This window comes from Podarcis filfolensis, assembly GCF_964270895.1.
Source record: "Podarcis filfolensis genome assembly, chromosome: 8".
Taxonomy (NCBI): domain Eukaryota; kingdom Metazoa; phylum Chordata; class Lepidosauria; order Squamata; family Lacertidae; genus Podarcis; species Podarcis filfolensis.
Genome location: NC_139611.1, coordinates 63993486 through 64502430, shown reverse-complemented (window position 1 = coordinate 64502430; position 508945 = coordinate 63993486). Strand labels below are relative to the sequence as shown.

The 508945-nt window shown below is 44.0% G+C and overlaps 8 protein-coding genes and 4 long non-coding RNA genes across 27 annotated transcripts in view; 5 read left to right on the top strand and 7 right to left on the bottom strand.

The window, feature by feature from the left end:
- The first annotated feature begins 2368 nt into the window (after window positions 1–2368).
- On the top strand, window positions 2369–4480 carry LOC310769146. The gene is made up of 3 exons (XR_014551444.1): window positions 2369–2537; window positions 2801–3624; window positions 4364–4480. It is a non-coding gene; the product is annotated as an uncharacterized lncRNA (long non-coding RNA).
- Window positions 4481–4687: 207 nt separating this feature from the next.
- On the bottom strand, window positions 4688–20882 carry PIGV (phosphatidylinositol glycan anchor biosynthesis class V; the record flags this gene model as incomplete). Of its 4 annotated transcripts, XM_083627441.1 has the most annotated exons (5): window positions 20713–20852; window positions 19317–19412; window positions 13137–13296; window positions 8310–9482; window positions 4688–4978 (listed from the first exon to the last, which is right to left on the bottom strand). In XM_083627441.1, exons 3-5 carry the CDS (start codon window positions 13239–13241, stop codon window positions 4688–4690), a joined length of 1569 nt encoding a protein of 522 aa, XP_083483567.1. In that variant the 5' UTR covers window positions 13242–13296; window positions 19317–19412; window positions 20713–20852. The 4 variants fall into 4 exon arrangements, with proteins under 4 accessions (XP_083483567.1, XP_083483568.1, XP_083483566.1 ...); XM_083627442.1 differs by lacking the exon at window positions 19317–19412 and having other exon boundaries at window positions 20762–20882; XM_083627440.1 differs by lacking the exon at window positions 19317–19412 and having other exon boundaries at window positions 20713–20849.
- An 8766-nt stretch (window positions 20883–29648) lies between these two features.
- On the bottom strand, window positions 29649–144144 carry ARID1A (AT-rich interaction domain 1A). Of its 2 annotated transcripts, XM_083626705.1 has the most exons (21): window positions 144071–144144; window positions 124902–124974; window positions 88322–88534; window positions 86003–86458; window positions 84003–84116; window positions 56753–56993; window positions 55814–55903; window positions 54744–54911; window positions 53535–53853; window positions 51781–51926; window positions 51578–51687; window positions 46012–46221; window positions 45358–45562; window positions 39315–39447; window positions 39020–39189; window positions 38729–38870; window positions 37850–37975; window positions 37648–37744; window positions 34731–35604; window positions 33938–34068; window positions 29649–32669 (listed from the first exon to the last, which is right to left on the bottom strand). In XM_083626705.1, exons 3-21 carry the CDS (start codon window positions 88520–88522, stop codon window positions 30957–30959), a joined length of 5646 nt encoding a protein of 1881 aa, XP_083482831.1. In that variant the 5' UTR covers window positions 88523–88534; window positions 124902–124974; window positions 144071–144144; the 3' UTR covers window positions 29649–30956. The 2 variants fall into 2 exon arrangements, with proteins under 2 accessions (XP_083482831.1, XP_083482830.1); XM_083626704.1 differs by lacking the exons at window positions 124902–124974; window positions 144071–144144 and adding an exon at window positions 118885–120607.
- Window positions 144145–153950: 9806 nt separating this feature from the next.
- LOC310769163 lies at window positions 153951–162830 on the top strand. Its single transcript, XR_014551466.1, has 3 exons — window positions 153951–154581; window positions 157941–157985; window positions 162581–162830. It is a non-coding gene; the product is annotated as an uncharacterized lncRNA (long non-coding RNA).
- A 3307-nt stretch (window positions 162831–166137) lies between these two features.
- RPS6KA1 (ribosomal protein S6 kinase A1) lies at window positions 166138–282487 on the bottom strand. 5 transcript variants are annotated; one of them, XM_083627088.1, is made up of 26 exons: window positions 282431–282487; window positions 258426–258842; window positions 255862–256012; window positions 252280–253081; window positions 233844–233888; window positions 198759–198812; window positions 193256–193372; window positions 190614–190695; window positions 190294–190374; window positions 189568–189647; window positions 185683–185789; window positions 184735–184772; window positions 184424–184566; window positions 182507–182577; window positions 181566–181654; window positions 180534–180598; window positions 179592–179694; window positions 178620–178747; window positions 177881–178006; window positions 177303–177392; window positions 176503–176661; window positions 176054–176215; window positions 174702–174778; window positions 170539–170656; window positions 168576–168713; window positions 166138–167234 (listed from the first exon to the last, which is right to left on the bottom strand). In XM_083627088.1, the coding sequence occupies exons 4-26, from the start codon at window positions 252349–252351 to the stop codon at window positions 167112–167114; spliced, it is 2268 nt and encodes a 755-aa protein (XP_083483214.1). In that variant the 5' UTR covers window positions 252352–253081; window positions 255862–256012; window positions 258426–258842; window positions 282431–282487; the 3' UTR covers window positions 166138–167111. The 5 variants fall into 5 exon arrangements, with proteins under 5 accessions (XP_083483214.1, XP_083483216.1, XP_083483218.1 ...); XM_083627090.1 differs by lacking the exons at window positions 255862–256012; window positions 258426–258842; window positions 282431–282487 and having other exon boundaries at window positions 197039–198812; window positions 252280–252609; XM_083627092.1 differs by lacking the exons at window positions 233844–233888; window positions 252280–253081; window positions 255862–256012; window positions 258426–258842; window positions 282431–282487 and adding an exon at window positions 220773–221091.
- A 6481-nt stretch (window positions 282488–288968) lies between these two features.
- Window positions 288969–293801, bottom strand: HMGN2 (high mobility group nucleosomal binding domain 2). 2 transcript variants are annotated; one of them, XM_083628226.1, is made up of 6 exons: window positions 293451–293801; window positions 291105–291149; window positions 290730–290759; window positions 290490–290540; window positions 290237–290332; window positions 288969–289879 (listed from the first exon to the last, which is right to left on the bottom strand). In XM_083628226.1, exons 1-6 carry the CDS (start codon window positions 293463–293465, stop codon window positions 289844–289846), a joined length of 273 nt encoding a protein of 90 aa, XP_083484352.1. In that variant the 5' UTR covers window positions 293466–293801; the 3' UTR covers window positions 288969–289843. The 2 variants fall into 2 exon arrangements, with proteins under 2 accessions (XP_083484352.1, XP_083484351.1); XM_083628225.1 differs by lacking the exon at window positions 293451–293801 and adding an exon at window positions 292606–292701.
- Window positions 293802–297502: 3701 nt separating this feature from the next.
- DHDDS (dehydrodolichyl diphosphate synthase subunit) lies at window positions 297503–320120 on the bottom strand. Its single transcript, XM_083627771.1, has 9 exons — window positions 320019–320120; window positions 315306–315417; window positions 313702–313818; window positions 312986–313128; window positions 308192–308308; window positions 306451–306552; window positions 303317–303431; window positions 300213–300320; window positions 297503–299130 (listed from the first exon to the last, which is right to left on the bottom strand). The coding sequence occupies exons 2-9, from the start codon at window positions 315366–315368 to the stop codon at window positions 298894–298896; spliced, it is 1002 nt and encodes a 333-aa protein (XP_083483897.1). The 5' UTR covers window positions 315369–315417; window positions 320019–320120; the 3' UTR covers window positions 297503–298893.
- Window positions 300777–302588, bottom strand: LOC310769249. Its single transcript, XR_014551572.1, has 2 exons — window positions 300940–302588; window positions 300777–300836 (listed from the first exon to the last, which is right to left on the bottom strand). It is a non-coding gene; the product is annotated as an uncharacterized lncRNA (long non-coding RNA).
- A 142-nt stretch (window positions 320121–320262) lies between the features above and the next one.
- Window positions 320263–352585, top strand: LOC310769168. 6 transcript variants are annotated; one of them, XR_014551472.1, is made up of 7 exons: window positions 320272–320763; window positions 321162–321429; window positions 322465–322561; window positions 331757–331826; window positions 343520–343595; window positions 351551–351621; window positions 352234–352585. It is a non-coding gene; the product is annotated as an uncharacterized lncRNA (long non-coding RNA). The 6 variants fall into 6 exon arrangements; XR_014551474.1 differs by lacking the exon at window positions 321162–321429 and having other exon boundaries at window positions 320263–320763; window positions 352234–352566; XR_014551473.1 differs by lacking the exons at window positions 322465–322561; window positions 331757–331826 and having other exon boundaries at window positions 320263–320763; window positions 352234–352568.
- Window positions 329304–353589, bottom strand: ZNF683 (zinc finger protein 683). Of its 2 annotated transcripts, XM_083627155.1 has the most exons (9): window positions 353311–353589; window positions 347072–347093; window positions 342127–342325; window positions 337619–337738; window positions 336152–336404; window positions 334393–335351; window positions 333035–333163; window positions 330517–331312; window positions 329304–330254 (listed from the first exon to the last, which is right to left on the bottom strand). In XM_083627155.1, exons 3-8 carry the CDS (start codon window positions 342283–342285, stop codon window positions 330800–330802), a joined length of 2133 nt encoding a protein of 710 aa, XP_083483281.1. In that variant the 5' UTR covers window positions 342286–342325; window positions 347072–347093; window positions 353311–353589; the 3' UTR covers window positions 329304–330254; window positions 330517–330799. The 2 variants fall into 2 exon arrangements, with proteins under 2 accessions (XP_083483281.1, XP_083483282.1); XM_083627156.1 differs by lacking the exon at window positions 353311–353589 and having other exon boundaries at window positions 347072–347641.
- A 40880-nt stretch (window positions 353590–394469) lies between these two features.
- On the top strand, window positions 394470–445612 carry LIN28A (lin-28 homolog A). The gene is made up of 4 exons (XM_083628095.1): window positions 394470–394748; window positions 396010–396200; window positions 440709–440893; window positions 443955–445612. Exons 1-4 carry the CDS (start codon window positions 394718–394720, stop codon window positions 444169–444171), a joined length of 624 nt encoding a protein of 207 aa, XP_083484221.1. The 5' UTR covers window positions 394470–394717; the 3' UTR covers window positions 444172–445612.
- Window positions 445613–451196: 5584 nt separating this feature from the next.
- The window catches only part of CRYBG2 (crystallin beta-gamma domain containing 2), a 58608-nt gene continuing 859 nt past the window's right edge, over window positions 451197–508945 (top strand). The window contains 22 exon segments of the mRNA XM_083625702.1: window positions 451197–451557; window positions 453443–453530; window positions 462842–463974; window positions 485465–489611; window positions 491655–491702; window positions 491831–491949; window positions 492898–493054; window positions 494010–494149; window positions 497190–497316; window positions 498039–498074; window positions 498984–499120; window positions 499945–500071; window positions 501680–501822; window positions 502754–502880; window positions 503938–503970; window positions 504367–504479; window positions 505028–505157; window positions 506152–506291; window positions 506959–507082; window positions 508069–508227; window positions 508769–508906; window positions 508908–508929. Of these exon segments, the coding sequence (XP_083481828.1) occupies window positions 451373–451557; window positions 453443–453530; window positions 462842–463974; window positions 485465–489611; window positions 491655–491702; window positions 491831–491949; window positions 492898–493054; window positions 494010–494149; window positions 497190–497316; window positions 498039–498074; window positions 498984–499120; window positions 499945–500071; window positions 501680–501822; window positions 502754–502880; window positions 503938–503970; window positions 504367–504479; window positions 505028–505157; window positions 506152–506291; window positions 506959–507082; window positions 508069–508227; window positions 508769–508906; window positions 508908–508929 (7573 nt within the window). The 5' untranslated portion in view covers window positions 451197–451372.

The window sequence follows — 508945 nt, the reverse complement described above, 5'->3', positions numbered from 1 at the left end:
GAGAAAAGGCCCATTTCAATGGGTCTTCTCTGAGTAAAACTTAGTTAAATGCTACCCTTTATTCCCACACAAGAGAAGCTATATATGTATGTCAGAAAGGTTTATTGTTTTATCATGCACTGTTTTAAACATTTTAAGCTTACAGAACTTCTTGCCTATTTACTTAGGTAAACATGTATTGTTTGTCAACAGAATTATGTACTATCCCTTCAAAGCAATACTATTATGTTCCCAAGAATGAAAATTATGTTGCATCCTGTACAGAAGTCACGATGTATATAAGACAAATATGGTTTGCTGCACTAGTGAAACAAAGATGTGGTTGGAAAAGGGAAAAAACATTTTTGTCTCCTGTGCAGTGACTCACCGTCTGCATCTGTGTTATATTCAGCTGGTAAGTTGCACTTTACATGATGAATGGGCTACAATATCAAATGGTAATCATACCTGGCTTCCCCCTGGCAAAACGCTCTTCATTGTGATGGGTGAGCAGAGGACAGGTTTGAACCCTGCATGCAGCCTTGTCTGAGAGGGACTGCAGCGTGTTTGCTCTGTGTGCAAACATACCACTATGGGATCCCTGTCGAGTCCAGGCACCCCAGTTTACAAACCCATTACAAGTGTTACCACAAAATATCCCACTTAAGTTTTTTCCAGAGGCATGAATGGCAACCATTCACTTACATCAGGTGTAGCCAACATGGTGTCCTCCAGATATGTTGGACTTCAGCTCCCATCATCCCTAACTACTGGCCATGCTGGCTAAGCTGGAAGGAGTCTAACATCTTTGCCACCTTTGACATAAACGGTGGAAAGCAATTACACTCCAGGGCACCATGGGGAGCTTAACCTGCTCCTGGTCCTACCCAATCCAAACCTTTGAAAATCAAGCATATTCCTATCTGCATGCCTTAGCTCCATCTCAGGTTCTGTTTCTTGGTCACACCAGAGTGTTGTTATCCAGTGTTTTTTATACATTAGACAAAGTGCATATTGTTAAAAAAAGTTTTGTGAAAGCTGTCATGTGCAGGCATAAATAGCAGTGATGACTTGTGCCCAATCTATCCCCAACTGCAGCTCATTTTCATGTATACTGAAATTATTTTTTATTAAAATATTTATACCTCATCTTTCTATGGAATAAATGCTACAGGTGGCTTACTACAAAATTTAAAATGTAATATAATAATAATTTTAAAAAATTATAAAGTCAAGGAAACAACAGAAAAGGTAACTTTAATATAATAATAATAATATAATAATTTATTATTTATACCCCGCCCATCTGGCTGGGTTTCCCCAGCCACTCTGGGCGGCTTCCAACTGAATATTAAAAACAATACAGCATCAGACATTAAAAACTTCCCTAAACAGGGCCGCCTTCAGTTGTCTTTTAAAAGTAAAATAGTTTATTGCTTTGACATCTGCTGGGAGGGCATTCCACAAGACAGGTGCTACTACTGAAAAGGCCCTCTGCCTGGTTCCTTGTAACCCCACTTCTCACAGCGAGGGAACCGCCAGAAGGCCCTCAGCGCTGGACCTCAGTGTCCAGGCTGGATGATGGGGATGGAGATGCTCCTTCAGGTATACAGGACCGATGCCATTTAGGCCTTTAAAGGTCAGCACCAACACTTTGAATTGTGCTCAGAAACGTACTGGGAGCCAATGAAGATCTTTCAGGACCGGTGTTATATGATTTCGGCAGCCACCCCCAGTCACCAGTCTAGCTGCCACATTCTGGATTAATTGCAGTTTCCGAGTCACCTTCAAAGGTAGTCCCACGTAGAGCGCATTGCAGTAGTCCAAGCAGGAGATAACTAGAGCATGCACCACTCTGGCAAGACAATCTGCGGGCAGGTAGGGTCTCAGCCTGTGTACCAGATGGAGCTGGTAAACAGCTGCCCTGGACACAGAATTAACCTGTGCCTCCATGGGGAACTGTGAGTCCAAAATGACTCCCAGGCTGTGCACCTGGTCCTTCAGGGGCACAGTTACCCCATTCATGATCAGGGAGTTCTCCACACCAGCCAGCCTCGTCCCTCAGGAACATCTGTCTTGTCAGGATTCAACCTCAATCCGTTAGCTGCCATCCATCCTCCAACCGCCTCCAGACACTCAGACAGGACCTTCACTGCCTTCACTTTAAAAATATAATTCCTCAGATAGTCGACAAACCAATTATAAGCTAAATAATAATAAATAAGCAAGCCAAGTGCTCTCTGGAAAACAAAAGTTTCCACGAGATGGTGGGAAACCAGCAAGAGGTGAGCCAGATCACCCTCAAAATGTCTAGGTACAGCTCTCCTCTGCATCCACACCAAACACACCTAAGATACAGACAGGATGCAAGGAGACATTCTCCAGCAGATTTTTTAAAAAAGTATTTTATTGATTTTGATATAAAATTACAAAAATATGTAACAATGGAGAGACAATTCATCATCTAATGTTGCATAATATAATCAGGTTCAAAGTAGCATAGTGAGTTCATTAGCTGATTTTTGTTTCTATTTTATCTGTCAGCCCAAAGTACTTAGGTGTAAAAACAAAAAAAAAATTTCCCTTCCAGTAGCACCTTAAAGACCAACTAAGTTAGTTCTTGGTATGAGCTTTCGTGTGCATGCACACTTCTTCAGATACACATCTGAAGAAGTGTGTATCTGAAGAAGTGTGCATGCACACGAAAGCTCATACCAAGAACTAACTTAGTTGGTCTTTAAGGTGCTACTGGAAGGAAAATTTTTGTTTTGTTTTGACTATGGCAGACCAACACGGCTACCTATCTGTAACTGGTACTTAGGTGTAGTTGACCATGTGTGGCTGGAGCTTTACAAACATTTTTGTCCTTGGTGGTCTGTGTAATGTACCATAAATCCTGAAATTTGTCCAACTCAGTTCCTTTTTGTAGCACTTTAAATCTGTGAGTTAGCTTTTCCATCAGTGCCAGATTCCAAACCTTGTGGTACCAACAAAAAAAGGTTAACGGCAGGGACTTCCAGTTCTTGGTGATCTCTCCAGTTGATCTTAATAAGTAGTTGAGCTCAAATGAGAGATGGCCCTTTGGAAACCCTGGTCCTAAGCTGCTTAGCACTCATAAATGGAGCAGTACTTTGAGTTGGGCCTAGAAAACAGACCAGCAGCTGGTGAAACCCGTGCAACATGGGACCAATGTGCTCTCAATAACTGGCTTAACTTTTGTGTTTCAGACTGACTGAAGTTTATAAGCACTTGAAAGGCAGCCCCATGTAGAACATACTGCAGTAATCCAAATCTTGATGCAACTAAGGCATGTGCTACTGTGACTACATCTCTTCTCTTGGGGAACCTCCGCAGGCACAGCAGCCTAAGGTGTCCTACCCACAGCTGCTGCCTGGAAACCTAAGAATGAATCTAGGAGAACTCCAAAGCTGTGAACCTGAGTTTTTAAGGGAAGTGAACAGCCCTCCAAGACAGACTGAACCCTTTTTCCCAGAGTGGTAGCTCTTCTAACTAAGAGCATCTCTATCTGGATTAAGCATCACTTTGTTTGCCCCACCCTATATACCAACAGAAAACTAATCCTGATTGTCATTTCTTATATAACCAAAATAGCACCATGTAAGCACAAGACGGAGATATCAGCAGGTGTGGAAGTACCCAAAGGTTTAAAGGTAAAGGTAAAGGGACCCCTGACCATTAGGTCCAGTCGTGACCGACTCTGGGGTTGCAGCGCTCATCTCACTCTATAGGCAGAGGGAACCGGCGTTTGTCCACAGGCAGCTTCCGGGTCATGTGGCCAGCATGACTAAGCTGCTTCTGGCGAACCGTTTACCTTCCCGCCGGAGTGGTACCTATTTATCTACTTGCACCTTGACGTGCTTTCGAACTGCTAGGTTGGCAGGAGCAGGGACTGAGCAACGGGAGCTCACCCCGTCACGGGGATTCGAACCGCTGACCTTCTGATCAGCAAGTCCTAGGCTCTGTGGTTTAGCACCATGTAAGCACAAGACGCAATGCGGGTGGCGCTGTGGGTTAAACCACAGAGCCTAGGACTTGCCGATCAGAAGGTCGGCGGTTCGAATCCCCGCAACGGGGTGAGCTCCCATTGCTCGGTCCCTGCTCCTGCCAACCTAGCAGTTTGAAAGCACGTCAGTGCAAGTAGATATATAGGTACCGCTCCGGCGGGAAGGTAAACGGCGTTTCCGTGCATTGCTCTGGTTCGCCAGAAGCGGCTTAGTCATGCTGGCCATATGACCCGGAAGCTGTACACCGGCTCCCTCGGCCAATAAAATGAGATGAGCGCCGCAACCCCAGAGTCGGTCACGACTGGACCTAATGGTCAGGGGTCCCCTTTACCCTAAGCACAAGACGGAGATATCAGCAGGTGTGGAAGAACCCAAAGGTTTACAGAATGACAACTCCACACACTAAAGGTGGGGAGGAATGACAAAAGCCAATTGCGGACTAAGTATGCTCAGTAACTACACAATGCTGAGTGTCTATTGGGAGGAAAAAACAAAACACTTCAATACTCTCTCTGGCTTGGCTGGAAGAGAAAGGAATTAGCACATTCTGTTGCCATCAGCACACAGGTGAGCTCCAACTCTCTCCTAGCAGTTTCATGTAGATGCTGATTAGCTTCAATACTACCAAGGTGAAAAATGCTCGGTTAATGCTCTAGTCAATCAGCTTACCCAGTTCTACATACTTATGTCCACGGGAAAAAATTGCAGTGAAGGACCAGCCCCAACATCCAATAGGAAAGTACATATCCCAGAATGCACTTAGTGAGAGTGGTAGTCTGCCTCCAGTTGTACAGAAGTGTGAGCACAGGGTTTTCATTTCTGTTCCAGCTAGGAAGGGAGGGCTTATCTGAGTGGGGTGTTCCATGCTGTGAAGATTGGCTCCCATTTTGTAGCAAAGGCTCATAGTCATGAAGCAGATGAGCACAGAACCAATAAAGTACTGGAGAAGAGGAGCCCAAAAATCTGGTAAGGACCTATTTTAAAAAATTGAAGAAGTTATTTCATTATGCACGTGCCCAAGACCTTTCAACATAATTCCAAGATACATAAATCCCCTTTTAAGAAAAAGCACAAGATACAGATGAAGTGGGCTGAACAATTTGCCAGGTTTAGGTCAGGGTCAGCCTCAACATTTAAGATCTTCTGTTCTATCTAGAAAAGAATTAAATACTGTCCTTTCTGTGTGTAACTGCATGCCACTTTAAAATTTCTGAATGTTTATCAGTTTATCAAGCCAGCAGTGTAGTATACTGCAGCGCTGGGGAACCTCTGGCTCATGGGCCCTAGTAGGCATGGCATGGGTGCTGAAAGCAAGTCCATTTGAAGGTGCACTGCTGACTGGAGCTGAGAGTGTACCTTAAAAGGAGCTTCCTCTCTGTGCAGATTAGCTGATGGGTGCTGAGAGTGAGACCCTTTGAAAACCAATTGCAAAATGGGTTTCTGGATCAAAGCTTAGTTTGGAAGATATTTATTATGAAATAAATATAAATTATCACTCAGATGGAAGTTTGGTTCTGGCATGTGCCTTCCAGCATGTGCCTTTTCTACCATGCCTCTGACTTCTGAAGCTGCTAACCACCAGGCTCAAAAGCGGAAGTGATTAAGCAAACACATGGCAACTCTTGCTGCCAAGAATCTAGGGGAATTCCCTACTTCCCCTTTCTTGTAACTTTCTCTCTCTTAAAGCACTTCCAGGGAACAGGTGATGACCACTGTCTATATGGCAACCCTTTGAACAGAGTTCTCACCAGGACAGAGCATTATATAAATTTAAAAATCATCATCCCAATAAAAATTATCACCTGGGATTAATGCTAGGAGCCAGTGAGCTGCTGCTCCCATAGCTATTAAGATGCTACAATAATTAATAATACTAATTGCATAGTATTTATATAGTGCTTTTCCTGAGCGTTCGAAAGCATTCCACATACATTATCTTAATAAACCTTACAACAAGTCCTGTAAGGCAGGCTGGTATGACCACCCACATATTGCAGACAAGTAGATAAGGATGAGTGAACAGAAGCTTGCCCGAGACTACCCAGTGACTGAAATTTAAAGCAGGAGCGTTATGGCACACAATACATAACACTAGTTCTCACTTGGGAGGTGAATACGAACCTTAGCCTGCCCAGCCACTTTTGCTGCACCTTGAGAATAGCAGTCTATCAGAGGAGCCATCTTTAGCCAGCTAGCCCATTAGGGAAGACAAGAACTTTGCCATAGGTGTAGTTAGTTTGCTGGGAGGAAACCTATTTATTTGGAGACTGCTGTCGGTGATTGGTCATTGCCAGTGAGCCAGCCCTATGGTGGCAGCCACTTTCAGTTGTTCCTTTGGGATGTGTTGAGAGTGATGGCACTCCCCAAGGGTGATTGGTAGTAGATTGCCTTGTTCCTAGGTGACAGGCTGGGTGTGTGAGAGAGCTGGCATGGCTTGGAAATGATAGATTGCTGGGAAGCTGCATCTGTTGCAAGAGCATGAATACAGCTCACAAACAGATATCCAGTGTGATTAGTGGGTATTTGGTGTTTTTGCTATTTTATATTATTAGATTTCTTTTACATCAATATGCCATGCATTACTTTGGGAGCCTCTGGGCCAAAAATCGTAACAGGGTAGCCTCACCTCCGCTGCATTCATCCCAAACTCTTAAAGCACCCCTTGACCAATGTTCCAATGCTGAACAGCACAGGGACTTTTTAACCTAGTGGCAAGGTAGTCCAACAGCAAACAGCAGGGCTTGCTTTGGTGTAGAAGGGGAGAAACGTATCACCTCTGGAAGCCGAGGCTTCAATACTTCATTCTGCTGCTGCTCCACAACAGAGCATAAGATGGGGCTCATATCACTAGATCCTATGCATGCTTAGTCAAAAAGAAATCCCACTGCCTAAGGCTCCAGCCCCATACACAGTAATCTGCAGATGCACACTAATCTCGGAGTAATCCCTTCTGAAATCTATGGCTTTGCTTCCAAATAAGCACGGACAGAATCAGGCTGCAAATCTAATGAGAGGCACTTCTCCATCTTTAAAGGGTGTATAAATTTCAACTGTGAGGTCAACTGAGGAAGTACCCACACCCTTTTTAGACACACAGACCACCTTCTGCCCCATATAAAGCTGAGAGCATAGCCTATTTTTCTGGCTTCCACCAAGAGGCAGATTTGCACATCAGTGATTATTGGCCTGTCTGAATATCAAGGACAAGGCCAGTTTCCCCTCACCCCAGATTCTAAGTGTTTAAAAAGTTTCAACAAGTGGATGTTTATACTTTGGTTGTGTACGTTTATTACTGCATTTTACTTTTGTGTTTCAATTTTGTAAATCACTTCTCGGTTTTTTGCTGCGGAAAGCAATTCATAAATTTAACAGCTAACTAAAAGTCCACACCCACTCCTTTTTCCATGTACATCTGCACAGCCTAAATAATCCAGCTGCTCCCTTAAAGCAGGGGAATTCACTGTTTCCTCAGGCAACCTAGTTCATCACTGAGGTCAGCTGCCTAGAAGTATGAAGTCTTCTCTTCTGCACAGTTCAAATTTCAGCTGCTGTTATTCAAATATTGTTGATTTCCCTGGGAGGAGAGTACCATCTTTCGTCTTTCACAGTATCCCTTTCCCCCCATATTTGAACTTAAGAATTACTGTTTTTCCAAGCTAACTGCTTCTAGTTCCCTTGTTTCACTTCTGCTTGGTACTTAACCCAAAGCTAGATTAACTGCTCAGTGGCAAAGTGCACAGGAATATAGCAAGCTGTTTTATATCAGGTCAGATTATCATCCATTTAGCCCAGTAGTCTGGCAGCTGTGGCTCTTCAAGGTTTCAGGTCATTTTCATCACCTGCCACTCTTTAATCTGGATATGTCAAGGACTGAAACCTGGACCTCCTCCATGCAGCGCACATGCTCTACCATAACCTAAGGTATCTCACCCTAATATATGCCAAGTCTATACTAGCACACTTGCTTAGCACATAAAGAGACTTAGGGTTCATCTCTAGTTTAAGGAATTTTAGATTAACAGAGCTAGGAAAGGCCAAAGTCTTGGGACTATGTGGCAGATTAATTCTCAGAATACACACAAAATGAGTAAGATGCACACCTTTAAAAAAATTCAAGTCTGAATGTCTTGGGTCAGAGATTGGCTACCACTTCCTGCTGAGCATTCGCTCCTGCATAGTGTGTATCCCTTCAAAGCAGAGTTCAAGGTTTTATGCCAGGCTGGACTGATAACACCATGATACACTTTTGTTCAGGTTGCCACCACCCTGCTATCTGACAGCCCTTCAAGAATCTGCAAAACTTACCTGCACATGCATGCAGAAGGTCCCAAACACCAACAGAACTGTTGCGTGGACCATGTAAACAAATGCACCAGGAGAGTAAAAACCAGTAGCTGGCTTGCTCAAGTCCTTTCCCTTCATTCCTTCAGTCTTTCTTCTCAGCAGGCCAAGTGTTAGGCAGTGCCAGGGGTTTGCAGCGATGTACCGCCAGGCTGCCCAGGAGCCCAGCACAATGGCGGGTGCAGCTAGCAGGAAGTTGGGGATCTGTCTGGGCTCAAAGTACCTGAGGAAGCCGACATTCCAGTAAGTATCTTGAATGTAAGTGTAGAGCACAGGAAAGTTCCAGGAGCACCATGGTGGTGCCACAGCATTTGAGGCTGCTACACGATACCCCTTACGTGCAGCCAGTTGCAACAGTGGGTCTGGCACAGCATACTCAGGGCTAAACGTGGTGTTGCAGAACCGAAGGTATGCCCAAAACTGAAACAAAGCAAATGGCAGGAAAACAGAGGCAGACATCACCACCAGGGAAGCTACCAGGTTTAGGAATTGACCCAAGATCTGTGGCGGCTTTACTCCAGTTCCTGTCCTCGCCTGCAACTGGGAGGCAAAGAGTTTTGTCTGGGAATAGAGGAGGAACCCAGCATTGATCAGTCCGTTGGAACGCACGCCAGCAGCTAGCGAAAAGAGGAGGCTGCTGGCCCAATGCTGCCCTTTCTCTAGCCACCACATGGCACTAAACACTAGGAGGACAAACATGCTTTCTGAATAAGCAGCTGCCATAAAGACGTTTGCAGGGGTGAGGCAGAAGAGGATGGCTGACAGGAACGCCTTCCTGCGGCACTGCAGGACTGCGCAGCTGAGCTTATACAGAGTCCATGCTGCCCAGGCAGAGAACAGACCATTGAGCAGAGCTGCAGAAAGGAGCAGGCGGCTGCGGAGAGATAAGAAGCCTTGGAAGGGCCACAGCACCGTTTCCGCTGCCACTCGCAGGCTCAAGGGAAACAAGGGGAAGAAGGCACAATTGTGCTCATACACATAGCCGTGCTCAGCTATAAACAAGAAGTGCTCCGCATCCCACCGTGACAGGCCTCCCAGGAGCCATTCCAAGATCCTGTCGCAAAACCCGTACTCGGACAAACGGGGTGGAGAGAAGGCATCAGCAGCATGGTCGGGGATCAGGAGGTTGAAAAGGGCCTGGGAAGAGTGGGAAGAAAGGATAGAAAATGACAGCCAAGTCAACGTCCTGTCCCCCTCCCTCCCCAAAGCAACATGTTCCCTCCAATTTGGGACCTGAACCTGACCAGGGAATTCAAAGCCTCACAGCAAGTCATCCCCTGCCCCAAACAAGGACTTGCAGGCATTACGTCTGGGTCTGGGGCGATTTCTCATGCAGGAGCTGTTTTAGAGGCATTTCTAGTGGGGAAATGGGAAAGCGGACAACTTGGGCAAATGCAGCAGTAGGAGAACTTTTTTCTTTAGCCACCAATGTTATTTTCTTACGGTAGTGTCCAACTAAGTGCTACTCAGAGTAGACCCACTGAAATTAATGAACCTAAGTTAATCATGTCCATTAACTTCCACTTTTCACTCAACAGTAGACCTACTGAAATTAATGGAATTAACTTAGTCACATCATTAATTTCAGTGTATTCTACTCTGAGTAAAACTTACCTGAAGACCACCCAAAGGGCCCACTTCAAATAGGACTAGCATTGGACACAACCCTTAATGTCTTCTAGACTTTCTCCAACAGACTGTAAACTGCATATAATGGATAAGACTAAGGAAGTGGGTTAAGTAAAATAATAATAATAGTAATAGTAATAGTAATAGTAATAATAATACCCCGCCCACCTGGCTGGGCTTTCCCAGCCACTCTGGGTGGCTTACAATGTATCTAAAAACATAATAAAAACATCAATCCTTTAAAAACTTCCCAAAACAGGGCTGCCTTCAGATGTCTTCTAAAAGTCAGTTAGGGCGTTCTGCAGGAAGGGCACCACTACCAAGAAGGCTCTCTTCTCGGTATCTTGCAATCCTTACAACAACCAAGTAAAGGGTGCCAGTATTACTATCACCATATTGCAGATGTGGGCCTGAAACTACGACTGTTTCATGAGTTCATGGCAGAGGTGGCATCTGAACCAGCAACTTAGCCACTATGCTAAGCCAACAGTCCTGTATGCCAAGATGAAGGTGCTCTGGGGGGAAAACAACTGATCAGTGAGCATGCTTTGTACCTCTTGCTAATCTGTGGGAGAAAATAGCAACATGCCAAAGACCGCAATTTCTGAATGTGCACCGAGATCATCTGCCAAATGAAAAGTCATTCCAACTTGCCGAGCCAGACGAAGCATACAGAAATGTCAAACTCAGGGGTTTCCTTTGTGCAATCAATCCAATTATGTGTTGGCACACAAGGAACAGAGAGAGCCACACATCTAACGAAATCAAACTCAATAAAGGCAGTCATGCCTTTCCATAAAAAACAACAACCCTGTGGCTGTTTGGCTGGCCAGACGACAATACCCAGCCCAAGCTATAAGGGACCAAAAAGGAATTCTCCTGCTAGCAGTCTGTCTGGCATCAACTGTGTGTGTATTTGGCACAGTTCCCAGTGTAAGAACTTACCCATGGCCCTACAAGGAACTTTAGTAGGATCCCATTGTAGCTGTCAAGATGAAACTGCATTCTACCCCAAGTTCTTCTAAGACTGGAATATGCAACACTCTTTGGCCAGCATACTGTGTTAATATGCCCCATGTACAACACAGGGACATGGGAGGTGGCCTTATAACAGTTTAGCCTATTTGTCCATCTAGCGCTGCACAGTCTACTCTGACTGGCAGTGGCTCTCCAGCAACTTCTAGTTGGCCACTACGTGAAGCAGGACGCTGGATTTAATGGGCTTTGTTCTGATCCAGCAGGGAACTTCCTCAGCCTCTGAGTCATGTAAGTACAAGCCATGGATTTCCATCTCCCAAGCTAGCCTCCTGCAACCTAATTTTAAACAAAATTAAACCCAAAGGTTGTAAACCAAAGAGAATAGAGAAGTTAACACCATGATTAAGAACCAGGAAAAAAGTGAAGTGTTTCACTGCCTGCACAAAAGCCATCAGGGACAGTATCAATCTGACTTCTTTTGGGTATAAATTCCATAGTTGGGGGGGCTGCCACAGAAATGCATTGTTTCTCTTCCATCTCTCCTCAATTCACTCTCACATAACTGAATTCTTAGTAATAGCTTACTCTGGCTCCAGTTTACCCTGGTTTTCTCATCCTACACAAGTATGAAGCCTCAGAACTTGTATGTGCTGTTTGCTTTAGTCTTGACTCAAGCCAGCTTCCCCAAGCTTGGTGCCCTCAGCTGCTGCTGCTGACTCCAACTCCTGTCAGCCCCAACCAGCATAGCTAATGGTCAGGTATAATGGGAGTTGTAGACCAGGTTGGGGAAGGCTACCTTAATCCTACAGGCTGCATTTAATTTTGGTTCTAGCCACCCCAAAACCCTAATGCCTTAATCCTAGTGAAGACTCATCTTACACTGCCAATGACATAGGTTAGCTGAATTTCTGGTTGCCATCACCACAGAGAAATTGGGAGCAACGTTCCTATCAGCCTGAAAGCAGTGCTTCTGGTTCACAAGTTGGTTGAGATTTTGTGAGAAAAAGTGGTATCTTTGGCAAAATGCACAGGATGCTCTCTTTTCAGGGCCTCCCTTGCTATTGCAGTAAAAATATGCCTAATTTAAATGTCAAATACCTATTTTGTAGACAAAGCTCCTGCAGCTGGCTTCATGTTCCTCTGAGCACAAGAATAGCGGGGGGGGGGGGGGAATCTTGCCTGCTCAGAGATTACAAAGGCACAGCTACTAATCTTCAGAAATTCTGCATAGGATTGGCTCTCCGGAACAGAATATGGATTATTGAGAATATTTTGTTTTCATTTTTTAAAGTGTGTAGTCCACATCATGTCTGTGGACTTACATTTGGTTCCCAAACTATTGCGTACGTGGTGGAGAGCACACTATTATGCCACAACACATGAATTCTGTGCATCCAAATAACTAATCTGCAGAAGAAGCTTCCTCTTGCATTTCTGTTGGATTCGCTGAGGGAATGCCATTCTTACTCATACACACTCCAAAAATTACACCTCTTTTGGGAGTTCTAAAATCATTTACATAACAGTCTCCGACGGGGAACTGTAGCGACAGGGCCCAGTCACTATATTTCCTGCACCATTGAAGGACGCTAGCAGACAGAGGAAGCTTCAGCTGCAATGGCTACAGATGGTCCCAAGGCTCTGCCAGACCAGCTGGACTAGCCATCTAAGTTGGTGGCCATTACTACATTGCATGGCAGCAAATGCCTTAGAATAACAAACTACGTGCTGATGAAAAAGTACTTTAAAAACGTCTCTCTGTTCATTTTCTCCACGCCATGCATAATTTTTATACATTTCTATCATTTCTATCATTTTATACATTTCTATCATTAGTATCACTGGCATACTTGGGTCAACACACAGCTCACCCCAAACCCTGTATCATTTATGAGCAAGTTAAAAAACAGCAGCCCCGTATTACAGATCCTTGGTGGATCCCACTTGTCCCAGACTCTCTACACTGATGTTTAGGGTTTTAACCTGCAAATTTCTGGAAGAAAGGCATGTGCTCCAACACTGAGCTAGGTATGACCCCTCTCTATCTAGAACAGATATACTACCTTTTGAACTTTAAACATATGAAAAAGAACCCAGTATTTATTTCTGATGTCATCTGTCCTGATATGAGAATGCCAGGCGGGTGACATTGTATATTTCAGTGCTTGGTATCGGGGGACTTGCCTGGAGGAAAAGAGTGAGCACTCTGCAAAGCACTGCAAACCGAACCACCTCTTGGCAACGAGGGTCTCCTTCCTTCCTCTGCAGCATTCTGACCTTGGAGGTCATCCAATGAGTCACCACTGCCTTCCATGCAGGAAAATCCACCGAGAGATTTTGAAACCTGAAATCAATAATAATAAATTCAACATCACGCAGGATAATACTTGCACCATGTTTGTCAATGGCAGGCAAATAATGGTTTCCACACTCGTTCTCTGGACTAAGAGAGCAGGTGTGATGTAGTGGCTAGACTCTAACCACTGGGTGATGAAAGAGATACAGGTTCAAATTGCACTCAGCTATGAGGTAGTGGTGGGCAACAACTTGGATGGCTTTGAAATAGGGTTAGACATGCAAGTTAATGTTATCAATGGCTACAAGCCATGGTGGCTATGCTCTACCTCCACTGCCAAAGGCACCATGTGTCTGAATATCAGTAGTTGGGAATTACAAGTGGGGAGCGTTGCTGTTGCTCTCAGGTCCTTCTTCTGGGCTTCCCAAAGGACGCATCTGGTTGGCCCCTGCGATGCTGTACTACACAGGGTGACCTTGGGGCAGTCCCCATCTCTAGGCTAATAGGCTTGTTAAGACAGATAAAATGGGAGAGCCACATGTGCTGCTTTGAACTCCTTGGAATAAAGATGGGATTTTAACTGTAGCTAAAGAAACAAAGCTAACTCTTGACTGCACTACCTAGCCATTTTCCTGGTGGTTATCATTGTGATGTGGTGGGGAATGACATAGTTTAACTGTACGCTTCCTCCATGCACACACACTATCCATCATAATGACAGACATAAACAGGAACCTGTTTACATAAATACCTGTGGGGAATGTCTGGCACTGCCTGGGAATTCTTAGAAACAACAAAAATAAATCATGATTTTTAAATGGATACAGCAATTTGTGTGTTTGGACCCATCACACTGAAAATTGGACAAAGTCATGCCAAAGTTACATTTGATTCAAAATGGCACTCAGTATCCAACACCAACAAAGACAGTTGCCTAACTTGGGAACTCTTGTGCCAAGTTTGGCAATGATATATTTTATTATTATTACTATTTATTATTTATTAAACTTATATACCGCTCCTCATCTGAGGATCACAGGATGATCTATTATTATTATTTATTAAATTTGTTTACAATAGAAATACACAAAAAAATATATTGATATGCAGCCAAACCTATAGAGAACTGACACGCAGGTGGATGGATGGACAAACCACTTTCCAAAATATATGAAATATTGTCACACTCTGAACTGACCAAGACACTAAACAAAACCTGGGGGTACTGAGTTGAAGGGGGTACAGCAATGCAACAGGGGCAGGCTTGACATTCAGCGGCTGGAGTCACCAAAGTCAGAAAGAAGGTTTATCCTCCATGCCAGAAGGGGCTACTCAGTGTACCTTTACTTGCCTCTGTATGAATGAACAATTTTCCCATAGAGGTGAACGACGAAATAATGAGTTACACTTAAGAGAAGCGGGGGGGGGGGGGGGGAGCGCCCGCTGGATCAGAGCAACAGTCCATCTAAATCCAGGATCCTGTTTTCCACAGTGACCAACCAGATGCTTCCGGGAAGCTCACCAGCAGAGCACAAAGACAACAGCCCTTCCTGTATGTGCCAGCATCTGGTACTCAGCAGCATTTGTTTAGCTATCATTAGTAAGAGCCACGGAGAGCCCTATCTACTACTGACTGGCATAACTAACTCTGAACAGCAAACTCTATTTAACAGAGTTTTGGTGCTGGGGGCAAAACCTGCCCTCCAGACCAATAACTGGTGATCTGGCCTTCATCTACAAGGATCCCAGAAGCGTGTGTGCAATGTGTCTTTATGTGCAGACACACACTGTACCTCCTTCCCGCGGTTGTTGTAATATACAAACCCTTCCTTCATACCCATCCTATCCCTCATAATGGAAAGAGAGCAGAAACTAGCTGCGCATGAAAGAGAAAGGCTTTGTGCAACATGATGAAACAGCTAGAGCTGTCCCCAAGGACAGAAAGACACACCCTCTTGAAAAAGGAAGTAAAACCTCTCACCACATCAGCAAAAGACTATCAAGCAGGCTTGCTTTTCCACTATGAGTACAGCCAAGCAGTCATCTGTGGCTGAAGCACTAAGTGAGAAAATCTTTGAGTGTGTTTTAAAAAATAAATAAATAAACTTATGCAAATTTAAGCCTGGCAACATTTCGTACTTCTAGTCAGGTCAATGGTTTCAATAACAAACTACTCCTGTCTTCTCTACCTCCATTTTTATTCCCTCCTGTCAAGAAGAGCATGCAAATCTAAAAAGCCAGACGGCAGGTTTTGTTTTTTAAAATCCTTTAAAATGGAACTATGAAATGGTTTTTAAGTTCTGCACTGTAGCCTAGTTGCCACCAGAGGGCACCAGGCACTCACTGTGTTGGTACCTTTCCACACCTTGCATTGCTGAGGCAATCAAATTATAGATATGTGATAATACAGGATTCCCTGATAAAATCCATGGCAATGCACGCATTGAACTCTTCTATAAAGCAATGATTTAGGCACCTCTCCATGTATTTACAGTTATCCTGAAGATTAAGATATTAAAAATAACTCAAGAATTCATTTCTCAATACTGTATACTTCTATTAATAAGTCTAAATAATTCTCTTCACCTGCTCATTTCTTCTGACTAAAGAAAAGATGTAGTTTGTTTCCCCTCCGTTTTGAGTCACTTTAATTTCCTTATTGCAATGCTGTCTCACCCACCACCTTTTTTTGGACACAGTCTCTGCGGAGGTTATTTCTTTAAAAGCAGTTTCCATTTCAACATATACCTATTTTAATGGAAATGAGTCTTGCTGTCTGAGGTTAAAGGTTTTTTTAAACATTCCCCACCCACCACCCACAAAAACCTACGGAAAGATTTGAGTTGTGTATGAATTGTGCACCTTTCTTGAAGGCTCTTGGGCTGGAATGAACTTCTGTGCTTTAATAACGATTGGTTTTGACCAGGGTTTTTGTATTGATTTTTAAAAAAATGTTTATGTTGTTTCCTAGGAGTGGAGAGAGGTTGCATGCACTGTAACTGCTCTGCACAGAAAGGCAAAGCATAATCATGAACATCTTCACCACAGGGCCAGCTCTGGGTGCTTCCATCTTTGGAGGGGAGGTGGGGGTGGCTACCAGGAAGAGTCAGCTCACATCATCTGTGGAACTCTCTCCCCCTGTCCATTCGTCTGGCATAAAATTTGATGATTTTAAGGCACCAAGGGGGAAGCCTTCTTTGTTTTCCAGTGTTTTAATGGCCTCACTGTATGCTCTTGATTTTATTGCTACTTTTAATAGCTATTAGTTATGTTTCATTGTATTGTTATTTTATTATATCTCACTTTAAATCATAAACAACTACCTGACTTTTAGAAGACATCTCCATTCTCTTGCATTGTTTTTCAAATTTTTATTTTATTGCACTTATTGAAACAAATATCCCTCTAGAAACGGAAAAATGGTTTCTCCCTATGTTGGAACTAGTGAAAAATAGCTGTCTCAGTTTCAGTACATGCTGTTAAGATCTTGGTGTAGTATATATTAATAAATTTGGAAGCAAAGAATCAGGGCCCTGCCAGCATCCATTCACACATATAGTACCACTGGTCCTGTGCTCCAAATTAAACATTAATTCCTGAGTGGGAGAGTTATCGGATTAACTGGTTCCAATTTAACAGAGTTCTTATGTTCTTATGAGTTTGTAATGTTGCTAAACTAAGGATGCACCACACTTGTGTCAGCCATGCTGCTTTATCTTTGGGGTATAATTTCAAGTATGTCTTTGACTGACATCATTTCAGTGTTACCTCCCAGACTGACCATAAGCAACTTATGCAATATTGATCACTTATTTTATATTTTCTTTTTAACTCTGCTTCTCAGTCATTCTTTGAAAGCCATGCTCTTTTATATCTCTATTGCATTTTTAATTTACAAAGTGCTTCATAGCCTCAGTGACCCTATTAGTCCTGTTTTACAGATAGGAAACGGAGGCTGAAAGTGGTTTTCCCAAAGCACAGACAGTGGCCATGATCCCAAAGAGCAGTAACACAGTGGCCTCCCAGAGCTAATTTTATGACCTATAACACAGAGCAACAGCACAATGTGTGCTGATGGTTAGCTAAATCTGAATACACTTGCTCCCAGCCAGCAGCAAGCAAAAAGGCTGCCACCTGACTACCACTCATCCAGGCAGCTGCTCACATTTCCTGGTGCTTGCTACACTGACACATAATGAAACATGGCCTGTGACCCTCCAGTGCCAGACTCATTATATTCTAATATGTTCTAATATGTGAATGCACACTAAGCTGATAATTCAGGTGGCTGGTGGCCAAATCTGAGCCAGAGCGGGGAGAGCGGGGAACTACTAACAAATTAAGAGATATTTTAGCATCATGACTTCTTTGCCAAAGGGAGCTCACCTTGATGTGTTGTTGAACACAAAGCTGTGAAAACAAACTGGCTAAAAAGCTGGTCAAAAAGCAGATTCATGCGAACAAATCACTTTACCTCCTACAATCAGAGGATCACTTCTTGCTTTCTCATATGATCATTTACACACCTTCCTCAAACATTCATTTTTTTCAAGGAGATACCCAGCACCACAAGAACAGTGGTCCATCTAACTTTCCATATATACCAAGAAACCCTCTAACAAGCAAAAATTGCTTCCCAAGTGTAATGCCCAAGATCTTTTAACAGGGCACCTAACACCTTATACATAAAAAACCTGCACTCCACCTCTGAACTCTGACTTATTCACTCATGCATGGAAACCTGAGAACACAGGAGACCATTATGTACTGAAGTCAGAAGATGAGGGCAATCAAGTCTTCAAAGACTAAATGGAAACAGAAGAGAAGAAATACCTAGGAGTTGACAGAGAAGAATTCAGAATCGTTCCCCACTCCCCAGACACGTCAAGTTGCTTCACTGGCTTCTTACTGCACTTTTCACCACCACCAGGCTTCTATTCCTCCCTATTAATGTGATCCCCCATTCTGATCATACATCTTCCCTTTACTCCAAATCTCTTACTCCTTACATCTACACAAGCTCACCATCTTCTCTTGCCTCCCACGCTTTCTCCCATGTTGCTTCTCCCATGTTGCTCTTCAACTTGGGTCAGCTTCTATTTGCTGTTGCTTCCCAATCTCACCTGCTCTAAAGTTCTTAATGAAAACAGAGTTCTTTAGGAAAGCCTTTCTTTAACAACCCTGGCTTCATTAAACCTGTCCCTCCACTACTGTGAGTAAAGACAGATTAAGATTTTAAGACTTGACAAAAAAGAAGCTGCTGAGGTACCACTGTATTTAACTCGCAGGCATCTGCCTCTAACAAAAATTGCAATCCTGGGTTTAGAGCAGACACAGTTCACCAGCTGAGGCAAAGCCACTATTATTAATAATAATTACATTTCTATACTAAAAACACAAAAATACATAGCATAACAACAACAATGCCCCCACCCCCCGTTTTAAAAGGCCAGAGACTGTTTAATTAGCCAAAGAAGAGGAATGTTTTTTCCTGACACCTGTAAAGAAGGTGACAGGCAAGCCCCCCTAGGCTAGTTTCTTGGCTAGTGGGATACTGTTGCTTACCAGATGAGGGGTGTAAGCAAGGAAGCAGGGAGGTTGGCATAATGCAAACACATTGGCAGGATCGCTGGACTATTTGAACCACACCCACCTCCCTGCCACCTTGTCCCTCTCCCTCCCAGCAAACAACAGCCACCCATCTGCCAGGAATCTATTATAGCAGCTCTGTCCTATCCCTCTTTTGGTATAACGACAAAGGAATGAACCACCAGGAGCTCCCTCAGAATATAACATCTCTGTCACTCTGATTTTCTTAAGGCGCTTCCCCTTTGCTCATTTTTGTATCATCCATCCCTGCATTTTATGTCAAAATGTAAACTGTAAGACACCCAGGTAGAGACTGTGTCATTTTCATAGTGTCTGGCTGGCATAACGTTGAAAGTAGTATCAAGACTGTTGAGAGGGAAGATGCGTGCAATGTAACATAGGCTAGGCTGAGACAGGGTAAACTGGCATAGCTTTGGAGCTGAGCAGGGATCTGAACCTGTTTGAACCTTGAAGCTCACCTTTTCCCCAGCTTAATCTACTCCACAGTGTGGCTGTTAGGATAAAAGGGGTAGCGCCACCCACAAAGGTCACCCTGAGCTCCTTGGAGGACATAACTGTGAAAAAAGGAAAAGAAAAATGCACCTCCCCTCTCACACAAGCCTTGCATTTAATAACATGTCTGGTAGCCATAGGCAACCAAGAATTCCAGGATGAATGCGCAAACTGGGAAGAGTACAGACACATCAATCTGTCTTCTCCATCAGCCCACTTAAGTTTCTATGCTAGCTACAAAGAAAATTCACTTCCTCCATGGTCAGCCCAGAAACACAGCAGGCTGTTAAGAAGCGAGCCAGTTCACTCTATCCCTTGCCCACCAGGGTAGAAGGCTTCTTCTTTTTTACCTAGCCAGGTAAAAAGCCAGCAGTTTATATTTCCATACTGGTCACAGAGGAGGGAGCATGGAAGAAGAAGAAGAGTTTGGATTTGATATCCCGCTTTATCACTACCCGAAGGAGTCTCAAAGCGGCTAACATTCTCCTTTCCCTTCCTCCCCCACAACAAACACTCTGTGAGGTGAGTGGGGCTGAGAGACTTCAAAGAAGTGTGACTAGCCCAAGGTCACCCAGCAGCTGCATGTGGAGGAGCGGAGACGCAAACCCGGTTCCCCAGATTACGAATCTACCGCTCTTAACCACTACACCACACTGGCTATCAGCAAATATTAACCCCTTGGCCTTATTTGCATGTACATCTGATTCAGTCACACATTTGTGAACCCAGGTCAGCAGTAAGAAGAAAAGAAAAGCCCTGCTGGATCAAGCCAATAGCAGATCTAGTCCAGCATCCTGCTCTCACTGTGGGCAACCAGATGCTTCTGGGAACCCTGCAACAGCAACACGCCCCACCTGCAACTGATATTCAGAGGTATACTGCCTCTAAGAGCGGGGGCAGAACATACCCATTGTGGCTAGTAGCTGCTGATCGCTTGACTTTGCATAATTCTCTTTTAAAGCCAACACTGCCTCCTGTGGGAATGAGTTCCAGAGTTTAACACAGTCCAACCACTACACCACACTGCCTCTCACAGGCGGCTTCATATGTTCATAGAAACCTGCTTAGGAGCCCAACAAAAAAAGGGGGCAAGCAGTGGTTACTCAGCGGCTATGGCGGGGGACAGCATGGGGATGAGAGCTCAGAGAGGCGGGAGGGGGGAGTCAGGAGTGGGGGCGTGCCCCATCTCTCCATCGGCAGGAAGAAGGGAGCTTATAGGGCAAGCGGCAGCCTATGGGATGAGCCCATGTAAAGAGGAGCTTATGGGGCGAGCCTCTCAGAGGAGGGTCTGGGAGCCAGTCCCCTCTCTCCCTCAGCTGGCGGCCCCCGGCGACAACCGCTGTTCCTCCTTCTCCCGCCAACCTGAGTGCTCAGCGCGGGGACTCAACGGCTCCATGTCCATCTCTCTCACACAGTCACAGCCGCTCTTCCTCCCACTTCCGGCCCGCGGCGAACCACTTCCGTTGGCAAGGAAGCCCTTGGCGCCTGCGCAGTAATCCAAGAGCAGCCGCCCTTCCGGCGTCAGAACGTAGGCGAAATCATAGAATCATAGAGTTGGAAGAGACCACAAGGGCCATCGAGTCCAACCCCCTGCCAAGCAGGAAACCTCATAGAGAGGGAGGGGGCCGTTAGACTCGCCATAGACTTACATCCGGGACTTCCGTTTAAACTTTTTTTTTTTTAAGGCCATTGCAAGTCTATGGTTCTACACTGGAAGCCGCCATTAGCCGCGATTCTCTCCTACATGAGCGCAGGAGTGGCGTCTAGCCCCTGGCATCTCTATGATGGAAGCCCTATATGCGTTTGTCTTTCACTGGGACCAAATAAAATAGTTTCGGTGTTCTACCGGAAGTGACAATAAGGAGCGTGTTGACACTGTTCTACTTTTTAAAAAAAAATTATGGTGGTTGCCGCCGCTGCCGCTGCCTTGTGAAACATAGGGAAAGGGCCGCATGCGGAGGACTCAGTCCGTGGGCGAGGGAGGAGGCGCCATCTTTGCTAAGGGCAACACGGTGGGCGCTGCGAAGGCCCCCTCAGCGCCAGGCGGTGCCGACTCCCTTCGCTGCGCAGGGTGGGGCTGCCGTGGGCGGAACATGGCTTCCCTCTTCCTGACACATTTATTAAACAAAGTTGCTGTTGTCTCGCAATAAAAACCTCCCTCTGCTCTCCTTTGTGCCCCGCGACCATTTTCTCCCTTATTATTATCTCCTCCAGAAAATCTAGTTTCTCCCCTTCCTTACTCACTGGTAGCATTTTGCCTCTCGAAGGTGCCTCAAAAGTGTGAGGTGTGCTGAGGCAGTTCCGGCAGACCCAGTACTTTGGAGTTTCTTTAGGTGTGTGCCCGTAGATGCATGCACGTGTATGTGTGTATAATTAATACACGTGTGTGAGTGGGAAAACGCTCACGAATAATTTCCTGGCAGCCAGTCGCTCCTTTGTTTAGCACCATGTTGCAGGCAATGGGACTAGTTCTACTCTGCCCCAATGGTGTGGGTTGTCAACATCTTTTGTTTTAAAAAATCAGGGTGCTGAGGGCATGCAACCTTTCCTTTGTGAAGGAAAACCAGCTTTTGTTAAATAGGGAATCCAAGGATTCTGCTTCAGTACCGAGCTGCTGGCGATTGACATCCACAAGGGAAACTGCAAAGAGATTGTGACATCAACCATCTCGGGGCAGGGAGGAGAGCCGGCACATAGCATAATCTGCATGCATAGAAAGTCAAATTGGACACGGAGGCCTACAGCAAAATATAATTCCACTCAGCTTCCTGCCTAGAAGTGCTTTGGTTTTTGTGTGTGGTAACACTGGAGTTATTTGTTCTAGCTTTGTTTTTCATTTATGACATTTATATAACCCACCTTTCCCCAAATGAGCTCAAGGCAACATACATAGTCTGCCTCCATTTTATTCTTGCAAGCCTGTGCAGTAGGTTAGAGTTAGACTGTGACTGGTTCAAGGTCATCCAGTGAGCTTCCTGGCAGATTGGAGATTTGAACCATGGTCTTCCCAATCCAGACTAACCACTTCCCAACACACTAACCACTACATCACACTGGCTCTCTTTACAATGTGCCTGCTCCAGTAATGAACATGGAGAATTCTAGTGGGCAATTGTTCTTTTTTAAAAGGAGGAATTGGCAGAGAATGAACCTGGGACCTTATACATCATGCAAAGTGTGTGTTAATGACCCATCTTAGTCCTGCATCCTGTTCTGATAGTGTCCAGCCAGATGCACTTGGGAAGGTAAAAGTTACGCTAATTGCTTCACCTCCGTTTGTCTCTGGCCCAATCTATCACTGGTTGTGCCTCCCTGAAGGTAATGCAGTCCTTGTAATGAAAAAGTATGCCACCCCGTTATAAACTGTCACAGGGCAACAGAAAGATGATCTCCCATGTGCCCTGTGACTGTTGGCTCAACACAAGGCTGGGGCCTTTATAAGCAATCAGTGGAGATATATGAACCCCTCTTCTTTCCTCCCTTCTTTCTCTGTGGAGCAACTACCTTTTGCTCATGGTATGCACCGCCTTTTAATTTTTCCATTTGAGTTGCCGCTCCCTGTTCCAACTTAGGATTCTTGCCTCACCTACCTTTGGGACTTTAGAATAAGGATGAACAGAATTCATGCTTGCTGGATCTACTTTTTTTTGCAAGAAACCCGAGATCCACCTACGGAAAGTATGTGCAAGAGGCATTCATACTAACATTAAAGAATTTTGAACCTAGGGATTTGTTTTGAGTACCGGAATGGAATGGAGCTCAGAATCCTTCCACATACAACTCCATTTCTTATTGCCCCCCAGCTCTTTTAATTTTATATTTTAGGGTCGTCTGGCAGAGGGCAGCGATGGGGAGGGATATTGTGGCTGACACTGTCAAACAATTGAGCATCAGAAATCCTTTCCGATGCAGAAATCTATCCATTTCCGATTTAAATTTTTGTCAGTCTTAAATAGTTTGTCCCATTTCTGCATAGTTCATGCATTTATTTTAACATGAAAATGTATTTTTTGCACACATGTTCATGCACATTTATCTTTATATAATTATGTTTGTATGCCATTTTGCCTAGCAGACACATTTCTGTGCAAGCAATTTTCTCTCATTCATTTTAAACATTTTTGTGGTTGTTTGAAAAGCATATCACAAAATTCAAAGAAGTGCAAATTTCAAAAAACAGCTGCATTGAAGTTCAGGTAGTGCAAATTTGGCACAATGATTTTCTCCGCCACCCTATCTGTAAATCACCCAAGTCATGTGCCAGCAAATCCAGATCAAATTTTTGTCTACCCCTGCTTTAGAACACACCATGGACAGACCCCAGCAATCCTGTTCAATAGGATTAGTTTGCCTGTCTTCAGATCTAGGATGGCGTACACACACCATACATTTAGCGAGCAACCCCTATGCGCAGCAAGTTGACATTCAGCCTGCCAGTGTAAGTCAAGCTAGTATATCAGATCCAAACTCTGTTCAGCAGCAAAGCTGCTGCTGCTGCTGCTCTGCTTAAGCCTGGCAGAGAGAAAACAAGCCTATGAAATAGTGGTATGCTGGGTTGCCTGGTCACACAAACGAGTTGACTGCTCTTAGGATCCAGCCTAAGTACCCCACCCCCTCTGGTCCAGCCCCTGCTACACCCCCATCATATTTCTTTTTGGGGACATACACAAGCCCCATTCTAGCTGGATGCTCATGCCAGTGCATCTTCAGCTGAGCTGAGGTTGAAGATATAATGTTGGCTGTGCTCAGCTGAGCTAGGAATAAGCCAGCTGAGATGGAGATCTGCTGCATCCTAAGGTGCTCATTCCAGCAGACCTTGCCATAGGATTGCCCCCTTAAAGAACAGTTAAAGAACATGACTTCCCCCAAAGATTCCCATGAACTATCATAGAGCTACAATCCCCAGCACCCTTAACAGAATTCAGTTACCAATATTATTTGGGAGTAAGTTATGTGCTTTAAATGTGTGGTGTACCGTACTGGCCCGAATATAAGCTGCACCTTTAAAATTGGAGGGGAGGAATAACTGAATATAAGACGCTCCATTCCTTGCTGCTCCTGCCTGCATACTTGGGGGGGGGTTACTCAGCGGTCTTTCCCCTTCCTCGCTCTCGCTCTTCCCGGCCTTGGGGGAGAGAACGGGGGACTACGCACAGGGTGGGTGCTGCTTTTCTGCACTCCTGGAGCTGTTTGCCGCAAGCTCCTGGCTGCATACCATAAGGTCACAAATATAAGCCGCACTTTAATTTTTAATGGTCAGAATTTGGGAGGAAAGTGAGGCTTATATTCAAACCAATACAGAATATACTTAGACAAGAAACATTCCAAGAACCAAAAGCTTCCAGGCTGAGAAAGCAGAGTGGAGCTGTCTTTCCTTCAAATTAGGGATACTTGCATTTTTTATATATCAAGTCACAAGCTTTGAGCTGGCTGAGAGTACACTGGGAAGCAGACAAGTAACATCCTGAGCTATTTCCTCAAAGCAAAATAGACCATGCCAATATGTGAAACTGCAAAGGTTTTACAAAAAAAACCACCACTTTCCTGTACAGGAAAATGTCATGGATAAAACTGCCCTGAAGAACACCTCATATGATGTACTTAGAGAACTAGATCTGAACGTTGCTACCACTGGCAAATGGCTGAGGCATTGTGGTCAGTAGATATATCAAGATATCCCACAAATCAGGATGAATTTGTGCAAAAACAGTTTCCTCCCAGTTTAGAATTCAATTTGGCTGCTGCTAGCACAGCAGGTTTGCAACACCCATCATCCCTAACCATTGGCAATGCTGGCTGGGGCTGATGGGAGTTGAAGTCCAATACCATCTGGAGGCCTAAAGGTTCCCCAATCCTGATTTAAGACATCTAAAGCTGTACATGGCATTTGAGATCAGCTATAAGAAAGCTATTTACTGTCCTGTCCATACATGGGCAAAAGAGTGCAAAGACAGGGTCTTCTCAGTGGTGGGACACGCTTGGAACTCCCCCCCCCCCACTGGAGAATCATCAGGAACCCTCTTGTCTTGCAAAAAAAGTATAAGATTTTTTAATTTAAGCTAGTTTTTCATCAGTGACCTGTACCTGCAGAAATTTTAGTACCACTTCCTTTTATTTTACCTGCTTTTCATTTTTAATGGATGTATTACTATTTTTAAATGGTTGCATTTTGCTAGATTTTATTTTACTTGGGTTGTTTTTAAATAGAAAAGTGGCTACAAGCATTAAACTAACTTTTTATTCTCCAAGGTTTTTAATGGCAACTAATGGCTGTTCTTATGTCATTACCTTCTTCTCTTCTTAACATGTTTTAAGGCCATTTTGCTACACCAAGCACCCCTTGGAAACTGCCTTGGATATTTTAACAAAAAAGTAGCATATAATATTTAATAAACGGAAGCTACTGTTACATAGGCACTTTCCACATAGCATTAGCAACCATCTTCTCCAAGGATTTAAGAGATGATTGCTGTCATTTACACAGAAGAGCAAGTGCCCTTTGCAACTAGTTCACAATTCGTATCCATCTCTGAGAACAAGATAATCAAGTGTGATCAGATCTAAACATTTTCTTCATAACACAAGTAGGGGACAGGGAGGAACCCAGAGAACAATCCACTGATAACATGATCCACAAGCAGCAATGACAAAAAAAGGACTATGTGGCTATATTCTCTCCTCTTTGCCTTATGATGGTTCTGCAGAACACCATAAGACATTATTTTATTCGTTATCCAGGAGTGGAGGCCTAATATTCTCTTGGCTTCAGGGTTGACTTTGGAAGCTAAGGACACCTTTGTTCTATCAATTCAACTTCCTTTAGTGCCATTTATAATCACATTAAAAATGTAATTGGCTTGAGTACAAAACAATTCAAATGTGGAGATTGGCTCTTCTGTGGCAAAACAGGTGGAAGAGACAAGAAAGTTGTAAAGGTTAAAGGTAAAGGACCCCTGGACAGTTAAGTCCAGTCGAATTCGACTATGGGGTATGGCACTCTGCTTGCAGGCTGAAGGAGCCAGCGTTTGTCCACAGACAGCTTTTCTGGGTCATGTGGCCAGCATGACAACCACTTCTGGCACATGGAGCACCATGACGAGTGCCAGACCGCATAGAAACGCCATTTACCTTCCTACTGCAGCAGTACCTACTTATCTACTCGTGCTAGTAAGCTTTCAAACTGCTAGGTTGGCAGGAGCTGGGGCAGAGCAACGGGAGCTCACCCCATCTGCAGATTCGAACTGCCAACCTAATGATTGGCAAGCCCAAGAGGCTTGGTGGTTTAGACCACAGTGCCACCCGTGTCCCCATACAAGGTTGGATCCAACATTAGTCATACTCAATTTAGACCCATTAATGGACACAACAGGTCTATTAATTTCAGTGGGCCTACTCTGAGTAGCTTAGTTGACTACAAAAAGTTGGTCCAGAGCTTACAGTAGAAAACCTAGGAAGTGGAGCACATAAAAGATACAAGAGTGGTGTAGTAGACAGTGTTGGATGAAAATGAGGGAAACCAGAGCTCAAATCCTCTGTTCAGTTATCCTCTGTAGACCCCTGAACTTCACTGCCACTAACATTTGATGGCTTTAAAGAGGAGCAAATTCATGGATGGTGTCTTAATCATGGACTACAGGTTTTGACTGTTTTAGGGAAACTCCAAGTCCAAAACATGATACCAGTAAATACCAGTTGCTGGGGAACAACAATAGAAGAGTGTTGCTGTTTTCATGCTCAGCTTGTGGGCTTTCCAACAGCATCTGGTTGGCCATTGTTGGATTATTTGATCCAGCAGAGACCTTCTTAACTTCTCTCAGCTGCATCAACTAAATAGGAAAGCTGGTATGCAACTCCCAGAACTCCTGAAAGGGAAGGATGCAAATATAATATATTTTTTTGTTTTAAGCTAGATTTATCAAGGTCTTAGATATTCAATGAGCTTGAACAATTATCCTCTTTTTTTGCCTGCAAGGTTTTGTTTTCATCCTCATGAAGTCTCTCTGCCTCTAAGGTAAGACTATATGGGTTGTAGCCAAGCCAACAAAGTTCTAATCAGAGTAGACCCATTGAAATCACTGGGCATAAGTTAGTCATGTCCATTCATTTCAATAAGCCTGTTTCTTAGTATGACTAACATTGGATACAACCCTATATTAATTTATTTAGTGACCTATCTTCTTCAGACCACTGTGTCTCAGAGGGGCTAACAATGTAAAATGCAAATAGCTTGGATCAACTAGACTAAGCTAGCTGCACTTACCCTCTGTTGAAATCTGTGGCACTTTAGCCACAACTTTTAAGTTTTCACATTGATTTCAATAAGGCCCAAATGTAACTAATTTGACAGTTTGGTACCTCTGTGCTATGGCTTTAGTTTAGAAATCAGAAATATGATGGCTTGCTCTGTATTGTATTTGTACTCAACCAAATATTTCTAACTATTTGAAATATTTCTAACAGTATTTGAAAATAATCCTTAATTTAATGTGTACACTGGATGTGGTGATTGACAGAATGCTACAACTGGATAACCCTCGTTTATGTTCCAGGTAATAATTTCACGACTGGACCTAACAGTCAGGGGTCCCTTTACCTTTACCTAATACAGTGGTACCTCAGGTTACATACGCTTCAGGTTACAGACTCAGCTAACCCAGAAATAGTACCTCAGGTTAAGAACTTTGCTTCAGGATGAGAACAGAAATTGTGCTCCGGTGGCGCGGCAGCAGCAGGAGGCCCCATTAGCTAAGTGGTCCTTCAGGTTAAGAACAGTTTCAGGTTAAGAACGGACCTTCAGAACGAATTAAATACTTAACCCGAGGTACCACTGTAATTTCTTATTCTAAAGCCTAAGAATTATCTATGCTTGACCACAGATGAAGACTCAAAGCTGAAACATGTCTGTCCAATTAAGCAAAGGAGTACCCATTTTTAATTGGCATGTGCAGAGTACAGGAGTGCTTTAGTAATATGTGTTTGCCGTGTTTATTTCAGGTTATGGAATATTAAATATCTATTATTATGCTTTTAGCTCCTTTTCAAGCACTTTATCCTTAACTCTCCTTTCCACCCCACATTGTACACTGTCTTTGCCTTGAGTACCATTTTCTGCCCTGGGTTCCTAAGGGAGAAAAAGGGAGGGATATAAATGGAGTATTTATTCTTAATAGTAATAGCGAGTAACTCAATGCGGCACAAAGCAGATTGCAGCATCAGCGCAAACATGTCTGCTTGCCTGAAGGAACAACCTGCCCTCTTCTCCCTTGTGTGCTGTTCTGGGGGTTCTCCTGACCTCCCAGAGCCATTTTGGGGAAACAAAAGGGGAGGAGAGGGAAAAGCTCCATTACTATTATGTAGTAGGACAGAACACAAATTTAGCTACCAATTCACAAAGCTCTGTTAATACTGGCTTCACAGAGTTATGTAAATTTATAGCAGCTTTTAACCTGGAAAAGTGCTTTACTGTATTTCTTCTAGTTCTTTATCATGGGTAGGCAAATTAAAGCTCGAGGGCTGCATCCGGCCCAATCGCTTTCTCAATCCGACCCGCGGACGGTCCTGGAATCAGCGTATTTTTACATGAATAGAATGTGTCATTTTATTTAAAATGCATCTCTGGATTATTTGTGGGGCCTGCCTGGTGTTTTTACATGAGTAGAATGTGTGCTTTTATTTAAAACGCATCTCTGGGTTATTTGTGGGCATAGGAATTCATTCGTTTTTTTCCTTCAAAATATAGTCTGGCCCCCCCACAAGGTCTGAGGGCAGTGGACCAGCCCTCTGCTGAAAAAGTTTGCTGATCCCTGTTCTTTATGAAAGTTGCTTATTACCATTTCCAACAGGGTCAAAGAAACTGACGTCGTTTCAGAAACACAGAACTAGGAGTGAGGGAGATAGATTTATCCACATATTCTGTATTTTTTACCTGCCATTACCCACTTTTTCAACACCTGTAGATGTCATGAACAGGATTGATTTATAAATTCTTAGCAACATGGCAGGCACACTTTGGGGCCCTCAGGCAGAAGGTGTTTAAAGTTAAGGTAAAAACTCTTCCAAAATCAAGAACTGCTTACTTTTCTAATCTTCAAAGCAACAACTGTTTCCTGATTTTAAAACAGAAATCCCTCGTATTTCCCTTTGGAAGTGGGCAGTCTCTTCCTTTAACCCAGGAGTCGTTTTTTTTTTCTTTTTAGAAATGCAATTTACATTTATGAAATCAATCCAAATTAGAAGTGTGGATGATCCCACTAGGTGGCCTTTTGGGCCATTCAAAAATGAAAACCCTCACAAACATCTTACCAAGATTTAATGTACATTTATTCTTAACACGTGGAACATATAGTATAAAGATTTCATACTGAATAAATGATATTCATTAAGCCAAAAAAGGAAAAAAGGGAGGAATTTACATCAAGTTTTTTTTTTAGCTACATCGTCTGAAATACAAATATGCAGAATTCATCACTGAAAAATCTCAATTGTGTTTCTTCATCAGGAACTTCAACTGAACCTAGAACTTTTTCACACCTCGATTAGAAAGAAAAACAAAAAACAAAAAAACCCCAGGAAAAATAAAACTATAAGTTGATTGGCTGCTGAGACAGCAATGACTTTATACACAGAGACCTGTACAGCATCCTCCAGAGAGAGAAAGAGAGAGAGAAATAGAGAAAGAGAAAGAAAGAGAGAGAGAGAGAGATGTCTGGCAAGAGATTAAATAATTGGTGTCTCGCTTTTGCAGGTCATCAACTCGTTTAACTCGTCATACTATAAAGGGGTGCAGGGAGAAGGGGAACAAAACTGCAAGGAGTCTGAGGGCATGTGCAATGTACAACGTCATATATATATACACACGTGGCAGCCATGAGGCTGCAGCTAAAGGTTAAAACCAGTTCTAAGAGGTGATCTCAGGGTTATTCATACAATCAAGGAGGAAGAGAGAAAGAGGTCAGGGTGTTGTAGGTTCACACATGATACTTTGGGGGAAAAGCCTTTTTTTCTCCTCAACATTAACTAAAAACATTTTTAAAAACTACAGCTTGCTGCTGATCCAGCTTTTTTTCTTCTTCAATGTGAGACATTATTACAGTATGTTTACAGTTTAAGGTGTACAGTACATGAAGTTCTACACTCTACTGCACAGGCCTCCATTGGACAAGGTCTGTTAACAACTGGTAGCTTCTTGGTTCCTGCAAGATTGTGAATGTACAACGATAAACCACACAAGAGTTCAGCAGTCACTTTTTTTGTCCTTCAGAGTTTACCATTAAAAACAGTTATGAAAGTAGCGCCTGTTGATGCGGTAACAGGACAAAGTTGTTTTCCCCAAACTCACTGTAAACAACAGCAACTTTGGTTAAAATAAAAAAAGTCTTTTTTTTTAAATGTAGGCAGAACTTTGTCTCCTTGAACAGGGGTTTAGGACAGATCTGAAGGGCAGAGGTGAGGGAAGGGGGAATATCTTTTTCCCCAAGGTAGAAGCAGGACAGCGCAGGGCAGACAGTGGATTCTGAGGTGGTTTTGCATAAATAAAGGGCAACAATCAGTTTCTAAGTCCTCCACTCACACACACGCACACAGGGGGTATAGGCATCCCACGGCTGTCATGACTGGCCAATTAAAAACAGTACATCACAAATAACTTGTGAAACCAACGAGTTCATCAGAGGTGACACGGAGATGTCCAACAGCCGTGACTCATATAACGTGAACTCAGAGTGGTTCTCGTCCACTTTGGCCAGGGCGAGCAGCGCTCGAGCTGCCCGACGCATCATGTCCACACTGGTCGGCTCAAAGGGAGGGTTCTGCATGTGCATCAAACTGGCTTGGCTCTGTTGAAACTGAGTGGCTGCCAGGCTGTCCTCCAAGAAGCCTAATAAGTTGCCAATGCTGCCCTTCTGCACAGCAATGGCTCTAGCTGCCAAGCTGTCGCCCTGCGCCAAGTTGGCCAGTAGTACCACAGCCATCTCCCGACACACCGGGTTCTTTCGGTCACTAAGGAAACGCACCATGGTGCTGTAGAGTTTCTCCAAGCGACTGAAGGGTGGCGTTGCAAGGATCAAATCCACATTGTTATCCTGGATGCTGAGTTTACTGAGGGTTTCCAAAACCAGTCTTTGAGGGGAGAGGACAGCATTAGGCCCCAGGGTTGGAAAAGGATCTTGGGCTTCTGCTGAAGGACACACTGCCCAATGGAGGAGTCCATCTAGGATAGGCAAACAGATGCTCTCAGGGTATGGTGAAAGGTCCAGCTGGCCAGAGATGTTGGCCAATGTGACCAAAGTGTTTTCACGCAGCATCTCCAAGCAGTCCCACCACCACTCCACTTTGTTGCAGCTCACTCCTTGGTCCTGCTCCTCTTCTTTCTCATATGTCAGTGGCGCCTGTTTGCGTTCTGGATGCTTATGGTGCAGGAGAATCAGTTTCCCTAAAATCAGCAGCAGACCAGGGTGTTTAGACATCTCAAAGTCATTGCCTGGCACAAATGATAAACTCCTGATGATGTTAGACACACAGATGCAACGTTTAGACAACGAATCCTGCCAGTCTAGAAGTGTGCAGAGGGGCGTCTCGTCTTTACTGTGAGGTTCGTCCTCCAGGATTTGTATGTTTCTGTGGCTCTGAGCTGGACTAATGCCAAATGGGAATTTACCGCTTTCCTTTGCCACCTCCACATTTCTTACTCCCTCCTCCTCTGCCAATGAGCTGGGTCGTGCTGAAAGCATGTCGTCCATGGTAGCCGTTATCCTTTTCTCCGGAGGACTGTCAGATGGAGGGGATACTCCCTCTCGGGTGACTGGGTTGCTCTCAGCTACAGAATGTTTTCGCAAAATAGAGTTGCAAGGAGCTCGCTTGTGAGTCAATGACAGCTCCATTTTGCTTTCAAAGTGGGTTTGAATGTGTTCAGTGGTGTCTCCCCCACCAATCCGCCAGTGCAGCAGCCCGCTCTCAAATTCCTGTACCCGGCCAAGTTTGTCAGAATAATCTACCACAAATGGGTCATTCTTCTGCACTATCTTGACTGGAAGCTTGTCAAATTTACTGACTAGCTTTTCCTCGTTGCTCTCAAGAGGTGCTGTGGCTTTATTTGCAAAGGCAGCCTCCTCCTCCCCTTCCTCCTCCTCCTCACAGTTAGGACTCTGTGGCTCCTCTTTATCCCCCTCTTCAGGAGGAGGACTCAAAGATTTGCTGACCCTCTCAGGATCCAATAGTGTTCTTTGCCCTGGATCTCCCACCTCATATTCCTTCAGGATTCCAAATATTTCTATCAGGCATCGTCGGAAATATTCCACTAGTAGCTCCAACAACCCTGGCAGCTGCAATGGAACAGAACATGAAATAAGAAAGTGCAACATTTTCTTGCCCCTGAAGACAACTTTGGCCCAATTCAGACATAATGTCAAATCATAGTTCTCTCTCCCGTTTGTGTCAAAACCACATATTGTCATTACATCCAAACTGGAAAACTGCTTGAAAACCATGCTCAAACCTTTGTTTACAATTCTGGTTTGCACTTGCCCTAGAAACCAGGGTTTTACCATAGTTTGAATGACAAGTGCAAACCACAATTTGCCAGTTCAGACATAATGGAAAAATATGGCTTGCTGCAAACAAATAAGGGAGGGGAACAATCGCAGGACCCAATGGAAAAAGTAAGTGCACAAGTTCTAGGTTCATTCATGTAGCACCAAACCATAGTTTTATGTTACATCTGAGCCTAGTTTCAAACCTGTAAGTTGAAATGCATATGCTAAAATACAATCAAAACTTTCAATGTTAGTCTGTTGCACTAAAACCAGAGTGTCTTGAACAACCTTTAAAGAGTCAGCAAATTTAATATAGCTTTTATTAATAAATGCCCTGTATATGAGGACCTCTGATAAAGTGGACTAAGGCTTTTGTGGACTAATGCCCCAAGTAAATTGTTTGGGTCTTTGTATTTATTAACTCACAAATCCTAACCCTAGTAGATCCTGGGCTGCGGTGTTGTTGTTGTTGTTGTTGTTGTTGTTGTTGTTGTTGTTGTTGTTGTTTTGTCTTATCCACTCTTCACTATGTTTGTGAACCACCCTGATTGTTTGTGAACCGCCCTGAGACCTCTGGGTATAGGGCGGTGTATAAATTGAAATAATGATAATAATAATAATAATAATAATAATAATAATAATAATAATAATAATAATAATGCCCCAGCACTTAAAATTTCACCGATAAGAAAAAATTGTGTGCACTTACATCCAACAGTTAACATTCTGCACAGATACAGATACCAGTTAAGTAATGCAAATTTGTCTAGATTTACATACTTTATATAACTTTGTTACTTCTAGTCATACAGAGGGACAAGAAGCAAAGACAGGAAACCATAAGGCCTGATTTCTGGAAGCCCTATCCACCCCCAAAGATATCAAGCGTAATATTTCAGCCCTAAGGACATTAAATGATTCTCAAGATGCTGAATTCCACACTATGCAGAATACACACAGCCCAAACTTTAGTCACATTTCTAGGTTAATCTTTTGCTTGTGTCTTTCAATTCCACTTTTAAATTTCAAAGCCCTGTCTCCTAGAGGTGTCAACTCACCTGGCTAAGGTTGAAGGTCATTATGCTGTTGTCATCATACAGCAGAATGTTTATGGTATCCAAAGCCCACGTACTTTCAGCCAGTAACCCAGATTTCAGAGACATCATTACTCTCCAAGCTTCAGGTGTTCCTGCAACATAGAAACACATTTGATGCAATTTGAACTCCCAGAATGAAATGAAACTAAACCTGTCCCTGAATCCTGCTTTCTACATTGTAAAAAAACCAAAAGCAAGTCACCCAGCCAGGTGGACTAGACTTGAATTCTCAATCCATAAGGAATCACCCTTGCACAAATCTAAGAAAGCTCTTGCATGGCTCCCAATGATTTCCATTAGGTTTGCAAAATTCCCTGTGGATTGCATCCAGCACATGAAGGGATACTAGACATAACCACAGCAACCAAGACCATCTATTTCCAATCTAAGAGTCCTTTCCCTCATAATAATGTAGCACTGAGGAACTCCAGGCCTCCAGGCTTGACAACCCTCATTGCCCTTCTCTGCCCATGACACACACCCTCACTGGCTCTGCTCTGTGTCCTCCTCTAGTGATCTTACCTGGTTGGAATGTGCCCTTGAATTGTAATAATACCTCTTGCTTGCCTGGATGGAGTGGTGTGTGTCCAACTCCCACCCCCCGGATGTGTGGTCCCTGGAAGATTGCCCACAAGTGAATGCAGCCCCTCAGGCTGAAAAAGGTTCCAAATCCCTGCAAGATACACCAAAGGGTGCCTTGTGGTCTGGCACACACCACTCTCCCATCAACTCAAGGGAATGAAAGCTCAATTACCAATATCTTTTGTGGTCAGACGTCGTCTTTGTTTCATCACAGGCTGTGTAGCTTCCACTGATCCAGGTGGGAATGTGATGTCCCGTCGTATCATAGGAGGTTGTACAGCTGCTGGTGTTATATGTGAGGCAGGGACAGGAGGCCCTGCCTTTTGCATCTTCATTCCTGAGTGCAGGAATGGAGATTTACTTGGAGAGGTGCGGTTTTCCACCGGTCTGGGAAGAGGTGCTGGACTAGATACCTGAGGAATGTGATTCTGCATGCTGGGTTGGGTCTGGTAGTTGGGCTGAGGCGGCCTTGTCATTGGGGGCACAGGGGCAGAGGGCCCATAAGGAGGCTGGCGGTTTCCATGAGAAGGCCACGGTCCTTCGTGATTAACCCTCTGATCCGGATGTAGCATTTCATCTGTTCGATTCACTCCGTGATATGCAGGACCCTGGGGTGCAGAACCAGTACTCTGCCGGTTGGGATAGCTGTAGCTCATCTCGTTACGCCCTTGCCACATGGTGCCCTGCTGTGGGCCCTCTGGAGTGGACTGTATGGGCCCACCCATCATTTGAGGAGCAATATTCTGCTGTGTGCTAGAGCCTGGGGGAGCAGAGACCCTCTCTCTGACAAACTGGAATGGGAACTGGTTCTGTGGCCCAGCAGCAGGTCGGCGATCTGTGGCAGGGTATGTGTTCGGATACTGGTTATAGATTTCCTGCTGTGAAGAAGGCTGAGCAGTTTGCTGCTGGCTTGGTTGTTGGGTTTGTGCCGGAGGCAGCTGCTGTTGAGCCTGTCCCTGGCCTGTGCTGTACGGTACATTGTACAGTTCCCCTTCGTGTCGTTTGGCTGGGGGGCCATAGTTGCCATCCATCGGTCGCTTATAATTCTGGAAAGAAAACAAAAGCTGGCAATTCATAAGTGGCTCTCATGCTAAGAGATTATGGGCAGGAACCTACAGCATTCACAGAACAGCATGAAGTCATCAGTTTCCTCTCATCCTACTCAGAACTGTTCTCTGGTGTACCAGGGTTTGGTACTAGAAGCTTCAAACCTGATTATCTCCTTGTCCAAAATGAACAGCTGTACTCTGTGTACAGAATATGTTGTATAACTGGTTCAGGCTGGAAGAGGTTTTCAATAAAGTACATTGAAAGCTAACCTTATTTTGCCTCCCTCTCTTGCCGTATACAGGACTATATCAAGGCACTTTGGAGATGGCCATGGTTTCCTTTATATACTAGGAGGGGAAAACACAACACTATCAAGTCTAAGACTGGGGACTGGATGCAATTTAACATGATGCTGGTTTTCATAAGCCTTGCTCACCAGGGCCCACTGTACTTGATCACATCAGTAACTGCAAATTTGACTACAGCCACATTGCTCCAGACAATAGAAATGATTTGTGGCAAGGGGTATGTGGCAAGATAAGAGTGTGCAGAGTTATGCCAAAAATAAAGAGAGTAAAAGGTGCCCACTGCAAACAGCTGGTTAAGCCTCTAGAACAGGGCTTTTATTATTAATATTTCAACCTTCAAGTATCCTGCTATGATAACATTATTAAGGCAAAGCTGTAAGAATAATCAAATCCTGGATTTTTTGGTTATAGACCAAGCTTTACAACTGTAAACACCTTCTCATCCAAGTGAGACATAATTATATTCCAGCTTTGACTTCAAAAAAGAAGATAGGAGTCATATATACTGCCAAGACTGAAAGAGAACCCTGTACAAAAAATTACACTGTGATTATGTATATTAAGAAATACAGAAACTGAATTCTATACAAAAGGGAGATCTTTGAGGGGTGGACACCTACCCTAAATTTCCTGAACTACGATTTGATTTAGCTCAGCTACATTTTAAGATAATATTTTTGCAGATAAGTTAGAAAGTTAGTTCTCAACTAACAGAAAAGATTCTTTGTTTAGCATGAATATGTTTAAGTTCCCTCTGCAAAATCCACAGCACAATAGAGGCAAAGCCCAATTAAGGCCTGGAGATCTAGAACAAATATGGGAACAGTTCTGGACAACTCAGGTGTGCTTTGGAAGACCACCCCCTTCCCCCTTTCAGCCAGGAAATCCCAGCATATGTTAAACTAAACCAGTGACTTTCAAAAATGTTTCTCTGGGCCACACTTTCAGGCTAATTTTTTATCATACCACACCAAATTTTTTATTGATAAGAAATACAATGGAAAAGAAGAAAAAACTAGCAGTGCTTGATTTAACACAGAACACAACTACTTTATATTATGATCATAGGAAATCAAGAAAGCATAAAACAACGCAGCTACATAAGAACATGATATAATTATAAACGAGCCTTTTACATATGTAGCTTAAGTATGTATACAAACTCAATGAGAAGTGTAAGCTTGCTTTTGCAGGATAATATCAGTTATATTATGTCTAATTTGAGAAAAACTTTCATGTCATCAATGCAAAGAAGTGTTTCTCTTTTCCAGGCTTCTTCAACCTCGGCCCTCCAGATGTTTTTGGCCTACAACTCCCATGATCCCTAGCTAGCAGGACCAGTGGTCAGGGATGGTGGGAATTGTAGTCCCAAAACATCTGGAGGGCCGGGGTTGAGGAAGCCTGCATCTTTTTGATCTTTCATATTTGTCAGAGCTGAAAATCTCTGTTCCCAACAATGTGTTGCAGAGCCAATAATCTTGAATAGAGGCATGGATACGGTTTCTGATTGTAAATCCCCCCCCCAAATATTTTGATACAATACTACACTGAAATATTCAAATGTTTATTTTATTGTTCTTGAATCTTCCCGCCGCACTTGCCATCCTCTCATGCCACTCCTTTTGAGAACCACTGAACTAAACCATTACTATGCTTCCCTTCTGTGACTGCTCATAGGTCGCAACCACCACAATCTTTATCAGTTGAATTGCAAAACCTCAGGGAGCTCACCTGCTGTTGTGGCTGATACAGGGTGGTTTGTTGGCTAGGAAAGGGGCTGCTGGAGGATGTACCTTGAGTGGGAAATTGATTGCCATAGGAATCATGTCTGCAGAAAAGATGAAAGTATTAGTTTTCTTCCCAGATGCACAGAACACCATGGAATTCTATTGTGACTGTATTGCTGACACAATCGAGGCATACTGGAACCTACCGCTGCTGTGGCTGCTGAGGATATCGGCTTGGGGAGTACATCCCTGAATCAGGAGTGGAAGGCATGATGTTGGGCTGGGGTGTTCCGGTTCCTAAATTGGTTTCAGGTCCCATTCCAGCTTCAGTCCTGAAGGAAAACACAGCACACCCTCACACTATAAGCAATTCTAGCCCTCATCTACAAAGAAAGAATCTAACACAGGGGTGGGGAGCCTGTAGCCCTCCAGATGTTGTTGGACTCCAAACTCCCGTTATCCCCAGTCAGCATGGCCAGGGATGGTGAGAGTTGTAGTCCAATATCTGGAGGGCTACTGTTTCCCCATACTTGACCTAACAGCACAATCACCACTGCAAATAAATATAATGCATGTTACAGAACCAGGGCTCTCTTTGCCTTCTGTAGTTCTGTACAATCTTGCACATTTTGTATAGAATTTTAAATTTCTCATTCCTTGTAGAATTTCTAGTCCTCATTGTCTGACAAGGTGGGGTGGTGCTCATGCAAGGCTCCATAGTTCAGGAAACAAGTCCAGCCATCACCTCATCTGTCACATCTTCTAATCCTGTTCCACTAACACCACAATCCTTCAAAGCCTGCCTTGCCCATATCCAGCCCTCCTGCCACTTACATACTCCTGAAAAACATATTCACCTGTAAACCCAAACCTGAGACACATAAATTCTGTGAAAACTGATATTTCTGGGAGAAAAATGCTGTGTTCATTTAGCAAATATTTGCATAACTGTGATTTGCTTGGTATAGCAGCATAGGGTCTGTATCTGTTTTCATTTCTGAGAACTGCCTTGTTCTAGGGGAAAGGTGGGATGGATGGATAAATCAATCCATAATAGAATCATTGCATCCAGGGTGAATACTCACCTCACTCTCTCATAAGGGCTATAAGGATAATGCTGCCTCTGCCCCATGGCCATATTAGTCATCCCTGGACCTGTAGCACGATTATAAGGATCACCCATACCACTGTTGGGGCCCTGCCCTGAGGACATAAAGGGATCACTTCCTGAAAGTGGAGAAAGGAAACCATCAATCTTCAGCAGGAAGACATGAAGCTATATTGGACATAAAATTAAAGCTATTTTGTTCCAAAGCTCCTTTCATGGGATTAGAGAGTTTAATGGCTCTGTGCTATAGTATGAAAGATAACATCACCTTTTCTCATACTGCCATATGGATCCTTTGTTTCATAGGACATGCGACCCATCATGTCAGAAGTATTCATGCTGGGCTGGTACCCTGGGTTTGGAGTCATGGAGTTCCTCTTCTGGAAAGTAGGGTCACTGCCATCGGGAAAGGTGTCCTGAAGGCCTACTGAGTTACTCCTGAGCCAACAAAAGGAGGAACTGTTTTAACATGGAAGTCAATCAATGCAATCTATTAGAAAACCACGGCCAGGCACAGCAGCCTTTAGGCATTTGTTAGTAGCAGGAAGTTGACTGCGGAATACCTGATGCCTTGCAAAGGGGGCATTTGACTGTGTGGCGTAGATGCAGGAGTTGGGGGCTTCAAGTCTCCTCCTTCCGCCATGGAGCTACTGGTGGACTGAGGTGTCTGAGGGCCCTGCATGGAGCCTGAACCAGCTGCAAGTAGAGAAGAGAGGCATCAGCTCCATGGTAAATAGAAGCTATTAAGAAAAACCTTGAAGGATTTTATAGCAATGCAAACTCTCAAAGGTAGTATTTCTTGAACGGGGAAGTGCAACTTCCTGAAACCCTAGGATACATTGAGAGTCAATGGTCGTCATTTTTATAACAGAACTTGCTCTTTCCTACACACCATAATGCCTGTGACTATTAACCCAAATTTGCTAGGCTTAACTGAAAAGTGCTGTGAACTAGACCACAAAACAAAGTCTCCTAGGAGAAACAATGTTCTGAACTGCATCTTTAGGCAGGGAGGCAATTCCGCATCAGTATGGTCCAGTTTTGCACATGACCAAGAAAGGCATGTTGATGGCAGATTAAACACCTAACTTCTAGTTCAAGCGCCTCAAGTAAAAGGTTCTAAAAGCACAGCACAGGGCATCTCCATTGGAGCCTTCCCAGGAAGTCCAAGACAAATTATTCTATAGAAGGCTAAGGAAAAGGGATCAAGCAGCTACTCTGGACCATTCGACACAAGACCACTGGAAACTGTCTGAAAATCCAGGTATACAATATCAAAAAGCCAGCTGTGCAGTTTATTGAGTTCTGCTGTTCCAGGCCAACCACAGCCTCTAATGGTGCCATCTCTCAGATTTATACACTCCTAGCAGCTAGCGAAAGCCAAACTCTTAATTAAGGTTTCCATTAGTTACCATTTTCGGCACTGATATCCCTTGCCTCAGCCTTGCAAGTTGATGAGTCATTTCAGCTATTCATTAAAATCCTCTAGAGGTCAGCTACAGGTCATGTTTGTTTACGCCCCACCTTCCTGGCACCCTCTCCCTCTGCTCCGCTGCTCCCTCCCAGTCTGGGGACATCTCCTGAGAAGGAAGGGCAGAGGCAAGCCCAGCAGGGAGCTTCATTCATAACCCCTCCCCTCACACCCTCTCCCCATTCATTAGCCTTTCAGCTCCATTCCGTTCCCCTGGGAATCCAACAAGCAAAGTCGCTGCTGCATTCTAATACACTGACATCAGCAGGAAGAGGTTTCGAGACATTCCCTGTGTCGCTGCCATTTGTTGTTCGTCCCCACCCCCTGCTGTCCCTCCCAACTCACAAATTTACAAACTGCTGGAGGGATGCCAATTCCATACACTGTGAATTCAAGCCTAACTGGCTGCACTTCCCAGGGCACATGTTGCCAGCCATTCATTCATAACCAGGAGCCAAAAAAAGCTGAAAGGGATTGGGGAAGGGAGGGGGAATCGTGGAGGGGAGAGAGAGAGCAAGCTTATGCTGTAGCAGTCCAGGAGGCAGCATCTAACACACAAAACACTACTTGTGCAGCACTGTAAGGAGTTTAGCACCACAAATGCTTTAAGGAGAGTGGCAAAGCAAATCAGGACCTAGCACCACAAACCCACACACAATAAATAGGGGAGTTTTGCTGGCTGAAGAACCCTGGCATCTTCCACAAGCGAGCTGTTTCCTGTAACTGCAAGTTTACCCCTTCAGATATACCCCTAAGTGCACAGATCAGCCCCATCCAACCACAGGAACATGGCTTTTTCTAGCCACAAACAAAAGCTTTTCAACAGAAGCCAACAGAAACCAAAGCAACACAGGACATTTAGTCAAAAGAGGCCTGCAGGTAAATCAGCCAAGAGCCAGTTTTTGCAGCTGTACACCTCTTAAAGGGGTAATAAGTTCTAGAGAGCTAGCTAAGGTAGCCTCTCACAGCAACTACAAGGAATACTGCGGCACTTTGGAGGTTAACAGCATTATTGCAACGTAAGTGTTCAATGGTTTCCTGTCCCACTACGGTTGTTGGTCAACACAGCAAAAATGAGCTGGTTGTGTTATCAACAATTACCATATTTTTCACTCTATAACACGCACCCGACCATAACACGCACGTAGTTTTTAGAGGAGGAAAACAAGAAAAAAAATATTCTAAACGAAACAGTGGATGTATGATTTTTGTGGTTCATGCTGTGGCCACAGACATGTGATCTGATAGTGAGTTTGGAGTAGCCCAATGCAAAAATCCTGAGGATCCATGTGGATCCATGCTTTGTAACCACGTTTTTGCACCACTGCGGCCCCAGGCAACAGTGGGTGCATGATTATTTTGGTGCAAGCTGTAGCCATGGACATGCTATATGATCTGATGGTGAATTTGGGGTGACCCAGTGCAAAAATCCTGAGGATCCATGTGGATCCGTGCTTTGTAACCACATTTTAAGTGGGGAGGGAAGGAAAAGCACTCAAGGGACAAGGAGCACGCGTGGGGTGTGTGAAGAAGGATGCTGCTAATAATGCAGAAGAGGGGTTTAAGGGGAGAAGAAACACGCGTGGGGTGGGTGGAGAAGGATGCTGCTAATAATGCAGAAGAGGGGTTTAAGGGGAGAAGAAGCACGTGTGGGGTGGGTGGAGAAGGATGCTGCTAATAATGCAGAAGAGGGGTTTAAGAGGAGAAGAAGCACGCGTGGGGTGGGTGGAGAAGGATGCTGCTAATAATGCAGAAGAGGGGTTTAAGGGGAGAAGAAGCACGCGTGGGGTGGGTGGAGAAGGATGCTGCTAATAATGAAGAAGAGGGGTATAAGAGGAGAAGGCTCCTCTCCTCTCCCACTTTGCTCCTTTAAACCAAGCAGGCTCTGCTTTTCTCCCTCCTCCCCGCTCATCTCCAGCTTAGCGAGCTGAAAAACTTTGCTGCTATGTAGCGAGCTGAGTGGGGAGGAGACAGGGACAGAGAGCCTGCTTGCTTTAAAGGAACCAACCAGACAGGAGCCACTTACACTCGTGTAAGCGGCTCCTCTCCTCTCCCGCTTTGCTCCTTTAAAGAAGCAGGCTCTCTGTCCCTCTCTCCTCCCCACTCAGCGGCTCTTCTCCCGCTTTGCCACGGAGGAGGGAAGGAAGGGGAACCATGGATCCTCTGCTCACGACTGCAGCAGATCCCCCCCGCCGCCACCTGTAGGCATTTCCTCCATAACACGCAACAGACATTTCCCCTTACTTTCTAGGAGGAAAAAAGTGAGTGTTATGGTGCAAAAAATACGGTAATGTACTTGTGAGTTTTTAAATTCATACACAACCTCACCCTTCAAACAAACTTTCCTGGAGAGGCTTTACAATAAAAATGTAATAAGAAGATGTATACAGTAAATGCAGCAAATGAAACCTGCAACAATTGTTTTTGAGGTGGTGGGTTAGGGATTATGGGTTTTATCCAACTGCATTCTAGAGCAGACTTATTGTAATGAATGGACCTTAGTTTGTAATGTGCATTAATTTCAATTGGTCCACCCTGAACAGGACTAGGACTGGATATAACCCTATGAAACCGTAATGTTGACAGACAAAATGACACCTGTATCCCTGATGCCTCCATCACATAATTTGCCACAGGGGCATCCCCTCACTCATGTGGTGAGGGATAGTGTGTCACTTGGATACTCCAAGCAACATGTCACCATATCTTCTCACAACAACAAAAATTACTGTCCAGGAGGTTCACGTTCAAATGATGCTGTTGCTATGCATCCCCTTCACTAAATTTACTCAGAATAAGCAGCCACAGTATTTGAATATGAAAAGGATTCACACTGCAGAGAGCAGAAGACTGGAAGCATATCCATTTGCTCAAGAGAAGCGGCACAAAGCAGCAGGAAAAGGGTAGGTACAGATCCTATGGTGTCTATCTCAAATTCCCACCATGTCCTCTTCCAGCAATGGATTTCAGACTGGGTCACCAGTAGGGAGCAAGAGCACATCACTACTCTCAGTGATATTTTTACTGAATCCCAGCTAGTGCATTCAGCAACCGAACAGTATTGGACTGCTCAAATATACAGAATGATTCCAAATGAGGGACTATTGTTTTGTGGAATAGTACGTCTTCATTGTACAGCAGGGGGGTGAGGAACATGATCTGGTCAGAGTTCTAGATCCTGAGTTCTGCCACCTCTGGCTGCACTACTTTGACAGGCATGCCATCACCATGATATTAGGTGATCCATTTTTCCTTTGCAAGGAGGCTTGGACTCAAGCTGCACAGCAAATGCAGATCCCAGTCAATCCAATTGGGGCTTGAAGTCAATGCCAACCAGCTGATTGTGACTTTAAGCCTCACTTTTAGAAGGGACCGGCTCTGCTTGGGAACTCCCATGTCGAAACAATCCCAGCAGAGCTTGTATTTGCCATCCAATTTAAAATACGATGAATACAAGCCCCATTTGCCAAGGAACAAGAAGGAGCTCATTCAAAGGCTCCTGGTTGTTCCTCTGTAGTATTTATCTACCTCACACATGACATATACGATGCCAGGTTTGGAGCGAGTGGATGTGGCTTGAGGGAAACAGTCTCACAGGTCAAATTAAGACGCTTGTAGGCACTAATTAGATTTGAGGACCAAAGGTCCCAGGATCAACCTGTGACATCTTTAGTCAAAGGGATCATGTAGCAGGTAATGGGAAAGTTCTCATCTGACATCCTGGAAAGCCACTGCCAGCCAGAGATGACAACACTGGATTTGATGGACAAATCACCTGATCTTATGTAACACAACTCCTAATACATTTTTGGTTGGCTGCTGGATGTCACTCCTATTTGATACGTCAGCCCCCAAAACCTCTGACATGTCAACTGTTCTCCATCATGCTGCTGTGAAGAAAGTTACTTCAGAATGTAGCTATAGGCATACAGTGCGGCCTTGTCACAATTCTTTAATATGCCCCCCCAATCGATTTCCACAACCATGATAGTAACACAGGCTGTGCTTGCAAGTCATGTTGAACCATGGTTTACTGAGCAGGAAGGAGCCATTGTAAGCCTTGGGCTCACATTCCCACCTTCTCTCCCCCACATATGGCCAGGAGTATAATAGATGGTCAAAGTTCTGAGAAATTTTCATGAAACAAGGATTGGTCAGCATAAGTAAAAAATGAAAGCAAAAGAACTTCAATCATAGCAGTGTTGCCTTAAGAAAAAGCAGTGCTTACCTTCACAGTGAAGGGGTGGGGAAGAAAGAAAAACTTTTTTTTTACAGTGCCCAATTTGTAGTGGATATTAGTCTTTTTTAAAAAAAATCAAGTATGTGGATTAGAGCTCTTCAAACATTAAGACAGCTATTATGTTGAAGAACATTAATACAGCAGTAGCAGTGTATTTAAGCCAATTGTTAGTCTTGGTTCCCATTTTTCTCGTACTAGTCCCACCCTTCACTGCAACAATCCCAGGCTGCTAGAAAAGTCATAGCTATGTGGTTTGCAGAGATACAATAAGTACCACAGGACTACTAACAGAAAAAAGACATTTAGCACACATCATATTTGGCCCATTCAGTTGAACAGCATGTTGTAATTGTACAGGCAGCTGTGTAAGGACACAACATTATACGTAAGAAGTGAATGATATGTTGAAACCAGGTTGAAACCATGAACCCATGAGAAATCTGCAATGTATCAGTACTAAATCTATCATTCCAGCCTTATAAAGCATACTTTTGGGTTCTAAAAAACAAGGTGTCAAATTTGAGATATACAGCAAGACGTTTTCAAGTCTTAAGCGAACAACAGAAAGAAAAGTCAACTGTCTCTACATCAGTGTATAATCCCAGCATGCCATCCTTTATCTGAAAGAGCTACCCTGCCTGGAGAAGGCAAAAGCCACCTCCAGTTCTTAACGATGCTCTAACACCTTTACAAATGCAGAAAGGCTGCCTAGATAAATCATATTTGTAAATATGCCTTTAAAAAATATATAACTGCCACAGTTCCACATTCTGGTAGAATAAGGACCCTGTTGAGCAACTGTGATATATTTATACAGGGTGTGGCCTACTAGACCCTGATCTAGACATTACAAGACAGGATGAATTCAACACTTCAGAAGTCAAAGTTGACTCACCTGGGGATGGAGGCTGTATTTTGGGTTGCGACTTCTTTGAATCAGTTGCAAAGATGTCTGGGGGAGGATCTTCTCCTCGCTCAATCTTACACTCAAAGGCATAGAGACACTGGATGTACTGCTTCTTCAGAGAGCTAGCTGCACTGCTGGAGGTACCCACATTCAAATTGGTTGCTAACTCACGCCATTTCTTGTTTTTGTTAACCTGCACAAAGCCAGAAGAGCCAACTTTTAAATCCAAGTCACATCTCCTTTCTAAAGCATGCCACAGGCAAAGCGATACTCTTCTCAAGTAGTGTTTAGGAAAGTAAGGAAACTCAAATACAAATCACCAGTTTCCTTCCTCATAACAAAGGATTAAAAAAAAGCAATAAGCTATTTATTGTCCATCTTAGGGAAGCAAATATAAAAACACAAGTTCAAGAGGGGAGGGAGCACTAACAGTATTATTACTACCCCAAACTGATTACTACATCAGTGAATAAAAAAACTGAAGCAACCTATCAAGAATTTTGCTTATCAGGGCAGGGAATTTATGAATTAGATGTGGCCTTGTGCATTCCTCCAGGGTTAATAAGATATATAAACGTATGTTGTGTGTAAGACAGACCTGAGAAAGGGAATCTTAACAGATACAAGATTAAGTTAACTCACTTGAGTCAGCCCTCCAATCTCCTTCACAGAGACATAGAGCCGATACAGGTCTAGGGGTTTCCGGCCCACAGCTGGAAGATTGGTCATGCCCATTGCTTTCTCTTCAGTGAAAGCCAAATAGCGATCTACCCACATCTTTCTTTCTGGCTCACCACCCAGCTCATATAGTTTAGTAATCTTTTCATTTGTAGTAGTAGAGGAGCTGGATTTCTAGAGAAAAAAGAGAGGAAGAAGCAGAGTAAAGAATCACACATTAATTTAAAAGCAATCTGAGAAAAGGTAGGTCTTCAGATATCATCACATAACGCAGGGAGAAAAGCAATGACACCATTCTGATGTAGGCGCACCCACCCTACTTCAGTCTAAGTGCATTGTGGAAATCTAGGTTAACATCAGCTGTACAATAATTACAAACTGGTCCTTTACTGCAAAGATGACACTGACATTGCAGTTTAGTAACATCCAGGTTTCATTACTGCAGTGCATTATATGTACAGCTGTCTCTCTGAAAACTTCACAACTATTTCAGAATATGATAGCCAGGTCATTAACTAGTCATGAATCTAGCCAGTGTGGTGTAGTGGTTAAGAGTGGTAGTCTCATAATCTGGTGAACCTGGTTCGCATCCCCGCTCCTCCACATGAAGTTCCTGGGTGACCTTGGGCTAGTCACACTTCTCTGAAGTCTCTCAGCCTCACTCACCTCACAGAGTGTTTGTTTTGGGGGAGAAGGGGAAAGGAGAGATTGTTAGCTGTTTTGAGACTCCTTAGGGTAGTGATAAAGCGGGATATCAAATCCAAACTCTTCTTCTTCTTCTTTTATCTTTTGGAATCAACACATCACATCCATATTCATATACCTTTGTGGTCTTCAAGTTTGTTTCTGAGTACAATTCAAAGGGCGGGTCTTAATTTATAAAGCCCTACATCATCTGGCACCATGGTACCCTAAGGGCTGCCTGCTCTTATATGAACCTGCTCAGCAGCTGAGCCATCAATGAACTTTCTTGGATGTTCTCATCTCCAGAGGTTATGCAGGTTGCTACTAGACAGTGGACCATGCCCAAATGATGCAACTCCACCTGAGGAATATATGTCTAGCCTCTTTTTAAGTCTTTTAGACTTGAAATGAAATCTGTCCTGCTCATCTATGCATTTGTTGATTAATGACTCTGAATTCATATTAATTAGCTTTCTGTTTCCATTATTGTTGTTTTATTGTAGTCTCATTGTTTAATTTGAATTAATCTCGATTTTCTGCTTTATTTGATGGCTACTAAAAGTGCCTTGAATTTTCTTTTTATAATGCTATTTATTGATGTGCTGATACTGTCTTTGCTGCTTTGTTTACCAATACAGGATTTTGGTTAATTTGTTCGTTTGGTTATTTTTGTCAGCCACTTTGCATGGGGAGGGGGCAGGTTGCAGAAAGGCAGTACAGGAAAAATTAAATAAATAAAATTGCATGTATGCTAAATACAAACTAAAACACTGTAAAAACAAGTCTTGGAAACAAATGTAAAAGAAGACTAGAAACTATGTTCAAGCAGTACAACTTACGAAATAAAGCTGATTACAGAAGTATGGTGCATCTAAAGATGGCTGAGATCCTATGAAAGTTTAATTTCAGTACAAATGTGCCAGAAAAATGAAGCATAATCATCTAGATTCAAGTCTTGCTGGTTACAGTGATTATGCAACAAGTGAATAGCCAATAAAATAAAAAGCCAATATAATGGGCACAGGCAGAATTTCAGACATTATCTTTATGGGTGTTGAAAGAGAAAGATAATATTTACAAACAAAACGTCACAGGAGTTTTGGGAAAGCTGCAGCCTCATTGAATCCTTACAGAGAAGAAGCCTGGACTCACCAGTGACTTTTCCTTTCATAAACCACAGAGAGGGGTATGCCAAATAGTAAAACTTTCTCAGAATTGTAAGGCATGGCCCTATTTAAGTTGTCCCTCACCCAGCTCCCAGAAGAATCAAGATGCTATGAAGAGCACTCTTCAGTAAACACATATTGTATGTTTCTGAAATGCAGGCTGCTGAATTGTAAGTTTACATACAACAAGGAGAAGGGCCAGCACCTATGGACTGGTGCAGACAAGCACATTCACTGGTATGTCCAACTTCTCTCACAAACATCAGATCTTCTGGCAGTAAAGGAACTAGTTAACATTTCTGGTCTCTCACTGCAAAAAGGCTTGGTAATGAAGAACACCAACCTGGTGTTAAAAGACCAGTTAAAGCAAGTTCAGCAACACTGTGTGAGAATCTCAAAATATTCTGTGTTTGAGCAAAGAAGCAATAATGGAAACAAGTCAATGAAGAGAAACTAGCACCACAACCATTCAGTAAAGAGACAACCAAGGAACTAAGAGATCTGTAGTAGAAGCAGGAGGTTATAGAGATGGTAGAACTTTGTTAAAAAGCATGAAATGTGGATGCAGGTCAGCCCAGTATTATCTGAATGTAGTTGTACACAGGCCAGGAGGAAAACCTCTTGACAATGACAAACTGGCCTGGGGAAGAAGTAAGGATTTAGGCAGAAAGAAAAGCTCCACTGTTGTTAAGAGTCAGTAAGAGATGTAGGAAACATCAGGGGTGAAAAACGAAACACCCACATCCAGATGTCTCCTAATTCTGTTAGCCAACTTCTCTTTGGAGGAGCAAACTACATGCACTATGTCACAGCAATAGTGTGAGACACAGTGCTTGCACAGCTTTGAGTTTTAAAATAGAAAGAAGGGGGTGTTAGTATAACTTTCAAGCAACTGATCAATGATAGTATGCAGATTTTTCCAAGTCTGGAAGCACATGACCTGTTGCCATGCACTTTGAGATGTAAGGATGAATAACTCTTTGCACTCCCACCATCTATCAGGCTAGTGGCCACCATCCAAGCAGCTGTTTTGCTGGTGGCCCTCAAGCTCTGGAATCTGTTACCAATGAACTGTTAAAATCTCTCTCTTCAGGCAAGCCTTTTATTATTAAGATGTTACTTTAATACTAGCTGTCCATTTTTTAATCTGTCACTGTTACAACACTGTATCATTATTACTGTCATTTTATCAATAACATTTATTTTTCTGGAAGGGTAACCTGCTTTCACAACTATTGTTGAAAATGAATATACAAATCAGATAAATAATCGCAAGTCTTGGATCAGTATTAGTTAAAGTGAAAGGCATTTCACCAAACAAAGGCAATGAAAGAAGACTTTACGACAAACTAAAGTTAGACAACTAGTGGTCAAAGTTGCTTCCTTTGTCAGGGTCAGAATCCTCAAGATAACTTTGCTGTCTATGCAAGTTCCCAGCCAAAGAAGTTGGTAATCAGTTTTGATAATGTTCCTTTTGGGCTCCTAAGATGTCTCAAGTCGAAACCAAATGGCATTCTAGCCACTACCTAGACAGATTGTTCTTCTCTTACTTTTCTCTCACTGCAGGAAGATTGTACTGCAGAAGAAAAGGCAACAGCTGCCTCAGGAAAAACACTCCCAGGGAATTATTTCATTTAAGAGACAGGGAAGGTTCATTTGATCCAACATATGAGAGGATCACTCTCCCCAGTGAATTTTAGACTAGTTGAATAAACATTGGGGGGGGGTTTAATGGGACTAGGCAATGGCCCAATTGTCTGAGCATTAAGAAAATGTAAGCAAAATTTCTTTGTGAAATGTACACTGAATTTTTGCATTAGTCCCTTTCCTTATGGCTCCAACCTCAAGCACTTGGAACTGCAGTCTTTAAAGCAGAAAGCTGTGGGAGGTACCAGGTAATCAAAGTCTAAGAGCAGTTTGAGTTTAAAGGAACCAGACTTATTTGCCACAGAGTTGAAAACAGACCCTATCTAGCTAAGTAAAGATCAATGAAGCTAACTTGCTTAGCTATGTCAGTATTTTGCTACGAGGAAGTCTGAAGGGCACAAGGAAGACTCTCTGAAGCAGTAACTATGAGGCTCCTTGTTTAATACTACAACAGCACCACAGTAGTTGTTAGATCTGGACTGAGAAAAAGAACAAAGCTTTATTAAACTGCTCTACTATTCCTTTACTATTCCTCTACTTTGTTGCAATTAAAAATAACAAAGGTATGGGGAGAATCCTGCAAGGCTTTTTGGCACCAGGATGACAACCTCCTGGCCACTGCCCTATTTGATACAATTGACAAATTGAGTTAAGATCCCATATTCAGAGTTATTAACCTTACAAGTAGGTTGCTACTGTAGAACATTGAAGAAGCTAATTCTCTAAGAACCAAATGTCTGGCAGAAGAAAAATATAAAATCACTGCATTTCCCTTATCATCAAAACTAACATTTGAGGGTTAGAATAATCCTTGAGGGAAATATATCTCTATTCCAGATTGGTGAAAGTTGAGGTGCCAATGTAACATGTAATATGAATGAGACATCCTGCATAGAATGTCCAAGGCCACATCTACTTGGGCTGGCGCAGATGTAAAATCAGAATATGAGCAGGCCACAGATACAATGTGCTTCCTATCCCCTTATCTACTCTGGAGCCAACTCTCTCTTTCTTCCTTAACCACAGTTAAAGTGTTCTGGTGACACAAACAGTAACTACAGTTTCCACTTAATAAGGATTTCAAACCCTGTTTGCAACAGCTCTTTTTGAATCCCACCCTCTATGATACATCATCAGAAGAAGAACTATACACTAATTCAGGTTGGCACTGAGGGACATATTGGAAATTTTGCCATTTTTAAAAAAAACAAAAATAAATAAAAGTTAGAAATCAGGTCCTAAAGACACAAAAGATGCATGAAGCTTGGGGGTCCGAGCATCCACAAATACTTTAAAAAAAAAATTCTCGCACAGCATTTTGTCATTTAGATCTGAAATATGATTAGTTGCTTCTGCTATTATAATAAACACTGCTACAAAGCTCTCATGGGAGAAGACTGTTGACTCCCATAACCAGAAATACATTTCTGTGCATCTTTGAAAGCTGATCCCACATAACCTGGCATGTGGTTGGCCATTCCACACACTGGAAATATAGACTAAATGCATAAGATGCTCTACTCTTAATTCCACAGAGAATGTCCGCTAGCGCAACAGAATGCAAGCAAAGGATAGAATAAAGTGCTTTGGAGTGAAAAGCTTTGTATAGCTCTAGAGCTCTTCATGCCTTAGGGCCATGATTTATTGGAGGTAAACCCCAGGCAAGAGGTACAATACACATTACTTAATAAAGGAGAATATTACGCAGGCATGGTCTAAGTGTGTTCCAGGCACAATCCAACAAGCTTCAAAGAACCCCATAAATGCTTACGTGTTCTCTGAATTTGCACAAACAAGTGCCTCATTTGGCAATCATATGAAGTTGGTAGTGCAGCTCTCTACAAGGAAATGATGTTGTTCAGCAACAATATGGGTGGTAAAACAAGAAAAGTCTCATACTTTCAACATAACCAAATCACGTAAGATAGAGTCAAATGCACACTAATAAAATCCAGGCTCACATTTCTTTAAAAACCAGTGCTGACAAACTACCTCCCAATCTCTGCAGCAGCTACAGAAAACTTTTTTTTTACCTTCGACTTGGATTCAGTTTTGGGGGTTCCATCTGCCTTATTGTTCATTTTGGGAGCTGGTGTTAGTTTAACATCCCCGAGTCCCATCATCTCAGGACTTGCAGCCATCCCTAGAGAGTCAAACACCAACATGAAAATGTTTTTCAGCTTGCCATTCAAAAACACAAAGAACTTGGGCAGAAAGACTGGGTACAGCATCTTACCTGCAGAATTGTTGGCCATATTCCCACCCATTGGATATGGTGGGCCCTGGGGATTGAGCATGCCAGCCATGCTATTTATTCCTTGGCCATAGGGAGGCCCAGTTCCCATCATTCCTCCTTGGTTAATATGGGGGTAACCAGATGGCCTAAAAACAACACAACTATATTAGAAATAGTCAACTGTGTACATTACCAATGAGCACTTGGCTAATAATATTTTTCCTGATTAAATTCCCTACACAAACAGGTAGACTAAAGAGATTATCTTTCTCCTTAGTGTATCTCTGACTTGCTGTGTGGGTGAAAAAGTGAGACTCAGATCTGGGCTATTGAGGCAAGTTCGGCTCTTCTAAGGTTTTGAGGTTTGAGTTCCTTTAGCATCAAGATACAGGTGGCAACCATTTTGTGTTGGGGTTCCATTCCTGGCCCCCATGTGCATTAGTGGAATGCATTAAAGTGCACCCCACCCCATTCCATCCTCATTTTGCCTTCTTCCAGGTTGAAAAGTACCCACCCATTGGCGACCACGTGTCAACTGGACACGCCTAAAATTGGCACAGCCCTCTTCCCCAAGCTTCTCAATACTGTGTAAATTGCTCACTGAGTATACATGTTCCAGACGCAACTGAAGCAGAGGCCTTCCCAATACAAGACGAAAGAAACCCACCCCACTTATTTTATTGTCTCTTCCAGGTAACGTTGGACAGTAGAAAAATGAATTCCATTATAATCCAACAGAAGACACTACCCACCCCATCTGCCTTCCCTAACCGCCACTGGTTGTCAGTTTGTTTCCAGACCCAAATTAAGGTCTGATGTTGGTACCACATTGGCCCGAATATAAGCCACACTTTCCCAAAAAAAATTATGACCGTGAAAAGTTGAAGTGTGGCTTATATTCGCAACCTTACAAAAATGATCCAGTGTGCAGCTAGAAGCACAGCAAAGTGGTGCCCACTCCGCACGCAGTCCCAAGGCTAGGAAGGGAGAGAGCAGGGAAGGGGAAAGGCCGCCGGCAACACAGCGTGGCTCCCCCACCCCCGCCCAGAATGCAGCCAGGAGCACGAGGCAAACAGTGCCAGGAGCATGGCAAAGCAGTGCCCGCCCCACGCATAGTCCCCCGTCCTCTCCCCCAAGGCCGGGAAGGGAGAAAGCAAGGAAGGAAGTGGCTTTAGGAGGGTACTGTCTTTTTTTCTCCCCCCCCCCCTTGACTTGTGGCTTATATTTGGGCCAATATGGTATTTAACCATGACTTAGGCCCCAAATGCATCCCTCCCACAAACCCTCTCTGGTGTTAAGATCAGCAGGAGGGGGGCCCTTGGTAGTTCTGTGCCCTCAGAAGCCTGGAGGAAGGTATCCCGTGAGGGAGGCTCATCTGTGGCAGCCCCTAAATTGTGGAATTTCCTCCCCACAAAGATGTATCTGGCATCTTCATTATGCAGTTTCTGCTGTAAGATGAAGATATACCTCTTTACTCTGGCCTGCGACACTTGATATTATATATACAGATACAGATGTTTAGTTCCACCCTATTCTTGTGACTGTACTTTGTTTTGGAGTGTTTTGGTAATAATTCAGTGCCAGTATCTGAGACTGCCTTTGCCTTTTCTGTATTGTAAATAGGGTGACTAACAGTATTTTACTCTGTCTGGATTTAGGGAAGTCTATTCTGACTTACTTAAAGAGGTATTGTTTTAAAGAGCTGAAATTCTAGGAAATTCTGTTTCAGAGGTAAGGGGTCCCCCATGGCTTACCTATTCTGGATTGAGTTGACGGCAGCAGCATGCATAGCAGCAGCAGCAGCAGCTTCTTGTGCTTTCCTGCCACCTGGTGGAGGACACATCCCAGTCCCTACTTGGGGAGGCATGTTTGCCATGTTGGGTCCATAGGGCCTATTCCCCATGGCAGCATGGCTCAATCCTCTCCCTGGAGGAAGCCCAGGATAGGGTGGTACACCGGTTTGACCATGGATCTGACTCCCTGCTCCCATTGGGTTCATGGTTCCTCCCATTCCTGGGCTTGGGTAATTTGCATTGGGCATAGCATTGTAGTTTGGCTGCCTGGGATATCCACCTACAGAGAAAAGGGGAGCATGATCAGTAAGACTAAAGAATATCCTGGCAATTCTTGCATTTGCATCTTGAGCCTGCATATTACAAAGCAAGCTAAAAGATGGGAGAATGTTGGCTTCACAAAATAGTGTCCTAATGTTAATCTATTCCACATCAGTTCTTTCTTTCTTTCTTTCTTTCTTTCTTTCTTTCTTTCTTTCTTTCTTTCTCTCTCTCTCTCTCTCTCTCTCTCTCTCTCACACACACACACACACACACTCTCTCTCTCTCTCTCACACACACACACACACACACACACTCATCACAGCTACATTGCAATATCAACCACAAAGCAGTACACACATTATGTGGAATCTTTCCATGCATCATCCCACCAGAGATCTCATGACTAAGTTAATCAGCTAATCATTGTCAAAGGCTGGACTAATCAATAATGATCCAAATATTAAGATGACTAGTTAAGTTACCAAAACTAACTGTATTGGCCAAGTAAAGTATGGGACACTGATGAAAAAATTAAGGGCTATGAAGTGGAGACAAAGTCACACTTAACCCCCCTCCATTTCCCAAAATTTCTAAATGAATACTGTAGCACACATTATTAAAATCTTCTGTTAAGTGTTTTGTGTTGATACTTAGTTTATGCCTAGACACTCCCAAGTTCAGATTCAGCAATGGTGGCAGAACACACTCACCCTTTACTTTAATCCAATAAACAACATCCATGATAAAAACTGTAAGCACACACTTCGTAGGTCAAGAGACAAGACTGCTCAAGCTTTCTGCCCATGTATCTCATTGTCTTAAGCAGGTGTTCTTTATCCAACCACAGAAACAACACATGTTCACTGCTTATGCATTTTATTTGAAACACAAGTGTAATACTCTCACCTTGAGGCCCGTATTGACCCCCCTGAGGTCCATAACTGCCCATGGAATTTTGTTGGTAAGGTCCCATCCCAGCATGCATCTGTCCTCCAGAAGACTGACGTGGAGATAAGGCTGACCCAGGCTGAGGGGAATTATACTGGGGTATCTGTGGAGTCCTCTGTATGTAACCTAATTAATAATGATTTCAAGGGATATTGTTATAAAAGCAGGCTATGCAGATGGAAACACATTTTTAAAAATAATTAGTTCTGGAAATCCTAAATTCTTCATAAATGACATGCCTGGTAAAGTTTTCACATTAATAGCTTGAAAACCTCAATGACAAATTCTCACATGGTAATTCCCTAGTCTTATGATAACTGTGGCACAGCACACTCTTATTTTGTAGCTGTCACTTTGAGGAGTTATTTATGATGACTGCTAAGTTATCTGAACCCACTGAGAATAGTGAGAATGGGGTGGCAAAAATAAAAGAAACATGGTACCCTATTTCAATGAATAAATAGAACAAGCAACAGCCAGCTGTACCACATGCTAATGACAAATTTGCATTGTTCCCACTGATCGCTATAGCTAAGAGGTTACATTTGAGTTTACTGTTGGGCACCTTTGCACCTATTTTGGACTCCCAACTCCCATCAACCCCTGACTGTATGACCAATGATTATGATGATGGGAGTTTGGAAATCGCCAACATCTGGAAGGCATCCGGTTGGGAAAGGCTGTTGTAAGCAATAACCTGAGGTGGAATGGCAAAAGGAAAACAAGTATGGGTGTGTGTGTCTGTGTGTGTCTGTATCTAGCATAATTTGGAGAATGATGCAAACTGCACCATGGCAAAACTAATTTTGTCACAAAAGCATTGTGTATGTTTCTAGTTCACATTCCACATTAAGGACTGTCCCAATTCCCTACTCTAATTCGTAAATCACCAGTTACACCTTTCATGGAAGATTATCCTGTAAAAGCTAGGCATGCGCATCAGGACTGATCCGTGAACCACTGAGATGTTTGCTATATACAAGAAGCCAGGCAAAACAGCACAACTGTCATTGCACACATGCACACACCTCTATCGGGAGTTATGGTTGACTGATTCATGGAGGGATGCAAGATGCTGTCTGATTGGCCACTAGGTGGTCGAGGTGGCATCTGGTTACCTGCACAACAAAGAAAAAATTGATGGTGAAGAACCGCATTTCACCTTACTCCCCACTAAAGCAGCTCAAAAAAGACAAACCTGAAAGTGGTACAAAAAGTGGCAGGGCCACAGGAGAAAGTAGGTGGAGCTACAGATGTGGCTCTTACCTCTGTAGAGTTACCCCCAAAGTACAGATTTCTATACCCACCACATACTTCATCTAGTTAAGCAAGCAGTATTATCATAGGTGAAGAACTCATTTCAGCCAGGCAAAAGCATTCAAGGAAGCCCCAAAGAAGGCCCAGTGCAGAATGTGGCCTTGGGAGAGTCCCATGTACCAGACAGAGGCTCCTAGAGGCTTGCATTCAGCCAGGCCTGAGGTTCCCCACCCCACTTATAAAGAAAGAGATTTCTGGCTCATAGCTTGCTTTATCCCTTAAAGATGAAAGCATGTAATAAAATGTATTTTATTTATCCATAAAGAATTTTTATTCTCATTCAGAAACAGTGAACCAAACAGGAGAGATAATGAAGTAGACCAAAGTCACCCAGGACATGGGTTCTGAACTCATGTCTCTACCCCATATTTATTTGTAATGTATTGCTAACATTGATATTCCACCTTTCCTCTACATTGTTCTATACCACCACCACCCTGACTTCTGTTCTTCCTCACAATAACCCTGTGAGGTAGGTTAGGCTGCAAAATAATGAGCTCACTGACCCAAGGTCACCCAGTGAGCTACATGGCTGAATATGGATTTGAACCTGGAGTTCCTCACTCCCAGTCAGACACTCTAACCACCTTCCTAAAATAAGCAGTTTGTTAAAACTAAGAAGGTTGTGCCTGTAAAAAAGAAAGTTTTACCTGGTACTGCAGCAGGAGACAGTGGGCCAGAGCGTGACTGAGCAACACTAGCAGGAGATCCAACTGGTGAAGGGGAAGGTCCTCTGATGCCTGGCAAGTGAGGAGAGGTATGCGGAGAGAAAGGAGACTGAGCAGGGTTACTCTGCTCTCCTTGACTGCTAGAAATCCCTGATGTGCTTACGCCAGGACTCAGTGCTCCTTCTGTACCCATGGGCAGATCGTCTATTGAACCAGAGAGATCCTATAGAGACACACAAAGGAAAGCATGTCACAAGTAGAAGAGAGAGAATGCTACTATACATATATCTACTACAGAATTTATGGGATTTTTCCTTTAGACGAAGACTTAGGTTGCTATCAATAAGGAAGGCTGCAACATAGTTCCAGGTAGAAATAAATCCTTTAGATGAGCAATTCCTACAGTTGCAACAGTGACTTATGTGCTACCAAGTAGAACTGGAAATTGTCTCACTGTAACCAGGAGTGATATAATTTTGAAAATCTTGGACTACCCTCAAAGGGTGCAAGAGGAGATGCTGCAGTCCATCATGCCCAACATCTCAATGAAACAAACCTAGTGGCATCCTAAAAATAAAGGCAGTATTTCCCGATTCCCAGTTTTGACTAGCCTTTTGTCAATCTAGTGTTCTCCAGATTTTTTGGACTACAACTCCCAACAGCCCCAGCAAGCACAGATGCAGTCCAAGACATCTGGAGTTGTAGTAAAAAAATACCCCAAGTCCAAAAGATCTGGAGGCCACCAACTTGACACTGAAAGATCTCGTCTCTCATAAATCTGTCAACTTACAGCCATTATACTGCTTTTTACAGAATTACTTACCAACAAGTATGTCTTATGAGCAATAGTACGTCCTGTTAATGTTCAATTTTTACAACTTATTTCTATCAAATCTTCCAACAGAAGCCCCCTAGATTGTTGTCCTAAGTTCCCTACTTGTACTTTGCTTCATCACACCATACTATGTGCAAGGTAATGATAATGTCTCCAGTCTCTTCATCCTGCACAAATGATTCCATAAAGCAAGGCATGCCAATTCAGTTTTGTTTTCAGTTCTATATGAATGTCTCTTCTGTGATGGGTTGACCAGAATGACACAAAACATTTGCGTGATCCACTGGTAGACAGAACCATCTTATTTTCATTATATTATCTTGCTTCTCAGGATTCGTGCATTTTGGCAGCAAGGACTTCATGATGCACTTGAACCACCCATTTTTAATCAATGCACCACAATGAGAATACATAAGCAGGAGACGGAATGATATGTCTGGCTGCCTTGTTGAAGCACTCTGGTTGAAGGAAAGAGTTATACAGAGCTTTTATTCATTATTTGTTAAAAAGAGCCAACTGAACTCATTATGTGAGAAATGGAGGTTAAGTTTGTAGACAACCTATGGAGCTTGTATGCTATGGAGTGCAGAGTACTCTCCTGATCACTGCTACCCCAAGGTAATGCTTTGTTTCTTGAGAAAGCTGAAGGACTAGTACAGAGAGCAGGAGGTGGGAGCAGGGCTTAGAAGGAAAAGGAGAACTGGGCTGTCCAAGTGTCCATGCTGAACTCTCAGAAGACATTTAAGCAGCCTAACTGATGGCTTCTTGCCTATCTCTACTACAGAAACACACACTCTGAAAGTATGAAAGAAAGCAATTCAGTGTTGTCTAATTCCAAAACACACAAGCAGCTTCCATCACAAATTACACAGAGTAAAATAATACTGAATTAGCTAACAAAATCCTATGCAATCTCCAGTATCTACACTTCAGATCTTTGCAAATACAGTACAACAAGGCTCTATTAGTTAAAAGGAGGAGAAATAAGTGGTGGCCCTACAAGATACCTAAATTTCACTTAATTGGGGGTCATGCTTGAAGACTGACTGATCAAACAACTAATGAGTCTAGCAGGCATGTGATGGGAGAAGCGCATCAGAACGAAGCAATACACTGCTCTTCATTGCAATCCATTAAGACAGTTTGGGTGCCACAACAGAATATTTGTTACAGCCATTTGCGTGCAGATCACTTCCTGCAAGACTATGAATGTTATGTTTCTCCAAGGAAAGTACTTGTAATGAAAGATGGGATTGTTCATAAAATTCCTATAAACAGACCTTTTATGAGATCCTATGATCTCTCTACTGATGAGCACATGTATGATGGAAAACAATGCTCTCAGTCTAAACTGAGAAAGATAAACTTGAAAGCAATATTCAGTCTAGCGTTAGACTCTTAAATGCTCAACAACAATGGTCTGAAATTATTAAACTGAAGTCAATTTTATAGTATTTCTTAATGGTAAAGGCCTTGTGGCAATTTCATAGTACACAAGGAATTCTACAGTATTTCTTTTGGCCTGCTAATTAAACAGTTAGTTGTTATTCCAATCCAAAGCCCCTGTGGTTGTGCTCCATTTAAAAAGGGCATCAAGGTCTGTCTGAACTGGTCATGAACTGGTGATCTGTTTCCAGGGCAGAATTCAGTCTTGTGTCACCACCCAGCTTTGGCTAAAGGAGAGGACAGCAGGGAGACAAATAACAATAATGATAAAAGAACTCCATCGCACTGCAAACTGTGGTAGAGTCAGAGTAAAACCACACAGCTCAGTGCATCTTTCATATGAAAGGCCCACTGAGCTGAATGGGAAGTTGCATACGTGAGATCCCAAGTATCACCTAGCTGAATCTGACTGTATCTGCCTTCTACAACCCGGTGCTTTTCTTATGTTTTGCACTACAACTCTAACTAGTCACAGTCAAGAAGGCCAATGGTCAGGGATAACGGAAGTTATAGTCCAGCTACAGTCTTATTTCCAGCTCTGGATGGTTTGTCAGCTACAGCCCCTTTTGGACAGATTGACTTTGGACACTCTACATTGGGCTGCCCTTGAATATAACTTCTTCATCCCTGTTCTAAAACAGTGACATTGGTCACCAGTTCATTTCTGTGCCCAATTCAATGTGCTCATGCTAATGAGTAAGGCCTTAAACAACCTAGACCCCAAATATGTGTGAGACTGCCTCCTTCCCTACAGATCTTATCAGGTCAGGAGAGTGGGCTCTGGGACCTTCTGGATTAGGACAGATAATAAATTTGATTATGATGATGATAACAATCATCATTTCACTCTCACACACGTTTGCAGGAATTGTTAAACAACAGTGCCACAAAACCAAGGCAGGGTTTCATACACAAACTTAACAGAATCAAACACATTAGCTATAAACTCAGAATATACACTTTTGACCTAGGAAGAATAAACAGAAACTCACCAATACAATTTAAAATCTTTGAGACCTGAACACACGCACACTGTATGTTACTTTAAAACTCCACTTGCAACATTTAATACTGATTTATTTTTTGAAGGAGGTTCTACTCATTTACATGGTCATATAGTGATGACCACTAAGGCCTAACTGTGTATGAAAGACCTGTTTGGAAAAATTGATTAATGGTTTTTTATTTTACACACTTACAAGACCATAGAAGTTATTAAATAGGTACTAGATATTTGGAGACATGAAATTTATGTCTGCCTGAAATTTTACTTTTGGGGGTTATGGGGAGATTTTTAAAAATAAAAATTCAGCTCATTCAAGTAGGAAAATTGTTTTACTGGATCATTTTGAGCAGTGTTTGAAATTAGCCAGGAACGTTTTATGACTGACGTGGATCCAACTGTGACCACCATGTGGAGATCTCAGGAGGCCAGGTTAGCGACTGGGGAAAGGAAAATGTCACTTAGAGAAGGATTTGAAGTATTTTCCTTGAAGCTTGAATTTATTTTGTTCTGGATAGTTTTAGTTGATGTTTTAATGTGTTGTAAACTGCTTTGATATTTGTTCTGCAAAATATAAAGCGGTATAGAAATGATGATGTTGATGATGATTTCAATTGCAAAACACACAAACAAAAAAGCCCCCGGCGCCTAGATATTCCATTGTGGCAACTGTAACCCAGGTTTAAGGTGCCATTTGGAGATTAGTTTATACAGTATATCAAAGCTTCTAACACTGATTTTGAGATATGGCACAGTACTGCTTCCCAAATGTTGCTGGACACCTATTACTCCCAGTCAACATGGCAAACAGTAAGTAATGATGATAACCGTAGTCCGCAACATCTGGAGGGCCCCATACTGCTATACAGTGAAAAATATCCCAAAGCTTAAGCTATGTGGTTCTTAGGGCCAAGTGCTCAAGGGCTGCTTCAGTCATGCTATCGTGAACTGAATTGCACAGATCAGAATATACAGGGTGAGTCTTTTAAAAGAGGCCCCATGGAACGTGTGTACTCTGTATCCACAGGGCCTCTTTTGAAGGACTCACCCTGTATAAGCAGTAATAATCCCTTCCAACCTTTTAAGATCTATGGATGGCTCTTTTTTGGTATTTGGTTACATCTGGAGTTGACACTCTGATTCCCAGAAATATTTTGAGATGCACTAGATAAAAAGTATAGCAAGTTCTGATACAATAAAATATTTGTTCTGGAACATTTAAGAAGAGGCCCTCCTCTCCCCACAAAACATCTGAAATATGATCTTCAAGGGAGATTTGCAAAGCTTCCTCCTCCTCAACCACCAATTCCTGGTTTGACAAGAACAATAAAAAGACAGGGGTGACAATACCAGGAAATCCCATTTGGATTGCATTCATTTAAGAAAGGTCTGAGTAGCAAAATAGAAAGGGAGCCAAGGACATTTTCATTCATCTTAAACAGAAAGCCTATTCACATATTGCCCTGCACTTCCAAACACATGAGTGATGAACTACTTGTGTACATCAGCACCTTAACATTCAGGTTGACTGAGACAACTTAAGGGAAACCATTCTGTTTCATAGGAGGGGACTTCTCTGGTGGAGTTACAGCCATAAGCTCAAACCATGTGAGCATCACTTCACACAAGCAGTTATCTGGGTAGATGTGGTGATCATGCCACATGGGTAACATGTGAAATCAGCCCTAAGGGAAATTAATCTATGGACAAAGATGAACTTTCATTGACACTTGGCATCACCAATGCCTCCTCCAGCCGGGCTTTCTATTGAAATCTTGGGAGAGCAGTGATGTTACAAACTATGGAAATAAGAATATATACAAATGTTGCTTCCTAAGGTTTTTCTTTTAAAATTGCGGGGAATGAACACCGTTTGTGTATGTGTCTGCTGATTAAATGGTTTCCATTTTATGAAGTTTGTGGTCACTTTTAGATTATTAACATCTAGAATGACTTTTCAGTTGGGGCCACAAGAGTGTCATAAAAACTTATGGAACCTGTAAATAGTAATTGCCATAAGAGTTCAGAAAGGAAAGGAAAGGAGGGGAGGGACAATGTATTGCAGGTCATCCGAAGTAGTAAAAGATTTAAATTCAAATTCAGTGGTACCTCAGGTTAAGTACTTAATTCATTCCAGAGGTCCGTACTTAACCTGAAACTGTTCTTAACCTGAAGCACCACTTTAGCTAATGGGGCCTCCTGCTGCTGCCGCGCCACCGGAACACGATTTCTGTTCTCATCCTGAAGCAAAGTTCTTAACCCGAGGTAATATTTCTGGGTTAGCAGAGTCTGTAACCTGAAGCATATGTAACCCGAGGTACCACTGTATATGTTTCCAGGGAAGTAAACCGGTGGAGCAGTTTAAAGGTCCTTTTACAGAGCAACTCTGAACAATGCTAAACAAAGCACTCTTCCCTCCTTTTCTCAATACAGCCAATAAAGCAAGGGAAAACAGGAGGTGCAAATCAACAGCAGTAACTCTGCCAGCATGAAGGAAATGTCTTGGTCTGGAGAATTTCCTCACGTGTTTCCAATGTGTTTTTTATGCATTTTATTGCTCATCTGCCATGCAGATCAAAAATGTTGGAGGGATTCCAAGTATTTCACACAGAATCTCACACTCCAGGCTGGCTGCAACCCCAAAGCCTCTGTTTCTTCACTTGAAATACTGCCCAGTGTTATTTTGGGATGTGACCTGATAGCGGAAGCCCACAGGGACTCCGAAACTATAACTGTTCCAGCTGCGATTGGTTGCCCAATTCAACCTTATGCCAGCAGGAGTTTGTTTGTGCTGCTGGTGAATAGGGAATCAGCCGCTAACACCACCTTTTCATACCAAAACAAAACTATGGCTGAAATCAAACAGCCCTCAAAAAGTAAGGCTGCCTCAAAGATGAAAATGGAATTCCCAGTACAGCCAAACACAAAAGAGCTAGATAGTTTTGACTCAGAATACACCTGCAGTACTTATTATTCTGAATTAAAAGGTGTCAGATTTTGTTAAGAATATTAGACTAATAATATTCTTAGTATCTGGGCTGATTTTTGGCCCCAAGCTGCTTTAACAGTAGAGTTTCTACTCTAACAGCACATATTCCAGTACTATTTTCCCATCTCTGGGCATTACAAAAAGACTCTCAAGGTTCCCAGCACTCTCAAGAAGGGATGAATGTGTGCATGCTGTGCCACAACTAATAGGGTCCATTGCAACAGTATCAAATTCATATTTTTTTTAAAGTCCAGTTTAAAATGTTAAATACAAAATACTGGGAAATATGTTCATTTTCCCAACTTCTTTATTTTGCACAAACAACATATTTGTTGATTGCCATTTGGGAGTGAGCATCTAAATATGCCTGCTTGCAGCTGCAACCTACTAGCATCTCAGGTCTGTAGACATTACCTATGGGAGAGAGTGGGGTTCAATTTAACTTTACAAATACAACAGGATTCCAAGGAGTAATAAGGTTGTACAGAATTTGGGTTTAATGACCACAAAACATTTCATCCTTGTAAGAATGGATTAGTGCTCACAATTCCTCCTATTATGGCATAGATGTCACTGTACTTTTAACTGCATGCTCCAAAAAGTCTTTCTTATGAGGTTTTGCAGCATGGTAGTAAAGCCTTTGGTAATGACTGGCTAATTTGTTCTATTGTCACACAGGTGGAAAAGGGACAAGGGTCCCAATCTACCATTGGCTAAGCTACTGATAATTATAAAAGAGGAACACAAAGACTTTCACAAAAGGAGGGGGGAACCACAGGCCTAGGAATATAAGAGAAAGGAGCCTGAAATGAAGGTTTGGATTTGGAAGAGGGAAAGAGAAGGCTGAAGAAATCTGATAGAAAGAAAACTGAGGTAAAATTATATAATGAAACCACCAAACAGGACCTACAAAGTATTCACGTCAGGAAAAAAATAGCTACAAGTGTTCCCAAACGGTATAGGATGGTATAGAATAGGTGCTCAGTGGTGCAGAATTAATGACATATGACCCTGACATTTGCACCTATTCAAAACTGTTCCCTCGCCTTTTAAGTTATATGGTTCATGCAAGGCAGGTGTTTTTAAGCAGGTTTCTACATTTTCCATCTCCACAGCAAGCTAGCCATCACCCTTTGGAGAGCACAATGAGTGATGAATGATGAGATTTCCTCCAAACCTTGATGCTGCAAAGGTGGACTGAGATCACCCAGGCAGCTGTGCAGTGATTTCCCCTCAGATCCAAACACAGGAGGACAGGCTGGGGGTTGGTTGGCAACTGTGTCAAATATCTTGGGCACACAGAGCCAATATGGCAAGCATATCTCTCTCATTCCTACTCTGAAGCATAAGAGAAGTGGCAGGGAGCCTCCTTGGCTGCTGTTTGGCAGAGGCACTCTGAAATTGTTCACTGAACAGCAGATAAGACAGCACACTCCATGGCTCTTTCCTGAAGGAAAAGGTAGTGGGAGGGTTCTCTTGACAGCTGCTTGGAAGTGAATGGAGCACCACTGCCAAGCATTTGCCAAGCTGGCAGGAAAGGGGGAGGGTGATCCCAATTTCTGGCTTGACTACCAAGGCCAGCCATAACATGCAAACCTTTGACTGTATGAAAATGTTTGGAAATGTTTTGTATCAAAACTTGGTCACACACTTTCTCTAATGATTCTAGCTCTATTGCATAAGCATAAACTTGCTATGAAGATGATCATGGGTGACCAACATATACTGTAGTGTCCTCCATACATTGCTGAACTATAATAATTCCAACCAGCTCCACTGGTTAGGAATGATGGGTAGTGTAGCTCTAAAACATATTGAAGTCACAACACTGGCTATCCCTAGAGTAGATCAAGTCAACTTTTCTCATCTACAAGAGGCTATCATACAGAAAAGCACTCCTATTCACAGCAACCAGAGGCTCATCCAATGTTTTAAAATTTTATGTGTTCTCCTAGAGTGCAGGTGTACAAGCATGAGAGGGCCACTCAGATAGATACCTTGTAAAACACTCTTCAAGTGGAGTTCAGATCAGAAATGTTATGGTTTAAAAATCAGAATCAGCATTTCTATTTGCAAATTAACTGCTGGGGAACTTATTTTTTTATTTTAGGTAGTGGTGGAACTTGGTACAACCTAAAACATTATTACGTATTACAAATGAAATGATGCTGGCTGATATGGGGATGCTTTTTTGCATATTAGATCGAAGGAGGAAATCCAAGATGTATTTTCAAACTGAAATTAATAAAAATAATAGCAAGTTTAAAAGCTAAACACTTTCCATAGCTTTAATAAAAAAGGCAAAACTTTGCACCTAGGAGTGGCGTTTGAAAATGAGTACTAGCAATGGTGCCCACCAGCAATTGATTGTACAATCTGTATTATGGTTTTGGCCGATTTCTAACTTCATTTGAAAGAGCTAGTGTTCATAATTATAAAGATACCTGCAACAGCAGAAACAGATGAGAAATGAGGCAGAACACAAAAATATAAACATATCCAAGTTATTTTAAGTCATGATTTTCAAGCTCTAGTTTCAAATGAATAATTTCCAAATTAGGATAAACCTATACTGAGTTTGGGACGCGGGTGGCGCTGTGGGTAAAACCTCAGCGCCTAGGACTTGCCGATCGCATGGTCGGCGGTTCGAATACCCGCGGCGGGGTGCGCTCCCATCGTTCGGTCCCAGCGCCTGCCAACCTAGCAGTTCGAAAGCTCCTCCGGGTGCAAGTAGATAAATAGGGACCGCTTACCAGTGGGAAGGTAAACTGCGTTCCGTGTGCTGCGCTGGCTCGCCAGATGCAGCTTGTCACGCTGGCCACGTGACCCGGAAGTGTCTGCGGACAGCGCTGGCTCCCGGCCTATAGAGATGAGCGCACAACCCTAGAGTCTGGCAAGACTGGCCCATACGGGCAGGGGTACCTTTACCTTTACCTTTATACTGAGAAGTTTAGTCTTGTATCCACCAAATTTGCTCATAGCAAGAATGATCAAACACAAGTAAAAACTGAGACAGCTTGGGTTGATTACTTGTACAAGTGGTACCTCGGTTTACGAACTTAATCCATTCTGGAAGTCCATTTTTAAACTGAAACTGTTCTTAAACTGAGGCACACTTTCCCTAATGAGGCCTCCCGCCGCTAGTGCCCTTCCACTGTTCGAATTCTGTTCTTAGACTGAGGTAAAGTTCGCAAACTACTTCCGGTTTTGCGGAGTTCGTAAACCGAATCATTCAGAAACAGGACTGTTATTAAACCAAGGTACCACTGTATTGCAAATGATATGGATGTGTGTGTGTGCGTGCGTGCGCGCCAATTCTCCTTGATCTCTCAGTGGCTTTTGATACCATCAACCATCTGGATCAGATCTGTGGACTGGGAGTTGGGGGCATCGTGTTCCTCTCCTATCTGCAAGACCATTTCCATAAAAGAGCATGCGGTGACTCATGCCTAACACTTTGGTAACTGAATTGTGAGGTCCCATAGGGTTCTAATCCACCCCCAAGAAGCCTATGGGGATGGTCATCTGGGGATCTGGTGCTTGGTGTCATCAATACGTGGATGACACCTAGGCTCTGCTTTTTTATTCCATCTGAACCAGATGAAGTTGTATCAGTGCTGAACTGTTTCCTAGATACAATGATGGGCTGGAGGGTTAATAAACTGAAGCTGAAACCTGACAAAATGGAGGTGCTCTTGCTAGGTCTTCCTTATATACAAGAACTGGGTGTATGGCCTATTTTCAACATAGATGGAACCAGCACCGACACTTGAGACACAAACTATGGTTAGTGTGCCAGCTGTGGTCATTCATGGATCAGGACAACTTTGCCACAAGTCCCTGTAGCCTCATGTTTGGATGTCTGCAACACTGTCCCTGAATGAAGTCTGGAGATCACAGCTAGTGCAGAAATGCTGCTGCCTGATGGGTGCTTCTGCATGCACTAGTTACCTGTATACTACCAGGTCAAATTCAACATTTTAATGTCAGTATTTAAAGACCTGGCCTTATCCCACACCATCAGTCTCCGACCCTGGGGTCGATTGTGGCAGGGGGCAGTGTTTTGCTCCAACAGTGGTCTTGGTCCACTATACAGTAATGTGCTAAGAGAGCTTGCTGGAGTGCCCATTGCTTAAAAGCATATCATGATGGTATATCTGACGAAAGGCAGTTACAAATAGGACAAAGGCTTGGGTAAAACAAATATTCATGAAAGCAATATACAAAATTATGTAGCTTTAAATTAGTGTTTGTCTTGTACTATTTATTTTCTTCGATAGTCAGCAATCTATCTACTTTAATCTATACCTGGTGGCCCCAACATTATGTGTCCTTTAAAAAAGAACAAGGGTTATCAGGGAGGTCCCTTTTTGTTGTTGGGGTGTTCTATGCTTCTTGGAGGATGTTACTTGCTTTTTTGTCTGTGTTCTATTTGTTTTGTGGTATGTATAGGAGCTTTGGCTGTTTTGGGATTGAGCATCCTCAGTCTTCCTTCTTTGTGTTGGGTATTTTGTGCTGCCCCCAATAATTTCTTAGATTTTCAACTGTGTTTGGGGACCCCTGTACATCATACAACTCCCATTTGCAAAGGCAATTACATCTTTTTCATCTCTTCACAAAAGCTTTTCATATTTTGTACACCAACACTTGTGAGTGTGTAGACACGTATATACAGACTATATCACATGTGCAATTTCCCAATGTATTCCAATAAGAGTTAAGCCACAAACCGTGTGCAAGCAAGTATGAAGTTGGTCACATTTTTGAGCTCCTCCTTAAAATATATACAGTTTCCTTTGGAAGTTTTAAAAAAGGATCCTTAGGTTCTGAATGCAAAGTAATAATGCACTGAGAACTCCTTGCCCATTGTGGCAGCATCTCTATCTACTTTATATATGCATTAAATTGCCTGCCTGCCTTCTTTCCTTCCTTCTTTCTTTTAAAAAAGGACACAAATGATAAGGGGCATTTGAATTCAGTTTTTCTTCTTTGATAGAGGGAACTTCATTTCTCCTCCCAATAGGAGTTTACTGCTGCTCTACAGCAGTATATATGATTCAGGATGGAAACCAGAACATAGACTGTTTTTAGGCTGAAAAATGAAGCAAAATCTCCTTCTACTCAAGGTTTAAGACAAAACTGTTAAGAGCTGCTTGCTGCATCTGCAGTGCAGGGAAGAAGGGCTTGGAAAGGAGGCTCTGTGGAGGAGGAGTCTGGTGTGTATATGTGTGTGTGTGTCGAGAAATTTCACTCCAATTACAAAAATTAACCCATCTAAGCAAGTTATTGTAGGGGGAAAAGAGAAAGAACAGGCTCTTCAGCTGTTTTGGTGAAACTAGGGACAGAAAAGGGAAGGGAGAAGAGCTGCTGGTTTTACCACACTCCTTCAACTGAAGACCTTGAAAAAGAAAGAGGGGGGAGAGGGAGAGACAGCACTGCTACTGCAGCAGCCATTGATTTTTCAGAGGTCGATACTCCACTCCCACAGATCTGCTCAGTAGGCGCGTTAATCACATCCACTGCTTCTGCTCAACACCATTCCACCTCTCCTCTCCCTTTCCTCCCTCCCCAGTTCTTTTTTTTAAAAAAGAAATACCTATTAAAATATATCCTCAAAGCACCAGCAGTAAGTAGAGGCTGATCAGTCTCATGTCCTTTCCCTTCCTTTTTAAAGGGGAACACTAAGCTTGTGGTTGAAGGCTCAAAGTAAAGAGGAAAAAAGCACCATGATTCATGCACTCAACAAGATGTCGCTGGAGGAAAAACCCACCATGCAGGAGAGCCAGTATTATTCTCCTCCTCCTCCTTCTCCTGGGGGAATGCTGGATATGGATCTCTTCCTCAAGCAGCCACCCCCCAAAAGCTTATTTCTGCTTACCCCTTCAAGGAGCCCTGCATTTAAAAAAGCTACTTGCAAAATACTGGGCAAGGCAACAAGCAGCAGTGTTGGAAATTCTCAGCTTCCTGGCTCTGTTTTGCCAGGGCTGGTTAAGAATGTGGGGCTGGCACCAGCACCAACTAAGCTGATTTCTTGTGACATTCTAAGAAAGCCTGCCAAGAGTGACCCTGGTTTTCCCCAACTCAAAGTCACTGTTTGCTACCTCCTGTGGTGGCAACTGCTCTTCCTTTCAAAAGGTTGGAGCTACTGCAACTCACCACAAAGGAAGTAGAGGGTAGCTCAGTCTGGACAGGCTGCTTGAACTACTGTTGTCTGACAACAAGCCTTATGGCACCCTGAAGACTAATGTGGTATAAACTTTCATGGATTACATACAGTCCACTACATCAGATGCACAAAATGTTGGCAAGTTTACATGTGGGGGGATGTTAGCACAATTAAGTCAAAAGGAAATTAAACGGACTGTTGAAAATTGTGTTAATGCTTAAAACTAAAAATAATGACCATTCATAAAACAGTGTTGATAATACAAAAAGCTTCACATTGATATTTGTGGAATAAAAACCCACTATCTGGATTTGAGGTCACAGGCAACAGAACTGAACTTCTTGATTATCCCACTTTTGGCTGGAAGATGACTAGGGATCCAGTTGCTTGCTCTTTCCTTCAGGCCTACAGCAAGCTCACTATCCCTAATCCATGCACAACTTCTGGGATCAGTCATAATAGCCAGCAGAGAAGGGATTTCTTTTGCGAGGTGATGGAGCGGGGGGAAGAGAGCAACCATGCTCATACTCACAGCAGTATGCACGTCAGGGTCTCACTCACTTCACAGACAGACTTTACCAGTGTTCCCTAACCTGGTGCCCTCCAGGTGTCCCATGGTCAGGGATGCCAGCCTGCCAAATGGGCAGGGATGATGGGAAATGCAGTCCAAAACATTTAAAGGGGAAAAGCATTGGTCTTGGATAAGGCACCTCTCAAACTGAAAGCCACATCCTACCATTCAACGTAGTTTAAATTGCAGAAAAAAACCAATGTCATTTTAGTATAGGAACAAACCACAAAACAAACCTCCTTTCTCAAGAGAATTTAGGAGGACAGAGGAGCCCAGACTATCCACAGACCAATGACATGGAGGACAACAATGAGGCTCCAACACAAAGCTGAAAAACCATTTTCAGGCCAATGCTATGGAAGGTAAAACCCAAGCCTCAGAAAAATTCCCACCAAACTCTTCTTAATGCAGTTTATAGCATACTTTATTGGTGGCCAGTTATGAGCCCGTCAAGGTGCTCACATGCTTAAAGCCCTAAATGAGCCCAAGTACCTGAAAGACTGCCTCCTCTGTGGCAGCTCCTAAGTTGTAAAACTCCCTCTCCACAGAGGTGGGTGTGGCCTTTATAAAAGGAGTTTCCAGCAAATGCTGGACACCCCTCTTTACTTTGGTTTTTTATACTTGAGGGGTATCTTTTTAGGACCCACTTGATTGCCTGCTGTTTCAAACTGTTAATAATATTGTGCTTTAATGTTGTAACCTTACGAGTGAACAACACATTAATAAGAGTAAGGATAAATCAAATATACTGTGAATAAATGTTGGAGAAGAGATGGGAAATGAAGTCCTTCCCAGTTCTGTGCTAATGTGACCCATCTTTGTAGCCTTTACTGGGCGTTGTCAGGGGAAAAGCAAAGGGTTGGATTAAATATTGCCAGTCGTACTACAAAGCATGATTTGAGACTTTAACTCCCACCTTCCCTCATCATGGACATTGACACTGGCTGGAGCAAATAAGAATATTGGTGCGAAACATCTGTATGGCACCAGGTTGTGGACAGCTGCTATAAAGTCATGATATTGCTGCATGACAATTGATGCTTGAGTGTGCTGGAGTTAGTGAAGCATTCCAGGAATGTGACATGACTGAGTTCTTTACCTTGTCAGGGTATGGATTTCAGAGGTGTGAGAAAATCCACACAGGTAGAAGATTCATCAACGTAGTCTGCTTTAGAGATTTAACTTTGGATTCCACAACGTTCAGCAAAGTTAACTAATTCTGTAGGCTCTCCCAATATGACCCTGTTGGTGCAAAGCTTCAGTTGCACTTGATACAACTGTTAATCAATTTCTTCTGGGTGAGGCCAGAACTCTAGGGCAGGAATAGGGAACCTGTGGCCCTCCATGTGTTGTTGGACTACAACTCCCATTATTCCAATTGCCAATGCTAGCTGGGGCTAATGCGAGTTGAGGTACAAACAGCATATGGAGGACTACAGGATCTTCATGTCTACTATAATAATTGAGGACACTGTTCTTTTGTGGTTGCACTTCTCTCTCGGGGAATGGCACTGAGAAACCAGTGCTCTATCACATGAAATTTATCCTATGGTGTATAACACTGTTCCATTCTGTCCCCAATGTTTTAACATCATATATGCAAAGCCACTTTGGAAGATTAACTGTTGTTTTGGAGTAAAGTCACAGTATTCTGATGACACCTAATACTACTTTTTATTTATGGAAAGATTTAGGTGAGCAAGTGCCTGGGCACCATTACAAGTTAGAAGGGGGCTAACGAACATACTGAAGGACAAACTGATGATGGTTACCCAAGAAGGAGAGTTTCAAGATATTGCCTGTTGCTAACTGGGTAACAGTCCCTTTGAGGAGATCATACACCTTCCTGCTTCATTGGTCAAATTCACAGCACCCACTGCCAAACTCACTGAAACCTCTTCTCTTTGATCAGGATCTAGTTTTCACTGGCATACAGTCCAATTAAGTTTTCGCATGAGGTTTTTTGGGGGGAGTGGGGGTTGGGAGTAGAATTTGTTCCACTTGCATAATGGCTTTGTTGCATACAACCCTGTGTTTGCAATACAGCAACAGTCTATGCTGGGCAGTGCTTGGAAATGGTTTGGAAACTTCATCTGGGACTGACCATATGACTTCTGATGCAGCATAGCAGCACTGCTTGCCTATTAATTTGGGGCTCTGTTCAAGATGATGACCCTAACCTTTAAAGCCCTTAATGGCTTTGGTCCTAATTACCTTAATGAGGAAATAAGACAAAGGAGAAAACCCACTCCAAGGTCAGCCACCAGGGGCTTCTTTCATATGCAAACAGACTTTTTAGAAGTGGTGGAACTTGTGGTTCTAGTTCAAAAAAACAAGACAGATCCTGAAAGTCTGAAGTCTAAACCACCCTGTTCTTCAAACTGTTTTTCATATGCAACCGACTGGTCTCCTCTTTGTGTAGTTTCCGCTGTCAGGTAAGCTTCTCCTTTTGCCAAAGGTATTTGTTGAAGTTCAGAGTTTGCTGATCTTTTGTTAAACACTGCCGTTTACCATTTTTTTGGATGGTTTTTTTGGGAGGGAGGGGGGCGGTTTTAATTACTAAAGTAAAGGATCCCTGGACAGTTAAGTCCAGCCAAAGGCGACTACAGGGTTGCGGCGCTCATCTCGCTTTCAGGCCGAGGGAGCCGGTGTTTGTCCGTAGACACGTTTCCGGGTCATGTGGCCAGCATGACTAAACCGCTTCTGGCGCAACGGAACACTGTGACAGAAACCAGAGCGCATGGAAACACCATTTACCTTCCTGCCACAGCAGTACCTATTTATCTACTTGCACTGGCGTGCTTTTGAACTGCTAGGTTGACAGGAGCTGGGACAGAGCAACGGGAGCTCACCCCGTCACGGGGATTCGAAACGCCGACCTTCCGATCAGCAAGCCCAAGAGGCTTAGTGGTTTAGACCACAGTACCACCCGTGTCCTAGAAAACAACAGAACTTTATAAATACAGAACTTACCTAGAAAACAACAGAACTTTATAAATACAAGTTATAATTATGGGAACAGCTGGTGTTGCACTTATTTTAAATACAACATCCCTTATTTGATTTTTACTATATATAAAACAACTTTTATTTTAAATGCAGGGACTTGTGAAAATAAGGAGGGGGAAAATTAGATTCAGAGGAAGTGCTCCCTCTCACAGTTCAAGACCGCAATACCTCATATAAATCAACCCAAACCCTGCAATCATTGTCTCAGGCCCTTGTGTGCCTCCTCTATGAGGGTGGCAACACAAGAAAGGCCCTTTTCTGCAATGGCTCCCCATTTGTGGACTCGCCAGTTGCTTTCATTATATATCTTTAGGTGCCAGGCAAAAACATTTCTCTTCAACCTGGCATCCAGCTGATTAACATTCTATTGCTTTTAAAATGTTTTCTAAATGTGGGTTATTGGTTTGTTTTTGTGGTGTGTGTGTGTGGATATATAGTTTTTGTGTTGGTGGTTTTTTTTTTTTGTATTTTGTATTTTTCAGGTGTGAACCGCCCTGTGCTCTTGGATGAAGGGTGGTATACAAATTTAATAAATAATAATAATGGCTTAAATGATTGGGTGTTAGTTGTGGTTGGTAAAGACTTGTATATGTTCTCCTAAGGAAAATTACTCATCCATCACCCACCCTACAAATCTTCACAAATATAGCAATATGAAACTACCAGCTGGCAGTCTGACCCATATTTGAAGTTCAGGAGAGGTTTGGGAGCAATCATTCCACCTTCCCCACACCTCAATATTTTTCTGTAAGAGTATGAGTCTCCACCCTCTCCCTTCCCCATTTGTGGCTGCACATGTATACCTGCTTAACAGTTTTGTTAATACAGGGAGTGTTCTTTATGGTGGCTGAACTACTGTGTACTAATGTTCTTTCCCTCTATACTATCCCATCTGAAAATATGCAAACCCTTCTACCGACTAGCCCTTATTATCAGAGGTCATTAACTAGAAGTGAATTGTATGCATATACAGTGGTACCTCGGGTTAAGTACTTAATTTGTTCCAGAGGTCCGTTCTTAATCTGAAACTGTTCTTAACCTGAAGCACCACTTTAGCTAATGGGGCCTCCTGCTGCTGCTGCGCTGCCGGAGCACGATTTCTGTTCTCATCCTGAAGCAACGTTATTAACCTGAGGTACTATTTCTGGGTTAGCGGAGTCTGTAACCTGAAGTGTATGTAACCTGAAGCATATGTAACCCGAGGTACCACTGTACCATAAACTGTAATTTTATTTCGAAACAACCATCAAGAAAACTGAGTAAGACCGTTTACTTGAAGGTAAGGGGCCAACAGGCCTGAATCAAGCACATTGGTAATGAATACAGCTCCTGCTGGAGTACAGGGTTGGACAGCATCATATCATCAACAATAATGAACCAATATGCCCCACAACCATACAAATCCTGTTTGGATACAAGCCCAGAGGTGGCCCTGGATGTTGTCAATGCAATTACACAGGGTGCTCTCTCAAGTGAACCCATGGTGCAGCCAAACATTCCAGGAATTAAGTAGTGGTAGTTGCTGAACAATCAGTGTTTCAAATCAGGTGGGATAAATATTATAGGTCTAAGCAAAATTACAGTGCTTAGGTATTTAGAGGACAAAGTGTGAAGTCATGTGGGTGGGCTCAGTGAATTATCCTGGTCAAAAACAGAATTGTGTTTCTTGAGACAAATAGATCTTAGTTCTGGTAGGCAGTTAACAGTTTCTAGGTCCTGAACTGTGTTTTTGGTGGGTGATATGGTGGTCATGCAATAGAAGATCACTGATTCAGTTTAAGTGCAGGGTTTGCTTAATTCAGATAAAACCTGGCTATTTTTTAATGAGAGCTTACGTCTGAGGTTTATTAAATATAACTCCAAATTAGAATATTCAGAGATGACTTTAAAACAATGTAATTCTTATCCATGCTATATTCTACACATCACTCTTCCTCTCACCTTCACTGTTTTTGGTTTCTCTCTCTCTCTACATAGTTAAAATACATTGATTTAGTTTATTCATTTGAAGCAATTGCAATTGCAATTGCAATTGTGGTTCTTCCAATTCAGTGGTTATACAAGATTAAGAAATCGCCACTCTTGGGAATCCAAGATCAGAACTGGGTATCCTCTAGCAATTTTCTGATTAAAAACCAGCCTGTCCTGCTTACAGAAGCTAGGCTCAAAGCAGAACAAGAAAGAAATGGCAGCACTGTTTAAAGCGCACGCGCCTGTTGTCTAAATCTGCTCCTTTCCAAGTCGCAGCTGGCTTCATATTTCAGTTAATTTTCTAACCGAAATTGTTCCTTAAAAAACAAAAAGCTTCCATCAGGGGAATCTGTAACGTATACAGGCAGGAAGCCGTGCTGAGCCACCAATGACTAGAATAGAAACAGGAAACGGGCCCTGGATCGAGCATAGAGCGATCTGCTGCAAACACAGCCTCCTGCACGAAGCACAGGGACAGCAAACTGCATCAGTGGCTCAGAGCAACATGATTTATAAGGCAGGCGCTGATTGGCTGCCTCTTCGAAGAGAATCAAGCACACAGCATTCCGTGCTGCACGGCCATGACTGACACAGCAGTGGGGGGTGGGGAATTTCCTTGCCAGCACCAGGTTAGACTGGCTTAGTTCAGAGGTGGGAGCGCCACATGGACAAATAGCAGATCAGTTCCAAGAAGCGAGTCATACTTATGTCACTGGAATGACACAAAAAATTCCCAGCAAGAGACTTGGTAATGGTGTTAGAACACATTGTTCAAATGTTTATAAAAGGCTCAAAGGGCTTGGGCTCTTTGAGTGGGGGGAAGATGTGGGTAATCACGTGCAGGGTTTGTTTTGCTATTAGTCTTTCCATGCAAATGAGCAGAGTCATTTAACAGCCAGGCTTTATAGGAACCTTTCTGCCAGAACAAATTTGGGAGGCACTGATCCTTCAAATGCCATATGGATCTCTGGCACTGTTGTACTCTGGGACCATTTACAGCAATGCCTAGACAAGTTATAATTAGCAAGCAAATATTATTTTCCCATGAATTTACAAATTGCTGGGCCTAGTTCCACACCACAAAAAGAGGGGAAGGAGTCACAAATGCCAAGACCAAGGGAACAAATTTCAGGCAGAAACTTCAAAATAGGTGATAGCATCTAGCTCAGCAAAATTTAAGCAAGTGCAGCCCCCCAAATCATCATCTTGCCCCACCACTACATGAAACCTGGTCAGTAGAGCCCATTTTATGGGCTACAACTGTAGTGAAAGGAATGCTTGCTCTTTTTGCTTTACTTTCAGCTTCTGAGGATCGTTATACATTTGGGGCACTGTGGGGTGGGGGTAGAGAGAAGCTGGCAGAACCACAAATGAAGAAATGTCTTCTGCACATCAGATAACCTGAGCAATCGATGCAATTCATAGCTCAATAACACACAAATACAGATGTATTCAACCACAACCTAATGTATTAGTACTCGTTACACTTAGCAGAATGCCTGGGTATCAACATACCTACATAAACACAACTTATGCTAATACCTCTGTGTTGCAGAATTGGCTGTCCCTCTTAGGAGCACTGGGTCTGAAGTAGTATGGGACCCATAAATTTTATTCAATAAATCTTCACACATAAAATACAATTTGTTTGTTACAGAACCATTAGTGTCAGTGCTTCTGTGGTAATTCTCTTCTATATAACAATAAGTTGTAATTGGTATTGTTGGCATTATGCTTGGTACCCAAAGGCCAATCTGGATAGATTTCTAATCTTTGGACTTGAAGTTGAGGCACATAAATTCCTGCTCATTATGCACTAGAATAACTGGTGATAAAAAATTGGAGCTATTTATGACTAGAAGTGGATATGTACTTTCAGAAGTAGGTTTATGTCCATGATAATGTTCAAGGTATGGCAATTGTAGATTATGGTGCTAGATGAAGAACAAACTTCTTGTTACATTCTCTTTTTTAAAAAGTTCAAGTATTGAGTCCTTATGACAGCAAAGACCAGATGGGAAGTGCTTGAGCAATGCTTGGTGAAATCTCAGAAGCTAAGAGGATGGGTGAAATGGTTTGTCAGCTTCCAGGAAGAAGCTGTCTTGACTTGCTCCCATCAGCCAGGACAATCCCTTCAGCTGTTTTGTTTCACTTTCCGTGTAACATGGATTGTTGTTATGTATAAACCGCAGATCATGATTCAAAACACTGGCCATTATAGATTACAGTTTGGTTTATTTAGAAATGGACCAGAGTTCATTTTAAACCACAATCTCTGATTTGCATAGAACAGCAAGCAAGTTGACATGGAAAGTGAAACTAAATTCTGTTGATGTCATCCTCATAGCCATGGGCAATGGATCCTTCCTGCTCATGCTTATAGTGCTTAAGTCATGGTTTAGTCAAATGCAAAACAGGTCTATGTGTAACATGCTCTGAGGATTCCTTTTTTAACTCAGAGTAACACACATGGCAGCTAAAGTCACAATGAAAAGCCCATGTTCGTTAAGAAGGTAACTAACAGGGTATTACTATTATTATTAGGCATATTTATTGCACCATAATCCTTTCTCTGAAGGAATTTCCATAAAAGAGAAAATATAGTTTGATTAGGGTTGGAATGGGATAAACAGACCTACTGACCTCTATCTGTAGTCATATCTTCCATCAAGCCAAGACTGCCTTTTGTAGGTAGCAGCCTACTTTATTTCTTCATGATGTCATCCAAATGCAAAGGCTGGAGTGAAGCTTTACACAAGAAACTGCCTTACACAAAGTCAAACCATTGATCCATCTAGTATTTTCCACGCTGATTGGCAGTGGCTTTCCAGAGTCTGAGGCAAATGTCTTCCACAACACTTTTAAAGTGGAGATTCTAGAGCAGGGGTGAGGAAACTACAATTGTCCAGAAACTTTTGGGAGGCAACTCAATGACCACTGCCCATGTTGGCTGTGACAGGTGTGACTTGGGAGTCCAATAACATCTGGAAGAGCACTGGTTCCTCATCTCTGTACTAGAAATTTAATCTGGAACTTTCCACATGTACAACAAGTGCTCTGGTATTGACATATAGCCCTGCCTTGCTCCTAGTCCTGTAGGAGTCAGGACCATAATCACCCTAATTTTAGGAACCTGCTCTACTATTGTTAACTGCATTTGTAAACTGGCTTTTTCTTCTTCTTTCTTCACAGATGCTGCAAAATTCCATGATATAATATTTGAAACACTTCAGGCAGGGGTAGCCAACATAGTGTCCTCTAGGTATTAATGGATTTAAACTCCTATCAGCTCCAGCCAGCAGAGCCATAGGCCAAAGGTAGTAGGAGTTGTAGTCCAACAACATCTGGAGGGTACCACATTGGCTTTTATCTTTAAAAACAAGGGCTAACCAAAGTTAAGTTTTCACATCCTAAATGTTACTCATATAGATTTATATTTCTATACTATTCAGTGATTCAGAATTTGATTTCAGTATTATTGATTAAAGTTCTCAATAAATGCTTTAAATATGCAAAATGCACACCAAAGGAAGGGCACATATTTACTTTCATTCTCATCTAGCTTTGTCCCCTCTTTCTTCCCCACGGTCTCTCTCTCTTCCTCCTCCTCCAATCCTTTAGGCCCCTTATTTCTGTCCTTGCTTCAAGATATGCACTGTTCTGCTTCCAGATAGGAACTGTGTTGGTCTTTGGATGACACATTTGACACCCTCTCAGCTTCCCAGTGGTACCTTTCCAGCAGCATGGACAAAATGATTCCTGAGCAGACCACAGCTATATGAATTCAGAGTTTATATAGCATTTGATTTATCAACTGACTGACCATTTTTGATCAAGCAAGACTTGCTTGGACTGTTATTCATTTTGAATCCTTTTTAAAACTGTCTATGCAACCAAGGGTGGTTATGTGCATATGCACAGTCACAATTTGCTTAACATGGTTAAGCAATTGGAAGAAGGCCACAGATCACTTAGCCACTCCCCACACTACCCACTCCTTTCTGGAATACAAATTCCTCCTGCCTTGTACTGCTGTTCAGCGTTGTATCAGCACAAATGATCATCATGGCTTGTATAGCACAGCGGCTAAGAGTCTGAGGGATGAATTCCAAAGCCTGTGGTTCAGATCTTGCCTCTGCTAGATGGCCTTAAGCAACTCACTTTCAGCCTAAGCTTCCCACCCAAATATGATGATAATACAGTTTTCAGAGGGTTGTTGCAAGGGATTACAACAAGATAACATGAAACACTTTAAACACCCTGAAGCACAGTAAGTGCTGTTATTATTTATTATTGTGAAGCTGCCTAAAATACACTAAAAACAGTGGATTAAAAAGGAGCACACACCTGATCTTTGAAGCTATAATCATGTTTACCGTTAGTTTCAAGTTCTGATTAAGTGGAAGGCTGATTAAGTGGTTAGCACACAGTCAGAAGCATCCCATCATACAGTCTAAGCAACCCACAGTTCATTTGGCATAGCCAAACAGTATATATCAGGCTGTCAAAATGCCATGCTGCTCAGTATCACGGAAGTGGAGTGAGTTTAGCCAGCTAAAGAAACGTGAAAACAAGGTCAACTTATTGCTGTAATGAACACCTTGAGGAGTAGTCCTCTGCAAAAGTTAGATTGTGGCAATAAAATAACACTACCAACTTAGTGTCTGATTATTTGTGTTAGAGGTGAGGGGAGTGTTAACCTGCCAATTAAAAGAGTATTTCTTGGAAGCAAAGTGAAACATTTTTATCAAATTCTGAGCTGTGGCAAAGTTAATCGAGCCTAAGTAACACTGTAACCCTATGAATTTAGGGAGTTGCTAATACTGAATCAGACCATTGGCCCATCTTGCTCTATACTGTCTACACTGACTGGCAGCAGCTCACCACGGTTTCAGCCAATCAGCCTCTCCCAACCCGACCTGAACATGCTATGGCTTGAACCAGGAACAGTCAAGATGCAAAGCATGTGTTCTACCTGAGCTACAGCCCTGTTTCCATTCCTCCCACTATTTTACTGTGCACATACTGCTAACAAATGATATAGCCACTTAAGAGTGAACACAGCTTAGTAAAGAAAAATAATGGTTGTATTCTACAAACCTTTACTCAGAGTAGACCCTAAGTTGGTCAAGTCCATTAATTTCAATGGGTCTACCTTGAGTAAGAGTTAGCTGGATATACCCTTAAGCTATTCCTTTAAGTTAGGGCACCTAGGCAGCCTTCTATTAAATGCAGTCCTGTGTGCCAAGTTGCAGGGGAAGAAGTGTTGTAAAAGTACCATTCATGGCAACAAAACTTGCTGGCAGGTCACTTTATATAGGTTGGATTGCTGACCCACTCCTTCAAAAGTCACACTTTGAAAAACCAGTGATTTAAACACAAGTAACTTAATACAGAATTCCTTAGAGATATAAAAAGAGAAATTCCAAAGTTGTCAAGATGAAGTAAATGGTGTATAAAGCAAAAGCAAAAAAAAAAGGGGGGGGAGTTCCAGTCACAACTATGAAACTGCATCCCAATCCTCACCTATAGTTTCTTGAATTGCTGGGATACAGCCTCCCGCAAGTATACACCAACAACAGCTCTGCCTACATTTTTAAGCCAGGGATGAGGAACCTGTGCTCCTCCAGATATTGTGGGACTCAAAACTCCAACTGTCCCTCACCACTGACCATGCTGGCTGGGAAAGATGGAAGTTTAGCTCTTTAAATGCATACAGTCTTCCCATTCCAAATAAAGAAAAGGGTGAGGGGAGGGGAAGAGTCAAAAATGAACATTTCTTTCAACCAGGATTCACTGAAATCCCCCAACTTCATCCAGCCCTGTTCTCTACTGAACTATTCGCCATCACTACTGCCATCTTAAGGAGGAGGCCATCTTAACTATGTGCATTTTATTACTAGCATTCAGAGCTGTACATACAGCTGCTTCTGAATCCAAAATGTTGTAGAAGCAATACTAAAGTGATCTATTTCCCATTTTAGACTGTGTACAATACGTTAGACAAATTCAATGGATGGAGTTCAATGTAGCACTAAGTGGGATATGTGGACAGGAAACCAGGTCCTCTCAACCCAACACGTGTCTCCCCCACTTTCTCTGCACCCACCCTCGCCCTCTGGTGTTCCCCGAACCCTTCAGAGCAGACTCAGGTGGCACAGGGGAGTGCACAGGAAAAGGAGAGGGGGAAAGTCTCAATGCACATGTGGAACTTGTTCCATGCACACAACAACTTTGGTTTTTTATATATATATAGACATCTGTCTAGATTGCAGAAGGGATGGGGTGCATTCATGCTCCTGAACAGCGAATTCCCAAGATTCCCCCTGGTACTGCTAAAAGTACAAACAACATTTCTATCTGCACACTGAGGGCTCAGAAAACCAATCTATTTATATAAAAATGTGGTGGTGTGGGAGAAATGTTCCTTTGTGCATAATGTATATGAAACAGGCAGATGTGAACTTGGCCATGACAAAGGATTTCTGGATTGTGTGGTGGCCTTCAGGTACTCAATTTAGAAAAGTAGCCTTAAGTTAGAGGGCCATGCCCCAACCTCAGGTATGTCACAACAGCAGCAGCATTTTTTGTTGTTGTTGTTGTTCCTTTCTAGGTTAAAATGTTAAGAAAATGGTGGAAAGAGAAAGAGGCAGAGAGAAAGCCCAGTTTTCCAGCTGCAATCTGGAAAGGAAGCTGGCCACTTCAGCAGTAGTCTGCAGAGGCACCCAAAGGTAGAACTCTGCTACCTACATGAATCCCAACCTTTTCCTAGACAGCAAGAGGTAAAGGCTGGGACTCTTTTGGAAGGCAAGCAGAAGAAGTTCAAGGGCCTTGGCTTCCCAGAATCAAAACAAGCACTTGTGCTCCTTTGTCCAGCAGCAAATTTGGAAGGCTAGGGCTGGCAGGGTTCTCACAGTTGTACTAGACTTTCAAGAGCCTCCAATGCCCAACACAATTATGGGATCCTGCCAATCCCCTTTCCAGCACCAAAATTAGAGGAGTGGGGGACATGGGCAGGGGGCTGTCCCAGACCTCTCAGAGGTGCAGTATTAGGACAGACACCAACAGCCCAATATTATGCATTTCTACACAGAGGTGAGTCCCACTGAATTCAGTGTCATTTACATCAGGCAAGCATGCACAGAACTGCAGTGATCTGAAAGTATGTCCCACTCAACACAATGAGACTGAGTGGACATGCATATGACTGCTCTGGAGGAACAGAGACCTGGTACCCAGATATTTTGGTTTGGACACACTTTCGTGTGCCAATTAGTTGTCACAAATGTAAGGAGACTGCAGATTACCAAGCTAGAGAACGCAAGAGGCTGCTAAGCTTAGTCACAACAAGCAGCTGTCTATCAACCCAGAAACCACTAAGCCAGCAGAACTAACCTAAATTCCCAGAGAGACGGAGCTCATCTAGAAAGAAAAGCACACCCATCAATCCCTAGTGAATACTAATTCTTCAAGCATCTAGGGACTTTAGCTGGTCCTGATGTTGGTTAAAGAGATGGAGACTTTCTCATAAGCACATCCTAAAACATTAGCGGACTATATGCCTAGCCACCCTTTAAGTCACAAAAATGTGAAATACCCCTACTTTGTTCTGAAAAGAAATCACCCCAATAAAGATAGTAACTAATTTCAACAAGTGACAAACCATCAACTGGAAGAATTTGCGGAAACAGCACCACTACACTACTAAATGAAACTTCTATCTTGCATTCCAATTCAACATCAGAACTTATTCTGTCACTTAAGAATTAACAGCTAACATCAAAACCTAGAGGAAGTCCACATTGCCTAGTCCAGCCTTTCCCAACCCCATGCCCGCCACCAAACTTTTTGGACTACAACTCTTATTTGCCACAGCCATGACTAACATGGCTGGTGGTCAGAGCTGATGGATGCTGTAGCTCAAAGTATCTAGAGGGCTTCAGATTGAACAAGGCTGATCTAGAGTCAAATAAGATATAGTTTTGGAAGAACTATGGATGAGAAGGGAAACCACTCATTACAAGAAGCAATATTTCCTAAAAGAAGTGGTGGTAACACTGAACATGTTATCATATCAGAAAACATGAATATACTCTGCAACTTTCATTAGTTCAGAAGGAGGGGAGAAACACACACTGCATTCTGTTACATATATTAAATATAACTTTTTATTGTACTGTTGTGCATCAACTTCCCTCTTCAGAAAGTAATCTAATAAATCCTAGAAATATTTAAAACATGCAGTTTCTGCCATCCATTTAACCTCTTCTGCATTTTGCTTATGCAACTGCATATTTGAGAGCATTCAGAGCTCTGAAAGCCAAATAGCACTCCAGCACAAGCAGAAGTAACAAATTCTAGGTCAGCAGCTCAAACTCTCCTTTGAGCCTGCTGGGGGCAGTCTCTTGAGGAGAGACCTGGCACTTGGCCAATGCACTAAACAGCTTTCCCAAACACTATGAAAAGGCTGTCCTTTCAGGAACAGGGAAGAGCTATACATATGAAGTCATTAGCCTACTAATTATTCTCAATGAGACACAGAAGATACAGCAACAGCCATAAATAGTTAGCAGTATGTATGATCCTTTACATCTCCAGCTACAGCACTGCTTGGCACCAACAGTGAATTGGACCACCACTAAAACTTGAATCCCACAGCCTTATCACACTCAGACTAAAACTAAAAGAATATTGATGAATGACTGATAAATGGCTAGAAGACACAGAGTATAGAAGCAATAGATGACCAAGATTTGATGGTAGAATATGGTTTCTCTCTTCTGCAGAGTATCAGGGCAGCTTTGTTGACTTCATCTTCTACTGGTTGGTTTCACAGCAGCAATAAATCTAAACTGACACCAAAATGCCCATACCTATAACATAGTAACTAACACAGTAACAAGTTCCACTAGAGTATAGCAGGTGTTGATGTGTAATGAAGTAAGAGATTTTACCACATATAACCTGTAAATTTCAGGCATGATTCTATAGCCCAAGTAGAAATTTGATTTATATGCTGGTATGGTAGAGGGTGTTATTTCAGAATTCCCCATTATTATTTTTAATCCATTTCCAACAAGTCCCCCCTGCTGCAACTGGGTGCCCAAATGTTGTTGGCTTTAATAAATACATGGTCCTATTTTTTATTTCCAACGAGAACATGTGCTATGCATATTAAGTACCTTGCAGTGCTTCCAATAAATTAAACCGAAGCCATTTATAAGATGGGACCTTTGACTCACCGGCAAGCTAGAGGGTCTGGACTGAAGATTCAAATTCACATCATCTTGCCCTTTACTGGAAGCCATTGAGGCAGCCGATGATGCCTGGGACCCAAACGAGTCTTGTGATAACTCCTGAAATGCAAGAGATCAATCCAATTAACAAAAGAGAAGAGATCTTGGAAATGGAAAAAGAATCCCTATTTTATCCTCACCCTGGCTCACAGCATTAGCCCTGTTCTATCAACACACACTGTTCCAATCAACTGCCCCATATGATGTCTCTAGTTTCAATGGTGTGGAGTCTGAATCATGAAAGGGCGGGGGTCGCAGAGCCAGGATCCCAGACCCCTTTGAATGCGGTGCAGCTGCTCCTTGTTTTCGTCAGGAGCAGGCTTCTCTCCCTCCTCTCTCTTCCTGCGAGACTAAAAAAACCCTACTCATAATGGGAGGGGGAGGCAGAACAGGGAAGAAGTCTAGGCCAGGATGATTGTGCCTGTCAGCTCCTGAAGGGCCCATTAACAGGCATGAGAAAGTCACATCCATTAATCTGCCACCTTTTGTCTCTAGCCCCACCCATCATTGGCATGCAGTTCCCTATGAGAGAATGTGGGCCTTGGGAGGGGAAAAAAGGTTACCCACCCTGATGTAGTCCCAAAGGATGGAGATGGAAATGAACACCCACCCACCCAAGCCCCTGGCTGGATATCCCAGATGTGTAGGGGCTCTTGGGTAACTGTTCCCCTCTCTGTGTCCCTGGCAAAGAGATGGGGGTAATGCATAGGCTGGCAGCCCCCACAAGCACTCTGCCATTTCTTGTGCTTAGAAACAAAATAGGTGCTCAGACAGTTAGCTCCCCATTAGCCCTTCTCCCTCTCCCTGCTAATGAGGCAAATTTCAGGCAGCACTGCTGCCCACATCTTTCTAAGCCTATGGCCTTAAGCTGAAAACATAGAAAGCCTTAAAGAAGACCACTGCCTCAGTAATACATCACAAGAAAAAATGCTATGCTGAGGCATTATCCATGCCCAGTTCTGTCTATGTCTTCCAAGGTCAGCAGGCATGGTGCTACAGGAACTGCCACGACTTAAGCAAGCTGCACACAGGGAAGGGGCTCAAAACTCCTTAGGCTGCTATTTCATTTCCCTTCAATATAGTTTTACAGAGGCCAAAGAAAATACCCTCATTGCTGGTCTCAATCCCATCATTAATTACCTCTCCCCACTGTCCTTCATACTTCTTCCTGGCCTAAAGGTTGAGAAGGGAATTCTCTCTCCACTTTTAAGGTGCTTGGCACATGGATTCTAGCTTTGATCTATTCTCTCTCCAGTTGCTTGAATATACATTTTGTATTACCCTGTCCTATATTTGATAGCCACACTGTGATATATTAGTTAGTGTGTCAGACTAGCACTGGGGAGGTGATGGTTCAAATCTCCAAACCCCACCCTACCCCAACTTTGAAGATCATTGTGGCCTTGGGCCAGTCACTATCTCTCAGTCTAACCTGTTATCATGGGGTGGGGAAGAAAGAAGAGACACACACCTCCTTGACCTCTTTGGAGGAAAGGAAGGATATAAAATGTAACAGAAGTATCTAATTCAGGTCACTTATGTGCTGTGGCTTCCCACCTACTTGGCAACTCCCTGTTTTGCGGTCACAGACAGGCAAAAGAAGGTTCTTTTTATTGAACTTCCTGGTGGGCAGCTGTAGATGGCTAATGAGAACATTCAGCTTGCCGGGTCACAAGTTGTGCATGCCTGACCCAATTTGTATTTACGAGCCAACAACACTTTATGATTTTCCACACCTGAGTGGTCACTTGCTTCCTAACAGAGCTGCTATTATCCTTATTTCTTCCTTTAAAAGCATAAAGAACCTTACCCAAGGTGTAAAAGGCTACAGCACAACCAAATCAGTTAGTGTCACTGTGTAATTTTTCCAAGAGACACAACACTGCTTTGTGCTGGCACTTGCCATCCAAGAACAGGTCTGCAGCAGCACCTGGAAGAAGTCTTACCTGTGGAGGTGGGAAGCGCTGCTGAGAATATGCCGACTGCTGCTGCGACTGAGATTGAGGGTAAGATGCAGACTGTTGAGAAAGCGCCGAGGTAGCAGACTGCTGAGCTTGCTGCTGCTGGTAGGGTGACTGTGACTGCTGCTGGGAGTAGGGAGGCTGACTCTGTGGATGCTGCTGGGCAGCCGCTGACTGCTGAGGATACGGAGATGGAGACTGCTGATGTGGTGGCTGCGACTGCTGCTGGGAGTATGGGGGCTGGGATGACTGGAGCTGCGGAGGCTGGGACTGAGTTTGCTGTTGCTGATAAGAAGGCTGGGCGTGAGGGGTCTGAGATGGCGGCTGTTGGGCATAAGAAGGCTGCTGCTGCTGCTGGGGATGAGGACTCTGCTGGTTGTAATAGGGAGTCTGGCTCTGCTGCCCATATCCACTAGGTCCCTGCTGTCCATAAGGAGGGATCTATGCAAGGAAGAAAGAGAAAATGTAAGTGGAGACAGGGGCGTAGGAAGGGGGGTGCCCTGGGTGCCATCATGGAGGGGGGTGACAAATTATCAAGGAACAATTACTGCCCTACTAGGGTGGTTCATAAAAAACTTGTTTTGAAAATGCCTGCTCCAAAGGTCTTATCTTACTACGCTAGGGATTATATAGTTATATATGAAATTTCAGGCATATCAGTTAACATCTTGACCCTCCTCCACGAAAATAGCTGTTTACTTGGCCATTTTCCTATGTCGTGAAGGCTGAAATTTCAATTTAGTGGAGCAGGGTCAAGATATTAACTGATATACATGAAATTTCAGATACAGCTGTATAATCCCTAGTTTAGTAAGATAAGACCGCTGGGCTTCCCAGGTCCTGGAAAGTCAGCCTATCGAATAACAGTGGTAACAATACATTGAAGACAAGTAAATATTTTGGGGGGGCGGGGGTCCCAGAGCCCTAGCGCAACCATCTCAAAGAGGATAAAATGGGCGGACTTTGGTACTCTTTTGTCCTGTCCTCCCCCAATGTCTTTCTCTCTATCTGAGCTGGCTCCCTGCCTGTTGAGTTACATGCGGGGAAACCTGTGTGGGGTTCCTCTCTGTGTAAAGTCTTCAAGCTGTTCTTGCGCGTGCCTGACAAATCTGCCCCATTGTCAAAATTTATCTTTTCCCCCACCTCCAGTCTCTGTCACTGTGTGTCCTGGCTAAGGGGAAAAACAGAAGATGGATGGCCATCAGGGATGGTCTAGTTGAGATTCCTGCATTGCCCCAGAGGTTTGGCTAGATGACCCTCAGGGGTCCCTTCCAACTCTACAATTCTCTGGTGCAGGCTTGTGCAGAGTTTTAGGTACAAGTTGGATGCAAGGGGTGCATAGAATTGCAGCCCATCTTATGCACCATCAGCTCGGGAATAAGTCCCACTAATCATGATGAGACTAGATTGCTGCTGTGCAGTCCTGTTTTTTAAATAAATGTTTTCCTTTTCAGATAATACAGAGCATGGTGAAATCACAATAAATAAAACCTCCCCTTCAGTAGTTTCAAGCACTACTACAGGTTCCACATAATATCTGGACTGCATTATTTACTGTGACAGCACCTGCACTTTGGAACTCCCCGCCTATTGCAATAAAGCACGTGCCTTTGCTAGAGTCTTTTTGGGCACCTGCTAAAAGCATTCTTCTTTAGGCAAGCATACCTAGATGCTTAGGAAGTTGAAGTAATTTTAATCTTAATATTTTAGCTTTTGTATGTTCTAAAGTAGGATTGTTAATTTTTCTTGATTTTACTGCTGTGTTTTTTGTTTTGTTTTTGGGTAAACCACTTTGCAGGTTTTTTTAAAATAAATGTTATTAAATAAATAAACAATAAATATAAATAAAATAACACAAGCCTAAACACAATCCATCCTATAGATTTAAGTATTTGTCCACAGTTATCAGAGGCCCAGAATCCACATTCCTTTGCAAGAAAATATAAAATAATGTAAAACCATTTTTGGAGGCAAAAAATAAAAATTGGGGGGGGGGGTTGACAAGAAATTTTCCGCACCGGGTACTACCTGACCTTCCTACGCCTCTGGGTGGAGATCCAAACAAAGTCTAATGCTACCCAGAAGGTTTAGGATTCTGTAAAGAACCTCTTTGCTGCTGCAGCTGGTTAAAGTATACTCAACAATAAATAACACACACTTTTTTGCTTATCTTGTGGCAACACTTCATCACACAAGAACTTCAGGCATTCTTGCCCATTACACCGGCATTTGGCCACTACACACAAACAGTAATTCTATGCATTTCAGATTTTTAACATCAATCCGCAATTCACTTCTCTTTACCTGCTGTGCATAAGAGACAGTGCCCATTGCAGTTTGTGTCCTGCTTAGAGTTCCCATTGGGTATCTCTGGGGAGTCTGAGGCCCATACGGCTGTCCTGGATATCCGTGGCCCTGCTGTTGCCCTGACTGAGGTCCCTGCTGTTGTGAGTATGGGTTGTTTCCTCCATAAGGCTGAGGTCTCATCTTCCCCATCTGATCCATTGGGCTGGATGGCTAGGAAAGAAAATTGTAAGATTTGTTTTAAATAGCAATTTGATATTTTGTAACTATATAAATGTTACAGTCTTACTCATGAAAGGCAGACTCATCAGTAAAAAACAACAACATATAGACAAGGCAAAAGTCAAATACATTTCACTTGAAGTTGCCAACATATAAAATTATCCATGAAGAAAATGAAAATCCTCAGTCAACTAAGGCATAGGCATCATATTGTAGGTCACTACACACTCCAAGGAAACTTCACCCCTCTAGAGTAAGTTACCTATTCCAAAATTTTATAGATGTTATTAGCATTAAAGACCAGTAGACAAGTGCCTGCAAGTTAAACAAACAGCTTTTAGGAGAACAGATTAACACTCATTACTTTCCTCACATTTGAGTTCAAATATAGTTAATATGATGCCAAGTAGTTTGACAAAAAAACAAAGCTTCAATTTCCAAAGCACCCAAAATTCCATATTTATGTAAGTGTCATTGATATTCTTTTCTTGAGGCAGACATGCGTCTACTTTCTGAGTGTTAACCATGTTTATCTTGACTAAAAAAAAAGTGGGACCACCTCTGCCAACACTCTCGTTTTTGTTCTGCCTGAAAATGCAGTATGTAATATTGAAATCCATATACACCAGCAAGTTCTGGTTTGAAAGGGCCACGGGTCTGAAAGACCCCCAAATAGTAAAAGGTTTGGGTTTGTAATCGCAGTAATAAAACATGGTGCCCCCTCCACAAATCTTTCATTACAGCCCACCATTTTGTACCAGTTACCCTATTCTCAAAAATTCCACTTAAACTTTGAATTGGGTATTTATCAGTGAATGTTGATGTGAGGAACAGCTGCCAGAGTTGAATACAGGGAATGATATTATACAAGAGACAGAAGCTGTTACTGGCAGGAAAAAAAGTGATACTGGCTCATTTGCAAGAATACATCAGGATAAATAAGGAAATACCAAACCCTGACTGAAAAGCGCTGGAGATTCTCTTCTGGACTGACACAGGGGAAATCCTTTCAAAAGGAAACCACAGGAATAGATTATCATGATTGCACTTCAAAAGCTGAAGGTCCTTCCACAGACATACATAACAGAGAAAGCGCTACTCCTTGATCATTGAAACCCCAACCCCCTGCTTGCAACTCACCTACATTCAAAGAAATGAGAAGCAATCTCAAAATTGCCAATTCCATAGCACTTTTCCCAAAACCCACATCTGTACAAAGTGAGAAGCCTGATCACCACACAGATATTTACAGTTACTCTCCTTGCACTTTTATTTTGAATAGACAATTAGCAATACAACAGACTTCAATAGCTACTGGCCTAATTGGTCCCAATTCAGAATTCTCACCTCCAAACAGCCGGAGTATCAAATACAATAGCTTTCCTACAAGGGTATTACTAAAGCAGTACTGTGGAGAATGTAATTAGCCTATGAAATGCCACTTTGCTCTCAGGTACAAGAGGGTCTAAATAGTTTAGAGGCAGAATTAACACCTTTCCCCAATAATGCACTTGTAAAACATGTAAATGGAGCATGAGCAGTGTACTGTAAGTTGTTTCTGTGTGAAGAGCAACTCTTCCCCAAAATTTCTTAGTCCAACTTTGACAATTAAACATACGAGGTAACTGGAAATCTGATTTAAAATCACATAGCATATTCATTCCCCATCTGCGGTGACCTGCTCATACACAAATACCACTATGCATAGGACTGAAATCTTTTGAAACATGTGTTAGCAGTGACAGGCAAAGAGCTTAAAGATTCTGTTCTTTGGCCCTCTTTGAGCAAGACCCACACCTTCCCAATTCCCACCTCTCTCACCTTCTACCTAGACCAGGGGTCCTCAAACTTTTTAAACAGGGGGCCAGTTCACTGTCCCTCAGACACTGTTGGGGGCTAGACTAAAGAGGTGCCAGAAACATGCTCTTTTTCATGTATTTTTTTTAAAAAAAACCAACAACCTTGTTTCAAAATAATAGCCAGGATAGACACACAACAGGCGCTATCGGTAATAATATGTTACCTATACCTCACCTTTATACTTCATTTCTTCTGGGTTATTTTTGACCACTATTTACATGGAGATTCCCTTGTACAATAAACTGTTGTGATTGAGACTTCTCTTCTTGCTAATTCTATCTGCATTTGTTGCCTGTGTTTTTGGTGCTTCCCTAACTTTTAAGGCCGCCGCATGAGACCCGTGTGCGCAACATGCCAGGGAGCATGGAGCCGGCCTGAGGGGAAGGGAGGAGGGGAAGGGCTGGCATGGAAAGGGTTCCTTCGCAACCGTCCCACCCTCCAGTGGCTTAAAGGGACAGCGTGCCATTATCAAGCAGCCAAAGCCGGTGGTAGCAACCATGTTACCAGGGCTTTGTTACACACACACACTTTTACCTCAGGGCTCTTCCCGCCTGGCCACTTCTGAGCCTCAGGCCTTGCAGTCGGGCCAGGTTCAGGACCCTGGTGGGCCGGATCTGGCCTCAGACCGTAGTTTGAGGGCCCCTGGCCTAGACCCAAGGATAGTCAGTTGCTTCCTGGCTAAATGAAATATGTTTCAGCCACAGAACTAACAATGCTGTCAACTTTTCAGGGATCAGAAAACAATTGTTTCCTGGATAAAGAAAGCTTGCTATGACAGTGCCATAAATTTGGTTTCTGATAGCAAAAGAAAGCAAGGAGGCCTTTTGTTAAAGGTTATTATAAAATTTCATGTCCTCACTGTTTACGATTTCCCCCATCATGTATCTATATACCTGAAATTCAGGGTAATTTACTTTTGTGCATTTGATGAATCGAAGAATTTTAGAGTTGAAAGGGATCCCAAGGGCCATGTAGTCCAACCCACTGTAATGCAGGAATTACAGCTAAAGAATCATTGACGGATGTTTTCCAACCTCATTTAAAAACCTCTGATAGAGAGTCCACACCTTCCAGGATAGTCCATTTCATGGTCAAACAGCTCTTACTGTGAGAAAGTTCTTCCTAATGTTTAGTCAGAATCTCCTTTGTTGCATTTGAATCAACTGCTTCGGGTTCTACTTTCGGAAGTCCACAAAATCTTATGCCATAATAAATTTGTTAAGTATTTTAAGGTGTTCAAGACCCTTCTTTGTTCTTGCTACAAGAGCGTAACACAGCTATCCCTCTGGAAATTGTTACAAGGTTATCATAGTTAATTGTAGAAATGAAGGCAAAAGGCAAAGGACTTTTAAAAAAGACTGTATATGTGCTGAGCAGAAGTAGAAATCAGATTCCTTGGATTATGGAGAACATGAAAACCCCACCTTAGGTCTGGAATTCATTCCTGACCAGATTTGTCATCTGATTTATTATAATAATAATAAAAAAGTCTTGCTGGCTCTTTAACGGAGAGAAGCCCTAATTGATTCCCACAGTAATTAACCTGCATTTTACCTCAGAGTGTGCTAGTTAAGGAAGTCAGCACAGCTATTTATAACTCATCTCAAATTGAGGGCAGACTGCCTAAAATCTAACACATCCCAGCTGTACTCCTGTTTGAACTGGGGCCAAGGGAATTTTTTAAAGCAATCTTGGCACTGAATGAATGACACCAACACTATGAGAGCACGAGTGGTTGTGTTGTGGTGACGTAGCAGCGGAGGTGGAATGGGAAGGGGGGCAGTGTACTGTAATCCCTCTCCAGAGTGCTCTTAGTTCATAGGCCCCAACCCTCCGTCCCTGTACAGTAAAGCCAGGAACCACCCACTGAGAGCTAAACACAGGAAATGTGTTTTCCTCAAATGTCTTGAAGTGAGAAGCACATGGCTAATCTGCATAAAAGCAAAGCCACACCACCCCCGCCAGGAAGGTTAGCGCTGGCTCGTAATCTCTGACCAGGAGGCTGGCTGCTGGAGAGAACTTGGACCTGTGCCTGATAACCCAGAAAGAGTGGAGAGAACAGATGGGTAAGGACCCCAGCAGCAACAGCAACGGGTCACGTGACTCTCCACATGGCCTTGAAAGCACAAACTATTGTTTGGCCAACGGGGCTGCTGTACAAAAGACAGCAAAAATGCTTCCTATGCAGTTCAAGGAGAAGCAGCAGCTGCTCCAGTGGCGGCTTCTATTGGACCCTGCCACACTCAAGCTAGCTAGCAGAGAGGACAGAGACCACTGAACCCCTGGGACTTGGAAGCCACCAAACAGACGAAAGCTCTCACCAACAAAACACATATTTAATGCAGCTGGGCAAATGCACAGATGCAGCCTCCATCAGCTCCCCACAGCTGAGCGCAGATGGGATCACGGGCCAAGGAAAAGAAATTAGTTTTCTGTTCCATGTTGGGGCAGGGTGTGTTGTCTTCCCTGTGCTGTAAACACCACACTATTTCAAGTCAACAAAGGCACTCTCCTGAGATGCGGAGAACTGACCAGGCAACGTTTTAGGTACACATTACTGAGTTTAAATATGAAAATAGCTTTAATCAGGGGAGTTATTGTTTCAGCAAAGGGCTACTAGCTCTTTGTTTTTAGAAGCAATTTCATAGTTTCAGCAATAGCTGAAATGTTGGTGGCATTCAGACGTACAGTGGTACCTCGGTTTTCGAACGTAATCAGTTCCGGAAGACCATTTCGCTTCCGAAACATTAAAAAATTGAGGCGCAAGGGCCATCTGCAATTTCCACTGAGGAAATTGGAAAACATGCAGCGGAAGCCATTCGACTTCCGAGGTGCATTCGAAAATGGAAGCACTTACCCCCGGGTTTTCGGCACTTAAAACCAAAACATTTGGCTTCTGGGACGCTCAAAAACCGAGGTACCACTGTAACACTTTTAGAATATGCTACAGCAAGCCTTAGGCCTGCATTCTCCCCCTTCCCTGCTTTTTTCTTCAGCATGGCCATGAGATCAGAAGCTTCTACAGTGGTACCTTGGGTTAAGAACTTAATTCGTTCTGATTTGGGGTTAATATGACTGCTAAGAATTTAAATTTATTTAAAGATAACTATGAGAAATGTTGGATAGAAGTGAAAAAAGATTTGGAAATATGGTCAAATTTGAAGCTTTCCTTGTTGGGTCGAATAGCAGCTATAAAGATGAATGTATTGCCAAAAATGTTATTTTTGTTTCAGTCATTGCAAATTTTGGACAAGATGGACTGTTTCAAGAAGTGGCAGAGAGATATTTCTAGATTTGTCTGGCAGGGCAAGAAGCCCAGAATAAAATTTAAAATACTAACTGACGCAAAGGAAAGAGGTGGATTTGCCCTGCCAGACCTTAAACTTTACTATGAATCAGCAGCATTCTGCTGGTTGAAAGATTGGCTGCTTCTTGAGAACACGGACATTTTGGACCTAGAAGGTTTTAATAATGTTTTTGGGTGGCATGCATATTTGTGGTACGACAAGGTTAAAGCACATAAAGCATTTAAAAACCATATTGTCAGGAAAGCATTGTTTAATGTCTGGATAAGATACAAAGACTTACTTGAAAATAAAACCCCAAGGTGGTTGTCACCAATGGAAGCAAAGGTTCAGAAAAAGCTCAATATGGAGGCCAACTGGCCGAAATATTGGGAAATATTGGAACAAGATGGAGACAAATTGAAATTGCAGAGTTTCAAGAAATTAAAAGATAAAGTGTGAGACTGGCTACATTATTATCAAATAAGAGAGGCCTACAATTTGGATAAAAAAATAGGCTTCCAGGTGGAAAAATCAAAATTGGAAACAGAACTGTTAGATCCCAAAACTAAGATACTTTCAAGAATGTATAACTTGCTGTTAAAATGGAATACGCAGGATGAAACGGTTAAATCTGCTATGATCAAATGGGCACAAGATATTGGTCACAACATTATGTTTGCTGACTGGGAACAGTTGTGGACCACCGGTATGAAATTCACGGCATGTAATGCCTTAAGAGAGAATATTATGAAAATGATATACAGGTGGTACATGACACCAGTCAAGCTTGCAAAAATATATCATTTGCCCGATAATAAATGTTGGAAATGCAAAGAAAATGAAGGTACATTCTTTCACCTTTGGTGGACGTGCCCAAAGATTAAGGCTTTCTGGGAGATGATCTATAATGAAATGAAAAAGGTATTTAAATATACCTTCCTGAAGAAACCAGAGGCCTTTCTCCTGGGCATAGTCGGCCAATTGGTGCCAAAGAAGGATAGAACTTTCTTCATGTATGCAACAACAGCAGCAAGAATACTTATTGCAAAGTATTGGAAGACACAAGAGTTACCCACCCTGGAAGAGTGGCAGATGAAGGTGATGGACTATATGGAATTGGCGGAAATGACTGGCAGAATCCGAGACCTGGGAGAAGAGTTGGTGGAAGAAGACTGGAAGAAATTTAAAGACTATCTGCAGAAACACTGTAAAATTAATGAATGTTAAAATGATGTTGGATTGAAAATAAGTGGCATTAGCAACAAAGTTAATAAGAATATGCAAAAATGAATTGATAATGGATGAAAATATAGAGTTATAATATGTTAAGATACAGAGTTAAGATAAACGAAAGAGGGTAAGGATTTGCTGATTTGATTATTTAAATGGGAATACAAAAAGGGGAGGTGTGAGGAGGCCAAGGAAACAAGCTAATGAGTTTAAAGTTACAAAAAACGGATTTGTTTTTAATTCTTTTTTATCTATTTGTTTTTTGTATTTTGTATTTTTATTCTTCTTTTTTCTTTTTTATGTACTTTTGTATGTTTTTTTATTATCTTTTTCTTTCTATATGACTTTTTCTATTTTGTAAACTTATGTTTTTGTAAAATCTCAATAAATATCTTATTAAAAAAAAGGGGGGGAAAAGAACTTAATTCGTTTTGGAGGTCTGTTCTTAACCTGAGGTACCACTTTACCTAATGGGGCCTCCCGCTGCCACACGATTTCTGTTCTCATCCTGAAGCAAAGTTCTTAACCCGAGGCACTATTTCTAGGTTAGCTGAGTCTGTAACCTGAAGCGTCTGTAACCCGAGGTACCAGTGTACTTTCCTTTCAGATTAACCATTGTTTAGTGTTACAACCCTAATCACGAGTTTATGAAGCTTCTTTGTTTCAACAAGACGTAGTTAAGATTAACCACAGTTTGTCCAAATTTGACCATCTTGACAAATTAAGATTAATCTAAAAACAAAAGTGAAAGCTTCCAAACTTCTCTTCTGGTCACACTGAAGGCGGGGGGGGGGGGTGCAGGAGAAAGCACAAACCTAAGTCTCATGCTGACTCACCCATCTAAACACTAGTCTATGGTATATCACTATATCCGAGTGAGTTCATGAAGAGTCATGCTTCTAGGAAAGCACATGTATTTTTGCTTAGCTCTAAAACTTGTCGTTCTCTCACTTACCTGCAAAAAATATAGTACTGAGTAGCAAGGGGCTATATCAGCTTAGGTAAAGGTAAAGGCACCCCTGACCATTAGGTCCAGTCGTGGCCGACTCTGGGGTTGTGGCGCTCATCTCACTTTATTGGCCGAGGGAGCCGGTGTACAGATTCTGGGTCATGTGGCCAGCATGACTAAGCCGCTTCTGGCAAACCAGAGCAGCGCACGGAAACACCGTTTACGTTCCCGCCAGAGCAGTACCTATTTATCTATTTGCATTTTGACGTGCTTTCGAACTGCTAGGTTCCATATACATGCAGGAAGAACCAATGTTAGAAACTGGGATAGAAAAGCTGGGAGCCAAAATAGAATGTTTAGTTGCCCGGGGGGGGGGGTAGGCAACACTTTTTATTTGTTATTTTTATAAGCATGAATTAATATACAGTTCACCTAAGTGACACATTTTATTTTGGTGTTTACAATAAAATATTGGTACCATACTTTAGTTTTCAAAACACTTTCTTTATTGTTAACTCCTTAACACATAGTCTATCCTTAAGATATATGTTGATGCTTCCCATCACATACATTTCAGTAATCCTTGAGTGTCAGCCAGGCACAAAAAATGGCACCCAGACTTTTTGAGGTGCTCGCAAATGGTGAGTCTTTAGGCACAAAATGAGCCTGTGGCTATGCTAATTTCGAACCCTGGGAAGAACACATCAAATTCCAGTGAAGAGACAATACATCCTTTAAAAAATGTTTTCCCATAGCAGAATCCTCAAGCGGAAGATCCCTCCAGAGTCTGGCAGACACAAGTCAGATGTTGGGTCAAGGTAACCTCTTAAGATTCATGGCTGAGGTTTCAAATCAAGTCTAACACACTCCTCCTTCAATCTACTTCTAGCCACTCTGAAGACTGGAGAAGGGACCCACATAAGAATATTGGGGGGGGGGCATGGCTTTGTTTTTTGCAGTCTTCAGATGAGGACTAGACCATATGGAAAATGAACAAGATTTCACCTGGATTTATACTCAGGGTGTGATGACAGTACGGGGGGAAGGGGGCCACTGGAGGAATCTACAGTACATCCAATTTATCCAAGAAAGTAACTTAATTAAAATGTTATAGAAGATGTCATTAGTGCCTTGTGCAGCCTACACTGCAGCTTTTTAAAATTGTTGTTAGTAGAGAATCAGGAAATTGTAGTTATTCCAGATTAATATGCCCAAAATACAAAGCTATGGGTTTGGGGTACTCCTTTTATTTGATGCTCTTTTTGAATGATTAATTGCCTCCATTTTCAAAAGGCCAAAAAAGACACTTGAAATAACCCACGGGAATTAAAGCAGCAGCAAAAAAAGTGGGAAAACACCACATTATGCTTTTTGAATTTTATTGTGCTGACAATATACACAATTCATTTTCAGATTTCTGAACTTGTAAAAAAAAGGGTGCCTAGACATTCCCTTGCGGGACCAGTAACTAGCTTCTAGGTTTATGGAGCCATTTGGCGAATAGCTTGTATTTATGGGTTTCTAACGCTGCTTTCCACATGGCTGCTTAGCATGTATGTCTTTATATGTATGAACCTGTAGCCAATTGGTTCCTGTGGTAATTGGAAGCCCTAGCACTTTAGACCCACCCAAATCCCATCTTCGGGTTAATCTCACAACTATAAGTATTTTCAAGTTTTCGTGTTTGTCACAAAGCCTTAAGTTGTGTCCACCCAGCACCGCCTATATGGGAAAGATTGACCACAGCTCGCAAGTATTAATTGGCAACATTGCTAGTATTGCACTGCAGTGGCAGACTTTGGGCTTTCAAATTTCAGCAGCGCCCTGTGCAACGCCAAATTCTGGCACCCCCACACCTCTTACCTTCTGTTCTAAGGCATTGTTGTGGGGGGGCCCTGTAGCAGCCTTTTGGCTCAGTGCAGATGAACCAGTCATGCTCCCCTAAATCTGCCTATGTGCACTGCACCTATGAGAACATAGGAAGGATCTGTTGGGTCAAGCCAGCGGCCCATCAAGTCCAGTATTCTGTTCTCAGAGGGGCCAATCAGTTAAATATGGGAAGCTCACAAGCAGGACTTGAGCACAACAGCACTCTCCCTTCCTGTGGCTTCCAGCAACTGGTATTCATCAAAGCATACAACCTCCAAAAGTGGAAGTAGCTACAAGCAACTCTTGCCAAGGTGGGCACTTGTAAAATTGTATAACTTCCAAGCCATGCTACCAGTACTACTTGTCTAGAGCAGTGCTTGTAGGACAAATAGGCAAGACTAGGTAGAATGAACTGAGTGTAAGCTTATTGGGGGAGACCTCTCTTTTGTTACTGTGAAAAGCACCACACACATTGTTGTTGTTTAGTCGTTTAGTCGTGTCCGACTCTTCGTGACCCCATGGACCAGAGCACGCCAGGCACTTCTGTCTTCCACTGCCTCCCACAGTTTGGTCAAAACCACACACATTAACTAGGCATATAATACTTGGCCATGCTCAGTAGGCATTCCCTTCAAACAAACTGAGCCAAGCCATGCCAGGCACAGTTCTATTTATTGTATGCGGGGATACAGCTTCACACAACTATGAAATGCGGGTGGGATTACTCCACATAGTAGCACTGGAAAGTAGACAATGATTCTGCAGTATTTCTCAATCAGGGATGGATCTGCCTATTTCCATCCCATGTCACTTTCACAGTTGATCACCACTAATTCCACTTTGTCCTGCTTCTATATTATTTTTTTAAATAATAATAATAACCAACATTTATATGTGTTTTGATTGTATCTGTACTTCAAAATATGCATTGGGCAGAGAATGGTGTCACAATATTTGAAGTTGTGTAAAATTCAGTGGGCAGCTAGGTAAATCTACACATTGATCCAGCATCTCTACTGTCAGAAGCAGCACGAGTTCTTTAAAGGATTAATAAAAGTGACAGTATAATATCTAAATATTGGGTGAAAGGAAGAAAAGAACAAGAACCAAATATACTTCAGATACAGTATAGGTTAGAAATATGAAGAGGTCATAAATACTAGGGCTATTTTCACACCAAACCCCAATTTTAAAGGTCTTAATTGAGTCTTATTTGAAAATGCATTTCTCCTCCCTCATACACAAGAGAATGCCTCTTCTAAGATTGTGCATATCGCCTGTGGTTAAGTACCTGCATTAGAAAACTCAGTTTAAAAGAAATTCACTAATTAAACAGAGGTAGCCTTTAAAAAAATGAATTTTTTTCATCTAACCAGTTAACTGATTAAAATAAACTGAAATGAATTAAGTAATAATGATTTAACATCAGCTAGATCACTCTGGTATCAGACACATTTTTCCTTTACTAATGTACGTTTCAAGAGGACTAAAGACACAGAATTATGATTGCCACTAGTGATAAAAGGAGATACTGGATGTGAATAGTCTCTCTTACAAGAACTAGTATCAGAAGCATCACACCAGTGTGTCTTGATTGTGCTAATGGCTCCCCTCCCCACCCCCCCACTTGTAGTATGAGGCTTTCCCATGAACTGCAGTAGCTGTAATTGCTGCTGTCATGCCTGAATAACACAAACTACCAACATTGTTGTTAATGTGTGTACACACACACATTGTAAGGAATGAAAGTTAACAGAAAACCATTTCTGAACTATAGCCTATCCAACCAGAAGTTTGTTGATAATATACGTAGAGTCCTTTTGCAAGTCCTTCCTGTCTAATGAATAAGTCTGGGATAGCTGTCTAGACACACAATAAAAGATGATTAACAGAAAAGGCATTTCACATGGCTATAACTGAACTTCAACCAGATTTCAAGACCATAATGAAATACAGAAGTATGGTAGTTCAACCAGTCTACTTTGCAGCCCAAGCAACATAACAATTCACTTAAGTTATATGAAGCCCCTCCTGTTCCAAGTTGATCCACCTCAACATCTAGTTGTGTTATGTTTCCTATCAGGCAATATCCAACAATAGACATACACAGAGCAGATCCAATAAAATCAATGGCTCTACACATGAGTATGACTGGGTTAGATATATACAGCTAATCCCAAAAAAGCCATCACATTTTTAAAAAGAGGAGAAAAATCACAGTGAAGCAGTGGAGACCCAAAAGTGCTAAGAGCTAAGATGAGTAATGTGGCTGTGGATCCACTGGAGGCACTCAGCAACCTGGGAGTAGAACATCAAAGATAGGACTGTACACTATTAGCATGATTACTGGAGTAAATAGGCCGTCAGTACAGTGGGGTAGAGGACAAGGACTATAAGGCCTTTAGTGGAGTCTAAAAAAATCAGTTGGCAGAAGTGACAGTTCACACATGGCTTTTAAGAAATCTGAAGTTCCCAAAAGGAACAACAAGTGCCCTACTGGGTCAGGTCAGTAGCCATATAGTCAGGCATCCTGTTCTCACAGTGGTCAACCAGAAGCCTATGGGAAGCCTGAAAGCAGGACATGAGTGCTAAAGCACTGTCCCCTCTTGAGATTCCCAGCAACCTGTATTCAGAAACATACTGCCATAGGCAGTGGAGGTCAAGCAGAACTATCATGGCTGGTAGGAAAGAAAAAGGTGGAGGGTCAACTGTGACAGTCACAGCAACAGTCAGGAAAAAATCCAAACCAGAAAGGTCACACAAGCAATACTTAAGAGAGGATGAGATTAAGAGTGGCAATAGGTGAGGAAGTCATTCCAAAGGATGGAAATCAAGTTGGAGGGGAGGTAGCAATAGGCTGCTCAGTCACAGACAATCACAATGCAAATGCTGAAGCCACCAAGGAGCTCGTGAAAACATTTAAGAGAAAGGCAGCATACCAAGCATCAAGGCCTGAAATAAAGAAAGAGAAGGGGAGTCATGAGGCCAATACAACCAATGCAGAGATGCAAAAGGGAAGTGGAGATCTATAAAAAGCAGCTTAATGGTTGAGAAACAATTGAAGGGTAGACACCTGGGAGCACTTAGCCAATGCTCTCACCATGTTTGGGGGGCAGTATACTTAAGAGAAAACTAAAAACATAGAATGACAGCAACTTTTGCAGGGTGAGGAGAAAGGGGGGGATCTAGATAAGAGCAAAGTCTTGAAGAAATCATGGGTTGGGGGAGATAACTGCTTTTTGGGCAACTCAATTCCAGCAGCAGCAGCAAAGTATCCAGATGGCAGCTAGGGAAGCAGAGTGGTTGACTGCTGAGGTGCTAAGAGACAAATTAGCAGAATACCAAAGGTAAGAATTGGGACACATATAGTGCAGGACTTTGAGAATGGAGAGGAATGCAACGCAGTGTCAGGGAAATGGGAGCCCTAAGGAATTAAATCCTCCTTCTGTAGCATGCAAGCTACCTCAAAAGCTGCAAAATTGGGTGAGGGGCCAGCCTGCCTGGGAAGGCCACAAGGGACAAGAGCTAGAGTCTCATTCCCACCTTCCAGCAAAAGCAATTTCCCAATCTTTATATCAATGTTTTAGGAACAGTCATCTGAACTGAAGTTCCCCCTTGAACTTAGTTGATGCTGAGCCAACCCAGCTCCCTCAGCCTTGTCTTGCAGGGCATGTATTCCATACTATCAAAGTCCTTTAGTTTTCATGCTACTGGTCCCCAGTGGAAACTCAAAATTGTCCCTGACACCCAGACTGCCATCAAGGACAGACATCAGTCACATTAAGGCAGAATGGAAACAGAGTACTACACCAAGGCCAAAACTGTGTCAACTAGTGCTAACACCCTACACGCTCAAAGCACCATCTCCTTGTAGATATAAAATAGTTTACTATTAAGGCCCTACTCAAGGGTTCCCAAAGTCTTAATCCTGCCCTCCTTCCTTCACTCTTTTCATTCACATCCAAACAAAAGCCAGGTCCAGGGAAAAAACAAATCAAAAAGCAACTAACTGCTATCATTAATGGACTGTGTATTTGAAAAACACTATTAAACAGCCTCACAGTCTTTACTAACTTTTTCATTAAAAGTTACTACCCACTGAGCTCCTTACTATTTACAGTTCAAGCTCAAATCAGCTTTGTTCCATTCTGAGTAGACCCAGGTTGGTCATGCCTATTAATGTCAATGGGTCTACTCTGAGTAGGGATAGCACTGAATACAACCCAGTGGTTTTGTATCAGATAATCCAACTTGGGGTCAAATATATATCCAACACACCTGCAAGTGTAACAACTAGTGCCAACTCAGCTGATTTAACTCCAATATCCTATGGGCTTGGCATATGCTGCTTTTGTAAAATTTCACATGGAATAAATTTTCAGTGACATGAGGGGAGCCAGAATATTGCAGTGGTTACACTGTCAGACTAGCTCTTACAAGACCAGGGTTCAAATCCCAATTTCGTCATGAATCTCACTGAATTGTCTTCGGCAGGTCACAGTCTCTTGGCCCAACAGGGTTATTGAATGGGTAAAAAGGAGAAAGGAGGAGAACCCTGTATGCTGTACTGAGCTCCTAGCAGGAAAGACAGGATGCAAGCAATGTAAACTACAGTATAAACAAAACCAAAAGCCTTCTCCGTTTGTTTTAAAATGCCGTATTATAGCAAAAGCTTCTATTTGTGGCAAGAAGCGCACACCAACCATCTACATATCAGTTCAGATGGATTAATTGGACTGCTTATAAAAGCAAAGTTAGCAACACCAGGAGTTGTTCAGCAAGGAGAGGGATCCCTGGCTACAGATGAATAGATACTGAAATTCATATTACGCTAATGCCAGGGGGAAAGGAGGAACAGCCGATGCTGCAAACCTTCCAGTAGGATAAGAACAAGTATAGCAGGAAACCATAATACTAGGAGGCAGAGCCAATTTCAATTCTTATGATGATAGCAAATTCTGAAGCAGAGCTCTCTGGATGATTTTCAAACACCATGGGTCACATCTAGTAACAGTTTCACTAGATAGAAGAAAAGGACAACTTTGGGTTAAGGTCGTCACACCAGACACTCATCAAGGAATAACTTTGAGGGCAACGTTCAGTACTTCTATCAAGTTTGTATACATGCAGCATTTCATTGTTTCTTACAACAACCATGCAAGTTAGGCCATTATTCCAATACTCAGACAGCGGGAGTTGCTTGCCTAAGACTGCCCAGCAGGATCAGGGCCACATGAAGTACAGTAGTGGTCTCCAGTTTTCAATTCAAACTCTTGTAGCCAATATAGTAAAGAATTTGGAATGTAAAGAAATGTAATTGTTTACAATTCTGTTCTTTGCAGTTACTTTCTTTTGAGGCAGCAAGCAGAGCAAAAATATTTTGTTTTCATTTGCCAATCACATGCTTCAAAAAAGCCTCAGGGCAGCTGTGTGTGTGTAGCATTTTACATTGCACAATCTTTCATTGTAAGAGTGTTTTGCATATTATTTTGGTATTGTGTTAAGGGATGTCATTGTTAGATACTTTTGAATAAAAAGTGGGGTACAAAATGTTAAACTGAAATGGAATTAAACTTATTACATCAATCAGTATTTTGAAATCAGGTTTTCACTCCTGTAGCCAGTGGCTACAAAGAAGAACAATCACAGCAAACCACCACAAACAACTAAAACCCCACCTTCTCCACTTTGTTAAGATAATGTATGTTCCACATGATCAGTTAAGATGAAACTTTAAAGTGAAGTTTTTTTAAAAAAAGTGAATACAGTGGTACCTCTGGTTACGAACGGAATTCGTTCCAGAGGTCTGATCGTAACCAGAAACCGCTCATAACCTGAGGCACTACTAGTGAAAGTATGCCTCCAGCTGCACACCTGCCTCCTGCTGGGCATGTGCCTCTGGAGCGCAATTTCCGCTCACATCCCAGGGCAAAGTTTGCAACCCGGAGCGGCTACTTCCGGGTTACCGGAGCTCATAACCCGCAGCGTGTGCAACCAGAGGCATTCGCAACCAGAGGTACCACTGTAGATGAAGTGCCCTTTTATGTGAGAGAGCAAATCAAACAAAATTTGAGGCCTATAGAAATAAATTAGCACTTCCTAGAACAATACAGTGGTACCTCTAGTTACGAACTTGATTCATTCCGGAGGTCCGTTCTTAACCTGAAACTGTTCTTAACTAGGTGTGCTTTCGCTAATGGGGCCTCTTGCTGCCGCTGCGCCGGCGGCACACGATTTCCGTTCTCATCCTGGAGCAAAGTTCTCAACTTGAGGTAACTCTTCCAGGTTAGTGGAGTTTGTAACCTGAAGCGTTTGTAACCTGAGGCGTTTATAACTCGAGGCACCACTGTACTTTGTTCTAGGGCATGGACAGCCAACATGGTACCCCTCCAGATGTTGGACTAAAAGTCCTAGCAACACTGCCAATTGTCAGGGATGGGATTTGTAATACAACAACATCTGGATGGCACCAAGTTGGTTATCCCTGTTCTACAGGATGCGATGTCATTCCCATACTGTATCACTGCAAGATACGGCACAACCATGCACAGATATTAACTATGCTAGGGTATGGGGAAAGAATTTCTCACTACACAAGCAGGAGTCATTTCCCAAGCTTTTCCTGTAGTAGCAAACAAGAGCTAAGAACCACTACTGTTGAGCCAGTATGTTCCAGTCAAAGAGCCGAAGACTTGGATTCTACTGCTGTTAAGAACTCACCTAAGTGTTCTGGGACAAATCTCACTCTGATAAAATGAAAAAAGTGGACTACTATGAAGACAGAAGAGATAGAAACACTAAAGTACTCTGCACAGACAGATCCTTAACAAGGCACTGCAAGACCTGCAGACTACGTGACAAATCAGACATCACCCAATACTACAATGCTCGTAGAAATATTTCCCATATTGACTAATTCAGAGGCAAACACCTTTTAATAGTTAAGATTTCTTTTCTAGGGAAAGACAGGTCTTCTAGAGATTCCACAGTGAGGCCACTGTTAAGCTTGGTATTCCTGTTTAATTATTTACATCAAGTTAATAAATGCCAGTTATTTCTCTTATACCATCAAGTTAATAAATACCAGTTATTTAGTCCTACAGCCATCTGGCCTAAATTCACCAACCTTCATTCAGGAAGCATGACTTGCAACATGAAGTATGAACGAAGCCCATTGCATACAGTTGGACTTTCTCCATTATACAACTCAGATGCTGTTAGACCATCTTCAGCAACAACTTTGGGTGTATTTAGGCCCCAGACACCCCATGACAACCAACCAAATTCTTACTTGTCGGGGGACATCTCATGATGTGTACTCCTAGCACCTCCTCTGTCCACCCAATGAAGCAGGCTCTTGTATACAAAGGCTCATGCTACAGTAAGTTAGCCTTTAACTGTGCCACTGTACTCAGTTTTACAAGTCAAAAAGAGTAGCTGAAATTAGGACTGAGATACTCTCAGCTAGAAGCAAAGTGTTCTGTATTAAGCTTTCTGCAGACAACTGCAAGATGTATTCACCAAGCAATGCCTTCCACCCCCACCATGTCAGTGGAAAAGAAAATATTTGCCTTGTTTGGTTAAATGTTATAAATATGGCACAGTTCATCCCAAAATCATCCCCTCTATTTCCAGTGTTTGGTGGGGAGTGCCTATGAAGTCACAAACACCTCCCTCTTGTGGGGGAGGGGTTGCTATCAGCAGGCTAGTGCAAACCTTGAGGCCTGAAAAAGTGCCAAAAGAAAAAATATTTAGGAAAACCCCACATAGAGGGAGAACTCCCAAAACAACCCAATGTGGACCAACCATGATCAGTCAGAATGTCAAATGTTCAAGAAATGGGGATAGAAAGATAGAAAATTGAATGGGAATGAAGTACTATGGAGAAGGGCATGGCTGGCAACCTGAAGAGGAGTACTCTACCCTGCAACTTTTTGTTATAGGCCACACTTGTATTGAATACTAGCAGGGAGTGCTGGGGCTCCTGGGGAATTTTTAGAAACCAAAAACTATTTTGAGTTTGTTTGTTTTTTTAAAGTGTAATTTGTGAGTTTGGGCATGCCATTCCAAAAAGTGGGTAAAGTCACACCAATTCCACATTTCAGTCTGCCATATTGAATCAAAATGGCACCTGGCATCCAAACATTGACAAAAATCATCACTCACACCCTGAATTCTCAAGCCAGGTTTGGTGACAATATCTTAGGAGGTGGTCAAACCTATGCCCCAAAATGAGCAGTCACACAAAGTCATGTTTCAGTCCGCCATCTTGATCCAAAATGGTGATGGCACCTAAACATCAACATAGGCCCCCACCCCCACCTCAGAAACCCTTGTGCCAAGTTTGGCGGTGGTATCTCGAGAGGTGGCCGAACCTATGCCAACAACCGGGCGAAGTCACACTGAATGTACATTTCAAACTGCCATCTTGATTCAAAATGGCAACCAAAGTCCAAATGCTGACGAAGACCAGTGTCCCTGCCTTCAGAACCCTCAAGCACGATTTGGCAACTATATTTAGGAAGCATCCAAAACTACAGAGAACAAATGGACAAATTACTTTCCAAAATATACAGTAGATAAAGATGTGGATGGAGCTACAACCTGGCATAGCATCACAGGCACAGGAATCCAACCCCCATCTCCAAGGAAGGCAGAGCCTGTAATGTTCAAATTTTATTTTCATGAACTTTTATCTGAGATAATTGCAAAGTTTAACCAATTTTGAATATTTTCAAAGTTCCACCTGACAACCACAAGCGTACTTCTCTTTTCATGGGGAAACACTGCCCTGCCAAATGAATTTTGCTTCTGGAAAGTTTGGAACATCCTATGAATAGTTGCCAGGAAATGGTCCTAACGAATTCAAAGGTACCTGCCTCCTAGTAACTGCAATCTTGGTCTTCAAATAAATGGCCATGGTCCGTGTGGCCAATCTGTTTTGCAACATGTACTAATGAACCTTGAAACAAATGGTGAATGAAAATTAAGTACATTTATCATATAATATTAATATTGAATCTAACAGTGTTATAACTAAGAAATTCAACCTAGTAAAAGTGAACTTGAGAGGACAATATACTTTCACCGTGTGGAAAGTATGAAGCATTTTATGTTTTTCCAAGCCAGTGTTCACTCCTTAGCAGTCATACAGACCATTTCTTTCATCTCTGTTAATTCCTTCCACTCCATGAACCTCCTAGGAAAGAATCAATATGAACTTATGGAGGTAATCTGTACAAAGAAAAGACTGTCAGACCCTACCCCTACCCCAATTCAGCAGGCAGTACCATGGCTGAACACCTCTGCTCACTCAAGAGAGAGCAAATAATTTGACAGTGACTGCTATTATGCTTGGTGAACATATTAATATCGAAGTTGTTGGACGACAGGACTTGTCACATATTTGGCAAGAAGCTCCTACAGCACTAACATATAACACACTTCGCTAGATCACTGGCAACTTCCTAAACTACTATCTAGGCTCTTCAAAGCACCAACTAACACCTTCATATCTGAATTTCAGACAACCAAGTATAACCTGCCAACAAATCCATAAATAAAAAGGTCCAACTGCTAAAACACCATCACTGGACTTGGATTAAATTCCAAACATATGTCTGTGTGCATCTTAAGTTCCCCAACAGGGAAATTTGTATACTGAATCACATGGTTATTGGAAAGGAATATATTGAAATCACACAGCTTGAATATGTTCTCAAATATCTTCCATAGAAACTAGACGTTTTCTTAAGATTACTGCACAATTTCACTCAGGAGCACTTGATTCCTCTAGAAGCAATGTTACAATTGTTACCAAAGTTGCCTCACTAAACTGCTGAGCAATGCCAAGACCTGCAAGTCCAGGTGCATAGAGAAATATGAATCCCTCCCCAACACATACCTAATTATATCACATGGGCAGATCACTATACCTTTTTGTAACAAGCAATACATTAATCCCAAGAGAAGCAGTTCTTCCTGTTCTAGCCTTGTTGGTGCTTATTCCACCCTCTGTGTGCCTCATAAGGCAAGTTTGGGCATTATTACTTTAAACACAGAGCATAAAGAAAGAAATGCACTAAGGAGGAATGACCTTGTAGTTCAGGCACAGGACTAGAAATCAAAGGCCTAGCTTCTGTCCCTAGTTGTTGGAACAGACACACCACCATTTTGGGAAAGCTAAAGCTTCTTTGTATATAGAAGTAGCATGCAAGAAGAACATTGAAAACAGAAACAAATAATGTCTAATACAGAATAAGCTTTCACTGGCAAAAAAAGCCACTAACCAAATGTTTCTATGTGAATTAAGTTTCACAACTGAATTAATAGATTTGTAACTTTGGAAGAGCTGCACTATTCAGCACTATGAAAAGTACTGGAAAGAGAATGCTGAATCTAGGTCTGCTGGGGGAAAACATTCTCTTCATTGCTGTCCAGCCCATCATGAGCACAACACAACAATTAAACAGTCACTTGATAATCCAAAATGAAGGGGGTAGTAAGAAAGATACAAAAACCCATACATTCATGTTTAAACAAATGAAAAGTCATAATATATACCTGGAAGGCTTAGTTTTTCCACAAAACTGTCCAATGTGTTTTCAGGTTATACAAGTGGACCTGCAATAAAATGTTGCAGTGCGAAGTACTCCTGTTCAGTATACCAGCCAGCAAGCCTTGTCTTTTTCTGGGATACTTCATTCTATTCCCACACTTTTCCATTGACCCTCCTCCACGCCTTAACAGTTAATCAGCATTTCTTGCCCATTCAGCATACAGTACTCAGTCCTCAATGGCCTATTCGTTACTGGGGCTTCACATCCCCCTTTTAGAGCCCCGATTCTATTGAGGTTTAATTGAACCTGCAGATAGCACACTCCCTCCTTGTGCAAGAATGTGTTGTTTTCACTGCACAGGTATCCACTCACCTCTAAATTTGGGAGATTAGGGGAATAGCACACACATACAATGCTTGTAACTGTTCTCAAGCTGTTCAAAATATGGATTTTATGATAGCAAAGCACCTAGATGTCTATGCCACCTCCCATTTTATTTTACCTAATATTTATGTATAGCAACAGTTTCTATGACAAGGTGGTTAATAATTTTTCTCTCCTAATATTTAAAATCTTTTATTGCCGTTGTCGTTTTAGTTAAAATTTGTACCTATATGTTTATGGGGGGGGGGGAAGAATTTCAAAGAACATTTATCAACTACCTTTTTTTTCTTTTGGGGGGGGGCCTTAAGAGCAATATACAGGTAAACTAGGAATATAGTGTTACATCCTGTTCTGGATGGGTTGCATTTCTCCTTAAGGAACAGACTCACAACTTTAGTGTACTTACTGGTCTGATTCATATTTTAGATGTTCACACAGTATCAATGGCATAAAGTACCTTTCACAAGCTTTGATTAAAATGCCAATTTTGATCCCTCTTGTACAGGATCACATGCTTCCGGTCACAACTGCATATGGGTCTGCCTTTGAAGGCAAATTTTAAACATCAGCAGATGCAAGATATAGCGTTGATTCCAATGCTAGTCCTACTCAAAGCAGACCCCTTGAAATTACCTGACACAACCAGCTTAGGTTCATTAATTTTGATAGGTCTACTCTTGAGAAGACCTTAGTTGGCTACACCCCATAGCAGCTAATTATTACTTGGAACTTGCCACAGGGAACATCGTGCTATTGTTAAAAAACAGCTCCACTGGCATCCACTGTGTGTCTGGGCACTATGCAAAGCATGGGTCCTAAGCTTTAAAGCCCTAAATGGCTTGGGCTCAGGGTACTCCTTGTTCCCACATAAATGTACCTGTGTGTTGGGCTCATCAGTGAAAGCATACAGGTGCTTCTGTTTTCCGGAGGAGAGGGCCTTCTCTATTTATAGAACACTCACACCTCAGAGGGGTTTGCCTACCATTAGAACAGCTCTTCTCTCTACAACTTTTCAATTAAGAGCAAGGATGTTGTACTGCCTCTCCATAAATTTTTGAAGCTACTTAAGTCTATTCCTACTTTTTCTATTTTATTGTGATCGTATGGGTTCTTGATTGTTCATGATGTTCTTTGAAAGCCACCTGGTGAATAGGGCTGGGTGATGTTGCATTTTTAACAACGTGATGTATCACTAGCTAGGTTTACCGCAATGTTAAAAGAAGCTACATTGGCCCCTGGCCCCAGCTGAGCAAGCTCCAATGTCCTGCCACTCACACGCAAGCGGCAGGGACCTGGGGCTCCTTTTTGAGGTTCCCTCTGTCTTCACCAGCGTGGGAGGTGGGTGAGCTACCTCGCACACACCCCACTCCACGAAGACAGACCAAGTGGGAGTAGCCAATTGCACAGAGCCTGTCAGGCTCCATGTGTTTGACTGCCTTCAGTTTCGCCCATGCAGGCGCACTGCCTCTTTCCTCGCTCCCCAGCTGAGCAGCTATGGAAGAAGGAGTGGGGTTAGGGCTCTCTGAGCTGGGGAGCAGGGGCTTCGCGCTCCCCAGCTGAGCAGCCACAATCCCACTCCTACTTGCGTACAATATTGATATATCACCCAGGCCTACTTCTGAATGTAATGTATCAATAGTAAGCCTGGACACGGATACTTCAAATAAAAATAAACCTGCTAACAAATACACTGCCCAAATCATTTTACAGGATTAAAAATAAACTGCCTTCTCTCCCTCCTCCCATTCTTAGCAGATTTCATTAAAGTACAACCAGTACACATGAGTTCACAACACAGATTGACCAAATATGAAATCTACGACCATATTTTGCCATTACAAATGCAGGAAAATGGAACCACATTGGTGAGTAGGTTGTATCAAATTACAAGAAAAAGTTCAAACACCTGCCATCATATAGAAAATTGATTTTTAGTCTATGGCTTGGGTCATATTTCAAGGGTTATTCACTCAAACTGATCAGCATCGTAAGATGGAGCTAGTTAACAATGAACACACATCTGTGAAATGCTTCTCTAAAGCCAGCATAAGCAATTTTAATGAAAGTGAAGCACCAAGAGAATAAGCTTGTCAGCAAAGATAGCCCAAACCAGCAGATGCTGAGGGTCTATAGTAGAGATCCTTGAGGTACTGCATCTATCGAAAATGGAAAGATGGGAACATAGATCTGACCAAGAATGGCAATTAGGTATGCTTTTGCATGCTCCACCCTATTGACCTCAAATGCAACCCCCAAAGAGTTATATATTTCATTCCTTCGAAGTGAAATGAATTCCTAACTGCATGATGTCTCTCTGGCTGTAATACAATTGGGCTGGGGGATGAAGAAATTAGAAAGGTACTTTTCCAGCCTTTCAAACAAGTCAAAAAAGTTGCCAGCCTACATAAGTCATTTGTTGCCTTAAAAAAATATCCAATCACCTTCAAGGTTCATAACATGGTCACCCAGAAGTCCATTCTTATTTGGCATAGCAGGTGAGCAGCTATTTAGAAACCTGGTTGTTGTTGTTGTTTCACAAATATAAATAAATCTTAAAAGACTGAAGTTCACCTATTTAAAATGAAAGTGCACAATGCTATTGATCAAGTGCAGATGTAGTGTTGTTTCCTAACCATGGCTCAGAATTAAAGCATACCACAGACTCTTCTCCCTGCACCCTATTGCCATTAATTTATTCCTCCCATTGGTTACAATTTCTATCACTACAGGTTTAATGTATGTACCATGGTTAGGTCCAAAACAGGAAAGAGGGAAAGAATGGCTTCACATTTGAAATTTTGTAGCACACTACTCATTTGCCAGCCATTTCCTTAGCCAGTAAAGCGAGAAGAGCGCCACAACCCCAGAGTCGTCCGCGACTGGACCTAATGGTCAGGGGTCCCTTTACCTTTACCTTTAAAAGAACACAGGAACATTGCAATCTTAACATTTTTACCAGAACACTGACTGTCAACTCAAAAGTTCTTAAAGCTGGAGCCTCCTCTCTAGTTAGAATATGCCCAATTTCTAATTTGAATCCAAGAAGCTTTAAAAATTCAGGCAGTTTCCTCTTCATATTCACATTTTAAAAGCTCCTGGTGCCAGAAAGATCCCTCCCTACAGGGCACAATTTGTGAATGAACTATTACAATATTACTACTCAACATTAAGCCAAAAAAAAAAAAAAAAGACAGTTGAAATGACAGTGGAAAGAGACCAATTAGTTTAGAACATTGGCAGGAGATTCTGACCAGAAATGGTTCATAAAGCAACAGTCCCATTGGCTCCACAGTACATAACTCGATTAAGAACCTTGGCATAATATTATTACTATACAAGTTATTGTACAAATTAGCAAAGGGGGGTTTAGCCATCCCCAGCAGTAGACTCAGCATTTGAAGAGCAATACAACTGGACTTCACTGCATTTTACCCTCAAGATGCACAAGCTTTAATTCAGGGGTGGGCAACAATTCAATCTACAGACTTAGAAACCACCTTTCCAAAACAAGAGTGCCTGCCCTCATGCACAAGAACAAGATGATATGATTCAAGAACCAGAAACAAAAGCCAGATTAAAAGCTGTTCAGTTTAAAAACAAAAAAGCCCAAACTCTGGTGCATTAAGAGAAGACAATTCTCTGTGAAGAGATTTAGAATGTAGACACTGTGGCACTATGCCAAATCACAGTGTTACCAACCATACATAAAAAGCTTATACACCATCGTTTAGGCTTTCTGATGCACAGCAAGCAAACCATGACTTAGATCTCCTACTCTACATTCGTTTTCCATCTGCTCAGCACTCTGCTTCTTAAGTTCCTAAATTGTCTCTCTTCCCCATGCTGGAGCATTTGAAGTAGAGCAACAGGCCTAAACGTGGCTTGTGAATTCAGACGTAACAAACCACAATTAATATGGACGCTAGTTTGTAACTGCGGATTCAAACTGCGGATTATGATCCTCGCTTACAAACTATACCTTGCAAGGTGGTGCATGTTCAGAGGTAATGCCACCAGCAAAGTACACATAGAACAACTTACTGTGAAAAATAAAAACCAAATATGTGAAAGAATAAACCCAACAGCGTGAGCATATCATTAATACAGAAACAACTAAAAAAAGCCTCCTTAAACACTGCCTTATGCACTAGCTTAAAAGGAAGCAGTAAGGGGGCGTAACACACCACTCTCAGGCAGCCGTTTCTGCAATCTTTACAAAGTGTGGTTTAATGTTAAGTTTGAATGCAGACTGTGGGATCTAAACATACAATGGATTGACATTTTACACATCCATGAAAACTGTATACAGAATCATAGAATTGCAGTGTTGGAAGGGACCCTGAGGATCATCTAGTCCAATCCCCTGTAATGCAGGAATATGCAGCTGACCCATACAGGGATCGAACTTGCAACCTTGGCATCATCAGCACCATGCTCTAACCAACTGAGTTTTCTAGTCTCTGCTAATCTCCATGGTATGGTGATCAAGTTTATATTTGATACAACTTTCCAGGACTATAGTATTTTCATTTGCATCATTAGAAGACAAGACAGGCTGCCTACACCTATATAGGAGCCAATTTCCCCCAGGAGGACACATGACCAAGTTATGGATGTGCAGTGCATTTTTCTTATTTCGAACTATGACCTTGCACTGAAGAGTTCTGAAGGTTCAACTAACTGGGATAATTTTCAAAGCAGTGTTGTTTTGTCAGCATCTTCCTTAGTAACTATCTTTTCTCAAGCCAGGAATGTCTACAGAGTTACAACACCCAACAATTTAATTCTGGCACCTGGGAACATCAAATGATTTTCCTGACCTGGTTGCTTACCTCCTCTAGCTTTTGTGAAAAAACATATGCAGAACCAAATATACAGAGGCAACTAGGCCACATTTTCCCAACATTTTGTTACTGTGTGGAATGGCTCACTGGTCCCATGTTACTTTATACAAAGCCTCATATAATCTAAGATATACAGTACTCAGTAGACAGCACAGCAGTTAGGACACAGCTTCTGATTCCAAGGTATCACAGCAACACTTAGCACCAATTTAATTGAAAGCACTCTAGCCTGAACACCTACACTTGAATAGCAATAGTACAGACCAAAGATAGATGCCAGAATGTATCTTTTTGTAAGTATGCCATTATTTTAAAAATGGAGTTCAGGAAAAACTGCTTGGTGAGAACACAGCTTCACTGAAGTTTGCAAAGAGGTGATCACTTAAAGTTCCAAATTTCACTTTTGCTGCTATATAAAGGTCAAACATCAGTTTTGGAAGATCAATTTGCATTCCTTCATTTAGAAAACATTTAAGGGGTAGTAGGTATTGCAGTATGATGAACATTAACCAGTCAACTGGTCCCAAAATTCCTCACTTTCTCTAGATACACTACAGAGTCTATGCCAGTCACTCAGAATTCATCAGGAACTCTCTAGATTTCCACTCTATTATACTTCAAGCAGAAAATCTGTTCCCTTTACTCACTTTGATTTCCCATTCAGAAACATCATAACAGGCAGTATGTATCTATATCAACCTCAGCAGCAGGCACAAATACCACATATTTATTTCCATGAAAAAGGTATTCCTCAAGTACACATTTTGTGGAGGTTCTCTCATCTTGCTGTTTTCAGAGTCTATTTAATTTTAAATATATAATAACCTTCCACGTAATGCTGAACAGATAAACTGTGATACTGCTACAACAGTTGCACCCAAAGGACTAACAGCAGATGCTTAGGTTCCCTTGCGTCCAAATGAATCTTACTCCCTATCAAGTGTTTTTAGGATTGCAGCCCAAGTCGGATGTAGCAATTATCAAATCAAATCATGCAACAGTGTTAAGCAGAAAACAAAAATCAGGCTGTATATACATCATACACTTAAAAGTACACAACTTCCACCAAGGAATCCTGGGAACTGTGGTTCTACTCTACTCGTAGAGCTACAATTCCCAGCACCCCTAACAAATAACTTCCCAGGCTCATTTGGGAGAAGCTGTGTGCTTTAAATGTACGGTGTGTATACAGCCTTAATGTATTTCATTTCTGATCTTATTTTGCATTCTTCCCTCTATACCCCAGACTTGGAACAAAGATTCATGCAAGGTCCAAAAAACAACATTGATGCAAAACCTTACAAAACTTGCACACCTTCAAGAAATTTTTCAAGCTCACTTGTATGCTTCAAACTAACCTAGCCACCAAGATAGGGAAGAGAAGGAACTCATCCCTAACTCTATAGATTGTTTTTCTACCACCCATCCAATATCTGTCTAAGGCACTAGTCTTAAACTGGGAGGTCGCAGCCTAATCCAAAGTAGGTTGTAACAGTATTACCACTATAAAAATATAGTGTAAAGGATTAAGAAATGGATCCCCAAATGCATGTTTGGGTTTAAAGTGGGCCCAGGGTCTGAAAATGTTTAAGATGCCTGGTTCAGTATGTACACCATTTCTTCCCTCTCTAATCCCCACTCAAAAGATGCCAACATGCATACTGATAGGAAGTTGGTTTAAAAAGAGAATCATTTTGACTTATAAATTTCAGCTTCTACTATCTACCCACTAATTCCAGATACTGTATTGACACATTAATAGCTTCACACCTAAATGCCTATCATTAAACCAGTGGTTTTCAACCAGCGTGCCATGGCACCCTGGGGTGCCTTGAATGATGGTCAAGGGGGCCGCTGGCAACACTGGCCTGTCCCTTTTTCCTTCCCTCCCTCCTCTAATGCCCTCTTGCGCCTCTGCCTGCCAAAGGCTTGCACAGCTGTTTGTTGCAGCAGCCCTGGCTACAAGCTTCCCAGGTGAATGGTGCCTCTGGGGCTGGCAAAGGGGTGTTTCTCAGGCCTCTGTGGGGCAGGGTGAGGAGGCACTTCTCTTTGGGGCAGGTGGGGCAGCTCAGAGACCAGGGGCGGCTGCCCAGAGGACTCCCAAAGAGAGGGGAAAGGATGCTGAAGGAACACTCAAGGGAGCGTGTTTGAAAAAGGGTGAGAGCTCTGCCAGTTCTGCAAGCATGGGGTGACATAACTGGGCTCCTGATCCCCACAGGAGTGCTGCAGAAGGATGTAGTTCATCAAGGCAGCCATGGACGCAAAAAGGTTGAAAACCACTGCCTTAAACAATCAAGACTGGTTTTAACCATGAATGAGAAACAGGACTGCTACAGAGTAACCAGACCTTCTCTAATAAAATGTGGTCTGCAATGTAATGTATGAACAAGCCTTGTCTATATAATATAGAGGGCCTCTTCACATATTTCAATGTTTAGGATATATCCAAATGTGAATCCTTAAAAGTGCAAACTGTAACTGAAATTAATAGGCCTCACTCAAGAACTTCAGGCTGCCAAAACTGACTGCAGACTCTCTACCAAGTGTACCAGGCTTTGCTGGCCTGTAGCATGTGAATTAGCCCTACAAAACATCCTCAGAGGCTCAACCCAGCACACAAATAATCACTGTATCCTGTGTTGTGCAAAATGCCCAGAAACTTTTAAAAATACTACTTGAGTTGAATTAGTTCAATAGCCAGAATCTCTCTCATGGTCAGTATCTTTCATTTTTCTTTCCCTCCAGAGTCATGTTCTAGTACAGTGGATGCTGTGGACACTCGGGTTGCAAATGTGATCCATGCAGGAGGCACTTTCACAACCCACAGCATTCGCAACCCGCAGCGCCACATCTGCGCGTGTGCGGGTTGCGATTCAGCGCTTCTACACATGCGCCAAAACCTGGAAGTAACCTGTTCCGGTACTTCCGGGTTCGGCGTGGTGTGCAACCCGAAAACGTGCAACCTGAAGAGTCTGTAACCCAAGGTATGACTGTATTGCAAGCTCCTTGGGATGGAGACTATTCTTCTACCTGCTCCTCTAGAAGTGCCAGTACTATAAAGATCTTAACAATTTTAAAAAATGAGCTGAAGAAAGCACACAAGTAAGAAACTTAACAAAAAAATTTTTTAAAAAATGCTTAAAGGTAAAGGGATTTGAGCATAATTAAGAATTCTCCTTACCACAGTAATTAAAGAACACAATTAAACCAAACTTTTTTCTAGGGGTTAGTTTACAGAAAAATTGGGAAACTTTAAGCTATAATCTGAACAAGTCCTGACCTAGAACCTTGAAGATGACTAGGGAGGACCAAGAAAGAATACTGGTCTCTCATCAGTTCAATATATCAGATTTATATTATGGACTTCTAAAACCAGAGACATCATCCATCACATAACTTGTGAAATGACTTCATTTTTAAAATTCCAAATTTGCTTATGATACTAAATACTTATTTACTGAACTATGTTATATCCAGGAAAATATCAAGAGTTTCTATGTTCTTCTGTTCATTACCCAATATTGTTGCAGCCAATACAGCCTGGATAGCTCAGTTGGTTAGAGTGCAGTGCTGATAGTGGCAAGGTTGCAGGTTTGATCCCTGTATGGGACAGCTGCATATTCCTGAAGGGAAGTTGGACTAGATGACCCTCAGGGTCCCTTCCAACTCTGCAATTCTACGATTCTGATGCAAACATCAGCTAGCAGATGGAGGAATAACTGGACATTGCACTGGATTATTATGAAGAACTTTTACAGGCACAACTAACAGATGGATAGTTTGAAATCACTCTTACTTATTTTCCCATCTTTCTCTTTATTCTGTTATTTCATCTCTCCGTCTGCTTGCTTTTCTGCTCATTCTCTTTCTTTCTTATTTCTTGTTTTGTTTCTGGGGGTTTTTTTGTATGTTGAAAAGTCTTTAAATTATATTAAATGCAAACTTTCAACTCTTTCCCCCCTAAGAAAATTGTGCTATTTTATTGCCTTTCAGAATAAAATGACAATTCTGAAAATATTAAATTACAACATTTGCAGCATTTCTGGTTCTGTAGCTGGTATTTTACTATAATGGTCAATTTCTACTAGAAACAGATGAACACTTAAAACTACAGAAATCACTTATATCCAGGAAAGTCACAAAACCAAAAACATATTGGTTTGACAGAAAAGCATCCACACACACACGCCCCATTGTTGCTTCAGCCCTATAGAATCTACTCCAGGCTGCATAAGGCTTAACAAGCAAAATAAATCCAAGGTACAACAAAATGCCATTGCTCCCTCTTTTGTTTCAGGCACAATGCATCGAGGGCAGCGTCTGTGGATCTGCTCCTGCTGAACCTCCTCAAGGTCACAGCCAATTTCAGCTGTGGAATTAAAAAAAAAAAAAGGCAGAAAGTGGCAGTGGGTTATGGCTGGTAGAAAAAGCAGAGTGTAAAAGTTTATGAGCTCATCAGGATTGTTGTACCATTACATCAGAGGCAATTATAAATGGCCAAGAGCAGGAGATGGGGAGCCAATCAGATCACAGATAGGATGTCAACCTAAGACCAACTGTCTCCTGGCTTTGACAGAAGGATTTTACCTCCATAATTCAAATCCCAAACCAAAGCAATCTGCACTTACTACTCCAATCACTGAACTGTTTACCAGCACTTCCAAGCAGGAGCTCAAGGCACTAGGCTATCTAAAAAGGCTGCTCAGAAAATGGCTTCAGCTAGCCTGGACAAGATGAGGGTGTCAGAGCAGGTCACTTGCCCTCTTCTTACCCCCTGGAAGCACAGGAACAGCTCAATTCAACCCACACCAAGAGAGGGAAAAGGAGCCGCAAAGGAGTGGAGCACAGTAGAGCTGAACAGCAGCAATCTGCTCAGCACACCCTCTTTTTTCCAACCCAGCAACATGGAGCTATTTTTGCCACCCCAACCCCTCCCTCCCCAGAGGTGGTGGTGGCAAGCCTTACCCCCACCCCACCCCACCCCAGGACCCCCCTAAAGGCTCCCAGCCGGGACAGGAAAGGGGTAAAGGAGAAGGGCTCTCTCCAAGAGAGCTTACACAAAGGCTGGGAAAGGGAGGAAGGGAAGGCAGAGAGGCAGCCATTTTAGAGACAGAGGAAAGAGACAGACAATGGCAGCTCCCTAGTAATGTGGGCCCGAAGACGACCACAGAAAGCTTGTCACGTTAAAGGACACCCCAACCTCGACCTCGGGTGCGCTCCCCTCCTGCCCTTGCCCTCCCACGGCCAGAGGCGTCCTCAAGCCCCTTCCCTCACCTGCGCCCAGCTGACCACCCAACCCCCAGCCCATGTGCGCCCGCTGCCCCGGTCCTCTTTCCCCGCCCTCCCGGTGCCTTTTTACCTGCTGAGTCCGGGTGAGCGGCTGTCCCCCTCCAGCGCTGCTGCTCCCGGGGCTCATGGGCGCGTGGTGACTCCTTTGTTGGCCTCCCGTGGCTGCTGCCGCCCAGCCTTGGCTGGTGCCCCCAGTGTACTGGGAGGCAATGTCCGCTGCTGCCGGGGCCTTGGCCGTCGCTCCCCCATCCTGGGGCCCGCTCCCGTAGTCGGCCCCGGGATACCCTTGATAGCCCCGAGCCGAGCTTGGGGAGGTGAGCAGCTGGTTGAGGGTGGGGGTGGAAGTGGGCTGCGGGGTGGCGCCCCCGCCGCTGCCTCCTCCTGCGCTTCCTCCTGCGCCGACGGCGGCGGCCGAGGGCCCCATGGCCCCGAAACGCTGCTGCTGGAATGCCGAAGCTGGAGGTTTGGCCCCTGCTTGCGCGGGGCTCTGAGCGTTTCCCCGAGGGGAGCTCAGGGCGTAGGCCTGAGAGGGAGGCGGGTAGGCGCCAGCGCTGCGCCCGGCTGTAGGGTAGTAGTTGTTGTACTGGTGGTTGGGGAAGCCGTGCTCCGAACTGCCGCCGCCGTGGGAGTTCTGGGGAGGGGGCGGCCCCGGGGGGCCCCCGGTGGGCCCCGAATACGGCTGCTCCAGGCCCCCGCTCTGCAGCGCTGCCATGCCAGGGCTTTGTTGTCCGCCATGTTGGTGGAAGGCAGCGGCCGCGGCGACGGCCGCAGCAGCCTGGGCGCCTCGACCGTAGGGCTGCCCGAAACCGTAGGCTGGCGGGGGCAAGGCGGCCGGATGAGTAGGGGGAGGCTGCTGCTGCTGTTGCTGCTGCGGCGGTTGTTGCTGCGGCGTCCCCACCCCGTCGCTGCTGTTGCTGCCGCCACTAACACCGCCGCCACCACCGCCGGGCGGCTCCGGGAGGTTATTGTTCAGTGTGGCGACGGGCCTAGGGCCCGGGTTCCCGTTGGAGCTCTTCAGGTCGGGCTCGGCCCCTGCGCCCCCGCCATTGCTTTCGGCCCCGTCCTGCAGCTCCTTTCCCGGGGGACCTTCACTTTCCGACTGCTTCTCTCCGCCGCGCTCTGCCGCCGCCGCCGCCTCGCCCCCCGCCTCCTCCGACGAACAATCCCGCTGCTGCACCTCCGCTTTCTTCAGCTCGGATGGAGCCGGGGCACCCAAGCTGCTCGCGGCGGCGGGGGCCACCTGAGCGGCCATGATCCCCCCTCCCCACCCAGCCAGCCCCCCTCCCCCGCCTCCTCCTCCCCCGACCTACTCCCTGCTTGGCCGGCCGGCCGGCACAAGGCCTCACCGCTCCTCTCCTCCTCCTCCGCGCTCAGGCGGCGGTGGGATCCTCGGGACAACGGGGTCTCATTCCTCCCCCGGCGCGGCGAGCGAGGCGCGGCGAGCTCCGGCGGGCTGGACGCGGGTGCGAGGGGCCTGGCCCCACTGTGCCTCCTCGCTCAGTTGCAGCCGGCGGAGAAAGGGGGAGGAGGAGGAAAGGGGGAGGGGGGCAGGACGGGGCTCCCGGTGTGGGAGAGGAGGAAGGGAAGGGGGACACGGCGGGCGAGGGAGGATCGGACGGACCCCCGTTCTCGGAGCCGGGCGCTGCGGCCGGAGAGGCTAGACTAGGCGAGCCGAGTGGCGGCAGCTTCCGACTCTCGTCCGCCGAGTCCTGCTCACTCCGACACGAGGCTCAGCACTGCCATTTTACCCAGCGCCGCGGCAGCCTGCCAAACCCGGACTGGAATACGGCCCGGACTGGAGCTTTCTTCCCCTCCCCCCTCACAAAGGAGGAGCTGCCAGGCCCTGGACGCTTTCAACTCAGCAAGGCTGAAGCTTGAAGCTAACAGCAGCCTGCCGCTCGCAAAATCCGCCACGGATCGGCGGCAAAGGGAGCCGAGCTCAGCCTCTGAGCCACAAAAGGAAGCTTCTCTGCTGACAAAACACAAGGCGGGTTGGAGGAAGCTAGGTGAACAGAACTGCTCGCAAAGCCCCATTCCCGCCAGATCTCAGAAGCCTCGCAAGCGAATGCTCCGGTGCTTCCTCTCATTTGCTCAGGGCACAAAGACTCCCGCAACCAAGAAAGGCCAGGACTCGTGCCTTTAAGGGCAGAAGGGATTAACGAGGCACCGCATAGAGGGACTGGTAGAAGGGCAACTAGAATAGATCAAAACTTCAAGGAGGATATCCCAAGAGCAATCGTGGAAAATTCACACCACTCCAGCTGTTATTACCAATAATGTAGGCTGTTCAGTTTAATACTTTTTAACCAGGACAATTTTATGCATTTTCACACTTCATGCAGTCCAGACATCAAACACGCAGTTCCAAGGATACTTAATTGGGCTAAATCCCACTTAACTCTGGGGGACTTACTTCTGCATAAACATTCTTAAGAGTTGTGTTGCAATAAATCCATTGCAGCAAAATCCATTATCCCACTAGCCATTCTATGACAATGGTTAGTTACTTTGTTCAAGCAAAACTAGTGAACTAAATTCTCTATGAATTATTGTTTAGGGTTGCAGGGAATTCAGGAGCATCCTCTATCCATAAGCTTTCATCAGTAACAACATGTGAGACCAGAAGTGTGCACCCAAACCCCTGCCATGTTGCAATGGATTGCAGGGTGCAGAGCTATGATGCCATGCTGCATTAGCAGTGCCAGATGTAGTGTGCAAGGTTCAAAGCTAGTCTCTTGTTGAGTACAAGGTGTGTACCCTACCGCTCAAAACGAGATCTGGTAAATCTAAACATCTACTAGGTGCCTTCATCATCCAGATTATATTAGGCCAACAGCAGAAGTATGCAAGGTACACCTCACCAGAGCAATATGTGTAGTAAAAACAAATTCAGATAGCTCAGGTAAGCATACAAGGGCCATAAAAGGAAAGACCAAAGTGTACCACATGACAACAGGCTAACCAGCCAAGCTGACAGGTGAAATTCCTTACTACAGAAACCACAATAAAACTTGACAGGAAAGCAGAAATCCATACACCAAGTCTTCTCAGCACTCTACAAATCCACTCACCCAATAACCTCTTCAAGTTAACCCACATTAATTGGAGTTAGATATCTCCAGTTATGACTTCATATGAAGAACAGTAAACAATCTTGAAACACTAAAGTATTACACAGCACCCTTCATGCAGTTAACCAGTTCAAGTTAAAGCTTAGGTTTTTTATCCCATGGTTGATTCAGGAAGATAGTACAATTATTTACTAGAAGACTACTACTTAGTTTTTGCTGTACCTTTTTGGAGAGTTGTAGCCTACTTCAGTATTTACTGTCTTTATTCATAGTTGGGTTTATCAGCCACACATTGGGTATAATAATTCCAACTATATGTTTATTCTTGAACCTAGGACCTTTCATCCAAACTCACTCTTCCTTTTTAAGCTAATAAGCCAATAACCACACTGGGTGAATTCTTCACTTCAGTTTTAGTAGACCAGAATTGGACACAGCTCAAAGAAGTCCTTAAGACTTCCCTATATGTGCACAACACTATCATGAATTTTCATTTGCCTTGTGGTCACATCACATTATTGGCCCCATCATTTTAGGTTCAACCAAGGCTGCTACTTCCACCCCTTCCATGCAGGAACAGGAGTTCATAACCTCCAAGAACAACAACAACAAAGAAACAAAAAGTTCACAAACGAATGAGGCATTGGCTTAGGGGAGGAGGACACGGAAGAATACTTGCTAGTGTTTTGCGTGGTTTTTGTTTTTAACACTTACCATGAAAACACTCATGCCTGAGTGGGACAGCAGGTGAGTGCTCATCCACTAAACAAAACAGATGCATGAAAAAATAAATGCTACAAAATGCCACAGGCATGGGGCTGGAGGCAGGACTTATAGTGTTCTTTTTCAGCTTGTAATGATAGCCATCAATGTGATGGCTTGAAAAAAACACTAGACAAATTCATGGAGGATAAGGCTATCAATGCCTACTAGCCATGATGGGTATGGTCTACCTCTAGTTGATGGGAATCAAAAGTGGGGGGAGTGCTGTTACTTGCATGCTTTCCATAGGTATTGGGTTAGCCATTGTGGCTGGCTACAGGTTCCACTCTCATGTTCTACACACTCATGTACCCGGTAGTTCTGGTAAGCCATAGCTTGGCTTACTGTGATATGCAAACGAGACCATAGCGTAGTTTGATTCATAAAATATATGTCTATCAAGCATTCATAATGCAAGGCAATATTTTGTAGCAGGGGCACTGACTTGCCCCCCACATTGGGGGGGGCATCATTTGATGCATCCCACCCAGCGCGTGAGCGATTACGCACCAGGCTGCACAGGTGTCCTGCCTCCGCGATGTGGCATCAGGTGGAGAGGAGGATTGCAGCGCTGGGCTCCCTGCAGGGGCAAGACACGCGGAGGGTGATCTTCGCCTTTGCTCATCCTAGCCCCCTCCCAGCTCCAGGGTGGGGGCTGGGGTGTGCGGAGGGCACCTGGCGGCAGCAGGGGATGTCGACTCCCTCAATATTGGGGGTCTGGGCCCCCTGATTCAAAATATTGAGGGAGATGGAACTCCTAGCGCCCCCTATACCCAGCACCAGTACAGTCGTACCTCGGCTTGCATATCCCTCTGGTTACATAAACTTCAGGATACGTAGGTGGCAAACCCAGAAAGTATATTTCCAGGTTTTTGTTGCATGCGCATGTGCAGAAGCGCTCTACCGCCATGTACGCATGTGCAGAAGCGTTCCCTCCGGTTGTGGAAACCTCAGGATCCGACCAGAGCTCCAGAACAGATCCCGTCCACAACTGGAAGTACCCCTGTATTTTGTAGTTACCTTTCTTCTTTTTGAGTTTCAGCAACTACAATTTTTTTTTACAATTTCCCTGTTACCCTAACATTAGAGTAACTGAAAAACTGCTCTTCACTTAAGCTTCTAGTATGTAAAAATATGAAGTGGTATTCCAACCGTCCTCTCAAAATACATCTAACTACAGCTCTTTCTCATTTTCAGATCTTTTGGACAGAATAGATAGCACCTCCCTTCCCTTCCCCTCCCCACCCCAAGATCTTCCAGTTGACAAATGCTTCCCTGATAGACATGCTTCTTCAGTAATGAATTTCCAATACATGCTTTCCAACATGGACATGCACAGGATAGATGTTCCACAAAAACCTAGGTGTTTCCTAGATGTATAGCCAATGGCTTTTTTCTAATTACTGAGCCATAGGTCAACGCTGAAGCACGTGTTTTACATTGAAAAGTTCCTGGGTTCAATCCCTGGCATTTCCTGGTGTAGGGCTGGGAACACTCCAGTTTGAAACCCTGGAACAGACACAGGCAAACTTGGCCCTCCAGATGTTTTGGAACTACAACTCCCATCATCCCTGACCACTGGTCCTGTTAGCTAGGGATGATGGGAGTTGTAGTCCCAAAACATCTGGATGGCTGAGTTTGCCTGTGCCTGCCCTGGAATGATATTGCTAATCAGTTAAGACAATACTGAATGAGATGGACCAATGGTTTTACATGGTATAAGACAGCTTCCTATGTTCCATTTGGTCAACCCACTGCTCATTTTTAATTAGGACTGCAACCTTTACTCAGATACATTAAGTAATTACCTACTTTGGCTAGAAAGGCACCCACCATTAATCACTCTCACACAGGAATGGAACACACCTTCCATATGCATTCATGAGCATAACATATTTTTCTTCAAAACCATTGTTTTATTCATATACAAATTTAGGTAGATTTAAAAACTAGATTACCACTCTTATCATTACTCAACAGCACAATCCTAACCATGGTCTACTCAGAGGCTGCAATCCTAACCACACTTACCTGGGAGCAAGCCCCATTAAATTCAATAGGACTTGCTTCTAAGTGGGCATGGATAGGATTGTGCTGTAAGATTTATCTAATTCAGTGACAATACTAACACCACCAGATCAAGCTACTGTTCTAAAGTAGCTTTGCTCTTTTAAGGGCATCATCTATCTAATAATTACACTGTAGCAGTGATCTAGAGAGTCTGCAAGATATACACATACTCATGCATACTTACTATCTCCCATGGTATCTTCGTGATGGATGATCATTGTTGTGAGCTGCTTTCAGAGCCAATCTTGGCTGAAAAGCTGGTTATAAATATAAGAAATAAAATAATGTGTAAATATGCTGTTTTCGTACATTTATGGCATGTTCAAGGTTCCACAGGGGGAGTAACATAAAATTCGGAACAAAACATTTAAACCATATGTGCTACATCTGGTATATCTGCATAATAGAATAGATCCCATAGGGAGTTCCATCCATAGCAGAAAACTGGGATGTAAGTCATCAAAGGTCAATATGTAGTGATTCTGACTCCACATTGCAAGCTGTAAGACAGCACAGACCTTTTGCTATAAAGGCAGATTCTACAAAATAAGTAAAATAAATAAATAAAATTATAGAAATGGGGTTTTAAAAATGAAACAGTTATGACTATGTTCAAACATTTGTGCTCACAAAGATGCCAGTCAGCATCAGCCACTCAGTATGTTGAGTTCCATACAAATCTAGGAAAATGCAACCCTTGATTTGAAAAGTAAAAATACTGAAGCATTCTATTTATTCCAAACACTGGGATTTGAAAAATGGTTCTCTGTGGCACAATGGGTCAGTGCATTTGGCTGTTAACCAGAAGATTGGGGGTTCAAGCCCCCCCCCCCCGTTGGCAGGATTCCTGCATTGCAGGGGGTTGAACTAGATGACCCTCAGGATCCCTTCCAACTCACCAGTTCTATGATTCTGTGACCATTTATTTCATTCAACCAATCCTCTTCCCCAAACCTAATAATCTTCTTACAGAATGAGTACTATTATGTCTGCTGTTACTACTGAATATGTATTTTGTTTCAGCAGAAAGCTAGATTCTGGTACAAGAACACATAGTAGCACGGCATCTGCTTAGAAGGCTTAAAACATTTACTTGACAATAAACTTAGCAGATTCAGTTGTATTTGCTTCCAAGAGTGGACTTAGAATCACAGTGTTGGCAACATGGATCAAGGTGAAGATTTGATCAAACGCAATAGGACAGAAGCAAGCTGATAAAAGACAGAAATACAAACTGGGAGCTTTTTCAAATCTTGGAAACCCCTTTAAATATACAGTAGTTGATTTCAAGGAGATAGTGTGAGGGAAGGAGTTTTGTTTTGTTCTTAGGGGAAGGTATGCCAAAAGCCAGAAAAGTGGAATGAGAGAGGGCTGTCATCAACTGAATTTGCATAGAGCAAAGAGAAGGGTATGGATGGTAGGCTAAGTCTAGAAGTCAAATTGCGTGAACTCATGACTGCAGATCATAATTTAGCATGGCATCACTTCCCACTTTAATGAGGTCTATAATACTGCATGTGAAGATTTAATTCATGACAAGTTCGGTGCAATCAGATCTAAAAGATAGTGACTGGCTCAAGGTCACCCAGTCAGTTTCATAGCTGAGTGGAGAACCTCAATCTCTTTGTCTATGTCCTAGCCCGACATTCTAACCACTATACCACATTGTCCTTTTTTGAGGGGAAAGGAAGATAGGAAGGTTTCTTATACTATGCTAGATCATTGGGCCATTGAGTGCAACACTGTCTACACCAGTGGCCTTCTACCTCTTTGGATGTAGAATGTATTTTGGTACCCATTTCTTATATCTCAACAACAACATTGTGCTTCTGTTGTGACATACCTTAAATCAGGCTGTGACCCAGTAATAGGGCCTGATCCTCCAGTCGGAGACCAATGACATTGACTGGCAGCAGCTCTTCAGGTCTCAGAAAGGGATTGAAGGCGCTAGGGATTGACTCTGGGGCCTTAGGCATGGAAAGGTTTTTTTTTTACCCCTCAGCGATGCCCTATTTTGTGTTGTATTTTAACTTTGTGCTTATTATTTTATATTGCTGCAAACAGTGCTGATGAATGACAGCTTATGCCTATTTTAATAAAAAAAATTAAAAAAATAACATAACTAGAAGCTTAAGGAGGAAGGCAGAAGGCAGAGACCACAGGGAGCCAGCTCCTCCTTTCTTAGCAGGACAGTTGGTCACAAACATGGTGCACTTTCCCCCCCTTGTCTTCTTGTTATTTACTGAGCACATGGCCTCCACAGCAGTGCCAGTTCCTACTTGCTTTGCTATCATGGTTCAGCTAACTTAAGTCTCCCAGATGGCAGTACAGACCACCACCACTAGGTTGGCTGCTATTAAGTGGAGTTTCATGAAAGTAGTCCTGCCATTTAACATAGTACCAAGGCAGTTTAGGAAACCTGGTATAGATTAGGATGCTAAAAAAGAGGGGAATAGGGTTTCTCTCATAAAAAAAAAAACCTGTTCTGCCAACTGTGTGATGGCAAATGTGGACTGAATCGTTGACATGGAAACAGGATTGGGACACGCTGTCTCCCTCATGCAGTGCACATACACACAAACCCCTTATCATTATCCCTGGCCCCTAAGTAGTCTGCAAACATGGCATGGAGTGATCTTCAGGAACAGGATAACATTTCAACAATAAATGCTTCCAAGGTTGAAAGCAACAACAGAGGAGGAAAGGAGAGAAAATATAAGACAAATACTGACTAAAATGCACAGCATTCTGATATACCACAGGACCAAGAACAGGAGATCCATCTATTATTTATAATTAATAGAGTGAGTTACAAGCTGTGGAATGGAGTCAAAAGAGGGTTGGGTTACTTTGCAGAATAAGCCAAGTGGATACTAAGTAGTTTTGAAGCTACATTATAAATATGCAATGCCTTAGATGTATGCTGTTACCTACTTTTTGTGCATCATCTCCTATAAAATATCCTAATACAGTTCTTAGAGTACTAGGAGAGATCAAAATAATTTCCAAATAAAATAGATTATGTTGAATTCCTGATTGTATAACAAAAGCTGCAATAATTGTGCTGAAATTGTTATTCGGTACCACCAAAATCTATCAACCTTCCTACTCTCCCCCACTCCCAGTACTGACAGAATGGTACTCGGGAACATGAAGAGAAAATGTTATAGCAAAAACTGATGTGGAGTTTGAGCATTTGCTGAACACAAGCTGCAAAGCTCAAAGAGTGGCATGGATTTTAAATGTGAACATACTCTTCATTAAAGTTAACAACATGGTTCTCAGAAATGTAACATGTTAAGGACTCAGCAGGTTGCTAAACCTTGGCGCTAATGTCTGATTATAATTTTACAGTGAGTTCCAAAACTTTGAGCTGCATATTAAAAGACAAGAAAGTGGACTGAATCTGAGTCAAGGAAATCTATTATTTTACCAGTCCTAGCCGGTGAAATGCAAAATATGAACTGGATCTAAGTAGAGTCAGATGGAGCGGAGCATGCGGCACATTCAGTTCCTGTAATATAATTCTCAACCTGCAGGGGCTCAAAAGGGGAATGCAAACTGAAGAAGCTTGAAAAGTATGAGTACAGACACTGCCAAGTGTATGATTCGGGTTTTAAGCTTCAGTGTGCTTGTTTTGTGACCTCTGCACATTCATAATAATGTAGAATAATATACCGGTAAATGCAAAAGTGAGTAATCCAACATCTAGTTCTAGTGATGCTGAACTTAGAATGAACAAGAACAGGGAGAAGAGGCAACTCTTGTCATTTTATAGTATGGTAAACACAGAACAGTTCATCATGGAACCAAGATCAGACCAGTGAGATATTCTGAATTTTAAAAACCCATCTAGCTTTAATGGCCAATTAAAAATAAATCTTGTTTTATTACCAGTACACACACAGGCAAACACAACAGTCCCTAGATATAAACCTCTCTATTATAACTGATGGTGAGTATATATCAACAATTCATGTGTGATAACACTGGTTACAGGTTTATGAAAACCCTGTCCCACATCAGGAATTTAACAATGTGATTTCTAAAAGTCTTGTTTGAGTCTAGAAGTCATCCTAGATTACTTCATACTTGAGGAGGTATACTTCAACATCCATTCATTCATACCTATTTGTCTCCATCTATAGAATATTATTTATAGCCTAACCCTTAACATTTATCAGGACCCAGTATTTCCTTTGCAAAGTACAATTCTCACTGTATTTAAGTTCTTAGAAATCAGAACTAGCATTCAGGGCCAGCATTAGCACACAGCAACCTCAGTCAGCTGCTGGGCCCTAGCACCCAGTCAACCTTCCTCCCAGCACTGACAACTGTCCCCACCACCCCAACACCACCCCCGCCACACATCAGGAGGCAATAAGCCATTATTAACATATTTCCCACAATGCCCAACATAGCATCACTCCAGGGCACTGCTGGCATTACCATGAAATCCTCAATTTATAACACAATCAATGTACAGTGGTACCTTGGTTGTCAAACGGCTTGGCTCCCAAACAAATTGGATCCCAAACGCCATAAACCTGGAAGTGAGTGTTCTGATTTGTGAACATTTTTCGGAAGCTGAATGTCCAACGTGGCTTCCATGGTTTCCAATTGAGTGCAGGAAGCTCCCGCAGATAATCAGAAAACCTTGGTTTTCGAACCATTCCAGGAGTCGAATGGACTCCTGGAACAGATTAAGTTTGACACCCAAGGTACCACTGTATATGCTGCTTTACAGATCACAAGAGGTCAGATCCTTGTCCCAAAGAGTTTACAATATAAAATTCAACTCAAAAGTAACAGCAGATTGAAGATGGCAGTAAGCAGGGCAAGAATAAGCAATTGCTTCAGTTGCAAGTGCTTAGGCTCAGCTACAGGTTTATCCAGAAATATGTGCTCATAACTACATTAAGCATGGGTAAGCCTTTTTGGTTCAAATACCACATTCAAATCCCAGGTCAGGTTCAAATCTGAAGCTCACTGGATGACTTAGGTTCAGCCACGAGTTCTCAACCTAACCTACCTCACCTCACACAGTTGTGATGCTCAAATAGGGAGGAAAACCATGCATGTTACCCTTTGCTCACTGACAGGAAAAGTGGGATATGAATGTCATAAAATAAATATTGTTAAGCAGAGTCGAGACTAATGGGAAAAGCCAACACAGAGACTGTGTTTTTAAGGTTCTATTTGCCACATCTAAATCTATTTGCTGAGAGGAGGATTTTAAAAGTCCCCCCTCCATGTTACAAGAAGCAACTAAGGAAGGCCTGTTCTTCTGCACTGGAGGTGGTGATTCGTGGAGCACCTAACAAATGAGAACAAGTTATGACATCACATCATACCACCCCCTTCTTCTCTAATACTTATTGTCAACTGAATATCAGATCTGGATAACAGCAGGTTGGTTCATTTGGTTTCCTTCTTCAGTAGCGCTTTCGAAGCACTGTGTATAAACAGATTCATTTGAACAGAAGACAATAAGGAAAAAGCCCAACCTACACCACATACTGTGTTCTCATAAACAACACTGATTGTATTTTACCACACACACATATCTAATACACCATGACACATATGAAATACATGCACAAATAGAACTGCAGTCATCCAAAAGACAATAGTTGCTTAAGGAACTATCTAATAAACATAGAGAATGCTGCCTACTTTGCAGAAAGAGAACTGTGTCTGAAACTTGCTTGAAAAGCCAGACCATTTCTTTTAGAAGCTCTTCATCCTTTCCCATCTAAAATGTATACAGCAGAGGTGGGAAACCTGTGGTCTTTCAAAGGCAGGAGCCTGAGAGTGGAACAACTGGAGAAAGAATGGGTAGTGAGAAGTGCACATGAATTTTAAGACTGCAGGTTCTATTTGATGGGAAAGGTGTGACAGAAAGAACGGGGTGGGGGTGGGGAGGACTATGAGGGAGAAATTTGATCCAGTTCTCATTTAAAGGTAACTCTACCTAAATTGCACTTCCTGAAACAGTATGTGAATCAAAATACAGACATACATACTTAGAAATTAATACTACTCCGAATTTTGTAATGCAGTTCTCCAACCAAATAATGGGCACAAAAAGCATATACTAGGGGGAAGTGTGCATAAATGCATATATTAGTGAAAATAACAATAAAAATACATTATAGTAGGGGAAATTGCTTGTGTGGTATAATTCATATTTGTTTGTCTATTCAGTATATATTTGGGCACCTCTTAAGCATCACCAAATTTGGCACGGTGGTTCCTGTGGTCAAGGAGCAAGTTTTCATCTAAAGGACTTATCCACATCTCTGTTTGTCCCATTGCTTCCCTCCAAGAAAACCTGCGGTTTAGCACTGAATAGGAACAAATGGCAACTAGGTTTTCTGCAGATTGCCATTTATTCCGATTTAGATCTAAAGAGCAGGTTTTCAAGGGGAAAGCAGTGGGACAAAGGCCATGATTGGACCCATAAAGCACGGAACAAGTGGAGAAACTGCTCACACCTAAGTTTAATGCAATTTTGAATGGCCGACTGATCTTTTCAATGCACACTGATATTCTCTGTACAGTGGTATCTCAGGTTAAAAACTTAATTCATTCCGGAGATCCGTTCTTAACCTGAGGTACCACTTTAGCTAATGGGGCCTCCCGCTGCTGCAGCACAATTTCTGTTCTCATCCTGAAACAAAGTTCTTAACCCAAGGTACTATTTCTGGGTTAGCAGAGTCTGTAACCTGAAGCATCTGTAACCTGAAGCATCTGTAACCCGAGTTACCACTGTACTGATTTTTTGCTTCTCAGAATTCCTGAGCAATGCTGAATATGAAGCGCACTCTCTCTCTCTCTCTCTCTCTCTCTCTCTGTGTGTGTGTGTGTGTGTGTGTGTGTGTGTGTTTTAACACACACACACACACATGGCAAAATCACATGCAAAAATGTGTACATAAGGAGAAATGCACACAGAAATGCTGGTGAATTTCATGAAGACACAGACACACACACACACACACACACACACATGTATGTATGAGAAAAACTGATGAGGAAATGTGGAGAACCAAACTAAAGATTGGAAAAACAATAAGGTAAACAAGAAACAGAGAAAACCTGAAATTGACATTTTCACCCATTCCTAAAACTCCACCAAAAACTCCACTGCCTTCAAATTTGCTGTTCCCATGTGTAAATGGCTCTTCATAGAAATAAAAGTTACTGACCCCTGACCCAGGCAGATACTGGAACACATGTGGCAGCTGAACACAAGCCCAAAGGCTCACAATTTAAGCTGCAACATCTCCCCAGCTCCTTTTACCACCTTTGTTTTGTAAGCCTTAGTGGCCTATACCAGTGAATGGTGACTTGGCTACCATTATACACTCCTTGTTAACCTCTAAATTAAACTAATCTAACACACTGTATGTATAACTGTCTTTGAAAGCTGTCCAAAAGCATCAGTTGGTTAATAAGTCAGTCAGTCAAAGGAAGTCGATAACATTTGTGGTGAAAGAACTCCACTGGATTCTGGGGTCAACTCACACTACTAGTTTTCATTTTGAGGCCCTAAAATGGATTGGGTTCAGAATATATGAGAAAATGCCCCCCAAATGTTAATGTCACTTTATAGGACTCAGATTCCCCCTCTTTAACTGTAATGGGTATAATGAGTCAGTTCTTCCGGGTGACGGCACCCTGATTATGGAACTCCCTCTCCCAGGAGGCCAAACAATTTTGCTCCCTGTACTACTTTAAAAAGATTACTGAATATGGTATAGCTTAAAGGCACTGTACTGGACTTATACCACCTGAAGGGCTTTAGGATTTTGTGGAAGCCCCTCTACACTAGCCAGATACACCACCACCATGACAAATGCATCAGCAGAACCAATGGCAGACCTTGGGGTCTCAAATCTCAGTGATGCCCTATGTGATGCCAAAATTCGGCACCAACCCCACCTCTCACCTTCCATTATACATCGCAGCTGTGGCACCCCCAGCAGCACCCCCGAGGCTCTGTGAATTTCAAAATTAACACTTCCCTAAATTCTGCAATACAGTTTTGGAGCCAAGTACTGGTAACTGAACTTAAGATCTGGAAACTGAGAAACTGAAAGAAACAAAGCTAACAGATTCACCCATCTCTAGTCAGAACAGAGCACCCCACATAGATAAACAAGGGAAAGCGGAACACACACTGTAATATACAACTGCTGCAACTGTCTCCTATCTCTCTTTCTCTCTCTCCCACATACCCACCCATCAGTGGCGTAGCGTGGGGGGTGCAGGGGGGCCCGGCCGCACCGGGCGCAACATCTGGGGGTTAGGGGGCGCAAATCCACGGGTTAGGGGGCGCAAATTACTTGCCTTGCCCCGGGTGCTGACAACTCACGCTACGCCACTGCCACCCATCCACCCTTTTTTTCTCATATGTGACTACTGGGTTTTGTTTGAACTCCCCCCCCCCCGAGTAGAAAGTAGTGTCCCACACAGGAGATGCAGTCATCCACACATGCAGTTAAGGTCTTTGCAGCAAAGACCAGGTGCTCCACTTCAACCACTGTCACTGCTGGCACTTTTTGCCTTAGAATCAGAGAATTGTAGAGTTGGAAGGCACCCCAAGGGCCATCTAGTCCAACTCCCTGCAATGCAGGAATCCCAGCTAAAGCATCCATGATAGATGGCCATTCAATCTCTGCTTAAAAACCTACAAGGAAGGAAAGTCCTATGATCCTTGTTGGATCATAGACCAGCATGTAGCAGAACAAATAGTCACTGGACACACAGTGTTTCATTTTCAAACCCACAAAAGGGAGAGGGAAAACTCATAGTTACTGCAATGGGGAGGTTGAGGCGTGAGCACTTGCAGAGTACCCAAGTATCACCATTCAGTTTAAGCTCACTCTCTCAGAATCACCTACTGTGTGTCCAGGTTCAGGACAGCTGCTGATTGCTACTCATTGTTGTCTCTCCCTCTCCCCACAGGTCCTGCTCACTGCTATTTTTCTAGAAAAAGATGTGCGGGAACTCACCATGAACTCACTTGTTCTCTTAGAATGGCAATGGCGCCCACCTAAGAGGTGCCAGAACCGAGTTTCATTGAGTTACAGCTGAAAAAATGCCATGGTCCCACTCCCATAGGTAGACAATCCTCCCCAAACCCTGTTCTGTGCAGATATTGAATAAGGATGCTCCTGACTGTTCCTGTGGGGCTAACCTACTTGGTCCAGGAAAAGTGCTGTGCTGCTGCAAGCTCCAGGATAGTTATGATACATGCAAATTCTAAATGAGCTGGTGCCATAAGGGACACAGCACCAGCTGCCCTGCTGTCTATAAAGTCACTGTCCAAAGCACAAGAGCCATGCTGGGGTGATACTGTTGCAACCCCATTTCAGGATCTACTGCATTTTGGGTGCTGATCAGTAAACACTTTGATTTGTTTTTTGGGGAGTAGTAGATAGGGATCACTTTCCCATATCCTAGTGTGATATTACTTCAGATGAACTCAGGATGGGACTGAGAGGAAGGGCATGTAGGGTGCTTGATGGGTTCAGGACAGGAATAGTGCCCTCTCCTCTCTCTGCTCACTAAAATTTCTTGGAATATAATAGGTCAGGCCTCTCAAAATACACAAGTAGGGTGGGTACTCCTGCCAGAGCATATTAGGTAGTCAGTTGAGGATGATGGGGAGGGAGAAAGATGAGGAAGGAGAGGCAAGAGAAGCCCCACATGCAGCATAGTGCAGTAATCCTATCATGAAGTAACCAATACATGAACTACTGTGGCCAAGCTTTCCCCGACTGGGAATTGTTGCAGCTGTTGTACCAGTCACAACTGGTACCAGTCACTGAGGCTGCCTGGGTCTCCAGTGACAAAGCTGAACACAAAAGCACCCCCCAGCCTGTGAACCTGCTCCTTCAAGGGCAGTGCAACCCTATCCAGGTTAGGCAATTGACCTATTTATCAGACACAATAACCACTCTCCCACATTGCCTCCATCTTGCCAGAATTCAAACTCAGCTTATTTTTCCCTCATCCATCTCACCACTGTATCCAAGCACTAGTCAAGGGACTTTACCCAATTCAGATGCTATAGAGCAGGCACATCCAACTTTCAAGAGACTGCGATCTACTCCCACTGTAAAAAAACTGGCAGGGATCTACCCATCAAGTTGTTGAGCTTTTTTGGAGGGGAGGATGAGCCGAAGCTGAAGTTGTTGAGCTTTTCTGGGAGAGCATCAGCCGAAGTTGCTGAGCTTTTATTGGGGGAGGGGGTCAACCAGTAGATCGCAAGCGACCTGTTGGACACCCCTGCTATAGAGAAATAAAGCTGAGGGTTATTGGTTAATGACAGCACCTTAACCAATCCCAGTGGCTTCATAGATAGTACTGGAGATAAGATAGCATAGCTGCCAAGGGACAAAAAAGCACTCATATAATGCTTTTGTCTGGACATGATCCTGAAGGTACAGCTGGAACCAATTTAACACAGTGCCTTCAGTTCCCATTCCCCAGAGCTGATCCAGGTGAATACCATCGCCAATGGTATCAAAAGTCAGTGAAAGATCAAGAATCTTCAACGGTCATCAATCAGGGTGACCACGGCTGACTCAGTCTCCCTTTGTTGCCACTCCTGACTCCTCCCTTTGGCTTTTTCTCTAAAGCAGAGGTTTTCAACCTTTTTAAGTCCACGGCTCCCTTAACCAACTACATTCTTTCTGTGGCACTTCTGTGGGGCTCAGGAGTCCAGCTATGCCACCCCTTGCTTGCACAGCTGGCAGCCTCTCACCCTTTTTTGAACACCCTCCCTTGTGGAGTGTTGCCTCAGCCTCCTTTCTTCTCCTCTCTCCTTGGGAGACCTCCATACAGCTGCTTCTGCCATCCCTGGTCTCTGAGCTGCCCCAGCTTGGGGAGCTTGTAGCCTGGGCTGCTGCAACAAACAGCCATGCAAGCCTTTGGGAGGCAGAGACACGAGAGAGCATCAGAGGAGGGAGGGAAAGAAAGAGGGACAGAGGCCAGTGTTGCACATGGCACCCCTGACCATTATTCAAGGCACGGTGGCAGGGCACACTGGTTGAAAACCAGTGCTCTAAAGAGTCTCCCTCCCCACTTTCTAGATGCACTTTAAACCCTCATTCCAAGAAGACATTGTGTGCTCTGTGCAAGTGTCCTGCCCAATGAGCTAGGTGAGAGCTGTGCTGTGTAGGCTCCCTTTCCTCCCCAATGTATGTGCTGTGTTCCAAAATAAGGACTGTGTACAACATAAAGGAATTTGAACCTTTACTGAAGGAATGCCTAGGAACCAGCAGAATAGTTGTTGCTGACTGAGCCACTGGAGCTGATGGAGTGCAAACACTGTGAGTGGTATCCAATGCAGCAAAGTTTGCATGTTGTGTGTGTGGTGGTGCAGGGGCATGTACTGGGAACATCTTCCCTTTGCCATGAGTTCACTAGATACGGGTGTTGTTATGACCACAATCCCTGATTGAGGGACTCTGGCAGTGGTTCCAAAGATGCTGAGGCATGTCTGTTGTTTTGCTACCACTTTTGTATTTTCTACTTGTGCGTCATCCCATCCCAGGCTGAGCATGTATTGGATATGGCAGCTGATCTGCTAGCATAACAGTAGTATCCCTCCAGTCCAAGCTTAATATGAATATAGGATTGCTATGTCCAGAGTTTATCCAGGTTATCAGCTAGAAAGTCAATATTTATTATAGATAGATGTCCGCCTAGTTATTTTGAAGAGTTTTATATTGAGCCTTTCTGACAACCATTCAGATTGGCTTGGATGCAGCTTTGCTGACAGATGGGAGGATGTAAGTTGGACACAATCTAGAGGCCCATTGCTAAACCTTGCCTTCAATTAAGTGAATTTAGTGCCTATACTAGTTCCTTAATCTCAAACTGAGCATACCACTTTTAGGATCCCAACATGAGAAATTGTCTCTGTTGGTACATGCATTATAGTGCCCATAACACTTGCATAACCACTTTCTAGGCAACACTTCAAATCACAATAACTGGACTAGATAGAAAAATGACTGCATCTTCACAGTAACACAACAAAATTACTTCCTTGAGAACAATGCCTCGATATTGTGCCATATTTGTGCTTATAAAGCCAATAGTCTGGAAGTAATAAGAATAAAAATAATTTATAAAGTACTTTAAAGTGTTCAAAGTCCTTCAACATTCACTACCTTGTTGTAAGCCTCAAACAACCTTTAAGGCAGGCCTGTACAGTCATCATACAGATTGTGGGGCTTACTGAGGCTTACTGATTTATTTTATTTATATTCCACCTTTCTTCCAAAAAGCTCAAGGCACTGTGCATGGCCCTCTCCTATATTTTATCATCACACAAAACTCTGTGATGCACTAGGTTAGGCTGAGATTTTGTGACTGGCCCACAGTCATATGGTTGAGATTTGAACTTGGGTTCTCCAGTTCTACTCCAACATTCAAACCACTGCATCACAGAGTGGGCTTGTGAAAGTGTACACAATGAAAGTGGGTAAAATTTGAAAACCAAGGACTTCCTGGTTCTTAGGGTAGTCACAGTGTTGTGCCAGGAAAGACCTTAGGTCTATTAGGCTATTGTCAACATCTTATTCTGTGTTATTTACTGAAACTATGGGTCTTTGCACATTTGATAGGAAAAGCTTGTGAAGGCTGAAGTAAAACTATAACAGAGGAGTGAAATTTGTTATCAGTACCTTAAATGTGAAAATTCTCAATTAAGTGCCCCTGAATGATCAATGTTTTCTTTTTCTTTTCTTTTTTTAAACCCTCTATTCTTCTTTATCGTTTTCTCTTGTATTTGATCAGTTGAATATTATATATTTACTGTCAAGAATAAAACCCACTGACTAATGGAGCTTATTCCTAAATATGCGGGAGTAGCACTGGAATATGAGGTTGCTTTTGCCTACAAGGCTTAATCTGATTTATAACACAAATGCAAACCATAGATTGGCTATGATGTACATTTCAAATTTAAACATGTGTCCTCCTCATACAGTTTCTGTTCTGAATTAATAAGATTAAAACACAGCACAAACAGCAAAAAAGAACAAAGTTATTTACAGTGCAGTTTTCTGCATGTCTACTTGGCCCACTATGTTCAATACAGTATTTACTCCCAGCAAAGTGTGCATGGGATTGCAATGGGTATCATGTTTGAGAATGCCAATCTTGATAACATCTGATGTACAAGATAATTCATATTCATCAGTATACCACAGTTACATTTCATTTACATTAAAATAATAAAAAAATAAAATCTGGATATAGCCTTTGTTTCAAGACAAAAGAAAATATCACATATTTTGTTCTGGATCTTAAAACGTTCGTTCTATACTTAAAGCATGCAAATGTATACAGAAGCCTCTGTTCGAAGCTGCTTTTTTTTTTTTAAACAGAGCCCAGATGCTGGTCAGGATTAAGGTTACACCAAACACATTCTACCCTGCCATTTTCCAAACAAAATGAAACAGACAGAAAATATGGACAAGGAGCTAATAGGAATGGAGTATTACTAAGAAGAGAAATCCTGCTTTCTTTCACCAATGATACAATCCTAAGAATACTTCCTATGATATGAAAGCCAGTAAATTTGGTAGGACTTACTTCTAAGTAAACATGTTTAGAGTGTGCAGTAGGAGAGAGCACTTGGATTCAGGAGAAACAATAATAAATGTAATGAACATTTATCAGCTTTGAGGAATTATGACTGTATTCCCTACCCTTCTTGATATTTCAAGATATGGCAGTGTATGTTAGCTAAACATCTGCCACTGTTTCAATTTTAAAGCCCATTATTAGGAAGTACAGGTATAAAAATGTTATAAAACTCACTACATATGCACAAACTGAAGGCCAAAATGTTTCAAATTACACATACACAATACACAGAACAATATGGGGAAGGGTTGATAAAAGATTCTAAGCACAAAATAGGTTGCCAGATCTACACCCTGAAAGAGTTCTTGTAGGAAGGTGGAACTACACGCCACCTTGCCAAACGTGTGTTCCCAAAACCACATTTGCTAGGGTGACAAAACCACATTTGCATAGGCAAGGTTTTTGTTAGGAGGTGCAGGTGTTTTGTTAGGGGGGCAGAACCTCAGTTAGCTATGTATTTTTATTTATTTTTATTTATTTAGGGGGGAACCTGCGCCTCTCTGCTATGCCCATGGATGTGGGGTTTGGTTGGTGAATCAACAGATGGGAGGAGGAGGTGTTTTTACTCATGTACTTCAATCCTGCTGCCAGATAGCCTGAGAGACTGCTTTTACCCTAGTGGGGCTTTATTCTGGTTTATAACAAGAGAACAACAGGCTAAACATTGCTTGTAGGGGGTTTTGCAAGGTAAAATCAGCAAGCAAGAGAAAAAGGTTAAGCACTCCTTCCTGCCCATCAATCCTTCCTTTCAAAAATCTCTGCAGCTCTTGCATCATTAGCATTATGGAGCAAGACGAGGTCTCTCCTCAACAGCTGTGATATTAGGAGAAATTGTAAAATGCTCCCTTCTATTTATTTTGATTTTAAAATTGCTATATTCAAGGCAGCTTACAATTGAATATAAACAATGTAACTCTGAAAGGAAGTGTGAGCATTCTTAGTGACTTGACATCAGGGCCAGCTCTACCATATGGTATTAAGGCAACTACCACTCAATTGTGGATACAGTTAAATAATTACATACTATGTTTATAACTCTCATCAACCCCAGCCAGCATGGCTTAGGGTCAGGGATGAAAGGCATCGTAGTCTAGCAACATCTGGAGTGCTACAGGTTAGCTACCTCTCATTTATAAACAAAGTGATGTAAGACTGTATTATTTTGGTATTATAAGCTATCTTTTTGTATTTAAGGTATTAAAATTGATGTGTAAACAAATTTCACTTTGTCACACCAACATTTGGGGTTGTGTGCACCTTCAGTATTAGTTGAGAAACCAGCATAGTACAGAATGCCACATTCTGTATTTTTCACCCAAGAACCGAACGCCATAGTGTATATGGCAGCCCAATGGAAAATTATGAATAATTAAGGTTTATGTTTTGGCTAATTGTATAGCTACTGAAACCAGTAAGGTTCTGCCCTTGATATGTTGCTTATTCCCTGGAGTTCACTAGATTTTTCATAGTTACATTGCCAACAGACAGGTAAATAGAACAAACTTTTCATAGCCTTTGATGGTGGTAAACACTAGCTTTTGCTAAATATATGGTAATAATATTTTGCTTTTTAGAGATAGCTTATTTGAGCATTTGTAGTTTTGCGGTAGCAGAAGCATGTAGCTGTGTCAGAATTTTCCTTAGAGAGAAAGTATTTATAAAACTGGGGAAAATATTGGGAGTGTTCAATAATGTGCAAGAAAAAATCTTATGTTCTGTATACATTATTAGCTCCTAGCCATATGGGAAAACATTAATCTGAAGTTTACTATTTCTGTGGTGCATTAATGCTCTGATATTGTTCTTATACTCCAGGATTGTCCACTCTAAGTCAACAGCTGACATGTAGTATCCATACTGTAAGCTCCATTAGATAATATCTTTGCATAGTGCAAGTGGCTCCAGTTTAAAGTAGGGGAAAGCTTCCTAGAAATCTAGCAAATACAACAATATGCTGCATTGGAAATACTGCTGGCCTCACACTTGCTCAGCCCCCATAGCAGAGAAATTACAGTATTTTACATTTTGGCCAGGAGTGCTTGTGGCTCTTGAGGGTAGTGTAGGATATTAGATGAGAATTGGTAGCCATGTTTGGCAGAGTCTCTAAGTATGAGGGAGTAGACATAACAATTTACCCATGATTTTACTTAAACCGCTTTGTAAGGTTCACTTGAAAAGTGGCATAAAATGTCAACATAAATGAATAAACTAACAAATATGTCAGCAGGACCTGGGTGGGTAACATTCATCTAACTAAATGTATAGAACTAGTGTGCAGGTCAGAGCAGAAATACTTTATAATCATGATGACAAGTACACATAAGTGTATTTGACATGTATCAAAATTAATACATACGGGCCAAACTGATTGCCTTTGAGTCTTTTCCAATTTGTTCCTTCTGTTACATGATGTGGAAGATGACAGTGCATCAATTGGTCTATTTCCACCTGATTTGCTCTTTTAATGCTGTTTTGTTCCTTGTGCAGTTATAAATTTGTGCAACAGTGCTGCTTTAGGACGGTGACGATACCCAAATTGAGCATTTATCCTAAGGCTAAAATATAATATGCCAACCTTCAAGCTTTAGGATTCCTTTAACTTTACTTATTATGTGTGATATCCAACTAAGTCAAACTTAACTAATTGTTAAGTCCACTGATTTAACTGAGCCCACTCTATGACTAAATTCTAGGGTCATTTAAAAGCTAAAATCAAATCAAAATATAACAATTAACACAAACACAGATAAAAACAGAAAAATCTAAAATCATCAGAAAAAAAATCAGCTGAGATAAAACAAACTGAATTTAAAAGTTTAAGAAAATTAAGAAAATCTTCACCTGGTGCCAGAACAAAAGCAAGGTAGGCATCAAATGATACCACCATTGAAAAGCCTTTCTCCCCAGTAGTCATTACTGTATCTCAGGTGGTAGCAACAAATGGAATAGGGCCTCTATTGAAGATCTTATGTTACTTCCAGACAACCTGTTTACTAAGCACTCATCCTAATTTGTTTGCAGGGTGATACACAACTTCAGCTATTTATTGAGCATTTATTTTGATCTGTTTGTGGGGATGTTAGAGGACTCTGCATTAAAGCAAGTATTATCATACACTTCCCAGTGCATTTTTCTGTCATTTTCTTATATCAAAAAGTTTGATCTTTTAGAGGAGCAGATTTGTTGTGCAAGAGCTCTGAATAAATTTTTCATTGAGCAACCTGAATTTGCCAATATGTAATTGAATCCCACCCAAAATAGTCACAGTCTGGAAGTGCCCTTAGTGTAAGGGTAGGCTCATATGGAAACAGGTAGTCTATCAGGTACCCTGACTCCAAGCCTTGAAGAGCCATATTTATAAAAATGTCACTTTGAATTGGGCCTGGATGTTGACTGGAAACCCATGCAATTGACAGCGCACCTGCATGATATGGTCAACAGGCCTTGTCCCTTTAACAGTAGATGAGGGAAGTTTGGCACACACAAGTTTTTCAAATTCCTGTAGTACTGAGACATGACAAACTACACCTACTGGAATACCTACATAGTTGTTAAAGATACAGAAGCCCTGGTGCTGAAAGGCTGGCCATCCCTGATTTCTGAGAATACTAGACAAGAACTATCCTGGCAAAAACCACCTTCTGATACAGGATAATCCAAGGTTGGTCTGTGTTTATACAGGATAATCTGTTTAAACACTGGTATAATTTCTCATTCAGTAATTATTAAAGAAGTTAATGGTCAGAAACAATGCGGTACAAGCCCTATGAATCAATGGAGTGCACGCTGGAGCTTCGGTAAGCTTCAGTGTGAACAAACAATTTCTCTGCCATGTTCCTTATTTGTATACATCATCTATAGTAGGTATGGGCATATCTATCAATTTTGGTCTCTCTCAGGTTCCCATTTTTTCAACCTTAAGTTAAGTACTCCACATTTTGACACCAGTTTGTGAATAAAAAGTCCTCATGAAAATTCATCAGTGAATTTCTACTAATATACACATTTTTACAAAGCAAGTTTCCATACTATAATGCATTTTTGCATCACTAATATATGCATTTAATGCACACTACCCCAGCATATGGATTTTTGTACACATTACTTGGCTGGAGAACTGCATTGCAAAATTCAGAGAAGTGTGAATTTTGAAGGATGGCTGTGTTTTGGTTTGCATATTATTTTGGAAAGTGTGAATTAGATAGGTTTGCCTTTAAATGCAAACTGAATCAAATTTCTATCCCATCCCTGTTCTACAGACATTCCAAGCTGACAGAAATAAAACTGCATATTTATAGTGGAATATATTTCAGTTATTAAATGGTTGAGAAAGACCAAGATTCAGAAGAATGTATAGAATCAGTTTGGCTATTTTCTGGCTGAAGTTAAACACAACCAAGAAACATAGGGTTAAAATGCAGCTGGAAAGGTTTGAACTGGATATTGGGAAGAAGAACAATGGAACACTGGTATAGCATCATTATTTTTAGATTAAATCAAATTTTAAAATTTAAATGATATTACTTTTACTTTTAACAAATAAATTTGGTTTAAAAGTACATGCGGTGATTGACAGTCTTCCATTTCAGACATTATGGAAAACAGTGATTTAACAAGTCAGGAAAGAAGCTGCAAAGCCTGGAAAGGGAAGAAATGAAAAGAAAGCCTAGGACCAGGGTATTTGAAGGACTGCCTACTCCCATATGAACTTGCTTGGTTGCTTAGATTAAAATCAGCAGCCACTCACTAGGTACTACCTATACATGTCTACAAAGAAGTAACTTTCACTGAATGCAGTGGTACTTGCTATAAGATGAGCAGGTATAGCAGGGGTGGGGAACATCAAGCTTTGTGGTCAGATATGGCCTTCCAAGCCTCTCTATTCAGTCCTCAAAACTCTTCCAAGGCCTCATCCCTCATCAACACTGCTCTGCACTCTCCTTCATGCTTTTTCCCAGATGGAATGTATCCTTGTGCTATGATACTACTTCTTGTTTGCATACACAGAGGATGAAGATATGCGAGTTGTGTAGCTTGGCTGGAATATACCCATTGTACTAAAGTTAACATTCACATCTGTTGCTCTGCCCAGCTCTGCTTATGGCCTAACCCACCTCTGGCATGTGGCCCCTAGAAGGCAGCCCAAGAGGGAATAGGTCCTTCTGTCTGAAAAAAAGGTTTCCCAACCTCAAGTATTTCAGTCATAATTATTTTAAATTATGTTGTAAGCTGCCTTGGAAATGTTATTGTGAACAGCAGGGAAGACGTGTTTTTTCAAAACAGAAACATAACAAACCCTGTTTCAGATGTTTCATTAATAATATTTGATTTTATATCCATCATGGAATTTCAATTATTTGTTCATTAATATCAGTACTAATTTCTGTATATTTAAAGTAAATATATAATTTGCCTTTATTTAGCAGTTACTAAAATGTTCAGTTAATAAGGATATGAAACTATTTAATTGTGAAACAAATTAATATAGTTAAGGTCTATTGTTTTAAGTTGCAACATCATTCCAAATGCAATGCAGAGGGTCTATTTCTTCATAAATCAACATATTTCAATAGTTATATCTTCCAGAAAGAATGCCTTCCTTCAGAAAGTAAAGAACGTATAAATGGTGAGTCTCATTTAAATCAATTATTTAATTTAGTTTGATTTAAATTAATCTACCTTGTAACAAACCAACAATATGAAGTAACATAGCAAAAACGAAGGGACCCTGCAAAGGAAAACCAAAATATAAATGATTCTCTCCCTTCCAAAAGCCAATCAGGTCACAAGAGTGCAAAGAAGCATAAAATACACAGTGAGTAGAAGCTAAGCTGACCTATCCCTAGAATACAAGCATGCTCAGCAAATTCTCTGTGTCAGACTGTACTTGGAGAACTACAGTGATCCTTCCTCTAGACAGGTCTGAGGCTGGACAGCTTAAGAAACCTAAGACTTCCTCAGGCTCAGGCAAATGATGCCCAAATTCAGTGTAATGTTATACCGTATTCACTGTTATTTTTTTATTTTCCTTCATACAAAATCAGCTTGCCTGAATAGCCATATACTGTTCTTCCTATAACATGGAAAAAACGGGCTCATGCTTATTATGTATATTCATTTGGGTATTCGTTATGATTGAATGAGAGATTTATTTTCTTTCTTTCATGCAATATCAGGCGTTCTCAAGGCTTCAGCCGCCAGATCTGTGCAACAGGGATCACTGGAATACTGCAGGGAAAGGGCTCAAGAATTAAGAGAATTACGGTATGAAGTCAGCTACCCCATCCAGTTCACACGCAATGTTAAACTGTTAGTTTGGTAGTTTGGTGTAATGCACACTGGCATTTTGCTCTCCCCTACCACTTCTGACTGTGCCATATGGGGGAAGAAACAAGCCAATCTGGTTTATCGTGACGTGAACCCAGGTTCATTGTTTATTTCTCTTCAAACAAACCATGAGTATAAGCCAAGTTTTGTTTTAAACTTACTGCTTGTGGTTTGATTGGAGGAAACAAATCATGAGCCTGTGTTTGCATGTCATGACATGCCAGGCTCTTTCTGACTTGTTTTCTTCCCCACACAGTACAGTCAAGAGCAGGAGAAGAGCAAGCAGCTTGTGCATGTTAAACCATACTTTATTTTAAACTATGGTTTAATGCTTGTCAACAAGGCCCCTGGCAGGCAATCCATACTTTAGCAGATACTTCAGATGATCAGGTATCCTCTAAACATGAGGTTGCATGCTCTTTAAGGTTGCACACCCATACCTACTTATTTAGGAGTAAGACCCATTGAACTCAATATAACTTACTTCTGAGTAGACTTGTATATTAAAAATTGCCATACCTTTGCTTAATTACATCATTTTTGGCTATTAGTCTTAAAAACAGAAATACAAAAATGACTATAATTATAAGCAGAGTTCAAAACACCAACAAAGTATGATAAACACAACTCGAGCAAGAAATAAGGTGTTAAATGTGATTATGTGACAGTACAGGAGCTGTAGTTTCTGTGAGAGAGGCAAGTGATTGTCAACAGATAAATTTTAGTATTGTACTCTCCCCAAATGGCACTCCCAAAATTCTTTGAGGAGGGGGAGCCAACAAACACAGACAAGCAGCTCTACACCATGGTTTGTTTCCCGTAGTCTGGAAACTCAAACCATGGTTTGGCAAACTATCCAACCTGAACCAATATGCTCATTTATGTTGAACATAATTGCTATTAATAAGCCATGCATAACATGGTCCTCATATATGTATACAAGTAATTTATAAAATGTAATGTAGTGTTACTTACATTTATTACAGTGGTACCTCAGGTTACATACACTTCAGGTTACATACGCTTCAGGTTACAGACTCCGCTAACCCAGAAATAGTGCTTCAGGTTAAGAACTTTGCTTCAGGATGAGAACAGAAATCGTTCTCCGGCTGTGCGGCAGCAGCAGGAGGCCCCATTAGCTAAAGTGGTACTTCAGGTTAAGAACAGTTTCAGGTTATGAACAGACCTCCGGAACTTAATTCGTTCCGGAGGTCTGTTCATAACCTGAAACTGTTCTCCAAGACTTAAACTAAATCATAAGGTGATAAATTTACAGTAACTGATGGAAATTTAGCATAGTAATTGTGCCCCAAGGCATTATTTCTTCTATTGTTTAATTGCATAGCAATTTTCAATTTCACTTCAGACTAAAAAGGCCAAAGTCAGACACTATATCTGTGGTCTCCATAATGGCATCCTGATACCTTCAGGCACCCCCATGTCCATCTACCCCTCCCATGTATTTATTTATTTATTTGATTTTGGGGGGACTTTTTGTTGTTTGGTTGAGGCGGGTTGACTGGGTTTGGGAATGCTGACAGTTGTTTTTTTAAGTGTTTTATTTGGGTTTTTGGCAGCTATTTTGCCCATTGTTTTGGCCACAATAGTTTTGTAGATTTTCAGATGTGCTCCTAGCTCCAAAGATTCTGGACACTGCATTAGATTCTAACAAGCATCACAAACATCACCTCCACCATCAAATGATAATATATAGATGCAAACTAGTAGCCCAGGTCCAAATGACCAAGCAACACTGGTCATGCCCTGACTTATACTCACTGTTTACACCTGCTTCACCCCTTCCCTTACACAAACAGACAAAACTAACCAGGAAGAGCTTGTTTATCATACTCTCCAAACCCAGGATCCTGATTTGTTGTTTCCAAAGGAGCCAGAGTTTCTTGCTTGTTTGGAAGCAACAACTGGGTTCCCTGTTCGGCATATCACAGTAAGCTAGCCCTTCCTTGTTAATTTCCATGCTTGCAGGAAGAGAGGTGTAAATGGGCTGCATACACCAGCATGCTGCTAGTTGATAGTAAGAGGCAACAGAAAGATTAAGCTTGTTTAATCATTTGAAAAAGACATATCAACAATTGGAAAATATTGATTCTATTATGAATTACCTGAATATGGATGCATTGTAATTGCAACAGTAGTTCAATAAAGATCTATAAAAGTCTATGTTTCCCATGTTATTGTTTCTGCTTTCCTGTTAAGAGAAGGGAAACTCATGTTTATCACTGCCCTATTTAAAAATTGTTTTTCCTAATAAATTTACATCCCTGATAAAGACTGTCTATTACCATATTCAACTTTCAGTCTTACATCGCATGCATGCACACATACATACCTGTCACTAACACACTCACATTCTCCTTCCTGTTTAACTGTTTCCCCAATGCTGTTATAAGGTCACTCTTCCTCCTAACTTCTTCCTACCACCTCAACATGCAGCTGATATGTTTCTCCTTTACGTCTCGTCTGCAAATTGGGGAGGGTGTCTCCTAATCTGGAGCCCTACACAGTCTTCTTAACCTACTATAACTGGGAGAGAAGATAGGGCACAAGCAAATTTCTATTAAGCCACCTGTTCATATGTGCATGTCTTTGCACTTCTTTAAATTGCCCTTAAAGGAGCACTTCATCTGCGTGTGAGCTGCATATAACTCTCTGTTAAAGGTTTTGTCTCTCCTGTCCTAAAAAAACAAAAAAAAAATATTCTGAAATGTTTATTATAGCACACTACTTGTTTTTACAACACATTTCACCTTGACATCTAAGCACAATAGTAAAAATGTATCAGAATACATTAAAAGTGTGAGTGCTCTGCAATAAGCTGAAGGATATTTTGTTTTGCTTGCTCACTTCTCTCTCTCTCTCTCTCTCTCTCTCTCTCTCTTTGCAAAGGAACACATTTTTCAAAATACAAGCCTTTAGCCTCCATCCAGCATTACTCCTGACTGGATCTCTTCCAGCAAGAAATGCCATGAATAAGATGCTGTCATGATGGGACACTATAATATAAGCATCTTGGAGTTTGCAAACAATGTATTAATATAAATTAGTTAAAAAATAAAATTGGTATTTTAAAAATCAATTTAAAAACTCTGTACTGCATCATACTTTTATCTGAGGATAAAGACCCTATATATCTTCTCTGATATGCACATTTACTCAGAAGGAAGACACACTGTGTTCAATAAGCTTCCTCCATCAGTGTGTTTAGGCCTTGCCTTGGATTTCTAGACTGCATTTAATGACTGTCTATATTACAGCGATCTTCTACAGTGCCTATTCCCTCAGGCATTTGATAAATACTGCACATGATTATTAACCCAAAGTGCTTCACAAACATTAACTAGTACTCACAAAAGGGTTTTTTGTGGAAAAACTGTAAGTTAAACAAACTCTAAAAATGCTTATTCATATATTGAGAACCTTCCTTTTCGGAATTGTAACACTCACGTATAATACTGGTATATAAAAATTATTTGTAAGGAGTGATTATAAATCAGGCATCATAACACTTTGTTGGGAGTGAGCCTACATATATATGACTAGAGGGTGTGTTATTATCTATTTATTACAGGTGGCATCAACTACTCTAGAGATATAGGACCTTACTTGCATCTGATTAAGTAGGATCTGGTCCACAAAAGCTTATTAAATAATACATTTGTTAGTCATTTTTGCTGCAACAAACACAGCTGCAGCTCTGGAATAAATTAGTATTATTGGTAATCTTTAGCCTGATCTATGAGACTGGCAAATTCATCTCTCTGTCCATTACATGAAGAAGTGTCAGAGACTGATTAGATGCAAAGGAGTAGTGGGAACCCCCAAGGGAAGAAGACTCAGAGCCCAGGGAGTGTTCAAAGGACAAGACTGAGTGGTCAGAGAGAGAAGACTGGGGGCAGGTGTTGGAAGCTAAAGAGGTAACAGGGCTCAGTGAATAGGGAGAGTCTGCGGCAGAGAACAGTCCAGACTCAGAGGGAGAAACTCAAACAGGAGAAGAGGGAGGCCAAGAGGCAGAGAAGAATCAGGCTGGTGAAGAAGCACAGGTATCTCTCTATCCTGTTGAGGTAAGCTCCTCTCACTCCTGGTCTCCCAGAACCAGGAGAGGCATAAAGTGGGAGAAGCAAAGTCAGGCATGAAGGCACAGTCTCAGATTGTTTGGAGATAACCCTGGAGAGGGGGGAACTTAGGCAGCTATGGGAGGGGGCAGGGATATTAAGTCTCCACAACTGCTTCATAGGGACAAGGACCTAGCAAAGAGTTGCTGTGCTCATTAGGGCTGGGCACTCCTGCACAGATTCCTTTTTTCCTAATAAAGAGTTATTTCCACCTCCTTGGTGTGCTTTACTGCTGGCTCGCTCCTGACAATGAGTTTTGGGATGGTTGGAGAGAATATGCATCAGATTCTCCAGTCATTTTTTTAATGTAACAAATACAGGGACTTTGCCACAGGCCATTGCTGTAATTATTTCTTGTCTTTCCTCAAGCCCCATCATTTTTTCAAAAGCAGCTGAAGAATCCAATGTAAGGGCATCTCCACCCCAGCTACATCTCCTCTTGTCACACCCTTTTTGGACATTTATGCTGACATAGATAGCTGAACCACAAATTTGCTCATACAGATGTGAGCATCTCAGAGAATGTGTTATCAGAAGCATTTTACAGAGGAGTCCTATACATGTTTCTTTATAAGGAAGTCCCATTACAGTGGACGCTTGGGTTGCGAACGTGATCCTTGCAGGATGCACATTCGCAACCCACAGCATTCACAACCCGCAGCGGCGTGTCTGCACATGGGTGGGTTGCAATTAAACGCTTCTGCGCATGCGCGACTGCCGAAACCCGGAAGTAACCTGTTCCAGTACTTCTGGGTTTCAGCGGTCCGTAACACGAAAAAACGGAACCTGAAGCGTCTGTAACCCAAGGTATGACTGTATGTCAGTGCAATGTATCCCCAAAGTCCCAGGTCAGTATTCTGCAACCTTATTCCCAAGTTAAGTGGGTAGCCTCAATGATCAACAAGGGGTATAGGGAAAACACACTGGTAACTCTCTCTCTCTCTCTCTCTCTCTGTGTGTGTGTGTGTGTGTGAATAAAAATAAGAAGTGTGCAATTAAAATGCTTGGCGTGTGCAATTCCTGCCTGGGAGCTGAATGCCTGGCACTGCTGTTGCCGCTGCTGCCTCCCAAGTTGAGTTAGGTTCACCTTTGGCCAGTCTCTGTCAGACCACGAAGGCTGGGGGTAGCTTCTTCCCAGGCCCTTGTTTGGTGGTATAAGGAGGCACTTCTCTTTAGGATGGGGGCCACTCAGAGACCAGGGGTGGTGGCAGCTGCTGCCCAAAGGACTCCCAACGAGAGAGGAGAGGAGGCACAAAGAATGCAGTTGGTTACGGGAGCCTTGGACACAAAAAGGTTGAAAACCTCCAGGTTAAAGAGACACTTTGCAATCCAGAAAAAATGACAAAGATTTAACTTTTTTAAAAGGGCGCTAATCAAGCATCTGAAGAACTATGCAGTAACTGAATATTTGAGGATGATAATAATAAGAAAAATAAAGAACTATCAGTGCCCATTAAATGTACAGAGATACCACAGGTTAAGTATTTAATTCGTTCCGGAGGTCCGTTCTTAACCTGAAACTGTTCTTAACCTGAAGCACCACTTTAGCTAATGGGGCCTCCTGCTGCCACTGCGCCGCTGGAGCACGATTTCTGTTCTCATCCTGAAGCAAAGTTCTTAACCCGAGGTACTATTTCTGGGTTAGCAGAGTCGTAACCTGAAGCATATGGAACCTGAAGCGTATGGAACCCGAGGTACCACTCTAAATAGAAGTGAAATGCAGGCAGTTCTGTTTTTGTTTTCTGTTGAGCTGAGTAGTTGGGCTGTGTGTGTCAGTCAGATGTGACAACAAAGCTGGCTGTGGGTTTTGTAATTAGATAGGGCTGTGTATATAGGTTTTGACTGGTAGGGAGAATATATATAAAAAGCTGGGGGGGGGGCAGCAGAGCCTCTTGTATTCCCCTCTCTTCAGTGTTAACAGGAGAGATGCAAGTTATGGGAGCCTTGAGGGGGGATGGGGTAATGGAGGGGGCGGGGAAACCAGAGCAAGGCCTGAGAATTCTCATCAGTCCTCTGCTCTATTCAGCAGCTCTAACAGGAGGATGTGAAGCCTTTGTAGCTACAAATGGGATAAGAAAAACAGCAAGAATAAGCTTGAGAATACTTAGGATTTTGCCCTCTTTCTCAGGGTTAATAGGTACACTGGGTAACTGAGATGTAGAAATTGAATCAGTAGAAAACAAGTCTTCAGAATGATCACTGTTTTTGCCCCTGTCTCCCAGCTAGCTTAATTGGAGGATGCGAAGCTCTGGTAGAAATCCAGAGTGAGGATTTGCAGAGTGTACTGCAAAGTAAAATGTGCAAGAAGCCTGGCCAGATTCTGAATTTTCTTTATCTGGGAAAGAGACTCAGGATTATCATTCCATGTGGGTGGGAATAACATACCCAGTGGAAAGGGGTAATGAGAAAACTATTTCCTTTGGAAAGACAGATCATTTAAAACCCCATTTTAAAAAAATAAGCTGGTTTAAACTAAAGGCCGAAAAAGTGTGCTATATGCTGTAGTTCTGCCAGAATGTGATTTCCACAAAGGAAGGAACCTATGTAACTGTATACTTACTGTTTGACAAAGCAAGACTTCTCTGGATTTGATTTTGGTGGACAAAATGCCATAGAAGTAGAGCTCAGAACTTCTCTTTTGCAGAATCAATGGGAATGAAGGTGTAATAGGAACGATTCTCAGCTGCCCCATTAACCGCTCTGCGGCTCTGTTTAAAAACAATACTTTTAAAAATTGTAAACCACGTGTTAATTGACATATATTTTAGGAGGGGAAAGCCTGGGTGGCACAGTCATCCCCTAAAAGTTTTTCATCTGGTCTCCTGCATATCCTCTGATCCCAAGGACACTCACTGCTACTTACTCCCAAGTTGAGTCACAAGCAAAAGGCTTTCTAACCTACTCTCTGTCAGCATATACAGCAAAGAAGGCTTTGGCATGGCCCTCTCCTTATTATGCACCTTGGTGACTCTCTCCTGCGAGCAAGCCAAGATATTGGGAAATGGTAGTGAGCCTCCGAGATGCCTAAGGAAAGGGCTCTGCCAAAGCTGCTGTTGTAGTTTGTACTGTGGAGACATTTTTAAAAGAGCCCTTTGCCTCCATCTAAGCCAGGCCTGTCCAAAGTCCGTTTTGGGGGCTTAATCCGGCCCGCCGGTCGGTTTAATATGGCCCCTGTGGCAGTTTATATCTTGGGTTCAAATCCTACAAAAAAACTCAACATCTTCAATCCTAAAAGAAGCTCAACAACTCCAACCCTTAGAAAAGCTCAACAACTTTGGTCGGCCCCCACGGCCCTTCACTTCATCAAATCTGGCACTCTTTGAAAAAAGTTTGGACACCACTGATAAGCCCTTGGGCATGAGTCTATGAGCAGAGCCAATGTCACTGGCTCTCTGTTGAAAGCTGGCCCAAGTTTTACAAATCTTGTTGCCTGCCCAAGTTCTAGTTAGCACTTCCTCCTGAAATATCCACCAACTTTTCAAATCCCCCTTTCCCTTCAGCATTTCCTCTTAAATCCTTCACTCTTGTCAGAACGAGAGCTCAGAACCAGATGCAACACAGCGAGAAATGAATGTCTGAATTGGAAGCAGCACCACTAGCTTCTTCCTATGATTCCTGTGTCCTTCCTGTCCATATTTTCTGCAAATTAATCACCAAAGGCTGCTGATTCCTTTGTTCTTAACCCACCCACCCCTATCTCATCTACAAGGAGGGTCTTTCCCGCTTTCCAACTTTGCTCCCCATCTCCCTGCTTCACTCCAGTCCTGCTTTCAATTCTGCGACGTCATCACTATTTCAGAGGACAAATTTGCTGCTCTAGTTATATCTGTACACTTGAGGGAAAGATCCACAGAAATGAAGGAATATTTCCCCTAATCCTGAGGGTGTCTACAACGAAACGTTTTCTCTCTCTAAAAAATGTTGTGACCGCAGGCACACTTCAGGGCTGTTGTCAGGGCAGGGCTTTGGAGCCAAAGTTTAGGGCAATGTGCAGGAGATGCCCCCCACAAATGGAGCAGGACTGGCTTATCACAGTTTTGAAGGTCTTATAGTCCAGTGTCTGCTGTTATTTATTTAATTTCTTTATCACCCTTCATCTGAGGACCACAGGGTAGTTTACAGTATAAAAACCCAAGTGCACAGCTTCCAGGGAGCTCTGTACTTAATAGGATGGTTGTTTCATAGGTCAGAGAATGCTTTATAAAACATAAAGGGTCAATTCTTAACTCAGTTGGGCTCTTGATATTGCTGAGGTGTTTTATGAAGTGAATTCCAGGATTCACTGTGGGGTATGGGGGGGGAGTTGTTGCCTTATTTTCAAAAGCCACACTTTAAAGCTCTTGTGGTGCGGCAATAATTGGGGAAGGGGTGAAAACGTGTGTGTTTTTCCCCAGGTATTTATTTCGCCGCAAACGTCCGTGTTAGGTTGGGCAACAGAAATCTGAGGCGGATGCCCCGTGACTGAAAACTGGGGCGCCCTCAGTGTGTGCGTCGGGTAGAGTGGGGGGTTGTCTGGCTGAAACTGGCACATACACATGGCTTACTAGGAGGACTAAATGAAAGGCAGGGAGCAGGCGCCCCCTTTACTCTGTGTAAAGAGGACAGGCTCGAAGCTCCCAGGCTCGGCAGAGCTTGGCGCCTCTGAAACTCAGTGAGAAGCGCCCCCGGCTAGGGAGTGGGGGTGGGGGAGGGAAAGGCTGTTCCCAGCTCCGAACCGCGTTTTCCCGCTCACTCCCCTCCCCTCTCGCTAAACGAGATATTCGGCTCTCTCACTCCGTCGTTTGTCGACTGTATGCCGCCGCCGCGGCCGGGACTCGTTCCCCCCGCCTCACACACAGCATATTTACACGCACAACTTCGTTTTTCACGCCGGCCGAAGCGTCCTTCAAATCCCAGAACGCGCCGGGCTTGTTTTTCGCTCGTCCTAACCCTCGCAAGGGGATGAGAAAGCGAAGGCTCGCGGCAGTGAGACCGGGGGGACTACTTGACGTGGTTGCCACAGTCTCGGCGGAGGGGTTTTAGCGAGAGAGAGCGGCTGAGCGATACTGCGGCTCTGCTCAGCGCTTCCTGGAAACTCCCGCTTAGGAGCGGGTGGGGCGGCCAGGAGGGGGGCGGGGAGCACGTCCTACACTGTGAGGGGAATGGGCGGTTAGTCAGTCAGTCAGGTAAAAAGCGAGCCTGAGCCCAGAGGGCAGCGCAAGAGTACAGAACTGAAAAGTAATCGTCACAGGGGCACCACATACAGCGCTCACTGTCTGAACAACAGCAAAAAAGACCACAAAACCCGCACATTTTAAAGGGAGTACAGATGTACACTTGACCTAAAAAGAGAGCAGAGGAGTTTGGTATCTGTCGTCCAAACAGGAACACAAAAGACACCCCCTTCATAAGGGGACAAAAAATCCGTTTACAGAACACAGCAGGGGGGAAGGGCAGAATGACCCCAATAACACTTTTTTAAAAAAAGTCAAGGGGCGCAGAAGCACTGCTCCCAAGCGGAACCCCAAACCCCGAAATTGGGGTGGGGCGAAACGAGGAACCTTTGTTGTCCACGGAAGAAAGCCCACTCCTTCCAATCACAATTTAAAAACAACAACCCCATGGGCGCGTGTAATTCTCACAACTCAAAAACATGACGGGGGCGAGTGAGGGAGGGGTGAACCCCGAATCGTGAGATAGTGGAGCGCCTTCTCTGAAGGCGAGGGGGCGCCCAGACCACTAAAATCTAAGGCAGGTCGGCTTTTGCTTACTTCCAAACAAGGAAAATCTAACTTTTCCATGGGTGTGTGTGTATGTGTGTGTGTTTCAGAGTCTGCTGTAGCTTGCGCCACTATCCCAAATGGAGAGTTAATTAAACACCCCCCCCCCCAAAGCTGGAAAGCGCACAGCAGCAGTCATCCCCACCTCTCCATACTCCTACAGATTTAGAAAGGGCTAGAATAAGGGGCAAACCCGGTTCGGTGTCCCCCCCCCTCCCCGCTTTATCTCCCTTTATTTTTTTTGCTACTAGAGTGCCTCCCCCCAACCCCCACACACTCCTCTTTCTCAGTCTCCTTTCTGAGACCTTCAATTTATCCCATCACCAAGCTGCATGTCAGCTGGGAGGTGGGGAACAGGCTCCATAGCAAGCTGCTGCTACAGCAGCATCGCAGAGGGTTAATGGCAGAGCAGAGCTGGAGGATGGGGGAGGGGAGGCAGGGTTTGTAAATGGAAACATTGGTACATAAGCATTTAGCACAATCAGGAGGAAAAACGGCCCAACTGCAGGGAAGAGAACAAAAACTCTCCCTGTGCTGCCCCCTGGCGCCGGTTCTTGCACATTTCCCTTAGCAAAAGGGAGAAAATATGTATATGCGTGTGCATTACTCCAATTAAACTGCCTTCTTTCTTTTTGTTTGTTTGGCTACTTTTATTTGCATGTGAAACAGGCCAAGCACACAGACGAACTCCTAGATTGCAGGCAGGGTTATCTCAAGTTCAGATTCATGTTAATACTATTATGTGCACATTCCGTAGTCACAACAGGGGCTTATCTGGTCATAGGATCAAGGGTGTAAGTAGGGAAGGAGGAAGCAAGGGTGTGCGAACTTTGGGAAGAGAGGATTTTTGGGGTGGGAGAGGGTGGTGCTGTTGTGAAAGCAAGAGAGATAAGAGTAGGAACCACTGGTTAATTTATCAATAAAAGACTATGTGTGGCTGGGGTGGGGAAAGCTTGTCTGCACCTTCTCTGGGCACTCCTTTATTCATATGTAGCAAAGCACAATTATGGTATTTAAAATAGAAATAAAAAGAAATTGTTGTAGATGGACCATCCATCAGTTCCCATACCACCTAGACCACTGTTTGCCTAAGCAAAGAGAATATTCCACAGGAAATGCTTGCAGAGCAAATAGCTCTGCTACACTTAGCAAACGATGCCAGCCATATCCTACACTTAGTGGCAAACAATCAAATCAAGAGCTTCCTTAGTCAGAGTGGACCTCTCCTAGTACTAAAAACAAACACCAATGAGGAGGACTCTTGTGCCACATTAGACTAACAGATTTATTGAGTAATAACAATGGTTTTTCACATTACATGTGTTAATCGACACCAACATGGTTGGCTCTACCATTCAGCAGACAGAGGCACCTGGTTTTGTGTGTTATGAAAGGGCAGCAAATTGTTAGGTTTTTTAAATTTATGATTGTTCTGTTTTTACTGCCTGGGAAGGGAAAGAGGCACCTGTGATTCTCTGCCTCGGGTGCCAAAATATATGCCTTGACTAGGGGAAGCAGTATTTGCTTTCTGCCTCAAGCAGCAAAATGCCTTGGGCAGCTCTGCTTACCAATGACAAGATGTCTGTGTTATCAGCAGCTATTTTTTTTTTGTGAATGGCCCCTGTTGATTACATAATTATCACCACCTCTGTACTTTTTGCATTCAATTTCCCTCTGACTTCACTGTTTATAATCCCCTCCCCCAAACTTCAGTCTATGTATGTGTGTGTAATATGTGTGCGTGTGTAAAACTCAAGATTTGTGCATCTGATAAAGTGGGCTGTAATCTATTAAAGTTTAAACCATAATAAATTTGTTAGCCTTTAAGATGTCACAATAGGCTCATACTTTTGCTGGAAAAGATTTTCGCAGCTATTGCTATGCAAACCTCTTCAAATGTACGACAGACAATTCAGATAACAGTATAAGCTCAACCCAGACCTAGGGCCACACACCCAACCTCAACCCTAAAAGAAAGGAAGCAGGGTTATACTTTTAATCCTGGACTTCCCTGGCAACTGTCCATGGCTTCCACATTGAGAAAGACTGATTAAAAGCAATTTCAAGGGCTTCTTACTTCTGTTACTGAAGGACAAACATGGTACAAGACACTCCCCCCCACACACATTGTTTTGTTTTGTTTTTACTTAAAATAGGATCATTATCAACCCTCTTCCATTTCTGCCAATGCTGACAAAGGGAGGCATTAAGCTAACACCAGTGCCAGCAGGGTTCCATGCATTTGCTTCAGCAGATTCCTATTTAATAGAGCCTAGCACACTTTTGGTGCTAAGTAAATGTTAAAATTGTAGAAGTCATTCGTAGGTATAGTGTTTTCAGAGGTTGTCAATTGCTTGCATGTTCTGAATCTTACTAGAGTATATCTACAAGTGGTACCAATTTGTCTGGACATAATATTGCCTCACAAGAATAAGGATCTGCCTTGTATCATGTCAGTCCAACAGTCCATCTGGCTCCTTATTGTTTACGCTGACTAGAGGCAGCCCTCCAGGGTCTTAAGGGAGGGATCTCTCTCAGCCTCCAGAGTTGAGAAAATGTAACTGAAGATGCTGGAGGTTAAAACAGAGCACATGCTCTGGTACTAAGTTATCACCTCTCCCCTCTCTACTTAAAACCAGACAACTTTAGTAGTACAAATTTTTCCCTGTGGTCAGTGTTCCTTGCTTCTGCCAGGCTTCTCCATGCCATTCTCCCTGGTTTTCTCCTACCCCCGAAAGTCAGTTAGCATTCTGTGCCCACTGAGCATATTCAGACCACGCTGTTCTAGTTGGGGTTTTTTATTTTTTGTTTTGGTCTCTCTCTTTTTCTTTTTGTATTTTTCCAAACCTTGAAGTTCTCCCAAGCCTGCGAATATCTCCCTTTTATACACGGATGGTGCTGTTTTGGCTACATAAGGATCCAGGGAGAATGAATTTGCTATTAGCATGGTATAATGGATGCAATGTTTAAATTCTGTACCCTTTTCTCATTTTCAAGCAGTCCCTCTCCATACTCTTAAAATGGTTATGGCAATTCTGAAAGCAAAATAAAATGAATCTTGTACATCTCTAGTCCAGCTACTAGACCTTTTTACCCTGGACTCTCAAAACATGGACATGACAGTGACTTAGTACAGCTGCTGAGAGCAAGTAAAGGCATAAATAGGATGGAAATATGGAGTTTCTCTTTCAGATACTTGAAGCGCCCTTAAATCTGGGGAAAGGGGTTCAGGGTAGGGGGAAGGCATGTGTCTGAAAACAGAACAAATCATATTTAAGTCACTTCTCTCTTCACATGTTAACAATTTCCTCTTCTTCCTTTTTTAACTAGACAAAATGAATCCAGAAATGATCAGCTGATAAGATCTCATAAGATGTAAGAAAGATTCTCTACTTTCTTTGTACTCACCCTTGCATTGTTGGATTTCCTTTGAATGTGGAGGGCACCACATAGACAATGATAATCCATGCTATAAGGAAAATTACTCATGCATTCTGTACCATTATTTAATAATTCACTATTACTTAATGTATATTAGAAGTTAATGCCTCATAAATGTAGCTACTTTTTTTTTTTTTTTTTTAATCACTCTCCAAGTGATCTTTCCAAGATCTTGAGTATGCATGTAGAGGACAAACATTTTAAGGTTTCGACAAGTTTGGAGACTGATGAAAGGGCGGGTGGGGGGGGAGATGTGTCCTTGTTGTAATTGCAAGGTAAGTGTCTCTTCCTCTCTGCTTTCCTCTTCATGCTTTAATCATTTTGACACCAGGCTGTACAGAAGTAATTTAAAATTAATGTGATTGACACTCTGTGGATAGCAAGGCCCAATGCAGAGCTCCACCTCCTATACAGGATGGCTCCAGTGCAGCTTTCAATTGGCTGCCAAGCTTAAGGCAGCTGACACAACACCTAGCAAAAATACAGCAAACAATTAATTTGCTAATTTCGTTTTCTCTTTAATTTGAAACCAGAAAATTGTCAGCCATCAGGTCAGAAGCGTAGTAGCTGTCTAGTCTCGGGATTCTGTGTTGAGAGAGCACTTGCCGTGTTAGTTGAAGCAGGAGAATGGAAGCCAGAAAAGTAGACAGCTCAGATATCCAGACAGATGAAGGGCAAGCTATAAACAGTTTTAATAGAAATAAATAACATTTAAGAAGTCTAAACCAGTTATGTACCCAAGTATTGAAAGCAAGGGAAGGGAGACAATTGAGAAGCTTGAAACTGGAGGGTTAGAGGTGGAAAGATGGGAGAGACAGAGAGAATTTTATACCAAAATCCAGGACAGACAAAAGGAAGGACTTCTTCACACAGCACACAGTTAATTTATGGAATGCTGGTTGGCTACTGTGAGAACAGGATGCTGGACTAGATGGGCCACTGGTCTGATCCAGCAGGGCTGTTATTATTGTCCTGTGTTCAAAGGGGCTGGCCTGATGTGGCATTGAGGCAGCCTTTCACCGAACAGGAAGCAAACTGATGGCTGTGTGTTTTATCGCAGGGACAAAAACCTTTTATCCTTTTACTTCACATTCCCTTCTGACTGGGAATAGGAGATACTCTGGCAGGTCTACCCTCTTCCATGCTAAACTTGGAGGATCTCAAAATAAGAAGTGTGAACACACTAAAACAATGTAGATCGCCCCAACACTACTAATTAAAAAGATACATTGGTAATTTTAGAAGTGGTGTATGGCATGGCTTGTTTATATACTGCCTTTTAGTCCAAAGCCCCATGAATACTGCTTTCTCAGTGAGCCATGAATGCTGGCTATGTTCTGTCTCTAACGCAGAGGCAGCGTGTCTCTGAATGCCATTTGCTGGGAATCACAGATGGAGAGAGTTCTGTTGCACTCACATCCTGCTTTGGGCTTCCCAGAGAAGGTACCTGGTGAGCCACTGTGAGAATAGGATGCTGGACTCTACTGCTAGTTGCTCCTGCTCCCCCCCCCCCCACAATACAGAATCCTCTGTGAGGTTGCACAGCCAGCCCCTTCATCACCAATGTAAACATTAAAGTCCACACTTAAACCTTCCCCATTTTCCCCCCCAAATTCTGTCCGCACATTATATGCATTCTGCAATTTGTCATTTACTTTGTCGGTAGACTTTATGACAATCAATGGCTGTGTCGTAGCCTAGCAGTGAGGCTCAATAGTTAGAATACCAGTGAATATGTTGCGTTGGTTGATGAGGTAGGGTGGGATGGGAAGGCATCAGGCTCACAGGTGAATAGCTAAAAAAAATTAATACACACGATAATACTCACTGAAAACATTGTCTTGTTGTCCATCTAAGCACCAATTTGGAAAAAGACTGGGCAGGAAGCAAGCAGCATTACTACAACAGATGAATTAACAGTTGCATTAGATACTAGTGTGTCTGGGTCTTGAAAACCTCAGTGAAACTTCAAATATATTGGGAGCGGGGGAAACCAGTTCGTTATGTTTCAGCAACACTGTTTTCCACTGGGTCCATGCAAACTAATTTTCTAATCAGCAAACAATAAAAAAGCAGCCTGAGTGATTCCCATCCGCAGTTTGGATTCCAATTCTATCAAGGGAGGAAAAGCCAGCTCAATTCAGTAAGGCAGCACTGAACCTCTAATTGACATAATTGAGACAGACCAGCCACTGGATTGATAGGGCAGAGAAAGGGAGCAGGTGTCCTGATCTGAGAAAGAAATGGAAATCCAGGACTGCAGCATCCCTCTTATTCCATACTCTTATAACAACTGAAAACCCTAAGATGAGTTGATTCACAATGTAATGAAGTCAAAGGCAAACTGGCAAGAGTCACCTAGGCAAGGGTACTCATGTTGTCCCCAAAGCCTATTTCAACATTTGTGGGTGTTGTTGGAATAAATCCATATGCTGTGTGTGGATAATGCAGAGAACTTCCCCTGGCACATCTAAAGCACCAGGCGAATTTCTCACCATGTTTTATTTGCAACTAAGATAGTTTTTATTCCGTATTAGCTTATATTGCCCTTGGCTTGAAATACTTTTCTAATTTGTCTCCCTAACTACCCTATTATGTAAGTCCAGCAAGTGAATAGCCTTTAATTTTCCTACCCCAAGACCCCATCTTTTGTCTCTTGCCTTATTTATAAAAATATTTGTACACCACTTTTAATTAAAAGATCAAAGCAGTTTTCAACAATCACATGTATGTACAATAAATACCACGTAAAATTGGAGATCATATAACTATTACAGAAAAATATTTTCTGAATTTCTTAATAAGCTTGGTGGCACAGAAAAGCTTTCAGCATACGTCTGAAGGTTAAAACAGAAGGTGCCTGCTGAATTTCTATTGGCAGAGTGTTCAACAGGATTGGGCTGATTGTACTAATGGCTCAGTTTCTTGTTGCTGTCATGTGAGCCTCGCCAACTGGGGAAACTACTAACAACACTCCTGCAGATTATCTCAGTGAATGAGCTGGGATATAAAGGTTTAGGTGGTCCATAATGCACCCTGGACCGAAATTGCGTAAAGTTGTAGATTCATATAAGGACCTTGAACTTGGCTTAGTAATAAATGTGCAGCAAGATGTTTTAACAATGGCTTCACTCCCTTCCAACTCTACAATTCTATGATTCTATGTTGAAAGCCGTGTGTCCTTTCAGTAGTCTAGCCACAATATTCTGCACCAGCCATGCTCATAAGTCCATCAAGATAGGAAAAAAACATACTGTCCAGCTAGTGTCGCACTTATATCACATTAAAGGAATTAGAGAGATGGTAGCGGTGCATTTTTTTTTGTAAAACATCCCTGGTTAGTCAGTTGAAGGTGATTTCTTTTCACCAATGACAATCAGATTGGCAAATTCCAAGTTAAAAAAAAAATCAAGTCAAATTTTGATCGGTTATGAATCAATTAATTACACCATGCAGCTCCTTCATTCATCTAATTGTCCTGGGCTTTGGGTAGAAGGAAGACTAATCTAAATATTTGCATAACATGGAGTGCTATTTACATAAGAGTTTTGGTATAATTTGCAACAAAAAGCTAGCCATTTTACTCAGGAGTAATCCCCAGTGAGATGAATTATGTTTTGTCAGACCAAAAGATCATCATTTCTCCCTTGTATAAAGATTGAGAAGCAATCACAGTACAGAGATTGCTAGCTTTTGAGAGTTTTATCCAATGTGGCATTAAAATTTAAAACTCAAGGCTATTTTAAACAATTTAAAGTAAGCAAATGATTTAATACACAGCAAACTGAAGACAGCAGGTAGCTGGGAAAACAGTTCACTTAAAGGTCTACTAAAACCAGCAATGCTTTGTCCACTAAAATAAAACTGTTTCCAGTATATGCTTATATGTGGCAATGAGGGCACCAGACTCCATTTTCTTTAGGTTTTTAAAAAATGTTTGTTTGGAATGCTCAAAGGATAAGAAGTGTGCAGGGAGGTGAAACCTACAAGCTGCAGCCCAATGTTAGCCAAGCCCTGCTCCTTGCATTGCTTTCTAAAAACAGTTACTTAGGGGAACACCCTGAAAGGTGGTCAAGCCACTTCTAGCCCTCCTCTAATTCAAGCACTGAACATGGGTTGATCTAAAGAGACAGCTTGAATAAACAAACAGTACTGATGCATACTGCTAAAGAAACACATGATAGAAAGATCCAGGTAGAGGGGGCATGGAGGTCCTTCACATAGAAAAAGGGGTCAAATCATGCCGCCTTCCAGCCTTCTAAAACTGCAGCAAAGGGAGCCATCCCGAAACGTAGAGAATGATTCCCTCGCCTGCACTTCAAGCACTTGGGAGATGGAATATTCTCATATCTATCTATCTATCTATCTATCTATCTATCTATCTATCTATCCACACACTGCAGAAGTCCACACAGAAGGACATGGTAAAATAATGGGGGAAATTCCTATTCTGGGTTAGCTTTGTTTCCAATGACCTGCACAGAGTCAGGGCACAATCTGGAACTTTGTTCTCATGCATACCTTCGCAGGAATGCAGACAGCCAGATCAGACCTAGAAGATGTCAAAATGTACCTGACAACTAGAGATTAGAACTGCAGACCAAATACTTTCCTGGCTGGAAGTTTGGCGTTTGCTCAGGCCAATCACAAGAGCTTCACCCAGAGAACAGAGCCACAGGTTTGCAGTTCCTTTTGAGGAACTATTAAAATAGCTTCTCCCACTTCCACCGAAAGCCCAAGGTATAATAAACAAATGCGCCAGAATCATGGCTACCAGCAGAGTTTCCTCTGGTGCTCTGTTTACTCAAATGTTGTGGATAAGACAAATACCTGGATTTATGCGGATTATGCTATGTTCGAAATAGCACTGTAATCCAAGTAACATAGCCTCTTCTACTTTTTCTTCTACTATTCCAACTTGGGGTGCTTGGCCTGGTGCATCTTCCATCCATGTCTGAAAGCCCCACATTCATCAGCACAACTCCTCTTGCTGTAGAACAGTGGTGTGGAAGCCTTTGTAGCCTGAGGGCCACATTCCCTTCTGGACTACCTACTAGGGGCCACATTCTAGCAGGGCCAGAAGCAACAGCTGATAGAGCAATGAAGTTAAACTTTGCCTTTGTCCAGTAGGCTAGTTTCTACACACACTTGCACATTCCTCTTAAAGCTCCATCCAGACAAGCAGGAGGCATTAGAATTCAAGAATACATTTCAACCAAGCAAAAGCAAGGGTGTGATGTGGAGCAAGTGAAGGAAGAGTTCTGAGGACCAGGCAGAGAGGCCGTAGGCTCTCTACCCTTGCTGTGGAGCCTACTACTGTGAGGCATCTTCAACTGGCAAGAGTTAAATGTGGCTTGGCACCCCTAGCCCTCAAAAAGAGCAAGACAAACTAATTTTGGCTATCTATGATATATACAGAGGGTAAATGTGTGTGTACCAGTAAGACAGGAGGATTAACTAGCCCCTAAATGGTGACATGCATTCTAATGAATTGGTGTTATCTGATATTTTAGAAACTCTGATGTGCCAATTATGTTAGTTCTTTGATACTGCTGTGGGAAAATAAATCACACACAAAAATAAGATTTTTGCCATTTTCTCCTCCTTACCCTGACCTCCATTTAGTCAAATCTAGGCCGGAACCATTCTGAACATGGGGATAATTTCGCTGGACTGGCAACTGCTATTACTTCAGAGCCACTGTACACAAAAAGTAGTCTGACTGCTAGCACTGGCCTAGATAACAATAGGAGGAATTAGGGCTTGGGGCTGGGTATAAAACAAGGCACAGTATTCTGACACTGCACTTTGTACGAGTGGAACTGGTGGTAAAAGGTTGCAGTGTATCCTTCTCCAAACAAGAGCTCTGCTGTTCAAGATTCCAACCAGCCATTCCCTCGGAGGGGAACTTAATTATACTCTTCCACACACCCCTGCTTATTTTCTACTTTGTTTTTAAAATTAATTATACAAAATTCTAGCACTAGAGATATAATACAGAAATACATGTAATTCATATATCAAATATTTATCTATCATAATGTTTACATCTCTAGATCATATACTAATAACTGAACCTCTATTTGACTTCTTTTCTAAGGAAGGCTGTGTACACACCATACAAAGAATCCTGGGAACTGTAGTTTACCCCTCAGAGAGCTACAGTTCCCAGGATTATTTGGGGCAAGTCATGTGCATAGTGTGTACACTGCCTAATACTCAGCATCTATATTGAAGCAGTGTTAGCAGCCACAGTGGCATATAACGGCATACATACAGTACGTTTTTATTATATGACCTCAGTTAGGACCTCAGGGTTAACTGTAAGTAGAGGTTTCTTTTAGTTACAGGGTGTTCAGAACTAAAAATAATAATAAAACCTCTCTACCCCTACCAAAAATCTTCAGACATCTTTTAAAGTCTTCCGACTAATTAAAGAATCCTCACCCATTTCCTAATACCAGCCCTGCTTGAGTTTGATGTCACTGAAGTCTGCTTCTCCATCCACAGTTGTTCCAGGGTAGACTGGTAATGTGGTTAAAGGATCTATACAATTATCAAATGCAGGTTGAGATACTGAACTCATGGACTGACATGAAAGGTCCTCCCATCTGCTCCTCAGTTGTTGCTGGCAGGGGCTCCTACGCTTTTAAATGACTGACACAGGCAAAATTCGAGCAGGTGTTGTTTCCTTGCTGCATCCCAGTTAAAGCTCCATCTGTTGAATTTCTGCTCTGACAGCTGGTAAAAATACAGGAAACTTGGGGTAGGGTCAGGGGGAAGGATGTTAACACTCTCCAGTACATGAAGCTGATTTAGTAGGGTGATCTCAGATCAAGTTCTGCACAGGCCATCTTCAAAGCACAAACTCGAGTCTGGAAGCTCCTAGACACTGCATTGTTTTATTATTTAGATGAGCTCACCAGTCTGTTCTATGGGGAGTTAATCAGGGACAAGAGTGGGGTCCTCCTAATACTGTTATTTACAAGGAAGAGCTGCCAAGAAAAGATGCAAGGCGCAGCAGCAGTATGTTATATATTAGTCCCAGAGGTGAAGAGAAAGCAACAAATGGAAGCATTCAATTCTTATTTGACCAAAAAGCTCTCCTGGCCACCAGTTTGTTCAAGGTGCTGGTTCTTCCCTTGAAAGCTTCAAGTCAAGATAAGGAACCTTTTCCAGCCCAGGGACCACATGACAGTTGTCAGTGTGGCCAGAGGCAATGGTGGCTGGGGAAAGTAGATGAGATTCTTACTGGTGTATAGGCGGCTATATTCCAGCTATGCAGAAGTCAAAGGTTTCTACACACACACACACACACACACACACACACACACACACACTCCATCTCTGTCCAGGCAGAATTCAAGGACACATTCCAGCCAGGCAAAAGCAACTGAGGAGGGTGAGGAGCAGGCCCAGTGAGGGGCTACAGCTTGGGGAAGAGTTTAGAGATCTGGAAAGGGAGGACAGTGTTTGGCCTCTGGGACTGAGGTTCCCCATTCCTCCTCTAAAAGGTCTGCATTCAGGATAATAAGGACTATCTCCTCCCACATGAACCCTCTTCCTCTTAAAGATGTGGGGATAGGGGTTCCACATTTCTATCGGTTTTGGAGGCATGAGTATTTGGAACATGGGAGAGGGTCTTCACCTATATTGTGGAACTGATGTGAGAAGTGAACCAGGCAGGAAAAAGCACAACCAAGCACAGGGAGGCAAGGTATGGGACGGTTCAAGCTCTCCTGTTCTGTGCAGCCCTTTTAATCAAAGTGAATGGAATAGCCACCCATGGCAACCTGCTCTATGTTTAGTTTAGACTAAACTGCAAGAGGTCTTTGAAACATTCTCCAAGAAATTCTAGGTAGGAACAGCAACACGAACACACTACCCTCTCAGGCGTTCTCTAACACATTATGATTACTGGAGATTAAGAGTATGCAAACCATGCACAGGAACAATAAACTGGGATTACAATAATATTACCAATAAGGAATAAACTAGTTCGTCTTCACACTAGGTGCAATGTAGAAGAAACCCTACAGCACAACAAGGATGGACAGGCGAGTATGAAGTCAACCAGTAAAAAAACTTCAACTGCATGGTATGCTTTATTTGAAAATTCGGACAGAAACCCTGAGTTACCAGCCACAGAATCAGTTAAATAATAAAAAAGAAGCTGATTTTTTGCACTTTGCATCATGAGGCTCTGGATTGTGCTATTTGATAGAGAATTTTTAAAAACCAAAGACAACCCCCCCCACCTAAAAAATGATATTTTCACAGTGGGAAAAGTTTTCTTACAAGCCCATTGCACGTTCAAAAGCTAGATATAATCCGGCAGAGGTCTAGGAGTCAACTGGATTCAAGGATATAGAAAAAGGAGTAATCCCAGAACCTTGCAAGTGGGAGAGTGTCCATGACATTGTGATATCCAAATGGGGAAGGGGGGGGACAGAAGAAGAGAGGAAAGTTTGAAATCTTCTTGGATAGCAGCCACGTGGCCTGGAGGATAGGAAGCATGAAGTTCAAGAAGCTCATGCACACAATAACTCATAGATTACGTAAAAGAGAGAGTCTGCACAAACAGAGCGGATCCTAAGAACAAACAAGCCACCCCATTAGAGTGACCTTGGCGAGAGGGGAGGAGCGAATGCTGTTCCAGCTGTACCAGGTTTGCGTTGCAGGGGCATCAACTTGGCCAAGGCGCCTTTTTTTGCAAGTGGAGGGGATTGCCTGTGTCACTAGCATCACGCCACGGACTGCTGCAAGTTCAAATTCTGTCATTCACCTATATAGATCCCTTTACAAATAGTCTCTCTGTACACTTAAAACAACAACAACAAAAAAGAAATCCACAGGGATAGCAAGAGCTAGTCTTCCTGAAGGCACTTGGCCCTGATGTGCATTTGAGGAAGTGCTTCAAAGTGGACTTCTAGCTGGGGTGATATTTTCCGGCTCCTTTCCAGAGCAGCTTGTGCAGAGTAAGGAAGCAGCACTGGCTATGCGTGTGTGTGTGTGTGTGTGAGAGAGAGAGAGAGAGAGAGAGAGCCCAACATTCCCATGTCACAGTGTGGTAGACGGGAGCTTCTTGACTCGCCTCTGAGCCAAGAAGGAAAACTCGATGGGTTTCAGCTGGGGTCCTGGCTTTGAGTTATTCAGTGCGGAGTACGTGGCAGCCATAGCGCCCTAGGAGAGAAGAGCCACAGGTGTTTGCTTAAGTGACACACACAGAGAAACCCTCCCCAATACCTCACCAGGAGCCTGAAACAAAGCCAAGCCAGTGCTACTTCGGTAAAGTATGAATGCGCCCAATAAGCTTGCAGACACATGCATTGTACCAGGTAGGCTTCCTCGGCAACTGGAATTGGCTGCAGTCTCCATGTTGAACATACATTTGAAGCAAGCCCATGTAATGTGTGAAACAGCCTCCCGCAAAGGGGTTGCTGTTGTTGCTTCTGAGAGTAGTCCACAGTGCCTGTTCTTGTGAACAAGCTCCTTGGAGTGGTGCAACCTACCACCCATATGCACGACTCCTTGCTCTGCTTGACTGGCTACTTCTGCCAGGAGAGACTGGCTATGCCATTTACAATGCATTCCCCTTGTACTGTACACCAGTGTGTTTCCACACCCAGTTCTAGGTGCTGGGATTTGACATAAAGCAGGGACAGTGGACCTGTGGCTCTCCCAATGTCATTGGGACCTACAACTTTCATCAGTTTTGGCCACTGGCTATGTTGCCTGGGGCTGATGGGCTTTGTGGTCCAACATCATGTGAAGGGCATCACATTGGCTAACCTTCACTTAAATGGTCTGGGTCCAGTATGCCTCAGGGAACATCACCTCCCATGTGATTTTGCATTCCTTCTTCCCCAAATTTTGAAATCTGCCAGGGAGTCCCATCCCTTAGCGTATCTACTAGGAGCAGGACCTGCTCACAGTTACCATAACAATGTGGACTGACTTCCTCTTTGTCTTATTTCCTGGAGGATTTGGAGAGAATTGAGAGCTGCTTAATAGAAATAATAGTGACTGTTTATGATGCTGCTTTTAATGTAGCATATTTTCGATGCTTTTTCATGTCTAGCAGCTTTTTGGCTCTATTGGTTCCCTCTACTCCTCAGCTGACATCTAGCAGCTGCCATTCCAACAGCCTGCAGCAGACAAAGATGGAAGCTGAAAGAGCAGCTCCATTTGGCTCATCCTCTTCCTGTTTCCATTCCAGCTGGTCATTAAGAACTAATATGTACCTACTGGAATTGGTGCCTGAGTTTGCGTGGTTTCCTTTTCCCTCCTCACCTTCGTTCCTTTTGTGACATGTCTTTTAGATTGTAGGGACTGCTTTGTTTTTATTGTTATTATATAAGCAGCTGTGGGAACATTTTCAGCTAAAGAGCAGATAAACACCCTTCCAATATTTTAAATGAATAAATAAATATCAATATGACCAATGTGTTATATGTAAGGTGACAATGCAGGAAGCACACAAATCCCTCTCCCTCTGCCACCACCTCCCACTCAGATTTGTACCTTTACAAGCTGTACATCCTGGTGATTTAACTGGCTCTGGGGCAACTTGTCCTTCTGGGTTATCCACAAGTGCTGGAGGACTTGCTTGGCTGTCAGGCGCTGATGAGGATCAACGTGGAGCATCTTCGATACCAGGTCCTGCAACAAGCATTCAGAGAATATAGCTGCTGTATGCCTTTTTCACCTGGGTGACCTATAAATTCACAGATTTTTGACTGGCTGATTAGGCCCGCACTGCTATTTCTCAAGTTCCTGGCTATATTTATTTGATGCCTGTTCCCAGAATCTGACTTTGGTTGTCTTATAGAAGAAAGCGTACCCTTGATTGCCAGGTGTAGACCTCTGTCTTCTACAGAGAGTAAACTTTGTTTCTTGTGCATCTGGCGACTTTTAAAAGTACTTAGGGACGCCCCCCCATCTCCCTCTTTCCTCCTATCCTTCTTATTGTAATAGCTCTTCTATTTAATCTACACTCCTATACCATTCCAAGTACCCAGTGGTGGCAAGAGGACTGCATAGATTACTATCAATCCATAGGGGAAATTTCTGCATTCCAAAAAAGACTGATAACAAGATCCCAGTCCATTGTAGGAATAGGTAAGACAGAACTTCCTGAAGTGTGTGTGCTGCTTTGATTCAAGACCCCAGCGGGCAACAACCCAGCCACATTTTTGAGGGTGGACACAGATGACCTTCGCTAGGACCTCTTAACTTCCTGCCCCCTTTGATATTTCCTTTGCTGTATTAATTTTAGTGCCTGCAACAAAAAAGCCCCTTCTCTGTTTAGGCAAGCCTATCTTGACATGTAATCTTATTTTATTATATGTATTTTAAAATAACGGCTGATTTTACGTATATTTTCATAAATTTCAAGTGAACTTGCTTTTAACTTTTGATTTTGTGAGTTTTTCTTCATAAACATTAAGCAGTTATGGGTGATTAAGTGGTTTATAAATCCTGTTGATTAAACAAATAATTTTAAAAGCCAAATAATGTCACCCTTTTTCATACCTTTAGAATCTAGTGCTGACTAGATTCCAGCCACCATCTCACTTCACCCTTCAGTGCCCTGGATGTTCAATTATTCTGGGGCATCGTGAAGGAAAAAATGTCTGCCGCCCCCACAGTGAAACATGGCAGTCACCAGGCCCAATATTTGGGGAAATACCAGAAGTCTAAATTTCTCTTATATGACACACTGAACATGTAGAAAATTATTGCCATTACCATGGATGTTGGTGGGGTTATTCATGCTCCAAGCCAAATTATAATAATTGAGGGATAGTCAACTAAGTTCTACTCAAGACTCATTGAAATGAATGAACATAAGTTAGCCATGTCTATCAACTTCAGTGGGTCTGCTCCAAGTAAGACTAGCATTGAATACCACACCCTAAGGTCTGGGCAATGAGGTCAAGAAACTCTGCAACCAGGATTGAACATCCAGTGCTATTTTGGCAGACCTGCCCATTTTATGTAAAAGCAGTCAGTATCAACATCTCACACACATCTCTGCCCATTTAAGATCCGCATGTTTTATTCTGAAAGGCAGGGAGGAAAAGATGGAGCAGAAGATGTAGGAACAAGGTCAGGATGTGTTACAGAATGGGAGCAAGAGAAGCAGAAGTCACGGACAGCATTCAGGGAACAGGCACCACAGCCTTGCAAACATTGCCTGAAAACCTTTCTAACCACAGAGTTTGAAACTAGAAAACAAAAGTGAGCAAGGAGATGTTCTCAGGAATGCAAGTGTTGCTCCACACAAAAATTCTGCAGAGACCTGAAAGGGACCAATAGCTCTCCAGATACCATGTTAATGACAAGAGCAAGGTGCAGGGGTCACTTCTCTGCAGGACAGGAATTCCTTCCTTTGGAGTCCAGGGATATAGCAAGCCCCTGCCCCAAGCCAGAAGAAGGATGGCAACACCCAAACTCCACTTTGAACATTGGCACTCAGACTTACCTTGGCTGCGTCTGAAACTGTGTCCCAATTCCCCCCTTTGAGGGAGAACTTCCCCCCACCTATTCGCATGAGGATCTCCTCAGGGGTGTCGCCAGGCCCATTTGCAAATGGGGTGTACCTGCAAGAGAGGAAAAATAGTATTTTTATTTTTTTATTTTTAAAACTGCAACACTATGGTAGCAGATGGAAAGGAGGGGTGGTAAGCCTGGAACAGTGGAAGGAAGGAGGTAAGGTTGGAGATGGGGGTGGGGTGGGGGGTGGAACTAGCAAGGGACAAAGAAGTGGTGCTAAACTCCTAGAAGACTTCAGCAGATATAAAGCTTTTCTGCACAAGTTGCTTTTTTGCAAAGAAAGGGGGTAAAAAAATACCTCCATGAAAGCTGGGATTCTCAGGAGAGACAGATAGACAGACACAGTCTCCACACTATAAGATGTCATAAATCATTGTAATTATGACCGTGCAATAAGTCAAGAGTGCCTTATTATAAGCTGAATTATATGCTCTAGTCTGTCAATGATTGGCTGGGTGTAGAAGATTTTGCCGCAGGGCAAAGGGTTGGCCAGACCAACCTTCAGGTTCATTATTGCTCTACAATGGTTAATAATATGCTCACATCAGTTTTTAAATGTACAATTTGTAGTAGTAGTAACAACAACAACAACAACAACACTATACCCACAGCAGTTTTTCTAAAGCTTAGAAGTATTGAAAAAGAATGGGTGGCACCATATAAAACTGTTTTAAGAGGTACCCACCAGCTGGAAACAGAGAACAATCTTTTAATGGGAGTGTCTCAAAAACAGTTCCAGGTAGGCCCAGTTCTGCGCCAGGTGATGGGAGCAGCGAAGCCAAGGCTGAGTGGAAGTGTACATGCTTGGAATGCAGAAGGTCCCAGTTCAGTTCCTGACTCTTTGCCAGAAACCCGGAAGACCTACACGGCCAGTCAATACTGAGCTAGTTTGGCCAATACTCCCACCTGCTATAAGGCACTTTCCTATGATCCTATGCAGTTCAACCTATTTATTATGTTACTAAGCAACCCCTTCCTGCACTGGTAGTGGTGGTGGGGCACTCATGGAAGCTCATGAGATCTCACTGGAACCCAGAAGCTGCTGCTGATGGTGTTTCTCTGCTGCTGGAGGCAGGTGATCTGTTGTGGGGTGGGGGTCAGATCTGCCACCCCCATGCACCTTGCTATAGAAACAGATTGCTTCATATTGCCTCATTAAAAGGATGGCACACTGGGGATCTCCACTGAGCACTGCCTAATCTCCATAGCTGCATCCAATTGCAGCCACTGAGCCATTATCTCATTCCTCCAGTGAACCCTGGGTAAAAGGGTCTTCACAATTTGGGATTCCTCACCCCCACCCCATTTAGTGTATTGCTCCCCCCAGCCCCATGCTCTTTGCCTCTTCCCAAAATCATTGGGATTCCCATCAGGCCCTACATTCTTCCTTCAACCACTGGGACTCCTGAGAAACACCAGAAGAGAAGGACACTTTGTGCATTCAAGGAAAACGCTGACACCTAGTGGTTAAGACCAGTTCTGGGACACCCAAGCTAAGGGTGTGGCGCACCTTCCATTATTTTTACAGACAGAAGAGAATATTATTCCACAGAAATCTTGGGGACCGCTTGGCTATCATCAGAAGGCACCTGATGAAGCAGCCTCACTAGGGCTAAACAGATCAGAGTGGTAAGTGCCTTGAGCCCTATCTACGTCACCAAGTCCCTCTGAAGGGAGGCAGGATACAGTCGTTGACATGCATCTAGTTGTAAGGTTAGGGCCAGCCAATGACATTTCACTGCCTCAGGTGGAGCAGCAAATGACATTCTCTTCCCCCACCCCAGTCAAGGTAGTCATACCCAACACTAATCAAGTTGTTTGGCACCTGAAGCAGAAAATCTCACATGCTCCTAGGTGGTAAAACTAGGCTCAGTGGCTGCAATTGGATGCAGCTATGGAGATTAGGCAGTGCTCAGTGGAGATCCCCAGTGTGCCAACTTTCCCTCCTAGGTGGTAAAACTGCAACAATAAATTAAATAACTAAACAGTTTGCTGCCATTTCATGACACCTGATGGGGGGAGGGGACACCTCACTCTGCAAAAAGGCAGTTTGTTGCTGGAAGTGAAAAAAAGATGGAGTCCCCACACCCCAGTTCCATGCCCAAAAGCTGACCAGACTGGTAACTGATTCTAACTGCAACACAGGTGACAAAGATAGCAATCCAAATACCCACATTTGAAAGCAGCAGGCTGCCAGGTGGACCAGGCTGAATGGTTGGTGTGTGCCACTACCGTCCACACTCCACACCCCATATCCAGCCTCTGTTCCACAAGGCAGCTGCCTCTCTTCACCTAATGTCTTACTCTGTAGGCTGGTCCTACTCTGTCCTGCTATTTGCTGGAGATCCAGGACAGTTAATAGGCATCCATCTAGAACCAATAAGAAACTTGGGGCTGCAATGTTTAATGGATCGATTTGATTAGAAACTCTTTAATCATCTGAAAATGTGCATCTGATTAAAACTAAGTAGCATCTTTTTAAAAAATCATTCATACAAATGCTCATAAAAACTGCAGATGGCAAGCACCACCCTAAAATAGGCATTTTATCTTCTTATAGAGGACAGAACAACTCTTATTAAGATGATGTCAGCTACACACGTGTGTATTCATGTAAAAATGACGAGCATATGCTTCTTGCTTTGGAAATACTGTTTTTACCTAAATCTTTAATGCTTAGCCTCTGACTCCCCTGCCACTTTCCCCAGGGTAACCCTTTCAACCTTCCTCCTTCCACCCAATGCAACTGCAAATCCCCCTTTTCACTTACCCAGCACTATTATGAAGGTGTTCCTCTCTCTTATTTTACCTCCATTTTTCACCTTCAGCCCCATTCCCATGCCTCCTCCTGTTGTTTCCCCCAGCCCTTCCAAGGAACCCGGTGTAATCCTTGCTCCCCACCACCACTTTCACCAGCCATCTCTGTTATCACATTGATCTCTCTCCCCACTTTCCCTCACATACAAACACAGACTAATATTTGCCTCTCCCAGTCTCCTTCAAGAACCCCCCCTTTAACCCCCCCTGCCCTCTTCCAGCAGCCCTATATCGGCTATCAACCCTCCTCCTGGACCTACCTTCTTCCCTCCTTGCCACATTCCCCCAAATGCTCCCATAGCTTGAAACGCCCCCTTCAACCCCAGGCACTGCCACCTGCCCTCTCCCCAATTCCTCCTCCTCCTCAGCTTTCTTCCCCCCATCATTAGAGCCCTACAATTCTCTCTCACATACACCTTCACTCCTCCCCCCATATTCCCCCTCAGTCCTCCAAATACCACACTGAGCCCCATGCCAGTTCCACCTGTCTCAGCCTCTGCCCAGGCCTTACTTTGCCACCACCCCACAGTCATTCACCACCACAGACATGGCTCCCTCCTTTTTCCTTCTCCTTCCTGTGCCTCCTCTTCTCCTCCTTCCTGACCTCCACCACCATGGGTGATGCTGTCCTTGCTCTGCCAGGGAACTTCTCTAAACAGATGGGATCCCAGCATGGCTGCTTACTCAGGCTGTCTACTCTTCTCAGTCCTCCACCTTCTGTCGTGGTGCCTGCCTATCTCCCGCCTGCTTCTCCCTGCCCTGATATTAACCTGCCCCCACTTGCTTCTTGCTTCTCTTCCCCTGTCAACATGCCGTTTTCGCAGGGCAACCTCACCCTGCCCTGCCCCTAGAACCTTGGTAAACAGCCAATGAAAACATTGTGATGATGGACTAGTGCAAATATTATATAGAAATATGTGTGCATGTGCGCACATGTGCATGTGTGTGGTGTAAAAAATAATAATCATACAATTAAGCAATTAAATTTTTGCAGGGAGCTAGCATGGTGTAATGCTTAAGAGTGATGGATTAGAAATAGGAAGGACTCAAATCTCTTGCTCAGCCATTAGGTACACTGGGTGATCATGGTCCACTCATTCGCTTCTAGCTCAGCCTACCTCACAGGGGTGTTGTGAAGGTAAACGGCAGAGAGAGGACAACCATGTATGTCCCCACCCCCTTCAGCTCCTTGGTGGAAGGGTGGGATAAAACTGTAATAAATAAATAGGGCTGAAAACCTACTGTTAACCAAGCACAATGGATGCTGGCACCTACCCTGCCAACATTGTGTAGAGGAGGATCCCTAAGCTCCAGATATCACAGGCTTCATCATAACCTTGTCGCTTCAATACCTAAATGAGATAAGGACCAAGAAAAATGAGAGAGAACATCAGGTCACATCCATACCACACATTTAAAGCACTATTATACTACTTAGAATGCTGGTAGCTGTTGCTTGTTAAGGATGCTGAGAGTTCTTAGGAGACCCCTTACAAAGCCACATTTCCAGCGTCATTAACAAGCTACAGTTCCCAGGATTCTTGGGAGAAAGCCAAGTGGCACAGGAGTGCTTTATCTCCCCAATAAGAATGAGAATGAATGCAATAAGAAGTGGGGACAACTTGAGCTGGTAGCCTCTTCCCTGTTCCTTTGGCTCTAAAAAGAAAGTAGTGAAGAGAAGAACACAAGTGGATTTTATCTGTTTTTAGGCCTGTAGCATAATGAACTAAAAAGACATTGCGTCAAACACACAAAAGCCAAAACTCAGATGTTTAGGGACATGTGTGTATGGTGTCTCACAGCTGAGTCTCGGAACACATTTTTGCCATACAGCATAGGTGGATCTAAGAAACCCAATTTTGCCTGCCAAAAGTTTAAAAGAAGCTATGGCAAAGCCAACAATTGGCCACCATAACTACTGTATAAAGAACAAGAAGATTTTTTTTCTGGAATAGTAGAGAGATAATCGATTATTTGCTGATGGGTGGAGATTAATACTCTGCATATTAGCTTTCTGTGTTTGCTTTAGCAGCCCAATGGATTAGACAAAATTTCACTGAACAACATGGGGTCCAGTGTGCTGGAGACGACTGGTGCTAAATTGTACCTCAGTACTGTTTGCATTTTTGTGATGGCCAATGTTTTTTAGCAGATAAATTTGACTGCCTGCCTGATGCATCTGCCAAGCAGAGCATACAACCACCAGGGGTCTATTAATCTACAGAATATAATTCTGTCATATTATAATCTGCAGCGCAGACATCTTGATATCATCTAGTTTGTTCTAGGCCTAAGATGATTTGGTGAAACTGGCTGTTTATTGGAAAGGCAATTCTGGTCTGTGTTGAGCAATCAAACTGTGTGTGAACCTGTTTAGCAACAGTTAGGCCAAGCGGGGAAGGGACAGCTAGCAGGTCAAAATGGAAGTGTCCACGTCAATCAATGTAAATGTCATATTTGTACAATAGCTAGCAAGAGGCACCATCAGTACAAGGACACATTCCTGCTAGGCACAGTGGAAATCTGCTTGTTTGCACCTATATGCTGAAATGCTTGAGAACAGTAGAATGAGTGTATTTTGCAGACTATGGCAGCAATAGATGCAGTGAGGCTCATGAGCTACTCACCTCTGGAGCCACAAAATTGGCAGTATAGCAAGGGGTCATGAGGAGCCCATTGTCTGCCCTCAGCTGCTTGGCGAAGCCGAAGTCACAAATGCGAATAGACTCTGGGTTGCCAGATTCATCTACATAGAGGATGTTGCTAGGTTTCAAGTCTCTGTGGACCACCTGTGAAGGCAACAGTGGAAACCACAGGTTATTCCCTAAGGTCATGGCTGCCTTCCAATTTACAAACAATAGCTATGTATTCGCTTATACCTTGGTTTTTCTGTTCAAACACACTCTAAGTTTCATCCTTCTGACACCAGACAAATACCTTAATATCTACCAGGCGATTTAAGGCCCTAATTGGTTATGTTGCTTCTCCCCTGTTGACACACTTGCTTCTTTGCAACTGGATGAGAGAAGGAGAGATCTCTGCAGCATTGGCAGGCTTCTCCATATCTCCAACTTACGCCTTGCGAGTGAAGATATTCCACAGTCTTGCAGATCGTGTGCAGGACAGAGCTGGCCTCCCTTTCAGAGAAGCACTTCTGCTTGAGGATCCGATCCAGCAGCTCCCCTCCTCTCATTAAGTCCGTCACCAGGTAAACATGCTTGCCATCGTCATACACCTATCAGATGGACATGTTTTAAAGAAGTTACTATTTAACTACACTCCTGAATCCTTTTATAAGCATACAGAGTGGAATTTACGACCAAGTTACCCAGCTTCGCATAGAGTCCATTAAAGGGTAGGAAACTGCACAGGGCAAAGTGTGTCCTGCACACATTTGCTCCACGATGCACACAAAATTTGGTAACGGGGATAAAATTTGGCTTTGGCGTTGTGATGCCCAGTCCATGAAACTAGAGAAACTGCTGCATCTGATCCAGCAAAGCACAGCTGGAAAAAATACAACCTGCATGAGGGCACAGTGACTAGTCTCTCAGAGAAAGTGTCCGTTTCATACTTGTTCCCAGGCATCCAGAAACATTGCCATTGCAAGGGCTGCAACAAAGGATATTCAAAGCTATATTGGAGTGAAACATCAGAATTCACTTGCACACGGCTATGTAGACACCATGAAACTTGCAAGGCTATTACTTTGCAAAAGGTTGGCTGCGTATCCAAACTGGATGGCACAGAGGGAGAGAAGGGACACAAATTTACATGTTTTTATGGAAGAACTACAATTTTAGTTCCTGAGACACATGCAACCCACCAGCAAGCAAGGCCCTGAGTTTCCAATCAACCCTATTCTATTACACTCACATCCTTCAGGGTGATGATATTTGGGTGCTGTCCATACCGTAGGAGTATCTCAATCTCCTCTGAGGGATCCTGCTTACTCTTGTCAATCACCTGCAAGAAGGTACCTCACTTATTGCAAAGCCACATCAATTTAGCATTTATATCACACGAGTGTTCAAAAACACTTTGCACACATTGGCTCAGTAATTGTTCCAACAGTCCTCTAGCATTATTCCCATACTGCAGACTGAGGCTGAAGACATAAGACAGAGACAGAGAGGGCAGCAGCAGCACAAATGCCCAAAGCCACCTGGCAAATCCATGGCGGTACTGAGATTTGAAATCTGAGTTCCCTTAACTACTAGGCTGCACCAACTCAGGTCCAAGGTCTTGCTGTGCAAAGAGAAGGCTGGGACTCTGGAGTCTGATGCCACAAGGCTTAGGATTTAAGAGCTGGTTGCCAGCCTTGGCTCCTCCTCTCCGCTAAAAAAAAGCATCGGCAAATAAAAATTCCCTTCAACGATGTCACGATGTCATGAGATTTTTTTTTTTTAAAAGGTACAGCTATTCATGAGCAGGTTGACGAGAGAGGCTCTGACCTTGACAGCGTACTCTGTTCCCGTTGCCTTGTGAATGCAGCGCTTGCACACCGAGTAGGAACCTACGCCAATGGCCTCCTTCACCACGTAGCCGTCACTAAACTGGTGGTTCTTACCATGCAGTTGCTGGAAGTCAGATTGAGTACAAAGAGAAGAGGAGGGGGAGAATTTAGGCTGCTTCAGTGGGCCAAGCTTCCTATGCTGACTGAGGCACACAAAGGGCTTCGGTCTCTTTAATTTTTTTACTTCAAAAAGAGGCTGTAGGCTGTGGGTGTGTGGAGGACCCAGACCGGGACTCCAGGTGAGGTTTTTTTGGGGGGAGGTTTAACCTTTGCTCTCCAGAATGATTTCCCCCATGAACATCCTTCCCCAAAACTGCTACTTTCCTCTGAAAGTCCCTGGTTCAATAGGGCTGGGAAAAGAGCCTGCCTGAATTTCTGGAGCGCCCCTGCCAGTCAGTGTGGACAGTACTAAGCTAGATGGATGGTGACTCCGTGTAAGGCAGTTCTGAAGAGACCATTTGCATCTGACGAAAACTGCCTCTAGGCTGTGTAATGTCTAGCTTATCTTTTGAAATGCATGCCATTTTGTAATGTTATTTGCTTTGGAAATGGGGGGTGGGAGAGACCCAAGGCTATAATTTTGGGAAGGCAGCTTCAATTAAGTCCAGCTCTACTTCAACACACTGCAGGCCCACCCCACCAGCTCTCACGATGCTTGTCTGCGACCCCCCCCTTACCTGTACCATAGAATGCAAAGGCACTGGTGGGGATTTGGCCTTCTCATCCTCATTCAACCCAGTGGCCACAAAGCTGAACCCTCGGAAGAGCTGATGGGCCCCTGCACTAGGCGGAATCCCAGGGGAGTCTGCAAAAGGGGAGGGAGGGAGGGAGGAAAGAAGAAAACTAACTGTATTGAAACAGCAGCTTGTTGGCAGGTGGCTGTTTTATGCCCCCTCCGAACAATCAAGGCGGCCCCAAGGTAAGGACCATCAAGCGAGAGCAATCCAGGGACAATAAAGTTTTCCTTGATTCCACCCACCATGTTGGAACAGAAACAAATGAGAAGGGCATTTCACATGGTTCCACTTTTGCTAGGCTGTAGCATTTGGGGAGAGGCAGAGGAGAGAGCTAGATGACAGAATACTCCCTTTTAGATAAGGTCTCTCTGTACATCCCAGGATGCTAATTTTATTAGACTTTCATTAGCACACAAGGAAGATTTTCATACTGGAAAAGCAAATGGGAAACTTCTGATCCTGCAGATGGGCATGAAACATCAAGCAAAACCCATCCACCAAGCTCCCAAGGGAGAAAATATGCAAAGTTCACTGCAAACAACATCCCAAACTGAACTTGGGCATTAATGGATTATCTTAAAATCAAATTCAGTGCTTCTTTTGTGTCCTATTAACAAGCAGTTGTATCAAATGGTAATTTTGATGGGTCTACACTGAGTAGAATTTAGTTGGGTATAACCCAACATGTCCAGACATCAGGGTTTAAAAGGCCAGGGATGGGAAATGTGTGGCCCTCCAGATGTTGCTGGACTACAACTCCCAACAGCCCCAGCCAGCTTGGCCAGTGCACAGAGAAGATGGGAGTTGTAGTTCAGCAACATTTGGAGGGCACTGTATTTCCCATTCCCAGTTTAGGCTTAATGCAGCATCATGAGACACCTCTCTTACTGTGCCAAAGTCCAAAATACGAACCTTTTGGCGTTCGTGAGGTAAACTCTTTGTCAAAATAAAAGGTATCATCTGGTTGGCCAACGGCAGGTTTGAAAGGTGGCTTGATTTCTCGGCGAAAGAGTTTCTGCAGAGTGAAAAGGTATACACAAGGGGCAGCTGAATCCATTTCACCAAATAAGTCATTCCAAAAACTGAGACACAGATGCACCAAGAAAGCCAAAAGGAGGAGGAGCAAAGCAAAATTCGGATTAGAGGCCTTCTTCTCCCCCAGGTGCTAACCTGAATCTGGAGCACATCAGTTTGGAAAGGTGGGATCACATGATGAAATGCTCCTTCATGCAAAAACATAATCTTTATGTGAAGCAGGGGTGGGGAACCTTTTTGGCTTTGTGGGCCTAATCTTTATCCCACCCCACTGCTGGGTCAACTGTGACAGGCAGGTCATCCTGCCCATTTGTCAATTACCTGACATCATGATGATAGCAAATCATCTGTTGAAGTTGACCTGTGGGGATGGGTCTTTGCCAGTGTGTTCCCTGCAGGGTATGTGCTGGCAAAGCAGCACCCAGCAGGACTGAACACTGCCCATCAGCTGATGTCACATGGGCATGGTTTGGGGGAAATGGCATCACGGGACAACATGGACTGAAGTTGGCTGCCATTTTGTATACAGAGAACTGCATAGACCAGAGTTAGGATAGCAATTGGTTGGCTTTTTAAACTGAAAGGAGACCACCACCCGCAGCTGCTCTCCAGCTATCTGCATAATTTTGGGGAGCCACAGAAGTTGCTTTCAGGATCCAGAATTCTGGTTCCCTTCTCCGGAACAGCCAACATGTCCAAACTAGCACCTATCACAGCAAATCAAAAGCCATAGCTGTACTGTTTACCAGTTACAGATGTGAATTTTAAAGAACTTGCAAGACTGAAGAGAAAAACTGAGAGGAAAAGACTGGTACTCACATTCCAGTCAATAGTGGAATAGAAAGGGTGGCGCTTTATTTCCTCAACACCATCTGAACCAGAACCTGAAACAGAAAGACACTATTTTGTTTATTATGCTGCAAACTCCTGTGACTTTCTGGCAAAGGGTCGTCTATAAATTTCTAAATAAAAAAAAAGTAAACAGAGTATCTTGGTGGCTTGACTACATGGGCATTTGATCTGATTCAATAGGGGCCTCCTGACTGTATTGCTAACATTATCACAGCAGGAAGGGATAATCTGTGGCTGTCCAGATGTTGTTGAAGCCCAGCTCCTGCCAGAATAGTCAATGACAATGGAGTTGGTAGTCCAGCACTATCTGGAGGGTCACAGGTGAGCCACCCCTGCACTGTAGCTCTCAGTTTTGAGCTAAAGCATGAAATAGGAATGGGGGAAGCATCCTTTGAGGATTTCACACACCCCCCATTGATTTCCATCATACTGCTGATGCTAGGGTAGCTAAGGTGCTATTTCCCCCCGTATATCCCTGCCTGGCAACTGTGCTCCACAGATGGAGCACTGCTGGGAGTGCTGCATGCCCCAGAGGTGCACTTTGTACTAGAAACCAGGCTTTTAGTGTTGTGGTTGCAGCCCTGTGGAATTGGCCTAGCGTCTTGCTGTTTAGGTAGATACTGAATACATTTTTGTTTAAGAAGGCATTCCCTGGTGTGTGACCCACTCATTTTATGGAACTTTAACTGTACGACTGAAGAAACGGTTTCATTGTTTTTAGAGTCTGTATCATTTGTGTTTCATTTCATTATTGTACACTGCTTCAATAGCTTCTTGCTGCCAAGCAGCTTATAAATCTGCAAAACAAACAAACAAACCCCTCTGAACCCTAATAAAGTTTTAATTTCACAGGAGGATTTAAACTTTTTGTGCCAGTGAGTTCTAGCAGCATTGTGCCATGTCGCTGAAAAAACTCAATGTGCATCTGACTACCGATCTGTGGCAGACTTTTTTGTGTCAGGGATGTGGTTGGATATAAAGCAAGTCGGGACATCTTACCTAACCTATTGGCTGGGTTCCTCTTGAAAAGGGCTCGCAGGAGACTCTGCGCTTCAGAGCTCAGAAACTGGGGCATGCCCAGCTTTGCTCTAAACAAAAGGCAAAGAATTGTGCAACCAACCATGAGTCACAGAGAGAAAGAGAAGGCAGCAAACAGACTGTAGCATCTCCATCTCCCCAACACACCACTGCCCTCTGCTGTCTTTCCTCTCACAGCACAGAGCCAAAGGATACAGTGTGCTCTGTCATTTCCACATCACAAACCTGGGCTCTTGAAATGGCAGAGGGGACACAGAACTATGCTTCCAATGCCAGGGTGGGGAGCCTCCAGTCCGTGGACTAAATGCGGCCCCCCAAATCTCTATATTTGGCTCTCAAGTCTCTTCAGAAGCCACACACCCCATTATGGCCCTGCCCCAAATCCTCCTCCAGGGTTTTCCCCTTGCCTGGAATGTGCCCTTCAACTGTGACATTACCTCTTTCTTGCCTGAATGGAGAGAGGTCTATAAAGAGCTGTAGAAACTGCAGACTTTTCATGGCTGGAATTTAGCCTGTTGTACGAAAGCTAAAAGCCATACCTGAGATTCTGCCTGCTTATGCCTCTGACCCTGTCTACCACTGGCATGCAGATCCTGAAAGGTTGGCCATGAAGGAATGCAGCCCTCAGGCTACAGAAAGGTTCTCCATCCTTGTTCCAATGGCATGGCTTCCAAGCGCATGCAGCAGAGATCGGCAACCGGCAGACCCTGGGCCCAAACCAGCCCCTGCACTCCCTTTGGCCCACCTCATGATCCACTCCAGGGAAGACCAAGGAACAGCCTCTGTGACACTATGCAGTAAATCATTTGGTGGTACTGGGCAAAGGAAGGCCTTCCTTGTAAACGAGTTGCTGGCTGGGTCTTTTAGCGCAAAGCAAACCCTCTGCAGCTGTGTGGTCTTACTTGAGAATGAGAGTCATTGTCTCCTTCCGGTCCTTCCCCTGGAATGGCAGGGCCCCCGTCAGCATCTCAAACTGCAAAGGAGAGCAAGCAAAAGTATCATACTCATGAACCAGGGGGCCCTGGAGACAACCTTCAGTGGTGCTTAATGTTACATATCCCATCATCCTTTTTCATGGGCCATGCTGGCTGGAGCTGGTGGAAGTTGTAGTCCAGCAACAGCTGAAAGGTCCTATGTTGGCTACCCCTGGACTGGAGAGACCGAGTAGGACAAGTGTTGGGGTAGGTTTAAATCTTTGCTCAGTCATGGGCCTCCCTGGGCAACCTTGGGCATGTTGCCATCTCTCAGCACAACCAACCTCACAGTGTTGTTGCAAGCAGTATGCTCAGTTCCAAAAATAATTCCTCCTTGAGGAGAGGGATTCAGTGTTCAATAAAGGGGCTGATTCTGTTGGTGCTGGCTGGCCAGGAAAAAGGTGTAAGTGGTGGCAGCCACCTCTCACATTCCCGGGCAATGGCAGCAGCACCACCCACGGCTGCTCTTTACTCTGCCAACTGAAGATGAACAAAGGATGCATTTGATAAAGTGACCTCCTATCCTCCATGACAGCTTAGACCAGCCTTTCTCAACCTGTGGGTCCCCAGATGTTGTTGAACTACAACTCCCATCACCTGTAGCTAGCAAGGCCAGAGCTCAGGGATGATGGGAGTTGTAGTCCAACAACATCTGGGGACCCACAGGTTGAGAACCGCTGGCTTAGACAAAAGAAACCTGTTCCACAAGGCCCCCTGTGCTGTTTTCACCCCTTTTAAAAAAAAACAACAAACAAAAACCTTAGCAAAGGCCAGTTTTTACATTTAATTGCCACAAGATGGCAGCACTTCTTCAGCTAACTCCCACCCTCACTAGCAGCTTCCACACAGCCAAACCGTGATTTTCAAAATGCTTCCCTACACCCTCCATTCCTGAGCTGATGGAAGAGGTCTTGGGTGTGGTATTGAGGGTCCTTAGGGCGACTGTCCTACTGGACAACAAGGTCGATGCTACGGCTATCTTCTTGGGGGCATCCACAACGCCTTTTCAAGGGCCCAATACACCTGGCTAGTGGATCTGAGGTTCTCATCAAGAAGGCTGGCAATCTGGATGTGGAACATTCCTCTCCTGACTATTTATTTATATATGTGTTTATAAGGCTGCTTTAAAGAGCAAAGCTCTTTCGAGGTAGCTAATATAAAATATAAAATAATATTATCAAAAAACAACCCCCGAACAGTGGCAAAACTGCAGCATAAAATTAATACACAGGCCAGGGTCATTCTATACAGCAACCTTCCTCAAGTGGGGGCCCTCCATATGTTTCAGACCAAAGCTATGTGCTGGCTGAGACCGATAGGGGTCATAGTCCTAAACATCTGTAGGTTGCTGAAGGTTTCAATAAAGACTAGGGAGGGACTGGTCTATTTAACTTCACATGCCTGTAACATTCCTGCTGTACCAGTCCCAATGGGCATTTACTGCGATAGCAGTAAATCAGCAACACTTTCCTGTCACAACTGCATCCTTGCAATGCCTGTCATGAGAATTCTTTCCAAGTGGGATGTGGCCTTCTTCAACTTAGGAAGCAAGCAGATGTCAAAAGAACCTTCAGAGGCCCGCTATGCCTTGTTCACTAAGCACTTAAGAGCCGTCTTTCCTAGCTTGCGTCCCTTCCAACTCCCATCCTTCCAACTTCCGACTACAACTCCCATCATCCTTGGCCATTGGCTGTACTGGCTGGGTCTCAATGGGAGTTGCAGTCCAATACATCAGGTTGGGGAAGGCAATGTTAGCTGCCATGACAGCTTCTGGGCGGAAGAAAGAAAGAAAGAAAGAAAGAAAGAAAGAAAGAAAGAAAGAAAGAAAGAAAGAAAACACTGTACCATTAAAATCCCGTACGACCACCAGTCAGCGCTCTGGGTGTGGCCTTGGCGATTCACCACTTCTGGCGCCATGTACTCCACTGTCCCACAGAAAGAGTAGGCTTTCTTCTCATGGTCAATGGCTTCCTTGCTCAGACCAAAGTCTGCAAAAGGGGTAAGAATTTGGGGACGGTAGGGGGGTTTGGGGATAGAGAGATAGAGCGATAGAGAGAGGAAAAAGTAAAATAAATGAGCTGCTTGCTTGACAAAACAGAGAGAAGCAGTTTATCATCACATTCAGGAATCAATCAACTTTTTAGGGCAGGCTGTACCTGTGAGTTTGATATGGCCTTCGTCATCCAGGAGGATACTGCGATGAAAAGAGGGAAATAACAAAAGGTGAAGAAACAAATAGAATAAAATCAGCAGAACACAAAACACTACATTAGATACATGCCTACGTAACCATCCTGTCAGTGCAAGGATTTCTGCTTGTGTGGTGGGACTCCCCCCACCCCTCCTGGGCTCTCCCCAAACCTGCTCTGGAGTGTTGGGGGGTGAATCCAGAGCAGATTTAGGGGGGATGCAGGGGGAAGGAGGGGTAATACTTGCACTGGCAGGATGGTTACTTAGTGCAACACTGGGTACAAGCCTTATTGCAAAACAGTTTGCAAAACAGAATTCAACTGCATTCCATCTCCCACATGACCCATTAGCTAGGTACTGGCTGGTTAATGCTCTTAAGTTCTTCTACAACTCAGCACCATTTTATGTTCACAAGCCAAGCTAGAAACAAGCTTGGCCCTCTCGCCCTGGAATTAGTCCCAGCTGCCTTCTTGGCTCTACAGAAGACAGAGCACTGGGGCAAGTTGTGACAGAGGGGAAGGCCAAAAATGATGCAGTACATGACATTTCATCCTGTCCTCCCCACCCCCACCCTCAAAGTGCCCTTGACAGAATGATGGTCTGCTTAGGAACAGTTGGCAGCCCCTGACGCCTGGTGTGGTGGGCTTCATCTCTGCTCAAACCAAGAATTTGGGGTCTCATTTGAAGAGGAAAAGCAGGATTCCAGGTGTCTCCACACCAGTCGTTGGGTTTCTGAATAGCTCTCAGATTCCACCTGTCACCCCCTGGACCAGAGTTGGTGGCAAGTCAGGTCAGAGTTGCAAGGTTTCTGGTGAAGTGCCTGACAAGCTGTACATTCAGGAAAAGGGGAAGTGCATGTAAACACCAGCCTGGATCAGGGCCTGCCTGAGAGCCAGGAAGGGGTAGGGACATACTTCTCTGGTTTAAGGTCCCGGTATACGATTCCCAAGCGGTGCAAGTGGCCGAGGCCAAGTGCCAGCTCTGCAAGGTAGAATTTCACGTCTTCCTCTGTGAACATTACCTGGGAGGAACAGAGAAGTCAGCTGAGGTCAGGAAATGCAGAACTAACACATCATGTGTCTGTTAAGACTGTTAGGCAAGCAAGTACTATTGATATTCCATGTCAAATTCTGTAACTTATAAAGCCTTACAAGGCTCAGGACCCCAATACCTCAAGGGCCACCACTCTCCACATGAAGCAACCTAGACTCCGCAGTCTTCATCTGAGGCCCTTTGCCTTGTGCCCCCTGAGGGAGGGGTGACATGAGAGCGGGCCTTCTTAGTGGTGGCTCCCCATGTATGGAACGCTTTCCCCAGAGAGGCATGTCTGGCGCCATCACTAACTGTAGATGCCAGGTAAAAATAGTGGGGTTGTGTTAGATCAGTTTCTTACATATATTACTTGTGTGTTTTAGGTTGTTTATCCTTGTTCTTAATGTTCAATGCAGCTTTGAGTTTCCTTTTTCTGAAAAAAGTGACTAATAAATATCAATAATAATATTCTTTTTCTTTTTAAAAAAGAAAAAGAATTGCAAGTTTCTAGACCTCACTACTCATGTAGAGAAATGGCTAAAAAAATGCACAGATGTCGGTAAATCTCAAGAGAGGGCAGGCCAGGTTTCAAAGAAGTAATTGTGCTAAACTATCCCAACTTATTTTTTTGGAGGGATGAGGCTATTAAGCTCTTTGAAGCAGCATCTCTGAATCTGGATAGACAGATATAATTTATTCTTGCAGCAGAATCTGGGTTCCATTCCTGCACAGCTTTTTCTTAAGCCCCAGGAGTCACTCTTAGTGTGAATGTGATGAGCACATACAGCTCTGTCAAAGATCCTATCCCATTCCTTTCCCACCGTATTAAAAATATACTTCATTGCTTCAATTCTACAAGCAATTTTAGTAAATGCATCAATTTTAAAAGCACATTTAGAAGTTGCTAAGCAGCAGTGGGTGGGGAGGGGGGGAACAGATTTGGAATCTTTGTTTGAAGATCATCTAGTTGTTGTCTTCCTGGTGTCACATGCTTCCTTGTTCTCAGAGCAGTTTCCTGTTACCCCATCGGGGCCTCTTCTTCCCCACACTTCCTGCCAGCCTTTCCCCCTCCTACTCCAAGGTAACCAATCGCTTTGCTCAAGCAGCTATGGTGTAACAGGAGATAATGTGTTACTGTTTTGCAATCCTTTCTTGCTCTGCTTGACAAAGAAGAAAAAAGGGGTGGGGGGCGAGGCTTCTTGTCTTCTTCCAAAAGCCTGCTTCTTCAAATGCCAAAACTTACAGCATCCTTCCTCTCCCAGAAACTGGCTTTTGGAATTCCAAGCCCCTCCCCCCTTTAGTGCAGAGGAAGTGGCAAATGGACCCACTGTCGTAGAAGCTCTGAAGACAGTTGGAAACCAGGGAACAAATTAAGCTGGAACAATATTGTCAAATCCACTGCTCTCTCCTTCCCCCTACTGCATTGCCTCTCAATGCTGACACACAGTCTCGCAATCTTCCTCCTACAGGTCTTAAAAACGTGACAGTCTGCATATTTTGAGGCAGCCTAAGTCGTTTGGAAACAGAATTGCTGTACCTTCTCCTTACTCTTCCCTCTATAGTCTCTCCACTTTGTGAGTTTGGAATCTAAATTGATCACTGCTGATCAGCAGCCATGAAATCACTGCCTATCAGCTGATGAGTAATGATTTCAGGCCTGCTTTCTGCAGGGATCTCCTATGTGATCAAGTCTCCCACATGGATCATGCGGCCAGTCCACTGCATCTCTGCCTGCCCACCCCCTACATTTAAAGCACCTCTATGCCACTTTAAACTGTCATACTTCCTTCCTCCAAAGAATCTTGGGAACTGTAGTTTGCTAAGGGTGCGGAGAGTTGTTATGAGACCCCTCACAGCACCAATAACAAGCTACAGTTCCCAGAATTCATAGGAGGCAGTAATGATTGTCAGAGTGGTATAAGACTGCTTTAAACGTAAGGCATTGACGTGGCTTAGGTGAACAACACCTAAGCCCCACACCTGACCCTCTAACATTGTAGAGTCTGCAACATCCCCTACAAGGCCTTGGGGAGATTTCACCAGCACTGCCCACATGTTTTCATAGGACTGGCAGGACTGGCTAGGCATGGCAAGCATTTGCTTATGGCAAAACTATTTTTAGAGATAGAAATAAAGTAGCAGGCTATCTGAAAAGTTCAACTCAATGCAGTCTGCAAGCAATTCTGGATCTCTGATTGCTGCTTTGAGGCAGCAAAATGTATTTTTCATCTTTTGCCATCCTGAGGGTTAGAAACTTGCAGGTTGTTTTTCCTTCAAAGATGAAAGGCAAAATGAGGGTTGATGCATAAGAGAGTCTGCGTGCTTGTGTGATGAGGTTCTCAAGCTGTGGGATATACAGTGGTACCTCGGGTTACATACGCTTCAGGTTACAGATGCTTCAGGTTACAGACTCTGCTAACCCAGAAATAGTACCTTGGGTTAAGAACTTTGCTTCAGGATGAGAACAGAAATCGTGCTCCGGCGGTGCGGCAGCAGCAGGAGGCCCCATTAGCTAAAGTGGTGCTTCAGGTTAAGAACAGTTTCAGGTTAAGAACGGACCTCCAGAACGAATTAAGTACTTAACCTGAGGTACCACTGTACATGGGCTCAATTATATTTCTTCAGCATTTTACAGTTCCAAGAGAAGATCTGGCAGACTTACTGGGATCAGCATTATCCCCACTGCATAGATGGGCAACATACATCAATGACAGCAGTAGAGACTCTCATAACCACTTGCACACTACCCTATTGAAAGCCCTATTCTGGCATTAATGCTCCTGTACATGGGGGCAGGGACAGGGCCGCATGCTGAGACACCCCACCGCTGCCATTGCCCCCTCCCTTGTAGTCCACAGGTACAGTGTGAGCATCTGCGGAGATGGGTATTGTCAGGGAACTGACATCGGAGCCAGAAGTGGAGGCAGGTCTCCCAAGCGATGCCGGAGAAGGGCCAAGCAGGGAGAGAGGGGACTCATCAGCTGGGGAAGGAAATCAGCGTAACACCAGGGATAAAGGGGGGCGGGGGGGGAATCGGAGAGAGGGCTCCAGGACTCTTCGCTGGAGACCAGCGGGGAGAGCACAGGTCCTCCGCTACCCATACCCACCCTGCGCAGAAGACTTCCACGCAGGGAAAGCAGGCGTAGACTTGGCGTCAAAGAACTTCTTTGCTGGAAGAAGTTCAAGAAACGCCCACTGACGGATTCTGCTAGCGACTGAACAGCCACGAAGTGAAGGGCTGTCCAGCCAGGAAAGGTTTAACCAGGCTACCTAGGCAGGAGTGGCGGCAACTTATGCACGAGCAACCCCATATAACCACTACAGGTATTTTTGCACATGTACGGCCTCCCCTCCTGCAGATGCCAGTGTACTTCCCTGCAACATGTGGCAGAATGTATGTGCCGTTCTAAAGAGGGCTGATGTTTGCTCATTACTTCAGAAAACAGCCCATCTCCATTATATATGCATGCATTACTCCAAGGAGCTCAAAGTCGCTTTCATGGTTGCCCCTAGTTTAGCCTCACAACTGCTCTCTGAGGTAGGTTAGGCTGAGAGACAGTTACTGGCCACCCACTGCGCTTCATGGCTCAGCAGGACTTAGAGCTAGGATCTCCCCAGTCCCAGTCCAACACTCTAACCTAGAAGGTAAGCCACACATCCCCACACCGCTGCACAATACCTGCACTGCACAATTTTTTTAATTCCCCAGCATCTAATCAGATACAGCCAAACTGCCCATGAGCCACATGGTGCATGCATGTACTCACCTCTTTGGAAAGGCGCATGAAGAGGTCTCCTCCTCTGAGGAAGTCGAGGATGAGGTACAGCTTCCCTTCCGTTTGGAAAGCTGAGATGTGAGATACAGAACAATCAGGATCCCCAGAGCTTGCCAGCGGCTGGAGGAGAACCTAGCCAGCCAAGCCTGAGCATAGCTGTCAACTTTCAGATTTGAAAATAAGGGATCAGCAGCCTCGAAAATAAGGGATCAGCAGCCTCACATATCCCGGGGACAGTCTATGGGATATCTAACAATCTGGGATAGCAGCGGGAAGCAGCGGGAAACGGCGCTGGAATAAGGGAATTTCCCGCAAAAAAGGGAAGGTTGACAGCTATGAGCCTGAGCAATGTCTCAAGTGGTTAAAGGAGCCTTAGGCACACACAAGGACAGTTCCATGTTGACTGGGGCTGATGGGAGTTGTAGTCTAAAACATCTAGAGGGCACTAGGTTGGGGAAGGCAGCTGTTTCTTTGGCCCTCCCCCAGAAACAAAGTGCCCCACATGAACCATTTAACCAGGTTTCAAACAGGATTGAAGTGGGCTTCTGGTCCCAAGTTAAGGGGAATTAGATAGAATCAGCGCTGACTAACAAACTGTTTAATAGGTGGGGATAACAGAGATTTGGTCCAGAAAGTGGAAGAATTTCAAGGGGTGGGGAGGGAGGGAGATGGAAAGAGACAGAGAATGCCAGAAGAAAGGTGAAGTTTTGCACTCACCATAATGGAGTTTCACAATGAATGGGTGGTTGACTTCTACTAAAATGTCTCTTTCCATTTTTGTTCTTACACGATCACGCACTGTCAACACAGAAAGCTCAATTCAGACATATCACAACTGGAAAAAAAGCACCCAGCATCAGCTCTGAAGACTGAGTCTCAACCCAAAGCTAGTCTAGGTCCACATCAATCTGACATTTAGCAGGGGCAAGTGAGCACGAGGATAATGATGGCCAAGGATGACGTGCGCCTGAAATGTATACCCTGCACCACAACTTCCTGGTTCATTCAGGTTCCTATAACAAAGTGGGGCTCGTTACCTTTCAGGGTGGCTTTCTTTAGGACCTTCATGGCGTAAAGGTGGCCATTGTCCGGTGGGGTGATTTTTCTTACGAGGAAAACCTGCACAGAGAAAGGCCAGGACAGAAAGAAATAGAGAGAGAAAGAGTCACACTCAGTAAAAATTCAGTGAAAGGAGCACCTTGAAGTTTGGAGGTGGGGAGAAGGCAAATTGTAACTGTTCCCTAGTGTTTTCAAGCCAATAAATTAAGTTGACTGCAACTGCCAATTCCAACACTGGATGGGGCTGCTCTCATCTTAAAAACAAAAAAACAGAACCCAACAGGTCTATCCTCTGCATTTTGCCATGCTGCACCCTTTCCGCAAAACCCCAAATTGTCTCTACCTGTCTACGCATAGAGATAGGATAAGTTGAGTGTGACAAGCCTTTCCTCAGATTCGAAGGCCTTTACCAGGAGTGGAGAACTGGGCTGGGTCCTTACCTCCTCCATCGCCTATGGGACACATTTGACAGGTGGGGCAGAGCCCCCAACCTGTCAGTCACTTGACATCACAGTGATGTCAGATGACCTGTTTTTACCCACACTGAACAACAGCTGATTGTTGGCGCTCTCAAACACTGCACAACAGAGCAATGCAGGTGATAGGGCTTTGGCACTTGCGCAGGGAGCTATGCACAAGCCCTGACAATCAGCTGATCAACAGAGTCTGGGTGCTTTGTAGAAGCCGCAGCCAGTGCAGAATGTGTCAGCTTGCCACTGAATTTGGCAATGCCATCTCTGTGTTTGCTCCACACCTTTGGACTGTGTTATATGAATGCTGCAATGGAAAGTTAAGTACTCCATTTATAAGAACAAAATGGCCTCAGGCCTGACTGGGAACCCAGCTGCCTGCCCTGAAAGGAAGCACTGCTTCTAAGTGTGTGTGTGTAGCAGCTGAGTGGCAAGGTGCTGTGTACGTGATCAGAGGTATTACTACAGTGGTACCTTGCAAGACGAATGCCTCGGAAGACGAAAAACTCGCAAGACGAAAGAGTTTTTCGTTTTTTGAGTTGCCTCGCAAGACGATTTTCCCTATGGGCTTGCTTCGCAAGACGAAAACGTCTTGCGAGTTTGTTTCCTTTTTTCTTAAAACCGCTTGAAGAGGTGCAGTTGCGACTGGCCGTGCTTCGCAAGACGAAAAACCGCGCAAGACGAAAAGACTCGTGGAACGAATTAATTTCGTCTTGCGAGGCACCACTGTACTTTACTTTAAAAGAAGGCATGAAATGTTGAGTGTTTCTGCCACCACTGGCAGCCACCATTGAAATAAATGAAACTACATGGGCCAAGGGCTATAATCCTATACAACAACCATTCTCAACCTGGTGCTCTTTAGGTGTGTTGGACTACAACTCCAATCAGCTCCAGCTAGCATGGCCAATGACAAGGGATAATGGGAGCTGGAGTTCTACCTCTGGAAGGCATTGGCTCAGAGAAGGTTACTATCATCATCATCAAACCTTTTATAGGTATCACATACAAACATCCAAAACAAATCAATACAGAATTACCACTTCGCCAGTGGCACAAAACATTTGCTAAAAGAAAGGAGGCAGAGCAGTCTATCGTCACACCTCTAGGTCTCCAGGGAGATCAGACGTCTGCAGTGTATTTCGATGACAAAAAACCAAATAGAGATATTTAGCCAATAACTTGGTAAGCTCCTGATCATTCCCCAGTAATAGAAAATGTATGAGCTCCAACTCTGGTTTCCATTTGGGGATACAGAGTTGATCTAGAAATTGCTGACGGAGATCAGCATAGTTTACAATTAAGAACCATATGTGTAAGGGTTTCCACCAGGTGGTCGTCACATGGGCAAGTTCTTTCTCCTTCCACCCTGCCTGAGAACCTTCCCCAAAGGAGGTTTGATGGATTTGAATTAAACCTGGCCAGCAAAAATGCCAGGAGGTTACTAGATATATTACCTGGGAATAAGTCCACTGAACCGAATGCAGCCTACTTCCGGAAACACACATACTGCTGAAGACTTTGTAGAGCAGCCTTTCCCAACCAGATGCCCTCTTACAACGCTAACCACCCTTGACAATTGGTCACACTGTATGGGCCTGGTGGGAGTTGGAGTCCAACAGCATCTGGGGTGTACCAGGTTAGAGAAGGCCATAATAAAGCATTAAATGATGGGCTCACCACAACAGTCATTTTTGTGTTGGCAAATGTAACATGCAGGTCTAATCTGGGGCCCTGTTACTCCCAGGCTGATTTGTTCCACTACTAGACTCTGCACTTACAGGATCTTGTCTCAGATGAAGCCAGAAATCCTAAGTTTCTAGTCCACATAGAGGCAAAAGATCTACAGATGAGTAGGCAGTGCCTACTGACCAATTGGAAAGTAGAAGCCTTGGCCAGAGCTTCCAACAAATAAAAAAGCTAGGATGTGTGCATAAATGTGCCCTTGTGTCTGCCTCCACTCTAGATTCCCTGCAAAAAGGACAAAGGCTGCATCCAGACTACTTCATCCAGAGTATCAAAAAAAGTTTGCACAATACTGTAGAGCACACATCCTTTTCATGAACTGGGTTGTAGTTCTCCTGAGAGTACGAGACACACATTTTACTCTTCATCAGCTCAGCTAATAGACGCCAAAAAGGTGAACTCACTTTGCCAAACGAACCCTGTCCCAGGACTTTAAGAAGCTCAAACTGTGATGGATCGGCCTTCTCAGACCCCTCTTTCACAAGGTATGTGATGGTATATTCTTGGACAGAGCCTTCATTCTAAAATTAAAGAGGAAAAAGAAAAAAGAAAAAAAAAGGTTAGCTGGTCCCACAGACCAGAAGACCTCTTGCTTTAAAAAGAACAATAAGACAATCAGAGACTATACAATACTTTTGGGCTTGCAGAAAGCAGCCTAATTCTCTCACCAATGTCAGAATCTCTTTACGTTTTGCTGCCACTGAATAGCATGAGAATCAAGGGTCAGAATCCTTGCCCCTGTGGCCAGTCTGTCTGTTAACTGCTTGCTTGATTCCAAGCAGAGGTACTGTCAAGGCAGGACTTTGGGTCAAGAAACCTGCCGGATTTAGCAGAATGCACAGCAGGGGTGGTTGAAGTTAAATCAAGTAATACACATTAACCATCTTTAAAAGCACCTGCTCTCTCTTCCCAGTAAAACCATTAAGTTCAGAGTCTAAAATTACTTAACTGCCCCATTGATTCCAAGCACAAAAATATGCTTGAGCCCATCATGCAAGCTCAAGCCAACGAGATGTTGGTGGTTGTGCACAAAATCCATCTTTGTGCATTTGTACTGAATTGCCAGCACTCAGCAAGCAGTGCAAGTGTATGAAGTGCTATGAACTCTTACAGTGTTTGCATAGGGATTTTCCTATTATAATCAAGGGACATGCCAAGGTCACATTATATTTATAATATGTAGAAGACATTCAGGTGGGCAAGGTGCTGGCAGCTGCAACATGCATTCCTTTGGTGAACAGCAACACAATGGAGAGTGGCGGTCTTTGAAAGGAGCTCCTATTTAGCTGCCTCCAAGTGCGGTTGGACTCCAACTCCCATCAGCCCCTGTCAGCATGGCCAATTGTCAGGGCTGATGGGAGTTGGAGTCCAACAACATCTGGAGGGCTGCGGTGCTTAGCATTTATCTCACTTCCTGCAGTTGAGGAGACCAGCTGCACATCCTTTACGCAAATGCAGGTAGCTGCAAAGTGAGATTCGACAGCACACGAGTCTGAGTCACTCACAGCCTTGAGAAATCCAGCGTTCCATAAACAATGTCAAGACACTGCGGGATCTGTCAACTCATACATTACATGGACACTGCCCCACCCCAAGCATGGCCACAGTTTACAGTGAACAGGAGCAAAGGGCCTTGGCTCCAGGAAGCAGATCTGGGCACAAGTTCAGGAGGGGCAATGTTTGGACAGCTTTACTACTGGGGCCAAGTAAAGCTGTCCAAACATTTGGCATCAGTTAAGCAGATCACTGAGGATGGTGTGGGTGGAGAGAGAAGGGTCAGCAGCAGTTGCATGCACAGCTATCTTGTGAGATACCTAGGGATGTATCCAGGTTGGAAGGGACCTTGCCAGGGCACTGGAACCTAGCAGCTGCCAAAAGACAGCAGCTTTGGAGAAACTGCTGGGAGAAGTCAGATTGAAGGGAAGGGGAAGAGGGAACAGGGATGTATGTGTACAGGTGTGAAAACCTCCATTCAGGCAAGGAAGAGGCATTGTCCGAGTCCAAGGATGCAATCCAGCTAGGCAAAAACAATCAAGGAGGATGCACAACATGGCCTGTCAGGGGCATGGCTATGTAGGGGTTGTGGTCTGGGGAGAGACCAGAGGCCCAGATAGAGGCTTGAAAGGCCATATTTGGTCCCTGGGGCTCGAAGTTCCCCTTTCTCTGATCTAAAGTGTCATGCCTCAGTGTCATGCTTCTGTCTGCAGGAAAGCTTTCAAGTCAGCAGCTTGGTGGCTTGCAAACACTTGCTGTTTTCCCACAATTAGCATATGCACTCCCCCCCCGCTTCCCCTCCCACGATATTAAGCACTGCAGTACATTTTGCCATCTACTCCCGTCGCTTTTTGGCGGGTGGCAACGAGTGCGAATGTTTGCGCCACCAGAATTACCCACCACCCTACAGCAAACACGCTTGTTTGTTGCAAAACAGAGTCAGTGTGGCTGGCACATGGAGGAAGCAGACCCCCACCCCCAAAGCCATCTGCTTAGCTACATGAGCAGTTCTGGGGAAGAAAAAAAAGCCCAAGGAGTCTGTCTGCCTCTTGGCAGCCTTGCCCGCCCCCCTCAACTTTCCTCTTCACTTCAGGGGGAGACTGAGGAAATGCCAATGCTTGAAACTGGCACCGTCTTGAGACGGAAATATCAAACAAGAGACAGACTTTGTATCAGAAACAAGAAGACTGAGGAAGCAAACTCAGATGTCACATTTACAGAGGGCTGCAACCATGGCATGGTAACTGATTTGCTTGGCCCATGGCTCAGTGGTAGAGCACATGCATTGCATTTAAAAGACCCCAGGTTAAATCCTCAGCTTCTCAAGGCACAGCTGGGAAACACTCCCATCTGAAACTCTGGGGAGATTCTGGCAGTGTAGTCTATACTGAGCTAGATGGATCAATGGTCTAACTCAGAGGAGGGCTATGTTTCTACTTAATGCAGTTCTTTATGCAGAAGTATGAGGACTAGAATCTTAACTTTATTTTAAGGGGAAGGACCATAAGCTCATGGGAAGAGAGCACACGTTCCGCACGCAGAAGGTCTTAGGTTCAATCTCTGGCTACTCCAGGTAGAGCTGGGAATGTCCCCTGTCCTGAAACCCTGAAAAGCCACTGCCAGTCAGTGTGGGAAATATTGAGCTAGATGGAACATAGATCTGAGTCACTTTAAGCAGCTTCCTGTGTTTTGTTTACAAAAAGGAAAAATTGTGGGTGGTACTCAGTATAAAAAACGTAAAGGTACTCAGTATAGTCCTACCCAGAATAGACTCCCCCAGCCCCAGCCAGCATAGCCGCAGATGATGGGAACTGTAGTCCAGGGACATCAGGAGGGCCACAAGCTCTCCACCTCGGCTTGTTCATTTTTTATATTTGCGCAGCTCAGGGTAGATGGGGAGACATTTGACTCAGTTTGTATTCAAAGGCGAATCTATCGAATCTGCACTTTCCAAAACAATACGAGAACTGAAATGCAGCTATCCTTCGAAATCCACATCTTTCCAAATTTTGCGATGCAGCTCTCCAAATGACCAAAGTCTTTAAAAAATGCTGTATATCTGGGGAAATTGCTTGCAAAAATTTGTACATTAGTCAAAACTTCATATAATATGTGTTTGTTAGGAGAAAGTTGCACAGACATGATGGTGAATCTTTAAAGATGAACAAACTTTTAAAAACAACAACAACTACTAACAAATTGCTGCAGAAATGTAAAGGGCTGAATTTACGACAGGAAAAAGTAAGAAACCGAGAGAACCGAAATGGAGAACCGAAATTTCCCTTTGTAGCGGTAGATAGCATCTGCTTTGCAATGAGAAAAATCCCAGGTTCAATCCACGGCATCTCTGGATAAGGTTTGGAAGGATCCCTGTCTGAAATGCCGTATAGTCACTGCCAGTCAGTGTGGACAATACTGAGCTAGAGGGACCAGTGGTCTGACTCAGAAGGCAGCTTCCTGCATCCCTCCTTTCTTCAACAGGACTCATATGTACAGTTCCCATTCCTGGCACCAACCACACCCAGATCTGCTTTTTTCCAACAAGCTGGCATTTGGACCAGCCAGATGATGAGAGTACACCCAAAGGAGAAGAAAAAGCCATCATCCATGAAGCTGCCGTGCTGCTACGGCTTACAAAAGCAAATAAGCACAGCTAGAACAGACTGTCCGCCAGGCCAAGCCAAAGTACTGACCGGGTTGCTGAGGTTGCTTGCGGGAGGCAGCGGGAGGCTGCAAGGCTCGGGGCGGCGCTTCCCGTTGATCCACAGCGTTAGGAAGGCAAGGATGCGAGGGAGCCTGGGTTCCTTAGCCACACTCATCGTCCCACTCTGGCGAGAGCGGCACATCTCTCATGACAAGGTCCCCAAGGTCCCCTAAGGGAGCATGGCTGGTGGCTGCAGGCAGACCATCAGCTGGGGCGCACTCTGGGTCTCGCAGGGGACCAGCCGCTGATACATGTACCCAAAGCCAAGCCAAGGGGAAGCAGGGAGGTAGGACCGCCTTAAGAAGCAAAGCAGGTTAAAAACAGCACTTCCGGCCCTCCCTCAAACCAAAACACTTGTGGTTAGTTCACTTTAAACACCTTCAAGCTTCTTTCATGTTCCAGTTCCACTTTTTCCTGTTCAAATGGAAGCCTCTCCCCTTAATTCTTGTAGCAGGGGGCGTGGGGAGCCTTTTTTTCAGTACGAGGACCACATTTCTTTCATGAACAGACTTCTGGAGGGCCACATGGTGATGGCAGGTGGGCCCAGAGGCAGAAGTAGGTGGGAAAATTGATAGGAATCTGACCTTTATCAGTAGGCTACATTCTAGGCAGGCAAAGGTCAGGTTGTTTTTCTCATTCTGTGTACATGTGTATCTATATTTGTGTTTGTTTATCCATATTTATTCATTTCACAAAAATTATATGCCACTTGATTCTTAAAAAAACACTCAAGGTAGTTTACAAAAGAGTAAAACAATGAAAATTGTCAATAAAAAGAGTAAAAAACCAACTTTTAAAAACATTATAATAATAGTCAAAATCAGCAATCAGCTAAAACCAGTTTTTACACACCTCAACGTTCAACTTGCCTGGATAGGCTTTCCTAAATGAAAAATATTTTTAGCAGGCACCTGCCTGATGTCAGTAGGCAGGAAATTCCAGAGCGTAGGTGCTCCCACACTAAAATATCAATTTCTTACAATGCGGAACAACTTTTATGTGGCGCCTGTAACATATTACATATACACACCTTATCAAGTCATTAGCCTGTAATACTGTAGTGGATATAATTTAGAGATCCACTTTCTCTCTTTTGTTTTTTTCTAAGTGCATGAAAGTGATTGTACAAATAATAAAACCCAAAATAAATTGTTCACTAAAATCTCAGTTTTGGTCCACATCAAAAAATTTCGAGGGCTAAAACTTTATTTGTAATACTGTAATTTCAAGATGCAGGACCGTAAAACGGCCCCCAATTGTTGGTTTTCGCTATCTACTTCATTCATGAAAACGGAAATATGAATTGTTCGTAACAGGCAGCTGATGTTCGCTGTGACCCCTCAGTCTGGGTGTTAGCTGTAGCCCTTCAGTCTGCAAGAGACTGAAAAGTCCACCATGTTTGATTTTGGGGATTGGATCATATTGGTGAATTCGTTGTTATGTGACTAACAATGCCGTCCTATCTTCCCTGCTTAGATAACCTATTTCCACCCTTTCAAACTTCCAAACTTCGGTTCGCGCAGAGTTAAAAGCACAAAGACAGTATGACCTCAAAAGGAAAGAATGAGAAAGACAGCTTACATTAACTCAACTCAAATCTTGTACAGAAATAATCAGCCCATCTCCCAGTATCTGCTTGTGAAGTAAGGTGAGAACACAAATTAAGACATCTCTCCCAAACAGGTGTTCCGCAAGCATGCAGTTTTTACCTTATCTGCTGTGTTCACATTGTCTCTCTCTATCCAAGTGGTGTTCCGTTTTGCCTGCAAAACAAAATGAGAAAATAGTGTCTGAGCAGGAGGTCTATGGAACCTGAAACAACAGCAACACTTTCTAAATATGTTCATCTGAAGCATGGATATCAAATTGTGGACATAGCCAAATTGACGCTGTTCCTCTAAAGTGTCAAAAGTATAGCACAAACAAAAGGTTGTGACTTCCATGCTCATCAACACATAGTACAATTATCTACTGAACCTTAGGTTTCAATTTTTCCTGGTAAAATTCCCAGTTCATATTGATATAGTAGTAGTAGCAACAGCAGCAGCAGAAAAAGAATGGAAGAAAGAAAGCGAATCTTTCTTTCTTTCTTTGTGACAAAATCAGTTTGAATCATAGAAGCACCAGGCAGTGAGCAATGCTAATATGCCACAAAAAAGTTTTACATACATATTTGTGTTCGATGGCAGAATTTGGATACTTTTTGGTACAGTGGTACCTCTGGTTAAGAACTTCATTCGTTCCGGAGGTCCATTCTTAACCTGAAACTGTTCTTAACCTGAGGTACCACTTTAGCTAGTTCTTAACCTGAGGTACTACTTCCGGGTTAGCGGAGTCTGTAACCTGAAGTGTATGTAACCTAAAGTGTTTGTAACCCAAGGTACCACTGTTCTGGGTAAGGGCCAACAGGTTTGTATACTCTTTACAGAACAGTGGCAGACAAGTCATGGAGTAATTCCATAGTGACCAATGTAAGATCCTTTACATAATGTTTTGTGCTTTAGTTAATATTATTTGAACTCCATTTAACAATAAATTATTCGTCTGTTAGCTGGCATGATTAACTCTACAAAAATAATCAACAAGAATACCACAGGTAGCTTAAATGTCTTCTTTTCATTGTGTTTTTAAAAGATGCGACCAATGTAACAGTTTTGCAACCTCAAGAATTCATTTGGAACTTGGATGAGTAACTTTTTCTGACCAACACAACACGCTCAACCAGCATAAGTTCCATTGTCCTAATCTCATCCAATTTTGTTCCTAACGTACAATTTCTTGTCAGTTCACCAAATGAGAAAGCAAATTATCAATACAATACAGTGGTACCTCGGGTTAAGTACTTAATTCGTTCTGGAGGTCCGTTCTTAACCTGAAACTGTTGAAGCACCACTTTAGCTAATGGGGCCTCCTGTTGCTGCTGCCGCGCTGCCGGAGCACGATTTCTGTTTTCATCCTGAAGCAAAGTTCTTAACCCAAAGTAATATTTCTAGGTTAGCAGAGTCTGTAACCTGAAGCGTATATAACCTGAAGCGTATGTAACCCGAGGTACATTCTCTGTTTTCTTTGAGAGGTCTTTAACTGAACTTTATAAAAACTTTGGAAAAAAATTATCAACCAAGTAAAACAGCTAAAATCATGAAACAAGTGTAAAAACAAATCCAAAACAGTTTCATATATGAAACAATCAAAAACAATTCCAGGTATAAAAACAGTAGCAATATTTCAGCACAATTTCACTTTTAAAAAACAGTTAAAATAGTTCCAATGCAAATTCAGACTGGGATAATGACCTCCACTTAAAAGGCTAGTTGGAAGAGGAAGGTCTTCAATAGATGCTGAAAAGATGAGAGGAAGATAGTGCCTGCCTCATTTTCAAGGTAAGGGAATGAAAGTCCTGATTCCTTAGTCTTTATGTCCAACTGTCTGTGTGTAAGAGTTAGGAATTGCTCCTGAGATCTTGTACTAGCACAGGCTGAAACTCAAGTAGGAATCCTCTCTCAAAACTTCCCATTTTCATTCCTGCAGCATGCATCCACAACAGAAGTTAATTGTAAGCACTCTTGATGTGCTCTGTAATAAAGCACCTGTTTTGCATGATGAAGGTCCTGGGTGCAATCCCGTAAGCTTTTTGGTTTAGAGAAAAGGCAAGAAAGAGGTGATTTTATAGAAGATCATAAAATTATGCATGGCATGGAGAAAGTGGACATTGAAAAGTTATGAAGGAGGGAGAACAACATGAGGACCCGTGGGCATCCAATGAAGCTGAATGTTGGAAGATTTAGAACAAATAACCTGACCTTTAAGGCTGGTGGGACAGAAGGCAGCCAGCCTGACAGTAGCTGGAGGAGCCAGAACAATCTCATTAATAATAATAATTTTTATTTATACCCCGCCCTCCCGAGCCAAGACCCAGCTCAGGACGGCTAACACCCGGTTAGCCAATTGATTAAAATACAACTTAAAAACAAGATTAAAATACACCATTAAATACAACAAGATTAAAATACAACATTAAAATGCAGCCTCATTTCCGTAGAAACTCAAATCAAAAACTTTTTGGGGATGAAAACGTCAAATCTTCACCAAGGCCAACTATCCAGACTGGTCCTATGTGGGCCAGAAAAAAAGCCAAGGAAGTCCCCAAACAGGAGTTCCATCACAAAAGGAGAAAGGAAAAAGGATTGAAGGGAAGGGGATCAAGTTGATTCCAAGCCAAAGGCCATGTGGAACAACTCTGCCTTACATTCCTTCATTCTAGTTTTGCCCCTACATATTGAGTTCTACAAGGGGAAACACTGAGACTAAGGACGAGGAAGCTGAGCACCCCCCAAACTGGATGCATGTAAGAAGGCAGGTGAGGACTGACATGGGCAGACTTAGGTTGGCGGGGCACTGCTGCCAATGGAGTAAGGATGTGACTCTTTCATCTTCCTGACTCATGTTAACAAATGGCAGGGCCAGCCCAGACAGCAGCAGATCCAGTGCCAGTCAACAAGGTTCATGGCTGAAAAGGGACTTGAACTCCTCGCCCCCCTAGTCTCAACCCAACCACTCCACCAGACTGGCCCTGTGTAACTCCAAAGTACCATGTGCATTGATGGCATAATAAATTAAAAAAATAATGATGATGAGTGGAGTAATTATTATAATGTTACATATAGGTAAAAGGCCTCTCTGCCTGTTGGCATTTAAAGGACACTTGTCTTTCAGCTGCATCGTGCAAGGAAGGGGACGACGACGTGCAACCAATTTCATTTTTATTTTGTAAATTACTTCATCTCCTAGATGCTCTGCCTCCACAACTGCTGAAGTGCAAAAAGGAACACATCTGAAGGGCATGTCTCTTGAAAAAGTTTGGATGTAACGACCCCACCCCACCCCCAAGCTGATTTAAATGTGCAGAGATGAGGATAAGCTCTTTAACACACTTTAAAAACAAACACAAAAACACAGCAGAGGAAATGAACCAAATAAATGCTCAAACCGCAAGCCTCCTGCAAGCAGGACTCTCTAAGTGAACTGTAAAGAGTCCCTTGCAAAAGCTGTTCTTACTTCCACTTATCTCAATCTGCAGCAAAGTCTCTACAGCTGGCAGGAAGAAGAGGGAACCATTTCCGGAACAATTGGGTTTCTCTGAGCCCAGGCCAAAAAGAGAAGCCGCAAACTTGTAACCGGGAAGTATCTGACCATTTAAAAGCTGAAGAAGAAAGAGCAAACACTAATCCAGTGCTGATACTGCCATCCTTATGCAGCGTGGAGCCCATCCAAGAAGGGTGTCAGTGGTGAGGTGCACAAACTGCCTCTTGCAGGTTCAAGGGGGTTCCTTGCTGAAAATCCATTGCTCAACAGCTCCCCGTGCTCCAATTCCTAAGACTAGCATAATAATGTGGCGCTGACTGAGGAGATCAAGGTCCCAATTCCCACTCGGTCATGAAGGCTCTTTGGTCATCACACCAGGAGCCACTTGCTATCTTCTTCACAGGGTTGTGATGTGCGAGCCCAAATAACGAGTTCTTCTGTTGTAACCATAATAGCCCTTGATCTAAAGCTTTGCCTCTGTTAGGAAAACCTGGGTGTAGTTTGAATCCAAAGGGATTCTAGTGAAAAAAAAGGGATAAACAACAGCAATCACAAGGCCAAAGACAGGCCTTAGCCAAGTAGTTGCTGAATGGTACCAACCAAGGCTAGATGCAATGATAATCCACACATGCCTTGTCCGCCAAATAATGCAAACTGTGCAGCACTACAAATCCTGCTAACTTCCCCCTCCCCACAGGCAGAATTCTCCCTCTATACAACCACCAGGCAAATATTTTGACAAGCACCAAGGCTGAAGCAGAAGGAGCCAGCAACAACCTCACACACCCAGGGAACAATCTGTTGCAGTCTTTGGCAACCAGGTGCCCCTCGGATGATAAGTCCCATAAGACCCAGCTCGTGTGGCCACTCTAGCTAGGGGTGATGGGAGTTGCATATGGAGGGCACCAGGCTGGGCAATGCTGGTTAACTGATTTGCTGTGCTTCCTCTGGTAGGCAAAGCCCTGCTCTCAAGAAGCTTTCAGGAGATATGTATCCTGCACATCCCCCTTCCTTTAAGATATGAAAAGGTGTGGGTGTGTGCGCATACGGTCTTTTCTTGCCATTTCACCCGCTTCCGTATCTTGCAGGTGGTTTTGGAAACAGGATGTTCATTTGTATTCCAAGATAAAGAGGAACTTGCTTCTTCAAAGCTTATTTAGATGGTTTAGGTTTGGGGTTTATTTTTTTTTAAGGTGGAAGGAACAGTATGGGCAAAATTCCCTGGCAACTCATTTATGAAATACTTGCTAGGCTTATCGGAAACGGGGGTCAAATTGACAGACAGAGGTAAATGCAGTTCACTGGTGCAGCACAGGCTTTGTGTGGGAAAAAAAGTCAATCCCTGGATAGTCGCTGCCAATCAGTACAGACAGTACTGAGCTAGAGGCGACAATGACAGCTTCTGATTGATGTTCCTCCTTCCATTGACCCCTCTAAAAGAAAAAAGTGTACCCTGCATAAATCAAGAAAGATATGCTTTATTGTTTCTTGTACAGTATTTTGTGCATCCATACCACTAAACACCTACATTTTAGTGCAATTCACTTTCAGGAAGGAACAGGAATTGGCCTCAGTTTAGTGTACTCCAATCAGCAGACCCTTCCCCTCCTCCCTTGGGCTGTGACAAGTGCATGGGGCACCTACCTATCAGTCCCCTGGTGTCAATAGCTGATCTGTGGTGTGGAGATGGGGAGGTAAAAGATCTGGTCTGCCAGGCCAAAATTTTTCCCTACCCTTAACTTATCCCCTCCATCTTCATGGTGGCACCTAATACATGGCACTTTACCCTGCAGAACGGCAGCTCTAAGCAGGCAAAGCCAGGTGCCATTTTAAAGTGCCAAGCCAAATCGTCCATCAGCTGAAACACATTACCACCTCCTGACCCTTTAACTCTTCTTTTAAATATGTGCAAATAGTCAAAACTTTGGGGTTTTGTGAGCTTGTTTGTTTGTTTGTTTGTTCAGAAAAAAAAGAAGACGCTTTAAACAAATCTGGATCTTAGCCTTTATAGCATATGCAAAAGAAGTGCACACACACACAAACATAAATATAGTGCAGGAACCATAAACCAAAAATGGATAAATACACCAAGGGGTCTCTAGCTATTGCTGCCTTGAAGATAACCTCCCGAACTTGTGCTCTCTAGATACTTAGGACTACAAATCCCATCAGCCCCAGCAAGCACAGCTAACGGTCAGGCATGAGAGGAATTTCTACTAGACAATATTTGGAGAGCACCAGGTTGGGAAAGGCTAACCTAGAGTTAAATACAAATAAATCAAACTCAGAGTAGATCCACTGGAATAAATGGTCCAGAGCCTATTGATTTCAATAGATCTATTCTTGAGTATGATTTAGCTCAATATCACCCAGTGTAATTACCAGTAGGCCAAATACAGCCTACTTAAAATCCTTTTAAGATGATTTTGTTCTGCCATTCAGAACAGTGTCTCAATCAAGGCAACTAACGAACATTTCATTAGATTAAAACAATGTTTAAGATAGCACTATTAAAGCAGCAGCAGATACATAAGGCAGGTAGCAAGACTGATCTAAAAGCCATGAAAGCCCACAGCCCCAGCAAAAAAGAAATGCTTTTATTCAGTGTTGAGGAGAAATTAAATTTGGTGCCAGGCAAATGGGAAGGGAAGTTTCCAAAAGTCAATGTGCCACCACAAGAAGCAGCCCAGGCAGCTGACCCTTGAGTCTGGCTACTAGTCCACCTGACGCCTATAAATGCCCACTTCTTCTCTCTCATTCACTCACAGAAAGGTATTCCTAATAATAACAATGATAATAATAAATGGAATAAACCTGGCTGAGTGGCAGAGCACTGCATTCAGATGGGACACGTTCAATCCTGGCTGCAAAAAATATCTCATCATTTTTAAAATTAAAATTGTCCCTGAAAGCAGCTTGCAACCACTAAAATACCCACTATAAACAAACTTCAGTATTACAAAAAACTAAAACAGTTTCACAACTCCAACAACAATATTGCAAACCTCATCCGTTGGCTGGGACAGCAGCAGCAGCAAAAAGTACTTAGCGATGGCCAGTGAATTTGTTTGAAAAGCCTGAAGTGCAGGCAAAGGTGGAAGACTTCTCCCTGCCAGAGACCCTGGACACACACTGCCACTAAGCGGAGACAACATGTAGCTAGATGGACAAAACAATGTCAGCTGGTATAAGGCAACGTCCCCCATCCCTTTAGTTTAGAGGGCCTCCCTAAAATTCTGGACTTTCCAAAACTTAGCAACAAATTCTACAACAATCTAGCAACAATCTACACTTAAAAGTTGCCCACAGGCCCTCAGTTCTCATCACACATCCCTGGTAATCTCTCAGGCCTTCTGCCCCCTGCTCCAAGCAGACAAACCAGCAGGGGGCCAGCTGTGTTGCAAACAGACCAGCCCAGTCCAGCCCAAACAACCACAAGGGATCATAACACTTGCCTTGGTGTGGAAGAGAAGCCTCATCATCTCTGTAGCTCTAGGAAGTTGTTTTCCCATCGCCTGCTAGCCACCTTCTCCTGAGCATGGACGCCAGCAGGGTTGCTCTGGGCAGCAGCGCTATGTCATCTGGGCATATTTTGGAACTTTCCGCCTAGAGGAAACTGTGTAATTTCCCCACAGATAAACCACAGAGTGCTTCCAGCATGCAGCCCAGCTGATGAATCAGAAAGGTACTGAAAGGGCAAATGACCTCGGGTGTGATCCCTAATGTGCTTCGCAGATAGGGAAAAGGCAGAAATGTGAATCTACCTAATTTGCACATTTCCAAACAATATATGTGAACCAAAACACAGCTTTAAAATATTGGCCTATAAAATTAACACTTCTCTGCATTCAAAAAGTGCATATGCTAGGGTAAATTGTGCATACAGAATTCATATATTATTGAGAGTTGCACAGAAGGATGCACGATATAGGGGAAATTGCAATGCAAAAAATGTGTATATTTGGCAAACTTGCACACAAAGATGTATCCATTAAGAGATGTTTGAACTGACTTGCTGATGAATCTTCATGAGGACTTTTTTTAAAAATCACAAATTGATGTGGAAACGTGGAGAGCCGACCACTCCCACACAGTTCCCCTATATCGACCACCAAATCGTAAGGTGTGTGTATGAAAGAATGAATGTATCATTTGCAGAAAGTTACTGCCATTCTGAAGCAGCCTTCTTCGCAATAACATTATGATCAGAGACAGGTACAGATGACATGCTTCACAGCAGAGGAAGCCAACATGGTGCGGTTGTTGCTGCACAACAACTCCTACTTTCTCTGACCTTCGCCCAGGCTGGCTGGAGCTGATGGGAGTCAAAGTTTAACAATGTCTGGAGTATCACAGGTTCCCCATCCCTGCCTTACATAGAGATGGGATGGTTACATATACATATAGAGATGGGAGCAAACAAGGGGTGCAGAGAACTTTCTAGAGAAAGTTAAGATTTGATCATCATCTGGAGAATCACCCTGAAGCTGGACTTCAAACTATGCAGGGAATCTCAAATGTGTTCCAAGGAACTCTTCTGTTCAGCAAAAGCTTAGCAAGGGCTCCTTAAACGAGAAGTTAACAGCAGATACACTTCTGCGAAAAAGACACCTCGCCCACCATAGCTGAACTTCCTCCACAATATAAAGGCACTGAAGCACTGGGTGTATTCTAGAGAACACCGAGTTCATTCATAGTGATTGCAAGGTATCTCATCCATGCATCTGCTTCGTATAAAATCTCAGGTTCAATACCTAATACCTTCTGTTAGAAGGATCAGTAAGCAGGTGGTGGGAAATGCTTTTCTTTGCCCGAGAACTTGGAAAGCCACTGTCAGTCAGGGTTGAACCATAGTGGGCTAGATGAATAAGTAAGTCTGATCTGGTGCAAGGCAGTTATTAGCACCCCTTGAAAAGGCCTGTATGGGGTCACATGGGACTTAATATGCACTCTAAGCCAAAGAATCCATCATAAGCATGAATAGAAGTTTGTCAAGGTGAAGAGGATTCCTTCAAGGTACAGACTTTGAAACCACTACAGTTCACTAGTGGATAGGGCCTTGGAATCTCCTCCTCACATTCAGCTGTGATGCTCACCCTTGGCGCAACCACGGGTCGCTCACTTTCTTCCAGCCTAAGCTACCTCACAAGCTTGTTGTGAAGGGTACACTCAGGACAAATTCTTACCTGACCGAGCTTCTAGGAGGAAGGGTGGGATCCAAGTGCAGTATGCCCATCATGAATTTGAAAGCAGTTGGAGTGAACCCGTGGCCCTCCAGATGTTGCTTAACTAAAGCTCCCATCATCTCTGACCACTGGCCATGCTGGCTGCGACATGGAGCCCAGCAAATCCCTGCCCTAATGGGGAATATCATATCCTCCAACATTTCTCCAATGAATATAGGGGCATCCTATTCCATAATAATAATGTTACTATTTATACCCCAACCATCTGACTGGGTTGCCCCAGCCACTCTGGGCGGCTTCCAATATATATAAAAACATAATAAAACATTAAACATTAAGAAAACTTCCCTATTTAGGGCTACCTTCAGATGGCTCAGGGGTTGGATAATTCCATACCCTCCAACATTTCTCTGATAAAAATAGGGACGTCCTAAGGAAAAGGGGGACATTTCAGGATCAAATCAGAAACCAGGACAGCTTCTGTAAAAGTGGGACTGTCCCTGGGGACACTTGGAGGGTCTATAATCTGTTGAGGGCAGGGGCTGTGTGTTGGTGCTGGGCAGAGCCAGAAAGGATGATGGGTGGAACTAGAGGCAGGAAAAGTGTTGTGGATTAACAAATTGGGAAGAAAGGTCACCCTGACTTTAATTTTTGCTGTGGCTACAACAGAGCAGAATTCCCAAATCTAGGCAGACCTGCACAGCAGTAGGAATGGAAGATATATATTTTTCAGTTTGCTTTAAATGGCAAAACTTACCTAATTTGAACTTGTCAAAACAATATGCAAACCAAAACACAGCCATCCTTTGAAATTTTTCATTTTTTCTTATGTTCTAGACTCCCACTTGAGTGCTTTTTTGTATGTGAATTTTATTTATATGTTTTCTTTTCCAAAAGAAAAGAATTGTTGTATAAGAATGGAAATTGATATGAGTGTATAACAGAAAATCCCACTTGAGTGCGTTGACTGCAGTTGCTTTGCTGCTGCTTACTGATAAACTCTCTGCAGTAATACAATACCAGCATGGAAAAAGAATTTTGGCTTGAGCCCTAGACAGACCAGATGCCTGACTGCTTCTCTGCAAGTTACAAACTCTGTCCAAATTCACTCTCCTCTCCCACCCCCTACACCTTTGCAGGTTGTGTGAAATAGCTCTTGCGCTACCTTAGCAGCTGCTAGGCTAACACACACAAGCACCAGTTGATTGGGAGATGTTCTGATCTCCCAGCAGAGTTGTGGATCTGCAGATAGAGAAAAGACAGAGAGAGGCAAGCCAGCCATTCTCCTGTACAGAAATCAAATGCATCCTGTAGAAGGTGGCTAAATCAGTATTGGTTACAACCAGAGCACGGATCAGAATTTCATAAACAGGAAGCTGTCGGTGTGATAAAAGCTGTTCCAAAACAGCAGCTGTCTCTTGCACTATGCACTAGAAGTGGGCTTCTGGCCTCACTCTGAAGGCTATATATAAAAAGCCTGCACGTGCAGATCACAACACACACAAATAATAGAATCAAATAAATGTTGGTCTCATTGTGGTGTTAACCCAAATGGAGTGCCTTCTTCCATACCAACATGCTCACATTTGCCAAGGACTCTTAGGGCTTCCTTGACATCTAGAAATCACAGAATGACACCACAGGATCCTGGTTATGGAATGCCCTCCCCAAGGAGATTCCCCTGGCACCCGTATTCAGGCTAGAGTACAATACTGTATTCTCCAGGGTGTTTTAAACAAATGAAGCTGCCTTATGTCAGACTCAGATCATAACTTCATGTACCTAAAAACTTTAGCATGCAAGGCATGTGTTTTGTCATTGAGCTACGGTCCTTCCCCACAAAATGCCTGCAAAATGTCTGCACAGGACATACAAGGTCAGACCTTTGGGTCCACGTAGGTCAGTACTGTCTGCACTAACTGGCAGCAGCAATCAAGCATTTCAGAAGGAAGACTTTGCAGCCCTACCCACAGATGCCAGGGACTGAACCAGGAACCTTCTGCCTGCCCCCTTCACTCACTCTCCAACAACTCCTCCTTTTTTTGCATCCTGTCCAGTGGGCTGCTGGGGGAAAAACAGGTGGCTCTGGCCAGGGGCCCAGGCTCCTCCCACCCACATGAAAATTAGACCAAGGGCCACAGGCAGCCTTTGAGCCAGAGCCCCAGCTCCCACTGCTGTTTTGTAACATGGATGGCAAAATATGGCATTCCCAGTATGGAGAATGCGAGCCTTGCTGTGGATAGTCAGAGATGCACTTCCACCTTCTTATGTGTGCACTGAGGCTACTTCCTGGGAAGAGGTTGGCCACTACAGCCTCAATACGTGGCTATGACAAACACTGATGTATAGAGATATACATGTGTGTGCATGCATGAACATGTAAGGAAGCCACAAGAGCCAAACATGCACAGTTACTCCAGGCACACCCTACTGTTCCCTACGCAGGCATTTTTATGGCTCACAGCCCTGGAAAATGAATAGCATGAAGCTGTACCCAGAGCTGCATTCAAAGTTATAGCCATTAAAACGTGGGGAGCGAGCAAAAATGTGACATCTCATTTGTAAACAATTTGGACAATTATCATTTCATATTTAGGGGATGGGTGGGCAAGGCAAGTCTCCAGACAATATGAAACTGCTCAGCGAGACAGAATTACTGCTGTATTGTGAAAGGTCAATAAAAGATTGAAGGAGAACTTAAGAGCTTGTGAGAAAATGCTTACACGGAGCGGACACACACATCTGGCTCCCTTGCATGCTTTGATACACTTTTACTGTGTGCATAAGCAAGTGCTGCACGCACAGACTTGTGCTGACACCATTTTCTTCTGGAAAATGATAAGAGCTGTGTTTAGGCGCAACCAGCACACTTGGCACAGTTCACAGCGGTAGCTTTCAAACTTTCAACCTTCAGGGAACACTGTCAGTTATTGCAACACACTGGGGTTCCTCAGAAGAGGGCTCAGAGGAGTACACTGGAGCAAAACAGTTCTTTGGCCAAAATTTCATTGTCCCCTCAGTGTACCGAGCACATCCCTCAAAACAGGTCTCTGGCATCAGAGCACTGCAGAGGAAGATCAGCAGAGATAAACAAGTTCTCTTTCAGGGAATGTTGCCTGCTGTTATTTAAACATTTTGACCGAAGAGGAAACGGTTGATAAGGTATCAAGAAATCTCAAAGTTCCCCGGAACAGAGTTTCTAAATCAGTAGCCTGAAAGAATAATAGAAGAAGAAAAACCACCCAAGGAAATAACCCAGAGAAGTTGGGGTGGTGGCAAAAGCCAGGATAGATAACCAGTTTGGGAGACGCCTTAGAAAGCTGTGTTGAAGAATCTGAATTTAAAAATTAGCCTCTGATTCTCACACCCTCTGCACATTTTAAAGCCTTTTATTTCTATTTTTGCAGAAGTGTGTGTTAGTAGAACCTAGATCTATCTTTCTTTCTTTCTTTCTTTCTTTCTTTCTTTCTTTCTTTCTTTCTCTTTCTTTCTTTCTTTCTTTTTTTAAACTACAAAAGAAACCAGAGATTGAAGTACCCTACTTACGCCTAATTTATTTTGTATTGCATGTACGAGTAAATATTTAAACACCTGCCATGATCACTTACCTAATCGCTTATTAATAAGGGAAGGTGTAGAAAATTATTGCAGCTGGGCGGCTTTTTGGCCCGGTGGGCGACATCGTTCTCTCTTCACCACTGTGGCAGGTCAACTTTGACAGGTGGGAGGGACCATCTACTAGGGAAGGGCGATAACAGCTTTTCAACATCGCGGTGTATCGCAAGCCAAACACTGTGGTTTGGTGACATACAACAATGTTGAAAAAACAAGATGCATTGGCCCCTGCCTGCGAGACACTGGGGGAAACTGCCCCAGCTCACATGAGAGCTGAGGCAGCTTCCCCCAGGTGTTTGCAGGCTGGGACAAGGCAGCTTGTTTGCGCAGCTCAGCTGGGGATCGGGAAAGCTCCCTCTCTCCATCTGAGACAGCCCCCAGTGCTCTCCCTGCTTGCCCATGAGCAAGCAGAGCATCGTGGGCTCCTTTAACTGCTCACTGCGGGGAGCATCAGATATGGGGCAGGTGACATGTTTCATTAAAGAGGTCTGTGGGCCAGACCTCTTCCCCACCTCTTCTTACACTAACACTGGTTGGACAAGAAGAGATACAAAATGGGCAAGACAATCTCTTAATCTCAAGCTCTTTCAGCAGGGATGAGGAGTGGAGTCTCTTTAGATGCAGCTGATGGGAGTTGGGAGTCTAACAACATCTGGAGGGCCGCAGCTTCCCCATCTCTGCCTTAGATGAAGCCAAAACTCTGGCCATGAACAGGTTGGGTGGGTGTGGAGAAGGTCTGAATTGTTCTGCCCAACAGTAAAGCCATCCTACAGACAACCACACAACACAGGTTCACAAATGAACAAAAGGTGGTTATTTATGTCTCAATCTCTCATTACAAGGAAGATAAAGTTGTCACAGGAAGGAAACCCTCTTCCGGAAGGTGTGAAGTCCAGGAGGCTGCAAATAGACACTGCCAGTTGCTAAAGAGGAATTTGGCAGTGTGTGGATGCCTCATAAAAATGAGAAAATCAATTTAGGGGTGGAAGTTGCCGACCCGAGCTAAGGGAAAACAGGGGTACGTTCCATGGAAGTGCACTGGGTCTTTCGCTGTGAACCCCAAGTTAATTGACAAAGGCAGGATTTTTAAAAAGACACATTTAATTTGTCCCTCCCTCCTCCTAAATTTGGCTGTTAACCTCCATGATCCATAGTAACACACAAGCAGAAGCTAGACCATTAGGGCAAATGGGGCACTGTTCTATCAACTGCATGCCTACTTACAACCAGTCCGCGGGTGGCTCTGCCTGTCATTGCCTCTGGCTCCAGAGAGTGCTTGTCTCCCTGCAAGCTAATGTGCTCATGTCCTATGAGAAACCTGCAAGCAGGACATAAGCACATTAGCACACTTCCTGCTGGTGCTCCCCAGCAATTTCTGTTCAGAGGTAGGCTGCCTCCGACGCTGGAGGTAGGGCATAGCCATAAGGACTAGCCACCATGATAGTCTTATCTTTCATGAAATTATCTAAACCCTGTTTAAAGCCAACCAAGCTGATGGCCATCACTACCTCTCATGTGAGCAAATCCCGAAGCTTAATTTTCTGCTACACGGCATAGGAACAGGGTTTGTGAGTCCTCCCTGCCCCCCCCCCCACCGCAGGAGACTAATCCAGTAAGTTAAGGGATGGTAAAGCCACAAGACTGAGTTTCAGGTTAGCAAATAACTGCAGCAGGAAATAAGAACGCCCTCTGCCTCAACCACACTCTTGCTCTTCTGTTTCATTTTAAACATTTAGATTCCAGACTCCTTTACATTCCACACCTCTGGTGTATTTCTAGGGTGTGCAAAAAGAAAGAAAGAAAAGAAAGGTCAGAAACCTCAGCCAGCTTCATTATATATGCAACAGAATAAGGTGGCAGAATAGACTGTACCACTTCACACTGTAGTGGGGTGGTCATATTTGCACATGCTCCCCTTTAAGTGGAAATTCATCCCAGCTCTTTTTCCTCCCTATTGTGCTGCTTTTCTATTTTCAGGAAAGTTTTGTCTGTTTGTTTGTTTTGTTTTTAAAGAAAGAGCATTCACGGGAACCCCCCTTAGAAGCTACAAGCTGAAGTGGTGCAGCCCATTCTATCACCTCAGTCCCACCTCATTCTGCTGTATGTACAGCTCAGGCCAGTGTCTGTACTTGCTGGTAGGATTAAGCAAAGTGCTTTTGTGGTTTAATGCGGAATGAGTTCTCAGAGTTGTAAAATTCCTTGTGCCTCTTGCAACAAGAGACACATAATTTGCATTTGCATCTCCCATTTGCTGGGACTGACTCTGGCACTTTTGGGCGCTCAGGTACCTCCTGCAAGGAGAGCCGACAGGAAGCAGCAGCATCTTGCCCGTGGGGCTGCCCTACTGAATCATGGGGGCCACATATCAGAGGCAAAACACCTGCTGTTCATATCCCCAACCTGAAGTTCAATCCCCAACACAGAAAGATCAGGTAAGCAGGTTCTAGGAAAGACCCTTTGCCTGAGACCCTGAGGAGTCACTGCCGATCAATGTAGACAATATGGACAAATGGTCTGAAGTGGTATATGACGGATTCCTATATTTCCAAGCAATGCTCAAAAACTGTCAAGGACAGATTCTTTCCTATGCCTAGAAACATGAGTTTACATTCAGATCAGGGCGGGGGGGGGGACCTTTTGTCCTCCAGATGTTGTTGGACTACAGCTCCCATCATGCCCAATGACTGGCCATACCAGCTGGGGTTGATGGGAGCTGGAGCCTAATGAGATCTGAAGGGCCGCAAGTTCCCCAGTTGTGAGCAATGGCTTCTCTGTAGGTTAGGATCCCAGCAAACAACAAACAAATTCCCCATGTGCTTTCCATGCAAGTTGTACTAACTGCACAAGCCTCAAGGGGGCATGATAACTCTGTGGAACAAAGGCAGGTTGTGGGGGGGGCAGGGGAAATAGGGTCAACTATTTCCAATGCAAGTCCTAACAGTCCTCCATTATTCCCTGTTTAAACAGCCATGGATGCTTGACGTTGAAAGAACAGAAGCCAGAGACAGCAGCAGCAGTGAGAAAAAGAGTAATCTGACACTCACAGGAAGCACAAAAGAGATAGGTTGACTAAGTCAGCTTCGTGCAAAGAGTGTGGATTTTAGGAGCGGTTAACACGCTGGTCTACTGCACTCCCCCAAAAAGATGGTCTTTCATTTTGGTTACACAATATGCTTGAATTAGTGCCCATTACAGTCCTGCAGAGGCCACCCCAACACCAGAGGGAAAAGTGGGTGCCCCAACAATATCCGTCCCAAAGAAAAGAGTTTGAACATTTACTTGTCTATTTTCTTTTATTTTCTTTTCTTTTGCACACTTGCACTTCAGTGCAAGAATTAAAAGTTGACAAAAGGTAAGAGGTAGCTGTTGAAAAAAGAAGTGCTGGGGGGGAAAGGGACTGCACCACAGAACATATGATAGGAGAGGTGCCAGAGACCAATGCAGGTAAACACTCTGTTCATGGAGTGGAAATGGAAGTGGGCTGAACTGAACCTCCCGCTTCCTTTAAGCAGTTGTGGTCAACCTCAGGACGGGGGCCAAATGCAGCCTCCAGCTCTCTCTGTCCCGCCTTTGGTAGTCTCCCCAGGCAACACCCCTTACTGGTCCACTCCTGAGTGCTTTTGCTTGGCTGGAATGTGCCCTTGAACTGTGATAATGCTTCTTGTTTGCCTGGCTGGAGGAAAGAGAGTGTGTATGTCCATGTGCAAGGGAGAGGGAGAGGGAGAGGGAGAGGGAGAGGGGGAGAGAGAGGAGAGAGAGAGAGAGAGAGAGAGAGAGAGAGAGAGAGAGAGAGAGAAAGAGAAAGAGAAAGAGAAAGAGAGAAGGACCAGAAACAATTCACTTTTGCATGGCTGGGGTGTAGCCGATTCTACAGTGGTAGGAGACACACCTATTGCTCCCCACAGTTCTGCGTCTGGTCTACCTATCATAGGTATGTGACCTCCAGAAGGTTTTCCCATGAGGAAATGGAGCCCTCAGGCTGAAAAAAATGTTCCCTACCTCTGCTTTTTAACTTTTAACAAAAGTCCTATGAATTCTGGACAGGTAAAAAGCAGTGCTGCCACCAGAAAATGCTGGAGTGAATTAGGCTTTGCCAGTCCAGTCAGTTGTGCAAAAGGCTGGCATTAATTGCCCTTAAATATACCACAAAGCAGGTGGTTTTTTTTAATGATTGCCCTTCCACCCATGTATTTAGCCATTCTTGTTTTATCTGTAAGTTGTCTTGAACCCTATCAGGGGAAAAGGTGGGGTATAAATCAATTAATATATACTAAGAATAATCTTAAGAGATGGAAGGACAAAACACAGGAAATACCAGAATGCAACAACTGGACAGCAATGACACCTGGATTTTCCATTTTTCCTTTTTTCTGCTAGTTAGCAGGTCGTGTACTGTATGTTAGAAAATAGCAGCTCTCAAATAGAAGCACTCAAAGATCTTCAAAGGTGTTTTGATGCTGGAGGGAGGAAGCCCAAGTGGTTAAAACATTTAATAAGCTAAATAATTGACAATTTGCAGCCCTAATGATAACTCCCAAAACTGCTGCCTGAGGAAAGTTATGTATGCCAACCCCAATGAAACAAAAGCTGTAAGGGAAAAATAAAAAGGAGTACCGCTGCCACAGTCTCTTCCAGTGAGATCACTGAAACAGCCAAGGTACAGTACCTGCTTTAAAACAAAGCCCTGCCTGTTTCTCCATCCAAGACCAGAAGTATTCTCCAAGCCCAACCTAGAGACACAGCAGCATCCTATTTCAGATAGAGGCCTGTCATGCATGTACCATGCAAGACTGAAACATTTTTTTCTCTCCCTAAGGAACTGAAATATACCATTAGGAATATCCCACTGACTATATAACAATTAAAGTGATGGGCAGCCCTCTTGAATCCTGGAGTAATTCACCTGCATAAGTCAGGTTGCTGTAGCTGCTGCTGCTGCTGCTACTGCTACTACTATTAGGTTGTATTCAACATTACTTATATTCAGATTAAACCCACTGAAATGAATGGGTGTGACTAGTGTACATCAATTAATTTCAGTCAGTCTACTCTGGGTAGAACTTAGTTGGAAACAACCTATTATTATTAATTAGTAGATTTCTACAAGCATTTTAAAATACAATATTAAATCATTAAAGCAAGTGACACTTAAGAGAACAGGGTGGGTCCAAAATACAGTGGTACCTCAGGTTAAGAATTTAATTTGTTCTGGAGGTCCGTTCTTAACTTGAAACTGTTCTTAACCTGAGGTACCACTTTAGCTAATTGGGGGGGGGGGCCTCCCGCTGCCACCGCGCCACCAGAGCACGATTTCTGTTCTCATCCTGAAGCAAAGTTCTTAACCTGAGGTACTATTTCTGGGTTAGCAGAGTCTGTAACCTGAAGCGTCTGTAACCTGAAACGTATGTAACCCGAGGTACCACTGTATGTATCTCAAAGGTCAGGGTAAAAGGCGCATTTTCAGAATAAAAAGGTAAAGGGACCCCTGACCATTAGGTCCAGTCGTGGCCGACTCTGGGGTTGCGGCGCTCATCTCGCTTTATTGGCCAAGGGAGCCGATGTACAGCTTCCAGGTCATGTGGCCAGCATGACTAAGCTGCTTCTGGCGAACCAGAGCAGCACATGGAAACGCCGTTTACCTTCCTGCCCGAGCGGTACCTATTTATCTACTTGCACTTTGACGTGCTTTCGAACTGAATACATAGCTGAAGGGGTTTCCACAGAGAAAATTCCCTCTCCACAGTTAAGAAGCAGGACGGATAAATATTTTACTAAAAAGTGTTATCCAATAGTTTTTGTTTGCAGAGGACAACAGGAGGGATAAGCTATCTTTAGGCTTATGGATGCCACTTTTCTTTTTAGAACTAGAATTCCCAGTGGTCCACTGATGTGTTTTTAAACGGATATGCAGGATCTCTTAGCAATAAAGCCATATGTCGTCTTGTGCTCTGTGTTCCCAAGCAGGGTTTTAAAAGCAGAATTTCCAACTGCAAAGATCCCCCATCAGATGCACAGCTGAATGAACACAAAGCATACTTTGCTCCTTGTTTACACCCTGGCATCAGTGGTGGTTTCTCCATAGGAGTCAGTAGTTCTTATCGTAGAATCATAGAGTTGGAAGCAACTCCCAAGGGTCATCTGCTCCAACCCTCTGCAATATCTACTATACAGCAGCGATTCATTGATGAATCTGCCATAACCCAGTAACTAACAGGCACACAGAAAAGGAGTCCTTTAAGGATATATGCAAGGATGTGATAAAGCATTAACTGCCCAAAGGTGCAGCAAGCAGAGATTTTCACCAAAAAGAATAAAATGTTTTAATATGGTTGGACAGTTAACTGAGTGCATTCTACCCTTACATACTTTGCGTACATGCTATTCCTGACATGTTAAGTGCTTCATAAGCATATATGTCTAACATGTGAAATCTACCCCATACACAATGCCCATTTTACAAATTGCACACTATCAGCTTTCCAGCCGCACACAATTTTTTCCAACTCCTTATTTTGTGTCCAACGGCACACGAAAAAAACAACTCCAAACCCTTTATCCCTTTGCTTAAGGGCAAGTCGTGCTTTGCTGGATTATACCAGCATAGTTTGCGCTTGTCCAGAACTCTTTGCAAGAAGCCCTGAAGCCAGCAGATGCCGGGCCACCTCTCAGCCTTCCTTCGACCCACACCTGAGCTACAGCAAGTATCCTCAAACTGGTATGCAGCTGTGGCCGCAGAAGGGATTACGGAATCATGTGCATGTATGCAGATATGGAATGTGACAGCAGAGTCATATTCCAGCCCATAAAAGAAATCTGGTGCCTTGATGGCTGCAACAATAGTGGCTGGCCACCACATATTGAGAAACCATGCACTAAAAGGTTTCTGGTAGTACTGTTTAATTGTGCTCATCACTGAACAGACAAGCTTGAAAACCTGACGGCAGCATGTCTAAGAATTAGAGACCAGGGGGCAAACACAGTCATCATGCAATTTAGATGCTAAAAGCTTAGGAAGTTGCCTTCCATCAGAGCAGACTATTTGTCTCCTCTGACTGGCAGAGGGTCTCGGGCAGAAGTTTTTTTCTGCTCCTTGAAGAAAGAAATAAAAGACTGGAGATGCTGGGGGCTGAACTGGGACCTTGTCCATATAATGCAGGTGTATGTTCTCGCTCTCTCTAAGCTATAAAATAAAATAAATTCCTTCCAGTAGCACCTTAGAGACAAACTAAGTCTGTTATTGGTACAGTGGTACCTCAGGTTACATACGCTTCAGGTTACATATGCTTCAGGTTACAGACTCCGCTAACCCAGAAATAGTGCTTCAGGTTAAGAACTTTGCTTCAGGATGAGAACAAAAATTGTGCTCCGGCGGCACGGCAGCAGCAGGAGGCCCCATTAGCTAAAGTGGTGCTTCAGGTTAAGAACAGTTTCAGGTTAAGTATGGACCTCCGGAACAAATTAAGTACTTAACCCGAGGTACCACTGTATGAGCTTTCGTGTGCATGCTCACTTCTTGCACATACCAATAACAAACTTAGTTGGTCTCTAAGGTGCTACTGGAAGGAATTTTTTTATTCTGTTTCGACTACGGCAGACCAACACAGCTACCTACCTACCACAGGCTAACTCTCTAAGCTATGGTATCTCCCCATAAGCCCCATAAGCTCATCTCACTGATACTCAATATTTAAAATGGGCAGTGGCGGAACAGCAGAGATGTGGCAGGTGCAAAAGGTAAATGAAGATGGTACTGTTTTTTTTTCTTTTTGGCAGAGGAGAAGCAGGATGGGTTTGGAGAGTGGCCCAACCATTGGCACATTTTGTTTTTCAGGGCCAAATAACCCTACAGCTTAACCTTAGACATCCAGAAACTTAAGGCAGCTTTAAGTGCAGAGGCAAACATATAGGGAGGCCTTGCCGGTGTTAAGCATGAGAGACAAGCCATGCATGACCAACAGCAGCTTCTGCACAAGGACAGGTCACATCCTATGTTGCACATATCCCCCCCAAGCATGGACATTTACAGATGCTAGAATGGAGGCAGCTAGATACTGGGGGGGACCTCTGATTTGGTTTGTAGCACTGAAAAGTTAACTCATGCACCTAAAATCTGTTTCTTTCTTTGAAATGTAGTTCTCTTACATCTTCTCCATAAACAGAGGGGTGTCAGGGATTCATTCTCCACCACCTTTCCATGACCCTTTTGTAAAGATACATCACACTTTTGAAAGTATTTCTATTATAATTTAACTTTATAAGCAGGGACATCGGATATAATTCCCCCACCCAAAAAAATAGACCCACATCCCACTCTGTGCTTGCTTTGTCCAAGGAAAAATGGCCATTACATAAATTAGTGACAACTACAAACAAATATTAGGCAGGCTTATCAAAATCAATGTTTTAGCTTCATTTACTAAATACAAGTAAAATAGACATGCTAAAATGATATCATGCCCTAGGACAGAAAATTTCCCCGTGCAAACTGAAAATTTTCTGATGCAGGTTGCCACATCACCACTTATTATTCTTTGGGGCTATGGCTTTAATTGTTTTTGTTCTGTCCTCTTTTATCCACATTTGCTTTTTAAACTCATTTCGTTTATGAATTTCACATGTAAGGAAATGTAACAGTGAAGGCACTTATGATGTCAGGTTGATTATTTAAAGCACACACAGGCCCCATCTACAATATACATTTAAAGCATTATCACACCACTTAAAAAAATTGTCATGGCTTCCCCAAAGAACCCAGGTCCTGGGACCTGTAGTTTGCTAAGGGTGCTGAGAGCTGTTAGGACATCCTATTCCTTGCACAGAGCTATAATTCCAAGAGTTCCATGGGAAGAAGAATTGTTTGTTGAACTGCTCTGGAAATTGTAGCTCTGTGAGGGCAATAGGGATCTTCTCTCAGCACCTTTGAAAGAACTACAATTCCCAGGATTCTTTGGGGGAAGCCTTGACTGTTTAAAGTGATATGCTGGTGTTTTAAATAGGGTCAAAGTGTAGGAGTCCCAGGCTTCCAGTTCAATATTCATGAACTTCATTTTAGTAATCCATACAACAATCTTGGAAGGTAGGCCAGTATTATTCCCATGTCAGAGACTGGAGGAGCACTGAGGTTAAGACACAAAAGTTTGCCTAAAGCCACCTAATGAGTTTTGGTTAGGGCAATAATCTAAAGGAGAGTCTTCCTGACTTCTAGCACTAATGTTATTTCAGCTCTACAATGCCAAACTAGGAAAGCTTCATTGCCCACCACAACCCAGCAAGTGAGGGATATTAGAAGAGAGGCACAACGCAAGGGGAAAAGGAGACACTCAACACTGAACGGTGAAGGAAGGAGTCACCTTTCCAAGAAGGAAGGGACACCATTCCAAGCAAGAATATCCTTCCTTGCAGATGTAAAGAACCTTCAACACATAATCCATGCTGCAGCTGCACTTAAAAAAAAAAAAAGCAGTGCAAGAAAGCAAACAGATGCAAAGGTCGATATTTTTGTTCAGCCACCGCCCTGTATACACAGCACCAACTAAGGCAGATTTTCGAAGACAGAAGACTTCTCAGAGCAACCACATTTGCTTCTGTCAAAATCTATCATCACTATCACCTTCTACTGGTGACTGAACCCAGGAGACAGAATTAGCAGTTTATTGTTGTCTATTTCATAAAAATAATCATCACAGCACAAACCTATACATGTCTAATTGGAAGCAAGTCTTAGGGTGTTCAGTGGGGCTTACCCCCTAGCAAACATATCTAGGATTGCTGCCTCACTGAGGATGGAGCCAGAAAGATGGTAGTGAGGGTTCGCCAAAAGCAGCCAATTCTTATACTAACCTGCATTATGTTCAACACACAATAAGCGGGCCGCAATCCACTGCTACGTTCATCATATTTTAGACTTCACCGACGCTTGCAAGCTTAAGCATGTCCAACTATGCCAAGCCATGGCCATAATTTTTCACATAGCACAGATACCATCTGTGGAACTCCCGGTTACGAGGTGTAAGCATGCTTAACCTTCCTAAAGCTTTTAAAACAACAGTCACTCTATAACTAAAAACAGGATTACTGAAAACAAAAATCATTAAGGCCAGGTACATTTCCCTCTCATGCTTGAGGCTGTTGCTGAACTTGAAACGGCTCAAGAAAACACAACAGGAAACAGCATGTTCTAATATTACCCTGTAATTCTGCAAGAATATATTACATCTCATCCCTTGGTTAACACACAAGCATGATGTAATAACTGTCAAAAACATTTGGGAAGGAACAAGCCAACCTCAGGCAGGAGATACAGCTTGCCTCCAAAGCAACTATGCTCAGGGAAAGTTTAAGTAGTAGCAACAGCCAAAAAGAGCCCAGAGTTAGAAACTGTGGGAGAACAGGTTCTTCATTAGATGCACCATCAGCCAAAACCAGAACAGGTTTTGCAGTATTAGTTGCTTTTATTTAAAAAGAGTATATAGGAGGACAGAGCTATAGGACTTACTTGCAAAGCAGTAGCCACTATAAAGAATGTAAGAAGAGCCCGCTGGATCAGGCCAATGGCCCATCTAGTCCAGCATCCTGTTCTCACAGTGGCCAACCAGATGACTGTGGGAAGCCTATGAGCAGGGCCTGGTGGATGAGCACTCACCCCTCCTACAGTTTCCACAGCTGGTATTCAGAAGCATTACTGCCTCCAACTGTGGAGGCAGTAGTGGAGCAAAGCCATAATGGCTAGCAATAGCCCTCTCCTCCATGGTACCTTCCAACTCTGAAGATAATGTAAAAAACCCCAAAAAACTTGTGCATCAGGGTCCTTGAGCCCCAAACAGCAAGACTTAAGTGATGTGTAAGTTGAATTAAAATCAACAGGACACACATGAAATTGTGATTATCAGTTTGTCCTGTTAGGCCAGACAACATGCAACGGGTGTATGTGTGTGGGTGTGTTTGTGTGTGCGCGCGCAGGGGGGGGCTGGGGGCTGGCAAAAGAAGCAGAATTGCCATGCTAAGTTGCACCCCTGACCTACACATGTTCATTTGAAGGTTTGCATACAACTGAACACGCCTGTGATTCTCTTTGCACAACCGGGAATCCTGAGCTGTACACGTTTATAAATCCATGTGTGTAAGTAGGAGGTGGAGACTACAGCTGCAATCCTGCTCCCTCCTCTCAACATGTGTGCATTCATTCCATGCTGCACATCATCTGCAAAATGGTTACTGATTTCACTGGGGCTTAAAGCAGGAGCAATTTCTGCTGGGTTGGGGCCAAAGTGTTTTCACACATAACCTCTCTCAAGTCCAAACTAGACCATAGTATTGAAAATGCTGTCTTGTAACACTGAGATCTTAACTGCAAGAACTCAAACCGACGTGATTTCTTATTGCCTGTCTTAAGCTTGATCTTTTCATATAAAGAAGTCTGAAATCTCTGCAATATTTATATGTGCACATTGCAAATTCTCCACAATTTAAATGCATCACTGACTGAAACCCAAGTCATTTATTTCTGCCATAGGAGATATGGACAGACTCACTAACCTCATATTCTTAATTGGTAACTAATTACAAGATAGTTGTGGGGGTTTTATTTTCTTTTGGAATAGACCTTTGATCCAACAGCAGGAATTGGAGGTTGAAGTGCTCTTTTAATCCACCAATAGGAGGCTTTCCCCTCTGATTAATCCAATTATTCTGGTATATAATACATAATACAATTTATGAAATACGTAATCAATTAAGAATTGAAAGTGGTATGAGACATTATTACAGTGGTACCTCGGGTTAAGCACTTAATTCGTTCTGGAGGTCTGTTCTTAACCTGAAACTGTTCTTAACCTGAGGTACCACTTTAGCTAATGGGGCCTCCTGCTGCCACCACGCCGCTGGAGCACAATTTCTGTTCTCATCCTGAAGCAAAGTTCTTAACCCAAGGTACTATTTCTGGGTTAGCGGTGTCTGTAACCTGAAGCATATGTAACCTGAAGCGTATGTAACCCGAGGTACCACTGTACAGTTAGATTCTACCTTTCCTCTAACGAGCACCAGCTGGCAAACAGTGTTGGTGTCCCACCTTTTATCCTCACAACAGCCCTGTGAGGCAGGTTAGTCTGTGAGATCGTGACTGGCCCGACATCACCCTGTGGGCTTCATGTCCAACCTAGGCCCCCATCTGCACAATACATTTAAAGCAGCATTAAACCACTTCAGGCAGCCATGGCTTCCCCCTAAGAATTCTGGAACTTATTTAAGGGCAGTTGAGAGTTGCTAGGGCACCCCTATTCCCCACAGAAAGCTACAATTCCAAGTTTCTTGGAAGGAAGGATTGTTACACCATTATGGGAATTGTAGCTATGCAAGGGGAATAGGTGATGGCGGATGGTGCTATGCTTTGAAGACCCAGCTGTCAAGACTGTACAAAGTGCAGCATGGGACTGTTTGAAAGCCCTTTTGCAAACAGCCCCACCGTGCTCTTTGAACTTCTGGTTCAGAGTGTCAAACTAGGACCCAGGAGGCCCAAATTCAAATGCACACCCAACCATGTAGTTCACTGAGTGACCTTGGAGCAATCATTCTCTCAGCCTCACACCTACCTTACAAGGTTGTTTTAAGGATACCAACAGGCAGGTGGGGGGGAGACTATGTATGCTGCTTTAAGGTCCCTGGAGGAAAGACAGGATATATAATAATAATAATAATAATAATAATAATAATAATAATAATAATAATTTATTATTTATACCCCGCCCATCTGGCTGGGTTTCCCCAGCCACTCTGGGCGGCTTCCATAGAAAACCAAAAATACATTAAAATATCACAGATTAAAAACTTCCCTGAACAGGGCTGCCTTAAGATGTCTTCTGAATGTCAGGTAGTTATTTATCGCTTTGACATCCGATGGGAGGGCGTTCCACAGGGCAGGCGCCACTACCGAGAAGGCCCTCTGCCTGGTTCCCTGTAGCTTTGCTTCTCACAATGAGGGAACCGCCAGAAGGCCCTCGGCGCTGGACCTCAGCATCCGGGCAGAACGATGGGGGTGGAGACGCTCCTTCAGGTATACTGGGCCGAGGCCATTTAGGGCTTTAAAGGTCAACACCAGCACTTTGAATTGTGCTCGGAAACGTACTGGGAGCCAATGTAGGTCTTTCAAGACCGGTGTTATGTGGTCTCGGCGGCCGCCCCCAGTCACCAGTCTAGCTGCCGCATTCTGGATTAGTTGTAGTTTCCGAGTCACCTTCAAAGGTAGCCCCACGTAGAGCGCATTGCAGTAGTCCAAGCGGGAGATAACCAGAGCATGCACCACTCTGGCGAGACAGTCCGCGGGCAGGTAGGGTCTCAGCCTGCGTACCAGGTGGAGTTGGTAGACAGCTGCCCTGGACACAGAATTGACCTGCGCCTCCATGGACAGCTGTGAGTCCAAAATGACTCCCAGGCTGCGCACCTGGTCCTTCAGGGGCACAGTTACCCTATTCAGGACCAGGGAGTCCTCCACACCAGCCCGCCCCCTGTCCCCCAAAAACAGTACTTCTGTCTTGTCAGGATTCAACCTCAATCCATTAGCCGCCATCCATCCTCCAACTGCCTCCAGGCACTCACAGAGGACCTTCACCGCCTTCACTGGTTCTGATTTGAAAGAGAGGTAGAGCTGGGTATCATCTGCATATTGATGGACACCCAGTCCAAACCCCCTGATGATCTCTCCCAGTGGCTTCATATAGATGTTAAAAAGCATGGGGGAGAGGACGGAACCCTGAGGCACCCCACAAGTGAGGGCCCAGGGGTCTGAGCACTCATCCCCCACCACCACTTTCTGAACACGGCCCAGGAGGAAGGAGCGAAACCACTGCATAACAGTGCCCCCAGCTCCCAGCCCCTCTAGACGGTCCAGAAGGATGTTATGGTCGATTGTATCAAAGGCCGCTGAGAGATCCAGCAGAACTAGGAAACAACTCTCACCTTTGTCCCTAGCTCGCCGGAGATCATCAACCAGCGCGACCAAGGCAGTTTCAGTCCCATGATGAGGCCTGAATCCTGATTGGAAGGGATCCAAATGGTCCGCATCCTCCAGGCGTGCCTGGAGTTGTTCAGCAACCACGCGCTCAATCACCTTGCCCAAGAATGGAAGATTTGAGACTGGGCGATAGTTGGCCATACTGGCCGGGTCTAAAGATGGTTTTTTAAGAAGCGGTTTAATGACCGCCTCTTTCAGCGGATCTGGGAATGTTCCCTCACAGAGGGAAGCATTCACCACCCCGCAGAGCCCATCGCCCAGCCCTTCCCGGCTTGCTTTTATTAGCCAGGATGGGCAAGGATCAAGGAGACAGGTGGTTGGTTTCACGCGTCCAAGCAGCCTGTCCACATCCTCGGGGGTAACGGATTGAAATTGATTCCATGCAACTTGACCAGACAGAGCTCTAGCACTCTCCCGCCCCAGCCCTGCTCCCACGGTGGTGTCTAGCTCCTTCCGAATATGAGTGATTTTATCTGCAAAAAACTTTGCAAAATCGTTGCAGGAGATCTTGGGGTCTTTACAAGGCCCCGGTGGTAAAGGTGGTTCCGTTAAATTGCGAACCACCTGAAAGAGTCTCCTGCTACTATTTTCTGCAGATGCAATAGAGGCGGTGAAGAAAGTCTTCTTCGCCGTCGCTATCGCCACTTGGTAGGCTCGAAGTTGAGCTCTAACCTGTGTCCGGTCAGATTCGGAGTGAGTTTTTTGCCACCGACGCTCTAGCCGTCTCAGCGATTGTTTCATCGCCCTCAGCTCCGAAGAAAACCACGGGGCTGTCCGGGCTCCATGCAATTGGAGAGGGCGCTTCGGAGCCAGACAGTCGATAGCCCTGGTTAACTCCGCATTCCAGCGGGCCACCAGGGCATCAGCTGAAAGGCCATCAACATGGGATAAAGCATCCCCTACCACTCTCTGGAAACCATTTGGATCCATTAAGTGGCGGGGGCGGACCATCCGAATTGGTCCCACCTCCATGCAGAGGGGAAGGGTCGCGGAGAAGTCCAGTTGCACCAGGAAGTGATCTGACCATGGCACTTCTTTTGTTTCACTTTTACTTAGTGTCAGATCACCCACGTCACTAGAGGTGAACACCAGGTCTAAGGCATGTCCATGACTATGAGTTGGGCCAAACTTATTCAGGGACAGCCCCATGGAGGCCATGCTTTCCACGAAGTCCCGAGCGGCCCCTTGTAAGGTCGTGTCGGCATGGATGTTAAAATCCCCTAGGACAACCAAACTAGGTGTCTCCAGGAGAAAATCCGCCACGACCTGAAGCAGCTCAGACAGGGAATCCTTGGTGCAGCGGGGAGGCCGGTACACCAAAAGGAATCCTGTACTGCCCCTATTGCCCAACTTCCAGAACATGCACTCAGAAAACTGGATCTTCCCAGTAGGACGCCTGGTGCAAGCTAGTGACTTCCTAAAAATCACTGCAACCCCCCCTCCCCGCCCACATGACCTGGGTTGCTGTGCGTAAGAGAAACCTGGTGGGCAAGCAGCGGCAAGGACAGGCCCATCTGCTTCCTCCAACCAGGTCTCTGTCACACATGCCAGGTCAAATCCTCCATCCACAATCAGGTCGTGGATGGCAGTGGTTTTATTCATCATTGACCTGGCATTACACAGCAACACCTTCAGGTCATGTAGGTTTCCCCTGTTGATTCCAGTATCCATCCGGTCAAGGCCAGACCCGGAGGCAGGGATAGTCTTCAAACAACGACTAAACCTGCCTCCTCGGTAATGACATGGTCTGGTCTTAGCGTAACTCCGCCTCCTGCCCATGATCACCGAGATCGGATGTCCCAGTAAATTTGAGAAATCGAGTAGACAAATAAATAAGTAGATTGACTGACATTCTTTGCAAAAAGGTCATCATTTGCTTATAAACTGAAAATATTTCTTCCTTCCTTGTATCACCCACTTTTTAAAAAATAAAATAAAAACTTCTCTCTCCAAAAGATCATTAGACAACAAATTATCAATTGAAGCAATACACTACTAGACTGCTCCTGAATTTTTAGGAGACTGTTATGGGATTTTCAGGACACCAAGAACCTGTGGCAGCTCAATGCATTGTTACAAACAGCAAGAGAAGAAGTTTGGAGTGCTTTCAAGACATCCATCCCCCAGCCCACCCCTAGCTGTGCAACTAAGCTATTTCCACAGTGCCAGAAAAAGCTAGCTGGTTATGAGGAATGCAGGGCTCTGAAAGCTGATCCTTATTCAATTATTAATTGAAGCCTACGGCTCTGAGAGAGAGAGAGAGAGAGAGAGAGAGAGAGAGAGAGAGAGAAGGATTGATATATTTGTTTAATGGCACCAAAGAGTTTGCCATTAGCTGGGGCCCATTCTTGGCACGGGACAGTCAAGAGTTCTGGGAGGAACTGATGCATGTGTCTGAGAGCATAGCAACATAAAGAAACAGTGGCTGTGCAACACACACACACACACACACACACACACACAGAGAGAGAGAGAGAGAGAGAGAGCGCAAATCTGCATTCTTTGCAGTTTCATTATCCTCCTGCCATACTCGCCCTGTAATATGGCGCGGAGGTAGGTGACAGTGACCCAAAAGGATCACCCATGTGCCCTTCTCAACCACAATGTTTCCAAGGGTGTGTACTGAAGCTATCATGGGTGTGCCGTATTTAGCCTGTTGGGTAGATTGTGTGACCCTGGGGGCTGAGGACAGCTCAGTCGGAAGACATGAGTTCTACATGCAGAAAGATCCAAGGTCCAACCCCTGGTACCTCTGGTTAACAAAAGGCTCAGATGAACAGCTTGGAAAGCCCTCTACCTTGGGGAAGTGGCTTCCTATCTAAGCAGGACAGCAAACTTCCAAACTGCACTGATAAGCCAAGAACCCATGTTTTAGGAGTCACTCACACAGAACCCTAACAACAACCATTTTATTTATATGTAGACTGTGTGCTCTCCCAAAAATCTTGTGGAAGATGCAGGCGTTCCATGGCAAGATCTTCAGCAGACAAGTCCATGAAGAAATGGTTCCCTGAAGACTGGGCATTTGAAAACACAGTATTGCATATATGTTTTATCCTACACTTCCTTCAAGGAGCCCAGGACAGCATATATGGCTCGCCCCTATTTTATACTCACAACAACCCTGCAAGGTAGATTAGGCTGAAAGATGTTGAGTGGCCCAGATCCCCCTGCTTTGCTAGTTGGGGCTTGCAGACAGGACCATGCTGTCTAGGCCAGGAATGAGGAATGTGTGGCCTGCTAATTGTTCCTTGATTTCAACTCCCCTCAACCCCACCTTGCCTTGCTAATTTAGGTTGGGGATGATGGGATCCAGCAATATCAAGGAGGGCACACAGATTTTCCATCCCTGATCTAGGCAACACTGATGTCTAGCAATCTAGGCAGTACATCACAATAGCTGTGGAGAGCTAAAAACGCTTATCAAAGAACTCCAGCACTGTTCAAACACCAGTGCTCAGTGGCTTCCTCATCCATACGGGACTGAAACAATTGCAACTGCAAATGGAGGCCCTTCAACCTGGGACAAGGAGTCCCAACAGGGCTGCGTGCTACTGACTTTTCCTTAGTTCTGTGGGGCAATGAAACGCAGCCTGGCACTCCCTTTGTTCTAGGAATGTTTCCCCAAGGGCAGTTTGAAGCAGCAATGCAAGACTTAACTGGGGAACAGGCTTGCCTGAGATCAGATCTTTAGGCTGGTATTTTAGAGAAGTTTGTTACTTACCCTGAGCCTAAGGAATAAGGTGGGCTAGACCTTTTTTCAAAAAACAAAAACGGGAAAGAGGAAAAGCTGGAGCAACAAAAAGCAACAGAGGTCTCAGTAGCAAGCCCTTAATATTTTGCTAATCGACTGCACAGACTCTAGAGGAGTCATGGGATGCAGGCAAGCTAGCAGATTTGCCAGTTCATAAGCACTAGCTAGGAAACCAATTTAGCTAGATTACAAGCCTATAGCTCTAGCCATCCTGCTCCCCCGCATCACGGATAACATTGCACTGGCAAGATCTAGCCAGCTGTTTTCAAGGAAAGCCTTCTGACCAATTCAGCTGCTTAAAAACAAAAAAGGTTTTTTAAGATTAGAGCATCTGATACCAGCAAGTGATTGGATTGCTGGGAACTTCTTGCCCTCTGTCACCAGAATTTATGCTATGTCTGCAATTAAAGAGAGACAGGCACCCTTTCCCACTGGAAGGTAGGTCTGGCATGTAAATGGGACTCCCTGACCTGACCACCCAACACTGGAAGCTGCCAGTTGTACCAGGTCAGAGCATCTGGCCCAGTAGTGTGTACTCTGACTGCCAGCAGCTCTCCAGGGCTGAAAGCAAAGGTCTTTCCCATGTTATGCTGCTTTTAATGGAAGATGTTGGGGATTGATCCCGTGACCTCCTGGATGCAAAAACTTTGCTCCACCATTTTAATATGGTTCCTGGACCCTACAACAACCTTTTTTTTAATATTAAAGAATTTTTATTGCAAAGTAAATACATCAATAACAAGCCATACATAAAGAATAATATAAAGAAAAAGAAAAAAGAAAGAAAATTCAAAGAAAAGTAGACAATAAAATAATAAAGTATAATATTTCAATACAATAAACACTATTTTACAAAATAATAATAGTAATAGACTTCCATCACTCTCACAACACTTCCTTTCACATTTAATATTTTATCTGTATTTCAGTATTATTTTCATCTTAATATATAGATGTGTGTGTGTGTGTGTGTGTGTGTGTGTGTATATATACACACACATATGTTTCCTCTTTTCCATTCACGAGGTCATTCTAGACACAGCCAAATTTTTACATTAGAACCTTGTCTTTCTAAATAATCATTCAAGCACTTTCATTCCTTCTTGACTGTATTCATTGGCTTTAATCTTATTACATCCGTCAATTTGGCCAGTTCCAAATATTCACATAATTTACATAACTATTCCTCTTTGGTCGGTACTTGATTACCCTTTCAGTACTTAGCCACCAGGATTCTCACCGCAGATGTTGCATACAGAAAGAATTTAGTATTTTCTCTAGAAATATCACTATTCAATATTCCCAAAAGGTATGCTTCTGGTCTTTTGCTATGCACCTTCAGGGGCACTTTAGGTGCTATGTTGATGTTGTGTCTGCTACCAGTGCTGACTGGTTACTCATCAGGAGTTAAGGTTGTGTCAAACCTTGGAGGTTACAACTGTGTGAGTGAGTGGATGGAAGTAGTTTTACATTCTCCAGATTGAGAGCCTGCTCTGGTATAAAACTGGGCGTCTCCCAGATGAGAGATGGAGGAATGTTAGCTGGTCTAGTGGGTGTGAAGAATGAGCTCATCTATGCTTCAGAAACGGGGTGAGCATCTTACAAGACCTTCCTTTGCAGCGTTCCTACATATGTTGCAAACTGTTTCAAGGCCTTCAGACAGTCTCTAAATGGAAATCATAAAATTAATAAACCAGTAAGCTAAGCATCTTTAGAGGCAGTCTTGCAACATGGCAGGGAAATATGGCTACCTTTGGTGGTAGATCCTGGAGGTCATTAAGGGCAACAAACTTTGAAAGCAAACAGATCTGACCCACTGAACTCAATGCAAAATGAGAAGTTTTGCAGCATATGAAGTGAATTGGAGCTTGAGCTACAGGAAGACTTTGTTCTGACTCATTTCACTGGACCTTGTGCAGGAAGACAACATGCCAATATATTGGTCTCCTTGTTAAAATTAGCAGGAAAGGGGGTGTTATTTGGGTTTCAATTAAATAAAAAATAATTTTATTAGGCAGTTGTTTTCCCCACTAAGAAGTCTCCAAAATATGATGAAGACATATTCAATTTTAAGGTTCAAGTCAGCTATCTCAGAGATTAAAAGACTACAACTTTTTTTTAACTCTGCAAGTTCAGAAACGTACAGAGGATTTGAAGCCCAAGCACAGTGGACACACAGAACCTCAGAAAAGCTCAGAGAAAGAACAGTCTATAGCTAGTTTCACAGTTAACGTCACCAAAATGCTAAGAGGGAAGAGGTGCATGAAGACTGTTTTGAGGATTGTCCACCATCTTCCTTGTTTTTTATGAAAAAAATAAATCAAAGTCAGAAGCTCCTATTTCTAAAAAAGAAAGAAAAGGTGCCAAGCTAAAGAATGCTGCCTGGAAAAACTACTAACCAGATAGAGACATTTGTGCACAATTTAAAATAAAAAGTTAATTTCAGGCCAGGAAGCAGGCAAACATCCTACCAGAACTTTGAAAGTTCATTTTTCAAAAGAACTAGTTTTAGTTTGACATGTTCCAAAACAAACTGGTTCCCATTCCCATTCGTCTCTTTACAAAACAAACTAGTTTGGGTTCATGTTCAGTTCACAGATCAATTCAAGTTCATCCAAATGAACCTCAGCAAAAAAATAATAATGTTCAGCATTCAGAACATTACAAGCTGCTGTGCTGAAAGGATAAAATATACAGAAGATTAAGAAAACGTCAAAACACAAACACAGTGGAATGTGAATTGTTTAATTTACATTCCCCAACAATAATGACCTTTAAGGTTAAAGACCCAAAGAGGGGGGAAAAACAAAAAAACAAAACACATGCAAGAGATTGAACTAGAATTTGTTCAAAGTTCTATCCCAAAATGAACTTAATTCACATTCATTTCACCAGGCTGTTATAGGAATTACTTTCAGGTATAGTTCAAAGATTTTTGAAGTAGGCAGTGCCCTTGTGGGCAACCCACCTACGGCACTGCCTCTGCCGCTCGTGGAGAAGCAGTGCTGGCATCAGCGCTGGTTTCAGGCAAGATTACACTGATTTCTTGCGAGAGCTCACTGAAAATCACCATGATCTCTCCCAAACCTGGTGCCAATGCTGGCGCCATGTCTCACCAGAAGTGCTGATGGTAGCAGAGCAAGACTGCACTTCCCATTTTGCCTCAAGTGGCAAAAAAAGATACACCACCTCTGTCCTAGTCTTAGGGGAAAGAAATTAAAAGACCCTTCTCTCAGATATAGCAAAAGGGGCTGCCTATGCTTCCTCTATTTTCAAGTCACTTAAAACTTTGGAAAAGAGGTCAGTTCAGTCAATGATCTTCAGCTGTTGAGTCTGGACCCACTACTAGGTCATGGCTTGATCCAAGGTGGGTCACAACCGGAGCATTACCACCATGCAAATATGTGGTAATAGACTGAGAAATGGGTCCCCAAATGCATGTTTGGGTTAAAAGTGGGTGCTGGGTTTGAAAAGGTTGAAGATACCTAGGTTGAGTGATGGTGAAATTTGTAAATTAGCACCTTTTCCAAGTGGGGGAGGCAAGCCTACAACCTTCAGTGTTGTTGGAGTAGAACTTCCCCCATCTCTAATCATTGGTCATGCTGGCTGGAGCTGTTGGGCGTTCTGGAGGGTATCACATTGGCTATCGTGCTATACAAATCTTCTCTGAGGCTGGCGCTGTAGGACAAAGTGCCCTCTATACAAGTCAGGCGGAATCTTGTGACACCCACTAATCTACGATTTCAGGAATAAAGTTAGAAAATGGAGTTTCAGTGACTCAAAAGAGATAGGAACCTCACCCTTAAAGAAAACAATCCCTAGTCAACCAAACAATATTTTAAACGAGTGGGGGATACTTTTACACAAAAGTCAGGCAGCTGTTATTAATGCGCACAGACAGTGTAGGGACCCACATTCTCAGCAAATCCAAAATGCTAGCCGCCATTTCCTCCAGTCTCATCTCCCCTTCTGAAACCCCCTTCTGATTCAAGAAATCATAGAATTGGAAGGGCCCCAAGGATCATCTAGTCCAAACCCCTGCAATGCAGAAATATGCAGCTGTCCCAAACAGGGATCAAACTTGCAACCTTGCCATTATCAGCATCACGCTCTAACCAACTGAGCTATCCAGGCTGCAAGTAATCTGAACATCTAAATCATGGAAGCCGAATAAGCCAAGGATACAACAAAATGTGTTTGCATTCATTTTATTCAGACTATCAAGCACACACAAAAACTGACACTAAGCAGCTACAGAACCACTGGCTTCCGAAGGAGAATCAGAACTGTGGCAGCCAATAATATAAAGGACTAGTACTCAGAGAATGAGTTTATTATTGATATGTAGCATATGGGGATGTTTATGTGTTTTAATCTCTTTTTCATTTACTGCTGATTCCAATTGTTTTTAAACATGTTTTAGTTATTTGCTTTTAACGGTTTTGATTGATTTTAATCTCCCTCGTAAACAGCTTGAAGATTTTGTTACAATCAAGTGGTATAGAAATTTTGTTAAATAAATGAAGGATTCCTCCCCCCCCCCCCAACACAGCCCCCTGAATACTGAATAAATTTGTGAGTGGATTTTTGAACCTTGCTGTGAATCTTGACCACCCGCCCACATCAAAACTGAAAAATATTTTCTGATTTCTCATCATCACTCATAACTGCAGTTGTTACTAGCTTTCTAACCAATCCTGAACCTTTCCCCAAAGTTGTGCTTCCGTTGCAGGCAGAGTGCATTTTCCAGGCGTTGCATATCTTAGCAAGCCCACCATCCTCCATGAGTGAAGTCACACACAAGTAGTTCAAAACTTCTCCTTGACAAAGGCAAGGCAATTCAGTGGGAATGGTGGAGATCCTCAGTTGGTTAAAAAAGAAAGAGTGTATCAGGTAGTAAAAAATATTTGTGATTTGAAAAGGCAAATACCATCTCTGTCAACACACCTTCTGGGGAGGCAGGGGGAGAAGCAGTAGATTAATTAAAGCCACAGACTAATCTATCACTAATTTCACTCTCAGTTGTGCTGGAAAAAAACACACCAGACACCAAAGTCACATAGAGGAAGAGTCTGGAAGTGACGCCATAGTGAAACATCCAAACCAGCATTGTGTAATAAAAGCACAAAAAGATTCATGTGTACGGTTTTACCTTCGGCAGAGCTCCCTTTTTTCCTTCTGGAGCAGCTTGTCCATTCTGTAAAGCAAAAAAGCCAAACTTCCCATTAGTAATATGTCCAGCAGCACCATCCCTTGCTATACAAAAACAGCAATGATCTAAACACCACTTGATGATCTTAACAGGCTCCAAGCCTACTACAAGCCTTAGCATCTTTCTTCAAAGCAGTTTACAAAATGAATAAAGCAGTAACATTATAAGCAAATGAATAGTTAAAAACAATTATTTAAAATGTTCAAAAAATAACTAGGTTTTACAATAAGCTAAAACTGGATTAAAACACATGCCGACATTCTACATGCCTGGATAGGCAAGCCTAAGCAAAAACGTTTTCAGCAGGCGCCAAAAGGAGTACAGGAAAGGTGTCTTGCCTGATGTCAATAAGCAAGGAGTTTCAAAGTGTGTGTGCTGCCACGCTAAAATATTGATTTCTTACAAATGTGGAATGAGTATCATGCGGTACTTTTAACAATGCAGCTATTTCCAAGAGACCAGGACCATGTAACAAAATACACAAATGTGAAGAACAAGTTTTAACCCAAAGTGATCTTGTACAACAGTGGTGTGTTATGGAAAGGTAAAGGTAAAGGATCTCTGGACGGTTAAGTCCAGTCAAAAGTGACTATGGGGTGCGGCACTCATCTTGCTTTCGGGCCGAGGGAGCCAGTGTTTGTCCACAGACAGCTTCCGGGTCATGTGGCCAGCATGACTAAACCGCTTCTGGCATAGCGGAACCATGACGAGTGCACGGAAACACCGTTTACCTTCCTGCCACAGCAGTACCTATTTCTCTACTCATACTGGTATGCTTTCCAACTGCTAGGTTGGCAGAAGCTGGGACAGAGCAACGGGAGCTCACCCTGTCACGCAGATTCGAACCGCCAACCTTCTGATCGGCAAGCCCAAGAGGCGGAGTGGTTTAGACCACAGCGCCACCCACTCCCATGGGTGTGTTATGATACTCTTTTCAGTGCACTAAGCAAATCCTTTCCTTGCTGCTGAGAAGAAAGAGTTAAACGTAGTTCAACATCTTAAGGATGACTCAGCAGAAAGTAATCTGGGTAGGTGTGCCATAGGTAGCCAAGGCAGCTGCCGGAAGCCCCTTTTATCAACACTTCCTCCCCAGGCGCCAGGCAAGAACAAAGTCAACCAAGGAGAACTGATACTGCCAAAGTGGGCAGTGGCTTCTCACATCCTGGGTTTTAACCAGAGACTTTATTGCAAAGCTCTTACCCCATTTTATTTCAACACTTATAAAGCCTTGATTCCAACAGCAACTCATTAAGGAAACAAATATATTTATCAGTTGCATCATTTTCTACTCCAAAAATCCCAAACAACATACACCTGCACTTCTAATTTACATGAAAAACATTTTAACCAAATCTGGAAGTGGAAAGGCAACTCGGGTATAAATTCTTGAAGTTACAATTCAAATATATACCGTATTTTTCTGTGTATTAGACGAGATTTTTTGACTCAAAAATCATGTAAAAAACCTGGGGTAGTCCTATACATGGATAGTGGCGTGGAAGGGAAGCTGCGCCTGCCAGCCAGATGGTTGGCGGGTGTGCAACTTCCGCTGTGGGAGGCGAGCGCTCTAAGGAGTGTTTCCCGCAGTGGCATGGAGGGGAAGCGGCCCACGCTATAGGGAGCTTCCCGCCCTCAGTGGCGGGGGGGGGGGTTGTGGCGCCCCACTTTGCCAAACCCCAGCAACGACCCTGCTGGGGTGATGGTGCGCATGCAATTCCCCCTAAAAAAAAGTTCAACAACTTTGGGCCATCTCCCCTCATTTTCTTTAAATTTAGACCCCCAAAATAGGTCTAATAGGGGGCACCTTATACATGGAAAAATATGGTAGTTCTATCTACGTTGCTTCTTGCTGCGTAGAAGAATTCTCACTGATTTTCAGTGGTGACTCTGGCTGTCTTGTCCTCCCTAGAAGCACGCCCCCCCCCCAATCCAATCCAGGAGAAGAACTGGTAACAATGGCCACGCTCACACCATACAGTTAGAGCAATATTATACCATTTTAACAGTCATGGGCTGTGGTGTGTTAAGGGTACTGACCTCACTAGACCTACGATTCCCAGCACCCTTAACAAACTACAGTTCCCAGGATTCTCCAACTTCGTTAAAGTGATATGTATTCAAATGTATGGTTTGGGTGTGACCCAAACTCAAAATATGAGGTGAGGTTCAAACTGCAGACTTGCCAAGTCTACAGCTTAGTCTCTTAACCATTGACTATGCTTTATTTCACCTGCAATGTAAGAAAGCAGTTTTGCCAAGAAAGATTCACCCCACAAACTGTCCCCCCCCAAAAAAAAGGCATCTCTCCAACCAATAAAACAAACTCAGTTACCCAACCAAGCCCAGGTGGGTTACATAACTTCCCACTTGAGGCTGCTGAATTTGGAGAAGATGTTTATCTGGGGAGAACTGCTGGTTAAAGCTCTTTAATTCCGCATAATCCTCCATGCAGACAGAAAGCAATCTGCTGAACTGGACCATGGAAGCCAAAGAAAGTTCTAAAGCCAAGCAAAGGGGATCCTAGGGATTCAACACAGGAAATATGAAACCAGACTGCTGCTGCTGTTGCCATTAAGAATAGCCATGGCATCAGCCATGGAGCACTGGTCAAGCCCCAGACCACTGGGAAAGAGGAGAAATGGGAGTGTGATAGCTAGAGGAGACCCCAACCACGGGATGATCTGCAGGAGGCTAAGCAATAACCCTTTCTCCCAACTTCTTCCAGGAAGTTGATTAAATCACAGACTTGCAGGGGGGTCTTTTAGGTCATCTAGTCCAACCTGTGCCCCAATGGAGTAAATCCAGAGATAGAACATCACCAACAGATGGCTTGGCTGGCCTATGCTTGAACACATCCAGTGATGGAAAGAGCCCATCCACCCAATTCAGCAACAAAACAAAACAAAAACTAATTTACTAGGCCCATTACAGCTACGTACACACTATACATTTAAAACACTTTCTCCTCCAACAAAGAACCTTGGGAACTGAAGTTTATCCCTCAAAGCTATAATGCCTAGCACCCTTAACAAACTACAGGTCCCAGGATTCTGCCAGGCGGGAACTGCTTTAAATGCATGATGATGAAGGATAGTCCATTGTAGGACAGAGCACAAGGCCCTACCAACAGCATGATTTAAAGCACATGGCTTCCCCTAAAGAATCCCAGGAACTGCAATTTGTGTTGAGATATATATATGGTAGCTCTGTGAGAGGTAAAGTACAGTTCCCAGGAATTTTTAGGGGGGAAAGCTATGTGCTTTAAAATATATATGGTGTTCATGTGGCCCAAGTCTTTGGCCTTTTCTATGTGAGTCTCACTGTGCACAAGAGATCCTGAACATTCAATTTATGTGGTAGGTGTGTTAGTCTGCTATAGCAAACATGCACATATACACACACAAATTTTGTGACACCTAAGAAGAAATGCAACACAAATGGGAACTCCAAAACAGAATTGGTATTAGGAACAAAAATCAATGGTGTACTGTAGACGCATCCAATGAAAAGAGGCAGCAGATCTTAATGTTTGATTCTCAGAAGTTCCCAGAAGAATTAATTCCTTTTCTTCAAGAAGGACTAGCAGGGTCCAAAAAGCATTGCATCAATAGGTAAAGGTAAAGGACCCCTGGACAGTTAAGTCCAGTCAAAGGCAACTAGGGAGTGCGGCGCTCCTCTCGCTTTCAGACCGAGGGAGCTGGCGTTTGTCCACAGACAGTTTTCCGGGTCATGTGGCCAGCATGGCTAAACCACTTCTGGCGCAACCAACGGAACACTGACGGAAACCAGAGTGCACAGAAATGCTGTTTACCTTCCTGACACAGCGGTACCTATTTATCTACTCATGCTGGTGTGCTTTCGAACTGCTAGGTGGGCAGAAGCTAGGACAGAGCAACGGTAGCTCATTCCATTGCGCGGATTTGAACTGCCGACCTTCTGATCAACAAGCCCAAGAGGCTGAGTGGTTTAGACCACAGCACCACCCATGTCCCTAAATTTCTGTCAACCCCATTGGTTTCTGTTCCTACTCCCAATACCTTAAAGAGCAGATTTATTGTAGTCACAAAATTATCTCTCCTTTTCTACCAGTTGCAATTAAAAGAGGGCCGCAGCTCAGTGGTATAGCATCTGCCTGGCATGCAGAAGGTCCCTGGTTCGATCCTCGGCATCTCCAGATAGGGCTGGAAATGTCCCTGGGCCTGAGTTCCTGGAGAGCTGCTAACAGTATAAAGACAGTACTGAGCTAGGTGGTCCAACGGTCTGCCTCTGTATAAGGTGGCTTCCTATGCTAGAGGCAAAGGTGGCTACTCAGTGGAGTTATGCTGCAATAAACCTGTTTGGTCTTTGAAAATTACCAGAAAACTCGTTTTCTGTTCATTTAAAATGAAGCACACAAATAAGAACTTCCAGTGGGTTGTGTCCTCTGCTGATTAGAGCGTGTTAATGCAGAAGTGGGGAATTTGGATTTCCCACTTTGGGCGCCAAAATGTTCGGGGCTGGGCCCTATTTACAGGTGTACAGCAGGGTGGGTTGTTGCTGTTTTAAACCCACATGTGTTTCTTGGAAGGGGGGGGGGAGAGAAAACAGGCTCCCAATTAACACAGAGAGCTTTGCCTTAAAACCCCCTGAAAGTGGGTCAAAATGCAACACTGCCTATGGGGGCATGAGGGAATCCACTTAGTAGTAATAATGTGTCGAAATAAGCCACTTAATATTGGAGAATTGAGAAGTTTTAATTAATTTTTATTTATTTTTTTCAAGTGTGAGGGTTGTGTATTTCATTAAAAGCAAATTCATTCCAGCTTGAAATCACCTGGGGTTGGTTGTGTAATTTTACATCAGCTACACTGCTGTTATATTAGCATAATAAAGCGTCAGCATGGTCTGAAGGCTGTTTAGCAGTTTTGAGGGCAAACTCATTTGATTCCTTTCCCCCCTATTGCTTCCCAGTCATTGTTATCAATAGGTTTAAAAAAACACAAAAAAACACACGAGCCTTGGGAAGGTTGAAGCATTCAAATTAACCATACAATGAGACACTAGGAAATAAATAAGGTTCAATAAATCCCTCAACTATGTACTGTTTCCTTACAGAAAATTAGCCCTCCAAAGGTACACCCCTTTGAATGGCTTAGAAAAGAACAGCTGTACCAAAGCTCACCTGGTTTGCCACACTACAGTTTGCCACTGCTGCTGTCATCAATAGCAAGACCCAAACTTCAGTGCAACTTGTAGCATTAATCATAATTTACTAGTGCTAGCACAGTCCTTTGAAGAACCCCAGGGGAAGAACTCCCTTCCACTAGTGGAGACAATTCTTTTATGTCTCCCAAAACACAGAAGAGCTGCCTTGTCAGGTCAGAAGATGAAGATTTTTCCAGTCCATATGTGGGGAACATTTTACAGCCCAAAAACCACATTCTTTTCTGGGCACCTTTCAGAAGACCGCATGCCGGTGGTGAGTGGGCCAAGAAGTAACGGAGGGTGGAGCAACAACTATGAATTTTACCTTTGTAAAGTAGGGTAGCTTTTATACACAGCTCCCTCCATCCTACATCCAGACAAGCAAGAAGCTTTGTCAGAGTTCAAGGACAACATCCAATCCAGGCAAAAACACTCAAAGTGGAAAAGAAACAAGGTCAGTGAGGGGTGTGGCCTGGGGAGAGTTCCAGGGGCCAAACAGACAGATCTGGAGGGCCACATATGGCCCTTGGGCCTGAGGTTCCGTGTCATTGATCCAGTACTTTACTGACTGCATTTGTGCCAAACTCAGATGAAACTCATGAGCATTGCTACAACTTGTGGTAATGAATCCACAGATTGATTATGCATGGTCTGAAATATTAAGCATCTGGACAGCAGGCCAAAACTGATGACCAGAAGAATCACATAGTGCAGCTCAACTTTGAACCTGGCTCAATAGTTAGATGGGCAGCCACTGCAGCCAGCTAGATGCCCCCATTAGCAATCTGGCCACCACATTCTCTACTAGCTGGAGCTTCCAAACAAGACCCAAGGGCAGTGTTACAGTAATCCAGCCTCAAGGTGCCTAACACATGGGCCACAGTAGTCAGGCTACCAAATGCTAAAGCCACCTTCACTAAGTTGGCACCCTCCAGATGCTTTGGACTACAACTCCCAACAGCCCCACCCTGCAAGTTGAATCAAGAGCTCTAACCCCTGAGATGGACACAAAACACATGCACAAACACGTAACTAGTCTCTAAAACTGAATCATTAATACCTGAATAGCCTGGGAATTGCAAATACTGTATAACACTTCCCCCCCCCAGCGCAACTGTGATAACACCCCTGCCTTGTGACTCACTGACACCCAAAGGTTTAAGAAAACCTTGTTAAGACCTTCATGGCAAGGATCCCAGAGCAATTTACATAACTGACATTCTGGTCCAGGGTTGCTACCTTTGGTGGGGTGGGCAGAGCTCCCCTGCCTCTCTCAGCAGCATATTTAGCAGAAATTCAGCAGGTAATGCCTCATCCAGCATGGATCAGGAATGCTGCACCCATTGGATTTCTCCCTGCCATGCAGAAGTTATAAGTGCAGGAACAAAGATTTGTTTAATTAATTAGGGATGGATGGCAAGGGCATCTTCTGTCACTCTGGGGTCAGGCTGTGATCTGCAGTTTCCTGTGCCCCAGCTATGGGAAAACATTTTTCAGCCCAAGGGCCACATTCCTCTCTTGACAACCTTCCAGGGGTGGTGGCTTTCCAGTTTAATAAATCTGCAGTGGAGAAAGGCATATGCACGAGAGCAGTCCACTATTTTATCACCCTCAGAAACTGGGTAAGTTCACCAATTCAGCAGGAAACATCTGCTCTCTTTTTTCTGGCATCTCTGCAGCCACCGTTCCTCTTGCACCCCCTTTTTCCACAAAAGGCACCCCAGGGGTGGAGAAATCAATTTGAAGTAGTTCAAATTGCCTGCCTGCCTTTCTCCTTTTGCACCTTCTTCTACAGCAGGCAACCCAGGGGGTAGAAAAATCAATCAGCAGCCTCTCGTCTCCTGCCAACATGCCTTCCCCCACACCTTCAGCTACAGACTGCATCTCTTCTCAGTTTAAGCCCTTCCCCTGCCCACCTATGCTCTGGATCTCTCTAGCTACCCCTTCCTTTTGAGTGCCTTGCAGCTGAGCTCCTGGGTCACTTCTGACACCTTGTAGCATCTCACCAAGCAGGGCTCCTGCCTCCCAGGGAGTCACACTTTCCTCTCAACAGAGACTTCTCACATACTCTGCTTGAAGTTGTTTCATTTCACTGAACCACTGGTTCCACTGCTTTATCTGTTGCTCGATTTGCTGCTGGATTTGGCCCAGCTGCTCAAGGGGTGTCACTACTCCTCCCTCCATTTTGGCTCAGGCACACCTAGTTCTCAGCTTCCCCTGCAGGAAACACAGATCCCACTTCTAACACCAGTCTTACATGCCATCCCAATTTCCACAAGCAGTCCAAGAGCCCAGGGGTTGCAGGTGCACTTACCAGGATCCATGTTCCCTTCGGGGACAATGAAACACAAGAGAGACTTGTAGTGTCTTTATGATATGTGCTTTTATTTGCACATACAGAGGTACCTTGGTTTGAATGCGTTTTGGATTTCAAACATGTCAAACCCGGAAGTGCATGTCCCGGTTTGCAACCTTTTTTGGGATTACAAGCCTTTTTATTATTATTATGAACAAAAAAATTTTGGAGGCCCCATTGGTGAAAGCGCGCCTTGGGTTACATACAACCTGTTTTGGTTTACAAACGGACCTCCGGAACAGATTATGGTTGTAAGCCAAAGCACCACTGTATATACAACCTACACCTAGATGGAGGGATTGCAAAGCACTCACATCCTATGAGGGGCTTAAGGACAGCATTGGATTCAAAGGACAGCAAAAAAGCATCCTCTGGGTTTCTTAGTTCCAGCCTATCATCCCCAAATCACATGGAGTTCTACCCCTCCTTCTCCCTAAACGACCCCAAGGAGCTCCCCCACCCCCAGCTGAAACCCTAACCTGGCCTTTGTCTGCTACCATTGGCCTGTGCCTCTGCTACTCAAAGGGGTGGGGGGAGGGCTCCACCTCTCTGCTGGGCAGCAGTATTTGCATCCCCAGACTGTTCTTAATGGTCCAGTACTCTGCTCTCTTTGTTTCTTGCTAATGGCCCATCTTCTTTCAGGTCACTTTCTGAGCACAGAAAACTGGTTTGGCCTGTCTTTTTGACACTGCTAGATTCAGCACCTGCCAGCTTCCCTTAATACTCCTGGCATTGATTTATTCATTGTTATAACACATTTAGGGAAATCTGGTCCCCAACCCCAAAAAACCATCTTAACATCATAAATAGTAACATTTCTGGCCTTACAGGCATGGCTGCTTCATGCACACCTATTTGCTAGAATACAACTACCTATGCTGAAAAATAGCATTCCTGTCCAAGCTCTGCTTTTTGGCAGTTTCACATTATGGATTGTGCCCCCCCCCCGGGGGGGAGGAGGTTTAGACCAATTCCTACATATCTTCTTGCATCAACGCAAAGAGTTTGTAGGAAAAAATCACTGCAAGTCCCAGGGCAAGTGAACAGCTCCCCGCCTGGGCCAATCCTAGGATTTTATGGCTGTAAGGGATCAGAAGGTCACTAACACCCACTCTTAAAGCAGATTATCCATCTATCAGCCCTGCCCACACAAACCAAGTTAACTCCGGTAATCCTGATCACACAGCATACCGCATACAGAGAGCCAGAGGGAACAACTTATATTCAAATTCCCTCTGTGACTTGGCGATATGGCTCAGTATTTCTGGCACGCACAGGGCATGATCCCTTTTTTCCTTAAATGGTTTGCAGGGGATTTTTTTTTAAAGAGAGTTCAGACAGAAGGTACGGTATATCTGGAGCTGGTGGGGGGAACCATCACCACAACTTTCTTTCTTGTATACTGCCTCAAAACTGTTGTGTTATGGGGCAACATGCAAATATCTTTCATAAATATTATTTAATAGTTATTTAAAATTTAAATATTATTTCAATATTGCTTCTGGAGGTGGGTGTGGGGGATGGTTGAGTGTTGATTGTTGCTTCTTGTATAAAAAAAAATTAAAATAAATAAATAAAAACCTAGCAAAAACCATTTGTGAAATGTCACTCCAAATCATGAAATGCACAGTGGGTGGGTGGGGAATGAAATTCATTCCGTCTCCCCACGGAATTGTAATTCTTAAAAAAAAAAAGTTGGAGCTACTATGGACCTCTGATGAAAGATTTTTAATATCCACAAACAATGCCCAGAATTCTTCAGGGTGGGGTGCAGTGGGGGAAGCCAAGATTATTAAAACAGTATGAAACAAGACAGAGAATGTAAAATACATATGTACCAAGATCCACAATGCTTCTTAGCGTGCGTGAAAATGGAATTAAGGAAGTGGTGGTGACACAAGGCAAGGGATGATGAAAGCCAAAGTGCTTTGTTTTCTTGAAATACTAAGCGTTTGGCAAAGGGATGTGCATTCAGCTACACAGCAGTTGTGAAGAAATTTCACTTATTATATTTTCTTGAAGGTAGCAATAAAGATGGAGCCAGGGAGGAGAAGTACTCCCATCATTATCCCCCCCCCCGCTATTTTTTACCAAGCCTCTCAACTTTTGTTTGCTGTCAACTTATCAAGAGAAAAGAGAAAACCTATTATCTCCTGCTTGCTTTTGGCACTGATAGAAATTCTGGATCCCTATGACTAAAAAGCAGGAGGATTCAAACAACTTAAATTCCAAGTTGTTTGTAACAAATGAACAAAAAACCCCCAACTATCACTCTGCATTAAATTCAAGCCCCATTAAACAGCCCTACTCAGAAGGCAGCCAAGCTGCGGCGCTTGCAGAACTGAGACCTCAGTCAGGAAAAAATGCACGGCTGCCTGTCCAGCAGGATTAATGAATAAATCCCAAGCATGACAAAAGCCTTGCATGTCACAGAGGCTGTCACTAACCTTTCTCCTGGTTACTGGAGTGAGATTCCTGATAACTAAAGTTAAAACAAACCCTTTGCACTGGAAGAAGAAAGCAACCACCCCACCCAACTCAATAGATTGCTACTCTCTGTATCAGGTCAGGCTGTTGGAATTATATAGCACAGATGGGGCCTAAGTAGACCCACTATCCTGCCACTTTGAACCATTATGGCTTCCCCCAAAGCATCCTGGGAACTGTAGCTTGTTATGGATGCTGAGGGTTGATAGGGGACCCCTATTCCCTTCACAGAGCTACTATTCCCAGAGTGCTCTAACAGTCAGTCCCTCTTTCCCAGGGAACTCTGGGAATTGTAGCTCTCTGGGGGGGACTGAGCTATCCAGAAGACCATCCCAAGGAAGCCCCAGAGCAGTTTCCATGCTTCCTGACAGCACTCTGCCCGATTTGACAGAAACAATAAGAGGATTCTTTCTGTGACCATTCCCCCTCCCCGTCCCCCTGCCACAACTTGTTACTTGATGCTCTGGCCTTTTCCAGATAGCATGGATAGCACGCAGGGAACGAGGGACAAGCTAAACACAAAGCCTGACATAGCACTAGGGGAGGCAATTAAACAACTGCGGAGTGATGTTCTGAAACAGAGACAAGAATGAAGAGTTGAAAGGGTCACCAAGCTGGAAAAGCAAATAGCTTCCCAAGAGTCTAGATAGGCAAAGACCTACATTTTCCAGCCTTGCGTGGCAAAGGTGGTTCCCCCCTTGGGCGTTGTTAGCTGTGGGCCTGGGAAATAATAATAATAATAATAATAATAATAATAATAATAATAATAATAATAATAATTATTTATTATTTGTACCCACCCATCTGGCTGGGTTTCCCTAGCCACTCTGGGCGGCTTCCATAGAAACCAAAAATACACTAAAATATCACAGATTAAAAACTTCCCTGAACAGGGCTGCCTTAAGATGTGTGCCCCGAATCTTTATCTGAGCACTCCAAGCATTATCAAGCAGGTAGTACACTTTAGGGGGAAACTGAACCAGTGTTGATCTTGATTACTGGGTAGGATACTAATTTGGGGAAATAAATCAACTTAGGGTGTTATCCAGAGATTGGAGGAAAATGAATAGGAGTAACTGAAGGAGGGTTGAACTGATTTGGAGCAGGATCTGCTGGGAAATTGGGAGAAAATGAACTGAAGATGAACTGATACAAGGTGGGGCAAAAATTAAAAGCATACCTGGGGTGATCTGGACATGAAATTACTTGGCTTGCTTTCTGTGACATTTAAAGGCTCAGCCTGCATCCATGCATATAAATTAGCACTTGCATGTTTTATGCATCCCCCCCCCATGCGTTCATGCCCTTTTTTTAAAAAAAAATGACCTAATAATGTTCCTGCTCCCCACACCAAGGTGCCACCAAGACGCAGTCCTCCTCCCGCTGCACAGAGATGTCTACATTTTTTGTAAGCTAGTAAATCTGCCACCATGCCCACATGTCAAAAGGAAGAGCTCACTGCTATTATGGACTGCCCTAGAACATTTCCCATAACGCTTCACAGCATGAGATACACTGAACTGTAATTCGTGAAGCTGGAATTGGGGGAATTCTTGGTGGAACCCAATCATCGGAGTTGCTGCTCTCAGCTATACTCTGAACAATGCTTGCACAAAGAGGAACAGATAATGTGAGAGCTGGAGCTGTTCTATCGCCAGTTTATAGGGTCAGCAAAATCAAAGTGAGTTTATACCACCTGGAGCTGAAGGTAGTGGGGCTTCCATGTTTGAATGTTGTGTACACAACAGATTTCTCTTTTCACATAGGAAAATACCACATTTTGGATGTTTATGTGAAAAGTAGACTTCACTCATTTGCCTATCACGCTACCACCCTATTTGCAGGAAAGTTTTGGGTTTTTTTAATGCATTGGAATTTAAGAGGAATGGCTGTAGCTCAGCGGTAGAGGATTTGCTATTCATGCAGAGGCCTTGGGTTCAATTCCTGGTATCTCTGAATAGGGCTGGCAATGCCCCCTGCCTGAAAACCTGGACAGCCCCTGACAGTCAGTGTGGACAGTACTCAGCTGGATGGACCAATAATCTGACTCTACAAGGCAACTCCCTATGATCCTCCCTAAACATGCAACCCTGTCCTTACTGCTTAAAGTAGCGCTCTCTAGGAAAAATACCAGCACTGAATTCTGTGGATTGTATAAAGCGTTCCCTAGATATGCAGAATGATGTGGGAGGGTGTGTTCACAATGTTTGGGGCTGTGCCACTTGATGCTATGGTGGTAGTGATGGAAGCTTACGAATGCTTTGCACTTTTTTAAAAAAACCCTCTGTACATAAAACTAGCACATCAGAGAGAAAAGGTTTTGCATGCAGCTCCTCACCTGCAGTCTAAAGTAGCACAGTCCAGAATGCCCCCATACCTTTCCCTTGAATGGCTCTCACAGGCAGGCACCCTTTTACTGTCATGCTAATCCCCACACCTGTCATCTGCCACACTTACACAGAGCACAATCATTTCCCCTCCTGATACTCATCTCACGCCAGGCAGGCAGCCAGAGTTTCCAGCTTCTCCCAAACTGAGAATATAGGTAACATTCCCCTGTTATGTGGTGAGTAAACAAACAAACAAACAAACAAACTCTCTTTCAGCAGTAAGGACATTAAAGAGGACCCCAAGTCCAGAGTGGCGAAGTCCCAATCTGTATGGAGTGGTGCCCTTTGGACTGTGTAAAGGATCCTACTCCAAAAGCTTAGTTAACCTAAGGGTCAACTCAGCCCTTAGGGCTACTGTTGTTTGTGACAGAAAAGACTGCCAGCCTTTACTTTAAATGTCACAGTATTTGAAGGGACTGAATTATTTATTTAATGAGGCAACATTATTCTTTTGAAGCAAAGAAAAGAATTGGAGGAAGCCCACCTACCCCCACAGGGCAGTCTGAGACAAACACAGCAGGGTGCATTTCTTCCTTTTCCCTTTCCCTAATGTAAAGCTTAACCACTCCTTTGGTTATTGCATTGAGCCAACTGGTTAAGAATAAATAGTAATAGACAGGGAAAGTAGTGATGCCTTTAAACAGGCGCGTGCTGGCAAAGGTTGGCAAAGCCAGGTTTGAACAGATCAATGGCTGTTCCAGTTGTGTGTGCGTCAAGCCAGTCCGCCTGAAAATGAACTGTGTATTTTGCAGAAAAGTCTTGCAATAAAACTGCAGTTCTCATAAGACTAGCTGTATCTCAAACAACCAAAAATGTATTAGCATAAACCAGGTAATCAATAGGGTAAACCAGACAGTCAACAAAGGGGATAAAATGTGCCATTCACCCTCCTTTGTATCCTTTCCTTATACAATACAAGGAATCAGACAAAACTGAAATCTACAAATAATGCCGCCCCACATTAGTGCTTCTAAGCTGGGTGGATAGGGAAATGGTGTGCAACATAATTATGGATATTACACACCCTTGTACATTTTGCATGCAACTGAAAAAAAATCCAATGTTCTTTAACTTAGTAAGATGTCCTTCCTTCCTTACCTCTCACGAGCCATTTCCTCTTTCTCATTCAAGAAGCACCCTGGGTGCCTTAATTAACATAAATCGAAGCATTGTTTAGGACAGGGATGGGGCTCTCCAAGCCTGGGGGCCAAATGCAGCCCTTTAAACTACTCTATCTGGCCCTTCTCAAGGCCACACCTTCTCCTAAGCCACACCCCTCACCAACCATACTTCCTACCTCGTGTTATTGCTTGGCTGAAATGTCATTTGTTGCTTGCTTCACCCATGTTTTCCTTTGGTCCCACCCACCACTGGTATGTGGCCTCAGGAAGATCTCCCAGATGGGAATGTGGCACCTGAGCTGAAAAGGTTGCCCCCCTCTCAGTGTAGGCTTCTAATTCTTCTTTGCTGAACATTCAAATTCTTAAAATTTATAAAAGAGGCAGAATGCTCATGCTATGTCAGGTTCCTGCTAACAGAGATGGCTGGCAGTAGCCAGCATGGGCCGCATAATCAACCCTGCTAGCTTCTTCTAGTCTTCACAGTAAGGAGACACTCCCACTTTCCAGGCAATAGTCTCAAAGTCCCGAGTGTGTTTAACACTCCTGAACCAACAGCCTAGGAACTCCTAGACACACAGCCTAGGGCACTGGCCTGCAACTGGTGGGTCAGGACCCACTATTGAGTCACAGCCTGATCTAAGGTGGGCTGTAGCAACAGCACTACCAAAACAAAAATATGTGGTTAAAATAAAAGGATCCCCAAATGCGTGGTGGGTCCAGGTCTGAAAAAGTTAGAGAAGCCTTGTAAATAAGCTCACAAACCTTACTAACCAGGAAAGAACAAAAGTCTTGCTACAACACACCTATTTGGGCTAACCCTCTGGAAATTGTTAACCTGTGAAAAACTTTATTAGCAGGCCAGCTTTATCATTAGGCAGAAAAAGGCAGCTGCCTCAGGCTAGAGTTTTAAATATAACCTCTTCAAAATAACACTACCGCCATGACTTTCAGTGCTCCACCCTAAGGTTCACCTTAACAGAACAACACACACACCCAACACACCACCCACATAAAGCACTAATCAAGATTTGCCTTATCTCTGTCCTAAATGAGACTGAGACTAGGAGCTTACAGCATAGCCTCCAGATTCTGCATGGCAGCAAGCACACTGCAAAGCATCAAAGGAGAACTGTCAGGGTTCCTTGCAACCAGAGCACCAGTATGCCATTTGCCAGACAGTCAGCCATTAATCAGCCCAATCCTATGCACATTTGATTCAGAAGGAAGTTAGGGCAAGCAGAAGGTCCCATATTCAATCCTAGACATCTTCATTTAAAAGGTTCAGAGAGCAGGATAAGAGGAAAGCCTCCCTCTGCCCGAGACCCTGGAGAACCACTGGTAGCCAGTGTGGAAAATGCTAAACTTGAAGGATGGATAGTCTGAATTCTTCATATGCTCATGTTCCCCCTTTGGACCATGATACTGCACTAGCTCATTCTTGTGAATTACAAAAGGACTGCAGAGCCACCTTGGTATCCTAGCATGGGTATAAGATTGATACACCCGCGACACAATCTTCACCATACATTTAAAGCACTCATACCAATAATGTTGGAACATTGTAGCTTGTTAAGGGTGCTGAGAGTTGTTCCCTCACAGAGCTGCCATTCTTACAATGCCCTGCCTGGCAAAACTCTCAACACCCTTAAGAAACTACAGCTCCTAGAATGTTTGTCGAAAGCCATGACTGTTAATGTGGTATAAGAGCAATATAATATACAGATGTGGCCCTGGTCTGCAGGTACAGCAGAATGAGAATCCTGAACTGGCAGAGAGGACTGTGCCACTTAAAGCACTACCTACCTTCATATAGGAACAGCACAAAAACTCCCAGCAGGTCAAAGGGGAGCAAGGTTCTGCAGAGCATTACCATTTTATAATGTTCTACTTGCGAAATGTTTTCCCCCGCCACATTGCAGGGTGGGAGAATTCAGAAGTGCATTCTGCCTGCAGTTGAAAGTGGTGTAAGTCCAGGACCAGCAGCCCAATACATTTTCCTGCCTGAGGTAAAGGGCAAGATAGCACCCTCTCATTCTTCATAAGAAGCCAACTAGATTTGCTGTCGAATTTTTCTTCAACACTGACAATGCCATCCAGTGAACCAGCAGGCAATGATTATTCTTATAATAATTATTATTAGTCACCCTTCACTCTAAGATTCCAGGGCAAAACAAAAACACAATATCAAAAACAGTTTATAACAACTTAAGGTAAAGGTAAAGGTACCCCTGCCCGTACAGGCCAGTCTTGACAGACTCTAGGGTTGTGAGTTCATCTCACTTAAGAGGCCGGGAGCCAGCGCTGTCCGCAGACACTTCCGGGTCACGTGGCCAGCATGACGAAGCTGCTCTGGCGAACCGGCACCAGAGCAGCACACGGAAACGCCGTTTACCTTCCCGCTATAAAGCGGTACCTATTTATCTACTTGCACTTAATTGTGCTTTCGAACTGCTAGGTGGGCAGGAGCTGGGACCGAACGACGGGAGCTCACCCCGCCGCGGGGATTCGAACCGCTGACCATGCGATCAGCAAGTCCTAGGCGCTGAGGTTTTACCCACAGCGCCACCTGCGTCATAACAACTTACAATCACACTTATAACAACTTACAAACTTATAACAACTTACAATCACAGAAATAAGGTGGGTCCTAAAAAATATACCACTCAAGTGTCAAAAGGCAGCATAAAGAGATGTTTCGCTGAAAGCTATATAATGAAGATACCAGAAGTACCTCTATGCTGAGGGAGTTCCACAACTTAGAGGCTGCCACAGATAATTCCTTATGCTGGGTCACTGCTACCCCCAAACTTCTGAAGGCAGTGGAGAAACCAAGATAGAGCAAGCAAGTGGAGCAAGCCAATCTTAACACCCAAGATGGTTTTGTAGGGGAGGAGTTATACTTCCCTTGGTCACTCTCTAACATAGCCCATCTTTCCATCTCAGGCCTCTACCACTGCATACGCCCTAGGGAGGTCACTTGGGTGCTGCTAATGCAGCTGTTTGACTTCACCCTCAGAAGTGCACTCCATTGTCTCTAGAGACAGACAGATGCCAACAACTACTACTTGCATGTGCAGACCAGATGCCTGATGGAGATGCCTGATCATTTGACCAAGGACATATTTAGAACCATTCCACAGGCTTTCAGAACAGCACCTTTCTATAACAAAGTAAAAAATGCAGGGGCTAGAACCCTACCAATCCTGGTTTGCGGGACTGTCACCCAGACCATTCCTAGGTGACAAGCCAAGCCACACCATGACAGACAAGAACACAAGTTCACAGTCTCAAGAGCAAATGTGGGTTACTAAGTTTAGAATGTTTGGCTAAGGTCCGAAACGGAGGTACAAATCCCCATTCAGCCATGAAATTCACTGGGTCATCTTGGGTAATCTTGGGCAATTCTCACCATCACACAAATTAACCCACCTAACATGGTTGTTGTGAGGCTAAAATGGGCTATCCTGATCCCTTTAGTTGAAGAGCGGGATAAAAGTGTCGCACATATATACCCAGGACACAATTTCATTAATTTGGATGAATCACTGAGCCCTACTCAGCCTGGCTCACCCTCCTCACAAAGCTGTAAAAGCTTGCATTTGCATTCCTATGATAGAAAATGAATTCTAAATATATGGATTGAGAGTTATGTGGGTTCCTTGCCTTAGATGTTAAAACATTACCACTTTGGGGTGGGTGGGGAACCCTCCAGTGTGTTTAGACTGCTAACCTGCTGCTTCAGAGATTTGCAATCCAATCCCCCTCCCCACTTTCCACCTGCCTTTCTATTTACATCAGATCTTACCACACAGCTGTTTCAGACAAGCATTAAATAAACTCTATCCGAGTCAGGCCTGGAAGCCTCAATTATTCATACCTTTGGAGCAAAGCTGGAAGCTGTCCTTAAAAATAGTTTGAGCCAGAAGTTTTGAGATTTCTTCTTTTTAAACACCTTTCTAAGGCCCAGATGCAAATCCACAAGGATGCTATTCCTCAAGGGGGCAAAGTTACAACAACCTTGGTGTGGCAAGCTAAGATCAATGCAGTGCAGTACTGCCTCAACCTCAGGGCAGAATGAATAAAATCCCCTCCAGGATTCTTAATGTTCAGACTCTTCCTGCTCTGCTTAAAGAGAATAACTCAATCGTGTCACGACAACTGGAAGTCTGCTTGTGGGCATGTTCAACCGAGGATCGGGAAAAGCAATCCTCTCTCTTCCTTCCCGCCCCCCCCCCCCGCCCTCCTTCAACTCTTTTCCAACCGGGGAAGGAAAGAAGGAAGGAAGTACCTAACCATTAGCTGCAGGTCTCCGACGTAACATATAAAGCTACACATTGATCGGCCCAATGATGCGGGTTGGGTTACTTTTTAATTGCAGGAAAGAGCTTTTTCTGCAATAGTTTCCAGGAGAGGCAAGCAACCGCTTTCATTGGGCCAAAGGACAAAGATAACGAAACTTACACATACAATCAAAGAGAATCCGACCCGCTTCTTCACAGATTGTGTGCCAACCTATGTAGTGACTTTTGCATGAAAGGGGCGGGGGGGGCGCTCGACACACTGCCACCCGCTCCCCAACTCACAGCAGCCCCACGACCCAATCCCAGCCTGCAAATAAGAGAGCTGGAACACGCGCGCTCTCGGTCCTTTGCGCGGAGGCGCAACCAGGAGACAGGCGCAGACGCCACTCCTTTGCAGGCAATCCTGGAAAAAAGTCACCAGGAGACCTTCGCCCTCCGAGGGAAGGCAGGCAGGCAATGCCCCACCGCTGCCTCCTTCGACTCACCTAGCGCCCCCCTCCCTCCCTCCTCCGGAGCCCCACCGCCGCCACCTCTCACCTCCGCGTCCAGCTCCATGTCCACCAGCTCCATGTCGGGCCAAGGTTCCGCTCCCAGCTGGGCAAGCGGCATTGCGGCTGCTTCCTCGGAGCCCCGAGAAATGCTGCAAGTCCGGCTAATAGGGGATCTCGATCTCTCCTTCCTCCGCCTCCAGCCGCGCTTCAGGCTTCTTTACGCGCGCTGCGGCGGAGCTGCGAGTAGGGCGGCCGGGCAGTCAGGCGCTGCGCTCGACCACTGCCGCCCTTCGCCTCTCGGCGCTGCGGGCTACTCGGGCGCCCGAAGACTTTCTGCGCCGCCGCTTGTTTCCCCCGCTCCACCAGCACACTCAGCGTCGGGCTCCGCTCTCCCCGGGAAGGAGGAGCTGAATGCCGGCCCCTGGCGCCTTATTGGCTGCTCGGCCTAGCGGGGAAGGAGAGGGTGGCTCCTCCTCGACTCCGGCTGATTCTCCGGCCCAGCCCGGGGCCCGCACGCTCCGGGGAAGGGCGGAGAGGAGCAAGAAAGCCCACCTCCTCGCAGCTGCTCCAGGTAGTAGTACCTCGCTTCCCCGCAGTTCCTCCTCCAAATGCTCCCGCCGTCGTAAATTCCCGATTAAGTCATCCATCCGCAATCGCGGCCGCCGCTCTGGCGTCTTCATCCTGCTGCGTGCGATCCTAAGCATGCTTGGTAGAAAGTCCGTTGCCTGCCTCCTGCCCGCCCATCCACATTAGATATCATGGGACTTACTTCCGTGTAAAAGGGCCAAGGAGTGCGCTGTTAGTGGCAGTTCGATCCTAGCTAAACCGTGTTTGCAGGAAATCAAGTCCTGTTGAATTCTGGGTGTTACTCTCAAGTAAGGAATCTTAAGTTTGATAACCGCGTAGAGCCAATTACCAGCATTCATTCCTTGTTAACTACCACGTTTTTTAATGACTAACATGCATTAGCCTGCATTCCTGTACAGATTTACCTGGGAAGTCATTCACATGGGACTTTTAAATAGACATGAATAGGAAAAAAGTCACATAGAAAGAAAAAGATACAAAAAAGAAGAAAAAAGAAGAATAAAAATACAAAAAACAAATAGATAAAAAAGAATTAAAAGAATTTTCTATTTTGTAAACTTATGTTTTTGTAAAATCTCAATAAATATCTTTTTTTTAAAAAAATAGACATGAATAGGATTGCACTATTCCTGTAGGGCAGCCTTTCTAGCACACTACTGCAGCTGGAGTTTATGAGGGCTGTAGTCCAAAGCACCTGGAGGGCACCAGGTTGGGGAAGACTGATGTAGAGCTAGGAGAGTGGGGAGGAACTTCTTGCAGCTTGAAGGCCACATGACAATGGGGGTGTGTGGCCAGTGGCAAAAGTGGACAAAATGAATGCAAATTTTGCCTTTGTGCAGTAGGCTAGTTTCTACAAACACTCCTCTCTCTCCTCTATCCAGGCAAGAAATAGGCATTATCAGAAATCAAAGACACATTCTGGCCAGGTGAAAACACTCAATGAGAATGCAAAGCAGGGCTGGTGATGGGTGTGGCTTCAGAGAGGGTGCAGCCTGTGAAGAGTCGCAAGAGGCCTGGCAGACCACATTGGGGTCCTGGGACCTGAGGTTCCCCATTCTTGGGCTAGGATCAAGTAAAACAGGATCTGAATCCCTGCTCAGTCATGAAGCTCACTGAGTGATCATGGGCCAATCAGTGTATCTCATCTTAACCTGCCTCAGAGGGTTATTGTAAAAATGAAATGAAAAGGAAAACAGCCATGAATCCTACCATTTCCCTGGCTGAACGTTCTTGAACCCTGATAATGCTTCATTGCTTGCTATCCAGCCTCAGGACTGTCCCCAGAATGCCATATTTGCCCTGCTGCATACCCTCCTTGTGGTTTTGCCTGGCTGAATGTGTTTTTGAATTGTGCAGATGCTTCATTGCTTACCCCCCTCTCTCTCTCTCTCTCTCTCTCTCTCTCTCTCTCTCTCTCTCTGCGTGTGTACAAATCATTTTGCATGGCTGCAGTGTAGCCTACTGTACAAAGGTAGGAGTCACATCCTTGCTCTGGCCACCACTGGCATGTGGATCTTGAAAGGTGTCATACAAGGATATGTGGGTCTCAGGCTGAAAAAGGTTCCCTAACCCTAAGTACCCCCCCTGGTTTTCCTCTGAAATCCTAACACGGGGGTGGGGTGTGTATGTTAATCCTCTTTGACTTGATGGCCACACTCACCCTTGGCCAACTATCTGGAGCATGCACACCAGTAGCAAATGAGACCATCCCACATTCTCACACACATACAACCTCCGTAGCAGATGCATGAAGATCAGTTCAAGAGGGCAGTTTTTGCCCCCCCCCCATTCATCACTTTATCAGTCTGATGACCATAGGTGAAATTTGCATTCCCATCAGGGTGCTGGGTTGGGCAGAGGTGCTTAAACCTCTTTGTCCATCAAAGCAGTGCATCTAATTTATTTGTGTCACCAAACCTGGTGCCACCAAACCTGGTGCCACCAAACCTGGTGGGAACTTTGGAGGCTATTAAGAATATGCTTGGGAGGTGGCAGAAGTTAGCCACCCATGCACTAAGGACTAGAAGCATGATAGGTCTTGTGGAAGGGGTTACCCTGTATCTAGCCATATTATTGCAGTCTCATGCTTGCTTTCCCAAGTCATCATAAAACTGAATGACCACCACTGCCTTTGAGCACCAAGCAGACTTTATATGAAAAGTATTTCCCACAAGTTAGGGCCCTTCAGATTCTTGGAATGTGAAATGCCGACTTATTTTTAAAGAGGCATGCCATGCCAAAGCTTTGCAATGCCTGGACCTTCATCAATATTTCTAGCCAACAGAAGTGGCCAAAATGTCTTTGGTTTGGTTATTTAATTGCTAGGAAATCTCTGACCCAGAGGTCAGGACTGCCCACTGTAAATGTGGGAAATGTGTTAAAAATAAAACAGCTTCCTTTTTATTTATTCAAAAGTCACCAGATAGGTAGGTGCACAGTAACCAGAAGGAATTGCACCACTGCGATGTCAAGGTCAGTGGGAGGTTAATGGCCAACATCCACAGGGATCATGTGTGCAGCATGGCAAAGCATGCCCAATACAATTTAAAAACTGGAGGAAAATCTCTGCTGTTCCTTCTTCGCCCCCTCATTAATAGACTTGCCGCAAGTATTTCATCCCAAGGAAATTGGCATATTGACAGCATACCTGACAACGGTAATGGGAAATTAAAATATCAGTAGTTTTAAATATCTTAATTTAAATTGCAAGTGAAGTATGACACCCTTATTCTGGCACATCAGAACAGCATTGATGCCATCAGAGCAGGACTTAGGGGCAGAAGATTAGGGCCCCACTTAGCAGAATGAGCTGGAGGCCCCCCCAAAATGTTGCAGGGCTGGCATATCACAGTTCTGAAGCAATACAGACATTGCCCTCTGAAAATCCTCCCCACCACAACCAAGAATAGTATTAAATCTGTAAGTCTAATATTATGTAACTGCATCACTTCTGAACAGTGCCAGAAGGACCAAGCAAAAGGGCAATGCATTTACACTATAGTATTATACAAAAATGGAAATAATCCAATTGTCAAGTTACCTGTAGTGACTACTCAGGATCAGTTCCAGGGAATCAGGTAGGAAACCTTGGCAGATCAGAATAGAATTTGTGCCTTTCCTCTTGCAAGCAGTGAGTAGCAAATAGCCACTGCACTTACATACATGTAAGTTTTACGTAGAGGAGTTGAGGTCTACAAAAGAAGTGGGGGGAGAGAAGCAACATTGTGGAGTGTTCCTGTTCAAGATTCCAGCTAGCCATGCCCTTTCCCACAGTACTCCATGCCATTCCCCTAAGGGCTTCCATCTCTCCCCCTCAACAGATGCTTGCTGTTGTCTGCCCACTGAGCATTCAGGCCTCCTTAGGCTGTCTCTGGAACTCTCCCACTGCTTCTTTTTCTCAAGTGTTTTTGTACTTCTGCAAACCTTGAGGTTCTCCTAAGCCTGCCAATCCCTCTCTCTTGTGCATGGATGGTGTTGTGTTGGTTACATAAGGATTAGCTCTTCAGAGAGTGAGTTGTCACAGATTGTGCTGTGTTTCATTTCATTGCCATTTGGCCCCACTTTCTTCTTCATATCAATGTGTATCTGTGTATCTGTCTGCTAACTAAGGATAACACTTCATGCACCTGGCAAAGTTGGCGCTAGTCCACCAAAGCTTCTGTTCATCTTTAAAGGTGTCGCAAAATGCTTTGATGTGTTTGCTGTAACAGACTATCCCCTCTCTAAGCAACCTGTTACTGTGAGCTTTGCAGGTTACAAATGTTTTTCTCGTGTTTCCATTGTTGCTTCTGAATGTGTAAAGTACTGATATGAGCAGAACGATGCCAGTTTGGATAGCTACATCATGACATGCAGAGAAAAGAGGAATAATGCTGCCGGGGGGTGCCTTTTCAATAGCACCTTCCCTGTAATGAAATGATGATATGCAATGAACCTCTTGTAGAGCTTATGTTTGCTTTTCATGGAGACGAAAATGAACCAGCTACAGCAATAACTAACAAAAAAAAAGAAGAGGGAACACAACAGGAACATTGCTGCCATTCACAGGCACGTCTGCTCCTTTGATGTGAACAGAAAGGAAAGAACGGCACTTGGAGACATCAATGAATGCAATTTAAAAAAAAATGAAAATAACAAGTGACACCAGCTGCTGCCTCTGGAGCAAAGTAAATGAAATTCCAGGATGGTATGACTTTAAACAAAAATGCAAAGAGTGAAGGGTCATATAAATCAGTATGCTTGGCAATGCCTTGTAAATTGTTGATGTGAAAATGACAGTTGATAAACTCATGGTGGAGAGTTAACAACAATCATTTCATCTCCTGCTTTTGAGTTCTCTTCCAATTTCCCACTCCTCTAACATATACAGCCGTACCTCTACTTACATATCCCTCTGGATACGGAATCTTTGGATTAGAGCCACGGCAAACCTGGAAGTGTGTAGAAGCGCTCAATCACGTCATGCGCAGAAGCGCACCTCTATTTACATAATTTTCGGGGTGTGAATTAAGTTCGTATCCAGAGGGTCCACTGTAAAGCATATTGAAAAAGAGGACAGGGGTTTGTGCACCTTTATTAGCTGTGTAGAAGAGTAGATTTCAGTGGTGTATCACCCCTGTAAGGCCTCACTAAGGATGGATGAGAAATCACCCTCTTATGTAGTCTCCTATTTTTATTTTAAGACATCTTGCATGATGTAGTGATGATGTGTGTGATTATAAAGGAAGGAAGAAGCAACCTATCTACTTGTGCATATTTCACCATTCAGAAAATCCTGAATGAGACACGTTAGGACTGTACAAAGAGCCCTGCTGGATCATACCAAAAGTCCATTTAAGTACAGCATCATACCACTCGCAGTGGCTAACCAGATTGCTTCCAGGAATACCACCGCCTGGACAGGAAGGCAGTAGTCGTCTCCAAATGTTGACTGCCTCAGCAACTGGTATTCAGTGCAGAGGTTCTCTGTTTAGCCATGGTGAATGTGATGGCCTAGTGCAAAAAAGGATAGGACTCATGCACCTTTAATTATAGTGTAGAAAAGGGAATTTCAATAGGTGGTGTTTGTCTGACAAGTAACACCTGCATTATCCTCTCTTCTACATACCGGTAATTATTAAAGGTGCAGGAGCCCTGTCTTCTTTTGCACCTGGAGAGCCTAAAACTGGTGACTAATAGCCATCAAAAGACGTAGGAACATAAGAACAGCTTGCTGAATCAGGCCAATAGCCTATCTAGTCCAGCATCCAGTGACCAAACAGATGCCTAACATATCTCCCATGATTCCCCCTTTAGTACTCAATACATCACATTCTAAAGCAGGCTTCTTCAAACTCAGCCCTCCAGATGTTTTTTGGCCTACAACTCCCATGATCCCTAGCTAGCAGGACCAGTAGTCAGGGATGATGGGAACTGTAGTCTCAAAAAACATATGGAGGGCCAAGTTTGTTCTAAAGCAAAGGCAGAGAACCCTTTTCAGTCCAAGGGCCACATTCCCTCATGAGCAACTTTCCAGGTACCACATGCCAGTAGTGGGTGAGGCCAAAGCCAAGAATAGGTAGGAACAAAAGCAAAAGTGGGCAGAACAAAAGATATGACTATTACCTTTGTAGAGCAAGCTTTGTTGTTGGCATCCATCTGTTTCAGGAGACAATGGAGGAGTATGCCTTTGGAGGTGAAGTCAATCCATCGGAGTTGCATTGCCTGCTGTAGCTGTAGAGACTGATATGGGAGAGACATGTTTTGTTGCAGCTGGGGCAAATGAAGGCATCCAGTTGTGCTGATGCAGGTGTACCATGGCAATTCTTCTTTCTATGCTTCTCCCAGCAGTCATTCCTCCCCTAGTCACTGCTGTGGACACACGATCTGACTGATTGTCTCCAGGCACAGGAGCAGGCTACATTCCATTTACAAACATCTCTCAATCCAGGCAAGCCAGAGGTATTATCAGAGTTCAAGGACACATTCCAGCCAGGGAAACGGATTCAAGAAAGGAGTGGAGCAGAGCCTGGAGAGAAGGGCCTGACAGAGAGGATGGGAGGGCAGCATTATATATGTGGATCAGATATTTCTGTGCACTAAGAATTCCCAACTCTTATTCCTAAAGAAATGGGAAGATTGATTGGCTCTTACAAAAGGGAGGCAGAGTTGGTGAGGCTGGCTTTGAAATGGCAAAACCTGACCAAGTTATACTTCCCAAACCACAAGTTTCTAAAGCAAGTGAAGTGCCACATTCACAGTCTCGGTATCAAAGGAGAGAGTCTAAGAAATTAAAGTGGCAATGCTGAAGAAATAGCCTCTCTTCCTGGGGAGGGCAGAGTCAGTTTCCCAACTCATTTTCCAGCCCGGATAATAATTACTGAAATCCTCTGAAACATTCAAAAATGCATTCCCACTGCATGTGATTGATGCTATCAGCAAGCAATATTTAATGCCGGAGGTCATCCAACAATGGGGTTCTTGTTTACAGGCCCTTGGCATTTCACCACTGAAAATAGGTACGCCACTTTGATGAGCAAATAAGGTGCTTCCAAAAGTGGAATAGCGCTCCTTTAATGTGTTTCATGTAATATATCACCTTTAAAATATCAGTTTCTCAGCAGAACCAGAGCAAAAGATGCCAGGAAAAGCACATGTTTACATTTGAATGATCAGGTCTGTAGGTCTTCTGAGGGAAGGAGCAAATACACAAAATTACTATTGCTTAGGATGTAGAATCTGCTCAGTCTACAAAAACTGTTTTGTTGGGATAATTATAAGCCCCAACTGTTTGAATTTCCAGTACCATCTGAATAACCATCAGAAACATTCAGTTTTTCTTCATGCTGTATAAATTGCAGGAGTTGCAACCCCTGGATCCCACGGTATGGTCTGAAGGTACAGTGGTACCTTGGGTTACAGATGCTTCAGGTTACAGACGCTTCAGGTTACAGACTCTGCTAACCCAGAAATAGTACCTCGGGTTAAGAACTTTGCTTCAGGATGAGAACAGAAATCGCACGACAGTGGGAGGCCCCATTAGCTAAAGTGGTATCTCAGGTAAAGAACAGTTTCAGGTTAAGAACGGACCTCCAGAATGAATTAAGTTCTTAACCCAAGGTACCACTGTATGTGGGGTCATCACCTGGCTGAAGCTAAGCAGATCTAGGCCCAGTAAGTGTCTGGATGGGAGAACTTCCAGAAACTACATATATGCCGTCTTGGTCTCCAGGATGGAAGAAAAGTGATATCTAAACATTAAGAAAAACAATAAATATAATAATAGAATTCAGCTATCAAGGGCAGCATCTGGGGACAGAAATTTTATCCTTTGAATTTCCATTTGGAGGGGAAGAAAAGTTGTCCTCCTGATTGCTGACCAAAACCTGGGGGGGGGGGGTAATCAGTCCAAGAACTGGGAAAATAAACCCCTAAATTGAACACACGAAAGTGCCTTTTCCTGAGTCGTACCAGGGATTTTCTCTATGCAGACTACATGTTCTTCCACATCCAGTCTATTCATGGTTACTCAGAAGTCAGCCGTAGGTTCAAATGGTACGGGCTCCCAGGAAATTCTATAAAAGACTTTAGTGAGTCTCTTATAAGTTGAAGCTTTACTTCCCAGGCCCTTTCCACCAACATCTACTCCTGCACTGACATATGGTTCTGCCCAAATATTCTGAATTGTGGGAAAACTCAAGAGTTGCTTAATGAGAAAAATTACAAATCTGTGTAATTATTCCTGGTTTTGTGCACATTCCTTGTTGTCTTTCCACAACTTCATTTGTCAAGATGCAGAGTGAATAGTTCTCAGACTCTTAATATACATACTCTCCTGCTAACAAATAACTGGTTCTTTTTTTCATTTTCCAATTCTGTGGCACAGGCATGGCTGTACATGCGTACCAAAAACATTGCCATGGATCACATAATTCGTCAGATGTACAAATCCTGTGCAAAGAATAAATTGTACAAAGCCAGCTGCAAAAACCCTTGTGGGAAAATGTTGTGCCTCATTTAAAAAAGAAAGGAAGTACAGTATGACATCCCCAGTGATGTCTCCAGCTTAAGGCAATCTTTTCAGCAGCCTGAGGCTGCAGATTTAAACAGCACCAATTTATTTCTTGACCTGTCATAGATTCTGTGGTGCAGCTTCTTGCAGAAATTATTACACCAGAATCTACCACAACATGGTTATTTCAGAGAGGTTTGTTCCCGTTTCATAAGTTTTAATCCATTATTGAATCTCTTGCTTAAAATCATAGTCAGAGACAGAATCCTTGAAGTATGTGGTGGTTTCTTCTGTGCTAGAAAATGTTTTCAGCTGTGTTTGATCCATGATTGCGTATCATTGGTAGCTTGTCCAAACAGCAGACCTGAAGGAGCGTCTCTACCCCCATTGCTCAGCCCGAACACTGAGGTCTTCCTTTGAGGGTCTCCTAGCTGTAACCTCATTTTGAGAAGTGAGGCAGAAGGCCTTCTCAGCAGTGGCGCCCTCCCTGTGGAACCCCCTCCCATCAGATGTCAAGGAGATAAAGAACTACACAACTTTAGAAGACATCTGAAGGCAGCCCTGTAACAAAGTTTTTAATGTCTGATGTTTTACTATGTTTTTATATGCACTGTAAGCTGCCCAGATGGGTGGGGTATAAATAATAATAATAATAATAATAATAATAATAATTATTATTATTATTATTATTATTATTATTATTATTATTATACCACCACCCTCTGGACCACTCATGGATCACCCCAAAATGTAATGCCAAACAAACAAATGCATGGATTGTTTTGATTCCCAAAGCATTTTGATATGTTAAATATTTATCAAAGTGGCAATCTTACTCATTCTTAAAACATGATAAGGCATGGCTCAGAAAACTCTTATAGCAGCTATCAACTCAAGAAGGTTATCTGAATCATGAGAATGAAAATGTGAATTTTCTAAATAAATAGTTATTCTTTTCTGCCAATTAGTGCTAACATTTTTGTAACCCAGAAAGAACTTGTCTTGCACAGCAAATGATTTGCAAGTGGAAGGCGAGGGATGGGAAACCAATGGCACTCCAAGTGTTGTTGGACTCCAACTCCTAGCCAGCATTGTCAAGGTTCAGAGATTATGGTAGTTGTACTCCCAACAGCTTTGACCAAACTGTGGGAGGCAGTGGAAGACAGGAGTGCCTGGCGTGCTCTGGTCCATAGGGTCACGAAGAATCGGAAACGACTAAACAACAACTCCCAACAGCATCTGGAGGGCACCGCCACATTGGTGACCTGGGATTAATCATTTACATGAGTCAGCCTCCCCCAACCTCCAGATGTTGTTGGACTGCAACTCCCATCATTCCTGATCATTGGTGACACTTGCTGAGGTTGATGGGAGTTGTAATCCAAAAGATCTGGAGGGCACCAGGTTTTGGAATGTTGGCATAAAACAGCTTCCATAAAAGATGGCTACGGGTGGTTACAAAATTAAAAGTGGATCCCAAAGCTGGTCCTGGGTTTGAAAAGGTTGACCTGTACTACCTTGAGCAGTACAGAGGTATCAGGGCTAAGGTGTTCATGTTTGGCCCTGGATACTTTCTACTGCAGATAATACATCTCACCACTTGGGCAGGATCACATGAAAAATGCACAAGAGGGAGGAGCCAGAGGCACATCAGCTCTTCATCCCTTAGTTCAGGTTGGCTAGGAGCGAGCATGAAAACCTCACTTTATTTACCATTCCAGGAGCTTCCTGATGATCCCATCCAATCCTTTGCACAACTGAAGGGCACATACATGTTCTGATTGTTTGATATATATATATTTTGTAAACTAACCCAGGAATATGAATGAAGGGCAAATGTTTAGCCTAAATAAATTAATAATACGACTCCACTCTTGCTCTCTTGCCTCTCCCTCCAATCTGACCCAGCTCCTGGTCAGTGGTATAGTAGAGGGAGAATGCAGTTCCAGGTCTTTTTTCAGAACAGGAGCAAAAACGTCATCTGCTGGAGCACCAGGGTAATTAACAGACCCCAAGGAGACTTTCAGGTTGCTGCTGCTGTTTTAATCATTGTAGTGGGTTACAAAAGAGGCCATCAGAAGATGAGACCAGTTTACTATTCTGTGACTGTCAGCTGCTTAATAAAGTTGGGTATTCGGATATTTGCTGATTCTGCTCTTTAATGTGTGCATATAATGGATCAGTGCAGCTGCTTGCATCTTTGGACCATTCTTGGGGGGTTGGTTAAGGGGCTGTTATGATGACCTCCTGGATGTCAGAGTTTTCTGTGACACCTCTGCTCTTGAGTAAGAGTTAGCCTGGTACTCTTTAAACTGTTTACAGAGGCATTAATGATACATACAACCTAACATCAAGTTCTTTCATTAGCAGACTTTAGACTGGTTTGGAGAATCACCTTCCGGGTGACTAGTAACAAGGCACATTAAGTTTTAGGCTTGCATATCTCCCCCTCCTATAAGGTGCTGGTGGAGGCTGCCGAGAGCAGGTTGTTCAAACTGCCAGAGGGGAGTTTATCTAATTTTACTACAAGTTGTTCATTCCCCCTGCACCTAGCCCTGCAAGTGTTTCCCTTGTTCATTTGCACTTCTGCTCTCTTTGTGGCTAACTTTTGGAACATATCCTCTTTCTCTAGCCACATTTTTCTCTCCCCCTGCCCAGTTCAATGACTTGGCCTCCCCACCCCACCAACAAAACCCCAATTTTGCAAATGTCCAGGACTCCAGTGCCTTCACTTGAGAGGTCCTAGCAGCCACAACATGTAGTAAGGGACCCCTCCAAGCTGTGCTCTGACCCATTCCTATCAGGTAACCAAGGTGGCTGCAACACTACATAAAGCTCTCAGTAAACTTGTTTCAACAAAGGCTAGAGCTGAAGTAAATCTCAATGAGTCCTTTCCTCCACTCCATCTTTCCCAAGCTCCACCCCTCTGGCCTGAAAACTGGATCTTAAAGGGCTAATCCCCTGGCCTGAGTACTTATTTGCTTTGATGTGGCCTTCTATCCGGAGCATTTGCTGTGATGCTCTGCAGGTGTGGCAGTGTGGGGCGCACTCAATTCCTCAGGTGAGTCAGGCCCAGGGGATACTTCTGTGGGTGTCCTGTATCGGACACTAGACCATCAGCTCTTTGGAATTACAACTGTAGGACCCCTTCACCAAATGGTTTATTATGTTGGCTGCCAATCAAGAGAGGTTGGTGGAGGTGTTGCTTAGCAACCAGTCAGAATGGCATGATCCTTGCTGAGGTAACTAATGTGCTAATTGGCTGTACAGTTCTTAGGGAGTTTCCCCTCTGTATGTTTAGCTGAAAATCATGCTACTACCAGCAAGGCCTGAATTAAGAAAGACAAAACCTCTCTATTTCTCCGCATATCATGTACTGTTTTCTTAAGTTTACCCAGTAAAGCATTATCATGTTCTTTTCTCTCTGGATTCTACCTGCATTGTTTTAAGTGACTCTGCTAACATAGCCTAGGTTCTATGGGCTCAGGACCACCAGCTTCAGACTCTGTGGGCTCTGAATCAGTTAGCACCAGGAACCTGGTTCCCAGACAGTGGTATAGCATTCCCAGACGTGACTGGCTCTGAGATCAAGGCCAGCACCACGGCAGGCTGTGGCACCTGACTACATATTTAAAGCAAAGTTATGAGCGAATAGATTGGATCCAAGAGCATTAAAAGAGAAGATAGAAAAAAATCACCCTTAAACCAGATCTGTCTTGCTCAAGCAATGCATTTGGCAGGCAAGCCTGCAGTCCTAAGGGGCCACGGTGAGGTACCCAGAGTGTTTGGAGTTCCGTGCAGCTGGAATTTCAAATATGCTGGCTATCATCCACCATGCTCAGTTAGTGCAAGGAAGAGACAGGCAGCCTCTTTTCCTGTCTGAAATGTCAAGCACTCCGCAATGTTTGGAAATAAGTCGAGACCCTCATTGCTCATTTCTTTCCATCCAGGAAACGGGAAATTTGTGGTTTAGGGAGGTGAGGGAAGGATGATGGTGAGATTGTAGCCATGGCAACCAGCAGAGATGACCTCTACTGCCTGGGCTCCTCTCATTTGATTGGCTAAGCTCTCAAGTGAGATGGGTCTTTCTGCTTTGTGGGTATATATTACCTCTGGCTCAGTTGCCATATTTTTGCAAGTTTCTATGACAAGTGAAAGCTCCTTCGAGCAGATTTATGGAGCTGAAGTAGAGAATTCTCAACGTAGGAAGATCAGACAGGATGTGGTTGGAAGGAACATTGTTTCTTGAGCCTGGTTAACCCTTTTAAAAGCTGCTTCGTGATTGTACCACTTGATTGGGCTTTGAACATGTGGGCATTCCAAGGGACATCTGTTTCTAGTCTTTTCCTACTCCCTGCACTAGTAGAATGTGCAAGCAGACACAAGGAATAAATCAAGTTAGGAATGCACAGCACCTAATTTGATGTTTGATAGGAATTATGATATATGATTGTGATGTTCCTGGGACCCTTTGAAAGGCTCTGTCATCAAGTTGTCCCTAAGATTAGTCTCTTCCATCAATCCAATTAAGTCCAAACATTCCTTGGATACCAGCTGCCACCACCTACTGATTTGGAGAGAACAGTAGGAATCTCCCTTGGAAATCTGGCTTGGACCCAGTCCCACTTAAGAACAAAAGAAGAGCCCTGCTGGATCAGACCAATGACACGTTTAGTCTAGTGTCCTGTTCTCACAGTGGTCATCCAGATGCCTATAGGAAGCCCACTAGCAGAACATGACTGAAATAGCCCTCTCTTCACTTGCAATTCTCAGCAACTCTTACTCAGAAGCATACTGCCTCTTGCATTGGAAGGCAAGTATAGGCACTGAGGCTAGTCACTTCATACATGGGATGAGATATATCTGCTTTTGAAAACCCCCAGACCACAACACAGATCATTACATGTCAAATTCTATTTTGCTAATATAACACTTGCCAGAGTTTAAATGTTTTATCCTAAAAAGACTACCTCTATCCCTAGCTGCTATCCTTACTCTGTTTACATATTTACTGACATCTCTCTCTAATCCCATTCCCCACTGCCTGTCTCCAGCTGTCAGTTTGCCATTTTCCTAAATGACAATCTCTACCAGTCACTTCCTCTAGCTCTGTCCAACATTCTGCTCAGCCCTGTCAATCATTTGCAACACAATGTTTAAATTATCAAGTGGGGTGGATTACGTTTGGTTGGTTGGGGATACATTGGGCTGGAGGCTGGAGGAATAATGTTGTTAGATGATGTATGAAATATATCTATAAACTAATTATAAATACTATCATCATGGGTGTATGACACAAGCACAGAATTTGATCTCTACTCCTTATTGACAGAGCAAAGTGAAGCCTATTGGGTGAGACCAGGATTGGTGCATGTGTGTGGATGAAATCCCTTCTTTCGCAGTTTTCCTCTTTAAAATTACTTTCCATCCTCCAAGGCTGCTACTTACCCTTGTAATGTTTTGCAAATAGCTCCTTAGGGGAGATTTCAGTTTGGGAAAAGGTACATTGCACCCTCCAGTGATGTGGTCACTATCCAGACTGGGTCTCCATAACTGCAATGTTCTAGTTGGGGCTGATGGGAGTTGTAATTCAAGACATCTGAAGGGTACCAATTTGGGGGAAGGCTGTTCTACACACTAAATAATATGTGTTTAAATGAATAGACCTGTGTGCTAGCTCTTTGTGCCAAAGCCACAAATGTCTTTGTATAGAAGAAGCTGACTTGTGTGGATGACATTGTTTTGCTTTTGATAACAAGGTATATAGCAACCATAACAGAAGCTTATAAAATACAATGCTATGCTTTTCCTGTGACTTAAACCTTGATTATAAATAAATAAAACTAGGCCTTTTAAACCTTACTTAGATGCTTCACCCTCCCCCAATCTGAAATTATCTTCCCCCCTCCTAGGTTTGTTTCAAATGATTCCTGGCCAAGGCAGAGCAGCAAATGACCTTTAGTCAAGGTGAAAAGTACCCAAAGCTAGTCAAGTTCTTTACGTATTTCATTCAGAAAATCACCCAAGAACCATTTGCTGCTTTTTTGTGACATCCCAAATCTGCTGCCTGAGGCAGCCGCTTCACTCCATCTCATGGTAGGGCCACCTATTACTGAATACATTTTCCCTTATGTAACTGCATTTAACCGAATGGCCTCCTGATCATTAAAGAGAAGTGCAAGACTCATCAGATGCTTGCGGCCACCTCTTTCAGGGTAAGTGGAGATCCACATTCTCCCTGCCTTGCCATCCCCCAGGCATTAATTTTGTAGGCTGTCTGCTGCTGTGAAGCATTTTCCACACTCGTGTTGCTGCCCAGACTTGCCTCAGAAGGCTGTGGCATTTTGGGCAGCTGTGATCACATGTAGCAGCAAATAAAGTGCATTTTTTTTTAAGTTGGAAAGAAACCCATCACAAAAGGAAAAATCTATTAAATGTGATGTTCAAGGGCGCTGGCCAAAATATCTTACATCTGGAGCTTCTGTTCTCTCTCAAAGTGTGATATTCACACCCAGCAAAGGAAAAATAAAATAGTAATGGAGACGTATGCATAGCTCAGACAAAGTGATACATCATCTCATCCGCATACAAAAACACAGAAAAGAAAAACAAGAGGGGAGCAGGACAAAACAATGGTATATGAATTACGGTAGTTATCAGATTATATTTACAGTTCAAGCCAATTTATTTATTACTTTTATATTCAACCTTTCTCCCAATGATTTCAAGGCAGCAGATATGATTCTACCTCCCCCCACCCCAAATATTCTCTCAACAACACTGTGATGTTGGCTAGGCTGAGAGAGAATGTGACTGGTCCAAGGTTGCTGAGGGAGTTTGGTGGCATGGGTTGAGGAGATTTGAATCTGGGTGTCTCCAGTCATAGGCAGTCTAACCACTGCACCACACTGCCTCTGTGACAGCTGTTTGTTTCCCCAGGGAAGTCAGTGAGAATTATACTTCTACAAAAGAGGGGTTGTTGTTTTTTTTAAGGGAAGAGGGGAATATCTGATGGCGAATTCTCAGAACCCTTGCCAAAATAAAACTTCCCTGTAATTCACTGTGAGAACCTATGGCTACAAAGAATCAATAAAGCTGCCTAGGGCATGTTCTATTGAAGAACAGGATTTAAATTTAATAAATAAAATAAAATGTAGGTTTTTTTGTGAAGGTACTCCCTGAGAGTGAAGTATTATACCCTCCAGTGTTGGTCCATGCCAAGGCAGAGACATTGACCCTGACGCTAGCCTCCGAGTAGCTTTTACTTCAGGGCAAACTTCCAGCACAGCAAATTCACTCACAGCCCCATCCAGCTACAGGGAATAATCTGCCTCTAACCCCAAATCTCTTCCAGTTGAATTTCCAAATGCTTCAGCTGATTTTTGTTTAAAACCAAAACGCTTGTGTCACCTTATTCCAGTAAGAACTTTACAGAGCCTCATACCACAACACAGCCACTGGCTCCCTTCCTCTTATACTTGCCAGCAAAGTACAGTTATCACACCAGGAAGAAGAGCTTAATTCTGAAGGCTCAGCTACCCACCCTCACCTCAGCCTCTCCTGGCCTTTGCCTCACACTTCCATCTTCAGCCAACATTTCCAGCTGCCATCATTTCTCTCAGCAGGCAGTTAGCTGCCCTTTCTTCACTGACTGGACCCTCCAGCCAATCAGTTTATTAGTCCTCTGACCAATCAAAATGAATTTACCTGACCCAGATCCCTTCTTTAAATATTAAAAAGTGATTCTCATTCTCCTTCCCTCCCTATCTTCTTGTGTACACACTATACCCAGTGCTATTTCCCCCCCCCCCGAAAAAGTGGTGCTGGAACTCACCATGAACTCTGTTAATGGCCATGGCACCCACCTGAGAGGTGCCAGAACTGAGTTCTGGCTAGTTCTGGCTGGAAAAAAGCCCCGATGATTATACCTTTAAAACATATTGGAAGTACATTCTGTCCTTCAAGGAATTCTGGGTACTGTAGTTGGTTAAGGGATTATGGGAATTGTAACTCTGTGAGGGGCAAACTACAGGACCCAGAATTTTTTTGAGGGAAACAATGTGCTTTAAAGGTATACAGCATAACGCTGCTTCTGCTACTTCTAAACAGGCCTGCAACATAGGAACAGCACAAGGCCTTGAACACTGACAGCCATCCTCAGAAATCAACAGAGGTCACAGACATACAAAGCGCAAAACATAAACAAATGCTCAAATACACAGCATTTCACCACCAGGAGAAGTTAATGCTAACTAGCTGGTGCGGGCTAGCTAGATCATTGGTAAAAAGTCCATTTCATCTATGAGCCGTTTTCAAGTCATTGGTAGCTTCTGATTTTTTTAGGGAAATGTTCTTTGTCAAATTCCAGCATTAATCGTTAAATCTGAAGCTACCAATAACTCAAGAAAGATTTGTCGTTGAGATGGACACATTGCCCGTGATCCATAATTGTTGTGGTTTTATAATATTGTTCAGTGGTACCTCGGTTTACAAACTTAATCCGTTCTGAAAGTCCGTTCTTAAACCGAAACAATTCTTGAACCGAGGTGCGCTTTCCCTAATGAGGCCTGCCACCGGCGGTGCCCTTCCACCGTTCGGATTCCGTTCTTAGACCGAAGTAAAGTAATCAAATTGGGACACTATTTCTGGTTTTGCAGAGTCCGTAAACCGAATAGTTCGTAAACAGGGCTGTTCTTAAACCGAGGTACCACTGTATTCATTGTTATTTGGATTTGTATAGGTTTGCAAATTTGTATTAATATCACAGAATCATAGTGTTGGAAGGGACCAATATATTAGATATAGAAACGATAGAGATATATTTAGAACACTTTCTTTCTAAATTTTTCTTGTGAAACTCTTTTAACTTATGTCTTTCATGCATCACAATAAAGCAAAATGAGAACACTGTCTACTTGCTTAAAAAAAAAACAGCCTCATTTTTAATTTCTCTTTGTTTTTATTAAGCCTTCCATTTCTTCTCTCTTCCTCCCCTTTACAAATAGGTAGTTGTGGAAGTGGTAGGAAAAAGTTCAAAGCTGATAAAATGCTGCTCTTTCTAACCTCAGGGGTCAAGTCAGGAAGCAATATCTAGGCTGGAATTTATTTTTCATGGGATAAAAATGTGCCTTCAGGCATCTCTCTTAAAAATTCATGCAGTGAAGGCAGTTTCAGGAAAGGGATAAATTAATGCTGAACCAATTGAGCCAAGATTTCTCAGAAGACATTTTTCCGACAAAATTTCTGAGATTTCTTTTTTTTGGGGGGAGGCCACTTTGCAGAACCCACCCCCTATATTCTTCACCATTTTTTGTGGCAGTCACCATTCCCCAACATACAGTGTCCTGAACCAACACTATGGTTGCACACACCTATTACATTTAAAGCACTCCCCCAATAATTTGGGGAACTGTAGTTTGTTAAGGGTGCTGGGAATTATAGCTGAGGGTGTAAACTAGAATCACTTCCCATTATTCTTGGGGAAATGTATGGTGTGTATGTAGCCTGGATATGGTGCATTACCTGAAGAGTGGAAAATGTTGTCCAGGATGCCAACACGGTGGCTGCTGCCACCTGCAGCCTTAAAAGAATAAGGTCTGTGCCACTGCCAATGGTGAGCCCTGCCCTTGAGAAGCTGTTGGAGAATTCCCCCCTCCTTGGAAGAAATTCAGTGAAATCATCCCCGTCCCCTAATTTTTCAGCCCACAGTTATGGTGGAGAATTTGGAGAGACTAACCACACACAGCTCAATACTTCGCAGGCAGAGCAGAAGGTACCAGCCCCTGGCTTCTCCAGTTAAGAAGGTACATCGATAAAATGATGACCTGCTTCAGTGTAATGTGGCTTCACACATTCTTATGAATTAGGTCAACCCTCTGTTACTATGGTGACAAAATGACACTGAGGATAGCGCTGTTGCACTTTTAATCAGGGCTCAGCCAAGTCATTTTGGCCACCTAAGGCCCAGATGGCTAAACACCGCCCCCCCTCCAATCCACATTCAGAAGCCAACTGAACTGGCTTCCACCCTGGCAACAGGAAAGCGTACTTCAGCTCAAGTTTAGGATGTGTGGCATGGACTGTTTAGCACACAACAGCTCTATCCTAAAATGGTGGCCGTGGTGGGGAGATTGTGGGGGAATGGTAGAAAAAGGCAGGGGACTGCCACAGCCTCACCCAGCAACTGCTGCGTGTGGCAGTCACCACACTCTGCCTAATGGGAGGACCAGTCCTGATGCAGAAAGTGGCAAAGAAGGATGGAACTTTGGCTGACGCAGCTTGCCATTGCAAGGTGCAGGGGTGAGAAAAGATGAATGTGCTAAAAATCCCTGGCTTCTACATAACTGTTAAATGGGTGTCTCCACTATCAACTGCTACACAAAGAGAAGGCACACCACATCCCATCAGGGGTGGACTTTGACAGTATGATGCCGTCTATGCGGCTAAAATTTGATGCCCCCTGCCTAAGCAGACTTTGGGAAGGAGATATGAGGCTCTGGCAGGGTCCTACAGTCCTCCTGCCTCCTTCCCAAGGCCTAGTTGCTTGCTCAGCTTTGGGAAGGGCTATGGAGAGCTCTAGCAAAGGCGGTTGAACCGGGCACAGAATGTATGGGGCGCTGCAGCAGGCACCGCAACTATGATATCCAATGGAAGGCGAGAGGCAGGGGGTGCCTGATTTTGGCATCACACAGGGAACCACTAAAATTTGAGACACCAAGGCCCGCCACTGGCTCTAGGACCCTGCCAGAGCCCTCATGCCTCCTTCCCGAAGCAAGAGCATACTATGCTTTGGGAAGGTGGCAGGAAGATGTCCCTTAGACTCTGTGCCCTGCCCTATATCTGCATCTGATGTCATGACCTACCACCTATTATTGACACCAGAGGCATAGTGGTGGTGGAGTGTGCAGTATACATGTGTCTGCATATATACAGTCACAGTATATAGTATAACACCCAGTTTATTAGGATCAGCATGACTGCAATTCTATGCATTTTTTTACTGATCCATTTAACTCATTGAGGTGTGCTTACTTCAATGGGAGGCTGGCCTATTAGGTTGAATAGGATACTGGCCCAGCAACAGTGCTGGATTAAACCCTGTGGAGGCCCCAGGCAGTAAAAAAAAATGGGGGGGGGGGCTTGCAAATTATCTCAAAGCTTCTACTTGGATACTCATGAATATTCTACCAGAATCTAACTCACAGAAATCTTTGTATCTGGAGTTTTCTTCTACACATGCTCTAAATGGGATAACATTGAACTAAGAAAGCTTGCTTGCAATTTTCTTTCACGATCAAATCAATATTATTTTGATCCATTGTCATGGGGCCTACTCTGCCTATTTGTAATCCAGCTTTGCCCAGCAACCTCAGCCAGCCCCACCTTCTGGCCTTCTTACTTACATCCAGTTCAGAGTGCAAGGTCTGTCAGCTTAGGCTCAGTGTTGCCCTTGTAGAACTCAGCAGGGAGAATGATGGTGACAAAACTAGAATTACCATATTTTTTGCTCTATAAGACTCACTTTTTCCCTCCTAAAAAGTAAGGGGAAATGTGTGTGCGTCTTATGGAGCGAATGCAGGCTGCGCAGCTATCCCAGAAGCCAGAACAGCAAGAGGGATTGCTGCTTTCACTGTGCAGCAATCCCTCTTGCTGTTCTGGCTTATGAGATTCAGAATATTTTTTTTCTTGTTTTCCTCCTCCAAAAACTAGGTGTGTCTTGTGGCCTGGTGCGTCTTATAGAACGAAAAATACGGTAATTGGCTTTGTCTCTCATTAGCTGTGGCTCCACCTACTGCTGGCCATCCTGTCTTCCACCTCACCAGTCCCAATAGGCACCAGTCACCACTTCTTACTTCGGACTGCATAGGATCAACTTGTAAAACATTTACAGATAGGTAGCCGTGTTGGTCTGCCATAGTCAAAACAAAAAATTTTTTTTCCTTCCAGTAGCACCTTAAAGACCAACTAAGAAGTGTGCATGCACATGAAAGCTCATACCAAGAACTAACTTAGTTGGTCTTTAAGGTGCTACTGGAAGGAAAACTTTTTTTTTGTTTTGTAAAACATTGTGAGCTTTACCCAAAGTATGTTCAACTAGCTCAACTGCAGCCTTTAACTTTCAGTTAAAATACAAACAATCTTGCAAATAAATGTTCCTACTTAAAGTGTGAACCCCATCAAAGAAAAGGAATGAAAGATCAGGTTTGAGTATGCAGTGTCTGCTTCTTATCCTCATTCTCTGACTTCCTCTAAACCTCATTTGCTTGGCAAAAGAAGTTGGGTCCCTACGTTATTGGATGCTCCAGCTCCAGAAAAATAATTAAGATAAAATCCAGAGGTGCACTTCACTGCATTCCCTCTTCACTAAACTTCAGATTGACACTGACTCTGCCACCAGGTCCTAGACCCCACTTGCTCTATACACTTAAAGTAATATCACACCACTGCAAGTAGTCATAGCTTCCCCAGAATAAAGCTGCAAGCTATAGTTTGTTAAGGGTGCTGAGAGTTGTTAGAAGGCCACATATTCCTCTCATAGAGCTATCATTTCAACCTAGAGTGGTTTAAAAGTCAATCTCTCTTCCCAAGGAACTCTGGAAATTGTAGCTCTATGAGGGGAATAGAGTTTGCCTAACAACTCTCAGCACCCTTAACACTGCTACACCACATTTCACACAATTCATTGAACTTGACATTGACTTTCCTGTGTGAGTGTTTGTTTGGCTACACTTTTAATCACATTGCATTTAGTTGATTGGGGAGCCACATGAATGCTGCTATTGCGTAAAGGATGTAGATTTGAAGGTGGAGTGGGGATAAAATAAACTGCTCAAAACGTGACGTCTGCAATTCCTTTAAAAAGAGTTACAGCTTCCAGATCACTTATCACACCTCCAAGTGTCTGTGCATTCCTTCCTACCTATTTCGAAAAGCTGCAAACATAAATAAAGCCCCACTTTTGGCAGTTCAGATGCAAAATGACAGCAGAAATGAGGTCAGTACACTGGAAAGAGATGTTTAAATGATGCTGTAAGAGAGGATTAGACTGCATTCTTCCATGAGATGGTTTGGATAGGCTGGGGAGATGCAACTCCACCCATAAGGTGTTAAACACCAAATGTTTAACAACAATCCACATTAGGCTATGACTGGCTTTGAGTATATCACCTATATAGGGGCAGGAAAAGGAATGTGCCATTTGTCTGCAATATATCTGGTGGTGATGGGTGATTAAGCCTACAGACGAGGAGTGTTGGATCTCATGCATGCAGCATGAAATTGCTCTTTACCTTCTTTCTGCCCTTCTTTCCCATTATATCCATGTGCATGACCACGGTCAGCTGATCTAAAAGCCTGATGCTTTCATTTAAGTCTCTGACTAGCCCCTTATGACTGGCACTACGTCTTAGAAGCTCTCTGTGGAGCTGGGGATGGGGGAAGAAATCAGTCAGTTCACATTGAAAGGCAATTCTACCTACTTAGCACTTTCTAATACAAGGCATGAACTGAGGGCTTATCCACACCCCTGCTTTCCCAGCTGCTTTCCCTTGGGGAAACATGATCTTTAGCACAGAATTGGAACAAATGGCAATTGGGTTTTCTGCAGATTGCTGTCTGTTCTGATTTAATGCTAAAGAGCAGCCTTTCCAGGGGGAAAACAGGGGGCAAAGGCAAAACTGCTAGGACCCATGCATAGAAAGCATGGGTCAAGTGGAAAGCCACGTTGTAGGCACAGGACAAGCAGAAGTGTGGACAAGCCCTGAAAGGCAGCCAACCTTCAAAATTCACACTTCTCCGAATTTTGCAGTGCAGTTCTCCAGCCAAGTGATGAGTACAAAAATGCATGTACTGTGATGGTGTGTGCATAAAAATGCATATATAAGAGAAAACAACATACAAAAATAATTATATCAGGGGAAATGCTTTGCAAAAACGTGTATATTAGGAGGAATTCACACTGAAAAGATTTTCATTAAGACTTATTTTTTTAAAACTGCAAACTGATGTGGACATTTGGAGAAGTTAAGATGGGAAAAATTGAAACTGGAATTGACCGACTTACCCTTTTTGGAGCCACTTTTCTCTCTTGCTTCAACCCCCAGTTAAAAATCCCCGCATGAAACTTACACCCTGCACATTCAAAAGCCATTTGCTTGCTTGTCTCTGTTGTCAGTCTTGCTTCCCCCATGTCTCTTTCCCTTCCCTTGACCTTCTCTCCCACACAGCCATCATTTATTGAAACAAGTACTGAAACTTTTTTGGGAACTGTGCCGGTAAGTGCTGCAATTTAGTATTTATTGTATTTTGATACTATGGATCCCGGAGATTTTGGCTTGGGATCCTATGACTGTATTCTTTCTTGCAAATCAAAGAGATTTTTTAAATGGTGAGCAGTACATAAATTATATGCATGCATGTATAAATAAATATAAAGTTTAGTTTGCATCCTCTTTGAGGGAGACCTCTGTGCAACTTTTTTTTTCTAGTGGCATGTAAATTAAGGACACTGTGCAGATAACTGCAGCCTTTGTCCTCCCAGCTGCTGAGAAGCACTTTTATGAAAAAAATAAAATAAAACACTGCTAAGTATCCAGAAACTGTTGGACCTGGGAGGGCATACTCAGACCTTCACATTTATTTCCTCTTCCCTGGACTCCTCTGGAGCCATTGCCTGGTTGGTGCTTGGAAGTGTGGTGGTGTGGATTGGGGCTTGCTTAAAGGGCCAGGTGGGGGCAACAAACCAGTGAGCACTTGTGGCCCATCACAAACATGAAGAAGGCAACTTAGGCACCCCAGGCCCAACACATCTTATACAGAGGCGTATTTTCTAACTGTCAATGCTTGATATTAGTCTCTGCTCCAATTTGTTAATGTCACCTTAAATTTTGAGACCAGTTCTCTAGAATGTTTGCAACCCCCTTGAGTTTTGTTTCCTCTGTAAAGAAGATCAGAGCCAGCTTTGTCACTAACTATAAAAGAATGCTGTAGCCACAGCTATTGCAACTCACTATAACGCATGTAGAGTGCTAATTAATAATTGAACTGATTATGTATGTTCCTTACTGTTACTTTTTGTAACCGACAATCCAATAATATGTATTCCATATGCTGTTTTAATTTTTATGTTGTATTTCTGGTGTTACTGTTGAAAACCAATATAATGCATATTAAAAATAAAAATAAAGGAATGCTGTAGGATGCCTGCCTAGTGTCAGTCCATTGACAGTAACACCAATTGAATGTTGTTTTTACTTACTTTATTATCAAATTTGCCCGTCACTTTATCTTGCCCAGGGCAACCCAAAACAACTTAAAATCAAAGAGTAGCTCCTTGTAGGACACATTTTAAAAGAAAGTCCTGTGGGACTAGATCAGTTCAGCTTTCCCAATGCTAACAAGCCTAGAGCCATATTAGCTGATCTTCTACTTACCTCTACACACTAACCTCAGCTACCATAACTAAATAAACCATGTCTTCTTCCTCCTCTTCCTCCCCTCATCATCATTTCTAAGAAAACTATGCTTTCTGCCCATCTAGGCAGCTCTGAGCAGGAAAGATAGAACTAAGGCCTCATTTGCTCAGTTAACAACATTTCATTGCCTTGAATTGTCCCACCACCGCAGCAATTTAATTAGGGTGAGGCAACAGCAACACCTTCCTCCAGGCAGAAAGCAGAACTGGTTCTCTAAGTTTGGGCAACACATTCAGAGGCGGCAGGCCTCTCTATGCCTTCTTTATGTATTGCTGAGAAGTGCCTTGGGATCAATGATGAAAGGTGGTATGCAAATCTGGACAAATGAGCGAAGTAAATAGACCATTGAGTTTAGGTAACACTGAAATTCAGAGACAGATAACCAGCGGTGTAGTGGTAAAATCTGAAGAGCAGGAATTCATCTTGATGGCCCCTATAGTCATCACACCCACCCCAGGCAAGTAAAAAAATGAACATAGCTTATTACATTCGCATGCACACGCCCAAAGGACAACAGTACCATTCACACACATGAGGAAGGCGTCAGCAGCAGGCTTGGGGTAACCCCAAGGTTTGTAGATGTATAAGTACATTTTTAGGTGGAGGGTGGTACCAAAGCTGGGGATGGGATCAGGAGACCAAAAGCAGCTCAGTGAGGACTGAGCATGCTCAGTGGGCACAGGATACTGAGTGTCTGGGGTATGGAATGGAAAGGAAATATAGAATATTGTTGCATTTTAAGCCTCTGTCTTTTAATTCCAGTGCTAGAGCCCACAGATTCCTTCCAGATTGGTTTCAGCCACTGGTTTAATAGTTTGCTGGCGCCACCACGTGGTAGAATAGGCATATGACCACAGAGAAAAAGAAGGCTAGCAAAATATTAGACTAGGAGCCTTTTCACACAACCTTCAGGCACACACCTTAGAATTGTTGGAAGAGAACCCAAGGGTCATCTAGTCCAATCTGGTCATCCCACCATATATAAGAGCTGGAAAAGGGGCAGCAACCAAAATGAAGGTTGGAACACTGTGCTTATAGGAATCGCTGGAAGAGTTTTGGGCTCTCAGGTGTTTAGGAAAAATATATTACTAAGGGGGGGTGGGGTAGGGACATGATCAAGTCTGATAAAATTATGCATGGTGTGGAGAAAATGGATAAAAAGGACTTCATATTGTGCCCCCATAATCCTATAACTTGGGGCCAGCCTATGCAGTTGACTGGGAGTATATTTAGGGTAGGCAGAAAGTACGTCTGCACAGAGAATACAATTGGCTATTGGCAGTGAATTCCATAAGCTCATCAGCTTAGGTGACTTCAAAAGGAATTTGACAAACCCAGGAGGGATAAACAGCTGCTAGATATGAGAAGGGAGGGCTGCAATAAAATGTTGCAGTGAGAATCCCCAGCCCTGGACAGCAGTATTCTTGTTCAGAACTCCAGGCCACTTGGAAGAAGAGCTTGGAGCACTCTGCTGGAGCTCAAAGTAGGGCAGGATTCAGAAGATGGAAAAGGGACACCATTTCCTCCTTTCCCATCTGGCTGAAACCTCCTCTGTGGTGCTATCAAGAATTACAGCTTGGGAACTGGTTGCCAACTCCAAAACTGAGAGGCTTATTGCTGTTCGCATATACCACATGCGTAGGGAGTTTCCAGAAGCAGGAAAGAGATAAGGGATCACTTTTTCTTTCCAGTCTGAAAGAGCCCTGTTATCTGCAAGGAGGGAAATTGCTTTTTAAACTCATAACACACGTTGGGCTCGTCACTCACTCTCAACTCAACCTACCTTTAAGGGATGCTGTGAGGATAACATGGAGCAGAGAACTATGTATGCTACTTTGAGCTTCTTAGAGGAAAGGCGGAATATAATAAAAAATAAAATAAACATCACCTACAAGCCTAATCCCCACCTGCAAGATATTTACCGTCCTAACATGATAATAAGGCAATTAATTGTGTAAAATTCCCCCACAGTGGACAGTGAGATGAACAACATATTTTTTGTCAGACACTGAACTGCAGAACAAAATGGTTCTTATCTAAATGCGTTAGCGAAATGACCTTGTGGACCAAAGCCAGGCAGTACTGTGTTTACAGTAGACATTAAATGTGGAGATTTCTCTGATGGTTTGTATCTTGCCTTCAACTTTGAGTCAAGATACCACTCCAGTGGAATACATTACATCACTGCAGATGTTTAACCTAGGCTATTTCAAGCAGTCTCTATCAATTCATTGTGGAAACAAACTGTTTTCTGTTAAAATAGAGTTCCAAGCGTTCAAACTAGGTACATGACAAGAAGCCATCCCTTTTAAAGTTGCAATGTGATTTCACTGCAATAAAATAACAATGGCTTGTTTAATAGTTGAGCTTTCTCGATAAGCAAAAGCCATTTTAATATATTCTCTTTGTCAGTGGCCTGTCCAGCGCAGCAGCTGGAGCAACTGTGTGTTTGGAGATGTGTGTCTTTCTTGCACAATGTGTCCTCACAGCAGGAAATACTGGTGCAACACTAGCACAACACTGCTGTAGCTATGCCAAACATGTTTGTTGCATAAAGTGTAAACCAGCTCTTCTGAATCTTGCGCGGTTGCTGTGGAAAGAGTGTTATTTTACAGGGCAATCTTATAGCTATCTGCTCAGGAGCAAGTTCCACTGAGTTTAATAAGGTTTACTCCCAGTTAAGCACACAGAATTCTGGTCTTAATAAAGTAAAGGTTGAAAATAGGGTTGTGGGAGAACATCATTTCAGTTTGCATTTAAAGGTGGATCTACCTAATTCACACTTTCCAAGATCATCAGCAAATCAAAGCACAGCCAGCCTTCAAAATTTACAGTGTTGTTCTCCAATGAAGCAATGAGTATAAAAATGCAAATACAGGGTGCACAAAAGGCATACATTAGTGAAAATAACACACACAAATGCTTTAAAGTAGGGAACCCTGCTTTACAAAAAGTATATATTAAGATAATGGCATACAAAAATTTGTATGAGAAGTTCACGCTAAAATGCTGATGAATTTTCAGGAGGACATTTTTCTGAATTACAAACTGGTATGGGAATGTGGAGAACTGAACTTAAGATTTGGAAAACGAGAAATTAAGGCTGTGTACACACTCCTGTTTACTATGCATCTAGTGAGCTCTCACTGCTGCTTTGGGAAGCAGTATACACAGCCACAATCCTTATCTATCCTGTCATTCCTTGCAAAAGACTGCATTTTGATGCATTCCCCGCTAAACCAGCTTAGATTCAAATTGGGGGGGAAAGCAACCCAGCTCTGCTTTAAGATAGTAATGTAAACCCAGCCTGAGAGAAACCAAAATGTACAGATTTGCCTAACTCTGATTGAAGAGCGGCATATTTTAAAACTGAATAAAATGGACACAACAGATCATAATCAGTTATTTTAGTTTATGGAATTGTCATTAATGGAGCTTTTATGTTTTCGACATTCTTTTTTCCTACATGCCTTTTTAAGGGTTTACCTGAGGGACCTTCCTGCTATTCGAGGTAGCATATTGCAAGTAATTGCAATTAAGATAGAAACATACAAAGCAATTATTCCCCTAAGAGCTGCAATTTGAGCCCAGACTCACCGAATTCAAAAACAGTCCCTTAGTTTGTCATAGGATGAAATAATTCAACACTTGGGACTTCATTTGAGTTGTTGTTGTTTTAGGAATAAAATACACTGTGCCCCATTTCACTGGACCAAGAATGCATAAAATGTGTCAGTTCCAATTCATTTTGAGAGAAGGCTCCAATAACCCACTGCCAAATTCCTCCATATGTAACATCCCACTTTTATTAATAGGCAAGTTAATAGACAGGTTACGCTAACTTCAATTGCTCTACTTTAAGAGAGAGAGAAAAGGGGAATACTTCCTGCCTGTTGGGCAATTAAATAGTTTTGCAAGATTATATCAATATACAGGAAATTTAAAGTTTTCTCTTTTAAAAAAAAAAACCACACAACACTTTTGTTCCTAGTGTGCACAATTCTGCAACTGACCAGCATAGGAGAGAATTTCCAAAGGGAAAATTCAATTTACTTGACATCTTCAAAAGCTCTTAAACTGGGCTTTCTGTGATGCTTTTAAAATGCAAAGTTCTGGAACATAACCAAATATTGCATGTGTGAAGGGAAATTACTCACTGCAATGATAAACAAATTGACAGACTCAAACACTTGAGCTGAAAAAGGATCACTCTGTATGTTTTGCATCTACTGTAGGAATCAAGGATTTCCCTTCTCACAAGACTGGAGATTAGGAAACTCCGAGGCATATCAAATGTCTTTGTGGGGTTTGCCATCAAGGAAGAAAAAAACTGGGCAACCCACTTCCACATTCCACATTCTACACTTCATGAAGTGGATCGCTTATATATAGGCAACTGCAATGCACATCTACCATATAATCTTGTTTGTAACAAAGCTTGAACCTTTTTAAAAATGCCTGTTGTGTGAGGAAAGCAGATATAGCTTCATACTGGAATTTCTGAACTGAACTATTTAAATACATAAACAAATATGATTTCTTTTTGGTCATCAAACATACCAAGACTTTGCCAATAATAATAATTATTGTCATTACAAAGAATAATTCAATTTTTATCATGATAAAGCTACTGGATTGTAGCCAATGAAGTTCTAATCAGAGTAGACCCATTGAAATTAAATAGACCCAAGTTAGCAGTGTTGATTAATTCCATTGGGCCCACTCTGAGCATGGCTGAACACTGAATAAAACCCACTGTAACACCCCTCAAAACATTTATACCAACAGGTTTTGAGAATCGTCTTCTTTTGGGAGCAATCAAAAGCATTTTCTCGCCTAAAAGGCATCTCAGAGTGTATTAGGACAGTATATGAAACAGAAATGGACAACTGGAGGCCTGAGGTTATTTGGCTCCAAAGTAACTGCCTGGGCCCACAAGCATTTTAATCAAATGTGATAAAAAGTGTGCAAAGTTTGACTTTTAATGAAAACAATTGGAAAGAAATACAAGTTATCAGAAAATTTGTATCAGGTTAGCTAACCTGTGGCTCTCTAGCTGTTGTTGTATATCTAGCTCGCTATTGTCTATGATCCAGCAGTAGCTTTCCAGGATCTTAGACAGAATTTTTTCCATAACCTGTCAGCAGCTCATTTTTTAATCCAATACCAGGGATTGAACCTAAGTACTTTTGCATGCAAATCGGACACTATAGTACTTGAGCTACGGCCCCTTTCACTACACTGTTGCAATTAGTCTTGTTATATTTGGATTAAAACAGGAGTCCTCTCTCCTCAGCCTCTATGCACAATTATAGTTTTAATTTTGAAAACTGCCTAAATTAGTCAAATGTACAAATACACATTCTAAAGTATGCTTAGAAGGACTAAAAATATAGTAAAGGTAAGTTATGCAATGTACAGCCACTTTAAAAGATTTATATTTCTCATTAATCAAGCTTTTTTTTGGCAGTCATGCACAAATATCATGAGACTGAAAACCACAGTTTCCTGTGCTACAATTTGAAGAGAAGGCACAAATCATCCATTACTTGAACATGAAAAACTCATGTTTGCATGAACATGCAAGGTCTATAGTAGACACTTTGGCACCATTATTGAAAATGAAATCTACACAGTCTTCTTTGCAGTGTGAACATTCATATCTATGGGAATCTGAAGTACAAAAGTTGCTTTCAGTCAGATCCTATATTTGCAAATTTCATTGTGTTCAATGGAAACAATACCAATGTACTCACGATGGTGGTGTTAGGCTACAAATTCTAGACAAGTCTACTCAAAAGCTGTGAGTTCAATGGAACTTACTTCCAAATAAATATGCATTGAAGTGCCAATGTATTGTCTCAATTCTGATTGCTTCTTTCTCTAAATTCCATAGTTGGGTTCTAGTAGATACAAATTTATTTCTTTCTCCAAAGGGTGGCATAAACACCTGGGAGGTATGGGCAAGCAAGGGATTGTATAGTATGAAGAAAGTGACTGACGTTCTGAAGACTTGCAACCAGGCACACTGTCATGCAGAAATCAGAAACTCTCAGCGATAGTTTTTACAGGCACATTTGTGGAGAGCGGTATACATTAAAAGGATAAGTAAAATAAAAATACAAATCACCAAAGGCAAAACTTACCACAATCCTTTTCAACTGAGTAAACTCTTACAATCTTTGAGTTCTGCTGAATATTAACTAAGAAAGGAGAAAGATAATTTTAATATTTCTTGTAAACCACTTAGAGGTTACACTAGAATCAAATGATATACTGTATAAAAAAAGGTAAAGGTAAAGGACCCCTGACAAGTAAGTCCAGTCGCGAATGACTCTGGGGTTGCGTTGCTCATCTCACTTACTGACCGAGGGAGCCAGCGTACAACTTCCGGGTCATGTAGCCAGCATGACTAAGCTGCTTCTGGCGAACCAGAGCAGCGCACGGAAACGCCGTTTACCTTCCCGCCAGAGCGGTACCTATTTATCTACTTGCACTTTGACGTGATTTCAAACTGCTAGGTTGGCAGGAGCTGGGGCCAAACAACAGGAGCTCACCCCGTCGCGGGGATTCGAACCCCAGACCTTCCGACTGGCAAGCCCAAGGCTCAGTGGTTTACACCACAGCACCACCCGCATCCCAAGGTATACTGTACGCATATTGTTAAATAAATAAAACTAATGTGGGCCTCCAGATGTTGCCAGAGTACAACCTCCGCCATCTCTGACCTGGCTGGGGTTGACAAGAGTTGGGAATTCACCAAACTAAAAGCACAACAAATCAAACCATGTGACAAGTAAAATCTATCAAGACTGGCCAGTTCAAATTAGTAAATGAGATGCTAAATAGAGTAACCACCGCTTTATTGATGGAATCAAATAGGGAAGAAATAAATCTCAGGTGGCTTCAAGCACATAATATAAAATCTGGCTTGTACTGCTTATCCTAAGGTTACAAAATCCATTCTATCTGGGCAGCACCCATAGGTTTTGGAAACAGCATTACATTTTGATCTTAACTTCTGGAAAAGTTGTTTTAAGCATTAAAAAAAAAATTAATAATTTTTTCAATACAAACATCACCCGCAAAAGACACATACAACAAAAGCCATGGTAACAATAACACAAATTGACAATTCAGATTTGAATACAGTGATATACCTATGACTAACACCTTTTTAAACAATATTTTCCCACCTCTCTCTCCTCCCCACCATTATCTGCCTTATCGCTTAAATATTTATTCCAGATTTCTTCATATTTATCCATTCTTATTTTGCGTCAACATGCAATTTGTTCATATGTAGCTAATCTGTCCATATTATCAATCAATGTGCTCAATGGAATCTTTTTGCAGCTCTTCCAATTCATCAAAACAAGTTTTTTTGTTTCTAATATAGCACGGTACATCCATTTTTTTGACCCCTTAAAATCTCCGTTTCCGGAATATAATTTAGAATTAAATTCAGTTCCCCTAAATAACAATTTCTTTTTATTACTCTTGCTATAAATATCCTCACCTCGCACCAAAATGATCTTATCATCGGGCAGTTAATCAACATATGTACTAAGTTCGCATTTTTACTCCCACATCTCCAGCAGTTGTCTGCATTTGTTATTTTCTTCTGGTAGAGTTTTGCTGGAGTCCAGTGGACTCTGAATATTATTTTCTGTTGAATAAATCTTAGTCTTAGATCCATAGAGGCTATTTTTGTTGATTTTATACTTGACTCCCATATATCATTTGTTATCTGTACCCCTAACTCTTCACTCCATTTTTGTCTATCATATTCTAAATCATATTTCTTCCTGTTGAGTAGGGTTTTATATAGTGCAAGTGTAGAGTTTTTTTGTTTTTGTTGCAGAGATTAAATCTTGTAGCAGCATGGGTGTTTCCGATGCTACTATAGCGTCAGGGCCAAACTGCCTTTCCAACTTATGTTTCAATTGGATGCATTGCCATTGTGTTTCACTGGTTAATCCGTACTTTACTTGCAAAGTCTTATATTCCACAAATTTATAATTTTCATCAATTAATTGATTCAATGTCAAAATACCTTTTTTCATCCAATTTTGCCAAATTATTACTTGATTTTCAATTTTGGGTTGGCCCATATTGTTTATTTCTCATGCTGACAGGGGTCATCCTTATTATTTTTATTTATATTCATCCAAATTTTTATAGGTGCTTTAGTAGTCTCCAGGATAATAGGATATTTCGTAAAATTGGAGCCGAGTTTTGTCCACCCTACAAGAGGTTCACAGAAACTATATTCGAGAGTAGCCCAATTGGGATTCCTGCTAGCTCTCCAATAATTAGTCTTACTCAGCAGGTAAGCCTGCTGATATGATTCCAGATTTGGGAGCCCAAAGCCGCCTTCCTGAGTTGGAAGTTGCATTTTATGCAGTGATATTTTTGGTGACAGACAAGATTTATTTTTTGGAAGTATAATTTGGGAATATATATTGGTAATCCTCTAAGAATGTGTAAAAGCTTTGGAACAACATTCATTTTGAGGACATTAACCTTTTCCCAAAGGGAGAGGTTTAGAGGTCCCCACCTTTCAATATCAAAAGAAATCTCATTTATAATTTGATTCAAATTTAATTTTACAATTTGGGCATAGCAACTTATTTTATTCCTCAAAGCTGAATAATTAAATACCAAACTACAATTAACTACATATTTACCTTCCATTATTCATGTAAAAAATCAATTATCAGGGACATATAAACTTGATGAGTAGAACATCAAAGACCACAATGTAGAAAAATGTTTTACCAGAACCCCCAATGTGTGTGTGGGGAATCATCTGATTACTGCATTGAGCGTGTGCATAAATTGAGCCTATGCTTCGGACTGTATATTCATGTTAATTACCTTGACCAGCCAGATACAGAAAGGGGCACACTTTACAAATGTGGCCAGCAAATCTATTTATTGATATAGATTTTTATCCCACCTTTCAGAGATTCTATCTTCACAAGATGACTTACATCATCAGTGACAAAAAATATATATACTAAAATTTACAAATTGTTAAAACAGCAATAGAACTCACATAAAAAGCAGATGATTTACAACTAGCAACAGTATATCCATCCTGGCACCAAACTTTAGCGCATATCCCAGAAAAAAGCCAGATCTTTAAATGGAGGCCAAAACTCCGCAGGGAGCTTGAGAGCTGGGGTGTCATCACCAAGAAAGCTCTCTCATTTTTACTTCATAGTTTGCTCCAGCTTGAGATGCTACGGCTAGAAGGGCCTTCCTGGTAAATCTTACTAAGTGAGAAGGTCTGTATAGGAGCAGCTGTCCTCTCAGGTCTCCAGGCTCCAAGTTGTATAGGGCTTTCAATACAAATATATCCTGAGTTGGGCCTTGTAGTATATTGGCAGCCACTGCACTAACTTCAGAAGACGCATTATGCGCTTATGGTCATATTCAACAAGAGACTGTTGCAATTTGTATCTATAGCTGCTAGACCAGTCTGAAAACCAGCCCCATTACACCAATACTTTCTAGAGGCTACCAGCCCATAGGCCATCAGGCTAGGATTTTGCTGCTCAGGAAGGCTGTAACATAGGTGTGGCAGATGTATTTTTATGCATGCATACTTGTGTTGACAAGTTTACCATTTCTGTTTTGGATTGAATATATTGCTAAGGCTAGTTAACCTGGGAAAACAGGGACTAAGTTAAATGTAAATAGTTAAAGTGTGAGAGAGTTATGGGCAGTCTTGGCAACTGTTACTAAGGGATTTGGGATGTTGGGAAAGTGAAAGTTGAAGCAGTTAAGAAGGGCAGGGAGAGAAACAGAGGGAGAATGAGATGGAAGTGCGATTTGGAGTACATCTGGTTAAGGGAGACTGTAATCAGGTGCTGCATGTGGATATGGAAGAAAACAGGGATGGAATGTGGGAGGTGCAGGGGGAACCAGATGTCTACACCAAGGACTCATGAAAACATCGCTCCACAGAAACACCCAGGCAACGCCATGGTATCGTACAGGAATCAACTGGGGAAAAGGATTGCAGTGCTGAATCATTGTACAAGGACATAGCCTTGAAATGGTATTATGTACTAGAGAAATTATTCTTTGCATAATTTAGAACAAAAGTTGTTTTAACACATGTAGGCTTGCAAACTCCCTTTCCAGAATGCGAACTGGGACGGTAGTCTTCCAGTTGTCACACTGACCTACCAGCCAAAGGTCATAAAGGACTACATTCCTTCAGAGGGAGTGCAACCCCATCTAGAACAAGCAATTTGCCTGATTTCTGGATCTGGAAACTATCTACTCACAGGACCTCAATGTTTTTGGGATTCACTGGCACACCACTAAATTCAGGCATGAGTCCAGAACCTGCATAGCTTCACCTGGCTTGTATAGAGAGCATACTGATGCCACTCCAACCCCCCAATGACACCACCAAATGTTTCAACACCACTGGTGACAGAACCCTGTAAACTACCAGATCAAAACGCAAAGGGCCGATAATGGTTGCAACACTGTGCTTCCAACACCTATCTCAGAGCTGCTCAGGATACCCTGGTGGATGGTACCAAAAGCTGCAGAGATCCACAATTAACAAGGTTGCCTTCCCCATCCATCAGCATGACCAAAGCTGGTACAGATGCCAAACCAGGCCTGAATCTAGACAGGAAAGGGTCTAAACCTTTCCTACAAGAACAGATAAGAGCTTAGCCAGCAACACCCTCTCAAGCACCTTCCCTACAATGGGATATTGGCAACATTATAGTTGTTTCAAATAACCCACATTAGACCTGGAGATTTGTATCATTTCCTGAAGGAAATTTAGTACCGCCCTAGCAGTGATGTGCAAGTTTTGGTTTCCTTGTGTGCTAAACTTATGCATCTGAGAAGAGGCCCACAGTAGCAGCATTATAGTATGGAAAGAATAGATGGGAGTGGTGTGCTTATGAGGAAAGAGCAATCTTATGAAAGGAGCAGCAAGCATCTACAAAACTCTTTAATTTTCCAATATTTTTTTTTTGCTGTCACAAAATCCAATTATGCAAATTAACACCTATCTGCTTTTGGAAGGTCATGCTAAGTTACTAATTTTGAAAACGTTATGAGGACTTATAGAAAGTGCTGTAAAAAGAGCTGATGCACTGGAAGGTTTAGTCTCACCCAACCTGAGTCTCAGCACTCTGCTCAACCTGCTGGATTCTACTTGATTCCATATTACAAAAAAGAAAGTCCCACTGCATTCTAGAGCCTTTGAATCTTCTGTATTTTTATGGTGCTACTTTCTTTTGGGTTATTTTAAGATTAATTTAACAACATGATCAGATCTAAACCAAATCACTGCTTACTCCTTGTGTAATAATACTCTTGGCCTTCAATTCAACCTTGTGTTAAGCATTCAAATGGAGTTGTCCACTGTATACCTCCATGAATTCCTACTCCATTCCATACTGCTGTAGGCACCAAGAGTCATGTGTAATTAATTACTATTATTTTTGAACAATAAAGGCAAGATGACTAAATCCTGTAATTTACCTAAGCAGATTTGGTCTACGGAATGAGTGGAGCCTCAGGTTCAGAGCTGCATAGGGCCCTCCAAGAGGGTTCTAAGGCACAACCTTCACCAACTGTCGTTGAGCAGTTTTGCCTGGCTGGAATGTATTGTTGAACTGTAATAATTCTTCTTGCTTACTTGGATGGAGAGCTATGCATGTATGCTGAAACCTCCAACTTGTGTGTGGCTGGAATGTAGCCTCCTGTCTAAAGGTAGGGTTGCCATATTTCAAACAGTGAAAATCTGGACAGAAAAGCTGTTGAGCTTTCTTGGCAAAATCACAGAAACTTGCCGTTTCTGAGCTCCTTTTCTGGAAAATCGGCAAAAATGGTCCTGCCTTCATGGGCTGCCATGCGTCCGGATTTCCCCGGACATATTTGTTGATTTCCGCCTGGAAACTGCTGCCAACTGCATTCCGGATATGTCTGGGAGATTCCGGACGTATGGCAACCCTAGTCTAAAGGTAAAGAGTCAAAACTGTTTTATCCCTCTTTTGCCTAACTACCACTGGCATATGGTCCCTGGAAGTTTATTTACAAGGAAATGAGGCCATTGGGCTGAAAAAGGTTCCTCACCAGTGTCTAGAGCCTTAAACATTAAGATAAAAGGCACACAGTACAACTCAGTATTGCAAAAGAAGCCCACAAACGTTACTAGCCTTGAAAAATGTTTACTAAGCCTACTGGGGCTTGGAGAAGGGGCAAAACACCCTCTTTTACAGCAGCTGTGAGCTTCCATCCTGTCTGCTCACATGCAATTCCTTATCACCTATGGGTATCAGGGCTAGTTCTTAAATACAAGGCTGGTAGAACTCTTCTGAGATTATACCACTATAGAACACAGATGGGGAAAAGCATGACAAAATATTCAAAATAGCACCAGGGGTGAGGGGAGAATAATTTTCCTTGACATGCTACTTTTGCGTTTTGTCATGCAATTCCTTCACCTACATTTATAACTGGAAAATTCCCAAGAGAATTGAACCATGTGGTTTTTCTGATCATGTAGATCAATGCTTAGTGTGTTTCTATGACAGTGATGCCATTTTGAAACGTATATACTTACATTTAAGCTCACCAATGTAACCCTGAAAGAAAAGCACTAGAAATCAAAGAGAACAGAGTAAAAAAAAAGAACAGTCCAAGCCAAACAATATCCAGCTTTATTAAAGGTACTTTTCATAAAACAATCAATCAATGGTATTCAGGCAGGACATGGTCTACAATCTGCAATGTTTTACAACAAATTCCAACTCCCCTTTCTTCTTGGACTACCAAAATGTAAAGTTACTATATAAAACCCAATGAAATCTTCAATTCTTACTTGGAACAGGGAAAGTTTAGAGTGAGGGTGGACACTTTCACATTTAGTATGTTGTTTAACAACTTTTCACAAGCCTACCCTGACTTTTAGAGGAAAACAAAACCGTAGAATTCTTAATTTGAAGATTCACAATATAAGAAATGTGGCTCATCTGAGAGCCATCCTTCCCCCACCCCATAGTATTTGACACCAGAAGTCTGGATTGCCTGACACTGTGAGTACGAATCTGATTTATGAGAGCAAGTATCAAAAGACCCTATGCCACACTCAAAGGAGTGGTAAATGCAATGCAAATGACAATGTGAAAGAACAGACAGAGGAAGTCTAAGTACTGTTTTAAATGTACCTTCTCCTCAGACACAAGCATTTTGGGAACTTCAGTGTTCACTCAAGTATTTCAGAAACCAAAGATGAACAATATCAGGGAATCCCCCTTTCTTGTGTCCATGTAGACCCCCTCTTGTAAAATTGAAGGGGGGCTTTTAAAAGCCCAGGTTCTAAGTAACAGAGTCAATGGCATTTGTCCCCTCTCCTTCCCCCAAAACACAACAACGAAGCGTTCTGTGTGCTAACAACATAGCTTTAAAAAAAAAGTAAAACAAAATTCTGCATTGTTATAAAACTTGATAAAAAATAGTATTTCAAACTGTACAGTCACCAGAAGTACACAGTTATCAAAAATTCACACAATTCACTTGGCATCCCCAGCACCTTCAGCTTTCTGTGCCTGAAAGACAAAGGCAGTCCCGTCAGTTTTCTTTATGCTAATGCAAGCTTACTACCCACATAGGCCAATGTCTGCATGAATCTATGTAAATTATATGAAACAGACACACACCCATTAACACAATGCAAGCTATTATGAGAAAGTATTGATGTTAGACTTGAGCAGAAGAACGAAGACAAATATTTCTTACATAATTTTTAAAACTGCAATCTCATATACAATCGGGAGAATACTATTCCATTCATACACAATCCTTTCACAACAAATTAACAAAGGAGTTTGGAGGAAACATGCTGGTCCATATCACTAAATATATAGTTTAGCAAAGTAAAGAAATCTACTATATTGCTATTATACCTGGTCTGTTTTGGCATCTCCATTTTCTGCAGGATTGTTTCCATCCTTGCCTGCATCAGCTTTCCCCTTCTTCCCCTTAGGTACCTTCTCAGCCTTCTGCCAATCAATGGAAATAATTAATAGTTCACAAACCATAAACATCTGCTGATATAAAGGACTTCACACAATTTAAAACAATTGTTTGAACATAAGTATCTCAGACAAGAGAACAAAGATGTATTCGAGTTCAAATTGCATACAATTTGAATTTTACCTTTGGAGCTGTTTTTTTAGGTTTAGGTTCTGGCTTTGGAGGAGCAGGTTTCTAGAAAAGACAGAACAATTCAAAAGTAGTTTTGAAACAATAAGGTATTTGTTCACTTTAGTATATGATGTCATGCTTAACAGCCAACTTAATCCCTTTCAGGGTGCCAATGAGTTGACTATCAGTAGTTCTTTAGAAGTTACTACTGCTAACAACCCTAAAGGACATTCCATCACACAACATACTTACAGCAGATAACCTTGCTGATCTCCGCTGTGGCTGTTTTAAAAAAGAAAAGTTAACCATTAGAATGAGTTGTTGTTTTTAGAATAGAGACCTAAAATCCAGCATTCAAATATACACATTACATTCTACTGATACAATTTTCAAGATCAGAAAGCTAACATACTTCTAGTAGCATATCTCCATCTGACAGGTAAGGTTAAAATGAGAACAATGTGGTAAGAAAGCTAGATACATACAAATCTTTGCAAATTACACCACAAGCTTAACCATCTCTACTCAGAAGTAAGCTCAACTGAATTCAATGGGGTTTAGTGGCAAGTGAATACATTTGGGATTTCAGGTTTAGTCTATAACATAAAAATATAGTAATGCTCTTACCTCATCCTTTGCTTTGGCCTTGTCACCCTTGGTATCTCCTTCAGCCTACAAGGAATTAAAAAGTGAAACAGCTGAAGAAACCCTACACCATCAATCTAATTTATTCGGAGGTTTTAAAAACTTGGATAAGCTGATGTTACTTAAATATATAAAGAAAAATATTTAATGCATTGCAAAGCTGACAATCTCATCTTTGTCCGATTCCTTTTTCCTCAAATTTTAAAATAGCACACACTCTCACAACTACTTAATATTATTTTTCCTCCCTGTATGCAGTACAGAAAGCTGCCATATACAGAATCAAACCATTAGTCAATCTAGCTCAGTATTGTCTACATTGACTGGCAGCACTTCCCAGGGTTTCAGACAAGTCTTTCCCAGCCTTATCTGGAGCATGGATTGAACCTGGAATCTTATGTGTGCAAGGCAGATGCTTTACTACTAAGCTATGGCCTTTATATTTTAAATCAAGACGTTGGCATTTTAAATCCTATGCTCAGAAAACCAAGAAATTGCTTGTGAAAAATCAAATAATTTTTCTGGTTGCATAAAGAAAATATGCGGCATAGAAGATGTTCCCTGGGGCCATATAGTGTTGTCAGAAGCATCAACTATTGCAATATTCCAATTTATGTTCCTACAGAACCAAGTTTTACTCAATGCAAGTTCCCATAGTTTTTGACAATTATCATTTCAATAAATTTGATATAATTATTACTAGTATCTTCTAATTTTAAAAAATGGCTATATTGTATGCATTTCTGCATCCTTAGTGACCATATGTTCTCCCAATGAGAGATGTGTTTGTGGGAGGGTTGTGTGGATAACAGCATTGCCAGATGCCCCTAATTTTGATGCATTATTCTTTATTCCCCAACACTGCAGCTCTAGGCAACATAATGGCTCCTTTTATTTCAGAACACTATGACCTCTATTGAGTCCGTGTAACAAACCCAAGATCTCACTTATTTCTGGAATTTTGATCTCGCAATTCGAACCTTGCTTGCCTGCCTACCCCTAGTGCCTCTTCAGACCTATGAAACCACTCACTGTGCGACATTTAAGGCTGTACCGACTCTCTTGTTGCTTTAAGCCTTAAGGGATCATCCCTAGATTCAGAGCTCAGGCAACTCCCCTGGGCCCAACATACCCCCTCCTTCCCAAGACACAATTGGGGAAACAATCCCGAATGCCTCTTTGAAGTGAAACGTGGATTTGGCAACCTAAAGGGCTCCAGAGAAGCAAGCCACGACGTGTACGTGTGTGGGCAACTCTAACCCTCCTTCGCCTCCCAACACTTAAGATGGTCACTTTCCCCCTTAGAGAGAAGGCAGGGGGCGGGAAAGATTCGCTAAGGAGCGCATGTAGGGCGGGAGGCGGGGCCTCTCCAACATCTTCACTGACAGGGGAAACCTCCATCCCCCGCGCAAACAACTGACAAGTCTCTCGCCAGGACTCCATAGGGCTGCTCTTTCCCCTCCCCCAGGGCTTTCAAAACTACCGCTTTTTTTTGGCCTTCCCGCCTTTTCGGGAGCGCGGGGGATGGCGGGGGAGAAAAGCCTGCGGCCCCCCCCGCCCCCATTACTGTATTTATTTGTGAAGGAAGCGGGGGGGGGGGAGGCGGATGACAGAACGCGAGTGGGAGTGCGCGCACGCGCCCATTTTTCCAACGTACCCCGCTTTATGTTTGCACGGGCGCGCACGCGCGCGCCCAAACACCTACAACCAGCCACGCACGTGCCTCTCTCCAGCCAACCACCCTCCCGCCAAAAAAAACAGCCAGCTCGCTCCAGCTAAGCTTAGTCTCTTATCTTCCATATCTTGCTCTTCTGCCCACCCGCTGGCGGGCGCGTGCCCCTTCCCTATTGGTGGGGACTTAAGTGAGCGCGCGGGCGAGAAACTGCCAATGATTAATATTCTCGCGCCCATTCGAGTGCGCGCGCGCGCGCGCCGTCTCTCTCGCTCTCTCTTCTTCCTTATAGTTCCCCCCTCCCTACCCCCGGCGATCAAGAATGCGCGACGGTTAACGGTCGTTCTCGCTCCGCCCCGCCCACTCCTCCTCCTCACTTTTAAGTCCTCAGAAGCACCGTCGAGCCGCCTCGCGCGCGCGCGCTCTTCCCCCGCCTCACAACCGTTAACCGCTCGTGGAGGAGGAAGGAAAGGAGAACCGGGGAGGGTGGGGGGGAGAGGGAGAAAGAGGAGGAGAAAGGAAAGAAAATGGCGGCTGATCTAAATCTCATCCCCGCATAAGCACCGCTCCTTCTGCAAACTACCATGTCTCTTCCCCACTTCCTCCTTCCCCGTCTCCCGTCCGAGCCATTAGGTTCTCTCGCCGCAGCCACGTACCTTTCTCTTGGGCATGTCGGCGGCGCGTGACAAAGGGGGAGAGAAAGAGAAAAAGGAGGCTGGGTTGGAAATATAAAAGCGCGGTCTCTGTAGGAGGGAAGGGAGAAACTCAACCGCCTGTAAAATAAAAAAAGGAGGGGGGTGCAGAGAAGCCGCGCAGTAAGGTAGAGCAGAAGAGGAAAAGAGAGAAAGGGGGGCTCCGTTTGTTGGGTTCGCTCGTGTCGCTCACGACCCCACTAATTTGAATCGGGTGTTTATAAAGTTTTATATAGAGCCGGACGCGGCCCAACCGGTTCCAGCCGGATCCCCACCGCCCCGGCTGCCTATTGGACAGAGCGCGTCACGTGGCAAGGGCCAGCCAGGGCGGGCGCTGCGAGGGGAGGCGAGGAGCGAAGGGGGCGCGCGCGCAACTAGTAAATCCTCCCTGCAAGAGCTGTTGCTCGGTGTTTCGACCACGGCGCGAATTTGTTTTAATGACAACAATAAATGGCAATACTAAGACCGACCCTCGGCGCCGTATAGAATTTTATTTTTTTTATTTTTTAAAAATAATAACCCGGACCTCTTTTTCGTTACGTATGTACGCAAGAAAGAAAAATGCATTTCGTAGATTCTCATACCACTCTTGCTGCCTCCCCCCTCCATTAAAAAACAAAAATTTCTCTTGGGTTTTAAAAAAACGCACTGCAAAATTAAATAAATAAATAAATCCTCTTGGCTGAGAAGGAGCTCTCTGCGTAATCTTCACAACTCCTCTGGCGCGGTGACTGGACTTGCGCCCAGGTAAGCGTATATAAAGCTTGCGGTCGAAAGTTACCGCTGAGAAGCCAGTGCAGTGTCTCTCTCTCGCTGCAGGAGGGCGAAAGACCGACCTGCCTGGCGCACCTGCACAAGCCATGGCGCGCTTCTCCTGCGAAGGCGCAGGCAGGAAGAAAATGTTTCCGAGAAAGGGCCTTTCCCCTGTTCTTCCTGGCCCTCCAAGCCAATAACAACAACAACAAGAAATCTGGGTGGAAGCTTGGGTAGAAGAAGATGGTGGCCTCTTCTAGCGCTCTAAGGGAAAGGAAGGTGCGGTCATTGCCTAGCTGAGGAGGGCAGAACGCAACCCACAGCGCCCTCTTCCTTTTCAACCTTGACTACGAACTGGCAGGGTCTCTCTCAAGAGCGAGCAGCAAAGGGCCTCAGGTGCAGCAGCCACCTCGCCTTCCCCCTCTCCAAAGGGAGAAAGAGGGGGAACGGAAGCATTCTTGTGGCGCGGGGACACTTTTACCGAAGACGCTTCCTTGGCAGGGGCCAGGTGAGGAGCTGTCCTTTTCAGCACCATTCTGTCCTGCTGCTGGTAGAATACCCACCCCAAACCCCAGCAGTTAGAAAGAGGCAGGGGCAGATATGGAATACCTGCAGAAAAAGGCATGTAGCCCACATTGGATCTGTCATCGTATGTAGTGTCTCCCTTAACATAACTTGCCTTGCGATGGACACACCATGCAACATCATTACAGCTTGCACTATTAAGTGGTAAAGGTTACATTCAGGGTGAAGTTAAATGAGAGAGTTGCAGTGATGTCTTCACTCGTATGAATAATTTCATGTGGCTTATATAGCATTAGAACACATTCGTCAATTGCACATGCACAGCTAATAATGGAGGATCTTATCGTCTTTGTTCAGAGGCAGCGTGCCACCAACTAGGCAATTGCTGAAGGGGCTACTTTTGGAAGCAGAATGCTGAACTAGACATAACTATGTTCACAGGATGTAGTGATGGCTACCAACTTGGGTGACTTAAAAAGAGGATTAGACAAATGTATGGGGGTTGAGGCTATTAGTGGTTACTAACCATGATGGCTATGCTCTGCCTCCACGGCAGAACACCAAATGGATTTCCAGCAGATATCTGGTCGTGCACTGTGAGTACAGGATGATGGATTACATGGACCATTGGCCTGATTCAGCAGGGCTTGTCTTCTTATGACATCCTTCTTCACCGCATTTCACTTGGGAGGTGCTCCTGTCAAGGCACCCAGAGGAGCCTGCATGCTTCACCTGACTGCTGTCCAGAGCAGCAGAGCAACAGTCTGGGGAGCATGTAGATGGGCAGGTGGGCTCCTAGCCACTCCAAGCCAGAGTGGAAAGGCGTGATTTTTGTGCCCTGCTGGGCCTGCACCATTGGCAGGGCCAACTTCACAAACTCCTAGATACACTCCTGAGTTCAGGGATGGGGAACCTTTTTCAGTCTTGGGGCAAAATTCCTTTGTTGGCAACCATCCAAGGCTGCATGGGTGGCCAGAGGGTGGGTAGAGCAAAGAGAGAGATTTACTTTTGTACATTAAGCTTCCTTCCAGCGATGCAAAGGTTTATAAAATGTATGTACTTCCCTCCAACCAGGCAAGCAAGAGGCATTATCACAATTCAAGGTCACATTCTAACCAGAAAAAGTACTCTAGCATGGGCATGAGACTGAAGGAGCCCAGAAGGCCAGACAAAACAGTCATGGAGGGCCACTTTTGGTACCCAGGCTCAAGGTTTCCCATCCTTGCTGGAAGCAATATTGGTAACTACACTAAGCACTTTTAAGATTTAACATTTCATATGCCAGTTGCCAAATCTAACAATCTTTTTAATTCCATCAGGATTCTAGAAATCCACAGTTACTACACAGTAGAGCTAAACAACTTCACAGTCTTAAAAATAACTCAAGTTGGCCTCTTACTCTCATTCTCCAGGAATAGAAATACCCCTTAACAGTAGGTGCAATGAACCACATAACTACAACACAGCCGCCATTCATTCCAATTCTTCTCAGTGTGATCTACAAGCCATTTAAACAGGCAAGCATGTACTATAAGCCTGTTTAGTCAGATTAAAGTCATTGACATTAAGCACACAGAAGCAAGTTCCACTGAAAACCTACTGGACACCCTGAAAATCTGCTAGAGGGTGGTTGAATGCCTTTTTCATTCATAATTTGAGCCACCCAAGGCAGCTTTAAAAAGGCAAAGAATTAAAACCACAAAGCACAAATGTATGCGGGGGGTGAGGCTGGGGTGCAGAACAAGCAAGCAGCAGTTAGTACAAAACCAGAATCCAGCAAAATGACCCACCATCCAGTCCAAAAGCCTGCCTGCCAGAACTGAGTACGCTCCACCAAGGAGTTCCCAAACACCCAAACATTTTGGTCACTGGAAAGGATCATATGAGAGCAGACTGTATTTTAGGTATACTGGTCCCACACAGTTGAGAACTATGAAGGCAAGTGTCCAGCACTTTCAATTGCTCCTGAAATTAGACCAGGAGCCAGTGCAAATGATGTAAATCAAGAGCAAAAAGCTCCAAAAACACTATGCAATATAGTCTGGCTGCTGCATCTTGTGCTATCAGGTCTCAGAAGATTCAGAGACACAACATCCCATCACCAGCACATTAACAGTAATCTAGTTTTGATGTGTGACCATGACAGATGCAACCGGCAGCTAGCATGCTTGCCAGCATAGGATGACACAGTGGCTACACTGATGCAAACTGTTCTGTATACACCCAGTGAGCCAGGTCATTATCTCCCCCACCCCACTGGCCAACTTTTGGCAGGTGAGTGGGAATCACCCATCCATCTGTCATCATGATGGAAGTGATATGTTGGTAGGCAGTCCCACTCCCTTATCAAAGATAGACCCATGAGATGGGGTGGGGTGGTGAAGCACCAAGTAGGATTGAACTCTCTGCTCACCTACTCAGGGTTCAGTCAGGCTCCCTGCAGGAGTCTGCTATGGAAGCATGTTCCCCATAAGGAATGCAGTGGTGAAGTAACACTCAGCAGGATTTTTAAAAGCCCATCAGCTGATAGACACGTGGTTGTGATTTTGGGGGGAAGTGGCACCACAAACCAAATTGGATTCCCTGAAGCACCAAAACTGACCCATGCACTGGAGGTTGCCCACCTCTGAGGGGGTTTGGACTGGTGTGCCAACATCTACTTCTAAACCATGTAGACAAAGAAACACCTTCATTAAGGATGTTGGACCTCTTGTTTCCCACAGAACCAACCATTCACGTTTTTCAACTTATTGATTGTAAGTTTTTAATGCAGAAGAAACATTTACTAATAAATATTCTTTCCCACCTCTGAAAAGATAACACATGGCTGGGAGGTTATGTGCATGTCCTGTTCAAGAAACAGGAGAGACATTCCCTTTAGAATTTGAGGTCTTTCTTAAAACAGCTGTTTCAGACATCATAAAAGCTATAAAGATTCAGCTTCTAACAGTAGGTAAAGCCACTGTATGAGAACAAAGTTCCCATAATTTATTGGTCACCGTGTATTTCTGTATATATCCTTAACTACTGGCATCGAAAAAGGACACAATTCTTAAATGGTTTGATGATTTACAGTATCGGTTCTCTGACAATTGGCTCATCCTCACCATTTTTTAAAAAGATAATTAAACTGCACATTTCTTCTTTGGATTCACATAGCTTTTAATAATATTCAGCTTATTTTTAAAATTTGTTGTCTCCCCCCAAAAATTGCTTTATTCATGGCTTGATGCCTTAATTAGCCTCTTCACAGCTGTATCCAGCATGCTGAATCTGCAAGTTTTTTATTTTTAAAAAATGACATTTTCTGGTGCCATCTGAATGTAAAACACTTAAAAAAACCACACACAGAGAGACAGCAGAGTATGCTGTATTAGATACACCTCCAGCAAACTGGAGTGCCCAAAGCTCTGTAGCACATACAGAGCCAAGCAGAAAGAACATTCTCCCAATCTAGTTTTTATTAATTTATGTACCACTTAATGCCAAAATAGTTCTGGGGCAGGCAATGTATGTTTCCTTATAGAGCCTCAAGTACGCGGGTTCACCAAATTAGGGCAATTCTATTGTTTCTGGCCACACACAGAAAATTGAGACGAGAATTTTTATTTTTATTTAATGGGACAGCCAGTCCTCTAATTAGGCATCAAAAAGCCCATCTAGAACTAGACACCCATTTGTCTGTGTGCATGCAAACAGGGTCCTTGTCCACTTTCCCCAACTGCACCCCTCCCTGCACGGCAAGCAACTTTTCAGAATTCGAAGACGTTTAAGGAGACTTGTTTAGCTGAGGCACCGAAACACTGCAGTTTGGGAAGAGGGAGTGAAACAAGGACAGACCTTCCCAAGAACATCTACTCAAGTTTGTCTTCTTTGTTTGGTTACCTTTATAAACCCACATAATCATAAACTTATTTCAGACACCGTCATCCCCAACCAAAGCTTGAATAACAACCAGAAACACAGAGGTGGTAAAGTCTTGTATATGTCTACTGAGAACACAAAGGGAAACAAAACTTTACATTCCCATTAACAAGTGAAGACCACTGGCAGCCGCTGGACTGTTTGTAACTTGATTCATGTCCTTCCGCTCCTGCACCTGACTCCTGGCCCTACAAGTTCCTCTTTGTCATGCTGATGCCATACTCAGTTTTTCTAGGAAGTCCATGTGCTTATTCTCCAGGGCTTGCAAAAAACTCTGGATTCTCTCTTCCCGTTTAGCTCTGCATTCCTGGAGGAGAGTCCGCCGTCTCTGCGCATCTGTACAGGATGCAGAACCTTCCTCTTTCAGCTTCTCCAGCACACAGATCTTGTCATTTTCCATCTGCTGCCACTTCCTTTCTTCCATGTACAAATCCCTGGCTTTCTGAAAAGAAATGGCATATGAGTTGGTGAAAATGAAGCAAGCCTAAAAGTCAATAGGGGGAGAGTCAATGTGATGCCGTCCAGATGTTTTTGGGACTACAACTCCCATCAGCCCCAGCCAGCATGGCCACTTGGTCAAGGTTGATGAGAGTGGTGTGCCTTAACATCCTGAAAGCACCTCACTGGCTTCCCTGGAATAGAGAAGCAAAAACTGCTGGAGAAATTTGCTTCTGTTTGGTTCCCAAATGCCTCTCCATCCACCATGCAACAGCTCCCAACAAACAAACAAAGAACACCCAATCCCTGATGCTTCTCAAAGTTAGAGTTTGCTCCCTCTTCCTAAAATTATTTTTCTTCCATACACACTCTCACCAAGCAATTGCATTCCGTTCTACGGCAATGCATTTGTCTTGCTACATGCAAAAATTCAGTGTATTTGGTCACTATCAAATATTTCTGCACTTCTGCTTTTTTACTAGTATTTAACTGAAACAGAAGACGACATCTGACCCACTTTAAAATCTACCCACAATGGAAAAGCTATCAGAGCCATTTCAATAGGTCTGTTCTGCATATGATGAACACTGAACATCACCCAATGTCTACATCTGTTTATAGATCACCTAATACCATTTTCACTAGGGGCACATTTGGGCTTAGTTACCTTTTATGATGATGTCATATATTTAACGAATTTGGTATTAGGAAACTTATTTTTACCAGCTTTGAACTAATTTTATGGTCTACCCATAAAACAAACTAGGAGGACCTCACTAAATCCTACTCAAAATTTGATCTCCAGAAACTGGGATCTATTATTATATTATTCTTATTTATTAAATCTTGTGTTCAGCCTGTGAATATATAAATGACATTATATGCAATGAATTTTTGCTCAAGTGTTACAGTTGAGATGGGGAATGCTTGCTTTTAAAGCAATAAGGTTTTTCCCCCTCTTTTTTAAAAACTGGCACAATTCCCAGTCTTTTAAGTCTTGAGAAAGTCAGTTAATATTCATACTATGTTGGTGGGGAGTTCTGGGTTTGCCAGATTTGCCTCAGATTTGTGCCCTCCGGGTGTTACCTGCAAAGCACTGTAGTTCATCTGGAACTGAAGGACAGCCTCCCATAAGTTCCAGAAGGAGTAATCTGGCCACAACACAGACTGGAAAACCAAGCATGTATGAGATGTCTGCAGAAAGAAAGACAAGGAGTTTAACAGGCAGTCCGCAGAGGGAAGAACACCACAGAATCAAGCAACGTTGGCCAGTGAAATTATTCTAGCACAAACCCACAAAAGGCCTTTCATCCATATGGTACATACATTCCTATTCATTGATTGCATAGGTTATGTGCAGATACTTTGGACCATGCTGGAATCCTGTAACCTCAAAATTCCACTATAAGAATGTGAAAACAGGGCAGAGAGGTGTTTAGCTTTGCACTAGGACCTTTGCAGTCATGAAAAGTGACTTCCCCATTGCCCCACTGCTGCTGATAGAAAGGACTGAGGCTGTGAGGACTCATTCTAGAGTGTGCACATCCAATACCAATTGCCATTCCACCTCAATATCCTTTTGGCAGTGAAGGGAGCATGATCAGTCCAACACTACAGCTCTAAAAAGTTTTCTGGGTTTTTTTGGGTGGGGGTTGGGGGTAGGAGAAGGAAGGGAATTGAGCTCTAAGGATGTATGCCTGAGGTGACAACCTGTGGTCTACTCTAACACTCTCTCTCTCTCTCTCTGACACACACACACACACACACACACACACACACACACACACACTCCAGTGGCTCCCTGCTGTGATACCAAAAGCTATTTGTGGCTCCCCCCAAATTTCTCCATAAAAAAAGAAATTAAAAAATCCTCTCCTCTCCCCATCCCAACAGCTCATGTAGGTCCCTCACTGTACTATTGTGATGCCAAATGGCTTGTATCCCTCCAAGCCACCCCACTCCAAGTCATTTAAAAACAATGACTTTAACACTTACTTATAACAATGGTTTTGAATAGTCTCAACTTTATCTAGAAATATCTAAAACAATTAAATCACCCGTACAGGCTTCCCCACAATTGTATTTACAGAACAGGATGACTGTTAACGTGAAGGCTTGTTGCTCTAAACAACCTTTGGCATGGATGGTAACTGCAGCCAGGATGGTTTAAGAACATATGGACTTCAGCTATTACAGGGAGGGGTGGTGGTGGGGATATCACTGTTTATCCAGAGGGATGGATGAGCCAGACTGCTGGTGGGATTTTATTTCTGGTGGGATTTTATTTTGCATGCTTTGGACTTAGATGCCCAACATTCACCATCCAAGCCAGCTCAGGAAATATGGATGCCTCAATTAGACTGGTGTGTTGCCATTTCTTCCTCTTATCCTTTTTTTGTTTGCTTGCTTGTTTTCTGTATAGTATGATGTGATACCCTACTACTGAGCTTTTGTTTGCTAGTAACATTTTTTATGTTACAATAAAAATAACAAAACAACATTATGGGGGAAATGTTTTGGAAGGCAGCCTTGAGAACTACAGTTCTTGTTGTGCACATTTTCCCACTTTGGCCATACCTCTGGACAACCATGGAGTCCACGTGGCCCTCTGCCTGGAAAAGGTTAGCCAACTCTAATGCAGGCCAAAGAGCACAGATTCTTGCAGGCCTGCTTCTTGCAGTCCTTTTTGTAGCAAAGCACACCCCTCCTTTTCTGCTGGGAAAAGGATCATGTTGCAGGAAACCAGCAGGTAGAATGACCCCGGCATTTGCAAAGCAGGGTGAGAGCTGCACTTGCTTCACATTCAACCTACACAATTCACTAGCCTCCTGAACATCAAAATGATAGGTGCCTGTTTAATCTCAGCTGATAACCGATTCCAGAAGGCTGTAGCTGCAAGACTCAAAGCCCAGGTTCTAGGTACAGGCTAAGTGCACCTCTGGGACATGTGGTACTCCCAGAATTCTCCAGCTGAGGGGGGCAGTTGCCAGCTAGGGATATATGGGGTGAAGAGGTCCCTTAGCAAATGGGACATGGAAATCAAAGGGGGAATCCTGAAAGGAAATTTCCCCATTTATAGTTCATGCTTTAGCATAAAACGAAAAGCTGTAATTCAGGGGCAGCTAACCTGCGGCCTTCCAGACACTGCTGGGGTATAGTGCCATTGTCCTTGACCACTCAAGGTGGGGCTGTTGGGAGCTGGTCTTCAGTGGCATCTGAAGGGCCATAGGCTGGCGACTCCTGCTGTAATGTTAGCAGTATGGGAAGTAGAGCTCTGTTGGATCAGACCAAAAGCCCATCTAGTTTAGCATCTTGTTCTCAGAGTGGCCAACCAGGAAGTCCACAAACCTCCCAGCAACAGATATTCAGAGGCATATCCATGGCTTAGGACTGGCACCTGCATGCAGCTTAACCCAGAAGCTGCAGCTAGTGCAGAATGAAGCAGCTAGGTTGGTTGTTGAGGTATTCTATTGACACCATTTGTTGAGGTATTCTATTGACACCATAAAACACCTCTGCTGAGGGAGCTGCACTAGCTAGTGGTACAGTTCAAGGTTTTGCTTTTAGCATTCTAAGGCCTAAAAAACTTGATCTGGAAGGGTGACCCTTGCCCAATATAGCCCTACCAAGCTACTGCTCTGCTCAGATGCAATAGTGTTGAGAGTACCATATGCCTTAACTTGCACTAGAAACCAGACTTTTGGTTCTGCAGTTCCATTTCTCTGGAATCAGTTCCCAGCCGAAATCAGTCATCAGCAACAAGCTGCCTAGGTGCCTACTAAGTACATTTTTGTTTCAGAAGACTTTCTTTGAGGCATGACCCAGTCATTTATGCAACATCAGTTTTATATCTGAACAAGATTTTTGGAGCCCGTAGGAGTGGCTTTATTGTTTTTAAAGCTTGACATTGACTCTCAACATTTAGCACTGATCTGACAGCTCCTTTGTTCACACTGGAATTCCAGTACGTGATGCAGGACTGTATATCTTCGAATGTATTTTTATTCTAATGGTTTAATGAAGAGAGATTCAGATTCCACCCCCAAAGCTGAAACGCAAAATCTTTCCTGAAACCGTACAACAAAATCCCCAGAGCCAAAGTGCTAAATTATTTCTAAACAAGACCAAGCAGAGCAGGAGAGGTGGATCTCACTCTTCCAACCTCATGGGTAATTTCAGTTCACTGTTACCTGCCAGAGCATGAAATCGCTAAGTCTGACTTCTCCGGAAGTCCTTATTAGGATGTCTGGATGAGGAGATTTACAGGTATACAGGCACTTGTCGATCAGCGACTCTGATACATCACTAAGAGACACAAAACTTAAATTAGGGAGGCAATGTTTATCTACAAAGTGGAATGCACATTAGGTGGACCATGAAGACCTTCTGGATTAGGCAAAGAAGAAGAAGAAGAAGAAGAAGAAGAAGAAGAAGAAGAAGAAGAAGAAGAAGAAGAGGCCCACTTATTCCAGCATCCTCCTCCACACACTGCAGCCATGCAGATGCCTATGGCAAAACTCCATAAGTGGTACACGTGGGTATCAACCCTCACCTGCTGTCGCTCCTCCAACTGGTATCCAGAGGTTTACTGTCTCTGAATTCAGGGGTAGCCTACACTCATCATCATGGCTAGGAGGCAGTGGTGAGACTCCTAGCCATGAAGACTAGAAAGACGGCACCATGTGCTTATTTCTGCACCTCTGGATCTTAACTTTAAATGATTCCATCCGAGTGCCAATCTCCTTAAAGAAGAAAAGGAGGGCACAGAGAGCAGCATGGCCCACCCACTTAGGAAACTGCCTTCCCCAAGAAGCAAATTCCAAGCATTTTTCTGAAAGCACTGAGGACTTTGTTTGAACTTGCTTTGGGTGGTAAGGAGTAAACTGGCACAAGATACATTTGATAAACATGTTTCATATACGATCAGACTCATTTTATTATTGTTTCTAAAGTGTGGAGCAGATTCTAAAGGGCACAAGGGAGGTGTGCCCTTTATTTGGAGTTTCTAAACTCCAAATAAAAAAACAAACAACTCTTGAATCTATACTAGCACTATGCCTAATTGCCCATTCTTTGTTTATGGCACTTATTTTTCTTTCTCATTTCAATACTACTTTTCCGCCAGAGAAGAATGCACCAAGTAGGTGAAGAAGAAATGCAACACAGTTACAACCACAAACACAAAAAGGCAATACAAAGTGTGCCAGCATTTAAGACCATGACATCTGTAAGATCATAAACCTAAAATAAATCCACTTGTGTTTTGTCCTCACGCCCTCCAGAGACTTGAAAGAACAGGGAAGTTCTAAAGAACCAGCTCAGTGCATGGAAAAACCTTGTGAATAAGAGTAACTAGCATGCAGAATGTGTCACCAGCCTCCTGGGGGCTGGCAGAGAGAGATGGAGAATTCTGCTCATCCTCCTTCAGCCTGATTTGGTTTCTTGGGTTTCTGTGCCAGGTGTGGAGCTGCTCCTCCTCCTTCCCCAGTCCACATTTGCCTAAATGGAACTCCATGTGCTTGCCGACATGCAAATCCTTATCACCTATGGCTACCAGACTCGTGCTTAAATACAAGGCTAGCACAGGAGGATGGCATGTGGTGAGCCTCTTGAGGAGCAAAATCCACAAGAACGGCACCACTGCTAAGGTGGTCCCACTCCATGCATCCACCGATGTAAAAATTCCTAAGGGTCTCAATGACCAGAATACTTTTGTATGTGGAGAAGGCCCCACTGCATCCCAATGGTCCTCCCACTCCCAAAATGGTACTTTGCCACTGTGCCCAGGTGGTGGGTGTAGAATGCAAGACATTCCCGGGTGACACTGATCAGTCAGCAGCTTTCAATACAGTCCACAATGCTATCCTCCTGAAGGGGCTCTGTGAGATGGAAGTCAAGAGGTGCAGTATTGTGGTAGTTCCAGTCCCATCTGCAGGACCACTTCCAGAATGTAGCACTGAGGGACTTTCACTTGGCCCTGAAGCAACTGTGCTGCCGAGTTCCATTCTGTCCCCCATGAGCTATAGGAAGCTGCTAGGAGGGGGTCTAATGAGGATTTGAGGCTTGAATAGCTGAAGATCAGTTTTCATTTAGAGAAAGGATGGGGAACCTCAGCCCTGAGGCCAAATGCAGCCCCCTCAAGGCCTCTTAGTGGCTCTCAAGACTTGTATGGCTCAGAAGGGGGTGAAGCCTGGGACATGTCCCCAGCACTGCTTAGCAACCTCCTATTGAGTGCCCAGCGGTCTGCTTCATGTTGTTTGTCGTAGCATTTTCTTGCTATGTGTTTCTTTTGTTTTTCAAATAGTTTTGCTTGGTTTCAAAAAAGCTATATGGGCAGGTATTTGGGACGGAAAGGTGGCACACTGATTTTTAGTACATGTGACTTCTCTCAAGAGGTTTGGTCGCACTGGCGCGGGCCTCAGGCCCCTGCAACTATGATTTAGAATGGAGTGTGAGAGGTGGAGGGGTGCCGGAATTTGGCATCACCCAGGGCACTGCTGAAATTTGAGACCCCAAGATCCACCACTGCTTCTCTAAGAACATTGAAGGGGTTTCAGAATGGCATTGGACTTCTGTGGGAAGGCCCAGACAGTTGCAGTGGAGAATGTAGATGAGGAAGAGGTGTAGGACACTGGGAGTAAGTCAGCGTGATGCTGGTGGACTACAATCCCATTATCTCTGACCGCTGGCCATGCTGGCAGGGACTGATGGGAGTTGAAGTACAGAAACACCTGGAGGGCACCATGTAGCCTAGCCTTGCGAAAGTATTATTATGGCTGTGTACAAACAGACTGGAAAACTGTAATTGGCATGAGCTTTCCTCCTGCAGCCTGAGCTTTGCTTTCCCCAACCTTTCCCTAAGCAGCACAGGTAGAGCCTGCGACTCAAGTCCTGACTGCCAGCTTGCCCTTCCGCTGAGGCTTCGGATTTCATGACTGCTTTGTTTGCATTTCCAAGAGCCTTGCGTATTTATGCCCTCCAATGTTTGCTTAGTGCTTTAAGGTTGCTGGTGTTTTTTGTTTTTTTTTTTTTTTTTAAAAAAGGTTTTCATGCTTTGAAAACTGCTCTTCATGATTGACACAATGGCCAGCCAATCAGTGTGCAGGAATGTGCTCCAAGGAGTGGCGGTGGCAGCAGCATGGGGATACGGGATGGGAAAATCTGGCTTCATGTGGGCACAAGGGCCCGATAGTCAGCACTATGATGATCCAGCTCCTTCTGCCAAGCCTAAGGAACAGAGTTCAACTTGGGACTGAAGATGGTATGCCACAGAGTGGATGCTTCCACAGCAGCCCCATTGCGGAAATCAAACATGCAAGGTTACCTGGGCTGAAGCAGTCCTTCTTCGACTCCCCAAGCCAGCTCTTTCACCGCATTGCTAATCTCTTGTCTTGATGTGTATGCAATACCAATATTCAAAAAACACCTTTTAAAAAATAAAGAGAGAAGAAAAATGATGCACCGTGTTAAGGAAGTTTTCCTCCCTCTCTTATCATACCTGAACTTGAGTTCATCCAATTAAACTGATAGTCTATTCTGAATCCCCTCCTAAAAGGAAGCTGAAAGGAAGTTTTTAATGTATGATGCTTTATTGTATTTTATATATTCTGTAAGCCGCTCAGAGTGGCTGAGGAAACTCAGCCAGATGGGTGGGGTATAAATAATAAATAATAATAATAATAATAATAATAATAATAATATCTTTATTGTCATTGCCCCCTCTCAGGGACAACGAAATTACTTGACTGCTCCATAAAAACACTAATTAAAACAATACAGTATAGTACAGCAAGGAAGATTAGATGACTTTCAAAGTCCAGGCTTCCCATTCAGGGCCGAGATCGCTCTGGAGAAGAAGCTGTTCTTAAGACGGCTCGTTCTTGTCTTCATCGTCCTGTATCTCCGTCCCGACGACAGGAGCTCGAAGAGACAGTGACCAGGATGCGATGGATCTTTTACTATGTCCAGTGCCTTCCTATGGCACCTTGTGGCATAAAACTGCTCTAAGGTGGAGAGTGGGCAGCCAACAATGCTCTCTGCTGCCTTAACAACTCTGCACAACCCCATCCTGTCCTGGGTAGTACAGCTTCCGTACCACACACATAAGCCATAAGTGAGCACGCTCTCAATGGCACAGTGATAGAAGGCAAGCAGCAGTTTCTGCAGAAGATGGTTTTTCCTTAGAATTCTCAAAAAGTACAGTCTCTGCTGCGCCTTCTTCACAAGCCCCCTTGTGTTGACACTCCAGGACAGATCCTCTTGTAGTTCAATGCCCAAAAATCTGAACGTTGTAACCCTCTCCATACAGACCCCATCAATCAAAAGTGGCTGGATATTGCTCTTCTGTCTCCTGAAGTCCACCACAAGCTCCTTTGTCTTCCTTGTATTTATGAGCAAGTTGTTAGCTCTGCACCACTCTGTCAGCCGCTCCACCTCATCTCTATAATCCGTTTCACCCTCCCTTTCAGGGATGAGCCCAATCACGGTTGTGTCATCTGCAAATTTGACAACCCTATTACTAGGGTCAGCAGCGACACAATCGTACGTGTAGAGAATATAAAGGAGCGGACTGAGTACGCATCCCTGTGGTGTTCCTATGTTAGTCTTAAGCATATTAGAGGTATAAGGGCCCAACCGAACCCTCTGGGGGCGGTCTGACAAAAAGTCCAGTATCCACCCACAAAGTGATAACGGAAGCCCCGTTATAATAATAAACTTTATAATAATAAACTTATTATTATTATTATTATTACTATTACTACTACACAATTAAAGGAAGAACAAACGGTTCATAATCCACACAAAGCCAAGATATGGATGGGCCCCGGGTTTCTGATACAACTGCAGAGAGATTATGTACAGGGAGTGGCCTGACTTAATACCTCCCTGCCCCATTTTGACATTAAATACAGACATGCACAATGAGAGTAATGAATGATCACTTGCTTTTTGTTCAAACATCTGACAAACATGCTCCTACTGATGTTCTGTTTGCTTTTATGGTCTTGTGACGACTCCAATAAAAACCATGTTTTTAAATGGCAAGACTTTGCAACAGGACTCACGTGTTGTAGTGCCTCGTTGCCAGCACAACTTTGGCAATTAGTTCCTGGATATCTTTCGGCAGGAGGGGCAGGTCCCCGAGGATACGAACACACACACCGTGTCTCTCCAAGTTCTCCCTAAAAGGGAGAAGAGGAAGAGGAGGGAGGAATTTGACTAACACAACAGACAAGACAAACCCCAGCAATGCCAGCACATACAGTATACAGTCATTATTAACCGACACTCAGTTATTCAGAGATTCTGCTTACATCTTGCAACAGGACACATGGAGGAGTGGGGGAGAGAAGAATACAAGTCACAAGGGTTTTCCACGCAAGCAAGAGTTGGATCTGGGGCCACGTGAACAATGACAAGACAGCAACACATTTGAAACTGTCCTGCCAAAAGCTCCAAAGATGTTTACTATATCATCCAGCAGCCATGATTTCAGCTTACAGTGGTACCTTGGTTCTCAAACGCCTCGGTACTCAAACAAATTGGTACCCAAACACTGCAAACCTGGAAGTAAGTGTTTCAGTTTGCGAACATTTTTCGGAAGCTGAACATGCTCCATTTTGAGTGTTACGCTGACGATTTGAGTGTTATGCTGACGATTTGAGTGCCACACTTCTTTTTTGAGTGTTACGATTCTGATTTGAGTGCCACACTTCCGTTTTGAGTGTTACACTGAGGTCTGTCTGTTTTTGCTATTTATTTTGCGTTTTTGTGGCTCTTTTTTGTTTTGTTTTTGTGACTGTGTGGAACCCAGTTCAGCTATTGATTGATTGATTGATTGTGTGACTGCAGTACATTGTTTATTGCTTTCATTTTATGGATCAATGCTCTCGTTAGATAGTAAAATTCATGTTAAATTGCTGTTTCAGGGGTTGTTTTTAAAAGTCAGGAACGGATTAATCCATTCTGCATTACTTTCTACAGGAAAGCGCGCCTTGGTTTTGGAATGTTTTGGTTTTGGAATGGACTTCCAGAATGGATTAAGTTTAAGAACCAAGGTTCCACTATACTTTAATGAGCTGTGAATGAACAGCAATGAAGTGTATTGTGTGGGTGTTGGTTTTTCAAACCCATTGCATGGGGAAACATTAATTAATTAAGTCTACTGACTTTTACAAGAGGGGACCAGGGTATCTACACAGTTGCACTTTGCTTCAGCCTAGGGTGGAAGGCAAAGGTGCTCAATCCTGCCATCGCCAGGCTCCACTGGCTAAGAGCCCCAATAAAAATTATTGCCTTCAGGGTCCCAACTGAATGCCCACTCTTCTTAGACGTAACCTGAGAAAAGAATCATATAATCAGGTTTACGCTACAGTAGGAAGAAGGCTGTTCATACCCACCCTAGACTAGAATTATATTTACTTTCATCTTGGTCTAAATTGGAGCAGCTCCCCCAAGATTCCAGACAATTTAATATACAAATTAAGCACCTTAATTGTTTCACTTCAGAGAAAGGACACACACTGAAGCTCCAAGAGTGCTGTTTGGGTCTCTGTTTACTTCCTTTACTGGCTGTCCCTCTTATCAGTGTTATGGTATCATTTGAAATGAGTTTTGGTTGTGAGCAGATCTTAGCTCTAGGAGAGCAGTGGAGGGAAAGATATAACTGCTCCAATTAATAAAGTTTGCTTTATACCAACAGATAATTTGAAAATATAAAAATTCCCTATAAATAATAATAACAATAATTTATTATTTATACCCCGCCCATCTGGGTGGGTTTCCCCAGCCACTTTGCCCAATGTAAATTATATACCAGCTAGCAGGTTACAGCCAGTTGGGTTAATAATTCCAGTCCAAACAACCTTTCTTCCCATAGTTAACCAGTCAGCAATTGGCAAACCCTGAAGTTTCACTTCAAGTACAGGACAGGACAGTATGAAACATACTTTATAACTAATGTAATAGCTATCATATGACACTTTTCTTTTCTTACATTCCACATACAATTATTCCGTAATCCTTATGCACAATCTTGTGGAGTAGGTTACAGCGATTATCCCTATATAAACAGCAGTGGGAATGGGGTTTGGAGCTTGCCCCCAAACCACCCACTGAATTCATGACAGCTGACTAATCTGGGGATATCCTTGTTCACAGCTCATTCTCTTAACCATCATGCTACCCTCATCTCAATGATAAATAACTTTGGTTTAATTATTTACTTGTGTTTTATTTTGTATTTTATTATGTGAACCGCCCTGAGATCTTTTGATGAAGGACAGTATATAAATTTTATTATTAAATGATGGTGATGATAATAACAATAACAATAATAATAATAGGTAGGAAAGCCTGTGCCCCTCCAGATTTATTTAAACCGCAACTTTCTTTTCTCATGGCATACATGAGGTTCTCAGGTGGTTATCCATCCAGGCACAGATCAGAGCCTTGCTCAGAATCTGCAAGATGGCGATCCTCATGTATTTTCAGACCATACCCAGAGGCCCTGTGGGCACCAATGGTTGGGGCTGAGGGAACTTACGAGTCCAGCATCATCTCTAGAGAGACCTTCTATCAAGTATTTCTTCAGGTCAACTGTGTGTTTCAGAAAGCAGGCATTGTTGCGACCTGTGGAAATTTGATTCCTAATGGCCATTTTCATCCCGATAATAGCACAAGGATGTGGAATAATCCTCCTAACTCTCCACAGTCCAGCACAGAACTGAAAAGAACCCAGTAAGTACCCACTACTCTAGTTTCTTTCTGCTGCTCTGTCAATATACACTAATGGTCCATTTGACCCAGTAAAATTCAAAACACAACCGCATTTCTCTTTTTATCCTGGTACCACTAACAGCTGTAATACAGTCAAGCAGCAGCTACTCACAGGAAGACGTCTAAAAGCTCAGGCTAGTTTTATTTTATTTCGTAGTGCAAAAATATGCAGAAACATGAATCATATACCTATAAATAATATACCTCCAGCTTTCTTAGCTTAATTTGTTGCAGGAAGTTAACAATGGGATAACGAAAATAGATTTTATGCGATTTAATGGTAGCCAAGAGACTGATATGGATACATTATCTCCTTTTGATAATATGATAACACTTGCAACTGATGAACAGACATGTTTACAGACGTAGACTCTGCTTGGATAAATGATAATATTTGGAATGCATTTATATAAAATGTGGTAGGCTATTAATATTTACATTAGTGTTAGAATAGTATCAAATTTATAAAAGAATGTATGGGTTAGGGTATTGTTGTATATATTCATATATTTCCCCTCCCTTTACAGAGTTTGGTGCCTTTTTTTGTTTGTATCACTTTATTGCTTTATAATTTAAAACGGTTCAATAAAATATCATTTTTTAAAAAAAGATTTGCTGGTAAACATCCCCTTGGTTTGTTGCAAGAGAATGGTATGTAAATAATTTTATAATTATGAATTAATAAATGTTAGAAATGATCACAAAAATTGTAATAATTTGATGCAGGTCTCTTTCTTGCTCTCATATTATCATCACAGGGGTTAATTAGCCTACTAATGTTTATGTGATCAACACTGCTTTGTAACTGGCCCATGCATCTACATTTAAGCTTTTAATTGTCACAGTCTCTATTTTTTCCATTTCAATTCCCTCCAACGTCACTGTTGACCAGATTTTCTTTACCTCCATCGACCATCACCCCACACATGTACCTACTATGGCACTTCACAAAGTAGACACTAATCTGCTAAAGCTTATGCCCTTGAAATTATATACTGAAAATAAAATAAATGGATGAAACTTTGGGAAGGTATTGTTCCAAAAATAAGTTAAAGCACAGCAATATTCCATATCCTCAGTTACTAATCTGTCAGTTCACAGAAACCTCAGCCATTTCCCTGTAGAATTATACAAAAATTTTAGTCACTAAGGAGACTGACAACTAGTGTGACATTTGTTTCCGTATGTACCTACCAAGACTCTAAAGATCTTCACCTGAGGTCTTTCTCCAAATTACTAGGTGAAATGTGGCAGGCAAGCAATGAAGACGGGGCATTTTCAGTGGTGGCACCTCAATTATGGAATAATTTCCCAAGATGTTTACCTGGCAACCACCTTGATGTCTTTTTTTGGCAGCAGAAAGACCTCTATTTCCCCAGGCCTGTTAATTTGTTTAAACTGCTAAACTGTTTTTCTCTCTCCACCAAATGATTTTATGCTGCTTATATAGGTTATTATTGCTTTTATTCAGTGGTATCTTATTTTAATTTTAATAAAAGGAATATTTTTCTTAGGTAAACTGGCTTGGGAACATTTGTGGGAATGGCAAGTTATAAATATGTAAAACAAATAACCATACCCTGCTTCCAACAGTTTGCCTTTGAAACAATACAGAAAAGCTACTTTAGAATCAAGTATATTTACTGCAATTTCCCCCATCAGGGCAAAAATCATGTTCTAATGCAGGATTAATTCATGGGTTCTTTCCAACTGACTTTTACTCAGAATGGACCCACTGAAATGAACGGCTTTGACTCACTTAGGTCCATTAATTTAAATTGGTTTGTTCTGAGTAAAAGTCAGTTGAATACAATTCAATGTTTCCTGCTGGTGACAGAAGTGATAACTCAAGTCAGGCCTAACTTTTCAATGCATGCAGAAATACATCATGTTCCTTAACAGCAAATGAGGGCAACCTGGGGCCCTCCAGATCTTGCTAGACTACAACTCCTATCATCCCTGACCATTAGCCATGCTAGCTGGGGCTGATGGAAGTTGGAGTCCAATGACAACTGGAAGGTCTCAGGTTCCCGGCCCTGGACTTGCAGGTTGCGGCAGAAGGTTAGAAAGAAGGAGCTTACTGTTCTTCTAGAAGACGGGTAAATTTTTGCCTTGCCATCTCCATCAGGCCTTCCACTTCTTCCTGGGATCGCTTGAAGTTCTCAATACTAAAGGCGTAGACTGTGACTTCCCGGATACCCAGACTCAAGCACCACTGCAGTGTCTGTAGAAAAGGAGATATTTATTCAAAGCCAAAGTGACAACAAACTAATCACTAAAACTAAATTTTTGTTTTTGGGTCGCCCTTCATCAAATAGCTCTAGGGTGGGTTACAGAAACACACGCAAACCTCTCTCCCCATTTGATTTACGGATATCTGCTAAATAGGTAGTTTTTGCTCCCTTTGTGCTCATCAAATGATCTCTCCAATGGCCACTGGGGTGCCACCACTGGAAAGGCCCTCTCCCTGGAGGTTACCCATCTCAGTTCATCCAGAGAACCCAAAACAAAGCCCCTGAAGCTTTTAAGGTTCAGGTAAGTACAGAGGGGAGAAAATTGTATATAAAGTAACTTGGTCCCAAGCCATTTAAGGCTGTAAAGGTTAAAGCCGGCAATTTTAATCTGGACCTCAAAAGGAAGAAATTGAGCCCAGGTAGACAGAAAAAAAGAACAGGGAACAGGGTGATTAGACACACACATTTTGACCTAGCCAAGGCAAATGTGAACCAAGTCTTGAAGCCACCATCTCGGCCTTTGCATCCTAAACAGCCACTTGTCTAGAAAAGGTCCTCCTCACCTGTGCTAGTTTTGCAAATCCCTGTGAATGTCCTTCTATTTTTTTCACTTTGTGTTTTTGAGCATAACGGCGGTTGCCATCCATGATGAAGGCGATGTGCTTGGGCATTGGGCCTGCCTAAATGCAAAGGGTGGGGGGGAGAAAGCAGAGAAATGATAAGCTGTCAGAAAAATGATAATAATCAAACTCAATTTCAGCCTCAGCATGTATCATGAGCCAGGGCAGAGATCAAAGGTCAGCAGAATCAGGCACCTGCTGACAGCCCACATTCAAATAAGAGCCACCTGGACCCGATCCTCCTATTCTTGCTTGTTCACCTGTGCCTCATTCTGGCCCAGAAGGGATGAGCAAATACAAGACCTGCTGCCCACTGCTTGTCTGCCCACTGGTTCTGTCTGGCAAGCAAGCGGGTGGTAGCAATAATAAGTCACAGCAATAGAAGAGAGTGGGTAGACTGTATTGCTAATGGCCTCCCAAACCAGGACAAGGCATGAACTCAGGCTTGCCCTCCCTAAAGGTGAGCACAAAGTGGGAGGGGGGGGCGGCCCGAAAATAGCAGTTGTGTGCAGAGTGCAGGAGCAAAAGCAACACAGATTAAGTCAGCAGTACACCTCTACCCCCCCCCAAATTACAGGTTTTTTAAAATAATAACTGCTGAGTTTTAGAACAAAAACACAGAAACTGAAAGGTGGTCCAGAGCCTAATCCTGGCAGATCTAAGAGCACCATAGGACAGCCTTGTTCATATGCTCATAAAGGTTGGCAACCTGCAAATACACACACACACACACACACACACACACACACACACACACACACCAACCTGCTGAGGAATAGTGGAGGAGGAACAGGGAGTTCTGTCCTCCTTGCAGGAGCCCACATTGTTTCTGTGCTGGGTGCAGAGGACAGGCAGAGCCAACCAACCCTTCTCCACCATCCCACTCACTTATCTGCAGGAAGGAAATTCCTTCCTGCCTATGGCCAAAAGAGCTATCCTCTACGGCAGGGCTGTGGAACCTGCAGCTCTTGGTCAGGCAATACATGGCCCTTAGCCTAATATCATGTCAGGTGGGAAGCCTGAAGGGAGGAAACATACGGAGTTCTGAAAGTGACCACTACAGAACTTAGAGAATAGTAATTTGTCTGTCCCCTCAGCAGTACACTATTGGGTGGGGGGAGACAGAGGTGGGTGCCCCTGCCTATATTTAGCTCTGGCCCATGAGAGATCACTGGCAAGAGAAGGAATGCCACTGCAGAAAAAAGGTTCTCCAGGAGAGACTCTAGGACCAGAATTTCCAGAGGTGTTCCCCTATAGCAGAGGTGGGAATCTATGGCTTACGGGCTTAATGAGACCTGCCAGGCCTCCTCATTTGGCCCATAAGGCTGTTCTGGCCAAGCATGCCCACCTAAATGTCATATATGACATCGCAATGTGCGGTGCTTTGCAAGATCTCATGGCCTACAAGATAGGGGATATGGGTTGCCGGCAGGATTCAGCTCTTCACCCTTCAAGCCCTATAGCATTATATAAGCAGCAATACTTCTAACACTCACATGCAAGCATCCAAGTCAAATAACTTGTGATAGCATCAGCGTAACACTTACCTTTATCACACTGGCACAGAATCTCTCCAAGATGGACAAATCTCCTTCTTTTATCCAAGACATGGTCCTCCCTTTTCAAGCAAACTTTTTTAAGTTGAAGAGAAAGGAGAGCCTGAAAGTTATGGGAAGAAAAAAAAAGTTTTATTCATCCTTATTATTAATTAAATTTCTATCCTGCCCTTCATCCCAAAGAAGCCCAGGATTTGGGGTGGGGGGGGGTGGGAAACAAAGCAGTGAAACAAAATAGTAAAACAAAAACATCTAAAAACAGTCACATATCCTTCAAGTTAATACTGAAGGTCTACCAGGCTTGCATGTTGAGCACACTGCTTTATGGAAATGAGTTGTGGACAACTTACAACTGCCAGGAGTGATGCTTCAACACCTTCTACATGAGCTGCATCAGGAAGGTTTTGGGTATCACTTGACAGAACAGAGACTCAAACAAAGGTGTGCTCTCCCAAGCCCACATTCCCAACATGTCAACACTCTGGTCTCGTCTACAGAATGGAAGATGGCAGAATCCCTGAGGGCCTGCTCTATGGGGAGTTGGCTTTAGGCACCAGGTCAGTTGGCAGACCATCTCTGTGTTACAAAGATGGCTGCAAAGATGACATGGAGGCTGGCAACATTAATCCCGCCATATGGGAATCCCTTGCAGACAATTGCACTATTAGGAGACAGTCAGGTCGTGTATCCATAGCAATGACCAGAGGAAGAATTGCTGCTGGGAGGAGTAGAGAGAAGAAATGTTGTGGTGCACCTGCAGCAGCACAACTGGACAATTTCATCTGTCTCTACTCAACAAAACATGTCTCTCCCATATTGGTCTGTACAGCCACAGCAAGTGCTGTAAGTCTCTAATGGTTTGACTTTACCCACAAAGGTGTACTCTTCCATTGTCTCCCAAGACTGGCGGATGCCAACTAGAACAACTAATTGCTGGGAACAGTTATCTTTCAGCCATCAAATGCCTTTGTGAACAGGAATGTTTTAAAATACAATCTGAAGACACCGGAATTTTGGGACACAGGGTCGTCTTTGGATGAACATGCATCTTACTGATCCATAACAGAAGGAATGAAGGTTCTCTGGTTCTCCAGCTGTTGCTAGACTACAACTCTCATCATGGCCAACTGCTCACTATACCGGCTGGTGCTAATGGGGAGTCCAGCATCTGGAGACCCCCAGGGTCACCATACCTTGTTTCACAGCAGTTATGGAGGAACCTTTGCAGTTTTATGGATTGTAATATGATAGAATATTGGCCCAGTGTATAACCACAGAGCCTAGGAGAACCGATCAGAAGGTCGGCGGTTCGAATCCCCGCAACGGGGTGAGCTCCCATTGCTCGGTCCCTGCTCCTGCCAATCTAGCAGTTTGAAAGCATGTCAAAGTGCAAGTAGATAAATAGGTACCACTCCGGCGGGAAGGTAAATGGCGTTTCCGTGCGCTGCTCTGGTTCGCCAGATGCGGCTTAGTCATGCTGGCCACATGACCTGGAAGCTGTACGCTGGCTCCCTTGGCCAATAAAGCGAGATGAGCACCGCAACCCCAGAATCAGTCATGACTGGACCTAATGGTCAGGGGTCCCTTTACCTTTACCATTTATTAACCTGGCTTTTAAGATCCACCTGCCTCTATGTGCAACTCAATGGAGCTGAATAGACATGTACTGGATTGCAATGTCAGTTACATAACTCCGCCCTCAGTAACAGCAACCCCTCTAGCAGTACTGGGGCAAAGGGGGAGAAGGCGTTCTGCCTTCTCTCTTAACAATTGTTTCAGTGGTTTGAAGGCTGTTTCTCTTCTCTTGGACAGTGCCTTGTCTTTATACATTTGCCCAGCAGCCATAGGAGACCTGGAACTCCACATGAAGTAGTAGGAGGAATGCAGTGCCCCCCCGTCCCTCCTCTGCACTCAGCACAGAAATGTAGTAGGTGGCTGCTAGAGGGACGAAGCTATTCATCCTTCTTCTGCCAACGCCCAGCAAGGTAATAGGGTGTGCATTTGTTTTTTGGGCAGACTAATAACTTTAGTGGGGTTATTTGGAAGGCTGCTACTGGGGCAGTGGAAGGAAAAGGCTGAGGTGGGGTTAGAACACAGCAGAAAAGGAGGGTACTCTATAAAATAAATAATGGCGGCTCCCTGTTTGTGGAATGCTCACCCCAGAGAGGCATGTTAGCATCTGTTTTAGGTGCCTGGCAAATACATTTTTATTCACCCAGACCTGTGGACTTGAATTTTTTGCTTCTTTTAGTAGAGCGGGGTTGAGTTGGATCTTCTGTTTTATACATAATACAGTGGTACCTCAGGTTAAGTACTTAATTCGTTCCGGAGGTCCGTACTTAACCTGAAACTGTTCTTAACCTGAAGTACTACTTTAGCTAATGGGGCCTCCTGCTGCTGCTGCGCTGCCGGAGCCCGATTTCTGTTCTCATCCTGAAGCGAAGTTCTTAACCTGAAGCACTATTTCTGGGTTAGTGGAGTCTGTAACCTGAAGCGTATATAACCTGAGGTACCACTGTACTGTACAGGTGAATATTTTAGGTTATTTTTCCTCTTGTTTTTACACTAGCTTTTAAATTTGTAGGTCAATTCATGTTCTCCTTTCTGAGAAAAAGTGACTAATACTAATAAAAGTGACATAATGATAATTATGACTATACAGTAGTAATATAATATGAAGACTATATACACCTGTAACTCAAGATAACACTTTGTGCATCTGATAAAACAAACTGTGGTCCATGAAAGCTTATGCCATCATAAACTTTGTTTAAGGTGTCGCATGACTTTGTTGTTCTTGCTGCAACAAGATTAACACAGCTGGAAATATGATGGAGGTGTTAGTCATCAATATATCAGCGTTTCTGCTTTATTTTTTTTAGCTCTGTTTACTGCTCTTGAAAGCCACTTTGAGAGTCATTTGGAAAAGATGTCTAAAAATAAACTTGAAGAAATGTAGCCTAGTTTTCACTGAAGTGGCAAACCTAGGAGTGTTCCACTTCAGATTACAAGGCAAGATCTTTCACATTATTGACTGCTCCTCCCCACAAATAATGATGATACAAAACTCCCTGCATGCAGAAAAGTAGCACATCAGAAAGAAGCATTCTAGTCTAGCCCTCTTTCAAAATATATATTTTTGGAGTTTCTCTAGCCATTCCTTGTATGAGTTTCTGAACACACCCAGAAGTTCCTGGTCTATCCATATGGATTGTTTGGCAATATGAAAAAGGTAGTGGGAGGAACTTCTCTAAAGATGTCGGTAAACTCCCCCGGTCCTTCTCATAATTACTGAGGGTGTTGGGAAAAACAAGGTATTTCATCAAAAGAGGAAGATGTAATTATTGTCACCTCTCCCATGACAGGAGGAGGAGAAGGGGCAACCCCACCTTTAAAAACAGAAATCATAAAGCAGGTTCATTTTCATGGCCCAACTAAATGAAGAGAGTGGAAGCAAGACATTCCCACTTAGGCCCTACTTCCTAGCGCTCTCTCTCTGTGTGTATAGGTAAACAAATATACACATAACCACCACACATGAATGACCATACTTATCATCAATATTTATATCCTTCCTATAAAGTATCTCAAAGATGAAACCCTTTACAGTTGGAACAGATTCTTCCTTATTCCCTAGTATGTTCCAGGGTTTCTGAAAAAGTGCTTAACAGTTCAACCCTATGCATATCTACATAGAAGTAGGATATGCTGTAATCCTAGGAACTTACCTGTAAAGTCCAATTAAATGGGGCTTACTTCTGAGTAATGTAGGATCATGTTATTCTTTCATGGGTTTTTTTTACATATAGTTGGACTGTTGGGGGGGGGCGGGTTAGGGAGGGAGGAAAAACTGCAACCTTATACCACTTATCTCAGAGTGAGACCCAGAATGGGGATTACTTTCCATATAGAGTTGTTCTATAAATCTCCAGCAGTAGCATCAACGAAAGAGTAAAAACAATAGGATCATGCCCTGTAAGAGACTTCAGCTGTCCACCTAACCCCACTTACCTGGGAGAAAGGTCCATTGAATTCAACAGGACTTACTTCTGAATAGGCATGCTTGGGATTGCAGAGTGACCAATTAGAAACAATTCATCGGAACCCAGAAAACTGCCTCATACCAAGTCAGACCACTGAGCCACCTAGCTCAGCTCGTCTACACTTGGCTGGCAGTGGGTTTCAGGGGAGTCAGTCTCTCCCAGCTCCACCTGAGGATATCTGGGGTTGAATCAGGGACCTGTTCCCATGCAAGGCAGATACTCTACCCCTGAGCTATGATTCTCCCACTTCACCAGATTCATCAAGAGTCAAACCCATCCCAGGGATTAGCGCTGTAGACCACAAAACCTCACACCGCAGTTTATTCGTTCACCTTTTAAGGCACCACCAAAACTCTTTTGGCACTGCAACAGGCGAATCCTTTTCCAAAAGATGAACATACGGTTCACCATGTCACCCACGGAAACAAACTAAGAAAAGCCATTCGACCTGGAAGAGGGGCCCTCTCTCTTCCCTCCACCTTGAAAGGGGTCCCTCCCAAGACGGGGGGGGCACTGGAACCCCCCAAACCACCGCAGGGAGCAGAAAGAGCCCCGATCCCTCTTCCCGCCTAAGAAGGGCTCCTGCGTGTTTGTCTCTACAGGGCAGTCGCTCCAAAGGAAGCCCCGCTGAGCTTGACCAGTAGGCGCTCCTCTCACTCACCCGCCTGCCGAGTCTGAAGTTGCACCTCTTGGAGACTCGGCGGCGGCAGCTGCTCTGCAAAGGAGCGTGACGTGCCCTTCCGTATATGTCACTGCGACTCGACCCGCCTTCCGAGTTACGTCACCGTCTCGGAAGTGCGCGGCGAGCGCGCGCCCCTTCGCACGAGGGGAGGAGGATTCCAAGGCCTGGCCCCTCAGAGAAAGAAGGGAGTGCGCGTGCGCGCGTTTGGAAATCTCCGGGCCGAGCGTTGAAAGATTCGAATTGGAACGTTCGCGTTGCAGCTGCAACGGATGGTGCTCGAAGAGGCTCGCGATATTCTGACAACAGCAACGGCGCTGGCATACAATAAAAATTTAGCCTAGCATATGTGTATGCATCTTATATCTATCTAGAGCTCTGTGTGTGTGAGACCCGAAAAGCAGTTCTAAATACTGCAGTGCAAAACGTTTAAATTCTGAACGTAAAAATAATAGTGATGATAATAATATTCTGCTTGATATCAAAACAGCATTAACACTTAGCAGCGATACTAACTGGAAGTGCAGGCAGAGGTGAAACGATAGGTATAAATGGCGGATAAATGGCAAGCTGACCTTTGTTCACCAGCCTTGAAGTACAGGCGAATCGCGTGGCACTATCGGTAGCAGCGACTGCCAGCGCCACCCGAAGCCTGGCTAGATCGTCGGTGGTTTTAGAAAAAGAGTATCGGGAACAGACAGCCCGTCAATCCCACAGTTTGCTCGAAGTAAGTCTCGTGGAGTTTAATGGTGAAAACTTGCACAGGGTTGTAGCCAGCAATATTGTCACCGCTATCGTTATTATTTACTCTGGCTTTTTAGGTTAACTTCTTACAAGTCAATGTGCAAAATTCAAAATCGATAATAAAAACATGATCAGTTACAGTGTAATGAATAACATTAAAAGCGCTGCTAAACAAAAGTTATCTTAAAACATGCCAGGATACAGATAAAAACTACAAACAAACCCTAAAACCAACCAAGATATAACAAAGCAAATGCTTTGTGTGTGTGTAATTATAATTAAGGCATTTTTTAAAAAAAAAGATTATTTACTATGAATAATTAGTTCTTCCATTTGCTTGTTTTCCTGTTCATGCCCAATATTTTCTCCCTTTTTTATCAGGTTCATTCAGGAGTCACCAATCTTTTTACACCCCTCGGCACACCCGGATTTTTCAGTGAGTGCTCTGGGCACCAAGCCCTCTGGTCATTTCTTTCCCCCCACCAGCATGTGAAACATGAAAAGAGCATGCACACCATACACTTCACTTTTCAAAGGATCTGAATAAAAGGCAGATCTAGTAGAATTAATCTGAGCACATGGAGCTGAAAGAAAAAGAAGTGACTTCCAACTTTTTTCTTCAACTCTGTTCTTTTTGAGGAAGAAAAAGGTGACTATCCTTTAAGAGTGATTAGATGGGCCGGTTCAGAGGCTTCATGGGCAAGACCTCAGCAGTGGTGGACTTTGGGCTCTTAAATTTCAGTGTTGCCCTGTGTGATGCTAAAATTTGGTGTCCCCTGCCTCTTGCGCTCTTTTACAGCATTGTTGTGCTGCTTGGCACCACACGTGCCCAGTGCAGCCGCACCGGTTGTGCTACCCTAAAACCGCCTCTGACCTCAGTATCTTGAAACCCACACTTGCTATATTGGCAACCCCCTATATCTGATAGCAAGCATATGTGCAGTGACTGTGGTTTTCTTAACATTTGTACAGGGCCCTAGAGAATTTGGCATTTTATAACTAATGATCTGTATTTCCTGAAGTAACCCTGCTGTCAGTCTGCATTAAGAACACTGATAAGTGATAGCCTGAATTTGGCAAGCCTGTAAGAAAGGATGTAAAATGTTTGCTTTACCTTCAATGAAACTTCAGGTTTCTGTCAGTCTCTGTCTTTGAAAAAGAGCTTTCAGCGGCTCCTTCTGAATACCACAGGGCTCTGGAATAGGGCTAGGGAGCCTTTGACCCTCCAGACATTTTTGGACTCCATCTCCCATCAGCCCCAGCCTGGATAACCAATGATCAGATGATAGGAGTTGTAGTCCAACAGCTTCAGGAGGTTCATTACCTGTAGAAAATTATCAAAGTTCAGACTTAAGGCTGCTGGCAAGAAGGGCTATCCACTGCCCACTCTTCTGGTAGGGATCTTGTGCCTTAAACAGCCAGTAGGCAAGCAGAATTTCAACAGTGATAGCTTTTTTCCAGCATGGAGAGGCTGTGCTATGGGGAAAACTTTATCCGCTAAAATCTGTCTGCCATGTAGTTGCTAATGCACAGGAGCCTTGCCAAGGGGGGAAATGTAAGAACTCTAATTATTATTATTTTAATTATCACCTATTGTTTGATTAATGTGTACTTCGTTCATTAGCATTTTCAAATAACCTGCAATTATTCTTTACAATTCTTGTTATCTTGCATCCTCTTCCAGTGAAATCAATTTACTGGCTGGGTCATAAGACCAAATTCCAGAACAGTAACCGTCGTATCCTTGTTATGATCAAAGCAACAGATAAAGCTAAGATACAGTGAGTGACTTCTTCAACCACCACTCCCCTTTCCTTCCAGTCTAAATCCAAATCATTCTGAAACACTCACTCCCCCTAACAACCTTGAGTAGAACTTAAGATGTTTCCCATTCTAGCCTTGACCTCTCCAAAACAAAGTGTTGTGTACGATGCAAGTCCTCAGAGCAGACCCATTGAAGTTAATGGGCATGACTAAATTAGATTCAGTCATTTTAGTGGATTTACACTGAGTTGAACTTAGTTGGATACAACCCTAAAACTGAATAAATTCTTGCCTCTATCACACTTTATTTTATTTATCTGCTACATGAAATAATGGCATTTCAGAATCTAAGACATGGTAGGGATGGAATGAGGGATTGGAAGGGAAATGGAAAGCAAGTAAATTCAGATATTAATTCTTCATAATGTTCAGGGCTTGCATTCCAATTAAGGCAATTTTAATTGATTTATCATAGCAGTTTCCATTGGTTGATAAAATGGGACAGAGACCAAAATAGTACATATTCCAATTGTTCTATGCTATTATATATATATGAAGTTAAACATGAAGTTGAAGTTGGCTTTTCATTTTCATCATCATTATTAATTGTGTCACAGACAGGAAGTTCAAGGAGCTGAAGTTACAGCGGTGCATTTAAAGTAACTGTGTATAAGCAAAATTATACGCAAAAATATTATATTAGGACAAATTCACACTAAAACGCTGGTGAATGTTCACGAGGACTTTTTAAAAAAACAAACAACCGCGCAGATTAACGTGGAGAATTGAATTTAGAAATAAAAAATAACTAAAATAGACAGATTTGCCCATCCTTACACAGAACCTTCTATATCAGGTGCACAAAGTGGTAACCTCAATGGATAGGAATATACAGAGAGATGATGTGGGGGAGGGAATATTTTTACACAGCCCATAGGTGTGTCCCATTATGATGCAGAGCACCAGTAGAAGTATAAGCCACTCAGAAGAGTAAAAGATCCAATCCAAATGGGTGTGTGACCTGCTGTCATCCAGCAATGAATTGGGAAAGCATCTCATAAGCACCTAGAGAAGAACAATTATTTTCCGTAGTGAGTCGGCCACTCCTAGATCCTATTAAACCTCAGCCTGATTATTTCAAAGGTCGGTGATCGTGTGTGTCACCAATATGAGCAGTGAAACCAGTGATTTAAATGGAATAGAATGTGAGAGCCAGTTAACATTGTAGATTAGGACTGGGGAGGCCCAGGTTCAACTCACGAAGCTTGCTGGGTGGCACTGGGTCAGCAATTCACTTTTTCAACCTATGTACCACACCATGTTTTGAGCAGGCATCGAAAACAGTACAGTGGAACCTCGGTTTTTGAACGTAATCCATTCCGGAAGACGGTTTGACTTCCGAAACGTTTGAAATACGAAAACTGAAAGCGGAAGCCTCAATACAATAGGGAAACTCAAAACAGAAGCCAGCATTTTGGGCTTCTGAAAATCGTTCGGAAACCGGAGCAGTTGCTTCCAGGTTTTCAGCGTTTGAAAGCCGAAACATACGACTACAGAGACGTTCAACAACCAAGGTTCCACTGTACAATGAAGGTGCCTGAACAACATTAACAGGCAGTGAGTTCCAGAGAACAGGTGCTAGGGTTGCCATATTTCAAAAAGTAACGTTCCTGACACACACAAAGTGCATTGCCATACATCTGGCTTGCCATAATTCCTCCTTGACTCCATTTTAGGCAAGCCTAGCAGGTGCTGCCCCACTATAAACCTTCCAAGTGCAACAACAGGGATCATTCAGTGTTGAGCATAAGGGTTAATTATGTTAATGTTAAAATCCACTAGCCAAGGCCAGAGGATGGGTGGTGTTGCTTAGAGACCAAAGAGAAATGGTCTCTGCCAAGGTAACACATGCTCCAATTGGATGTGTAGTTCTGATGCAATTTCCCCCGTATGTTTAAGCTGAATGGCTCACTGAACTAAGAAAGATAAAATATTTCTGTTCCTTTCTCTTAATATTTTACACTACTTTTGCTGTTTCCTCAGTAAAGTGTTTGCGTAGCCCTTGGAATCTAACCCTCACATAAGATGTGATTCCCCTTTACTTGTGGGGTGGGACTCCTGCACACCATTTACTGCTCTGCCAAAGGTAGCAAAATCCTATATTATTATTGCTGTGCTTTTGAATTGCTTCATACGAAACGTCTCAGAGACATTTAACATAAAAAAAAAAAATCAGCAATAGCAACCCATATGAAACACTTTCTTGTATACAAATAATTAAAACAATTTACGGTGATATATAAAAAATACAATTACAGCAATTTCACATATAAAAGCACAATTAAAACAATTTGGTATATATGAACCATTTCAAATCCAATACAGATACAGACTTGAGCTGGCCCTGAGCATGAGAGTTTGGTGACAAACGTAATTAAAGCAACATCACCGCCACACAGACAGTGTGGTTTCTGTCCTTCTGGAGCTGTTTTAATAGATGCAATCTGTTTTGTAGCTGGAGCTCATAGAGGTGTCGTCAGCCCATTGGGTGATGGAAGGGGCGGATTTGTCCTTGCAGTTTTGCAAGATGAGTTGCTTGGCAGCTGGGACTGCTTGGGGAAGTATTTACTCGAGGGTACGTCCTATAAAACTGGCACATACCCCATCAGCAGAGTGAAGGAAACCTCAAGCACCAAATTATATACAGGTCAAAACTACACCAGAAGGCTGCCGTTGGTGAGCACTCCCATATCATATACCCAAGGGTGCCAGATGGCTATCTGCCAGTGTTGGCTCCAGGCTCTGGGGAATCCTTGAGCAAGGTGTTCTCAATAACCCTACCCTGCTTTTCTTCCTCACAACTGTTGGTGCTGCCCATTTGCTTGACTGTAAAGCAACCCAAAGCTGTTGATCTTGTTAGAATTCCCGCTCCTTGATTGCAGTCATTGGATTTTTATCTATCACATGACGGTATATGTTTTGACTCCACAGAGTGGGAAGTGATGGAGACAGAATGTTTGTGTTATTGTGTTCCGTAAAGTGGGACTATTGTCCTTTGTTCTTTTTCTCTTTGCTGTCTGATGCTAGAGAGAGAGGCAGCCATGTTGCAATGCTCCATGTGTGTTTATATGTAAATAAAGTAGATTAGTCAAAATGCTGAGTTGCTGAGGTCTGTCACGCAAGCTGCGAAGACTCTGCGGATCCCTAAGTGTGCTGGTGTCTGTTGCTGTGATGTTCAGGCTGAAGAAAGCTTTTGAAGCTTCCGAATGATTGACCAGGAGGGAGAGAATATGCCAGTCGGGCATGTGTCTCTGGCAGGGTCCTACTCAAGTGCAGGACGAGCTCCTGACAGATCTTACCGGGTGAGGCCTTGGCTTTCTGGGGCCTAGCTGAGAACTGCCAGATTCTTGTCACTCCCATTGCAGTAGATCGGCTCCTGGGAGCCCGGGTGATGCCATCACCTCCAGGGCAGGTGACAGGAAAGAGGGCCTGGCCTAGCTGGTAGGAGCAGCAGCCAGCTGATATGGCAGTTCCTCCACTATATGTCATGGTGGAAGCCATGTTTATTCTTGTGACTGCTTTATCTACATATTAAGTGGTAGGTGTGGCTAATTTTACCATCAAAATGTGCATATATGTCGGAGGAGCTAAAGACAACTTATAGGTACTTTTCTTCCAACCTGGCTGGTTCCTTGAGCCAAACTGGGAATCTGCTGCCCCTGTGGATCTTGCAGTTTGAGGCGGTCACCTCACATGACCTCATAGGTGGGCCGGCCCTGCCTGCTCCCTTACCCAGAAAGCAGTCATACCTCCATGTTCTAAGTAAGGATGGGTGAATGTGTCCGTTTCAGTTTCCTCTCCGTTTCTTATTTCCCAATACTAAGTTCAGGACAGGTCTCCACATTTTTACATCATTCTGTAAAAAAATTTAAGTCCTCATGAAAATCCTGATATACATATTTTTGTATGCACTTTTGCCTAACGGACACATTTTTACAAATAAGTTTCCCCTAATGCATATGTGTGTGTTATTTTCACTAATATGTGTATTTTTATGCACATTTTACCTTATCATGTGCATTTTTGTATTAGTTAGCTGGAGAACCGCGTTGCTAAATTCACAGAAGTGCACATTTCACAGAAGTGCACATTTCAAAGATGGCTGTGTTTTGATCCCCATATTGTTTCAGAAAGTGTGAACTAGTTAGCTTCACCTTGAAATGCAAACTTAATCAAATTTCTCTCCTCCCTACTTCTGAGACAGCCACCATTGCTGCCCTCTGCTTTTGGGGGTCTCTCATTTGCCCACTTTCCTCACTCTGATGGTCTTATTGGTGATTCTGGCCTCCTTCCCTCCAAATCCTGACAATTCCAGACCCTTTGCATCCTCACATCCTCTTGCTTTTCTATCTTTGGAGTTCATTCTTTGGAAGCTTGTAGATGGGTTCTTAGTATTATAAACAGATCATTCAGATTTCAATACAGTGGTACCTCAGGTTAAATACTTACTGTAATTCGTTCCGGAGGTCCGTTCTTAACCTGAAACTGTTCTTAACCTGAAGCACCACTTTTGCTAATGGGGCCTCCTGCTGCTGCTGCGCCGCCAGAGCATGATTTCTGTTCTCATCCTGAAGCAAAGTTCTTAACCTGAGGTAATATTTATGGGTTAGCGGAGTCTGTAACCTGAAGTGTATGTAACCTGAAGCGTATGTAACCCGAGGTACCACTGTAAAGCAATTTTAGTGCTAAAACTGAAACCATTCGCCTTCATGTCTCTTCTCTCTCTCTCCTTCCACCCATACATCTCTCTTCCTCAGTCTGGACTTAAGGCTAGAAAAATGAGAAAAAGGAATAAGCCAAGAAACTGAAATGGATTCATTCCTCCATACCTAATCTTCAGACACTTTGCTCCCACCTTTCACTTTTCAAAGGCATACGGCTTCTTCTTTGCCACATATGTTTGGAGCAGCCTTCCAGAACACCTGTGTGATGACACCTCTCTCTTACTTCATTTAAAGCCCTACTTGGAACCCACGTTTCCCATCAAGCCTTTGGCACAACGCCTATTCTCCACACCCTATGTAACTAATCCTAATCAAGTGGAGCAGAAAAAATTGCATATTATTTCCCCTGCCTCCCATGTTGAATTTTAGAGATTGTAAGATCTTTAGACAGGCAACTAGCCTCTTGCATTCTGTGAAGCACTGCACACTGTAAATACTATGGAATAACAACAACAACAACAACAATAATAATAATAATAATAATAATAATAGGGTATCAAATTGATCTCATCAGAACAAAGATTTCTTGCTGAACAGGACTTTGACCAGCAAAGCTCTGGTGAAGAAATACAAAACTCCATCTGTGCGAGGAAAACAAGGTCACAGCCACACCATACATTTAAAGCTCTCTTATACCACTTGAGTGGGACGCAGGTGGCACTGTGGGTTAAACCACAGAGCCTAGGACTTGCCGATCTGAAGGTTGGCGGTTCGAATCCCCGCGACGGAGTGAGCTCCCGTTGCTCGGTCCCTGCTCCTGCTAACCTAGCAGTTCAAAAGCACATCAAAGTGCAAGTAGATAAATAGGTACCGCTCTGGTGGGAAGGTAAACGGCGTTTCCGTGTGCTGCTCTGGTTTGCCAGAAGCGGCTTAGTCATGCTGGCCACATGACCCGGAAGCTATATGCCGGCTCCCTCGGCCAATAAAGCGAGATTAGCCCAACCCACCCCACAACCCAACAACTCAACCCAACCCAACAACTCAACCCAACCCACAACCCAACCCAACAACTCAACCCAACCCAACCCAACCCACAACCCAACTCAACCCAACAACTCAACCCAACCCAACAACTCAACCCAACCCACAACCCAACCCAACAACTCAACCCAACCCAACCCAACCCACAACCCAACCACTCAGCCGCAACCCCAGAGTCGGTCATGACTGGACCTAATGGTCAGGGGTCCCTTTACCTTTATACCACTTGAACAGCCTCAGATTGTCTGTTTATTTGGTTGTAAGTTGCTTTGGGTTGCCCTGGGCAAAATAAAGTGACTAACAAATTTAATAATAATAATACAACAACGGAACTGTAATTTTTGGGGGGGGGGCTGGGCTGGGAATTGTAACTCTGTGAAAAGTCTCCTTTCAGCACCCTTAAACTACAGTTCCCAGGATTCTTTGCAGGGGGGATGCAAGTGATCCGTGAGTTTTTCAAATGCATGACATGGATGTGAACATACAGGATTATTTTTTGGAAATTAGAGCTTGTTTGGTGACAGATATTTTCAGAGGCGGAAGTGTGGGGGGTAGTAGTAAGAGTCCTTTCTGAAGAGGACACACAAAAGCAAAGGAAGCTGTGTTGGTCTATGGGGCAGGTAGGGGGAAAGAATCTAAAATTCACTCATGGTCAGGCAACAATTTAGGACTAGCCAAAGTGTCACAGAACAATGAGCTGCATTTTCCAGAAGACTTAATCTGGCTGGATGTTAAGCAAAGCAGGGCTGAGAGAGGAGGGGAAACAGCTTAATGAAAAACAGAGCAAGTAGAATGAGGGCTGAATTTCACACACCCCTCCACAAATGCTGCTGATCCAGTTTGCCTCCCTGTCTCACCGTGGCTGCTTTAAAAGCAGTTGAGAGGTGCAATCATGGATTTATTTTATTTTGCATTTATTTTGACTCTTGGATACTTCTCAACACCAGGGGGCAGGTGTGGAGGATTAGTCATCTATATGTGTATTTATTTAACAGACTTTAGAAGCTACTTTATTGTATAAACCTACAGGCAGTTTACATAAAATATACATTCAAATTATCAATAAAAGTCCAAAATTAAAATGAAGCTAACCTAAAGAAACGAACAAAAATCAAAATATCAATAAAACCAACATTTAAAAACATACATTCTAAAATAAAACTGCATGTTAAAATACACACTGACCTTACGTATCTGTGTAGACTTGCCTAAATAACAAAAAAATTAGCAGTTTAAAAAGTCTGAACTTTTCCTATAAAGCAAGGCATGTGCCATGCTACCCATGCCTCAATACCAGAAGGCCATGAGAAATTAAAGCATTTTTAGAAGTGTGGGTTAAAGTCCTAGGCTTGTATATCCTCTAGTTGAGGGGTCGGGACCATTTCCCAGCACAAATGGTTTCCTCATGGGGAACCAGGGAGGAGGTGCATGCCAGTTGTGGGTGGGGCAAAATGTCTTGGATCAGCTCAATTCTTTCATTTATTTGGGCTATTTATAGCCCACTTTTCAGCAAAGTCTCTCAGAGTAGCATACAATAGGAGAATAATCACAATTTATAAGCAATAAAACATGGAAATAATAAAAACTGAAAGAAAACAAGACACAGCTGAGTTATACAATAAGGTAAAACTGCAACATTAAAAACCCCAAACACGTAAAAGGCCTGGGAAAAGAAAAAAGGGTTTCAATGGCATCATCACTAACAAGAACCACAAAGGCTGGTTCAAGGCACGCCTCTTGGGAGTTATTTCCAGAGTTAGTGGCTACGTAGACACCATACATTTAAAACACATTTTCACCAAAGAACCCTGGAAACAGTAGTTTACCCTTTACAGAGTTGCCATTCCCAGTGCCCTTTAAAAACAAACAAACTACAATTCCCAGAATTCTTTGGGGGAAGTAAAGTCATGTGCTTTAAATGTGTGTTAAATACGTACAGTCAAACCTCGGGTTAAATATGCTTCGAGTTGAGCGCGTTCGAGTTGCGCTCCTCGGCAACCCGGAAGTAACGGAGCACGTTACTTCCGGGTTTCGCTGCTTGCGCATGTGCAGACACTCAAAATGACGTCACACGCATGCGCAGAAGCGACGAAAAGCGACGCATGCATGCGCAGACGTGCTGTCGCTAGTTACGTTTACCTCTAGATGCGAACGGGGCTCCGGAACGGATCCCGTTCGTAGCTAGAGGTACTGCTGTACAGTAATACCTCTGGTTACGAACCGCCCTCCTTGCGAAGGCTTCAGGTTAGGAGCTCCGCTAACCCGGAAGTAGGTGCTCCTGGTTGCAAACTTTGCCCTGGGATGTACGCGTGCAGCAGAAGGCCGCATTAGCAAAAGCTCAGGTTAAGAACAGTTTCAGGATAAGAACGGAGCTCCGGAACGAATTAAGTTCGTAACCCGAGGTACCACTGTATATGGCGTGTACGCAGTCAGCAGGCTTCCATCCTGCCTCTTACTCAAAGACTGGTGGGGCAGCTATGAGCCCAACATTTAGGCTGGTTGTGTCAGCAAAGACTCTCTCTTAAAACAAAGGGTGTAGTTCATCGCTGGGAAGAACGCAAACTGCCTGTGGGGGCTTGGTGAGCAGAGGGCGTTGTGCTGACCAGCTGCCACCATTTCCCTCAGGATGATGGCCTCCACTAGCACAGCAGCCCTGACAGGATCAGGCTCTCCCTCCTCCAGCTGGTCAGCATGCGGGCTGAAGTCAAAGCGGTCAATCATGTCGTTGAAATGGCAGAGCTGGGCAGGCGAGCAGTTGGCACACGGGTTAAGCGGGCAATACCCCCGCCGGTGCACCTCCAGGCTAACCCAGTGGATGTAGGTCTTGCGGCAGCGGGGGCAGTGGTGTAGGCGCTGGTGATCATGGAGGCGCTGGTGGAGTTTGAGGTGGATGTGCTGGGTGAAACGGCTGTGGCATAGGCAGCATGCATAAGCCTTGATCCCAGAGTGCAGGCGGAGATGGGTTTTGAGGTTGCTGGTACTGCTGAAGCGTTTGGGGCAGACCTAGGGGAGAGATTGGTTTCTTGTTAGCCCAAGCACCGGTGCATTATGGGAAGGAGAAACCCTAGACTGGCTCATCTGTGCTTAATTTCCAGAACGATGCGGTTCATATTAAGCCTTGAGCTTGCTCCTTTACTTGTCAAACTTCAGACGAGCAGCCTTCTAGGAGCTCTTTAGCATCACTGAGGTGCTGCTTTCCAACAATCAGCTGGAAGCGGAATTAAAAATGGTAATTTCTTCATAGCGCTTAATAGAGCCAGGGCTTAGAATGAACTAGTTTGGTTTAATGACGTTCACGGAATTAGTTCAGAAATCTCTGAACTATACCTGAAAGTACTGCCCATACGCCAGGTGAACTGAATTTCATTTTGGGATAGAACTATGAATGATTTCTAGTTCATCTTCAAGTTTATTCTCTTGCATGTGGTTCCCCCTCTCTCTCATTAGACTCTTTGGGCCTTTAAACTTAAAGATCATAAGCATTGGGAAAAGGAGATTAAACCATCTACATTCCACTGTATGTATATTTTGATGTTCCCTTAGTCTTCTTAAGCATACAGTGGTACAAACGCTTCAGGTTGCTGATGCTTCAGGTTACAAACTCCGCTAACCTGGAAGTAGTTCCTCAGGTTAAGAACTTTACTTCAGGATGAGAACAGAAATTGCGCGGCGGTGGTGCGGTAGCAGCGGGAGGCCCCATTAGCTAAAGTGGTACCTCAGGTTAAGAACAGTTTCAGGTTCAGAATGGACCTCTAGAACGAATTAAGTTCTTAACCAGAGGTACCACTGTATTTTATACTTCAGTGCAGCAACTTATAACATTCTGAATGCAGGAAAAAAATGAGCAAGGATTATTTGGATCAACTTGAATTGACCTATGAATTGAACTGGTTTGTTTTGTAAAGGGATGTTCATGAAAGGGATGTTCTTTTGGACATGTTGATTTTGAACTAGTTTCTTTTTAAAGTTTCCAAGCTCTGAGTATAGTGTAATTCAGCAGTGCCTTTCCTTGTGGCCATACGAAGAAATAAGGCCCACATGACTTTAATTAGAAGCTTTCTCCTTTTGGTTTCTAGTCCTAATTGCTTACAAATTCAGTGTGGCCCAATGAATCACTGGAGAATTGCATGATAATTTGTAGGTTTCTATTGCCTGCTGAGACTTTTATTTCCTGCTGCACTGTAATGCAACCAAAGCCGTGTACAAATATAGAACTTAAAAAAAAGCCATGGATACAGTAAATCAAATTAAAATGCAACACACAAATACAACAATCACATATGATAAAATAATTAAAGTCTGAAATGTGAAGAAAGATTTGGCATCCATTTCTTACACTTAGATATTGAAATATTAATATGCCTAATAAACCAATGATAAAATTAAGTATGATTTGATGGCCTGTGTGAAAGTGAACCAGCTGGACAGACACTATCCCAGGCCCTGGCCCTAGAATCTACAAACTGTGTTTCCCGTAATGAGGGACCAGAGAACAGCTTCCCACTCCATATTTCCAGCCTTATGGTTTGGGCAAATTCATATTGATTATTGGGAGAAGGAGAAAAAACTTCTCCCTCTCCACTCCACGTATAATTTTATATCACTATCACTTTCCTCCTTAAACACCATTTCCCCCTCAGCCCCAAATGCTTTCCATACACACATATCTCCAAGGGGCCAAATGGTCTCCTGGCCTTTTAATGAGGAAAGAAAAGTGCCACCTACCAGGCACTTGTGTGGCTTCTCGCCCGTGTGCACCAGATGGTGTTTCTGCAGGTGAGCCAGCTGAGTGAAACGTTTTTTACAGACCTGGCACTGAAAAGGCTTCTCGCCACTGTGCACTCTCAGGTGGACCTGTAGGAGGAGGACAGTTCAGTGTGAGCTTGGAAAGGATGGAAAAGGGGTGCCTAAAAGGGTGTTTTTAAGAAAAATAGACATAGAGAAAGGAACAAAAGGGTTCAGTTGTGGTTCGGTACAGAGGAAGCCACTTTAATACTGAATTGGACCAGTGGCCCATCTAGCTGACAGGCAGCGGCTGGCCAGGGTTTTAGGCAGGGAACATTCCCAGCCCTACCTAGCAATGCCTTGGATTGAACCTGGGATCTTGCGCAAACAGGGCAGATCCCCTGCTAGTGAGTTATGTGTCTTCCCCCAAAAGAAGAGCAAGGTTGAAGACAAAGAATCTCCATCTGCAATGAAGGTTATGCCACACCCAGGGCATCAGGAAGGAGTGCAAATAAAGAAAAATGCTATTATTCCGCACCATTTTGAAGTTCCCCTCCTTTTTTCAGCCAAAACCCATCTACCAAGCTGGTCTCCACTAACAGAGAATCTAAGGGTAGTCACAATGTGAACTTCAATAAGGTAAACTCAGGGCCGGATTTAAGTTTGATGAGGCCCTAAGCTACTGAAGTTAATGGGGCCCTTTGTATGTCCAGCTGTCCTTTGTCAACAACAAATGGTCACTGTTTTTTGTGTTGAATATATGCTATATGGTAATTAAATGGACCTAATAGGTATCTAAAGCCATTTGAACATAATTTTATTTGTTTTTTATCTTATAGTTTGGAAATGTACATCCAGGTTTTTTCCCTTTAATTTTTTTGGGTGGCCCCCAAGAGAGTGGGGCCCTAAGCTATAGCTTGTTTAACTTATACGTAAATCCGGCACTGGGTATACTGAGCACACACCTGAGTGAACCCTTACTACACCCACCCACCCCCCTAGCATATTACTGGGCTATGTCTGCAACCCCATCTCATAATTCTGATCCCAAAATAAAATTCTGCAGCCGTAGTCAAACACAGTGTCACAATGGAAAGTCCAGTGTTAACACAGGTACAGACACCTAGACTGCAACAGCACGTGGGTGGAGCAAGTGCCTAGGGCGGGTGTGCAGCTGGGTACAAACTGTACAAACTGGTACTTGCCAGCTGTTTGCAAATGCTATTTAGTCACCATGCCCCGACCTTCAGGAAACAGATCTAGGCCATCATGTAGGATGTGGAGAGAGGATTAAACAATTCTGGATGGGGAGGATAATTGGTACGAATTTGTTCTCACTTGGATGTCTCCAGATGTACCTTGAGATTAGAAAGCTGCCCAAAGGTCTTGGAGCAGATATGGCACTCGTATTTGATTTTGCTATTCTTCTTCCCCAGAGGGTACGTTGCAGACTTGCTGCTTTCCTGGGAATCTGGTGGGTTGGTCTTTGGCGTACTGGGGTTGATGGTCTCATCCTGGCAGGCAAGCTGGGAGGGAGCTTTCAGCTGCTGAACTACGGAGCCACATGAAATGGCAGGGTGCCCTTGGTCAGAGTCCAGAAATGAGAAGATTCTGGTGTGGAGAGAAGAGAAACGATTTGGTGGTTTCTGGTCCACTTGTTTTCCATGTGGCAAGATGGGAGCGAAGACAGCTTGAGACATCCCCGGAGAGGGAGGTCGCCTTTTCCCCAGAGAAGACAACTTTAGGGATGTGATTTCTCTAGGACCTGTTAGCGGCAATTCAAATGGAAATGAGAAGGTCTGAGGGGCCAGTAGAGATGTGGGGTGGTGGGCAGCTGAGGTGCTGCAGGCATAGTGATAAGCCTGGGGTAGGTTGCTCCTTGGCTGGCACTCTGAGCAGGAGGAAGACGGGTTACTGAGATGGAGCGGAATTTCCTTCCAGAGTGAGGTAGTTGCGTTGTATGGGTAGCAACTGGGGCCATACTGTCTCTCTGGGCCTATGTCTCTTTGGCTTGGAAGACCAGGCTTCTCAGAAGCAACTTCTTCCTTGGATGCATTGTGGGGAAGGTTAAGCTTTGTGGCCTGTTCTTGCATGCTCCCAGGGGTCTGTGCCTTTGAATCCACTTTTTGGTTTTCTGCTGTCTTCCTTGGCGGCATGTCTTGTTCTAGCTCTTCAACATCAATTATCTCTTCCTCATCCTTGTCTATCTTTGTGTAAATAGCTGTGCATTTTTGGTCATCTTTGGAGGCATTCTGTGGTGGTCTACTGACTTTCTCAGGGAAGGGCTGCACCAGGGAATCCCTTGAGATTAGATACTCTGCAAAGTAAGAAGCAAATCTACTTTTAATTGTTGCTCTTTATCTTGAAACGTATTTATTTTTACTTAGAGAAATGAAATACAAAAGTAACAAAAAAATCTGACAAACTTTAAATATATCTTCCACAATCATCACCTCTTTTTTAAAAAAAGGAAAGAAATGAAGAATGTCAAATATATATTTTTAAAACCTCGTTTCAGATTCTATGAGACAAACTAGTTCTGAGTAAAGATGGATTAATAGTTTCCCCAATCTTAAATCCAGTGCTTCACATTGCCACATCAGATTGCAATATAAAAAGTCCTTTTGAAAATCCATCAGCATTTTGGTTCCAGTTCTTCAGACATTTTTGTTTGCAATTTTTCCAAAGGCACACATTTTTGCAAAGCAATTTATCCTAATAGAATGCATTTTGCATGTTATTTTCCCTAACATATGTATTTTTTATGCACACTTTACCCTAGTATATGCACTTTTGTACACATCACTTGGCTGGGGAAAAGTGCATTACAAAATTTCAGAGAAGTGCACATTTCAAAGGAAAACTGCATTTCAGCTGACATACTGAGAACTGCAAATTAAAAATGCACATAAAATTGATTTTCTCCTCTGTCGCTATATCTGAGTCTGTTTCTCAAAAATGAACTTTTTCCATCTCAGCATATGTAGCTGGGTGATGGGGAGTAGGAGGAGATTTATGTGTTTCTGCTGCTGGTCCTGGAACAAAATGGCCCTTGCCTGAATTGTTGCTGTTCAAACTATTGACAAGTGTGGTGTTCACCACCTACAGTGCCCTCACCTGGTTTAGTTGCCAGCTCCCCTGAGAGCAAGCTTTGGAATTCTCTAGGTACCCCATGCATGTACCAAACCAAAAGTTCAGCTCCAGCCAAGATGGGTGTTATGGTATAGAAATAGATCTCCAGGTTGCACTGACAAGCCATTAAGTTCTGGGCTGGGTGGGTGGGAGCCGGATTCACATAGCACATCCAGTTACTGCAGTTGGGGTCACTCACGTCAAGGATGTGGTAGAGCTCTCCTTTTGCAGAGAGAACCTGGAGGAGGGGAAAGAGAAAGAAGATCTGGGTAATTGCTGGCATATATATATTTTAACGGGGGACCAATTATTCTGTGTTCCTCTCTCCCAACAGTCTTAATACTTCCTTGAGCCTCATCCATTTAAGGCTGCCATCTCCTCCTAGATACAGATAGGTAGCCGTGTTGGTCTGCCATAGTCAAAACAAAAAAATTTTTTTCCTTCCAGTAGCACCTTAAAGACCAACTAAGTTAGTTCTTGGTATGAGCTTTCGTGTGCATGCACACTTCTTCAGATACACTGAAACAGAAGTTGCCAGATCCTTCTATATAGTGAGAAGGTGGGGAGGGGTATTACTCAGAAGGGTGGTGGGAATGGGTGGTTGGCAGATAGCTGTGATAAGCCTGTTGACGACTCTTAACGACTGCAATAGGTCTTACAGGAAAAAACAAGGGGTGAGAAAGTGAAAAATGGCTTTGTCATGTATAATGAGATAAGAGGATTCTTATCGTGTGCATGCACATGAAAGCTCACACCAAGAACTAACTTAGTTGGTCTTTAAGGTGCTACTGGAAGGAAAAAAAAATTTTTGTTTTGACTATGGCAGACCAACACGGCTACCTATCTGTAACTTGCTTTTTCCTGTAAGACCTATTGCAGTCGTTAAGAGTCGTCAACAGGCTTATCACAGCTATCTGCCAACCACCCATTCCCACCACCCTTCTGAGTAATACCCCTCCCCACCTTCTCACTATATAGAAGGATCTGGCAACTTCTGTTTCAGTGTATCTGAAGAAGTGTGCATGCACACGAAAGCTCATACCAAGAACTAACTTAGTTGGTCTTTAAGGTGCTACTGGAAGGAAAAAATTTTTTTTGTTTTGATCTCCTCCTAGACTCCATCTTATGACTGATTAAAAGCAAACTTTTGTGGCTTAAACATCAAGCCGCCTTTTCTCTTTCTCCCCACACCCCTGCTTTTCACCAAGCAGCTTAATGAAGAGAACTCAGAAGCTTACTCCCCATTTTGTGATGTTTTGCTTCTTCCTAACCAAAGTGTTGCCCATCCAAGTAAGAAAAGGGCTGCTCCTTGATCTCCTTGATCAAAATTGGGTTACAATATCTTAAGTGTCCAGATACGTAGCAAACAGACAAACAAATAACTTTTAAAAATACATTGTAGATTTTATCTGGCCAAAAGGGGTCATTGTGTCTTTTGCAGCTGTTACTCACCTTCCAGTAGTGCTTCTGATCCATGTTTTTAGGGATATTCTCTCTGGTGTAGATCTTTCCAACCAGCGGCCCAAAGCGTGTTCCTTGCGGGATATACTCTCTGCTGAGCACAGCTATTACCTACAGAAGAACCAAAACTATGTCAGTTCAAGTTAGGCCTGAGTCTTCATGTCCTTCATTTGTACCTGCTAATATTTGGCTGATTTTATAAACACATATTTTATGGCAGGAGAGACTCATGCACATGAGCACACAAAGAGAAACCAGGAACATAATATTTTAGACTTGTAATGTAATGCTCCAGAAACCTAAATCTATTAACACCTCTGCATGGTGGAAGAAGAGTTCCCTCGTAAGAAAGGTAAAGGTAAAGGACCCCTGGACTGTTAAGTCCAGTCAAAGGCGACTCTGGGGTTGCAGCGTTCATCTCACTTTCAGGCCAAGGGAGCCAGCGTTTGTCCACAGACAGCTTTCCAGGTCATGTGGCCAGCATGACTTCCCACCACAGTGGTACCTATTTATCTACTTGCACTGGGATGCAAGTATCTACTCTGCATGGGACATGGGTGGCACTGTGGTCTAAACCACTGAGCCTCTTGGGGTGAGCGCCCATTGCTCTGTCTCAGTTCCTGCCAATCTAGCAGTTTGAAAGTTCCCTTGTACAATTGATTGTACTGGTCTCCCAGGTCCTGTGCCATCACTGTAACCACTGCACCATGCTGGCTCTCTTTTCGTCAACCTTCCTGACCTAACCGAGACAGAAGACGCAAAGCTGTTGGAGGGGTCATGGCTAAGTGGTAAAGCACCCCTGCTCTGCGTGCAGAAAGCCCCAGTTTCAAACCCCAGGTAGAGCTGGGGAAAGACCCTTGTGTTGAAACTACAGAGAGCCACTGCCAATCAGCGTTGACAATAAGCCAACTCATTATAATGTAGGGTTTTGTTCTGCATGCCTACTTCTAATCCCACTTCCTTTCCACAGCACATCTACGCTATAGGTCCCATCTGCACTGTACATTTAAAGCAGTACCATACAACTTTTAACAATAATGGCTTCTCAAAAAAAAAACAACCTCTAGGGAACTGTAGTCTCTTAAGGGTGCTTAGAGATGTTAGGAAACTCCTATTCCTTCCCAGAGCTACGATTCCCTGGGAAGAGGGACTGCCAGTTAAGCCACTTCAAAAAATAAATTTGCACCATGTATGGATTCTAAAAATCCATGTATTACCCTATGTATAGATTGCTTAACCAATATAAAACCTGGCCTCTTTTTTCTCCAGCTTCTGCTTCCCCCTAGTGGCTTCTTAAGGTTGTGAACATAGCCAAATGCCGTTTCTCTGTGTTTGGAGACAATGCGGTTGGGGTTGGTCGGTTTTAAGAATCAGAGGCGGGAAAACACACACCTCTGCATTGCAGCCTTGGCAGGGGTGGGGACAGGGAGGGCTCCATGTTTCCTTTTGCCCAGCCTTTGCTGACAGGGTGCCCTCTAAATGTTTTGGACTACAACTCCCATCAGCTCTAGACAGCATGTGCTGGTTGGCCAAGGCTGCTCTTGTGAGTTGTTGTTTTTTTTAAATCAGCAAACCGCAGCATCACAAAGAGCAGCAAGTATGCAGGGAAAGCAAGACAAAATCCTGAGAAAGATTTCCATGCCCTCCTGGCTGGGCACCTGAATTCAGGTTCAAGACAGGTGTAATATCTGCAGAGCTCTGAGGAGCCCTCACAGCCTTCAGTAAAAAGAAGCAGTCTACTGTATCCACAAATACGGTGGGGAATTGTGGGGGGTGATTTATGAAAACCCCATGTGACAAATTGTTGGCATGCCTGGTTCAGGAAAAGCAGGCTTTGGAGGAGGCCAGTTGGCCAGTGTCCTGTGTTGTCACCAACACACCTCTCCCCAATCCCCAGAACACCTTTGCAACCATTTAAAAACTGTTTGAAGCTCCTTCTAATATGGAGGAAAACACAGGCATATAAATCTGATAGTGCTTGCAAAAAAAAACCCAGCGCATTTGAAAGCATAGCAATAAAATCATCACCTTCATAATTACCAGTGCTTGCAAGAGTATAGGGTATTGCAAGCACCAGTGACAAGCTGTGCTGTGTCTTGGCCTGTGTGGTTGGATTTCAAACCACGTGGGCAGGGGAAAAGGGGTCACCCAAGATCATTGCAATGTCAAGTGATTAACAGGTAAGTTGTACACCCCTGGTGTAAATGGAAAACTGTGGTAATATGAAAGAAAGAAAAAGGTGTGCTGGGCCTGGGGGTAACCCGTGAAATGCAGTCCAGGACCGGTCCGGAATCCAAAGGTTCCAACGGGAGTCAGTCTGACATGGCCAAGGCAGGACACAAGGCAGGAAACCAGTCAAGGACAGGTACAGGATCTCAGGCAGGATCTAGCATACAGCAATGTTGCTCCCACAACCTGGGGCGGGGTCCGACAGCCTTTTATCTTTTTCGGAGTAGCAGCTGGTCCTGATCCCTCAGTGACTCACCTCGCTGTTTCGCCCAAAGGCGAGCACTCCTCCTGTGAGTACTCAGGTCTTTCCTTCTCTCAGACCTTAGTCTCTGCAGCTCGGGAGACGTCGGTGGGTTACTAGACCCAGGGGCCGCCTCAGCCTCCCCTGACCAAACCGGTAATGGAGCAGCTGTAACTGATGGCCCAGCTGAAGACAACGAGGTAATCCCCGCATCTGGAGCCAGAGCAGGCTCAGGCCCCTCACTTGGCCCAGCTGGTGTTTGTTGCAGGGGAACCTGTGCAGACTGGGACTCTTCAGGATCAGGCCCAGACTTGGTTCAGATGATGCCTGAGGCAAAAGATCCGGTGCAGACTGAGTCTCCTCTGGTTCCGAGTCCGAGTCCCAGGCCATCACAAAAGGCATCTTATACATAGACCATTTGTCCATCTAACTTGGTGTTGTCTACACTGACTGGCAGCAGCTCTCCAGGGCTTCAGACAGGGAGGAGCACCGAAAGAAGAAACACAATGGTGCACCTGCATCAGCACAACTGAACGCCTTCATCTGCCCCAGCTGCAAAAAAACATGTCTCTCCCGTATCAGTCTTTACAGCCACTGCAGGAGCTGTAACTCCTGTTTGACTTCACCCCCAAAGGCGCATTCCTCCATTGTCTCCTGAGAGAGGCGGATGCCAGCCAACCAGGAGATGTCAGGGATTGGACCTGGGACCTTCTGCATGCAACGCACTTGCTCTGCTACTGAGCTCTGGCTCTCCCAAAGGGGTAGCATGCAGACTGAAGTGAGACTCACACTGCCTGAATGCTGCTAGCATGCAAAGCTGGCTCAAGCTGCGGGTGAGGAACCCACTTGTGACCCCTCCTTAAATACTACACCACCCTTCCCCTCTCACATACTTTGGCGAGAGGAAGCTGGGTGTGCAGAGAAGCTGTTAACTCTGCATCTCATATGCCTACAGTCATTTCCACAATGCTTGGAGCCCTCTTTCCTTTCCAGCAGTCATAGTGAGAAAAAGATGACAACTGTGCAAGGAGCATCTGCTAAAGATTCGGAAACCTAGGCAAAGGGATTTTCAGACACGGTTCTTCTGCCAGTCCTGCAAAGACCTGCCACAGTCTGTACCCATTCAGGGCTGGGGCTGGGGAAATGGTAGAGGCTGGCAGTGGTGCAGACCAGGTCATAGAGGATGGTCAGACCGAAGCTGGCCAGGTGGGTGGGAGGGAGGCTGGGATGTAGCTGGAAGAGACTGAGGAGGGATTGCTTTGTCTCTTGCAAGGATGGGTGAATATGTCAGTTATGATTTCTCTCAGTTGCTCATTTGTATAAGTTCAGTTCTCCAAATTTCCACATCAGTTTGCGGTGTGTGTGTGTGTGTGTGTGTGTGTGTGTGTGTGTGTATTTGGATATATATATAATGTTATTGTGAAAATTGATCAGCAATTTTTGTGCGAGTTTCCCCTATTATATGCATTTTATATGCAATGTGTATGATACACACATTTTTTGCAAAACAAGCTCCCCTAATATGATGCATTTTTGGATGCTGTTTTCACTAATCAGCATTTTAACTTTGTACACTGGTTCCTATACTTCTCTCTCCCCTACCCCACAGACAATCTGAAAATCCCTGAGGGTCTAGGCAGGCCACTTAATGATCTTTCTTTCTGTTGTAGCAATTGTAGGGGTGAGTTTAGATTTCTCAATGTATTTTTACAAAGATGCCGTGGAACTACCTGAATGAAGCAGTCGTCCATCGAACACAGTTTGGGAACCCCTACTCTGGTATTTGCATTTTTGCATACATTATTTGGCAGGAGAACTTCCCTTGCACAGTTTGAAAAAGTGTGCATTGCAAAGGATGGCTGAATTTCAGTTTGCAGATTGTTTTGGAATTAGGTAGGTTTGTGAACTGAATCGAATTCCGTCACCATCCTGTGTCGCTTGGGGTGTATGGACAGAGGAAGGAGTGCAAATCAGTCCAGGAGACCATACAATGAAAGGTCTGCCCTGCTGGGCTGGCCACTGGCATTACCTCATTGTTGCTGTTGCGCTGGAAGGCCAGGTTCCGGGGCAAAGAGGCCTGTGCTCGCGGAAGGTTGGCGTGTGGTTCGTACAGCTGGTCCTTCACAATGTAGGTACATTGATCCTCAAAACCCTCCCCTCTCCATGGAATGCTGGTCTCTTCCTTCATCCTTCTCCTCTCAATCCAACAACGGGATGGGGAAAAGAACCTGGCACAAGAGTGAAGGGTTTTATTTGTTTGTTTGTTTCACAGGAATACATAGCTAAGTCTAGGTACCAGGGGGATCTGTGACAATTCCTGGAATCACTTATTCCTGGAGGCGTATCTAGGGTCCCTTGTACCCTTGGCAAGGAACTGTACTGGAGAAACTCCTGCCCCCCAAAAAGAATCTGAGAAACAGACGAGGTTGTCTGAACAGGAGGAACGGGCCTCCTTGGGGCTAGATGGGGACACCCATGCTGCTCTCTGCCTGGAAGATGCTCCAAAGACCCCTTTCCATCATCATCATCAGCAGCAGCAGCTGGAAATCCTGGCAGATTCCCTATTCAGGCAAAGCAGGTGCTGGCAAGGTGGCTGCAGGTTCAGGAGGACTCCAATGCCTGAGAGGTGATTTTTGTGGCTCCCCCTGGGCTTGCGCCCTGAGGAGGGCAGTTTCGCTAATCCCTAAGTACGCTTCTGCACATTCTGCCTGCCAGTGCTTTTTCTTCTGGGGGGACGCAGGGGTATGCATATCCCTAAACATTTTCTGAATCTAAGTTTGGCCTCATTGAGGGGCAGTATTTCAATATGAGTAGGAAAATGAGAGCCCCCTAAACATTTTTTTTTGGGGGGGGAAAGCACTGCTGCCCACTAATATCTCACCCCTTTCTCAAATTATTTGTTATTTAAAGTGTTTTTTAAGTAAAAAAATAAAATAAAAGCCCATAGGAAATGAAAATAACATCAATGCATATTTTTATAGCTAATTTGGAATTTCAGAGGTGGAAATAAAGGGAACAAGAGAAGCGGAAGTTTGTTCATATTTATTGTCTGTGGGCACTTCCAGGCCATCACTGTTCTCTGGTGGGATTCAGTCACACATCAGCAAATTCAGGTAGTGCAATTAAAGTTGCTTTGGTGCTCTTGTGCAATAAACCTGCTCTCCCCACCCACCCCGACTTCCAATTGGAGCTTTTCGTGACCAGAAAAGAGATGAGTAAATGCACTGGGAAGTGTGGGGTAACATTTGCTTAATGTCACATCGTGAACAAGTCGAAACAAATACTAAATAAGTGGCCAGCATTGTCTATTCTCCCTGCAACCTCTGTGCAAGCAAAATCAGGATGAATGCTCAATCAGCAGGTAGGCAGAGAGTGACCCACCTTCACAAATGGATACCTGTTGCTTGCTCTGCCTTTTGCAGGTTCTGAAGGTATATCTGTCAAAGTGGCGCTGAGCTACTAATCCCCCGTGTTTACATAGGAAGAGCATATGAACAGGTGAGTTGCGTCCATCCTAACTGCAGGTGCATTTCTGTACTGTTGTGATAAATGCAACCTAAGAACTCGGTGACAGTGCTGCTTTATCTAATTAAATCTTGCTCTCATTCATGATTTTGGACCGGTTGCATGAGCAGTATTGGAAACTAGGGCTGGGCCGGCCCTATCATTTAGGCAGAGCAAGGCAGCTGCCTCAGGTGGCAGATGCTGGTGTCTGTGGACTCTGGCAATGAGGTGCTGGAGGGGACAGAGTTTTGGGTGCTCCACAGCCTGCTCAGCACCCCCTAGGCCAGCCTGCTGATATCAGGTACTGTACAGTGGAGGACACTGTGCCATTTTGGGGTCCACCTCAGGTGCCAAAATGTCTGGGGCTGGCTTTGTTTAAAGGTACAGTGTGTACAACACCCAGTTCCCACTCCTACTACACATGTGGGGAGCTCCTGCTGCTGGTGTAATTTGGGGCAGGGTGTCTGAGTGACAAACCACGGGATGGGCTCCAGTCCTGAGGCGCAGGCCCACTGATGGTCCCTGGTCCGCAGTTTGATAAACACTGTTTCAATTCATAAACCAGTACAGTGGTACCTTGCGTTACATATGCTTCAGGTTACATACGCTTCAGGTTACAGACTCTGCTAACCCAGAAATAGAGCTTCAGGTTAAGAACTTTGCTTCAGGATGAGAACAGAAATCGTGCTCCAGCGGCATGGCAGCAGGAGGCCCCATTAGCTAAAGTGGTGCTTCAGGTTAAGAACAGTTTCAGGTTCAGTACAGACCTCCGGAACGAATTAAGTAGTTAACCCAAGGTACCATTGTAACAAAAAATAGGTGGGAATCTTATCCTATCCTAGAGACAGACTACAATTATACCCCTTCTGCAAGAATGTTTTTTTGTTTACCTCTAGTAACTTTTTTTAACCAACTCCTGTTCTTATGCCTCTAACAAATTGGTCTACTGCTATTAGCAGATGGTTATATTTATCGCCATGCCCTGAAAAGCTTACCCTGCTGATTTTTCCTCCTCGGGGTTACTTTTAAAGGAACAGGAGCGGTCCATGCCATTTATTTATTTATTTTGGTCACTTGGCAAATCTTAACCTTACATCTAGTTTACATCTAGCATGTGCTTAGAGGCATGCTTGCAGTTCCCTAGTGATAAAAGTAGCAGTTTTTCCCATAGTACAACAACAAAAATTTGTTAACCAGTTCATTTACTACAAAACTGGATTTTGTTTTCAGTTCATTTCTTACACAAGGACTTCATTTCTATAGCCCTACTATTACTAGGAAGCAGAGGGTAGCTGCATCTCATCCATTCTGACAAAAGCTCTGTGAGAAGGGCAGGCCATCTAACAATTCCCATTTCACAGATTGGAGGACTGAGGCAGAGAGACTGCGGTTTGCCCCAGGACAGTGTGAGTTACAAGCTAAGCTGGCATATCAGCTCTGCTGTTCTATGAAAGATGAGGCAAAGTGTTGTCCACTGGGCTGCTTTGGTCCTCATTTACAGTGGGAGTGTGCAGATTGCTAAACATGCACACCTCCTGCCTCCCAAGACAGAGATGAAAAATGTGCACTTACTTGGAATTGCCTTTTTCTGGTGTGGCTGCAGGGATTCCATGGTGGCCCTGCCTGGCCTCCTGCTCTCACCATTCCATTCTCATCACTTCCCAGGACCACCACCAGCAGATGATTCTGACAGTATGTTTTTGCAAGCGCACTTTGCAAGGATATCACGTGGCAGGGGATTACAGGGGATTAGCTGGAGATGGTTCCTGTTTTGCCCAGCAGAAAAAGCGGGTCCAGATGGAGGATTTGGTAGCCCCTCTACTTAGAAGGCTAAGATAATGTTAACGGCAGCACCCTCAGCAGGAGGGATGCCCTGACCCCGGCATGAACCAGGAGGTGGCCTGTTGAGGTTTTGTCTGACCCACTTGGTGGAAATTAGCATTGCCCATCAGCCAACTCATCCAAGAATGAAACGTTTTCAGTTTGAATGAAATGAAACAAAATCAAGATGAAATTAAAGCTTCCTGACCAACCGAAGCTTGCTCGGAATTACTGGTCATGGCTATATTTTCTAACAGTAGTAAATATGCTTAGCATTTTTAGAGATCCGCAGGAAGAGAAACTGATTGTTAAATCACTGAGAACTGTAGCTCTGTGATGAAAATACAGACCTCCTAACAACTCACAGCACCTTTAACAAACTAGACTTCCCAGGATTATATAGGGAAGCAGTGACTGCTCAAAGTGGCATGATACTGCTTTGAATGCACTGTTTCCCATTTCCTCTATCAGTAGTAGGTGCTTTTCAAAACTCAGATTACTGGATCCAACTTTTACTCAGATCCCTTGGGAGAGTGAAGTTTTTAGGCAGGTCTTTTCTCTCTTTCTGTCTCTCTGTTTGGGGTGGAGTGGGAAAATGATCTGAGGGAGCGGGGAGAAAAGTGCCCACTTGAAATTCCAAATGTGCCCACAGGCCAACATTTATTATTATTATTACTATTACTATTATTTGTATACATTTGCTGGCACTTGGGGTTGAGAGATAGGTTCAAACATTTTCAAGCAGACAGCGTCCTCCAGAGAACCTTGGAAACTGCTGCTTGTTAAGGGTGCTGGGAATTGTAGCTCTGTGAGGGGTAAACTACAGTCCCCAGGATTGTTTTGAAGGAAGCTGTGTGCTTTAAAATTTGATTTAAATGTATGCTGAAGGTGTGGCAAGAGTGACTGGCCCAAGATCTACCTGGTAGGCTCTGTGGTTAGGTAGGGATCCGCACCCAGGTCTCCCTTGTCCTAGCCTGACGCTATAACCCAGGCATAGGCAAACTTGGCCCTCCAGATGTTTTTGGGACTACAACTCCCATCATCCCTAGTTAACAGGACCAGTGGTCAGGGCTGATGGGAATTGTAGTCTCAAAACATCTGGAGGGCCGAGTTTGCCTATGCCTGCTATAACCAATATGTTTAATTCCTGGTGCAGAAGTACGTAGAAATCACTGGTCTCTCTGTGGGTGCTGAGAAAGAGACAAAACAGTATAACTGCCCTCGAAGGAATTGCTCTTTTGATGTGGGAATTGCTAGAGAACCCCACAGCAAAGAACATCTACAAACTCTGAGGCCGTCAAGTGTTTTCATGCCTAAAATGTTATACAACAACAAAAAAGAGTCCTCATCATTTCCCACTCCCTATCTGTGGTGTCGGCTAAGAGGTCTGAGGTAGTTTCTTTTTTACTACTCAGGAGGCAGCCAACCCTCCAGCACTTTCGTTGAAAATAGCTAAGCAGCAGCAGCAAGGTTTGCATTCAACAGAAAGCATGATGAGGACTAAATAAATATGTAACATTTCCAGTAAAAGATTGGGGCGGAGGGGTAGGGGTACAAGGTGGAGGAAAGTGCGACAGTAGCTTGCAGGCTTCTGGGCAGTGTTGAGTGAAGTGTTGAGGAACAGCTTAACAGAGAAAGTAACTACTCACCAGGACAGTGCCTCAAAAGTTCCTAGAATAAAAATAATACTGTTTAGCAGACTTCAAACATTCAAAATCATCTCACATACATGGTCTCAGTCATTTTAGGCCTACTGTTAAACAGAGTGAGGCAGCCCTCTTAGGCAACTGATTTGTGGGTGCTATGAAGGAGCAGCAAATTGTTATCTGTTTGATGGATTATTATTACAATTATTATTTTGTGAGATTTCCTGTCTGAGGTGCCAAATTAACTTGACTAGCTTTGCATACTATTAGGGATGGGGCAGAAATGTTACTTTGTTTGCATTTTAATGAGAGACTACCTAATTTGCATTCTTAAACAAGTACACGAACCAAAGCACTGCTATCCAATGAAATTCTTTGTTTTCCAAATCTTGTGATGCAGTTCTCCAACCAATCAATGTGTGCAACAATCCATATAACTGGGGGAAATTGTACATAAAAATGCATATATGTGTGGAAATAACATACAAAGCTGCATTATAATAGGGGAAATTGCTTGCCAGAATGTGTGTATTAGTCAAGACTGCATACAAAAATGTGGTTTTTAAAAAGAGAAATCAACAATAAAATGCTGATAGATGTTCCTGATGGTTTTTTCTTCTTAAAAAAACCCATTCTTGCAAATTGCTGCAGAAATGAATTAAAGATTGAAAAAATTGGGAAACGGAGAGAAACTGCCCTATACCTGGAGGTCTCAGGGTGCTTCACGGAATAAAATCAAAATATAAAATCACAAAATATATAATCAAAATAAAAACACCAACCCAATAACCCCCCCCCCAAAAAAACCCCCACATTTTAAAAGGGCATAGGATGTCAATCAAATCAACCAAAGACCTGGTTAAGAAGGAATGTTTTTGCCTGGCTCCTAAAGGTGTATAATGATGGCACCAGGCAAATTTCCCTGGGGAGAGCATTCCACAGACAGGGAGCCACTGCAGAGAAGGCCCGTTCTCGTGTTGCCACCCTCCAGACCTCTCGAGTTGGAGGCACACGAAGGAGGGTCTCAGAAGATGATCTCAGGGTCTGGGTAGGTTCATATGGAAAGAGGCAGCCCTTGAGATATTGCAGTCCTGAGCCATTTAAGACTTTATAGGTCAAAACCAGCACTTTGAATTAGGCCCGGAAACTAACTGGTAGCCAGTGCAGTCGGACCAGGATTGGGGTAATATGCTCAAACCGTCTTGTTCCAGTGAGCAACCTGGCCACTGAATTCTGCACTAGCTGAAGTTTCCGAACCGTCTTCAGAGACAGCCCTGCGTATAACACATTGTAGTAATCTAACCTTGAGGTTACTAGAGTATAGACGACAGTAGTTAGGCTATCCCTGTTCAGATAGGGGCGTAGCTGGGCCACCAACCAAAGCTGATGGAAGGCATTCCAGGCCACTGAGGCCACCTGAACCACAAGCGACAGCAAAGGATCCAGGAGTACCCCCAAGCTACGAACCTCCTCCTTCCTTCAGAGGATGTGTAACCCCATCAAGAGCAGGCGATCTCCCATCCATCCAGCCTAGAGAACCAGCCACTAACAGTGCCTCAGTCTTATCTGGATTGGGTTTCAGTTTGTTGTCTCTCATCCAGTCCATACTGAGGCAAGACACTGGTCCAGCACTTCCACTGCCTCAACTGCAGATGTAAAGGAGAAATAGAGCTGACTGTCATCAGCATACTGCTGACAATGTACTCCAAACCTCTGGATAACCCCACCCAGCAGTTTCATGTAGATGTTAAACAACATAGGGAATAGGATTGAGTCCTGTTGAACCCCACATTGAAGGTTCCACAGGGTTGAAACGCATTCCCCAAGCAACACCGTCTGGAAACAGCCATCCAAGTAGGAATGGAACCACCGCAAAGTGATGCCACCCACCCCTAGTTTGGACAGTCGCTCCCAAAGGATACCATGGTCAGTGGTACTGCTGAGAGGTCAGGGAGAATTAACAGGGACATGTTTCCCTTGTCTCTCTCTTGACAGAGGTCATCATACAGGGTGACCAAAGCATTTCCCCCCCAAAACCAGGCCTAAGTCCTGATTGAAATGGATCCAGAAAATCAGTTCCTTCCAAAAGTGCCTGGACCTGGTCTGTGACCATTTGCTCTAGAACCTTGCTTAGGAAAGGGAGATTAGCAACTGGCCGGTAGTTAGTTAGGTTTTCTGAATGCAGGGAAGGTTTCTTAAGGAGTGGTTTTACCACTGCCTCCTTCAAACACACGGGGACAACCCCCTCCCATAAAGAGGCATTGATCACCTCCCTGGCTCAGCCAGCTGTTCCCTCCCTGCTGGTTTTTATCAGCCAAGAGGGACAAGGGTCTAGAGTGCAAGTGGTCGCCCTGACCGATCCGAGCACCTTGTCCACATCCTCGAGCCTTACCAACCGAAACTCATCCAACACAACAGGACTAGACTGTGATCTGGACACCCCATGAGATTCATCTGCTATAACAGCAGAATCAATGTCTTGGTGGATGCGAGCAATTTTGTCCTCAGAATGCTTTGCAAACAAGTCACAGTGAGCTACCATTGGTTCTACCACCTCCTTTGGGCCAGCCTGTAAAAGGCCCCAGACAACCCGGAAAAGCTCTACTCCATATCACTTCAAATGTCTTGGGGTGGCAAGATGACCCCAAACAAAGCAACGTGCATTGTAGCCGTGTCAGTAAAAGGACACTTGCCTGCTTCCCTGGGTTGATATTTGTTTGAAAAACCACATGGGGCATTTTTCCACCTAAAGAGGCTAAAACTGGCTGGGACAAGAAAACATTCCAACTGCAAAAATCAATAGATTTATCCCCTCCCCACTGTATTTTTCATTTACCGAATAAAAAATCTAAGTGGTAAGTGGCTGCAGTTTGGGGATATTAAGGAAAATGGTGCAGGAAACAATAAATTAAGAGAACTATGTTGTAGGGCTAATTCTGTGTAAATTCTGCAGTGTGAACAGTGACTCCTGAGTGAATTCCGTCCCCGTTTTCTTGGAAGGTGGTTTAAGACTGATTGTAACAGGGAGCAGAGATGGGGGAAAGATTTTTCCTATCTATTATGTTTATGGTATAGCAAATGAATTATTTTATATCAGTAGTTGAGGTAGATTTTCTTCCTAGTTCCAGAAATATCATTACACGTGTGATCATTATAGATTCCTAGAACCTCCATAATATTTGCAGAACAAGATAGCTCCCACATCAGATGTCCTTTTTATTGTGCATTCATGACAATTTGTGCTTATGATGGTATCGGGGTGGTAATATGTGATCCTTTCAACCCTGTTTGTCCCTGCAAATGCTTTGGGGTGGGCCTACTGCTTCCTGATCTTTCCTCTCTGGGGATTTTTCCACTAAAACTCCTCCCCAACTGCTTCTCTCTCTGCTGGGAAAAGATACAGGTAGCCACATCTTACAAAGTTTGATGTCTCATATTTGTAAGCGCTGTTTCAATTTTAACATGTCAATATATTCAAAAATAATCCCAAAGGAAATACTACAGATACTACATTCCTCAAAAAGTCTAACGATATACTGTAAAGGTAAGAGGGAACTTACACTCTTTTATATCTCTTATCATGTCAGTAGATAAATTCCATACTGCATTCCCACCAACAATTAAAGCATTAAGAAAAGTATATTTTCTGCATTATATATCTGTGTTTAGTTTGCTTTATTTCTCTGGCTACCTGTGTTCTTCTCACACCAGGAACTAATAGCAACTTTGAGGGTGTAGGGAACAATTTCCGTTAGGGAAATTGGGGGGCGGGGGCGGGGGAAGAGTACTGGGAATGCTTTTAGGTCAGGGGTGGGTGACTTGCACCCCTCCAAATGTTGCTGGACTCCAGTTCCTGTCAGCACCAGTTGATAATGGCGTTGCTGGGTTCAAATTCTGCTTCTGCTGTTCCATTGGGGACTCTAGATAAGCCCCTGCCTCTTATACTACACTCTTATACCTTTCTACTCAGAAGTAAGTCCCACTTAGTTCAGTGGGGCTTACTCCCAGATGCTTGCTCCTTCGTTTCTCTCATTCTATAAAAACTGTGATTTTCACCTGCCTTTGCTGAGGGCTTATTGTGACAAATAATATTTTGCAAGATGAAGCCTTTTGCACAAATTGCCACTCACCCCAACAGTTACGGATTAAAAAAATAAAGCAACCCCAATCCCAAGAATCCTGGAAACTGTAGTTTGTTAAGGGTTCTGAGAATTGTGGCACAGTGGGGAGTAAGATGCAGCACCCAGGATTGTTAAAGACAGGGGTGCACTTTAAATGTATGGTGTATATACGCAGCCTTGAAGTGTATGTTATGCCTTCAGGGAGTGTGGAATGGAAAGGGCTATGTCTGCAATACTGGCCATTTTTTGCCTGATTTGCTGCATTCCATTCTGTGCAAAAGTTGTGCATTCTGTTCTATTCATATGGCTTTGTTTGATGTTCAGAGCTTTCTCTTGTGACAATGTGTCCCTCTCCCAACAGCAAGAAATTTCCCCAGTACTACACCATTGCCCTAGTGTGAGGTACCATCATTTCCCAACATGTCTTCACAGGTGATTGTTATCACTTTTTTAAAAGTTTTGAGTGTCTTTTTAACTCATCCAGCTTTGTTCTAGGAACCCAGGAATATGCCTTATACAGAGTCAGGACATTGGTCCATCTAGCTCAGCTCTTGGTCCACCATAAATTGCCCTTTGGAAGCACCCTTTGTTTCTTATTTACTTATTTTTTTTATTGCCATGCTTGCTTTAATATGTGTATTCTTAGCTGCCATGGATTGGTATTTATTTACAAAACAAAAGAGAGTTGTGTCCAAAGTGGATCCTACTCAGAGTAAACCCACTGAAATTAATGGATATGACTAACTTCGGTCCAATAATTTTAAAAGGTCTACTCTGAGTAGAAATTGGTTGCTTACAGCCTATTATTTTAAAAATATTGTCTGCAGATCAAGCTGTTAATAAAGCTACAGGGAAATAGTTGGCCATCTATTTCTGAGCAATTAAAACAAATGAACAATCCCACCCATTTTATTTCCATTGTCCAGTTTCCATCTCCTTTACCTCCCCTCCCACCTTGCTCCTGGCTTGCAATGCCACATTTTTCTATTGTTTCATGCAGTTTATCTCTTTTTAAAATTGTTTCAATTTCCTTTCTTTTCACAGTTTTGTGATTGGGGTATTTGAACAATTTCAGTTACCCATGGCACTACTGTTTGGAGAAGACACCTATGTATTTGGGGACAACAAAAAGTCTCAACAACTCTTGAGGAGGACACACCATAACATCTGAGGTGCTTCCACACGGCAGTTTATTGTAGACTGGATATTGGTCATAGGATACTGGTGGACAAAGATATCAGTTCTGATTCTCTGAGTTTCTCATTTTTCAGATCTTAAATGCAGTTCTTCACATTTTCACAACAATTTGCATTAAAAAAAGACAAAAAACCTTCATGACGTTTCACCAGGATTTTTGCACAAATTTCTCCTAATAAACTTTTTTCCATATGCATTTTTGACTAATATGCACATATTCACAAGGCTTTCCCCCCCAATACAATGCATTTTATATTTTAATTTTTGCTAGTGTATACATTTCTGTACACTTGGCAGGAGAACTGCATTGCAAAATTTGTAGAAGTGCGGGTTTTGAAGCACTGCTGTGTTATGGGTTGCATACTGTTTCTGAAAGCACAAATTAGGCAGGTTCACTTTTAAATGCAAAATGATGTGACCTTCTCCCTCATTGCTCGTGCATGCAAGGTTTTTGTGGCAATGTTTTACGATTTTCCATGGAAATCGCCAACCAGGGTCAAATGGGAAAATAATGCAGGGCAGAATTTTCAAGAGGCTATCATTGTGTGATCACTGCGCACAACATGCATGTGTGCACAGCACCAGGTCTGCAATAAATTGCCACCTACAACGCCCCCACAACTCTTCAAATTCCGCCGAAACAAATGGCAAAGTGTGCCTATGATACCTTTGCCAAATGATACCTTGCCAAAGTACCCTTGTACCACAGCTGTTACAGCCCCTGGACTTGTGAAGAGGTCATTCGGAAATCCAAACTTCCTATTGCTAAGAATATAAAATATGGCTATTTCTAATGGGATATCTGGATATAAAGGGAGAGCAAAGGAATGTTGCAAAATGACCCACCGAAAGAGTGAGGTAGGTACCAGAATGGAAAAGCCCTTTGACTCCAGGGAGCTGGCAGGAGGACCAAAGATTGCCTACCTGGGTTTGGATTGCTGCTTCTTTATCTCTCAAGCCAAGAACCAGTTGTGAGAATGAAAGGGAATCCACTCTGATCTCCTTTGGGGCACGTTATGAATGATTCAGCTGAAGCAACAGGAAGTGTCCTTAATTCTTCGGCTCTTGCTATATGCTGAGAGGAAAGTCAAAGCCACTATACCACAAGGAGGAGGAGGAAGAAGAGAATATTCTCTGAGGTGCTTAGTTTCTAAGAAGACAGGTGCCAGGGTTCAAGATAGGTTGGAAGCTACCCTGTATGACACAGACACCCAGATGAGCTGTATGACATAGACACTCAGATGAGACATAGCTGCCCCTGATGATTCACTGGTCCAAAGACATTCTTGCATACTTGGGGGCACTCTTTTCTTCTTCTTCACATTTGCATCCTATGCTTCAGTTCAGCACCTGGGCAGAAAACAGCTTCCAGGGGCTGGTTTGGATCCTGCCCTGATAATAAAATGCAAAAGACCAGTTCCGCTCCCCTTAAAACAAACACAAAAAGCTGCCCACCGTCCCTGGGCATCTCACTCGCAGCAAGCACCGTGCTGTTCCACATCTTTACACTTCCAATGTGCGTAATTGTACCACAAGTCAACTTGTTAAAGAATCCAATGCACTTGTTAAAGAATCCAATGCACCCCTGGTTAAACTCTGCCAGGGGTAAACTAAGTCTTAGGTTAATCCTCTGTTTGGGGCACAAGATTGCTGCTTGTGGACACAAAATGAGGTAGTCACATTTTGGTGGCAGGTAGAATTTACCCTGAGACACAGAGCGGACTCCAGGGATGGTCTCTGGATATTTGTTGGAGATCCAAGACTTCCAAGGGCTGTCGCCCCAGCCAGGCTGTTATGTTCACTTTGAATGGAGCAGCCAAGATCATCAGGAGCAGTGTGGGAGAAATTTTAATTCATCTGTCTACTCCTGTGTGGATTTGCCTGCCTCTTCAGGTCAGCACTGGAGGCCATCTGCTCTATCTCTGTGTGGTTAGGTGAGTAAGAGAGCCAGGTCCTGTTTGGTGGTAGTGCCTAAAAATGGAATGCCCTCTCAGTGGAGATCTACCAGGCTCCCTCTTTGACTCCTTCAGACAACCTGTTTATTAAGAATTCATCCTGATTTGCTTGCATAAATCTTGCATCAAGGTTATAGGATCAGGGAGCTTTTGTGGAAAGAGGGAGAGGGGATGGGGAGAAAATAATATAAAAGTGGGAGAGAGGTGGGTGGGGGAGATCCGAATGCCAGGCAATCCCACTTTCACACCGTCAACTTCTTATTCAATGGCTGGAAATAAAGACTTGGATTATTGTAGGTCCAAAGAGGGACGTGCACAGCCCCATCTGCATTATAGGGCATGCAAGCTTCCTTTCCCCCTTGAATCTCCTCTACTTTTGTGAAATGTGATGTGGGCAACAAATGCTACACACACTTAACTCGGAGTAATTCCCACGGAACTCTGTTGCACCGTTAGGTCGCTTCCAGACAACCTGTTCAATGAACATTCAGCCTGGTTTGTTCATGGAGAGATTAGACAACATCTTGCCCAACAACTGTTACACCTTCCAGTGCCTTTTCCTAATGCTTTCTGTACCTGAAAGTGTATTTGTTTCAGAAGAGCTCCAAACCCACTTTAATGGCGCAACCAGAATGTGCTGGGGAAGTGATTGAATCCCACACAAATATATTGATAGGCTGGAAGATACCTTTAGCATGCAAAACCTTAGAAGAAGAGCCTTGCTACTTATCTTTGGAGTAAAGCTTTTTGTCTGAGGCTCACAGGAAACCCACAAGTGAGCAAGACATCATCTAAGGATCTCTGAGTTGAGGAACACCACAAAGAAAGTGTGGCACTGCTGAGGGGAGGGCGAGGGAGCGAAGGTATTGCAACAATTGATCAGCTTGAACTGGGGCATCTTTTTAAGGGAAGAGAGAATTCATGGGAATGACATCAGTAAAAGAGCCCCCAACCCTGTCCCCAAGGGAAGCCAAACCATTTATTAGATGACTGAAAGTCAAGGGCTGATATATAGAATCCTGGAGCTGGTTTCAAATTCCTGGAAGTCACAATGACACTAGGCACCTTGTGAGTTTTTCAGCCTTGATTCCAGTGCTTGCCAATAACATCTTGCTTACAGTGTGATGCATGCACCATCATAATAATTAGTAATAATATTTTTTATTTATTTATACCCCACCCATCTGGCTGGGTTTCCCCAGCCACTCTGGGACAGTACATATAAAAAATAGTAATACAGTCTTGCTGCGTCATTCTGATGCCAATTCCTGCCTTCATCTGTCTCTTCTTCCCACCCACTTTCATGGTGCTCTCTGCAACAGGTCACTTTGTTGTGTGTTAGGGCCTGCCCCACTTGTAAAATGCTCCTCCTGTAAAATGGGAGCAAATGCTCATTTCTCCAGCCAGGTAGAGGTTTGTTTTCTGAGTAACCAGCAAAGTGCTGGTTTGGACCTTTATGAACCTATCTAGACCCTTAAGCCTTCCTCTGAGGACTTCTCCATGTTCCTTTTCTGAAGGAGGGCTCAGAGGATGGTGACAAGCGAGAGGGCCTTTTCAGTTGTGGCTCCCCACCTGTCAAAGATCTCCCCAGTAAGGTTCGCTTGGCACAGTCATGAACTGGCAGGACAACGGGGGGAGGAAGAAGATCCCAGCAAGGGGTGTAGCCAGGACTGAGATACACTGGGGCAAGCAGTGGGTGGGGAAGGAGAGGTTGGTGCCCCATGTAGGGCACTCTAGGAGGCTGAGACAGGCAAGGGTCCACAACCCAGCTCCCTAGCTGGCCAGGTAGAGCAGGGGTAGGCAACCTAAGGCCTGGGGGCTGGATGTGGCCCAATCACCTTCTAAATCCGGCATGCGGACGCTCTAGGAATCAGTGTGTTTTTACATGAGTAGAATGTGTCCTTTTATTTAAAATGCATCTCTGGGGCATAGGAATTCGTTCATTATTCCCCCCCCCCAAAAAAATAGTCCGGCCCATCACATTGTCTGAGGGATGGTGGACCGGCCCATGGCTGAAAAAGGTTGCTGACCCCTGAGGTAGAGCTTGCAACCTCTGGGAGGAGGGGTGTGATTCCTCAGATGGAGCTGGTTTGGAACAGGTGTGGGTCACCTGCCTCATCAAGCCCAGATGCTGCAATCAGTAGGCAAAGTACCAAAGGGAAGCGGTGCTATGTCTGCTCAGCTGCCTACCTTGACTTAGATGCTCCTGGACCTCCATGGGACTGTGCTTCAGGGTTGACTCTGGACTGCATCCTGACTGCTGGACTTCAGACTTGACTACTTGAATTGACCTTGAACCTCATTTTCTGACCTTTGGACTTTGCTTGTGTGGCTCGACCCTTAGACTTGGCCTACTGATTTGCTGCCAGGTAGGCCAGCGGTCCAGGGCAGGCACCCTCATTGACACTGCCAGCTAAAGTTTTACTGTTTTACCAAGGCTTTTGATAGACTGAAATGATGTTTTCTTATTAGCGTGCTTCCAATCTTGCTGTGGTTGTTATGGGAGTTTTGTTCTGTTTTTACAATACAATGTTTTATATTGTTACTGTGTTGTAAATCACTGGGAAACTGTCAGGTAACAAGTGAATAACAAGTCTAATTAATAATAATGGTGATAGTACTGGTATACCTGAAAACTACAATGCATGTAGGAGTTGTGCCAATCCCATGATTCATTTCTGCATTTAGGTGCAAAGGAGCATAGCTTGAACTACCCCATATACTTGCCACATCCTTGTAAGAGGCTGAAAATTTGTCTGGTTCTGCGTATAATTTTATCAACTGTCAATTGCCTTTTAATACTTCGAAATACATAAACCAAGTCTCCCTTCTCCTGAAATTCCCTTCCATTTATGTCATTAAGCAATAACAGTACTCCTCTTACTCTCAGGTGTTGGGATCCCTCCCCTCACATCCTAGGGTTGCCATACGTCTAGAATTTCCTGGACACATCTGGAATACTGCAATCGGCAGCAGTTTGAAATATGGCAATCCTATCACACCCATGCCTTTTCCTGTTCCCCTTCTATAGAGCAAAGCAAGACACTATTCTCAGGTGACGTTCTTCGTGGACGATGGGTATACAAATTCATTTGATATCATGCATTTATTTCAGATGTAGGGATGGGAGAAAAAAACAAAGTCGGTTCACGTTTAAAGCCGAACCTATCAAAGCCACACCTTCTGAAACCATATAAGAACCGAAACACAACCACCCTTCAAAATTCACACTTCTCTGAATTTTGTGATGCAGCACCCCAACCAGGGGAAAGTGTGCATAAGGATGAATATATTAGTGAAAATAAACAAAAATGCAACATATTAGGAGACATTGCTTGCAAAAATGAGTACATGAGTCAAACTCCATACCAAAAATGTGTTTATTAGGAGAAATCAACACTAAAATGCTGGAGAATTTTCATGGGGATTTTTGTTTTTTTATTTTAAATCGGATTCCTCAAGAAATATGGACAACCAAATTTAAGATTGGAAAAGGACAAAACAGAGATCCGATAGTGACAAAGCCTAACCAGGTGTGAGCAACTTCCAGACCATTTGGCTCACAAGGCTGTTTTAGCCAAGCCACACACACCTGCCCCACCCCTGATGTCAGCTGTGGGGCAAGAAAAGACATGGTTGGACTGACGGAGGGTTTACAGTCACCACTGGTCAGCTGGTACAAATTTCATACCATGTCCTTCAATACGTTCCATTTTCAGGGTAGCTTGCTTGATTTCAATAGAACAGAAAAGTTCAAACAACCACCTAAATGAGAAACCTCAAAACCTCAATGGTGGAAACATCAAGGAGCGGAACAATTTAGGCAGCATAAATTATATGGTGGATTAAAAAACCTGAGAAAAATTCTTTTTTGAAAAGCATTGGTGCGGAAACTACCTGGGTAAGCACTCAGTAAACTATTCTACAAATTTCCATAGAGCAAGCTTTTGGGCAGGCTGAATGTAGGTGATCTTTGTTTAATTGAACTGTTAAATGCTGCTTAATCACTGGAATTTCTAAGCGACATGCAGAAAAATGTCAGAAACAATCAGGGTCTCAGGTATCAGCACTTTGAATTAGGCTCAGCGACACACTTGAGAATGAAGGTTTGCTGCTGGTCAAGCAACTGTTGGATGAAAAGTTGTCACCCTGTTACTATTGATTGCATTATTTCATATTTTTTTTATGTAACCTCTCGGCCTCCAAAAAAGTAGTGGGTCCCTTTTGAATGAACTACTCTGCTCCAGGCCTAATGTGACCAAATGGGATGGTTTCTGACCAACACAGAAAGCTTGCTGGATCAAACGAAAGGAGTTTCTGCTGGAGCATTTTCTTTCACATAGTGTCCAACCAGATGCCTCTGCCAAGCCCATAAGCAGGTGAGGAGGGTAATAAGCCCTGCCCCATTGGTGTACCCTGGTGACTCAGGCATATACTGCCTCTGAGCCTGGAGGTACAGCCATAATGACTATAGACGCTGTGGCACGCTTTATCCTCCATTAATTTGGCGACCACATCTTTTGGCAACCCATTCCATATACATTATACATTTAAAGCACCCTTTCCCCACCCCCGCCCAAATCATGGGAACTGTAATTTGCCGCTCATAGAGCCACAATTCCCAGCACCCTTTGCAAACTAGCATTCCCAGGATTCTTTGGGGTGGGGTGTGCATACATTGTAGCTCTGCAATGTGACTAAGTGTATCCTTTTGTGTGTCCTGAATCTGTCATCATTCAGCTTCATTGGATTACTCCCCGGTTCAAGTATTATGAAAGTAGAAGGGGAAACGGCTCTTTCTTCATTTTCTACAACCATGTAGCATTTTATAAACTCAAACACGACTCCCCTTAGACTTTCAGTCAATCTCTAGAAGATGCCTACTTCATGCCAGATCATAAGAGTTACGAGCAGACTTTTCGCAGCTTAAACCCTCTGAGTTCAAAACAACAGCTGCTGATTTCATGGGTGAGTGGGCTTCTGGGTTATCTGCCCCATCTAGAGACCTTCCTTGGTAGGATCCCAGTTTCATTACAGTAATAAATTAAAGAGTCGAGCTCCTTACATTGTGATTAGATCAATCATAGGATTGTGGAACTGGGTAGGGAGACCATTCTGAGACCCTTGTTTTAATTTTTTTCGGGTCTGTCACTGTAGTCCAGAAATAATGAAATCCAACAGTAGAGCAACTGTGTTATGGTCCTGGCCACTTTGGGTCTCTTTTGAGCTGAGGTCTGGTGATTGTGTGAGGCACAACCTGATACAGCAAAAGAACGTACTAGGCCTCATGCTGGCAAGCGTGGAGACCTCTGGTTCGACAGCATACCTTCCAAATGCCCTGGGGAAAATGGGACATCCCATTTTTCCACGCAAGATTTTGGTGGCCATGTTTTCGGGGCAAGAGTGTCACATGGGGAAGGTCACGTGAGTTGCCCAGGAGTGCTTCCCAGCAGACATGCATCCCGGTTTTAGGTTGGAGGAAGTTGGACAGTATGGGACAGAAGACTGGTGATATCCTGAAATGCACCAGCCTTTGGGTCTGTCAGGCCTTGACGAACTCTAACAGGCTCAGTAGCAGGTGCTTTGTCAAAAGTGTCAAGTTCCCAGGCAGCAATCATGGCAAGGGACAACACATTTAGTGTCCTCACATTGTTGTCAGACTTTGAAGCAAATTGTGAAGTTAGGGCTTTATAAGACCTGAGGGGAAGAGATAGGACCTTGAAAATCAGCTGACTGAGCCTATGTACACATCACTGTTTATACTAGCTCCATTCCTGGTTGAGAGTTCACCAATACTTTTCGTCCTGAAATAAGCTGTGTGTGCTTAGCAGCTGCATAACAGGCAGAAATCCAACAGGGCAAGTTTCTTCAGTACCTGACATCTATACCAGGAAAGCTTGCACCAACTTTTGCTAAGGGCTGCAACTTCATGAGCGAGGGAGTGCCCTGAGCCTTTTTCTTATAAACTGCATAGTCGATCTTCACAAGTAATAGATTTGTTTCTGCCACCCCTTGCTGCCTCTTCCCCCACAGCCCAAGTGCATTACGGGAAGGGGAGAAGCGATAAGCTCCCAGTGGCAAGGGAAACCATAGTGAGAAACCACAATAATTTGGAGCATAGTGGGGTTGTAGTGAAAGCTCGGGCTGCAAGTAACACCTTGAGAGCAGGTGTTGGCTGCGACAGCCTGCTGTCCTCTTTCCCTCACAAGCACAAATGCAAGGGAAGATGAGACACCAATTTCATACATGCTGCTTTTCACATGTGCCTCTCCCCTAGAATATCATTGGCTATGAAAGAAGGTGTGTTCACAATTACATTGTCAACTTTCCTTGTTGGGTCACCTTAGAATAGATATGTTCTGTCTGAAGGTGCAAACATTTGGGCAGGGCTTCTCACACGTTTTAAGCTCTCCACCCTGCACTGAAGGGTTTCTTCACATTTTAACATATATTCCGTGTACTTAGGGTGTTGTCAGCAATAAGCACAGTCTGGTACCTGTGGAGGAACCCACAGGCAGGCCCTGGTGGTATGATAAAGCATCCATCCATCCCTCTCTCACTCTCTCTCGCTCTCTTGCAGAGGGAATACAGAGTAAAAGAAATGGGCTTTCAGGGCTGGGGCGGCAGCGGCAGCACCTCCTTGTGGCTGGCAAAGGGATGCCCGTGCATAGCCTGCCCCTGGACCGGCGAAGAGGGGATGAGGCCGTCGCAGCCGCCCACCAAGGAGGGAGGGAGGAAGAGGGAGACGGGAAAGCACTGCAGGAGCCACGTGCATTACCCAGAGTGTCTTGCTGCAAGGACAGGAGGGCAAGGTGACACAGTAGTGTTCCTGGCTCCATGTTTCTCTGCCTTATCTCTGCTCCCAGGTTGGGGCTGATTTTCGAGGAGAGACCCCCTTGATTAGACACTGGCCGACAAAGGGATTGACCACTGCAGGGTCCACACTTGCCCTGCCCTGGGAGCCAGCAACCCACGCTATGCCTTTGGTGCTCAGGTCCTGATTGCAGGCTTCTCATAGGCATCTGGTTGGCCACTGTGAGAACAGGATGCCTGGTGAGATGCACCACTTACCTGATCCAGCAGAGCTATTCTTATATTCTTAACAGTACTGGCAGGGCCAAAAGGAGCGAGAGTCGCACCCTATTTCCTCCCTCTCACCACTGTGGTTTCCATCTCCTCTGCCTCGGCCCCCTTTTGTGGTGTAGGTGATATTTTTAAAGAAGCCCTGACAGCAGAGGTGAAACTGACAAGAATCTAGAGAAGCCCCTACTCTGTTCACATGACATTAACTAGTAACTACTCTGACAAAAAATGCAGAGCGGAGAGGAACGGAAAGGAATTGTTTGCTTAAACATTTATGATCTATGCTCTTGTAAAGTATATCAATGCAGCTTGCAACATAAAAATATATCTACAATATAATCAGTCCCTAAATATCCATAAAACAATAATTAAAAGCATCAATAGAACACCAGTGAATATTGGCTGGTCCAAAAAAGAAATTCATATTGTGAAGGCCTGTCTAAGCAGTGGTTTTTCAGAAGACATCTCGGGGAAGGCAGAGATGGCTCCTGCCAAAGCTCTACAGTGGTACCTTGGGTTACATACGCTTCAGGTTACATACGCTTTAGGTTACAGACTCCGCTAACCCAGAAATAGCACCTCGGGTTAAGGACTTTGCTTCAGGATGAGACCAGAAATCGTGCTCCGGTGGCACAGCAGCAGCGGGAGGCCCCATTAGCCAAAGTGGTGCTTCAGGTTAAGAACAGTTTCAGGTTAAGAACAGACCTCCGGAATGAATTAAGTACGTAACCAGAGGTACCACTGTACTGGCAGGGAGTTCCACAGGGCAGGGCCTGCCACATTAAATGATTGGTCCCTAGTGAAGATCAACTGAATCACAGGGGAACCACCAGAAGTGCCCAGTTGGAGGACCTCAGTGCTCAAGGGGCAGTCTAAGTTATTGGATGGTCCTCATGGTACTTTGGACCCAAGTTGCTTGAGGCTTTGTGAATTAACGCAAGTACCTTGAACCTGCACCAGTAGCGAACTGACGACGAGTGCAGTTCTGTCAGCAGCAGAGTAACATGTTGCCAGTAAGCTGCTCTTGTGAGCAGTCTGGCTGCGGCATTCTGCACCAGTTGCAACATCCAGGCCGGATACAACATACTCTGCGACATTCCTCAGATGAAAATAGGGACATTTCTCACCAACTGACCCTCCTCAACTCCCCATTTTTGGTTGCCCCCAGCCCCCAGAGCATTTCTACCACCACTGCACTAATGGGACACAGCATACATACCAGGGCCGGATTTAGGTTTGATGAGCCCTAAGCTACTGAAGGTAATGGGGCCCTTTATATGTCCAGCTGTCCTTTGTCAACAACAAAATGTCACTGTTTTCTGTGTTGAATATATGCTATATGGTAATTTATGGACCTAATAGGTATCTAAAGCCATTTGCACATAACAAAATATGTATTTTATCAAAGTAATTGTTGAACTGAAATGCAACCAGTCCATGCAGAATGTTGGCGCCCTATATATAGAAATGAGCAAACCAGTGATATTTTAGGGAGCAGGCTAGCAGGCGGGGCCCATTACTTACATCAGGGGTCCTCAAACTTTTTAAACAGAACTCCTAGACCACCGCCTTGCCGACGTGGGGATCCAGGGCACAGTCCTCCAATGGCTGCGCTCGTTTCTCTCTGGTCGGGGACAGAGGGTGGCGCTTGGGGGGGAATTGTCATCGCGCCACTCCTTGGTGTGTGGAGTGCCTCAGGGTGCGATTCTCTCCCCGATGCTTTTTAACATCTTTATGCGCCCCCTTGCCCAGCTTGTTCGGAGTTTTGGGCTGGGTTGCCATCAGTATGCCGATGATCCCCAACTCTATCTGTTGATGGATGGCCATCCTGACTCGGCCCCAGACACACTGGCCAGATGTCTGGAAGCTGTGGCTGGATGGTTACGTGGGAGCCGGTTGAAGTTAAATCCTTCGAATACAGAGGTCCTCTGGCTGGGACGGGACGATATGGGATTGAGGGGGCAACTCCCATCTCTTGCGGGGGTGCAATTAGTGCCAGCACCGTCCGTTAAGAGTTTGGGTGTAATCTTCGATACCTCCCTCTCTATGGAGGCGCAGATTACAGCTATAACAAAGGCGGCATTTTTTCATCTCCGCCAAGCTAAGCAGTTGGCCCCTTATCTCTCTCGCCCTGACCTAGCCACTGTGATCCATGCGACGGTCACCTCCAGACTGGATTATTGTAACTCGCTGTACGTGGGGCTGCCCTTGAGACTGACCCAGAAACTCCAGCGGGTGCAGAATGCCGCGGCGAGACTCCTTATGGGGTCTTCGCTGCGAGACCACATTCATCCGGTACTATACCAGCTGCACTGGCTCCCGGTGGAGTACAGGATCAGGTTTAAGGTGCTGGTTTTAACCTTTAAAGCCCTATACGGCCTAGGACCCTCGTACCTACGGGACCGCCTCTCCTGGTATGCCCCACAAAGAAACCTACGGTCTGCAAATAAAAACATCCTGAAGGTCCCAGGCCTCAGAGAGGTTAGGCTGGCCTCAACTAGAGCCAGGGCCTTCTCGGCTGCGGCTCCAATCTGGTGGAATGCTCTGTCACAAGAGACTAGGGCCCTGCGGGACCTGACATCTTTCCGCAGGGCCTGCAAGACAGAGTTGTTCCACCAGGCCTTTGGTCAGGGCACAGCCTGACCCCCTCCTCTGGCAACCTGCACAGAGTTTTGCTTAATGGTTGCCATCAACTTGATTTTAATTAATTTTTATAATGAAATATTTTAGTATGTTGGATTATTTGATTGTTTGATTATTTGATTGTTGTTAGCCGCCCTGAGCCCGGCTTCGGCTGGGGAGGGCGGGATATAAATAAAATTTATTATTATTATTATTAGAGGGCCGGTTCACTGTCCCTCAGACACTGTTGGGGGCTGGACTATAGTTTGAAAAAAATATAAACGAATTCCTATGCACACTGCACATATTTTATTTGTAGTGCACAAAAAACAGGAAAAACAATACAATATTTAAAATGAAGAAGGAATTTAATCAACATAAACTTATAAGTATTTCAGTGGGAAGTATGGGCCAGCTTTTGGCTAATGTAGCAAGTGATGCAGGTGTTCATCAGTTAGTCTGGATCTGGCTGGAGATTTCAGATGTTTCATTCGGGAAAAAGTCTGTTCACAGATATAGGTGCTGCCAAAGATGATGGCAATTTTGAGTACATGGCATCATACCCACTGGTTCGTGAGGGCTCCCCTATTCTTCTCTTGCAAGACCTACCCAAAATGAAAGAGCAAGTTCACCCCCCCCAAGCATTGTGCCCATGCCTGTTCCCTCTCTGTTCCCCCACCAACACAAAAACCCAACCACGCTCTGAAAGCCAAGCCGCGCCAATGCAAAGAAGTGAGGCAGCTTTCAAAATCCAAATGGCGAAGCCACGTTGGAGGAGCCACTGTTGTAGAAGCCACTGCTGCCCAGCCCAGCCCAGGCCGCCCTCACAAAATCCTCGTAGGCAACTTGCTGGCCGGGCCTCCTTCCTCCTCCCAGCTGCTGCCAGCCAGGCCAGAGCTGGACCAAGGAGCGGCTTTTCGGCGCACCCCAGACTCCAGGCTCCAGCATACGTTTGCCAAGGCAGCGGCTGCTTCCCAGAGAGCGCCGCCCATCAAGAGGGGCTGTAAGCAGTGGCTGGCACCGGAGAAAGAGCAACATGGTGCTGGCTCTCCCGTTCTGAGGAAGGGCTCGTGCTGAGCGGCCTCACCTCCCCCTACCCTCAAATTTCCCCCTTCCTCTGGCCACCCTTCCACCTCCCCACAAAACAACCCCAAGCACTGGCTGTTGCCGGGTGCCCTTTCCAGCTCAGCATCCTCGCTGCACTCACCTTCCATGGCAGTGGTCAGGTGCAGCAGCAGTGGCAATAGCAGGAGCCTGAGCTGAAACAGGAGCGTGCACAGGCCCAGCAGTGCCTCCATTGCGTGGCACTCTCAGGGGCTCTAGGCGGCCACGGAACTCTGAGGAGAGCGGCGAGGCCGGCAGGGGGGGAAGGAGAAGGATGGGGGGCTGGAGTGGGGTTGAGAGGAGGATGGGGGAGGGGCATTGCATGGCTTGGGCGCTCGCTCACTCCGTCCGCAACCATGTCTGCCTGGCACTCTGGGAGAGGGAGCGAGAGCCACAGCTTCTGGACAGAGGCGCTAGGGCTGCGCCAGGAGTCCAGTGAGTGTGAGGACTTGGGCACTTCACCAGCCTTTGTGCCCCTGCGTACTCCTGTGGATTCTGCTCTCCCCAGGGGAAAGGGCTTGCCCAGCTGAGGTAAACCCAGTGCAGTGGCTTTGCGGTGGGGTTCTGCAATGGCTGGGTGGGCCAGATCTAGGACCATGGCAGGCTGGATGCGGTCCGCGGACCGTAGTTTGAGGACCCCTGACTTACATCATAGGACCCTACACAACACAAAACACTGTTGCTGTATGTGGGTTTTATTTTATTTGTTTTTATCTTATATTTTGGAAATGTACATCCAGTCTTTTTTTCCTTTAATTTTTTTGGAGGACCCCATGAGAGTGGGGCCCTAAGCTATAGCTTCTTTAGCTTATACGTGAATCCAGCACTGATACATACCCTCCACCATCCTGAGAAAATCCCTTAATCCCAATTTTGTTTTGTTTTATTTTATTCTTTGGTAGATTTACAAAAAGAAAAAACACACATCAATAAACAAATTTTAGAAAGGGGCAATGGGTTGTAGCTAATGCAGTGCTAATTTAAATATATTGAGTGGAGTACTTGTGCTGGCGGAACGTTGTCACGCAAGGGAAAGCACATTGCCAAATAATAATAAATAATAGCAGTAATAAAAAGACCCCTGTCCTTCCTTTGCAGATTCTGCCCCTCAGATCTGCTGCTGAGCGAGTGCAGCTACCTTTGGGCGCCTTGCTCTTTCCTCGTTATTAAAGGTGTGAAGTTTCAGAATGAATGTTGTTCTTGCCTCGCACATTTTATTTTCTTATTTCCCGCCTGATTTTGCTTTTTCTGCTGACACCTCGGAGCCCAATCTGGTCAGGAAGAGAAGATATGGGCTCCAGATGAAAGATGAATCATAGATCAGACCCGATGGCAGCAGAGGAGAGACTGACTGTGGGGGGTGGGGGTTGAAAGGAGGGAATACAATGCCTTGTAGCTCTACTGTAGCAAACTTTCAGCAGCTCACGTTCAAAGCTCTGTCTTCTTTGCTGCTGGTTTGCTGGGGCTGTGCGCTTAGATTAGCTTGTGGCCAACAAAAAAGCTCCGTGTTCAAATATGGCCTCAGCCACAGGCAGATTAGGTGAACTGATTAGTGGACACTGTCTCAGCTTCAGCCTTTCTTCACCCCTTTGTAAGATCGGGTGTCATAATATTGACCTACCTTATAGGGCTATTGTAAGGATATCCCAGTTAATGTAATAAGTGAGGTGCTTTGAACATTCTAAAATGCACTGTAAATGCAAAGCATTATGTCGCCACCTGCAAGCAATGTAAGAATTGCCCCCTAGCAAACTCCCTAACCGAGTCTCTCGATGCAAGTGTGTGGCATGTTCTTTGTGAGTGGTGTAGATTGGCTTCAGCCGCAGCTGGTGCCCAGTCAGGCTGGCAGGACGAAAGGCAGGGAAGTCCGCAGTAGGTGAAGCCAATGGCAGGCAAAGTCAGCTGGTTCTAGCCTTGTCCCCACCTTCCTCCCTGCTGCGTTCTGCAAGGGCAACAATTGAGGCAAGGGAGGAGGAAGTTGGCAGCCAGGGCCACCTCATTGGTGTGGTTGTAGGTAAGAAGGCAGGCAACTGGAGGGAGACTGAGCTTGGTGGAGCAGCGCTGCTTTCCCCCAGATGAACCAGCCTTCATGGATTGGCTTGTTCATGGGGTAAAGGGCCCAACCCGACATGAATTTGCATGTTTCCTGACTTTTTTTTTTAATGAAAGGAAAAGAAGGCTTGGAAGCTTCTACTGAGAGCAGAAGAGCAGGCTGGTGGAGGGAAGACGAGCTACTTTAGCATCCTCTAGCTGTTGCAGCGCATAGTTAAAATATGCAGTGGCGTATGTGAGGGGTCCACAGGGGCAGTTGCACCGGGCGCAAAATTGTTAGGGGGTGCAACATTTCACCCCCTGCCTCTATACGGCTGCACACTTCTGTTGCTGAGCTCCATTGAAAACGGCTACTCCATATGAACCAGGAAGTGACTTCTCCAGATGATGGAACAACTCCTTTTATTATCTCTGTGGTTGCAGTCTCCCGGTTGACACACAGTGCTTCCCCCCCAGGGGTACGCAAGGATATGCAGTACCAGTACCTCTTTCTGTTGTTCTTCTTCTTCTTCTTGTTAAAAAGTATGGCACTTACTGTAACATGATGAGTACCGGTACTTATTTTTCTAGGAAAAAAATCACTTGTGACACAGATGTTGTTCGGCAATTGAATACGCATGCGTACGACATCCGTTTCCCTCCCTCCTCTCCCCCCACAACCCCTGCGCTGCCCAGGGTACTGGCAATCCATGTTACGCCACTGAAACTATGGAACTCACTCCCATAGGAGGCAGTGATGGCCACCAACTTGGATGGCTTAAAGGGGGATTGGATAAATTCATGGAGGATTGGTATGTAATAATAAATGTTCCATCAAGTCCCTTGGGCACAGCAGGTTGTGTTTGTCTTGGTGGGTTGCTAGTTGTCCAGGCCTGCGGGCAATTGTTTATCTTCTTAAGGCAGGGGTGGGGAGCCTTATGTATCTCTGCATTGTCCTCATAACTCTCACCAGGCAACATCCCCTCTTCCTTTTAGGAGTAAAGCAACAGCGCTTGCAAGAAGTTACCTGAACTGGGGGTGGGGAGTGATAGACAGAAAGGCAACCAATTCTTTCCTCACTGATTCCTTCAAGAGTAACTACCTGTAGATTTTGTTTTGTTTTGTTTTGCTCAAGCTTTACTTCCTTCCTGCTGCTACTTCAGTGTTCATGTTGGGACTTCCTTTCATTAGCCTTATAACTCCATGATGGCTGCATGGAAGCTTGTACAGTGGTACCTCTGGTTAAGAACTTAATTCGTTCTGGAGCTCCGTTCTTAACCTGAAACTGTTCTTAACCTGAGGTACCACTTTAGCTAATGGGGTCTCCTGCTGCTGCCGTGCCGCCGGAGCACGATTTCTGTTCTCATCCTGAAGCAAAGTTCTTAACCTGAGGTACTATTTCTGGGTTAGCAGAGTCTGTAACCTGAAGCTTCTGTAACCTGAAGCGTCCGTAACCCAAGATACCACTGTACTCAGAATGACTTTGCTTGCCAGGTGTAATAGACCTTAGCTTTCTTTGTTCTTTCAACCAACAGTCTTGCCAGGCTACATGTTTCTGCACTCTGCTGCAACATGTATATCAGATTCAATCTTTTTTGCCTGGCTGGAATGTGCCCTGAAATTCTGTCTCTTGCGTGCTTCAATGCAGTATAGAGAGCGGTGTGTGTCGAGGTAAACTTTACATTTGTTGCCCTGCCCCATTTTCCCTTTGGCCCCTCCCACTACTGTTATGTGGCCCTTGGAAGATAAATGCGGCCCTCAGGCTGAAAAAGATCCTCCACTTCTGTCTTAAGACTTCACTTCACTGTTTACTTGCCTGAAAAAGGACGGCAATTAAACCACCACCGTCTTGCCCTAGGCAGCTAACCTCAGCTGGAAAACTATCTTATAGTTAAGCTATTTCTTGCCTCCCTTCTGACTTAAATGTTAGGGTTAAATGGCTTTAATTTAAATAAGAAGCTTCTTGCCATTGTAAGCATGACTGTATTGTCATATCTGGTGCCATCTATTGGCTAAAAGAGGCAGCAGTTTATGGTTAGATTTCCATGTTATTTTAATTAGGCATTCACTGGATTTACTTTCTTTTGCTGCCTGCCATCGCAGGGACTCTGCCCAAAAACAAACCTTGCAGATCAATGACAGTGTCACTTATCCCTGCACTGTTGGGCCTGCCAGCTGCAGGGAGCTGTAGGCAGATCAAATAGAGACATTTCCCCCTCACCAGAATTTTCCTGGTCCAGGAAACTGAGGAGTTGCAGGGAGTCAGAGACCTATTAATGCAGGGTGCTCTCAACTTACCTGGTGGTTACCATATGTTCTGGGGATGGTGCATAAAGCCAAAATCGTGTATAGTTAAAACACATTCTCCATGCACCTCCAAGCACTCTCGAGGTGAGTGCAATGGTGGGTGGAATTGCTAAAGGTCCCCCCCCCCCCGGATGCCCACACCCTTTTTAGTTTTTTTAATTTACTTGTTTGCCAAACATGTAAAGCTGAACCTTCACAAGTTAAATATGCAACAAGTTACAAGTTCTGCAGCAGGGTCCCTGTCTCCAGCATCTTACAGCTCCCCAATCAACATGGAAGGGGAGCTTTTCAGACAAGAAGTATTCTCACACTTTGTGTTGATTGGAGTCAATCAGAGTGAACAGAGGAGGATGGCATTCCCTTCTGGGTAATCTTCCAGGGGCTGCATGGCAGCCCTTGGTAGGGTAAGAAGTAAAAGTGAGCAGAGCAGCAAATGCGCATTTTATCTGTAGGCCACGAGGCTAGTACACCCCCATCCCTTTCTCTCTTCCATCCAGGCAACTGAGAGGCGTTTATGAGAGTTCAAGGACTCATTCCAGGTGGGCAAAAACACAGAAGGAAGGTGCATAGCAGGGCTGGTGTGGGCTGAGACTGAGGGGGTATGTGGTCTGGGGAGAGTCTTGAGGTGCAGCTAGAGAAGTCCCTTCCTCTCCAGCTTTTATCTGTGGGATGGGGCAGCTAAAATTCCTATTGTTTAAAAATTGGATGAATGAAAAGAAAAACACTGTCCCCAAGCTGGTCCCCAAAGCCTGAGGTTCCTTGTGCCTGCCTTGTGTCACTTACCAGAGTGAACCACGGCCACATGTGACCCTAATTCATTGTGGGAAAGAGAGAGATAAGGAAGGAAATGAAAGGAGGGGATGGATGATGCTGATAAATACAGGGTGGATGTTTGTGTGTGAGAGAAAGCAATGGATGAATGAGGAGGAAGAATGAATGCAGAGGGGAGAATAGGGCTGGGGGAGAGAAGCGATGCTCCATCCACCTTGTGCCTTCATGCTGCCCACCCTCACTTGTCCGAGGCCTCTGAATAGTTTGTCCTTCCTGGTTTGAGCCTGGTTTCTCAAAGGCAAACTATTAGCAATGAAGCCATGAATGGAACTTCCATATTCAGAGGCAGTATATCTCTGCATACCACTCGCATCCTCTTCTGATGGCTTTTAGAAGCAGGTTACAAAATGCTGTTGTTTATATGGGACTTTGGCAGGGTTTAATATCCCCTGAGAATACCTTTCTGCTGGTGGTTTTCAACACCATCTACACCCTAGACCCACTGACTTGGGAGTAATTGAACAAGACTTTCTTCTGAGAAGACATTTACAGGCTCATGTTGTCAAGTCTGCTTTTGTTGCTGCTGCTGTTGTTCCTTCCTTGTTCGGATTTTAAAAAATTGAATCATATGTGTGCTGTTGTGAGCCACCCTGAGAAAAGATTTGAAAGGCATAGGGAAAAAGATTTTAAATGAGTATGTACAGGAGAGTCTGCTGTCTTCATGCCCTGGTTGTGGGTTCCTAGAGTCATCCAACTGGGCTGGGCTGGATTTCCACTCTTGGACTAGATGGTTCATTCAAACTGGATTATTCTCATAATCTTGTACAGCAGCCAAGGCCCTTAGGTCAGGGACTGGAACCCCTGGGGAAAGTCAGCTGGGGGGCTGCATCCTATGGTGGGTGGCATTTGCAGTGCTGCATAGCAAGTTCTGTCTCTCTCTATTCCACCTTCTCTTTCTCTCCCCTCTGCACCCTTCTTTTTCTCTCTGTGCCCCATCTCTCTCGCTGCACCCCTCTCTGTGTGTCCAGATTTCTTTCTGCAATCTCTCTCTCTCTCCCATCTCCCCCTGCCTCTGTTAACACCAGCCTGAATTAACAACAGGGTGCATGAAATTAGGCCAAGAGCTGTAGCATCCCCATCCCCCAGCCATATTGGTGCCCCCAAAGTCAGAGCATCTTGGTGAATAAAAAAAAAAGGTGAGAGGCCCTGAACAGTTTGCAGGTGATGATCAAAGTCACCTACAAAAACATCGCCAGATTTGATGTTAAGAATAGATCCCACATGGTTAGTACTAGGTGAAAAGAACTCCTTCATAAATGAGTGTGTTTGGTTGCAATAAGCTGCTGTCCGAGTGCCATATTCAGAAGACTCATGGCAGCACACCTGTGACTCTTTTGGATCAATACATCCACTCCAAGCCATTTCCCCGGTGATGGGAACAGACAGTTGCCTGACAGCTCTTCAATCACTTTTGAGATTCATTATAGATACTGACCGGTGCACTGGTCACTCGGGGACTCCAGGAGATGGGGAGTGGTGGACCCTGGCCTCCAATATTGATTTTTGCTTGTAGCCAAAGGTCACTGACATGCAAACAAAGATCAGGGCAGGCAGGGAGTATGGAGGAACTGGGCTTGAGGAGTGAGTGTCCCGGAGTTTAAACTTTCTACATTGTACATATTGTAAAATGGAAGATAGGTTTTTAGAGTGATGGCGGTGTTCACTGGCACCTAAGGAGGGCATTTACCTGAAAGGTAGTATGCAAATATCAGGATCAGATGAATCCATTGAACTAATTCAGACCTGTTTTTGAGCAGGCATCTATAGGATTGTGCAGTTACCCCTCTCCATGTCTTGTTTGGTTTCTAAAGAACTTTTAAAAGCCATCAGAACCAGTGGCCACCATTGCATGTCATGGTCCTGAATTCCATAAAGCAGGACTGTGCAATGTCCTGCCCTCCAAAGGTTGCTGGAGTCCAACTCCTATGCAGCTCAGGACATCAACGACCACATCAACTCCCCACATGAACCAACCTGGTCCCTGCGATCGCTCCTGAGGCCTTTCTTTGGAAGGTGCAGAGGGTGGCAACACAATATTAGGCCTTTTCAGTGGTGGGCCCCTGCTTGTGGAATTCTTGCCCCAGGGAGGCACACCTGGCACCATTTCTATCTATTTTTTCTGCACTTTTCTTTTAAACCAGGCTTTTGACCCATAATTTGTATGGTGGCATTGTGACCTCTTGTAGTGGCATGGGATCTGTAAGTCCTGCCTTTTAGCTGTATAGCTGCATTTTTAGATTTTTATTGGATGTTCTTAACTGGTTTTTATGTACGTCACTTTGGGTCACTCTGAGAAAAGTTACTAGCAAATATAACAAACAAGCAAAGATCTGAAGGACACCTCATTAACTACCCCTGCCTTGTGCGGGACAGATCTGTCAATCTGTGTTTCTAAAGTTTCTAAAGTTGTCAACAGTTTGCAATCTTTCTTTTTAAAAATAATAATTTGTCATAGTGTGCATTTCCCCTAATACGCACATATATAAGTCCTAATTATACATTACTGCAAGCATTTTCCTCTAATAAAATGCTTTTTGTATGCTTTGCTTTTTGCTAATTCATGCATTTTAATCCTCATTCCTCCCTTAATATATGCGTTTTCATACATACTTTTTGGGGAGCTGGGGAGCTGCGTTGCGAAATTCAGAGAAGCATGAATTTCAAAGGCTTGCTGCATTTTGGTTCAAGCAATGTTTTTGGAACTGCAAAGTGCCATCAATAGACTAACATTAATATGTGAACTGCACTGGATTTCTCCCCGCATTCTCCCCCTGCCGTAAAGTAACTTTGTGTTGTGTGAAGAAGGACCTTCTTTTTGTGTGTCCTGAATCCTACTGCCCATTTACATTGGTTGATCCTTGAATTCTGGTATTCAAAGAGAGCGGGTGAGGGAAACGTATTCCTGTCCATTTTCTTTGCACCATTAAGGGGGAAGGAACAGGAGACAGATCTGACCTATGGACCACTATCCATCAGAACACTCTCGTGAGCCAGCAAGCAAGCAGGATCTGTACAATAAAGCCACCCTTTGGTGCTAAGCTGCTGCTGCTGGAAACTGCAATGCCCTAAGGTAGCACAGCACAGCTTTCTTCTGTGGTTACAGACTGGATGTCTGCTTGGCCCTGAGCCTTGGTTGCATTGCAGCGGTTACCTGGGAGTGGGGAGTCCCGAGGCAGAAGATTTACAGGCTGTCAGCAGGAGGGCGAAAGGTCACCAAGGGTCAGGAAGTCCATTTCAAAGAGGTCACCATCCACTTCTTCCAATCTAATGAAGCCATTATTTGAGAACGTGACCAGTGGGGTTGGCCAACCCCTTGAAGCAAGGCGGCCCCGAGTGACCACACCACCGCTGAAAGAACAGGAAGGAGCCTCCTTCCTTTTACATTGCTCGGACAAGACGGAGAAGCATCCCACTGCCCTTAGAGCCAAACTCTCTCACACCCACATGCGCGTCTGCACTTGCGCACGGAGGAAGGTTGCGCTGGAGGAGGCGCTGGCGTTGCTATTCATGGTAGAGCTTGGCTTGCTTGCTTGGCAAAACCATGGCGGCTTCTATTGGCAAAAAAACTATAGGGCAAAGAAGACAATAAAACAGCAAATCTCAATTCCATGAAATAGAGCCAGGGAAATGAAGGACTGTGCATAGCGCAAGGACAGCAATGTGGTCCCCTTCAGATATTGTTGAACTACAATTCCCATCATCCCTGCTGCCCTGCTGGTTGGGACTGTTGGGGGTTGTAGTCCAACAACTTTTGGAGGGCACCAAAACAACTACCTCCCCTCACTACTACTTCCTCCTCCTCTTCCTCCTTTTATTGTTATTATTATTGTTTTTAAAAATTTACTCTGCTGCTTCAGAGTCACCACTTGTCAGGAGCCTCCTGAATTCTTGGCAGGCTGGAGGAGAAGGAGAAATGGGATGAGAGTCTTGGGGAGAGGCCCAGCAGTTTGGGAAGTACTGATCTGGATGCTGGGGAAGAGTCAAGTGAGTAGTTGGGAGAAAGCTGCACCTCAGTGACAACAGATGTCACAAGTGCTGAGGGAGAGGTGTCCAAATTGGCCGCTGTCCCATCTCTACTAGCAAAGCACTCTTCTCCCCAAGAGAGGTGCATGAGCCTAGGTTGGACAGTGTGCTGGCACCATCAAATCCCCCTCCACCTCCAAGGATGCAGGGCCAGTTGAGGTGGCTTGAGCAAACCCAGCCGGCACACAGGAGTGCCTCCTTGGTCTCTTGGTCCCAGCGTTCAGGACAAGACCCATCTCTGTGCCCACCCTAATCTTCAAAAGGAGAGCACAGGGGGCATGTCAAGTGTTGGGACAACATCTTAGCTCATGCCATCTACCTTAAAGCCCTTCGTTACCCTGCCAAGTGCCCACCTTGTAACCTGTTCTATGTTTAGGCGAACCACCCAAAAGAGTCTCCTGCTGCTGTTTTCTGCAGATACAATAGAGGCAGTGAAGAAAGTATTCTTTGCCGTTGCTATCACCACTTGGTAGGCTTGACATTGAGCTCTAACCCATGTCCGGTCAGCTTCGGAATGAGTTATCTGCCACCGGCGCTCTAGCCATCTCAGTGATTGTTTCATTGCTCTCAGATCCGTGGAAAACAATTAATTCCCAAATTATACAATTATCAAAATGCCAATCAACTTGCAATTAATACATGGCTCCCCGCATGGTGGTTTGGGTGCATTTCCGATCTCATATCACCAGCGTTTCATAATCTTGATTAATGTCAGTTACATTTCAGTTATAATAATAATCCCTTTGTCAACAGCTACATAATTAATTATTTCCATTCATGATGTTACAATATGTAAATTTATAAAGCTTCAAGTGAGGAACTCAAACTATTACCTTTATTCTTCCCTGCGTGTGAAAGCTGTTATGTCCATGGAGATTCCTTCTGTCCATATATGGTGTTGTCTCTTTCACTTCCCAGCTGTTGTCTTCCCCCATCATGGCTTGGGGTGGAACTGAATCTCCAAGTTTCTCAGAGGTCTTATCTCTCCATCCCTTGTTTCGATGTCTCGGAACAGGTGACAATCTGCTAGAAACCATTCTGTCTCAGTAGTAAAACACGTCTCAGATCTTCGCCATTTCCCCCTCAGACTAGGAAAAGGTAGGCAATTTTCAGATGCATTGAAGATTTTATACTCCTTTCCAACTCCCAGAATCTCTGCAGTGTTCTTATCACAGCTCCCAAATTCTTTTCCTTTCAGCAAGAGATTTATGGCCCAATTAAACTTTATCTTAGATTACATTCCATCAGTAGCACACACAAATCTCAGTCTCTTTTTTTCTTGTCTGGTGTTTTTAAGCGGAGGTGAGGGGAATTACTCTTTCTTTCCAACACGGTCATACTTGAGCTTCCCTTCCCCCTCCTTTATTCATTTCAGATCACACAAAGTTTCTATTTTTGCTTGTTAATATCAATATTACTCCAACGTCCCTTCCTCACTTGTAAATATATTTGTATCTTGTTTTCCGGAGAGGGTTGCCAAATCATAAATATGTAAAAAAAACCCTTAGAATAAACAAACTGTGGGCTTTCCTCTCCCCAACCAACTCTCACGCTGAAGAAAATCTTATCTCAATTCAAACTTTTGATCCATGTAGCTGGTATATTCTGCAGTATGTTGTTGCAACCCTTTCCCATCATGCACCGGTACTTTAATTAAAGATCCAATTAAATGGAGAACATCTGCTTCTTAATGGGGGTTAAGGGTTTAGGAAGGTTTTCAACAGGCAAAGTGCTTTTGCACTCAGCGCCTCCCTGCCTCCCACATACCATGCTGGAGCGAGAGCTAGGTGCCGAGACAAACTGCAAGTGAAGATCATTCTCCCTGTACCTGGGGGGAATTTGCAAGGATGATTTACCCTCTGTCAGCCTTGCTTTTCATTCACTGACAATCCCCTGCTATCATGGGGGCTGCCTCCATTAAGGCAGGTGGGACCGGAAGCCTTCTTGACTGGTTTTCCAAGGAAACTGAAGGCAGCTAACAGAATAAGTGTGACCTTTCCTGTGCTTCTTTTCTGCTAGATTTTTCTCAAGCTGAATTTCAAAGTGATGCATTTATTGTTTGCTTTAAGAGTATTTATATCCTGCCTATTAACTGAAATTCTCAAGGCGGCCAACAATAGATTTAAACAACAAAGATCCCCTGTGGGCAAACAGGACAATCCAAAAGCAACACGTTAGGCTAATAATATGATTACAACACTTTTATATCACTACTGAATTGTATCTTAATTTACAGTCAGATAGCATACAATATATACATGGTGACACCAACTAATAGGAGTTAAGAAAATGTCCCAAAGTAAGGGATTTTTTTGGCTAGCCTAACATCACAAAGAATCACTCAAGCTTGAGGCAACATGCCTTCCAAGGTAAGTGTAAGCACAACTTATGCAGTGTTTTGCAGGGAATAAGTTGAAGGATGTTGGTGCTCCAAAATCAGCAGCAGGACAGTCCTTCCAGGATAACCAACTGTTTCAAATGTTCTTCCTCAGCTGATAATAATACCAAATAAAGTCAATTACATTCAAATACAATAAATAAGCTGATATACCAGAACATTCTACAAATGGTAATTACACAATATGGCTGCATTTGATTTATATCAGTTCCACTCAGGGCTGTCTTAAGTGTATCCGGTGCCATGTTGCAAAGCTCCCTCCAGCATCCATCCCCCCTGTTTCCCAGAGTTTTTTTTAGGGAGGACGGCGCTGCCGGTGGGGCTGGAGGAGGTGGGCAGCGGCTGGAGGGTGGCTCCTCTGGCGGGGAAGAGGCGGAGGCTGGACGTGGCGCCTCCCGGCTCAGCTGGCTGCTTCGTGCCACGGTGGCCATGGCAGACGGAGGGTCCGGGCATGGCGCTGCTTCAGCGCGGCATGGCGGAGGCGGGCAAGGGCAGTGAGCTTATGCTGGGAGGCACAGTGTCCAGCCTCTACCTCTTCCCTGGCGCCCTCCAGAACTTGGCACCCTAGCGCCCCGTGCCACTAGTCTCTATGGGTAAGACCCCCCTGGTTCTACTACACGTGCCATTGGCACCCACATTAGAAAGTGATGGAGGCACCTTTGGTGGATCACTCTGTGAAGCATAACCATTCTGACACAGACTTACTTTATACAGTTTTATGAGACATTAAAAAAACAAACAAACCAGTGTGAGGAGGGATTATGTCAAACTGTTACACCAGCAAGAAGCTAGGTTGATTTTCCTTTTTAAATCCCTATATCCAGGAGGATTAAACACTGAATTATACCTAAATTGTTTTGTTTTAATTTTTATGTTAGTGTGGCTGTCGTCTGTATTCTCATTTCTGTATATATTGGATGCTGTACCTTTAAATTTCATGTTATCCCATTCACCTGCTGGTGGTCTTTATAATGCAACCATGTTTTAGCTAACAGTGTCAGCCAATTACACTGAGCAAAGGTGTATCTAAGTGCCCACGCCCACCCCATTCTCCAGTGCTCTAACAAATGTTATTCTGCAGCTGGAATTCCTGGCTGTTGAAGCAGCTAGAAATAAGTCCCACACAGGCCAGGATCTTACGAGGGATAAAATAATCCTGATATTGATGCTATAGCTAGCTCTCTTCCCACTAACCCCAATTATTGGATTTCATAGCTGATGTGTTTGAATTACTTTTAAATCAGCAACGCAACATAGCTTTCCTTCTCCATCCTGCATGCATGGGCTCCTGCAGGTGGGCCCCATATTGCAGCTTATGGGTTGCCTCCAGTGTTCTCTGTCCTGTAGTGCAATGGCTCTTGCACTAGCAGACAGGTGTATTTTAATGTTATGAAACAGAAGAATCTAATGCAACAGTCGCAAAAGCAAAATTGTAAAATATGCTGCACAACAGTGTTACCAGCAACCTGCTTATGCATTCTCTGGTGCAAACCATGTTACACTTGTGCAAAATATTTAGCCAGTGGAACAAACACTCCTCTTAGTGTCTCCAATTTAGTGCTACATTTGATACAACTCAATAGTTCTAGGTGGCTCCAAGCAATTTGGTGTGTTTTAGAAAGATTCTTAACATGTTTAGCAAGTTGCTTTGAAAACTGTGTGTGCGTGCACTGTAAAGTGAATACAAAATTTACTGAATCTTATTCACTAATAGCATTCTTTGAGTGTGAGACCTTAATTGGCCAAAACTCTATTTGCTCCTCTGAAATGTCGAGGATACACAGACATCATCCCTATAGGGTAGACACAGGGGGAAGGAGGCATTTCTGGAAATACTGATGCAACTTCCCTCTTATCATTCCCTCTGTTTCTGGAGTTCAGGCTGTAAGTGCCATTGCTTATGTTGCCAAAAAACCATCCATGCAGAAGAGGGAGGTATCAGCAGGCTTGGAGGAATACCCTAAATGAGTGTGCAAGGATCCAAGTGGCTCAGGACCACAATACTTCAAGGACTGCCTCTTTCCATATGAACCTACCCGGACTTTGAGGTCATCTTCTGAGGCCCTTCTTCGTGTGCCTCCTCCTCGAGAGGTCTGGAGGGTGGCAACATGAGAACGGGCCTTCTCTGCAGTGGCTCCCCGTCTGTGGAATGCTCTCCCCAGGGAAGTTCACCTGGTGCCTTCACTATACACCTTTAGGCACCAGGCAAAAATGTTCCTTTTCAACCAGGCCTTTGCTTGACTTGATCTATATCCTATACCTTTTTTTAAATTGCTGGCTCTTTTGGGTTTTTTTTTATTGGGTTGTTGGTTTTGTTTTGATTTTATGTATTTGATATTTTATTTTATGTGAACCACCCTGAGACCTTCGGGTATAGGGTGGTATAGAAGATAAAGAAGTAGGTAAAGGTAAAGGGACCCCTGACCATTAGGTCCGGTCGCGGATGACTCTGGGGCTGCGGCGCTCATCTCACTTTACTGGCCGAGGGAGCCGGTGTACAGCTTCCGGGTCATAAATAAATAAGCAAGCAGCAAATCAGAACTGCGGTTTGCAGGAGTATGATGAAAATAAAAACTCTAAGCAAGGTGGGGTACAGGACTCCAAAACAGCTGAGTGAGGAGTGAACATACTTGGCTGTTGTGAATGGATGTGGGCGGGGGAGAAAACCAGGGGAGAATGGGAATGGAATGGTGTGCCCTGAGAGAGGGCATGGCTGGTTGGCTAGGACTCCAAACAGGAGCAGTCCATACTGTAACATTTTGCTGCAGGTCCCACTTGTAAACAAATGCTGCAATCTTAAATGAAGCAGTCCTCAAAGGGCTTAATGAGGAAAAAAGGGAGGGAAGCATTCCCCCTTGTTTTCTGCTTGTCCATAGCTTCAGTCCCAGAACACATTTAAAGTGAAGTAGGTCTCCATGAAATCAGTAGGACCTTCCTTTGATCAAGCATGCATAGAACTAGGCTGTAAGATGCCAGGGGTGGAAACAAATCCTTAAGAGACTTGTAGTGTCATTGTATACATGCCACTGAGTCCCAGGGAAGTTCATAATAGAATTGCAACTGTATACTTGCAAAAGAGTGAGAATGAAAAAGGTTTTTTCTTACACATTTCTCCATATGACCACAAGAGGGTGCTGTATCCAACACTGTTCTCATTTTGAAATCATCCCGCTGTGATGCTTAAGAACCTAGAAATTGTAATCTAGTGGATCTCTGCAGTTCATAACGCAAACCTCAGTTTTGTGTTTTTAAAAAGGGAAAGACCAGCTGTTGTAAAGTGGAAGCAACTGACAAACAGTTGCCTTCCTACAATAGTTGCTGCCTTGAGTCCTTTAAATGCTTTACCAAAGCAAGCCCCCCCCCCCAAATCCTGTGAGTAAAATGTGGCCCTCAGCCCTCCGTTTGGCCCACTGAACTCTCCCTAGGCCACACACCCCAGCAACCCTATGACACCATCATTCAGGGCTTTTGCTTGGCTGGAATTAATGCTTGAACTATGATAACGTGGCATAATGGGAAGAGTGTTGAACTAGGACTTGGGAGACCAGGGTTCAAATCCCCATTTGGCCATGAAGCTCCCTGGATGACCTTGGGCCAGTCACTGCCTCTCACCCTAACCTACCTCACAGGGTTGTTGTGGGGATTTAATGTGGAGGAGGAGAACCATTATGCCACCTCAAGCTCCTTGGAGAAAAAGCTGTGATATACAGTGGTACCTCGGGTTAAGTATTTAATTTGTTCCGGAGGTCCGTTCTCAACCTGAAACTGTTCTTAACCTGAAGCACCACTTTAGCTAATGGGGCCTCCCGCTTCCGTGCCGCCACATGATTTCTGTTCTCATCCTGAAGCAAAGTTCTTAACCCGAGGTACTATTTCTGGGTAGTGGAGTCTGTAACCTGAAGCGTATGTAGCCTGAGGTACCACTGTAACTTCATTTATAAATATTCCTTGCCAAGACAGTGAAGGAAAAGTCTCTCTCTCTCTCTCTCTCTCTCTCTCTCTCTCTGTGTGTGTGTGTGTGTGTGTGTGTGTGTGTCTGTGTGTAAAAATATCTGATTTCTGTGCAGCTGGCATGTAGCCTACCCCACCCATTTTTGCTTCTAGCTCTGTCAACCAATGGTATGTGGCCCTTGGAATGTTTCCCATCATGCAATGTGACCCTCGGGCTAACAAAAGGCTTCCCACCCTATCCTAGAGCAGATTACAGAGCTGCTCATCCTGTGGTTCTGTTGTCAACACCTTCCTCCCCATATCAGCTGGGTAATACACCTGGAGGCCTGCTATGAAGTGGAGGTTGACAGCAGGACCAAAGCAGAACCAGGCATAAGGAGCTTTGACGAAGGGCTGCAGCTCAGGCCTTGCATGCAAAAAGCCCAGATTCGATTCCCGGCATCTCCTGGTAGGGCTGGGAATGTCCCCTGCCATGAACATAGGAAGATGCCTTATATTGAGTCCATCTAGCACACTATCATCTACGTTGACTGGCAGCAGCTCTCCAGGTTTCAGGTAGAGGACTCTCAGCCCTACCTGGAGAGGCACAGAGACCTGTTCTCTTGTACTGTCCAACATGCTGTGGACACTTAGAAAATGGTGTAATAATACCAGCAACAACAGCAACAACTCATTATTGTTATCCACCTGTTGCAGATGGAAAGGAGCAGGTGGTTTTCAGACAAACTGAAGGTGCTGGTATTACTCTTGAAAGCACTAAATGGCCTTCATCCAGGGCACGTAAAGGACCTCTTTGCACCACATAAGTCTGCTTGTCATTTAAGTTCTTCCTCAGATGCCCTGCTTCAGGTTTTTATTTTACTCAAATGATTGCACTTGTTGCTATTTATTAAAAGTATTTTTATCCTGATTTTATGCCCCAAAATGCCCCTGTAGCAAATAGCCAAACGACAGTCCCTGCCCTCGGGCTTACCATTGAAAAGACATGACACAAAAGGAAAAGGAATTGGTCAGGAGGAGGAAAAAAAGAACACTCAAGCACTGTTTCTTAGTTTTAGACTTTTTGTAATGAACAGCTGGTGTGTTCTTCTTAACTACACTATTGCTGACAAAGGATGAGAGCCCATGCAGTATGTGGAGAGAGGAAAACTAGGCTTGTGTGACTCAGCTGCAAGGCACACATGGCCATTTGGCACCCGCTGCCACAGCTGAGCCAGCACCTCCCCAATGATGCTCAAGCAGTAGCCCTTGTCAAGCCACACTGACCTAAGGGTTATGCTTGTGGTCTCATTAAAGCAGTATTGAGCTGAGAGGAAAGAGGTGGTGACAGGATGCCTCCACAGGCGCTTCTGATGAATTGCACCAAACACATAACAAGCTGCAGTGAGGAGGACCACATGGGTGATGCAGTAAAGCTGGGGCTGGCAACTCACAGAGAAACTGACAGCCCCCCTTAGCATGGAATGTGTGTATTTAACAGGCAGTTTTGCTGACAAAGTTATTGGAATGTGATGGGAGCCGGGCAGTGGAGTGTCACCATTGCAGGTGGAGGAGCAGCTGTCTCAGACATTCCCCTGTATTATGACAATAACAAGACTCCATGCAAATAGAAAACCATCACAGAAAGTAAAGGGCTGGCCTGGAATCTCTCCTCTCTCTCTCTGACATGTTAATTCTCTATTTTCAGAGACTGCTTTTGTTCTGTTTTTCTGTAGAAGAGCATTCAGAGGTGTAATTTGTCACCTGTTGTCTGAAGTGTACAGCCCATTCTACCACCTTAGCCTGTTTCCTCTGCAGACTCAGCCAGTATTGTCCAAAGACCTCAACCACAGCACTTTCCCACTTTTTCATATGTTCTGCAGGGACTCATCAAGTAATCAAGCAATGCCACACCTGCATGAACTGACTTCTGCTAGTGCTGAAATTATTTTGTCCTTGGGAAGCTTTCTTATAAAATCCAAATCTGCTTTAGTTCTCGCCTGCTAGTCTCTGCTTTCCAAGTTGATTTACTGAAGAATCAATTGAACTGGTTCATTGTAATCACCTCATTATTATGTACTGTAAAATAATACATTTTCTATTTACCCCCCGTGACACATTTTTTTTGTTAGTCTTGTCATGTTTTATTATTTATGTTTGTAGAAATAATAATAATAATTTTGTGAATTCTTTGTTATTGATTTTGTAACAGAAATTTAATTTAAAAATCCAGATCTGCTATTTTTTGTTTACACCAGTTGCTTTCTGACCTATCCTTACTAGGTAAGACAACCAATAGTTCTTCCTTTCTTTTCATTTTTTCCCATGCCCACCTTCTTCCCTTGCATCAAAAATATACCCTTTACCATGCAATATTCTGTTAAACTGCTTTTTATTTTTTTTAATTGTTTTTAACTGTTTTTGTGTGTTGGGGGAGAGTTATTTGACTGTTTCTGTTTATATTTTGATTGTGTATTTTGTGTTTAATGTTGCAATTTTATCGTGAACCACCCTGAGACCTGCAGGAATAGGGTGGTTAATTAATTAATTAGTTGATTAATTAAAAATAATAACAACCCTCAGAGGATTAGCTATGGGTTACTTGGCCCACAAAAGTTTAGCTACCCCTGCTCCAGCTAAGTGATGAATTTTGAGTTATTATTTCCCTCCTCACCTTCCAACCTTTTAAGCACATCTCTGTTCATGTTTGCCTCTGAAATCATGAGACCTAGAAACTTGTTTGCTACATAGGAATTAAGATTTTAGAGAGCAGTGATGCTCACTGCAGCATTACTCTAAGGTGTAGTTGCCTTAATGATCCCACAGAGTGAAAAGAACAGAAGATTATTCTCTAAAACAGGGGCGGGAAGCCTTTTGAAGTCTCAGGGCCATATTCCCTTCTTGGAAACTTTATGAGGAGATGCATGCCAGTGGTAGGCAGGGTCAGGGCAGAGGAACAAACACAAATTTTACCTTCATACAATGGGTTAGTTTCTGTACACACTTAACACTCCCTCTCTGTTCTCTGCCCAAACAAGCAAGTGACATTATCAGAGTCCAAGGACACATTACAGCCAGGCAAAAAGACTTGGGTGTGAGGCAGGGCCAATGAGGGAAGAATTCTAAGGGCCAGGCAGAGAGGCCTAGGGGCCACATTCAGACCTTCAGCTCCCCAGCCCTGCAATAAAAGCTAGTGACTTACTTGGTAACCCTTTACACCTTGTGAAGTTCTCATACAAGCTTTATTCATTAATTTGTTAGTGTATGTTTTAATACTGCTTTTCAATATTTTTTTTAAAGCAGTATTAGACACCAATAGCAAATATTAAAGGAAGATGACTTGCACATTCAAGCCTGGTGGCCACTCTGAGAATGGGGGTGGGGTGGTCTTTAAAATAGACAGTAGTCCTAAACCTTTAATTAATCAGATCAGATTTATTTATCACCCTATTCTGCATGAGGGATGTGGGTGGCGCTGTGGGTTAAACCACAGAGCCTAGGACTTGCCAATCAGAAGGTTGGCGGTTCGAATCCCCGCGAAGGGGTGAGCTCCCGTTGCTCGGTCCCTACTCCTGCCAACCTAGCAGTTCAAAAGCACGGCAAAGTGCAAGTAGATAAATAGGTACCACTCCGGCGGGAAGGTAAACGGCGTTTCCGTGCGCTGCTCTGGTTTGCCAGAAGCGGCTTAGTCATGCTGGCCACATGACCCGGAAGCTGTACGCCGGCTCCCTCGGCCAATAAAGCGAGATGAGCGCCGCAACCCCAGAGTCGGTCACGACTGGACCTAATGGTCAGGGGTCCCTTTACCCTTTTACCTATTCTGCATGGGCCTGCAACAGAGCTGTAACCACCTATGAGCCTGTGGGGTCTGCTCCCCTTGGGACTTAGGAGTATTTTCAGGCCCCCTCTTAGAGCAATGAGCTCTGATTGTTAAAAAGGACATCTCTAGTCCTTTTACTTGTATGGAAAAAAGCACGTGTGCAGCATTTCCCCCCAATAGTTCACCAAGACTGAGAATGCAACACTAACATCCATTGAGATAAATGGGGCACATATCTGAGTAGAGATATATTGTGTTTCAAACTTTACCCATAGTTGGCTACCTGTGGCTTTGCTGCAAGGATTATGTGCTCCCTTGGACCATTACTACCATAGGCAATTTCTAACTGTAGTCTCACAATTTCAGCAATTAAAGGATATGGGGCATAAAAGAGACCAACTGATTTTTTTTTAATAGACATAAAAAGTAAGCAATGGAAAATGTTCTGCTGGGTGAAATTGGCTGGACAGGGAGCACAGCCCAGTCCTAGGCAGAGTGGCAGTGGTGTACTTGCAGCTGTGCCCAGAATGTAGGCAGATCTTCATTTGCATGTCCTAAGTCGTCCTTCTCTTTTAATGGCTGCAATGACAGAAAGAAACCAACAGGTGAAGATGGGCAATGCTGGGATGTGCAGTGGCAAGAACAGCTTAGCCTGTTGATTTTGGCATGCCGTGGGCCTACTTAAAGTTCCAGAACCTTTCTCCATCCAACAGGTGACAGCACTGTCAAGAATAAAGGGCATTACCAGTTACAACCCACATCAGCTGAACCTGCAGCAAAATGTTGCAGTATGGAATGTTGCTGTTCTGGTCTCCAGCATTCCCCCAACAGTTAGTCAGCATTGTGTGACTGAGCATGCTCAGTCCCCATTGGCTGTTCTGGGGTTCCCTCGTCTTACATTTTTCTCCACCTGCAGATTTGTTGTACTTCTGCAGGTTTCTCTCTATCTGGCTGATATCTCCCTCTTGAGCATGGGTGGTGTAGTTTTGGCTACTTCAGCACTCATTGCCTGAACACTGGAAACAGAGGGAATGATACTCTGAAAAGACTTAACTACATTAGTTTCCCACTGGAGCGGGGGGTTGGGATGAGTCAACAGTGGAAAAACATTGCCCTTTAGACTCTGATCTGTGTAGAGCAATCCGGGCAGGTTTCCCCTCCAATGCAGTAAGGCGAAAGACAGGATGGAGTCTGCCCAGTGAGCTCTTCAAGCTTCATCCTACTCTGGTTTAGATGTTAGGTAGCTGGCTCCCTTTTCCCTCTTCCTTCTTGCACAGAGTGATTAACCCTACCACATCCTTATGATGTTTCCAAAATAGAATCTAAGCTGGTTCAATCTTGCCAAATCACTGATTGAATTTTTTTCAGACATTGAGGGGTGATAATAGCAGCCTACCTTACAGGGCTCTTGTGATCATTACTGGGACAACGAATATGAAGTCCGTTGGACGTTCATAAAGTGGGATATGTCAGTGATGAAAATGATGAGCATGCTCAGTGCCTCCCAGTCTTTGCAAGTCACATGACAGGAGTGTTCAGCCCCTTATGATCTACTCCCTGACCTGATCAGCAGATGGTAATAGGCAGGGCTCCCCACCCCCCCAGCTAGAACACACCAGAACTCAGTTCTGGCACCTTTCATGTGGGGGCCATTGCCATTCTAAGAGAACAAGGAAGGTGATCATGGTGAGTTTCGGCACCTCTTTTTCTAGAAAAATAGCACTGGTAATAGGGTTCCTGTGGGGCTACCTTTAAGGGCTTCATTCCATTCCGGACAACCTTCCAAGGGTCACATGCCAGCTATTTACAAAACTGGGTGGAGCAGCAAATGTAAATTTGACCTTTAGTACAGTAGGTTATTTTCTATACACTCTACCCTACATCTAGGCAAGCAAGAGGCATTATCAGAGTTCAAGGATACATTCCAGCCAGGGTGCAAAGTTGGGGCAATTAGGGATGTGGCTTAGAAAAGTTCCGAGGGCCATATTTGAAGTTCAGGAGGGCCACCTGGCTCCTGGGCCTGAGACCTGGTTTACTGAGACAATGTGAAGTTTGGAAGACTGCCCAAAGGTCTGTATAAGTGCTAATCGTTGTTATATGAATCACAGTGGTTCCACCAAATGAGCTTGTAAAGGGAATATTGGTGTGTTGTCTTTCCATTCTGTCTTCCCTCCACCCCCGCTTGAAATTACTTTTGCCAAAGGACTCCCTGCCTCACCCTCCAGGAACTGATTTATTCCTCGATGGGGGTGTAGAATTCATTAGGAAAAGTGAGTGTCAGTTGACTGCTAATGAGAGATGGAGTGTTTCACCTCTAGGTCGCTGGTTCACACTGAGCCTAGGTCAGAAGTCGCAAGCAACCTGCTGGCCTTGGCATAACGAGTCCCGGAGCTCACCAAGGTTCTTGATGAGCAGGGCTTCATGTCACACGCAGAAAGCCATAATTGCAATTGTTGTTAATTGGCATCCTTGCTGGTGGCTGCAACAGTAAGGCCAATGAGTGAAATCGTTTGGAGGCAAACCTTCTCTTCCCTTCACCCACACTGTTGCATAAGGTGTCTTTGCTCTTGGTCAGGATTCATCTTTCCAAATGGCACAAAAGGTGTGGATCCTTGTAGACTGTCATGGACTAGTTGGGTGCAGAGGAGTGGTGGGAGGCACCAGCTTGGGGAACCTCCAAGGGATGAAGGTGCAGAGCCAGGGGACCGGACAATGAGTGGTCAGAGGGGGAAGACTGAAGAGGTAACATGGCTAAGTGAGTGGAGGGAGTTAATGGCAGCAGTCCGGAAATAGAGGCTGGAGAGGAAGGACACCAAGAGACAGAGAGAGGCAGGCTCCTGAAGAAGCCAGGGGGTCTCCTCCTGCTGCTGTGACCAGCTCCCCTCCCCACTAGTCTCTCAGAACCTGCAGAGGTATGAAGAGAGCAAAGCAGAGACAGACAAGGTGACAGAGTCTCAGATTGCTTGGAAGGGTCCAGGAGAGCAGTGGCGTAGCGTGGGGGGTGCAGGGGGGGCCGGCCTCACCGGGCGCAACATCTGGGGTTAGGGCAAATCCATGGGTTAGGGGGCGCAAATTACTTGCCTTGCCCCGGGTGCTGACAACCCACGCTACACCACTGCAGGAGAGGAGGAGATTTAGAGAGCTGTGGGAAAGTGGGTACCTTCAGACCTTGCAACTAATTGGGGCAAAATCTACTGGGAAGAGTTTCTGTGCTCAGTAGGCTTGAGCTATTTTGTTTCTTTGAATAAAGAGTTAATTTCACTGACACCGTGTGAGTTATTGCTGACCTGCTCCTGACATCCATCCTGACTTTCTTTCTTTTTAAAAATACCCCAAGTCTTTTAATCTAAGCTGCTTCATCTGCATTAGCCTCTTACACAGCTCTTTCTAGATTTCAGATCCTGCGGCATTTAGTCTGTAGTGTTTGTGTGCTCTTAAAATACTTCTTATTATTCCTTTGATTTTCTATTCTAAGCTGCCCTGGGAATTTATAGGAAGGGCAGGGCATATATGCTGATCAAGTGATCAATCAATCAATAGCTCCTGCTTTCAAAAGGCAGCTATTGTTTTGATGGAGGATGGTGTGGTTTTAGGGAAGCAGCGGTTGTGATGGATCCTTCTCCTTTCTCCTCTCCCCAAACAGAAATGAGGCAACAGCCCTAATTCTGTTCATACATTAACTATTTGCATAGAGTAGTGGGATTTGGGTTGCCCTGGATGGTCCCACTCCATTTCAGCACCATATATAGTGTCTGCATAGCAGCTGGGTGTGTGGCCTCCAGTGATAATCATTATCATAGCAATGGCAATCTCAGTTCTCTAAGGCCACAACCATACCATACATTTAAAGCACTATTTTGCCACTGTTAGTCATGACTCCCCATAAATAGTCATGGGGACTGTTGTTTGTTAAGGGTGCTGAGAATTGTTAGGCAACCCCCATTCCCTTCACAAAGCTATAATTTCCAGAGTGGTTTAGCGATCAATCACTCTTCCCAGGGACCTTTGAGAATTGTAGCTCTCTGACATGAATAGGGGTCTCAGCACCCTTAACAAACAACAGTTCCCAATATATATATTTTTGGTGGGGGGGTCATGTCTAATAAAAAAGGGGGAAATGGTTCTTTGAAGTAAGTAAGAGAGCTTTGTTCAGACTTACAATAGTACAGACAAAGCAGCAGACATAGAAGACATGATTCAGGAGTTCAGGAACAAGGCAAGATGTTCAGAACAACGATATCTCAACTCAACAAGTTCCCATACCCTGCCCACCAAGCTTTTAAAGATGAGATATACCACATTCACTCACAAGACTTGCTTGCCTTACAGGAATGCTGGGATTGCAAATGTGTGATCTTATGGGGTGGGTGGCTCTGTTCTGATCTGCAAAAGCAGTGCCTGGTTCTAGATGACAACACTACACTCCCCTGTTCAAGTTCCTGTTCAGGCACTGCTGCCTCCTGCCTTGGTTGCCCTGAGCCCCTCCCCCAGCTTCCATTGGGATTCTCTGCTCTGCAGGAAGTTGGGGGGAGAACTGGCATCTGCTCTCCCCTTCCAAAGTGGCTGAAGCTGGGGCAGAAGGGGGAGACCCCCGTTCAACCCAGGTTCACACCATTCAGGTCCCCATCCTCTTCTAGTGTGATGGGGCTTGCCAATCAAAACCCAATCACTACAGCACTTTGGGGCACATGACGCATTCCATTTTGAGCCCCAACTGTGCTATCTCCTGCCCTAAGATACAATGTTCAGGGACAGACATAACATTCAACATGTGATATTCTTCTTTATGGAACATATGAGTCAGGGACTTAGAAGGTTTTTTTTTACTGGAAGTTCATTGCATCAAAGTGTACCAGAACACTTTCAGATAATTGCTGGGAAGGCCAGGAGAGCTTCCTGAGATTGTTAATATCAGACGATTCTGGAAACGTATTTAGCTAAAGGGAGGAACAAGTCCTGCCAAATATGGTTTTACTTTAATTTATGTTTATTCTCCGCTCAGAATCCTGGACGGTGTGTAACCATGGTGTCTTTCAGCACCCTGGAGAGTTACAGAGAGTCATTGAGCGGCGCAGATCAGCACCTTGGACAGAGCGTGCAGCTCCGCGCTGTTCTTTAATATAACCTTTCTCTTCCTTCAGTATTTCTCAGAATGTGACACTGTTTACTGATACACACGCAGAAGGAGACATACACCCCGCCCGATCTAGGGAAAAGGAGTATAGAGCCAGGGATGTGTCATGCAAAGTGGCTGGACATTCTGGAGACAAGTGCAATTTAAATCACTTTCCAATATTAACTGACTTACTTGATTACACTCCAGTTATGTTAAATACAGCTCAGAGAGAAGACTTATCTGTCTTTACTTTTAAAACAAATTAATAAATTCCCCCACACTTTGTCAGACTGTCCACTCTCTGGGAAATGTCGTGAGATGTATGACAAGTAATCCCGCGAAGATAACGTGGCTGCAGCCCTGAGCAACGGGCCTCTTTCAGTTTTCTCTCGCAGTGCAGCCCCATTCATGTCTACTTAGAAGTAAGCTCCCGTGAGTTCCATGGCACTCATGGGCGTAGCCAGGATTTTGTTGGGGGGCGGCTTTTGTGGGGAGGGCAGAACCTCAGATCTGTATTGATTTGTATTGATGATGGGACTTACCCCAAAGTAAGTGGGTCCAGGCGCTTGACGGGATGCAGGAAGACAGGCTATTCATGCTGGATACGGAACTGACAAAAGACTCCTCTTTGTAAGGACAAATATGTTTCGTCTGGAGAAAACGGTGGGATGGTGCTAATTTCAGTGAATACGTTATGCTGAAAACGAACCTTCCTAATTAGGGGACCTAATATCCTCCTCTTTAATCTGCCTCTGGCCGCCCCTATCCCGTGCGGGTCCTCCTGGGCTTAATCCCAAGGAAACGAGCAGAGAATTGCACCGTCGGTCTGCCTTTTTCCCGGGGCTGAAAAGCAGCCAGCTCGTGCACGTTTCACCAAGATGTCCACTAACACAGACAACTACTGTATAGGGAAAGCCCAAGAGTCCTACGTTTATATTTGATGGAGAAGCGATGAGAATGTTGTTGCCGTTCAGCCGTCCTAAGCTCCCTCGGACAGGAGGAAAACTTTGAAGTTTTGCTCCCGCATATTCACTCCTTCCCCCCATATTAATTGCACGAGGGAGATTTGGTTGTTTTTTTAAAGCACCCTTTGAAAGCTCCTCAAATCAACTCTTTTAACTATACCAATACAAAACAGTTTGATTTCCAGGTATAGCCATTAGGGATTTTTTTTTAATGTTTATTTTTTTAAAGCCCCCCGTCCCGCCACACAGAATTCTGAAAGAGTATTTGTGAGGGAAATGGTTTTTTTTTTTTTTTAACAGATTACAAGAAGACGATCCGTATATTCAGGGTTCCCCTGCTCCGAAGGAGAAATAGATGGGTCTTGCGTGATTGTCAGTTCCTAAACTTAACCCTTGATTTCATTTGCAGGCATATAAAGAGAGCAGGATTAGGCCAGAGACAATCAGGCATGTCCAAAGTCCGTTTCAGGGGCCTTCACTTCTTCATCAAATCTGGCCCTCTTTGAAAAGTTTGGACACCACTGAGCAGAACTGATAGCTGTCTCCTGTTAGACGTTGTTGTTATTTTTCCCCCGAGAGATGCTCATACAGAAAAAGTTAAGATCTGTTTGCTGTTGCCAGCCCTACATTTTTCAGAGGCCTGCATCTCTTTATTATAGCGTTTGTGCGCTTTCATGGTGTGTCTCTCCAATTGGGGATTGGATGACGGACACTGACCTCTACACTGGCCACTCCTTGTGGCATCCGTCCTTGTAGCATCCGTGTCAAGCCCTTAATCCTTCCCCCACCTTCGGCGCCATTTCAGCCTCGCAGCATCCACTCCTAACTCCCTTTGCCACTCAGGCGTTTGCACCGACGGCTACGAGGTCGCCCTTAAACACCCGAGAGGCCTGTGCTCTGAAACGTAATGTGTGAAGGGACCCATCCACGCTGGCAAACACGGATCTTACTTCTTCGTCCTGGAGGGGCCCTTGTGGCCTCGGGATTAAATCTATTCCGGAGCCCAGAGATGCGGCAAAGAGAAGGTTTGCGCGTGTGGAGAGGAGAGGAGGCAAAAGGGCTAGTGGAAGGTGCTGGTGGTCGTGTGCACGCTTGTGCACGCGTGTGCTCCTTCTGGAGCTGCCACAGCCACTGCCCCTTTAACAGGGCTCCGCTTTGCTTCAGGGGAATAGCTGGCTGGTATTGTCCAGTTTGAACTGAGCACCGGAAATGGAGGGGCTATTTGCCTCCCGAGATCGCACTGGTCATTCGGCCATTGTCCTCGGCCAGCCGTGAAATCTCTCCCCCAAAGGGAGGGGGGAGGGGTGGCGTTGGAGAAACGGAGCGCTCGCCCTTCCCGCTCCTGCTGCCCCCCCCCCCCAATGATCAGATGCAGCATCCTGGGGTCAGGCGTGACCTCCCCGCCCCATCGCCAAGCCCGCTTGCCCGGTGGAGCCGTCAAGATGGGGATGGGGAATCCTCAGCCGCCGGCACCCCCCGGCCCTCCAGAGGAGCCAAATAGGCCATTTCCGCTGAAAATATGGAATTGACAAATATCAGCGAGCCGCAGGGTGGGGAAGGCCGCGGGGGTGGGGGGAGCAGACCGACTCCAAATCGCAGAGAACCGGGCCAAGGCGAGGGTCTCCTTCCTCAATTAGGGATGGGAGGGAGAGAGGCAGTGCAGGGGAGGGGCTCACCAGCTCAATATAGATAAGAGGAGAGGTGGGTTTCCGCCCCCATCCGGTTCCCCCCCCCGTGAACCCCCCCCACATTTCCAGGCCCCTCCATCACTATCCATCAGCACTTTGTGCGCATCGATCGCCTCTCATTTTCTCTGATTGTCTTTTAAGCAGCCTTCGGGCCCCGCCCCCGCCCCAATCAATCAGCCCTTCTGTTCCCGGGGGGTAATATAGACATCATCGGGATACATTCAGAAACGGGTGTTTGTAGAGGTGTGTGTGTGTGTGTGTGTGTGTGTGGTGCATTTTGTATGAAGGATGAGAAAATCTCCAGGTCGTCATAACTCTCCCCACCAGCACAACTATTGTATTAAAACCGGTTTGTGCCTTTTAAACAAAATGTATTATTTTGAGGTGAACCTATTTTGTCAGCTGCACAGTATCTCATTTTTATTATTTTTATTTTTTGGTGCGTGTAAAAGCGACCCTGAATATTTTATTTCATTTCATTTCGTTGCTGCTTTTATGAAAGTGTTCTAATTAACTGTAATGTGGAGGTAGGGGTATTCCCACTCCGTATTATTCTCTGCCTGATTTTCTTTCTTTAAAAAAGCCATCACCTTGGGATGTTGGTGATATTGCTACTTAATATCTACATACTATATTATTTTGTTTCCCTTATGGGGGGAAATTTCAGGAAAAAGACGAAGTTGTCTTCCACATCCCCATAGCTTGCTGGATGTATTTGAGCCCCTCTTCCTCAAAATAGCCGACCTTCCCATTCCCGATGATAGAGGCTTTATTAACGCCGTGTAAACAAGAATTTCTAGCTTTAAAAAAATAAAAATAAGTGCACCTTTTGTGGTGGAATTCGATTTTGCAACCGGGGGGGGGGCGATCAACTTAGGACAATTATTTTTCTTTCATTAAAGATAAGCTGGGAATCGAACTTCTCATGATAATGCCCATTTTTAAAGCAAACAAAGGCTCCACACACTAAAAAAACAAACTCGCTTGGCTTGGGATTCACCCTTTCCGGCATGTTTCTTTAAAGAAACAAAAAATGCATTAAGTTCAATTAATTGAAAATGTATTTGTACCCCAATTATACTGCTTTTTCTTCTGCCGCTGCCCGCTCCAAAAGCAAACTTTTATATTTTTAGAATTGCACCGGGATAAATTGGTAACCTTCTGAGCTCACCAAACTGGGGAAGAGAAAGATAAAGGACTCATAAATTCCAATTTGAGATCCGATCTCTTTCTCTCTCTCTCTCTCTCTCTCCCTCCCACCCCCGAGTCATTGACTAGAGATGGTGGGGAAGGTAAGGAACCAACCAAACCGCCCTCTTCACCCCCCTCCTCGCATTCCCAAAGCTAGCCAAGGGAGATCCCAGGAGTAGCTGCGGATGGGAGCGGAAAGGGATAGTTTAGGGAAGAGGCTTAACATGCCAAAATGGAATGAGCGGGGAGAGGGAGGGAGGGAGGGAGGGGCAGCTCTCCTTTTAAACAGGTCACTTCGAGTCAAGCGGGTCTTGTCGCAGGCCAACTTGCTAGGCAGGCGAACATGGGGTGGGGAGGGTCAATAATATAAGCTAATAGTGTGTGTGGGGGGGTGTGCTGGCAGAGAGAAGTCAAGATAGGAGATCTTGTTTCTTTCCTCTTGACAGGTAATCTACCCATCAATGAAGTTTCACATTCGCACAATCTGCTGCCTCCACCTTGAAAAAAAATAAAATCTCGCTTGGAATGTATAATTACTAGTGTGGTGTGTGTGATTGTGTATCACGTGGGAAAGCTCTGTGTGTGTGTGTGTGTGTGTATGTGTGTGTGAGAGAGAGAGAGAGAGAGAGAGAGAGAGAGAGAGAGAGAGAGAGAGAGGGTGTATGAATGAATGAATGAATGAGCCATGTGTGAAAACTGCATATGGCGAAAGGTATCCCAGGGACGCTTCTTTGAGCGGGTTCTTGAGATCTCTCCAACCAACGAGATTTTAAAAAGCGTGGAAGGAGAAAACTGAGTTTCATGAAAGAAAGGAAAAGCATGGACACGAAGCAGGATCCACTCCCTAGCTTGCAGGATGGCAGGAGGTTACATTTTTTTTGTCTCCTAGGAAGGGAGAAGAGCGCTTATATTGCGGCGAGGTGGGCGGGGGGAGGAGGCAGGGGGGAGGGAGGGGAGGCCCGCGGGGGGAGGGGGAAAGCGCGCAAGGTTTGGCGTTAGGGGAATTCTATTGTCTCTTAGAAATTTGGGAAGCTTTAGCAGGCCCTGGGCCCTCCCACTGCTATTGTTGCAGTGAAGATGTAGCAAACCTTTCTCTCGCCTTCCCTCCGCTTGTTTTGAATCTTCCACCACCCCCTCCTCCCTTTCTCCCCCCCCTCTTTTTTTTGGGAGCTGCTGAGCTGCTCTGACACCCTCTCCAAAGACGGGCTGGCAGAGAGGAGGGGAGGCTGCTCCAGCCAGAGTCCACCATTTCCACCGGGGGTGCAGAATGGGGTCTGTTTCTAACCAGCAGTTTGCAGGTTAAGTGAAAATTTCATACCCAATTCTTCCCTTCCCTTCTCTCTCTCTCTCTCCCCCCCCCCCCGCTCAAGGAAGATTCTTTCCTCCTTTTCCCTCTTTTTCTCTCTCTATCTCTGCCCTCCATCCCTGTTTTGAAAATCAGCGGTGTGCTCTGAAGAGCTTTCCCTCACCTCTTCTCATTTTAGGAATAGTTTTACAGCTGTTTTCAATCAATCCTCTTCATTTTTAAAAGGAAAGATTTGCGTTGATTCTTTCACATATTCTTTCAAAAATGTTAATTTTTGAGCGAGCGGTCGGTTTAGTCACTTTCTTGCTTCACCATGTGCTTTTTCTGTATAAGAATTGGGGAGGGCGGAATTTTGGAAACTTTTTGGGTGTATCTAGGCAGCTACAAACTTAGGCAACGTTTTCCTGGGAGCAGGTCCCATTAAACGCGGCGAGGTTTCTTCAGAGTAGACATGCGTTGAATTGCACGAGTTGTGATTTTGTGTTTTGCTTTTAAAGAGGAACTACAGTATATACCTTTACGCTTAAAAAAGCGTATATATTTCCAAATGGTTTCGACAGACCAAGACTTCGCTTCCCAGAGTATTTCTCCCCAGTGTATAAATATTTTGTATTTCCATATAATCAATGTCCATACATACACCTCGAATGCTTTAGAATAGTTTGAAAATGGACTAGTGGTGTCACGCTGTCCCATCCACTAGTTTACTTTTACTCCCTCCCCCCATCCTGTGAAAATAGTGTGGGATCCACCCCGCAAACCGGGATGGCATAGATTTGGAATACACCGATTTCCTCGATGTTTTGGAGCTGCGTTTTCTATTTTGGGCACCCTACGGAATTTGGAAGAGGGAGCGAGTTCTTGGTATCCCTCCCCCACTAATATGTTTTGAATCCTGCCCTTCCTGATCTTCCATGGATGAAGACTTGCGATTTAGTCCTCTTTCTCCCCAACCCCCCCCCCCCGGCCAAATAACCCCAGAGCCGAGACTGCTCTCTGCATGGCTTCCTGCCTAGCCTTCTGCGCGCTCAGCAGGGCTGGAGCTCTCCGAGGACGACGATGGCGTTTCCCGCGGGGGGCTGGGGGGCCGGCCGGGAGGTGAGCCCCCTCTCGGGCGTCCCAACCCTGGGTGGCCCCCGGAGGTCCCGCGCTCCCTCTGTTGCGCACCCGCTGGCCCTTGGGAGGAGCGGGGAGGGGGACCCCCCTCCTTTGGCTGGACTCCGGCTGATGATCCTCGGCGCGTATGTTTCCAGGTGGCTGCGCCAAGGCGGGCGAGGAAGAGCCCACGGGGGACTCGCCCCGGCCGGACGAGGAGAGCCAGCCGCTCCTGCATGGCGCCGGGATCTGTAAGTGGTTCAACGTGCGGATGGGCTTCGGCTTCCTCTCCATGACCACCAAGGAAGGCATCGCCCTCGAAAGCCCCGTGGATGTTTTTGTGCATCAGGTAAGGGGTTTGGGGGGGGGCGGCAGGGACGCGGGGCTGCCTTGGTCCTGAGCGGCTCGGGGGGGGGGCGAGGAGGCTTCCCCCGAGGGCTGAGCCCGGGCGACCCCGGCCTGGGGCCTAGGGCGCCGCTTTGGCGTGGGCCTTCCAGGCTGGACGCAGCCGGGGTGGAGTTTGCACGCGCGCGAAGTTTGGGAACTGCAGCAGGCCTCGTGGGCTGAGCTGATCCGGAGCAAACCGGGGTGTGTGGACGGGGAGATCTGCCCCCCTATCTAAAAAAGAGGGGGCAGCTAGTTTCTCACGTTCTCTCTACTCTTTACTGAGGAGGAAATCCCCCCCCCATTGGCTCCTTACTCGGTTCGGTGCCTGGCTGTATACCGGATTTGAATGCAGGCCGCCTGCCTGGTCCCCACCCCACCCCCGATCTTCCTTGCTTGCTGCTTCTACCCACCCACGGCACTAGGCCTCTCTCTCTCTCGAGGCCAGGAGGGTCAGGTCCTGGGTTCCTTTTCTTCCCGTGATCTCAGGGTTCAAGAGTTAGGTTGCTGTAAAGTGATATCAGATTGATTTCATTCCCCCCCCACCTCCTTTTCAAAATGGGTCGCTTGGGGATTTGCCTTGAGAAGGGGGGAAAGGGGCGAGGGAGCGCGCGCCGGGATTATTGCTGTGTTAACCAGGCGTGAGGTGGTGTTAATGTAGCTTTAAAAGAAAAAGAAAAAAAGAGAACGCCGGTAAAACACGGATCAAAATGACGACAGGAAATTGGCAGTTGTAGAAGATGCTGAGATACAGTGTTCCACATGTTTAAAACTTTCCCTCTCCCAGCTGGAAGTGGGGGAGGCCTTTTGCTTTGATTTCCATGACTGTAATGTTGGGAAGGTCATGCAGGGACACGGGGGTACAGTGTTGCAGCACAAAATCCAGATGGGACCAGACTTGAAAGCATGATAGCCGGGCATCTTAATATGAGCTTTAAACAGCTACAAAAATGATCACTTGATGCCTGAATGCATATTGTTATAATGCAAAGGATGCCCTCTTTTACATTGGGATATCAAAGGTTTTGTAAAGTTGATTGCAAAATGCTTTGTTAAAAAAATTAAGCCTCCCCCTTTGGTGCCATACTCTTCCTGACACCTGTGCTGCGCTGCCAATATTTCCCTTTAGCAAACCATCTTGTTGCTCAACTGAGTCACTTTGGGTGGGGAATAGTTAGCTGCAGTTTCAGAAGGTCCTTTAAGGATTTGTTTTGTCCATGCCACCACCGGGATGAGGTGGTGGTACTTTTGTGGGTGTAGATAGCAAGGGTATTCAAGGGGCTTACTTTGGGGGTTAACCTTTGATGCAATATGGTTTCATCCAGTGGTTTAGAGCAGCTGGCGTGAGCTGAAGTTCATCAATTTCGGAAAGGGCCACAAGTTCCCCCACCTTGGTTTAAGATATAAAAAATGGTTATGTGTAATGATGATAGAGGTTTATAATATTATGAATGGGCAGAGAGAGGGGAGGGAAAGAAATTGATGGGTTTCTCCACATATTGAAATTATATAATTCACTATTCCAATATGTGATGATGGCACTGGAGTAGGTGGCTTTTAAGGAACAGAAACTCATGGTGGAAAAGACTGATTAATGGCTATTAGGTATTGTAGCTAAATGGATCTTCCATGTTCTGAGAGAGCCTGGCTCTGAATTACTTGGTGGGACAAGCAACAGTCATCTTCATTCCCTGCTTGCAGGCTTAACATATTTTCAGATTAGGTGGACCCTCCTATAAGCCAAATCTTATAATAATGCTTTTTAATTTTTTGGGTTGCCTAGATGAGATGGAACCACACATTGGATCAGCAGCTTGTTTTACAGCTGTATTTTGCCCTGGTATACAGGATCACTTTTTACATATATACTGAGGATTACTTTTTGTTACTAAAGATGTCACCTGAAATGAATGTCAAGCTTTGCTAATATGAAAACTGCTGTGTTTCTCATTTTTTTATGTTCTCTTTCTTGCAAGAGACCTGTGCATTTCGTTTAGGGCTGGATATAAGTAACTAGTGGATGTTGATCCTTTTAAATATGGGGATCAGCTATCATTTGTTCCTTTATCCCACCAGATCTCAATGCAACTTGAGATCTGCATAAGCATCTACTAGAACCTGTTTTAATATAGGCTGGGATCCTTTATGCACTTACCTGGGAGAAAGCCCCATTGAACACAGTGAAATTTACCTCTGAGTAAACATGCATAGGATTATACCAAGCCTGCTATTTCACCCTACACTTCATTGTAAAACAGTGTCCTTTTATGTATGTCTACTCAGAAGTAATCCCCATTGAGTTCACTGGGACTTACTCCAAGGTAAGTGCATCCTCAATGCAGACTTCTGTCCTGCTTTCTCTCCTCTAACCCACTTTTGTTTAATAAGCAGCCTGATAAAGAGTTCTGGAGAACTTGAAAAGTTGCTTATTATTTTGTAGTGCTTTGGTTAGACCTAATCAAGGTAGCATCAGATTGTGGGTTTTTGAATTTTTTTCAAATAGGTCAGCATAGTTTCCTGTTCTTTTTGAAGCTACCTATTAGTATCCATAATGGAGTCAACAGTTGCAAAGACATTGCACAACGTTCTTCAGTTAGCTAACAAAGTTAGTTCCCCCTCCCACCACAAATAAATAAAAAATTTGTTGAGCCGCTTCTAGATCAGCCTACTTTTTTTTTGGACTCCATGGCAAACATTTTCATTTGTGTCTTTGTGGAGCCTCTTTGCATACCTTGTAATGGGGTGGGGGGCAAGATAAGTTGTGAGTAGAGGATTTGTTTTTCCTTTTTGTGTGTAAATCTTTTTTCTTATCTCTCTGTCCCTTTTTGTACTGGCCAAGGAACTGATGGCAGAAACCATTTTGATGTTGTAGTAGAGGCTTGAGATTGGTGAGCTGATACTCTAAAATAAAGGAAATCAAGTACACACACAAACACACTTCCATTTCAGATGGAAGGCTAGATGCTAAGCATCTGAGCATGAGTAATCCCACTGAAATGAGGAGCTCCTGTTCAGAAGAAAACCTACTCACTTTGTCAATACTGATAGTTTGGAAGAAGCTTCAAGCACATGTTTTTTTGTGTGTGAGTTCCACTCAGTTCGGTGGCACAGATTCCCTATACAGCCCAGTCCTCTGCATATTTACTCAGAAATAACTTCCACTGAGATTAGTGGTGTTTACTCTCAGGTACATTTGCAAAGAATTTCAGCCTTACAATGCATGTTTACTCAGAAGTAAGCTATTGTGTTAACCTGGGATTTACCCACAAATAAGTGCATTTTGGATTCCACCCTTAATGAAAGTTTGTTGCAACAGAAGTGGACACATAAAGTTCAGAAGGTGCTTTAAATAAACTCAACAAGGAATTTAGCTTGGCAGGGAGGACGGCAGGGGCAAATGAACTTGTGTTGCATGTGTGTAAAAGTTTAAAGTGAATCACTGTTGATTCTGGGGTGGGAATTTGGATTTTTATAAGGTCTGTTCATGAGGTGCCAGGTGCTGAAATCCTAAAATCATTTGCTTTGTTGCTGTTGCGGTGGCATTACTCTAGAGCAAGTGGGTTGAAGTGCGTGGCTTTATATATGGAAACAGTAAATTACTTCTTTTGAGAACTTCTCTTGATTCCAACTACTCAGTTCTTCCCTAGGGTTTTGCTTTCCTTCCCACCAGGCAGATGGCAAATCTGTAAAAAAGAAAAGAAAGAATGGATGTGACCCCTGATTTCTGCATTTTACTCCCCCTCTGCCCTCAGAGAAAGAACGGTTTCCCCAGGTCAGGGCCTGGATATATTGATGGAAAAGCCCAGAGGGAATAAACATGGAATGCTGATTTCCTTGTTCCAGAGGGATGCAGATTGCAGCATGAGGATATAAGTGAAGAGGGCCAAAGCTTTGTTTCAGCTACACTGCCAGTCACTTTGGTATGTGGCTGAATTTTTTAGTGTTGGCTGAATTTGGGAGAATGAAGCCCAATGCAAGTCCATTTTTTTGGAACTGGTTCTGCATCTATGTAGAAATGCCTGATTCCTGTTCTAAGGAAAGTGGCCTTCCCTTTTGTGCTTGAGTGAGGGTTTGTGAAATGCAGAGGCAACTTCAGGTACTGGAGGCGGGGTGGGAGTTCTCTGGTCTCCCCAGGATTTATTGCCCCAGACAGTCTAGTTTTCTGATTGCAGGCACTAATAGTCTTGCACCCTCACAGAAAATTAAATGGTTGGAGCGTCTCTGGTGTCCTAACAGCTTTGCTTTGCCTTGCACCCTCAGATTCAAGAAAAATAACCCAAAATTCCAGCTTCCTCAATTCATTCTTCACTGCAGTGCATGTGGTGTGGGAGACCTGAGGATGCACTTAGTACTACTACTATTATTATAAATCAGGTTGCGCATATTTTTAAGGGGAAAAATGTAAAAGATGAAACCTGGAGCGGGGACCCTAAGACTCACATCATGTTACTGGATTGCAATTTCCACCATCCCTGACCAATGGCCATGGTGTCTAGGGCAAAAGTGAGTTAGGGGTCTTAACAGCACCTGGTTTCCCTCCCTTGGACTAGAGAGAAGTGCAGGCCTTTCTATGCTTAAAGAGAATCTCCATGGCCAAAGGCAATATAACAATGAAAAACAAGTCAAGGGCGGCTCCAAGTAAGAGCCCCCCCCCCAACAAAATGCCATTGGTGATCTCCTTTTGTCATCAGTTTCTCATGCACCCACAAATCTATTAGCTGACTAATCAGTGTCTCCAGACCTCTGATAGCATCACACTGAATTTCCCCTGCAGTTTTTGAGCAGATAAAGAGCAGCAGGAGTCGTGTCTAAACAGCAGGCAGGACTCCTGCTGCTTTTTAACCTTCTCTGCACCCATGGAAATGAGTGAAGACCCTGCCTCTCTCCCAAACCATCTGGGCATGCCAGAGGGCATGGAGGACTAGATTGGTAGTGACCAGAAAATGATGACTGACTCATAAGCTGAGTCAGTCTCTCTCTCTCTCTCTCTCTCTCTCTCTCTCTCTCTCTCTCTCTCTCTCTCTGTGTGTGTGTGTGTGTGTGCCACTACAATGGCCTCTCTGGTGGGCTTCCAGGAGGTGGGTATCAGCCCTGCAATCTGTGTTGGGTTGCTGGGAGCCATCCACCATTTTAATTACAATGCGCTCCCACAGCACTGCTCTGGGACATGATGAGCAGCTTAAAATGGTGGCTTCGCAGCCACCCATTGCTCTTACCCAGTTGATTTGGCCCTGGAGTCGTAGCAGGTGGTAGGGCCTAAAGGAAGTACAGTCGTACCTTGGTTTTCGAACAGCTTAGTTCTCAAATGCGTTGGCTCCACGCCGCAAACCCGGAAGTGACTGTTTCGGTTTGCGAACTGTTTTTGGAAGCCGAACATCCAATGAGGCTTCTGCAGCTTCCAATTGGATGCAGGAGCTTCCTGAAGCCAATCAGAAGCCATGCTTTGGTTTCTGAACGTTTTGGAAGTCGAAGGAATTTCCGGAATGGATTCTGTTCGACTTCCAAGGTACGACTGTGCTGTATCTGCCCTGATGGACCCAGTTGAGGGGCAGGGCACCAGAGGATGCCAGAAGATGCCAGATGTTGGTGCCAGGTCTGTCTAGGGCAGGGGTCAGCAAGGTTTACCTCACCTGGGCCGGTTCACTCCAGCAGAGATCCCTCCACGGGCCGGATTGTGCGCACATATGAGCGTGCTTGCCCTTGATTTCTGGTGTCTGCGCAGACGCGATTTTGGGCGGCGCGGAAGCGAGTCTCCGCGTTGCGCTGCAGCAGTTTAGCACAGTGGGTGGGGACTTGCCGAGTGGGAGGCTCGGTTTGGGGGCGGCTCGTGGGCCTGTTAAACAACCCCCATGGGCCATTTGTGGCCCATGGCCCTTAGGTTGCCTACCATTGGTCTAGGGCCACCATGAGACACAACAGGGGAGGCCATCACCTTCATGCCACATTTGCAAGCTTCCAACTGCTGTTAGAAACAGTGCGAAACTAGATCTTGATCCAGTATGTGGTTGTTTACACATGCGCTAGAATCAGGTAGCACATCTCCAAATGTGATAAAATGGTCCGTGCTGGTTCAGGCTGCAGGTGGAGGGTCACAGTTTTGAATGTTTCTCTGTGGAACTCCTCCCTACAAACTCCCTGCAAGTGGAATACTAATGCAGCAAAGAAAGAGGAGATGGGACAGAAAGCTGCTTCCTGGTGCTCTGCCTTTCCCCCATCCTTGTAGGATGTCTTTTATTTTTCTGAGTAAAATAAGGCATTCCCTTCCTCTGCAATCTGAAGCTCTGCAGACTATACCACCATTTTGTGCAACATGCAGAGCAGGACTAAATAGTGTTGCTTGTGGTTGTTCTTACTACGTGGCACTTTCTAGTTGTGCAGAGTGCTTTACAGACCTTCCTTAGGTTGACAAACTGTATTCTGGGGGAACCTGGGGTTCATTGCGAGCTGATCAGTGTTTCCCCAAGAGTATCACTGGTGAAAGACAAGCATTGCATCTATATCTACCCCTATGTATCTTGCCTAGTAGTGTACAAATGCAGGACAGTGCTGGCTGTGTTTTTAAGGTGTGTTCTTGTTTTACATGCGGCAAATGAGAGGCCATTCTGAGCTGAGTATGTAAACTACAACAGGCCCCTCCAAACCCTCTGCAGTTTGGGGGCTCATCAGTTGACAAGCTAATGTCCACAGCTTGAAAACCACAGGGGCAGGAGATTGTTATCAGTAAAAGGAGTTGAACAGAGGGCCACAACTCACTTTGCAATTGATGGTGAAATCAGTACAGTTCAATTTCCTGAATACTGTATTGAACTTGTCTTGTGAATATAGTGACTTGTGTATCCATATCAAGACTCCCTCTCCCTTCCTCTCTCCCTCCATTCTGGTGCTAGAAAGGTGGCCTTATCTGGGTTCTCTGGAGCTATTCATCTTAGTCTTTTACACCTGTCTTGCAAACCCTTTAGCTGCACCTTTCCCCTCCTCTGCTAGACTGTCATGTTACAATGAATGCCCAAAACTTTGGCAAATGTCAGCATTCAAATGCCAGCATTCCAGAGCAAAATTCTGTGGCTACAACTGGACTGAAGACTGACAGTCATAGGGATTGTCAGCATTTAGTTCTTAACGCTGGAAAAGCAGGAGGGAAAATAGATCTCTTTGAGGCACCTGTAAAATGTATCTGGGATTATTAGCAATTGCATTCACATGTCCTTAAGGCAGGATCTGAAGGCATATAATGTAACAGCCCTAGCAGAGGCTGGTCATTGCCTGGATGGGGCCCTACTTTTGTGCCCTAATGAGCCCCCTTGAATTTCATGAGGGAAGAAAAAAGTATAATACTGTACATAAAATGCTGAGATTTTCACTGGAACGTACACACACCATCTTCTCTGTTAATTTAATTCTGGGTTGGGGAGCTGCATGACTGCGAGCCATACCCGGCCTCCCAGGCTTCCCCTGAAACCACAACCACACCTGAGGCCAGCAGAAAACAGGATGTGTAGGGGGGTTCAGTCTTGCTTGGGCAGTAATTCCCCCCCCAAGAGGTAGTTGGATCTTGCCCATCTGTCAAAGTTGGCCTGACCAGGTGGGGGAAACAAAGAACAGGCCCACTGGACCAAGAAGGTTCTCCGCCCTGGAATGTATCACAAGAGAAGTCTCTCAAAGTTGCTGGGAGGGCGGACATCACTCAGTGGTAAAACACATGGTTTGCTAGCAAATGGTCCCTGCCATTTACAGCTAAAAATATTGGGTACCACCAGCCCTTTAGTCAGAGGCTCTGGAGACCCACTGCCAGTCAGAGTAGACAATACTTGATTAATAGGCTGCTATAAAGTAGCTTTCTATGATAAATTTATTCTCACAAGTTTTATCAAATGTAGATCCCCCCCCCCCGTTTAAGGAGCTCAGGGCAATGCACAGTGCTTCCCCCCCACTCCTTATTCACACTATAACTTTGTGAGGTAGGTTAGGCTAAGAGATAGTGACCAGACCAACCTTATCCAGTAGGTTTCATCTCCTCAGTCTTGGTCCAACACACTTCCAGGGGAAGGCAACTTGCAGTCTCAGGCCTGATTTTATGCAGGTGACAAAGAAGTGGGAAAGGTAACATCACCACCACCCTATGTTTTTCTCTGTCTCTTTAAGACCACCAGCACCCCATATTCTCTCTCTTTCTCTCTCTGCCCCTCAGCCCCACCCCACATTTCTCTCTCCCTCAGATCATCACCTCCCTATATTATCTCTCAAGGAGATTACTGCCCCATATTCTCTCACCCATGTGAGACTGGCACCCTTCCCTCCTGTCTGATAGATTCCTTTTTTGGGGGGGGTGCAGCCCTTGACAGGGAAAATATGCCCCTTCCGGCTCTAATCACAGTATTTAATATGTGGTGACTCTCAGCTAAGTCAGTTTGCATTTAAGGGGGGCCACAAGATTCTTTATCTTCTTTCCTGCTTGCTAGAAGCTGTGAAGGGTCCCTATTTGGACACCCTGGTCATTCATAAAGCCACAGTGACATGAGAGAGTGGCACGTAGTTGGGTTAGCTGGTCCTAATGCCCACAACTGCCTTTTCTAGACATTCCCAAGCACTCTCATCTTGGCACCTTTAATGCTAAAATCCGGGGATGCAGGAAGAAGTGCCCAAAATTGCCAGTAAGGATGGGATTATTTTAATCTAAACTAACAAATCAGCAAGGCCCCATTAAGAATTGAGGAGAGGCATCCTTTAGCTTGCCTGGTTGCAATTCATTCATTCATTCATTCATTCATTCATTCATTCATTCATCACCATAGCTTGCCTGATCACCATTCATTCAGGTTGAAGATTAATTAGCACACATACACATGCAAGGCGGGACGCGGGTGACGCTGTGGGTTAAACCACAGAGCCTAGGACTTGCCGATCAGAAGGTTGGCGGTTCAAATCCCCGCGACAGGGTGAGCTCCCGTTGCTCGGTCCCAGCTCCTGCCAACCTAGCAGTTCAAAAGCACATCAAAGTGCAAGTAGATAAATAGGTACCACTCTGGCGGGAAGGTAAACAGTGTTTCTGTGTGCTGCTCTGGTTCGCCAGAAGCGGCTTAGTCATGCTGGCCACATGACCCGGAAGCTGTACGCCGGCTCCCTCAGCCAGTAAAGGGAGATGAGCGCCGCAACCCCAGAGTCGTCCGCGACTGGACCTAGCAGTCAGGGCTCCCTTTACCTTTTACACATGAAAAGCATCCTGAGAAAAAGTGACTTCCCTCATGCCTCCTGTCTGGGCCATAGAATCTGAATAGTTTCCTAAGCTCAGATCTGCCCCTGAGGTTCATATGTTCCTGCTTTGATTATGTGTTAAGTGGTTCACTTGGTGTGAAAGTGCTGAAGAGTGAATGGGGAGCCATGCTTAGCTTCTCATGCCATAGTTGCTTTAAGGTTGAACATCTTGAAAGGTTACAGGATGATGGCAGCAAAGCCATTGATACTCAGTAGGGAGCTGCCTTCCATGGGGTCCAGGCCATTGGTCCATCTACCTCAGTTTTGGCTGCACTGAGCGGCTGCAGCTCTCCAGAGCCAGGCTGGAGGCATTCCTAGAGATGCTGGGAATTAGTTTTTTTTCTACTTGCCTTTAAATGTGATTTCCCACCTCCTGCAGTCTGAACTGGTACAGCCCATTCTACCTTTTCATTCTTTCTTTCCTGAACTACCTGTCCACATCTGTAGATTGGAAAAAAAGTGTTGTGCACTCCTCCAAGGAAGTTATCCCTGCCTCTTTCTGTAAGAATTACCGTATTTTTCGCTCTATAACACGCACCTGACCATAACACGCACGTAGTTTTTAGAGGAGGAAAATCCGTAGGCATGCCACCCGTAGGCATTTCCTCCATAACACGCACAGACATTTCCCCTTACTTTCTAGGAGGAAAAAAGTGAGTGTTATGGTGCAAAAAATACGGTACATGAGAACATCCTTTCACACAAGGGTTGTCTCCAGCTGTAGCCCCTGAGCTTCATCCAGGTGTTCTAAACTGTGCCTATGCATTTGTGGTTGAAGATGGGAGATGGCACCCTCATCACATTAAATATATCGATTTTTAAAATTGTATTCTGATTGGCTCTCTTATTTCTTAGATGCTGCATTTTATTGTATTTCATATAATTCAAACTGTAATATAATAAAATACAGGAAATAAAAAGAAGCAATCAAAATACAGTTAAAAACCATGCAGCATTACAACTGCTACAAAATAATAATGATAATGATGATGATGATGATGATAATATTAATATTGTGATTTTCAAGTGGTCCATGGGCAGAAGAAAAAAAGGCCAAGAGTGTGAGCTGAGAAATCTCAGTTTCAAATTTGCTCATTAGTCATGAACTCACAAGGCTGAGCTTAGGCTCAGCTGCCCTCCCTTGCAAAAAGGATCAAACTGGTTATTATTTTACAGGACTATTGCAAGAACTTCTAGATATATTGTACGTGGTGACTTTTGATCACTCTAAATTGCTGTGTAAATGCTAAACTTTTAGTGTGCTAGGACCTCCACTTTGGCACTCCTGGCCTGTTTATATCTGGTAGGCACCTTCACTGCATATATCAGGCATAGGCAACCTCCAGCCCTCCAGATGTTTTGGAACTACAATTCCCATCATCCCTAGCTAACAGGACCAGTGGTCAGGGATGGTGGGAACTGTAGTCTCAAAACATCTGGAGGGCCGGAGTTTGCCTATGCCTGGCATACATGCTGTCAGCGCCTGCTTAAAACTTTTTTAAGCAAGCATTTCCAGACAAGTTGGTGTGTATTTTAATATCATATTAGCTTATTGTTGATTTTGAAATGTTTTCCCTTGCTTTGGATTGATAATCTTAAATGTTTTATTTTACTCCCCATCCCCCCCAAACCACTTAGAGGGTTGCTTTTTTCAATCAAGTGATATATAAATTTTGTTAAATAAAATGATAAATACAACTACTACTGCAGTCATCATTACGACTTGATAATTTTCCAAGTGGGTTGACCATTTCTCATCAAGTCATTGGTCAACCAGAAATGAGTAGACAAAACTGGGAGAGCATCACAGAAAAAGTGTGTGTTCTTTGTCCATGGACAATGTCCTCGACCAGACAAGGTCTGCTTTAAGTGCAGCAGAGCCCATTGATAACCCTCTCCTGGTCATTTACACATGTGAATGATAACCCACAGGAAGTAACTGTGGGAGAAAGAAGGGAACTGGCCTCTTCAGATCTATTAAATCACTTTATTACAGGAACCAGCCCTGAATAGCCCTTCCTGGCAGGGGGTTAGTCTCCCTCTCCCTCTCTCTCCTCTCCAACCATCTCACCCCTCCCTCATCCTCCTCAACTGATAACAAAGCAATCAAAATTTTGGCAACCTGGCAGGCCAACTGGGTTACCTTCCCTCCGGCAAGTTGTGATCTGGGTAGATAATATTTGGAGCCTGTGCTCTTAGGTGTTCAGAAATGGAGCATCCCTTTGGGGGCCATGAAAACTGGAAAGAATGGCACATGTAGGGATAGGCTTTTTGGCTTGAAATAGGATGCAGATAATTTTACATTGGGAAAAGCCAGACTCTGGTTTGGTGCCTCCATTAAACTAATGGGCCAAATCCATTGATCCTTCAAGCATCAACAGAGCTCCAGTGATTGCCACCCCATTAAATGACAGATATTCCACACCTGCTTAACCATTTCCCACTGAATGGAAGCCCCAAAGAGGAAAGCCTTAAGCTCTTCTGGAACTTATTTAAGTTTGATGGACCTTTAATGGAAGGGAGTTCCACAACTGTCAAGGAATAGCCTCTGCCAGCAACCTCCCCACCCACTAAAAAGGTGTCCTGTTCAAACCCTATGCTGTGCATAGTTAAGAAGGCATTATCTATTGGTTTTAACCATTGTGATTCTGTTACTATTAAGGTGCTCGATGTTTGGGGAATATGTTAATGGTGCCTTAGCCAAATTGGTGCCCTCCTGGTGTTGTTGGGCCATTACCATAAGAAGCCCCAGTCAGCATAGCCAATAGCCATGGATGATGGGAGTTGTAGTCCCCAGCATCTGAATGGCACCCCATTGGTACCAGCAAAGACAAACAATATTTATTACTGTACCAGAGTACAGTACCACAATATGTTGTGGACCAGAGCCCACTTCATCAGATGCATGTATTTATGTCAACCTTCACCAGTTTGGTTCTCTTTTGATGTTTTGGACTGCAACTCCCATCACCTTTGGCCGGCATGGTGCTGGCTGGATCTAAGAACAAAAGAAGTGCCCTGCTGGATCAGGCCAGTGACTCATCTAGTCCAGCATCCTGTTCTCACAGTGGCCAACCAGGTGCTTATGGGAAATCCGCAAGCAGGATTAAAACACAAGAGCCCTCTCCGGTCCTGTGGGCTCCAGCAACTGGCTTCAGTCCACAAATGCTTCTGCAACAATAAATCTGTTAAGTCTATAAGGTGCCACAAGACTCTTTGTTGCAGTAGAATAGACCAGTACGGCTACTCTTCTGGAATTTGTCACTATGGCCACCAATTAATTATTCTCTTGCTTTGCTTTGCTTTGTCTTTCAATCTCTGAGACTGATGTGGCAGCAATAGTGAGTCAAACATCTCCCTGGAAATGAGGGGTTATGCACTTTGGAACCAAATGTAAAGAAAGAACCCTTATAGATGGGCGAGTAGCTTGTTCCAGAGAAATCAGGAGCATCATCAACAGCTAGGAGAAACAAGCACTGCATTATGACGTATAATTATATTTTGCGTTATCTGGGGAAAGGATTAATCCTAATCAGCAAACTTAAATTGATGAGTGTGGCCAATTTCTATGTTTTCAAGACCACTTCTGTTTTCAGACAGTATCCTGGGGGTGGGGTTTAAAAAGTGTATTGCCTGATCCCCCTCTGTAGAAAGCCAGTTCTCTGTCCATTGTTCTAACCAATTTGCTATCATATAGCTATAAGGATTTTGCCCCTATAGAACTTTTGTGCTGAGTCCTAACAGTTTTTCATGCAAGACAGGCAGAGCCAACTCGCACTGGCCCCAGTCTGCATGGCCAATGGTCAGGGATGATGGGAGTTGTAGTCCAATAACATGGGTGGGTGGTGAGTCGGTGAGCCTTCAGATGTTGGACTCCAGAACCTGTTTAGTTTGAGCAAGGCTACTCCCTTAAACCAGAGGGCAAACTACTATCATCTTAATCCCAGGTTGTTCCCATCATGCCTGACTATTTGCTATGCTGGCCAGGACTGATGGGAATTATAGTCCAAAACATATAGAGGGTGCTTGATTGGGGAAAGCTGGTCTTTGGAGTGTGACTGCATTCTTGTCTTGCTGTCCTGCCTTCGTCACCTTAGCTGAGTCCCTGCTATGAGCACAAGTGATTCCATGCCATGCATCCATTTTCTCACATCTGAATGATTTGAGAACACTTTGCAGTAATAGCCACAATAGCACTTTATGTGAAAGTTGTGTCCATTAGCATATCGTTTTCAAAGTTTCTGCTCTTCTGCCACTTAATTCCAGCAGCTTGCTTTCTGAGAGTTGGGGCAAGCATGCACATTCATGGTTTTTTAGTTGAATTGCCTGCTTCAGCAGTTTTGATTGACAGTGGTTTTGCAAGGGCATTGGGATTGAACCAGCATGCAGTCATTGTTTGATTCACTGATAAAATATTACCTAAGTCACATTTGGTCTGAAATAACTCGCCTAAATAGGTAAAGGGACCCCTGACCATTAGGTCCATTCGTGACTGACTCTGGGGTTGCTGCGCTCATCTCGCTTTATTGGCCGAGGGAGCCAGCATACAGCTTCCGGGTCATGTGGCCAGCATGACTAAGCCGCTTCTGGCGAACCAAAGCAGTGCACGGAAACACTGTTTACCTTCCCGCCAGAGCGGTACCTACCGTATTTTTCGCTCCATAGGGCGCACCGGACCATAGGGCGCACCTAGTTTTTAGGGGGGGAAATCAAGAAAAAAAATCTTATTTCCCCCCAGCCCCAAAGAGCAGAGTACAGGCTGCGTGCAACCTCTCCCTGCCGGAGGGGTTGTGCGCGGCTATGTCACAAGCCAAGGCAGCCAGCGGGATGGATCCCGCTGGCTGTTTTGGCTTCCTCTTTAGCCCCGTGCAGCCTCTCCCTGGTGGAGGGGGTTGCGCGTGGCTATGGCACAAGCCAGAGGGGCTGCATGTGGCTATCCCTGAAGCCTGGAGAGCGAGAGGGGTCAGTGCGCACCGACGCCTCTCGCTCTCCAGGCTTCAGCGAAAGCAACGCGAAGCCTTTGGAGCACGGAGGGAGTGCTCCCTCTGCGCTTCGGAGGCTTAGCGTTGCTATCTCTGAAGCCAAGGAACCTGCATTCGCTCCATAGGACACACACACATTTCCCCTCAATTTTTGGAGTGGAAAAAGTGCGTCCTATAGAGCGAAAAATACGGTATTTATCTACTTGCACTTTGACATACTTTTGAACTGCTAGGTTGGCAGGAGCAGGGACCGTGCAATGGGAGCTCAGCTCATTGCAGGGGTTCAAACTACGATCAGCAAGTCCTAGGCTCTCTGGTTTAATCCATAGCGCCATCCACGTCTCTCAGTATAGAATAGTTAGGTCAAAAGAGACCTAAATGAGATTCCCCAGCAGAAGAAAGCTCACACCTCTAATTCAGTTTGTATACATACTTAAGGTGCATTTAAGAGACTCGTTTATATGTATATTATGGGAATGATTCATGGTTTTATGTAGCTGCATTGTTTCATACTTTCTGAATGTCCCATGATCATATTATAAAATAGTTGTGTTCTATGTTATAAAGGAGGCCGAGAGCTCTTGGCTCCTTGCACGATGGGTGGATAAAAATGCAAATCCTTCTCTAAGTGACATTTTGCTCTCCCCATATTTATTTACCTACTTAACTTATATAGCTGCCCCATAGCAGTACCACTGTAGGAAGTCAGTGTGGCATAATGGTTAGAGTGTTGGAGATCAGGGTTCCAATTCCAACTCAGTCATGAAGCTCACTGGGTGACTTTGGGCCAGTCGCAGCCTCTTAACCTATCTTAGGGACCTATTGTAGGGATCAGCTGAGGAAGCGGGGTGAACCATGTACTCCTTGGAGAAAAGCAAGAAACAAGCTCTTCTGCTTACCTGCTTTAGAAAGTTGGAGGAACTGGCCAGATAGAGATGCCACTTGTCAATGTGGAATCCAGAGGTCTCCATATGGTCGCAATTTGACCCGCACCAGTAGTAAAACGTACCTTGGACCTGGCAGATTTCAGTCACCGCCTTTCCTCCAAATATTAGGTTAATTGGCATACCAATTCTAGGTTGCTTGTGTTATCATCAGCACTACTTTGTACCACCCCTGCCATTGTTTTGTTTGTTTGCTTTTTAATTTCACAAACTTATAAACTGCTTCACAGCCTGAAGCTATTAAAATGATGTACCAGAAAACAAGAACAAGATACAAATTCAAGGAACAACTAAAGCTATTATTACGGGCTCTAAAAGCAATAAAACAGTTCCTAAAAATTCTTAAAACAATTTCAACAGATGTGCAATTAATATTAGCCATAAATAACGGTTGAAGAAGGAAAAGACTACTTAAACAAAAACAGCTTCAGAAATGTATTTTATTATAATATAATATAATATAATATAATAATATAATATAATATAATATAATATAATAACATCTGACTGCATTACTCCAGACACTCTGGGTGGCTTCCAATAAATTAAAACACAGTAAGACATCAAACATTTAAAACTTCCCTAGTATAGGTGCCTAAACAGTACCTGATTCTTACCCAGCCTGATATATATTTCATTTCCCTCTATTCTCACTGTTTACAATCTAACCACACAAACCTCAGTTATACTACCATTTATTTATACTTTCCAACTTAATACTTCATGCATCTAATAAAGTCAGTGCAAGTTTATGCCACAATAAACTTGTTATTTATTTAAGGTGCTGCAAGCCTCATTGTATTTTTCCTAAGGGAAGCTTTTACCAATGGTAGAAAGAAAGTATTACAATATATTTCAATAGCTGTTGCTGAAAGAAAAACGGGGCACTGGCAACAAATTTAATTTGATTTATATTAAAAGACAAAGGCAGGAAATTATATTATATGGAGAAAATAAGGAAGAAGGAAGGTTGTCATTGCCACATGTAATGTAACAATTCTCAAGCTGTTTGAGTCAGTTCACTTTATGGTATCTTGATCAGAAAATAAGTACTTTTGTTCAGTGTTAGAAACTCGTGTATATATAAGCTAAGCACCAAATGGCTTCTTTAACCCAGGTTACAGTTGCCGCAGCAGAATACCATATTTTTCCATGTATAAGACTAGGGTGTTGGTTTTTTTTATTAAAAAAGCATGTTGAAAATTTGGGCTCATCTTATACATGGGTAGTGCTGAGGGTGACATGCGATTGGTTGAGTCCCCCAAAATAGGGGGCATCTTATACACGGGGGCATGTTATACACTGAAAAATACGGTATCTAGTTGCCATTTTCAGGCAAGATGGCTCTAAAGTCTGATTTTTCAAATGATGGACTGACTGATTCTCAGTTAAACATCTGGCTAGTTCAGATGACAGCCTTAAGCTAGGTTAAGAGCTTTGAGAACTTAAAAGAAGAAAAATCATTTTATCCTGGGTCAGCCCACATATATATTGGCCTTTTCCGACCTTATTTTCTTAGTGGTGACACGGACCATTCATAGCGTAAGAATATTCTTCACAACTGTGAGCAGGGCAATGGGATGAGTGAACACAAGCTACAACAATTAACTGTATCATTGTTCACTGCTCCCGCTGCACGGAAAGTGCATTTTGTTTCCTGAAATTCATTCTGATTGTGCACATAAAATATAATCGATAGATTTCTACAGGATGCGTGCAAAAGCAGTCAAGATCCAATAATCCCCATGTGTGCACCTCCAAATGGTAGAGATGTCGGGCCATCCTGGTGCCCAGGCATCAGGTGCAAAACGCTTGGCTAATTTCAAACACTGCTTTTGCGTAATGCTGAAAAGCAGTTTACAAAGGGGAAGTTTTTAACCAACTTGCTGCTATTTGCATGGACTGGCATTGGTTTTCCAGGGTTTTCAGAGACTGGGGTGTGTTTGGCTTTCCCAGCCCTGCCTGGAGATTCAACCTGGGACATTAGCACACAAAGAATGTTCTCTCTCACTAAGCTAAGACCCTTCCCTTTCTGTTGCTGATATTCCACCCCCCACAAAAAAATACACCTGCCAATACACTGGTTTTAGATGTGTACTCATTTGTGTGTCTTTATTTTGTGGGTCTTCTTGAGTGTTCTCTATGAAGAGAATACCAAATACATAAACTCATTATATCCTGTAAACACTAAACATTCTGTTTCTGCATGCTGGTTTTTCAATCAGTTATAATCTTCCTTAAAGCTTTTCAGCAGTGAAAAAGCATCAAGTCATTTCTACATTAAGCAACTGCTCATATATGTTCTAAAGGAGGCCATAGTTCTTCATACTGCTGCTTTTTCTCATAATTGGGTTGTTTCTGTCCTATTTTTACATAATTGCAGCCAACAACCCCTTTGCAGCTATCCAGCTAAAGTTCTGTGATCTCTTTGTATTTTTGCTTTCAGGTACCCTAGAGCAGCTAACATCGGATTTATAGGTAGGGAATAGCTAGTTGTATGCTTAATAACTATTGCAACTGTCTCCCAATATTGTTTCACCTTTTTCATAATGTGCATCTTCTGATGGAGATAGGTGTGAGGAAGAATGTTGAAGGGGAAACTGTGAATAATGGAGGGAAATGATTGTGTACCATTAACTACTCTGAAATATTTTGGATGAGCTTAATAATGAAACCATTAAAAATATATATATTGCCATATAATCTATTCTAATTCAGTGTACTCATGGCAAGGCTGCATCTACTTATTTGTACTGTAATATAAATGTTGAAAAGGAAACTGTGGACAAACAGAGAAAGGCTGATCAAACTGATGGAGTATGCGGAATTGGGCAAGCTGACAGGTCGGATAAGAGATCAAACAATACAAAAATTGAAATGATTGGAATATGTTCAAACAATATTTGAAAGATTATCATGGAGAATTAATTTTTTTTGACCGGTTTAGAATAACTCCTGTAATGAAATAATAGTAAAATATAATGGAATTAGGTTACTGAATACATGGATGTGTTAGAAGGGGGCAGTTAACTAAGTAAAACGGAGGACCCAAATAAGAAGGGGAGGGAAGTCAAATGCAAACGGATTACAAATGAATCAAATAAATAAGTATGTATTCTGCTGTTGTTTTTCTTGTACTATGTTTTAGAAATATGTGTTTAATTCACAGGAAAATCTAGTTGTTACAATGTGATATGATGAATGTATGCCTAAAGAAATCAATAAAAATGAACGGCAAAAAAAGGGAAACTGTGGCCTCATTTGCATGTAACACTAATATAAACCATGGCTTAGCAAGAATAAGCAAGTAGATGGCTACCCAGGGAGAACACTGCAGCCATTTCACTCCTCCTCTGGTGCAGCTGCTGCTATACTCCCTGGAGCTAAACCTTGGTTTGGCTTAGTGTTATGTGCAACCCTGAGTTCATGATTTCTCCCCCCAAGCAAAACAAAAGCATTAAACCACGATGTGTCTTAGTATTATGTGAGAGCTTGGGGTTGTGGTTTGTCTCCCCTGCCCCCCCCCAAAAGAGTGGTAAGCCAAGAACAAACCTTGGCTGTAGCTCATGGTTTGTTGGAAGTGAGATAAGCAGCACAACTGGCTCACGCAATGCTAAGCCAAACCATGGTTTAGCTTTGGGTAGTGTGGCAGCAGCAGGACTAACTAGGGGAGGAACGAAGTGGTAATGATATTTCTTTCTGGTTACCCACACACTTGTTCTCACTAAGACATATTTTGGCTTCTCATTATGTGCAAACTGGGCCCATGTGTGCGTGGGGAAAGTGCTAAATAAAGTGATATAATTTATAGACAAGCAGGGGCATCTATGCAATGTCTCCTCTGTTTGCCAGACCATGCTCTGTATGCTTCCACGTTTAACACTAAATCTGACTCATACTAGTGCACTGTAACATGTTATGCTGCTATTTTGATTGGTTTGGTTACAACAAGGTTGAGCAGAAGATGGACTGGGAGATCTCCGATTTACAGTAGCTCAGAAAAGATTGCTTGCTTCCAGTTGTTTAAAAATAGCAACAACAACACTGACCTTTTATTAAGTTGAACCAAAGAAGCCCAAGCAGGAGTGGTCTCTGTGGGTGAAAAGACTGCAAGCTCTGTTCAGTTTTGGTACTGAAAGCAAATCCCTAGGCTCAGAATGCGCTCAGGGGCATCTTTAATTCTAATGCTATGGCTCAGTTCACACATCACAGTAAGCCATAGTTCATGGTTTACTATGAAGGCGGCTTTTAGTCTGTTTTGTTTTTCCTGGCTGCTGCTAGGAGGAAACAAGCATCTTTCTTGGTGGTATGCCTGATTGTGATGTGTTTCATGTCTAACAACCCATTGTTTCATAGAATCATAGTGCTGGAAGTAAACCCAAAGCTTCAATGCAGGAATTCCATCTAAAGAATCCCCGAATCCAACCTCTGTTTAAAAATCTCCAATGAAGGGGAGTCTATTTGTAGCCAAGGTTGTGTTCTTGGCTTACAGATCACTGTCTGATGGAGCAAAACAAACCACATTTGTTTGTCTTCTCTGCATGCAAGCAAGAGAAGGGGCAAAAAGAACCCTCTTGGGCAGGGATCAGCAAACTTTTTCAGCAGGGGGCTGGTCCACTGTCCCTCAGACCTTGTGGGGGGCCGGACTATATTTTGAAGAAGAAAAAAGAACAAATTCCTATGCCCCACAAATAACCCAGAGATGCATTTTAAATAAAAGGACACATTCTACTCATGTAAAAACGTGCTGATTCCCAGACCGTCCGTGGGCCAGATTTAGAAGGCGATTGGGCCGGATCCGACCCCCGGGCCTACGTTTGCCTACCCATGCTCTTGGGTGTAATCAGTGTAAACCATTAACCGCTACCATGACAGTGAGAATGAGCTCTATCTTTTGTAACAAGCTCTGGTTGGTATCTTGGAGTCCTAGTGAAAAAAAAGAGGGGGGAAAGCCCAATACAAAATTAGTTCTAAAAAGCTTCCAAAAAGTTTGAGGATCTCTGTATTTCAAGTGCAGGCTGGGGTGTTGGATCATATTTTTCATTTGATTGCTTACTCTGCCTATCACAGGGAGACTGAAGAATTCTGGTCTTCTCTATGCTTTGCTGCAGAGATGCATGTCCCCCTGGGCAATGGGAAAACAAATCCTTTCCAGGAATGTTGCATTCCCATCTCTAAAGCTTCATATGCTAATTCCAGCAATTAACAGGAGTAGCTTCCTCATCCTCCCCCCTCACTTGCTCAGTGATTGAAAAAGGCCTGCTGCCTCTTTGTGGTGTATGCATGCAGGTTTAAAAAAGAAGACTGATCTCTTCCTAGACTTGTAAATTTAATCAAGTGATTCCTTTTGTGCTCTTTATCTTCTGGAGAGATGTAATCATCAGAATCTTAAGATTTTTTTTATCTTGTCTTTTTGAAAGCAAAATCACATCTTGGCTGTGAAATCTAAAGGCTCAGAATCCTTGAAGGCAAACTTTCTGTATGTGGGTGGGGAGCTGTGACTCAGTTTCCAGATTTGTGATTTTTTTTTTTTGTTTTAAAAAAGGAAGTGCTTCCTGTCTGAAATTGCAAAGCATCCATTGCCTCATCACTTCTTTTGAATTGATCAGGAATTGTGCATGGAGATATGGGAGGGATTGAAGTCCTGAGATGAAAGCTAAGTTGTCTGGATAAGTTTAATGTTTCTTTAGTTTAAGGAACTGCCTCATGTTTAAGAATGTTGTAGCCCCATAGAACATTGGTCCTCAGCTGGTGAGTAGCAGCCAACCATTAGGTTCTGACCTTACTTAAAGTAGGCCACATTCATGCCACTATGATAATCTTTTGGAAGGATGGGGGAGAAGAAGAGAGCGAATCATTCAGAACATTACACCAATCTATAGTTTATGCTAATTAAACCCAAACCCTGGTCTCACTTTCCCAATATGCAGACAAACTGTAGTTTAAACCAGAGAACCTTTGGCCCTCTCTGGGTGTTGTTCAACTCCAACTTCCATCAGCCCCAGCTAGCATGACCAATGGTCATGGATGATGGAGATTGTGGTTAAGCAACATCTTAAGAAAGATGTAATTTATCTGCTCTAGGTCACCTTTCAATAACATTATTCTTGTGCTGTTGGGTTTTGAATTCTGAACTATATTACAACCCAGTGTCTCTGGTGTGTCCTAATATGTCTTGTTGTGTACACTGCCTTGTGAAGGCAAGGCCATAAAAAGCAGTCTATAAATACTTTAAATAAACAAGCAAATAGCTATGGCATGTGCGCTCAAATACCAGGTACTTGCAAACTCTCCTGTGGCAGGGCACATGGCATATTTATCCCCAACTCAAGTTAAATTCATGGTATTTTAGATTGTAAACTCCTCGTGTACTCTGCAAAATATTATGGGTATTGATGATGTTACAATAACCCAGCTTGCACCTACCTATATAGGGGCGAGAAAACTGATCCGGGGGCCAATCTTGGTCCACCTGAAGGTCCCGTTGGGCCCTAAGGTTCATTTCCCCCAAAATACAACTACCTTCAACCATGTGATGTCACTAGATGGTGTCAGATGATGAGTGGAGTGGTAGCAGTCAGTCTTGCTGGGAGCTGCTTTTGCTAGTGCTTTTCCTGTGGCGAATGAACTGGTGAAGCAGACCCCTCTCCCACAGGTTAATTTTGGCTGGTGGGCGGGACCACCCTATGAGTCACCTGATGCAGTCATGATGTCAGATGATGGACAAGTGGGTGGACATGCCCAGATGACAAAGGTGGCTCACCGGGGGAGGGGGGGGTGAAAGGAGATAAAGATCTGACCCACCAGGTCCAAAAGCTTTCCTCACTTCTGGGTGGAATCTACACACATATAAAAACAGTTCTGAAAATGCTTTTTTAAACAGCATTTTAAAAATTACGTTGAGTTTTCCATTAGGCTCACCATCCAATGTCACATTGTATATTGCACTTAAAACACACTTAAAACATTTTATTTGCAGCTGTATAGCTTAGTCCCTGGTTTAATAAATTCCTCATACAGGATAGGAGTTGTAAGTAGCTTTCCTGGGGATTTTTTTTAATAATGCTCTGTTGATTTAGTAAATGTTTATCTGTTAAATATTATTGCCATATTAGCATTGATTGTTTCATTATAGCTGCATCTCTCCCATGAAGCTAAAAAGGCCAAGGTGGCCTTCTTTCAACTGCTGTTGCGCTAATTCAGTTCAGTTGAGAGGTTAAGTTAAAGATAAACTCTTGTGATATTGCACCTGGAGTTTGCTCGCCACGTTCCACATTTGGAATGGTTCAAAAGGGAGAAAGTATGCATTTGAATGCTGAGAACTAAGAAAGCAGGGGGATGATCTACTGCTGCTTCCTAAAGGCTTTTGGCTGACCAAAGCCATAAACAGAAAGTTAGAAAAGTTGGACCTTTGGTTTGCTTAAGCAAGGCTTGTTCCCAGTGAAAACCAGACAGATTCTTTCCGATGTTCATGCATTGCGTTTGCTCAGTAATGCACGGCGCGCTTATTCTGTTAATGTTTTGTAGCGGGAGTGAATGCTTCATAATCATTCCTCTTAACGGCAAACTCGGTTGGTGAGCGCCACCAGGATTATAGCCCAACCAGCTATAGTGAGAAACAGTGGAGCTTAATGCTCCAGCACCGGGGGGGGGAGGGGCTGGCGTGCGTTCCGGGAGTGTGGCGCGCCGCCTGTGGGGGCGCAGCTGCGATGCCACCCCATCAGGATTGCAGTGCGCTCCCCCCGCACTTCTCTTCCTCCGCCAGTGGTGAGAAACAGCAGGGAGGTATCAGCCAGGTTTTGCAGGAGTTAGATTTTTTTTAAATTAAAAAAACCATTTAAGGGAGAAAATAAATGCCAATGAGGGTTGGGCAAACTCAATATTCACAGAATATAGAATGACAGAAGGAAATGTCAAATTGAAAGAGGAAAGGATGTCCTGCTTGGAAGGAATGGCTTGCAGGAACCCTGAGCCAGAAGTATTTATCAAAGAGAGGATACACTGCAACATTTTGTTGTAGGCCTCCACTTATGATACACTGTATTTACGTTGCACTTTCTCACAGTGAAATGCTTTGTATGCATTAGTGCTTCTGTCTTTATAATAGCCCTGCAAAGCATACTGGTTCTGCTATCTCCATGTTGCAGGCAGGTGGGGGTAGGGAGTTGAGAGATTGTGAATCACCTAACAGAACATTCCTGAAACAAATGACTCTAGATGTGGTGATTAGAAAAAAAACATACTACCAAAAGATTTTTAAATTTTGCCCCCAAAGAAAACTAGTTTTGAAGCTTGATGGGTATAGTACAGTGGCGTAGCGTGGGGGGTGCAGGGGGAGCCGGCCGCACCGGGTGCAACATCTGGGGGGGGGGGCGCACTCGCACTCGCTGCTCTCTGCCCCTACCTGGCTCACTCACTCTCCACGGGTTAGGGGGCGCAAATTACTTGCCTTGCCCCGGGTGCTGACAACCCACGCTACGCCACTGGTATAGTATATGCTGTTTTTAAAAACACCTTTTGTCTGAGAGACCACCCAACAAATTCTCGTTTGGGGCTGTGATTTGTTCACAGCCTGTTCTCCAAACCGCCACACTAGGCAGTATGGCTGTGGTTTGTGGCTACTGAGCAGCTAACAGCTCATGTGGAAAGCACTCTGCTGGAAAAAAATATATGCATTGATCATTATTAATTGTATTTGTATCCTGCCTTCCTTTGTGGAGCTCATGGATTACAGTGGTACCTCGGGTTACATACACTGCAAGTTACATACACTTCAGGTTACAGACTCTGCTAACCCAGAAATAGTGTTTCAGGTTAAGAACTTTGCTTCAGGATAAGAACAAAAATCGTGCTCCGGCAGGGCAGCGGCAGCAGGAGACCCCATAGGCTAAAGTGGTGCTTCAGGTTAAGAACGGACCTCCGGAACGAATTAAGTACTTAACCCAAGGTACCACTGTACTATTTTTCCTCCCTGTAATCATCAGAACAACCCTGTGGGGTAGGTTTTGCTGACAGGTTGTGGATTAGGAAATGTCATGGCAGAGTGGGCGATCTGAACACAGATATCTCTGTCCTACCCTGCTTCCCCCCCCAACCTCGTGCCCTCCAGATGTTGTTGGACTCCCAAGTCCCATCAGTTCCAGCCTGGTCACAAATGATGGGAGGAACATTGTAGTCTACCAACAACTGGAAGGCACCAGGTTGGGAAGGTCTGTTTAACCCAGGGGTCAGCAATCTTTTCCAGCCGTGGGCCGGTCCACCGTCCCTCAGAGCATGTGGTGGGCCAGACTATATTTTGAAAAAAACAATGAACGAATTCCTATGCCCCATAAATAACCCAGAGGTGCAATTTAAATAAAAGCACACATTCTACTCATGTAAAAACACGCTGATTCCCAGACCGTCTGAGGGCCAGATTGAGTAGCGATTGGGCTGCATCCGGCCCCCGGGCCTAAGGTTGCCTACTCCCGGTTTAACCACTATGCCACACTGCCCCCTCCATTGGAGCATACAAAACTGAGGCACAAGTAGGTAAAAAATCTGGACAGTACCAGAGGTGCTGAGATGCAAGATGTTGGAGTTGGGGGGGGGTCTTTTTGGTCTCAGGCATTCCACTCCAGAGACAGCACTCTTGTCTCCTAAGGGCAAACGGAGCCATCTACGCATGAGGCGGCACCTTTTCTTGAAAGGGCAGCTCTGGGAGAAAATGCTTAGATAATCGAGCCATTGTTTGTTGGGCTGCCTCTCCCTGAGACTGCTAGTTGTTGTCTAAATTCCTGGGAAAGGCTGTCAGGAGAGAAGGCCACCCTCTTACTGGGGAAGAGTTCATCTGAGGATGGATTTGCTGAGAGCCTCTAGACCCCCCCCCCGGGGGGTGGGCAGGCATCAGGCTTGCAGGATCTATTTTGTCCACCAATGAACCTGGTGTGGGAGACATACATCTGGGGGGGGGGGGACACACGCTCTGAACCCAGGAACTAGTTTTTGAGTTACAAGCCTAAACATAGCTTACCCCACCGAAATTGAATCCTACCTTCCACATGCTTCCTTAATTTCAGCAGTATAATTTAGAGTGGTGTCGTCTTGTTGTTACTATTATTAAAAAAAATGGTGGATGGCAAATCTGCGGCAAAGCATCCAGAGATGTTAGCGGTAGGTTTAAATCTACCTTTGCTCAAGACCAAGGGCAGGGAACCTTTGGCCCTCCAGATTATTTGAGAATATTTATTTCACATATTTATCCCATCATTCTTCCAAGGGATTCGAGATGGCATACATAGTTCACCACCACAACAACTCTGTGATGTAGGTCAGGCTGAGAGCTGGTAACTGACCCGAGGTCACCCAGTGGGCCTCATATGGTTGAGTGAAAATTGGAACCCTGGTCTCCCAAGTCTTGAGTCCAACCTGCGTAACCATTGCACCACACTCTCCACTCTACACACAGTGGCCAGCAATGGTGGATGCTGTAGCTCACCAGCATCTTGAGGGCTGGGGGGTTCCCACCACTAATCTAGACTGCTGTTGTAGATCTGGAATTGGCCAGCAGAGCGAATATTTGTCCATACCTATACAGATGGATGAAAATAGAACCAGACTGATCCACTTTCATGTTAAGAAGCATCAGTGCAGACTGGTCCACTGGGCAGGTGGGGCACAGTTCCACCAACCTGCCTGCTAGTTGGAGTAGGCTAGATGGACTGATAACAGGGGCCACTGATAGTTTGGCTCAGTATGTGTTCCAAAAAGCAGAATTGTAGCATTGGAAGGGACCCCAGGCGTCATCTAGTCCAACCCCCTGCAATGCAGGAATCTTTTTGCCCAGTGTGGGAACCCATGACCTTGAGAATGAGAGTGTCGTGCTCTGCAAGTACTGACTGAGCCATCATCGTGCTAGTCAAGCTGCCTTTTCTCTGCCTTGTCCAGCAGACCTTCCTAATCAAGGAAGATTGTACATTATGCTTGAGGAATCAAAGAATCATAGAATTGTCAAGTTGGAAGGGACCCCAATGGTCATCTAGTCCAGCCCCCTTGTGACAAGCTTAATAGTGGGATTACAAAACACAGCTGGTTTAGGCTGGTTTAAGCCTTCCTCAACTACCTGCCTTCTAGGTATTTTTAGACTACAACTCCCATCATCCCTGATCTATGGCCATGCTGGCTGCAGCTGTTGGGAGTTGCAGTCCAAAACCTCTGGAGTACACCTGATTTGAGGAAGACTGTGCCAGCCTTAAGTTCTGACTGTGGTTGGGCGCTGTATAAGTGCTATTTCTCCTCAGTAGGACTCACAATAATATAAAATATATAAAGAGGAACTTCTGGAAGCAAGGGTCAAAGTGAACATGACCACTGTGGGCAGAATTTGGCCAGTGTGTATAAGGCGATAGGGTTGGCTGAGAAATGTATGGCTATAGTGGGGTAGCCCAATCTACTTCTCCCCACAAAGCTTTTTCTCTTAGCTGGGATCCATGACCAGATGTAAACCCTTTCTACAGTCACTTTGCACTGTAAACAAATGTTTGATTCCGGCCTGCAAGCCTTGTTTTCCTAAGCAAACACAGAACAATAGATTATCAGTTTGGCAACATATGGCTTGCTAGAAATTGGGAAGGGAAGGAAGGAATGACAATATAGTGGAGGGAAAGGAGAAACCCAAGGCTTCATATGGGCTCAAACTTTGCAGTGCCAAACTAGGGTTTAGTGTTGCATTCATTTGATTTGCAGCATAGACAAAAGAAGGGAGGGCAATCCTCAAAAGTGAACAAAAAAGAGGAACTTGCAACCTCAAGTAGTGGCAAGAAGTAAATTTCTGAAAATAAATGCACTCTTCTGTATTGAAAGATGTTTGCAAAGATACAGTGATACAGTGTGTGTGGAGCCTATTTTCTCTACACAGGCTAATCTCTGGAACACAGCAGCTGGGACAGCTCAGTCAGTAGACCATGAAATTCTTAATTTCCGGGTTGTGGCTTCGAGTCCCACCTTGCGCGAAAAATTCCTGCATTGCAGGGGGTTGGACTAGATGACCCACGGGGTTCCATTCAACTGTACAATTCTATAATTCTACAAAATGCAAAACAGATAATGCCTCTGGGAATGTACAGAGTGCTTTTCTTTGATCACTGACTGAGAATTTCCACCTCACCCTTCTTTCATCTGGGTTTTGGGCTCAGGGCTTCAAGCTGATTGTCAGGGAACCTTGCTAACCAGAAACTCTCCTTTCAAAAATGAACTCCTTGTTTTTATATTCTGTATATGGTACAAAGGGATGCGGGTGGCACTGTGGTCTAAATCACAGAGCCTAGGGCTTGCCGATCAGAAGGTTGACAGTTCGAATCCCTGCGATGGGGTGAGCTCCCGTTGCTCGGTCCCTGCTCCTGCCAACCTAGCAGTTCGAAACCACGTCAAAGTGCAAGTAGATAAATGGGTACCGCTCCGGCGGGAAGGTAAACGGCGTTTCCGTGCGCTGCTCTGGCTTGCCAGAAGCAGTTTAGTCATGCTGGCCACATGACCCAGAAGCTGTATGCCAGCTCCCTCGGCCAATAAAGCGAGATGAGCACCTCACCCCCAGAGTCGTCCACTACTGGACCTAATGGTCACGGGTCCCTTTACCTTTTTATATGGTACAAAACACTGCTGGTGTTTGAAAGCAAAAGTGATAGATTTGGCTCCGCCATGTTGCATGCTCTGTTGTCTGCAGAAAGCTTTTGGGCATGTATTCCCAACACATACCCCTTCCTTTGGGAATAAGTGATAGTAAAGTGGTTTTGGAGACAACTGCCAAAGGATATATAACATGCCCCTTTCGGGTGAGTAGCCCATCAGGCTTGTAAAACAAGCAAGGAGCCTGAGCTTAATCAGGAAAGTCTTCTGTGATGGTAAAATCCATGTCATTTCCTTCCCTAAATGGTCTGATCAAAGGTATGCAGCCATTAGTCACACCTGGTGCGGGGGGGGGGCAGTGATTATAGATTGTTCCTGGACAAAGTCTATCTTGCTCATTTGATATTAGCTGACCATTCAAAGGCAGCAGCTCCTTTTCAGATCCCAGAGGCACCCATAATTCCAAGCTGCTATATGGGGTCCATCTTTAACCCATTTCTTACCATCTCTCTTGAGAGTGAGTAGATGGACATCAGAAAATGACTTCTTCCGTAGATGTTATTTTTGCAGATACAGCTTGCCAGGCAAGGGTTAAAAAGTTGCACAGTAAAAAAGGGGGAGGGCAGTGGTGCCACCAGGGCAGGACTTTGGGGCAGAGTTCAGGCCCCACAACTGCAGCAGGGCTGGCTTACCCTGTTTTTAAATAAGTGATGTAACACACACAGACTGCCATCTAAAGCAACTCCTGCTCTAACACAATGAAGTCCACAGTATGACTTCACACCATACATCTAAAAGATTCCCCAAAGAATCTTAAAACTTTAGTTTGTTGGGGTGCTGGGAATTGCATCTCTGAGAGGGGTAATGTACAGTTTCCAGAATTCTCCGGGCGGGAGAGGGATGTGCTTTAAGCACATGGTGTGGATGTGACCTAAAATTATCCACCTGTATTTTTTTTTTTTTTTAGTCCAACAGAGATAGTGGAGCAATCATGTGAAACCATAATGACAATGTGTGATTGACAGGTGGTTGCCCTGCCCACTAACAATATGTTGCAGAGGCTGTTGGTGTTCCGTGAGAACCCTTTATATTCTGTTCTAGTAAACAGAGGCGATATATTGTAATTTTGGTGGAGCATCTGCTTTGAATGTAGAAAGCACTGGGTTCAATCCCTGGCCTCTCCAGGCAGCGCTGGGAAAAGACCGTAGGTCTGAAATCCTGGAGAGCCAATGCCAGCTTGTGTAGGCTTTACTGAGCTAAATGGGCTCATGAGCAGGCAGCTTCTTATGCTCCAACACAGAAGCATCCTCAAACCTTTTCTCCTTTTCACTCTGACTGCTGCCTCTAGGCTATTGGGAACTCGGCATCCCACATGATCTTCAGCTTGTCCACGCATGCTAGGTGCTGCAAGAGATATGGCAGGAAAACTGTGATTTGCACTAGGAATGTTTGGGAGTTTCCTGAGGAGAACAGTGGAGCCCTGATGGCAGCATCCAGCACCACAGCAGTCTCTCCTGTTGCTGGAAGCTGTGCTGTGGCCCTGAGTGCCACAAGGAGGTCTGTCCTCTTGACAGATCTCCTCTCATCAAGCTTGGACAACAGCAGGGCTGTGGCTGATTCCCATGCTTGAGAAGTCTTTGAGAGGGTAGGCTGTATGCAGTCATGAAGGACTTCAGCTCCGTGGTAGATACTGTGTAGTTGATACTGAGCTTGATGCACCAACGAACCCCATTCAGTTTAAGGCTGCTTCCTATGTTTTCAAGGTGAGGGTGTAAACCCCAGTCATCATCTTCTGTCATGCCATGGGCCTCCTTGAGGAGACTTCTGTCTGGAGAACAATGACAGCTCTTCTTCTGTATTGGTTTTGTCATTGCTTTGGATTGCCCCACAAATCTAAGAAAAGAGGTCATATTATTTCTCGCCCAATCTATGGATGGGGGCAGGAGGAGAAGGACTGACCTTTGCCTTTAGGAAGGAGGATAGATGTATTTGTGTTTTAGGTTTAAAGGAGTTGGGATTTGGTTGTCTCCAATTTTGGGGACCCAAGATTATGGTGCAGGATTATGGTGAGAGGATTATGGTGCAGGAGAGATGAGGAGAACAAGGAATCCTGCTTTTTGAGCTCCTTTGAGGAACAATGGGATCTCAAACGTAATAATCATTGGTGGAATTCAAAACCTTTCACTTAGAAACTGATCATTTTAAGAAAACCGCTCCTGTTTTGTGTGTGAGCTTCTATTGCTATCTCTTGTTGATTTTAAGGCAGTAGAGCAATCAAAATATTATCTCCCACCTGCTTTCGGAAGCAGTGTGGCTCATTGTAGCACCTCCTCCTTTCTTGCTCAATGTCCAGGTTAAGTAGGGGTGTTTAGTTACAGAGATTGTCAGTCAAGAATTTGAAAAGCAGATCATATGTTCTGATGGAGCACTGCCAGTGTGGAGGAAGTTTTTCCATTCAAAGTTTTGGTCCATGCCGATCAGATGTGTCTGACATCACAAGGAAGCCCGTAAGAGTTACTAACCTGCAAAATGTTTTTATTAGCCTGCTAGAGACTAGCAGGAGAGGGAAGGAGAGAGAAAGAGAGCCCTGTCTCTCCTGGAGCAGCATGCTACTGCATTTCTATGCTGGGTGCAGAGGAGGGATGGAATCCTTTGCTTAGTCCTGCCTCCTCTGAGTCATCTGAGTCCTGCCTCCTCCATAGAGTTGGAAGGGACCCCAAGGGTCATCAAGGTCAACCCCCAGCAGTGCAGGAGTCCCAACTCGTCTTTCAGTATGGTCATCCCCACATTCATCTTCAGTATGTGATTTCTTGCCTATAGCTACCACACTAGTGCTCAGATAGAAAGCTGATCTAAAATAGGTTTGGATATCATTACCTGCACTGAGTAGTCCTTCAGCATTCACCCAGGGACTTTTCGGGGTGGGGTGGGGTGTTCTATTTCAGGATGCCACACGTGGCTAACACTAAGTGTATATGCACAGGTGGGTTAATCTATTTTAAAGGTGTTTTTTTTTTGTTTTCATAGACTAGTAGCTTCTGTAGACATATTTGCAAGACTGCTCTTGCCTACTGTAGAATTGTATCCTTAAGCAACCTTTTTCAGCCGTGGGCCAGTCCACTGTCCCTCAAATAAACCAGAGATGCATTTTAAATAAAAAGACACATTCTACTCATTTAAAAACGTGTGGGCCAGATTGAGAAGGTGATTGGGCCGCATCCGGCCCACAGGCCTTAGGTTGCCTACCCCTGCCTTAGTCCTTTGGATAGATCCAGTGCAGGGACACCTGGATTCAAGTTTCACCTGCGCCTTGGGTAGCCTTGGACAATCCAGCTTATCTGAGGAAAGCAGAATTCTGTCACCTGTGTGGATGATGCAAATTAAGCACCACATCCAATGTGGTGTTTGGTTAGAATGTTGGACTAGGACTACAGATGGAAACCCCCAATCACACATGAAGCCTTAGGCTTCTCACAGGGTTGATGGAGGATAAAGTGGTTGTGAAAGAGGCTCATGTGTTTACACAGAACTAAATCCCACCATGTTCAATGGGGCTAACTCGGAAATAAGTGTGCAATAGGAATATAGTATCGAGCATAATTTATTCTGGTTCTTCAGTGCTCTGCAAATCTCTCTATCCTCTCACTAGTAATCCTGCTCAGCTCCCTGCTCCAATGTTTGGTTTCACCATTTCGAGCCAGCCATTGCAGCCTTAAGGACTAGAAGCTTTTTATATATAAGAAGAAGAAGAAGAAATGAAATATGATCTTTCAGGGTTCACTGCACTGTGCCCAGATTCAAAGCATGCATTTATTTATTTGACTGTATTTATGGGTCTCTTCCTAGAAAACCTTTCAATTTAACAATAAACACATCTGAAAACATCGATGCAACAATTGCAAATCTAATATAGATACAAAGTGGGATAAAAAAAAATTATCAGTTTGAAAGACTTGTTGAAAAAGGAAAGTTCCCCAGCAGACTCTGCCCTCTGATATGTAAGAGGGAGGAATTCCAAAGAGTAGGTGCTGTTACATTAAAAGGCCTGGTTTCCTACACTGTATGGAATGGGCCTCCTGATGAGATGGCAACTGCAGGAGGTACTTGTTGAAAGCACACAGCTTGGGGCTATAAAGCAGTGCCAGTTCTTGGTTTCCTTTCAGCACTATGCATATTTTGATCTGGAAACAAATGGGTTCTTAAATACCGGTCAGCTTTACCCAACCTGGTGCCCTCCGAATGTTTTGAACTGCAACTCCCTTCCGCTGGGGCTGAAGGGAACTGTAGTCCTAAACATTTCAGAGGCCTTAATGAAGGCCGCCATAGGATATTTCTGTTGATACTGGTGATAGGTTTAGAGGAAGGGCTGTTCTTTTTCTATTGGCCTGTCAAAGGGGCAGAGTGAAACCGAGCAGAACAAACAAAGAGACTGACATCCCACTCCTAAACACATTAGGTAGAAACAACGTCCATGGTTTAATGCTGCTGTAAATGCAAAAAAAAAAATGCATAGCTCCTATGTACAAATGCAGGGATATCCATCAAATATGGCACTCTACCTTTCTTTCTTTCTTTCTTTCTTTCTTTCTTTCTTTCTTTCTTTCTTTCTTTCCACCCTTGATCTCCCCAAAAGAGGCTGTGCTGGGAACTGAGGAAAAACTGTACCCTTAAACGAGATTAAGAAAATACCTCTCATTTCAACAGAGTCCAGTTAAGGACAGGAGTTGTAGTCCAGTAACATCTGGGGGCTCAAGGTTGAAGAACTTGTGCTTTTTGAATATGGCTGGATGGGAGACCATCTGGATTCAAATCCTCTCCCAGCCATGACTATAGGCCTGTCACTTGTTCACTCAGCCCTGCCTACACTACAAGATTGTTGGGAGCACCAAGATGCGAGTCACATTCTCAGCTTAGAGCTGTAAATTGAAGCAAATGTGAAACTGCATATAATGCAGAAAGATTGGAAATCTGAGTGTAAAATTAGCATTTGTATAAACTTTTGTTACTTTTTATTAGATGCTATTGTTATTTTTATCAGATGTTACTTTCCGTGATTGTATTTTTTGTCGTCATTAGTTTTGAAACGGTTTTTAATGTTGTGTTTCAAATTGTTGTGACCCACCCTGAGACCTTAGGGTAAAGGGGCGGACAATAAAAACAATAGGAGACAGTAAGTTGCCTGTGGCTTTTTGGAGGAAGGGAGAGAGAAAAGGCAATAAATGGAATGCAGTGGAGGGGGAGCAGCCAGTGTTGTGTAGTGGTTAGAATGTTAGACTGAGACTTGGGAAATCCAGGTTCTAGTCCCTGATTGGCCATGAAGCTCTGTGGGTAACTTTGTGCCAGTCCCTAATTCTTAGCCTAGCCTACCTTCCAGGGTTGTTGTGAGGATAAAATGGAGAGGAGGAGGAGGAAGAGGATCATGTAAGCCACCTTGTGTTTCTTGGAGGGGAAAAAAGGTGGGATAGAAATAAAATACTGAAAACCTGTTTTTACAGGTGGTATATTACTCTCAGCAAACTATCCAAAATGTATAAAATGAGATCTAATACGTGCTGGAGATGTAAACAGGTAGAAGGGACACTGTTTCATATGTGGTGGGGTTGCAAATAAATTAAGTATTTTGGGGGTATTATATATGAGGAATTAAAAAAAAATGTTTAAGCAAACTTTCATAAAGAAACCAGAAGCCTTCCTCTTAGGCATTTTAGATTCAGATATTCCAAATGAAAAGAGAGAGAATATTCTTATATGCTACAACAGCAGCATGAATATTAATTGCCAGAAATTGGAAAGGAGAATTAGTACCAACAAAAGAGGAATGGCAGGATAAATTATTTGAATATCTGAAGTGGCAAAAATGATGGAGACAATTAGGAGACAGCCAAACCAAAAAGGAGTGGGAAATTTATAAATAATATTTTAAAAAACCAGTGCCTTCAAGTTTTTTCCCCACAAACCACAATATGGATTATAAGTATAGTATTCAGATAACAGAAGAAATAGTGAAATGATTAAAGAAGCAGTTTATTAAACAGATAAGTCGGCTTTGAGGAAGGCGGTTCTATTGAGGAAGATAAGGAATTGGGAATTAAGAATATGGTGGCTCAAGTCCTTTTGTAAGAACGTATGGATTTATGGATGTATGTTTGTTTTGTTTTGTTATTATTTTATCATTTTTGTCAATTTCTTGTGTGTGTTTGTTAAGTACGAAAACTAATAAAAAGCATATTTTAAAAATATATATATAATACTGAAAAGTTAAGTACAAGAAAAAGATTTTCAAGCAAGAAGGGTAATGTTGCATTGACAGCCAAATGGTTTTATCTGGAGTGGCTGCTCCAGTCTTGTGTAAAAATCCTGGACAGATCAGTGACTGACATGGACAGGCTGTTTGAAGTACAGAATGTCCAATCAAGGCACAGAGAGTTGGATGGTCAGCAAGACAACTCGCCCAGCACAATGTCAGAAGAAAAGGAATTGAATGGTGTTCGTTGAGGGGTAAATTTTGGGAGGAATAAATGGTTTCCAGCAGAAAAAGGAAGAAACGGGAAACCTGCAGTTTGTTTCCCCGCTCTAGAACAGAGGGAGGAGGAGTATCAGAATAACCTCCTGTTGGTGTTTATGGATTGCTGATATTTTCTGAGAATTATTAGGGATTGCTTATCCATACCAAGCAATAAGTGGTATTTATTTTGGTTTGGGGGGAAGCGAGTCAATGGGAAACATGATAGAAATGTATAAGGTATGCCTTGTGTGGAGAAAGAAATAGCTTTTCTCCCCCTCTTGTCATGCTGGAACCTGGGGCCATGCAATGAAGTTGAACGTTGGAAGATTATTCACACAGCACCTAGAATCACAAGTGGAAAGAGGTGCTGCTGCCACTCAGGGCCTGCTTCTGAGCAGTGTTAGAAACACAGCTATATAAGCTAGGTGCCAAATAACACCTTAAACAAATGGTTGCCACAACGGAATAAGGTCCATTTGTCAAGGGTTTGGACTAGATGGCCCCTGGAGGGCCCTTTCCAATGCTACAATTCTCTGATCTCAACTATGTTGCTTGACGGTAGCTTGCTCTTAGAACAATTCACTTGTCCCAGTATGCAAGAAGGAGAAACACACACAGTGGAAAATGGACTAAGGCAGAGGCTTTTAAACTGGGGTCGCCAACCTGGCACCTAGAGATCTCCACGTAGTCGCAATTGGACCCACGCCAGCAGCAAAACGTGCCTGGCGCCTGGCTAGTTTTGAACACTGCTTCTGAGCATCCCACAGGTACCTGGTTGGCTACTGTGAGAAAGTGATTCTGGACTCGATGGGCCTTTGGCCTGATCTAGCAGGGCACTTCTTATATTCTTAGAAGCTGCTGTGGGCAGAGTGCATCCTTATCTATGTTTGTGTGTATATGTTGAAATCAGAATGGTGTGCCCATATTCATTCAGTCTTGCCTCTAAAAAAAATTGTGTTTCGGAAAAAGTGGCAGATAGAGGTCTCAAAATGCAAAAGATAAGGGCAGGTTGCATTGCAGAAATATACAGTGGTACCTCGGGTTAAGTACCGTATTTTTTGCACCATAACACTCACTTTTTTCCTCCTAAAAAGTAAGGGGAAATGTCTGTGCGTGTTATGGAGGGAATGCCTACGGGTGGCATGCCTACGGGTTTTCCTCCTCTAAAAACTATGTGCGTGTTATGGTCGGGTGTGTGTTATAGAGCGAAAAATACGGTACTTAATTCATTCCGGAGGTCCGTTCTTAACCTGAAACCAGTGGCGTAGTGTGGGGGGTGCAGGGGGGGCCGGCCGCACTGGGCGCAACATCTGGGGGGTAGGGTTAGGGGGCGCAAATCCACGGGTTAGGGGGCGCAAATTACTTGCCTTGCCCCGGGTGCTGACAACCCATGCTACGCCACTGCCTGAAACTGTTCTTAACCTGAAGCACCACTTTAGCTAATTGGGCCTCCTGCTGCTGCCGCGCCGCCAGAGCACGATTTCTGTTCTCATCCTGAAGCAAAGTTCTTAACCTGAAGCACTATTTCTGGGTTAGTGGAGTCTGTAACCTGAAGCATATGTAACCTGAAGCGTATGTAACCCGAGGTACCACTGTAAAGCAGAGCGTTAACTGCTTCCTTTTTCTCAGCAAACAGAAAATGCCACTGTTAGGTTAGGAAGAATAGTGATCATTAGGTACTGGGGATATTTTTCTAACTCTGGCCTTGATCCAGTGTTTTATTTGTGTGTAATATCCAGGGGATATCCACCCCTGTCTGTGTCAGATGATACCTTCGGCCTGTTGGATGCAGCCTAGAAATATATAGGAACATAGGAAGCTGCCTTATACTGAACCAGTCCCTTGGTCCACCTGGCTGAGTGTTATCTACACTGACTGACAGTGGCTCTCCAGGATTTCAGAAAGGAGTCTTTTTTTGCATCCCTTCCTGAAGATGTTGGGGATTGAACCCGGGACTGTTTGCATGCAAACAGATGCTGCACCACTGAGCATCAGCATATGCGCAGAGCACATCCAGATTTGAACATCATCCAGCTGTTGGTGGAAGCCTGCGTCCGTCTCCAGACCTCCATTACAGACCTCGTTGAATTTAAGAAGCAAAACCAGGCTTTAAAATGACAATAGGCAGTCACAATTATGCCATGGTAGCTGCAGAACCCCAGTTATATACACATTTTGCGCCACCATGGCAAAAATAGGCAGTTGTTCGTTCACTGGCTTTAAAAGTTGGTAATTCCATGGATGGAGACAGACTCGGGTTTTCACACAGCCAAGTTTCCCCTCCTCCAAAGGCACTGGAACTTCTGGAATTTGGCCATCCCTGTGGACCAGGGCAGCTCTTTGTTCCCTTTGCCCAGTTCTGGTGGTTAAAAGCCGAATCCCTTCTTCTTTTTGCCGCCTTTGCGGCCAGAATCTCTCCTTCTCCCACTTGTGCTCTTGTCTCTGTCTCTCTCCCTCTAACAGCTCCTGTTTCTTTTTTTCTTAAGTCCTTTTTGGGGGGAAGAAGGGGGGGAGGGGTGGTGGAAGAGTTTTTGGAGAAGGCCTGGGAATGTTCCTGCTTTGTGTGTGGTGTGTGGAGATGGGGCATTGGGCCTCTTTCTTTCAGATGCAAGGGGGCTATTTGACTAATTCAATGGGCTTCAGTTTGATTACCTATCTGATAACAGAGGAATTTGAACAATGTGTGTGTTTTGTGAAGGAGGGGGGAGGGCTTGGGGTGCTCTGAAGACCACCAGCTTCTTTTGCAGGTCACTTCAAAAGACCCAGGGCCAAAGGGAGGGGGGCGGACAGCCTTCCTTGCAATTTTCTCCCTCCTGTTCCCCAGGGGAAGAGAAGATTGCTTTTTTTTGTTGTTGGTGTTGGTTGGCCAATCTCTCAAGCACTCCTCAAAATAAACAGCGGTATTTCACATTTCACTCAGCGCTCCCTGAGAGGCAGTGGCTTCCAGCACAGAGGGTCGGCTGCCCATATTTGCAAGGAGACACTGATCTATCTTGTCCCCTGGTGCAAATTGGTGCATCTCTTTGACCACTGGGGAGATGGACTTTTTAAAATGTGGCTCATGCATGCACCCACACGCGCACACCCACCCACCCACATGAGCCCTTAAGGTTTCAGTATCCTCAGGATCGGGACGCGGGTGGCGCTGTGGGTTAAACCACAGAGCCTAGGACTTGCCGATCAGAAGGTCAGGGTTCGAATCCCCGTGACGGGGTGAGCTCCCGATGCTCGGTCCCTGCTCCTGCCAACCTAGCAGTTCGAAAGCACGTCAAAGTGCAAGTAGATAAATAGGTACCGATCCGGCTGGAAGGTAAACGGCGTTTCCGTGCGCTGCTCTGGCTTGCCAGAAGCGGTTTAGTCATGCTGGCCACATGACCCGGAAGCTGTACGCTGGATCCCTCGGCCAATAAAGCGAGATGAGTGCAGCAACCCCAGAGTCAGTCACGAATGGACCTAATGGTCAGGGGTCCCTTTACCTTTACTTATCCTCAGGATCTCTGTAAACACCAGATCACTGAGTTTGAGGTGTGTATATGTGGGTGTATCTTAGTTTTATTGCTATAGTTTTCTGAACTGTATTCCCGGGAGCCCTTGGAAAGGCATCCTGGTTTCCTTGAGAAGGTCAGCAATGGCAGGCAAGACAGCTTGCCCTCCTCTAGTCTTATCCCCTTACTATGTGCAGCTCTAAGAGTGTTGCTCAGTCCAGCCAGGGCAACAGGTGAGGCTCCACAGCCTTGGCTAGTAGCACATTACAGGAACTGAGGGTGCCACCCTGGAAGGTGGGCAAGATTGTTATTTAGGAACATAAGAAACTGCCTTACTTTGAGCCTCTCTGAATTAACTTGCCCAGTGTGGCTCTTTGCCTTTCTGAGAAAAGAATGAGACCACACCACAGGGAATGCAGGAAGCTTCCCTGTACTGCTTTGTATATGACTGGCAGTGGCTGTTCAGGGCTTCAGACCGGCCTCTTTCCAGCCATAACTGGAAACGCCAGGAATTTCAGCAAGGGCCTTCTGCGCGAAAAGCAAATGCTTTACCACTGGGCTATGGTGCTCGCTTGCTGTTGGCAGCCCTGGAAGTCCTTGTATTGAGGGGCATGATATAACTATGTAAGAAGAAGATGAAGGTGGCTTCTAGCAAGTCTGCCTCCAGAATGTGGCAAAGTTGGGCATTTGTCAGGACCCCAATGCAGCAAAAGGCCCACTGCCCAACACAGAGTGTCCAACAAGACAAAATACAGCCTCATTCTTAGTTTGCATGTCCTGCCTCTCCCAGGTTGGAGCCCTGCACCAAAGTTGCCATCCAAATCCCAGGGCCAGCGCCTGTTTCTACTACTCCTGGGACCTGGAGATCTTAAGGGTCTCCTTCTTTCAAATGAGCCTGCCCATTTGCATAGGTCACAGTCTATTTCCCTATTCCCTTGCCTTCTGAAGAAGCAGGTGGGTACTCTGGACAGGGTCTTATTGGCCATAGCTCCCAGGCTTTGGAGCTCCCCTGGCTGGGGGTTCCTTTGCCCTCTTCACTCCTGGCCTTCTGGTGCCATATGAAAATGGTTTGTTTGTTCCTGAAGGATGATGATGATGATTTAGTGTAGGGTGTCTAAAGGAAAATGTGTGCAGTTGGAAAATCAGCTTTTAAAAGCCTTGCACAAGAGCAGCCCTGTTTTCTTTTAATGTTGTAATTCATAGGCAGTATTTCAATAAGGGGAGGGGGAGGCAGCATTTCTGGAAATGCTGGTGTAACCTCTTTTATCACCCCCCCCCCGTTTCTGATGTTCCACCTGTGAGCACCAGTTGCACATGCTGCCAAAACAATTGGCACCTACTCACACATGGCAGCTCCTGCCAACCTAGCAGTTTGAAAGCATGTCAAAGTGCAAGTAGATAAATAGGTACCGCTCTGGCGGGAAGGTAAACGGCGTTTCTGTGCGCTGCTCTGGTTCTCCAGAAGTGGCTTAGTCATGCTGGCCACATGACCCAGAAGCTGTACGCCAGCTCCCTCGGCCAATAAAGCGAGATGAGCGCCGCAACCCCAGAGTTGGCCATGAGTGGACCTAATGGTCAGGGGTCCCTTTACCTTTACCACACATGGCAGAGGTATCAGTGGGCTTGGGGGAAATCCCAAAAGGGCAGGACGTTCTCAGAACAGTCCATTGAGGACTGGGCATACCCAGTGGCCATATAATTCTGACTAATGTTGGGAAAAATATTGGGGGGGGGGATGGAGTGGCTGGAATCCAGAATGGAACATAGGATTAGCTCTTCTATATCAGGCCAATGGTCCATCTAGCCCAGAATCGTGTTCTCATAGTGGCCAGCTAGATGCCTGTAGGAAACCCACAAGCAAGATCTGTGTGCAAGATTCTCTCTCCTGCAGTTTCCAGCAATCTGTATTCAGCTTCCAACCCTGGAGGCAGAACCTAGCCATCAGGGTTAGTAGCCATTGATGAAGAAGAGTTTGGACTTGATATCCTGCCTTTCACTCCCTTTAAGGAGCCTCAAAGCAGCTAACAATCTCCTTTCCCTTCCTCCCCCACAACACACACTCTGTGAGGTGAGTGAGGCTGAGAGACTTCAGAGAAATGTGACTAGTCCAAGGTCACCCAGCAGCTGCATGTGGAGGAGCGGAGACACGAACCCGGTTCCCCAGATTACGAGTCCACCACTCCTAACCACTACACCACACTGGCTCCCACTGATGGCCTTCTCCTCCATGAATTTGTCTAATCCTAAAGCCATCCAAGTTTGTGGCCATCACTGACTTTAGAAGCACTAAAGTGGCCGCCAGGGGTACAGTCCATGCTGTAACGTTTTGTTGCAGGTCCCAGTCATTATAGGCATTCCCAGAGTACCAGATAAGGCTAAATAGGCTTGTCGGTGGGGAGTTGTATTTATTCACAGTACCTGTTTGAAAGCTTACAATTCAGTAGACCCATCTGTTCTCAAAATGGGCACATCTGGCATCTGGGATTAATCTGTCCTGCAGGATATGGCTATGATTCACATTTCCAGGTGGGAGACGCTTCTCTTGTGGTTCGACCCCATATGGCTCCGTGCTTATGTGTGAATGGTGCAACTCTATTGAGATGGGGGAGAGTCTTCAGCATCCTCCCTCCCAGCCGCGTGAGAAGATACCACTGTGAAGCATCTGTGGCCAGGGGTGAAATTGGATTTGGAAATCATTTGATCGAACCTCATACATTGACATCAAAGGAAGGCTTGTAGAAGCCCCAGCACTTTCAATCCATGCCAACAATAGATTGATAATGCCAATCTGCAGCAAGGATTATATGCATGCGTTGCCTCAAAATGTCAAAGATATGCCCCATTTGTGATTAGAATTGAACGCCGATAAGGGGTAAAGGTTTTGTTCTATCAATCTAAATAGACTGATTACTGGGAGTGCTAAGGCAAGCTATCTGATGAAAGACCGACAAAAAAAAAAAAGTGTGACTGGGTTTGCCCTGTTTTTGCAAGGACAGAGCAGGTAATAATGCAAAGGGTGTAAGGGGCCAGGCTAGAGGGCTCAGAGGCAGATATGGGACTCTGGCTGCTGTCAAACAGCTGCAAAGGAGAGAGGATGGGTTGGGGAAGGGAGTGCTGTACTTGACACCACAACCCTCTCCCAGGTGTGTGCTTGCTGTGTCAAGGGGGAAATGGCTGGGGAAGGGGTTGTAGAGGGAAAGTGCTGAATGGGGGAAAGCTGCATGCTTCTTCCTTCCCAGGTCTGGTTGAAAAGTACCGGGAGTCTGACCTGTTTGCTTAGTCAACAGAGAAGCACATTCTGCTTTTTGATGACTTTTGGAGAGCCTAAGTTGAAAACATGGATGGGACGTGGGTGCCGCTGTGGGTTAAACCACAGAGCCTAGGACTTGCCGATCAGAAGGTCAGGGGTTCAAATCCCTGCGACAGGGTGAGCTCCCGTTGCTCGGTCCCTGCTCCTGCCAACCTAGCAGTTCGAAAACACATCAAAGTGCAAGTAGATAAATAGGTACCGCGCCGGCAGGAAGGTAAACGGCGTTTCCGTGCGCTGCTCTGGTTCGCCAGAAGCAGCTTAGTCATGCTGGCCACATGACCCGGAAGCTGTACGCCAGCTCCCTCGGCCAATAAAGCGAGATGAGCGCCGCAACCCCAGAGTCGGCCACGACTGGACCTAATGGTCAGGGGTTCCTTTACCTTTTAAGTTGAAAATGGTGTTTAAGGCAGTTTATGCACCATACATTTAAAGCACCCTGAAAGAATCCTGGGAGCTATCCTTCCCCCCAAGTGCTACAGTTCCCAGCACTCTTCAAAAACTACAGTTCCCAGAATTCTTGTGGAGTGGTGTGTGCTTTAAATGTATGGTGTGATGTATGGTGTGTACACAGCCCGAGTCTCTGGTGCGATGGCCTGAGCTCCACTCGGGATGGGGCAAGTGACATAACCAAACCTAAGGGTGTCCACAGGAATTTTCTTTGGGGTGGGGAGGGGAAGGCAAGGTAGAATACTGAAAGTGGAGGAGCAGGCTAGTTCCTCAGGAAAAAAATATACAGTGGTACCTGGGGTTACAGATGCTTCAGGTTACAGACTCTGCTAACCCAGAAATAGTACCTTGGGTTAAGAACTTTGCTTCAGGATGAGAACAGAAATCGCACAGGAGTGGCGCAGCAGAAGCAGGAGGCCCCATTAGCTAAAGTAGTACCTCAGGTTAAGAACAGACTTCCAGAACAAATTAAGTTCTTAACCTGAGGTACCACTGTATATGAAAAGAATAGTGCCTGTATATTTTGCCTCCTATCTCAAGTTCCACAAATACTAGAACTTTACTCTGTAAAAAACAACAGTTAAAGCAGGCAATTGTGGGTTATGGTTTGCCTGGGGTGATGGGTGCTTGGCCCCTTGCCTCTACCTCTGAACACCCATGCTCAGGTCTATGTGGTGAGGCCATGCCAAAGGTGAGACTTGAATGCACCTCTTTGAACTATCACAAGGTGCCCACAGTTTTCATTCCATTTGAATGGTTTGCCCAGTTGCTTCTGTGGGTGCAATGATTGCAAATCAGGGAAGGGGAATCTTTTTCAGTCTGGGGGTTGCATTCCCTTCTGGGCAACTTCTGGGGGCCACATTCTAGGGGTGGGTGGGGCCAGAGACAAAAGAGGGAAGAGCAATGGATTTTAACTTTACCTATGTATGGAAGTTGTGCTTCTGCACTCCCTCTCTCCCCTCCATCCAGCAAAGCAGGAGGCATTATTAGAGTTCAAGCACACCTTCCAGTCAGACAAAAGCAATGAGGGTTAAGTTTGATGGGAGTTATAGTGCAAAACATCTGGAAGGCACCAGGTTAGCAAAAAACATGTTAAAACAACTGCACATCCTATGTATGTTTAGTGCAAACTAAGCCCCACTGTGTCCAGTGTTTAGGATTGCAAATTAAATGTGACTTCTTTACCACAGCTTCATTCTTGGAATAACTTCATCAGCCTGTGTCTTACTTTGTTTTACTTTTAATACACTTGCATTTTATTGAATTAGCAAACAAATAATGTTTCTGTGCATTTAGAATGGCCGAGGGGCCAATGCTTGTTGGTAGCAGAGAGGATACGGAAGAAGATAATTAAATACTCTCTGCTTTGGGGAGAGAGAGCCGACACTGACTGTGAGATGGCCAATCAACACAATGGCTCTGCACCATTTTTAAATATGGGCTTTCCCTGCAACTCTGCCAGAGGGAAGTTAAGTGTAGTCACATGATCTAGGTTACTGAGCAACTCATGAATGGTGGACATGCTCCATTCATTATTTTTTTTAAACCACCCTTCTGTTCTAAGGAACTGTTGTGTACAGCAGATGGCCTGTCTGACTATAAGGAATGATAGTGGAAACTACTTCAGCAAGTCTTGGAAATGGTTAACACAGGATAGGTGGAAATATATTATTTTCACTTCTCCCAAAACAGATTGAAAATGACCATAGGGCTCCTTTTAATCCTGAGATGGCATTTTACACCATAATTTACCACACACTGTATTTTAGCTGTGTTGCTGTTGTTGATTATGATAGCAATAGGGAGTGTGAACTAATAAGTCCCTAGTGCTAATCTAATTTTAACCATAACCTCACTTGCTATCTCTCACCAACATTCTTTCCATCTTTTGTATGGGGAGCATGTTAGAAGACCCCTATTCCCCTCACAGAGCTACAGTTCTCAGTGTGGTTAACAGTCCCTCTTCCCAGGGAACTCTGGGAATTGTAGGAGACAGTTCCCAGGATGCTTTGGGGGGCGGCACACTAATGTTTCCATATGAATTTGCTAAAAAACCTCAACAACTTTGGCAAAAAAAAAAAGCGTTCAAGATTTTCACTGTTTGAAATATGGCAACCCTAGACTACGAGTGTTAAAAGTGGCATGATGCTGCTTTAAAAAATACAGTGCAGATGGGACCCAGATTACACTACCTCACTTTGAGGTGGTGTTTTTTTTACTAGCAGAGTCTTATTTCAGCAACAGTGGAAAAGTCTCCTTGTGAAAAACGTAGGAAGTTCCACGGTTATGTCACCTTAGATAAAACTGTTGTGGAACTCAGGATTTAAACAACAAATGTTTCTCTATCAAAGGTAAAAAGGAGGCGGTGTAATGTCACAATGGCAAACTGAGCACTCCAGGGACACACACATACACAACCATCGATCCATTTTTATTGGTGAGAAATGAATCGGAGCAAGCGTTAGAGAATGACCCTTAGAGACCTGATCGGCGCACTCTGCAGATGTTACAAGCACAGTGGTTCAATGGAGACTTTCAATGTAGCTGATTGAGTTTTAATTAGTTGAAATCTGTGTGCGTGTGTGTGTGTTCTCTGGCACATGCTTTCTATTTCTTATTGTCCTGGGTTCTTCTGCAAATGTGCTATAAAGCAGAAGTTTGAGTTAGGCCTGAATGACTTCTAAAAGAGTAACCATGTTAATATGTTGCAAGCAAAACCAGAATGTCTCGCAGCAATTCTATAACTGATTTCCTGACACAAAGCCAATAATAATAATAATAATAATGGTAGTAGTATATGCAGGAAAACAGTGATCAGCAACTGTTAAAGAATGGTATGATAAAATATGGGGTTATGCATTGATGGAAACATTAAACTTAATTTATGAGATCCAGGGAACAAAATGAAAGAGGATAATTTTCTGTTTCCCCCCCCTGGCCTCCAGAGCAAGCTCCACATGGAAGGCTTTCGTAGCCTGAAGGAAGGAGAGGCAGTCGAATTCACCTTCAAGAAGTCCTGCAAGGGTTTGGAGTCCATCCGAGTCACCGGCCCAGGGGGAGTGTTCTGCATCGGCAGCGAGAGGAGACCAAAGGGGAAAAACCTCCAGAAGCGCAGGCCGAAAGGAGATAGGTAAGGCTTGGCTCAAGCAAGGAAACAAGCAGCTGCTGTGCTTATGAGACCTTGGGTGTTCTGCATCCTTTAACCAACTAGTTCCCAGGATGCTTTGGGAGAAGACACAGTGGTATAAAAGTGCTTTAAATGTAAGGTGCCGTTGTGACCACAGTAAAAAACAAATCCAGTGCAGTATTACTAACGATTCTAAAAGTCCCAATATTCAATTCAACTTTCAAAATCAGCAATCATTTGTTTCTTGCATCAGAGGAACTTTCCATCCATGCCTTCTCCAGAGAAATACAGTTCCCTTCCATTCTTCAAGCAGTGGGCGTGAGAAGAGAAAGTGAAATCCCAAGCCAGGTTGTTTAGGGTTTCTCCCCAGCAAGGCCTAATCTTCCCAGTCCTACAGAAGCCTGGTTTCCATATCAGCCACTACTGTGAGGCAAAAAGGCATCTATTTTGCTTCCTCCCCCAAACACATTTTGGGGAGGGTGGGTCTCGGGACTGTCCTTGGTCAAACCTGAGACCCCTTCCCAAAGCAGGTTGAGACCCCAGGACAGACTTTGTGAGCCTCTCGGCATGCTGGGCTTTTCACTCCCCACCCCCAAATTCAGTGTCCTGGGCTATAGATCTATGGAATCTATTTAATAGATCTATAGGTCGTGGCATTGCATTTGGGGCAAATTTAGTTGGTGGTTGTCCACTGCAGGTGGGAGCCAAGCTTTGCTCCCATTCAAAAGTGGCAGTGCTGACTGTTTGCCGCTAAATATCAGTGCCCAGTGGACCAATAGGGAGAGTGGCAAGAGGCAGTGTGGCTTTCAGGACCTTCAGCTGCTGTCCAACCTGGCTGCCTGCCTGCCTGCCCTCACTACAATTAAAGGGCCATTCCCCACAGTACAGTAGCAGGCATCAAGAATGCTACCTTGCTAGAGTTTGTTACTTTAAGGCCGGAGCCCAAGCAACTCAAAAGAGCTTGAGTGGCTTTTGCCTCCTCTGGACCGGGATTGGGCAGCAGCCCTTACATTGTGCTAGGGGCTTCCCTCAGCCTTTTAAATGAATGGCAGATGCAAATTTCCCAGGAAAGGGCAAAAAACTCAAAAGTGAAAGGTCAGAGGTCAGAAGCACCCAGGGGCTGAATAGCACGGGCTGGTGCTCCTGTTCTGCGAACGTGTGTTTGCAGGATGGAGCTGTGATCGGTCTCTTTTCCCCTAAGACCCCCTCCCCTTTGCACAGTGAGATCAGAAAAAGAAAACAGACACCATAATGTGGGTCTGTGTTTCGGACTACAACTCCCATCATCCCTGACCGTGGGCTATGCTGACCAGGGCTGATTGGAGTCGTTTTCCAAAACACCTGAAGGCTGGGGAAGGCTGAGTTCAGCCATTTGTCTGCTTTGTGCAGAATTGACTGCTTTTGAATGTCAGCAGCTTAAGATCTTGCAACCCGGGATTCTTTTAAATGCATATGGCAGGGAAATATGCTTGGGTGGATGCATACATGAAAAGCATGTTCTTTGTCAGTGAATTGTACGCCGCCTCATGAGGAATGCCCTCCTGTGTTTGGAGATGAACATTGTTGGCATCCGTGTTTCTCAAGAGACAATGGAGTGTGCCTCCGGGGGTGAAGTCAAAGCACTGCATTAGCAGCACCCAAGGTGACCTCCCTGGGCACAAGCCTAGGCAGTGTGTATGGAGGTCTTGGGCTGCCCAGACAACAAGACCCGCCCCCCTTGGCCTTGCTGAAAAGGTCCAAAGGAAAACAGAGCAGTGGCGTAGCGTGGGGGGTGCAGGGGGGGCCAGCCGCACCGGGCGCAACATCTGGGGGTTAGGGTTAGGGGGCGCAAATCCACGGGTTAGGGGGCGCAAATTACTTGCCTTGCCCCGGGTGCTGACAACCCACGCTACGCCACTGAAACAGAGCAATACGTTTGGCACCAGCTTGGCTGCAGGAGTTGCCAGAAGGAACCGGACAAGGCACCATCCAACCAACCGTCTTAGGGACTCTACTGGATTCATCACTGTATCAATCTTGCCTTCTGCAGGAGAAGTTTAGTAGCTGTCAACAGTGTGATAGCAGAGCAGGGTTGCCCCCTAGTGGCGTTCATGTGTACTTTCCACTCATGATACAGATGGTGTGTGCCCTTAATTATTGTATGCTTAACTTGGAGAGAACTGTACTGGATAGCTCAGTTGGTTAGAGCATGGTGCTGATAATGCCAAGGTTGCAGGTTCTATGCCTGTATGGGACAGCTTTGGGCTAGAATTCAGGGGTCATCAAACTTTTTCAGCAGGGGGCCGGTCCACTGTCCCTCAGACCTTGTGGGGGGCCGGACTATATTTTGGAGAGAAAAAAAGAACGGATTCCTGTACCCCACAAATAACCCAGAGATGCATTTTAAATAAAAGGACACATTCTACTCATGTAAAAACACGCTGATTCCCGGACCGTCTGCGGACTGGATTTAGAAGGTGGTGGGGCCAGATTTGGCCCCTGGGCCTTAGGTTGCCTACCCATGGGCTAGATGGTCCTTATGGTCCCTTCTAACTCTGCAATTACAGTGGTACCTTGGTTCTCGAGCTTAATTCATTCCGGGAGGCCATTCGACTCCTGAAACTGTTTGAAAAGCAAGGTGTGGCTTCCGATTGGCTGCAGGAGCTTTCTGAACTCAAGAAAAAGCCGCGTTGGATATTTGGCTTCCAAAAAACGTTCACAAACCAGAACACTTACTTCCGGGTTTGCGGCATTCGGGAGCCAATTTGTTCAACAACTAAGCCATTAGGGAACCAAGATACAAGTGTATATGATTCTTGTGTAGCTGCACCTGATGGCACATTCTGCTTCCAGGTTCAGTTTATTAAAGGATTTGAAATTATTAATTCTTTTACATTGTGGTTGTTTTACTCTTGAGTATCCTGGACCCAGAGCACTTAGAACTTGTAAGTAAATAAATGTTAGGTTTTGTGGCTTAAAGGTGATGTCTTTCTTTTTGAAAAGAGAAGGCCGAAGGCTTCTTGTGATCTTTAACAAATTGCACCTCTCCCGTGCCTCATCTCCCCGTCTCTTTTCTCTTTCCCAGATGCTACAACTGTGGCGGCCTGGATCACCACGCCAAAGAATGCAAGCTCCCGCCACAACCAAAGAAATGCCACTTTTGCCAAAGCATTGCTCACATGGTGGCCAACTGCCCCGTCAAAACGCAGCAGTCGCCCAGTTCTCAGGGAAAGCCCGCCTACCTCCGGGAGGAGGAGGAGGACATGCACAGCTCACCCCTTGTTCCTGAAACCAGGGAATGATGTTGGGAAATCAGTAGGGAATATACCAGATCAACAGGCTTCAGGGCATCGAGTTGGCAAAAAAAGAGTGGGTGGGTGGGGGGAACAGTGAATAGCCTCTGCCTCCAGGCTTAGGGAAGGCAGGCACCTAGCAAGAGAACAGCAGCTCTAAAAACGTGTAAGACTTCAGCAAAGTGAAAGCTCAGAGAGCCTGAATGTTGACGCAGCCTCCTCCCCTTGTTTCAGCATGGGAAGGAGTTCTGCAAATCCTGTCCCCAATTGTTCAGTTCTGGGAAATAGGGAAGCAGCTGCTCCTTTCTCATTTTTGCTTTCTCCAGCAATCCAAATAATATTTTGAGGGTTAAAAAAAAAAGCAGCCGAGAAATCTGGTTCAGGGATGGGTTGATTTTTGATTTTTGCACAGGTTAAAGTTGTCAGGAATAAACAGCTGCCTCCAGTTCTCATGTGGTTGCATGCTGTGGGGAGTGCGCCAGGCAGAGAAAGCAGTTGTTCATTCTACTTAAGTCAGAACTTTAGGGCACAGATAGGGATTCTGTGACCCCTGGGATGTAAATGGACCACAGCTCCCATCATCCCTGACCGCTGGCCATGCTAGCTGGAGTTGATGGGAGCTGGGTTCTAGTAACATCTGAAGGTTTGCAGGTTCCCCACTATTGAATTAAGGGTTTATTCAGGGCCCTGTTCTAAATAATACACCTAAATTTCCTACCTTTGGGGACCACAGACAGATACAATATTGTGGCCTCTGTTTTCTGCCCAGGTGTGGATCACCCCCAAAGTTTCTTACTGCCCATATGTATGTGGGGACTCATCTTGGCCAAATGGAAAAATTTAGGCCTCAGGTTTTTGAGGAAATGTTGGCCCGCTTGCAGATATGTAAAAGGAGCATTTTAAACAATGCATGTACTGTGGTGGGCAGAAATTATTTCCACAAGCTAAAGGCCTACCTTAACTGTCAAACCAGGCCTGAGACCTACACTTGGAAATATGGCTTGTTTTTCTTTGTTGTCTATGTGTTGCTTTGCATCAGGTGTGGGAAGCTGCTACTGAACTACAACTCCCATCAGCCCCAGCAAACATGGCCAATAGCCAAGAATGATGGGGGTTGTAGTTCAGCAACATTTGACAGTCCACTTACCTGCTTTATATTACTTGGCTAGAATGTAACAGATACAAACACAAACACAGGACACTAAATTTGTATTGTTTGCAGTATTTTTAAATTTACACTTTCTGATTCCAAAAAGCCTGACAGGGAATTTAGTGCAGGATCTACTGTGCTAATTTCAAGCACAAAGATTTTGAGTTCGAGTCTTTCCCATTTTTTTCCCCGAACTTTCACTCATCAGGTAAAGCTGCTGTTCCCTTGCCCCCTGCCTGCTTTCCCTACTGATGCCTTTAATTTATTTCATTCCCAGGACAGCTTAACTTGCCGTGTGAGACACATGGGGGAGGGTGGGTGGGTGTCTCTTTGCTCTGAAGCCGTGATGTGAAACCTGCACTACGACGTGCGTGTATGACGTATCTTTGGGTTTGCTTTCTTTTTGCTTTCTTTGTTTTCTTGGTTTTTTTGGGGATGGGGTTCAGTGTTCATTGCTTTTGTTTTTTTTAAAGAAAAGTATAAATATTCTGTTTTGTATTTTTGTATATTTTAATCTTTAAGAGAAAAAAAAGGAAGAAAAAGAAGAGGAAAAAAAGAGGACATGATTACTGCAATGTATTTCTCAGGTATTCTTGTACATCTCAGGGATGGAAGAACCTCAGCAGCCTTCTGGGGCTGAACAGATTGGAACCTTGTGGCTTAAAAACTTTGGGGGGGGGGGCATTGTTACATTTAACAGCACAAAGAACAAAAGAGTCTCTGTTTTTCAATTGTAGCTTGCTGTGGGTGGGTGGACTGATGTTTTTAGACACTGTATTTGAATAGATTGTCTGCATCCGCCCCCAGCTATATTCACAAATGGATTTCATGTACAATCTGGTGGGACATTTCTCCTGTGCATTGACACTCCTGCTCAGCTCCTGTTCATTCCCAAGGAGTTTAGGTAGGAGAACTTTCCTGTGGGTTGTACCTTTGGGCCATTTAGGGGCTACAGGGACAGCACAGCCAGATGCATAAAGCTTGGGCAACAAAAGCAGTTTACGTATCAAGCCCATTTCGCCTTTCTGGGGGTGGATGCCCTCTCTGTTCCCAGATATCCAACCATTCCTTAAGATTCTTAACACTGTCTGTCCTCACCTGGTTACTATATCTGCATCTTGGCTGCTACTGCACTCACACATAATTTTGAATGATTTGGCCCATGGTGGCTTTCTACAAGGCCCTGTTGTGAGGCAAGGGAATGTTGGGTGCTGCTGAATCAGGGTGGCAGAGTGGAAAAACAGAGAGATCTTGACTCACAAGTTCTCCTGGCTGAGCCTGGTTGGCTCCTTGTAATATGTTCAGGCAGCAAAATCCTTTTGGATTTCCATACCATCCTGGCTTTTTCTCCTTTTCCTGTGCCCAAGTTAGTCTTGTGAGTTCCTCTTGTAGTCCAACCACATTAAGAGCATCCCAAGAGGAATTCTGGCATTCTACTCTTTTAGCAAAGTGCTGCTTCTTCAAGGTTGGAAGTTTTTAAGCCTCTTAAACCTCTACACTAGAGTAAGGGGATCAGCCTGGCCAGCTTTCCTGAGATGTGAATTTACAGGTCGATATTTGGGGGGAACTTAAAAACATGTAAGGTTGTTGGTTAATCTCTAGATCATCAGCCATTTCCCACAGACAGAGTTTCCTATCCAGTATATTTGAATAACTTATCTACGGTGGGCCCGTCCATTTCTAAATTACCTGCATTGCCAAGCATTTTTTAAAAAAATATCATAACTCACATAGCAGCTCTGCATGCTTTCCCTTACTGGATGGACTGCAAACATTTTGCTAGTCGAAGAAAGTGTTGGTTGTGGGCTGATTATCAAGGGCCAACATTACCAGCTGCTACAGAGCCATGCAGTGGAATTTGAAAACTAAAAACAAAAAGCTGATATTAGATAACACTCACTTGCCTATAGCTGAGAGTGCTCTCTGTCTCTTCCCACCTCCCTCTCCCTCCTTCTCCTGCAATGATTGCAGCGAGGAGGTGTGAAATATACAGGATGTTAGTTTTGAAATTGCTGTGGGGATCTTTACCTTATCTACCTCAGGTTAACGTGTCTTGTGTCAATGGGGCCAAATGCATTGGTTTATATAGCTTGCTCTGAGTTGCCAGAAGAAAAGGGATGCTTCCCTAGAGTGTGTCCAAAGATTAAAATGCTACCCCTTCTAGTTTTGTATCCGTCTTAAAAATAAAGTAAAATACAGTAGCATTGTTTCCCCCCTATTCCCTTCTTAGATATTTAGTATGTGTAAATATCTTATGTAAATCTTTCTGGCTTATTTCCAGTTTTCCTTTTTGATGATTGTTTACAAACTTGAGGGTGTGGGAAATAGCCAAAGCATGTGGTGGGCATTTGCACCAGAGGGGCATAGAGGGGGGCACCCTCTTTGTACCTTGCCACTTTGCAACTTTGCCACATGAGAGCTGGTTAAGGGGTGGGGGGAATTTCCCATATCTTCCTACAACCAATGAGAGAATTGGACTTCTGAAATAACAGTGATTTATCTGCAAGCCAAGAGGAACAATGTTCTGGGGGGGGGGGGGGGTTGATTGTAGCTTCTTCCACCCACTAGTTTGCAAAATTGTTTTGGAAATTCTTTAGGGCAGTCTCCCAGGCCTTTTTTTTTTTTTAAATGACAAGATGGTTTCTAAAACTCTTCAGCTTGGTCTTGCAAATAAATCGCTGCTTGGAATAGGCAATATCATTACCATTTAGACAGTGATGGACACTATGCATTAGGGGCAAGCAGTGTGCATTGCAGTCAGGCTGGTGCCAAGTCTGCACTCAGGGTCACTGTGGAATAGGGAGCACTGAATGTATTGGGGGTGGGAAGGGTGGGGGGGGATGATGGCGACTTCTTGCGTGGCTACATGATTGTGTACTAGGAGACAAAACGAATGTAACTCCCATGTTTACTGCTAGCGACCAAAGCTTGTTTTGTGTCAAACTCTTTGACTTTTTATGAAGTGGGTGGGTGGATGGGTGGGAGGGAGAGGGTGGGGATGAGAGGGTGACTGTGTGGGGTTCTTTTTAGAGGGGGGGAGGGTCGTGTCTGAGCTGCAGGACTCTGTTCAAGCAAGCAGCTATCCTGCTGATTATGTCTGGTGGCGACGTCAAAAATCCCCACGACTGCATTCCCCTCCCCTCCCCTATTTTCATTTTTGTACCAGTTTTGGAAACCGATGGAAACCAATAAAGAATATGGATCATAACTTTCTGTGCATCTCTTCCTTTCAGCAAAGCATACCTTGAGGTGAAGGCAAATTATTTTGGAGAGCTAGATTTGGGAACCTAATGGTTGTTTAACCTTGGATTTACTGGAGAAACTTCTGCAAGACCAATTTCTGAAACCACTGTCTGCTTGCTAGCAGAGGTGGCCCTACCTTGAGATGAGGTGAGGCAGTGACCTCAGGTGGCAGATTTGGGGTATGAACATGTCTCAGGGAAGGAGACTGGTTTAAGATTGGCCCTACTATTAAGCAAAGTGAGGCAAGGATGGGAGAGGCTCTTGTGGTACGCTGGCCTCTCACCTCCTTTGGAAAAGGCTCAGCAGTTATGAGTAGGTTCAGTTTTTTTTATTAATGATCTGGACACCATGCATCTGTACAGTACAGTACTTGCAATTACACACAGGTCCTGCTTACTAAACACAATGCATTCCGTGGAAATCAGTATTTAGACAAGCATTCACATAACAAGCCTACAATTTCCATTATTTCTCTGAAAATATTTCTAAACTGGGATTTGTCTAATCTCTCCCCCCTCCACTTTTTTCAATGGTTTCTCCCTGAAATGGCTGCAGCCAATCAGGAAGAGAATCTGATCTCTCCTCCCTGATTTGTTTGATCTTTCCTGCTCTGCAATGCATCCAATCTCCCTACCTTCCACCCTGGTTTCTGTACATGAAAATGGCTGTCCCCAACCAGCAAAGCAGAAACAAGCAGGGAAATAAGGAAGCAGGCAAACTCTGGATGTTTGGGTATCTGAATGTGCAGTGTTTTTAGCAAAGCTTTGCCATAATGCATTACATTTAATTTTAGCACAGTGAGTGGGCCAGTAGTGGGACTTGTGTACATTGAACACAATTCACAATAACAGACTGTGTTAATCATGTTTTGGAAGTGGTGTTGCCTTTTTAGCCATTTACCAACCCTGAATGGGCAGATTCACACAACTAGCCATTGAGCGTTAGAAGTCTCTCACAGCAACGTCCGACAAGGTCCAGCTTGTAGTGGCCCCAAGGATAATGGATTGTTAGGTGATTAAGAGAGGATTTGAAGAACTTAATGGGTTTCTGAAGCCATTATTTCTGATCTTCAGCTGGGGTGAAGAGTTTCTTTGCCATTCCTGAAATTTGGTACCTACAAAAGCTACTTACGGCACAATCTAAAGTGTGTGACTCTCCAGAAGTAAGTCCCGTGGAGTTCACCAGGACTTCTCAGTTAAGAGTGCATAGAATTGCACTGTGAGAGACTCTGATTCCAAAAAAAGTCTGAGAACTGACCCATTTACAATCACTTCTTCAAAATGCAAGACACTAAAGCCCTATTCATTAAAAAGACTGCATGTGGGAAGAGACTGGAAGTCTGCCCCATGCATTTGGAGTACTGATATGCTACTTTTATTGTCATGGTTTTCCCCAAAGAATCCTGGGAGCTGTAGTTTCTTAAGGGTGCTGAGAGCTTTAGGAGATCCACATTCTCACAGAGCTACAAATAGCAAGATTTCCCTGCTGTGAGGAATTGACAGTTTAAGAACTCTAGTAATTGTAGTTCTGTGATAGGAGTAGGGGTCTCCAAACAACTATCTTCACCCATAACAAACTACAGCTCCTAGGATTCTTTGGGGGAAGCCATGACTTTAAAGTAGTATTAGGGTTCTTTTAATTTTATGGCATGAATGTGCCCAAAGTGTGCAGAGGTGGCCATGCTAGCCCCACACTTGGTGCCCTGTCTGTTCCACCCCCACCCTCAAACTTCCTCCAGTTGAGCATAAAATTCTGAAGGGGAATTTTCCCCAGGTTTGTGTAGCTGTGCAGAATTCCTGGTTGCACCAAGGAGTCTAAACATGTTCAGTCAAACACATGAAGAATCTCTCCCCAGACTTTGAACCTCACTGCCTGAAAGTCTAGAGTGGAGCTAACAACTACCCAAAACAAAGAGAACATACATGCTCCAGTGGTTGGTAGTGCAAATCTATTAATGTGCATAAAAAACCCACCCTTCTTTGGGAGTTTGGAATTCAAAACACTTCATTCTTAAAATCTGACCAGAACTAGCTTGAAAAAGTAGTCAGACCAAACAAAAGAAGTTTTTAACACTAAAACACATACAATTTTTTTGTGTGTGTGGCCTGAATGAGTACCAGAGTCCATTCTCCTTTCTATTTTGTATGGACCACCAGGCTAGGGCTGATGGGAGTTGTAGTTCAAAAACTTCTAGAGAGCACCAGGTTGGCAAAGGCTGCATTAAGGGCTTTAAAGGTTAATACCAGCACCTTCCTCTTGAGCCCATAAATTAACCGGTAGCTTTTCCTCAATAAGTTACCAGTGGCTGCTTTGTTTACTCTCGGCTGCCGTTGCTGGAACCTTATTATGACCTAATCCCTCAGCCGCCACCTCTCAAATTCCTCAGGCACCTTTGCTCCAAAGTCCTTCCCCACCTTTCCTTTGGGGCTCTGAATGGCACATTTGTCTCTAGGCTGCTCCTGACCAGGCGAACACTGCCCCCCTCCACCCCCCAAGTTGGAGAAATATCAGCCAGGAACTTAAAACCGCTCCCCTCTCCAGCGTAGGCCTCGGAGCCTGCCCTTGGCTTTGCTCCCAAAGCGGCACGCCTGGATCTGTCAGCAGGTGTCACGCCTTTCACACCCGGATCCTCCCCACAGGTGGGCCGCCTCCTCAGGCTGAGGGAGCGTGAAGGTGGAAAAGCAAAGCGCTTCTGGCTACAGAAAGAGCCACCCGCCTGGCCTTCGCTTGCAGGCAGGGTGTAGCGGCAGCCTCAGCCCGTCCTCCTCTAGCAGTTCATTTCTCTCAGGCCTGGAGGTCAGGACTCAGTTTGCCACCATGGCAAAGAAAGAGGGTCTGAAAAGGCGGCTTTCTCGCTTCTTCTCAAGGAGTGAGTTGAGCTTGAAGGAGCTGCAGCAGAGGCGGGAAAATGAAGATGAGGGTCCCAGGTTGGCAGGAGCGAGAGATGAAGGCGGCAGAGGGAAATGGAGGATGAGGCCTCGGAAGAAGAGAACCTCGGAAGGGTGAGTGTACTAGGATAGGCCTGGAAGTGCCCCTGGGTCAGGAGTAAGGATGTGGAGGGTGGGATCTGTCAACATGCGTTATCTTAATTTCTCTCTCCCCCCCCCCCAGTCTTAAATTCAGTTTTCCACATTTCCACATGAATCGGAGATTATTATTTGTTAGCATCCTTGTGAAAAATCATATTTTAGTGCAGTGTTCTTTGTATGCAGTTTTGGCTAATTACACATTTTTGCAAGCAGCTTCCCCTAATATATTGCATTTTTATATGTTATTTTCTCAAATATTCTGTGAACTGCCCCGAGATCTTATAATGAAGGGCGGTATATAAATCTAAAAATTAAATAAATTATATGCATTTTTATGGAAACACTCCCCCCCCATATATTTTTGTAAACATTGGTTGGAGAGCTGCATCATGAAATTCAGTTAAACACAATTTTTAAAGGAGAGCTGTGTTGCAGTTTACAAGTGCAGATGTGAAGATTCACCTTTACACCTTTGTCAGGACATAGACCACATAATTTATATATATATATATATATATATATATATATATATATATATGGACAATGAGGTGCTCAGATGTGTTTTTGAAGTTATCTGCACATTCCTGTGTTGGGGGAGTGTGCATAGGTTTATAACTGGGCAGAGGCCGTGGCTCAGTGGAAGAGCCAGAAGTGGCTCTACTGTTAGGCAAAGTGAGGAAACGGCCTCAGGCAGCAAATATTGGGGACCAGTGGCGGTAGACCCCTGACTGTGCCTTCTCCAGGCAATTCTCCCCTTTTGAAGAACAGAGGTATGTATGCAATATGGCATGTCCTGGCTCCATTAAACTAGCTTGCTTTTGTATATGGAATGTGTTTGTCCTCTGCAAAATGTATCGGGACAGCCCTGTGCAGAACACTTCTTTTGCATGCAAAAGGTCCCAGGTTCAGTCTCTAGGAAAGGTAGGGGAAAATTCCTGGAGAGTCATTGCTAGTCATTGCAAACAGTCATTGCTAGTCATTGCAAACAATAACTGTGCTAGATGAACCAATAGTCTGACTTGGCATAAGCCAGCTTCCTGTACAGGGGTTTGCAGGAAACAGCTGCAGATCAGTGGTAGAATCATAGAGTTGGAAGGGACCACGAGGGTCATCTAGTCCACCCCCTGCAAGGCAGGAATCTTTTGCCCAACGTGGGGCTCGAACTCACGACCCTAAAATTAAGAAGTCTCATGCTCTACTGAGTGAGCTATCCAGTAAAGTACATATGACAGGTGCACCTGAATGCCAACATATTTTTTTTTTGACAAATAGATGTTTGGGTCATAATCAGCAGCAAGAAGGACATTGGACATTTCTCCAGGAGCCCTCGGCAATCCTTCCTTTCCACTCTGCAGCTTGCTGATATGCTCCTGTCCTCTGCTCTGTTTGCATTTCAACAGGAGCTGTTTCAGGAAACAGGCCACAGCTGAGTCATCTCAGGGAGCTCAGTAGGGATCATCTTTCAATGAACAATTAGCGTCAGATTCTAGTTTTGCCCTCACTTCCTCTCTCTCAGCTCAAAGCAACCACTACCTGAGCCCTGAGTATTTTGAAGGACCAAATACCAAATATAAGAAAATATTACCTTACTTGCTGGTGGCAGCAAGGACAGGCGATAGTTAAGAACAGCAAAGCATGAGTGAGGGGTTACAATTCAGGAAACACCCCCCCAAGAGGGCATGCAGCCCTTGGGCTGTAAAAGGATCTCCACCCCTCATATAGGGAGTGGCTGGGATGGGCAAGTGCTCAATGAAAAAGGGAAGCAGAAGCAATTATTTGGCTGAGAGACGGTTAGCCTTTGTGGCCTCTTGTGTACCTTCCTTCTGGCTCCAATCCTTCTTTCTCGATTTCATTCCAGGGCAAGTGAGGAGGATGTAACCTCAGTGCAAGTGAAGCATGTTATGGAGCCCCCTAGCTGCAGTAGGTCACAGAAGCCAGCATCGAAGGTGAGCCCCACTGCTGTCAAAGAACCTGTGGAAGGGCCTTCTTTGGGGCAGGAGAGGTTGTGAGGAGTGCGAACCCAGTGGGACTTACTTCTGAGCAGACATGTTGCGAAGGCTTAGATAAATTCATGGAGGATATCCATAGCTACTAGCAGTGATCAGTATGTTCTGCCTCTACTGTCGGAGACGGTATGCCTCTGTATTCCAGTTGCTGGGAATTACAAGTGGGAAAAGTGCTGTTTTCTGGTTTATTTATTTAGAAAACTTAATAAACCACTTGATCATAAAAATCTCCAAGTAGTGCAGAAATAAAATTATAGGTAAAACAAGGCTGAAACCCACAAACCAATTAAAAACAGGGGCTTGCATACTTTGTTCCCCAACCCTTTTCCAAGGGTGTGTCAGGGAAACAGGATCCAGTGAATCCAAAGCTTCCCTCCAGCATACCTGTAATAAGATCCCTTTTTTACTGTTACTCCATTGGACAAATATGGTGAAGCAGCAATGGTGGCAGAGCTCCCTTTCCGAGGAAAGAGGGAGATTCACTCATTCATGCCTGTCAGCCAAAGGACCACAGGATCACACCTTAGTTGAGTAATCATTTATATTGATTAAAAATCCTTTGATTTTTTTAAAAAGCTCCTCTAAGTATCAGATTTTCTAAGTAATGGTTAATTATTCTTAAGGCAAATACCGTATTTTTCGCTCTATAGGATGCACCAGACCACAAGACGCACCTAATTTTTGGAGGAGGAAAACAAGAAAAAAATATTCTGAATCTCAGAAGCCAGAACAGCAAGAGGGATCACTGCACAGCAAAAGCAGCAATCCCTCTTGCTGTTCTGGGTTCTGGGATAGCTGCGCAGCCTGCATTCGCTCCATAAGACGCACACACATTTCCCCTTACTTTTTAGGAGGGAAAAAGTGAGTTATAGAGCATAATACGGTAATTACACATCTATGTGTGATAAGCATCTTCTGAGAAAAGACACATGCATCCTACTCACACAAAAAGGCATTATTTATTTATTCATTTATTTGTAAAATGTCTATCCTGCTTTCTGTCCCCAAAGAAGCTTTCAAGTTAAGAACATAAAACATCCAATTAAAAAAAACCTGCAATCAATACAAACAAGAAGCAATGTCAGAAGTGTAAAATCCACTCAGCATCAAGGAAAGGCTCCTCTGAGGTAATGCTTGCTGTGACACATGTGTGAAACAGGGAAATATATTTTCCGTCAGAACAACTGCTTCATTCCTAATCCATGCAGATTTGATTGATTAAATCAGTTAAACTCATATGATCAATAAGTCAAAATGTAGTTAATCAATTGATAGGTAGCTCTCTTTGACTTGTATTTATTTATTTAGTATTGCTTTTAACAATATGGTACACAATCACCTGAGAATTTGATCAGGCTTACTTCTGAGCATATAGGTGTTGGGTTGCTCTGAATATATGTATATGGGACGGCTATTTATTCATTGAAAATGCTTCTAGGCCACCTATCAAAATAGAAAATACCTTTCCAAAGCAGTATGGAAAATATACTGAAAGCATTTTAAAACAAGCATTAGTATTCACAATCAAAACAATAGCACAGTAATAGCAGTAATAGAGCAACATACAGCAACCCAAACATTAAGCTACTCTCTTAATGGTGGTTCACTTGTGGCTGAGGGGGTGGGGGTGGGAGAAATCAGCCATAAGAGGCAAGGTGCTTAACCCTTTGTCTACCCTCCAATTATGGATGGTGGAGAATAATTTTCAGTCTAACCCAGCAAGGTGATTCTTAGTGGGATGGGTAAGATGTGCTTTTGATATCTCCCATCTTTGTACTATTGATTAAAGCATGTCACATGACTCCGTTGCCTTCCCGTGACACACAGCTGACACACATTTATGTGTGCTGATTTGTGCTTGTGGTGGCCCAGCAGTTAGTCTCCTCTGTTATCACCTGTCAGTCTCATCTCTATAGTTCACTGTCCCTCCAGGGCACTAAAGGCAGCATGCACCAGGCTAGGCCACTTGATGCTCACAACCTAGAAGTAGGTTTAGGCTGAGAGGAAGAGGCTGGTCCATGATCACCCAGTGAAATTCATGGATTTAAACCTGGCCTCTCCAGTCCAAGCCCAGCACTCTGCCTTCTATGTGGAAGGGCTATAGCTAGTGGCCAATGCTCCTGCCTTGCATGCAGAAGGTCCCAGGTTCAATTGCCAGGAAGGGCTGGAGTAAATCCCAGTCTGGAATGCTGGAGAACTGCTACTGGTCATTGTAGAATGTAGATAATACTGAGCCCGATGGACCAATGGTCTGACTCAGTATAAGACAGCTTCTTATATTTCTATATTCTACACCACACTAAATCTGGAAATGACCCAGCCAGCTGTGTTTTGTGTGGGCACACAAGAGAACAGTTTGTTTTTAATATCTCAACAAAAGGGGGGAAAACTCAGTCCCACAGTGCTATCCCTTTTGAATGTTTTGGCCTGGCTGGACTGTGACCTTGAACAGAACAGAATGCATCCCTCAGCCGAAAAAGGCTCTTTCCACCTATGCGCTAAGTCAATACACACTTTGTTTAACGTATTTTGACAGCTATTCTCTCCCTCCTTTATTTCAAAATGATGTTGAGGCAAGTTAACAATAATAAATACACCATTCAGCGATATAAAGACATGCATGTCAACCATGCATTAAAAAACAACCATGGAAGGACAGCATTAATTTGTTGACATGAATAGTCAACAAAATATCTCACTTTGTAGAGCCACAAAATTTAATCTTAGGGTCATGGGTTTGAGCCAAACAGTTCCTGCATTGCAAGGGGTTGGACTAGATGACCCTTGTGGTCCTTTCCAACTCTACAATTCTATGTCTGTCCCTCCTTAAAAAAAAAGTTTTCAGTTATGTCAAGGTGCATACAGCTTCTTTTTCCCAAAGATAAGGATGCCCTCTGCTGGAAGCAAAGCCCAACTGCATGGGCCTGTGCCTTTTGCAATAGAGTTTCTTTCAGTAAGTGTGGGCACTTCAAGGTGTCCCGTTTATTGAGCTTTCATCCCAATTGGTTTGCAGGGAGATTAGACAACATTGGCTCTTCAAAAAGCATCCATTGTGATTTTTTTGTTTTGTTGGGGGGGACATTGTGCCAAAGCAAGTGTTAACTCCCCACTCTTTCCAATTCATTTCCCCATCACTTTCAGAAAGCCTACTTTTGTGGGAGAAGTGGGTTTGTTGTGCAAGAGCTCCAAAATCAGCTCATTCGTGCAACCTGGATTTGCCAGTATGGGACTGAGTCTCACCTGAAAACAGCAACAGTCTGGAAACACCTTGTGCCATGTTATCCCTCCTTACTTAGCACACTTCAACTGTTTATTGTACTCAGAATCAGAAAGATTAAAGGGTGTGAAGTATTCCATCTCTTTCACCATGTGCTTCATTCATTCATTCATTCATAGCGTTATAGAGTGCCTGTCCAACCAAGCAAACTGCAAACATAATTTAAAGCATGAATTAAGACCAGTGAATCGACATTGGAGTGGAACCCTGATTCTCAAATCATGCCTCAAATCATGTTCATGCAGTCACTTCAGTAAAAACATTTAAGATTATTCCCTCTGTCTCCAATGTTCAAGCAGTGAATGCTGTTGCAAATGTAGTCAAAAGAGTACCACACCAGCAAGCTTGGGGTTAGGTGAAGTACAAAAAAAACTGTAAGGAAAAATACCAAAGAGTGTGGGGAGGCAGTCCAATGAGGATTGAACATGCTCAATGGACACATAATACTGACTGTGGGTGGAAAAACAGAAAACCAGGGAAGGGAGACGGAACGGAGACTGGAAACTAGAAGAAGCAAGAATCACACACTGCAACATTTTGTTGCAGATCCGACTTGTAATTTATTTTGCCATTTTAAGACTTTGATTACATGTTTTAATCTCCAGCACCCTGCAGCAGAAGAAGACTTGCAAAGCTTGTCTTGCTTAACCTATATGTAGCCTGTGATCATGCAGTGTTTTCTGATCTAGCATCCTTCTTGGACTTGTTTGATGTAGCAGCTCAGCTCTTGCAAAGCACATCTTGCTTCCCTTTGAGTGAAGTATTATTTATAGATTTGGCTTTTGCAGAGTTCATTTTGCTTACCTTAATTGCTAACGTCTTTGAGTCGGTGCCTTTGGTTAAGAAATAGTCATTCTGAGACACCTTCAAAACAGAGGTATGTCAGACACCACTCATTTGAATAGTGAACTTACCATAAGTGGGTGAGTGCCAACAGCCCAATAAGATTATAGCCAACTCTGATAAGCAAGAGAAAGACATCAGCAAGTTTAGAAAAGCTTTTGGATTTGCAGAAATATAGGAATATATTTACGAAAAAAATCCTAAGGGGACAAAAAACAGCATGTTGAATAACCAAGGAAATCTGGGGCATGCGTGTGAGTGCATGTGTGTAGATTGTACAAACTGAGCCACAAGAACCAAAGTGTTTCACAAGCAGTTGTAGGGAAGGGGGAGCACAAAAAAAGAAGTTACTAAGTATAATCTAGAAGTGCAGCTGCTTTATATCTTGGTAAGAGTCCTGCAGTTCTGGTAAAGTCCCTTTGTTGCACACACTCCAGTCTGCACGATACTCTGTATAAAATGTTATTCCATTGAGAGAAGGGGTTGGGGGACGATGTTATCCAGGGTAAGAGGAACAAGGATTTCCCCCGCTCTGGGGATTTATTAAATTAGGGGTGGGGAACCTTCAGGACCTTTTTCTCTGGCCACACCCTCCCCAACCACACCCCCTCTTCCCAGGCTGCACCTCTCATCAGCCTTGCTTCTTCAAACCCTCCTGGCGTTCTTGCCTGGATGGAATGGGCCCTTGAACTCTGGCTTGCCCACAGCAGGATGTACAAACATGTGTACAGTGGTACCTCGGGTTACATACGCTTCAGGTTACAGACTCCCCTAACCCAGAAATAGTGCTTCAGGTTAAGAACTTTGTTTCAGGATAAGAACAGAAATCGGGCTCTGGCGGTGCGGCGGCAGCAGGAGGCCCCATTAGCTAAAGTGGTGCTTCAGGTTAAGAACAGTTTCAGGTTAAGAACGGACCTCCGGAACGAATTAAGTACTTAACCCGAGGTACCACTGTATTAACTATCCTACTGCACAAAGGTAAATTCCCAATGCCTGGTTGTCCTAGGGTTCTTGATGGGTATAAACAGGCCTGGAAGGTAGGATATTTTGTCCTATTAATTTAATGTGACACTCAAATTACTCAGAAGAAAAGTTTCTCCTTGGCATGTTTGTGGCAGTGTCACTGTCAACCGGTACAGGAACCTGTTGGGGTGGAGAGCTACCTTGAAGCCTCTGAGTTCTCAGGAAATGATGGCATGCTCCACTGGGAGCGAGCAGAAGGGCGAGCCACAAACTAATTCACCCAGGGGCAGAACAAAGCAAGTCACCTGAAGCTTTGAGCACAACTAGCGAGCGAATATATCTGTGGTGTTTCCTCCCCGCTTCCATTACCTACACAGTTTAGAAAAGGAAATGTGTGGGCTGCAAAAATTCCCAAGTGTTTCCCTTACGGTCCCTGAAGCCAGAGATGTCCATCCAGAAGAGATTCATCTGAGCTAAATGAGATCTTGCCACATAGCTTACTAGTAGGACACATGCTTAGCATTCAGAAAGTTCCCGGTTTAAGCCCTGGCATCTCCATGTTGGACTGGGAACAGCTCCATTCTGAAACCCTACCAGTCAGTGTAGACGATACTGAGCTACGAAGATCTATGATCTGATTTGGAAGGCAGGTTCTTGTGGTTTATATCCAGCTAAGTTCTGCTCAGTGTACACCCAATGAACTTAGCAGACTCAAGTTAGTCACATGCATTGATTCTGAAGGGCCTGCTCTAGACCCATGAATCCATGATGCTTCCCCAGCACAAAATACAACTTGAACTACGGAGGAGGAAGTTGTTCTTTTGGCTCTCTCTCTCTCTCTCTCTCTCTCTCTCTCTCTCTCTCTCTCTGCTAGCTGTGGGTCTAGCAAGGAGGAGATAGTGTCTTCTCTAGTGCTTCTTTTGAAGATCGTAGAGTGAATCGCCCTTGTTTCAATCACAGCCATCTCTAGAGGCCAGTTTGCTTTACCTACAGTACATGGAGGTGGAGACGTGTTTGGGTGGCAGCTGTAATCTCCAAAGGTGTGTGTGGAATGTGCACATTTGGCCGCTTATTATCTAGTGATTTCCTGCTACATCAGCAGCTCCTCTGGGTGGAGCACCCTTGGGCTGTTTTGTAGCAGCTGGAGCTTTGCTGTGAGGGAGGGCAGGGCCCAAATCCCAGCAGGGTTCAGCTGATACAAGTGGAACCACCCACTAGCTGGTATGTCAAGGGGGATAGTGAGGATTACATTAAGGACACAAGCCGCCCTGCTGCTATGTGCCTAATCAGTATCACTACAAATAGCCAACAGTTGGCTACAGGACTTAGGACCTGCCTCAAAAAAAATCTGGCTTGGGGAGAAAAAGATACTCCAGTATAATTAGGCTTGTTGAATACAAAACATTTGGATTCTTGAGAATCTCAATGCTAAACTGACATTCCGAAAGCTATGTGGCTAGTCCTCATGGCTGTGAACCGAAGACTTGAACATAAGTGAGCAGTGTGTTGGTAAAGGCTGCAAGAGGTGGGACTTCTGTGCCTGGCATGGTGGCTTGTCTCACCCTCCTTTTCGCTTTCCCATGCAGCCCGCCTGCCCTGTTTTTCTGTTCTTGCGACCAAATCTCCCTTAAAAAGTAATTGAAGCTTCTGAATATAGGGTCATACTTACAAAAGTATGGGTTTTTTTTTGTAATTATTTTTATTTTCATTTCCAAATGAAAAAAACCAATTAACAATAAAGAGAAAGAAAAAAGACTCAAGCAAGATAGGAAAAGGAACGGAAGGAAGGAGATGAGAAGAGAGGAGGGAATGGTAGAAAACAACATTATAATTCCAGACAATTATCTTTATTTTCAGGTAGCGTAGGGTTCGGGTATATTTTGTTAACTTTTGATTACTAATTAGCATGTTGTTGTTGGGGGTTTTTTTTAGCAGCATACATTTTATTGGTTTTATTTCAGTACAGAATTTTGAGGTTTCTTGGAACAAAAAGGGGACTTCCTATATTAAGATTCCTACAGGCCAATGTCCGAAAGTTGCCCCTCTTTTGGCTGCAGACTACGTAGTCCAGGAATTCCCCCCCCACACAGCTAGGAATGTAAGGAGGGAGGGCTTTCCATTGCATCTTGTGTTCTTCACAGCCAGTGCTGTTTCTATTTCGCCAAAACCTACCTTGTCCATCTAGCTAACTGCTATTCTGCTATGACCAAAACAAATGTAATTATTTCAATGGAGGGGAAATGTCAAGAAAACAATGCAAAAATCATAGTTATTATCTGCAGACTAAAAAAATAAATAAATAGAGAATGCCACTCACATTCCATCCTGACCCTGGACAAACATGCAAATTATGGCAATTTCTGCTCCCATTTCCGATGGAATTCTCTAACATCCCTAAATACAGCTGACTGTATAAAACTGCCCTAAGGGTCTACTCTGCAATTTAAAATCCTCTCCCAGGGGCCAGCAAAGGTTTGCTTCCCATTAGGCAGAGTGAAGCAGCTGCTTTGGGTTGCAGCTGCCAGGAGACTGAGAGAGTGCCAAGATTTTGGAGACAGAGTTGTGAGTGTCACGCGGCCTTCCCTGTGTCTCCTGAACCTGCCTTCCTCAGGCCCAATGGAAGATGCTGTCCCGTCATCAGTATTGTAGTAAGATTTGACTTCCAGCTTGCCTGCCTTTTGTATATAGAAAGAGGAGTGCCGTATTGTCCTTCTCCTCAGGCAGGAAAATATATTGGCCATCCCTGTTCAGGGCATTTCCAGAACAGCAAAGCTAGAATTAGAGTTAATGGCTATTTGTTAGGTTAGGTTTATTGAACCAATGAGTAATTTCCCACAACAAAAAGGTCATGAAGCAATTTACAAGACGACTAAAATATAGCAATAAAAATACATAAGCTTAATTAAAAACAGAGTAAGAACATTCGGTCTTTGGTGCTGGGAAAACAAAAGCATATTTCCCTGGCGCCAAAATGGCCACAAAGTTAGCACCAGGCAGGCCTTCCTGGGGAGAACCTTCCACAGACAACAGAAACTACTACAGCAGAGGTGGGGAACCGCTTTGGCCTGGTGGGCCAAATCTTTTAACTTCTCCCACCCCACAGGCCAAAGTTGGCAGGAGTGCAGGACCAGCACCTGTCATTATCTGACTTCATATCAATGTCAGGTGATTAATAGGAGGTAAATCCCACCCGTCTGTCAAAATTGGCCAGTGAATGTGGGGGGATATAGTGACCAAGCGGGACTGAGCTCCCCATGCAACAGCTTTTGCATCCAGTCAGAGGATCCAACCATGTCTAAGATAATCACCAGAGGCCCAGCTCTGAGTCCTCCACCCCACTCTAAGGTGAGCTAGGTAGTTACCAGAGACAGGGCTTTCCTGGTGGTGGCACCCCAGGTTTGGAACTTTCTTCCATTATCTTTTACCTTGTGCCAAAGTTTGTTTTTGATTGACTTTTAATGGCTTTTAGTAGTTTGAAAGGCTCATGTTGTTGTTCATAAACTTGTTATAATGTGCCGCCTTGAGAATTTGCGCTGAAGGGCAGTTTATAAATATTTTAATTAATAGCATAAAACAATTTGTGGATAACTAGTTTCCATTTTTTTATTTGATTGATGGACAAGATCAGTCTAAGTTAGACAAGCATAAGGCAAAATATTTATTATAGCTGGAAATTTTGATTCAGTGATTTTGGCTCAGTGTTTATTCATAGTGATTCTACATCTGGGATTTATGGGAGGGGCAGTTAATACTGGTATCTATTCTTGCATTCTGTGTTTATGTATGCGTTGTTTTGATAAAGACTGCAAAACTCATACTTTTTAAACAGGCATTTCCATTCAGCAAATAACATGCTGCCAAGCTTGTAAAAATACATCAGTCTAGTCACCTATGGTTCATAAAAATTGCCTCCAGGTAATCATGCTGGAAAGCTGTAGAACTGCTGGGCTTTCTCCCCTTTTAAGCCAAAAGTTAATAACACTGACAAATTCAGAGATGAAGGCTAGTAAAATATTATACAAGCTACTTACTGCTGTGGATCTTTTTGCAAAGCTGCAGGCAACCCAAACATATATAATCTTGTTCAACTGTTGCATATACAGGGTTTCTGTCCCACCCCCCCTTTCATAGTCTCTGTCTTCTCACAGTTTCTTTTCCCATCCTACAGACCCAGGCTCTCAGTTATTCAGAGCCTGATTTGTGGAGGAATGGCCTACTGCGCAAGTTTGGGAACCTCACTTGGCACAAGCGACAGAGTAGCCATTTTGAACTCTCTCAGCACCCTGGGCACCTGGCAAGCGATCCTTGGTCAATGGGGCGGCTTCAGAGACCAGCTGTTGGCAGTGACATGGATATGAGGAGCAGGGCTGATTTTTATCCTGCTGAAAATCAATCTGAAAAGCAGGAGAGACCTGAGCCTTCATCTAGGCTAAGTGAAACACACTCTCTAGGGACCAGCCCAGAACCCTCCACATCCTTTGACTCTTTGCTTTGTTGGGGAGATGGAAGCTCTTGGGAAGGGTCTTTCTCCATCAGTAATTCTTCTCTGTGCTGCCCAGCAGCTCCCGAAATGAAAGGAGAAGCCCTCAAGCTCCCATCAGTCCTGGAAGAAAACAGCAAGGCCCCCAAGCCTGCCTCAGAGTGGACTGAAAGTGTATTTGAAGGGTATTTGACCATGGGGACGTCCCACCCTGTTGATACAGAACAGATGGAGAACCTGAGCTTCAGCAGTGGCCTTGGAGAGTCCGTCTCTGAGCACGTCAGTGGTGCAGAGGATGCTAAGACGGCCACAGCAAGCCCACCTGTTGATCAGCCTCTGGAGGTAGCAGATTCTGCCTTGGCCATTAAAATCAGCCTGGGCAAGAATGCCCCAAAGATCCGCTATGAGATAATGATTACAATGACCAAGGAGGCGGAGAGGGCTGAAGCAGAACCCGCATTCAGTTGTGGTGAAAGAAGCCTGTCGTGTCACCCGTCTGGGGAGGAAACACTTTCTCTGGGGGTTGCTGAGTTAGAGAAAAGAAAGGAGCGACGTCACCAGGAACCAGCCGGACCAGCTACCCAGCTGTCAGCGAGCGAGGAATTCCAAAACTGCAGAGGGCTGCATGGGGTGGGAACCTGTAAGGTGTGCGGGCCATTACTGACTCTTGCCACTGGGAGCCCAGCAACGCTGCAGTGGAGATCGGAGACCAGCCCAGGAGTGGGTGAGGCAGACCAGAGTGAAACTGATCGACTGCACTCGGAGGATGGTGTGCTGGCGAAAGAGACAGACATCGTAGCAGTAGGATCTCCAGCCAACAGGTACGTGGGGGAACAGGTTTGGGAAGCCTCACACTACAGCAGGTGTGCCAGCCAGCCCTGAGCTGCTGAGAATAGCTTGAGAGACATGTCTTGGCAGAGAGAAAGGGAGCCACAGTGTCTGTTCTTTCCCCTGCATGCTTTGCTCTGCTGCAATGCGAGTGGGAAGTTTTGCGTTTGAGAGAGAGTGGAGTCTTTGGTGCACACTGCATGGGGGCAGGAATTGAGGGGGGTCAAAGAAAGGCGCTGTTAACAGCTTCTCTTGTTTGATGGTCCAGACAGCAAAGTTCAAGGTCATGGAGAGGAATGAGCAGGATTCAAGGCTTGGATCCTCCCTGACCTCCGTGCTTGGGCTTCCACCCTCATCTGACTGAAGGCTAGAGTAATGCCGTCATCCAGGGGATTTCTGTACCACACAACTGAAGGGGGAAAGAAAAAGAATTGTGTTTAAAATGGTGAGGAAGGCTTCCTCTTTCGAAGGTTTTCATCAACAGGGAAGTTCAATGCAGCTGTGTGGCACAGTTCCACACACATTTACTCAGAAGTAACTTGCACTGAGTTCATTGAGGCTTGTTCTCTTGTAACTGTTTAGGATTATAGTCACTGGGGCAAGTTTGAAGCAACAGGTCTGCAAATGAAAGGTATGCTACTTCTTGTGAGGCTGTTTTTTTCTGGAAATGATTGTTACTATTAAATTTTCTATTCCGTCCTTCCTCTCAAAGAAGCCCAAATACATTAAATTGGGAATGTAAATGAAAAAAGACAGGCTTTCTGTGTATTAAGTTATCATTTAAGGAATAAAAATTAATTATTTCACACTTCCTGAAGTAGCTTGGCAAGGCACCCACAATGAGAAGTTGGCTTCACAATATGTGAATTTATTTAACTTTAGGTTGTGATCCTATCCACCTGCTACCCTGGAAGGAAGCCCCATTGAAATGTATGGTACTTGTTCTGAGAAGACATATTCTGTATAGGATTGCACTGTTAATCACTTAAAATGTAAATACTTAATTCAGTTCAGTGTCTGTCCTGACTCCAGTCAGATTCACAAAAGCAATTATTTTGTTATAGTCTTTCACCATCTTTATTGCTCCCCCCACCTACAAAGTAACTGGAAAGTAAAGCATGGTGAAAAGCGCAGATATATTCGCCTTTTTCAAGAGAACATGGCCCTGCTCTTTAAAAGAGTTTTATCCATTAGCAAGCATTTGTCATACACCCGACAGCAGTGGTGTAGCATGGGGGGTGCAGGGGGGGCTGGCCGCACCAGGCGCAACATCTGGGGGGGGGGGCGCACTCGCACTCGCAGCTCTCTGCCCCCTGCTAAAATCCACGGGTTAGGGGGCGCAAATTACTTGCCTTGCCCCGGGTGCTGACAACCCACGCTACGCCACTGCCCGGCAGGAGATGTGAACAGCATGCATGGGGAAACATGTATTTCTGAATAACCTTTACAGGAGCACTTAAGACAATCAGGTAATTTACAACAATATAAAATACAGTGCAATATTAAAATCAGTTAAAACTGAATATTTCCTTAGGTGCACTCCAGCTCAGACATTCCAAATCAAGAGTAAAGGCTTTGCCTTGGCTCTTTGCTTTTAGAGAAAGATGGGCAAGAAATATAGTCGGAAATAAGGACCCCTTTCTCACATGACAAACACCTAATAAAGGCAGGGTCGCCTGACTACAGACTCTGAGATGTAGCAATCAGTTGAAAAGTGTGTGTTGGGTGTGTGTGTGGTGTAGGTCATTTCCCCAGCTTACTCCACCAGGTCAGTTAAGGAGGAGACCCTGGACAAGGTGTCTTCTGGTGCCTTCTCCCAATGTCACCCTACTGACCACCTGATAGGGGCATAGGAAGCTGCCTATCCCACCTGCACAAGAGCAACATTCAGGAGCTGACCCTAAAGGCTACCATTGCTTAGGATCACTGCCTTTGCTTGGAACTTGGAGTGCCTTGAATACATGCATAGATGACAACCAGAAAGCATGCCCTAGATTTTGCTAGCATGATTAACATTGCTGTGGGATGATGTTTGTTTGCCCATTCTAGGTCATTGTGTTTGTTTACAGTGGCTAGGCCACTTCAAGTGAACTATATTATATATTAATTTTAAAACGTGCCACACATGCTATAATTTAAGCAACACTTCAAAGTTTGCCTTAAACAAACACTTCAAAGTTTATTCTTTACTAGATTTGCATCCTCCAAAAAGCTCAAGCTTCATGGTTGCCCCCCCACTCCTGTTTTATTGTCTCAGGAACCCTTTGAAGCAGATTAGGCTGAGAGTGCCTGGCCAGAAAGGTTGGAAGGAATTGCCAATTTCAGTCCTCTCAGTTTCCCGTTCTTAAATTCAGTTCTCCATATTTCTGCAGCAATTTTCAATAGATTTGTCTTTAAATGGTGAACTGAATCAAGATTTCTCCTGCAGGCGAGCTTCATAGTCAAGGGCTCATCCACACTGACCTTTAAAGCACTAGGGCAAAAAATAAAAAGGGCTCAGAGATGGAGATTTAAAGCACAGACCTGTGCCTAGAAATGTGGCACAAAAGGAAGTCCTCAGTGGTGATTTCAACCCTGGTCTCCTCTGTCTTAGTCTGACCCACTACATCCACAAAACAAAATGGAATGCTTTGTTCCATTTTTTTGTCATTATGTAGTGTGTGTGTGTGTGTGTGTGTGTGTGTGTGTGTGTGTATGTGCACGCATCATGGAGGTGCCAATAATATCAAAATATCTGATTACTCCCTCCACCCCCACCATCATTACACACAACAAGGGGAACAACACTGTGAAATACTACTTATATGCTAGCGCAAGTATGTTGCCTTGTGAGTACACAATATAATGCTGCCTTCCATTCTCTCTGTACTTACGGTGCCTTCTGGTCAGTTCCTTTATTTTGCTCGCATTAGATCACAAGCTGCTTTTTGGCCCAAAATGCTCCAAAGCGGTGTGAATTGAGTATAATGACAATCAGCTCTCAGACTGACAATCTAAGTTCCTAGATCATGGAAGGACTGCATGTGGATGGTCCCTGGTTCAGGTAGTGCTAGGTAAATCTCCTGCCTGGTACCTTGGGGAGCCACTGCCAGTCAGTGTTGTCATAACTGAGCTCTAGGGGCGAATGGGACACCTTGGTGTAAGGGAGCTTTCTATTATTGAATGGGTTTAGCTTTGCAAAAAAAAGGGGGGGTAGTCTAAATGGCCTCTGTGCCTTTTTCAACTCAGTCATCCTATGATATATTTAGGATGACACAGTTTACACATTGAAAAAGTCCCTGATTGCAACGGATGCCCTTCCTTTTCAGCAGGTCCTTGGCATTCTATTCACTGCTCACACCCAACCCCACTAAATATTAATGCCTGTGCTTTCTCACACATTAGTTAATTGCATATGTAAAAGCAGATTAACATGGGCTTCATTGCATGGCGGAGTAGGGCGTTGTAATATTGCTTGCAGACAGGGACAGAAATAGGTACCAGAGACCACGGAAATGGGATGCAGAAATTCATGGGCCACGTTTTCTGCTAGCATTCCCCAAGGCCATGGAAGTATTTGCTAAAACAGTGGTTTCCAAACTGTGTCCTGTGGAGTTTGGGGGCTCCTCTGAAGTTTAATGGGAGCGCCATAGCAGAGACGCTTCCTAGGAGGATGCCTTGATTACTACTGCTAACCTTCCCTTACCTCATCCATCCACAGAACAGTGTTGGCTGGGGGTGTTCCAGCTTAACACACTCAGTTCATGCAAAACAGTGGTGAGGCCCGAAAGGTCAGGTCAAGGGTCTTCTATGAGCTGAGGCCTCATCTGCACTATACATTTAAAGCTGTATCATACCACTTAGAAAAGCATAGCTTCTCCCAAATAAACCTGGGAACTATAGTTTGTTAAGGGTGCTATGTGTTGTTAGGAGACCCCCTACTCTGCTCAGAGAGCCACAATTCCCAGAGGGAAGAGGGATCAAGAGTTAAAGCACTCTGGGAATTGTAGCTCTGTGAAGGGAATAGAGGTCTCCTAACAATGCTCAGCTCCCGTAACAAACTACAGCTCCCGGGATTCTTTGGGGGAAGCCATGACTGTTTAAAGTAGTACGATTCCTGCTCTAAATGTCTAGTACTGATGGGGTCTGCATATAAGGACGAGAACATTTCTCCAGCATCCCCTACAATGTTCTGAATGTCATGGAAGGTGTTGAGGACGTAACAGTCAGAAAGCTAAACAAGAACTTAAGTGCCTCTGTCCAATGAGAGCAGGTCAGACACAGGAAATGCCTGACTCCACCCGGATGAAACTAATAGGTCCGGTGCCTTATTTATTATAACTGACCTGTATTACAACATTATCCATACACTTGGATAGTTTGTGAATAGCCCATTATAGTGTGTGCCTATTCAGAGGTTCCTCAGCTTCAGCTAATGAATTCAGGGGTAACGGAAGGTAAAAAAATAGTAATTAAAGCCACAGTGCTAGAGATGGATGATATTATTTCTCCCTACTGTTTCCATATCACCTATTGATTTTTCCACTTCACTAGCACTTCAGTATCCGCAAATCTGTAATCAGCCTGATTTTGAAACATGGTTGGGCAACTTGTCTGATGCCAAAGGCCATATTAAATAGGAGACAGCAACCGGAAGTCTGTTGGCTCTGTGGCATATTTTGCTTGTGCGTAATTGGCACTGACTTCATTTGGCAGGTGCCAAACTCTCAATGGCCATGTTTTTCCCCTTCTCACCACCTCCCAGCCAGCTCACAGGGCCAAGAGTTTCCATATTTCTAGCCCCAAGTCTTCAGAATCATAGTATATCCTTTTTGTAAGAAAGGATTAGGGCATAAATAAGATACAGAACTAAGCAAGTGGGGGGCATTCGTTCTCCAGACACTAACTATTCAGAACATAGGACCCTTGGGTGTTAAACCTTAAGGACTAGGAACCTACTTCATTTAAAAAAAAAACCACAATGGCTTAGTATATATTAGTGCTTTAATTGTTCCAGTTCTTATGTCCCTCATTCCATATTTTAGACTATTGATACAAATGGGATCTGCAACAAAATGTTGCAGTGTGGACTGCTCCTGTTCAGCATTCCAACCAGCCAGATATGCCCTTTTCCAGGATATGGCATTCATTCTCCCCTCTCCCCAGTTATCCACACATACCATCACCATAGTCAGTCAGTTTTATGTGTCCACTGAGCATGTTCAGTTCTCACTGGGTTTTTCTGATAGAATCCTCCCTCCCATGTTGTTTAAATGGTTGTGGTTTTCTGGTACTTCTGCAAATCTCAGGGCTCCCCTGAGCCTCCAGATGACCCCCCTCCTGTGTGTATGTGGGGTGGGGGGGTGTGCCATTTTGGCTACATATGCAACGACATCTAAATATCAGAAATGGAAGGTATGATGTAACAGAGACAAAGCAAACGTCCAAAAGGATAGCATTGGTATTGTTCGACCAAGCAAGCCAGTCAAATTTTCTCCTGCAAGTACAAAGGCTGTAGGTCACAGATATCACAGTCCTGGGAATTACCTCTTCCTGAGACCCTGGAGAGCTGGGCAGATGGACCAATGGACCGACTTAGCTTAAATTGTTCACACATTCCTATGGGCTGTGTTACACATTCAACAGAATGAAGTAGCAGACTTTGAGATGGTAGTATTCTGGAGGATTAGAGGTCACATTTCCCCCACATAAACTGTTCACCTCATGTAGTAAGTTAGCATTTCAGGGGGAAAGCTGATAGTCTGTGCATCTCATTCCTTAACGCTTGCAATTCCTCCACCATTGGAGGCAGTATGTCTCTGAATACCAGTTCCTGGAAACTGCAGGAGGAGAAAGCACTATTGCACTCAGGTCCTGCTTTCAGGCTTCCCATTATCTGTTTGGCTATTGTGAGAACAGCATGCCGGGCCAGATGAGCCACTGGCCTGATGCAGTAAGATCTCTTTTTTTGTTCTTGCATTCTTAATTAAACAGTGAATGATTTTAAACCAATGTTGGTTGAGCCTCCCACAGTCAGGTGATGAAGAACAGAAGGCTGCTCAGTAAGAAGCTGGTTTTGTCCCATGGTTTTACCTGTGGAAATGCTTTTCTGTGGCAACATTATATTTCTGTTATTATCATGTGGTTGGGCATAAGCTTTCGGTGTTGTGGGTAATTGCTGAGCCACGTTACACACTGATGAAGAGTGAGACATGGCAGTGGGACACCACAAGTGTTGAACCTACTTTCTTTTTGTTATTCAGAGCCACTCCAGTTTTAATGGGACAAAACGTCCTTGGGTACAGGAGCATAGGAAGCTGCCTTATGAGTCAGGCCATTGGTCTATCTAGTTCAGTTCTGTCTGCACAGACTGGCAGTGACTCTCCAGAGGTTCAGAGAGAAGTCTTTTCCCAGTCCTACCTGGAGATGCTGGGGATTGAAACTTCTGTATGCAAAGCAGGTGATCTACCGCTGAGCTACAGCCTTTTGCTGCCTGTGGCAAACGACAAGATGGCAGCCATGTGTAGGAGCCAGGGGGACGGGCAGTTGAATCTTACTTCAACACTGGCCATGTCCTCCACTACTCAGCTAGTGATCTTAGGGAATGAATGAAAGGCTTGTGGCACACCCTGATATCTTTGGAATTCCCTACCTCATGAGGCTAGACTGGCTCCCTCCGTGCCAGCAGGTGAAGATTGTTTTATTCTGGCAGGCCTTTGGGAACTGGCTGCTTTTAAGGAAAGGGCTTTTAAATAGTGCTGTGCTCTTTTTACTATCTCTATTTTAACATATATACCTTGTTTTAATTCCATTGCAGTTCAATTGCTGTTTAACTATTATCTTAGCATTTTTATTTTAGCCGTGATTGTTTTAATTTTTGTAAGCTGCCTTGAGTCCTGGTTCTGGGGGAAAAGGTGGAATATAATATAATATTATAATATAATATAATATAATATAATATAATATAATATAATATAATTAATATAATAATAATCTCCAACAGAGGAAAATGGCCAAAGGGCTCAGGATGAATGGCTTGGGGGCTCTCACTGCTGCCCATTAAGTTCATGCCTATTAAGTTCTGAAGGCAGACCTGCATGGGGAAGTTTTTAATGTTTAATGTTTTATCATTTTTTGTTTATGAGCCATCCAGAGTGGCTGGGGCAACCCATTCAGATAAGTGGGGTACAAATAAAAAAAATATTAATTATTATGGTGGTTAGCGCAGCAGAGTGGTGGGCTTCCTCACCCCCATTTCCTTTTAAAGTGTAAAGAGAAGCAAAGCTCTTGAGAGGCTCTTTTGTTTTTTCCAGAACCAATGTGGTAAATTATGAGGGAAACAAAATGGCGACCTTCAACTAAATTGCTGCTACCCAGTGTTCAGTCCTCGGGGGCAGGGGAGTAAATGCAGGCAGGTGTTGACGCAGTGGGTCTGAAGAAGCCCATTGCTGATGCTAGGAAAAAGGAAAGAGCAAATAACTCCAGGTACTTGAAGTAAGTTTTATTACAGGCCCAGTGTGTTTTGGAACAAACCTGAGTCTTGATAGTATTCCAACATACTGGATGAAAATTGCTGATAAAAAAATGCCCCAAGGAAGAATTTGTCCCGAACACATCTGGAATAAATTGGACCTGGAATAAATCCTATTTCAAGCTCCTGGATGTTTTTCCTTCCCCCCCCCCCATCCCTGCCAGTGGTGCTGTCCCGGTTTTGTGGTTGGTTAACATGTTGATGCTGGCATGTTTATACTATTTCTATTGTTAATTATTGGAATGGAAATGGAAATTACATTTCTGCTAGAGGAGCAGCTGGAGGAGGGCAGAGCTGGCCTGTGTGGCTTCTGATTGTTATATGTACTCTGTTTGTTATATGTGTAAACAGAGGCCCTCAGCAAAACCCCTTTCGCTGAGCAGGTCAATCCAGTCAAAGGTTGATGGATCTAGGCTAGGACAGGGCCTCCAGGGACCCAGCATCCTGGTCTGACCACTGCTTCAGGGTATCCTTCCCTGCCTTGCCCAGCTGGAGCGGCATGAAAGTCCTGGAGCAGAAGGAGGGCATATGTAACATTGGGTTGCTCCAGGCAGCTTGTTCATTGACCATTCATCCTGATTTGCTTGCACAAAGCTTACATGGAGATTAGACAATGCCTGGCCTGTACTGAGCATTCATCCTCAGTGCTGTTGTGACTGAGTGCTGTTGCCGTGGCTCAAGCTGAGAGAATGCTTTCCTGCCTGCTTCTTTTTCACTGCAATATATCACCACACATTTATTACACTCGCAGAGAGAATTCCAAGGTAAACACACATCTACTGTAGAATCTCACACAGGGCAAATTACTAGCTGTTGCACTGGTCAGTAAAGATCACAGCATGCTTTCAGTTTAGGACCATATACTTTTGGAGAAGATTCATTCTTTTCTCTTTATAATAGGGCTGAGGAACATACCATGGATTTCAAATGGCCATCCAGATTATTACAGGGAGGCTGCAAGCACCAGCTTTTATGGCCCAGGGATTCTGGATAAAATCGTGGGAATTGTAGCTTTAATTAAAAGAGCAAAGCCATCCTTTCACCCTCAGGGGTACATGTAAGCATAACTGGAGTGCGTACCTTAAAAACTAAGAACATAAATGAAAAGAACAAAGTGTTGTTGTTTTTTAATCATCCATTTGTAATCTAATCAGATTATTTGTGGTATCTGATCTTTGAACATTTGAGTTGTGCTGGCAACAGGCAACAGGTGTCTGGAGAAGAATAGTTGGTTTTCAGTGACTGTGGAGTTAGTCACAAAGAATTATTTATAAATTACACATCTGTAGCCTGCCTTTCTTCCAAAGAGCTCAGGGAAATGTATGTGGTTCTTCCCTACCATCACATCCCCACAACAGTCCTATTAGGTAGGTTAGACTGAGAGAAGGTTCCTAGAATCGTAGAATTGTGCAGTTGGAAGGGACCATGAGGGTCATCTAGTCCAACCCTCTGCAATGCAGGCATATTTTGCCCAACGCTGGGCTTGAACCCACAACCTTGAGATTAGGAGTCTCATGCTCTACCACTGAGCAGTCCTCTTCATGAAGGTGTAGTCAAATCTGAGAACATTTGTTATAGTTACTTCTTTCCCTCCTTATAATAACTACTTTCAATGTTACCATCAATCATTTTTTGTTTTTGTTGCTGAAGCAAAAACGTTTTATGTTGTGGGCAGGCATACTAAGTGGATAGTGACATTATATAGTTTAGTCACAAGATGGCACTGGACTCAGCTGCTAGCTTTGTGGAGTCAGGTATTTCTCTTTTGTTCATGTTGCAGAGGGGCAATAAAGTTCTTGTTTGGGCTCCCGACAGGTCTGTCCTCAAGGTCTTCCATGACACATACTATGTACTAACAATCCCTCATTGTATAGAACCACTGAGCCCATAAGAGCATATCCTGTGGAAAAATCACATGTGGTCTAAAACATTAGTGGGGGAATGATGTCTCCCACTCTTCCTAAGTGGAACCTCTGGCAGTGAACCATGTAGCTGCCTCAATACGTCTGTTCCTTCTGAACAGACATGAACAGACATGTTCTAAAAGCTGGGAAGGCAGATACATGTAGGCCCTGAACCACTACCCCAAAAGTACCCCACAGTGCACCTGTATCCACAAGTGCCCTCTCTCAATGTGTTTGCATGCAGAATGTAGAGGATCACACAGGCATGCTCCCTCAGCAGGCTAATAACATCTGCAGGGGTAAATAGTCCTAGGCTGCAGTATTTATCCCATGCAATCCCTAGGATCCTTTGATATGGAATGACAGCTTATAAATTAAAAACAAATAAGTTGTAATAAACTCTTGGTTCTTGCTGCAGCCTAGTGCCTGTTGAGTGAAACTCATTAGTGATTTCTTGTTATATATACATTTATGCAGCTTCGTCCATGTATATATATAAGCTTTGAAGAGTTTCGTAAGCAGAAATGACAGATTTCTGCCTTGAATGAGCTTCCCATCTACATGTTGCCAGTGAGAAGATGGCAGAGGAAGGAGAAGGGGGTGTATGTTCATCTTGTATTTTAAGTTGAGGTTTGGGCTTAAATATATTCCCATAAGGAAACAAAAAGCAGGAAAAAATGTTTTGAAATCAGCCTGCAGGTGCTGTTCAATCAAGTAGTCGCCCAAACTCTTTGAAAGTGTTAACTTTGCAACTGGAAAGCGACAAAGATGTTGTGGCACCTTAAATGCTAATAAATCCATGCTGGCACAAGCCTTTGTGAACAAGGATCTAATTCTTGATGCATGAAGTGCTGTCCTCAACTGGCAGGCAATTTGTCATTTGTAACTCCGGCAAGGCACTTTATGCCTCCTTGCCTTCTGCCAAAGCACTTGGGGAATAATTAAGTAGACTTATTAATACACTCATTACTCTGTTGCAAGTTGAATTTCGACATGCTATGCAGTGCACACTCGGTTGATGATCAGGTACTAGACACTCTGGTTGGCTGTGTTAGGTGTGTACACAATTCTTGCAGCTGTCAAGAAATGATATTCTTGGTCCTGTTCAAGGTATTAGTTTATCTACATCAAGCTGTCCTTAAGATTACGGCAATCTGACATTAAAACTGTGTACTCTGCATTATTATTCTAAGTGGCCTCAGTATATGGGCTAAAAAAAAGACTGATCTAATCTTTGTCAAGGTTTTCTTCCTGGTTGCCTCGGATCCTCATATATTGTTGGACTTGCAACATCCACAATCCCTGGCTATTGGCTAAGCCATCTGGGGATGATTGGAGTTGAAATCTGAAAAATATGTGAGGATGCAAAGTTGAAGAACACTGATCTTGACTGCCCATTAAAACTCACTTAATTTCCTCCCACTCGCACCCAGCAAATAGGCCAGGTTCTTGAGGCCACTTACTCATTACACTTTTCAGACAAGCAGCAATAGGATGATTTGGGGTGTTAAAAAGATAAACAGCAGGCACAGGGGACCAATCTTTATTGGAACACTTCCAGGGGAAGGAGTGTAAACACAGCCACAGCCTTTCCCAGACTGCAGAGTATCTGTTGGGTGGGGAGTGTTAAAAGTAACGCCCCCCCCTTCAACACTCTGTGTGTGTGTGTGTGTGTGTGTGTGCGTGTGTGTGTGTGTGTGTAGTGGGGGGGGGGGCTACACCTGCTTTTGACTCTTTTAAAAACAATTCACTAGGGTTGTTGAACTTTTTTTGCAAAACCGCAAAAAAAAAGACATTTCTGAGCTATTTTTTAAAGGGAAATCAGCAAAAACAATGTCAACATGGCTTGCCATACGTCTGGATTTTCCCAGACATTTTTCTTTTCAATTTACCGGACCTATAGCAACCCTAAATTCACAAAACTGCTGTCTGGTTTGGCCCTTCGACCTGACTTTCCTCAAGGCTGATACAGAAATAAGACTTAGTGTGCCACATTCTGATTCATAGGATGTAAAATTGGAAGCCATCAGATGAAATTGCACTATCACTCCTTGGGTCATCTTTGTGACAGTGACACAAATTAGTACCATCTAATTAGCATGCAACTGGTTGTCTGTGCATAAGTGAAATCTCTCTCTCTCTCTCTCTCTCTCTCTCTGTCTCTCACACACACACACACACACACACACACACACACACACTCCTCTGTTTTGGGCTGCTTCCCAGGAATGATTTGCTGCTGCTGGACCAAAGAGTCCTTATTTACTAAGCATCACCGAAGAAACTCAAATGTAACCATAGCTATGTAAATCTGATACAGATACACATTCAGATAAGGTATGTCCCATAAAAGGCTCCTTCATTTCCAAGGAGCAGTGATACTGGGCAAGGTATTCTTACTGGTTTTAAAATTTGTTATTAATCTACAGGCCGATCAAGACTTGCCCACAAAATCCACATTTCATGTAGTCAGTTTGTCCCCTGGCAGTGGCAGTCCATGTTGTATATTTGAATGTGATTTTAATGCAGAGCTTCCACATCCATACTCCCCGTTTCCCTCTATTTACCATTTCAAGCAACCACCCCCCTTTATAAGCTACTCCACATCAAAAACACCTGCATTAAATATTTTTTTAAAATGGGCAAATGCATTCACAGAAAGCTGCCTGGAGTGTTTTTAAACTGGAGCAGATGTCTTTTTTGGGTTTTCTGAGGATAAGGAAACTCAATTTATTGGGAAGAAAGTTTGGGACAGCAGTTGTTTCCTGTGAACGTTGTATGCAGAAGGGAGAATTAAAGGATGCACAAGGGGCAAATGCTCCACATTTGGGTGGTTGGACCTAAAGTCATCTGGTTTAGAAACTTTGGGGCAAGTTAGCATTTTACAGATTAGCTTTTAAAAATCTGATTAGCTTTTGAAGAGTGAGAAGACCTTCATATTTACCCTGCTTTCACTATGCTTGTTGAGTGATCAAAAAGGTGCTAAACACCCCCACACCAGGATTATGGAAATAAGTGGGGCAAGCCCATTATCACATCATTCCCAAATTGCACAGGCACCCATAGATCAAGCAGGAATTACTCAGCAACTCCCACAGAGATGAACTAATCTCAACCCTTTCCCAAAGATACTGCAGAGTGCTGACACAGGGTTTCTAGGGTGCTGAGCCTGGGCGCAGCAAAATGCTCTTGATGGGAACATCATGAAGCTTTAGACGGTGGGATCCACACATATGTGTCACTTCAACTCTGTGCTATAGTAACTTCTCCCCTGAACATTGCACAGGGTTAAAATATGCTGCACTGCCCCCCAGCTTGGGTGTGCTGCACTGGGGCCTCTAGGTGTCCTGTTTATTGTGCATGCAAGATTATTCATGCTCATGATGGTATATCAGGGCAGTTATACACAATGCAGCTTTCAGTTCTGTTTGCCTGCAAAAGGTCTGGGACAGTCATACTAATTCGTTTCTGGTCAGTGCATGTCCCATAGCTTCCTCCTGAAATCCTGTAACCTCCTTTACCACAAATGCTCCTTCCGAGTTATTGTTTATCCTGCTTTCGTTGCACTATAGTGCACCAGACTTTGATAATGCAACTACACTGAGGAAACATTGCAGTGCAACTAATAAAGCACAATAATATGTGTGCATGGTCCAGTATGAGTCCACCCTAAGGCAGCATTATTACATCAATGACATGTTGCAGAAACCTTGATCGTTGAGAGTCTGCTCTAAATCAGGGATGGGGAGACTTGTGAGACCCATTTTGCTTTGTACCAGATCTTGAATATCTACTATCCAGAGACAGGTGCAAAGGCATTCTGTTGGAATTAAAGAACTGGGTGCCTCTGAGCACAATCTGAGCCAAGGAATTTGTTTTCAGTACCAGAACTGTTCACAGGCCTTTCACACAACAGTCCACCCCTGCTTAGCTTCCGTCATTTCATCAGCCTCATTTAGGCAGGGAAAAGTTATATTGTCGTTGCTTGTGTTAAACAATCAGTAGTAGTTAGAAATCCTTGCTGATCCTCTAGAGATCAGCCAGCAGCTCTTGATCTTTCTCCTGCCTATCTCATGCTCTGCAATGCTGAAGCATAGAGGATTCCAATCTTTCTGGCAACCTGAGATCTGGGGCGGCGAGGAGTGTTCCCTCTTTTGACAGACTCATTCAGAACTTGGGAAGGTGCTCTTATTGTGCTTCAGCCTAGAAATTTGGCAGGACTGAATGCTTTTCATTTTCTGTCCCGTAACAAGAAACCTTGAGAATCAACAATTGACATTCATTTGATTCAAAGCCAGATGCCAAACCTGCACAAAAAAACCCTCACGATTGTTGCTTCCCCACCCTGTTGCTAATGAAACGCCCAAAATATAACAGAATATTATAAATTGTAAATCAGGGGGTGGAGAACCTTAGGCCCTTGAGACTTTCCCTAGGTCATAACTCCTTTCGAGTCACACCCCCTACTGGTTTCGCTACATGCCTTCCTTGTATGTTTTTGCCAGGTTGGACTGTGCCCCTGAACTTTGAGTGGATGCTTGCCTGGATGGAGAAAAGAGAGGTGTGTGTGTGTGTAGAAATGAACCTATCATAGAAAGGTCAATTTACATTCATTGCCCCACCCACTTTTGCCTCTGGTGCTGCCCCCTACTGGCATGTGGCCCTCGGAAGATTGCCCAGAAGGGAATGCAGCCCTTGGTTTCCCATCTGTAATGTAAGTAGTCATAGGAAAGAGAGAGGATAAGGTCTGGTTCTTCTTTTATGTACTTTCTTTGGGTACTTCATTTACTACTGTAGCTACTCAGGCAGTGACTGAATATTGGGCTTTGTCACTAGTGGCACACCAGCTTTGCAATGTCCTTCCCAGCTACAAATGCTTAGGACATGTTCTCATACTTATTTGCCTTTAAATTCACAATATAGTTGTTTTTAGCTTGAGTGTTTTATTGAGAACTCTTCTTCTTCTGTTCCAGGCCCCAGCTGTGCTACACCTTTCAAGCTGCATCATACCATATTAAAAAATTCCCCCAAAGAATCCTGGGAACTGTAGTTTGTTAAAGTTGCTGGGAGTTGTTAGGAGACCCCAATTCCCCTCACAGAACTATAATTCCCAGGGTTTCCTGGGAAAAGAGATTGATTGTTAAATCACCCTAGGAATTGTAATTGCAAAGTCATGACTTTAAAGTGGACTGATACTGCTTCAAATGTGTAGTGTAAATGGGGCCATTGCATTTCTTGTTTTGTTTGATTGTTTACTGCCCCATGGGGTATTGTTATTACTGGTATTATTTGTTAAGTTTCTATACCGCCCTTCACCCGAGGATCATAGGGAAGGTCACAATAGAAAAACACAAACTGCATACCACATTAACAAACAAAAACAATACCTCCCACAGCTTAAAAGGCCACAAATTGTTTAATTAGCCAAAGACTGGAATAAATACTGGGATGTATATATGGAGGGCAGCAGTAGCAGCCCTGCTGGCCATTCCTATTGGTTGGAGTTGTACATGCCATCGGTCACAGCTAGCATGGGCAATAGTCAGGGATGATGGGAATTGACAAGGAAGCCTGACTTCAGACCATCTAATCTACTGGGTCACAAACAACCTTCTGAGTACTGTATATCAAAGCTTCATCAGGATGAGTGTTAGGCATGAACCTTTAGTTGGACTTAGGCGTGTATGGGGTGTTAGGGGAGGGGTAGTTCCTTCTTCTGGGGTAGTCGTAACCACCTTTGGTCCCCACCCTGCACTCTGCTCTCACCTGTGGCTTCTAGAAGCTGCCAGCATGTGACAGTGGCCACATCCCAGCAGACTGAGTGGATGAGACCAATGGTGAGTCCAACGGTCAAGAAGGCAGCTTATGCAAGTGCTTTAGATAGAAGTGAGGGGCAGATGAGGCTTGCCAACCTGGAAAGGTAGCCCATCTAGGAGAAGGAAAACTGATCCTAAAACTCTGCTGCCTTGCAGGAAATCTTCAAGAAAATAAAAGGCTAAGGAGTTAACCCTACACAAATCCGGAGCGGAGTCCCTAAGACAGCTGGATGGTGTCAGCTGGTGCCAAACGGATTGCTTTCCTTTCCTTTGGACCATATCAGTGAGGCCCAGAGTGGGGTCTTGCTATCTGGGCACCTCCATATACACTGCCCACCATGTGCACCGTGGAAAGTGTCTTCGGTGCTGCTAATGCAGCGGTTTGAGTTCACTCCCAGAGGCGCACTCCATTGTCTCTTGAGACAGACGGATGCCAACAACAGTTGGTCTTAATAAAGGCATTACCCAACTCTTCCTTATGCATGCATGCATGCCTATGTCTTTGGGTGTGTGTCTACTATGTTACGTTACTCCTTGCATTTTTGCAGTGGTGCACTTAGGTAATTTAGACTAGCCTTCTCCAACCTGGTGCCCTCCAGATGTTTTTGGACTACAACTCCCATCAGCCTCAAGCAACAAGGACTAAAGAGAGTTGTGGTCCAAAATACCTGGTGTGCACCAGGTTGGAGTCTGTTTTAGACTCTGACTTTAATGCCCACATCTCTCCCCCACTCCTGCTGCCCTTTAGATGTGTTTGGGGTCCCTCCCGCTCATTCTGCCCCAAAGTCCTTCTCTGATGGCACCACTGCGCCTTTGAGCTTGTGAAGAAGAGCCAGCTAAGATGGGTGAATGCTTTTAAAAAATCTGACAAATTACCTATGTGTTGGCCTCATATAATATCTTGCTTTTTTATTTCAACCAGCCCGTATCTCAGAACAGGAGGGGAAGTTTCCTTCCTGTTTCCATGGAATTATGTTTGGAACGCTGTTGGTGGCTTGGCAGGGTGAAAGCACAAACCTGACTCACCCTGGAGATTAATGCCTTGTCAGACTAAGCAGGTCAGGACACATAGAATTTCTCAACCCCTGTCTGCTTCTCTGCTGTAGAAAGGAAAGGCTGAGTTGACTTGGCTCAGATGGCATTTACAAGCACTGGTCAGCAATTCAGGTTAGGAATAGAGCAACAGGTTTGCCACTTAGGTGTGCCTCCTTTTTTTCTTTCTGGGCAGGGATCCCAGGCCTTCAGCAGCTGCATGATAGGTAAGAATAAAACAGGTGTATTTCCTGCTAAGGCAAAAAGGTGGCTATCCTATCATTACATAATTTTAAAAAGAGAGGGGAGGAAGGAAGAGAGAGAGGGACAGGTGGTTCATCCCTGCCCTTTTAAACGTGCACGGTTTTGATTAAAACTTTGGGACCTGAAGGACACCAGAGAGGAACATTGCCTGCATACTACCACCCTACTCTGGCCAAAAGAGGGAACTACATGCAAAAACAACAATGAGCTTAATAACAAATACTAAATATATATTTTTATCAAAGATAAAAAAACTAATCTAAACACAAACCAAAAGGAGGGGGGGAAAGGAAAAAGGAAAAGGAAAAAGAACTTCTGATTCTTCTTCTGTCAGCTACATATAGAAAATTATTCAATACATCCAAGGTAACATCCAACAATTCCACTTTCTACAAACCAATATTTTCTTTAATCCTCAAACCTAGATATTATACATTCAATTTCTTTTTCATGCAAAAAGTCTATAAGGGGTTTCCAATCTTTAGTAAATATTGATAATGATTTTTCTCTGATTAAACACATTAATGTTGCCATCTCAGCGAAGTCCAGTAATTTTAGCAACCATTCTTCCATGGTAGGTAAGGATCTTTCCATCTTTGTGCATATAAAAGTCTCGCCATTGTGATCATGTATTGAAATAATGATCCATAGTCTTTTTCTAATTGTATATCCATTATTCCTAGCAGGAAAAAGTTCTGGCTTCAGTTGAATATAAAACTTTAAAATCTTCTGCAGCAATGTATTTATTTGTAGCCAATATTTCTCGGCTTTTCTACAAGTCCACCAAGCATGATAAAATGTCCCTTCACATTTTTGCACACTTCCAGCAAACATTTAGGACACCTTTATACATTTTAAATAATTTCGCTAGTGAGAAATCATAAATTAGCAGTGAGAAATCATGTTATTTATAAAAAAATCTTTAAATCAACACAGTGCAAATTTTAGCCCTGAGTCTCATGGCAGCTTAAAAGACAAAATAATTTATCACTGCATAAGCTTTTGTGGACTACAGTTACTTCAATAGATGTATGAAGGGTTATCCTGACTTGCTGGTATATACATGGTTGGGGAGTAGAGAGAATATTATATAGTGGGACTCCTTTTTTAAAAAAAGTTGTATTTGTTAATTGGCTTACCAATGTCAGGATGTCTATGTTATCAACAACTTTTTGGGGTGAATGGCCACTGTTAATAATGGAATTATCATAATCTGTATTTTTCTGCATTTCATTTTCTTCTGACCTGACTGTTTACAATCCTCTAACCTTCAATCTGCAGCTCAGGATAACACTTCATGCATCTAGTGAAGTGCCGCCAAATTTTCTGTTGCCAATATATAGTATATGGATCAGGCCCTCTGCTGTACTTGCAAAAGAATACATAATTTTGCATTAAAGTTGTATACCCTTTGTCATATGCAAATTTATGCCTTCAATGGGGGTAGAGGACCCAAAAATAAATCACATCACAAACAAGTAGACAGACAGACAGACAGACAGGACTGTGAATAGTTGAAGCTTTCCCCATCACTGGATTTCCACACTAGAAAAACTTACCTGTTTGATTTCTGCCTGCCACACAGCACTGCTCTCCCCCAATGCCAACCATGCAAAGAACTCAAATTAAGAGCAAAAGCAAAAAAACAAAAAATTGGGCACCTTAATTTTTTTAAGTGAATACCTGTGACTAAGGTAATGAGACACTAGAATTAAAAACAAACAAAAAAACCCACAAAGGAAGGCAAGCACCTCCCAACCCTTCATGCTCGATTTATTGCTGCATTCCATTCCTGCCACTTTAAAGCAAAAGACAAACACAAACCTGTTTGCCAACCTTGGTAAACAGCAACTAAACTACTCGAAGTGTGTGCAGTTTCGCATTTTAAAACCACTTTTCTCATCGTTGGTCCCTTTTCAAAATTGTTTGGTCGGGTGAGATTTATGCTGCAGCACTGGCTCTGTATGAGGTCAGAATTCCCCAAATGCCAGGTTGCTATACATTTATGTAGGATATAATGAAGGTATCCCTGTTCCTGTTGATTTTAGGAATAACACAACCAAAATGATTAACAAAGCAGGGGGGCACTGTATTCTAGGTGAAGCATTTGAACTGATACCACTCCTTAAAATATTTGACCCTTAGTTGTCCTAGTTGAATTTCATGCTTTGAGACTAACAAGGTTAGCAGCAGCTGCTCCCACCGCTAGGTATGGAAGAAATTGCCAAGTCTTGCAAGTCATTGCATCTTTATTTGTGTAAGTTCTTATAATGACCAGCTTGAAGGAACGGGTGAGGTGGGTGGGCAAGTGGCAGCTGGTTTCTCAGTCAGGCCAGTGCAGTAGTAAGTCCTGCTACTCTAGGGGTGGCGAACCTTCTTGAATCCGAGGGCCGCATTTCCTTCTGCACACTCTTCTGGGGGCCGCATGCCAGTAGTAGGTGGGGCCCTGAGGTTAAAGCAAGCAGGGCAACAAATGCAACATTTATCTTTGCATACTGTCCAACTTTTGGAGACTCCAAACCAGGACGTGCCTCTTCCAGGACGTGTGCCCGGGTGAGTCACATGACCCGTGCCGTGCTTTCTTTGGGGCAAGAGTGCAGTGCAACAGCGAGCAAGAGTGCAACACCCAAAATGGCCGCTGCGATCTCACACACGAAAAACCAGGATGCCTCGGTTTTTTGCACAAACCTGTATATTCTCCAACTAGACAGGCAAGAGGCATTCTCAGAATTCAAGGACACCTTCCAGCCAGGCAAAATCGTGTGCTGTATGTAATAGGGGTAACCACCCACACACTTCCGCTGCGCTTTCTGCTTGTGTGGTGGCACCTTCGGTAAAACTACTTCTTACTGTTTGTAGCAGAGTCTTTCCCCGGAGGCAGAGGACAAGAACAGGAGTCACACTCAAATTCTTCAGTCAAGAGCTTTTTTATTGCTTGACTGGTTGCACAAGCATTTCTGTTACAAGCTATTTACAGTCCTTCTTTCTCTCTCCACCATGGTATAATCTCAGTGTGAGTGTGTGTGTGTGTGTGTGTGCTTTCCTCGTGAGGAAATTGCAGCCTGCAACTTCCTCCCTTTATTTGCACCTCCAGCTGACACTAATCAAGCCTAGAGTGCCACTCCTACACACTAAAGACAGTGGTGGCCAAACTCAGCCCTCCATAACAGTATGAATCAAAGCCAGTGAGGGGCATGGCCTGGGGAGAGTTCCCAGGGCCAGACAGAGAAGCCTGGAGGACCATATCTGCCCATCTCTGCTGCTCCATTTCTCCCTCTGGTGCAGCTGGGTGGAATGGCTGATACTAGATGACAGCTGAGAGAAGGAAAGAGACGAAAGGCAGCAAAAGGTGTGACTCCCACCGTCCCTCCTCTCCCTTTTATCTGGTCCCACGTTGATTCTGGTTGTGCAGCTACTGCTTCTTTTCGGCAGTGGTTTGTGTTTCCAGTATTTCAATTGCTTAATTTTTTTAAATGGCATGCACTTCTTTTTATGGCTTGCGTCGCTCTGGATACTTTCTTAGAAAAGTGACTCATAAATAGTTTACATAAAATAAGAATGCATATGTAAACACACCCACCCACCCCCGGTGATGGCAAGATGGGCAGGGTGTGTGTGCGCACAGGATGACTTGCAGAGTCTTCTCCCGTGGCCTGTGGTGGAGAGGAGGGCTGCTGGTGGGAGGGCACTCAGCCACAGCAAAATCTTCAGCAGCAGGAGGTAAGCTTCTGTTGGCAACACTGCCACCAGCAGTAGGCAATAGAGAGCTCTGAAATGGGGGCTCTTTGAAGTGGAATGCAGGATGCTGGTGGTTTGGCATCTCTCTGCTGGATCCAAAGCCCCACAGATCCCTTTAGAGGCCTGATCATCAGGCCCCTCAGCTGTGTGAACTTAGAGCTGGTGCAACAAACGAGAGTTGGCGTGGGGGAAAGAAACTGCCTGCCCACCTCCTTCCACTCTGACCAGGATGAGTACCAAGGTTTGGTGTGTGGCAATCAATCTGTTGCTTTGTTGCTCTCCATCCAGGCTTTGGATTGCTCTGTAATTATTATTTTTTTAACTGGCATTTGTGATTTGAGAAATTGTGCCATGCCATTATGGTTCAGATCTGTTCCAAAATCCATATCGTCACCTGTACAATCGTATTTCAATCAAATGCTAGCACGTGCTACTGTGCTTGCGTATAATTAATAGGCCCTGGCTTTGGTTCAGTCAGTGCCTTTGATCATAAACTCCTAGTTGTCTTTCAAGCCATTCAGAAGATTCCCATAGCCCCTGGATTGGTTCTAATCCACCGTTTTGCAATCACTGGGCTGGATGACCTTTTAAACAGACCATCCCAGACCAAGTATGTGATGATTCTGCGTTCTCTGGAGAATGAGTATAGATAATTGGGGCCCTTGTAAAGGAACACAGGTTTGTCGAAATAGTTATTTAAAAAGTAGGAAGTTTTCAAGGGGGAGGAGTATAATAGAATAGAAGCACGAAGGGATTTTTACGTTGGCTCAGAGTGGGGAAACGTTGCCAACCCAAGGGCCACATTCCTTTCTGAGGGCCACATGCCAGTGTGGGGTGGGGACAGGGCCAAAAGTGGGTGAGACAACAAATGTAAATTTTATCATTGTACAGTAGGCTGGTCTCTATACACGCGCGCACCCCTCTTTATCACCCATCCAGTCATGCAAGAGGCATTATCAGAATTCAAGGGGACACATTCCAGCTGGGCAAAAATACTCAAAAAGGGTGCAGAGCCGGATTGTGGAGACTTGTGGCCTGGGGAGAGGGTGGATGGCTTCAGGAGATCCCCAAGGACTAAAGAGAGAGATTTGCGGGGGGGGGGGGTTGAATTTGGCTACTGGGTCTGTGTTTCCCCACTCCTGCTGCAAAAAGTTTAATGAGTCTCTTGTTTCCTCTTGGCCTGACCATTTCTTTTGACCTTTCTGTGCCCTGTCTCTAGCTTTTCTGAGTCAAGAGGACTCTCCGTGGCACCTGAAAGCGAAGGACCTCAGCCTACAGGACCATTTGACATTGGAAGAAGCCCCCTTTGTACTCAGTACAGAATGGAGGAGGTCGCTGGTGGGTCTCGCTCCGCTCAGAGCAGGTCAGGGGGATCCACTGCAACTGCCTCGCTCAGAAGGAAGACAACACCTTCTGATCTACTGAAGGAAGAGACCAAACCTTCCTTTGGCAAAGTCTCAGCTGTGACACAGATGCTGGAGAGAGGAAGTACCAGAACCAGAGGCAACAGCCCCTCCAGAGTGTCCGTGTTGCTCGAGGCCTGGGAGAAGGGGCTTGTAGGCACGGGCACCATTGGCCCATCTTCCTCAACAAGCATCAGGGACTCCCGTTCCCCCGTGCCCACCAGGCGCAGCTTTTCATCCAAAGATGCTCCCCACCCACTTTTCTCAGAAAATACCAGGAGTTCTCTTTCTCCCACAAATGCCAGGCAGCCCATTTCTCCAGCAGGTAGCAGGCGACCCCTTTTTCCAGCTGATACCAGGCGGCCCCTTTCCCCAGCAGATAGCCAGCGGCCCCCTTTTGTAGCAGAGACCAGGAGGTCCCGATCTCCAGCACATACCAGGAGGTCTTCCTCACCAGCAGAGACCAGGAGCTCCTTCTCTTCAGCAGAGACCAGGCGGTCCCGATCTCCAGCACATACAAGGAGGTCTTCTTCACCAGCAGAGACCAGGAACTCCTTCTCCTCACCAGAGACCAGGCGGTCCCAATCTCCAGCAGATGTAAAGGAGTCACCATCTCTGGCAGACAGCAGGAACTCCTTCTCTTCAGCAGAGACCAGGCGGTCCCGATCTCCAGCACATACCAGGAGGTCTTCTTCACCAGCAGAGACGAGGAACTCCTTCTCCTCACCAGAGACCTGGCGGTCCCATTCTCCAGCAGATATAAAGCAATCTCCAACAGATACCAGGAGCCCCTTATCCTCACTAGAGACTAGGCGGTCCCATTCTCCAGCGCATACCAGGCAGTCTCCTTCACCAGCAGAGACTAGACGGTCCCATTCTCCAGTAGATATAAGGCGGACTCCATCTCCTGCAGATACCAGACACTCCTTCTTCCCATCAGAGACCAGGCGGTCCCGTTCTCCAGCACATACCAGGCAGTCTCCTTCACCGGCAGATGCCTTGTTGTCCTTCTCAGAGAACAGGCGGTCCCATTCTCCAGCAGATTTAAGGCGTTCTCCTCTAGCAGATACCAGGTTTCCTTTCTCCCCATCACAGACCAGGCGGTCCCGTTCTCCAGCAGATACAAGGTTTTCTTCACCAGCAGAGACCAGGCGTTCCCTTTCGCCTGCAAATAGCAGGACATCTTGCCTCATGACAGATACCCAGGGCTCAGCAAGTTCCCAGCCTTTGCCTCCTCCAGTAGAGAGCCGCTACTCATCTGCTGCGGCAGATGACCATCGCTCCTCTTCCACAGCAGATACACAGTGTTCATCTTCTTTACCAGTTGACAGATACTCATATTCTGTGGCAGATATTAGACGCTTATATTCCTCAGCCGACACCAAGTGTCCGCCTTCCCCAGCAAACACCAGGCACCCAGTTTCTTCGGCAGAAACCAAGCACCCAACTTCTCTGGCAGATGCCAGACACCCGTCTTCCTCAGCAGACACCAAGCAGACATTGTGTTCAGCAGAAAACAAGCTCCCAACCTCCCCAGTAGATGGCAAACACACACCTTCCCCGTCAGACGCCAAGTGCCTATCTTCCTCAGCAGAACCCAAGCACTCATTTTCTTCTGCAGAAAGCAAGCGCTCCTCTTCCCCAGCAGGTTCTAGAAGTTTCTCTCCCACATCAGATGGGAAGCCCTCTTGCTCTCCCAGCCCACGGAGAGATTTTACAGCTCACGGTCCTGTGTTTGCTCAGGTGTACACCCCAGCTTCAAAGCCAAAGAGCCTGTCAGGAACAGAGACACAAGATGCTAATAGCACCATAGTAGCTGGATCCCAGGCAGGAAACCACTGCGGTAGTGCTACTGACACCCCTCTGGCAACTAGATTTCAGAGAGAGAGCCTCATATCAAGCACAGATGGCTCTCAGGAGGAACCTCTCCCTGTTATTCCTATCAGCACTGGGGCAATGGAATCCCAGAGGGAAAGCCATGTGCCAAATGGTGCTAGCTCCAGTATAATCACCAGATCCCTGACAGAAAGTGCCCAGCCCAGTGCCATAGTACTTAGATCCCAAACAGAAAACTACCAGTCACAAGTTGCCAACACTACTTCTTTGGGTGGATCCCTGGGGGAAAGTTACACGCCCAGCACCACAAGCACTAAACCTACCAGTGGGCCCTGTGTGCTAAGTCCCTTGCCTCGTGTTGTAAGCTCCAGCACTGTAGCCAAATCTCAAACCCAGTGGTATGGCCCCAATGGCAACAGCATGGTCGTCTTTAGGTCTGAACGACAAGTCATCGTACCCCAAGCTGGAACCACCACTGTCTACAGAGCAGGGAAAGAAATTATTATGTCCAGCTCTGGGACAGGGAGTGCAAGCAAAGCCCTGCAAGGAAAGTCCCTTGTGCCAAGCTCTATCAGCTCCCTGCCGCCAAAAGAAAACTTGCAGTCCCAGAGTGACCTCCCTGATGTTAAGTCCCCACAGGGGAGCCCTGCATCCCTTCCAGATGATGTTTGCAACTGCTCCATAGCAGGATCCGAGCAAGAAAGCTGCATGACTCAATCCAGAAGTGCCGGTGTGAGTGACGCCCAAAGGCAAAGGTGTATGCTTCTGCCAAACCCTGCATTCACATCAAATAGAGATGCTACCACACTCAGGGAGGGAGTTGCTCCTTTGAGCACGTCCGAGAGAGACTGCAGCCCGCACGCCAAACCTGCATTCCAGAGGCACAGCAACTTGTTTACATCAAGCAGGTCTGAAAGGGAACAAAGCATGCCTGATCCGGATGGCCCTGTAACAAATGGGTCAGAACAGGAGAACAACCTCTCAAGAGCAAAGAAGGCCAACACATCTGCATCCCAAGGACTTCATTGCTCTTCGGATGCTGCAGAAGAAACCAACATGCTTAGAACCTCTGCTGAATCTCAGGAATCTGTGACAAGGGAACAAAAATCCACCGTCTGGAATGAGCTAAAGGAAGAACAAGGTTATCCCAGAAAAGATTCCCCTGTGTTTGCACTGGAACCAGCCATTCCCCTTACCGAAACGAACTCCTCCCATGAACCTCCAAGCCAGGAAGCAGGACACAGCAGCAGGACAGCAGAAGAGGAACCTGAAGAAGCTGTGGACATGGAGCTTTTTGTGGACACTCTCCGTAATATGGAGCCCCCTGAACTCCACAAGCCCCTGAAGCTCCTCCCGAGGCCTCCACGTCCTTCCACGTTTGCAAAGCACACATCCCTTCCACCTATCGACGAGGACCACGTCGCTCCCAAGTCAAAGCTTCCTCTCCCAGCAGCAATAGGTCAGCTTTTCGCTCTTACCGAGGAGAGGAACTCAGAGGGAGAAAAAGAAATGGAGGAGGAAGAAGATGAGATGGAGGAAATAGAGAACCCATATCTTACCAAGGATGAAAAGTCATGGGAGAACAGCCAGGCCAGAGAGTCGTACCCTTGGGAAAACAAGACGTTCAAGACTGAGGAGGAGATTGGCTCTTTCCTGGGGAAGTTGCAGGAAGGGGCTGCAGACGCCAAGGCCAAAGCCATCGCTCCTAAAGCTATCGCCAACCAGAGCAACTTAATAAGAGCAAACATTCTCAAAGGGCTTACTCTTTTGTCTGGCTTCTCAGACAAGAAACCTGTGGAAGATAAGCCTTATTCTCGCTTGGACAACAGTCTCCTCTACAGCAGGTTCATCTCCCCAGAGAAATCTCAACAAAAAGTCCTGGAAAAATGGAAAGAAGGAAGAGATTTGCCCACACTCCTGGCTCCGGCTGCCCAAAAAGTCAACAGGGAATGCCAGACATCTCCAAATGAGCTTCTGCTGAAGGCACCTGAAAATCTGAGTTCTGAATCACCGCCATCTGCGCTGCAAGCTGAGCCTGCCTTTGGGGTGCCAGGTGCAGACAATAGCTCCCAGCAGGTTACTCTTCTGTCCATAGAAATAAACTCTCTTCCCCAGTCGAAAGCTCAGGTAAGTCAGTCTGCACTGTGCAGTGAAGGGTTCCTTCCATCTTTGTTTCGCTGGCAACAGCTGCAATAATGTCACAAAGAGATGTTGTTGTTTTAGGGCATTCAGGAAATGTGGACTGTTTGGAGCCCGCGTGGGTGTGTAACAAAAGTGGGGTTCTGTAGCACAATTCATGCCAATGGGTTCTGTTCCTAGAATCTCCACCTTCGACCTGAAGTGGAACTGGTGGTACAACATCCAGTTGATGCTGAGAGGGTTGACAAAACCTGCATTCATAAGGATAATGATTACAGGGCCAAAACCACCAAGGTCTTCACTCAACTGTACAGTTTTTAGTCAAGTCACTGGGTGTTTGCACCTGGATGAAGGGCACAAGAGCTTAAGCTTCATTATGTTGTTGTTGATCTTCCCTAATGGCTGCTACAGAGTCGGTGATGCTCATTAAAGAAATTGAAGGGAAGCAGAGGGGTCCATTTAGGACAGGGATGCGTAGCTGACAGATCACAATGTTCAAGATTTTGAGACCTGGGACCCACCTTTAATTACAACTTGCAGTGTGGAGCCTATTATCATATAGGTCCAATCTTTCCCCCACCTCTCCCTCTCTCCTCTGTTGTTCTCTTTTCCTTCTTTTGATAATTAATGGATTAAAATGCTTATTTTAGTAATCATTTTAAAAATGTTGGTTTAAACACTTAATAAATAAAAACAAAATATAGTTATTTTACAACAAAGGGAAAGGGACTGCTGATAATAATATTATTATTCCAAAATAGTTTAAACCATTTCCAGTCTTGCTCAAACTTTGGTTGCTTCCATAGGGATGGGTAAATCTGTCGATTTCAGTTTCTCATTTTTCCTAACTTCAGTTTTGTGCATTTCCATATTGGTTTGCCAATTTAAGGAAAAGTTCTCATAAAAATTCATAAGCATTTTAGTGCAAATTTCTCCTAATGCACAGGTTTGTAAACGTTTTTGCCCAATATGTACATTTTTCAAAGCAATGTCCCCTAATATAATGCATTTTTTATGTTTCTTTCACTAATATAATGCATTTTCTATGCTGTTGTCACTCAATATATGCATTTTTATGCACACTTTCACCCAGTATATGCATTTTTTTAGACATTACTTGGCTGCAGAATTCCATTGAAAAATTTGGAAAAGTGTAAATTTCAAAGGGTGGCTGTGTTTAATTTGTAGACTCATGAGTGTAGAGTCGCATTTAAATGTGGACTGAATCAGATTTTCCCCATGTCCCTTACTTCCCAATGATCTGTTTGTTAAGCCTCCATTAAGATCTGTTTGCACAACTTTTGTGGAGAGGTTGGACACCATAAACAATTTACTGAGTGTTCATTATGATTTGCTAGTGGGAAGGTTGGGCAATGTTCTCTCAAACAATTGTTATCCCACATTTTCCGCAGCATTCAACCATCGCTTTCTTTATCTCAAAAAGTCCTGTTTGTGGGGGGTCATCGCTAGTTGATGTGGAAATGTGGAGAACTGAATTTAAGACTGGAAAAATGAAGAACTGAAATAGGCACATTCGCCCATCCCTAGTCTGACCCAAATCTACAAATCCCACTAGTGCATGGGGGGGGGCTTTCTTCCCCCATGCCCCCTTCCAAATCAGCTCCGCAGGGTCAGACAAACTTCCTGAACAGCACACAGGGGGAAGAGAAGGAAGGTCACTCTGTTTGGCTTATGCTGACCAAATAATCACCTTAGTATGATGCTGAATACCCCCCAGAGGGGCTTTTTGTGTATATGTGTATATGTGTGTGTGTTATCCACAAACAAGCAATATCTAACTCACGTTAAATAAATAAATAAATAAATAAATAAATAAATAAATTTCGTGTGGGATAGGCAAGGATTATTATCTCCATGTTGCTGATGGAGTGGGTGGGAGCTTTCTTTCCCTCCCAATGCAAATAGTGGTTTCAGAGCAGGAGAGGTATTGGGGTAACTAGATGTTTCTGAAATGTAACCTTTTTTGCACCCTTTTCTTCATTTAATTTTCCATTCATGTTTAAATTGCAGCAAGAGGAAAAGAAGCTTCCGACGAAGATTAATGTGCGACCTGGAAAGGTATGAAGGGTGGGGGGGGCTGTTGTTGCCAAATGTCTGGGCAAGGGGCTGATATGCTTGCAGGGAGAAGGTTAAGGGCTGGGTGTTATTGCATTGGTGGTAATCTCAATTTCTGCTTTTCTCACTAGATCATTCTGTACTCTGAGGCAGGCTTTGGGGGTCAGAAGAGAGAAATATGGGGTGATATCACTGATGCCACATCTTGGGAGCTCTCCCACACCATCTCCATCCGAGTGATCCGTGGAGGGTAAGTAAGCCTTTGGGTGATTTGCTTTGGGTTGTGTTGCAGAGAAGGGCCGTGTGTCCTGTGCATTTAGAGAAGGGATGGGGAACCTGTGTGGCCCAGCAGATGTCGTTGGACTCCCAACTCCCATCACCCCCAGGTTTTAGGGCCAACGGTGAAGGGGATGATGGGATTTGTAGTCCAACAGTGTCTGGAGGACCCCAGGTCCCCATTTCTACTGTACAGGCAGAAAACACAGTGCCGCGTAGAAGTGAAATCAGAAGCAGATTAAGACGTTTCTCCTAATGCTTAGTCAAAATATGCTCTCCATCCATTGGTCCTATTCTTGCCCTCTGACATCTTAAATGGTCAAGGGGCATAATTTCCAGGCAGGGTTCATTTATTATTTTATTTTATATATTAAATATTTAACTTGCCCTTCCTCCCAAAAGAGCCCAGGGCAGCCATCAACAAGAGATAAAACAATAAAGAACATTAAGCACATCTTTAAAACACCTTAAAAACAATTCTAATGCAGATGCGGACTGTGAAGGTTCACAACTTAAAAGGCTTCTTGAGAACCGAAGCAGAGCCAGCCCTCAAAATTTGCACATATCCAAATTTTGTGAAGAGGTACTTCAACCAGCGTTTGCAAAACATACAAAGTGCACATAAAAATTATCACATTAGTGAAAACAGCGTACAAAAATGCATTTAAGAGACATTGCTTGCAAAAATGTGTACATTAGTCAAAACTGCAAACAAAAATGTTTATATTCAGAGAAATTTGCACTTAAATGTTCAAGTACTTTCCTTGGGGATTGTAAAAATAAATAAATTGCAAACTGCGGTGGAAATATGAAGAACTGAAATTAAGATTGGAAAAATGAGAGACTGAGAGAACTGAAATAGACAGATCCATCCCTACTCACAACTCTACTTGGAACTAACCCAATCTCATGTACTTGCCAGCTGGGTAATGTACGAGAAGCCACGGTTCCATGGGCGGAAGTGTGTGCTGGCAGAAGGGGATGTGGAGATCACCAACCCTTGGAGAATGTTCCACAAAGAAGGGGTAGCAGCTGAGAATGCTCCATTCCATATCGGCTCACTCAAGAGGGTTGTGCGGGTAAGCAGGACTCCTTTCCATTTGTGAGTAACGTCTTTCTACTTCTTGCGGAAGCCGGTTGTTTGGAAATGCAGGTCTCATACCAGCCTTCCTCAACCTTAGGTTCCCAGATTTTGTTGGACTACAACTCCCATCATACTTGGCCATTGCTCATGTTGTGTGGGAATATCATGTGGGGAAGGCTGCTCTATACATTGTGATGGCTGGATGGGAGGAAGGGAGGAGAATGGGGCAGGGAGCAAGATTGCATTATGCCTATAAACTGCGGGCAGAGGCAGATTTTGGGGAGCACAACCAGGTCATGGCACTGGGGACCTTCTTCTCAACAATTTTGGTGGTTTGTTTCCTAAATAAAGCTCAACAACTTTGCGGGTGTCAGAAATTTTACTTTTTGAAATACGGCAACCCTTTTTCATTGAATGTATGCAAAGGGCTTATTTGAGTTGTTAGTGACCACATTTGGATGTAACACTAAAGCATGGGTTAGCATTACATGAATGGGCTACTCTCCCCAGAGCTTGCTCATTCTCCTCTCCCTCCCACATTACTGAAAGGAGAAGCCTAGAAGCTTTTTCTTCCAGTTTTAGCAATTGTGACCAGTTGGGGTGGTTGAGAAGGCAGTGGCATCCTCCCAGCGGTGGCAACAATTCATTCATCAGGATAGGAATGGGGCAAGGTGTCACCAGTGAGGTTGGGGGGCTGCTGCATCGAATGACATTGATTGCATTGGTCCTTACTTGTGTGTTCTTGGGCATTGGACTTCAGCCATTATGTTTGCAACCCTAATGTCAGCACAGGCCTTTGGAACTCTTCCAAGTAAGATATCTCTGTCCCCTGGCAGTGTAGTAATTGGACTCTGCGGTACATTTCTGGATGCTGGAAATCAGTTTGGCGAGAAAACAAAGAATTCTGTAGTTGTTTCCCCCCTTTCACAGGCCAATCCTCTCTGTTTCAGGATTACAGGATTCCTGAGATCAGTTTGTTTTCTGAGGAGAATGGAGAAGGTAGAAAACAGAAGTTCACAGATTCCGCAGAGGACACACGAATTCACAACGAGCCATTGCAGGCAGCTTCTATAATTGTGCACTCTGGCCTGTAAGTGACAGCTTTTAAATGCTTTGAGCATTCATGATGTAAGAAGTGATCTAGAACTAGGGATGGAGGAGAAAATCAGTTTGGTTTGGATTTTAATGTAAACTTACCTAATTCGCAACCAAATGCAGAAATAGGTACGCTAGCGGAAAGTGTGCACAAAAATGTGTATATGCGTATATACATACAAAATGCATTATATTATGGGAAAGAGTTGTGTGTGCATATGTATATGTTTCCTCATTTTTCAACACAGCACGGGTATTTGATGGTCTGGGGAGGTAGATAGACTAATAATCTGATTTTTTTGCACAGGATCACAGCCTGGAGGATTATTGTGCAAAGGCTAAATTGTGACCGGGACACACTTTGGCCTGGCTTGCAAGTAATGCAAACTATAGTTTGTTTGTTTGTTTGTTTGTTTGTTTGTTTGTTTGTACAAACACACTCCAGCCAGCCAACTATGGTTCGTTTGTGGCCATCAAACCAGAAACTATGGTTTGAGATTGGCTTATAAATTTCAGTTTATGTTATTCTCGGTTTCTCATGACACTGAATCCACAATTCTAGTTTAATCCTAGTTTGTTTCAGCACCGCACACAACTCTGGCAACAGCACTTAGGGGGGGAAAAAACCAGTATTAGATTAAGCAAGCCATGGTTACTTTGCTCATCTGCAAGCCACAGCTAAAGCAAACCATTGCTTTGTGATACATGTGAACATTGCTATATATTTATTGAGAAGTGGAACTACAGCAAAACAGTTTGGGTCATATGTTTCTTTCATATTACAATCTTCTTCCTAAACTTGGTGGGGTTTTTTGCCCATGTTTGGGGTTACAAGTTGGCTGTACGCAGCAATGATTAGCTAGGGCTTGTGGCAATGCATCTCTGAATATCATTCCCTGGGAAACAACGGTGGATGAGTGTTGTGGCGCAGGCTTCCCAGAAGCATCTGGCTGGGCACTGAGAACAGAATGCTGGACTAGATGAACCTTTGGTCTGAACCAACAGGGCTCATCTTATGATCTTATCATGAACCTGCCTCCCTAGGATCAGTTTTTCACCTCTATCGCTGATCAACTGCATTTGTCGAAACCATTGAAAAGCTGTGGGGGGAGCTAAACTTGTTCAGCAGGAGAAAAAACAACACTAAGTCGTCCTTTTAAAGTACACACCCTGAGTTGATTTCAGCTCAGCCCAACCTGAAAAGCACCTCTGGCATAGGTCCATTTAATCATTTTTTTTATAAACATATTTGTTATGTGCAAATCCTCTCATGACTCAGTGGTAGTTAAAGGTTCATGGCTTCATTTGCATAACTTTCCAGCTAGCAAGTGTGTGTTCAGTCTTTCTTTTGTACACATATTTGTAGCAATTTGTAAATCCACACTTGACCTAATGGGAGGGATGTGCAATAGCTTGCAACACTGAGCTTGGAGTTAGATTTGATAGATGTATTTTAGTCAAGTGACAAGTGGGACCTGCCGTCCTAGTGCTAGAGGTCTGAGTTGGGGGGCAGGCTCTCAGCTTGGAACATGAATATTTTATTTATTAAATTGAAATTATTTAACACGATTCATATACCGCTTAAGCATCAAAGGCTCCAAGCAGTCGGCATAAGATATACAATAAAATTACAGATAAAATATAAATTTAAATCAGATGCTAGAAAGAAGTTAGGCTAAAAACAATCCAATAAAAATCAGCATTATGAAGCATTTATATTATCTCTTTATGTCATAAAATGCGTATACCACAAAGCGGTTTACAAAAAAAAAAGATACAACAATAAAATTATCACTAAGAAAAATGAACAACAATGTTTTAAGACTTTCAAAAAATTAAAATAACAATAGGCTAAAACAGATTAAAATACGCGTCAACTTTCTAAACATCTGAGTAGGCTTGTCTAAACAAAAAATGTTTTTTAGCATTATGAAATAAAACTACAATTTGCATAATATATATATTAAAAGTAGGGATAAAACCAGATATTTAAAACAAGTTAGGCTTTAAAAAGCAAAATAAAATCAACAGTTTAAAAATATACATTAAAAAATAAAATTATGTATTAAAATACAATTCAAATTTACATGGCTCCCTTAAACAAAAAGTTTTTAGCAGGTGCTGAAAACAATACAGTGAAGGCACCTGCCTAATAATCGCTGCAAAGGAAGTTCCAAATTATTGGTGCTGACACACTGAAGCATCAGTTCAGAACAAACATGTGGTTTTGCTGGTATTTCTATTTAACTGGGTGAGGCTTGAGAAGAGGGAAGTGGGACGTGTGTCCTTCCTTTCCACTCTGCTGGAGCTTCCCTGTATACAGGGAGGGCAGCTTTTAAAAACCCCACCCCCACCCCCACGATATGTGCTGTTAACTGTTAGGGGCTTGAGAAGGTCAGTTCCCTCCTATTCTCTACCTCATCTTGGAATATAGAAAATGTCTCAGAAGCACAGAAGTCCCTGTCTTCAGCTGCTGGAGACATAGCTAGGGGCTTAATATTGGTCTGAGTATTGAGTGGACTAGACTCTTCAGACCAGGATGATACATAAGACCAAACTCCTGCTTTTTATATCTCACCTGGCTGCATCATGGTAAACTGTAAACTATGGTTTACTATGCACAAGCAAAATGGCACCAGTTTCGCTCCTTCCAGCTACCTTCTCCTGGCGCTGGGAGGAGACGAACCATGTTCCCTGGCTTAGCATTATGTCAAAACCTGGGATTGTGGTCTGCTCCCTTGCAGTGAACTACATTCTGTAGCCAAGGCTTGTTCTTCACTCGTTGAATATGGCTTGTTGGAGCAAAACCATGATCCCTGGTTGGGATGCTAAGCTAAGGGATTCTGATGTGTTTCCTCCCAGCATATGCTTTATGGTTTACCATGATGTTCGAACATGACTGCTGTCTTTCCAATCACAGGTTATGCATTCCTCTCTCCTTCCAGGGCTGCCGCTAGGATGTGCTTTTCAGTTCATTGGGCACATGACACTACAAAGGTTTAGCAGACATTCATGGTTCTCTCTATGCTCCACAGGTGGCTTGTTTACTCAAAACCCTTCTTTGACGATGATCCTTATGTCTTAGAACCCGGTGGGTATCCCAGTTTGCGAGCCTGGGGAGCCAAGGACCCCTCAATCTGCTCCATGCATCCAATTAAGATGGTAAGTTTTGTTTGGCAGCATCTTCCTCCTGTTTTCAACCTTAAGGTAAAGGTAAAGGGACCCCTGACCATTAGGTCCAGTTGCAGACGACTCTGGGGTTGCTGCGCTCATCTCGCTTTATTGGCCGAGGGAGCCGGTGTACAGCTTCCGGGTCATGTGGCCAGCATGACTAAGCCACTTCTGGCGAACCAGAGCAGCGCATGGAAATGCTGTTTACCTTCCTGCCAGAGCAGTACCTATTTATCTACTTGCACTTTGACGTGCTTTTGAACTGCTAGGTTGGCAGGAGCAGGGACCAAGCAACGGGAGCTCACTCCGTCGTGGGGATTTGAACCAGTGACTTTCTGATCGGCAAGCCCTAGGCTCAGTGGTTTAGACCACAGGGCCACCCACGTCCCTTAGCCAGGCATAAACTGGGATCATTATAAGTGATGGACAGCTTATAAATCTAAATCATAAATATATGTTGGGACATGAGTGTCCAAGCTATCCATTTGCTTGTGGTTTCCTGTTTACACTTTAGAAGGCAGGCTTGAACTGCATGGAGACAGCAAATATTTTTTTGAAAGAATGACATTTTATATTTGAAAAGCCCCGCTACGTCAGATCTAACACACATCTAGTCCACCATCCTGTTCTTGCAATGTCAGAGTGGTCCATGAAAAGGAAGATGGACACAGATCCACTCACAGAATTCTCATTCTGGCTTATTCTTGTTTTAGGGCTGTCCTGTCGTGGAAAAGCCTGGCGAGCCCAAGGTAAGAGGGGGAAATAATTGCTGCTGAATTTGATCCTATGGCAAAAATACTTCCCAGCAGAAAAGGGGGCTAGAGGACTTAAGCTAACTATAGCATTGTACATTTCAGCAAGAGGCATCAGCAAATCTTTGTTTGGAATAAGCTAAAGTCTTTATTAATTTATATCCACTGTACTGAGTGGAAAAAGTCATTAGACAGTTAATCTACCCAGGGAAAGAAAGCTTAAGTGGTCTTCCTGGGTTGTGAGTTCAGTTTCTCTTTTCTTGTTTCACCTTTCGTCTTTCCTTCTGCCATTACCTGTAATTCATCAGACATTACTGAGTAAAATATGTTGTTTAAAGTTTGCAAAAACACACTCTACAACAGGCATTTCACATTTTGGAGCTCAGAAAACTGAAATGTTACACGTAGAATAAAATGCAGAAAATATGCCAATGTGTAGTTTTTGCAGAAACATGTCCAACAGGCATCCTTTACTTTGGGCTGTTGGGGGTGGTGCTTATAGATTTTAAAGGAATAAATAGCAAGTGGCTACAGCCTACAGTAAAATGTAGATGAATAGAGTGGCATGCAAAAGGAAGGGGGAGAGAAAGCAGTGCTTATGGACTTAGGAACTCTTCCATACTGGAGCTTTTTCCAGACATGAGCTGAATGTTGTTGAACACCGCAGCCACAAAAACTAGGAATTTGCTCTTTTTAAAAAAGAAATCCTAGACATTCAAGGAGTCCAGATTGTAAACTTTCCTCAGAAGTGAGTTGCTCCAGGCCCTCGTTATTTTGGTTGCTCTTTTCTTTAAAAGCAAGAAAGGTTCAAAAGTTTGTGAAAAACACCAGAAGGAGGAGGTTTCCACCATTTTATTCTCATTGTTCTCCATGTTTCATTCTCTCTTTCTCCCTCTTCCTCTGCAGGCTCTAATCTTTGAAAGGCCACATTTTCTGGGTCATAGCTGGGAAGTAAGCAGAGACATTTACAACCTGAAGAAGCCAGAAAACAACCAGGACTCCAAGATGTCTACTGCAGGCTCTCTGAAAATCCTGGGAGGCTGGTGAGCATTTGGAAGAATGAATAAGTGTTGTAGGGCAAAGGAGCCATCTAGGCACCAATAATTGTCAGCTGACTCCTACACGCCAATCCCTGATCACCCAGGTCTAGGAAGCCCTTGACGCAGAACTGGCCAATTAGTCTGAGCATGAGCAACATTCACTGTCTGCTCTGGAAATTGACCTCAACCCAGCCACTTCTTCCTTGCCTGTTTAGCCCACCTGCTTTCCTCATCTCCTGGCATCCAAGAGCATTCTGGGCACTGTAGTTTGCTAAGGGTTGCTGGGAATTGTAACTCTCTGAGGGGTAAACTAGAGTGCCCAGAATTCTTTGAGGGAAAGAATGTGTTTCAAACGTGCTTTAAAGGCAGAGTGTGTTCACAACCATGGCTCTAACAGCTGATCCCACACCTTCTGCCCACCCCAATATAAACAGTACTGCTTGTTACTGTCATTTCCCTGCCCTTCACCCTAAGGTCCTAGTGCGGGTTATGACAATTAAAATGCAATGTATGTCTTTAACATTTGTACCTGGCACCTTCACTACACATCTTTCTGCAAATGTTGAAGACACAGCTCATTACATTGGCTTTTGACATCTGAGATGGAGAGGAAGCTCCACAACGTAGGGGCTGCCACAGAGAATGCCCTCTCCTGGGCCACCATTGCCCCCAAGCCTCTGAGGGCAGTGGGACAACCAAAAGAGCCCATGAATTATTGGGGATGGAGGAGAAGAAAGATGGTTGTACATCTGGAAGAAAAGGGAGAGTAATTTGTCTTTTGTGCCACATGCATGCTCTCTTACTGTCGGATTGTTTCACATTGCTAGCTGGATTGGTTATGAGAAGGAAGGTTTCCGTGGTCACCAGTACCTGCTGGAAGAAGGAGAGTACAATGACTGGACACAGTGGGGAGGCTACAATGAAGAACTGGTGTCACTTCGGCTTATTCGGACGGTGAGAAAACCTGTCTGCTTAACAGGGCGATGGATGGGAGATTTATTGCCACAAAGGAAGAAAAATTTCCTGGCTTAAAGCATATGCCGAGTTCCTAAAATAAGAAGTGTCAAAGGTCAGCCGTATCAGGGAGAAACAGGACTAGTTCAGAAGTATTATTTGTTTTATTTCTTTTAACTTTCCCTTGACTTCCAGTGTTCCGGCTAATGCTTATGTAACCAAACCAGCACTACCCACACACGAGGCAGGTATTAGCAGACTTGGGGGGCACCTTCAAAGTTTGCAGAAGGACAAAAAAAATATTTAGGAAAAGAGCTTGAGGGAGGTACAGCCTCCAAAACTGCTGGCTAAGAACTGAGTGTGCTTTGTGGCCATGGAATAGTGACTGTATCGGGGACAGGCAATGGAAACTACTGAAAATGCAATTATAGGTCTTGTTTGTCCAGTGTGAAAGCAGGATGCAGGCTGTAGTTTCCCAATTATTTATTACGAAAGTGAGGACAACGCCCCCTTGAAATCTAAAGAAATCATCCTAGCGTACATTGCACATGATTATTTCACGCGTGTCTGCACTGAGGAAAGGAGCACTGGGGGTATCCCATGTATTATTATATTTTATTATTATTAACTGCTGCTATTATAGTAATTTTCCTTACTGTTCATTTGTAGTTTCATTGCTGCTGTTTTTTGAATTGTCAACCACTTGAGTATGGTTTCTGTAGAAAGACAGAACAAATTTGTTGTTGTTGATGATGATTTTGCCCTCCTTCTCCAGCGGTTCCCAGGGCATGTTACAACAATTTAAAATTCAGAATTAAAAGCAATTAAAACAGTAGCAGTAAGCGTGTTACATGTTTTTAAATTAGTTATTTTTTCTCCATGCCAGAGTGTTTCCGAATGCATCTTTAATTAGCAGTTTCCTGTCAACAGGCTGTTTACTAACTCATTCCCTTTTCACAGCCTGAGCAATTGCTTTTCTGGTTGTTGTCATTGTTGTTATTAAACAGTTAACGAAAAACAAAATAATACCTACACAACATCCACAACAATCCCTAAACCTTCTGCTATCACTTACTGTGTTCACATTACTGACTTAAAGTGCTGTAAAGCTGTTTCCTCCCTGGTGTGTTTCACAGCTCTTCCCCTCCCCCACACTGTAGCCTTTCACATCAGCATAGTTTCATTAGTGTCAGATTCATTTCTGTTTGTGTACACACCAAGGGCCATTGACAGGGGGGTGGGGATGTTTGCACCATACATAAAGATGCTCACAACCTGGCTAGAGACAAATTGGGAATGGCTTAAAGACGCCATTTGGTGTGAAGCTGATTTGAGAAACAATGCATCAAACAGTAGTATTTTCTGCATATACATTTTGGATATCATGTGAATATGGATTAAAAACTCAGCACTAGAAACATAGTAAACAAGAATGCAAAGACAGCCTTGCTCCTCCCCTCAATCCATCCCCACTGCCTTTCCTCCTTTTCTATAACTCAGGTCTGTAGGATGTGAAATGAGGCTCCTTTTTCTTGAAAATCCATCAGCAAGGAGAGGGGTTGTTGCCGCTGGCTGTGCTGATACATTTTATTTTTCTTCACTCGGTAGGACTTCTTGGACCCAGCCCTTGTGCTGTTTGAGGCCATGGACTTTGAAGACGGGCCCAGCGTTGAGCTCAGTGAAGCACTGCCAGATGTTGAGCTGGCCAGCTACGGGACCACGACACAATCCATCCATGTCCTCAGTGGAGTGTGAGTATTGCTGTGCTCTCTGGGGAGGCCACATCAGGGCTTCATTGAAAGTGGGGTGAAGCATGAGGCACATGATCCCCGCGACAACATAAACCTTCACAAGCTTCTGTACTGTGGTTTGATTCTGTATAGGGAAGTTTTTTCTAATTGTTTCATGTTTTATTATGTTTTTATATATGTTGGAAGCTGCCCAGAGTGGCTTGGGTGACCCAGTCAGATGGGCGGGGTACAAATAATGAAATTGTTGTTGTTGTTTTACAAGCTTGTAAATGAAATAACTTTGTGTGGTTACATTTGTTGTTTGCACTGTTTAATGAAAATAATAAAAATTACAAAGGAGGGGGGGAAAGGAACAGTAGCATATGACTGTCTTTGTTTGAGCCAAATAAGAGGTCTCTAAGAAGTAAATGAGCTTTTTGAGATGATCAAAACTATTCCTCAGTCTGGATACTAAAAAGCAAGCGAAAGGATAGGTGTCAGGGAAAGCCCAAATCTGTGTACACACTCTACCTTCAAAGCACATTCTTTCCCTCAGAGAATTCTGGGCACTGTAGTTTGCTAAGGGTTGTAGGGAATTGTAACCCTGTGAGGGGTAAACTACAGAGCCCAGAATTCTTTGAGCGGTAGAATATGTTTCAAATGCAGTCAGAGTACGTACATATCCAAAATCTGCTGTTTGAAACAGTTTGATAGGGAATGGAGGAGGTAGTATCCTGACTTAACGAGGATGAGTGGTGATTATTGCAACACGGTTGCACCAAAGGCTAGAGGGAGAAAGAAGCAGAGCAGTGTTTATGCTCATTAAGAACTGTAGGTCGAAATTTCACATGATAGATGTGTCAGCAAAACACGCACTTTGAGCTGCAAGTACTCTGGGTGACAGATCGTGAATATGGAGGTTTAGATAATCCATTTCCATTTTTGCGGCCAGGTGGGTGGCCTATGAAGATAAGAATTTCTCAGGGGAGCAGTATATCCTGGAGAAAGGAGTGTACCGCAACTGTGAAGACTGGGGTGCAAGCAGCTGCCAGATCTCCTCAGTGCAACCTATCCTACAGGTGAGAATAAAGAACTCTGCATTCATGTGTCCCCAGTTCAGAAACCATGTTCCCAATCCCACCTGTCTCCAAGAAGGAGCTTTGCGTATCCTTCCGTTTTGTGTTTCCAAATAGGTTTTTGTGCAAGGCCAGATTAAGATGTTTGGGGGCAATTCTCAGAGCAGGGCCTGCCTCCCCTCAAAAGCAACACATGAAATTTACCACCACAAAATAGGTCTTGTCTTAACGACTAACAACTTTATTATAGCATAAGCTTTTGTTGATTGCAGAAAATAATAATCCTCTAAGCCTTGGGAGTTTCACAACTCTCAGTAAAATACAAACATTTTGTCACCCCTGATAAACAAAAAGAAAATATTCAGAATATGGGCTCTTGAAACCCATTACAGTGGTACCTCGGGTTAAGTACTTAATTCGTTCTGGAGGTCTGTTCTTAACCTGAAACTGTTCTTAACCTGAAGCACCACTTTTGCTAATGGGGCCTCCTGCTGCCGCTGCACTGCCGCTGCACGATTTCTGTTCTCATCCTGAAGCAAAGTTCTTAACCTGAGATAATATTTCTGGGTTAGCGGAGTCTGTAACCTGAAGCGTATGTAACCCGAGGTACCACTGTATTGGTTTCACTCACTGCCTGCCTTGGGCCAGTCACCAGCTCCCAGCCTCACCCACCTCAACATGGCTGTTGTGAAGATATAGAAGGAAGTTGGGATGGCTGCAAATGGGAACTTAGTGCTTATATCAGAAGATGATGGACTTCATTGGAGGTTTTTAAACAGAAGTTGGATGGCCATCTGCCAGGGATTTTTAAACTGTGGTTCCTTTGTTGTAGGGAGTTGGACTAGATGACCTTTGGTGTACCTTCCAACTCTACAATTTTTGATCATAGACATCAAAAGTTGGTTTGTTTAACCAGAGGGTGCATTTTTCTGGATCCTCCCCTCTTGGATTGAATAAATGATATCAAGGACCTTCCAGTCAAGCACATAATTCTTATCTTTCTGGGCTTGCCTAAAGATTATATTGTGTACCACTTCTTTTTCTTCTCTCTCTCTTCTAGGTTGGGGAACACAGTCTACACTTCATTTCTCAGGTGAGCAGGTGGACTTCAGAAGCAAAGCATGAGGGTGGTTCTTATGCCCATCACACTGCTGTTACATGGGTGCTACTAGACGAGCTGCTGAGTCACACAAAATTTGGTTATCCCATACTTCCTAATTTTTTTTACCAGTCTGTTGTGACCTCCACCAAAGAATCCTGGGAATTGTAGTTTGGTGAGGGTGCAAATATTTTTCAGTTAAAATATTTTTCTATCCCCACCCCCTTCCAGAACTACAGCTCCCAGTGTTTCTTTGGGGAGAAGAAATGACTGTCAGGAAACACAATTACATTGGCAGGATATAGATATTTCTGTCTGCCCCAGGTCTGATTCCTCCATGTTCATTATTTCCCCAGTTTGTTCATATCTGACATTTTCTTGACTCCCCAGATCCAACTCTTCTCAGATCCAGACTTCTTGGGGAATTACGCCTCTTTCAAGGAAGACCAAGCCTCACTTCCAGAGAATTTCATCCCACGCTCCTGCAGGGTCAATGGAGGCAGGTAAAGTGATGCTTCCTCAGTACAGCAGCTGAATGTAAATGGTATGATGTGAAGAACTCATCATGTTGGCTCTAAAGATTTAGGGCAGGGACTGCCAGCATGATGCCCTCTCCAAATGTTGGTGGACCTTTAGGAGTGGGGAAACCTTTGGCCCTCCAGATGTTGCTGAACTACGGCTCCCATCAGCCCCAGCACACCTAGCCAATAGCCGGGGATGATAGGAATTGTAGTTCAGCAACATCTGGAGGGCCAGACTTCCCCCATACCTGGTCTACAGCTCCCTTCTTCCTTGACCATTGGCCATGCTGGCTGGAGCTATTGGGAGTTGAAGTCTGGAAGGTTTCATGTTGGCTACTGAGGCTATCCTTGATTCTTTGTTCACCTGAACAAATAATGCTAGGCATGAAAGGTCATGCTGAAGCAACTGTCTTACTTTTGGATTTTGAAACACCAGAGTGGAGAAAGATTTTGAGCCAGATCTACAGCCCTGAGCATGAAATTGCTGCCACTTGAGCGATGGAGTCAATCACGTCTCTGTCTTATTTCAGCTGGATTCTCTATGACTGCCCCCAGTTTGATGGAGAGCAACACATTCTCTCTGAAGGCGAGTATCCAACACTGACCTCTATGGGCTGCCTCTTCACCACGTCCATCCGCTCGCTGAAGAAAGTCCCCATTGTAAGTTGGAAACATCTTCTTGGCTCTAATACTGATTGGCAGTAGGTAAATGACAGGCAAAAGAAAGTGCTTCTTTCACACAACACATAGTTAACTTATGGAACTCAGTGGCGTAGCGTGGGGGGTGCAGGGGGGGCCGGCCGCACCGGGCACAACATCTGGGGTAGGGCAAATCCATGGGTTAGGGGGCGCAAATCCACGGGTTAGGGGGCGCAAATTACTTGTCTTGCCCCGGGTGCTGACAACCCACGCTACGCCACTGATGGAACTCTCTGCCACAAGATATGGAAATTGTACCCTAAATTAAATGGTGGTTAGAAAGGATTAGATATACAAGAATTTAGATAGGACAGTGCATTTCCATACTAGGGCCCAATGCACTGCCAAAGAAGTTTGGATGCAGCAGCTGCAAGATTCCGATGTCTCTGGGTTGTTATGGTACCAATTTAGCAATTAAGCAAAAGAGGATATTAGAACAGGCAACAAGAAAGCTGACCTCAGTTGAAACACTGATGCAAAATCTGAAGAAAAAGTTAGGTTTCACAAATTTAGTATATACAGTACCGCTAGATATGGTATCCTTCTGGAGTGGCTGTCCAAGTTAGGAGTTTATGGCACTACTCCTTCTTGGGCGGTCGTTTCCAGGGGGTGATACTTGGGGAGTGCGCTTTGGCACCATGGAGCCTTCAGTGTGGAGTTCCTCAGGCTTCAATTTTATCCCCTATGTGTTGTTTAATATCTACGTGAAACCACTGTGGGGGGTCATCTAGAGTTTACATTATCAGCAATATGCTGATGATTAGTCATTATTTGAGGTATCTTTCATTTGACCAACCAAAGTGAGTTCCTTGTCAAAACTTGAGAGTTTCACACAGCCTGAATGCTCAGAGACCTGCCGCCCCAACCTTAAGGTTTCCATGTGTTTAGCCTTCTTCTTGTTCCTTGAGCCCAGTTTCATCCCCGCCCTTCAACTCTGTTTTCCTTTTTTTCTTAGTTCTTCTCAGAGCCCTCCATCTTCCTACATGGACTGGAGTGTTTTGAAGGGAAGGAGATCGAGCTGAACAGTGAAGTGCGCAGCCTTCAGGCTGAGGGATTCAACAACCATGTCCTCTCTGTGCGGGTAAAGGGTGGAATGTAAGTAAACGATGACCTGCTATCACACATAACGACCTGGGCCATTGTTAGGGCTAGGTAGGGATGGACAAACCCATTCCGCATGGGGCAGAACTGAGTCTGCCCCTTCCTGTTTCTCTGCTGATTTTAAAGCTGCAGTTCCCCAAAGTCCTCCAGCCAGCCACAGCCTGGAGGACTGGAGACTTCTTGCCACCATACACTAGGAATAGAGTAGAGGAGCCATTCCCCCTGGGAGTTATGGGACTTGATGTTCCATCACTCTCAGAGGGAATTGTATGGCAAAAACATCGCTGCCTCTGGGGAATTAAATGATTTGTGGTGGGGTACAAATTAAATGAAGAATTTTATCTGCGTTGATTTGGATGAGAAAGTAGATGGCTTGCCTTCTGACACATTTTAATTCTAAATATACACCTATTGCTTGTGTAAATTTTGCGTCTATGGGTTTGCATCCCAAAGTCTTTGAAATGTCTAGCAACAACTGGAGGTGTGTAGGAGACAGTATGTAGCCATCATGAACACTAGCCAGGTCTGTCGTGTCAGCAGCAAGCAAGTCCCATGCTCCTTTTTTTGATTACCATTTCCCAATTGATGAAGGGCCAAAGTGATCTGTGCTGCTAATGCTTTTTCTCCCATTGTTTGTTGCTCTGCCAATTCCCTCATACAGTTGGGTGCTGTGTGAACACAGCGACTTCCGAGGCCGCCAGTGGCTTCTGGACTGTATGGAGATCACCAACTGGCTGACATACAGTGGACTTCAGCACATCGGCTCCCTTTACCCCATCCGGCAGGTGAGTGCCCAGTGCTCTGGTCTACTGGGGAGGGGTTATAGGCAAAGGATTACTGATTAAGGAGCAGTTTAAAAGCAGTTTAACCAGATGTATGTGGCACATTTGCCCTATCTCTCTGTCCCTTGCCAAGCTGCTTAAATGTTCAAGTGGGCTATTATAAATCTGGGGAGCAGGTAGATGTCAGAATGCTGGCGATTCCACCATACCTGCTGCCCACTGAGGCATACATGCAGGGTGGATATGATTTAAATCAAATCGATTTAAATCACTAGTCAGTAAGACTTGATTTAAATCATTTTTTACAGAAACGTTCAACCTTGCTGGCATCCTCTTAATATTTACAACCCGATGAAGGTTTCATTTTTGGAATAATAAATTTTCAGAGTAGTTTTTACAGTTATATCAAAAATTACTGGTTTGGTTATACTATCAGAAATACATAGACAGATAATAATGAAATTATTGTTTATATTTGGACAACTTTTCTGCTGTACTTTATTGGAAGGAGAAAAATAACCATTTCCTTAATAACCATTCAAACAATTTATTTAACTAAAACAATAACTTTATAGCATATGCATCCATGTTTGTTAACCAATGTGGTTAAATGATTAAAAAAAACTTAGACTGAGTTTTAGCACACATGAAAAACTTTAAACAAATCCTTATTTCCTGATGAATAGCCTTTGGACTATAATGTAACTTAAATAGAAAACTACATTTAGAAAGATTTTTTCCTCCAAAAGCATTTTATTTTAAAAATCCGATTAAAATTTTTAAAAATCTGATTTAAATAAAAAAAAAATCCGATTTTTTAATTATTATTTTTTTAAAATAATAATTGATTTTTATCCACCCTGCATAATTTATTACTCTGAGAACGGACACGGTGGTCAGATTGCTCCACAGCATGGAACTTGCTGAGCAGCTTAGATGAATGCACAGTGATTGTCTTTTCTGTCTGCCTCTCCCCTCCCTCTCCCCAGAGACGCATCTATTTCCAGATAAAAAATGAAGAGTTGAAGTCCTTCCTGTCTGTCCCAGATGACGTTGAAGACATGAAAGCTGGGCGAGTTCTGGTCTCAGAGCTCAATGGCAAGAGCAGCTCCATCTGGTACTATGAAGAGGGGCTTATGAAGAACCAGGTGAGGGCTTCTTTCTCTTCCTCTTGTGTGGTTTACAGGGACAGAAGCAGCTGGGGTGCATGGATAATCCAGGCCTGCTTCAAGAAGACCCCATACGATACCCTCAAGTTTAAATAGTTCCGCTCCCTCTATTGTCCACATAGCAGTTGGGTAAGCCTGGCAAAACTAATATCCAAATCAGTTAATCATTAATATAATAAATAGTTAAACAGATGGATGAGATGGCTGCTTCACATATAAAATGTCACCTACAAGGGTATATGCTGGGCTGGTATAGAAGAAAAGTCTGTATTTAGGTGCCATGGCTCAGTGATGGCGCTCATGTCTTGTATACAGAAAGTCCCAGGTTCAATCCCAGGTATCTCCAGATAACAGGATATTGGGTATCAGGTAATGAGAAAGATCTCAAAAGGCCACTGCCAGTCTGAGTAGGCAGTACTGGGCAGGATAGACCAACAGTAAAAGTCAACTTCAGCTTTAGATGTTCACTGTATGCAACACACTTTCGTACCACACTGAATTGGCCTCTCTTGACTTTCAGGTTGCGCCCAACATGAGCTTGCAGGTGATTGGTCCAGCTGCAAAGGGATCCAAGGTGGTGTTGTGGTCTGAGAGCCGACTGCCCCGGCAGACCTGGCAAATCGATTCTTTTGGGAGAATCTGCAGCCAGATGTTTGAAAAACAAGGTCCTGGATGTGAAAGGTAAGGCATTGGCTGT

What these genes read in the sequence shown, in the direction of transcription:
- ARID1A (XM_083626704.1), bottom strand. Translation starts at nt 120,066, where the DNA reads ATGGCCGCTCAGGTGGCCCCCGCCGCCGCGAGCAGCTTGGGTGCCCCG. An exon ending in AACCATAACTCCCGATAGAG is followed by an intron (nt 54,912 to 55,813) that starts GTGTGTGCATGT and finishes ATTATTAATTAG; the next exon opens with GTTACATACAGAGGACTCCA. An exon ending in CCCCCTTTGCAAGGCATCAG is followed by an intron (nt 39,190 to 39,314) that starts GTATTCCGCAGT and finishes TTGTTGGCTCAG; the next exon opens with GAGTAACTCAGTAGGCCTTC.
- DHDDS (XM_083627771.1), bottom strand. Translation starts at nt 315,368, where the DNA reads ATGTCTTGGATAAAAGAAGGAGATTTGTCCATCTTGGAGAGATTCTGT. An exon ending in GCGATTTCATGCTCTGGCAG is followed by an intron (nt 300,321 to 303,316) that starts GTAACAGTGAAC and finishes TTCTTTCTGCAG; the next exon opens with ACATCTCATACATGCTTGGT. An exon ending in TGAACTACAGTGCTTTGCAG is followed by an intron (nt 299,131 to 300,212) that starts GTAACACCCGGA and finishes ATTTCTTTTCAG; the next exon opens with AAAGCCAGGGATTTGTACAT.
- RPS6KA1 (XM_083627088.1), bottom strand. Translation starts at nt 252,351, where the DNA reads ATGCCGCTTGCCCAGCTGGGAGCGGAACCTTGGCCCGACATGGAGCTG. An exon ending in TCATGCGCCTTTCCAAAGAG is followed by an intron (nt 185,790 to 189,567) that starts GTGAGTACATGC and finishes TGTTCCTCCCAG; the next exon opens with GTAATGTTCACAGAGGAAGA. An exon ending in CGGGACCTTAAACCAGAGAA is followed by an intron (nt 184,773 to 185,682) that starts GTATGTCCCTAC and finishes TTTTCATCGCAG; the next exon opens with TATCCTCCTGGATGACGAAG.
- LIN28A (XM_083628095.1), top strand. Translation starts at nt 394,718, where the DNA reads ATGGGGTCTGTTTCTAACCAGCAGTTTGCAG. An exon ending in TTCTAACCAGCAGTTTGCAG is followed by an intron (nt 394,749 to 396,009) that starts GTTAAGTGAAAA and finishes GTATGTTTCCAG; the next exon opens with GTGGCTGCGCCAAGGCGGGC. An exon ending in CGCAGGCCGAAAGGAGATAG is followed by an intron (nt 440,894 to 443,954) that starts GTAAGGCTTGGC and finishes TCTCTTTCCCAG; the next exon opens with ATGCTACAACTGTGGCGGCC.
- HMGN2 (XM_083628225.1), bottom strand. Translation starts at nt 292,686, where the DNA reads ATGGGGGCGGGGGGGGCCGCAGGCTTTTCTCCCCCGCCATCCCCCGCG. An exon ending in CTAAAAAAACAGCTCCAAAG is followed by an intron (nt 290,333 to 290,489) that starts GTAAAATTCAAA and finishes ATTGATTGGCAG; the next exon opens with AAGGCTGAGAAGGTACCTAA. An exon ending in GAGATGCCAAAACAGACCAG is followed by an intron (nt 289,880 to 290,236) that starts GTATAATAGCAA and finishes TTTGTCTTTCAG; the next exon opens with GCACAGAAAGCTGAAGGTGC.
- ZNF683 (XM_083627155.1), bottom strand. Translation starts at nt 342,285, where the DNA reads ATGAAGGAAGAGACCAGCATTCCATGGAGAGGGGAGGGTTTTGAGGAT. An exon ending in AGCGCAACAGCAACAATGAG is followed by an intron (nt 337,739 to 342,126) that starts GTAATGCCAGTG and finishes GTTCTTCTGTAG; the next exon opens with GTAATAGCTGTGCTCAGCAG. An exon ending in GGAGCTGGCAACTAAACCAG is followed by an intron (nt 335,352 to 336,151) that starts GTGAGGGCACTG and finishes CTTACTTTGCAG; the next exon opens with AGTATCTAATCTCAAGGGAT.